The sequence below is a fragment of the Alligator mississippiensis genome, chromosome 4 (genome assembly GCF_030867095.1).
Source record: "Alligator mississippiensis isolate rAllMis1 chromosome 4, rAllMis1, whole genome shotgun sequence".
Lineage (NCBI taxonomy): Eukaryota > Metazoa > Chordata > Crocodylia > Alligatoridae > Alligator > Alligator mississippiensis.
Window position 1 is genome coordinate 184014909 of NC_081827.1, and position 576716 is coordinate 184591624.

At 44.5% G+C, this 576716-nt stretch overlaps 3 protein-coding genes and 4 long non-coding RNA genes across 16 annotated transcripts; 2 read left to right on the forward strand and 5 right to left on the reverse strand.

Moving 5' to 3' along the window:
• Positions 1-27866: 27866 nt before the first annotated feature.
• Positions 27867-292159, reverse strand: LOC106738353 (uncharacterized). Of its 6 annotated transcripts, XR_009462053.1 has the most exons (6): positions 289462-289565; positions 201096-201237; positions 143679-143747; positions 85041-85146; positions 83523-83668; positions 27867-28985 (listed from the first exon to the last, which is right to left on the reverse strand). It is a non-coding gene; the product is annotated as an uncharacterized LOC106738353 (long non-coding RNA). The 6 variants fall into 6 exon arrangements; XR_002091701.2 differs by lacking the exons at positions 27867-28985; positions 289462-289565 and adding an exon at positions 291223-292159 and having other exon boundaries at positions 83215-83668; XR_002091699.2 differs by lacking the exon at positions 27867-28985 and having other exon boundaries at positions 83215-83668.
• On the reverse strand, positions 37564-43212 carry LOC132250368 (uncharacterized). The gene is made up of 2 exons (XR_009462052.1): positions 42382-43212; positions 37564-40983 (listed from the first exon to the last, which is right to left on the reverse strand). It is a non-coding gene; the product is annotated as an uncharacterized LOC132250368 (long non-coding RNA).
• Positions 116931-123838, reverse strand: LOC132250369 (uncharacterized). Its single transcript, XR_009462056.1, has 2 exons — positions 123278-123838; positions 116931-117877 (listed from the first exon to the last, which is right to left on the reverse strand). It is a non-coding gene; the product is annotated as an uncharacterized LOC132250369 (long non-coding RNA).
• Positions 292160-323932: 31773 nt separating the features above from the next.
• LOC132250370 (syncytin-2-like) lies at positions 323933-331422 on the forward strand. 3 transcript variants are annotated; one of them, XM_059727168.1, is made up of 2 exons: positions 323933-324373; positions 326847-331422. In XM_059727168.1, exon 2 carries the CDS (start codon positions 329765-329767, stop codon positions 331040-331042), a length of 1278 nt encoding a protein of 425 aa, XP_059583151.1. In that variant the 5' UTR covers positions 323933-324373; positions 326847-329764; the 3' UTR covers positions 331043-331422. The 3 variants fall into 2 exon arrangements, with proteins under 3 accessions (XP_059583151.1, XP_059583153.1, XP_059583152.1); XM_059727169.1 differs by having other exon boundaries at positions 323935-324373; positions 329441-331422.
• A 15609-nt stretch (positions 331423-347031) lies between these two features.
• SPP2 (secreted phosphoprotein 2) lies at positions 347032-370998 on the reverse strand. 2 transcript variants are annotated; one of them, XM_059727171.1, is made up of 7 exons: positions 370927-370998; positions 369390-369514; positions 367143-367265; positions 363659-363769; positions 359764-359818; positions 355677-355784; positions 347032-347349 (listed from the first exon to the last, which is right to left on the reverse strand). In XM_059727171.1, the coding sequence occupies exons 1-6, from the start codon at positions 370940-370942 to the stop codon at positions 355687-355689; spliced, it is 528 nt and encodes a 175-aa protein (XP_059583154.1). In that variant the 5' UTR covers positions 370943-370998; the 3' UTR covers positions 347032-347349; positions 355677-355686. The 2 variants fall into 2 exon arrangements, with proteins under 2 accessions (XP_059583154.1, XP_014449740.1); XM_014594254.3 differs by lacking the exon at positions 370927-370998 and adding an exon at positions 369614-369928.
• Positions 370999-399901: 28903 nt separating this feature from the next.
• On the reverse strand, positions 399902-528906 carry TRPM8 (transient receptor potential cation channel subfamily M member 8). 2 transcript variants are annotated; one of them, XM_014594398.3, is made up of 25 exons: positions 528797-528906; positions 521624-521697; positions 510805-510961; positions 501126-501303; positions 498371-498543; positions 497277-497451; positions 495431-495498; positions 491816-492013; positions 484496-484598; positions 482050-482168; positions 476680-476970; positions 472553-472648; positions 472085-472214; positions 467966-468111; positions 462703-462815; positions 461830-462046; positions 451919-452010; positions 449094-449235; positions 433524-433695; positions 432751-432928; positions 417384-417574; positions 412822-412921; positions 409679-409712; positions 407660-407747; positions 399902-405543 (listed from the first exon to the last, which is right to left on the reverse strand). In XM_014594398.3, the coding sequence occupies exons 1-24, from the start codon at positions 528893-528895 to the stop codon at positions 407697-407699; spliced, it is 3297 nt and encodes a 1098-aa protein (XP_014449884.2). In that variant the 5' UTR covers positions 528896-528906; the 3' UTR covers positions 399902-405543; positions 407660-407696. The 2 variants fall into 2 exon arrangements, with proteins under 2 accessions (XP_014449884.2, XP_059583155.1); XM_059727172.1 differs by lacking the exons at positions 399902-405543; positions 407660-407747; positions 409679-409712; positions 412822-412921 and having other exon boundaries at positions 417376-417574.
• LOC109284314 (uncharacterized) lies at positions 493133-498331 on the forward strand. The gene is made up of 3 exons (XR_002091728.2): positions 493133-493322; positions 494128-494922; positions 497566-498331. It is a non-coding gene; the product is annotated as an uncharacterized LOC109284314 (long non-coding RNA).
• Positions 528907-576716: the final 47810 nt, after the last annotated feature.

A 576716-nucleotide genomic window follows, 5' to 3' on the forward strand; every position in this document is an offset into this window, starting at 1 on the left:
TTTTCAACCAACCACTTGTCTCTTTATTGCGTGTGACATTTAGGTTGTCCATATAGGCCAGGACCCTTGTTTCTTCCTGGTTACTCCCGGGAATCTCTGTTCCACTGCTTCCAGTGTCCCACCTCAGCTGCTGGCCTAGTGGCTCCATCACGCAGATTGGGGAGAGTGGGCAGCCCTGCTGAATACCCAACTCTACCACGATTGGGGCTGCCAGGAACCTGTTTACCAGTACCCTGCTGCTCATGTCAGTGTACAGTGTCTTTATCTAAGTGATGAAGGTGGCACGGGGGGCCGGTGGGGGGGCATGGGGAGGGGCAGGGCATCTTTTTTAGTGTCTTGAATAGGAACCAGTGGGACACTTAGTCATAGGCCTTCTCTAGGCTGAGGTTCAGCATGGTGGTATTCAGCCCCCTCTGCCATTGGTACTGTACCATGTCTTGCAGTTGTAGCAGGGCTTTGTGGATCTGTCACCCTGGCACCTCATGCAACTGGTGCTCGTGGATCGCTGCACCTATAACAGACTTAAAATGCTTGGCCAAGACTTTGGCCAACAGCTTGGAGTCAAAGTTCAGGAGCATTCTGGGTCTCCAGTTTTTCAAATCCCCCTTCACCTCCTTCTTATAAAGAAGGGTTATGAGGCCCTCCTCCATCCCCACCCCCCCAAGTGGCCCTCCTATACATGGTCTCTATAGACTGCCAGCAGATCCAGGCCCACCTGGTCCTGGACCCAAAAAGCAACACAAAACTCCTGGGCAGGCCATCTTGAAACTGCAGAGAGTTTTCCTCATCTCCCTCAGTGTTCAGTCCTCTGCCAGCTTCTGGCTCTTGTCCTTCTAGAGGACCCAAGTGACCTCCTGCAGGCATTCCTGCATGGCTTCTGGGTCCTTTAAGCAACAACAGTGTAGAGCTCTGCGGTTGTTTCCAGCATACCCCTTGTTTGACTGGTGCTCCACCCCTGCTCCAATTACCAAGCTAGTCATGGCATTCCTCTGGGTTTTTTTTCAACCTGCTAAAGTAAGTAGACCACTGCTCCCCCTCCTTCATCCAGAGGGCCCAGGCCAGGAAGATCTTCTTCATGGCCTGTTCCCTGTACTACAATGACACTTGCACACACACATTCCAAACCACCTCAATATTCTGCTTCGTAATGGAGATAACTTGAACGTGAACTCTCAGTGGCAGTGAGACATCCTGGAGAGGTTTTTGGGATGTCTCCCATTTACAGTTGCCCAGTGTCACTAGAATGCATCCAGGGCTTCCATTTGAACCCAGAGGGGACACCCTGACTGGAAAGGGTACGTGGTACCAAGGAGCATGAGGGTTGCAGCAAGTAGGAAATGACTTTTTTTCCAGCTGTGCTTAACAGCAGGGCAGAGAGGAAGGGTGGACTGAGCAACAGGTAGAAAGCTAGGACAGAGCCATTTGTTATTCTACTCGGCCATCTAGCCACAGTCATTCAAATAGAGAGCCCAGACAGATGCTTGGCAGCTAAAGATGTGAAAGCGGCTTTTAATTCCATCACACACAATGGAAACCCTTGCAGTTCATATGGAAATGACACAGATGGGCCTCTACTTTTTTAAAGTTCTCTGCTCTGGTGCTTCACATTCAGTTCAGCTCAAATTCTTCCCTCTTAGCCAACAAGAGAAACTAAAGCCACAAGCAGAAGGAGAAGCCCCCCACAACAAACTTACACTATAATGTGGGGGTCTGATCCTGCTGGTTGTAAAGTCAAAGGGCCTGATTCTCCACTGCTGTGCAGCATGTGTTCAGTTATTTACACTAGGGCAATGTAATTGCAAAGCAATACCAGATCAGACTGGCAGTGTTTTAAACCAGTATAATCCTAAGGAAGCTTGCTGTGCTTCAGATTCCCACATGTAAAATGGGGACAAGAGTACTTCCCTTCTGCCTTGACTATTTAGATTAGAAGATCTCTGTGGCAGGGACTGTATCTTGCATCAGGGACTGTATCTTGACACATGGAAACCTAGTACAGTAGGGCCCTGATCTGGGTTATGGCCTCTGTGTTCCACTGTAATGCTCACATAATTGTTCACATCAGCACACTAACCTTTCAAGCATTAGGCCTGATTAGCTATTACTGCAGGGTTTCAAGGGAGAATGCTGAACTGCCCAAATTATGTAGAGCAGTCTTTCAGAAGGCATCACTTTTGCAAATGTACAATGTGACAAAATGAACTGTGCTGTCAAGCCGAGCTGTTGGTTGCAAGTGATACTAGCTGCACCTTTCTCTTTGCTTTCACTCACTGTATGGCTGGCTCACCACTAACAAGTGAAAGTTCCTGGATTGGTTCAGACTGCTCATAAAGAAGGAATGAAACAGATAGCAATCAGCGCAATTATCTGAAGCTTTAAGTAGTGAATATCCAGCTGATCAGATTTCTCAACAGGATAAATATTACCTCACCCTCTTCCACAAAGGACACAATGTGCCTAATACACTGGGAAACTGTGTACGCTCATAGAGAATTCTGTTTACACTGTTAATTTAAAATGAATCCTCCAACCTTTACTAAAAAGAGAGTTAAATTGTCATGGCTTCATGGACATCAGAGGACCCATGGCCCCTGGCTTCAAGAATTTAAACAAATTTAGAGAGACCAGATACAGAATTTTTTTTTAAATTAACATGTTCTTGTGCTAGGGGAAGGGATCTTCTCCATTCACATCCTGCTGGCCTGTGGTGAGCTCTACCCATGGACCTGCTCTGTAGGTGGCACCTCTTTGAGGGGCAGTGCTGCCTGGTGGATAGAGCACTGTCCTGGAATCAGCAGAAGAGATTTACCACCAACTCAGCCTCAGAGTGGCCTTGGTCAAATCACTTCCCTTCCTGGCACCCTTATTCCCTACTCGTTTTATTTAGACCTTGGGGGAGAAGCAGGCTCTTATCTTGCATGCACCCACAACTGCAGGTTTTTCACTGCCAATTTCTTGATCTCCGCTTATGTTGAATTAGTTGCACAATTGGAAAATGTAGAGTACAGACAACACAAATGTTGGTAGTTTACGTTAGGGCAGGGGTGGGCAATTATTTTGGCTGGAGGACCGCTTAATGAGTTTTGGCAAGCTGTTGAAGGCCACAAGAGTAGCCCCGCCCTTGGCAGCCCTGCCCCTGGTTGCCATCTTGGGACCAGAAGTCCTGCCCCTAACCCCTAACCGTTGCCACCACCTTGCCCTGGAAGTACTCCTTTTAGGAGGGGGGCGTTGTCATCTTGAAACTGGAAAACAAAACAAATCATACACTAAAAAACCCAAACATCTAATATAACTTATTTTAATTCTATTAAAAAATATTTTTGTCCTAATTTATGTGTGTTTGCATAGTGTATCTAGCAGGCAATGGCATAATAGCTCAAAATACAGTCTCTCTCTTATATATTGTGTGCAGTGGGGTGTGTGGAGCTCCTGTGCTGCTGCAGTGTGTGGGGCCATATCTAACTGGTAGGGCTGTGTGAAGCTTTGGTCCCTGATTTGATTTGGTGGAGATTCGGCAACCAAATCTCTGAATCCGAATCAAATCAGAGGACCCTTTAATTTCTCTGAATCAAATTGGAGCCCTCTGAATCTATTCAGAGAGATTGTGACATACAGACAGCTTTAAATGTTTTTTCTACATACCTCTAGGTAGCAGGGGCTCATGAGTGCTGTGATGCTGGGGTGCATAAAGCGTCCCACAGAAGCGCGGGCGGGGGTGGGGGGGGTCCCCAGCATGCTCGACAGCAGACCTGGAAATAGACCAGAAGCAGTTCTGCTCCACGTACCCCCCTGGCTCAGCAACTGGTGCCTCCTGGGTCGGGGGGGCGGGGAGGGCACCCAGGGTCTCCTTGCGGCTGATCACCGAGTACTTCCAGTTCATTTCCAGGTTTGCTGCCGAGCACGTGGAGGGCCCCCACTACGCTTCTGTGGGACAGTCCATATACCCCAGCATTGCAGCGATCACGAGCCGCGCCTGATATCTGATATCTCAAGGTATGTAGAAAAAAGATTTAAAGCTGTGTCTATGACCAAATTGCTGATTCTCTGAATCAGCATCGAATCTTCGGATTCAGCTGAATTGAATCAGGGACAGTGATCCAAATCAACAAACTGAATCACTGTTCCTGATTTGGACTGGATCAGAATCAAATAGGGCCCACTTCTCACACCCCTTTTGACCAGTCCATAGCATACAGCTTCCCCCTTTTCCCTAGTGGTAGTCCTTGGCCCTACCCCAGTAGGGCCCTCACCTGCATTTTCAGGCTTGCAGGAAGGAGGCTGGGAATAGCCCCGGGGCGGCCAGGCACAAGTTCTGCCAGGCAGATGCTTCTCATCTCTAGTGCCCCCTGGCTTGGGGCTTGGGGCGGGTCAGGCCAGGCTAGGGTGGGAGTGGGGGGGTGCCACAACTCCTGCATAGAGGTGTGAGCTTGCAGAGGGGCAGGCCAGATGCATTCCGTGGTCCATATTCCCACCCTGCCACCCTTGTCCTAGGGGGTAGTTTAGCCTGGGATAGGGCCCTGGAGTCTCAGGACCCTCATCCAATTTTGATCTTGTGAGATCCAAGTTATAAACATGCTACACGCAGAAGCATTTTGCTGCAAACATCAGACTGTTTTTCTTCTGTAAAATGGGGATAACAGCATTTCCTTGCTAAGCAGAGGAGTTAGGTGGTGCTCAAAGCACACAACAGGGCTATATGAACATCTCAGGATATGCGCCTGGACAACCCCCAGTCTGAATCACTCTGACATCTTTTTATATTCCAAGAAATTAGACTTTTTAAAGACGTCTCCTGCTTGGGAAATGCGTCACTTAATCAGAATATTTCATGAAACCCTTTCCCCTATATCAGCAAAATTCCACTTAGAGAGGAACATACGCATTTCCGGCAGAGCAGTTCAATTCTAGCAGAGGGTGAGTGTGTGCGTATCACAGCCCATTTCACAGTAGCTGTCTAGTCACAACTTTAAACTCTAGAAAGAGTGTGCTCTCATAATATTGACTTGAACATACACAGGCTGTAAACAGCTATGAGTAAAAATGCCTCAACAGAAAAAAAAGCAAATTGTAAATGGCTGTTTTTCCTCAACACTCCTCAGATTTAAAGGCATGTTAGGCATATAATTAATCATTTGGGGGTACTTGTTGATAAGTAATTATGTTCAGGGAAAAGACTGACAAAACCTTTTGCTATCAATCTTTGTTGAATATCAGTCACTCATAATAGGATCAGGTGCACCTAATAATCTGTCTGTCTGTCAATTGAAATGCTGATGTTTAAAATAAAAGTGTAAATCATCTGATTTAATTTCCAGCACTTCAGCTTGTGGTAATCATTTTGTGTAATGTTCTGCTTGTAAGCATTAAAAAAAAATCTCTTGTAATAAACATTCGTGTTCGTTTGTTCACATGATATTTATTGGTTTCCAGTCAAATAGCTCTGGGAACCCTGGACAAAATACACAGCCTTATCAGTTACCTTTAAGCTCAGGTATTCTGGCAGCAACACTGAGGTACCAAAACATAATGCAAACCCTTCAGCAGAATGTTAGGGAACCACAGACAAACACCTTGATGCCACCCTCTGTCGCCAATCTTTTGACAGGCATGGGGAAAGATGGGCTATATAGTACAACCAAAGGCTAACAAGTTTGGTTTGTTATAAACCAAAGGCAAGGGAGTGAACTTTAAAGACTAATGGGAGAGTTTCTTCTACTTTTCTTTTGAGTAAGCACCTTACAAGCATATACTTAGGCCTGGTCTGCACATAAAATGTGCCAGTTTAACTAACACTGATGGATTTTTACATTACAGATGAGAGTTAGTTTCTACTGAAGGTCTACTCACTCCCATTTGACTCTGATGACTAGAAAATGGTATTTAGAGGTTTGCTTTTGGGGACTGGCTTGTAGGTAAAGTAGATATTGCATTAAAATAATGGTCCAGGGCAACAGCAAGGGTTAATTGATTTCTAAAAGCCTGTTTGTGACAACTGTCCTTCAAGGTCCACTGTACCTGGCACAGGCAAGCAGCAAGCAGACACACAGGCTGGGAAATTGAAGACATGTACCATACTGTTCCATAACATGAGATAAGATGGCTTTAGGTCACAGTGCCCAACTGCAGGGCCCTTAAGATTTCTGGTTTTGGGGGATGGACCAAATTAGGAGAAACTGGTAGAGCCCAAATTAAGATGTGTGCATGTGATGGGTTTGTGAAACAAAGGGACGTGCTGAGAGGACAAAATGTGGACAGTATGATGACCACAGGGAGACCTATTAATGATGCCCAAAGATGAAGAGTCATCAGACAGGAGAAAAAATACAAAAGTAGAGATTTCAGAGCAGCAAAGAGTCCCCAAGTGGGGAACCCAAGGCCTCCATGGACAGAGGGCATATCACCAGCCCATCTCACCCACCCCACTGGGGGAGGGAGGGCCTTGGCTTCTTACCTCCAGGATGCTGACATCTGACATTAAAAAAAAAAACACCTCAGCATGAAGCTCGGGTCAGGCCAGGCATTCCTTCCCTCTGATGAAAAGGGTGGTAGATACAGAATTGTTGTTTGCCTATTATCGAATGGAGAGGTCATGGTCAGTCTGAGAGTTTGGGTCTGCCCAGAACAAAGTATCTGTGTCATAAATCCAGTGCCAACAGACTGAAGCATAGGCTTAAGCACTTTCATGACTTGAGATCTTAGTGCATAGCTGCCTGCCTTTCTTAGTGCCTGTGTTGCTGTACTTTTCTCCAGCCTGTGAAGAGAAATAATGCCAGTGATACTAATTCTGGTCTTATAAACTCTTACTCCTCTGAACTATCTTGACTCACCTAAGTAGTCTAATTCATTAGTTATGAAGGAATGACTATTCACCTGAACAAAAAGCTGCAGATTCAGGCCCCGGTATTCTGGCTCAATGAACTTCAGCAACAAATGGTACTCCTAACTGAAGGTATAATACTTAATGTTCTAACTATACAGGAATACAAAGCCATTTCACAACTCAGACATCCTTATCTGTGGGAAATGACCATGCTCTAGCCTGGTTCTGTAGGACATTAGTGTTAATGCATTTATGATCACCTGGAAAACTGACAGGTTATTAAATACCAGTTCTTCTGCTCTGCTGCCAGCTAACAATTTCATCACTGTTTTCATGATATTTATCTGCTCCTGGAATCAATTGCTGCTTTGAAAAACCCAGCTTTCATTTTTAATTAAAACTGAAGTGTTTGGCAACTTTTTGCTGTTGTGGGCTGCAGCTTGAGACACAGTCCCCTGCCACCCCTGATTACTCTTCCTGTGTATCCCTGGGCTCTTCTGCAGCGAGGGTACACCCAGACACAAGACAGCAGCAGGGAGGGCTGTGGAGGGGATGGGTTGCTCTAGGCAGTTATATGATGTCTGAGCTCTCATGTTGCCCCAAACCAGATTGGACCTTCTTGAGCAAGATCCAATTTCTTTGTGTGAAGATCCAGCCTGTGAATCATAGGTTGTCAGCCCTCGTCTAACTCTTTTAGTTATGTAAAAAACCTTGAAAATGTAACCTGGGTAGAACTTAAAGTCTTAAAGACCAGGAGGAAAAGGAAAGTAACCCAATATTTATTTTATTTAAAAACAAAACAAAACATGACTTTTAAGCCAATTTCATGAATCTGAGGGAGATGGATTTGTGAATTTTTTATTTTTTTTTTTTTTTTTACGGGTGGAGTTGGCCAGACAAGATAGGATATTAACAGAGAATCTCCTTCACTACACCAGAAAGACGTTATGTACCATAGTATCTTTTTTTAAGAAGAGCTATACTCTGCAGATTTAGTGAAATGTGATTCTCTGTCCTCATTCCAAAACCAAAATACTGTCCCGAGACACAGAAACCCAACAAAGTGTCCAGCTATAAAACAAAACTCTCTCTTTGTCAGACTTGACATGTTCCCTTCTGGTTCACGTCACAATTTGTTTCTGTAGCCAACACGGATCTGACCATATGGCTAGACGACGCACAAGACGAAATCTCTCCAGGCCAACAGGGAGACTTTAACTTGTTTTATCTAGGCCTGCTGTGGTCACAGTGTCATTTTCCCTTGCGTCAGTTGTCTGTGCTGAGCGATCGCATTAAGCCAAAAAACAAAAGCCAAGGTGGGGGCAGGGATTAATAGTCTCTTCTTCCCCCCTTCCCTCGCATCCACTGCCAGTGTTTCAATACAAGGAATCAAAAGGTGATGAAAGCTCCAATCCAGAGTGGCACAGCTATAGCTCTCCATGTATTTATTTATTCAGCAGCAGAATCTCACCGACTGCCTGTGTGCCCTCTTAACAGGGAAGTCACAGCTGACATGACAACAAAAAACAGAAGCACCCATAAATAACAACAAAACAGGAAATACTTCCTGCACGCACACACAAAAAAGAAAAACCCCCAAACTGATAAATACAGCCAGATTCTAATGCCCTTTCTCATGTTGGACAGCAATATCCTGCAACGGTGAAGCCAGTACATTAAACAGAAGCACACAAAGGATGGTGGGAAAAACCAAGGCACAGAGAGAAGAAGCAATTTGCACTAAGTCAGTGGCAGTCAGTAACAACCAACATCTCCTGAGGTCCTGGTCCTGTATCCAATCCATTAGAAAACTTTGCCTAAAATGCCTCTGGCTCTCACCCTCCAGAGGAATGGGATTTGAGACATGCACCAGGCTTAGTATTTCCTACTAGCTAGCTCTAGGCTACTTCATGCTCGCTGTTGGGATTTTTGGGTTGCTCTTCTGACATACCTGACTGTTTCCACACACTGCACAGAATCTAGGTGCCTAATCCTGTGTGCATCATGTACTGAGGAGGCAGGTGTTATAACGTAAACTTGTAGATTACTATGTCTTTTAGCACATCTAACACAAAATCACTGTGAAACCAACAAAAACATGTTTTGAAAATGTCTAAATCCCCGATTCCTATAAAAGAGCTGAGCTCACAGTGGGATTCTACCAAGAAGAATCCTCTTGTACTGTAGCTAATAGGGCTATTTGTGGATTATTCAAGAAGCTATTGGTCTTTGGGGAACAAAGTAATAAACAGTGTCCTACCAAAAAATAAAAATAAAAAAAGGACAAACTTAGCTATTCAGAGGAAAGCAAGGCTGCAGCTCACCTTGCTGTTCAGGCCCCTTTCAAGTGGCTGGTAGTCCTCTGTGGCCTATATACTAGAGATCTTCATAAATAAGGCACATTACACTAGCCACTGCATCAAAGCAGGCAGTGACCTTCTCTGCATCACTTTAGTCACCTCTTAATCTGCTGAGATTCTTGTGGTGAAAAACAAATGCACAGACAATGGCCTGACTTAATAACTGACCCCCAGTCACAGGAGCCAATGGTACTGCTTTCCTGAACTGTAACTCGTTTCTAGATTTTACTACTGACCCAGTCATTGTAACATGCTTCATCCTCTCATTTGTTAATGCTTCCTTCATCATGATTTCCTTTGGGGTAGGGAAATGCTGTTATCTTCATCAGGTGCCTGAGGAACTGAAGCCAACAAAAACTAAGGCTCAGATCCTCAGAGATATTCAGGTGCCTAGCTCCCTTTCAAAGCAGTAGGAGCTAGGGTCCGCAATTCCTTTTTGCTTCTGATCCTAGCTGACTTCCTCTGTGTCTGTGGCAGGGCAGAGACCTAAGCAGATAACCAGAGTCCTACTCTGGCAGAAATTCCCAAGTCAGCAGCCCCATTATACCAACCTGGGGAAGCACTGGGCAATGATCAATTAGATTTATTTTTGAGGCTTTGAGCACCGAGTCTCCTGCTTACAGAGCCCTTCACCTACTTGCCAGCCCCCTTTCTGATGCATGGAATCCCATTTGCCTCCTCTACCTTTTATGTTGAGGATTTTCTGCAGCCTTCCACTGGTGCACTAACACTATGTGTCTTTGTGGGTGATGGGGACACTGGGAGTGATGATGCAGACCAGCTGCAAGCATTAACATTGTGTCAATCCAGCTCTGCAAAATACCAGCAACAATTCACACTCCCTCTCCGGATGATACTCGCATGGCCATATCTGGGCATGCCAATATCCAGCTTCTATAGAGGAAACTTAGGAGGCTTTAAATATTTCCATGTAACACCATGGTAAAAAGGCACATACCCTTCTCGAAACAGCTGTGCAATTCTGCTGCTGGAAAGGACCAATGCAAGTGCTGGGAGAGTAAGCAACTATCAGCTCTGAACAGGGTCTCTACACTAGCGATTCTTAAGCAGTTCCAAGGCACCCTCAGAAAACGCCAGTTTTTAGTTTTTACTTGTTTTTAAATACAGAAAAACGAAAAAGAATTTATTGTATTGCAAAGAACTAAGACAGACCACAGCACATCAAAATTGTTTTGATATTATGGATTCCTATTTGAAATCTCAGACAAGGTTCTTCGGGTAAATCTGATATCTTTTATTAGACCATCTTAAATAGTTGGAAAACAAAAATTTAAGCAAGCTTTCGGGTTCAAAAACCCTTCGTCAGGCTGAGGAAGATTCAGCGGTTGGTGTGTGTTCTTCCTGGAGCACACACCAACTGCTGAATCTTCCTCAGCCTGACAAAGGGTTTTTGAACCCGAAAGCTTGCTTAAATTTTTGTTTTCCAACTATTTAAGTTGGTCTAATAAAAGATATCAGATTCACCTAAAGAACCTTGTCTGCCTCTGTCCTTAGACCAACACGGCTACAATCTAGACCCTTGTATTTGAAATCTCTAGATTTATCTTGTGAATCATGAGTATGTGTTTGTACACCTAACCATGCTAATATTGTGTGGTAGCCACAACACCCCTAAAAGAATCTCAAGATACCCCAAAGTGCCATGACATCCTGATTGAAAAATCACTGTTCTAGAACCTAAGAATGAACATGCTATTTGTTTGCCGGCCCTGCATCGCAGCATCGCATTACTATAAACTTCACCAGCTTGAAAGCTCTCATAATTGTTTTAATCAACAAATACAATTTTGATCTACTTTAACTTAAATTAAATCATACCATAGAAAAGCAAAAAAGCCCCTGGCCGTCTATATCTGAGCAGCAGCCTATAAATTTAATTCATCTCATTTATTGTATTAGTTACAGTGTATTGTTATGAAATTGTGGGCAGTCTTCCATTTGAGTAAGGCTCAATGTACAGTACTAATTAAACCATCAATGACCATTATTCCTTCCCATCTGTTTCTTTCACCAGAAGCATTTAACTCTTAGCAGACCCCAGTTCTTGGAGACAATGAAGAGGAGGGTGTTACAATTTGTGTTTATTCTCAGTCACCTCAGTTATTGCCTCTGACCTCTGATGTAAGGCTTGCTGTCTCTGGTGGTTTTTGCCACAACTGGGGGTATGGGGACAGGGCTAGGAGAACTGATCCACTCTTGGTTGCAGCTTCAGTTAAAAGCCATCATTGCTCCCTCCCTGAGACATGGTTTTAGATCACAAAAGGCTCCATAAAAATCCTGGTTTTCACAGAACAGCAAGGATATTTGCTACACAGGAACAGCATGAGCAGCACCAACCAAGAACCCAACCTGTCCATTATCCTGTGTCTAACAATCACCATTACTAGAAGTTCCCCTATTTTCTCCCTTCCTATCTTTCAGCCATTAGTAAAATCATTAAAGATGAACTCTTCTTCCAGGATTTCAGAACAGTTTGGAAACTGTGCCTGAACAACACCCATCAGATTTTTCATTCCTGAATAAAAACATAAAGAAAACAATAGTTTGCAGTTCTGCAGCAATTTTGGTCTGGTCCTTCATAGGTCACTTTAAAAACATCAATATGTTAAAGTCATAGAGTCATAGAGAAGTAGGACTGGAAAGGATCTTGAGAGGCCATGCAATCCAACATCCTGCCTGAAGCAGGATCATCCCTATCTAGATCATCCTATACAAATCCATAATCTAACCGCTTGGCAAAACTGCAGTCAATAGAAGACAAAACACCTTAACTTCCACAAGTAAAGCAAGGGGACCACAGTGGCCAATGCTCTGCTGCTGCAAACACTGTCAAAAATATATTTAACAGATCCCAGGAAGTGGCCCACAAACTCCGCTACACCAGAAGTAAAAAATCCCCACAGTCCATATCTGTCTGACCATGGGTACAATTCCTTCCTGACCCAAATATGCCAATTGGTCTGACTCTGGGCAGAGAGGCAAGACCCTCTAGTCAGGAATATCTGGGTTTAAGTCTCAGCAAGAACACTAGTACACCCTAGTCATCAAAATCCCCAACATCCCATGCTTCCAAAGAAGGCTTAAAAACAAACAAAAAACTCCTGACGCATGCAGCAGAAGCAGAAGGGAAAAAAATGCTTCCAGGCCTCATCCGGCAAACAGAAAAGCCCAGAAGCATGGGAAATATCCATAGTAGAGCATAGTTATAGCCGTGCCTATATCATCCTTGACCAGTGCCTGTCCAACCTTCTCTTGAACACCTCCAATGATGAAGAAATGATGGAGATTCCACAACGTTCCTAGGCAGTCTAGTCCACTGTCTCACTGTTGTAGTAGGGAAGACATTTTTCTTGATATCCAATCTAGAGCATTCCAATGAGATGGGTATTACTTTTTAAGCTGGTCTGGAATTTTCCAACAAAACACAGTTGTGTCAGGTAATTGCCAATCAGTGGAATTCAAAATGTTTAATGGAACTGTATTGGACTCCATGAACTTTTAAAAACTCACATGCAAGCTCTGTCAGCCGCAAGAGGAAACTGACTTGGTTCATGTCAGTTTCATACAGGAGAAGCCTAGAAGTGTGTTCATGTGGGTCAGATCATTTCTGAACCGGCCAAACCTAAACATTTCATGATTTCTGTCTTGCAGAATTTTTTGAAACGTTTGCTTTTGTTCTGAAATCTTCCTTCTCCTTCCCAGCTTCCCAGATGTGGGAAAGGGCAGGTAAATGAGCTGCTGGACCTTGTTTGGTCCCCTGTGGTGAAGGTGACATCCACCGCTCTTTTTCCTCTGCAACCCAAACCTCTGTGCATTTCCAAGAGCAGCACTGGCTCTGTTTGGATGTCCTTCTCTAGGAGGTGGGAAAGTGGGGAAAGCTACTAAACAGAGGGGATCACGTCTCTGTAACAAGAATGAAGAATGCAGTTTCTCACCTCAGAACCAGGCTGCCTGCTGCAGAAACTCTAATCTGGTTACTCCTGGGAATTAAACTACTGACCTTTGTAATGTGGCTAAAACACAATGAGCCTTATTCACTAGTGTGGGACAGTTATCAACATAAATGCCAGTTACTGGCCACCTGGCTCTCATAGCATTGTGTATCATCTCCACCCTCTCCCTGGGGAAGTAGATGACAGAAAATTGGATTCGTAGATACAGCAAGGCTATAGGCAAGAAACTGTTAGAAAAGAGCATGGCTAGGAAGGTTACTGAGAAAGGGTGATATTTCCCCTGGCATCTTGCTTCTGCGTAGGGCAGGATGAAAATTCTTTCCAGCCAAACTAATTTTCAATGAAAGACTGGGGTTTTCAACTCCATGAATTGTTTGTGGAAAATGTCAACATTTTGTCAAAATATTGAATGACTGAAAACCAAGACATTTAAATCCCAGATGCTGCTGCGGTGCCTTATGGGAATTCTAGGTTCTAGGCAATTTATATTCTCATTCTCTTTGGATTGCTGGCCTAGATATCACCCAAGATGCTCCTAGGACACTTTCTGTAGGCAAAATGAGAGGATATAGTCCAGCCAGGCTGCTCTGCTCATTTTCTAAGCAACTGTACTCCTGATACTATACTGCATGCAACTACAGTGGGTCTTCCTCAGGCCCCATCTGCCATACTGACTAAGATGAATATCTCTTTTTCGAAGAGCTGACTTAATACTTCAAGATGGAAGCATAGGGGTCTAAGATCTAAGGCCTAAGGTTGCCGCATCACAGAGAAGATACCTTAGTTGTTTTCCAAAGTGTAACACACAGCAAGGGTTAGGGATGTCTTCCCACAGTTTCCTTTGCAGACAACGTCTTCTCCTCAGGGCCTAGGAATCTGTTGCCTTTTCCAAATTTTCACAGACAACACCCCAGTTTAACATGATAACATTTCACTTGTATTTTAAAGCTAAAAGGTTTTGTTGGTGCATCTAATGAAGTTAAAGGGGTCAAACTCTTCTAGTGGAAACATGGGACTCTCTTTATAGAGACATGCAGTGAGGCTGCTCTGACGTGCTGTAAATCCAGCACATCGGAGCAGCCTCAATTAATCGAGTCTGCTGGAGAGTGGAAATTAACACACTCCAGCAGCCTCCAGTGTTCAATGAGCTTTAATTCAAAGCACCCCGCTGCCATTTTTCAGCACAGGGATGCTGATACACATGATGCTTGGGCACTTTTAATTAGCAAGGCTCGCTCACTAATTAAAGTGTCCTGTGTCGTGTTCCCCCCGCCCCATTTCTGGAGCACATCTATAAATGCCCATAGTTATATCGGTAGAAAAGTATTTACAGCAATTTAGTTTTTGCTGGTTTGGAAAGGGGCATGAACATAGGTGACTGGTGGAGGAGCACGGGCAGGCATATGGCCCGCTGACAGGGCCGTCTCCTGCTGCTGCCAGCTTGTGTGGGTGCTCGCCAGCCCCGTTCCCACTGCCAATATCACCTCTGGCTTGTGTGGGTGCCCCCCGAGACTCGGGAGGCACCAGTCACCCATGCCATGAATAATCTCTAGATAAGGCAAAGTTACATCACAGAACTGTATCAAGACTAGCAGCTTTACTAGAATAGTGACATAGATAACAACTTCTCAGTATAGATCATAGCCCACAAAGAAATTGGCTGAACATCTAAGACCACCTGATTTGTGTTAATGTAATGCTTATACGCAACAAAATCAAGGGCCCCTTGTGCTGCAGGCACTGTATGTACATGTGGGAAGTGACAGTTCCTGTCCCAAAGGTCTTATGATCTAAATAGACAAGAAGATGGAGAGAAAGTGCCTTGCCCAAGACATTAAATGAGGACAGTGGTAGAGGCAGGCCTAGACTCAACATGGTTGCTTTATCCATTGGAGCCTTATTTTCAAGACAGGGAAATCTTTAGTTCTCTGCTGTAAAGGCTTCCTTGGTATTTGCATTGTAGGTTAAAGTGGATGGATGTGAAAGCCAAAGATTTGAAGAGTATGTGTGCATACTTCATAAAGAGGGGGGTTAGGAGTCCTGCCATTGGGAATTTCACTGCAGTCACTCTCCCTTTGATCTGTGTCAGCAGCCTAAGAAATGCTTGTGATGCAGGGAATGAAGGAGATATGGACGTATTTTAAATTACCTGTATCTTGCAGTTTTATATTCTTTTTGCATTTTTAAGTGGAGCACAGCACAGATGGTTACAGCTCTGTTGAGTCCATTAAAACTGGCGCTGTGAAGTTGTTCAACAGGAAATTTGTATGCTGTAATGAGGCTCCCCTTCCTCTCCTTAGGCACTGGAAGGAAATATAGCTTGGTTCTATTTTGAAGAGTGCCTAAATATAGCATCACTGGGTCCCATGTTAATTGTGGGTCTGACTATGGCTCAAATGCTGATAACTAACTGTGCAGCCCCAGGAGTGTAACTAGGAGCTTGCCCAGGCTAGAGTTGTCTCCAGCTGTTCTTAAAGCTAATTAACGGTCAACTCAAGTTAACTAACATGACTGAGACTGTTCGCCTAGACATTGTACAAAAGTTTGTGATTTACTCTAGGACTCAGTCTAAAGGTAAAATCTGATCTACAATTATGGGAGTGTAGGCCCTGGTCAATATGCTTCCCAGGCCCTGAGCAAGATCTAAGTTTTGATTCAAGAGGTATGTCTATACAACAGCGGCAAGATGCTCTGTCATGATGCTAAGGAAGTAAATCCCATCCACCTACTCCTACACTGGGCACATCAATCTTGAAAATGAGGGGGTGAGCATAACTTGGGAGCACCCAAGCTCCCTGGGTCATGAGTTTGATGCTGGGGACACCTGATGCCAGAAACACCCCTCCTGCCTCACTTCTAGGGTTAGCATGGGCAGAGTGTGTGGGCCATGCTTTTTTCCTTGGTGGGATGTCTGACCACTCTGAGATTCAGCCCCTATCAACTCTGAAGCTCATGTCAAATCTCAATGTAGCACTATCCTGTGTCACTAACTACTTAATGGTTAGATTACAGGAACTGAATACTGACCTAGTAGAAGTAGTTTTGTTTTACTGAAACAATTTTTCATCATCAGTTAACTCATGCCTCTTTCCTGAGGGAAGAGGGAGAGGAGTTCTCTCCCCACCCTGGACTTGATTGCAGACTGCAACACTCAGGTCCAGAAGACCTCAGGGGTGAAGCCCTGGAGCATATAAAAGGAGCTGCGTGCCCAGCATGAGGGAGCACATCCGGGACAGAGAAGAGAAAAGAGTGGGGCTTAGAAGAGCTGAGGAGAGCTGCTCAGCAGGGCAAAGCAGTAACCCAGAAGCGCCCCTGAAGACTTCCATCAGTGGGGAACTGCTCCAGCAGCTAGGCTTTTGGTGTACAGCGTGGCACACGGCATCCAGACCCTGGGAGCTGCGTGAGGCAGCTCAGGTCTGCAACCTCTGGTGTGCAGCCAGAGATACAGTGCACAGGCTGGTGCACGAAGTAGGACCTTTGGAGAGCTTGGGCGGTTCAGGTACTCAACCCCCAGAATGAGGCTGGCAGCTCGAAGCAGGAGGTGCTGCACGGAGGGTTCAGGAGCGGATCGAGCCTGGTGTTGCATGAGGCGGCCCAAGCCTCTGACCCATAGCAAAAGGTTGAGTCCAGACAGCCAGATGGTGATCAGGCTACTGAGCCAACAGACAGGGTCCCAGAAGCCCTGCATAGAGGTGCTCTGTTCCAGGGGACAGCAACCCCCCGAAGCCCATTGCAGGTGAGAGAGCAGCTTGGCGCAGAGGACAAGGGCCACCCTCCAGGCCTGGGAGCCATGAGTTGCAGGGAAAAGAGGATTCCCACAGGGGAGGGCGAGTCCCCCCTGGTTAAATAAGGGCTCCTGTAAGTGGAGATGCCACTGGGAGGGCCCCCCTAAAGTTACCAGCTTCCTTGTAGGGCTTGAGAAAAGCCCAAGGGCATTGGGGTTTCCCCTTGGGATTAAGTTTATCTTTGGGGTTTATCTGTTTCAGATCAGATACTTACTTGTGACTTACCTGTATCTGGAGCACTGGTATAAGGTTTTATGTCATTTACCCAGAGGGCATTGTTTATGTTACTGGTTTAGATATCTTATAAATATAAAGACACACACACACTGTACATATGTATATCCATGTTCCTTTCCCTTGTGATAAGTTAATGTAAATACATTTTATCCCTTGTGATAAAATGTAAATGTGTATAGAGTTAAGTCCCCTGACTGTCCTGGCCTGGTGCTATAGGGACGGAGGGAAACTGAGCGGTTTGCAGTTCCCCCCCAGCACACCTGCCAACTAACAATCCCCTTCAGTTGGAGAAGGGCAGTATATACCTGAGTTATCTGGGCTACACCTGGAAGAAATTGTTCCTACCCCATTTTAAATCCCCAAACTTCAACTTTCCCTGTCCTACTCATTTAGGGACCATTTGCATCATGCACTTGTTCCCTGGAAACCCAAGAGGCACGGACTGCACATCTAGCCCCTTGATATAGTTGCCCATATTTAGCTCGGTTCCAATCAGCCACTACCTCTGGTAGCCCCCTAGCTGGGTAGAGGCAATGCTGAGAGCAGTGTCTGCAGCAGGAATATTTCAGCCTTTGCTGGGTGCCGAGTGCCTTTGAGTAAGTGCAGAGAGTGCAGTGGATGGGTATGGTGATGATGAAATATCAAAGGCTGCTGCTTCAGTGTTAGGAGGTACAGGGCAAGCTTGTTTGGAGTGAGTCAAGGGGCCCTGGAGACAGAAACCCCTCTCCTGCCTCTGCAAGAAGAATGTGAGCTATGCGGAGAGGGCGGGGGAGCATAGAACCTGCTGTTCATTCCTGGCCAGGGGGCATAGGGGCAAGTCACAATGCAGGACTGCAGTAAGAGTGAAAGATAAACCCAATAAATCAGGGCCTCCGAAAGGGAAGGAGACAACCTCACACAGAGCTGTTAGTGGACAGTGCTCTGTAAGAGACAGGAGAACAGCAGGGGAGTGGATTTCCAGCCCAGGTGAAACAAATAAGCTGTAAGCTCAGGACAAACTGGGTGGTACAAAGCAGAGAAGAAGCAGGGCAGGTACAGTCAGGATGCAGCACCTGAATTTATATGGCAGGCTTAGGGGAGGGCTGGGAGATCATCCCTCCTCCATGGTGCCTGCTAGGTAAGTAACAGAGACTCCAAATAATTAACCCTCAGAGCACCATGATCAAAAGAATCCAGTTTCTGCTTCTCCCACCTTACCAGATCCTGACTTCTCTCAGCTGCTGCTCCTTCAGTCTCTTCCACCCCTACCAAAGGAACCCTCCCCTAGCTCCTTACTCTGCTCTTCCCCCTCTGAGCCTGAGTGCAGAAGGGTGCAGCATCCTGTAGCGGGCAGCTACCTCCTGCTGATCTCTGTGACCTGCTGTCTACTCTCCACTATCTCCCTCCCCCCACCTTTAGTGCCTCTTTACTGCTCCTGGCCTGATTAGTACCCTGCCTGTGCTCCACAAGAGCCTATAGGAGGGTCCTCCTCTGATAGAGGGGATTGGGAATTAACAGCAGGGGAGATCATTTATGCCAAGAGGCCATCCCTGGGAAAGAGAGTACTGTTCTGAGATGCTAGGAAATAGGGTGGGCTGGAATCGCTCTACCCAAGATTTATGCTGCTCCCCTTTGACTAGACGCCTCCCCCACCCTGCACTCTGGAATGTGGAAGGAAGGGCGGGTGCATGGAGAAGAAGTGCCCAGAAGCCCCCAGAAACCACTAGCATTAATGAAGGCAGAAAAGCCCTGAAGCACTGATGCTTTCCATTGTACCAAAAAATTACCTGCATGAACCAACTTGGGAACTGTAAATATATGATTCCACATATCACACATGCTGACTGTTGAGTCAAATTTCCCTGCCCTCTCATGACATCCCTTCTATAAACTTAGCCTGTTCAGTCCTAAAGCAATTCAGTGTCTTTGTCCCTAACACTTTGTTCAGAAGAGCATTCCAAAACTTCACTCCTCTGGTACTTAGACATTTCAGGTTCCAATCTTGATTTATCCGGAGCCAGTATGAGCCATTTGATCTTGTGCTAGTATTGATTTGTAGCCTCGGATGCTCATACTCTTTCTTAATATACACCTCAGTGTGCCTGGAAAGGGTGATAATATCCCTCCTCAATCTCTATTTTATTAAACTAAACAAGCCAAGCCCCTTTAATCTCCTTTTATAAGAAAAGGTCTCCATTCCCTTAACTATCTTACTGGCCATTCTTTGAACCCATTCCAGTTTAAGTTCTTTTTTTAATGTTGGTGATCCAAACTGCACACAGTATTATAAATGGTGTCTTACCAATGCCTTGTTCAATGACATTAATATTTCCTTGTTTCTATTGAATATACACCACCTAATACCCCTCGGATTACATTTGACTTTTTCACATCTGCTTCATACTGCCAGCTCACAGTCATTTTATGGCTGACCCATCCCATCCAGATCCTCCCCATTTTCCTCCAGGACCTCTCTCTTACAGCCTAAAGTTCCTGTTTCAGGCCCATAAGTGCATGACATAACATTTCACACTGTTAAATTTCATTTAATTTCTGATACTCCACAGTGGCAGTATCCCATCCAGGTGTGATCTGCAAATTTCATGAGGATGCATCTAGTTCCAAAACCAACCTCACTGCTAATACTGTTAAACAGAATAGGTTCCAAGACTGGTGCCTGAGGAACACTGCTGGTAACAGCTCCCCACTCTACTCCACATGACCCAGTGGAGTCTCCTTTTACACCAGCTCCTTATCCAGCGCAATTGCAGCACAGCTCCTTCTCCTCCCCAGTTTGGCCAATAATTTTCTGTGAGTCACAGAATCAAAAGCTTTGTTTAAAATCTGCTGCAGTACCCTTGTCCAAGAAGTCTGTTATTTTGTCATGGAAAGTTATGAAATTACTCTTCATGAACATGCCTGGATAAACCCATGCTGTGCTTTGTCCCATTTTCCATTTACTTCTATATTTTTGGCTATTCTTTCTTTTGTTATTTGTTCAAAGACATTACATGTTACTGAAGTCAAACTAACAAGCCTGTAATTGCCTGGCTCACTTTTTATCAGACAATGCAGAAAAGCACTGCATTTTCTGTTTTCCAGTTGTAGGACACTATCTCCAAACTGAAAGACTCAGTGAAGGGCTGTGCTAGAGGAGCTGCTATTTTCTGTGCTAATTGCTTCAAAATTCGAAAATGGAGATTACCAAATTTATGCTGATACTTTACAATCCCTGTCATATACTGAGGGCTAGGTTTGTAGCACCTGGGTGGAGGACTAACCAGATTACAGGCAAAAAGACTGAAATCTACATCTACTGCTTTCTAAAGGATCAACTAAAAGACCAAGAGAGAATGTATTCTTTATTAAGGGAAAGGACCACAAATTGTGTAATGCTGTGTTTGCAAGAGATAAGGAGAAAGAACTAGTTTAACAGAAGAGCTTATCTTCAATCACATGTAAAATGGATACCAGTAGTTCAGCTAGAAATAAAACCTGCTTGTCGGCTTGTAGAAATCTAGATTGTTCCACTGACATCAGGGAAACTATATTGATTTACTTAAGGTGAAACTTAGCCCAAACAATTTAAAGAAGAAGAAATCTATTCCAAGTTGTGGCCTAATGTGTACAGTAAATCTGTCCTCTTTGCCATACTAACCAAAGCTCAGATCCCACAAAATAATGCACATGCTTAACTTTTACTCAAATGAACAGTGCCGTTGATGTCAGTGCAACTACTTCTATAAGTCAAGCTAGGTGTATATACACTCACAGAATCAGGACCACAACACTTTATCTTGTTAATGTCTACAATAAGCTTATAAGCAAGGATTATGCATGTAATATCTTTTATTGGATCAACTACACAGTTGGGATAGACTTAGACAAGCTTGCGAATGCAATACATTCTTCTTTGGGTCTTAACCTTACATATTTGGGATAACAAATTATTTGAGAAGAACCTATGCTATTTAAAAAAAAATATGTTGGCTTTTTTTTTTTTAAACAAAAGAGGCAAACTGTTAAAAAACTGATGCAGGATATCTAATTTTAAGTTCTAGAATTACTGTATAGACATCTTGGCATAGAGCAAATCTGTGTTTCCAGGCTGGTGGCACTTGAGAGAAAATAAAATCTTTCCATTAGGGTCTATTTGAGATACTCAGATTAATACAATGCTGTCAACAGAAAAACCCCAGCCAGTTGCGTCCCAGCAATCAGCAAGGTTAGGGCACTACTGCCATTACACTGCCAGAAAGCACAGCCCCTGGGATAGCTGGCATTTGATAGCATTAAAATTGTACTGACAAAAATAGAAACAGGCCCTGCCCAGTGCTAGTGTTCTTTTCAGTGTTAAATGAGAAATTCAGAGCTAGATCTGCTGCTTTAGGAAGCTTTTGGGTACGATGAATTAGCATCAAGTAGCACAGAGTTGCCTGGATTCTTCATTGTCCACTGCTTTCATTCTCCCACCCCTCTCTCCTGTTACAGCAGCCAAATTATGTGAGGGTGAACCCCATTCTCCTCCTGCACAGTCCAGTGGCCTCCCTCCCCCCTGGATCACATTGCCCCCAGTTGGTTGATCATTTAAATAAATGATAACACTAACAGACCTACAGAATGCCATATAAAAAAATTACAGGCCAAATTAACCCTCCGTTTTCACCAGCCTTCTATCATGGTGAATGCAGTAAAATAAGGGAATCATGTTGGTATAAAACTGGTATTACTGGTATTACAGGCATGAAAGTGACCTAACATTGAAGGAATGCTTGTTTCAAAGGTGAAAGACTCACAAGCATAGTAATAAGAACACCTGACAAATTTTGCATGCGGGAAAAAAATCCCTCTTCTGCCCCTTGCTGAGTGGCCGAAGCCCAGAAGCACAAGACTGTGACAGTCCTGCTCTTACTGCAGAGCTGGAAGTGTAAGGAAAATCCAAGCAATTCTGCTCTTCCCATGGCTCATGGAGGGAAAAGATGAACGGACAGAATCACAGATTTCAAGGCCAGATGGGACCCCGATGGGCAGCCAGCATGATTCTCCAGCACACATTCAGATCATGGAGTTTCTCCAGGAGCTAAATGAAAGCACACCTTTCAGAAAGATCCCTAATCCCCTGATTAAGACTGCAAGTGATAGTGAATTCACCGCTCCTCTGGTAAGCCATTCCAGAACTGAACTCGCTGCTAGGAAACTGTCTTATATCAAAGCTGAATTTACCTAATTTCAATTTTCAGCTATTGGATTTTTTTATGAGTTTGTCAATAAGAGTGAAAATCCTCCCCAGTCTGCTGTAAAGTGGCTGACGAGGCTAGTGCATGGCAGTGGGCACCTCTAAGTTGGTATCATGAATAAACAGAGGCCAAAGAGTGTGGCCCATGACTTGTGTCTTCTGTTTCTACTTATGTTCCAAGGCTGGAAGGCTCTGCAGAAATGGCCACATCAAACTTCAGGTGTTTGGTTCATTTAAAAAAGGTGGATTTCATCTGACTCAAGGAGTTAATAGACATGGTGCCATGGGAAGGATAAAGGCACCCAGAAGGGCTGGGAGCTTCTAAAGGGCACAGTATTAGAAGCCCAACAATAAACTGTTCTGCCACAATGGAGGCACAAGAAGAATGGCAAGAGACCAATACAGCTGCAAAAGGAGCTTCTAAGATGCCTCAAATGCAGAAGAAAATCACACAGGCAATGGAAGAATAGGCAGGTCACCAAGAATGTATAGGAGGAAATAGCAAGAACCTGCAGGGACAAAATCAGGAAGGCAAAGAGAAAGAATGAGCTGCACCTGACAAAGAAGCTTAAAGACAACAAGAGGTTCTCTATAAGTATATTAGCCAAAAAAGAAGGACCAAGGAAGCTGTGGGTCTGTTGTTAACAAGCCAGGGGGAATTCCTAACAGAAGATGCAAAGAAGGCGGAGTGACTCAATAGCTACTTTGCCTCAGTCTTCACACAAAAAAAGCTGTAGCCAGACACCTAATAATGAATACCTGGATAAGGAAGGGGACAAACTGAGGTATGAGATAATAAAAGAGACAGTCACAGTGTTTGATGGGTCTGAATGAATTCAAGTTAGCAGGGCCAGATGAACTCCATCCCAAGAAACCTGGCAGAGGAGATCTCAGAACTCTTGGCGACGATCTTCCTGAAGTAGTGGGAGACAGGCCGGGTACCAGAGGACTGATAAAGGGCTAATGTAGTGCCCCTCTTTAAAAAAGGCAAAAGGCAGGCTGTATGGAACTACAGACCAATTATCCTCACTTCAATACCCAGGAAGTTACTGGAGCATATCCTAAGGAAAGCCATTTGAAAGCTTCTGGAGGAGGAAAGGCTGACTACAAACATCCAGCATGGATTTAGGAAGAACAAATGTCAAACAAACTTGGTCTCATTCTTTGATAAAGAAACTACTTGGTTGGATGGAGGGAATGCTGTGGATATAGTGTACCTGGACTTCAGCAAGGCTTTTGACAAGGTCCCACATGACCTTCTCATAAAGAAATTAGAAAAATGTGGGCTGGACAAAACTACTATAAGGAGAAGAGATAACTGGCTCAATAGTTGCATGCAAAGGGTAATTATTAATGGGTCCAAATCAGAATGACAGGAGATTTTCAGTGGAGTCTCCCATAAGGGTCTGTCCAGGGCCTGGTGCTGTTCAATGTGTTTATTAAGGATTTAGATGCTGGATGGAAAGTTTCTTGAGCAAGTCTGCAGATGACATGAAACTGGAAAGAACTGGAAGAACACTGAAGGATGTGAGCACAATTCAGAAGGATCTCAACATATTAGAAAGCTCAGCTAGAGCTAGCAGGATGAAGTTCAATGTGGACACATGCAAGGTGCTACACTTTAGGAAAAATAATCAAAACACAAATATGAAACAGGTGACACTTGACAGAATGACAGCACAATGAAATGGATTTGGGAGTCTTAGTAGATCGCAGACTAAATATGAGTCTGCAGTGTGAAGCAGACACACAAAAGATGAATGCAGTTTTGGGATGCATCAATAGAATCATTAAGTGCAAGACACGGGAGGTGATAGTGCCTCTCTACTTGGCACTGTTTAGGCCTCATCTGGAATACTGTGTACAGTTCTGGGCTCCACATTTTTAAAAAAGGCATGGAGAAGTTGGAGAGGGTCTAGAGGTGGGCAACAAAGATGATAAAGGCTTGGAAATCAAGTTGTACAAGGAGAGGCTGAAGGAGCTGGGCATGTTCATCTTGTGGAAAAGATGCTTGAGAGAGGACATTATATCAGTTTTCAAATATTTCATGGACTGCCACAAAGAGGGAAAGCACGTGTTCTCTCATGCTGCAGAAAGGATGTGAATCAGTGGCTTGAAATTGTAGCAAAGTAAGTTTAGATTAGATCTCCAGAAAAACTTCTTCACTGTTAGAATAATGAGGCAGTGGAATAGACTGCCTAGGGAAGTTGTGGACTCTCCATCACTGGAGGTTTTCAAGAAGATTTTGGACAGCCACTGGTCAGTGTCGATTTTGGAGTAGCTATACCTATCTTCAACTATGGGTGTTTCCCATTCTTCTGGGCTTTGGTGGTTGCCCCCCACCGCCGCACTTTCTGCTACATGTATGAGGATGTCTTTAAGCCTTCCTCAGAAGCATTGGGTGTTGGCTACAGCCAAGGCTAGGGATTTTGATTAGGATGTTCCAATGTTCTTGCTGGGACCAAAGCTGAAGGTTCCTGGCTGAAAGCTCTTGCCCCTCTGATCAGCACCAGACTAATCACAATATTTGGGGTCAGGAAGGTATTTTACCCCATGGTCAGACTGGTATGGACTGTAAGGGTTTTTGCCTTTCTCTAGTCGGGGGGGCATGGCCTTCTGCCTGAGTGTATAGTGACAACCTTTTATAAAAGAAGGACATTGGCTGCCATGGTTCCCCTGCTTTACCTGTGTTAGGTCTGTGTTGTGTCAGGGTTGACAGTAGTCTTATATAGAGTTTAGATTGGGGTGGGCAAAATGCAGCCCATGGGCCAGATGTGCCCGCCCCTGGTTTAGATTATAGATTATATAGGATGGTCTGGACAGGAATGATCCTGAATCTAGCATGGGATTGGACTAGATGACCTCTGAAAGCCTCTTACAGCCCTACTTCTCTATGATTTGCTATACCTGTTGAACTCACATCAAACTCAACAAAGACTCAGGTGCATATCCCAGAAAGCATAGGGGTTTATTTTCCTTTCCCACTGTCATCCATGCCAGCATCAGGGATAACAGACTTCTTAGTATGTTCTAGGGGGGGCACTATTTTTTTTATGAGGTGTTAAATTTTTCTCAACTTCCTATGCTTTATAAATTAATTCCTCTGCTTCTCCCAAGGGTGTATAAATGCAGTAGGCAAGTTCCCTCTGAAATAGCAAAACTCCTTATTTGTCTATAAGCTGATTGATACTGCAGCCTAAATTCACACCCCTCTTTTTTCCTATTTTTTCAAACCCTTATCTGAATATTCTAACTACAAGATTAAGGGTACTTAATTCCTACAGTTTTCCCCTTCAATGTGGGTCCAAGAAACTCTCTCTTGTATATTTCCTCTCCAAATAAATTCCTAAAACTCAAGTGCAAAACCTGTCAAAAATCTGATTCATTTTTCCTCTCAATTTTTTTTCAGAAAAGTCAATTTTGCCAAAAATTTCCCAAGCTCAAAATTTTAGCAAAATAAATAAATAAATAAATAAAATCCTGCCATGACTTGTTTTTTATTTTTTTTCCTAAAAGTCCACATTTTATAGCAGCTTCATTCATAAGCCCCAGCTAAATGAATACATGCCTGAAGAAGAACTATATAGCACTGACTGGAAAAGAATTACATTACTGAGCTGTGCTCCTTCTTATGATGTGTTGCTATTGAATGATTCTTTTTTGGAGAGAAAGGGAGTTTGTGAAGGCATTATAGCTCTGATCATAGGTACTGAACCTTGTCCAAGTCTGATTGCAACAGTAACCCAAATCCACTATGTTGATCAGTATATTTGCCTTTGAATCACAGGTATCACTGTGCAGGTATCCTAACCATCAGCACTAGTGTACTTGTCACACAACAAAACAGGTGCTCTTGTTAAAATTTACAAAACTGTCGAAGTGATATAGTCAGCTTTCCAAATGGCTTGCAGTGCCTAAATGACCTATGTGACTTTCAATAGGACCTAGGCCCCCAAATCATGTAAGTGCTTTTGAAAATTTTACTGAGTGTCTTCTCTAGAGGAAAAGAGCAGTGGAATGAGATTCTGGAGATCAGGTTTTATTTTCTAGCTCTATTAGCATATGGCACAGGTATATCACTAAGATAATTGGGATATGTTATTAACTCTACTATACCAGGAAGACTAATTTATACTAAAGTAATGCAGGCACTGTTTGCTGCAGCTCAGCTATTTCTGACCCACAAAAAAAGACTGCACACGCATTCATTATCGTCTTGAAGCAATAAAAGACACCCGTTCTTTTCTAGCCGCGTTAATGACACATTGTAGCTCCCGGTTTCCTCTCCAGATTAGTCATTCTTCTCAAATTTCCTTCTTTTGTTTAGGGATTCCCTCCATTTCCTGCTATAGGCTTCATTTTCTTTATCCTTCCAATTTAAATATTGGAAAATATTTGCACTTAAAATAGGACAAATCATTTATACTGCTATTTTTACACCATCCTCCACAGAATCTCTAGAATTGTTTTCAGATATAGCATCTGAAGCACAGTCAGATCTTTATTCCTACAAAGAGACCCTTTCACATGCATTTAAACAGATCTAAGGCAATTTTACCACACCCTTTTCTTTCCTTTAGCTATTTTTGTTGGAGTCTAATTGAAAAGTCCATGACTTAAAAGGATACCATTCAAGACTTAGGTGTAAACTTTTACCACACAGGATGGTTGGACCATTGAAATAATTTATCTGAGGACATGGTGGTATGTTCATCACTTGAAGAATTTCTCTTAAGACTGGATATCCTTCTAAAAGTTATGCCCCAGCACAAATGGACATAGACATTACTGGATAAGGTTCCCTTGTTGATTTTCACCCTGAGGCCAGATTACACACATGATCAGGTTGATCCTTCCTGGTTTAGGAACCTAGAAAGGTATGAACTGCCCTGTAGACTGACAGTCACAATGAACCATGCTTTGTTGTTGTGATACGCAAAACATTCCTTTGGGACTTGGTTGAGACAACCAGGTTCCTTTCATCTGAGGAGGAACTCCAGTTACCAGTGACGTAAAGTAACCCCAGTACAACTTAGCCCTAGGCACGTTACATTAAACAAGGCAACATGTGGAATGCATCAGAAAGAGGAAACATTGTACTTCTTCTTCTTCTTCTTCTTCTTTTTTGCTGCAAACAATGGAATCCAGGCCAGCCACCAGGGGCAGGAATTTTTAAAGGTGCCTAAGTGATTTAGGAATACCAATATAAAACAGGACTTGGCACTCAGTTGCTCTGGAAAATCCCACCCCAGTTTGCCAGATGCTTGGTAAGTTTTCACAAGCACAACGTTTTTGAAAAGAAATAGAATTTCTGCTGGAAACCAGATTCCCATTTGAGGACACACTTCTGCACCCCAAGTACATCAGGGCCCTAATGTAGACTCAAGGTTGCTGAAGGTAGAGCTTGCCTAAGGCCCTGAAACACTTACCAGAAGAAGACCCAATCCCTGTGTTGGCTACAAATGTCCAACTTGGGATCCTTAAAATTCTAGTTTATTAGGCGGATTGAAACACTGTAATCATAAACCTTGGGGCTGGTCCCCACACACACACACATACACACACACAGTAGCAGGCTACAGAGTCAGGTATACCTATCCTACAAGCGCTGGAGTCTGTCGTTGAGGCTTCTTTCAGTGTGGTGTTATCTTCCAGAAGGGGGTCACCGGCTGGCCCTTCTGGCTGAACAGGTCTGGTTGAGTTGGAGATCAAGAGGGAGCCGCTGAGGGTCACTTTTCACTGCCTTTTATCTGTCCCTGGCAGACTTTGGTGACTCCCCAGTTTTCAGGGTTGCCCAATCCAGGGGTCATTGACCCTTGTGGGACTTCCCCCCCCTCGGTGGCTACTGGATGGCATCTGTCAGCCTCAGGGGTCATCCGCATGTACGTGCAGGTTTGGGAGTCCGTTGATGAATTTAGAATAGGGCTCTGGGAGCGGTCGATCTGGAGATATTCAGCCCAAAAGTTGGTCTCTGGCGTTGATTAACTCAGGCCAGGGCTTCTAGCCCTTGATCAGTGACGTTTAGAGATTTCCCGGTTGTTACATTGTCTTCTATTGAGTTCTTCCGTTGGCTGATCTGCAGCTTCCCAGGTGTTAATTGCTGCCTGCTACCGTGTTACACATTTAATCACGTTACACATTCAATCACTGATTCACTCACTCTTTCAGGGGCCGGCCTGATACAGAGAAGAGCAGTTTGATTCCTGCCCTTGTTAACATTGTTACAGTGTATAACTTACTTATGAAACTACACACATTCAGTTGAAAGTTGAAAGGTGAGGAGTATAAAATATAAGCTACAAATGCCATGGCACACAAATAGATAAAAATACCAAACTACAAGGGGAGATACAAAATGCACACATACAAATTTTAAAACACAATTCCTTATCTTAAAATGAAAGAGAGAGGAAGGAAGAAAAGGTAGAAAAAGAGAAACATATCCAAAGAGGGGAGAGCAAATGCAGGCAAGAGGAAAAGGGGGCTTTCTGCTACACCTGCTTTCTTCAGGATAGCATGCAAAATTCAGCTTCCCCACAAGCATATTCACCAAGTTCAGCATGAGATGTCAGCAGCATCCTCGAAAGAAGAAGCCTGCAAAGAAAACCAAAATCCATATGAAGGTGTAACTTCTCACTTCCTCAGTTCCCTCTGCTTTCTATAATCAATGTGCAGAGCTCAAATACTACAATAATGGATGCATCAGGATGCTGACAGACATCATGATGAAGGCACGTATGGCAATACAGCTCTGGCAATAAAGTGTAAGTGAGTCACTGCATTAACCTTCTGTGGTGCGACCCAAGATGAAATCAGTGAGGCAGCAGGCAAGTTAACTGCAGTCTTGTGTCTGAGGACCTCTAGGCCTTGCCTGTAATCCATAGCTGCAGGAGTCAGAGGCACCCAGAAATAATGCTTCATACCTCCAGCTCCTAGAGCCATTACCCAGTCCTTCCTGTTACCTGACTTCAGCCCTTCGAGGAATAGAGGAGACCATGATACTTTATTGACTTATAGCCTGGTTATCAGGATCACCTCCTATCTCTGAAAAATCAGTCCACTAGGAAAGAGCTGCAAGGGCACAAGCAGTTTACACTGGGACAGATATTTTGATTATAAGCCCTCATTTAGAGTTTGAACCAAACCCTGTTGAAATCAATAGAAAAGCCTTCTAAGCTCTTTGGATCAGTCTCTGTGATTAAGAGGATATATACTGGATACTATGCAGTGCCTACACATTTTGGGACATGTAGGGATGTTTAGCCCATTATGCTATCAATGGGTGTGACATTTCATCTTGCAAAAGGTTGACCCCTGGGTCCCAGTAAAGTCAAAAGAAATATTGTTGTTGATGCCAATGGAACCAAGATATGGGCCTGAAAAATGGGGATTTGTAATCAGCAAATGTGGATGTTTCATTGGCTGAATCTGTCACTGGGACATATTAGGCATTTGCTGCTGTTTGGATTAAACCTCCAAGTGCTTTATTCTCCCATGTAGAGTTTCAGACACTTAAGAAAAACACAGTTTTTCTAAACAGGTCTTCTTTGGGAAATTTACATAAATTTTGATTCCGCTTCCACTCTGAAATGTGCTGTTACATCTGTAATGTGCTGCATCATCTCATCTTAACTTGTATACCCCTGCTGCACATGCACACCCAGGAGACATGGGATAGGGTAGGGTGCATGTGTGTTGGGTTGGGGGGCACCCATGCTGTTGGACAGGCTGCTCTAAATCCATTCAAGTACTTCAGGCCAAGAATCCTGCAGTGAAGAATGGTTCATGATTGGTAGCTGCTTGTTTGTGACAAAATGATTCCATCAGTCATTGGGGCTAGGGAGACAGACATTACACATAAACCAGTTTAAGTGATCAGAAACTGGTTTAAACCTGTAACAAAACAGATGTTCAGTGCACATAAACCAGTTCCAAAATGGCTGAAACCAGTCTGATATAAACCTGGTTGAATGCAGTATCAGAGTTAACTGATTTGGCTCAAATTGGTTTATGCAATGTCTGTCTCAGACCCCTTCCTGGTTTAAGTTAAACCAGACTCCCCCAGCATCCCAGTAGGCCTGTGCAAAGCGGCTAGTATTTGCTTTGGATTTGGATTCGGCCAATTCGGGGGGCAGTGATTCGATTCAATGATAAAAATCACTGTCCTGAACTGATTTGGCTGAATCTGATTCAGAGAGTTGGCCACTGCCGAATTGGCCAAATCTCCGATTCAAACAGGCTCCCTCCCTGCCCGCTCTCCCAGCTCCATCAATGGCTGTCCTGCCCAGCCTCAGCGTCCTGGCTCTTTAAAAAAAACAACAAAAAACCCCCTACTCACTGGCTGCTTCCAGGCAGGAGAGGGGTGATCCCTGCTGCACCCCACTGCCCCGTGCTGTGTGGAAGGGCTCTGTCATGAGCCTCAATAAGCCCTGATGGCCACTGCAGTAGCCAGTGAGTGTGGGGCTTTTCTTTTTTTTTTCAAAGAGCTGGGATGCTGGGGCTAGGCGGGGCAGCCATTGACGGGGCTGGGAGAGCAGGTGGGGTTCAGGGGAAGCAGGCAGGGGATGGGGCCTGGCAGGGGTTCCCCCATGGTCCCCTCCCCTCTCCTCCAGCCCCTCCCCCGCCTCCTACTTACCAGCACAGAGTCCGGGTCCAGCTCCCTGTAGCACCAAGTGGGGACTGCCAGAATCTCCAAAGGTCTCCGAATCTTTTCTGTATTGATTCAGAGAGCTTTGAATTGATTTGGACCTTTTTATTGGTCTCTCAATTCGATTTGGAGATTTGGCTGTCGAATCAGGCCGAAACTCCTCCGAATCAAATCAGCACCCGAAGCTTTGCACAGCCTTACATCCTGGCATGCTCTCTGGGCTGGGTTCTCTGCTCCAGCCCCATCAGGCTGGCCCTGCCCTTCTGCTCCCCAGCCCAAGCAAGGACAGGCAGGGGTCTGGCCACAGTAGGGTTTAATTCCCCCCTCTCTAGCCTACTGGCAAGGACCCAAACTGGGTCTTCTGGGTGCTCCCCCCTGCAGCAGTGGGGCACCATGGCCCCTGAGGCAGAGGGGACCAGGGAGGGGGGTTAGCATTCCATCTACCCCATTGGCAGCTGGGTCTGCCCACCATCACTGCCACTCTCACTCCTTGTCATGGAATAGGTTCCTTGCTGTCTCCTCCACAAGACATCAGAGGGAGGAGGAATAACCTCATCCCTACCTCTCCCAAGGGGCCCTGCAGGCCAGTGTCTGGCCATGCCCCCACCCAGCCACTGCAGCGGGAGGGGGCAGGGCCCTTGGTGGTGGCAGCAGCTCCTGTCAGAACGTTGGGGAGCGCAAGTCCCTTCCTGGTGGGGGGCCCCACTCTAGGACGGGCAGAGCTGTGGTGGGCTGTGCGTGGCAGAACTGGGGCCCAGAATGGGTCAGAGCCCTGCACAGCACTGCCACCACCACTGCTGTTGTGTGCAGCAGCGTTCCTCACGCTGCAGCACACCCTCCAGCTGCTGGGAAGAAGCTCACACTTGGGGAAACTGTTACAGGGGCTTCTGCCCTTGTCACAGTCACTCCCACCTCACCGATCCAGTGGCCTTGTAGGGGCATGGTCAGATACCACCGTCTGTGTGGATCTGGCCCATGGAGGGGATCTGTGTGGCCTCCAGTGGTTCCCTCAATCACACTGGGCTGAGGCACCACACTCTGGGCATGCAGCTAGGCTGGGGCTGTTCCATGGTGGGACTGCCTTTCTTGGCAGCCCAGCCGCAGCAGCTCCTTTGTGGCTGCCACTGGCCCCAGCCCTGCAGTACAGGTGGGAACCAGTGTGTGCAGCCATGACCCTGTGCACCCACACCGGCTCCAGGCTCACTCATCTAGGCTGAGCAGTGGCAGCATGGGAGAGAAACAGGATGCTCAGTGCAGGGGGAAAGCGGCCCCTCCCCCTCCTGCTGCCAGCACTTCCAGGTGCAGCCGCCTGGAGCTGGCACCGGGCTGCCCTGCATCTGCTTTGCTGCCACTGCTGCTCCGTGGGGCAACCCAGAGGTGGCAGTTATTCAATGGAGATGTAGGGCAGCCCTGTGCGGGCTCCAGGTCGTTGCACCTGGAAGCGTCAGCAGTGAGAGGGGGAGGGGCCACTTCCCCCCATGCTGAGCACAGTTACTTTTCTGTGCTGCTGATGCTCAGCCTGGATAGGTGAGCCTGGAGGTGGTGTGGGGCATGCTGGGGCAGGGCTGTGCATGCTGGTCTCCACCTGCACCGCAGGGGTGGGGCTAGCGGCAGCAGCAAAGGAACTGCTGTGGCCAGGCTGCCAAGAAAAGCAGTCCCACTGCAGAGCAGCCCCAGTGCAACTGCGTGCCTGGGTAGTGACACCTTGGCCCGGCAGGATTGAGGGACCCCAAGACTGGGGGTCAGGCAAAGCCCCCTGTGGGAGCCCCTGTTATGGTTTCCCCAAGCACAAGCCTCTTCCCAGTGGAGAGGAGGGCTGTACTGCGGGGCAAGGAAAGCAGGTCACAGCGGTGCTGCGGGGGGGGGGGGGGGGGCTTGGAGGGCTCCAGGCCTTGGCACTGCCACACACAGTCCACTGCAGATGTGCCTGCCCTACAGTGGGGCCACCCACCATGAAGGGCTTGCACTCCCCAACATTATGACAGGCTGCTTTCCCCTCCTGCTGCAGGGGCTGTGTGGGGGCATGGCTAGACACTAGCCGACAAGGACCCGTGGTGGGGGCAGGGACAGGGTTATTCCCCCTCCCTCCAGCATTGGCAGAGGAGACAGCAGGGGGCCTATTTTGCTGCAAGGGAGTAAGCATGGTGGCGATGGTGGGCAGAGCTGGCTGCAAGTGGGGTAGAGGGGACACTAACTCCCCTTTCTGCCCCCCTCTGCCTCAGGGGCCATGGTGCCCCACTGCTGGTGGCACAGGGAGAGGGGAATTAAATCCCTTCCTGGCCAGTTCAGCCAGGACTGGCCACCCCCCACACACTGCTCCCTTGCAGCCAAGGACATGCTCTAGTGCCCCCAGCTCCTGGCCTGAGCAACTGCAGGCATGTGCCTGCAAGTCTGTTCAGTTACAAACTGATTTAGCCTAGCCAGGTTAGACTAACCTGCAAATGTTGAATCAATTCAGGCTCTGGCTCCTTGAATGTCTGTCTCTTTGATGGAAAAGAAATAAAGATGTCCCCAGAGTTTTGTCACAAGTTCAGTCTTACTGTCTACAGCTTTGGAAATGTGGGTCCACTTTAGGGCTCCCAGGGCTGGGGAAAATGCAACATTTTACTAAGATAATGTTTTTTCAAGGACAATTTTCTAATGATTCAACTTCTATACCATGCTCACCCTATCACTCAGAATTCATCAGGTAGAATTAGGGGCCTGTCTACCTGTGAAGGGCAATTTGAGATAAGACAGAGTGTCAATTTAAAGTGGTATAGTTATTCTCAACTAACTCCATGTGTGGGCATTAGTACTCCAGCCTAAGAGTACCTCTATTTTTTTTTTTTTTGGTTTTAAGCTTAATTAATTTCCAAAGCAGAGAAAGTTAAACCAGAAAAGGGCAAATTTATTCCACAATAAGAACATTTATTTATGGGCTTGATTCAGAAGTGTTAATTAGGAATATTCCTTTGTATGGACAAGCCCTAAGATAAAGTTTGAAAGCAGGAGGTCTCTCTCTGAGGCCAATCACACTATTTTCATAATGCTGCCAATTACAATCATTCAAAAAGCTTGGGTCAGGACTGCTATTGTTGTTGTTCTTGTTGCTGTTATTATTAATATTTTATGCCACTATATCCATAAAGGCTCAGAGTAACTTGCAATAACAGACAAACAAACCACAAGATAAAAAACGAAACTCCTTAACAGAAGAGATTTTGAAAAAAAATAAATGTTGGGTTCTTTTCATTGTGTCCAGTTTTTGAGTTGCATTGTCAAGATTTTCTCTACAGCTATGGAAACCACACATACACTTTTTATTTCCAATGAAAGCTGAGTCTTCTAAGATTACATGATCTCAGAAAAAAAGGATCTGAGGAAAAATACCAAATGTTGTGGGTTTTCACTGGAATCATGAAATCTGGGAATTTCTCTCATTCTAACTGAGAACAATTTGTGGGTGCAATAGGTCTCTTAGCAAGCTAGGCCTAGCTACACTGTTTCTGATTTAAGAGACAGGCTGCCCAGAGTAGTGTGAGCATATTTGAGGACACTGATGGGCATTGTAAGGCTACCATATAAGCATAGCCAGGATGAAGTTTTGGGGCTCCAGACCTTTGTTTGATAGTCTTCTAGGCACCAACAGTGGCTATCCTCAGTGCCGTAGCAAGCAGGGGAAGAGGGGCGAGCGGGGAGAGCGTCCTGGGCACCAAAGTGAAGGGGTGCCAACAGGCACTGCCCAGCCAGGGATGGAGCCACGAGCAGCTCGTTTGCAGGTGGGGGGCATGAGGACGGGAGAAGGAACCTCCCACAACTATGTGCCCCCCCCCCCCCCGGATCTGTGTACAGGACGAAGGCAGGCTGCCGCTTCAGGCTTTGCCCTGGGTGCCAAACTTCATTGCTACGGTACTGGCTGTCTTACTTGGTATATGTCAATGTTCATCCCTTGGATCTGCTCCAAAGAGCACTAAAATAAGACTTTGGTTTTGGCTCTGTGTTCTTAAGGATGCAATTGTGGATTTTGCTCACACACTGCACTGTAGACAAGGGTAGCGCTCAGCTGCAGTTGACTGTAAGACATCTTTTGACCTCTTCCTCCTCTATCAAAGTGCTATCTCAAATATTGCACAGCTCTGCTATTGACTTTGCATGTTGCCAGGCTTTGATCATTTATTCATTCACTGCTAACCTTCTCTCCATCATGAATTAGAGATCTAATTGGATTTAGGAGCAAAAACATATATTCCCCTATAATTTAGCTTTATGAACTGTTATCAGTTGGGCTTGGGTCTAACATCAGCTGGTTATTATCCAGAACCTGACATGCATTTTTTCATCCTCTTCATTATCTGTTTCAATAACATTTTTTTCTTGTTGACAGACACACAAAAATATGAAGACATCAGCATAAAGGAACATTGTTAAAGAACCATTGAACTAGATGGCTGTAAAGCCCACTGAAGGAAATGGAAAGATTCCTATTGACTTTACATCAGGGCCTAAATCAAAGTAGATAAATAAAAAGAATATTGCATTTCCATAGCAACTGCATGTTTTAGTGGCTATTGGAGATGAATGAAAATAGGATTTTCTGTAATAATATTGAAAGAAAAACATTTTCATTCCATTAAATTTTTCTACAGACATTTTCTGGTTTCTTGATGAAAGAATCAAACTTTTCAGATAGTTCTCCTTTTCTCAGCCTTTGCTTGCTTTCCTTTTCCCCCATTTCCATTTCCAGAGGCAACATGGAGGTAAAAAAGGAGGGAAAGCAAGGAAGACACCCCAATTTTTTTCAGCTTTTGGGTTTCTTCCTTTAAAAATAAAGTATACACAGCGCACAAAAATTTCTAGCAAATGTTAAATGTTGGAGAACAGCATTAGAGAACAGCTCAGAAACAGGAAGCCAGAAAAGCAAATGTTCATCCAAAAATGAAGAATTTCTGGTTAGGTGGGGTAATTCCCTATTCTCAAACAACAGATAGTAATTCCATTTAAGCCCAGGAGCCTGTCACATGCACAATGGTTCAGATGACAACACTGATCATAGGCCAGGTCATTCCCTTCCCCAGGGCACTTACTAGCAGTCTTATCATGGGTTCCAAAACCATCCTATCAGAAGGTGTTGGGACTTATCTCCATGTTAAAGGTCACTCCCAAACCTGGTGCTTCTGGCCTTGCCTTGAGATATGAGGAACATCTGTACAGATAAGGCGCTGTGCCTCTCAATCCCACATGTAGTGAATATCCCTGCACTGGCTCTGGTGCTGTCATTATTTCCAAACAGCAGCTCTAGGAAAGATGAACTGGTGAGAAAACAAGCTACATAAAAGCAAATACATTTTTTTTGGAGGGGTGGGGGCACGTTAAACTGGTTTGGGTAATTTCCATGTGAGGAGACAAAACCCTACCCAGTGCCTGCTCCAAATCCTTACTCTAACCCTTCCTGCATGTGGACTCAGACTACTGAAAAAGCACCCTATCAGGTCTGAGGACTCGGATTGGTGTTAAGTAACCCTGCATGAAAGAAGGTTGGGCTTGGTTGTTTTTCTTCAGCCTGTAAATGGCTAGCACTTGAACTGACCATCACCTTCCATCATATTTCTCAAATGTGCGCACAATGGAATAGTGTGATATCAACAAACCATAATGCAAGGAGAAGCATACTCTGGGGAGATCGCTGAGGTTATTGTTTACAGAGCAACAGCTGTTAAGCAATGGTTCCTGCTGAGTCAAAATGTTTAGAACGGGATCCTCAGCTCATGCAAATTGATGCAGCACCCACAGAGTCAGTGGAGCTGTGTCAATTTACACTGGCTGTGCTAAAACACACAGCTCTTATGCAGCCTTCAATACAAAGTTATTACAAGACCTTATTTGAAGCTACCTTTTAATCTAGGAACAAGATTATGCTGTGATATTTAACCTTCATCAGATATTGAGATAGCAGCTTTCAGAATCCATCTCACTGTTTCTCAAACTATTCATTTAGCCAGAATGGTCAAGACTTCAAGCATGCAAGGAACTTACAATGTCTGATAAAATCAGCACATCAAAGCCCCTGCCAGCATTAAGCACAACTTTTCTTAGAAAATCAAATAGCCATGAAAGAACAAGGAAGTCTTTATGCAATAGTAGACAATTGCAGCTATCCAACAAGAGGGGGGGAGCTGGGACCGTGGGTGGGGGTGCGGTAGCCCTCTAGGGTGCCTGGGACCCTGGGTGGGGGGACTGGGGCCCTGTGGGGGATAGGGGCTGTAGCTCTCCAGGGGGGAGCTGGGGCCCTGTGGGGGGCAGCATTCCATATGCTATGTGGGGGGGCTGTACCCTGTGGGGGCAAGAGGACCCACCCCTCCTGAGCAGCCCCCCCCAAGGTCCCCCACAGTCCCCCCAGCAAGTCGCCCCACACCTATGCACACACCAACCCACATCCCTTCACACAGACCCACCCACCTTCCTCCACACCCTTCCTGCAAACACCACATCCCCCCATCACACACCCATCATGTGCGAAGAAAACCAAAAGTGCACATCAACACATATAGGTATTTAGAATTTATTTTATCATGATGTTAGAGACACTGGTAGGCTTCCACTTTGCTTTAACATCGTAAATATACCAATAAAGCATTGCCCAACTGATTGCTCACTCTCTTTCTCTAGATGTGTGTGTGTGTGTGTGTGTGTGTGTGTGTAAAGTGGTCTTTTGTTTTAATTGTGGAAAAACATGGATTCTGGGGTATTTTTAAAAATGGATTTGGGATATTGCTGCTGTAGTCCAGCTGGCACAAGGGGTAGTGTCCCCAGGTACCCAGTAGCTGGGCCCCAGAAGCTCCTGTCTATTTGTATCCTTCAAGTATCATGGGTTCTAAGGCCCACCTTGGCTCCTACTGTGTGGGGCCAATGGATGAAAGATGCAACAGAATTCTTGGGACAACAAAGGCAAAAAACAGGATAGGAGTGTTGTGTGGGTCAGAGTCAAAACGTGAAAATAAGTACACCTGAGGAGGACACTGAGCAGAGCCCCCCAGGCTGCACTCACTGGTCCTCAAAGGCATTCAAGGAGCTGGTGGACACTGCCCACTGGTGCTCTGCCTGGAGACAAGCACGGACAAGTGAGAGGAAAATGGCCCCACAATCTCCAGGCACCTTCCTGTCCAGAGCCTCCTTACTAGTCAAATACAGCGCCCACTTAGCCAGGGCCAGGAGGAGATTGATCAGGAGGTCCTGGGACTTGGTGGGGCCATGGATGGGGTGACCAAAATCAAAAAGGTAGGGGGTGAAATTCAACCAGTACCTCAAGAGGAGGCTCTGGAGGTGGAGGTGGAGGGGCTGCAGCCTGGCATACTCAAGGGTCATATGCGCCAGGGTCTCCCTCTGCCCACAGAGGGGGCAGGAGACTGGGGTGTCCGTGAAGCTCGCCACATACACACCTGTGGCGATGGCTCCATGGAAGCCACCCCCAGAAGCTCCTGAGAGTGAGTAGCCTTGAGCTGCTTGCCAGGGAAGCTTTTTGTTCTGATGGGGCCAGGACAGAGCAGCTTTTTATACCGCTGGGGACAGCACAGGTGCTGGCCCTGGGCTCTAGCTCCCTCTGGCTGCAGATTCGGGAGGAGCCAGGCAGGGTTGCCCCAAGTGGCACAATTTGCTCCACAACAAAGTGCATGTCCAAGCACGTGCGCCAAGGCAAAAAGCCCCAGTTCAAATATGCACCGCTTCTATTTGAGCTGCCGCAGGTGCACGTGCTTGCTTGTGTGGGTGCGCTCCATGAGTTTTGTGAACTCTCAAATCCAGATCAAGTTTTCAATCCATCACGTTTGGTTTTTTAATTATCTGGGCTACTTATCGAATCTTTTCAAATAGCAGGATAAAGTTCTTCTGTCAGCTTCCCTGGAACATACCTCATTAACTCCAGTGAAATAGGTGTAATTACTCTGCATTTACAATGGCACCGAGAGCAGAGCAGGGAGCATGATATTCAAATATAGATCTACACAGATACTAGATTTGGGCCCATTCTACTTGTTATAGTTCCTGTTAATAAACAACAAATACTTGCACAAGAATCCTCCTGGGTTGTGACAGCTGGGCATAGCAGTCACTTTCCCCAAGAGGATAAAGAATTCAAGGAATTGCCCCTTTAATATTTTAACAATTTTTAGGCACAGTCGCAAAGGAATGCAATGCTGGTAAAGTATCTGTATAACAAGCAAGTAGGGCAGATGTGTTTGGAAACAGCTGCCTTTCCTATAGGATGCTGAAAAGAATACCCCATGCAAAATTTTGTTGTTTTGGCTGATTGTCTCAGTGAGGTCTGGGAAAATAGGAACTGTAATGTGAAATTCTCAGGAAGCAGAAATTGGTCTAACATACTCAGATATCATTTTTTCTTTAAACATTTTTTTTAAATTTTCATGTTAAATTTTAATGGGGGGAGGTAGAAAAGAAACACATGACAAGCTTTCATTTTTGTAGCTGTTTTTTTAAAGTAGCTTCAGCCTTGGTTAACAAGGTTGACGTGTTGATACACATTTTCTCTGACATTTCTGCAACCAAAAATGCATGCATGTGTGTGCACGTACATAGGAGGAAATATTCCAGTCATTTTCACCAGTCTACTGTAAGGATGGGAAGCGAGGGCAGTCTAGCTCAATTATTAGGCCATGGGGGTAATGCAAGAGCAAGGGGCAAAGCCCAAAACACCAGCTGAGACAAGGGTCAGAAATCTGAGACCACACTAGTGATCCAAGGGGGGGAATCCAGAGGCAAGGTCCAAAACACAAGGCAAGTCAAGGTTCAGGAGCAAGATACCAAGGTACCAGATCCCAAGGGAAATCCAAAAACCAGAGTCCAGGCCAAACAGGGGGTCAGAAACCAGAAATGCAAGATTCAGAGCGGCTTACTAGAGCACACCTTCAAAGGAACTGTTGGCTAACCTGCTGCCATAGATGGAACTAAATAGGAAGGCTGCCCTCCCCAGCTGCCAATCAAGAGGCCCTATCCATGGCATCTGGAATCATTAGCTGGGGTAGGGCTGCCAGTCCAAGCCTCAGACAATTAGCCCAGGTTGGGCTGCCCATTGGGGCCCCTGACACCCAGACTATTTCTTGTGTAGCTGTTGAGCTGGTCAGTCTACGTGTCCTAAGTAACACAAAAAATCATGTAAAAATATTTTAAAATGTATGATGTTTTCACAGTAAATGTCCCATTTAAAGTTAATTGGATTTCTAGGAAGGGAAACATGCTTTAAAATGATCTAGGTACCTTTGAAACTCCCACTCTAAATACACCGATTGATTTTCAGGATAGGAGCAATCTAAGCCCCCTATGTTTCACACAGCTCTAAAAATCATCTTAGGAATAAGCGAGTGTCGCCTCCATTCAGCCAAACTTATTAACACACTGTTAGATGTCTCTGTCTCTATTGGCACCCTTTCTGTGCGTGGTGTCACATAGTGATGTACGATCATGGCACTGGTGATCATATTGTGTGTGCAATGGCCCATCTGTCATGGTAAATTATGGCTATATGTGAGAAGGTGGGAGTCAGTGTGTGTAACAATGTCACATTTCTAGCTAAGGCCCTGATCTTATCCAAACAAAGAAATAAGCTGCTGCCTTCTTGGTCAAACAGCTGACCCATGCGAAGCATCAGTCTCTGCTAGAGATGAGACAGTCCGCTATTCGCCACCATCCCTCTTCCAGAATGTAGAGACTTGAAATAGATTTATCTGAATGCCGATGCTGAACTACTACGCAGCTGTGAGGTGCACACCAACAAGATGGTTTTGCTTCAGCAAGGACACCCCGCAAGAGACTCATATGTGACCTTCATACTTAATGTGGTGTGAATAGCATACCGCTAAAGTGAGACTTAATAGCAAGCTCCCGCAGAGTGATGCAAACAAACATTTTCCCCTGTTCTCATCTTAACTTCTGTTTCCTCAGTAGTTATGAAGTCTGCGAAAGAGAGAGGAAGAAAACATGTCACATCACAAAGATGTAACAGCATGATAAGTGGGGCAGCATCCTAAACTGTTACTGGGAAATGCTAGATGACTGGGTGATTGCAATGACAGTTTAGCCTAACAAGTAGGGCAATAATATCCACTCTCCATGCCTGGAATAGTCTGTGTTTACACCAGGCCACAAAGCCACCTGTCCAGTACCTCAGCCTTGCTTGTTACTGGAATCAGGCAGTAGAAGTGGTGGTGGCAACACACCCAGGGGATACTGATTAGCAAGGAATGGGAATGGGCTTGGAGTGACAGCCGTTCATCAGCATTCAGTGCATTTGCTTCCATGCTAGCCATGACGCACAGTGCATTCTGACAGAATGGTAGCTGACTTTGGAAGAGTGCTTTTATTTTTACATTTTATACTCTGGACACTTTTTATTGCTCCCTCACGTCTGCTTAATTTGATTGTATAGTCAGGGTAACATTCATACTTGGTAGAAACTGCTACAGCTCCATGAAAGTCACTGGAGGTTATTAAGAGAACATTTTCTGGTACCACTCACAAAGCTGGTCAAATTTTAATGACATTTCAATGCTGGAAAGGAGAAGGGTAGGAACCCAGAAAATGTAAGCATTCTCCCTCCCCCCTCCCCCGTTGTTTTGTTTGAATCTATTATTTTTGATGTCAACATCTGGAATCTCAGTAGGCCCCATCTCATAAATGAGACATAAGAGGTATTTTGGTCATATCTAAACCAGAAATTGAAAAGAAGACTTTCTGATTTAATCTCTGGAGAGGAACTGAAAGATCAGAGGGGAATTCACACTCCAGCATTCGAATACAACCCCGCTTATGCCCTTTACCACTGGAAGCACTTGGATTCAAGGTTCAGATACATCTCCACTTTCCTGTGTCTCTGCCTGGTGCCCCATCCAGCAGACCAGTGATGAGCAGTGCACCAGGTAGGTTTGTTTAAAGCCTTCTCTGTGGCACTGTAACATCTAAGCATTTTCTATGCATTAATGATTTTATTCTTCAAATCACGACAAGATACAAACGTCTGAAGTGGACATACAAATGGATAACAGTCTTTCACCTCTAATATACAGGAGAACAGACTGGGTGATCATAGTGGTCCCCTATAGCCATAAGATCTATAGACCTTGTTAAACATTACATTTAACATGTGTTATGTTTAGATTATAGTAAGGATTAAAGTGACATTGAAAGTTTTCTGTGTCGGGACCCAGGGCAGCTGGCCAGCAGCTCTCCCTGACTCCCACCCGGGCAGATAAGGGTCCGGGGCCTTAGAAGGCCGTCAGGCGGGTACTTGTGACGCGTGGAGTGGAATTAATTAGGCAGACGCTTATCGGTTGCAAAGCAAGATTGTTTACTCACGTCAAGGTGGTGTAAGACGGAGGTCAGAGATACTTAGTTAGTTACAGCTTAGAGATCGTCGTTCAGTTATTCTGCAGATATATATATATGGGCCGGCGGTCGGCTTATCGGGCATGCGGGGCAAGGGTACGCCAGGGAGGTCACGGCGGGAAGACGCTGACAACTGATCAAATTGTCAGATTTACTCCAAGGTGTGGGCAGAGTTGTCTTCCACTTTGCGAAAAATGTAAGCGGGTTTTGTTTGTATGATAGCCAATTGTTTTTCGCCACGTCATAAATCTAATTAGAATCGCCAATTATCTAGCGGTCTTCGCTAGGGTGTTATTTTCACAGGGTTACTCCTTGTTTTCTTTGACCAATTATAATGATTTATATAAAGCAAAGGAGGCAAAAGTTTTTATCTCTGTTAGTGGCGCAGCAATAAATTTCTTTTTGACATGCGCAGAAAAAAGCGGTTACTATCATTATTGTTAACCCTTAGTTAACCTAGTGCAGAAAAAACTGTTTTAAATGGTTATTACTTGTTTGAGACATGGGCACTACTTAATTTGGTTGTGACATTCTGAGCAGTCACACATTAATGTTTAACCAGTTCCAATGCAATCATACTGGAGTCTTGACCTGGCTCTGGTGACATCCCAGAACTGAGACCAAAAATCAGTTGATTTTGGAGACAGAATTCGTTATAAGTAGCTGTTATCTGTTTGCAGCCCTGGGCTGTCACCAGAACCAGTTCAAGACTCCAGAGTGGTCCTAGGGCTGAGACTCAATTTTAAGTCTCAGCCCAGGGACCCACTAGGGCTGGTTGGAGACTCCTGTGTGGTCCTGGGGCCAGGACCCACAATCAAACAGGACCTTGGCAATCCTTCCCTTGACAGACTGGCTCTGACCCACTGCAAGGCAAGGATATTTGTTTTCAGCTTAACTTCCCTTAACCCTGTGCTACTGTGCATTTCACTCTTTGACAGCTTCTCCAGAGTCATGGGGAAAGGGCCTTCTGTGCTTTCCCATTCTGGGGATGCATTTAAGTCACTGAGACTTAAATACCATGCATCACATTCTCTCTCAACATTAATTCTGTGCCAGCAAGTACCTCACCCACCCCAGAAGCAGCTCCAGTAAGGTATTTTGGTTTGGAGAGTGAATTCCTGTTTTAAACAGGACAGGGAGAAATAGGATGTCATGTCAACCCATTATTAGACCCAATCATTCACCACTTTTCATCCACTCAGCTTTGGTAGCTGGGGGAGGAAGACTTGGATCAAGCCTCCACTCTGACTCACTGCCTTTCTCTCCCTTCTTGCATCCACTTGTTTTCCAGGGGAAGAGTAGATTTTGGGCATGCTGCCCCTGTCCTCTACATGCAGCATGACTGTGCAGGAAGGAGTTCCTCCCATTTCCACTCTTCATGACTGCAGTAATCAGCCACACCCTAGCCCTCAGAAAGGGGAAAGGGACAAAATAAGAGGAACACACAAAAGGGAAGAAAGGAATATATGGACCAGATCCTGGTGCTTTTGCCCTGCTGTGGTCAAGGCTGCGAGGTTGTCCCAATGGAGCAGCCAGTGATTCTTCTTCTGGTGATTGCAGTCTACCCAGTCTAGGGTACGTCTAGGGTGCTGGGTATCCAGGTTGTTCCAGGGCACCTTGGCATGCACTGTACTCTAACTCCCCTCAGACAGTGATCACTGTTTCTACAAACATAAAACTGACAACAGCTTTTAGGTTCCTTTGAATTACACCAAGAGCTGAGCCAATCCTAGAATCTGGGTAGCGAGAAGTTTAGTACATTGAGTCCGGCACCTAGATTGGTTCATCTGGACCCCAAGATCTGGCCTGTAAAGTTGTTGGGGCAGTGTGGTGTTGAGGGGTGGGGGGACAAGAAACATGAGAAGAATGCAATAACAGCCCATAACCAAAAGGGGAGATGATTTTAGGGATACAAACGGATTAATAAGGGGCAAGCCAATAAGAGGAAAACTAAGAGGAAACTGTAGACTGAATTAGAAAGGAAAACTGGCTAAAAATATAGAACTGGGTGTCCCAGGTTCTGTCTGGCATCAAAAAAGGCTAGGACAATCATTTACACATGCATCCTGAATGGCAATTAACTCCAATTAGCCTTGATTGTCCTGGGGCAAAGCGTTAAATCAGATACTTCACAGGCACTTTAAATGGGACAATGACCTTGTATATTCGTAGGATTCTCAGGATAAAAATCTTTATCCCATATCTCCCTCGCTGGGGAAACAATAAATTCTGTCTGGGCACAAACGGAAGAGGCCATTCTGGGCAAGCGGAGAGCTAAAGGTGAGTTTTTTAGCCTCCATATATCCATGATGCTGTTTCTGGTAAATGAACAAAAGACAGCTGAAAACTTGTCATAGGGTAGTGTTTGTTGTCTGTAAAACCCTTTCCCATGCTCCCAGGAAAATAGAGTGCCCCAGGCATGATTTCTCACCCTGCCAACACCTTCCCCTCCAACTCAGAGTGAGGAAGTTTAAAGGAAGAAACCTGACCTAATCAGAAGGTGTTGCAGGAGGCTGCTGCAAGAGCCAGCCACTAATGTGTTTTGCTGGTGAGTCTGAGGAAGGAAAATGCCTGCTAAAAAAACTGCCCCATTCCAGCTCCCAGTCAGGACCTGCTGCTCTTGGCAGAAACAGCCTTAACTGGTGGAACAGTGCCAGTCTCTGAGCAGAAAAAACCTTTATAGATGGATCCTCCTCAGGGCTGGTGAAAGAGTCTGCTACTTAGCTTCAGTACTTAGGGTGGGAAGAGCAACAGCCTGCTGGCAAACTCTACAAAACCCCAAGCTCTCCAAGCCACATGCTGTCAGGGCATGCAAACCTGATCAGAGCTGCCGGCTATGCTTTGGTGTGTGTGTGTGTCCACGTCACACAGCCAGGTTTTCCAATTCTACCACCTCATTCCTATTCTGCCTACCCATGTTACACTCACAAAGAAGCATGCTGGCAGAAAATGCCAAAGGGCACTGCCTAGGCAGGTGCATGTCCACGATCACAGGCAAAGCCAATGCCCCAAGCATCCGGCAGGCAGGTTGTCCATCTGTGAGCTAGGATCTAGGTTGGCTTGTAGTGCTCTGTTGCATTTACTAATTAACTGCTGCTGCTGGTCCTACAAAACCAGCAGAAAGCACACAAGGCACTGGGGCAAATCTGTTACAGATGATCTCCATTAACCACAGAGAGCATTTACAAAAAGAGCAACTCCTTAACAACAAAGGAGAGATCCCTGCTTCATACATGGAAACTCATTCCATCACTGCTTATCTGAAGAGGTCTCGTGCATTTCTGTATTTATCCTCAGAATACTCCGTAAGGCACATAAACATTAATATCTTCATTGTAGTCAGTGGAGCTATATGAGTCCCAAAATGCAGAGTTAAAAACTACAAAATATTTAAAGTATTTGACACAATTCATACCTACTTTAATCTCTCAAAGTTCTGATTTAAGATTCTGGAGAGCGCTTCAGTCATCAAATATAGGTGATATTTTAAATTCAAGACTCCCTTTCCCATCAGAGACTGTCTATACAGGGAAAATGTCTAGTGCGAATATTGTGACACAGGTATTCCTAAATCACTTTCCAGGAGGCAAGTCTATTCCAGAACAGAAATCACTTTCGTCCAGAATAGTTAGCGTATTTCCAAAGCAGGGTGCTCCCTTCAGGACCAAATCACTTTTACTGTGTAATTGAGTACCCACCTGGGGAGCAATCCTGCAATATCTGTTCTGCTTGATTTCCTCACATTGCCAAGCCCTTACATATAATCCTTGAATGTGACCCTCTTTTATGGCATGCCAAGCTCTTAGCCAACACTCTGCTCTTTCCTTCTTTATGATTCAGAAACTGCTGCCTCCCTGTGTTTTTTGTTTTTGTTTTTATTTCCCCTCACATCTACATTACTACAGCACACTGTTAATAAGATTTACGGATAAACATTATTCTCCATGCAGGTAATTTAATATGCACTTGCCAGTCCAGTTTTGAAAGCAAACAGCTTCTATCATCACTCTGCTTTTGGCTGAGCTACATTCATTGCCTGTGACGTGCAATGCGCAGGATAAACATTTGATTGCCAATCTCAAATCTTTCAGTGCTTTCCTCCCACTCCTTGTGTGTAATTTCAATGCTGTCAATGTCTGTTGTGCATTTGACAGAATGCACAGGCAATGCTGGCCCCGAATTTGCAAGCACCACTTCTGTCAGTTAGTATTAGAGGACTCTTATAGTAATAATATTATTATTTAACGTAGGCTGAGAACAGGTAGGAAGAGGACATGGCACTTGACACACAGCAACGGCACCTGGGCAAGGAGTTGGCAATTCCCAATCATTCAGGTTAATTCTACAAATGGCACAGGTGAAAATAGAATCATAAAATCATAGAAAATTAGGTTTGGAAGGGACCTCAGGAGGTCATAGAGTCCAACCTTCTACTCAAAACAGGACCATCCCCAACTAGTTCATCCCAACCAAAGCTTTGTCTAGTCAGGTCTTAACCTCCAAGGTTAGAAAGTCCACAACCTCATTGGGTAACCTGTTCTCCTAGTGAGAAAATTCTTTCTATATCTAACTTAAACTTCCCTTACTGCTGCTCTTTGTTCTGTCATCTGCCACCACTGAGAACAGTCTAGCTTCATCCTCTTTCGAGCCCCCCTTCAGGTACTTGAAGCCTGCTATTAAATCCCCACTCAGTTTTCCCGTTTCTAGACTAAATAAGCCCAGGTCCCTCAGCCTCTCCTCAAAAGTAATGTGCCTCAGCCCCCTCACCATTTTTGTCACCCTCCACTGGACTCTCTCCAATTTGTCCACATCCTTTCTGTACTGGGGGGCCAAAACTGAACACAGTACTTCAGATGTGGCTTCACCAGTTCTGAATAGCACAAATTGGCATCATCTGCAAACTTGTTGAGGGTGCACTCTATGCCATTTTCCAGGTCACTGATGAAGACATTGAACAAAATTGGCCCCAGGACTGACCCCTGGGGCACTCCGCTTGATACTGGCTGCCAACTAGGCATCGAGCCATTGATTACTACTCTCCTATCCTGATGCTCCAGCCAGTTTTCTATCCACCTTACAGTCTATTCATCCTGCCTGTACTTCCTTAGCTTGCCTGTGAGAATGTTGTGGGAGATGGTATCAAAAGCCTTGCTAAAATCAAGGTACACCACATCCAATGGTCTCCCCACATCCACAGAGCCAGTCATCTTATCATAGAACGCAATCAGTTTGGTCAGGCATGATTTGGCTTTGGTGAATCCATGGTGACTGTTCCTGGACATGCAGAGATGAAGTCAGGATGGCCTGAGCACAATTGGAGTTGCTGCTTGCAGGGGATGGAGGAGGGTGGAAAGGTAGTGAGCAGCCGAATGCTGCAGATGGGAGTTGGCGGGGGGAGAGGGGAAAGGGGGTAGTGAGCAGCTGAACACCATGGAGCAGGGGGCAAGGGGGGAAGGGATCAGATGGCAAGCAGCTAGATGTCACAGACCAGGGAAGGGGGGGGGCAAGCAGTGGGAAGCTGGTGGCGCAGTGTTTGAATCATTGGCTGGAGCCATGCCCCCCCGCCTCGTCTGTCTAGCTGCAACAGCAGGCAAGGGGCATGGCTCCAGCCAGGTGGGAGGTATGGCTCCAGCCCAAAATGCTATGGTACATCTGGATGTGCCTGACAGCACACCAGTGTGCTGCAGCACACTGGTTGTGAAAAGCTGTCCCAAGCAAGTCAAAGTCTGCTTTTTTCTGAAGTCCAGGGTCCTTATTCTGCTGCTGCCCTTCCTTCCTTTCCTCAGGATCCTGAAGTCAGTCACCCTGTGGTCGCTGCTGCCCAAGTTGCCATCTACTAGTACATTCCCCACCAGTTCATCCCTGTTTGTGAGCAGCAGGTCAAGAAGAGCATGGCCCCTATTTGGTTGCTCCAGCACTTGCACCAGGAAGTTGTCCCAGCACTCTCCAAAAACTTTCTGGATTGCCTATGCACTGCTGTATTGCCCTTCCGGCAGATGTCAAGGTGATTGAAGTCCCCCTTGAGAACCAGGGCCTGTGATAGGGAAACTTCTGCTAGCTGTTTGAAGACCTTGTCCACTATTTCCTCCTGGTCTAGTGGTCTCTAGCAGACCACCACCATGACGTCGTCATTGTTGCTTTCTTCTCTGACCCTAACCTAGAGACTTTTGACAGGCTTATCTCCAGCTTCATACCAGGGCTCTGAGCAATATGGCTCTTTTACATAAAGTGCAACTCCACGTCCTCTTCTCCCCTGCCTGTCCTTCCTGAACAGTTTATATCCATCCATGACAGTGCTCCAATTATGATGCCAAATAGTAGATGCCAAAGGGCATTGCTTCAACTTAGAGATGAAGCATCAGCTTGTCCTGCAAACTGGCGAAGGAAGCTTGTCTCTGCATGGCCTGATAGGAGCTGGGATGTGATTTGTATTTGCTGAAGAGCATAAATGATGCATGCCCCTGGAGGCTGAAGGGGCATGGCGACTGCCTGCATGCGGTAGTGGCAATGGCATGGTGGCGGTGAGTGGGGAGCTCCTGCAGGCGGTAGCGGCAGTGTTGATGGCTGCAGGGAGGGGGTGGTGTGGCAAACAGCGACCACCCGCAGGTGCCACCAGCAGCAATGGCCAATTGCAGGGGTTGCACGTGCACCCCCTACACATCGTCAGTGCTGAAGACCATAAAAACTGATTAGCAAAAGAGGGTATGAGAAAAGACCATTCAGGTTCAGTCTACTCCAAAGACCCAGACAGAAAAACCAATTCACACCATTTGATCAGCATGGCTGGAGAAAGTGATACTCTGCCAACAGAGGTAAATCTAGCTACAAATAAACTCAGTATTGCCTTTGCAGTTAAAAAAAACCCAAAACAACAATTGCTGAAACAGGGATATCTGCAGTCTTCAGCTGCCCCTACCTCCCCCACCCCCAGTTTGGTTATGTGCTCAATGCAGCAGAAACAGTTCCTCCAATTGCAGCCTGGCAGCTGGAAATGAGCAGCCCAGTGGGAAGTAGGAATTAGTAAATAACACAGTAAGAACCTATGACCTTTTGAAGAGAACTGTACCTCTGATTACTCCTCACTGGGGACATAGTTGTGTACATGAAAGAAGTTTGATCATATTCCTTATTTTGTTGTATTGGGCACATCTAAATGAGATACTTTAATTGAGATTAGAGCCAATTACTGTGTAGTAACTGATAGTAAATTTACTACCTACAAATACAAGTAGTACATTTACTCCCGATTACTTACTGCGCAGTACTGCACATATAGAACACCAACCAGGAGCAAATGTGCTCCAGTCAGCCAGGCAGCGGAGTGTGGGAGATTGCTCCCTGCCCCAGGAGCTGCCTGCTGCTTGGGCAGGCTCTACTACCAGAGCCTGGGCAGGGACAATGTCCCCCTGCCCTGGCAGCAGGGAACTCCCAGCCCCTGCTTCATGGTTGTGATTGGGGAGCACAGGCTGGGAGATTATCTTTTCTTAATCGTGGAGAGGGGCTGGGGGCAGGTCCAGGTCCCCTCTCCACCACCGCCCACCACTGCAGCGGGCCTGACCCCTTGCCCCCCGCACACAGCAGGCCCAACCCCATGAGAGAGAGAGAGATTAGGGTCATGCGACTCAGCTGGTTCAGTCAGGACAGAGACTGTAGTGTCTCATGGGATATTTGGTCCAGCCAGTGACAACAGCCCATACAGGTGAATTGGAAATAAGACACCTAAATTATCATTTACTTGAAGCAATTTGGTAGTTTAGACAGACATAGATTAATGCTGAACTGACCAGAAACAAAATGCTTTTATTCAGCAGAAAAAAGCAAAATACTTCAATCCTGGTTAACCTATTCCAAAACAAAAAAATCCATTGTGATTTCCCAACCAATATGTAGGCAGACTGACTAATGTAGGCCAAAGATGGAACCTCCACAGACGACCAAGGCTCTTGGGGTTCCATCTTCTGCCTACATCAGTCTCCTCAAATTCATCGCTTGCTTCACAAGCCCAGAGCTGCTCTCTTGTCAGCCCCTTTTTAACTGTGTGTTTACACATGCTTTGAACTGCTGCAATTGAACTGGCTTGCTAACTAGTGGTGGTAAACCACCTTTCTCAGCATGATTGGGCCTTTTCTGTTGCAGGGGATGAAAGCAGAGAAACTTTATAGCACTTTATTTCCCTGGAGACATTTCTGGTAAAATGCTGAATTCTAAGATGAGAAACCAACCAAGTCTCTATTAATGACCAACTTGGGCCCAGCAAGAATTCCTCTATAAGTGCTCTGGAGGCACCTGCCTGGCCAGGGGCAACTTGTATCATCAAGTCATAGAAAATTAGGGTTGGAAGGGATCTCAAGAGGTCATTTAGTGAACCCCCTGCTCAAAGCAGGACTATTTCCAACTAGATCATCCCAACCAAGGCTTTGTCTACCCTGATCTTAAAGCTCGTTCTAGTGCTTTACTATCCTCTTAGCGAGAAAGTTTTTCCTAGTATCTAACCTAAACTTTCCTTGCTGCAACTTGAGACCGCTGCTCCTTGTTTTGTCATTTGCCACCACTGAGCACAGTTTAGCTCCATCCTCTCTGTAAGAGGAAGCAAGAGGATCGTCATCAGCAGAAACTAAATCAAATCAAAGTAAAGGTCAGTGAACTCTTTTTCATTTGTCAGGCCTTCCTCTTTTGTGGGCTGCTATGACCGCTTCTTGTTTCAATCAATTTTGCTTCTGTTATCCAGACAGGCTTTGACACAACAATCATATTCAATCTACTTATCAGCTATAAAGCTGAACTTGCTACAACACCCACTCCAAATGCTTTCACTTCTGGCTTGATGGTAGAATTGGGACAAAAATTGCTATGCATTTGTTCTGATCCAGTCACACCCAAATAAACAAGCTTCTTCAGTAAATGACTCCCTCCTTCAAACATAGCAAACTTGATGCTACTATTTTTGTTTCCCTACCAGGGACATAAAGCACAGGTAGTGCCATATGACACTCAGGCCTCCTTTATGTACTGCACCATGCTCAGTAAGAGTGGGGTTCTACTCCCAGCTTTGCCTATGACCTTGGTCAAATCACTTCCTTTTTTGTGCCTCAGTTTCCCCTTCCATTCTTTCAGACTGTGCTTTACTCTGTTTATACAGAATGTAGCACAACAGGGCCTTGGATTGCTGTAGCCCTCTAAGAGCTACCACAGGGCAAATTATTCATATTGATAAGAACAATGATAATGAAGCACACGGGAACTTTACTAACGCCTATAATAACAAGTATGTCCAGCATGAACTAAGGAAGAACTTCTTTACTGTCTGAGCCCCTAAGGTCTGGAATAGCCTGCTGCCGGAGGTGGTGCAAGCACCTACTTTGAATGCCTTCAAGAGACATTTGGATGTTTATCTTGCTAGGCTCCTATAACCCCAGCTGACTTCCTGCCCCTGGGGCAGGGGGCTGGACTTGAAGATCTTCCAAGGTCCCTTCCAGCCCTAATGTCTATGAAATCAATGAAATCTATGAACTGGCTGTTACCAGATACCTGCTCAGACTTGTCTAGAGCCAAATGCTTGTGTACCTAAAGAAGGGCTAAGTCTCCAAGCAGGCTTCAGTCCCCAGGTGCTTGCTAAGAATCTGAAGCAGGAACTAGGCAATAGGTAGCAGGATGTGATTTGGTCTAAAGACCTGCTATGGGAAAATGAGTTAATTACTTTCTTGTATGAATGATCTTTCTGCAAGAGACAGACTTCATATGCAGGATGGCATCTGAAAGAATGGTGCAAGTCCAACATATTTAAATTAAATATTAAGCAATGAAACAGTTGTGCACGCAAACTAGGTGACTTAACCTGGTGAAATGCAGATCAGATACTGTCATTCAAGAAGCCCACACCTTCCAACGTAACCTGTCAGCAATGCAGTACAATAAAGGCATGACTGCAGCAGACTGAATGGTCTTCATTAGGTTGGTGCAGAGCACTGAGTACAGGCAGTGTTCTCTTTACTGGAGGGCACTCCCTTGGAACACACATTTGGCATTAGATGAGTGAAGAATGAGATGGCTCCAATCCCATAATTTAATTAGAGGGATGAAGAATTGCCTAACTGAAGTAACATTTTCTGAGCAGGCTCCAAAGCTGGTGTCTGCTTAAACTTCCTATAGACTGGGAAGGGATAGGAATTTTCACTTTCATCCTCCTATGGAGCCTACCAAAAATATACATACAAACTACTTCCACTCAAGTCAGAGAACTACAAAAATAGCTCATGGCAAAGCATATCCCATCTTTTCTGGATTCAGTCTGGGAATGAGCAAGTGGGGAAATTGTATTTCCTTTGCTGAGGGAAAAGGTGGGGTGAACCATGGACAATGGATCATGTGCACTGATCACACGGGAGGAAATGGAATTAAAGGAACGTTGTATTAACCAAGACTTGAGATCCACCAGAGCTAAACCATGGACATTTAGCCACAAAAGGGAGGGATGGAAGTACATCAGTCTCCAACCATTCTGGGGATGAGTACTGTGCCTAGGAAGGGAACATTAGCTTTTAGAGGTCATAAGCTGCACAGGGCTGAGGAGTGGTGGGAGCAGCACACAGGACCCAAATTAAGGGATACAGAACCCCAGCAGAGACGGCCAGCTCCCTATCAAATGGCAACCGTTTAGTCTCTAAGTAGCAGCTGGTTGCAAATCTGCAGGGTGCCACCACTTCAAGGTGCCAAGGAAATGAGACAGGTCAGAAATAGAAAGGAAAGGAGGCATATTATTATACAGTGGTGTCCACGCTCTCTGTTTTAGGCAAAAATGATTCTGCCTTCAAAAAGGGACTGCTTTCTAGATGATATCTTGAAATTCCTTCCAGCCATACTTTTCTATGGTAGTCTACAGACACTCCAGAAGAGGCTTTAGGGATTAAAGGAAGAAGCTGTTGCAGTCTGGGGGATATTTCAGTGCTGTAGCTTTTCCACCTATTATGATTGGACCTTAATCCCAGGTCCAAGCCATAGGAGCCTACTCATGGCTCTCTATGCACACTTGGGGAGTGATGCAAACATAGGCCTTGCTTTCAATCCCCGTTGCAAATATTTGCTTACTGAAATTGCCAGGTAGCCTAGGCATGACCAGCCATAGGGTTGCAGAAAAATAAGCAACAACTTGAGTTTTTAACTTTTTTGTAGGGGTAACTATACCTAACTACCCTTTCCCCAACACTAGCCATAATAGTACTGTGGGGTGAATTACCCCTTTGAGGAAGCCCCTGGCACAACTGGCTGCAGAACAGCTCTGCCTTTCCAACCAGCTGCAAGATCTCTGTGGAGGTGAGAAACTGTCTTGTAAAGACCAGAAGACCCACCAATAGCCTGGCTACTACCTTTAGCTACCTAGCTTGCTCCTGTGACCATATGGCTGAGGGCAAGCAAAACCTGGGAGCTTGGAACATGGAAAAGTTATTTGTTTTAAAATACAAAAAACCCAAAACAACTGGGACACTGCTCGGGAAAGAGGTGAGCAAGGGGAAAATCCCACAGCACATTACTACAGCAGCACAGGATCTGTTGAATATAGAACAGATTCAACCTTGCATCTAGACCGCATGAAAAGGTGGGCAGGGGGAAGGCTTCTATAATATCTACGCCTTAACAGAAGGCAGGGTAGAAATTTCTACCTTGCCTTCCGCCAGACTTCAGTCTACCATAACTAACTACCTTTCTCTATTCCTTAAAAAAAGAGCTATAGTCTCACATTCTTTTTACCCTTAAGACATACAGGAAATTCCTAGGCAGGGTGCAGAGGGACTGAGACCAAAAGGCAAATGTTTTCCATCATCCTGAGGAGGAAGTGTCTCTCCAACAGCATGAGGTGTCAGCAGAGTTGGGTGGCTGGAATGAACATGAGAAGCACACCGGGGCATGAAAGCCACAACAGGAACTTGCATGGGGTGAGGTAGGGAAGAACACTTAGGGCCCCCTTCCAGATTGCAGAATTAACATGATTTATTTCAAGGTCCCTCTCGGCTACTTGGGGAGATCAGCAAAGTTATTGCGGGAAAGCTGCTTCATCCTCATTTCCTGACCGCACACAGGCAAAATTTCCAGTGAAGCCCCTGACATGTATATGAAGGGTACAAGTACTCCCCGAGCCAGGTCAGGGTTCAGAGGAGGAGAATTCAAAGGCTCCCCCCCTTCTACAGCCCCTTGAATATCTCCATTGGAGGACTGCAGGCTCATACCCCATGGAAAGAGTGAGGCAGCTCTGTGATTATGCCAGTTTCTCTTTGTTGGCCCTGAGGTGCTCCTAGTCCCCTGGCGGTATCACTTCAGTGGAACTCATTATGGTTGTAACTTTCCCTGGCACCATCTATTATCTTTATGTCTTGGGCCTACTGAATGGAACATTGAGTTTTACTGGCTCAGCTCCAGCCCCATAAGGTTGCCCTGTCTTCATCCCCAAACAGGGTCCTCTGTAGGGTGTCAGAAATGAGAGACTGTCGTAAAGTGGGTTACCCAGTTCCACACAGGGCAAGGAATATCTGCTTCCAAAAGGCTCCCTTCTCTAGCTGACCCAGGTCAGTGGGATTAGTCATGCTTGGTGTCTGTGGAAGGCCTTCCTGACAAAAATCAAACTGCATTTTTGAGAGCTTTTTCTACATCCAGTTAAGGTCTGGGTGTAAAGGTAAAGTATTGTTATGGGGTGTAAGGGATGCTTAGTGGCTGTGATGTATAGAATGGAGGGTGAGGGGGGAAGAAAGTGTGGAAGTTGTGGACTCTTCTGGACTTAATGTTTATTAGGTGACCAGTTGCAATTTGTGGGACTGGTGGCCTACGCACTCCTGCTGTGTTCTATACTCCTATGTTTAAGAGCAGTAGGGACAGCGTAGGTAAACTACTTGGCTACTGAAGTCAATAATAAAACTCCTATTGACTCCAAAATCAGGATTTTACCCAAGTGAAATTAAAAAAAAAAAAAAAAAATCAGACTCACCAGACTCAGTCTATAGTTTCAAAGCTCATATAAAGTCATTATCATGTGCCTCTGCATTTCCTAGCTCTCTACAGAAGCAGAAGGGAAGGAATACTATGAGGAAGCATATTTTTGGCTCAGCCAGAAGTAGAATATACAGAAAGTTCACAAAAAACTTGCTTTTGTGAAAATTTTAGTGCAAATTTCCTGACGTGGCTTTCAGCTTGGACTTGAGTCAACACCGCTGGCATCTACATAGATGGATGGACCTTAACTCTTGAAGGAACTATTCAGAACTTTAAAATCTTTTCTGGGTATTTGTACCTCAGTAACCCAAAGAAGTCTCCAGCCAAGAGCAGAGCTCCATCATGCCAAGTACAATACAGTGCACACTGAAAAACAGCCCGAGCCCCAAATTGCTTATGATCTGAAACAACCCAATGGGGTTAGAGTAGAAAACAGTAGCACAGGGAGGTGAGGTACCTTGCCCAAGGTCAGAAACCAGGTCAGTAGCAAAGCCAGGAGCAACACCCACATCTTCCAGCCCAATGCTTTTTGCACAAAACAACACTGTCCCTCAGAATCAGAGAGAAGTGCAAATCTAAAACCCTAGGTACAAATACACTACACACTCGTGGAAAATTCTGTACCTAGTGTGGTGGGCTCGTTGGTCATTGCCTCGCGTGTCGGGCTCAGAGAAGCTTGATTCCAATTGGCGGGCTGTTCCCACCAATCAGGTAACACTTGGGGAGGGGCTGGCTCCCCAAGAGTCCAAATCTGGTTGTAGACTGGCTGCACCTCACCCTGATTGGTCCCTTTACAATCCAGGGGTGGAGCCTCCAGAGGGGATAAAAGAACAGCATGCCCGACAGGTGGGCGGATGCGTTGAGGAACAGAGAAGAGAGCGGGACTAAGAAGAGCTGGGGAAGAGCAGCCCAGCGGATGGATGCTGTTGCCCTGAAGAGGTCCTGAAGACGCCTTTCACTGGACAGGCACAGCGGATGGCTTCAGCCCCAGTCAGTGTGTAGTGCGGCGCACAGGGCGAGACCCTGGGAGCTGTGTGAGGCAGCTCAGGCCTCCAGCCACTTGGTACACACAGCAATGTAGAGAGCTCAGCTCGGGTCTGCAACCCCCAGCGTGAGGCTGGAGCCTAGACCCGGCAGCGCGGCATGCTGTGGTCTAGCGGGTTCCCAACCCTGGGAGCCGCTCGAGTCCACCATTTCCTGGCATGCGACCAGGACTCACGTGCACTCTCGGTGCGCAGCTGGTCCCAGGCAGGGACCTGGGCCTCAGAGCCACAGAAGGCAGCCTGAGCCCCCAACCATGAGCAGCAGGTAGAGCCCGCAGTGCCCAGAATGGGGCACAGGGCTGTGAGGGGATTGGAGACCCCGCAGGAGCCAGAGGCCTGCAGCTGTGTCAGCTGAAACAAACCCCAGCTGGCGTGACAAGGACCTCACATTGCCCATTGGAGCTGTGAGTTATTGGGGAAAGGGTTCCCATAGGGAAAGAAGCCCCTGGAAGGAGGTCTAGCAGAGGGCCCTGTGAGGAAGGGTCCTTGGCAAGCCCGTGAGGGGCTGAGAGGTTCTGGGCCCTCTTCCTTCTCCCTTTTTTGGAGCACTGCCAAGGCTCCTAGCATCAAAGGGGAGTCTCCAGTACTCACAGTGACAGTGATACACTGAAGGGTGTGCAGGTAGAGCCTTATATTTTGTTATTTCTAATGCGAGTTGTTGTTTAACTGTCATATATTGTATAGATATATTTACCTGTTTTGTTGAATCCCTTGTTGATATCCCCCCTGTGGTTTGCCAGTATTTGTTTGTTGTTCATCTATATTTACTTGTCGATTATTTGGACTTACTTGTGCTTACCTGTTTCAGATCAGTTACTTACCTGTGCTGGGTTCGAGGCCATTGGTGGTGGTATAATTTCCTAGTCACCAATTATAGTATATAGCCTTATATGTCAAGTGTATATATTGTATAATATCACTTTTTGGGTTGTGTGTGTGTGTGTGTGTGTGTATAACTATATACAGGTTTATATATGTAATGCGTGTGTGTGTGTGTGTGTGTGTGTGTAACTATATACAAGTTTATATATGTAGTGTGTGTGTGTGTGTGTGTGTGTATACACACACACACACAAATTAACCTGTATATAGTTTAACTATTTTGTCCTGGCCTGACTCTTTAGAGAATAGAGGGAGCAGACTGGTGTTGCATAACCCTCTCACAGCGCTCCTGCAAGGCCACACATCTCTTCTATTTGGAGAGGGGAGCATATACTTGGGTGCACCCAGGTTACGCCTAAGCTAACCCCACTCTGGCTTGGGTTTGAATATGGAGCTCAGCTTCATGGTTTAGACCCAGTGCTTGCCTCCAATGTGGAATTCCATGTCCTCAGACCAGGCAGCTTGCTGTGTAACAGAAAACATGCAGACTTGTGCTTTCACAAGCCTTTGTTCCTGCTGTGCACATAAACCAATGCAAAGTACAAAGAGAGCCCCATACTGGCTAACAACAGTGTGCTTAATTAACACTGACTGGCACCATTTCAAATACTTCCCAGGACCACATTGCACCCGCCCTAATAATAGACAAGCAGTTGTTTCCAAGTCACATCAAGGTGAGAGAGTGCTTTGTATGGGAGCTTCTGACAAGTTAGGATTTGGACAACACAGGTGAGATGGACAACACACGTTAGATGAAAACTATAGGTGAGATTATGTGCTACATTACTAAGATGCCCAGCCCTTTCCCTAGGGAAGAAAGACCAAAGCTGACTTTAGGCTATCATTATACTCTCCTAATCTTGGTCTGGGTTTGGAGAGGCCCCCAATGCAAGATCCACCAGACCCTCCTATTGCCCTGGAAAGCAACAAAAGCTACACTAGAAGAAAGCACTTGTACTGAAATTAGTGTCTATATGGGGAGTTAAACTTGTATAGTTATAGCAATGCAATTATGTCCTCATTAGCCATGACATAGAACACAGGACTGGAAGGGACTTCCTGGGACATGAAGTCCAGTCCCCTGAAATCACAGCTGTCCAGTGGGTCACAGGATGGCCCAGAATCTCTGCAGCTCTGGTCCCACACCCACTTCCTGTCTTACCATTGCCAAAAACGCCCTGGCAGCTGGGTTTGCCTTGCGGGTTTGCCTCCAGTAGCTGGGGTCCTTGTGGTTGTTTCACAGTACCTGTGCTGGGGAATCTGTGGATATGTGGCTTTTCATGGCCCCCTGTCATTTCAGGCCTTTTAGCCTGCTTGGAGTGGATGTGATCGGGTCTGAAGACCTCATTTCCTAAATCCACTTTCCTTTCCTAATGCATAGATTCCAACTGTCTCTGTATAGAGAGGGAACTTGCCAGTGGTCTGAGACGCATAGGTCTGCCACAAGTAGAAGTAGGGGCAGATTTGGGGGGATGCATTGGCATGGTTGCACCCCTCTTTAACAGCATAGCTCACCAGCCAGCAGCTCTACTTCCCTGCAGCCACAGACATCTGAGACATCACAACACCTGGAATCCAAGGTGTGGTACCCTGGGCTGGTGGGGTATATCTAGGGGAATGATGTAGGAAGCAGGTGAGGAAATGGGGGAACTGCCCTCTACCACCACTGTCCCCAGCTGAGTCTGGCACCATGCACAGCTGCTCACTCAAGTCCCCAGTTAGAGCTGGGCAGCAGCAGCACCCCTGGGGCAGCAGCAGTGGCAGGACTCTGTTTCCTAAACTCACAGGTAAACCCTGGTAGGGGTGGGGAGGTGCTGCTAAGTGCTGGAAGACAGGTGGTTCCAGCAGAGAGGGGGAGCAGGGGAGTCATACCTATTTTGGGTTTCAGAAAAGTCTCTAGGAGCTCCTGGCATAGCAAAGTCTGCTTATTTTGCTCTCCTGGGGGGTGCTCTCAAAATTCTTCGTAGAGCCCCAGGATTGTGAGGGGAGTGCCCAGCTACAAAGGCCAGATTCAGTGTGTGACCTTCTCCTCCCCACATCTGCCAGCAAGCTGAGGGGAGAAGGAGGCAGTGGCTGGTAAAACTCCGGAAAACAGGTTGGACTCCCAGCTGAGCTCCAGCTGGCATCAGGGGCTCTACTGCAGGGGTGGGCAATTATTTTGGGCAGAGGGCCGTTTACTGAGTTTTGGCAAGTCGTTGAGGGCCGCTTAACAGGCAACCCAGGGCAGATAAATATTAATTTTCTAAGTTTTTTAGGGGCCCCGCAGGCCGGATAGAATGGCCTGGTGGGCCACATCCGGCCCTCGGGCTGCATTTTGCCCATCCCTGCTCTCCTGCATATCCCAGAAGGAGAAAGGTAAATGGAGTTTAGCTGTTTTTTTGCCCTTTCCACACTGAGCTCAGGTCCCCTGAAAGGATGAATGAGGCTCCATGAGTCACGAGAGTCCCTGCAGTTTACACTACCATATTCATATGAACAAAACTGATGTGAGAAATCAGCTCTACGTGCCCTGGCAGGACAGCAGAGATCAGGGCTTGGGAAGGACAGCAAACTCTCCCACCACTGAAGTGAGGATTGCTGGAGCAGTCCAGTTTGTGGAGAAGGTGGTGGAAACTTTGCCCCGTGAATTAAAGAGCAGTGAAGCAATCCCTGTGCTCACATTCTGGTTATTAGACTCCTTGCTGGCCCCTTCATGAAAGGCCATGGATTAGCGATTCAAGTGACAGAGCCAGAAAGAAAAGGAAGCTTCTTTGTTTTCCAGGCTCAAACATCTGGTGCCAAAGGTTGCATTATCTGTACCCTTCCCCCGCATCATCGCAGCCCCTGTCTCAGCCCCTAACTCCACAGCCCTTATCACTGCTGAGCTGCCTGGTATTTCCAACCCAGGATCCGGTTACCAGGGTGAGTCAGCTGCAGAGGAATCTGATAATCTGCTTTCCTCCTCCCGTTTGCCCCCACGCACCTCTGGGTCTTTCTGTGAGTTCCAGCCTGAAAGATGCCGCCATGCTTGCCCCGCTTCCCCCCACTCCTGGCTTGGTTTGAGAGTGGATTATTATTTACAGTACAGTTCCTCCCAACAAAAAGCATCACTCCTTGCTTTTCAAAATATATAGACAAAAAGGTAAACCTCTGCCCCATGCACTGTGTTTTGGACATCTCATTCGTCTGCTGGAGGAGGATTACTTCCCCTGTCTGGGTGGGGAGGGCAGAAAGCTGAAGCAGTTAAGGGTACAATAGAGTTTCTCTGCTCTAGGTGGGTTCAGCAGATATGCTGGCCCAGCCTGTAATTAAAAGCTAGGGACAGACATTCAAAACACCAGAGCCTGAATTGATTCAATCTTTTCAGGTTAGTCTAACCTGCAAAGATTGAACCGATTTGCAAGTGAATAGACATTCACTTTCAATTCTGGAAATGCAGGCACATGACTGCGGGGCACTAGAGCCACCCTCCCTTTCCTTATGTAGCAGCTGCAAGGCTGGAGGGAAGCTGACAGGGGCATGGCCAGACCCCCTCCACCACCCAGCCAAATGGGGGTGGGGAGGATTAAATTCCCTTGTCTCCAGGCAGGCATGGGACTCCAGCCAGTGTCTGCCCAGCTTTCCTCACTGCTCCTGCTCAGGTGGAGGGAGGCCTGGCCAGAGCTTGCTGGCATGGCCCTGCTATTCACCCAGGGCTGGGGTTGCAGTTGTGGAGCTGGGGCTCAAGCAAGCTGGCCTGCAGGTGCTGCCAAGGGTAGACATAGAGGGGCTAGCCCAGGCTGGGCCACGGGTGCCAGGCCCTTCCCAGCATCTCAGGCTGGGGCTGCAGTTGCTGCACAGCCAGATGTTCCCAGTTCCCTGCACCCAGGCCAGGTGGGGCTGTCATGTCCCAGCAGCTGTGGCTCTGTAACAACCCAGACCAGCACCACAGGTGAGGGCTGGCTGGGTAGGGCTGCCCAGCTTGGCTTGGAGGTCCTGCTGCTGCCACTTCCCCTGCCTCTGCAGCACCAGGCAGCTGCAGCTGCATCACAAGCTGTAGGCTGGCTGGGGCTGAGGGTGATATTCTGCCCCCTTTGCCTCCAGCTGCGATGCCAGCTGCTGCTGTCCCTGCCCTGCTGCACCGCAGTACACTGCTCTGCTCATTGCACTGTGTGGGCGGAGCATGTAGAAGGCTGCTGGAGCTGCAGTCAGAGCTCCTTGCACTGGGCTGAAGCTCCCTACATCCCTAGTGGCGCTGCGCTGAGTGGCAAGAGCAGGAGCAAGAGCCGCAGCTGGAGGTAAGGGGAGAAGAACAGCTTTGCTGGGCTGGCCCCTTCGCATCCACCCTCAGTGGCACCCGGAGGCCAGCTTAGCTCAGCCCCACAGACCCAGTTGCTGGCAAGGCAGGTGGGGCCACGCCTGCCACTTCTGGCCACGCTCCCTCCCCTGCTGCTTGGCCATTTTGAAACTGGTTTATGAGCATGGAACTTGTGTTCTGTTACAGGTTTAAACCAGTTTCTGGTCACTTAAACCGGTTTATGTGTAACTTCTGTCCCTAGCCAAAGTGACCAACCTTCAGGGAGCAAAATTCAGGGCACAGCCTTAGTTACTCCAGTGGTTAAGAATGGGGAGCTGTCTATGTGACTTCCAGTTCTGACTGGTATAGCTGCTTTGGCACATAAGCTACCAAAGGCATGAAGGGACCAACTGGGACACTGCCACTGCGGTGGCACCAGGGCCATTGAAACAGGGGCAGTGGCAGGGGACAGCCCTTGTGGAATTCCATGCATATCCTGATATCAGTTCAGTTTACTTTGATTCCTTACAGGGTAAAATAAAAATAAAAAAAAGCAAAATACAATCATTCACACAGGAAGGCTACCCTGTATTTCCTACATCAGTTTGTCTCTGTCTGAAGCTTTTATTCTGCCATTCATTACTACAAAATTTTAGTGGCTACTGTATAAAACTGATAATGTTGTTCCCTTTGGCTAAAAAATATTTGCCAGTATTCAGGGCCCTGCTAAGTTGTTTCTGCCAAGAGGAAAAATTGATGCTGAATCAGATCTAAATTCTGGTGCAACTGTTTATAAAAACTGCACACAGGACACATTTTCCCTGAATACAGGAGAAAACAACCCACGATAGGAAACTCCCTTGCTCAGAAATGCCCTAAACTGGCTCACCAACAAGTCATAGAGATTGCTCTCTGCTTTCTCCCTGTCTTATTGGCACTTCTGTGGCTTTTCTAACACAAATGCAGACTGTTAGGCCTTTGCATTTTCAGTCAGCAAATCCTTCAGCCACCATGATTTAACCTTCATTAGTCACTACCATGCACCCTATTGCTTTGGGCAATTGCCTCCTTTACTTCCTCTCACAACACAAAGGGGCTTAATTGTTTCTCCCTTGAGCATGAAGGGCAGTTGCTTTGCACACCCATCCACTTTAAACAGGGCTATGGCTGTCTTTGGGTCCCAGACCTGTTTGATGGCAGCCGTCAGCACCTTGCAGCCTAATAAAAGTTGATTTAACAGATTTAGTAGGTTTAACTGAATCTTTGGCATTTCTTCTTTTCTTTTTTTTAAAGCAAAAACTGTACTTTGGGTAGCCATTTATTAAAATTATAACCATATGGCTGATTGTGTTTGTGGGGATTCTTTGGGGGGAGAGGCTGTGTCAGTGTTGTGACTGGCGTTCTTATGGCAGAAGATAAGCTAGTTACATTGGTGCAATGTTCTCAGATAGTCTATACACCAGCGTAGTTAAATATGTACAATCCCTCCCTTCCATCCCACATCATTGCCATCAGGCCTGGTTTACAAAAGAATGATAAGGTTTCAACTACAGTGATCTAATTAAACCAGTAAACCCTCTTTATCCTGGGTATGCTTATGTCATGCTCATACTTGTTTGCCTGATTTCATATAGGAATGGAAATCATTCAGCCTTGAGTAGGGCACTTTCATCCCAACATACCTGCATCTATGCTAGTGATACAATACACGTGGGCAAAAACTTTGCCAGTGCCAAGCCTTGTGTAGGATTACAGTCAGTTTGTAACAATTTGGAAAATTGTGTTGGTAAACTGATATGAAACACGTGCAAGACAATTTGTGTGTTGGCCAGATTTAGTCACATTAGTTAAAAAAACAGTTTATGGTGAAATGGATGCAAGTTTGCATGCCTGCCAGGCAGTAACACTGCACTTCATTGCTGCCCTTTTAACCCTTTGCATTTTCAGTCAGCCCTAGTAGTTTAACCCTGACCACTCTGCCAGGCAGCCCATTGCTAATCATTTCTTTTACCAAGAATACAATTTTAGGGAAAACAGAAGCAGCAGCAAAGGGAGACAGCATCCTTTTAAAGTAAGTTTCCAGCTGTGCTTTAAGCAATGGTGCATTGCAAGTTTCCTTTTTAAATTCCCTTCTAAGACCCCCCACCTGGACAGTTTGGGAGAGCTCAGTGCTTACTCTGCCAGTAGGAATCCCTGCAATAGCCAGAGAAATAGGCACTGCTATGTAAAAGCACTAAAGAGTCTCTTGAGCACAAAGATCGTTCTGGTTCACATGAGGATAAAGACAGTGGGGGGCCTCTCTGGTATTTCCTAATGAAGCTGCTGAATGTCAGAGGTGAGACAATGGTAAGTGCCAGCCCTTTCATTCCACTTCCTTACTAGATGACTGGACAGTTTGGACAGGTGTCTGGGAAGCACAAATATTGATATAGGTCCATATATATCCATTATACATAATGATGCCCTGGTATTTCTCAAAACTAATCACCTTCACGGAACTCCATTGTGGGAACATTCGGAGATCATACCATCAAAAAGAGGCAGGTTGTGTCTGTCTTTTATATAGGCAAGTAAGCTCCAGTCCATACAATTTTGTGCTATTAATCTACTTTGGTTAGTCTATTAGCATTCTATAGATCAGAGGTAGGCAACATTTTTGACCAGAGTGCCGAAAAAGCCACAATGTCTACCTTGTAAGGTGCCAGAGTGTCAGCATGCCAGAAAAACAAAACCGGGGCAGAGGGTACATGGCAGGACATGCTGCATATTAATATAGTTAATAATCATAAAATTTGCCCTTTTAATTTTTTTTTTTTTTTACAGTAAATACCAGGTTGTCTCAAAATCCTAAACCTGGTGACAATAAATAAAACTTTATATACTACCTTTGTTATTGCCTATTCCTTTTTTGTTAAGCATGCTGCAATGAGAGCGAGTAAGAAAAAAAGAGAAATAAGAGAAAAAGAGGAGAGAGAGAAAGAGGGAAAGAGAAAGAAAAGAAGAAGAAAAAACAGGAGAGCGAGGAAAAGAAGAGAGAAGAGAACCAGACACATATACACACACACAGAGAACCACACACACACATGCACACACACAGAACCACATGTACACCAACACAGAGAATCAGACACAAACACCCAGAACCAGACACATATGCACACACAGGCACAGAATCAGACAGAGGCAAACACAGAGAACCAGATGTGCACGCGCACAGAACTGGGCTGCTGGGCTATCGGACAAAGTCCACCTGACAATGTCCTGGGCCTGCCACAGCCCCTGCGCTTCCCTGGGGAGCCAGCACCTGGGCTACAGCCAGCTTCAGGGGCAGCACTAGGGAGGGCTTTGAGAAGGCTATAGCCACTCCAAAATTCATCTTAGCCGTCCTGTGGCTACCCCTCCCAGCACTGCCACCACCTACCCATCCCACACAGCTAAGCCCACCAAGGGATAGGGCTCCTGGCAGGGGCAGCGCCAGCCTCATCCCGGTGGGGTGTTGGGCTTGGAGTGGGTGGGAGTCGAGTGGGCTCAGCTGTGCGGGGCGGGCACCAGCTCCATACCAGAGGGTGCACACGTGCCTCATAGTGAATGGTGGGGAGTGCAACCTTGCCCTCTCCCCCGCTGTCCGCTCTGAGGCGTGCGTGCAGTTGCTGCCAGCACAGTTGATGATGGGGCTCCAGAGCCCAGCCCAGCTGTTTCTAGCCTGCTTGGGCTCTGGGCAGCTGTGGGTTATTATTCTGCCCACTGTCCAGGGCCACATTGCCTCAGTACGAACCTCCAGAGGCGAAGGGTTGTGCCAGGCTCTGTACTCAGCAAATGCAATTCAAACAGAACTGGGAAGTACCTAGTCAGCTTTGAATCTCTAAAGCCCTAGATTCTGCCTGAGTCATGCTGCTTCCTCCCTACACGTTAAATTTCACCCAGCAAAGGCACATGACCAAACTGCAGTTGTATTCCATCCCTTCAAGGGGATCCCTGGTACACTTTAGGCCTGGGCTAGGCCCAACTTTGCCTCATTTTGGGTAAAGTAATGAGGAGTAATTTTGAGGTTTTATTTGGAAATGACAAGGAAAGAGAATGGCTTCATATACTCAGAAATTTCCCTCGTGGCTTCCACCCCGGCCATAAAACTCACTAAATACGCTATTCTTTTCAGCTGGGGGCTTGTGAAGAATTTCCTGCTCTTTCTTCCATTAAAGCAGATTTGCAAAATGCCAAGTGAGGGTGTGTTATGTGTCTCCTGTGTGATAGCTGCAAGTCACAGGTCTGTCACAACCTTTGGCCCTCTAGCACAAGTGGTAGACAGATAGATGCCTATTCTTTAACTCTGGAAGTCAGCTGAATCCTTGGCATCACCCTCATGACAGCCATCCCAAGTCACTTTACTCTGTCAGGAAACTTGCCCTTTGTTTGGTGCAAAGCAAATTAAGCCCCTGTAGATCCACGTAGCTCCATGTTCCCTATGTCTAGGGCATGAGAGAACCACAGGGGCAGTAACACCATTAAGCTCCTGAGGAGGGAGAGATAGAGTGCCACCGGTGAGCTGTGGCACATTAGTACCCATTGTCTTTAGCTAGTGGCTGGCACATAAACAGATAGACAACTGCCTCAGACAAGGTAAATATGGGGAGTCAAGACCCTGCAGAAATGCTCTCCTCCCAGAACGCTGGAGATAAAATGGTTGGATAGAAAATGGCAGAAGCCTTGGAAAAATGGGAAGAGAAAGCAGATGAATAAATAACTAAATTAATAATTAATTACACAGCAATTCTCTCCCTGAATTACTCAAGAGCCCGAGACTCAGCAAGAAGAATGCCCTAGAGTCTCCCCAGAGGCCTCTGCTGGCTGGTAGAGCTGGAGGTTAAGGTGGGGCCGCACTTCTCAGAGAACCTGGCTGCTCTCTGTTTTGGATGTGACGGATCCCTAGCAGATGGTCTGACTGTGCTCATTCCCGGTCTGTCCTTTGTGCAGCCAGGCACTCCCAACTGGTGTCAGGCTCTAGCCATCCCCTGGTACCTGATGCAGGGAGGCCTACTTGGTTTATCAAGCAACTAGTCTGCTTGGGGTCAAGAGAGACCATGTGGAACCTCAGGCCCTCTGTGGCACATTGCCTCCCAGAAGTTGTCCCCTTCCCAGCTGCCCTAACCACACTCCCAGCAGCCAGCTATGTGTCTACCTTTCCCCAATGAAGCAAGAAGCCATGCTGAGGCTCGTGGGGGCTGCAGGTGGTCACCCTGACATGCCAACTGAACATCAGCACCACAAACTCCTGCTTGTCCACAAAAACAAAATGTCAGTGTCTATTAAAGTGCAGCCCAGGCTGGACAACCCCAGGAACATGCAAGCTCCCTGAGGCATGCAGTCAGCTGCCCTGCTCATCATTCTGGTTCCAGCCCCATAAGAGATTTGCCCCATCAAGCACAAGCAAGACAGGAAATCCCCATGTCCATTTTTTTTCTCAATCACAGGTGGGACATAGGAACTTCTTTCATGCCTCTCATGTAAGGCACTATGCCAATTAAACATATCCACTGAGCTTCTATGATCTTCCCTAGCAACTCTCCCCTAGGACCAAAGCATGCTGACAACTCAATTGATCAAATCTCTTTTCTCAACTGAGAGGGTCCACAGCCAGTGGATAGAGCCCTGGCATGGAAACACAGGGAAAGAGTGCTTTCAAACACTCCTCGTTCACCTGCTCCCACTTGTGTATGCCAAACCCAGAAATGAGGATGGCTGACAACAGAACTTGAAAGGAGCAGCAGGGGATTCCCACAGAGTGACTCATGTCCAGTTTGGTCTACACAAAGTGGAGTGAGTAGGTGAGGTGCCCTTCAGAGTGGTGCCCCTCCCCCTATTTAGGAGCGCCAGGGCCACTATACAGTAGAATCTCTGTTATCTAGCATGAGTGGAGAATGGGGGGTGCCAATTATCTAAAAATTCCAATTATCTGAGAGTTATACTCAAGGAAGACAATGCCATACTTGTAGTGCAAATTTTCAAAGAATTTGTGTCCAATACATTACAGTATAACGTGCTGTATAAAGAATAAAATAGTATACAGATAAAAATGCCTTAATAGTCATCCACCCCAAACACAAGGGCAGCCCGGCTGCAGGCTGCTGCAGCAGGGAGGAGAGGCACACACACTCAGATCCCCTGCACACTCAGAGCAGCGCAGCAAGCAGGAAAGTGGCGCAGTGTGATGTGCATACTCAGATACCCTCAGAGTAGCACAACTGGCAGCAAAGCAGCGCAGCGCAGTGTGGCACAGTGCCATGTGCATCCTGTAGCTGAAATTCTGGTACATTAAATATTCTGGTTAGTTGAATGCCAGATACCAAGAGATTTTACTGTATATGCATGTGTATACCTTTCTATCTACACACACACACACACACACACACCTGTACCTGTATCTATATCTATACCTTTATCCCAAGAGACTCAAGTTCCAGTCCCAGCTATAATGCTGTATGACCTTGATCATGTTGCTTCTTCTTGCTTCTTCTGTCTTTTCCCCCTCCCTCCCTTTGTCCAATAAAGCCAGGCAGAGATTGTACGGTCTGAAGCACCCAGCGACACTGGAGCCATTAAGTGCTCCTGTGACATAAATGAGTATCTCATCCCAGTCTGGGTAGCTGCATCTGCCCCTTTCACAGAGCTCACCAAGTCCTTTAAGTATCTTAGCTCTTTCCCATAGCTGCATATTGCTGTTCAGTCTATAACTGCTCTCTGTATATGTGTCCTCCTGTCTTTGACTAATCAAATGATACAAAACGGTGGCTGAGGCCTCCTAGCTCCAATCCAAGCTGCTTTATATTCAAATCCCCTCTTCACATACTTCAAATTTGGCCTGCCACACTGAGCAGTGCTGTGCTGTCAATGATAATGATGTTATATTTGCCACTTTCCAGCCCTCTGGTCTCAGACTTGTCAGCACATCAGAGAACTTCTAAAAATACCACTAAGACTTCACTGGTCTCTGTGTGTGGCACAGGTTCCTGCCTCTTTGCCCAGGGGTTGTTGCTCTGGAACAGCTGCTGTTAGCATTGCTCTAGCTGCAGCTTTACCAAGCAGTGCTCGGAAGACTTAAAGGACAGAGCTGAACACAAGCCCTACATACATATTTGTACCATACCGACTGACATGTGTACTGCTACATGTACAGTGTCCATACTTTCAGGATGATGCAGCTCCCTATTAATGATTTCTACCTGGGCCTCCAGGCCTCCAAATAGATACTGATCTTACTTTATTTCCCCATACAATAGAAGTGCCTCTATCCCAGGGATCCAGTTGTATAAACAATTCTATGAGCCACATTCTTCACTACTCCCTTCTTCACTTGAACGAAGTGATCTTTAACCTCAGTCATCACACATCTGGTTCCTGCTCACCGTCTGAAGCTTCCTTGATAAAGCAGGCCAAGGGGAAGAATGGTATAGTGGTTAGGGACCCAGGAGACTGAAGTACAATTGTTTGTTCTGTCTGTGACTTCAAAATAAACGCAGGCAAGTCACTTACTGGGTACTTAAATATCTTTGTGGAGCCAGCTCTAACTCCCCTTGTCATCACTGGGTATTAGGCACCTAAATACCTTTCATGGCTCTCACTGAAATCAGGGTGGGTCTGGCACCCAAGTGTCTTTGTGTACTTGAGCCTCAGTCTGTGTCCTGGTCCTTCATCTGTAAAACAAGAAAAACAATCGCTCTGTACCTCCTTGGGGACAGCTGTGAAGATAATATAGCAAAGTATCTAAGATGTCCAGACAGTACTGTAATAGAAATTTAGCAAAGTAGCCTGTCAGAATCACCCCCACATTCATGGGGAAAATAATCATTTTAATCAAGATGTACAGTTCAAGGCCTGGCAAGAGGTTACATTTTCTATAATTATCAGGAATAGGCAAGAGGAATGGAAAGAAGTTCTTCAGTAAAACAAAGACATTTCTGGAGCATGCACAGGTAGAATGTCAAAACAGCCCTAATGGAGGATATGAATTCAATTTCTGACAAAGGTAATTTATCTTCTGCTGCTGTATTTAAAGCCAGTGTCAGAGGTCTCAGGAATGTCCCATTCCATTTATCAGTTGAGAGTTTTAGGAGCTACATAACCATGTTTTTGGACACTATATCATTTCTCCTATAAGCCTTCCTTCTCTGACAGAAATCAAGCCATCTTAGGAGGGCTTAGGTCATGAGGGCATGGTACTTTTTTTCAAAAAGCTGTTCAGCTCAGTTGACCCTGCCTACACAAAAGACAATCCATTCTGTTCTGTGTGGAAGGCCTGGGCTTCCATACACGTCCAGGAAGCACACAGCCAAAGAATCCAGTTAGGGTGCCATACCCATAGGTTTGATGGGGCTAACTGCCCAAAAGGAGAATTTCGAACTGTGGGAGACACAGGAGATGGAGGTAAGAACAGAAGAGAAAAGAGGTCAGTAAATGAGAACAAGGATGAAAAAAGGAAGGAAGATTGCAGATAATCATATCTTAAAAAATCAAATATGAAAATGTCAGTAGAGGGTGGGAGGCAGGGTTAAACATCAGGTAAATGGGTCAGAGACCTGGGAACTGGCTTTGTAGCTTAAGCTGTTTACATCAATGGAAATTGGGATGGAGGAGGAGAAGAGGGAGTGCAAGGTGTTCAGGGCAGTAGTGTCTTCTACTTACTTTGCATAGTTGTACATAAATGCATAACATGCAGGGCAATGAAGTCTTGAAGATTTTTCATTCACATCCATTTTATCTCTGAAAAGGTTTCTCAGGACTGCAAAAAGAGGCTGGTTCTCTAGTTTGACATGACCATAGGGTTCCATGACCAGACACAAGCTATAACCTCACACAAGACTCCTTGTGCTGTCTTGGATATATCACCCAAACCTTCCCTATTCAGGTAAGATCCAACACTTACAACTCTGCACGAATCCCTCTCGTCTTGGAATAAGAATACCCTTTTCTGGTTTTGACTAAACCCTCTTCCCAAGCAACATCATCTAAACCAACAACCACTACTCCCCCAGGCCAAAAAAAAAATCCTGTTATTCCAAAAATCTGAGGGTTCAGAAATTTTCATTCCACCTCAAAAAAATGCCTTTAGAACTGTTTCACAGAAAACACTCAAGCTGCAGTCCAAAATAGCCAGTTACTGAATCCAACATAACAGGAACTTGAATCTGGGTTTCCCTACATCCAGACAAAGTGTATGTATACTTGCAAACACCTACTCTACCTCTTGGATGGGAATTTTTGGACCACTTTTAGTCTCTTAAATTGAAGTAATTATAATGGTTTAAATCCACACTGTAGTTTATACTGGGTACAATTTTTCTGTGGAGAGAAGCCTTCAGTCCTGGCCTCTTGAATTCCCATTGTACAATAAAGATGACAATATTGCCCTGTCTGACAGCAGTTTTAGGAGAATAACGCATTAATAACTGAGAGATGCACATACAGAATGGTAATGAGGGTCAAGCATGTACCTTAACTAAGGCACCTGTCTGAAAATTCATCTATCCTCTTTTAAAACCCTGGTATTACTATCTCCACAACAGATACAATCAGAGACCTTCTTAAGTAAGAAGCATGAAAATAGAAAAGCTGCAAATTACATATACAGCTTGAGTGAAGAGCATCTCACTTGTTTGCCACAGACTTGGGTATACACCACTCTCTCATGTAGATTTCTAGAATCTGAATATCATACAGCAAGTGAACATATTATTAAACAGCTGGAAAGTGAAATCTCCAATAGACCAAGCGCATCATCAGTAGCAGTTCTGCTAGCTGTTCCTCATCTTTGTGGAATTGCGACTCAGTCATTCTGCATGCACCAATGAGCAATCAGCAGAAGGGAATGACTGTAATAGGCTACGTTCCCTCCCTAATCTCTTTCATCATTATTTTAGCCTACCAGTAATCCCTGATTTTTCAACATGAATTCTGGGTTGCTCTGCTCTTCATGTCGTCTCATCAGAGTCCATGTTTGGCTTCCGTTTGCCATTTCCCCCCATTTAGACTAAGTACAGACAGTCAAAAACCCCAAGGCTAAATTGATTCAATCTTTGCAGCCTAGTTCAAGCTGCGTAGTTTGAACCAATAAGCAAGTGAACAGACTTTCCCTTTTATTTCTGGAAATGCAGCCACATGTCTGCAGATAGAAGGCCTCAGGACAGAAGCCAGGGAGTGATACAGCACACCTCCCTGCTGGACTGAAGCAGACAGCTTGAGCCAAGGTTAGCCCACCCACCCTGTGAGGGGGAACTTGCAGGGGAGGTGCAAAGCATCCTGGGATGCTGGGGGACTGTGTGTTAACTTGAATCTGAAAGAGATCTGGGACAGAAGTTCAATAAACAAATTTAACCTATCAGCTAAGTCTGATACTACATCCATCCAAATTTATCTTAAACTGGTTGCAGCCATTTTGAGAGTAATTTACATGTGCTGAACTTCTGTTGTGTTACAGATTTGAACCGGTTTCTGATCACTTATATGTGTAGTTTCTGTCCCTACTCCTTCTGTTGGCTATTTCGCCAATCAAATCTCCTTTACCATCAGTGCCATGATCTGACCAATCAATTGACACACAGGAGATATTGAGAAAAAAACAGTTAAGGAATTGTATGCACTACACCTACACACTGTTTCTTTTGGTGGCTAAAGTAAACTGAAACAGGATGGAGGGGAGCATGCAACTGAGAGCGAGCGAGCAAGTGCACACAAGCACAAGTGAGCACTCACACGAGCAAGTACGAGAGCAAGAGCAAGAGATCAGTACTTCCTCCAGGCTGTAAAGGAGTAGGGAAGCTGCCTCTGCTTTGGAGTGCCTGCCCTCCTTTTCCATTAACCCTGAATTGACCTCTCTTGGTGCTTCTGCTAAAAGGGAGGCAGATGAATATATGAGATTAAAGTGTTCCTATTGGCAAGCCCTTTGCTTCCAAGAGTCCCACAGAGAACACTGGAGGAAAAAGCAGACCTGCACTGGTTTAATGGTGCTAAATTGTAGCAAACTGACACTGTGGAATGTTAAAAGCATGCACACACCCAGCAATTTGTTTTCTCTGCAGTGCACCTTAGAAAAGGAAGCAGACAGGGAGCCCAGGCCAGAATCAGCCAGGAGTGTCCCTACACATGACTGACAAGTGGGGTAGTTTGGTTGAGGTCAAGTGGCAGCAAGTGAGTCAGCAGTGGGGTGGGGTGAGGAAGAGAGAGAAAGAAGGGGATGTGGTTAGGGTATACAGTTGAGTCATCACAGTGATGGATATGTTGATAACAAGTGGACAAACTTCCTTCACAGATGTAAGATCTACAAAAGCAAAAATGAGCAATACAGGAAGGTAGAGACAGTAAGTTATAAGCCAAAGAATCTGAGCAAGAAAAATCTCTCTAACTGCCCATGGCAGGCTCTGCTCACCTTCTCTCCTAGCTAGGCTGGGTTTATAGAAGGAGTTTGCTTGCTGCAAAACGGGGTGATGATTCTAGCTGTATTATCATGACTCCTTTTACATTCATTCAGAACAACTTGCAGCTTTAAAGCAAGAGCCACACATCAAACATGGGAGCACATCAACAGGGGAAGCCTATGCTAGGTGGAGACATGCAGGGAAAACAACTTTTTCATGACTTTCCAAGACTCCATTTAGAATTTGTCTGGCTCTCCTAAAAAATAGGCATGCATGCCTTCTAAAGCAAGACCCAGAACTGTCTCTTGGTGGCATCTCATTAGTTGGGAGGAGTAAAGAGATAGAGGAGGAAACAGCCTGGTGGTTTTGGCACATGATTAAAAGACCGTGTTTTAAAGCAGAAGTTGGAAGGTTAGACACAGCCCTGTTCAATAGTGATTAATAGTTATGTCCCATGTCCTGTGCCCCACCCCTGCCATAAAAGTTCTGCATCATCAGTTCAGTAGAAACTGACACACTCCATAGCCACCAGTACTCCTTGTCCCACAAAGGGTAGTGGGAACACACACCCAGTCAGGAGACCATATCTTCCGCTTTTTGTGCATATTTTCTCCAGCCTTTGCTATTGCAGATTTTCTTGTGAAAAAGAGCAATGATTAGCTTTCAAGTTTGGAAAGGCCAAGAGACCACACTGGACACACGAGAGATTCTTCCTCTTCTCCTTATTCACATTTCCATGCTCAAAAGCTAAGCCAAAAAATATACAAATAAAACTTAGCTATTTAGGAAGACAGACTTAGTTCTCCCATAAAAATGCTTGCGAGTCAAACCACAGGATTATTCAGAAATCAATATTGAGAATCGTGTGGAAAAGAGATGGAAATGCGCAATTGAGATGCTTGGCTTTGCCTCTCCTGTACTAAAATCATTGAGGAAGAGATATCCTGATTTGGTCCTGCCATCTCTCTACTGAGATTCTCCAGCAGCTCAGACTGGCTCCTTCATCAATATCTGCAAAGATCTAAACCACATAAGGACGGTTTGATCCGAGTCTGCACAAAATGCGAGTCATAGGCTTTCAGGAAACGTCAGCCAGGTTCTGGGAACATTCAGACCTCGCGCATATCAGATCAAGCTTAACTTATCTGCAATTTGCGTGTGGTGGTTCACAGGAAGGAGCATGTGATGCTTCCTCACTATTCTGCAGCCTTGTTTCTCAGTTTTGCTGCCAAGTTATTTCTGAAAAAAGCACATCATTGATGTAAAGCTCTTTTGACACGGGCTGCCTAGGGAGAAAGTTACAACTGCAAAAGAAAGACTCTTGTCTTTATAAGTGAAAGTAAAATGACCTTGCATGCTGGAGAACTGGAGTTGGGCCTCGGTTCCTGGTTCCGCTGGGGGCAGAGAGGTGGTAAGCTGGTTGAGGCCCACAGATCCAGGTGGGGAACGTGAGGTTATGCTGACTGCTATAGACCAGGGAGTGTGGGTGAGGAGAAGGGAAGTCTTATTTGCCTGGACAACTGCTGGCACTGCTGCTGCTGGAGCATTAGCAGCAGCCCTATGGCCGGACACCCTGGGAATTATTTGTATTGCCCCATTTGCTCCCCCCCCAATATATACATACTGGGTGCAGGGCTGTGTCTGCTCTGAAAAGGCTCCCAGTGGGGAGCACCATTGTGTTTGCTCCATTTGCCCCCTGCCCTCCAGATACATGCTTGGTGCAGTGCTGCACTACCTGGCTCCCATGGCTAGGCAGGGGCATCACAGGGCTATCTCTGCCATGGCAAAAACTCCTAAGGAGGGTGGAGGGGAGGATTATGGTGCCCTGTCTTGGTCACCACCTGGGGCTGATGCCCCACTTTCCCCACCCTAATTACCGTACTGGCTGGGAAAGAAGGGGAGGCACTACTCTCACCTGGTATAAACTGGCTTCGCTCCATTGTTTTGAAAAACGGGGGATCATTAAACAGGACTTGTGGCTGTACACCTGGTGTGAGGTCATATTAAATATTGCCTTAGGTAACACTTTTTTTTTCTAAACAGAAGACATTTTCCCAAAATAGAAATGACCCTGGTTAGTTTCCCCTGAAGCAGAGAAGGGTCTAATGGTTAGTTAATAAAGAAAGTAGTGAGTGCCACATTAACTACTCCCGTCTCCCTGAATTCTGTTTGGATTAACCTTCCACAAAAGCAGGTACTGGGCGGGGGGGGGGGGTGCGGGGGGGGGGGGGAGAAGGAGGGGAAGTCAGCTGGGTGCCAGCCATACCATCTGAATTGATCTTCAGCTTGATGGGAAATCTAAAGGGACTTGTGCATTTGACACAACACAGGCACATGTGCAGAACTAATTCACAGCAAGGGCCAAAGACCAAACCTTCCTGGGCAGGTGCCAATAAAGAATTATTATTATTTTTTTTTGGTTAATTCCTGTTAAAGATTCATGCAAATTTGATAGCTGTTGTTGGGGCTTGAATTGGACCCCCCACTGCAAAGCCTGAACATTTGGTTCTGAAGAGCCAGAAACTGAAGACGAGAGCTGTAACAGACTCATCCTACGCACACTGGGCACAGAGAAGAGAATGTAACATGCATTGGCAGATATCTCTACAGGTTCGCTTATATTGGGAAGCTGACTAGCAGAACTACAGCAGAAAAAATAGCGCATCAGCTGCAACTCTGGAGGTCAGTTTCCTATGTAGTCAAGCTGTTAGCCAGAAGTTGGTCAAATAATAAAGATCTGATTTGTGTGTATTTTGTGAATAGCAGTAAAGACTTTGATTTCAAGGACTGGTTTTCAAGGGCTTTTGCAGAAACAATAGTTATCTGGGAAAACATCTGCAAATTTTAAAGGTTTCACAGATTTTAAGAAAGTGAGAAAATATTATACCTGAAGTGCAGAGTACTCTAGTTAGAAAGTTATCCAACAGGTATTTGGAAAAATTTTTATGTTGCTTACATAACCAATTATACCCTACAGATAATCAACTGGGGCAAGCTTATATGCACAGCTTAAACAAATAAAGACTGAAGTTTATTGGCATAGGATATTGGGCTAAGTTTGGCACAGGGACCATCCTTCTGTGCTAAGTGATATACCAGCACATAGGAGGGCCCTGACCCACTGTTGAGGTTTCATAAACATCAACACAGTAGCTCTAATAGTTGAGGGAAACATCCATTGACAGGACTTTGGATGGGCTCACAAATGAAATCGGGAACAGATACAAGCTCAACTCACAGTGACTGTTCTTCTCAACATGTAGGTTGACCAGCTGTCATCTAAAGGCAGTGGGATATGCTACTAAGGAAGTGCTTAACCCTGAGAGTTAAGAAAGCCTAGTTAGCTTTAAGACACATCTTTCAATATTAAGTTCCCCTTAATAACCAAAAATATCAATACAACATCAAACTGTGACCATGAAACTCTGGCCCGGTTTTTCAGACCTATGTGGTTTGGATAGTCTGAAAAATGTTCAGGCAAGTGTCCAAACTTGTAGCTGTTGAATTTGATCAAAATCCCTGGTCTGTGGAGATCTGCCTACAACCAGTCATTCCTGGCTGTTCTGGGCAGATGGGAAGTTCTTGCCACTAAACACAACCAGATGATGTATTAGCAAAAAAGTGAAAATTTGAGATGACCTAAGAAAATATTTCATGTTTCCCATCGCATCACCCCTCTAGCACCAAAATAAAATTTCCCATGCCAAGCTCACCAGCATTTCTTTTGTTTTTGTACATTTTCTGCAGGATGCACCAATTCCTTCTGAATGTGCCCTTTAAGGACCAAGGGAAACATATGGTCTCCCCAGGTAGTGGGCCACAATCTCTGCATTTTCCATGAGATTCTTGTCACCATTCAGCCTAGTAACAAAAAGCAAAGCTTAGACAAGCTTTAACCAGACAAAAAGCAGTAATGGAAGAACAGCATTGGTTGCTACAAAAGTGCTTTAACCAGACAGAAAGCAGTAATGGAAAGACAGCGTTGTTTGCTACAAAAGCTGCCTTCCCAGGAAGTCTGTAGGAGCATTTGCTAGCATCTCCTTTTCCATTACTCCTTACATATCCTTCACTCCAATTGTCACATCTGAGAACACGGCAACAACAATATAAAAGCATTCTTACCACCCTCTCCCTGACAATCTAGTAATGCATTGTAGCAATAATATAGAACTACCCTTGCATTTCTAACATTGAACAAGGAACACCACCACCATATTATCCATAAATCAATTCCATTCTCCTCTCTCCTTTTCTCTCTCCTTTCAAACTAGAACTGTACCCAGCAGCTTCCTGGCTATAATATTTTAGCTTTAGGAATGAATCCACATCTAATTAGGGATGATCCTACCTTTAGCAGAGGTCCTTTCCAGCCCTACTTTTGTAGATCCTATGATCCACCTATTCTATGGTATTCCACATGGAAGGCTGTGTGTGTGTGGGTGTGGATGTGGGGTGGGTAGGGAGAAGGTTGGGAATTGTAACTTACTGGCTAGACAATAAACTAGAAGCCTGATTACAAAGGGCTGAGCAGTTATTCTAACCCCATATGATACAGGTGAGGAGTTTGAGTCCTTTTCCGAGGTCCTCTCCCGCTAAGCGGTTAAGGACTGAGGCATGGAGAAACACCCAACAAGTCACACTCTAAGCAATTCAGTCTGCTGATGAGACCTTGATGATTTGTAGAGCTCATGAATTTATCACTGCAGAAGCAGGCAACAGAGTCTTGGGACTGGCAGTGGAAGCATGGGGGCCAGGACCACCACTGTCCTCCTTGCCTACTCCCTGGCAGCCACTGTTTGCCACATCACTCCCGGCTCAGCCTGAGCACCAGTTTTCTCCACGCTGAGCTGCCCCCACCACCATGCCTGCCCTACAGGCATCCAGGGGCCCCTGGGTCCAGGCCCAGCTCTCCTGTGTGTTAATCTGCCTATATCTACTACACAGGAGGGGAAACCATGTGGTTTCTCCTTTGTTCAGACTTGGAGTCCATGAAAAAGGCAGGTCTCCAATGGCATCTCTCCCCCCACCCCCCACTCCATCCTCCTGACTGCTTCAAGGGCAGAAGGTCTTTTCCTCTATGACCAACCTAAGCCCCAACCACATTTGGATCACAAGTGCCCACAAATAATTCCAATGCTTGCCCCTGCTCAGAGGCCAAACTGAAGCAGTCTGCAACTGGTATAAACAATGACCATTTCCCTACTGCAGGAAACTGGACTAGAACCTTATTTATTTTCCTGGATCTCCTTGCATCCACTTAGCTGCCTGTAACCTCAGAAAAGTTACGTTCTCTGCCTATCATTAAGGCACGTAAAGAGGCACAGCAACCTCCAGCAGCCTAAAGACACAAAAGAACATAAAAGGTCACATGCAGCCAATTCCTGGGTTGGGTCCTGTGCCAAGGGAAACTCAGCCAAACCCAAGGATGAAGCCCTCAATGTTCTTTTCTGAGCCTGGAGGAGTTTATGATGTGGGTATCAACACCACTATCAATAGAATAAAGATTACAGAAATGTGCATGTCACAGGTCCCCCCAAGCAGCCGTGAGAGCAGTGCTAGGGCACTAGTCCTTGATCTGCATTCACACAAGGCAGATGGAGAAACCAAAGATGGCTCTGAATCCCATTACCAATCTCCTGAGACTTCTAGGAGGTTTGTGCAGCCCCTTGTTCTCTGCTATGCCCAGAGGTCTGAATAGTACATGGAGGATTATAACTTGGAGCCAGAAATGTAATTTTGTCCTTCGTAATTCATTAGTCACCATGCTGAAGAGGAAGCATGGTCTAGTAGCTAATGTTCAGGGCTGGGAATCAATTTTCTGGGTGCTAATCTCTGCTCTGCTACAGACTCTATGTGGATTTAAGCTTTTTCTGTCTCTATCTATGAAGAGATTTAAGGCACATCGTGCTTGGTGTGTTAGGAAATTCATAAATGTTTGCAAAGATGTCAGGAGAGCTCAGGATAAATATGCCATTAAAGAAGGGCAAAGAAAACCTAGATGGTATGATACTAAAGAAATGTGGGTATGACCTTTAGGTAAAATAGCCCACAAATCCATTGTTAGGTAATCTCAAAGTCTACTTCCCTGTGGGTTAGCACAGCCAGGGTACCCTCCTGAATGACAATTTGGGTATGAGCTCCAAAAGTAGAGCTACATTTATTTCATACCAGCAGAGAGTTGAGAGGCAGCTCCCCTCCAACTACTGATGTTGCTTTGTAGAACAGTTAAGCTAGCAAGCGCACCCAACCTGGACTTGCTCACAGAGTAGTTGGGACAGGTATTTTCCCGTCCATTGGGCATGCATTTCCACTACGGTGGGAGATGTGACTGCAGCACACGTAGGGATACATCTGCTGGTTTAATCTAGCCAACTTGAATAATGATAGGAGTCAAGATGCAGTGGCATGGGCTTCCAGGCCTGGGCAGGCACTTAAGTTGATAGCCCACATTGAAGTCTGTGCTACTTTTTCTTTGTCACTATTGATTCTTGCGCTAACCAAACCTAGCTAGGACATGAGATAAGATCATATCAAGTGAGTAGGCAGCACTGCAGGAACCCCACACACCCCCTTCCCAAAATGAACAATTTGCAGAATAACCAAATCAGTTTTCCTTTACATCCTGGGATAGGGTGGGAAACAGAATCAGCAGGGTGGATTTGCATCAACTATCTAGTCCATTACCCCAGCTTTGACAGGGGCCAGGCCCATCTGCTTCAAAGGCAGTGCAAGAAAAAATATTCCTCAGGGGGGTTTTTTGTTTGAAGCTGCTTTCTGCTCTGAAGCAATTGTTTTGTATCCCTTCTAAAACTCTTATAGCAGTACAGACAGAGATGTTAGCTCTGTATGCTCTAGTTAACCAAAGAAATATCAATTTCCCCTTTGAATCTTGTTAAGTTTTTGGCCCACCGTAATATTCAGTGACAAGAATTTCTACAGGCCAATCACAAGAAAGCATTAATTAACTTTATATTCCTGACTTAGTGTCATTGGTTGTCTTTTTATTAACAAAAACTGTATTTTGTGAACCTCAACTTTGCTTCTCTGCTGTGTTTAACAATATTGAACTTTTTTATTGCTCAAGAGAAGAGAAAGAAATCCCAAGGCCCCTTTAAGATATAAACTTGTCATTTATTATTTTCCATTACATGGCCTCTTTAATCCTTTCTAAAACTGCAAGATGGGAGAAAACACCCCCACCCCCAGAATGCAGCAGCCAAACAGATTTAGGCTATGTTGCTTCAGAAAGCATAGGCAAGATCTAGTACAGTGATTCTCAACCAGGGTGCTGGGGCAGCCTGGGAAGTCCTAAGATCCTTTCAAGGTGCCACAGAGTGCCATGCAATATTAGCACTGTGAGGTATGCAGATACCTACATGATTCACAAGATAAACCTAAAGATTTCAAATGGGAATTTCAGTGTTAAAGCATTTGAATTTGTTGGGGTCTTTCTGAGTTTTTTGAAATAGAAGAATTGCTCTATTTTTCTGTAGTCAAAAATCAAGTGAAAACTAAGCTGGCATTTTCTGAGGAGTACCTCAAGCCTATCAAGGGGTGCCTTGAGTCTATCAGAACCACTGATATAGAGTGTGCAGGATTTGAAAATAGATCACGTTAGATATTTTTGTATAGAGCAGCTCAGGGCAAAGGACTTTATTTTTTTATGGAGCTTCAAGTTTGGAAGGTGACTGACCTTACTTCAGTATTGTTCAGAGGGATGTAAGGAGAGGAAGTCCACTAGCCCTGTGGCCACTATGGATACAACTATGAATCTGATGGATGGGGACCTGTCACAGCCACAACTCCCTGAAGCTCCAGCCTGACTGATACCTAACAGACCTCTGCAGGAGGCATTTTTGCAGTGATACTGGTTTTCAAATTCACACATCTGTAATGATAAATAATCTTTAAAATACTGAAAATTACTGTCATAGCTCAGCTACAGAAACACCGCACTTCAAATATGATCTGTTGAATAGGTTTTGAGTTAGCTCCTGGCAAAGCAAGAATAGATTTATTTTCTTCTTCTCCAGATGAGCTCAAGAATGGCTCAAGCAATTCTTATTCATGCCTTTAAAAAAATTAAACACTCCTTCCTTTCCGCCACACTCATGCACAACTCCAGTACTCAGCACAGTATGCCCTTTTGGTTTAGTCAAGGAAATAGCTATTCGCATAGTGTGCCTAAATAAGCTGGCTTATTTTAAACATGTCCCATTCCTAATGAGAAAATCAAGTATAATTTTCTGTCCCAGGAAATATAGTTCTGCTAAAAAATACATTTCCTGGGACAGAGGCTCAGCTGGGGGAAATCAGAACAATTCCACTGGTTTCATAAGCTATGAAAATCTGCAGCAAATCAGCATCCCACCCCCTGTGCTTCCCACTTTACATATGTCCATAAAATAACAAAACCCTCACAAACAGTAACAGCTACAGGTGTACATATGTCTGCGCTGGAAGTTCAATCTGGGACAAGCAAGTTGATTACTCTAAAAAATAATTGTGTTAAATGGAACACACTGGGGTTGAATTACTTTATGTCAGAACTTCATTTGCTAAAGCGCACTGGAAATGAATATTTGATTAGGTTAACAACCTCACTGGAAGAAGCGATTTATTCAACAGCGTTTGCACTGAATAAAATATTGGGTGCCTGCAGCTGAGGAGGCATGGGTGGATAAAAATCAAGAACAGATCATCTCACAATGGCTGCAATGATGTGGAAACCAATATCAATTTTATAGATCCCTGTTTAGTTTAGCTGGGAAAATCTTCTTTTACAGAGCCATTAATAATTGCCTGTCCCTCAGGTTTCCTGGAAACAGGCCTTCATAAACACATCAACATGCTCAATAGCTTTTTCATTTGCCAGCAAGACTAAGATAGTGTGGGATAAAAGCGGGGAAGGGGGCTGAACAAAAAATCTCTGAAGGATGGCCCAAGAGTCAGGCCAGTCTGGACATCTTGTTCCAGGGCAGTTCAGAGAGTTTGAAAGTCACTCTTTCGCACACAGACATACACTTTTGTCTGGAGTTTAATAAAACCTACTGTAGCATTGCAGAAGCCACTCCTATATACAGTCCTATGCCAGAAGCATTTTATGTTGGCTTTTGGAGAGAACACCCAGGAGCCTCAACTAAGGTGAGGTGAGGCCTGTCCTGTGTGCTACCGACACAATTCAGAAGTCCCAGAAAGCAGGAAGGTTTGTAGCCTTACATGTGGATGGGCTAAGCTGTGCACACAGCTCAACAGCAAACACAACCTACCAGACTGACTTTCAGCACAGGGAGCAGACAACCCATTTATTTTATTCTACTTTTCTTCACCCTGTCCACAAGCAAAGAGACCACGATCAATTAAAAGTTACCCAAAGCACTCTACAAGTTAAACTTATTTGATGAGGGCAGCCGACCAGCACAACTGTAGCAGAATATTATATCACTATATAGTCACTTTATTTTAGGATGGCAAGAGTCCACATGAGTTACACATGTATAGTTTTGCCAGTAGCATTATTTTATTACAGGCTATGCTAATTGTCCAATGCAGACAGCTGTTTATGGTCACCCAGCTTCGCAAATTGGGAATGTAGCTGAACAAGAGTATGTACAGTATACGCCACTGCACACAGGATGTAACTGGAGCCATCTGGGATTTTTTTTAAAAAAAGGAGTCTCCTGCCCCTAGCAATGGCCTTCTTTCAAAACTGGGCATTTTCACATGCACAAAAGAGATAACTGTCAAAAAAATCTGTTCTCCCCCACTCCCAGAAGCTGTGAAAAGGCTTATCCTTTGTCAGATAGAACTAAACCCACTTCCATGCAGAGTTGAGCTAGGAGATTCTTGAGTGTCTTTCCAGCCCTATGAGTCATATATCATTTCTCCTTTACCCCTACTCTCACTTCCAGAAATGCAACAGCAATCAGGACTCACAGTAGAGATATCTTTTATTAGACCAACAAGATTTTTTGCAAAAAAAATTCTTTAATTGCAAGGTTTTGGGCACAAACACCCTTCATCAGGCATTGGAGAAAAGATTGTAAAAGTTCTGGGTAAAAATGAAAGTTCATATTTCATAGGATTTCACAGAGGAGTCAATAGATGGAAAACTCCTCTACAGTGGCGACACATAAGGGCTGCACGGGGGTGCATGTGCACCCCCTGAGAGTGCTGGTGCACCCCCTGACAGGCCGTGCTCCCTGCTTAGGCAGCAGGCGGGGGGGGGGGGGGGGAGGGAGGGAGGGAGGGAGAGGGGCCAAGCAGGAGTGCCAAAGCCCCCTCTGTGAGCACCAGCCAGGGAGTGGGAGTGCTGGATGTAGCACTGTGGCTGTTTCCGGGAGCACTGTGGCCTCTTTCTGGTCGGTGCAATCGACCACAGGGGGACCCCCCACCGGTCAGCAAGATGGGTCACGATCGCTGACTGGTCGCTGGGGGGGGCACGTGCCCCCCCGACTAAGGTGGCACCAGTTGCCCATGCTCCTCTGGGCAGTCAGTTCTTAGCTGGAGTCTCTAACTCTTATGAGGATCTGTGATGATGCAGATTACCTTGAAACAAAAGCAGGAGCAGGATCTCTGTTTTCAGGTGGTCACAGTTGTTTTTTGCTTGGGAAAATATGAAGATTTCATTTAAAAAGTCAGCTAAAATTCAATATCTTCCATGTGTTAGGCATCCAGGTTGTAGTTGTATTGGTCTAGAGGAAAAAGCAATCAGGACTTGTAGTAGAGATGATATCTTTTATTAGACCAACAAGATTTTTGCAAAAAACATTTCTTTAATTGCAAGCTTTCAGGCACAAACACCCTTCAGGTGTAAGAGGGCAGTTTGGCACTCTTAGGTGGCAACAGCTGGAGTTGGCCCATTGGCACTGGTAGTGGCAGATGGACTAGTAGCATGACAGCTGTTTTTTTTGTGTCCTCCTCCACCCCTTCCCACCAAGTTGGCACCCAGGGCTGGTACCCTGGTCAAGTGTCTTAGTTACACTCCTGTTCCCTTCCCTTCCCCTTTAAAAACAGCAAGAAGGTAAAAGAGATGGGGAAAGAAGAACATGCACATGCTCTCTCTCATTCGCCTTTACATCTTATTTCCATTTAAGCTTTGGATTACCAGTGACTGAAATTAAACATAGAAACAGTTTACTGAAGGATGCAGTAAACTTGCCATCACTTTGAAACATAAGAAATAGTGCTGAAGGAAAACTGCATCATCAGGGAAATCCCCTGCTACCACAACACATACTTATCAAGCTTCATCTTGAAACCAGTCAAATTTCTTGTACTCACAGGTCTTTCTGGAAAACTGGTCAGAAGCTCTCTCCTGATTTCCATCCTAAATCTATTCATGCCCATTTTCTACACATTTATTCTTGTGACAACATTATCCTTTAGCTTAAATAGCTCATCTCTCTCTCTCTCTCTGGAGTTTACCCACCTGTATTTGTTGAGATCAATTATATTCCCTCAGCTTTTATTTTTCTATGCTAAACAAGCTAAGTGCAATGTTCCCCTTGTAAGATAAAGCTCTTTTCCTCTGACTGTCCTATTAACTTCTCTGCCACAGTTTAAGTCTGATTTGGTCTTTCTTTTAGAATTGTAAATAATTACCAGATGGGGTTTTACACCCGTGTCTTGTGTAATAGCTTCAGCACTTTCCTGTCTTCTTATAACACCTTACCCAACACATCCCAGGAACAGCCTCCAATGTCATCTTGCACCTGGCTAATATACTGTTGTTTTTCTCATCTTCTGTCCTTTCCAGAAGATAAACTTCCAGCTTTATAGGAGAAATTATTTTTGTTTCTAAACCCATGCCACTGCTCTTTGTACTGCTATATGTTGTTCCATTCCTATCACTCCCATCCTCTGAGTCACCAGAGTTTCCTGTATGATATTTTCATCTTCTTCCACAATGGCAATGCTTCTCAACTCTGTCATCTACAAATATTAAATGAAAATGGGTCCAAAAACTAATCCACCAGGGACTGCAGCAGTTAGTTTCCCTCAACATGGACTTTTCCCTTCAGCACAACCTGGTGTTGAAAACATTTTAACCAGTTCCTTACCCACCTTACAATGATCTCCATCTTCTCCAGGTTAGCTAATTTCCAATGTAGCACTGCAAATACTTTTCTGGATTTCACATACATAAGATCTACCCTCTTTCTTCTTTTACCTTATCAAAGACAGTTAACAGATTAGTTTGGCATGATACACCTTTGGTAAGTCTGTGCTATATCCCACCTTCCATTTTCTTCCACATCATTATTTTTTCATCCTAAATTTTGTCTAAACCCTTACATGCTATCAAGATCTGACTAATAAGCATGTACAGGTCCAGGTCTCCTTCAAATCCCTTTCTTAAGCACAAACACTGTATTTACTGTTCTCAAGTCAGACAAAATCTCTCTTGATTTGATATATTCTTAAAAAGCCCTTGTTACCACTCTTACAATTGTGAGAGCCATTTCTGTTGCTGTGATGGAAATGATCTGCTTTCTGCACACCCATTCCCACCCCCACCACCACTCAAGCCCATTCAGTTCAGAGTTTGGCTTCCACTTCAGCAATGGAAATTTCTAGTGCTATATCGTTTTCCCTATGATCATTGTGTATTACCCCCAGTGACCAATACCATTATTCTTACTGAAAACTGAGCCTAAGCCATATCAAGCTTACCTCGAAACTCTATCCCACCTTCACTGCACAGTCACTCTGACCCGTTCCTAGTTCTGTTGTAATTAATACATAAGGCTTGCTGTCTTTAAATAAAGATTGGAGACCTTTCAAAAGTAGATGATTTAGTTCAACCACAAGTTGTCAAGTTAGATATTGGACTCTCAGGGGTAATTCTGGGACCTGTATTCTCTGAGAGGGTAGATCAGACCAAGAGTGTATAGTGGTGGTGGCTCAGGGCACAGGTGTATGTGAATATATAGATCAACAGATACACATTTATTTTGGGAAGAGCATTTGACAGGACTACATTTTTTGCTTGTAATTTATGCACACACATCCAGGTTTATGAATTAAAAGGAAATGTATTCCTTGAACAGTTTATACAAGTGCATTATACACTGACATCAACACTTCTCAGCACTAGGCATGGTTGAACTGGTTCATATCATATGAGAACTGACCCACAACCTTTGCCTAAAATTTCATAAGTGACAAATAAACAGCTATGCCTAAAAAGAATATGGGTAACTAGAAAAAGGGAAGCTTTTAGCATTATAAAACCTATTCAGGAAGTATACATAAGTATCCAGAAATCAGGAACTTACTGTCCTAAGGAGATTTCTGGATGTAATACTTGCCCAGGACTCACAAGTGTTACCGTATCAGTTTCTGAATGCCAGGGGTCAAATCCTGGTCCCATTTAAGTCTATAACAAAAACCCCATTGAGTCCTATGGGGCCAGGACTTCTCTTTAGGAGTGGGAAAAATGCTGGTGGAGCTCTATTTTAGCAACATGATAATGCATACATGCAAATCTCACTTTTGAATGCAATATACGTATTTATGCCCATAAACACCATATTTGGAAAGAATAAGCTGGGCTGTTAGCAGTGAGCCATTCTGAAATGGAGTATCAAGACAATTTCCTGTTATTCATAGAAAGGAAAGGATTTTTGGGGGTGATATCTTTTATCGGACCAACTGCATAGTATACGTGCCAGTTTGTGGGTATCCAGGTTGAGGCTTACTTCAAAACATGGCCTTAAAATGAGCTTTTTTAGGATTACTTTTATTAGAACCATATTTAAGCCAAAAAGTGCAGGCATAATGTTTTGGAATCTGGGCCATCTTTATAAAAAAAAATATAAATATACAATTACAGAATTTTTAATGCACGCTTATTTTTCTAACGCCAAATGGGACAGAGGAAGAGGCAATGTTCAGTCATTGCACAGCTTAACGTAAGTAGATATTTCACACAAGCATTCATGCTTTATGCCTCTCACTTCGTAAACTTAATTGCCTGGGGAGGGGGGAGTGGAGGTCAGAACGGTTAAATATTTCAAGAATGACTGCTAATCAGGCTGACAGCAAAGTTCAAGCTCTTCTGCATTCCTCCTAATGCATCACCTTCTGAGACATAAAGATGCAGCAAAATACTATCACCTTGGCAATGCAGAAGTAAGCCAGGAAGGGTCATTGGAGGGTCATTCTGCTGGGATGCCTTAACGTACATTACTGATTACACATTGCTTTCAGGAGGAATCCGTGCCAGACACTGAGGTGCTAAGTCAACATATTAGAGGCTAAAGGAGACAATGACTTTTAAGTAACATCCAGTCTTCTCTCTGCGAAATATTTTGAACCAGCTGTGTCTGTTGTAAGTGATATAAAAGACTGCCATGCACAGTTCAAAGCCAGTCTCACCAATTCAGTTGGCAGAATGGCAGGTGACAACCAGCTAACATTTTTACATAGGATTTATTACAAAATCATAGGATGATCATACTGATCCATTAAACAACCTTCTAATGAAAACACATGAGATTTTTCTGGTGAAACTCAGGAGCTGTTGGGATTTTTCTTGGGGCTCGAAGCAATGACCACATATCACCACTCTGTCCTTGGATTCTTACATGCAACATTCAGGAAAGATGCAGTAATGGACAGCAACGTCTCTTGTGTATCCACAAACCACAATATGAGCTGTGGCAGGCCAGTTTTTCCCATTGCTGAGATGTATTACAGGTTGCTACTGTACTGGGTGCTGTATATATATATTGTAAACTCACTTGAAGAAACTTGTTTCTTGGTAATGGACAAGACAAACCTTGGAAGTATGGGACATCAACGCAGTAAACTGACATCAAATTTAACATCAAAGCAGCACATTGAGAAATGAGATTCACAGAGATTACATGACATTCTCTAGATTTGTGGCAGACTTACTCACTGAACCCAGGCTTCTTAAGTGCCAATGTCTTATCCCTTACAAGCTGCTCCCCCCTCCCTGCCATGTGCCCTGTAGAGTTGGCAGTTCTTTGCACAAAGCTAATTCCAGAAGAACTTCCTGTAGAAATGGTAGGGCTGTAGTTTGCCAACTGTCCACAAGGAACTGAACTAAAAATATCAACTTAATTCCATACACTGAGCAGTAAAGACCAATTTGTTAAAGAGGCAGTCTCCTTTTTTTGGCAGGCACACACATTTAGGCCTCCATTTCTTTCATATCATTGAAAGATGAGAAGAAACCTACATGCTTCATACTTTGAGCTACTTGCCTAGCAACACTCTCAGTAGTTGAAGATGCACATGCTCCTACTCAATGAGCTCATACACAGCTCATTTTCACATGTATAAGATACAGGGGCAAGATGTGCTGGTCCAAACTGTGACTACTCTCCTATGAAAGCTTCAGCTCAAAGAACATCTGAAGCATGTGTGTCCATGACTGCTCCAGTGTTGAGCTCGCAACATAAAAAGGAATTCCAATATGGGTTAAATCTGCATAGAGCAGCAGCTAAGAGCTGGCTCAGCTAATATCTGGAAGCTGTGGGTTTACCTCTATGGTTTCTATATTCCCATTTGGCTCTGAGCTTCAGCATAGCCAGGTTTCATGATGCCTACCCAAATGCTAATAATATATAATAATAATAAAGTGGTTTGGCTCATCTCTGCCTGAGATGTCGCCTACTCAGCACTCCTAAGCATTCCTATTACCCAGTACAATCAATTTACAATTTACTCACTATAGCAGTTCAAAATCTAAGGGCTTTTCTAGACCCACGAATACACTTCAAGCCAATGGAGTTAACTGGAAATGACGCAGAACTGGGCTCTCCTGGCATGTCTGTACTGACTCCATGTTATACCTGGGAGTGCCACTCTGAAGCACATCTATCCAACTGACTCCCACTCGCAGGTCGCTGAATCCCTGAAGTGAGCCAAACTGTCATCCTAGTGCACATGGAAGTGTGTGCCCAATACCATTCTACATGCCACAATAATGCAGCTACCTTGCCTTATTTTCAGGAGCTGGTGCATGAGGAGTAAATGTGCGTGGTGCATCTTATGGCTGGGCTCCTGGCTACGGCAGAGGTAATACTGGCACGCTTTCATCATCTCACTTACCTACACCTGACCATTCTGACCTTAGAGCCAAGTTTGAAGCTAGTTTTATAAAGTGTATTTATATCATGGTACTGTTTATATCATGGTTTTTTATATCATGGCACATTTCAGTCAGAGTACAGGTCCCCACGGGGCAAAGTGTTACACAGTCTCTCTCCACATGTGCAGGTAAAAGCACAATGGGATCGAATGCACGATTCTGGGATCATGCATTAGATTTCATCATGCCTTACTGCCTGTGAAGGAAAAGCCTGATCCCAGGCTCCCTCTGCACAAGCAAGAAGCAAGCTCTCACAGTTGGGACCAGTGGCGATGCATAGGGGGTGCATGAGGGTGCACGGGCACCCCCTGAGAGCACTCCCCACTTAAATGATGGGCAGTGGGGACAGGTGGGAGTGCCAGTGCCCCCCCACAAGTGCCAGCTGGGGAGTAGGAGCACTGGATGTAGTGCCGCGGCCACTTCCAGGAGCACCATGGCCACTTCCTGGTTGGCGAGTTTTGCCACGTGAACCCCTCCCCCTGCCAGCGAGATTGGCCTCCCCTGGTCACTGACTGGTCACTGAGGAGGGGCGGGGGGCATGTGCCCCCCTCCCTGACTATGGTGGCACCAGTCGCCCATGGCTGGCAGCCCCCTAAGCTAAGGGGCTCCCAGCAATGGGGGCACCCCATGCATCCGTGGGTGGGAGTCACCACAGCAGTGATCTCTCTGCCCCAGGGGGTTTCAAGTGGGTACTGACACTGAGAGGCACAGAGGGTACCCAGCATCCTTAGCTGTGGGACTCTGAATCCTGGCCGCTGTGGGGTGCTGTCAGGACCCAGAGTTCACAGCTGATAGGGCTCAGAGACTTCAGCAGTTGCAGGACTTGCAGCCCCAGCTGAGAAAGGTGCACCCCTGTGACTGGGAGCCCACAGATGATGGGGTTGCCAGCCTCAGGAGAGATCCTGCTACACATGCAAATTAAAGCTCGACAGCAACCAGCTATAAAATTAGTACTTATTTTCAAGGTCTAGCTTTATAATTTGCTGGAGCTTTTAATGGCATGATAAGTGATTTGCACATGTAGCTGGTCTCAAGGCAACTGTGCAATTAACTAGTTAATTGTGCGATACCTGTAATGTGTAGAGGGAGCCTCAAACATATTTATAATAGGGTTTGTACCTACACTGACATGATCTTATAGGCAAAACTTGTCAGGAAACCAATTCCCTCTCCTTCTTCAGTGAAAAAATTAGACAAATGGGAATGTTGGAGACAGAAGCTTTTTTTCAGTTTTCACCCTAACATATTTTTAGGGTTTTGGGATTAAACTGCAAAGTATAAATGCAGGAATTATTTTTTTTTGCCAAAAATTTATTTAGTCAAAGAAGCATTTTCAGTTAGAGACATCAAGAGATGTTTTTTCTAGATCTTCTTAGCACCATGTTAAAACAAAGTAAGATATTATCTACTGAAAAAGGTTTAAAATAGTTTCTTACCCAAAACAGGTTTTTTGGAAAAATCCACCCCTGTTACTTCTACTTGTTCTTTGCAGTTAGGGTGGATGTTAAACCACTCAGGCACAGCAAGTCTTCCAACGCCCTTCCACCTTTCTCTTACACGTGCCCAGAAGGGCAGACTAATACTCTCACAGCTTACAGGACTGACCTCAGTAGAAGTCTGATCTCACTGCAGCACAAAGTACTGCCTATACTCCCAGAAGCACTAGTGATGTATGTGGGCAAATATACCACCACAAGTCTACAGAGTAACATGAATATATGGCTTTGCAATAAAGTAAGCAAAGTCATTGCTTTGCATTCCCCACCCCACCCTTCCTATTTTACTGCTCCAAGTAGACATTAATAACATTAGGACCTTTTGCCTAGCCATAGGACATAAAGCCTTCTGTAGCGTGAATTGTCCCAGAGCTACCTTTTCTTGGGATCTACTGAGAGATTTTGCCATAGATTTCCCATTCAGCCCAACAGGACAGCCGAGCATTGCATTCGACAAATCAGGTTAGGATGCAGACTCCTGTTACCTCCTGCACCAATTGTAAACCCACTGCAATGCACAAGGAGGCTTTGGCCATTCATGATTTTGTTGCTTGCTCAATTTCCCAAATAGTCATTGTCATAGCAACTCAGATTGTATGCACAGCTAAACACTTCCCTGATGACAAGCAGGAGAGAAGCAACCGATCTGGATATTGTATTGTTATACCCATAGGACAGATCACAAGGATGTCATGTAGCAGGCTCCAGGGGAGACCAGCATAAATGTAAGGCAATCTATTTCTGACTAAGCCAAGGTCATTTTCTGCTAATACATTTTTTACAATGCAAGAGAGCTGGGCTGTAAGTAATTCAGTTCTTTAAAGCCAAACACTGTTTTTAAAAAGATAAACATTTGCTAACATTCTGTGCTAATTTCAGGGATCGCAGTAGATGTGGCAAAGAGGCTGCTGCCATTTAGACAGGCTTTTATGGTTAGAGAGCACTCCTACAAAATATTCCCTCAAAGAGAGAAATAAAGTGACCAGACGCAGGAAATGTCCTGTGCGGCACTTGTGGATGTCACTCTGGTTTTGTCCGCTATGCAATCATGTTCTGATACAAAAATAGCACTTACATTCTTTCTTGAATTGAGGCTTTTGTCAGGGGAGGGGGCATGTACTTGTGGAAAGAGCACTGGACTAAGACTCAGGAGACTTGGGTTCCTGCTACCAAGTTGCTGGGGGACTTTTGGGCAAGTCACTTTCTCTATCTACAGCTGAATTTCTCCATCTGTAAAATGAAGATGATGACCCCACTCTTATTTGTCACGCACTTTAAGATCTTCTATTAAAAGTGCTATATGCAAGCTAAGTATTAATGAAGGGGCTTGTACCGGCCTGTCTAGCTGTCCAAACACATGTACACAGATATAACTACACCACAGTCCGTGGTCATACACAAAGCATAAAAAACTGAAATCTGCATTTTTTTAAGGAGCTTATTTTTTTATATCTCCAAAATAAAAATGGTTCCAGTTCACAAAGGGCAGTAGCCTGTAGGTCACAGAAGGAAGACATGGTAGAATTTGTCTGGCTGTTATCGGCAAAGCACAGCTGGAGTAGAGTAGTCATTTTCTGAAAGTTGATGGGGCTAATTACATGCCTGCAAAATACAGGGTCCTGACTGTCCCTCATGAAATGAAGGAAAATTGGCAACTGTAGCCTTAGAGCTCCCACCTTTCGTTTCTAACCAAAGGACTCATGTAGGATATTGCATTATGGATACCTAATGACAGCCTGAAGTGTCGGGGATGTGCCAAGAAGGGGAACACTCTTAGCTTTTCCCACAACCCAGACACACCTTTGAGGTTTAGTAAGGGCCCCAGGACATTTTGGCCAGGGACCATCAGTAACTGCTTTTATCTAATATATGTTTGGAGAAGTCCAAGTGCCCTTTGATACATTTGCGTAGAGTTTCAGTTACAGAGAAATACACAAACTCCCAGCAGCATTATCAGGGGTGAGCAAAAGGGCACCAACTTAGGAAGGGTGCTGGAATTGCCTCCAACCCCGCAGATTCTGCATCCTGACAGCATACCCATGCTGGGAACTCCAAAATAGTCCCTAGCTACTGCTGCTGCTTTAAGAGCAAAAGCCAGAGTAGGAAAAGTACAGGGACTGTTTAGGAGTTGCCAGCAAGAGTCTTGGAGCCCAAGTGTCCACCCTTCTGCTCTCAAGAACCTATTCCTCCCTCCCCACTCCAACAGGATCGGCCATGGACAACAGCTCTACTTGTTACCCAGTGCAAGTTCCTCTAGTCTTTTGAAAATCACACATGGTGTGCCCATATCAGCCATAAAAAAGAAAGAGAGGCTGAAATGTATCCCATCCATCCCAAAAAAGGCATCCTTACAAAGTGCTTGAGGCCCAGCAATGACGTTTCTTTGATGGCTGCAATCTTCACTGGCACTACAGGAATTTAACTGGTCACGTCTAAGATTGAAGGCATGATCCTCTTGGGCAAAGAGTGTGCCTCTATACTGCAGATCAGATACACATTTGGTTACATTTCCTTTGAAGATCAGAGATTACTGCCTTCACAGGCCTTTGGAAACAAGGTCTAGGAACTCCTTTTGTCCTAGGAACATAATTGGAAAGTGCCTCTCAAGCCATCAACTCCATCCCCTGCATTTGGCATCCAGGAATGGGATGGGTGGGCAGGCAGGCAAAAGGCTTACCTCTAATTGTGGCCAGTGTTTCAGAGGAAGGTAAAAAATTTAGAAGCCAATGGGGATATGATTACTATCTATAAATACATTCATGGGGTGAATATCAAGGAAGAAGAGGAGCTAGTAAAGTTAAAAACTAATACTAGCACTAGATCACGCTGCTAAGGAAAGGAAAAAAAACACTTTTATGGGCCCTATAGCAACCCTGAAGCATAGGGCACCCTCCAAAGCACTTACCTCTGTATCCCACCATGGGATTGCAAATACCTGAATCTACATTTCCCATACACTAATTGCTGAACTAAGAATGTCCCTGTGGTGTCACATGATCCTTCCATAACTTTTCTCAAGCTTTATACTGAAGATATTTGGGTTCTTTCCTGCTCTGTGTCTTAGCTCAGAAGACCACACCAAGAATTCACTTCTCTAACAGCTCACAAGTTTTTTCTAGTTCCAGTTAATATTTGTTTACAACCAGGTTTAGCAGTGCAATCTTGGGCCGGTATTACTTTTTAACTTAATTAGCTCTTTGCCTTCCCTGATATTCATCTGATGAATGTATTTATAAAAAGTAATCATATCCCCATCAACTGTAATTTTACTCAGCTAAACAAATCAGTCTCTTAAGTCTTCTAAGATAGGTTATTCATTTCCTTAACCAGTCTTGAAGTCCATCTTCATGGTGGTTCCAGTTTAATTTAATCTTTTAAACACAGGTGACCAGTACCACCCACAACATTCTACATGCTAATTTAATTAGTTTGCCTTCCTAGACAGAGTGAATGCAATCAGTCTATTGCCCCAAGGCACAGAATTTCTTTATTAATGTTGTATTGAGCTAAATTCCCTAGAGTGACCAATTTTGATGCAAGAATCAAACTCCTCATTGAACTTTACAGTTTGAAAATGAAAGAGGATTTACATACTGGCAAAGCTATACTGAGAGATTCAAAGTTTGATGAGGATAATCCCTCATGTCACGTGACATCCATAGCTAAACTAAGCACTGAGCCCTGGTCTGGACATTAAAAGCTGGAGACTGGAGAGGAACAGGGGAAGAACCCTGCTCACACACCCTGCTCACTCTCACTTTCAGCATTTACTCTTTGTCACACTGTGACACAGGATGCTGGGCAACATGAACCTACGTTCTGACTCAGTAGATGGCAGTTCTTATGCCTCTTGATTCCTCCTCCATCACAGTCCCCCACAACACATCCTTTCTTCCAAATCCCCCTGATACCTGCATGATGCCCTACCCATGACACACTACCAGGTAACAGACAGCCTGCCCACGGGGAGGTAGGTAGACTGCGTAATTAGAACATCAGCTGGTGATGGCAACTGACAAGTAAGGATGACCATATTATCATAGGAATCATAGAAAATTAGGGTTGGAAGGGACTTCAGGAGGTCATCTAGTCCAGCCCCATTCTCAAAGAAGGACCATCCCCAATGATATCATCCCAGCCAAAGCTATGTTTAGCCAGGTCTTAAAAACCTCCAAGGATGGAGTTTCCATAACCTCTCCCCACAACCCCACTGACCCCTGCCCCAGGCAGCAGAAGCAGTGCCCAGCCCAGTCTGCCCCCCAGCGCCAGCTGATACTCGAGAGGAGCCAGCTGGGCAGTGCAGATAGGCTCTTGCCAATTAGGGATTTTTGTTTCCATTTTCACCAGTTGGCTGCGGCACTGGAATGGTCTACAAAATCTGGGACTGTCCCAACCAAACCAGGACATATGACGACATTTTCACTGCGTGCTAGTCATGCTAATCCTCAGTTTTATCCCTTAACATTGGCTTGATTTCAAATGGTATATCCTGTTCAGTTGTGAGTGTGGTCACTGCCTGTACACAATAACAGGAAGGTATGAGGCAGGACATAACAACCCACGTTATACCGATATCTTCCATGTCCTGCAAAATCAGTCCAAGGGAGTTGGGTACCCAGCATCAAAAAATCACCCAGGCTCCTTCTTCAAGCCATGTTTGCTGGAGAAAGCACCAAGATGCATCTAGCTTCAGAAACACCGTTCCAGCCCATGTCTGTACGCACATGTTCTGCTAAACTAAAATCCTGCCTTTCAGTACAGAGCTGACTTAGATTGGATGAATAAGTCTGGATAGTTCAGGGTATCTTAGACTTAAGGACAGGCAAACCCATGAGGACTGGCTCTCTCATGACCTCTGCTACTGACTCAGTACTAATTCAATGCAAAGCCCAGTATTTAAAATGTCCTCTCTGCAGGGCTCCTGCACCTCTGTAAACTGGAGGAGAGTGGTGGGGGTCTAAGTAACTACACTGCTGACAAGCTCTGCAGCAAGTTCAGAGGATGCATGGTTGGAATGAGGGGGCACTTTTGGTTTCAGATAGGGCTTCAGGTAGGACCAGATGGAAGTAGACCACTAGCCAGGAAAGAAGGAACCCCTCCAGGGGTCAGAAGCTGTAGCAATGTTGAGTTGCTCCAGTCCACGTGGAATGGGCTCTGCAGTGTGGTCACATCCCAAGGTTTCAAGCCAAGATCTCAGAAAAGATTAATGAAACCTTCTATTTCAGAACTTGGACTTGCATTTGTGTAAGTCTAAACAAATACTCACCACACAGCACTAATGGATAGTTTCCATTGCAGTTTCTTTTCTCAGGAATTCCACTTGTGTTTGCCCCCCTGCCCCACAGGCTGCTGTGTCAGCAGTTGTGCTAAGTGTGCCATCCAAGGCATTTCAGGTGCATTGGTTTTATGATGATGATTATTTTCAATCGGATGTTATAATTGCAGGAATGGAGAGCTGAAACCACAGAGCAGCTATAGCCAGCTAACATATGTCCTGGGTGTATTCACAGCAGGGCCTACAGCAGACGTTTACACAGACATAAATGGAGCCTAGATGAAAAAAAAAGTAATTGAATTTCTTTTGTCCTCATTATGTTTCTGCTTCATTCATCACCTCTTCATAGACTATGGCCTGCCTCTATCTTGCTTGCTCCATTTGTGCCAGAGGAAAGGGCCAGAGTGGTAGAAAGGGGGTGTAAAAGCTGGGGGAGGATTCCCCCTGCACAAACCCTGCAGAAGGCAGCTGCGTTTCAATGGCTCCTGGCATAGGAGCATGCTGCAACTGGAGCTGTAGCATGCAGCAGTGTAGGAAGTCTTAGTAGTGCTGTAGCCCCTAGGGCAGCCCCGGATACTGCCATAATTTAGAGGCCCTAGGACTGGCTAAAATATACTGAGGGCTGTAAAGCGCAGCCCAGGATGGGAAGAGTACAAAGGTGGATTAAAACCAACTCTACCACCTGTATACCCTTAGCTTATGATTTCTGTTCTCCCCTTCTTAGAGGCACAGCATAGTATCCCAAGCTAGGGTTTCTGAAGGCTGCCAACAGGGACAATATCTACACTCCTGCAAGGAGGGCTCATGACTGTGGCTTCACCTAGCAGCTTTCTCTCAGATTCCATGACAAGTGTGTCATACCTCTGAGCACCGAGCTCCTTGACTCTTCATTATTTCTTTATCGAACTTGATTTCCTTGCCAAGCGCAATAACCAGACTTCTGTATAACCTGGTTGTGAAAAGCTTCACTCACGAAGGTCAGATGTATAGTGCTGCAATGTACTAGATGTGGCTGGAACTACCAAAGTTCCAGCCGCTGGAGTCAACTGAGTGATAATTTCAGTTTTCAGTTTAAAAGGAGAGTACATTTCTAGCCCACATTGCTGCAGAGAAAACCATGAAAATGCAATCTCTCTGCAATCCTGCAGACTCAGAAATTAGAAAGTAAATACAAAAATAGCTTTTTTCATCTAATTGCTTTGGGGGTATCTACTCATGATTTTTAAGCACTGAGGGGTGGCAATGCTGTATCCAGGAGTGGACCCAGCTGTGAATATCTGCCAAAGCTGTGACTGAATCTGACATTTTATGTTTTATTTTTTTGTAACTGATTTTTCTTCTGCATCCCCATTTATAAATTGATGCCAGACAAGAATTTCCTAGCTTCTTTAGGATGAGGTGTAGAAATAAGGCCCAGGCTATTTATGACCATTAAGAACAACTCCACGACTATCCCCAAAAGGGTAGTGATATTATTCTACTGGCCAAATTCCCACCCATGTGACCAGACTTCATCTATATTCTTTCCCAATGCTTGGATTTGACTCTGTGCTGGAGAAATAAAGAGCATTCTCTCCTTTTCCTAAGCAAGGGAAAATGTCTAGGTGTTGGCCCTAAACTAGGGTTATCATATGTCTGGGTTTTCTTGGACATGTCCTCCTTTTGGGTCCTCCAATCTCTATCTTGGAGGTTTTTAAAAATATGACCAAATGTCCGGGATTTTGCTCTGCTCAGCATCAATGTTTTCCCCAACACTTCTTGGCTTGCTCTAGCAAGGAGGTGCTTAGGGCTGGAGGGAGGAGGAGGTGTGGGGGGAGGGAAATTGGAGGCAGGGGGCACCACATATGTGTGCGCGCACACATGCATGTGGCAGGCCAGCAGCCAGGCAGGGTGGTGGGAGCAGCTGGATGCAGGTAAGTCTATGGCAGGGGTGGGAAATTATTTCGGGTGGAGGGCTGCTTACTGAGTTTTGGCAAGCCATCAAGGGCCACATGACAGGCAGCCAGGGGCAGATAAATATTAATTTTCTAAATTTTTTAGAGGCCTCGCTGGCCGGATAGAATGGCTTGGAGGGCTGTATCTGGGCTGTGGGCTGCATTTTACCTGCCTAGGGAGTGGGGGTTGGAGGGCCAGGACTTGGGGACTGGCTGGAAGGCTGTGGGTGTGCGGCATGCGAGTCTGTGTGTACATGTGTGGCAGGGGTGTGTGGAAGGGATGGGTGTGTGAGGGGGACCGGATGCCTGCCGGCACTGGGGGAAGCTGTCTGGACACTGGGGCTGCAGCAGGGCAGGGGGGTGGGGGAGGCACCTGCCCCCCCCAGCAGGGAAAGGGGGCAGAGGGCCCTGTTGGGGGCAGCAGGGAGCTGTGTGGCCAAGCCAGTGGCACTGGGGCTGGTACCCTTACTTGCAGGGGCAGGGTGGTCAGATGCTGCAGGGCTGAGGGGAGCAGGGGGCTACAGACTGAGATGCACTATCAGGGTTGGGAGGCTGTGGCAGGGATTGAGGCACACTGGCAGGGTTGGGGGGCTATGGCTTGAGAGCAAGGGGCACTAGGGGAAAGAGACTGGGTCAGTAGTGTAGGGCACTGGCAACATCAGGGGGTTGCAGGTTGGGAATGAGGGGCACCAGTATGGCCTGGGGGGGGGGGGGGGGTGCTGTGGACTGGGAGTGAGGGGCACTAGCAGAGCCAAGGGTTTGTGGGTCAGGAATCAGGGGCAGCAGCAGGGCTGAGGGAGGGGATGTGGCTTGGGAGTGAGGGGCAATGGCATGGGCAGGGCACTGGAATATCACTGCCCTCCCACAATCATATACTCTTCTGACAGGCGTCCTCTTTTTTGCAGACTGCACTTTAAAACGACTTCTTGTCAAAAGAATACCAGAATAAGGTCTTCCTTATTAATGGGAGAAGCAAGATCACTGTGTGCTCCCTGAGCTCACTGCAAAGAGAAAAGAAATCTTTACTGTTGGAAGCCTGGGAAATGTTGTCTGCCCACACCTTCCCTTGCTTTTTGCAGAACTGGAGAATTTGGCCTGCTTTCTCCATAGCCTAGGGGCCTATGGAAGTATTTCTAGCTGTGTACTGAAGGTCAGTTTACAGTGGTGTGATTCTACAAGGTAACAGATTCAGCCAGCAGCATAATAATGTGGCCAGGCACCTGGTTGTCTTCTGCACAAGGGGCACTGGTGACTTCCAGTTGCTGCTGTCACTATAAGTGCAATCATGTGCCTGCAACAAAAACTGATTTTTTCTCTCTCTCCAGCTCCTGTCACGCCACCCTGGTTATGTCACTGGATTCAGACCCTTTGTGTTTTTCTTACTTGGACACTCCTTTTGCATCCTAGACTTTGAAAACAGAGGGTGCCTATAGATGCACTCCAACACGTTCAAATTAGAATGTGTTGGAGCAGGCTTGATTCATTGAGTCTGCTTTGTGTCCCAATTAGAAAGCCCTAGCGTCACTGCAGAATCATGTGTATAAGCTCCTGCAGTTTAAAAATGGCCACTGGGGCATTTTAACTAAAGCTTGTGAATGAGCTTTAGTTAAAGTGTCCTGTGACTATTTTTAAACATACAGGGGCTTGAAACACATGACGCTGCAGTCTTTTATTTAGAGTGGCTCTTTGGAAACCAATCTAATTAAAACATGACACCCCCCCTCCCCCCTCCCCTGAGCATGTGTATACACACCCAGAATGTTTAGCTTTCCTAAAGAATGAGATGGTGTGTGTTCAAGCCAAGGTACCCATCATATCTATCTAGCAGCTGAGGCTGGAGAGCCACAAGCTGTGATAATCCCCTTTATAACATACTTACACTCCCATTCTAAATCAGGCAGGCAGCAGAGCTGCGGTGTTCTACATCCAAGGACATTTAAAAAAAATATTATCTATCAGGGCTCGACTGGTAGGTTATAACTGTCAGCTGATTCCTGCAAAGCCCTTCAGTATCTCAAATGAAAGGCACTATACACCAGAGCTAAGTAGCATATATTAGCTAAGCACTCCACTATGGGACAACATGCACCTTTACAGTCCCATTACCCCAATCCAAACAGCAAGGTTCCTAGAACACCTATGGGATCCACACCACTAGCAATACGCAACTTAGCAAAGTGCTGCTTCGATCAGAAGGAAAATAAACTGTCTCTGCCCACCTAGTGGGGCTTTCGAAAATCTCCACTGCCATAAAGAAGGACAAACACAAAGGCTGCCAATTAGCACATAAATTAAGACTGCATCAATTAAGTCTGCTGCAGTACCTGGCCATGACATGGTAGAAGTAGACAACGGCATGGTAGACCGTTATGGTCCACAGGCATATCTGTGTGGTAGATTAACATCCACAGCAGCAAAATAAGCTTGGCAAGCATGGTAAACTTACTGTCAGGCAGCGTGCTGCTCTGGGTGGGCTGCCTCTGACACAAATCACGGCAGCCACACTGTGTGGTGCTTAGGGTAGATTAACTAACACTGCTGACAGTGACTGAGCCAAATAGCCTGCGACAAGCTAATTACTTTTCTGTGCAGAGGTGGGTACACTTCTAGTTCAGGACTATGCTTCTGGTTCAGAAGGCAGCAGTGTGTTTGAGGGCCCCATAGCCAGAGACAGGAAGTTTCCCATGTAGGAGTAACTTTACACACACCCCTGTAGCTTATAGTTACATAGTATTTTTAATTCTCTGAAGAACCTTAAGTACTTCAGATCTTGAGACAGATCCTCAGCTCTCGCTCCATCACTTTCAACAGAGCCAAACTGATTAGCACCAGATGGTAATCTAGCCTCTTCTATATATGGAAGCACTCAAACCAAAAATGAATATAGCTTCATAGGGATGATTATGCAGTAATATTTCTAGGTCATGCAGTCTAAGTTATGAATCCAATAAAGACTCTTTTGTATGCATAAATGAAGGGCCCGCAATAATGACAAATGTGGAAACAACTCATAAAATGAGAAGCAAGGAAAATAAATGGATAAAAAGCTTAAGACTGGGATTCTCAAGACTGCCTGAGGGGCTGGGATGTTCAGTTCATGTTCATTTTAATGGAACGTAGGCAGTTAAATGTCCTAGTCTCTGCCCAAGTGGTTTAATGTTTATAAAAGGACTTACAATGTAAAGCATTTACATAATTAAACATTCAGTACATATGTGGTTAAGTTTTTAGGACATTAAGTATAACCTAGAGTAACAGACGACAAAGAGTATCTAGTAGATTGCTTTTATAACCCAGGCTTTATTGTTCTTGGAGTGGGCCTATACTTTAAATGTTATCCATTGGCTACTGTGAGTTACAGAATAGTGAAACTTGGACTAGCTGCTCAACTTCGGTCCCAGGTTCCTTGTTTGCTACCAGCCACTGTATTTTAGTCACCAGAACACAGGTGTCTTTCAGACTGTCAAACTATGTGGTCAGGAGGATGAATAGCACGTACAATAGGACTGCAATCTATGGAAAGAGAAAACCAGTAAACAAAAGTACGCTTCCCCTCTCTTCTTTTGATTTTGCAGCATCTGGCCTTGGCCTGGGTATAAATTGAAAGGGCCAGATCATCAGCTAGTTGAAGTAGTGTTGGTCTGGTGAGCTGAATGAGCTAGGTATTTGCTCAAAAACATTTAAAGAATGCTATAATTGTCAGCAAGTCTACAACGCAGCTGGGTATAGAATACAGAAGTCCCCAAACCAAGCCCTTTGATATGTCCATTAAATCTAAACCAATGCCCCTCAACTGGTGTCAAACTCACCTGGGCCCCAGGCCAGATCAGGACCTCAGGGCTCCTCCTGGGATGGGACCACAGCACCAGGGGCAGGAGCCCATCACTAGCAGGAGTCCAGGGACAGTGGCAGAGGTGCAGCAGCCTCAGGACAAGCTACAGCTGTATCTGCACAGTCCTCACTCACCTCCCTGCTGCTGATGCCATGTCTATCAGGACCAAGGAGCCCCAAATTACAAGAAATAATGGCCACAAGCTAGCAGAGAGCAGATTTAGACTGGACATTAGGAAGAACTTCTTCACAGTTAGAGTGGCCAAGGTCTGGAACAGGCTCCCAAGGGAGGTGGTGCTCTCCCCTACCCTGGGGGTCTTCAAGAGGAGGTTAGATAAGCATCTAGCTGGGGTCATCTAGATCCAGCACTCTTTCCTGCCTATGCAGGGGGTCGGACTCGATGATCTATTGAGGTCCCTTCCGACCCTAACATCTGTGAATCTATGAATCTATGAAATTCTGCAACAAGCACCACCCTAGGCCCACCCCCAACTCCCAGTAGTCTCCCAGTAGACTGGTGGGCTGTGTGGAACAGTACTGCAGGCAGTATGTTTGATACCCTTGCACTAAACCACTAATAGCATTAAACCAGGCCACTTATGTCATGGCACCTATCTCCTTTGATAAAGATGGCCTGAGGGCTAATGTGTTCTGTGTTTAAAAGTCCCAAGAATAGCTTTTTTAAAGGAGAATCCTAACCCTAATTTGGATCTGGAAGAACTCCCTGAAGTACCTGGGGGAGATGGGGGGGAGAAAGAGATTTGGATCTATCAGAATTCCTTTCAGTCACATGTCCACATGACAAAGATAGTAAATAGCTTCCCATGACCTGAATGCTAATATTGCCAGGAAAGACTTTTGTTAAAATTAAAACAAAATTTTCTGCATCATTTTAGTCTGATTTACATGGGATAAGGTAAGGTACTGCATATTCAAACAGTCACTGGCAAAACAGAAAATTGGGTGGATCACTGATGAAACTAGAAACAGAAATGCAGGTGACCCAGACAACAGGCCTAAGAAAACGAAGAACAAAGCAGTCATGGTTACCAGTAGCATTAGCTAAGAGGGTGAGACTGGAGCAGTAGCCTGGGGTGCTGGGAGGGGGACGGGGGGGGGCGCAAAAATTGCAGCCAATATGCTGCTAGCCCAGCTGCAGCTGCCACCACTGGCAGCATAGCCACTGACACTGCCCAGAATGCCATTGGCACCCAAGGTGCAGAAGTACCTATATAAATATGCCTCTGGTGGTTACTAATGAAAGGGCAGCAGATCTGGCAGGGACTAATAAGTGGCACAGAAGAAACAGCCATGAAAAGCCCAAAATTAAAGTTTAACTGAAGAAACAATCTCAGGTTAGGATAAAAAGTGCATGTTTCCAGTAGAGAGCACTTAAGAGAAGATACAGAGAAGGGGAGCTAAGTAACGCAGTATCCTTACTATAAGCAGGGACAAAAGGCCATGAAGTGGCTGAATTTAGCTGCATCTGAGTAAATGGAAAACTTGGTAACAACTGCACATTTCTGGGCTGCAGTAAACGTGTTCAATAGACAATGAGACAGCTGCCAGGGTCCAAAGAAGCCACTAAGCATCCACAAGCAGACTGGAAGTTATATATGGACAGTTAAACAGCCAGGGCAAGACAATTGTGTTGTACAGCAGTTCTACAGCCAACATTATGCTGTTTTGGAATGGATAATGGCAGGGAGAGGATACAGTGTTTATGCTCAGCCAGCATGTTTGACCAGGCAAATCTCAGGCTTAATGCTGGGCTCTGGATAAATGAAACGCACATGTTCATTATGCTGTGGGAATTCAAAAACAATTAGTGGAATAACTGCTGGTTTGCAGCCTGCTGGAATTTTCTCCCTTTGGAGTATTTGCTTTCCTCTTGCAGCTCTCCTTCTGGCCTTGGAAACCCATCTCACTCCCCTACCTCCATCACCACCTCTCTCAGTCAAGCACTATCCTATGCTCCCTTGTCTGAGGTGTTCTGTTATCTACTTGGCTACAGTTTGCATTTACACTGATAATATGCCAGAAATCAGAGGCTGCATTTCACTGCTGTTCTTGTATGTCAACAACATTATGACTAGGCCAGCACTAAGTGCACTTTTACAATAAGCTGACAATTCAGTTTTAAAGGGGTTTTGCCAAGACACTCTATATCGGTGAGCTATTACAATACCTAGCTGTAAACAACCAAGGGAGGACAGATTTGGTAGCAAGAAGTACTGTACCTTAAAGAGATGGCAGGGAATGCCATTAAATCATCCTGAGGGGAGGGAAGAGACCGAAGAATGTGTGTGAATACAAATCCCATGTTAAGAGATTGTAAATGTACAAGCAGGATGGTACTACCAGCCTCTGCATGATGAAAGTACAAGGCTGAAACTGGCAAGGTAATAAAGAATTAGAAATAAAATAGTAATAGGTCTGAAGGGAAAGTTAGACTTAACTTATTTTAGAAAGGTTAGCTGGTCTATTAATACTGGCAAACCATCGTAGTGCAGAACATTCAGCAAGAACCCATTTGTGCTGATACAGGCTCCAGCATAGGTTCATTTAAGGTCGCAAAATACATATATGCATGACAGGAGGTGTGATTGTGGGATGTGGTCCCAATCATGCCATTACTACTTGCCTGTGCAGGGGGAGCCCAGGATCATAATCCCGGGCTCCTCCTGCACCAGCAGGTTGTAAGCCAGGTGCTACAGTTTATTGTTGTTCCCAGTCTGGACAGCCCCAGGTCCAGTTTGAGACACAGGACTGTTCAGAGACCAGAGACAAGAAGCTGATTGCCAGTCCCAACCCCAGCCAGTCATGTGTCCAGGTCATCCAGGGCTATCCAGGCAGGCCATCAGCTCACTGTAGCTCCAGATGAACAGCCTTGTGTCTTGAACACAGGGCTGTCCAGGCTGAGGCCAACAATTACCTGATTGTCCCCATGCCAGACAATTATGGCCAGGCAGTTAGGCACCAAGAGGCTCTCAGACTGAGGAGTCAAAGGGCTGCCCTCACTGGGGATTTTAAACCCATATATTTAAACCTGCAGCATATACCATGTAGGAGGAGGCCACAGGTTACTTTGCTCATGAAATTGATATGAACTATATCAGCAAAAGCTATGTCTGTTACTCCAGTGGGTAAGCACTACCATCTCTAGAAACCTTATCCCAAGTCCCAGCTTTCATTTAAAAAAAAGAGATGCATATCAAAAGTCTTTCCTTTGCTGCAACGAGGACATCCTTCAAGGATTCAAGACCCAGACAGCAAATAGAAATCAGGGAAAGTTGATGCTACTGTTATTAGTAATGTTCACCATGTAGCTAGAATTGGAGCCCCATTGTGCTAGGCATTGTGTAAAGAGTTCCAGAAGGTTTACTAAAAACTATTAACAATGACATGGATTTTTAGAAGTGGGAATTTTAATGCAGCAAGCTACTTACAAACCACCCTAAGGTTGATTTTCCAGAACTGACAAGAATCATGCGGACAAAGCTTCAAAGGAATGTCAAAGAAAAAGAGCAGCATAATTAAATGGTAGAAAAGGTTATTTTAATTCCAGTTTATTTCTTTGGTAGCTATGGGTGTTTATGCCTAGTCTTCTTACCTAAATAGAACTGATGGAGTGATCTGGACCTCAAGTCAATTAAAAGTTATTTTCTTACAAAACAAAGAAAGCACAGATTGCCTCCCATTGCTACAAGAGATCTACAGGACCAGTCACTCTCCCCAGCTGCAACCTTCTTCCACACAAATAGGATCTTCAACAATCCTTTATCCAATAGCCAGAGGTACCAATTTTCCTTTCTAAAAGGAGCCACAAAGACATAATGGACCTCAACTTTCCTCTCGCTAACTGGTATGCGGGTGGGGGGAAGTGGTACAAGCATTTAAGCAACTCACAAACAGATCTCCAGGCAGCCCAGAAGAAAAAAAACTGCAGACAGCTGAGTTCAGCCCAGTGGAGGGAGGCAGGCTAGTCGTGAAGCCTAAATGGAAACCCCTTTGGGTGGTGCAGGGCCACTTGACATGGAGGGGTGGGAACTCAGAGGCAAATAAGGCTAATACCTGAGAACAGGCAGTCAGTCTAGCCCTACAGGGCAAAGAGCTTCTGAGCAAGGAGGCTACAACAGAGGAACTGACTGGCTGATACCTGAGCTGCCCTGGGGGACTACAAGTAAAGAGCTGATGGCTTGCAAAGGCCTATGACCGGGGGAGGGGGGAGTTCTTGTTGCAGATAGTGAGCTTACTTTTTTTGTTATAGTTTATACCTGTGGACTGAGAGCAACTAAAAGGGAAAGAGGAGGTCACAAGGTTGCCTATGGGGCATAAGAGTATTTTGAGCCCTGCCAGGGGCTGGGAGGGCCCAAGTCTGGGCTTTAAGGGGTGTCCGAAAACCTAGGAGGGGTAGGGGCCAAAACCAGAGGGGGCAAAACCAGGGCCAAGGACTGACAGTCCAGAGGGGTGAGACAGAATTATAGAAAATTAGGGTGGGAAGGATCCTCAAGAAGTCATATAGTCCAACCCCTTGCTCAAAGTAGGACTGTCCACAACTATATCATCCTAGCCAAGGCTTTGTCTAGCTGAACCTTAAAAATCTTCAAGCATGGATATTTTACCACCTCTCTGGGTAACCTGTTCCAGTATTTTACTACCCTTCTAGTGAGAAAGTTCTTCCTAAACTTCCCTTGCTGCAAGTTGAGATCATTGTTCCTTGTTCAGTCATCTGCCAGCACTGAGAATAGTCCAGCTCCATCCCCTTTGGAATAACCCTTCAGATAGTGCAAGGTTGTTATTAAAACCTCTCTCAGTCTTCTCTCCTCCAGATGAGAAGCCCAGTTCCCTCAGCCTCTCCTCAGTCATGTGCCCCAGCCCCCTCACCATTTCCATTGCCCTTCACTGGACTCTCTCCAATTTGTCTACATCCTTTCTTTGGGGGGTGTGGAGGGCTAAAACTCAACACAGTACTCCAGGTGTGGCCTCCCTGTGCTGAATAGAGGGGAACAATCACTTCCCTCTATCTCTTGGCAATGCAGTCCAAACAGCAACCTAAAGCCAGGGCTCAGGCCATATCCCAACAAGGATGAGAACCAGGGGTAGGGGCACGAAGGTCAAGAAGGCGAGAAGCCCAAGAGGGTAAGACCAGAGCCTGAGAAGGTGAGACTAGGGCTGAAGCCCAAAAATCAAGTCCAGTACAGTGGACCTAAGCAAGGGCCCAGCTATAGGACAGGGGCAGAGGCCATGAAGGTCAAGGCCCCAACAGGGGCAAAGAGGCCTAAGGTAGCCTGGCATTGCCTTAGGGGCAAAGTGCCCCCCTTAAGTGATGACCAGAAACATCTGATATACACAGGCTGGGCTTTAGAGGAGGTTGGAGCCAAGAAATTAGCTCTTACAGGAATGAATGCATCAAAGTACAGATGGGCTAGGAGGGCCCCACCTAGGTAAGATAGGAATTATTGCAGTTCTGGAGGGAACCCACTGACTGACAGCAGACAAGGGCTCTCTTTGGGACGTAGGGGGAGAGAGGCTGCCCCTAGGTCCCAGACTGAGCCCTTGTCCACTATCAGTTAGTGGGTTCCCTCCAGAATGGTGCCAATATCTACACATCAAGGTGTGACAGGCAAGGGAAGAGGGAGGGTACCTTAGAAGTCAGAGAAGAGCAGGAGTTATGAGGCTACCAGGGAGGTATCACAGCCTCCCCTGGGTCTCAATCCTGCTAGAGCCCTACCAAACAGAGGACAAGTTCCAGCCTCCATACTCATTTATTTTTCCCTGAGGTTGTTTCCTAATGCCAGCTTACGCACCAGCCCATTAGCTCCTCCCTGATTTCTCTACCCACTGTTTCCTCAAGTTCTTGCCAACTCTGGCTAGTGGAAGCCAATGCCACCACCAATCCTTCCTTAGTCAGTCTTAAGGCCTCCAAGATGCTAAAGGCCTCTAAGATGCTACCATTCCTGCCAATCTATTCTCCTGATGGAGAACCAGGCACTGCCTTTTATCACCTTCCTTCTCTCCAGCAGGAATTGCTCCTAGGCAACAGATCAGGGGGAAGTTTAATGCACAGGTTATCATCTGAGATCTAAACACTCTGATATGAGCCATATAGGTTTCTTCTCACAAAAGTGTGATCTAGCACAAGTGAGACCAACAGGAAAGAACAAAAAAGTGACCAGTAAGAAAGCTAGATGGGATTTGAAGAGCAAATAATTAAAGCCATAAGAACATATAGAACATGAAATATATTAGAAACAGGAAGCCTGTGGACTAATTCGTTGGTTTGCTGGGTCACCTAAATTAGAAGCTGCTGCTGGGAAGGAACTGAAAAGATGCAAAATGAGTTCTCTGCATCAGTCTTCACCATAGAAGATGTGGAAGAGGTTCCTCCTCCAAGGTAGTGCTTGCAGCTACTGAGGAACATAGCTGGAAAATGTGGAGTAAAGGGAAGATTGTGAAATAAGACATCTGTGGCAGCACAGACAACTATAAAACAATCAGACACTATCAGTGAAGACAGACATTCAGGCAAACATCTGGAATGAACTTAGTCACCAAACTACTAACAAAAGTGTGGTGATTAGACTTATTTACTTCTTTGAATGATAGGAAAAATGTCTGGCTTTTCTAAGGTCACCAGGGGGATCCAGCAAGCCATGCTTCAACACTAGAGTGGATACATTAATTGTTTCAACCACAGACGGAATTAAACACTAAATGATTGTGATGTGATGGGAACTGACCAGACAGTCTTTTATAAAAGGTTTGTGTTGCCTTAATCTACTAAGGTCTTTGAAACACATCAGCAAAATAGGTGCACAGGTGATAAAGCTGCTGTTAAAGAGACTTTGGCAAAGTCTTTTTACAAAAGACCACTTAAGCAATCACAGCATAAGAGGTTAAAATTCTGTCAGACATTACAAAGTGGGTGGGTAAGTAGAAAGCATGGAAGAGGAAGAATTGGTCAATTTTCATCGTACAAGAAGTTGACTATAACTCTCCAACATAGTGTCATATTAAGACAGGTGCTGAACAGATTCACTATTGATCTGGAAGCAGAAGCAAGAATTGGAATGTCAACTCTTGCCAAGGACAACTGGATTAAGTCTATGCTAGAGGAGAGAGGTTCACATTTAGCACATGAAGTTCACCTTATTTTCACGTGTGCATGACTTTTGGTCCAAGGCTACATTTATGTCTACCAAGCAATCAGGGATTCGGAAGCAATACCATCCAAAACTAGTTTTAATCTAGCTAACTTTTGTACCATTAATAAGGACGATGCAGCAGCAGAGACCGTTCACATGGTTTAACTACTACAGGAAATATGCAGGGTACTGGGCACATAACTCTCACCATAGCACAGTAGGGCTGTGCGAAATTTCGCCAGTCGTTTTGTTCCAACACTGTTTTGATCAATTTTGAGGTCAAAACAGCAAAATTGGAACAAAACAAAGCCAGTCAAAATAGCCTCGAAACAAAACGAGGCTGGTCGAAATGTTTCAAAAGTAGAAACGTTTTGACCATATGTTGGGGATGGGAAGTCAGTCCAGCTAGGCTGACTTCCCATCCCCAGTGCAAGATCTGGCATCCCCATCTGCTTGATTGCGCCAGGGCTGGAAGGCAGCCCAGCTGGGCTGCTTCTTGGGACCCCATGCTTGATCACTTGATCAAGCTGGGCTGCCTCCCGGGAGCCTAGCTAGCTCCCGGCCCCTCCTGTGATCAAGCACGGGGCTTTAGGAAGCAGCCCAGCTGGACTGCCTCCCAGCCCTGGTGCAATCAAGCACGGGGCCCCAGGAAGCAGCCCAGATGGGCTTCCTCCTCCCCCAGTGCAATGTAGCGCTGGGGATGCGAAGTCAGCCCAACTGGTCTGACTCCCCATCCCCAGTGAAACTCCAAACAGCATCAAAACAGCCTTTCTGTTTCAACAGAATGGAACAGAACAGCTGTTTTGACTTGAAATGTAATTCAAGATGAAATACTGTTCCCTTGAACCATCGAAACGCAAGGTGAAATGAAATGGCGCCATTTCACACAGCCCTATAGCATAGGCATCTGAGCTAGTGAAGTTACAGCTTGCTTGACTGTCCACCCATTTTCAAATCATGCTTCTGACTTCAGAGTAAACATACCTGGGGGAGTAGTAGATACACTGGAGGGTAGGGCTAGGATTCAGAGTGACCTAGACAAATTGAAGGATTGAGCCAAAAGAAATCTCATGGGGTCCAACAAGGATAAGTGCAAAGTCTTGCACTAAGGACAGAACAACCCCATGTACCAGTACAGGCTGGGGGCTGACTGCCTGGGCAGCATCTCTGCAGAAAAAGACCTGGGGATTACAGTGGACAATAAACTGAATGAGCCAGCAGTGTGCCTTTGTGGCCAAGAAGGCTAATGGTATACTGGGCTGCATTGATAGATGTGTTCCCAATAGGTCAAGGGAAGTGATTATTTAGCACTGCTGAGGCTACATCTGGAGTACTGTGTTCAGTGTTGGGCTCTCCACTACAGAAAGGATGTGGACAAATTCATGAAAGATACGTGCCCCCAGTGGCTGGCAGGGCACAGCGGCGGTATACGTGTAGCTCCCGCAGATGCCACTATCGGTGGCAAGGGGGGGTGGCGAGCAGTGCCTTTTTGTAGGGGGTGCACCACTACACTCAGGGGGTGTACATGGGTCCAATGCACAAATTGGAAAGAATCCAGTGGAGGGAAATGAAAATGGTTGAGGGGGCTGGGGGACATGACTTATGAGGAAAGATTGAGGGAACTGGGCTTATTTAGTCTAGAAAAGAGACTGAGGGGATTTAATAGCAGCCTTCACCTACCTGAAGCAGGGTTCGAAAGAAGATGAAGCTAGACTGTTCTCAGTGGTGGCAGATGACAGAACAAGGAGCAATTGTCTCAAGTTGCAGCAAGGGAAGTTTAGGTTAGATATTAGGAAGAATTTTCTCACTAGCAGGGGAGTAAAATGCTGGAACAGGTTACCCAGAGTAGTGGTGGAAGCTCCATCCTTGGAGGTTTTCAAAACTTGGCTAGACAAAGTTTTGGTCTGGGATGATCGAATTGGGGATGGTCCTGCTTTAGCAAGGGATTGGACTAAATGACCTCCTGAGGTCTCTTGCAACCCTAATTTTCTATGATTCTAAACCCTAAGATGGTTTGAACTGAAATCAATATGTGAAATACAAGAAACATGCAGTCATGGCTTATATCCACATATGGCAGCTCTTTTTGGTTAAGATTTCTAGTTCCACATGATCCCTACTACAGCATTGAAAGATGTGTGTCATTTAGGGTCCCCATAAGTCTCATAATCCCTGATATTTCCAAGCCATTTTTAGACAGAAAAAAACATTCACCACAAAAAATATAATTCTGCGCTGCACCCGTGCCCTCCCTTTACCCCCACTGCTTTCAGAGTCAAAAAAGCTATGCTTACCCGACAAATGTTTAAGTACTAATGGGTACATGTGCCGGAAGTCTGCTCTGATGTGCGCTAATTAGCACTTGTTGGAGCAGATTGGATTCATCCAATCTGCTGGAGCATGCTAATTGGCATGTTCTAGCACCCTGTTCGTCACGTTTTTTCAGTGTCTCTGCACTTTGAAATGGTGATGGAGATGCTTTAATTAAAGCTCATTGAATGAACTTTAACTAAAGTACTTGTGCCACCAGTCTGAAGCCTGGGTTGCTGAATACACATGTTGCTGCAGGTGCTTTAATTAGGGTGGCTCTCACAGCTGCTTTAATTAAAGCGCCCCTCCCCCCCTTTGCCCCAGAACACGTGTATAGACATCCAAAGGTATGTACAAGTGATAGAAATGGTGACATTCCTCCCTACCAATAATCACACTAACATCTGCAATTTGTGTCTGCTGTTCCATGGGACTGAAGCATTCAGTTATCATGAGAAGGGTCCTAAACATCATGAGATTTAATTGTGTCCATTTCTCTTTTGGGTTTTTAGCACTTGGGCTTTATGTTTTCAAGCTTTCTTTGTTCAAGCTTGGGAACTTGATTTAAGTATTTTTCTTTGAAATGGGAGTTGAAATTGTCTTGTAATTACATGACCTGAAAAGCAAGGTTTTAAGAAAAATATGGATTATTGCTAAAGTTGGCTCTGAGGAACAGAGAAGCTTGGAATGAAGGGACAAGCATCCTTATTCTGATGGCACAGATCTCCAATTTAAGGTGTTTTTTTTAAAGCAGATTACATTCATTAAGCCCTGAAGTGTTTCAACCTTCAAATGTTTCAGTTCCTCACTGACCTGCTCTGGTATGATTCTCCATATCTTTTCCCTCTCCTATAGCATGTGTGTTTCTGCCAGCTCTCTCATCTTTTTTGTGAACATCTGAGGCAAAGAATAGTTTATTTTTATGCATTCTCTCTCTCGCTCTGTTAGTAAATTACTGGCCGTATCATTTAGAGGCCCTGCTGTCCACCTCATCAACCTCTCATCCTCTGAGTACTGAATGCTGCCTCATTTCATCTCAATGATAAGTACAATTTCTCTTTACTTCTCAACATGCAGAGACATCTACACAAATAGGAGTCTTCATCAGCAAGTTAGATTTCTTCTTACCCATGGCCTTAGGCATGCCATTCAGAAATAACTTTAGATTAAGAAAGAGTTGCCTAGTAGAATGGCACTGAAATGAGCCTCAGGAGACCATGGTCCTTTCCTACCACTGATCTTCTGGGTGACCTTGGACAAGTTATTTTGTTCTCTGTGCTTTGCTATCTACACTTTGTGAAGCAAGGGGAATGAACCTGACCCCCCCCACCCTTGTAAAGTGCTATGAGTTCTGTGGCTCAAACATGCTATTCAAGAGCTGACTATTATTAAGGCTAGAAAACACAGACCTGTGGCTCAACTATTAGACTACAATTAATACATGGGTTAAATTCTTGGATCTACCACAAACTTCTTGTATGATCTTGGGCAGGTTAAGGAGTTTCAGAGTCTGTAAACACATCTTAGTCTTTGGGTTGGCAGAAAGTTTTCTGTCAAAGGTGTTTAATCAAATACCTAGTTTTCCGTAAACAGAACCCAACAGAAAGTTGGGGGTGGGGGGTGACATTTTTGCTTACTAGACTTTAAAAAGCTGAAAGCTTGTAAAACTGATCCCTGCTCCCCCCACCCCCAACACACATCCCTAAACTAAAATTATTTTTTTTCTGCGGAGAAAGCTCACACTTCCTGGTCAGCGCTAAACATTCCTTTTTGTGCCTCTCCATGGTTATCCAATTTCGACCCATGTTTTTGCTTCTCCTTCGTTGTAGCCAATGTTTTCCGCATTGTTCTCTTTAAAACAACCTCTTATAAAATCACACAAGGTTTCCTCTTCTTTCAGAATCATTAGTTGTTCTATTACAAGTCTTCAAAGATGGTGGAACCAAACCAGCAAATCTGAGGGGAAATAGGGTGCTACCAGCAACTATCTGGTGAAAAGACTGATCCCCAAGGAAACTCGGTAAAAGAAAAACTGTATCTGGCTTGCCAGTTGCACACTTCTTCCTACGCAAAAGATGCCAGTGCTTAACTGCACTTACTGGGCCCTTGTACTATGTCACCTCCAACTTTGTCCTTGACTGAATGCTCAAGCTGTACATTTATCACAAAGCAGCCACCTGCCTGTCTGATATTTATTACTCCCATCAACTGTATTTGGGACTTTGAGAAGAGGGCACTCTCAAGAACTTTGCAATCAAAATGACCTCAAGTTTTTCCTGCTATAGCTACTCCATCACCATTCTTGAACCTCCTGACTTTTATGCTGGTCTGATATTTATGGGTTTTACAGGGGCTTCCAAAGTCAGATTTGAACAGGTGCCTGCCTGACTGAAATCATAAGTAGGCAATATCTCACAATCACTGTGTAACACACACCAAATATTCCCCAAAGTGTGATATGTGTTGGTATTAGAACAGCTGCAATATAAATGCAAAATACTGCAGTAGAGTGCACTGGTCTAAAAAGCTGGAAAATGCAAAGCTTAAGCACTGTGCCACCTTGGCAGAGCTGCACAGCTTGGATGTTTTATGGTGCACATTTTATGTCAGACTTTTTATTTGACATGCACTAAATTAGTGAAACAGGAATAGAAAAATCCATGCTTTGTGGAATGCAGTTAAATCAATAATGATATTACAATTTTAAACATGCTTAGAATGAAGGCACTAAATAGCATGACTTCACCACCTACATACAAAACATTCAGGGTCTATGCACATCAACACACCCATACTCTGGCAAGTGTTGGTGACTTCTGAAAGGGCCAGTGAAGACTATTAGGAGAATCACAAACTATTTACAAGGACACAGACCAATTTCCATACACTAAGCCATTGCTTTAGATTGCCACAGGCTGGTGTGACCTTTAACCACAGCCTTAGAGATGAATGGTGCCACATGAATAACTGCCGCCTTTGCTCCAGAAAGCAAGTCATTTAAGCTCCAATTCATCAAAGCTGAATTTTAAGCATGTACATCACTCCCAACCGGCTCCTGTTCAAGTGTATTGCTCAGCCAGGATTTTAAACTAATCCAAACCTGCGGCAAACTACTACCTTCTTAGTTTTGCTAGCAGCTAGCTGGTGCTTTCATTAAGGGTGGAGCAGAGACCACTGTAAAGATTAGGATGTAATAAGCACCTGATATGTCCACCAAAGTGTTGTTTTAGTCTCCTATAATCAACTGTGTGCCTTTGCAGTACAAACCAAAATCTGGTCTTCACTGCTATGCAATAAATATTTAGAATTTAGGGGTTTTTTTAATATATAGCTGAAAAGGACTTGTATTTTGTGGCATGAAACACGAAATAGAAGGCAACTTTCAAGAGTGCTTGAAAGAATCTCCTGGAAGTTGCTTTCTACTCCGTGTTTCATAACATGAAATCTGAGTCCTTTTTAGATTCCACATCACACCTTAAGCCCCCCGCCAATATGTGTAAGTTGTAAAGCTGATGTTTTCTAATGGGTTCTACCTCTAACACATACTGAAAGACTCACAGAAACAGAGAAAAAATTGACTACAGGCCTACTGCTGCAGATACCCAGATGGATAATAGCCTTGGTTGCATAATTTGCATTTTCTGAGCAGAGTTCCTAAGCATGTGTTTAGCCTTAGACATGTGATTAAACATGGGACATAAGAACATGCGTAAGTGCTTGCTGAACTTTTGAGATCGGCTTTCTTGGAGTCGCTAGACATAAGTAGTGAGTCACACGGGTTTGCAAAATCCAAGGAAAAAATAGTAATTCATGCAACAAAGCCAGTGCTGCCAGAAATACAAAGTGAACTGAAAAAGTAGACATTACAGAACACTCTCTCTTGAGCATCATTTGAAGCAACAGCAATTTGAAAAAAATGATGACAAAAGCGTGATATTTCCACTGATGTTCTGCCTCAATACCAACAGCAAGAGGTCCCTTTTAGGCTTTGACTGACATGTACAAGGTGTAAGAGGACCAGGTTCCCACCTTGAATAAAGATACCACCGTCACACTCAACACATGCAAACTTTAATTGCAGATCTCCAAAACATTTTACCAGAAAATGATAAATAACACAGAAATTGTGTTGCTGTTACTGGACATGATCCCCAGATCCTCATGTGGGAAGTTTCATTGATTCCAGTAGGACCACTCAAGTCAGATTAACTCACCACAAAAATTTTAGAATATTTAAGAGCCTGGACACTTTCTTCTGTGTTACTCAGGCCTACTATTATCAAGGACAATTTGAGGGATGATCATAATTTTGCATTTCAGTGAGACATACTGGGAACCAGTCAACAGCACAAGTGGGAACAAGACATCTAGCTCACACTGCAGTGGGAATCAGACTCCTAATCCTATTTGCATCTTTGAAGATCAACCCGTAGACATCTGTTGTTCATGGCAACTGTTCACAAAGCAGCCTGAGAAAGGACAGGAATGTAACTAAAGGGATGAGAGTTAGCCAGCCATCTGCCAGTTGTAAGGGGATACTGTACACATTCAGAAGTGATTTTCAGTTACCTGTATATACCTGCTTGCTGTCCCCAAACTGAGTAAAACACATGTTACTCAGTAAACTTTATGGGCTAAATCCAAGCCTTTTGGAATCTGTCAATAAACTCTGATTTGCCTTCCATCAGGTGCCAAATCAATGCCATGTTTCTAATTCAAGACCTGTGCCAGTCCTGTTGCAAGTTTCTTTGTAAATGCAAATGTGTCTTTCTTTTTTAACTACTTTGGATAATGCAGATTCTTTTCCAGTTTAGCCATAACAACTGTTTTGCAGTTTTATGTATTGCTCCTGCTATAGACAAGTGCAACAGCCAGGCTCTTACCTTAGAATTATACCTACAATGGTGAGTAAAGGGACACAAACATCCTATCATTCACAGGACCAACTATCTATTTTACAGCAGGGGAGGTTTGAACACCCTCTTCCTCATCACAGGTCTTTGGATGCTTGGCCTCACCCACAACAGCATGCTGGCCAGGAAAGGCAGAGGAAATCTCTATGAGGCACAGAGTACTTCCTGAAAGGGCAGGACCAAAGGATCAGCCTGCCACTGAGTCACAGTCATGCAGTGCAGTGTATTCAACTTTATACAGTCCCTCATATCAGGCACACTAAGCTACAACTTAGCCCCAAAACCTTATTTGTACTTAAAAAGCCCCATAGTCTTAAAACAAGCAAACAAGCAAGCAAGCAAGCAAACAAACAGCTTCTACAGGCTGATGAAGCCTTTTTTTTTCCATTCTTGCAAACAAGCTAAGGTAGTATGGGTTGAATGAATGGACTGTAAGGGGCATAGACAACTGGCTGGATCATCCAGCTCACAGGGTAGTGACCAATGTCTAGTTTTCAGCAGGTATCAAGTGGAGAGTGCCCCAGGGGTCGGTTTTGTTCAATATCTTCATCAATGATCTGGAAGATAGGATGGAGTGCACCCTCAGCAAGCTTTTGTATAACAACAAGTGGCAGGGTCTAGTAGATAAGCTGGACAGTAGGGTTAGGACTCAGAGAGGGAGGACTGGATGAAAAGAAATCTCATGAAGTTCAATAAGAACAAGTGCAAAGTCCTGCATTTAGGATGGAACAATCCCATGCACCAGTACAGACTAGGGGTTGACTGGCTGAGCAACTGGTTTGGAGAAAAGGACCTGGGGGTTGTGTGGGCCGGGTGTGATCCGGGCCCTTTTCGTGCTGCACTCGGGCTGTGGCCAGCAGCCCGGGCACACCGGATCGGAGAGGGCGGGCGACGCATTAGAATTAGGCACAGACGCGTAATGGTAGATTTGAAGATTGTTTACTTACACCGGAGATGGTCACGGTGCAGGCTGGAAAACTTGCTTGAGTTGCGGTTACAGACAACACGACACGAACAATCATGTGGAGTTTGCTAGGCTCCACGTAAACAGAGCTCCGGATGCCCTGGACAAGCGCGCCACTGAAATGGAAACTTGTAGATACGTCTTATAAAATTTTATCGTTCGAAGACGGGAAGAGGTGGGCGGTGGATCAGGCCGCCAGACTCCTCTGAATCTCACACAAGGTTTCTATTGCCCTGCCGTGTACCCAGAGTCCCCACGAGATCCATGTGGAGTCCTCCTCGGCCTGGGCGGAAACTGCTCAAGCCTCTTATACGGCTAGCAGGCCAATCGCTAGCCGCTACGTGGGAATAATTTAGAACTAGCGAATAGCAGGGAACAAATTTGCATACGGGTGGCGGGAACTCCTTTGCACCGTGCATTTCTGTTGCAACTTGAGAAATGCACCCCGCAAATAGAGCTGCAAATTGGCGGGAACTTTTCCCTTGCACGCGGGTTCTCTATGCAGCAAAACTCCACCGTGCAATGAAGCTGTAATTCAACGGGGATAATTCTAGTGCCGAAGCACACACAAAATCATACCTTTGGGTTATGACATCCCCCCTTGCTGGAGGCACAGTAAAATTATATTATATGCCCATCATCCGGGTTATTAGTAGCTCTGTTAACGGTTCGTGAAACTAAACGAACAAATACAAAATTAGCTAACAATAAAAGTTCGTCCTCAAGGGATCAAATCAAATAATAGCTGGCACACACAAATATACACATAATTACATTCATAACAAAAAACTGAACGATCAGGGCTTCAGCGGGCATCATGGCGGAATCGCATATCAGGCCCTCACTCCTTTCGGTGATGTTGTCCCTCTCGGGGCTCCTCTCCACCACGCACTCCGAATCCCGGATCTGCAAAAGAACTTTCTTAAAACGGTTGTTTCACTAATATTTATAAAATTATACGGGACCGCACGATAATGCAGTCAATTAAACTCACTATCACTATTAGACATATAATACAGGTGTTTAAACACGACTCTATGCTGGACAGCCCCCTTTTTTTTTTTTTTTCCCCACACACAACTCGACGAAATCGTCGAGGCGCCATCGTCACCTTCCTCTAGGTAATGAAAACCTAACTCATAGGCCAGTTGCCATTGTCCCGCGTCCCCCAAAATCTGAAGCTGTCTCTTATTAAGTCCAGAACGCTGCAGGAGAAATCCAAACATGTATCGCTCCTCTTGCGTTCTCTGGCATAATACTGGACGTTCGGATTCGCGGTGTCTTGTGTTCTGAGCCTCAGTTGGGCGTTGACATTCCTGATCACTGGACAGTCTTGGCTCCATCAGGACACGAAGTCTTGGCAACTGACGAAGGAGACTACTCACAGGGTGGTCGACCATTGGGTTAAGCACAATTCATAAAACCACTATGTTCTTCTGCCCATAGACCTCAAGACAACTGTCTATGCTGTGGATGGTCACTGGAACAGTTCCAGGGTCCCGCAGGTGATGGTGAGGCCATGGATGCATTCACTGGAGTGGTGTCAATCCCAGCGTACATGCTCTCGGGTTCCAGGCACAATATGAGACTCTAATGATAGCCAGCACAAGCTGTTCTGCACCAGTGTGCTCTGGCCGTCCGTCATGCCATGCGTGGGCCTTTTGTTCGATTACTCCTGCCACAAGCACTGGAATTGGAATAGGCCAGTGGACGCTAAACGCCACCATGTCGATGTCAGTGACATGTCCTCTACTCCATGAAGCTTGTCTCACCAAGAAGCTTGCTTCTTCCTGGTTCAGGAGGTCGGACCCAAGCTCCACGACCAGACGTCCCAACCACACACCTAGAGTTTCCTCGGGTTGGATTCTGGATTCTCTACACAAATCCTGCAGTTCGGCTCTGGAGCGAGCGTAATAAGTAGTAGCATGAACTGCACTCTGCGGATTGATGACTCGGCTGCTTGATGCAACAGGCTGATTGTTTTTTTTATGAGTCGTTGTTGTTGTCTCTGCTGGAGCTGTAGCTATTGTTACTGTACGGGTTGTTGCTGTTTCAGACGGGAGGGGCGGATGCACTCCTCCGCTTGACTCCCCCTCCCGTTGGCAGGGGGGCGTGGTCGGCAGAGGTGGCGCTGCGTCGCTGAGCGGAGTCACCGACCGAACCCTCGCGGGTTCCTCCGAAGCTCCATCCCTCTTTTCCGGCTCCTCCACACGGTCTTCTTTCTGCTCGGCGCCATCTTGTCGTGGCATTCTAAGATCCCCTGTCTCAGCTGCTTCTCCGACCGCCCGAACGGCCATACGCAGCTGGGTCTTTAAACTTAGGATTTTATTCATTAAATCCGTCATTGTTTGAAAAGTTGCATTCAATTCTCCCCCCTTGTCGCACTGCAGGGCCACCCTCTCATCTACAGCGCGTTCCTCCGTCTCCAGGTTTTCGCGGAGCTCGGATGGAAGCTCGCGACCCCTCAGTCTAGGCATCACCATGCAAGGGGAGAACCAGCCGATTGGCACCGGCTCTTCCATCTCCCGAGCACATCGTGAGCAATGGGCACACTCCTGGGTGAGGGTTGGGCCCACTGCACCCGCCGGGCTGACTCCGGCGAGGGACACAGCATCGAGGAGCCTGTACAGGACCCGCTCGTTGTTCATGATACACCTGAATGCCGCGGGGTGAAGATACACTTCTCTCCCTTCTAGGGCTCCATCTTCGGAAGCTCCCTCTTCTCCCTTCAGCGAAAGGCGTCCGCTGATACATCTCTTACCCATTCCGCCCGCCTGGTGGTAAGCGATATGCGCCTCCAGTTCCGCAATGCGTGCTACGTCGCGTCTCCCACTTTTCCAAGGACAGTTTTCAACTAATTCTAACTCTAGTGAGCCCTCTCCTGATCCCATCCTCGTCCCCATGTCTCGGACGGCCGGAGCCAACTCGAGGTGATTTAGAAATCGCTCGTTCGTCAGGGCAGGCTGGTGAATGGAGAGGCAGACAAGGTTTAATGGTTGTAAAAACTTTACTTATGTCGCTGGTGGTTGCGACGGAAACGGTCCGGTCGTCTGAACAACAATGTAAGTTGTTCCAGCTGGTGAGGCCAAAGCCAGCAAATCTGTCCATAACTTAAGCCGGCGGGAAAAGGGTACGTCTGGGATTGCACTCGGCGACGGGAAGAAGGATCGATAGGTGATCAGTCTATCGACCAGCTAGCCGCAAGTCAGATCTCTTTAGAGGCACTCTGCAGCGTGCTCAAAGTTCTTCGATTTGGGTGGAAGTCACGCGAATTTTTAAACGGCCAGCAAGCCAATTACCAGCCGCCACGTGTGAATAATTTAGCACTAGCCAATACCGGGACACAAATTTGCATTCGAATAGCGGGAACTCTTTGCACCGTGCACTTCTGTGCTGCAAAGAAAAAATGCACCCTGCAAAGACAGCTGCAAATTGGCGGGAACTCTCTCCTGCACGTGGGTTCTTTATGCAGCAAAAACCCTCGCTGTGCAAGAGGCTCTCATGTGACAAGAAAATTCCATCGTGCCGAGGCACCAAAATCACTGGGTTGTGACAGGGGTTACAGCAGACAATAAGCTGAATGAGCCAGCAGTGTGCCCTTGTTGCAGAGAAAGCTAACAGCATACTAGGCTGCATTAGTAGAAGCACTGCCAGCAGATTGAGGGAAGCAATTTATTTTCTTTATTCGGCACCGGCGAGGCCACATCTGGAGTACTGCATCTAGTTTTGAACCCCCTATTACACAAAAGATGGAGACAAATTGGAGAGTCCAGCAGAGGGCAATGAAAATGCTTAGAGGGCTGGGGCACATGACTTATGAGGGCAGGCTGAAGCAACTGGGATTATTTAGTCTGAAGAGAAGACTGAGGGAGGATTTAATAACAGTCTCCACCTACCTGAAGGGTGGTTCCAAAGAAGATGGAGCTAGACTGTTCTCAGTGGTGGTAGATGACAGAACAAGGAGCAGTGGTCTCAAGTTGCAGCACAGGAAGTTTTAGTTGGATACAAGGAACAACTTCCTCATTAGGAGGGTAGCAAAACACTGGAACAGGTTACCCAGAGGTTGTGGAATCTCCATCTTTGGAGATTTTGAAGACCCGGCTAGACAAAGCTTTGGGTGGGATGATCTAGTTGGGGATGGTCTTGCTTTGAGCAGGGGGTTGGACTAGATGTGACCTCCTGAGGTCCCTTCCAACACTAATTTTCTATGAGTCTATGAAGCAGACAAGACCTTCAGGTTCTTCTAGTGTCTGGGGAAGACAGAAGCCACTAAAGTCTTTCTATTGCTCTCAATAGCAGTCAAGTGAGACCTTAATGCCTGCTCCAAAGCAACACTGAACAGCCAGATTCACACATTTCTGCCAACTGATTAGGCAACAATGCTTTTCAGTGTGGGTGGACATTCAGGTGGTACCCCAGGTTTCCTAGTCTGCCCTGGGGAACATGGCTCATAACTGGTAGGGCTGTGCGAAATTTTGCCACCAGTTTTGTTTTGACACTGGTTGGACCCATTTCGAGGTCAAAACAGCAAAATCGAAATGGAACAGATATAGTCGAAACAGTCTTGAAACAAAACGAGGCAAGTCAAAACGTTTCGCCATTTCGACACTACTTTGACATTTCGCCCATAGGCAAAATGGGGAAGCACAAAACAGCCTATAACCTTGTCATTTCTGGCTTGATTTAGATGAAACTTGCAGGAATGGTAGCCCCTTCTGAGGGCATGAGCCTGCCAAGTTTCAAGGACATAAATGTAGGGGGTTCGGGGAAACTGCATCCCAAAGTTTTGAAAGCAAAACTCATGTCACATGTATGTGTTAAGCCACAGTAGGGTCAAAACTGTAGGCCTGCTAGCCCCTGCTGAGGCCACAAAGCCTGCCAGCTGTCATGGAGATAGGTGTGGGGGGAGTCTGGGTTCTGGGACCTTGTACCTCTAGCTGCTGATAGGCAAAACTCGTGTCATGGGTGCTTGTGCAACTGTCGGTTTTGGGGCACGGGGATGGGGAATTACTGCAGGCCTGGCTGCTATGCCCTGCTGCGGCAACAAAGCCTGCCAGCTGTGGAGGAGATCGGTGCAGGGGGGTTCTGGGGCCCTGCACCCCTAGCTACTGACAGGCAAAAGTCGTAACATGGGTGCTTGTGCAACTGACTGTCTCTGTCTTGGGGCAGCAGCAGTTCCTGGCTCTGTATTGATTCTTTTCTCTCCTTAGTCTGTGGTTTTGTAGGTGTTCATCCTTGCTCATTAACTCATTATCCTTGCTAGCTACAGTGTACTGAGTTGGTCCCCAAGTGAATCATGATCAGGGATCCTGGTTTTCTCCCATTAAAAATTGCAAATTCTCCAATTAAAAATCCAAAATCCATGATAAAAATTAAAGGCCCCCCAAAGCCCCTCCCAGTGCTGCTTGTGTCCTGCACTCCCCACCACAGTCTCAACAGCCCTCCTGATGCCCCTCGCAACAGCCCCCCAGGCCCACAGACATGCAGACACAGACACTGACACCCACCCCAGCAGGTAAATGTGTGTGGGGGGAAGGGGTGGGGCAGGACAGGGGAAAGGGAAGGTGCTGGGTGGGTAGATCAAGAAGCGGGGGAGTGTGCCCCTGTGCCCACTCCCAGGAGCAGGGATCCCTGATCATGATTGATTGTGTAACACAGTAGCTAGTTAGCATTGTCACAACCAAAGTAGTGCCCGTGTCACAAACAAGTAATAACCATTTAAAACAGTTTTTTCTGCACTAGGTTAACTAAGGGTTAACAATAATGATAGTAACCACATTTTTCTGCACATGTCAAAAAGAAATTTATTGCTGCGCCACTAACAGAGATAAAAACTTTTGCCTCCTTTGCTTTATATAAATCATTATAATTGGTCAAAGAAAACAAGGAGTAACCCTGTGAAAATAACACCCTAGTGAAGACCGCTAGATAATTGGCGATTCTAATTAGATTTATGACGTGGCGAAAAACAATTGGCTATCATACAAACAAAACCCGCTTACATTTTTCGCAAAGTGGAAGACAACTCTGCCCACACCGTGGAGTAAATCTGACAATTTGATCAGTTGTCAGCGTCTTCCCGCCGTGACCTCCCTGGCGTACCCTTGCCCCGCATGCCCGATAAGCCGACCGCCGGCCCGTATATATATATATCTGCAGAATAACTGAACGATGATCTCTAAGCTGTAACTAACTAAGTATCTCTGACCTCCGTCTTACACCACCTTGACGTGAGTAAACAATCTTGCTTTGCAACCGATAAGCGTCTGCCTAATTAATTCCACTCCATGCGTCACAAGTACCCACCTGACGGCCTTCTAAGGCCCCGGACCCTTATCTGCCCGGGTGGGAGTCAGGGAGAGCTGCTGGCCGGCTGCCCTGGGTCCCGACATGGCGTCACGAACAGGATCAAGGGGAAATGTGATGGAGTGGGAATTAATTAAGAACTGCCCCTGGTGTAGTGGGGGGTGCCGTGTAGATAACGCAGATGAATTATGGGCCCACATCGCTTATCACCAAGCGAGCGGAGCGGAGTCAGGGTGCGTCAGCGGCTACTTCTTGCTGAGAGGAGAGGAGGGAGTTGGAAAGGAGTGGGCAAGCTCCAAGTGGGACAAAGAAAAGATGATTAATGTAGTGTCACTCCTACTGTGTGAAAATGCAAACTTAAAAACCCAGTTAGCTACAGTCAGCAAAGCTGCTGTGGAGATGGCAGTGTGCCAAAACCCTCCATTGCCACCAGAAAAATGGCACCGAGAAAAATATGAGCTGCCCGGAGAACCTGAAAAAGAAGGGCAGAGCCACAGAAGAACAAGTGGAACTCCACCCAGCTACCCCGCCCCAAGAGATGACGTCGCTCCCAACGGCCCCACCTCCGTCCCACAGGAAGGGGGCAACGAGCGAGAATCCGATCCTCTCATCAGACACAGTAACAACTGCAGCTGCCGCTCATCCTGTAACAATAACCAAGCAAGTAACCAACCCAGAGGGTGCAACTACCACCACCACCCTTGACGTCATCAAAGCATGCATGAAGATTTATGGAGAAGAGGATACCATCAACCTTCGCCTTCTCCTCAACCTGCTCGTTACTCAGCCAGCAAAAAATCTTTTAAGTCAACTTCCACAACTGCAAGCCCTTATTAAAGTCAGCAACCGCAAACTCAGCCATTGCCCTAAGCTATCTTACTGCATATCCAGTCGAACATCAAAAGCCAAGACATTCCCAATTCAACTTACGAAAGGAATCAAAACTGCCAACCCAGAGGACACCAGAGGAAAGAGCCATGTTTAGGTTCCTCCTAAACCACTCCACGCTTACCACACAACGGCTACACGTCCTAGGAGATGCGGAACAATGACAACTGGCACATATATTAGGCTACCAATCTCGACCGATCCCGCCAACCGGTCTGGGCCCCGGAGGCACCCACGCCTAACAGTGCACTCCGGATAACACCGCAGCCTGCCCCAACAAACAACTACTTGAAGGGGGCATCTATGAACTAGCGCTTCAAAAGCCCCAACCATGAAAGCCGAAGCTCACCTGTAGACACCACACCATCGTCAACCACATCCGCGAGTGCACAAGGAAGTAATCTGCGAACCTGAGCAGTATCCTGGCTCCTACTCTGTGCTCCTAGAAGGCGATCAAACCTGGTCGCTCATCATATGTCATCACAACTGGCTAACTCGCCGCCATGCTGTTCACCGAGTATGGCCACCCTTTTCTTTGTTTGTTTGTCTGTTCGTCTGTTTTGTCCCCTTACAGGCCCAGCGAAGACGAAGAAGCGATCTGTGACTGCCTGATCGCGAGAATCACCAAGCACCAACCTGCAACACACCCGGGTCGACGCCACAATGGCTGCCTGCTCATATGTCGCAAGCAGGGTCGTCGCTCTATTCCTGCTGTTACCAACAGATTTCTCGGTGAACAGAGCTGACTTCAAAACCTCCAACTCGGTCCTAAACCTTTTGTCATTGTAGGCCAAAGACATAAGTAACGATTTATTTTATGGTTTTTCTTTTCCTGTTAATGATCTTGTACGTATTTGTTTTGTTTTGTTTTAAAGCCTGTTCGAAACTTTATGCAGTGAAGCCAAGTCATAATATGTTTTGAGTGGAAAGCTCTGAATTATTAAAAGAGAACAGCATTGATAATCTGAAGGTTTGGGGGATGTCGCAGAAAGGTCGAGTGTAGACAAAAGCATTGAATGAGAGAGAGAAAAGAGAGAAAATTTTGCCTTTTTAGTTTGGTTTCTTAACTGGAACACAAGAGAGCACAAGAGACAAATGTGAAGGCTTATTGTATGTCGTAGGTGGATGGAGAACAGGAAGTGTCAAATCGTTGAGAGAAAAAGCAAGTAGTGATGCATGATGTGTTTCGACAGTCTTAAGCAAAGAAATGAAAAAAATTGCGGAAAACGCCAAACCGACTCTCAGGTATAGGCCAAGGTTGGCTATCAGACCTCTTCCGTTGGTTTGGGTGGGACACGTGATCATGGTTCATCAACTTATTAATACCCTTCATTATGCTTTTGTTATCAATTGCTATATTTGTGTGTTTTGGTTGTTGAATTTTACAATATCTCAAAACAAAGTTAACCACGCTTTTTGCTTTTGTATACACCCGCTTGCCAAACACTAACAATGATGAACAAAATGGTCTGTACATAAACATGATGTTACTTGCTGTGCCATGGGCAAGGGGGCATGTCACAACCAAATTAAGTAGTGCCCATGTCACAAACAAGTAATAACCATTTAAAACAGTTTTTTCTGCACTAGGTTAACTAAGGGTTAACAATAATGATAGTAACCGCTTTTTTCTGCGCATGTCAAAAAGAAATTTATTGCTGCGCCACTAACAGAGATAAAAACTTTCGCCTCCTTTGCTTTATATAAATCATTATAATTGGTCAAAGAAAACAAGGAGTAACCCTGTGAAAATAACACCCTAGCGAAGACCGCTAGATAATTGGCGATTCTAATTAGATTTATGACGTGGCAAAAAACAATTGGCTATCATACAAACAAAACCCGCTTACATTTTTCGCAAAGTGGAAGACAACTCTGCCCACACCTTGGAGTAAATCTGACAATTTGATCAGTTGTCAGCGTCTTCCTGCGGTGACCTCCCTGGCGTACCCTTGCCCCGCATGCCCGATAAGCCGACCGCCGGCCCATATATATATATCTGCAGAATAACTGAACGACGATCTCTAAGCTGTAACTAACTAAGTATCTCTGACCTCCGTCTTACACCACCTTGACGTGAGTAAACAATCTTGCTTTGCAACCGATAAGCGTCTGCCTAATTAATTCCACTCCACGCATCACAAGTACCCGCCTGACGGCCTTCTAAGGCCCCGGACCCTTATCTGCCCGGGTGGGAGTCAGGGAGAGCTGCTGGCCGGCTGCCCTGGGTCCTGACAAGCACAAGCACTCAAGTCATGAGTTTTGCCTGTCAGCAGCTAGGGGTGCAAGGCCCCAGAACCCCCCTATACCTATCTCCTTAACAGCTGGCAGGATTCATGGCCACAGCAGGGCCTAGCAGCCAGGCCTGCAGTAGTGGTCTGTGGAATCAGGGAAAGAACAGATCAGAAGCTCAGCATTCCTAATTGTAGGAATTGCAGGACACACTCATCCCCCAACCAACACACTGGATCTCCTCTGGCAACAAAGGAGAGAAACAAATCAAATTAACGATAAGACTGCATTTGCCTAAGTTATACTGTGCATTGAAACTTGCTTAGAAACTGCGAGCAAAATCCTGTGCCTTCTTCACGTATTCCAAAATAAAACAACCAGCAGGAAAATAACAGTCTGCATAAGAGAGCTGCAATTTCAGAGGAATTTAAACTGATATATTTCTGCTCTTGGACAAAGACACAAACACTGGAGTCCTGCTATAACTAAGGAGACAACAACACTGATGAAGCGTTCCAAGCACTACCCCAAACATGTCTCCTTCTTCTAATGAGCCGATTACCACAACTGCCTTCTCACCCATTCCTCTCCTTTTCAGCTTCACTCTATGTGTCCTCCATGATCCATTTCTCCTTTATGCCATCAGCCCTTCACCTTCTTCTGCTGATCTAATTTGCTTCCAACAAAACTCCCTTTTCTTTACTTGTACATTCAATCCCTTCCCTTCTTCCCAGCTCTGTCAGGGTGAGGACTGCCTCCTCTAAAATCTGGTCTACACTGCACAGTTTTAGTGGCAGAACTACATGCAAAGCATGAGTTTCTCCAACTCTGCTAAGCAGAGTAAAAGTTTCTGTATGTTCCATCCAGCATGTGTGGATACTACTGTTCCCAGAGATGTTCTGGGAACCAAGGATCATTTGAAGCCTGCACAACCAAAAAAAAAAATTAAAGAGACTAAGTTTAAATAAACTGTAAAGTAATTTTAATATTGAAATGCAAATGGTATGTGAATAATAAAACAACAGAGAGAAGGCCTATCAAACCAAATAATCAAATATTCATTAATAATAGAATTCCTAATATTTGAAATGGAAAGACATCAATCTTAAATTTACTAAGTCCGAAAGTCTTAAAAGCCTCTGACATGGCTTCTTCAGGAAAAGAGCTTCTTACCTAGGTTTAAAAACAAGTTTTAATGAAGCACTTATGCCCATGCACAGCAAGTTGCAGAACTGAGGCTGGAATGATTATCATGTATTATAGTCATTACTCACCTGCATATGGGCAATTCAGCAACAACTGAAGTTCAAGGCTGAAGAGTAAAGATTGAGGTGAACCTGGATTTTTGTACTTGATGACCTGGCCAAACTACAAAAAGCTCATTAAATAAAGCTATAAAATATAAAAAAGTGCCTAGTAAGTTATTTCATCATTAATATGAGTATGAACTCTGTCTAGTAGGGTTATCAAATGCACCTTACATTTTGTCAAGCAGACATGCTTATTTTTAATCACCTATATAAGCTGCTTCTCTCCTAATGGGCTTCCAAGGGAGGTGGTGCTCTCCCCTACCTTGGGGGTCTTCAAGAGGAGAATGGACAAGCACCTAGCTGGGGTCATCTGACCCCAGCGCTCTTTCCTGCCCAGGGCAGGGGGTCGGACTCAATCTACTGAGGTCTCTTCCACCCCTAACATCTATGAATCTATTAATCTATAAACCAGGTCTAGCAGATATAAAACCACTAAATGTTTTTAAGTGACCCTGAGCTGACTTCTCTTAACATTTCTCTTGCCTTCTGCATTCTTGTCACCCATCTGCTCATTTCCTTTGTCTCTCTGTCTTACCCATGGTCTGATCAAATGGATGAGAACGTAGAAAAGTCGAGTTGGAAGGGGCTGACAAGGGTCATCTGGTCAAACCCCATGTCTGAAGCAGGATCATATCTATCCAAACTATCCTATACAAACCCATTGTCTAATCTACTAGCTAAAACTACTCGGTCAACCGTGACACAACCGTGAGTCATAATGAAAGCAAATGCTATAATATTTCACAAACAAGCAGCTTAGGGCCTACTACAATCTACAGCAGCCCTGTGCCTTCAGCTGGCTGCCACAGCTCCTTCAGCTGCTGGTGCCTTCCCAGGATGCCCTTCATATTCTGGTGATGCAGCTGCTGAGTGGAGCCAGGTGAACCTTCCAGTTATATCAATGTGCTTGCCCTCTGTGGTTTGGCAGCAGCAGCTGCTGTCTGCCACAAGAACTGCTGGCAGCAGAGCAGGATAGAGTGTGGATGAGACTCAAGGGCTTGCCTTCATTGCTGTGTTGGCCTGAAGTATAGAGTTTTGCCTCTAACAGTTCCCATCCTTACAAACTCCAGCTTGAGTTACATGGTACATTATGCTAGCCTGTTGAGGAGGGTGTGTATGAGTGCCCCTCGTGTTTGAACCAGTTATGCAGTAGCTTGAGTCACAGCAGATCATGTCATTTATAGCTGCCACACTGAAGACCACTCACACAGGGAGTCTTTACATGTGCTCTGGGATGGGGTGGGGGGGAGGGTTGCTTTCATTAGAGTAGCTCTCAGGAGCTGCTCTCATTAAAGTGCCCACACCATCTCATGTATCCAGCATCCTGTGCTTCAAAATGGCAGCAGGGAACACCAAGCAAAACTTGTTTGATTAGGTTTAGTTAAAGCAGCCCAGCCACCCTTTTGAAGCATGGGGATACTGAATATACATGATGCTGAGGCTGCTGGAGAGTGCTACTTAGCATGTGTTGGAACAGGCATTAGGCATGTGTATAGGTACTCACAGAGATTAGCTTGGGAGAAGCAACAGGTAAGTACTAACCTGAGCTAAACTACTGCAGTGCAGATAAGTCATGTGTTTGTATCGTTCCTAGCACATATGGCAAAGCCCACATATCAGTTACTGCTCCGGTTGAACAAATGAGGAACTACTGTAATGCGTGGTAACCATTCTGGCAGGCTGCTCTGGATGGGCAGAAGGACAATTAATGTGAAGAAGTCTACGACAGCTTTCTGGCACTCTGTTATACCTCGTTAGTGACCCTTGTACATGCACTTTGCTAATGTATCATTGTCACTACCCCAAAACCTGCAAACACTATTAGTAATATAATCATGCTTACAGACTTTAGCTCAGGTCAGAGCCTCAAGTTGGCCGTTGTGATACAAACACTAGTGTACTCCTTTGGATGAGAAACTCCCTTCTTGTGCACTTCTCCCTACACAAGTTTTTGCAAGGAAGGGAAGAAACCAGTGCAACTTCCAACCTGAGAAGCCTGAAGAATACACAGGAGGTATAACTTAATGACAAGTGGGAGGTAAGGGCTGAAGAGCTGGAAGATTAAGTGGCATGACTTACTACAGTTCACTTGACTCTGGCCTCTAGTTTTCACATCTATGGAATGGCAACCCCTTGAAAAAGCACAACCTACAGGGACATCAAGATTTGACCGGATGATAACAGCAAGTGTAATTCATTGCATATGAGATGTGCTTCCAGATAGCAGACTTGTAGTATAGCAAATTCAGAAATTAATTCAACTTATATTACTGAAGCTCATGGGACTCCTCACCTGGTCAAGAGCAGAAGAATCAGGTCCTTAATATGAAGAGCAGGAAAGCAGGAGAGGAGACAGTCTGCTTCCTAACTACTGAAATAGAAGAAATGTATATGCATGGTTGCCAAGCACTGATAATAAGTAGCAAACCCTGGTATTGGCAACCTGCTCAGACATGCAAATAAAGTGCCCATTTATTCATTTTTTTTTAAATAGTGTATTTTTAGAGCTCATGAATAGTGCCAGATTGGCAGAATTACAAAGAGAAGATTTCTGTTTATCCACAGTCTAGGTACAGTAGTGTTAATTCAGTTTTACTACCTCAGTAAATCCAGATTAGGTTCTCTCAAGTATGCGTCGCCATAGTAATAACATTTCCTCTCCTAATTCATATGCACAGCTTGAGGGATGGCTTATGTAGAGTTGTGGTGTGTTGAACTCATAAGCCACCTTGATGCAGTCTGATCTGACTTGATACAATACAGCCGAATACTTAAATAAGACTATTTCCCTCAGCTTTCCAGCCTCCAAATACCATTTACTACATTAGTGCCCAACTTGCATTTAGGTCCCAAAGATCCTCTAGCAATCAAGCAATCAAGAAACAAGAAAATCTAGCAATCAAGAAACAAGAAAATGAATATTACAATATTTTTTGTCATCGAGTAATGACCAGGGATCTGGGTTTTCCTGTTTGCAGCAGAAAAATGCAGTAAAGCCTTGGATTTTCTCATTGTAAGAACCCAGATTTTCTCCTTTGCAGGCTGGCAGAGTTCCAACCAATCTGGTAGGCGTCCAAATTGCTTTAAAATGATAAATATGATCAATAAAACATTTTGTTCAAATGATACTTATATATATAGTGGCATTTCATTTTAAACATGGAAAAGCATGGATGGGGGCAGATATCAGAGAATCTGCAATTTTTAAATGGAGAAAACCAGGATCCCTGGTAATAACAGACTTAATAACAGACTTAATAACAGCCTCTACACGGAAGGCATTCAGCCATCCGATTAAATTACCCAGTATATGTGTAACAGTAGCACTTAGAAAAATAATGCCTAGAAAGACGACACCCTTGCTGCATTTCAGAAGCGGGGTGGTAAGAGGAATGGACAAGGTGGAAGAGAGAACTCTTTGCGGTGAACAAGTTTACATCTTCGTGTTTCCCCCTGCTCTTCTCATCTAAACGCCTGTTAGCAACTGTTTAGATACTTCACAATTCTTGCCCCTCACAAACAGTTTATACTTTAAATTTTTTTCCAATCAAGCAGCCATTGATAAACAATGCCACAACTATGCACGTGGAGGCTTTTCATATGTCACATCCACTATTTCTGCAGAACTCCTCATTTACAGAGTTAACAACAAATCAATTTAAGACCTGAGAAGCTGGCATCTCTGCAAAAAATTTTCTCCCAGTGACATCCAGTCCTGAATGATTCAGGAGCCATGCAAGCAGCTTTGTTAGTCAAAGAACCACAGCAATAACATATGCACCCAGAGGTGAATTATGGCCAGTCCACTCCAGTTCAAAAGCAAGAACCGTAATACTTTCATCATGATTGAGAGATAGGTAGCATATGCATTGTGTAATTCATAACTGGAAGAGAGATATAACCAATGCAGTTATACAGACGCAAACACACTTTGAAAATGTTTTCTATAAAAAGAGCCACAGGTGGTAAACTGAAGTTCACTTGTGGCTCAGAAGCCATGGTAGAAATATCACTGCTGTCTCCAAAATCCACTTCCTCTCAGGTTCCATTCACCATTCAGCATCTCTCCACAAGCCCTGTAGGCCACAGTTCTACCCAGAAGGCTTTGCAGGTTTAATTGAACTCCTTGACTAATATGTTTTGCAGACCATACACCGAGAGATATTTTTCAAAGAGATAGGCAGAAAAACACATGATGGGATAGCAAACCAAACAGAGCACCCACATTAGTTCTGTTTTCATTTGAAAAGTTTGTCTAAGAGAAAACGAGTCATCCTGCCAGAACGAGAAGTATGACTGCTTAAGTCAGAGGCTCCAGGGGGTAAGGGTAGGAGGAACTACTATTTCAGGCTTTGTTTGTTAGAAGGGATGTAAGCTGTGCTTGGATACCAGAGTGGGGGTGGCTTCAGAGATGCTTGTAATCATACTAACTCATTAACACATCTCACAAAGTTCCTTTAAGAAAACATATTTACTAAGGTCTCGCTGAGGCTTCTAGATTCACACTACTGTAATTAGTTGCAAGCCATGATCCAGGATGTCTTGCCAGCTCCCCTAAAGCAGAGATGTAGAAATAACTTGAATAGTTTATCAGCACTTGTGTTTCTGCACAGCATTATCTCCTGAATGCTTTGCAAGCAAGGGGACTGGCAAGAACCCTTTCAACCTTGGTAACTTGGCTGCAGTTCATCTCATAAATCCTTTGATATCAGGGAGTTACAGATTCCCCAGGTCTCTGTTTAGCTCTAAATGTATAGCAGAGCAACCCAGAAGCTGCTCTAACAGCATCGACTGGTAATGGTCTCTCCCCTCTCCCAAGGGACATATGCTAACTAGGGATTGTGTTTTGGCCCCTCATTTTCTCTGACAAGAGCTTTAAAAATGGATATCTAAACCAGCTATGGCAGCTCTATCCCTGCTGCTGCTGGGTGCAGACAAAAGTGTTGCTCCCAGCTGTAACTCAGAACATTTCTGCAAAGTGATCCGAGTTACAAGGTTACCCCGGACCAAACAGAAGTTCACTGTTGGTTCCAGGAGGAGGGGAGGGACTGGGAGCCTGCTGCCAGTTTCCCACAGCAACAGCCAGGGCTCTGCCAGTGCTTGCTGTTTTCAGAGTGGGAGGGGGGAAAAGGCAGTGGAGGGAGCTCTTTCTTGGAGCTCCCCAGCTGGTGCTGAAGGAGGGGGGGTGGATGTATTGGAGCTCCCCTTCCCCCACCTTAGGGGGGCTCCAATACACCCACCCCACCCTGCAGAGGGGGCTGAAAAAATCTCAGACTGAACTCCCTCGGCTCCCTTTCCCCTTATCCCGTTCTGAAAACGGCACAGGCTGGGAGTTAGCAGACACAAGTTACAAAAGATGCTATATTTTGATACATCTTTATCTGATACCTCATGCAATGAGGGGTTAATATTTTCACTGGATGGGCCATTTTTGAAGCTGTCTGCAGCCGTGCATTGTGTTTGGTCACAGCTATAACCTGCTTTCTGTGGGCAGATTGGGCAAAAATTGTCACTTAGGGTTAATCTACAGCTCCAAGGATCTGTAAAGGGAACAGGCTACCCATCCTTTTCAAGAGCAGCAAATCCAGCCAACTAGATAGCAAAATGGAAAAAAAACCACACACCTATATTTTAAGAACCCACTGAATGTAGTGACAACATAGGTTCAGATTCCCAGCTGGCACAAACTGACTTACTCCCACTGAACTGCCAGATCAAGCACCAGCTGAGGATGCTGCTTGTAGATGCCTGCTGTTTGCTCTGCCAGTGACGTCACCTCCTTGATCGAAGGTTAACAAAAGGAGGCAAAGTGCCACAGCATAGGGGACAAAAGTTAGATGGTATTAGACAAACCCCCACCCCCACTGCTGACAGCAAGGAATAAGAAAATCAAAGGGAAAGGATTAATTGTCTCCAGTCTCCTCAAGAGCCTGAAATAGTCTAGACTTGCTCAAAGTCCTCTACATGGTAGCACTTATTTTTTCAAAGGAGGAAATTAAGAATGTTTAGACTTGCTTTACTCTCTGCATGGACTCAGCTGGGAGTCCAGACCTCTGTTTCTGTAATATTAAGGACTGCAGGAATTTGGGCTACTCACAGAAAAGCCCACAGAGTTTCATAAACTCCACATTTCAGCATCCTTTCATTCTCTGGGTGAATTGCATAGCTGTGAAAACATGAAGATATGGGCTGCTTGCCAGCATCATTTTTGCATGGTCTCCTAAAACAGAAAAGCTGCTTTACTTTCACAGCAGCCCCACATGCACACACAACAAGCTTAATTAGAGACAGAATTATGAGTCTCATCAAAGCCCCATCCCAGGTGGACTGAGAGGGACTCTTTCCATTGAATTCAGTGTTTTTTGCATCGGACCCTAGGGGAACAAAGGTCATGGTGAACTTGCATTTGACTTCAGGGGAGTTCCATATGAGAAACTGCAAGATCAGGCGTTAACCAATCAAGTGATCTGCCTGATCCCAGAATTGTGTCAGGCACCTGGAACAGGGAAAACATTTTGCCCATGACATGACACTCAGCAGTCTTACAGCGTTACCTTCTAAAGCTCACCCCCTGCACTATGACATAAGTCATAGGGATGCCTTCCCAGCCCAGTGGTTTGGTTAATGTTCTCCACCATCCTTGGATAAGTTATTGATTTAAGTTTCCACTCCCCTTCTCTCTATTTTTTCAGGGTCAAGGACCATTTGAGCTTTATCTTGCTCTCACTGAGTTGGTGGCATATTTCCCATTGGCTGGACAGGATTAGAGTATCCAGCATGCTCTTAAAGAGGATTCTGAAACCACATAGGGGTGGGAAGAAAAGCCCATGCTGCACAAACACAGTCTGTCCAGGCAGGCAGGGAACAGAGATAGCTGAGAGATGCTCCTGTCCAGATTGACTCCTGAACAAATTGGGTACCCAAGACATTGGGGTTTGGGCACATGAATCCAGTAAACAAATTAGAAATCCACAGCCTAAAACCCCACCTACAATTGGGAAGAGGTGTTCAGTAACATATGCCAGTACCAATGTTTCCTCTAGCAGACACTTCCCTCAACAGGCTAATATGCATTAAGCTTGTTAGCCAACTTCCATGATGGATGGGTGGGATTGAAGAGTAGGGAAGAGGCTGGCTGTTCAAGACCCAGCTGAGGGCTCAGAAGGTAGGAATGCATGTTGTGGAAAGAACACACACAGTGGGTTGTTGTCCTGTAATGAAGGGTCTGGAAACCACCTGCTGATTAAGCTGTGTATGTGCATGGTCCTTGACCTGCACCAGCCCTAGTGTGCATGAGACTGAAGGCAACATATGAAATGAGATCTGAGATAACAGGAGGCAGAATATTGAAGCCTTATGTGGAAAAGATGAATGCAAAACTTGCATATGGTTAATGGGAGAGGGTGTTATCTTCTGAACAACACTGTTCCTTTAGTCATGGAACTACAGCATAAAAAAAGATGGACCCCTAAACCAGTTGAAAATGCAGCCTGCCCTCCTAACTTATGTTTTACTATAACAGCACAACATTCTGAGATAGTGTGGAGAGTCTCAAAATGTCAGGTTAAGGTGGGAGTCATTTATGATTATTGTAGTACCTGGAACTATTCAAGCTGACAGGAAGATTTGTATTCCAGTTCATGGCAGCTTTGGAGGTTTTGAACTTTGGCTTCTTTCTGCATTGGAACATGCAAAAGAAGAACATTTGCTTCTTCCTGCATTGACATTCCTTCTGCAATGTCAAAATGGCCATCTTAAGATCAAAGTCTAAGGTTATTCATTTCAACAAGTTGGGTGTTGCAGGGAGGGGAATGGGCTGGTAGTTAGGACTCCAGCTTATGATAGAATGTGGGACGGCAGATTTCAAATTTTGTATTTCAGATCACTCTATATCTGACCTGCCCAAGGAAGCCTGTTACTGTAACTGTAGTGTATACAGAGCAAGAAAAAGAACAATACAAGACTTAACCATTATAGACTTACAACTATGGAAAGAAAGAAGCATGGAAATGACTTTAACTCAAGCAAATAAACCTATTTCAGGCAGTCCTCGATTTGCAATGTTTTGAGTTACAGCGTTTCACACTTACAACATGTATAAATTGACACCCTGTTTCAACTTTCTGAAGTCAGTTTTTACTTTACAATGCTTGATCCAACGTGACGCCACGCCAGTGAACAAGTTTGCTGCGTTGCTCATCTCCCTGGAGGACATCTGTCCAAACTTACTTGGACACTTTCTTTAAGAAAGCAGACAAGACTCCAGAAAAACCTGCAGCCAAGACTCCTGAGAAGGCTCCAGCCAAGAGCCCTTCAGAAAGTCCAACCAAGGGCCTTTCTTTAAAAAGTCCAGCAAAGTCACCTCAAAGAAGTCGTTCCAAATCAATATGATTGATACTTACAATATAAATACATTAATGTAGCTATATTACTCATCTATAATTGATCGAGTACAAAATTCTGGGGTATTTTTGGTGAAAATAGGGTATTGGGCCTTGGTTCAGGAACCAATCCCCCATTTATAACATTGCTTCTTATGAGAAAATTGGTTCCGAGTTACAATGTTTCGACTTAAAATGCGGTTTTCAGGAACCAACTGTGTTATAAATCTGAGGACTGCCTGTACTAATCTGGCAGAAGAATAAGTCATTTTGTGGTTTTCTAGCACCCCCATCTGGTATGTAATTGCTAGCTCCTTTTCTCAGAGCACACCAACTTCCAGGGATACTGCAGTCCCATGCCAAGGCAACAGCTTGTACATAGAACACTACCCTGGCTAGGGCTTTCTCTGCCCTCCAGACATCTCTTATTGTTTCCACTATTGAAAGTAAACATCTCTTGCCAAGGAACTTGGTAGCTCATTCTTTCCTCCTTTCATTTCTCAGCCACTCTGCCATAGACAAGTTATTTTTCTTTCTCTTCCAATTACTGCCCATCCTTTATACTCCCGGAGAATGAGAGGGCTGAACATTTGAGTGCCAAGGGGTGTTAAAGCAGGATATTTTGAGACAGTCTTTTTTCTGGGTAAACTAACAATTCATTTAACATTGCTCTGATGGAGCTGAAAATCCTGTGGCCTGCAGCATATGGCCAAAAAATACAAAATGGTCATTCTCTGCAAATAGAGAAAAATACAAGGACCAATACCAACAGCACCAGGCTTACGGGCCTTACTGAACTGGCTGTTGCTGTTTATGCCTTTAGCTAAAAGGCAAATAAGACAAAACTTGCTGATGAGCTTCTGGATGTTCCAGAAAGGAGAAAAGGTTACCAGACAGGCTGAAGCCCTTGAGAGGACTGGCAATTTGCTAGCTGAATGACTGGTCTTTGTCTGGCTCTGTTTGGATCTTTTTCATAAAATGCCAGCTGAGCTGGACAGAAGACCATGCTTTTACTTGTTTAATTATTAAAGGGCACAGCACCTTCTGGGATTTTATTATTAGAGACAGGATCAAGGCTATGAAATTCAGCTCTTTGGGCGTTTAACTCTGATCGTCATTGCAGTATCAGAAGGCAGAAGGGGATCCAGGGCACTGATTTACACATCTGCAATGTACACGTGTAGCTACTGCAATTTGTACTTAGGAATGAAACTGTATGCCCTGAAGTTACTCCAACCGATGCAAAATATAAAGCAAGCCGTCCACCTTGTGGTGCAGGTCACCATGACTATACTCACCACAGCATCACACTATCTGCATCAGTACTGCACCAAATGCAGAGTCCAGTTCAGTATCTTTACCCTAATCACCAAGACGCAATATGAAACCAGTTCTAGTTGCTTGCAAAGTCAGTTCTCTCTTCCCAAGCATGGCCTGGCGCACACTGCAGTAAACTGGAATAACAATACTGTTAGGCAGAAGCAGGGGAACTTGCAAGTGCAGAAAACAGAACATCTTCAGCAACTGGCCTGGACCAGGGCATATGCTGCTATAGGACAGGACTGTCTCCTCTTGCTGTTTGTTCACAAATCTCACAGCTTTCTTCTGAGGCTTTCCAATGAATGCAACTTTCATTATGGCTGCAGAGAAAAGTGTGAAAATATGATCCAAGTGCACCCTACAAGTCAGAGACCAGAAGGCAAACAAACCAAACCCAGCTTTAAAAAATACTTCTCCAGCTTCTTGAGGCCTGAATCAGGTCTGAACTCTTAGAGCTGGTGGTACTGGATGCATTAATGCTAAGGGATGCATTTGAGTTGCAGTTACTGTGTATAAGGGTGATTCAAGACTGGGGAACTATATATCAAGCTAGCCAGAAATTCTGACAAAATATGAGCCTCATCCCCAAAAGTCCATTTGCTGCACCTGAAATGCTTTCTTCATGAAACTGCATCAGGGTTTTAAGAGAAACCTGCCTGGATTCCCCTGGTGTGTTTACCCCAGGTTTGTGGATCCTGGAAAATGTGAAATCCCTGCTGGGCATACATATGCATCTAGGCAGGTGAGTCCTGATGCTGGAAACTCTAGGGGACCCCAAACAAAGCTTTCAGTTTTACGGAGCAGATATAGGGTCTGGGGAGATTCTGATTTCCTAGAAATGTTAAAAATTGGTATCAGTTGGATTCAGACCCAAACGAATGGAATGGAAATTTTCTGTGAACCAGAAACCCTCCTTTTTGGCCAGTTCTACTGTGCCATGTATTCCTAAACATAATCTATTGGTATCTTTTTTAGCTACTAACTTTTTACACATGTATATACACCTCCCCCAACCTCTTATTTATCACTCCTGTAACAATGACCATAGGCCTACTACAGCACAAATTATTTTATTGAGTTTTAACCAAGCATGTTCTTCACACTGACCTGCAAAATCTTGGCTGGCAAGTCATTTTGCTTATTCATTCCAGCTAAAGATCTGCTTTTCTATTTTTAGATACTCAGGGGGCACTCAGCCAGTATAAACACACCTGCAAAGATCTACCAATATCTGAAATACAGGTGTCTGACAGCAGTCTAGCACTAGGGTAGGTGCAAGCTACAGCTGCCTGTACACACATTAATGGCACCCCATGAGAGCTCTAATTTGCCTTGCTAGAGGAAATACTTTTTGACCTATCCTCCAAATATCAACCCCTCAGAGTCTGTAAAAATCATGAGATGCGCCCCCCCCCCGAAGCCTTGAAAGTAAAAAATGGATTTGGGGCTCTATTTTAGTGTTTTGGTTGCTCATCTCAAAGGGCAATTTCAAGTGATGCTTTTAAGCCTCTACTTGCATGTACAGAAAAATTGATTTTAAAAACAAAAACAAAACCCTGAATGCAAACTGTTTAACTCAACTTCTTGCTTCCATTTCCCATCATTGACACTGGCTAATTATCACAACATGCCACAGCTCCACAGCAGAATCTGGAAGTGAATTTGAAAGCAAAACTCAAAGATGAAATGAACACTGAGGAGAGGAGGTTTCTAGGCTACCACCGAATTCCAGCCAAAAGCTTCTTATTCAGATGGCAGGCGATTGCACTCAGCCAGAGAAATGCAGAGTAGGAAGCATGATTAATAGTGATCTAGCACATAACATTTCCTTTACTAAGCCCTCAAACTGTGCGCTGTACAATAATTGGCTGGGAAATGGGAGAAAGAGGGCCATGAAGTACAGCCACTTCATGTAGGACATAGCAAATATGCTCTTAGCTACAATTTTTACCTGGGTTTCTGCCCATACCTTACTATTGTTCATACACATACCTCTTTAAACCTGAACCAGGCAAAATTTGCAGTGAAGACACATGCCAACAATCTAACAGCAAGTTTAGACAGAACCTTAGAATAGAAACCACCAAACATGGACAGCACTGCCAACATCAGGCATGCAGTCATTACAAATCACTCCTATAAATGCTAAGACTGGCTTTAAAAATAATGAGTTTGAATACTCATGCTTTTTTAATGCAATTCCTGAGTTGTTGTGGAGGAGTCCCCAATATATGAGAGTGATTCTTTCACACCAAAGTATACAGACACACACAGACACACCCCTCCTTTCCTGCATCTAGATGGAGGAAATAGTCTTCCTTCTGAAGCTGACAAGCAATTTGTAGAGGAAGATAATGCGAGGGTTAGGTGAGGAAAGGATGGGCAGGATGGAGACATTCTTTCCTTATTCATTCCCATGAGAGGAATGTGGGGAAATCTGAACCAGCAGAGACAGCAGTGTGCTAGCCTCCTGGGAGGGGAAACTGGGACTGGAAATTGAAGGCTAAGGGATCTGCATGTCACTTTAAATTGGAAAATAGGGAATTCTGGGTGCCCATGCTTGCAAGAAGCTGGTTAAGAGCTATTTCACGCACCCCCTCCTTCGGGCAGGGCTCCAACAAGAACTGCAGTTTAGTGTAACTAATTTTGAATGACCCAGAGAGTTCGCAGTTCATATATTTCTAGATCATTAAACTTTCTCCTTGCTGTACTACTGGTATTTGAAATGCCTGCACGTCTTGCGTGCACATTATTTTCCCTTTTTCCTGTTAGGTTCTTGAAAATTAAAAGATAAGCTTTGTAAATCTCATACAGAAAACAGAACTGTCAGGTTAGCTTTTAACGAAAAGCCAGAGAAGAAACAAATTCTTTTAGCAGAGCAGAAAAATCCATTATTAAAGGCTTAGAGACAAAGGCTGTTCAACACAATTAAAGGAAAATCTAAGCCTTTGAAAGCAGAGGGCATGACACTGGAGTACATACAAGAGAGAGAGATGAAAGCCTCTATTGTAACACTGCTGAAGAAGTAAAAAAAGCTCCTGATGATGCATTTGCCTAAACTAAACTGGATTACAAGCTTTTTGGGGAAGGGATTGCATCTTTCCATGAGTTTGTACAATACCTCTATAACCAGGCCTTGATCCTATTGCAGCTCTACTAAAATAATTATAACTCATTGCCTCCTTGAGATAGAACCAGTTGAAAATTTTCATTATGGAAAACATTTTAGATAAAAATTGGAGTTGCATTGCTATTTTCTTTAAGAAAACATCAATTTCAGAGATTTTTTTCAATCTGAAAAACATAATTCATTTTCATCTGTTGCTCTGAAGTAAAATATTTTGATTAGGAGTATTAAAGCTTTTGTTTAAAGGAAAGATGGGACAATTAATCCCAGTTGCATACTGGGCATGTTGCTTAAAAATATACAGCATAGGCCACAGTTTTAACAATGATAATAACTGGGGGGAAGGGGAGCGGGGTGTGAACAAACTGCATTTAATGAACTGTATTTAATAGGCATCTAAATAAACAGGGAAACAGATAAAACTTCCAGCTGCCAGAGTACTCCTACCTACCTTAGATGCCTATTAAATACAGTTCATTAAATGCAGTTTGTTCATACCCCGCTCCCCTTCCCCCCAGTTATTATCATTGTTAAAACTGTGGCCTATGCTGTATATTTTTAAGCAACATGCCCAGTATGCAACTGGGATTAATTGTCCCATCTTTCCTCTAAACAAAAGCTTTAATACTCCTAATCAAAATATTTTACTTCAGAGCAACAGATGAAAATGAATTATGTTTTTCAGATTGAAAAAAATCTCTGAAATTGATGTTTTCTTAAAGAAAATAGCAATGCAACTCCAATTTTTATCTAAAATGTTTTCCATAATGAAAATTTTCAACTGGTTCTACCTCAAGGAGGCAATGAGTTATAATTATCAAAACATAATTCACCCAGGATGTGTAAAAAACAAACAAACAGTGTGTTACCAGAAAAGACTTGGCTTGAGAGCATGACATGGTTTGTAGCATATCTGGAAAGTGGAAGCCTTTTAAGAGTTGATCTGTCTATGGTAATTGAACATTTTTAACTATACAGCTAACATCACTATTTACTGGACAGGTGTGAATCTGTGGAGGACAGTCCGAACTAGTGAGAATCAGTTTATACCTACCTAGAAATGCCTCTGTTGGCACCCATGAAAAAAAATTCAGATTTAGGTAAGTTACCAATGACTGAAACATTGTCATCTTGCATTTATATTTCAGTACAGTTTGTTCCTTGCTTGTTGCCAAAATACTTTCAACCTTCTATTATGCACTATCATAGCATTTTGCTTCTGCGTGTTATATAGCCTAGCTATGATGACAGTAGCAGTTACTGTTAGCCAAAGGCCCTATGACCTAGAGAAAAGTGCACTGCCAAGAAAACATCGAAGTTCAAGTCTTACCTCTACTGGTTACCAGTAATTATTGTAGCTAGGTACAGACATTCAAAAAGCCTGAGGCAGAATTGATCTAAGTTATGTGGTTTTCTGCAAGTGGCGTAGTTTAGATTGGTAGTGAATTCAACACATTCACCTTTTGGTTTGGGGGGGTGGGGATGGGGACGGGGACACAAGACAACAAATCTTATGCCGGGTTCCACCATTTTAAACCAGTCTGTGTGACAAACTTCTGTTCTGTTACCAGTACAGACCAGTTTCCCATTACACCAGCTGAGTAGAGAATACCTCTTCCATACAGCAGACGAAAGTTACAGCCAGTAAACCAAAATGACCCTTCAAGAATCTGATGGACCTAAATCCACTAGTGTTCTAAGAGTGGGTGAGTAGGGGAACCAACCCTGGAGGTTGATTTAGAGGGGGTGCCAGAATGATGCCCCCTGAAGACCCCATGTTGCAGGGGCTGCCTCCACTGGTGAATAAGGAGACCACATCACAGTTGCAGCAGTCCAGGCCTACATTGCTGCACCTGCAGTAGTAGTCAGAGTGCAATGAGCCTATGCTGCATGAGGTAAGGTCACTCAGACCCTGTCCTGCCAGGCTCTCCAGTGCTCAGCACGAAAGCACCACCACCCCCCTGCACTTTGCCCAGGGTGCCAAAACAGCCAGCTGTGCCTGTACCTAAAAGCTCAGCTGCTCTGACTAAAACAAGGCTGCTGATATATACAAGCCACCTTTTCAATTCGTGCCACGTTTTCTTTTAGTGGTGGGTCCTATACCTGGCTAATGAAATAAGCATCGTAATTGGAAACCTGCATTGAAGGTCCAGGGTTCAAACCCTGGTGATACAGGGAAGGGGAAGAGAATATTAGTAGCACAAAACAGATTCTCTGAAACAAGACACAGGAAATTGGGAAATTGTAGCTTAAACTGCATAAGAAGTTAAACTTAAGCACTAAACAATTAGGAAATGCTAGAATTAAGGTACTCTGTGCAACCTTAATTTAGCTCCCTTGTGCTTGCGCATTATCATGCAGTCCTTAATTAGATGATTACATACTATTTCCCACCGGGCAGCTTTCTAGGAATGAGTCACAGTTAGATGGTGAATGCAACTCCTATCTGTTGACTCTGTGGTTTAAACCAGGACAAAAGGCTCTAGGATGAAAGGCTCCACTCACCCCTCCCTATTACCAGACCAAAGTACAATTGGCCTCTGAGAGAGACCCAGAAAGATTTGTCTTTCCTGAAAAAGTGTAAACGCAGAAGGTTCCTTGGGTGAATTTGATATCTGTTATTAGACCAACCCAAATAGTTGGAGAATAGTTATTAAGCAAGTTTTGGGTTCAAAAACCCTTTGTCAGGCCCTTAGACCAACACAGCTACAACCTAAACCCCTGTAAACGCAGAACACACTTGCTTCCCTGAATCAGTGAAAGGAAAGGAAAACCCTGCCTCAATCAATCTCAAAGCATGCTAGGACAGGAGATGGATGGCTGTTAGCTCAAGCCAGCTTACAAAAGGCATTGTTAGCTGCTGTCCTGGAAGACAAGGCTTAAAAGGCCTCCTATTTTAAAGACTTCATATATTTTTAGAGGCATTTAGGGAGCTGGGCTGTGTGCACTGTACTATCTTACTGTTAATATCAAATACCTTGAGGGTTGTAATGACTGCTAAATCTCTGTTTATCCTACCATCTATTGGTGTACAAATGAGACAGTCTTATTCGCTGCTGCAGCCTGTGGTATTTCAACCATAGCTGCAGTGTTACAGATGGCATTATTCTTTTTGTGTAGTCTTAAGTGGTTGTCATACATACCGTAAACAGCCATGGACAGCTAGGCGTAACTGCTTCTGTACCATTTGCAAAGGAAGATCCTATTTGTTGCTGGAGGCAGAGAAAAAAATTAAAGAAACACCTTAGCTCTTGTCTTCATATCAGGCTGTTACCATAACTCTCTATGCTTTTTCTGCATTTACACCCACCCCCCCGTGAGAGCTGTGGAACCATTTGCAACAAAAACAGTCAAACCTGAGCTTTTATTATCTGTGCATATCGGCAGAGCTGAAGTAATGACCATAGGAGACCTGCTAGAAAGGGATCAGATGGGCTAATCTGATGCAGCTTTAGGCTAGGTACAGACAGTAAAAAAGCCAGAGGCTGAATCAATTCAGTCTTTGCAGGTTAGTCGAAAATGCAGAAATTGAATTGAAAGAGAAGTGAACAGACATTTACCTTTGATTCAAGAAATGCAGCCACATGCAAGTAGTGGCTCATGCCAGAAGCCAGGGGGTGATACAGCACAGCTCTCTTGCTGTATGTTCACTTACTCTTCCTGCTGCCCCAGAGTTCTCTGGGATTTCCAGTCCACAATCACAGTGGCAGAACTCTGCAGGGTTGCTCTTGTCATCACTTCTTCCTGCTTCCAGAAGCCTCTGGGATTTGTAGTCAAAACTGCAGCTAGCAGTAAGTTTGAGTGGGGGAAGGGGTGTTTAACCCTCTTCCCTGGCCCCAGACCCCAGCTGGGGTTTGCCTGGGGGGGACGAAGTCCCCACCCCTGCAGACTGGGCTGCATCCCCATCTGGATTTGTGCCCCCCATCCAACCTTTACTGCTCAAGCTAGGAAGCAGAGGGCCAGGGCCAGGGCCAGCCCTGCTCTGTGAGGCAGACAGCACTGCACAGGACAGCCCAGCCCAGCTGGACTCATTATGTTTCTTTCCTTACAGCCTAACAATTTCTATAGCTGAAAGTTCATTCTCCGCTGTTTCTGTATTACATGTAAGTTCTGGAGAAGCAGAAGCTTTTTCTTACTAGGTGAGTCAGTGTGTTTTTTCTGTTTTTATCATGGGAGTAGGTTTTTGACTGTAACACCCAAGTATCTTCATCAGCAACTCTCAAAATGCTTCCTGTGGGGTGTCAGTATCATTTCCCCTATTTTACAGATGGTAAATGTAGGGGTAGTGACTTGCCCAAGGTCATGCAGTGGCAGAGCCAAGAATTAGAACCCAAGTTTCCTGACTTCTAAGCCAGTGCTCTCCCCACTGCACCATAATACAGCAATAATTGTGCTCTCTCTGTGATGGTGAGGACACATCTCCTCATCATTCAAATGTCCCAGATCAACTGTATCACCCATTATTTTTATTAAGTTAACTTCAGGCACCCTGAAGTGCATCAGATACAGCAGCCTTGGAGAAGGGGGTTCTGTTTTTATGCCAAACATATAGCAGAGTTAGCAGCACTGTAACGTCATCCTGCGGCCCTTTCTTCTCCTCCAGCCTCCCACTGACATGTCAAGGGAAGTCTGCTGTTAATATGGAATTTTCTAAAGTTTCTCCAAACAACTCCCATAATATTTAACCCTAACTTGGAGGGCCGTTGTTATGGTCAGAGACCAGTCTCCTTGCTCATTCAGTCATTGACTTCAGTGTTGTCACAATCAGTAATGTCGGTTGTAATCATGCTATTCCATAGACAATTATCCCTTAGGAACCGAAATGAAGAAAACACTTCATTTTACATAAGCCACTAAATCACCATCACCTGAAAGTTGCTGACATCTTTCAGATTTTTACCTAGAAGTTAAAGACACCACCAGCTTTTTTGTCTTCTTTATCTGAAATACTGGCATATTAAAAAAAAACCACAAAATCGTTTTTTCGCTAAAAGCCTCGTGCAACCTCAGAACTGTTTCTGGTATCATCTATGTAGTTACCTTGCTATATTTGAAAACACTGCTTTTAAGTGACAGAAGAATTCAGCATCCTTCTCTATGAAGATAAAACGTGACCTTGAAGGGTTTTACTTTATGTTGTCTATTTGTTGCCTCTGTCACCAAGGAGACTGAATTCCTACGCTCACCTTTCAGATCTTTGCCGGAACATAATTCATGCCTCTCTCTGCCAGTGACCATCATAGCATAATTACATGGGCTATTAATACATACTGTTTGTGCGTTATAGAATTAACTGTTTGTGTACTCACATTGTATGTGTGATAAGCAAGGGTGTTATAACACAGGAAATGCAATTCAGCCTCACTTGGATTCATGAGTGCTAACCTTTTGAAAGTTTTAGTTTTGTACTACTGTGTTCTGTGACTTGCCACAGTGGCAGCAAAATTAGATCGCTGTTCTTGATTTTCATCTTCTGTAACTAGGTTAAAAAATAATAATCAATCCAGCATCAACCGTATCAAAATAGTCAAAGAAAAAAAACAAAATTTGGGTGGATCGCATCTACAACAGAGTTGACTGGTCCTGAGAAGTTGCTAGGTTACATGGTTCCCTCTGTTAGGAAATATTGACTTACAAGCATGAGGTAATTGAGACAAACTCACTTGCTGGTATCCTTCTTACAGCATTTGTAGATGGAGTTCTGCATAACAACCGTGGGAACTGACCCTGCTAATAGTATTAGGAGTAGGCAGTGTAACATGCACGATTCGAATAAAACACTGATGTAAGCACTACAGCCCACCAATAAGTAGTGAAATGGTCTTTAGAGAAGGCTCTAGCTTGATAAATTATAATAACTCTCTTAATATACTAATTATGTTTTCCTGTTGGATTTTCCATTTTGCTTTAAGCAGCACACTTCGTCAATGCTAATAAGAGTCCCGTGACAGAAACATCTATGATTCCTTGAAAAAGTACATAGATTTTAAGCCTTTTAGAACAAAGGCTGTCTCATTTTATCTGTACAGTATGTATTCCAGTAGCCCGCATTCAGTTTTACTCACATAGGGATAAGCCTTAATCCTACTGAAGTCAAGGACAAAAAGCTCCCATTCTCATCAATGGGGAAAGGATACGGTTCATGGAAGTCAGTATGCAGTACTGGATAGCTAGAGTGGATCTGGGGCAATTCTGTAGATATCTGGGTCAGTGGCCAGGGGATAATAGATGCCCTAGTAGCTTTTGCCACTGAGAAACCAAAAAGGAAGGTCAATCCACACTGTGTCAGTTATATAAACCATTAGGTAATAATGCATCTTTCCATATTCACATCATAAAGAACTGATGTGCAGAAAAGTCACTTCTGGTAACACATGGAAGAACAAAATTCTAAAAAGATTCTGAACCTCCAGGAACTGAGGGGTTATTTAAGCCAAACTTAAATAATACATTCTCTCTCCATGCTTACACAAACCTAGTCTACAGCAGTCACTGAGAGAAAAAATGCTATGGCTGTGTGGGTATACACACATACACAGGTATGTGATCTGATGGTAACACTGCAATTTTCCCCTTTCATTGCTGGTCTCCATGCCTAGTACTCTTGGCTGAAATAGTAACCTCTTCTAGAATTAGCTATGACAGTTTTTGGAGCAGCAACAGCTTAGTTTGATCAAATCAGTTCCTTAAGCAGCGTAACAGTCACATTTTAGTCCTAGCTGGACACCATTGCTTCCAGCAGCAAGAGTGACTTTGTAAAAGACCAAAATCAACCCACTGGGTGGTATGATATGGGCATGTAATCTATTGTCTGGCAGTAGAGAACTGTGAATTGAGATTTCTGTGATCTAACAAGGATTCATTTCCCATAGGATTTTGAATAGCTTTTTCCAAGACTGAGTCTCTTCAATTTCCTCTGCCTCAGAAAACTCATTTTTCATAAGATAGAGTCTCTGAAAAGTTACTCAGTGCTGCATTATCAGATGTAGGGATACTCTGGGTATCCCAATTTTATATTAGTCAAGTTGACACAGAGTCTGGATAAGTGTTCCCACCTCCCCTGAAATCAGTGAGGGTACTGAGTATTTCTGAAGACCAGCCCTTAATTGTTGTTCCTTAACAAGAGGTATCAAAAGAGTCAGTGACTTGATTGTTTTACCCCTTGACTCCACTGCCAATAAAATTGGAATAATGGTCCCTCCCACCAAAGGTGATATTGTATTTAATGGCTTCTTATTAGGTCTTCTAAATTTATACTGGGGGAAGTAAACAGTAGAGTTCTCTAAGCATCTGTGTTGGGACCTGTACTATCCAACTTATTCATAAGTAAAAAAAGGAGTCAACAGGAAGGTGATAAAGTTTACAGGGGATACCAAATTGTTCTGGGTAATCAATCCCAGTGATCTGCTTATCTGGTTAAGGCTTATGGAAAGAGCTCACAAAACAAGTGAGTGGGCAAGAAAATGGCAACTGAAACTGAATATTAATTAATGCAAATTAGTGCACATGCACAAAAATAAAAGTGACTATTTGTATACAAGGGTAGGCTCTTAGTTGTTCCCACTCAGGAAAGAGATCTTGGCATCACTGTAGATAATGCTCAAAAAGCGGGAGAGGGGTGGAAGTCAGCTGAACATGTAGCAGCAAGAAAACAAAACAAAGCACACACAAAAAAGAGAATAATTAGGAAGAGAACTGAAAACAAAACAAAATATCATTATGCCATCATATAAACCCATAGTGCACTAAAAGGTACAGAGAAGGGCAAAGATGTCTGGAGCAACTTCCATACAAGAAGATGCTAAAAGATTAGGACTCTTCAGCTTCAAGGAGAAACGTCCAAGTGGGAGTATGGCAGAAGTCCATAAAAATCACACAGTGTGAAACAGAATAAGGAGCTAGAGTTCCCTAATACAAGACTGGGCCACCCAATGAAGTTAACAGATATGAAGTTTAAAAACAAAGAGAAGAAAGTACATTTTTATGTGACACATGACTAACTAGTAAAACATATTGCCACCAGACACAAAGGCCAAAAATATAACAAAGTTCAAAGAGGAATTAGACACATTTATAAATGATAGGTTCAACCAGGGGCTATTAAACACAACAGCCCCAGACGCAGGATAATCTAACCCTGTGACTCCTGATGACAGGGAGGGTATGACAGGGAATGGATCACTTGATACATATTTTATTTATAATACTCCTTCTCTAAGGCATCTTTTATTTGCCAGTGTCAAAAGGAGGGTATTAGGCTACATCAAAGATGACCAACCTGCTGCACAGGTGCCACAAGTGGCAGAGGCAAGCCTTTGTGTGTGGCGCACAGCAGTCTGGGGAAGGGAGAGGTAACATAGTAACAGATAGAGCACAAAGCTGAAAGCTAACCAGCAGATCAGGTAAGAGAAAGGATTGGAGTGGCACCTGTGGAGGATGTGGGACTGATATGTGACATGGCTGCCAAAAAGGTTGCCCTTCACTGGGCTACATGGACCTTTGGGCTAGGGACAGACATTACACATAAACCGGTTTAAGTGAGCAGAAACTGGTTTAAACCTGTAACAGATCAGATGTTCAGTGCACATAAACCAGTTTGAAAATGGCTGAAACTGGTTTGAGCTAAACCTGGTTGAATATAGAATTAGACTTAGCTGATTTGGGTCAAACCAGTTTTTGCAATGTCTGTCCCAGACCCCTTGCTGGTTTAAGATCAACCAGACATCCCCAGCATCCCGGCATGCTCTCTGGCCTGGACAGGGCTCTCTGGCCTGGACAGGGCTCTCTGCTTCCTGGGCAGAGCTCCTCCAGCACAAACTTGCAGACACAGCAGGGTCTGTCAGCCTGCCCTCCCCCTCCCCTCTCACCACTTGCTGCTTAAGCAGGGATCCCTTCCTCCCCTCTCCCACAGCATGGACCATAGCCAGCACATGGTATGCTAGCTACTGCTGTATAAGGCTCCAGCAGAGACTACAGACACAGCAGGGTCTGCTGTTTTACCCCTGCCCTACCTCACTCACTGCTCAAGCAAGAAATCCCCCCCTCCCTCCCATCTCCCACAGCATAGACCCCAGCCCCACAGACCCTAGGCAAGTGGTGTGCAGGCATGTGATGTGCTAGCTAATGACGAGAGGCGTCTGTGTGTGTGTGTCTCTCCAATTTCATTGGGACAGGCAGGCAGACAGAATAGGGCTTTTGGAGCTAATCACCAGGTCCCGTCACCCCCACCCCCCACGCTGTTTAAGAAGAGTTTGAAGTAATGGGAAAGAGGCTATTGTTTTGCTAATTGGGTGATAAAGACTCTTATCAGCTCTGGGCTACCTTGCTCACCTGTCAGTTTGCTGCAGACAGTTTGACAAGCAGGGAGGGAGATTGAAAAGCTCCATATCATCAATAGATGCATGAACTGCACCTCCCCTCCCCCTTGCCTCAGAGTGCTAGCAATGGTCTGGGGGATGACAAGTCTCCCACTCCTTGAGCAGCCAGCAGGGAAAAGCCTGGGACCATGCAGGCAGGCCTACCCAATGAGAAAGTCCTGCCGGGGCCTGGCCATGCCCCACTCAGCTCAACTCTGTGCAAGGGAAGGGAAGGCTGCTTTAGCATACCCCGGCTTCTAGCCTGAGCCACTGCAGGCATGTGCCTGAATTTCCTCAGTCCAGAGAGAATGTCTGTCCAGTTTCCAACTGGTTCAGCCTAGCCAGGTTAGACTAACCTGCAAAAGTTGAATCAATTCAGGCTCAGGCTTTGTGAATGTCTGTCCCCAGCCTTGGTCTGATGCAGCATGGCTGTTCTTACATCCTGACTGGACAGAAGATGTAAATATTTTTTGATGAGGGGTAAAAAATGGAGAGATTTGAAACATCCAGATCCATGAGTACAGTCACAGCCACTGTTTAAAAATTACAAGGTCTCCAATTGTCATACTTGTGCCTTGCGTCTCAGTCAATGTAAAGGAGCTTGTAAAAAAAGAAACCCACCAACTTAAAACCACCAACGTTGAGATTTAAGTCTTAACGGAAGAAAGCGTTCCGAGTCTGGTGTTACACTGGCTTGAATCTCTCAGGGAATTTAACTCTAAATGCATAAACCTTGGCAGTCTGACTTAAGAAATAGCCTTGGAAAATTCTCTGTCTCTAGCAGTAAACAGGATCAATAAATGACACCTCTGTCAAACCTAATCTGACAAATGGCAACCTGTGGGAAAGCTTCTTCTGTTCACAAATCACAATGAACGTCAACGAAGAGCAGGCTTCTAGCTGGTGTAGTGAGGTCCAAGCTGTCTTCCTAACCCCTAAATGATTATCAGACCTCTACCAGAAATGCCAACATTAACTCAGTGATTAAAGTAGAAGAAAGCCCAGCCATAATGAAATAATTTGTAGTGGCTTCTAACAGCCAGTGGCTTTGTAGGGAAAAAAATGATTTAACAAATCACATCTGGCCATGAAAGCTGCACATGTGATAGTCAACCAAGTACTGTAGTCTTGCAGTAAGGAACACCAGCCAAGGCCTTTTATTATGTTTCAGAAAGCAGAGGTTAGAAGTGCCTGGAAAAGCAGAGTTACACAAAGGGGCACACAACCCATTCCCCCTGATGCCAATAACAAAACCCTTGAGTAGTTTCTACTAAAGCCCACAAGATCAGGATCGGTGCTTATACAAAGTGACATTTTTCCCCATGATCAGGCCCCTGAAATCTCTCTACAACTATGATGTAACAAACGTGCACAGCTGCAAAGCACTTCTAAAATGGCAGATTATGCAAAAAATTAACCCTCGTCAAATCAGCTACTAGATTAAGGCACTTTAAAGCATAGCACCTTAGGGAACTTGTGTTCTCTTGAGGGTTAAGTTTTTGCATCAGGGTGGGGCTAGACTGAAGCATACCAACCCAGCCCTCCCCCCAGGGCTGTCAGTAGCGAGGGAGGGAAGGGAGCAGCACCCAGTAGCCAGCTATATTGCCCATCCTGAGCTGGGCGGGGGTGGGGAGGGGGAGAGGGAGCATAATGGCCTCCCATAGCTACTCTGCCTGGGGTACTGGGGAGAACCAGGCAGAGACTGAGAGGTGAGGAGACTCTGTTCCACCTTCCACCACTCACCAGCTGGACAAAACAGCTGGCAGCTTGGCAAAACAGCCGGCAGCTGGGTGCTACTGCTGTCCCTCCCTTCCCTACTGACAGCCCCAGAGCTGGGGGGCTGGGATTGGGGAGAGGAGAGGTGTTTTTTTAACATTCTGCCTTTAGTGCTGGTAGTAGGAATATCAAAAGCTAAAACAAATATCAGCATCCAGTTTTTCTTGTGTTTAAATTGGCAACCGCAGACTCAATAAGTTCAGTACACTGATTTAATATTTCTTGCATTGCTGTTTTGGATGTTGCCACAGGTTCAATGTGTTCCTCCTTTTCATTCTTCTCAATGATAGTTTTTAGAATCTATACAAGGGGTGGGCAGTTTTTTTGGCTGGAGGGCCACTTAATAAGTTTTAGTGCTCTCTGTAATGTCACCACAGTATAGACATGCCCTTAGACACCTTTTACAAAACTTACTTTCTTCTGTCTGCACAACATAAGCTCTCTGAATAGTATAGAGGCTAGTCACCATGGCAATTTTCTATGCCTCTTTCTAACCAATGCAATTGGTTTTCTCCATCTTCCAGGGAGCAATAAAAGTGTTGAACCTGTGTTATAGATATATTTGTTAGCTTGTCTTAGAAGTCAGCTAGTTGGTATGTCTTCTTGTATCAATTCAGAATGCAACATTTGTGATGAAGTCAGAAATCTGGTCTGTAGACATCTTCTGAGGAGGAGTTGAAGCAGGTAATCCTCTACTTTCTGTAAGTGTTCTTGTAAACCAATAAGCTGAGATAGGGATCTTTGTTATCCAAGCTAGATTTTAAGAACCCTTTCTGTGGTTTCAGCTGTTCTCTCTACCATTCCTTTTGGCTGTGAGAACGATAGACTATGCTTTTATGAATAAAATGGCATTGCTTTGTACAAAATTTAAAACAGAATGGCGATCCATTATCACTAAATTCCTTCAGGTATAGATTGTAAGACATGGTATACTGCAGTGTCCAGTGACAGGCAGGTTTGTTGCACCATGAAGCAAGGAAATGTCTTGTATCATGAAGCAAGGGTATTTTAACTAACTATCAACCAAAGCTTTGCACAGTTCTTCTAAGTTGCCTACTGGGCTAGCTTCAACAGAAAGAATGGAGTGTGCTGTTGGCTCTGCCCAGCCTATAACAAGGTAGTTAGGGTACTTCTGGGAAGTAGGAGGTATGGGTCAAACTGCCTCTTTCTGAGCCCATCTTGAGTTAACTTTGGGTTTTTACTCATGGTATTACATGTCTTTCCAGGAAGAATAGGATTGCTACAGAGCATGATGAGTAGTTGGGAGAGGAGGATCTGAAATCCATGTCAGTGGTCCTAAATGCCATTTATGCAGCTGAAGTCAGTCACAAAAACGGCCACCTAAATGGGGAACTGGACTTGGGACTTATTTCCATTTTTTATGAGCAATAAGCCTAGATATACTCTGGTATTTAAGATTTCTTGTTTGTTCCACCTTTGTAAAATAGCCTGTCTTAAAACTGGGAGAACTGCATAATCATTCCCAGTAACTACTTGAAATTCCTTCAATTTTTGGTCTGATAATGGCAAATGGCACATCATGAAATGCACTTAAACATTAGCTTCCTCTGAACATACCCATTTATCTTTCAACATGTATCAACTGGTAAGGGATCAGCAACTGCTCACTTGCTTCTTGGCCTTACTTTGAATTGATGCTTCTGGAGCATGAACAACTATATTTGAATCCTTGTTACAAAGATTTTCTAATAATAACTTTAAGAGGCATGTGGTTTGTTTAAACAACTCTTTTATCATAGGTACAGGAAAACCGTATTGTTAGCATTTCTTTTTTCTTTATAGGCATTGTTCTATCATTGCCAGAGCTTTAGAAGAAAAAGCAAAAGCAAAAATATAGCTTTTAGTTCAGTGGAGCTGGAACTGGGTTTTTGTCACATTAAAGTATTTAAACACTGGGGAAAATGCTTGCAAGCATTAATAAGCCATTTCACCTCTTGGCGTCCAGACAAATCCAAGTTTTTTCCCCACAACAGTTGTCTTAAAGGAACAGTTGATGTTGACACGTGCAGAATAAACTATTCACAGTCAGCTATTCATGTAAGCAGCTATTCACTGTGAATCAACTTTTCAGGTTGGCATGGCCATTTCAGTTACTGAAGCAATTTTGAATTTATCACATTTCATAACTTGTTAAGTATTTTCTGAAATATTTGATACAGCAGAACCATTTTGAACCATGGATTCCTTTCATGACACCTGTTCAAGACTCTCTCATCATGGTCTTGTCTGGTATTTTTCCTCACTGTTACAGAATCCACATAAATATTCAGCACCTCCAAATATCTGTTGTATCACTCTAATACATTTCAGGAGTTAAGCAGATATCAAAAGATGGCCTACTAGCAGAATAGTGTTTTGAACATACAATGTTCAGAACTTCTGTCATCTAGCTGCACTTGCCAGAATCCACTATCCGCATCTAAAACAGTGAAAACTGTAGCTCTGGCTAACTTACTAGTGATTTTTCTACTGTAGGAAACTGAAATGTTCCCTTCTTATTGCTTTGTTAAAATCCCTTAGATCTAAGCTCATTCTTATTTCATCTTGCCCTGGTTTGTCTACAGTCACTACAGAACTGAGCCAGAATGATAGGTTCTTGCATTTTCATTATAACTTGCAATTTTTCTATACAGTGTAAGTTGATTTTTTTAAGTTATCCCCTAATGCTATAGGAATTTAATGAGTTGCATATATCATATATTATGCTCATGAGTTTATCTTTTATAGTGTGTTTACCTAGCAACCCCCTAAACCAGTGGTTCCCAAACCGTAGGTTGCAACTCCAAATGGGGTTGCAACATCAGTAAATGGGGTTGGAGGGGTGGGGGGCTGGGAGTGAGAGGCCATACTGAGGAAATGGGCCATAAGTGGGGTCATGCTGAGGAAAATTTTGAGAAGCACTGCACCCTTCTGGTACTTCCTGATATTCTGGGACTACAGATGGAGTCCCATCCTCCCCACTTCCCCCACATGAGAGATGCTGTTAAGAGAATCCCTGTTCCTAAGAACTTGTAAACTAATTAAAAAAGACAGAAGGTCAAAGGAAAACCAAAGGCATACATTTAAAATAGGTTGCAGCAAGCCAACAGCAGTGCTGAGGGGCATTTATACACATGCTCTGGGAGTGGCGGAGGAGGGGGGAAGGATAGGGGGTGCTTTAATTAGAGCAGCTCCAAAAGCTACTCTAATTAAAGTGCCTGGAGTGTCTCATGTATCAGAGTCTTTGTGCTCATGTTTGTGGCAGCAGGGGTGCTTTATCTAAAGCTTGTTGAATGAGCTTTAGGTAAAGTGCCTCCACCACCATTCTTAAGCATGGGGATGCTGATGCACTTGCTGCTGGAGTCTGGAGCATGGTAATTACTGCACTCCAGCAGACTCAATTAATGGAGTCTGCTCTCATGTGCTGTAATTACAGCGTGGTGGAGCAGCCTTCCTGCTCGTGTATAGGTGCCACCTGAGAATCCTGGTCTTTTGACTCAGTTTCGTACCCCATCCACTAGACTTTGTTGCTTCCATTGATTTTATTGCTCACAAGATGTTTTCACCCCAAGACCCAACCTTCTTCTAGGGAAAAATATAGTGATTTTTTTATTGAGCTGTCCTCCCACTGCCTCCTAATGAGAATGCTCTGTTTCTCGTATCTTTGTATTACATTAGTAAATGAGGCCTAACACCCCAGATGCACTAATTTAAAAAAAAAAATCCTCAGGGATTCTTATTAACTCCAGATATTTTGTCACAGCTCTCAAGAAAACTGTATGCCTCTAATTCGCCTGGTAGCTGCCTATCACAGCTGTTCCACTACCGTCCAGTTCAGTCTCAGTGCAGACCTTTCAGGTTCATTCTGATCATTTCTTATTTCACCTGAACATTTTTTTTCCCACTGCCACCAGACACATGCTGGCTCTTCCATTTCCCTCCTCTGTAGTTGTCTTTACTGCCTCATATGATTACAGACCTTGACAAACCCACAGTCACCTGAAATGCCCTTGCTATTGCTACTAAGAAGTCAAGTGTTACAGTAGGTATAATTTGTTTGGAATGAAAGCTTTTAACCCTGATCGTAGCCATAGCTTCTGTGGCTGTGCTTTCACTAAAAGTATTCCAACAAACCTCACTCAAGAAAGTTCAGAAAAACAACATCACAACCCCTGAGAGTCAGAGAGAGGAAGAGGATGCTGTGGGGCACCCTACTAGGACAGCTGGCTCTTTCATTTTCCCATATTCTACAGTCATAATCATGTTGGGTCTCTTTTTTTTTTTTTTTTTTTTTTAAAGTAAGAGGTACTGCAGTGCTGGAGAAGGCTACATCACAGGAGGGGACATGGTTTCCTCTTCAAAGTCAATGAAATTTGTACCTATATTTGAGCCTTACAAATTTATAGTATTAAATGTGGTACATTCTTTAAACACGTCTTAAAACAGTGAAATAAAAACTTCATAATCAAATGGCCCATTGCATCACAGCCTTCAGTCGTGTGCTTAAATTACAATACTTGAGGCTCAACACCATAAAAGACCTCTCCACGCTTGCAGCCCTCTCCCCTAGGCCCAGTTAGTCCTGTCTCTTCATGATAGTCTTCAAAATCTAATGCTCCATGTCTAAATCTCTCTAGTCCTCCCCATTGCTTATAGTCTTTCCTCCAGGCACCCAGTCTTTGCAACCCTTCTTGCTAGAGTGCACATCTTAACCAACAAGTTTCTGCACCCTGGTAGTCTCTTTTCCAGCCTTGCTACTTAGAAGCTCTGGGTAACTGTCACCTTCTTTTCCATTAGCAAGGTTCCTCCTCTGAACTCAGAATAAGTTTATAGTCCCCAGCAGACCTGGCTCCAGTAACATATTACCATTATGAGAACCCTGCCCCATTTTTCTGGAGAGACAACTAAGTCTGGCGCTGGTAGAGTAGCTCCAACCCCTTTAAATGACTAGTTTACCCTCTGAACAGGTGTTAGAGCACTCAGCCCCTCTGTGATTTTATGTTAAACAGAACTACACAAAGAACAAGAGATACAAGTCAATAAAGACAGGATCACACCAAACTGCAGATTCATTTGAAAGCATGAGAAAAAGTCTAGGTTCCCTCTAAGACCTACATGGACACAGAGAAATTTATTTTAAACTTGAGAACATATATATAATGGCCTAGATTTTCTACAGAGCTGCTTATACTCTCAAATTGTTCACATATATACATGCCAGCATTATAGACTTTGGTTTACCAATGCATCTCCACTTTCTCCAATAGGAATAGAGAAAAGGGGACGTGATGAATAAGCAAAGTTCCTCACCTACTTGAGTCTGAATTCATGGGTTAAAACTAATCAGCTTCTTAATTATTTTAAATGGTTATGTGCATTTAGGTTCCAACCAACACCAAAACACTTTGTAGAAGGCAGTTCTTAGTACTCCTAACACAAAACACCACCAATCAGACTGAGAGCCTTTTCTCAGAGTTGTCCAGTCCAGGTTTATGGGCCTGTTCATTGAAAATCAGATTCCACTGATATCAGTGGCCAAACTCACACTGTTTGGGAGTTTGAATGAGAACCTTCATAATTCAAGCTGAATCAGCACTCACACCTTATCTTGAATCAAGCCTTGATGACTTGGTTCACCACTGATGTGTAGCATGTACCCACCCATACATTAAGGATTGCAAAAAAGTTACTGTGCTGGGGATTTTCAAAAGACAACCTTGCTGGGGTCATCTGACCTCAGCAGCCTTTCCTGCCTTGAGCAGGGGGCTGGACCTAATGATCTCTGAGGTCCCTTCCAGCCCCTAACTTCTATGAAACTATGTGGCATATCTAAATCCATTAAGCAGGCAGGACTTAAAGCACAACAATGAAACAGCTCAGGTTTCTGAAAAAGACAACTGAGGCATTTGTTCTTTGAATGAAAGAAAGTGTCAAATGATGCATGGATTTAGGTCTGCTGTACAGAATGGTTTAAGACAGGGAAATGGAGAAGGGCTTTTATAGCTGTACTTGGGTGAGAAGGAAGTACTACCTGAGAAACTGACTCACTAACAAAGCAAGCACAGAAATGAAGCTCGTAATGAACAATGGCTGAAGTACTGAAATACTTGGGAACAAATGTGATTAAAAGAGAAAGCCAGGGATATATTTAGAAAAAAATGACTATTTATAACATAAAAATCTAGTGGTCTAAATACAATGATTAAGGGTCTGATGCAAGGCCTACTAAGCTAATTGGAAAGACTCCTGCTGTCTTTGAATTGGAGAAAAAGTCAACTTACTGCACCACTGAAACTATTTAGATCAACAAAAACGAATTAGACATCAAAAAATGTATTACATGACTTTTCCCCAGAAGGGGAGATATCTTGCTAGTTACCACTTCTAAGTTTTTTGTTTTTTTTAATCTCTAAAGTAATTTATCAAATCAAATGGGCACAACATCTTGGGAAGGATTCCCAAGTTTTTCAAAGCTGAGTCCCTTGCCTCAGAAGAATAAACCCCATTTAATTCCCAAACATTGGCAGAGGGGAAGCTTGCTTCAACACAATCCTGTACACCTTCATCTTCTGCTAAGCCTTCACCTGCAGATTACATCAGGCAATCAGCCAGAACATGGAACCAAAAGTCATGCGCACTGAGAAGTTTATTAGGATTAAATCTTGCCAGACATGGAGAGCCTCTTTCAATAAGAAGATCAGACCTATAACTAACTGGGGTGTTAACAAAGCATTTCATAACATTTTAAGAAACCTGTTCACAAAAATTTGTTCAAATCAATGTAGTAAGTCTGCCAGTAGCATACCTCCAGTAGGCCTGTATGAAGCAGCTAGAATTTGCTTTGGATTCAGAGTCAGCCAATTCGAGGGACAGTGATTCGATTCAGTGATTCAAATCACTGTCCTGAGTTGATTTGGCCAAATCTGATTCAGAGATTCAGCTGCTGCCAAATCTCTGAATCAGGCAGGCCCATACCCGCCCCAGCCCAGCAATGGCTGCCCTGCCTGCCCCAGCTCCTGGCACTTGTTAAAAAAAACCCCACCTGACTCAGCGGGTGCTGCCAGGCAGGGGGGTGATCCCCGCTGCCCCACGCTGCATGGGGGGCTCTGCATGAGCCCCCCTGACCCCCCCTCACTCCCCCAGCCCCCCCATGGGTGCCCCACCCAGGCCAGTTCCAGCCCTTTAAGAAAAAAACAGAACCCTTCCAGACTCACTGTTTCATCCGGTGGCATGGGGTGCTCTGTATGAGTCCCTGAAGCCCTGAGGCTGCTGTAGGAGCGGCGAGTCCCCGGGCTTTTCTCCGTTTTTTTTTTTTTTTTTCTTCTTGAAGGGCCAGAGCTGGCCTGTGCGGGGCACCCATGGGGGGGCTGGGGGACCAAAGGGGGAGTTGGGGGGCTCATGGCAGAGCCCCCCACGCAGCGTGGGCAGTGGGGGTCATCAGGGATTGCCCCCTTGCCTGGCAGCACCTGGTGAGCACCAGGGCTTTTCTTTAAATACCAGGAGCTGGGGCAGGCAGGGCAGCCATGGGGGGTGGTGCTGGGGGAGCAGGGGCTGGCAGGGCTCCCCTCATTGTCCCCTAGTACTTGCTAGCTTGGATTTCAGCTGCAGCTCCCTGCTGCAGCCACTGGGAACTGCCCAAATCATCAAAGCTCTCATCTAAGCTTCGCATAGCCCTAATCTCCAACACATTTCTCCATCTCATTGCTGAAGAGGCTCTTCCCCTCCTGAAGACATCCATTCTTTTATTTTTTACCAGTAGCAATGCTGCTTAACTTATGGGCTGGAGTGAGACTCCCTATGTGTTTGTGCATAGCAGCAAGAGTCTCTTTATACCTTTAGATGGGGTACCTCTACCACCACTCTCTGGTAAGCATGCTGGGGAGCAGATAGAAAAAATTAGGAAAGACTGCCTTAATCTGTGGCTGGATTAGGTTTTCCTGGGTGTAAGGGATATCAGGGAAGCAACTGGGTTTTCAAAAAGTATCTAAGACTGGGTGTCTCCTATAGCTAACACCAGTCTACATACCCACACACACACAAGCTAGGGACCGAAGTTGCACATAAAAGTGATCAGAAACCGGTTTTAACCTATAACAGAACAGAAGTTCAGTGCACATAAACCAGTTTCAAAATGGCTGAAACTGGTTTAAGATAAACCTGGTTGAATGTAGTATCAGATTAAACTGATTTAGTTCCAAAATTATGGAACTTCTGTCCCAGACCCCTTCCTGGTTCAAGTTAAATCATAGTTCCCCCCGCATCCCAGCATGAGATATGCAAAAAAACCCCTACAACTTATTTTGCACATGTTTACATGTAATAGTTGGTAAGAGCAGGCTGTTCATCCCTCTCACAGCTGGCTCATATATACAGGTTTCCAAGTCAAACACATGTATAGAATCTAATTATTGGAGAACTGTCTTACATTCATCCCCACCACCACTGCAGTGGGGAAGATGATTGGAGGGGGGAGGGAGGCTGGAGGTGAGGGTCAGGCAGTGGATGAGGCAGTAAGGGGGCAGACAATAGGAGAGCAAGGAGTATGAAGGCAGTGGGGGCAGGGAGCTCTCCCCCTGCCACATCCCCCCCTCACTAACCCTAGCCTGTGCTTGTCCTCCCTGCAGCCTCAGGTCCCCTGCCCCTCCTTCCCCCACACTGCTTCTGCTCCCTCACAGCCTCAGGCTCCCACCTGCTTCTCTCCTCCCCTCCCCTGCCCCCACTGCTTTCTCTTGCTTCGTCACCAGCAGGCTCCATCCTTACTCCAATCTGGGACACAGAGCCCAGCCCCATATCAGTGGCACAGGCCTAGGCAGCAGCTGTAGCTCTGGGGTTAGGGCTGGGGTAGCCGACCTGGGGTTAGGGCTGGAGCTGGAATCACAACAGTTGCCCTGCCCCACACTGCTTTGTACTCAGTTCCAAGCTGAGGGGCCTTTTTTTTTTTTTTAAAGGCTTGGGGGTGCGGGATCGGAATAGAATAAATATGGTAACTTGGCGTCTTTTTGCTTAGATAGACCCACACTTAACCCACCGATTCTTATTTCAATTCTTGGTGCTAACAACCTACCTTTTAATTTCTGCCAACACTAGTTCAGTCAATTCAGGTACAGCCACCCATCAGTCACTCACCTCTCTGCTGTGAATTGGCCAAAATCTTACTGTCAGGAATTCTCCTGACCCGAGATGTTAACTGGAATCCACTTTGCTGCTCACTTTGTGCTTGACTTCACAAAGCGGCAAGTTCTGGTGCTTTCAGCATTACTATTTCTTCTGAAGCATGAGTCATTGGCAGATTAGCCGGCATCTATCACACTGCAACACAATATGGCAGTAAAACAAAGGCCAATATAGTTTTGGGCTGTGTAGAGAGAGGAACCAGGCTGTAGATTAAGAAGGTAATCCTTTACCTCTATAGACTACTTTAACTGCATCTGGATCACATTGAGTTTGCAGCAGCTCATTTCCAGAAAGAACGACATAGCACAGAGGGAGTTCATAGCTGATTAACAACAATGATCGGGGGTCCAGAGGGATTGATTTATACAGAAGGATTCAAGAAGAGTTCAATAGCTCAGCCAAGTTATGATTAAAGGAGGATATGATAACAGCCTACAAATATTTGCAGACCACAAGTATGATGAACACCACTGTGGTTGTGACCAGGGATTGAACCAGGAATCTCAAGACAAACCCTGGCCTCAGACTGAGCTAAAGAACTGAGCTTGGAGAGTGGCATCTGTACAGGGCCATGTCTCCTGATGACAGAGCATGGGAGAGGGATACAAGCAACTCACAGAACAAGGGATTTCACTCACACAAATCTAACTATGGTGCAGAATTACTATGGCCAGGAGGATGCAATGAGCAAAGGGAGGTAAATGAAAAAGGGAAGTTTAAATTGAGGGGGAAATATAGTCTGTATGCCAGTCAGATGTACTCAACAGCAGAAAAGTTTCCCAAGGGAATATGAATGCTATGCACACTGAAATTAAGTCTGGACAGAGTATAATCAAAATGGGCTGGTTCGATTTGAGACCAAAGAGTACATGAGTGAGCATTCCTCTCCCTGCTGGAGAAGAGCCTACAAACAGTGACAGTCAGTGCCTGGTTATGGCACTGAAGTGCTCTTGCATCACAAACTCTCTGGTCCCCCCTACTACCTGTGGCCCCTCCTTTTCATGTCACTCCCCTCACCCTGAAATACCACCAGGTAGTAGACCGGCACTGCTTCCTTGAAACCATTACGGTTAGTGAAGCCTGAGAAAGAGCAGCAGTAAATGCAGCACTGGGCTTCCTCTCCACAGCAGCCGATTCAATTTGCAGAGTGATTCAGCAACATATTGATTTAACTATCTGCAGACAAATGACCTCTCCCTATGCCATGCTTTTTAGTGGAGGGCTGCAGTCTTCTGCATTAATATTTTAATAGATTTACTGTGCAATCAGTTCATTTCAGCAGAGGGAGGGGGGAGCTGGCACAAAGAATAGATTTTAGCAGAACAATGCAAAGAGGCTGGGAGCTTCAGATTTTTGGAGCAGTAAATGGTGTAATTAAGGCTGCAGCTCAGTTTTCAGTATAAATAGCTAACCTCCTCTCCACACCCCAAAGTCAGTCCCCTGTTGGGATGGAATTTTCCAGGCTGCGTCTCCTGTAGAAATAAAACCCCAAAATATTGATCCCCCTAGTTAGATGGTTTTATATGTGGGAGCCCTAAGCTCTCAGGATAAAAAGCAGCTAAAGTAGAGCATGCCATGAGGTTAAGTCCCCAGAGGGACTGTCTGGAACACCAGGCTCCCTTCCCTCTCCATCAGGAAAGAACATGCAGCATGAAACAATAGAAATCTCCGCAGCTAGAGCAGCCAGCACAGTAAAAAGATGCCCAGAGGGGAATGTCACCTCAAAAGTCCCAAAAGATTTTTTGTAGTGCCCTGATATTCCCTCATCAGCCAAGCCTGAGACCTAAGCTTTAGAACTATTCTCCCTCCAACCTGCTCAGTTGCCACTAAATCAGGCTGTGTGAAATTTCGACGGGTGTTTCGTTTCAAAGCAGTTTTGACGCATTTTGAGTTCAAAACAGCGAAATCGAAACAAAACAAAAGGCTTCAATACAGCTTCGAAACAAAATGAGGGCACTTGAAATGTTTCTAAAGTTTCATTTCTGCAGCTCTTTCTGGGGGGTGCAGGCCCCTGCATCTGTGCATGGTATTTCAGCAGGCTGCCGCTGAAACTGCAGTGAAACCCAGTGCACAGATCCAGGGGCCTGTGCCCTGCAGGAAGAGCTGGGGGAATCGAACTGGGAGCTGGGGAATCCAACCCGGAGCTGGGGGAGTATACACTCCCCCAGTATCTGGCTGGATTCCCCAGCTCCCCGATCTTTCCCCCAGCTCTATCCAGGAGGCGACTGGTGCCAGCTACAATGGGAGGGCTGCGGGCTGAGTTCTGCCGCAGGCTGAGTTCTCCCGCTGCTGGGCTGAGCTCCATGGGGCTGGTGGAGCCGCTTGGAGCACAACACCTGGCTCCGAACACAGCCCTGGGTATAGCCCGGCGGCTGGAGACTCCACAGCCCCACAGAGCGGAGCCTGGCAGCAGGAGGCAGCAGACAGCCAGTGGCAGAGCCACTTGGAGCTAAGCCCTGGCTCTGAGCACAGCCCTGGCCTGTGGCTCCCCCCCACCTCCCACTGCCAGGCTCAGCTCCACAGGGATGGCAGAGCTACTTGGAGTACAGCTCAGTGGCAGGAGGCAGGGAGAGCCAGGGCTATCCTCTGAGTGGCTCTGCCATCCCCACAGAGCTCAACTTGCCCTCCCAGCACTGTTACCAAGTTCCCAGAAGAGTCTGGAGCCGCTCCTGCTGCAGTCCTGGGAGCAGCAGATGCTGCCTGCCATGATGGAAGGGGGGCTGTAGCCCCCCCACCTGCCCTCCCATCACTGCCACTGAGCGTGGGCCTCCCAGGGCATCCCCAGGGCCCCCAGATCTGCACGTGGGATGACAGGAGGTTGCTGATGCTGCCTTGGGCCAGTGGCAGCAGCAGTCTTCCTGGTGCTGGGTGTGGGCTGCGCCGAGTGCTGGACCCAGGCAGCGGCAGCAGCAGCTTCCTGTCATCCCACACACATATCCGGGGGCCGCACCCCCGAAAGGAGTCCAGCACAGCCTCACAGCCCTCCTGGTTGTGCAGGCCCTCAGATCTGCATGTGGGATTACAGCAGGCTGCTGCTGCCAGCAAGTGAGATATGAGTTTTGCTTTCAACTGTTTGAGGTGCAGTTTCACAAAAGCCCTGCACTATCTCTTGAAACTTGGCAAGCTTCATGCCCTCAGAAGGGGCTACCATCCCTGCAACTTTCATCTGAATCGGGCAAGAAATGACAAAGGAATAGGCATTTTCATGATTCCCCATTAGAACCTATGGGCAACATGTTGAAATGCATCAGAACAGCGAAACAGTTTCGACCAAATGAAACAGAACAGTGCTTCGAAATGAAATGAAATGACGAAATGAAACTGTCCTTTTGAAATGGTGGAATGGAAGTCAAAACAAAATGGTGCTGTTTTCCACAGCCCTGTCACTAACTGCTGGTCCCAACTTTGCACCACCTCTCTCCCATCCCCATAACCCATCGGATTCTTGCCCTCTCTCCAATGACACAGATTTTATTAACCTCCTGTCCATCAAATCCTGTCATTCATACACATGCTCTCCATGCTCAGGTCACAAGAGCATCTTGCCTGGATTTGTTCCCCAGAGACTGTTGCTTAATTTGGGCAGTCTCGTCTCACTCCATCCAACAGGAGTTGGGATGAATTATCTTGATTCTAGAGGCAGCTCAACATCACCACCATGCAGCCTGCACTAGCAACTACATCTTCTAGGGCAGGTCCTCAGCTCTTGACAGGTGGCCCAGATCTGGGCTCCCAGTGCCATGTCATCCAGCCCACGGGGCTCCCCATGGGCCCAAAAGTTTGGTGACAGAGAAGCAGTGGACCGCATCCTTACTGCCAAATTTCTGGACCTGTAGAGAACCCTGGGCCACATGTATCAGATATGGGGCAGCACAGGGCCCAATCCCAGTATGTGGGGTGGAGTGAGGACAGTGTTGAGTCCCAGGGCCTGATCCAAGTGTATGGGGCTGGATGAGAGCAGCCTGGGTCCTGAACTTGGAGTGCAGAGCTGTATCCACTGACTTGAAAAGCTTGAACACCATCATTCTAGGGAATCACCTGGGAGAGGCTCCCATGTCAAGAAGCTTCCCTGACTGCTTGCCAGGACCACAGCTCTGATAACAACCTCACAAGCCCTGTTGTCTCTCTTTTCCCAGACATGTCAGGAGCAACCATATCAGAATTGACCCTCTAAACCTTCCAGATCTCAGTCACCTAGTGCACATCCAAGTAACAGTTTAGGACTGCAAAAATCCTATAAAGGTTTGGCTTTAGTCACATGGGATTTAGCATTACCGAAGTCAAATGGAAGGAACCTGAACAATTTTGTTACCTCAAACCACTTGCTAAATACTTTGTGCGGCTGACATTAAATCGTTATGCTGTCACAAACTATGGTCAGAACCTTTTCTATTTCCCTTGCTGAATTAGTCCAGGTTACGTATAAAAATAAAATGTGGCCCAAAGCATGTATATTGCTAGATACTTCAGTGATGAAAAGTCTTCAGCATGGCAGTCTTGGGCTACAACAGCTAATCATGCAGTATTCATGGCTGAATAGAAAGCAAACCAAGTTTATTAACCATTAAACATTTATTCCCTTTTAAATGCACTTTCAGACACTTCAGTTGTGATTAACAAGACGAGGGTGCCTTTGAGAATCCCACCCTAAGGTTTAGGCAACACCCCACCACTGACTTGCTGTTCTAAACCTTTTAGGTGCTTTTGAAAATCCTGTACCCTTAGTCTGAAAACACAAGAGGAAAAAACACCTATTTACACAGAGGCATAACTGGTGAGATTTATGCCCTGGACAAAAACCACAGCTGCACTGTGCGACATGACCCTGATGCTTGGCAGTAAGTGCTGGTATGACACTGCTAGCAACCATACAGTTAAAATCCCCCTACAGCTCCCACCGTGGCCCAGTCCTGGTTGAATCCCATCACTACTGAACATTGGCAACACCAGATTGGGTGGCACCTACCCATGAGCTGTCCACACCCCCTCCCTTCCTTAAGTGCTACTCTAACTTCTTTCACCCATACCCACTTTAACTTAGTGCTCAGGGCTCATGCCATAGTCACCCACCACTACTTATGCTACTGTATTTACCCGAGAAACATAAGTAGCTGAGATAGTGAACAACCTCCATTGCTCTGCCTCAGCAATGAGTTTCATTGTTTTCCAGCTCTAGCTCTGTAGCCATGTCTTTGGCATACAGTTGCTCCTTTCTGTCAGTAAAGCTAGTCACGACAAAGGGGTGAAAGGTATTAATGCTTGCTCAAGTTGGCCTTGGACCCAAGGCAACCAACTGATTTCAGACAGATTACTGAAAAGCTTGCAGCTAGAAATTGAAAATCATAGCTAGCATCCTGTAGTGGTTTTGAACCAGTGACCTAAATCTGAAAGGCTCGATATCCCATTAACAATCCTAGAACCATCTAGTCCCAGGGTCAGTTAATGCAGATATTAAGAATGTCGGTTTCTGATTGATTTCAGTTTGAGACAAACATGATGCTCCTGCTCTAATCAGTGGTCATAACTAATTGAATTTTGGGGGCTTGTGGGGGAGGGATTGCTCCAAACATGCATAACTAAAGCGGAATTTTACATTCTCTAGTTTGCTCAAATGCAGCTAATCTTTCTTTTTTTTTTTCCTCCCAAATGCATGTTACATATTTTATGTCATTTGCTGAACACATGCTAAGACAGTGTGAACTATGAACCAGACCCCAGCTGATAAAAATTAGCACAGCCTCATTGAAGTTGAATCCAACAGCAGTTGGATTGAAGAAGAGGGCAGGGCATCCTCATATCTAAGTATTTCAGTTCTGCCTAAATATTGAAAGAGTCATGAATGTGATTAACACATAAGACATTATGTGTCTAATAAGTAAAAACACATTTTTTCTGGGTGTTAGAAATGGACAACTTTTCCACTCATGACCTTTCTGTTATTTTAAAAGTGAGATGCAACCTTTAGCCTGCGTGCAACCTAAAAGATACAGGCAGTTCTATCAATACATCCTCTGAAGTGGCTACCATTACTGGGGGAAGCGTGAGAGCACAGGGTACCTGTTCAATATCCAAATGCTGCTGTACTTCATTTGCCATGTTTTTATAATTACAGGCATACTGAAAGATCCAGTTAACACAGAGGCTCTTTCACAGGCCCTCATTTATCATGATGGTAAATAATCGACATATTTACTAAACTGCAAGACAAAAGTTTTTCTTGCCCCAATTGGCAAGGGGGGAAAAGCCCCTTGTCTTATAATAATGTACGTGGAAATGTCATTAAATACACTGTCTATCATTAAACTGCTGCCAAAAGCAGCATGTGCTCAACAATGGAAACCAACTATGAAGTTGATGAAATGCAGTCAACAGTGACCATAACTATAAAACACATGGCCCATATTGGGCAAACATGCCGATGGGAACGTGTGTGGTCCCTTAAGAAAAACCAAAATAACCCAGGCAGTTGCTCCCCCAGGAGGGAATGAGCACCAGACAGGCCAACACTCAGAGGCTAGAACAAGCCCCAACACCTTCCCCAGGTGCCAAAAAGTGCTGAAGAGAACCATTTGTTTTTTGTTTGGGGGGGGGGGGGTTGTGTCCCTTAACAAAAAAAAAACAAACCAAACAACACAACCCTGAAAAACAGGTGGGTGTTGCTTCTACAGGGAACTGGCATGGCACTGGGCCTGGAAGCACTGCAATACCAGGAAAACACCAGAAAGACCAGAACCAGCCCCAACACCTTCCCCTTGGTGCCAAAAATGCTACATTTGATTTAAACTGAAAAGGCCAAAGAACAGGCCAGCACAGCCAATCTGGATACAATAACCCATTAAGTGTGATTTCCCTCACTCCAGAAATTTTTCAAGTCATGGTGAGTGTAACAGGGAACCCTATGCCTGTTACCAGGAAGCAGAGCAACCTTTTAACAGGGACCCCTGCCCTGTTATCAAGAAAAATGATGGCCCCTTTAAATCCAGAACCTTCGGGGTGCAGCCGGCCAGTCGAGCAGGAGTTAAGGGTCAAGCCCTGCCAGCTGGTCAGGTGACAGGAAGGGGAAGGCCAGAACCATATAAACCTCAAGTGGAGAAGGCCAGGGAGGCAGCAAAGAGGGAGACTCCTGATAGCTATGGAGCAGATGCAGCAGCCTCCTGAGGAAGAATATGCCACGCTGTGAGACAGAAGCACAATCACATGTAAGCGGGCACTTTGCCCCTCATATTTTTTTTATGTTCATTATATGGCCATAGGGGCCAATGGTTTACATTTAATGTTGAAATGCCAGTAGTTTGTAGCTGAGGCTGTAGGGTAAGAGGATGCCTCATTAGCACCAGGGGGTGCTGTGATAGAGGGCTAGAAAAGCCAGTTCTGCACTGGGGTGCAGAACTAGGGCCATGAGCCCAAAGTCACTTGAAGGGGAGATAGGAGCCTTGAAGCCAGGTGCTAGTGGGTGACTTAAGCGAAAGGCCCTAGCTGCAGAAAGAGGGGCAAAGCTGGAGGGGGCTGAGGCCCCAACAGCCTGGTGCCACAGGGGTGCAGTGTAGAAGGACCAGTACGCTTGGGGTCATGGACAGCATGGAACAGAGGGCCTTGAGCCCGAGCGAGTTAGAGAGTTTGAGCCTCAGAGTCAAGCTCTGCTTAGTAGGTTTTGGCTGACAGGCCTAGCGAGAGAGAGAGAGGGTAAGCCCACAGTGGCTGAGATCCCAACACAAAGAGAAATTTATAAAACATCTGCAAGGCATGGGGCACATCAAGGGGAGATAGGAGCATGCATTTTGCCCTTAAGGCAACAGCTTATTATCCTACAGGTGGTAAGCCTGGAACCTGTCTGGGAACCTGTGGGTCAGCCTCCCTCTCTTCTTTTTAGAACCAAGTAACATCAAGTTGTGGCAGATGAGTAAAATGCCGAGGGGGAGAGAAGGGGGAAGCTGATCTCCAGAGAAGGAAAATTCAGCAAGACTTGACGGGGACGCGCGCACGCGCGCACACACACACACACGCAGCCAACGATGGCACCCTGTCACAGTGAGCCATGATATTGCATACATTTTGAGTTCCTCTTCACTCCCACTTTCTTTTCCATTGCCAGTGCTTCCTGTTTCTTCACCAGCCTGAAATGCCTGGCAAACATCACCAAATGGGGCCCCAAAAGGTTCACCCAGAATTCTTCTGTCACCTCCTCTCTGTCTGGCACATGATCAGTGTGGCCTCACCCTCCATGCTGTGGAGCCAGACCAGGTTGCCCTGTGCCCACTGGCGGAGGAAGAAAAAAATTATTGGGGGGATGGGCTGAGCACTTGTGCAGAGAAGCTGGAGCGTTCCATGCCTCCTGCCACAATGAGAAAGTACAAATCTTCACCCCAGACAGCAACAAGGTTAATATGCACAACAGCCACCATGTGCAACTTGGCCACAAGGAAATCTATATTTGTGAAAGCATTTCCAAAAGAAATGTCCATTCATTGTGTAAGGCAGGGGTTGGCAACACCTGGCACACATGCTGAGCTTGGCACGCAAGGCCATTTTGCTCGGCATGCCACGGCCAGCCCTGGCTCTAGGTAGCTGCTGCCAGCAATGGAGCCTGGGCTGCTATCAGCAGGGCTTGCAGCATCCCAGCTGCCTGTTGGGAGCAACCTGGCTTCCTGCCTGGCAGGAGCTACCCAGAGCTGGGGCCAGCTGCAGCCAGAAAGCTGAAAACAGCTGTGCTGAGCTCCGGAGCCCAGGTATCAGCTCTGTACTGGTGTGTGAACACGTGCCTTGGAGCAGGCAGTCAGAAAGGGACCTGAGGCAGTATAACTCCAGTCTCTCCGCCGCTCCCGGCACAGAGCTGGTGACTGGGCTCCAAAGCCCAGTGCAGCTGTTTGTAGCCAGCCTGGGCTCTGGGCAGCTGCAGCAAGCAGCTGGTAGGCTGCAAACAGCTGCACTGGGCTCCACAGCCCTGGCATCAGCTCCATGCTGGCAGTGACTGTGCACACAGGGGCAGCTGGGCTGGGGGGCAAGGGGCACAAGCAGGGCATCCTGCCATGTACCCCCTGTCCTCATTTTGTTTTTCTGTCATGCCAGCTGTCCGGCACCTTCCAAGGTAGGCATTGTACTGTTTTTCGGCACTCCGGACAAAAAACATTGCCTAGCCCTGGTGTAAGGGATACAGGAATGACGGTGGGGTCAGGCATATAAAAAGAACAGATTCTTTTAGTGTGAACCAATCAACATACAACAACTGCAGAATGAACCCTGGGGCTTCAATCAGTGAGTCACTTCTTTTGTTGCATTGTAAATGTCATTCTTTATTGGCTTTACCTTTTAATGTTGTTTCCCTTTCTTTCACATCATTGAAAATTAAATGGCATGCATCATTAAATACAACTTATTTAATAAAGTGAAAGTGCTGTCAATTCTTTAGTAATAAATATTTATTTCTGCAACACCTTTCTTTGGCATCTGAATCTGCTCTTGAAGGAGGTAGGGGAGGTCATCTCTGTTAGATTAAGCATGGACAGAAGGTGGAAGAATGAGTTCAGCCAAAGATGTCTGTCTGGTTTGGAAGAGATGTTTTTCCCCCTGGGGTCCTAAATCAGAGGTTTTTATATAGACAGAAGCATCTCTCCTCCTTCAGCATTAATTAACAATACATGTTCATATAGCTCTTTTCATCCATAGAACCTGAAGTGCCTTAGAAAGAAGATTACTATCACTTGAAAGTTAGGGAAATGAGGCAAAAAACACTGATGTGACTTCACAGACACCACTCAAGAGACCAATAACAAACCCAGGAATTGAATTCAGATCCCTTGAGTCCTATTCCAGTGCTCTATTCCCTAGGAAACAAAACACCTCTAGTCTTCTTCCCAAGATAGCCTACTCCTCCACTCAAAATTTGGAGAAACGAAAAGGGCAGAAACAATGGGATACAACTTTAGTTGCATTTACTTTTCTCTAGTGACAGGAAACAGGATTATTATTATTATTATTCTTTCTAACCTCTATGCTGCTCATTGACATTCTTGTGTTTCATCAACTCTGAAGAGCAAAGACAAGTTCCAATCTATCCAGGGCATATGCACACCCTGTTCCTGCACTGTCTCCAATTGGAAGGTGAACACTGAAGTTAAGAAGAAAAGTCGCATATAACTCTAACCAATGGAATAGGTGGAGAAGGACCCTATCACTTAAGGGTACTAATTTTTGTTATCCTGATTTATGATGTGTGTCTGGACATGAAATTAAGCCATAGACCAGCTTTTTTCCCCTCCAAACATAAATACTAGCAATTCTGAGTGTTCATTGTCTTGGATAAACTGTAACACCTGAAGGGCCTGATTTCCAGGCAACCAAATGCTCAGCATTTTCTGTAAACCACACCTTTTCATGTTAACATTATGGACACCTAAAAATTATGACTCACCCCCAGGTCTGAGCTTGGTTTATTTTGGGAACTCATTAAATCTCAAACATCAAACTGTTACAGGAGTGCTCCCTGCTTGTACCTATGCAGATAGCTACTAGAGCAAACAGAACTGGTTGCCACTCAATAATTTGTAGTGTGTGGCAGGATGTGGTTTGACCAATTAAGCTTCTGAAGAACAAAGCAGAGGAAGCCATTTAGGGGACACAACAGCAGAAGTTCCACTTTTCATGAATGGTGAGAAAATGAAGTCCGTAAATCCCTGTTGGAAAACAATGATGTATTCGCTGGCCGTGTTTGTCTGAGACAAAAAGAAATGCAAAACTCTAGAACTCGTGGTTCAGAGATGATACCTTTTATTAGACCAACCAAGAAATCACAAAAATAAATACATTTTTTCTGTTGGCAAACAGAGAATTGGAAGAGGAAGTTGCAAGCAAGGTAAGGAGACAAAATGTTTTTAAATATCCCTGGAAGAAAGAGACACTGAAGAAAATCTCAAAAGTGTGATTACTCCCACACCGCTAAATGCTTACCTCATTGGTTTAAAGGAAGAAAAAGCTTCTTCAGAAGTTTTGTAACAAAAAAGAAACACATGTATGCCTCCACTTAGAGCCAAAAGTGCTTGATCTTTTCCCTTTATATTTGAGCTGCTGTTTGAAGCTTTTGGCCCTCTGAGTCATACTATCACTTTGCAGTAATGTGATACAACATGACAGAGATTTACTCCTCAGTTTTCCAGCATGCTAGAAGTATAATTTTCTCTACTCTCATCTCTGCCCTGGGAAGGTCTGCTTTCTCAGAGAGACTGCTAATTCGGGCGTCATGCTGGCTTAGCTGAAAGTGAAGGCCACCCCTTGTGTGCCACATTACAAATAGCTCTTCAGGTTGAGCCAAGGACCAGGAGAGACAAAGCTGCTAATATTTAGATAGGGCATCCCCTTGAAGGAGCCTATGGGCTCTTTTTGTCTTGAGCTCAGCTCAGCCCTGAATATTTTATGTGATTATTTCTGCCCTCTCCACAAAAGAAAGACATTTGTACATCCTTTCACTTCAAATGGGGTTAATGACACAATTAGTAGGTCTGTAAAATGTGCATCTAATTCTGGATCCTTTTCTCCAGCTGTACACAGCAGATTCAAAATGAGACACACACTTCCCTCCCCCCCTCCCCTATTGGGTTAGCTTTGTATTCTGATTAACCAGCATCATTCTGATAAAAACCCAGAATTAAATGGACATTAGATGCTGCTCTGTTGGACTTGTAAAGGAAATACCCATTTCCTGCAGCTGCCCTCCATTAATAAGGGGGGTTCCTTTGTAATGGTTCAGAGAAATCTATTGGGGAGGGAGAGGGGGGAAGACACATCAAGGAGATTTCTGATTGAGGTGGGGAGAAAATGCATTCCTATAGGAACTTCAGCCATCCAATTACACCTGCACTTCATCCTCTGATTTATACTGCATGCACACACTGGAGCTCTGATACAGTCACTGCTTTGATTCACCAGCCACAGGCACTGAGAGAGGCAAATACTGCCCTGCACATCTCCCAGAGAGCACCAAGAAGTTGTCATTTTTAGTGTTTCCTTCAACTAAGAACACACCTCGCTTTTCATATTGCAGGCTCAGCCCTGCAGCTCTTGTTATCTGAACTTTCACACATGCTAGAATTTCCTTAAAGCTGAGAGTCATTTGCTAAATGCTTAGCAAATTAAAAAACACCAGCATGTCAGCATGTTCACACACCCATTAGTTGTTACAAACAGTCATACAAATAAAGTTATAAATGCTTGGGGGCATAATTCAGGACACGCAACTTGACAAAAACCCTCAAAAATATAATTCTAGAGTTCCATGGCATAGCATATTAACCTAACAGTGGTCTCTTTTCACAAGACATAGCTGTAAACCTTAGTTTATAAGTGACATCAAGGGATGCTGTCATCATTAAGATATCCTCCTTTGTTGTTAGCTTCTGTAGAAGCTGTACATAAAATGACTGCAAAGAAAAATGAACCACTAGTTTATTCATATGCCAGTGCAAGCATATTCCTTAAAGCAGGGAATCAAATTGGCTGGCTGGGCACATTCCCTGCTTTTCAGGTGCCTGCAGGCCGCACACCAGCTAAAACACTGACAGCCCCAATAAAACTGTCGCAGAAGCTTCCCCATGGGCCATGCTTGATACCCCTGACTTGAAGTATATCCCTTATACTGGGTCCAGTCCAGTTTTCACTTCTACTGTCCCCACCATCTGCTTTTTGTGTGCACCTGTTGTCCCTTGTGTCGTCACTAGGTTATAAGCTCCTTGGACTTTCTTTGGTCATGCATCTCCAGAGCCTTACATAATGGGGTTTTGATACATGACTGCCACTTCCACAGATTACTGTAATACAGATAAATGGTTTTTAAATAAAAGTCTCCATCAAAGAAGGCTTCATTTCAATACCCAGATAAGCTCACTTATGATCTACCCCCTTGGTACTGCTCCAGGCTGCAATTCATGCCTGTCTGTTGCGAAGGAAACACAGCTTAAACACTGTCAATCCAGGTGATGTAACTTAGAGGAACCCCAAGATATTGGCTGCTTCTAGGGTAAAATGGAAGGAGGGGGAAAGTGAAATGTGTCACCACACAGATTTATGTGCCCTCCTTAGATTCAATATGCATCACAGTTTAACCAGAACAAGAATGTGGCCCTCAGTGTTTGGTATCTTTACAAGCCAATACTCCTGCTACAGAAGGATCCTATCTCTCCTGTCTACATCTTGGCTATCTCTATCTTTGTCTCAGTCCTAGGAGATGCCAGAGGATGTCAGGAGTCAGGGAAAGGCAGTGGTTTTGATTTTATTACAAACAACACACTTCCTGAATCTTACACAAGGCTTCAATACAAATACATAAAATCACAAAGGATCCAAGGGGTAGGGAGGGAGGGGAGGGGGAGCAGGGGGGTAACCCAAGGACTACAGACCCACAGGAATCTTATATTTTAAGACCTCAAAGACCCTAGTAGCTGAACTGGCAATTGTTTAAAACAGGCCTCAATATTAGTAACATTCTGCTATAACTATTTACTAACAAGAAGGGACATCCTACAGAATCAAGCTCCACCACTATATCCAGAGATTGCTAATGTAGATAAATCAGTGCAACAGCTATAGCTAGAAGCACTCTGCTTAGAAAGGAATTAATTTCTCTCTAGTAACTAAAGGAACTCAGTCAGGAGTGACAACTTGTTTATTCAGTATAGTATAAAGACTTTCCAGTAACAGATGGCAGGGTAAGAGATGGATTCACATCCTACACTTGATAGCAGCAAGATATCTACTCCATGGAGTCCTAAACTCTTTACCACCTTTAACCTGCTTATCCTTGTAACATCCCTGTGAAGTGGGGAAGTGATACTAGCCTCATTTGTTCAATTGTGGAATTGAGGTAAAATGACCTGACCAAGGTCATATGGGAAATCTGTGGCAGAACACTTTTCCAAAGTCCAAAGGTAACTATAGAACAGCCTCTTTGCTGACAGTGCCATATCCCCCAGTGAAGAAAAAGTGCAGGGATGATGCTTGTTCTATTTCCCAATCCCTTTTGCATCAGCACAAAAAAGTACTTGAGACACGCTTGGTTGGCAATTATACTCGCTTATAAGGCACAGTTGCACCCAGCTTGCTCTCCCTGGGAGGAGTGACAACCAGTAACTTGTTTGACATTAAAGCACAGAGCAATGACTCAGAAGGAACATGCAGGGAGCAGCAGTTATTTGGCACTATCTTCACTCTTCTTTTTCCAGCCATTCCCTGAAGGAAAGGTTTCCTTTCTCCTCCCACAGTTTGCTCTCTCACAGAGCCATGTGCTTGCACTGCTGGGGAGACTACTACATTAAGAGTCTGCATCACAAACCAGACAAATGAAGGCATCTTGTGAAACAGCACAGGCGAGAATAAAAAGTGAAATCCAGAGAAGATTAGCCTAGAGTTACTGGATGGAGGGTCCAGTGGGAAAGACAGTGGACTAGGATTCAAGAGATCTGCAATCACTTCCCAAAGGATGCCACAGTGTCTCTCTTTCACCATGGGAGATAAACTCTCAGATAGCCTTAGGGGCAAGAGTCTAAAATTGTGAGTCTCAAAATCCTTGCTCAGGAGCTTCCTAGCACTAGAAATACTACAGTTTGGGGTTTCAAGTTCCCTTGGGGTCTAAGGATGCCTACAGATGTTTAGGGGAGGTGCTCTAACTCATGGCACTTTACACAAGTTGCCATGAGTTAAAGCTCCCGCCTCCTCCTCCCAACCCTCCTGATGTTCACCTGTTGGGTCAGTGGGGCTTGAGCCTACCTGCACTGGCCCTGGCCAGCAGGCAGGGGCACCACTTCCCCTGCAAGCTCTGGCCATGGCAAAGCTGAGCTGACAGCTGTGTGTGGCCCCTTGTCAAGAGGCTCAGGCAGGGAGTGGGGGAAGGGAGCACCCCGCCACATTTCAGCCTCCCCCCCTCCCTCAAGCTTCCCCAACTGGGTTACTGGGGGGGAGCATGAGGCGAGCAGGGGCTCCCTTCTCCCACCCCTGGCCCGGGGTGCCAGCAGGGCTTTCCCATGGCTGGAGCTTGGGGAAGGGGTATGCAACAGAGCCCCATTCACTTCACGGGCCCAACCTGCTTCTCCCCTAATACCCCAGCCAGGGTAGGGGGTGGGGTGGGGGGTGGGCATGAGGTGAAGGGGCTCCATTCCAGCCTCACCCTCTCTCCCCCTGCCAGCCCTGCAAAGGTGCATACAAAAAATTACCCCTAGAGGAAATCTGAAGAAGTTCCCCAAGGCACTCTGCTCTAGAGCGCCTTTAGCTAGCGGCCAATCTAATCGAGGGTTGATTTTTCACCCAATCAGCCATTTTAAAAGAACTCTGCAGCCATGAACATGTGTTATGTCATGGCTACAGAGTGCTTTCAGCAGCCAGATCATGCAAAAAAATGTAACTTGTATAAGTGCCCTAAAGTTTTGCACTGGGGCTTGCCCAGACATGTCTCTGTCTTGACAGTGCCAAGGCGTCTGGTGCCTCTCCCTAACCTATGTCCCATAAAGGCTCATCATCTAGCTGCTCATCCATTTTTCTTGTCTAGAATTGCTGCTCAGAGCATGCTTAGTGGGTTGGGTTCTGTATCACATATAGCTGGAGCAGTGGTGGCCATAGGGTTGTTAGGGCCCTGGGCAAGCGAGTCATTTGGAGCTCCTTAGAGGCTTAATTTTGATGACCTATAAGCAAGGTGGACATTTCTTATTTCAATTTCACTTTGCCCTATTCATGAAACTGCAATGAAAGTATCTTAATACAATATTGATAATACAAATATTCAGTGTAATTAATTTTTTTTTTTTTATAAAGTGTGGGGCCCCAGGCAGTCACCTGGTTTGCCCTCCCCCAAAGGCCACTACTGGCTGAAGAAGTCAGAGACCCTTTTTAGCCAATCACTCAGGGTGTTGTATATCCTGTCCCTCTCTAGAACATCTGGGTGCCTTTTCTTTGGACTGCAGAGACACACCTCTACCATTCATTATTTCATAGTCGTGAGCCCTCTCCTGGAGAGTACCAAAGTGTTTTCTTTCAAAACATGGCCAGAGGTAATGCCCGCCTGCAGGCTAAGTGAACAGAGCACTCACCAAGGAGGTAGGAGACCTGGGTTCAGTTCCTTTTTCTGCCTGATGGAATCTGAACACCCAAAAATATTCACTGGCTCAGAAAGTTTAAAAGGGAACAAGATTTTCTTGCTTAGTGGTTATGGCCTTCACCTGGGAGGACAGGGTTTCAGTCTGTACTCCAATGAATGCTCAACATAAAAAACATGAACAAAAAAATAGGAAGACCTTCTACTCGCCTCCAAAATATTCTGTAGCCTGGTGATTAAGGCCCCCTGGTGAGAGATGAGAGTTTCAATCCCATCTGGCAGAAGCAGGCCCTGAATCCAGATCTCACACCTCCCAGATGAGTGCTCTGAGTTACTGGGTATGATGAGGAAACCACAAGCTGCCCCTCTTCTAGCTATGTTTTCAAAGCAAGGACATAGGGACCTAATTCTGGGACAGTATTTTAGGTGGGAAATCTCCAGTGGAGCCCATCAGAAGTTGCCTATGTTCCAAAGAGAGGCAGGATTTAAGACACCCTGGTTCTCAGCATTTCCTACTGGTTGACTCAGGTGAATCCAAGCACTGTACAGAAGCATTGGGGTCTACCCTGGGTGGCATTCATTCCAGGAAGCAGCAAGACACTGCAGCACTGCATTGCAACACTTAAGTCCCTTTTGGGGAGCCAACTCCTATATCTGTCCTAGCCTCATCTCCCCACCTTTAAAAGATCTGCAAACCTTTCCTTTGTGTTCGTTATTTAGCTGGTAAGATCTTTTCAGAAGAAATTATTTCTAGCACTCTGAACAACACAAAGAGGCTCTTATTTCAATTGGGAGGACTATCTGAAGATACAATATCAGTGAGTATTAACAGTCAAAGGCTTTCTACTAAGCATGCATGGAGCAGCATCCCTCATGATTTATGCTATCAAGCCTAGGGGTGAAGTTACAGTTTATACTTAGACCGCATTAAGTCTGTGGAATGTTAAGTGGTGTTAAAATTAGAACGTGCTGCAAGCAATTGCATGTTAAGGGTTAATACCATTTCTTACCTACACAGCTCTTACTTGCCACTAGAGGGCTGGTGACCAAGAGTGTGGCTAGGAACAGGACACTTGGGCTCTATCCCTACTCAGAGTAGGAGAGGTCAGGAGCAATGCATCCTGGGACTCTGGAGAATTGCAAATTGCTTGTATTATCCCCATTGAGTGTACTGATGTTACTCTAACACAAGCTAGGTTACATGGCCCAGAGTTAACTTTTGCCCAAAGTGGCATAACTCTGAGAGACTCAGAGGGTGCTTAGCATGAGCTAATGAGCTTTAACATGAGAATGTTTGAGCTTTAAGTGCCCTTAGTACAGTCAAAGTGTAACAAGCAACTTTACCCTAGGATGCATTCAATAACCCTTAAAGGAAAAGCTCAAGATTCAGAACAAACAGCTAACCATGCAGTGTACAGAAGGCAGGTGACTTGAAGCCAGGCCACCAGGAACAAAGTGTACCCTTGCATTGTCTGTTTCCTTTTGTGAAGAAGCAGATAGTAATCAAAAGGGCCAGTCAGATCTCCCTCTTTGCACATCACTTTAACATAGCTCCTTCAAGTATCTGGATACCACCCACGAGCAGATAGAACTAGAGGGTTCCCTGAAGACACAGCTTAGAGACAGAGGGGTGACTCTCTTTCATGATGTTAGCACAGAAATCAATCCAGAAGGAAGGTGGGCTTTCAACCACTTGTGTATTCTTTGGATTTGGTGTTGTCACTTGCCAAGCCCTGAGGTGCCTTCTTTTTATGTTCTGCTTCTACTCCCTGCTATAGGTGCTGGGATTCAGAGAGCAGCTGCAGTGTTCTGACCAAACCTACTTCCTATCCATGGCTGTGAATAAATACATCAAAGAGAACATGCAGTAGAACACATCTATTAGCCCACAGTTACTGACAAATTTATGGTGAAATAAGGACAGTGGATTAGCAACGTTCTTCGAGCCTTTTAAAGAACATAGAGGTTTCCTTTAAGACAATTGCAAAGGCTGAAAACGGTAAAAAGCATCAGTCTGCATGATGTGAGGTTTCCCAGAATAGTAGCTTGTGATTTTCTAGTGCGGGCTTGCTGCACACACCCAGAAGGAATGGAGGCCCTCCACTGGGGTAGCTTCCCTTTTCTTTCTTCCTTTCCTTAAGCGTGACTAATTGGATTTTTCACCCACTCATTTCCTGCTGTTATATCATTTGGCTCTGTTATTTATCTATTAGCACGTGGCTAGATAAAGGCAGATGGTGACTCCTGGGACACACTTTTGTAGGGGAGAGAAAAGAGCATTAGGAACCTCCTTCTTCTGCAATCCCTACCTGTTTCACAGCTAGCAGACTGCCCTACCTCACAGTATTGCTGTGAGGATTGATGCACTAAAGACTGCAAGGTGCTCAGATGCTAACTTGATGGGGCACAAAAAGTACTTGTGATAAACAAAGTTAGCTGAAGGGATGCAGAAACTAATTTCAATTATGCCTTGCCCCTTAGTTATGGTGATTTACAACCCAGCCCTTAGCCCTTCTGAGGCTGGTCAGTTAGTTTGACAGACTCTTCTGCCATGTTCAAAACAAGAGCATTTGAAGAGCAGGAAGTCTATTGATTCTTCAGCTTTTGATCATAAAGCTTACTACCATTAAACAGCAAAGCTGATTTACTTCCCTTTGCCCAGGAAGCGTACTCAGAATATTCAGCTACAAATCCAAGAAAAGCTTACCAAACTGTCTCTGGCTCTATTTCCAATCAATGCAACACTCTTTATAAGAAACTCAATTTCACTGTCTTGTTATCTCATCCTGTTATTGACAGAAAGCAGACACTGTCTATGTAATGTAGACCCATATGCTAATTCCCTGCCTAACCCTTGTTGTTAATGGATACTTCTTGTATCTGCTGCTGATCCTGTGAATGACTCTGGTCAGTTCCTGATGAGATCTTTCCATGCCCAATTTCCAGTGGTCTGCTAGCATGTTAGTAATGATGGCACCTCTTGTGATGGTTTTCTCCAGTCATTTTTGTAACACAGCCTATGTCAGAGATTCATCACTTTGACAAAAGCATTACCAACTGAATAGAACTCCTGCTGGAGTCAATGGAAAGATGCTGTTTTACTAGCTGGGAGCACTAGATCTAGCTCTAAGGCTAAGGACAGACATTCAAAAAGTCTGAGCCTGAATTGGTTCAATCTTGGCAGGTTAATCTAACCTGGCTAGGCTAAATCAGTTTTGTAACCGGACAGACATCCCAGAAATGCAGGCAGTGGCTCAGGCTAGAAGCTGGGGAGCACTAGAGCAGTCTTCCCTTTTCTTCCACAGGGCTGAGCTAAGGGGGATGTGGCCAGGCCCCGGCAGCATGTTCTGATTATTTCCCCCACTCCAAAGCAGCCCAGCAGGGAATGTTTCTCATCTATAACTCAGTGTTTATCAACCCATTAAGAAAACAAAGCTTCTTTCTGTTAACTAATGGAGCTCTTCTTAAACAGCTCTTCCAAGGAAGGACATTAAGCTACCTGTTGATTAGCTCCAAAAAGCCTGTCTGCCTGTTATCTCCACAGCAGAGTCCATAGCCAACATGTGGTCTGCTACCTAATGCTAAGGTGTCTGCATAAGGCAGAGGGGAGGCAGGAATAATCCCTGCTTAGTAGGGAGAGGCCAGGCAGACACTCTGTGCCTGCAAGCCTGTCAGAGCTGTGGCCAGGAAGCAGAGGGGAGGGGCCAGCTCTTCTGTGGAGCAGAGAGCCCTGCCCAGCCCAGCCCAGAGAGAATGCTGGGATGCTGGGGGAATTTGGTTCATCGTAAGCCATCAAGGGGTCTGGGACAGACATTGCATAAACTGGTTTGACCCAAATCAGCTAAGTCTGATACTACATTCAACCAGGTTTATCTCAAACTGGTTTCAGCCATTTTCAGACTGGTTTATGTACACTGAACATCTGTTCTGTTACAGGTTTAAACCAGTTTCTGATCACTTAAACTGGTTTGTGCGTAATGTCTGTCCCTAGCCTAAATGACCAGAAAGTGAATGGGTGTATTACAAACAAGCCCAGAACTCATATGCTTAGCACCCTGGTCATTAATTTGAGTCTTAGTGTTAGGGCAACAAAGGTTTATTTTTGGTCTCTAATGTTTTTAATAGGGTTTTCTCTATCGAACAAACAAAATCATTCTCTCCAGTATTTTAGGGGCTTCCACTGACAGCAACATTCTTGGAAGTTGAAGTCAACTTCACTTAAATATATTTTCTGTACCTAAAGATATCTATTTGTGTAGAGCCTATCACCATCAGGTTCTGATCCATGACCGAGATTCCCAAGTACTGTCATACATGCGTAAGGATGATGATAAAACAAAGACAACACTGGCACAGTATTGTTCTAAGTATCGTTATAAGTCTGGAGTGTGTGCGTGATGGGGAGGAGGAGTGTTAAGATTGGGGGAGTGCCCCGTCTCCCACCCTCAATGGACCTTGTACATTTCAGTGTTACATCAGGAAAGGTCTGATGAGATTTTCTATATACTGTACAAAGAGAGCAGGTCACTGTTTTCACACTGCCTGCTGTTGTGATCATACTAGGTACTGGCTCCAGGCTTGAACATAGGGAGAGAGAGTTAAGAAGGTGAGACCAGGATCCCCTCACTATTGGCCACACCTCATTCAGCAGCAGGGGATTGCATAATGCTCTATTTGTAAAAATCACATGCTTCCTAACTCCTAATTTCCTCCCCACCCACTGAGTGTGCTGTCAGCATTTTACAAAGCATCTCAGAGATGGAGCTTGAGAGCAAAAGTAATCCTTACATATATTCCTCATCTGCTTTTCAGAACAGAACATGCATAGAACAAAATAGCACAGTCAAGGAGAGCAGGGCTCCTGCACAAGATTGGAGATTTTTTCTTCCCTGACTAAAAACGTTATCTTGTAAATTCACACCATTAAGGATGCAGTGGTCGATGAATCTCAAATTATAGATCTGGCTACATGCAGTATGTTTTGTGACTGAATCAGAGACTTCACTGCATACATGTCAAACAGGCAATAAACAGTATGTAAGCATCCTATTGGAATGAATGTCTGAGATGCATATGGCAAATCAGATTTTTTTCTTCCATCAAATGCTGTCTTTACTAGTCATGCAGTTCTCTCCAAATCAAATTTTAGCAGTATATGCTCAAAATAATCACTCTCACTCTTTAATCAGAAGTACTAAGGGGCCAGCAATTCTTTATAGAGGTCTGTTTGGCCTGTATTCTGCAAGAAGCCTTTCTGTTTGTTTATAGTATGAGCAGTGTAGCAGACTGAAGTGCCTGGAATAAGGAGGAGGGTACCCCCCCAGAATAATTACAACCTTTGGGCTATACCTCTTGCTTCTGAACCCAGAGGAAATAGCTCCTGGGAATAAACAGGAATTGCAGGCTTGGCAGTCTGGTCCTTACCCTGAAGTCTGTCATCTTGTCCTGGGAAGGACATGTCAATCAGTCTTCAATATATAAACTATGGAAATCTTTAAAGTGGTTTTAGTTTCTCTCTCTCTCACACACACACACACACAGCATAGCATTCTCTCTGCTGTTTTTATCACCTGGCCTATATGAAATTTTGAGCTGACATGCAGTGGAGATTTTGCCTCCAAGCAGCTGGTTCAGTCTGTCAGGTCAACACTGCACCTGATATTTTAAGATGAAAAAAATGCCTAAGTCTGAGTTCACCCCAAGTCCAACTAGGAGACACACCTGCCCTGCCATAAGCACTCTATATATGCATACACTTGCATGCTAGGGACAAGACATCTACAGGTTCCTTAGAAAGAGACATACACTGCTAGACAGAAGTCAACAAATCCAGTACAAATGATCTGTCCTGTCATTCAGCTCCAGAACCTAAACCAGCAGGTCCTCAGGTACTTCCAACCAAAAAGCATTGCCACCTAGCTTTCTGAATCTCAAAGCACTGTAACAAGGCATCATTATTTTCATTTTACAGAGGGGATGAGGTGACTTCCTTTAGTTCTTAAGAGACCTTTACAGGAACCTGGGTCCTTCTAATTCCAACAGTGCTGTAATCAGAAGATCCAACTCACTCCCCTGATTAAATATCTAAGGAGCCCAAGTTTGTGGTCTGTGGCTGGACAGAGATTAGCTACTTGTTTGGAAAGGGTGTGGATGGTCCTCCCCACAACACCGTGTTGCAAAGCCAATGCCTCTGCAAGAGCCTCTGGAACTAGCTAGTTTGCCTCTTGGCATGCTCATTCAGAGGGTGGGGGGGTGGGGAGGAAGCAAGTGCTCTGAATGTGGTGTTGGTAATGAAACCCAAAGTGCTGCAGTAAGAAGAGGGCAGTGTTGGAACAAATCACTTTTCTCCCTTGGTTCCCCTCCCCTTCTCTTCCCTCTCTCTCTCTGTTTTAAGCTGACTGCAAGCCAGACAGTGCATCTCTGTGCATGCAGCCACGGACGTACAATAAAGGTTTCAAGTTTTGTAAGAATGACAAGCATTGAGTCAATAGGACTTGAGTATTTGAGAGACACATCTGACACCCAGCAGCACCTAGGGCAGGACAGCCAGACCAAGGTACTACTCTAGAAAGGGAATGGCATGCCTGTTACTGTAACAGGCTGTCATATGCCAACTCCCTGGTACCAGTAACAGTAGCCTGGGACATTAATTCTTGGCAGGAGAGGATGAAATATAATTTCTGGCAGGCATCCATCCATTCGAAAGGCACAGAATTGCCTACTGCCACTCAGCTGCCTATATTATGCATCATATGAAAAGGAAAAGGATTAATGAAACATTGGCAGTGCAAGGAAGGCACTGGCAGACACAGAGACAACCTACAGAATTGCACAGCTTTCGCCATCATAAAGCACCCTTGGCCTTTCAGCAAGATGGCTTTGATGTCTCAACATTTAATTTAGTTTAACTGTAATTTAGTTTCCCTCTTATTCCCATTTTTTCTTAAAAGTGGAGACTTCTAATGCTAGTCTGAAATTTTCCCCACGAACAAAGAAATTTGCCAAGCAAAAACAAACACCCCACCCTGTTCATTTTGGTTGATGTTTTCCAGGCAAAACAATGGGAGCTGTAAGTTGTTCTTTGTGTCCCTAATCTCTGTCACAGCCTGAAACCCCAGGTGGATTTCCTCTCCCAGGAAAACTGAGGAGAGCATTCCATCAAAAGATATTTTGGCAAAACACCCAAAGTTTTATGAAACAAGCAGCACATTTTTATGAAAAAAAAAATCAATAGTTGAAACCATTTTTATGGAAAGTTTTCAATAAGCTACAATCTCTTTGGATCTGTTAAAAATTGAACATAAAGTATTTAACCTTGAAAACTGTTTCAGTATGTACCGATAGCATGTTCAGCAGGGCACAGCATACCCCCAGCTCTACTCTCAATGCTGTCTGTGGAAATTTGCAAGGTGAGGAAGCAAAGGCTTAGTTAGACAATAATGGGTCATTTTGAAAAGTTTACCCTGCACTCGTTTCCCCTCATAAGTTTCCTCTGAACTGGTGGACAGCAAACTCTTATATCCTTTATGCATGTAAAAAGCTCAGGACAAAAAACAGTTGTCTTTCTGACCCTCAGTTACAAGGACCTGCATGACTCTTGACCAGGAGCCTGGCAGGGCCTTGCTGTTAAGCCATCCTGCCAGTAGTTGGTAGAAACCTACAGTAAGAAAAAGACTAGCCACAGACATTAAAATCTCTATTTCAGCATCTGCAGATGTTCAGATTAAGGGAAGTGCTTGCCTTAGGAAACTTCCTTAGGCTAAACACACTTTCTAACCATTTAAAAAAAAACAAAAAACAAGCTCAGGTGAGTCCGTTTTACAACCTGTTAAAGCCACAAGGCACAGACAGAAGCCACATTTCTCATGTGATTAGCCCCCTCACTCCACTTTGTAACACCTTAGGGAACTTGTGTTCCCTAGGATTAATGTGCTGTGATTAGGGCTGGGCTGATGCATCCCAGGCCCAGCTCCAGGGCTTTCTGCAGGAAGGGATGGGGAGAGGGAACAGGAGCAAGCTGTGGGCTGGGGGTTTCCCTGCTTGAGCTGGAGAGGGGTCCCCCCCTCTCCAGCTCAGGCCAGGCAAACCCCAGACTACAGCTCGCTCCCCTTCCCCTCCTCCCCCGGCATCTCTCCAGACAGCACTGGAGCTGGGGAGGTGGGGTGGAGCTAGGGGAGAAGGGCTGCTCCTCCACCTAAGCAGGCTCCCTGAGTTCCTGCAGCCAGGCTCAACTCCCTGCCCCGATCCACAGGCAAACATCTGTTGGGTTGGGCTCTAACTCATGGCACTTTATATAAAGTTGGGGGGGTAGGGGGGCACACAGCTGTCAGCACCCATAGTGTCTCTACTTGCCTTGAAGCACCATACAGCAGAAATGATCAGAACCCTTTTGTGCTACTCTGTGCTGCGCGTGTCAGAAAAGACAGGCACTTAGTCCAAGTCTAGGTAGCTTTGAAATCAATCATTCCACTTAAAGCCTCCTAAAACCAACTCTACACTATAGCTGTACTTGATTTTAAAGATCTGGTTAGCCACACAGGTATAAAGCCAATTAGACATTCACCAAAAGTAAATACCTTCCAGTGAAAAGCACGCTCCTATTTCAGTGGAATTTGTGATTGGATTGTACAGGAAGGGCTTAAGAGACCACAGTCAGCCTTTCACTTGACTCCCACTTGCTGTCCCCACCAATCTAAGGTGGGCTCTAGCTCAGTTTTGCTGATCAGCATGAACAGGGTTATTTCCATTTTGTTACAGGCTTGATTATGCTAGAAGTGGAACACTTCCTTGTGCTGTATTCTGAACTTTCATTAGAAACAGTGAAAATAGAGGGCCACTTCCAGGACTAGAGGCTAGAATTAGTACAAGCCGCTGTGTTTCACATTATAAAACAGCAAAGTTACACATCCACAGCAGTCATGAGGAAGCGTGGTAAACCCTCCTCACAGCTCTATTTGAATACTGTAGTTAGCTTAGTTCTAGACCCAAGCCTTCCAAATTTTGCTACTGCTTTTTGTGTGCATCCTTCCCATTTCCCCATCAAAAAAAGCTACTGGAAAAATCTTTGGATCTATGTAAGGGAAGGTTCTCCTCCAAAGCCAAGCTGGCAAGGAGCGTGTTCAGCATTTAACAGTTGCAATTTATTAATCTGAAGCACAGCACAGGAAAGAGAGACCTGCCCATTCTTTTCTATTGCATGAGCTTGATGGCGACTCTTTGCTAGTCTCCAGACTGCAGAACAAGCACAAGCATGCCTTCATTAAAAATAAGACACCCGCCACTAACACAAAGCTCTTTTTTGTTCAAAGCTGCTGGAGCGGGAAAGCAGCAGAAACCTCTCAATGTTTCAGGTTAGCCAATAAAACAGGGTTAGACATCACAAGGCTTTGCATTTGTCCTTTCTGCTGATGTGCATTGTGACTGTGAAAGTTGAACAGGAATTTTACGCTTGGTCAGGGAACATTCTAGTGGGGGAAGGATGGGGGACATAGAAGGGGGTTTTCTTTTCTTTCTTTTTTTTTTTTTTTTTTTGTAATTTGGATGTGGAAGAGGAACGTGTTAGCTAAGGATTTATTTAGAAATCCTTGCATGTTGTATGGTGTTAGGAGGGGATGAAAAGAAGAGGCTGAAAATCACAGCAGTAGTACTTCAGTAACTCTGATAAGCTGCCAACAAGTTCAGGATCCTACTGCCCCAGATACTGTACACACAGATATATACAGTCCCTATTGCAAAGTATTTATAGACTAATTAGACAAAAGGTGAAAACAGCAGCAGGGAGAATGGAAACCCGAAGTCACACATCAGATCAGGAGGCAAAAGAGTCCAGGTGTGCCCCCTAGCTACCAGGCAAGGTATCCTCAGCTGTACCTTTTGCTCAAACACCCAACAGACTCCTACTCCTTCTGCCACTTCTTTGATAGCACTCTATTTTTAAGATATGCATCTTCACTTCACTTGTAAGCATTTTATTTTAGGTAGTGCTTTTAAGGGAAAAGCCTTAGAGCATATCACAAGGAAATCTACAGAAAAAAAAAAAGCTGCAGGCAAGGAAGTGCAGCTAACTAGAAGCGCATTTACATTAATAAGACTTGGGTCTCATCCCAGCCAATAATTCTATACTTTTTATGCTCACATACAAAACTGGGCTGTATACCAGACAGCATGGATAAACAGTGGGTCTAACAGATTTTTTACAGCTCTGAAGTATATATAACCTTATGGAGCATACAAAGTTGTAGAAAATGTGGCAGAGCAGGTAAAGCACAGCCCTCTCTATGTGAGAAGCTCTGGGATGATCTACTCTAGCAGTTAGCGAGTTTTTCTGGTGGTGTGCCAGGATGACCCATCTCGGGTCTGAAGTGGGACACTGCTAGGACTTGGCTGCCACCACTGCCACTTCTCCGTGCCACCACATCCACCTGTCAGCTGGGCCATGGCACAGATGGAGCTCCCCACCACTGAAACATTGAGGAAGTCCTCCAGCACCATGGGCTAGATCCAATAGTTGTGCAAGCCATAGATTGCCAGCCCCAACTGTATTCAGATGTTTACAGTGTATGCAACTCACTAAACACCTCCACAGCAAAAATTAATTTTATATCTTTGAAGCATTTGGATCTCCTCAGAGGGATAAGGCATTTGTGTATAAAGGATCAAGGGCATGCATTGACATATGTGCAGGTCCCCACTCTAAATCATGGCATTTTACCTAAAGGGCCATGAGTTAGAGCATCCCCCCCCCCCCCCCCAACCCAACAGACTTTCGCCTGTAGGGTTGGGGGGTGTGGGGGAGGGAAATTGAGCCTGGCTGCAGGTGAGCAGTGAAAAGAGCAGCCCTTCTCCCCAGCTAAGGAGCTGCCCCTCTGCCCAGCCTGGGCCTGTTACCCCTGCCAGCTCTGGGACTATCAGCAGAAAAGGAGGAGGAAGGGGGAAGCCAGCAGCAGTGACCTGCCCACTGGGGTTTGCTTGGCCTGAACTGGGGGGGCTGGCTAGGGAGGGCCAGAAGCGAGGGGGGTGTCTCTGATCCAGTTCAGGCTGGGCTCCCCTCCAGCTCAGGCTGGGCAAAGCAGGTCACTACTGGTCACTGTTGCTGGCTTCCCACTCCCCACTTCCTTCCTGCTGTCAGCACTGGGGGCAGGGATGAACTGCATCAGCCCAGCCTGAGAGTTAATCTGTCACATGATCAGCTACTTTAAAAGTGCTCTGCAGCCATGCACATTTGTCACAGCTCAGCTGTAGGGCACTTTCAGGGGGCCAATTGCACTGCAAATTTAACTGTCTGCACCCCAAGATAAGGACTCATTTTGTTGAGCTTTTTTCAAACTTCATGGAGGTTACTGTGACAGCTTCAGGATTCAGCAGCTTGTAACTTGCAAGCAGAAGGGAAATGGGGAAGGAAATAGGCTAATACAGCTTAGACTATTAAATCCCATAGAATTATGAAGCGTGAAGAGGAAACCAAAGCAGAAAATAGCATACAGATATTTTAATGACTTAGGTTTACCTTTCATATTGTCTAAATAAAACGATTATCATCAGAAATCACTGCAAGGTCTGTGAGTGTTTGCTTCGTGCGAGGGGTAAAGTAGAAACAAGAGTTCCTGTCAGAACATAACTCTAGGAAAGGGCGAGTTTACACTGCTGGAAATCCAGCACTGATCACATTTCCAGAAGGGTTAATGCTTTATGCCCAGGAGGATTACCCAAGGAAGACTGCTGGAGTCAACCCAGCCCAACAGATGCTCAAGAGCACATGGGTTCAACCATTGCAAAGTTAGTAGGCCGCTATCAGTGGAAACTTCTGCAGGGCTGTATGAACAATGCTGCACATTGGTTTAACACCTTCCAATATAGATTCCACCCTGCATGCAGCTTCCACCAGGATTAATGGTATCACCCCTTACTAATAAAACGTACATCTTGATATTATGTACCAAGATGATAAAGCAGTTCCTTAACCAGTCTTAGATCCTGTACATACTAAAAGTTCAGCTTTCTACATGAGCATAATTCCACTGAGGTCCATGGGACTTGTGTGTGCAAGTAAACAGGAATGAGGCTCCAGAGAAATGGAGTAGTAATTGATGGCATCTCCTTAAAAATAGTCCATTGCTCTTTCTGCTTCTGTTAGGAGCTTGAGGAAGCATGTGTTAGTGATAAAGTACCAAAGAAAGTAAGCATAACATTTCTGTTTAAAAAAGGCTTGTGGATCGCACTGGTGGTATATTCTGCATATTAAAATGTCAGTGACTAACAAAGTGCTGAGGAAAGCATTCAAGATCAAAGCAGTTCATGACTTGAGCTGGTTTTTACAGATTCATCTGCAAGAGTAGAAGCAAAAAGGCAGCAGCTGTGAGGCACAACTTTGTAAAACAGCCCTTCCATAGTCTTCAAAACCAGAAACTGTTTGAGCACTAAGAACTTCACATCTGCACCTTTTCTGGGCTAGGACTTTTCTTTCAAAACCGAGTTAGGGACAGGGAGAGCAGCTGAGTTTTAGAGGGACAAAAAGCTATTGTTCTCACCTAGAATGCCAAGGGAAAGGTGACAGTCCAGCTTTGTGTTGTTGACTCTGTATCCTGTGGCTCTTGCTGAGCTGCAGCTGTTGACTCATGGGAATGCAGATTGACTGAGATGAACAGAATCTTTCACTGATTCACTAAAATGGGGGTAATTCTTTTGTACAGGTGTAAAAGGAGGCAGAGCCCATTTATAGGCAAAATGTCAAAAACCTGCACCTTCTGTGCTGTCATCATCATTAAAACGCAACAAAATCCCTAAAGATAAGTCCTAATTGCTCTAATAACATTAAACTGGCATAGAGTATGTGTAGCTGATGGCATACTCCAATAATCAGGGATTCTTATTCTTGAGTTCTTATAATTGTCAGCATAGCTATTGACTGGTTCAAATTCTTTAAGACACAAAAGACCATTTAAAATTTAGGATAGTGTTATTTCCCCAGTCTAATCAAGTCTCAGGAAGTGTTTGGCCTCTATGACTTCTGCTGATTATCACAGTCTGAGGCACTTGCCATGCCCTATCAGAAATCATCTCTGGCTTTTTTGGAGGACATACCTATTAAACTGATTCCTCTTTAAAACTTGCTGTAGATCATAGCCTCTTTTAGCAATAATTAAATAATTCTTGCAATTCCTCCTACCTCCCATGGAGATGAGGAATGAGATAAGGAGTAGTTGCTGCTTGCAATCTTTGCCATTATAATAGGGTTGCTTATGGAGATGGCTTTTGTAACACTCAGATTGGCAAAATCTAGGGAAGACTTTATTATAACCAGCAGAAAAGGCCTTTTGCTGCTGTAGTTTATCTTGCTTGGGGAACCAATACAAGTTGACAGTACTGGTGAGAGAACGCTAACAGGAGGAGACTTGGCAAGTACAGCTATAAATGACAAACCTTCTGTAATATTGGCTGGAACCAAATTGTTAGACTGGGACTTGGGAAATCTGGTTTTGGATCTACAGATCTTGGGGAAAGGCCCCCAGGTCTCATATATTAGGAATAAATTGTTTGCCTGCCTGTCTAGAAACACTGCACATTTCAAAAAAGTTACTATAAAGGGTGTTTGTTTTTAGGTTTATATTTTTGAAAGGTACTGACACCTATGACTGACACCATATCTGCAGTGCAGTTTGAGGCTGTGATTACAGCTCGTGCAGGCATGCCTGAGCTGGCTTATAATGAGCTAGCTTGGATAACAATAGCAGCATGGCTCCGCTAGCACAGTCATAGGCTAATTGCCTGAGTATTGACCAGCAGTTGTAGGTGGATTTAACAATCTGCACTGAACTCTGTACTGCTTCACCTGATTTCAGTGCAGCTGCTTATCAGTAAGGGCTGTGTTCAATACCTGTGAAAGTTAGACCTTGCATGTACACAAATACTGGAGTCCTGATGTTGGTTGTGTGCTTTCAGGCTACACTGTAATTCAAGTATCTGAGGACAACATTAGGTGGTCTTTCACAAGATCTCTTCTCTTCCCAACCTCTTAACTCTGAAGTTGTCCTCTGACAGAAAAAAGGGATTTTTTCTTATGCAACCAGCCACATTCCCTCATTTCTTGAGCTTTGTAAAGGTGGCAGCAATCTTTTAGATGTGGCTCATAAAAGTTTGAAAGGAAAAAATCAGTCAAGCATTTGTCATAACCATAAAGATGAATCACTACCAGAAACATTCAGAAGGGGATAGGACATTCATATATTGAATTTGCTTGACTGCACTAGGCAGCTTCATTTCCAGGTTCACAGACTTGGCAGAAGAATGCAAAGTGTGGAATAAAACACCGAAAAGTTACAAAAGCGACTGAACAAGTAACCACAAATCCAGCCAGATGGTGCAGTCACTCTGGGCTATGCAGTTGTCATCATAAATCACACTTCTGTATCAATCATGCTTTAAATGGTGCCATCATAAATATGTGCATTTAATTTATACCTTGTATGTAATATTTCATGCATAGAAGGCCACGTGATGAGTCCACTGTACTTGTTTTTAGTAAAAAAAGGTTGATACTGGTTTGTGGGTTTGTGTATGAAATCAACAGCTTGGAACAGGAGACTGGACAAAGTGAGAGATGTTCACAGTGGTCTCATCCTGTTAAAACAGAACCTTAGATGCTGCTCTAAAGCCCACTGAAGTCGGTGGAAAGACTCCTGTTTATTTAAATGTCCTTTAGATCAGAGCCTGGGAACATGCTTGTATTATTAACAAGGACAAAGGGAGGAATGCTTCCTGCTGTTTAAAGGATCTTTTAGATCGGGTCTAGACCAGAGGTTCTCAAACTTTTTCTTATTGCGTACCCCCTTTCAGATTTATCAGCTGCCTTCATACCCCCACCAGCATACTTTTTATATTTTAACCCCTTAATTACTAATTATTATAATGAAAATTAAATCCATCATTACACAATTTCTCTTGCGTACCCCCCCAAAGATGTCTTGTGTACTCCCAGGCTTATGTGTACCATAGTTTGGGAACCTCTGATCTAGGCAAAATGTGTCACAAGGGATGCGACTGCACTGTGAACTGATTTAGTGGGGACGGACCTAAGAGGTTCCTAGCACAGTGGCAATGCCTTGGAGTCCCAAATGAGTTAGTCACACCAGACATGTCAAGGGAAGAGGGAGGCAAACTACTTGCACCTCTAGTCTCCCCATCACATATATGTCATATATCCTACACCTCTAGAGACTTTCCATCCCACACTAATATAGTTATAAAAGACTGAGAAACCTAAGAAATGTAGATATTCAACTGCTATGATTTAAGAAAGGAGAAAGTGGTCAACTCACATTTACCCCTATAATTCAATGCAAAACAATATATTTGACCCTTTGGCCCTGAGGATTTAAAATGTTGTCACCTGACTTCAGAATCTCAGCTCACTTTCTTGCTTCATACTTGTTCCAGCCCTCCCAGGTTTGAGAACTTACACAGTATCATTACATCCAGGGTTACCTGAGGCAGTGCTGTGGTCTCGAGTTTGGAGCTGGCCTCTAAGTAAATTTGGGAACCCTGAACAAACCCACTCATTCAAATGGGCCAGGCAATCTGAACATGATTCTAAAACTTAAATAGTTAACATAACTTCCATGCTGATCATAAGCTCAACTATTAAATTAATGTTGTGCTAATTGTAAACTCTGCCACAAGGGAAGTTCAGTGTAGTACTGCGGTGTGTTTAATAGACATGAGACTGCTCATTTTCATTCTAATAATAAGTGCTGCTGCATAAAAATGAAGAAGGTCCTTACACGTCTTCTGTCTACCCAACACTGAATAACAAATTACTATGACTATTTGCATAGTTAATACCTACATGCCACAGTTCAGATCAAGCGTCCACAGTATTTGTACTATGCGTAGTATAAATGATATCACGTTTCTGCCTTAATATAAATGATGCCAAGAATTTATAATCTAGAATTTATAAACATAGGGAAGCAGTAGGGGAAGTATTTTATCTCTTTGCACAGATTAGCAACTGAGACACAGAATCTGAATGATCTTCCGAGGTCATACGATTCCTGTGATGAAAGGGAACCTAGATCTCCTGTGCCCCAGGCCACTGCCATTCCCTTATTTTGACTAATGGCAGTTGAAAGCAGATTGCCTGTAACCAACCCTACCTGGGCCTTAGGTCTTAATGCCGTGCTTCAGTAAGCAAAAAAACCCAGTCATAGTAAGGGGAGTAGGGAACCAGAGCACAGGTAAGAGAGCCCTAAGCATTCCATTGCAACACCAACCTTTGCAAATGAAAATTCTGGCTCCTACATGCCCCAAATGAGCTCACAACTAGGCTGTGAGACGCTGTAGTACGAGGAGGATGAGAAATCCTTCTTTAAAGCAACATGAGGGGTTCTGGTACTTGGAGCACTCTGTTTCTAGAAGCTGATTCACTTGAGGTTTACACAAAAATAGGGAGTGGGTAGGCTCATTATGGCTTTCTGACAAATTGCCAAGTTATCCAACTCCTAGTTGAAATCAGAGTCTATTTTTGGCAAAGCGTTGTACAAACAGCCAGGAGAGATCAAAGGGTGTCCCCAAACCATTTCATTCCTGCATGACACTATCAATATGTAAACCACAGGTGACAGAGTACTTGGGTACAATGGTAAAGGTAAACTACCGTAAACCAGTTTAATGGACCCGCAGATCTATGAAACTGTTTTGTCTGTACTAAAGGGAACTTCTAGGGCTCTTCTGTTGTAGGGATTCACGTCGGGGACTGTTATTCACAAGGAATTGAATGAGTTTGACCTTAAGGCAAAGTTACAGAGGAAGATGACTCATTTTGCAATGTTCCCCTTCAAAGGTGTACCTGTTACTTTTGCTGGTATAGTCAAAGGAGTGTTTCTCCAAAGCAAACATGTCTCCTTGAGTAATTCTTCAATTGAATGAGAAGATAAGAGTGACCAGATAACAGATATACAAGTCAAGACATCCTTGGGAAGAAAATTTGGGGGAATGAACTTCTAACTGACAAGTTCAGCAAACAAACTAAAGGCAAGACATTGCCATATAAATTTGGGCATGCTACCCCATCTCTCTGAAAGGATACCTAGCAGTAATGGCTGTCACCAGTACATTTTTTGAAGACCCAATAGACAAAATGTAAGTCGCACAGGGCAGAACTGTCTGACTCTAGTGCCTGGCACAGTGGGGTTCCTTGGCAGAACAGATAATAAATAGCTTGTTGCTAGGATAACTTTTAATGTCCTACTGCTAGGAGTTTCCATTCTTGGCACGCTTGGAATGCCAAAGCAGTCTGAGGAAAGAGCTATCAGAAAACTTGATAATTATATTTTATGGCTGATAATTGCCAAGGCCAGCCTACCATTTAGGCATAGCTCCAAATAGGACTGCAAGTTCCTCTTTTCCCTGATCCTCCCCTCATCTTCAAATCAGCCTCCTGTCTGCTTTTTCTTTCCTGTTCTGCTGAACACAGTAATGTTCTCAAGCACCTGCTGCATGAAGTTCAATTTTCCACCATCCTAGTATGTCCATACAGGAAAACTTTTTAGCATTTAACACTTTTCAGGAGAGAGACAAAGAAGTTATGTTAGCCATTCCGAGGCATTTGTACGTGGTGTGTACTAGTAAACCCACTGAGCAAACTTCAACATGTTCAACGTTAACTGGTAAGCTACAGGGTAGAATGCACCTGTTTGGGAGGTGAACTCTACATGGAGGAGTACATAAAGAAGGGAAAATAGTTGAACTTTCCTAATTAGCACACTCCAGCCAGCTTCCATGTCTGGTGTATTCAGTGTCCACGCTTCAAAATGGCAGCAGGAGCACTTTAACTAAAGCTAGTCAATTGTGCAGCATGGGACGCTGAATACACAAGACACTGCAGAATGTAGTCTTTGGGCCCCATGGCATCAGCTTCTGCAACAAATTATCCTCTAAAAATTTGAGCTCATCTAACCATATCTTTACTCTGACAGCCTACTATGAAACACCCAAGTGCAACATTTCACACTGTCATTTTTATTTTTTATCTTACAACATATGCTTTACCACGTTACTGATCAACCTTTCTTCTACTTAGTGACTGTTGCACTACAAGCTGCTATTTGTTCAACAATTCTTTAGCATAGAGCAGGATTTCAGGTAACTTTGCATATGCCAACAGTAGCCAGCACCTTGTCTCCACTAGTTTGGAAGGTAAATAAATTCTAAACCAAAGTCAGCCCTGGCAAAAGTGGAAACATGGGCGAGAGAATTCCATAGACCTGCTTCCATTTGGACCACAGCTGAATTTAACTTTGGCATTTACCAACCAAGTGAATAAAGCTTTCTATGTTATAAGTCAATAGTATTGTTTCATCTCTGCTCTCCCTTTCCCTCATGAGAAGTCTACACTCTCCCCACTCCCCGTAAGAGAGATTTACATTTCCTACCATGTCTTGCGAAAAAAGGAAAGAAGCTACTTTCTACCGAAGCAGTTGTCCTGTCAGATGCCTTTGTTCCCCCTTGGTGTCAGTTGGAAGTAGTTCTAATGCAGGCAGTGGAGTTACACTGGTCTAAAGAGGAAGATGGGAAGTCCATGTTTTGCTAATATGGACACACTACTTGATGGACTATGGCGATGCTTCCATCAACCCAGACCACTTCAGAACAAGGAGCACTGAGGAAACATTGTCAGTAAACAAACAGTGCTGACAGAGCCCATTAACAAGCACCACTGGAAAGAAAGACCCTTCATATGAAACAAATGGGAATACTACCCATTAGGGGGACTACAGCTGCAAAGTTAATCTCCTAGGGAAACTGCAGCACAGGGCTAGGGACAGAAGTTACACATGAACCGGTTTAAGTGATCAGAAACTGGTTTAAATCTGTAACAGAACATAAATTCAGTGCACATAAACCAGTTTCAAAATGGCTGAAACTGGTTTAAAATAAATCTGATACTACATTCAACCAGGTTTAACTGATTTGGTCAAACTGGTTTATGGAACTTCTGTCCCAGACCCCTTCCTGGTTTAAGTTAAATTAAAGTCCTCCAGCATCCCAGCATGCTTTTCAGTCTGGGCTGGGCTGTGCTGTCTGCTCTAGAGAGCAGGGCTGGCCCCACCCCTCTCCTCCCTAGCCAGACCCTCTGCATGGCTTCCCCCTGCCCCACCCTCCCCTTGCTCCCTGCTCAACCAGGGATCCACCCCCCCACAGCAAGGACCCCAGTCAGCATTTGGCCATACCACCCGCATGTTAGATAATGCTGATAGACAATCTGAGTGCTGTCAGTTTGTTGCAGATAGTATGAAGAAGCAGAGAAAGGCAGACTGAAAAGTTCAGTATCATCAACAGATGCATGCAGTCTACACAAGCAGCACCCGCTTTGCCTCAGAGTGCTAGCTGGGGTCCAAGATCCAGCAATACTTCCCACCCCTTGAGCAGCAAGAGGGGGAAAAGCCTGGCAGGGGCTGCTTCCCCTTCCCCCTCCAGGCATGCCCTGGCTGGGGACTGTGCAGGCCAGGGTAGGGGTTTAAACTCCTTCCTAATCATAGCATCCTGCCAGGGCCTGGCCATGCCCCACTCATGTCAGCATGGTGGAAGGGAAGGAATGGCTCGCTCTAGTGCCTCCCCAACTTCCACCTTGAGCCACTACAGGCATGTGCCTGCATTACCTGATTCAAAATTGATTGTCTATCCACTTGCAAATCAGTTCAATCTCTGAAGGTTAGACTAACCTGAGAAGATTGAATCAATTCAGGTTCAGGCTTTTTGAATGTCTGTCCCTATAGTGACATACAGAATATCTAATAGCAATCAGCACTATGAATAATTCAGTGCATACCAAAACTGCCTCAGTTGGGAGACAGACAGAACCTCATTCACTGCTCTGGGATATTTTTCTCTGAATCATCCAATCCTCCAGAAAACTGGAAGGTTGTGATTTTTTATGTAAAACTTTAAGCACCCTCTTCCCCCAATTACTTTTGAATTATGATCTTTATGGAAGCAAATAGCATACACACTTGGCCTAAACTAGAGGACAATGAAGTCTATCTAGCATTATTTAATCTGACTCTTTGAATAAGAAATAGGAGCAGACATTAAGAAACTGAAAACCAATGATCTGTTTTCTAATGTTGGACTAGGCTCCTGAGGAAAGTGGTGGGAGTCCCATCATTTGAACACTACTAATTTGACCAAATATATACACCTGTATTGGGCTTATGTGCAGACAAGATAGCCTGTTACCAAAGGGGTTTTGTTTGTGGTTAGTTTTTCTTCTTCTAGATATAGACATTTGCTAGACTATTGAGTTAAGATTCCATCTGCAAAACACTGTGGACAAGTTTTTTTTAGGACTCATAGGATGATCCCTGCAAGTCCCTGTGAAGACTGCAATTGGATATTCAACATATCATTTTTCTGTGCTTCAATCTGCCTATGAACCCCAGAGTGGTGAGGGAGGATGTGCTTATGTAATATACAGAGATGCCTCCAAACTTCTTTTGCATCATGAATCTTTCCTACCTTTGTTTCATAAGCAGTATGTTAAACAGCTAATGAAGAACAGCTTTGTGTAGTCAAGAAGCATATTTCCTCACAATCTATTTATCCCTGACTATCCCCTACTACATATTATTATTGCCACTCAATGTGTACAATGGAAGGGTGCTTGATTTTGGTGTAATAAAATCCTGAAGAGCAGAATTGAGGTCTGGCTCAACTCTGGGACATCATTTTCATGGGAGGGAAAGTTACACTCAAAGACTAGAGGAGGGCTCCACAATCAGAAACTGACTGATTTTGCCATTGAGGGACAGAATTGTGGTCCGTGTTTATAGACTTTGAGTCCAGATATTTTAAACAAATCACCAATGATACCAAAACACACAAGCTAAGGAAACACCTTCTGTAGACATCATCTTGTCCTATATATTGCCCATAAACACTTGAGGCAATAATCTGCCAGCATTTCATTGAGTTAGGAAGACAGAAACAGAATGCTAGGTTTTGTTGCATGGAATGAAGACAAGGACAGTGGCTAGAGTAGCGATCGAGGTACCTCAAAAATAGAGGACAGTTGCATTTAGTGCAATCCCCACCACTATGAACGCTGCATGCCTCCCAAAGCTTTAGGGGCACAGTGAGCTTGCGCAGGTGGCGGCAGCGCTGGGGGCATGGTGGTGCCGAGCAGGGAGCTCCTGCAGGTAGCCACAGTGTTGTCGGCAGCGGGGGCAGGGGGAGGGTGCTGAGCAATGAAAAATAGAGGACATAAAGGCATCCAGTTTCATATCAATAGAGAGGACAGAGGACCAGGAAACTGGACAGTCCTCTATAAAACCAGATGAATAGCCACCCTAACAGTGGCAAATATTTTGGCTGCTGTTAGAGAACAAGGACTTTCCTGTGGTAATGAAGGGACTTTGGAGGGTAGAACAAATGCAGAATGAAGTAAATTAGCATAGCTTAAGAAAATGTATTCACAACCAGACACTGAAAAGGGACCTGATAGCATAGCTTCCAACAACATCCCACAGTACAGCCAGCTTTACTAATTATGCTGGACATTTGGAGCAGAATGGATTTGACTCTGGTTTTAAACTACAGAGGGTAAAAGCAAAAGCTCATTCTATTATCAATGCAGGTTGACTGGTTCTTAAAGAATGAAGCTTTAAAAAAAAAAAGACACAACCCCACTGAGTTTAACTGGACTGTACCAATGCAGAGGTGGACAGAATCTGAGTTGATACAAATATTATGTTAAATATGATCTTTAAATGCCAAGAAAAGTCAATTTGCACAGGTCCAGAAAACAGTATCTAAAGGTTTGAGCAATAGTCTGCAACTGATGGCACATGGGAAACCTGATACCTGCAATGCCTTCCAGCATGGCTTACAGGTCTATAATTGTCCATGGGCAGTAGCATAACGTGGGGTGGGCAAGCGGGCACATGAGCTGGGTGGTGCCTAGGGGAGGGGCTACAGAAAGACGGCAGGGGGGCACCTCACCACCACACTACTGCTTACTTCAATACTGCCTGCCTCACTGTGCCATCACTTTCCAGGTCCAGGAATCAGCCAGTGTAGGTAGTAGGTATCACAGGGCATACAGGGCTTTGGGAACTGCAGTTTTGTAGAGCGACAGTGGATTTGCTGCTTCTGAGGAGAGCAGGAGAGAAGCAACCCTCATTTTTTGCCACTGATATCAGCAATTTTTTTTTTGCTCTTTGGTGATGGTCTTCAGCAGCAAACAAATGGGGTGAGTTTCCTTCCTGGCAGCCATGAATTCTACTGCAGAACTACAGTCCAGACAAGGACCCTCCTCTCTGCTTGCTTCTGTTCTTGCAAGCCAGAAGGTAGGAAGAATGGAGATGGTGAGATACCACTTCCCTAGGCACATTTTTTCCAAGATACATTTCTATCCATGGGCCAATGAAGACTGTAGGAGAAGATAATTCCTTTGCCACAGACTTTCTGGCTAAACCTTCAAAGACATAGCCCCTCATCATTCCTTTGATCTATTTTTAAAATGGGAATAAAATAGCTAGTTTTTTTTCAACCCCAGAGATAATGGTATAGGTAGGTGCAAATCAATGCGCAAACAAGCCTACCATAAAGAAAGTAGCTGAAATGACAAAATCTTACAGGGTTTTTTTAGTGTCTTTTGATTGCAACTTACAGGCTAGGTACGGACACTCAAAAAGTCCAAGGTGGAATCAATTTAAGTTACAGTATATGGTTTTCTGCAAGCAGCATAGTTTCGACTGATACCATGTTTTTGCACAGCTCTATGCCAGCCCTATGGAAATGAGTGGCCTTGATGCCCATCCATGTGAGTCACCACATTCCTCATCATACTAGCCCATTTTTCTTTCTGACAGTCATCGGGGTTGACAATAGCCAAGTGGCTGCTTGCTACATACCTGTTGTGAACTAATGTAGAAATAGACTGTAAAACATCAATCCAGAGTTAACTGAGAAGATAAGGTGGAGAGCAAAGAAAGGTATCAATGTTGTGTCCATGAGTATCAGTTACTAGAATCTGCCTTGTCTTGTAGTAGTAAAAGTAAATGTTTTATCTGCTTTCTGGCTTCTACAGTCCTTTGCAGTGGTCCATGGTAAAGCCTGTCTAGTCCACGCAGAGACCCCCAGACTGAAAGCAGTCTGCCTGTTGCTCTGATAGCTAAAGCTACGCATAACAGAATCAGGTGGAGAACCCACTGGAAGTAGGTGCTGATGGCAATGGCATCATGGTTTGTGCATAAGACTTAGAAACTTTCAGTTGGGCAGACCCCCACTCCCAACTCCTATTTTTTTTAAAATTGACTATCACACTTCTGTCTTCTTGTAGAACGTGCCACAGTACTGGATTGGGACTTGAGAGATTGTGGTGGTTAATTTCTAGGGTTTGCTATATGGAGTAAGATCCATCTTTACCCCATTTATCCCCACCTTTTAATGACAAAGGTACAAGTTCCTACTTTGAAGGGGAAATTCACTGCTAGGCTTTAGCATGGTAGTATTGAAAAAATATTAAAATAACCATTCTGTGAGGTCTAGCATCACCTGCTAAAGTGTTAGACAAGCTGATACAGTCAGAACTACTGTAAATAAACAGAGATACATCAGACAATGCTGCATTGCAGTTTCCCTGGAGAATACAAGCCATTAATGGCTAGGTTGAAAACAAAGTCACTGTATCTACTGTGCCATTTTATGACCTCCCTCATTTAGTAATCAACAGAAGCCACGCTACACTAAAAAAGGCTTTTGATGTAGCACCCTTCTGTTCACCACTCTGTCAAGTGGGATTGGCTCTGGTTTGCTGGACGTATAAAGATGTTAACTACAAGATCAACTTCATGTGGACAAAAAACTGTGGGTCAGAACTCTGCAAATCTGACTATTTCCTAGCTTTGCCAACACTTTCTTTTATGGACTACAGCAGGTCCCTCCATTTACACACTGACAAAATTTTCCCCATGTGTATATCTCCCACTACCACCTCTGCTCTCCAAGCTGTCTATTTAGACAACAGGCTCCTTGGGGCAAAGATTCTTTCACTATATGTGTGTGTATAGAGCACATTGTACAGTGTGACCTTGATCTCAGAGCCAGCAGGTGCTACTATAATAAGAGTAAACCACGAAGTGTGTGTGTTGAGTTAAGACATTACAGTTCACATTTCACAGCAGAAATACCTGAATTGGCACTTCATCCCTGATGTAGACTTCCTTGTCTTCTCTGAAACTTTGTATGTTGTTGACTGATTGTGTAGTAGGCTTGAAGATTTCTTCATTGGGCAGTGTTAGGACTACTCTTGGCCAAGTATTTCAGAAGTTACTACAATACAAAATGGAGAATAATCAATATGGGAAAGCTTCTGTAATAGGAATTAAATACTAGAACATGTAGACAGCTTAAAATACACAATTGTGTAGAGATACCCATGCTAGGTTGGTTCCCTAAATCAGGACACTAGCATTAGCATATAATCTAAGTGAGTTAACTCTATTCCCCATCAGATGGTTTTCCCAGATCTATGTCTATTTGCCTGTATTGTGCAGAGATACCAGTTCATTCAAACACATGGGTATGTTCCCATAACTCTTTTGTGCCTATAGACATACCCTTTGGGTCCTCCTCTGCAACTGTAAATGAAGCATGCAAAAAACCCATCTACATTGGATCAAACTACATTGGAACAGTAGCAGCAGTTGACCCATGCAACACCAAAATATTGTGGTTAAAAGAAGAAAAGGCCTGGTCTAAGCTGAGCTTTACTAAACACAGCTATCTCAAGAGAGGGGAAAGGGATATCACACTCCTAAGTGACATAGTTATGTCAGCAAAAGCCCTACAGTTGATCCTGATGATAAGCAGAATCCCTCTCACTTATTTGACAAATTATTTTAAGCAACATAGCTGAAAGAACACTTGCTATTATAAAGGAAGGAAGTCTACCTGATCTACACATCAACTCAGCACAACTCACAAAGACACTCTCATGGACCCAGAGGGATAGCGTTCAATCTCCAGCTCCCACTGTGCAAAAAATGAAATGTATTTCCTACCTACGGGGACTTTTTACCATCTATACTTTTCCCAGAGCCTGATGAAGGGCCTTTGAGCCTGAAAGCTTGCAGAAAAGGATTTTTTTTTTGTGATGTCTCAGTTGGTCTAATAAAAGGTATCACTTCAGAACCAAGACTTCTAGATTTTTGTATTGCCATTATAAAAGGAACTCACAAAACACCTTTTGTAGACAAGCTTATGAACTTCACTTCATAAATCTACTGGATACAAAAAATCATGGACTCAATATAGGCATTTCATTTATGACACATTACAACCTGCTTGACATCTGATTCACCAGGTACCTGCCTAAATTTACCATTTATACTTTTCTCCCCACCCCCACCTTTTCTCTTCCTAATTTCCAGCTATTTACTTTTTCACAGATGGCCTCTTTTCTACCTTGGAGAACTCAATTACAGTAGAGTCTCCCTTACTTACCTTTGGCATTATTTCCCCATTGTCCCCCACTCCCCACCTGCCTTCCCTACTCTTTGTTTTCCTGATTTCCACCTATTTACATTCTCAATGACATCCTGTCATGCTTTTAGTTTCTATCATTCCTTGGAGATCTCAGAACAGCAGAGACTCCCTATGCCTGAAGAAGGGCACTTGTGCCCTAAAGCTTGCAAAGAACATTTTTTCAACTACTCAGTTGGTCTAATAAAAGATATCACACCTACCCAAAGAAGCTTACCTGCCTATGCCATTATAAACTGCATTTCTATAATGGGTCGCTAATAGAATTCTACCAGAAAACTCTATGGAAAGTTGTTGGGGTTTTTATCTGAATAGTTGTGCCAATAAAATTGAAAGCACACCTAACTAATGTAGGCATGCTAGTAAAAGGAAGTTTACTAGAGATCTAAATATAGATCACAGGGGAGGACTTCAAAATGTGTCAGTCTCATCACTGACATTTTCTAAAATGTCCCAAAGCAAAAAGGCAACAATTAGATGCCTGCTGGCCACTGCCACAAAGACTAAGCATGTCAAAGCTGAAGATAACTTTAAAAAACTTGAAGTAGGCTAACATAGTAGCCCTTCATCTCAGTTCGAGTCTAATGCCCAGTAAACCTGGAGGCAGTTTACTATTTCTTGGCAAGACACTGCAGTGTTCAAACACCCTAAGCATCCCCTTTCCAGAAAAATACTGTTAGTTGACACCACTGTTGTCATTCACAACCATGACAAATAATAGTTTGGCACTTTCAAGGACAGGGAAGGTAACATGTTAAGAAGGTAGTGTAGGGAAATTTGCTCATGTGGCAGTGTGAGCACCATCATTCACAAGTTCACTTTTTAGAGTTGTCAGTACAGTACAGCAAAATGCAAACCTGGCATTGAATTGTGAATGCACATAATGAATGTGTAATACTACTCAGAGGACAACTACGTGCAGGCATCTTTGTATAAGGACAGTCATTCAACCTGAGTTATGGCAAAGGTCTTTTGAGTGGTTGAACATGGAGCATCTTTGTACTTTTCCAGATACAGAGATTTTCAGAAAAACAGAAGCAACTAGTGGCACTACTTCTATCCACAGAGAACAGTTACTAATGTGCTTCAGCAACCTAGCTTCATCCAAAGAGAACTGAACAACTTCTGAAAGGTGCTGGCAGAATCTGGGTATCCAGTTCAGTTGTTTGCACACACAAACCAATCCTTGAAAAGATATGGTCACAAATGAGACACAGGCAAAACACCTCCTCCTAGACCTAGAACATCAGCACTAACACCCAGAAAGCAAGTACAGCATGAATTGACTAGGCAAAGTGATTAAGAGGTACAAACTCTCCTGCAGAACAACCTGCATTACAAAACATGACATTTCTTCAGAGGCTGTACATTTCTCAGCCATCAAGGATAAACATGACAAGCGATACAATGGCTCCCACCACAATGCTATTTGATCCTAAGGCAATAGCTATAGCCCAATCAAGCCATGATTTCAGTATGTGTGGCACTGTACAACACTGAACAAATTAAAGCACCTACTTCAAGAGATTATTGCTTTTAGTATCTGTAGAGTTATTGGTACGGTTGGCTAAAAAGCTTATATCCCTCAATTTATTGTTGATTAAGATAAAAGTTGGGCACAGGCAGGCTTTAAAGTATAAATAGTTTTCTCTTGAGTGATGGGTCCCTGCAGTAACTAAACAGCCACACACTCACTGATTTATATAATCAAAAGAATGCACTACCCCTGGCACTTAAGGCTTAAAAATACTGTTTAATTTTCAAAATGGCTAATGCCTGAATCTTACTTATTTCTTTAGTCTTTGTTTCTTTAGTCGGACTGCGCCCCCTCCCCCCCTTTTTTTTTTGAAAGAAGTTTCATTTCACAGGTAACTTTTGTTTTTTAAGTTTAATTCTGTTTCTAACCAGACTCTGTCTGTTTCCCTCTGACTTTTTGTAATTATACAACTCAGGAAGTCTTTTGAGTAAGTCTGGGCTAAACAGCTTGTGGCATTACACAGATGATATTAATGTTAAAAGATAGCCAGGTTCCCTTATGAATAAAGAAAATGCAAGGGACTCTAAAAAATAAAAGCAACGGCACTGATTCCAAAATGGATCTTTGTGCAGCCATATGGTCCCCAGAGTATTTTGCATCTGTTTCCCTCATGATTTGTCTGTAATAACATTTTCTTTTGAAGGCTGTGCAATGAAAGGAGATAATTGCTTCAAAGCAGCCAAAACTATGCAGTTTGAATATTCAAATCCATAAAACTTTAAGTTTGGCAAATAAAATATTCTACTTGAGAGAAGCTAGAAAAGCTCAAGATGCAAAATTTGACTGACTAGAACACTTCAGCCTGATGGGGATTTTAAATATGTATATGTTTAAGTCTGCTACCCCCATAGCTTTACAACTCAGAATGCAAAATTGATTCTGTGGGTATTCTTTTTATTTTTTTAAAGAAAGGATGTGATTCTCCAGTCCCAGCAAGTGGTGCTCTGGACAAGATCTGACGAAAGGGAGGGGGAGCAGAGAGTGGTAGTAGAGAAAGGAGGTAGAGGATTCAGGATGGTTTTCAAATTTGTTCTTAGCCAACAAAGTAACCTTGGATTTTTGGGCTCCAGTATGTGGTGCAAGCTCTGGCAGCTCCTAACAGGAAGAATATCTGTCTCCTGGTATATATCTATGCCAAGGGCAAACAGAAAAGTCACTCCAGCTGTATCTAATGAAAGACTTGCCCCAGGGCTGACATCTTCAAGTTGCTGGGGAAGCTGGGTCAGGAATTTAGGAGGATTTTTAAAAAGTGACAAAAGATACTATTGGCAGGTGTCATGAAGAGAGTGGATATATGACTGGACATCCTGTAATCTAATATGGTTTACTCAGAATACAAAAACCTGCAAGCCCCAACTTAAGTACCTCTGATCCCAGGTTCTCTCACTAATTGGTATTTTATTATACTTACACACCACTAGCAGCCCCTAAATAAAATGATTCTATCTAGCAATTGAGTAAAAGCCAAATCTTTAGGCCTGAAATGACATTTTGTTCTCTTCTGGGCTGGACTATGCAGGACAACTTAATTTTCTTTTACAGATGATTTACTGTAACATTGCAATTTGTGCTAAATCATTTAATAGAGCTTAAGGCTGAATTCCACATCCATTTAGTTTGACAGCAGATGGGAAGATGGAACAATTCATCCCGTCTGGAGTGCTGAGTCAGTATTTATTCCCCTCTGTGGTTTATCCTTGCAAGTCCGGTCCAGTAAAATGGAGATTTTGTGCCCAAAATACGTATGTCCATGTGAAGACTAATTGAATTATCTTCTTCAAGAGATATTAATTTGTGGAGTTATAAAAAGCATTGAGCAATTGGACTGGATTCAAACCTGCAATCCTTTCACAGACTAAACTCCCATCTAGGGTCAAAGATAGTCGCCAAGCATCAGGCTTCTTGCTGACGATGGCAAACTATGCAAACTGTTAACTATGGTTTTGGTTGCACTCAGATTCTCTGGTTCAATGAATATTTAGTCAGTCCATGCAAAATGGAAAAACTTTTACAGGAAGGACTGAAAATGAGGACATTTTCTATTCCACCCTCCACTTCCCTGACATCATGTAGCCAAGGAGTTAAGACACTACACAGGAAGAAGGGAAGGAAATTGAACGCGGGTCTCCCATGGGTACGGCTAGGGCACCAATCACTGGGCTACAGAATAAAGAGGAGCATCACTTTGTCTGTTGGCTATGTCTTTGAAAAAAAGAGTAACCCATTCATTCATTATTTTTTAAAAGCAATAGTTTAGGTGCTTAACAAGGGTTCTTTTCTGATATCTTTTATTGAACTAACGGTACAGCTGGAAGAAAAGTGACAAGCTTTTGGGCACAAACTACATTGGCCCTTTGCATGAAGGAAGGCAAGCTCTCTGCAGCCCAGATTAAGATAGCCAGATCCCAGAAGGAGCGGGATTTAAGCCACATCTCTGTTCTTAGCATTTCCTTAATGGGAAATGTGGAGAGCTCCCCAGTGAGTGCACTGCTTGTTGTGACCCCCTTCTTAGGCATTTAATGCCACTCCTGTACTGAACTGGAAACACAGGTACCTAACTTGGCAGCTTTGAATTCTATTAAGTAGACAGTAGGGTTGTGTGAGATTTTGCCAGCTGTTTCATTGTGACACTGTTTCACCTCGTTTTGAGCTCAAAACAGCGAAATAGAAATGAAACAAAGGTCTTGAAACAGCCTTGAAACGAAGCAAGGGAAGTCGAAATGGTTCAAAATGTTTTGAGTTTTGAAGCTGAAGCTGGGTCTGCCTGCAGGGAAACAGAAATTAAAGAGTGGGAGGGGGAAGAGGAGAGAAGGACACAGTGAAGGCACACCTTAACACATGCTGGAGAAAAAGCTCCTGCAGGAGTGGAAAGAAAGGCTCTGTCACAGTTTGGCTGCCTGAGATGCTGCTGGTGCTACTGTGCTAGTGTTCACTAAGTTATTATTAGCCAGAAGTCTTCATGATCACTGCAGCCTGGCTGCACAACCTGCCAGGGTGGGAAGAGGAAGCTGGTGTGAAGGGGATCATCCAAGATGACCACTGATTGGCTGAGGGCTGCCTGAGCACAGCCCTGCCCCTCTCTACCAATCGGCAGTGAAGGGTGGGAATGCATGACGGACAGCCCTCCTGGCCAATCAGCAGTAAGGGGTGGAGCCACAAGGCCCCCTCACTCAGCGGAATGGGGGGAGGGGTTCAACCATGATAATTTTATGAAAAATGGTGGCCAGCCCCGTGACTGCCTCTCAATTTTGGTAGGTCCCTCAAATTCTTCTCGTTCACATATGCCTGTATTTGCTGAACCCAGTGATCACTACATGTTATCATAAGTGGTGAATGAGAAAGACCTTGAAAATTTTTTATTTCATAACTGAAGAAGTTGAAAACTGAGGGCAAGTGGAGCAACATAGCCACATGGAAGGACAAGGGCCTCTAAGTGATGTCTAAGTAAAAGGGCAGTTGGTCATGGAAGTTTTGCAACCTTCACCTGCCCTTCTGATGTCAGGTAATATGGCAGAGAACTGCAGGGCATTCAAAGAAAGGTGTAAGCAGTGCGTAGGAACTACAGAGGCAGGAGAGAAAAAAGACAAACTGAAATCCTCAATTTTCGGCATGTTGTGGTAGAGGAAGCACTGGCTGTTTATAACATTTTTACCTTTGAAAAGGGCCAAAATATGAAATTAAAGTAAAATACAGTGCAAATTTGAGGAGCATTGTATACCAAAAAAGAATGGAAATCTTGAAATAAATTATACCTAAAGATTGGCCAGAGTACAAAAATGACTGCAATGTAGAGGTAACAAATTACTGGAATTTCAGACATGAGCTTTCAGTGGTTGAATGGGTAGTTTTTAAAGGCAGTAAAGATGGTGTTGCTGGGGAGCCTCCAAAAGAAAATGCTGCAGAAGATCTATGGGGGACATTTAGGAATGGTGCAATGTAAAAAGCAAGCACACAAGGTGATGTGTTGGCCCAGGATCAATAACAACATTGGAAACATAACAGAAAACAGTTACACCTGTTTAAAAGTTTGAGCCACGTTAGCAGGCTGAGCTACTACAACCTCATCTGATTCCATCCGGGGCACATGAAAAGTCAGCATTGATTTATTTATTTATGTGGAATTCAAAGACTTATTTAATAGTTATAGGCTATTAGTCCCAGTATGCAGAAGTATGCACTTTGCCCAGTACTACTGGTAAATGTGTGACAAATATGACCTTCAGGTTAGCTTATAAGATATGGGATTCTATGTGAAGCTTTTTGTGCCAGTGGGTTTCAGTTCTCTGGTTCCAAGTTTTAGCAATTTGCTGAGGATTTAGACCATTGGTACAGTACATCATGCTCTAATTATCCCCAGTTGAATGGCCTTGTGGAATGGTCTGTTCAGTCCATAAAAATCCTACTGAAAAAAAAAGGTTTGACAGTGGGGAGACTTTCTGAAAGCATTATTAGCATATCAAAGTACACCTCTTGCAAATGGCTGGTCACCAGCACATCTATTAATAGGTCGACAGATATGTTTCAACCTGCCAATCTGTTCCTAAAAGTTCAGGATAATGACACTCTTAGAGAGACAAAAGAAACTTGGAAACAGAAACTAAAATGGTATTTTGACAGAGAAGCCTGGGAGGTTCCAATATTAAAGTCTGCGGACAGGAAGTGTGAGGAATCACGTTTCAAATGCACAAGGATTGGCATGGTACCATCTAGTGCCTAGTGAATCCATAGTCATACCTAGTCTGAACAGACAAGGGGAACACATTGAAGTGCAATCAAAGGGGCCTATGAGCACCCCCAAAGAACTCAAGACTTAAGAAAAAAGGTGGACATAGACAGTTCTCAACCAAGGGTTTCCTTTCTTGGCACTGGAAATAGAAACAGCACAAGACCAACAATAAACATGGCCCTTGCGTGCCTCAGAAGGTCAGATTTTCTGTTGGTCAGGGAGGAAAGTAAAATCTCCTCAAAAAGCTGCAGAAGAGGGGGAAAGGGAGTGGCAAAGACTCACTCCAGAGTGAAGTGCTAACAATCTCTCCTCTGTGGAAGGGTGTTAGTTAATGTTTGTACTTATTGTTAGGAGCAAGGATGTAGTAAATCTGTAATTTAAAGATGCTCCCTAACAGGAGACTGAGGGAGTTGAGAATTAGGAGATGGTTCCTCCACAAGTAGATAGCTGGTGAGTTCGTGTGTGAGACAGACAGACAAAAGGACTGCAGAGGCTCACCTACTGCTCCATAAGTAAAACTTGCTTTTTAGTTATTTAATTCAGGTACGACCGTTTATTGAACCCAGTGATCAGTGCAGAACCCACCAAGGGATTACTAATAGGGGGAACAATTGTGAATCGGGACAATACCTCTATTCACACTTGACCTGTAGTCAGGTTTAGCTCCTGGGCTTTCAATAAACCTTAGCGGTACTGACAGAGCACACCTCAACCTCAACTTCAACAAGGCCCTCTCTGCCAAGGGGATACAATCTTCCTTTGTTTCCTCCACAGAGTCCTGTATTATGTTATACTTTATGGGGAAAGGGAAGAGCAGGGTGTGAATGTATATATGGACAATATGCCCACAAGCACTCCAGTTTACATCAGTGATTCTCAACCAGGGTGCTGCAAAATACTTTGAAGGGTGACAAAGGAAGTGAGAGGAGATAAGTGAGGTGTAAGGAGATAAGCAGATAAAAGCAGGATCAAGTTCTCCTTTCTTGGCTATTCCTCCATCCCCACTGTCCAACCCCTCTGCAAAAAGGTAAGAATTTAATCAATAAATAATTTTTTGACACGGGATACTACTCAGTTAAAAAAAAAGCTATAAAGGGTGCCTGGAGGCTAACAAGCCTTGAGTCTGAAAAGGTTGAGAACCATTGAGTTACAGGGAAGTAATTTCTCTCTCTTTTGAGTGCTTCTTCAGATCCTCATTCCTGGGTGTGACTCCAAAGCAGTGCCCCACATCTCATGTCTGAAGTTGTGACTCCAACCATCCCAGGCAAACAGCAACTGGAGGACTGCCCAGGTGAATGTGGCATCTGCAGTGTCATAGTGAGGGTATCAGGTTGTTCTATGTAGCAACTTCTCAGTTTTTCTGTAACTGCCGTCTGCAAAGTGAGGCTATAAAGGAAGGAAGGGCATGGTTCAGAGCACAGGTTCACTTTAGCAGTCTCATAATACACTTACATGTAACTTGGTTTTCTAACTGGATAATCTTTGAGCTAATACCATTTCAGATCTCCCTGCTGCAGCTATGAAAAACTGTGGCGATTCATGAAAGGGCTCAATCCTGAGCCAACAGCAAGCCCGAACTGCCTCAGTTGTAGGGTTATGATCACGTAGGCCAGGTAATCCCATCAGGTCCTGTGAATCACCTGGATAACTGGGGCATGGGTGGGAAAATGTATATCAAAGCTCCTGACCATAGGAGATGAAGGGGAGAAAGTGGGGATCAATATTAGCACAGAGTCCAAAGCAGTTGCTAATAGACTGAAGGACAAAGGACAGTGATGGAAAGCTGTGTACCAAAATTTGTAGGAGAAGTAGTAACTCTGTAGCCAAGGTCAACCATCAAAATGGAGGTTCCAAGTAGAAGCTAAATTTGGTCAGTGCTAACATCTGCACCAGATCTAGCAGCATGGGCAAAACTAGTCCTTGAACTTATAAACAGAGCATCATAGGACTGGAAGGACCCTTTTGGGCCACAGACTCCAGTTCTCCATGTTTGAAAAACTTTTTTGTAATGCTCCAAAATTGCCATTTCAAACCCACACACTCAGCTACAATGGGCAACGTCTGAAATATCGTGTATAATCTGTAACATGCCATAAGTTGAAGCAGGGGAGATGAAGGCATTAACGGTATCCAGCTACTTCATAGAATCATAGAAAACTTAGGGTTGGAAGGGACCTCAGAAGGTCATTTAGTCCAACTCCCTGCTCAAAGCAGGACCATCCTAAACTAGATCATCCAAACCAAGGCTGTGTCTAGCTGAGTCTTGAAAACCTCCAAGAATGGAGTTTCCACAACCTCTCTGGGTAGCCTGTTCTAGTTTTTACTACCCTCCTAGTAAGAATGTTTTTACTAATATGTAACCTAAACTTCCCGTGCTGCCACTTGAGACCATTGCTCCTTGTTCTGTCGTCTGCCACCACTGAGAACAGTCTAGCTCCATCCTCTTTTGAACCCACCTTCAGTTGTTTAAGGCTGCTATTAAATCCCCTCTCAGTCTTCTCTTCTCTAGACTAACTAAGCCTATTTCCCTCAACCTCTCCTCAGAAGTCATGTGGCCCAGCCCCCAAACCATCTTTGTTGCCCTCAGCAGGACTTTCTCTAATTTATCCACATGTTTTCTGTAGTGGGGGGGAGAGAGGGGAGGGAGTGGGGCAAAACTAAACACAGTACTCCAGGTGTGGCCTCACCAGTGCTGAACAGAGGGGAAGAATCACTTTCCTTGACTCACTGGCAACACCCCTACCAATGCAGCCCAGTACGCTGTTAGCCTTCTTGGCAACAAGGGCACACTGCTGGCTCATATTCAGCTTATTGTCCACTGTAACCGCCAGGTCCTTCTCTGCAAAGCTGCTGCCCAGCTAGTCAGCCTCCAGCCTGTACCGGTACATGGGATTGTTCCATCCTAAGTGCAGGACTTTGTGCTTGCCCTTTTTGAGACTCATGAGACTTCTTTTGGCCCAATCCCCCAATTTGTCTCAGTCACCCTGAATCCTAGCCCTTCCCTCCCGTGCATCCACTACTCCCACCAGCTTGGTGTCATCTGAAAATTTGCTGAGGGTGCACCATGTGCCATCTTCCAGGTTGAAGATATTGAACAAAACTGGCCCCAGGACCAACCCCTGGGGCACTCCACACCAACTGCCAACTAGACATCAAACCACTGATTACTACCCTGAGCCTGATGATCCAGCCAGTTTTCTATCCACCTTACAGTCCACTCATCCTGCCTGTACTTCCTTAGCTTGCCTGTGAGAATGTTGTGGGATACCATATCAAAGCCTTGCTAAAATTAAGGTATACTACATCCACTGATCTTCCCACATCCACAGAGCCAGCCATCTCATTACAGAAGGCAATCAGGTTGGTCAGGCATGACTTGCCCCTGACTGTTCCTAATCACCTTGTTCTCCTCCAAGTGCTTTGAAATGGATTCCTTGAGGATCTGCTCCATGATTTTTCCAGGGACTGAGGTGAGGCTGACTGGTCTGTAGTTTCCTGGGTCCTCCTTTTTCCCTTTCTTAAATATGAGCACTATGTTTGCCCTTTCCCAATCATCTGGGACCTCTCCTGATAACAAGGAAATAGTTGGTTAAATATAGTTTCAGAATATCCTAGGAAAGAAAGGACCAATGGCCCATGCAACAGAGTAAAGCAAGTCAATGCTCCTTCCCTTCCCCCTCCAAAACACATGTTCTGATCATGCAATCTGATTTAAGGAAAAATTCCCTTCTTGGCCTCAAATTTGGACAACTGGTAAGAACCATATCTGAGGCAGAAAGCCCATACTTCACTTCAGACAACTTAGTTGGTGTGCGGGCCGGGAGTGGTCCCAGGTTCTCGGGGGCTTTTGCGCGGCGCGGGCTGCAGCCAGCAGCCCTGGCACGCGGGTCGGGGAATTCAGGCCAGCGGGCTAGAATTAGGCACGGACGCTTAGCAGTTGATTAAAGATTATTTTACTTACACCGAAGATGGTCACGGTGCAGGCAGGAAAACTTGCTTGATTTGCAGTTACAGACAGGAAAGAAGAGAGGCAGACTAGAGTTCCTTCCACACGAACCTCTAGCCCAATCCGGTTGAAGGCTCTAAACACGCGAGCCCATCGTGTCAACCGAAGAAAACAACTCGAAGCAGAGAGCTCTGGCTACACTCACACAAAGTTTGCTAGGCTCCGTGGAACTTGCGTGCAGGGAAGGGGTTCGTCGAGGGATTGTTCGGTGATGGGGAGAGGCCAGAGGTTGATCAGACCCCTGTAGCCTTCTTGAGATATACGCTGGGTCCGTTAGGCTCCGCAGCACTTAGAGATCTTCACGAGATGTGAAGTCCTCCTCCTCCAGATGGTTGTGGAGTCCTCCAATTTGGGCGGAAACCGCTCAAGCCTCTTATACGGCTAGCAGGCCAATTGCTAGCCGCCACGTGGGAATAATTTAGAACTGGCAAATAGTGGGACACAAATTTGCATGCAAATGGCGGGAACTCCTTGCACCGTGCATTTCTCTTGTGCAACTAAGAAATGCACCCTGCAAAGAAAGCTCCGAGTGGCGGGAAATAATTTAGCAGTGCCGAAGCACACACAAACAAAATCACACCCTTGGGTTGTGACAGTTGGTACCAGAGCTAGCCAATCTTTTGCATTTGAAGAACTCTCTGGTCAGGGAAAGAAACAAAGAAAAGGGTCCAGGTTTGGAATACAGTCAAGAAACTAAGATGGCAGCACCAATTGGTGCATAGAAAAGAAGGGGTCAAAGTAGAAGACCCCAACACCTGGCCCCAGCTAGGGTTCCTTTAGCCACTGTTTTGTGGGGGGTGGAAATCTTGCTTTGGGAGAGCAAATAGCAGTTTCCAAACAAAATCTGGAGAGGTTTCACCTACAAAATGGTTTGTTTTCAGATATTAAAGAAAAGCATAATCCTGCCATCTTCTGTCTTTTTTTACATTGCAGGATCTCAGTGTTTTTTGGTTTTAGGAAGCAATATTTGAAGTAAAAATTAAAATGTTTTCATTTTGCCTGAAGATTACAACTTGTGCAAAAAAAGATTCTATGGGGGTATTTTTCCTTTAAAAATTCTGTGGGGGGTGCTTTTAAAACAAGACCTACATATCTACTGTTAATAAACTGAATTCATTTTTTTAAAGTGCCCAAGAAACAACTGTGGGATGGGCTGCCGCTGGGACAGTTTCCAGTTAGTCTCTCATTGTAAGTGCAAGTTTGAGTTCAGATTAGATATGATCAGCTAAGACATTGGTGCTTTTAAGATAGCAACTATATTAGAAGAGCTCTAGCTTGCAAACAAAGTTCTCATTAGTGGTGTGTTTCCTAATTATTAAAATTATCTGTTTGACACTTATCTGTGGACTTTTCCAGCACCTACAGCAGTGAAGTGGCATTAATCACTCTGTCACTTCTCCCACTGGTCAGCATTATCAGATCTCAAGCTAAACAGAAGCAATCCATCATTTCCTCTGCAAAAATTAAAAAATATTTGAATTTTTGTTCCATAATATCACATCAAAAAAGGCTGCATTTCAACTGAGAGCAAAACCTGCAAGAAAGCAGCCAAAAGCAAGTCACAGATGCTGGTAAAGACAATTGAGAATTTGTTTAGGAGCACCACACACTACTGCACTTTAGGAAACTAAAGCCTACTGTACAAACAAACCTAATTCCTGCCTTAAATTTAGTTTTAATTAAGGCTCAATCTTTGCTGTCTTCCTCAAATTAAACATTTTGTTAACTTCCCTATGAACACCCATAAGAACATGGCAAGCAGGACTTGTCCTAAAATGAATTGTGTAATTAAAAAAATAGGAATGGTTACATGTATCATATTAGCAATACAGATTTTAAAACTCTGCTAGAAACTAGATAGAATAGCTATAGAAATGCTCAAAGTATATTAGAGATTAATTCAGGTCAATATTGAAACATTTTTCTTATACCAACCAAGTTACAATTCCACTTTTGTTAAGAAAGGTACAAGTAATGAGACCAGTTCTCTAGTTTTAGTGTCAGTACAGCTTGCAAAGTCTCAGACAAAAACAGCTTTCATAAGGTATAACTCTACTCAAATAAGGATCTCTCCAGGATGATCTTAACAGTATAATCAGTAAAACTTCCTCCATGCTGAAAGCAAATTAAATATGCTAGAATGAAAGAATATATTGTATAGTATAGGTCACAAAAATAACTTTTCTGTCATAGTTATTCTTGGGTGGGAGCTTTGTGGAGTTCAACACAAAACATTTCTTTTCCTGTTATTTAGCTTAGCCTAAGTCATCTTCTCTCTCCAACCTGAGGAAGTGCACTTTGCGCCCAAAAGCTTGTCCCATGCCTCTCCCACTACACAGTTGGTTCAATGAATGATACCACAAAAAAGCAAAAAAAAATTACACTCCAACCTCTCCACCACCAGCATGGGAAAAAAAAGGGCCATGGTTATTCTAGTCAGTTTCCTCATATAAAAAAGCCTCATCTTTCCTGCAATTTGATCTCAGGTCCTAGAAATGTTCCTAGGAAATTTGATATTTCCTGTGATCAACGAGATAGCACATTCAAGTCAAAGGTCTAAGCAGGATAAACTCTAATCTGAGGATCTGGTCTTGCATACTTGTAAGACAGGAAATAGCTTGGTGGCAGATTCCAGGTGCTGATATGCAAGCAGCCCTATCAGCTGGTAGTATTACACTCGGCATGTTCCACACACCCCATTTGTGCGCACAACACACGCACAAGAAAAAATTTCCAGTTCCAGTCTAAAACAACGTTAACATCAATGATTTCCTGTCTTCGCTAAAACGTGCACCCATTAGTTTATCTAATATTTATTTATTCATTCAGTGTATATGCCACCCTTCCCAAAACAGCTCAGAGCAACTTACAATAAGTAACCTTAAGACAGGAGAACAGCAAGAGGACCAAAACAACTTAAAAGAGCACTTCAAGATAGAGACCGCTTAAACAACATCTCATCCCAGTTTTGTTTGGTGTATGCCTGCCCAGATAGAAAGTTATTATAGCGCTTCCAAAAGATTCCACTATACCTCAAGAAAGAGAGGGGTTGCAGAGCTGAGCAGCACCTGTGAAGAGCAATGTCTCACATGTTTTCACCAAGCAGACTTTGAAGCAACAAAAGTAGCCGGGAAGTGTCAGTACACAACATCTGTCCACTTTGAGGATGCTCTAAATCATTCATCCTTCAAAACTAGAAAGCCAATTGAGGATAATGTGGGAGACTTGAATTAATGGAGAAACCCTTATCTCACAAGGGAAAGAGTCCCTCCCTGGCTATATCAAATTAAAACTTTTCGGTAGAAATCATTTTTGTAGCTTCCATTCCAATAGAAGAAAACTCAAACCATTTCCATGCAAAGAACTGCACAGGAGACATTACTTACACTGCTTAAGAAGTTTTATTAGCAACATCAAGGATGAACAGTATTCTTGAGCACCACCTACTGGCTTCTCATCTGTTAACCTCTACATAGACCAGTGGTTCTCAACCAAATGCGGTGGGGTGCCACACAAAGTTAGCACTGTTAGGTGTGTAAATTCGGTTCACAAAATAAACCCAGAGATTTCAAATAGAAATGCAAACATTCTGATCAGTTTTGATGCAAGTGCTTTTGAGCTGAAGAATTGCTCTATTATTTTTCTGTAGAGGAACAATGAGTGAAAACAAAGAGCTGGCATTTCAAAGGGATGCCTTGAGTCTAAAAAGATTAAGACAGATCACTCCTAGGGAAGTACCATACTAGTTTCCAAAGGCATTCAACATGCACTTAAAATTTGATGCAATATGGTATCATGGTTAGGAACCATTTTCTGTGTATACAGACTGTTCAAAATTCCTTTTATTCTGACTAAGTGAATCTGATGACAAAAAAAAATTTCAGATACCCTAATGGACCTTTCAAAATAACAACAACAGGACCTATCCTCTGCTTTTTAGTTCTTACTAAATTAATTGTGCAGCGCCTTTACAAAATGCTTGAAGTCCCTCAGATCTCATACTGAAATAGTCACAGGTAATTATGCCATGCCAATTCATACACTTGTCCTCTTCCCTTTATAGAAACTAGATTTCATGGGGTCTTGTGTAGGGTAATCAGCTGCAATTAGAGACACAATATGCAATATGACCTAACTGTCCACAATTTTAAGGCTAATAATTTTCTGTTAGAATCAGGTACAACACATTAAAAACTGTCTGTATCTGTTAAATTGATTTTCACAGAGAAACTGTAGACTTCTAGATAAACCTATTTCAGGTGGAATATATCTTGGGGGGATACCACCTCAGATGCTTCAGGTGGAAGGTCTTTAAATCAATCAATTTTCAACACCTTTGATCCTTGTTTGCTCCTATGTCCTTTAAAAGATGTTTTAAAATAATTCATAATGTCTCAAGCAGTCTTCATCCCCAAGTTTTATAACATAGCAGTACCACAGGTGCTACTTGTATAAAGCTGCACATAGGGAAAAAAAGTAGAAAGTAGTTGCCATCTGCAAGTCATGTTATCAGTTATTTTAATGAATCATAGGATAATATAGATGGAACAGATCTTGGGAGTTTATCTAGTCTAAATATGGGCATAAAGCAGTACCCTTTCTATATCATCCCAGACAAAATGTGTATCTCTTGCACTTACCTTTCAATAACAACATTTTACAACATTTCTACTTAATCTGTTCCATTGCTTTACTACCTTTGTGGTTAGAAAATTATTCTTAATATCCAACCTAGTTCTCCCTTGTTGCAAATTAAGGGTGTTACTCCCTATTATGGCCCCTGGGGACACACAAGACACTTTTAAAAATTAAAAAAAAACTTAACTAAATTTCCCTCTGTCTTCTCTTTCCTTCTCTTGACTAAATAGTATCAGTTCTTTCAGTGCTGGATGATGTTGTAGCTGTGATGGTTCAAGGAAATATGCAAGAGGCAAGGATTTTTTCTGGGTGATACTTTTTATTGGACCAAGGGCATGGTCAAGATCGCTGTAGACAGGCTTTCAAATTCAATGCATTCTTCTTCAAATCAGCATGAAGAAAGCCTATGTAAGTGTATCTCAGCCATGCATTTGGTCCAATAAAATATATCACTCACAAAAATCCTTGCCTCTTGCATCAGTTTCTCTAGGTTTTCTCCATATCATGATTTTTCTACTCCTTTCATCATGTTTGTAGGTTTTTCTACAAGTATCTTGCAGTGCAAGGCCCCCAAATGAGCACAGTAGTCCAGAAAAAAGCCTCACCAGTACCAACAAAGTGGAAGAATCACCTTCTGTGAGCTGTACTCAATATTCATGCTATCACACTGCAGGATGGTTTTAGCATTTTTACAACAATATCATGCTGACTTTTTCTCCTTTTGTACTATAGTCCCAGGTCCTTTTCTGCACTACTGCAGCCCAGCTAGCTATTACGCAGTGGGTGCATGTACACATACACTTTATTGCAGAGTAGACTAATTAGCTTCACAAATTAGTCAGCAAATTAAGTAGGTGTGCACTTGTTTCCATCCTCTAAGTCATTAATGAAAATATCAACCAGTAACAGACTCAGGACAGATGCACTTGAATTCCTATTGATACCTCTTCCCAGTAGCTATTGATTTGTTTCTTTCTGAGCAGATCATTCAATCAGTTATGAATTACTGTTAGGTATGTGCAGTCTAGGTCTCTGGCTGACTTATGAGAAAGTCATAGAAGACTCTCTCAAAAGCCACATCCACTTTTCTCCCCTATCCACAAAACTTTTCAACTTCTCATAGAAGGCTACCTGGTTGGTTAGACAGGACTTGTTCTTGATAAATTCATGTCTGCTGTTCATTATCATGTAATCTTTCAGATGTTTTCAAACAGATTATAAAACAGACTCTAGTACCTTTCCATATATAAAAGCTAGGGAAAGGGAGAACTAGTCAGGAATTAGAGACAAGTCAGTCCTTTAAAAAAGGGGTAATTTCCTGTTCTAGTTTTGGTGGATCTCATTTCCTTTCCATGAGTTGTCAAGGATAACAACCAATGGCTCTGCATTGGCTCCAGCTAATTTCTTGAATACTCTAGGACAGGGGTGGGCAATTATTTCAACTGGAGTGCCACTTAATAAGTTTTGCTAAGCTGTTGAAAGCTACACATAAAATCTTTTAGAAGATATCATTTTAACAGATTATAGATAAAAATCATATACTAAAAATCAAACATATACTATAACATATTTAATTTTATTTCAAAACATATTTTTGTCCTGATTTATGGGTTTTTTGAGTAGTAGATATAGAGGCAATTGCATAATAGCTCCAAATAAAGTCTTACTCTTGTATATTGTGAGTGGAGAAGGGAGGCCTGCCCATATGGGAACTGACCAAGGGTACGGAGGGGGAGGAAGGGAAAGAGGGGGCAGAAACAGCAGTTTGCCCTGGGCAGTGCAGGTACAGTCCACCATCCCCACATCCAGCCTGCAGCTGCCCCTGCAGCACTTCACATGGGTCCAAGCCTTGCCCTCTCCCACCCAGGGCAGCCCACATCATGCTTCTACCTGCACCCACCCTGCAGACAGCACCACCCTACCCCCAACCAGTGCATACAGCTTCCCAGTGGGGCTGCTGCCACAGTCCTCCAGGTATTGCCCCAGCTTCCACCATCTCCTGTAGCTCATCCTCCTCCTGTCCCTGCTGCACCGCTCTGGGCAGCAGGCACTGTGAGGAAGCTGTGGGGATGCATACCAGGCATGCGGTTGCCCAGCCAAGTGGGAGGAAGCTGCAGTTGAGGTGCTCCCATCCCAGCGTGTAGGGGTCCAGGTCCCAGCTACCTTCCATCCACTGTGCCCACCAGGTACAATGGGCAGCCACCTGTGGGTGGGCTGAGTGGGTGGGAGGCAGCTGGAGCCCTACACTAGGGCAGGAGCCACCCAGCTGGGCATTGGCTGCCCAGCACACATCCCCTCAGCTTCCCCACATTGCTTGCTACTTGAAGCAGCAGGGCAGGAGGAGGAGAAGCTGCTGAACGTGGGAGGAGCTGAGCAGTACCTGGCAGGAGCTTGATGTAGGTTGCCTCAGGAGGGAGCAGGTGGGACTTGGCTCCATGGAGACTGCTTCAGGGGCAGCTGCAAGCCAGATATAATCAAATGGTAGGTACCTTGCCCGCAGGCTGGGTCCAAATCAGTTGGCAGGGCAGATCCAGCATGCGAGCCATATTTTGCCCACCCCTGCTTTAGGATAAATCTCACCAGGGCCTGCTCATTTTAAAGCATCCAGCTTGCCCACGTAATCTCTCACTGGGCCTTTCCTAACTTTTGGCTGGGTATCTAACCAACCTGTCTTTACTTCATGTCCTTTAGTTAAAAAGGCATTAGACCTTTGAGCTCCCTCCACCCCCCATAAACCATTATTAGCTTCCCCACTCAGTAAAGGACCTGTTTTCTTTGTCTTCCTCTTGCTTTTAACATTCTTATATAAGGATTTGTTGTTGCCTTTTGTCCTTTGCCAACTATATCTAAATTAACATATAGTCTTCCTAGTATCTATAGTGTGTTCCTCCAGTGTATACCAGCTATGACACCTTCTTTGCAATCTTCAGTTTCCTCTCTTCCTCTGAGGGTGACTCCTATTCAAAGTCACTGGTCTACTAGATTCTTGTATCTTGGGGATGCAGGCAAGGCTGGCCGCCTTCCTAGAATATCTTGCCTCCTTGTTACAAACCTGCAAAGGCACAGCAGCTGTGAAGACCTCACTGCCTTATGCAACAGGGCAACAAAGCCCAGACCACAAGGTCCAAACCAATCAGATATATGCACTGACAAACACACAAAGCAACCATAGTTTCCTCTTCTCAGAAGCAAAACTCCTACTTTGACATCTTTGGTGGTTCTTGATGTCACTGGGACTCAGGCTGGCCTGTCCTTCCTCACTAGAATTGCCCTGTCTCTTTGCTAGCAGCTGTCATGTTTCAACAGATCACTACCCAGAACACTGTAAGATGGCAACACAATCCAGAGCAGAAAGCCCAAACCAAGGACACACATGCATTCTCAAACCCCGCTCTGTCACAATCAGATGTCTTCTGATGGATGTTATTGTATTTCCTCTCCCACCCTTAAGCTAGCAACTAATCACTACCATCTGCTGAAAAGATTGCCAAGTCACCACAACCTAACAGTGCTGAATAGTGTCTTTGTGCAGAACTGTAGGACTGATATAGGCGCCACAATCCTCAGTAGGTATTAATACTAAGCAAAGAGTGCAGTTGCATTCTGAGTCTTATGAGATTCAGATTACATAAATACATGCAAGAAATGTGAGCTTTTAGGTCTCTAGCTACAAGTGTTGTTTTTTGTCCTGTATTTTCCGATAAACTAAGCATAGATTGCTAGCTCCTTGTAGGAGGGAATACCCCATAACTGCAGTACCCAATACAAGGAGGCATGTTGACCAGGCCAATAAGTAATTGAGAATTTACCTTAAGAGTGAAAAATAAAATAATAAGACAGGGCATAAATTTTACAAATTTGGTGGGGAGCACATCGAGTCTGCTGACTAGAGATGAAAATCTACTATCGTTTTTTTCAGTTCCAGCAACATCACTTACTAAAGTCTGGGAAAAAAAACATATGCATCACACTCAGTCCTGATGGGTTTTCACACTGCAGCTTACACACAGGGACAAGGGAGGCTGTAGATATTTCAAAACATAATTCCAAAAAATCTTGCATGTCAAGTATCCCCAAGTGGCACACTTAAATACTCATCATCTAGGTATGGGTATTTCCAAAAGCATTTTTGTTGCTGTTGTTCCCTATGGAACATGAACTCAGTAAAATATAAGATTCTCTTTCCCCATGAGAATTAACTCACTCCGAAAATTAGGAAAGCAGTTGCTGCCCAATTGGAAGTAAAACTACTATGTGAACCTGACAGAAAACGCAGATCTATTGAAGCTGCTGTCCCCAAGTGATAAACCATTTGACTAATGGACTTTGGTAAATGCTCAAATTTAGGATTTTAAACCCCCCACCCCTTCCAAGGGTGAAGAGAAGAGAGAAACAACAGTGAAAGGAAATAATGCTCAGCTGCAAAGGAAATAATGCTACGTGACATCTACCCACACAAGTCTGTTCCAGGAAGAAGGGTGGGCAAAGAAAATAGACAAGAACCAGAAAATTAAATCTTTTTACAAATCTTATGTATATGTCCCCACAAACCAGAACAAGTTGCCATTTAGAGCCTTAGTGCAGCTAGAAAACTGTATTTACCCAAAGCCAAGATGAGACTGAAATTAAGATAACCACCAATAATTAGATTCTACACATGGAAAATTTATAACATTTGTTATAAATTTTCCATGTATAGAATCTAATTATTGGGACTCGACCCTTGCCTCCTGTTGCTTGGCCACCCCCAGTATTTGCCCCCCCCTGCCTGCATCTCCTGGCTCCTGTCCTCCCCCTCGTACCTTGCCCTCTTCCCAACTGTGCCCACTGCCTCTGCCCCCTCCCCCACCTTAGCTTACCCTCACTCCAGCTTCGGCAGACTCCAACCCACTCCCGCCTGGGCACGTGTTTGCTCTAGCCCAGTGTGGCCCAATAGCAGAAGGAGAGATAGCAGCAGCTCTGGCCTGACCCAGCCCTTGCCCCACTTCCCCTGCCCCACCCCCACCACTTCCTCTTTGAATCCAAAAAAATGGAGCTAACCCCAACCCCCAATCTTAAATGGGGGAAGGGGGGAGGATAACGGATGCGCCCTGTCTTGGATCTATAACTGGAAAGACTGTCCTTGAATAATGGACATTAAATCAAGCTTTATGGAGGCAGGATGGCAAATGTGCTAGACCAATCTTTCTCTGACTGAAGCTTTTCTCATCCCAACTGAGAGCTCATATTATTGTTTTCTGAGTCACTGCAACTAGCAGATGGGAGTATTAGAATAAGAATACTTTGAGTGCCTTTTTGTTGATAGAAATCCAACCAATGAAAAAATGTTAGAGGTGCTGGCAGTGTTTGCTAAGTTGTGGAAGATGAGCAAGGTCCCAGACAGCAGCAGAATGGCTAAAACAGTGCCATCTTTAGAGAGGGAGGGAGGATTTGGGGAAGTATAGATTGGTCAGCCAGACTTCAATATCTGGGAAGTTGCTGTAGCAAATTGTGAAGTAATCAGCTTGTAGACTGGAGGAAGGAGCAATCACTAACAGCAAACACAGATTCATTAAAAGGAAATTATGTTCTGAAATAACTTGCATTTTCTTCTTTGACAGAAAACTTGTTTAGTTGACAAAGGGAATGCAGTGGACATGATAAACCTGGATTTCAGTAAGACTTCTGATACAGTCCCATAGAACACTCTCATATGTAAACTGGAGAGATGTGGGCTAGACAGATTTACTGTTAGCTGGATACTAGGGCTGTGTGAAGCTTAGGTCTCCGATTCGATTCAGAGGTGATTTGGCCGAATTCAGCCTCTGAATCTCTAAATCTGAATCGAATCAGGAGACCCTTTAATCTCTCCAAATTGAACCAGAACCCTCCAAATCAATTTGGAGAGATTTGATGATCTGGACATAGACACAGCTTTAAATGTTTTTTCTACATATCTCAAGGTACCAGGTGGCTTGTGAACACTGAGATGGTGGGGTGGATGAAGCGTCTTACAGGAGTGTGGGGTGGGGGGTGGTCCCTAGCATGCTCAGCAGCGGACCCAGAAATGGACCAGAAGCACTTCCGGTACACTTCCGGGTCCGCCACAGAATGTGCGGAGAACCCCCCCCCCCCCAACCCCCTGGCTCAGGGACTGGTGCCTCCTGGGTCTGGGGGGGGGGGTACCTGGGGTCCCCCCACAGCTGATTGCCAAGCTGGGAGTGTGTTGGGGGGGTAGGGTGCGGACCTGGAAGTGGACCGGAAATACTTCCAGTTCACATCTGGGTATGCCGCCAAGCATGCGGGGGAGCCCCCTGCGCTCTTGTGGGACACTCCATCTCCACCATCACAGCATTCATGAGCTGTGCCTGGTACCTCGAGGTTTGTAGAAAAAAAAATTTAAAGCTGTGTCTATGGCAGAATCACTGATTCTCCAAATCAGCATTGAATCTTCAGATTCAGATTCAGCCAAATTGAATCAGGACAGTGATCTGGATCAACAAATTGAATCACTGTCCCCCGATTCGGGCTGAATTCGAATTGAATACGGCCCATTTTGCACACCCCTACTGGATATATACATTGTTTGGGTAACTGCAAGCAGAGTGACTACAAATGAATCAAAGGTTTGTTCTAGGTCTAGTGCTATTTAACATTTTTATTAGCGATGTGGATATATGAGCAGAGAACTTACTGATCAAGTTAACAAACATTCATGTAACTGGGAATGACAGCAAACATTTGGGGATAGGACTCATGTTCAGAAGAACCTTGATACATTAGAGAACTGAGCTGAAAGTGACAAAATGAAATTCAACAAGGTGCTACATCTAGAGGAGAAAAACAAATACAGAATTGAGGATAGCTGCTTAGGTAGAAGCATTTCTAAGAAGAATCTGCAGTTATGGTAGATCACCAATTCAACATGAGCCAGCAAATATGATGCACTTGCAAAACAAAAGCAAAAACAAAAACAAAAAAACCCCAACCGGTATCCATCATTTGGGGCAACCTTAATAGGAGAACTGCATGCAAGACATAATAAGTGATAGTATCACTTATAGTGCCAAGTATCACTTTACTTGGCATCATTTAGGCCTCAGTTGGAGCATTGTTTCCAGTTCTGGGAACTGTTTGTTAAAAATGGCATGAAGAAACTGGAGAGGATCCTAAATGCAAGCAGCGAAGATGACAAAGGGGCTGGAATGCAAACCACATCAGGAAAGACAGTTTAGTTCCAGGAGAAAAAAAGACTAAGGAGGACATGATAGCAGTCTTCAAAACACCTGGAAGGCTGCCATGAAAACAACTGTTCTCTCTTGCCATAGAAGACAGGGCATAAGGCAGTGGGTTTAAATTGCAGCAAAACAGATTAAATCTCAGGAAAAACTTCCTTACTGTCAAAACAATAGGACAGTGGGACAAGCTGTCTAGGGAAAATGTGGAGTCTCCTTCTGGAAAACGTGGAGAGAAATTGGAAAGACATCTGTCTAGGATGGTTGAGGTATTTCTGCAGAGGGTGGGACTATATGACTCTGGAAGTCCCTTTCATCCTCATGATTTTAGACTAATAGCAGACAGGTATCAAAACATCATAACTTTGATGTTTAGGTACAAACTGAAAACCACTCAGCCACAAAATAGAGTTTGCTCTCACCACTGATTAGTGTCAGCCTGGATTTTATTCACACCATTGGCATTTTGACAGTCAGTTTCCCAGTGACTCGCACCTGTCAGAGGGACTCCTCCGCAGGCCTGTGCAGACTGTCACAGATGCTTAAAAATGGGGAAATAAAACTGACTTTCTGCTCATGGCTAGAATGGATCATTCCATATCCTCCCAAATGAGCTGCTTCTACTAAGACTGGACTTGAGTGTTGTTAGTGCTGCTGGCAATCTGCCTTAGAGATAATTCCTGAACTACTGAGGTTAATTGGAGTTTTGGCACTAACTTCAGTGTGAACAAAATCAGGTCCTAAATCATGCCTGTAATAATCTAAAGTAGTCTTGAAGTTCTTAAGCTTAGTGATGAACAGGCCTCTACAGTCTACAGGCTGTCTACTGATAATATTCTGAAAACGGTGATCTGTTACTGTCAATCTCTGGCCATCAGAATCAATTCAGACTAATTTGTAGACATGTATCCACATTAACACCTGCCTTTATAGTTAGCACTAGCCAGCACATCTGAACCCCACGTTTCAAAAGGCCAGTAATGTCAAATATTAACAAGAGGTAAGCATTTTTTAAGGTAATATTGTTTATTCAACCAACTTCATTGTTGGGATAGAGTTAGAAAAGCTTTTTCAAATACAACACATTTTTCTCCAGGTCCCAGGTGATCATCATAAGATACCCTTAAGGATATCACCTAAAATATATCACTCTACAAAATCCTTGCCTCTCACATAATTGCTGGACCATCATGGTTACAACATCACTCTAACAACACCAATGATAAACCCGGATAAAACTGAAGTTAGCTAAACCCAGGTCTGTCATACCTTGTTTTAATCCTAGCAGAGCCATCAAATTACTAAACATGCTTCTGCAGCCTCTCTCTTTTCCTCCCCAAATCCTCTCCACATTCCCACCCACCTATATGATCAGCTACCGGTAGAACACTTTTTTCAGGCTCCAGTACGCAGCACTGTAGGCAGGGACCTGGCAAATAAGACGGCAGATTTCTCTTTGGCTTCCCATTGAGAAGAAAATTTCAGGGAGAGCCTGCTGCTCCTGATAAGGTGAATGACTAGCCTCTGAATTCACTTAGTAATTAGGGCAAATCCCATTTTTGACATGCCATGCCATTGGCAGGAGTGTTTAGATACAAAAGGTATCCATGAAAGTGTTTTTAGTGGAAGATCTGAAAGAAGGGGAAAAAAGTACAGATCTAAAAAGCTCTGAATATTAATTCTCCAAAGCAAGAAAGCAGGAAATAAAGAGAAATAGTTCCACCATTACAAATTACTTGGCTCATGTAAATACTCAGTTCCCATCCCCTCTTCCATCCAATCACACACTTGTCCAAAGGCTGCTATAAACTGCACTGCAACGTGTTGTTTTCGGGGGTTTTTTGCCACTTCTTTGAAATTACTTAGAGATTTCTGGTTACAAAACAAAGCATAGATGCAAAATCTCTCAATAGATACAGGAGAGAGCATTCAGTTTGACTGAGGTTTGCAAGAGGAAATAGAATTAGGGCAGAATAATTTAACCTTAGTAATTGTTAACGCCAATTTGTCGTTTCTTAGTAGTTGAATGAGAACTCAATGGCATTGTTATAAACTGGATGACTGAGGTTTGTGCATTGCTTTAAAAGCCTGGCTCTCAAAGGAATGCAGTTGTCAGTGATCTGAGGTAAGATATTTCCTTTCATATTGGGGGTGTGCTCTTCTGTGAAGCTCTTTTGGAAAAGGGAGGGTGTGAATTTGAAGTGCTCACAGCTAATTCCCTATGTACAGACTTGAATTCTAAACGGAGAACATGCACAGAAGCAGCTATTCCAATCCATTTCCAGTCACAAGCACCCTTTTCCTCTTAGAAAGGCATCAGCAGATATTAAATGAAAGTGAAGGAGGGATAGGCACTAGACTTCATTACTAGGCTAACGTTAATTAAGTTTACTCATGAACTCTACATGCCAATCATTTAAAATGCATTTCTCAGTCTTGTCGAGGTAATCTTTTTGCAGCCTCTTTCTGTTCCTCTCTCCTGTTCTGCCCCCATTTTTGCTCTCCATCACTGCACTCAGATCCATGCCAAATCATAAATGTCTTCAGCACCTAGGGCAGGGGTGGGCAATGTCCAGCCCACAGACCGGATTGGACCCATGGTGGACTCCATTTCCCAGCAGCCCCTGCTCCCATCACTTCAACTAGTTCCTATGGAGACCCCAGAAGCAGCGGGGCCATGACAGTGGGCAGAGGTCTCTATGGAAACTGGATGCAGCAGCTAATGGCAGGGGCTGCTGGGAAATTGAGTCTGGCAACTGGTGGGATCTGCCATTTTTTCCACCCCTGATGTATTTAATAACGTCAGGGGTTGTTATGTCAAAGGACTCATCTGCACAGTCAGCCCACAACACCGTGCAGGTGATTCCCTACCTTTGCTCAGTCTATGCAAAAAGGAAAGGTTTATTCTATCAACTGACCCTCCTCCAGAGGCATCCAGTCTGTAAATAAGCTTAAATCAGAAGATTTACACTGCCGGACATGAGTGAACCATTCTCTAGTCAGTTCATAGGCTATGTTCACTAGAAACCCCATTGTATGGCAGAATTTTAGTAGCAAAATAGTTTTTTTGTGCAATGACCAGTCAAATCAGAAGCAGGAATTTCCCATTATATCTAAAGCTATTAGGGCTTTAGCATATTTTAACACCAGCTGTAGAGGCACACTTGGAATTAAAATGCCAATAAACAGCACTCTAATTAACTGAAAGACCCCTGGAGAATGCCAAAATATAGAAATGCCCTGACTGGGAGAAGTGCCTGTGGGTCTCATGAAATAAACCCTCTAAACAAAAAAAGTTGCAAGGAAAAAAGAATGTCAAACATACTGGAAGATGAGCGGAAGAGAAGCTTTCCTGGCTTGTTATCTTGAATATTTTAATTGAGATCATACCAAGATAATTTAAAATGCCTAATTAGGATATTCTGAGACTGTAATTTGCATGGTGATTTTTAAATGACTTTTTAAATGTGTGTCTAGCTAATTAATGCCCCTGTATTTTGTAGTTGTGAATTCTAAATGTCCCCTTACCTGCTCTACTCTGAATAAACTGGGTACTTTGCCTTGTTTGGGGCTTCTGAAAAAGAGTAGAAAGGCCATTTACAGACCTATTGAACTTGGAAACTACTAAAAAGCATCGCCGACAGAGTCACTATTTAAGAACAGGGTTCTTGGTCCAGTTTTGGAGGAATATTAGCAAGGGGAGATGCTAAACATGGAAATTAATATCTCCTGTTCACTTTAATTATTTTCAGTTGAAAACAGGAAATTGTCAGTGGGAACTTCAAGTTCCATAGAGCTATTTATAAACATTGCAGTTATTAATGGGTTATTAATATTAACATAGGCTACATCTTCAATATAATTTTAATACAGTCATAGTGGATTTACATTAGCCAAGGATTTGGACCATATTCCATGTTCTTAGCCCTAAATTGAAATGTACAAAACCAGAAACTAAACTTCAGAAAAGTTTCCTGTAAGCCAGCAGCTGTCAAGAACAGAAGTAGGAAGGATTCATTATTTCTCAAGGGAAGATTCCCTTCATGGCAAAAGGCTATATCAGCTGATTATGTAAACCACCCGAGATCCACACATGGCCCTACACTGTCTCCAGAACTTCAGCACACAAACCTTTCCAGTATCTGGCAATTCTGGAAGCAAAAATCTCATTCATCAACAGCTGCTTGAAGTCCTCCCTCTCCTTTTCAGAGCATCGCTCCAGCTAGTCCTTTTCCTCGGCAAGCAGATGCTTCACTAGCGTGAAAGAGGACATAGGGAGTTCATGCAAGTCTACACATGGACCTGGAATGGGGTGTGCCAAGCCCATTTCTGGACTAAAACTACATGTACAGATGATATCCTCCCATCTTCCTCTTTCCCTGCCCTCATCCCTTTTGATTATCCTGGAGTCAAATTAAGTTGGCAGGTTCGTTTTCTTAATATACAGGGGGGCATTTTTGAATGACATCTTGGTAATAAAAGCTTGAAGTAACATATGCATCCTCAGCTATGGAATAAAAGACACCAACTGACATGCTGAAACAAATCTTGAGCTTCATTTATACTCATTGCTACTGGATAAGACTTGGTCCATATAGTCCTTCACAACCTTGTCGGACTGAAATCACATGATTTTATAAAGGAAGAAAAATAAACCCAGAAGTAACAGGCTCCAGGTCAGCCTTCCCCCAGCAAGAATCCCTTCCTTCCCCAACTTTCCTCTCAATCTTCCAAACAAGTTGTCCTGAAGCAACAGGATTGAGGCCACTCTTTTGCTCTATTTGTCCAGAGCTGCAATATCTTTTTGGACCACACCCCAACCTCAGCCTTGGTGTTGCCATGTGGCAATGAGTTCCACAGTGCAAGTTTGCAATATGATAAAAGAAAAAGCTATTCTGCAGATTGGAAGGCAAGTTTAAATGCTATCTGATATCCCTTCAATTCTTCATTATGAAAAAAATACGATCAGGTGCCAGACTTGCATCCTCTGTTCTTCATTTTGTGTTATTATTTGAACTTTCTTCAGAACATGAATAAAAAAATAAAGTCTTAAAAACAATGTTAAAGCTAAAATTAAAATGCCAAGGTTTCCTGGTCCAAATTATTTTTTGTGTTCCTGATTTGAAAAACTGGGAAAGATGAGGAAAAGCTCTCATTTGTCACTGACTGGAAATGAAACACAGATGGAAAGATACCTTAAGGAGAAATATATTCACACCCCCAGATTAAACTCCCTGAATGAAATAAGGTTTGTCCTCAGTTGTTGGAATGATGCATTTCACCCACCAAATGGGAAAAGTACTTGACAGAAAGAATTGCATCAAGCTCGTTACTCTGTGCTCTTTAAGCCGTCAAGTTACTGTGCAGCACTCGCTGCTGGACCAGGAAAAAGACTAGAGTTCATTTTATGAATGAAGGCCAATTTTGTACTTAAATGATACAGGCTATATCCTCTTCTGCTATCAATCAGTAGCATTATAATGATTTACAGCAACAGAGGAAGTAGCCCTTGGAGAAGCTAGTCCACTAATGAGATACCCAAACCTACATTCACTGTTGGTCACAGGTGTAATCTCTTCACAGGTCTACAAAGAAATTCAGACTATCAGTAGGGCAGAGAAGGCTCAAGACTCACATCTCTCCCACCACAAGCATCACAGCCAGACACCAATAAATGTGAAGACTCTGGGATGTATGATTCAGCCATAAAGGCTAGCTTAATTTCAAATCCTAAATTAGAAGTCCTAAATTTATATATCCACTAAATAATTCCCAGCTCTGTCTTTATAAAATAAAATAAAAGATGTGATTTAGAATCCTTTGTAAGCAGATCACATAACCATGAATTTTACCTGATAATGCCCATGGAATAATGGAAGTTACAAAGGGGGAAAAAAGAAAAGGCTAAAAAAAATCCAGAGTAGGTCAAGCAATTTGTAAATTTTTGCAGCAAATTTAAAAACACTGCCATTCGATTACTTACTTTTAAAAGTCTATTTTGAGCCAGTCTCAGCTATTAAGTTTCTTATGACTGTTGAATATTTTTTAAAAGGAAATGAAGGTAGCTGGATATGTATGGACCAATTAAGACCGCAGATATTGTGTCCACTCCCTGTCTGGATAACAAACTTTTTAAAATAGCAAACTATTGCCATTTTTAGAATATCTCTTCTCTGTATACAAATAGATTATGCCAGAGGTTTTCAACTTTTTTTAATAAGTGTAGCCCCAGTGGGCAGACGTGGAGTGGGGGGGGGGGGGGGGGGACACCGTAGAGCAGGGGTACGCACAGTACACCGCAGAGCAGGGGAGGAGAGGGTGGTACACAGCACGACACGGAGCAGTGTCATCATGGGGTGGTGGATGGTGGCGGCAGCTACCACATATGAGCTGCCTCTCCCCCTTGCATCCAGCCATCCAGGCGGTGCCTATGCAGCCCACAGAGGGGCGCTGCTGCCCTCACCTCCACCCCCACCCCACCCCCGGCCCTGTTCCTGGGAGGCAGCGGCACAGGGTGGTAGTGCTTCGTCCCTGCCTGCCTGCGCATACCTCCTAGGGCCTTCCCAAGTACCCCCAGGGGTACCAGTTGACAACCTCTGGATTATGTGAACATCAACAAAAAACTTGTTTGCAAGCACTCAAGAACATGAGCATGAAGCAAGCAAATATTGTGACGCCAATTAACATTTCACTGTATTTTTCCACACTTTAAACAAGAAGGTGGCCTTTTCCATATATACACAAATAAAACTCCCTGCCTCCTGATATTAGTGGAAGTATCAGTGACAGGACACCAATATACACTGTGTACTAACAGAGTGTGTCCTTTGCATAGTTCTCAGCCATGTGGTCTTCTTGTGTACTTCCAAGCAGAGCACACCGAATGCCACAAGCTACTGCATGTTCACTGCAGAAGAACACACAACAGTAGCCTTGTTTTCAAGGGCTGGGGTAAAACTCAGGAGGAATTTAGGATCAATGCTAAGCACATTTTCTTCCTGGAGCTATAAAGTATGAACCACTTCTTCATTATCATGGGCTGAGAGAAGTAAACATGCCTATGTGGAATTTATGTCTGCAAACCCCTGCACCAAAACATGTATCTGAACAATGAGCTGCCAAAGCAGAGGCTGGGAAGAAATGGCATTTGTTTTTAAAAGATATTGAAAGAAGAGGGATTGTGTCTTTGTCTTTTTTATATTTTGCCTCTATACGTCTTCCTCAATCTGTGCTATTGGGACCAAGACCTGGAAAGGTTTGCAGAAGATCTCTAGAGAAAACTCAGATGCTAAGTAAAGAGAAATAGTAATTCAGTAGAATGTCAATTCTAGCCAGATAATGGATGCAAGATTTTAACTGAAGAGTTTCACAGTAGGAATTTTAGGTCTGATCTCATTCTTGCAGGCCATAAGATGTTAAAGTAGGTGATCCTTGGATGGGGCAGAGTAGCACCTCTTGCTCCTTAAGGACAAAAACAGCTTAATTGTTGGGTTGGACAGAAATGAGCCTATCTTATTACCTGCATCTCTACTAATTCATTACAACATGCCAGCCCATCTCTGTCAGATAGTTTTAAACTTGTATAATTTTTCTCTACCTAGGCTTTAAAAAAAAAAAGTCAAATAGGATTTTTTAAAGAAGGGGTTCCCCTACTTCCACAGAAATATTTTGATTGAAAATGAGTACATTTTTTTCAAATAGCAAAGTATTTTTGAAGTTGTTACAGTCTCCCCTCCATGGCCCATTTCCCCCACCAGTAAACACAACACAGTAAGTCTTTGTGTCCAAACACAACTTCACTTTTCTCTTCTACCTTTAGCCTTGGGAAACTTCTCCAGTATTGAAAGGTTTGAATAGGAAAGATGTGAAATTTCATTTGTCTCTTTTGCCGCTAGCTATTCTATATAAGTAACTCCTACATTTTGAAAAGTTAGGGTGTGGGGAACCCATAGACAGAGACAAGAGGGAAGAAAGGGAGGAAAAAAATGAAAAGCAAACTAGAAGCCTGCATCTTGTTTTAGTTTTTGAAGCCTACAAATGCCACTCAACCAAAATCAAGCCATTTTTTCTTGCAAATTATCTTCAATTAAAAACCTATCTGTTGGTGTGCAACTTCACTGAAAAATTACTTCAGCCGACTAATTGCAAGATGATTGTTTTATACATTTCATAATGGTTCATAATGAACCATTGTGATTACTGTACAAGAGATGCCTTCATTCCAAAGTGTACCAAGGAGATGCTGCCATCTGCCTGCCATGCAATTTCTCCATCATCTTTGCCATGGTATTAAAAATAGGGCCATAACATGGGAATTGAAGTAAATTTTTTTATTGCTACCCTGAGGTATTCATCCATTTAAGTCTGGGAAGATTCTCCAAACATCACTTACTCCTCTAACTGCCAGGATCTATGTTTAAGTGGTTCAAACCCATTCATTTATGGCTGGTCCCTCATTCCACGTTCTAATTTCCTCATTCTGGGTACTACGTCTTATTGTGATACCCACTTACTAAATATGTACATTTAACTACTTTTTTAAACAATGTTTGCATGAAAGAATGATACTAGAAAGGAGTGCCACATCAGTGTAGAAACAGGTAGAAGCTAACTTGGTCTTCTACTCAGCCTATATGACAAGTATAGATAGTATAAATTGCTCCCCCTTCCCTTACAGTGACAGCCCTTTTTCAAAAGTTCAAGTGACAATGTAGATAGTTTCAGTTAATTGGATTCTTTACACACTTTTAAAAGGCCTGTAGAAGCCAGTCTACATGCAGTCATAGGAAAATACCTGTATAAATTTTGTGTTGACCACGTGACAAGCCACTCGGCAAGCCTTTAATCCATCACCAGCTACCAATCTGATAGCAACTTACTAGGGCAGACAGCAGCAATTAGATGAAGTAAACATCTCTAATTGCACATCATGCCCTATTTTTTGAGCAATTTTTTCTGCAATCTAGGCAAGTATCATGCAGTTAAGATTTCATGACTGGTGTGAAGGGTATGTAAAACGAAGTACACAGCAGTTGAAAGCAATGTTTTGAAGGTTTGTATTCATAGCCCTGTGAAAATCAGTTCAAGAGTAGTCTATATTTATTTACTAGAAACGTGCGCCTCAAATTTACATCCAGTTGCTGAAGCCTCCGGGCGGTTGACAAGCCTTGTATTAGCTTAGGACTAATGTGCACCATTTGTCAAAGTCAGAGGGGTGGAGGTAGGGAAGGGACTTTTCTACCTCTAGATGAAGAATGCTTGGATTTGATTCCCTCCCTCGTGCTACAAGTGAATTATTTGCATGAGTGGAAAATTTGTGGCTCTCGCTAGAAGAAACAAAATATTTGATTGCTTAAATAGCTTCAGAAAGTAACTCAGATCCCCCCGTCCCTCCTTTGTTTTTCAAGTGGACCTTTATATCTTCTAAATATCACCATCTGTAGAAAATAGAAAGGAATAAGCTTGCTCAGAAAAAAAACCAAAAAACTGTCAGAAAACTTTTACCCCCAAACCAAAAAGAGAAAGAGTCTGAATACTTCTATTTTTCATTTTGACATACCTCTATCATGTCTAGGTACAACTAAAGCAAAAACATCAAGAGAAATATTGTTGTGGTATGAGCAAGTGGGTAGTTTCTTCATGAAGGGATAGGAACTGAAGTCTGAAGAAACTGGGAAAAGCCACAGAATCAAGTCACGTGTTTTGAGAAATTAAAACGGACCTTGTTCACAAGGATATTGCAAAGACTAGTCTGTTGACAGATTAATTTTGGCCTTACCATCTGGGCTCCTAAATATCAGAACCTTAAAAGTCAGACTGCAGCCCCTCGTACACCCCAGAGCTACAAAGCACATCATGAAAAAGCTATTAAAGTTAATATATCCCCAGATTACCCTAGGCACATAGCAGCAATGGATCACTCTAGAGTCAAGTCTGGCAACCAAGAAGTGAGAGCACGACAGTAATACTGTTGTTCTGTTGCAGTTCAGGTTCTATTCCTAGCTTAAGTCAAAATCCTCAAGGACTTTCTCTTTGGGTCTCCATTTTCATCATTTTCCTGCCTCCATACAAACTCCCAGCAGATGCCTTCTAGCTATTGCTTCTAGACAGGTGCTTCACTAGGCCCATTCACTATTTGGGGATTTCCTTGTCATGGATTCAGAGATAATTTTCCCCTACAAATCTCACTCCCGGCCCACCATCTGTCCTACATACAAACGTTACAAGCCCAGGATACAATATAACAGCAGCACTATCAGACCACCTGAGTCTCTTTGATTCCCAGTGCTGAATAAGGAGGTATGGAGGCTGAGATAAGTCACCATGTAGACAGCTACTCATCTACATCAGCAAAAAAGGCAGAGTTAGAAGTAAAGTGACACCTCGGTGAGCTCACCAATCAATCTGAAACAACATCTCTTACCAGAGTATACTAGTCTAAGCTCACCCCTTTCATGAATTAGCAACATTTTAAGTCAGCTCTTGCTTTCCTACCTCATTACATTTGGGGAAAAGATTTCCTCAAGGAAGTTTCTAAAAAAGTACATGAGTCATAAATGAACTCAAGTATGAAAACCCCAAGGAATGAGACAGTTCCTACAGAAGTAGGAACTTTACGCAGAAATCAGTAGTCATAGCACATCAATAGGAAGCCTCTTAACAGCTGCCAAGTGTCTCTCAAAAACTTTCAGATTTCATAGTGTTTAAAAACTGAACTATTCGAATGCTATGCCATGCTTCAAATGTTAGCACCCTCTAGAGGCATCTGAAGGAAAATATGCATGCAGTGTTCTGGGATAAGTTACGTCCCAGGAGCAAAGGAAAAGCAGAACACGTTTAGAATGAAACAAGCCTTCATTAAATGGAACAAAATATCAAGTTTTTATTTTTTTGGAGAATGTATCACTATTAGCATGGGGAAAAGGGCAGCACATGCTGAAGTGCTCCCACCTTTTATGGAGAAAAGCTGGGTCAATTAGTCAGGAAAGTATCAAGTGAAAGAGGAGAGGATGGAGACAGGAAAATGCAAGTATCTGTTAAGCACAAAAATCAAGATGTCAAGAACAAAATTAGTCAAGGCACCAAGGAATAAAAACAGATTCTTTAATTGCCTTTATACTGATGTTGGAAGGCTACGTTACAAGGAAAAAGAATCAGAATTGCCTATTTATGAACATAAATCTGACCTAGTAGCTAACATTGAACCCTGCTGGGAAGAATTTGCATGATTAGAATACTTTTTTTTTTAACCTATTCAGGGAAGGGTTGAGTAGTAGAAAAAGAGGAAAAGCAGTTTTTTCAAAACAGTCAAGTTCCAGACAACTTAGAAAAAAATTATCCTGAATACTTATGGATCAATAAAGGTATCCATAAGGCTTATGTAATCTGCTACAAACAACTAAGTCACACAAAAACAGAATGTCTGACTTATGCATAGAAAAATCTCTTTACAGGGAATAGCTGGAATGACTAAAATATCCTTAGGATAAAGTCCTTTGACTTTTTAGGAGCTGTAACTGAAAAACTGTTCTTCACAGAGACATTTTTCATATACGACTTCATCTCGGTAGATAATAAGAGATTAATAAACTAAAAGTGGCTGCTTCAGTACAGTTAACCATAGAATTTGTTACATCTCTTCTGTGAAACAAAATAAAATGCAAACCAAACTATTTAAAAGGGGCAGCTTCCACAGACGGAACACAAGTATGAGACACATCTGGGAGAAAATTTAAATGAACAAAAAAGAATGAACGATAATTGTGAACTTAATATTTTTACTCCATGACCAAAAAACTGGAAGAGAGAGCCACAAGAAAGTTCAAATGCCTGGGAAGTCTTGATTTATAGCAGGTGACTCCCGTGTACAATCTGGCTTACAAAAGAGAGAGTTAAGATTAATCACTCTAGTGCTTGCAGACTGCGTTTCTCAACCTAACAGACAAAAAAAAGTATAATAAAATATGATATCTGGAAGCTGGACTGCAAATCAGGTATGTTTGTGCTATTGTCTGTTCTCCTACTTTCCAATCTGTCATCATGGCATGGTGTGACAATTTGATGGAGGCAAGTGGGGTGCAAGAGTTAGGATGCAAAGAGCTGCAATAGATTTTCCAGATGTGCATACTATGTGGATGAACTGCTTGGTACTATTTACATACAATTGTCATTGGCAGTACCTCAGTATGAGGATGACAGTCTTCCAGTAAATAGGGAAGTCATTGATTTATCTGTAGGTGATATGCACAATATACAAATACTGGTTTTGTGATTAAGGTCTCCATACCTTTGATATCAGGAACATATTTACCCTATTCTGCTCTTCAAGGCTAGGTACAGACATTCAAAAATCCGGACGTGGAATTGATTTAAGTTATGCAGTTTTCTGTAAGCAACATAGTTTAGATCAGTAGCAAACAGAGCATACATTCACGCTTTGGGGTGGAAGGTGGGGAAGGGGCACATCTTAGACTGGGTTTCACCATTTTTAAATGAGCCTATGTGCACCAAATTTCTGTTCTGTTATGGGTATAGGCTGGTTACTAATCACCAGGGATCCGGGTTTTCCGTTTCCCATGGAAAACCAGAGAAAACCACAGATTCCCTGTTTTAATCAGAGAAAACGCGAATTTCTATTTTTAGCAGAGAAATCTGCGGATTCTCTGCTTTTGCAAAGAGCTCTTGCAGGCTGGCACAGCTCCAGCCTGCAAGAGCCAATTGCAAAAAGGGCAGGAAACCCCCAGCCCTGGCTGGAGGTGGAGGGAGAGGGGGAGGGTGGAGTCTGAGCCTCTGAGGCAACCAAGGCCAGGCTCAGGCTCACCTTTCACTCCTGGAGCATGGAGGTAAGTGGGGCTTGGGGCAGGGCTGGGGAAGATGGTTGGGAGCTGAGGAAGCAGGGGGTGCTGCCGACCCCAGGCAGCACACAACAGCTGGCCAGGGGGTGAGGGCCAGGGTGTGAGGGCAGGGGTGCCCCTCTGCAGGGGGTCTTTGCGGGCAAGCGATGCGGGGCGCAATGTGGTGTTGCCCGCCATGTGCAGGCTACACACATGCCACCCGGCCAGCTGCCCAGGGGAGGGGGAGAGGGAGGCTGGCATACAGCTGGAGCACAGCCCCGTGGCCGGCTCTGCAGCCATGATGAGGGATGAGGGTGTGGGGGGGGGGACTGGGGCTGGAGCTTGGGCTTGCACACAAGGGCCACTACCACTTACTTGAATGGCCGTGATGGCCGCTGCCTCCAAAACCTCCCACTGCTGCAGTGAAGCCATGCCAGGAGCTGTGCAGCTGGCCACCGGGTGGCAGTGGCAGCACGGTGGCGGCTGGGCAGCACGCAGCCATCCCCACCACCACTCCACACTGTGTCGCTGCTGCCAGCTACACAGCTCCGAGCACAGCTCCGAGACGGCAGCAGGAGGTTGTGGAAGCAGCAGCCATCACCGCTGGCACGGGCAGCTGCTGCCGCTTGCCTGTAAGGCTTCCCATGCCAGTGGTGATGGCTGCTGCCTCCACAACCTCCTGCTGCCATCACAGAGCTGTGCTTGGAGCTGCCCAGCTGGTGGCAGCAGTGCAGTGGTGGAGCTGGGAATGGCTGCATGCTGCCCAGCCACCACCACCCCGTGCTGCTGCCTCCAGCCACAGGCACAGCTCCAGGCACAGCTCTGCAGTGGCAGTGGGAGGTTTTGGAGGCAGTGGCCATCACGGGCCTCAAAGTAAGTGGCAGTGACCACTGTGCGCAAGCCCCAGCCCACTCCATCACACCCCCATCCCTCACTGTGGCTGCAGCGTTGGCCACAGAGCTGTGCTCCAGCCGCATGCCAGCTTCCCTCTCTCCCTCCCCTGAGCAGCCAGCCAGGTGGCATGTGTGTGGCCAGCACATGGCAGGCAGCACCACACTGCCCCCCATATCACTTGCCCACAAAGCCCCCCACAGATGGGCACCCCTGCCCTCACCCCCTGCCCTGCTCCCAACTACAATGTGCTGCCTGGGGCTGGCAGGACCCCCCGCTCCCTCAGCCCCCAACCATCTTCCACAGCCCTGCCCCACAGCCCCCAAGTCCTACTTACCTCTAGGATCCAGGGGTGAAGGGCATGGCTCCATGGTGGCAGCACTCACCCACAAAGCCCCCCGACCCTGCATGCAGCTGCCACCACCCCACATTGCCACGGAGCTGTGCAGCCGGTTGTGGGGGTGTGCCGCTGCATGCAAGCCCCCTGTTTCACCCCCCCAGCTGGGCGGCACAGATGTGGCCCGCATACAGTGTTTGGCACTGCACTGCTGTTGCCGCACCCTATGCCACTTGCCCACAAAGCCATTCAGGTGGCCATGGGATGGTAGCACAGGGCACAGTGGTAGAGTTGCGGTGGTGGCCTCCGTGTGCGAACCTCCTGTCAGGCTGGCCAGCATGTGTGTGGCCCACAGAGTGGCACCCCTGCCCTCACCTCCTGGCCTTGCTCCTGCGAGTGGACACAGAGGTGTCCACTCCCCACCTTCTTGATTTACCACCCCCCCCCAGCACCTTCCCTTTCCCCCGCCCTGCCCCACCCCTTCCCCCCACACACACTTACCTGCTGGGGTGGGTGTCAGTGTCTGTGGGTCCAGTTTGGGGGGCTGTTGCAAGGGGCAGCAGGAGGGCTGTTGAGACTGTGGGGGGGAGCGGCTTTGGGGGCCATTACTTTTTATCACTGATTTTGGGTTTTTAAACCAGAGAATTTGCAATTTTTAAATCAGAGAAAACCAGGATCCCTGCTAATCACTTATACTGGTTGAAGTGTAATGTCTGCTCCTGGCCCAAGAGGGCAATTCTTGCTGTAGAAAATGCTTTGCTCAATAATTTTAGGCAAAAAAAAGAAGCCCCAACCCTTCTAAACAATGGAAAATTGGCTGTCTGTAAGACACAGCAGACAGCTTTCTTTTCTTTATTGCATTTAATTCCATCGAAATCAGATCTCCATTAGACTTTCAAAATATTACTTTCTTCTTCAGAAATACTTTAATGTTTATTTGCATAAGATAATACAGAGATGATCTTACTTTAATGATTTGTAAAAAGGTAACTACCCAATAGAAGTATTATGCAAGTTTGACCATTTCTTTTATCCATAAGCTTCTTAAAGAATCCTCCTACATCTGCTAAAAATGGTTTTAGTTAAACTTCAATAAAACTGAAAGAGTTTAGAAAGAAAGAAAAGTTTAGCTGGGAGTTCCCAAGGAAGCCACATAATGTTCGCCCTCTTGCCATTTACATTAATTCATTTGTATAACAGATTAAGTTACATCTATGCCCTAACAGAACCTGTAGTACTACTGCTAAGCCTACATAAGATCAAATCCTTGAGTGATGTATACCTCCCTGTAGAGAGATGGCAATGCCATTGCACCACATATATGGTGCAATGGCATGCTGATGACCACTATATATCATTAGTAAAGTAACCAGAACTGTCAGCTATTCATGGATGAATTTAGTCCCTCAGCCCTTACTTAGGCAAGATAAAGACTTGAGGATTTGGCCCACTATAATCTTAATAAACAAAAATTTAACAATATTCAATTGAACTCATATCTTCCACGATCACAGAAGACTTACTCTTGTTCTGACTACATACTACAGTATCACATCATATTAAGAGTAAACACAAAATTGGAAAAATACAGCATGTTGTAACCTATCAAATAAAATCTGTACAGGTTTCCCTTGCTTTATGCTGGTTCTGTATGCACAAATTCACTCGTGTGTGATGACCCGTTTTATATAAAAAATTTGTTATATGCGAGGTTAATTCACTCTTATGTGATTGGTGTGCTAGAAGGCGATCAGCTGCTTTGTGCAGTGTGTTGTGGGAGTGACGCACACCAAAATATAGTGTCCTGTGTGGATCTGTGCTCCTCGCTCATTGTCTGCAACTTGTGTTTCTGTAGTTGCCATCCCCATTATAATAGTGTCCTGTGCTTGTTTGCACTGTCTGCTGCTGGCAAGTACCAAAATTGTCTTGTAAAAGTGGTAGAAATGGGTCTGGGGGTCAGTACAGTCGAGGTCTTGGAACATATCCTTATTTGTTACATTGTAAAGTGGGTTCCCTTTATGCAAATTCAAGTTATGTGCCATTTTCCAGGAACATGTGTACAGCATCAAGCAAGGGAAACATGGACTACAAACACTGACAGAAAGATTATAACACGGCAACGCAGTGACACCTTGGAATTATTTCAGAAAACCTACTATAAAAAACACAATCACAAACCGTGTAATAGCAAATACAAACTAAGTAAACCCAAAGCAACAGATATTTAGTACATGAAGTTTTTTTTCATGCTCTATGTGGACAAATGATATTATAAGGTAACTTCTTTCATTAAAGTCCCAATCACAAGTGTTTGGTGGAGGAAGGTCAGGGGAGAGACTATTTAAATATTTGTTTGGCACGTTCTCCAACTTAGTAAGCAGTGGTCCTAAGGAAGTGGACTATAGCTGAAAAAATAAAAATAGAGGAACAAAACAAGAGGCTCTCTCTGACTGTAAACAGATAATCCAGTTCTTTTGTTTTAGGTTCTTGCATGCATTTTTTTTTAGTAAAATAAAAGAACCCATTTCAAACATTCAATGCAGTCTTCTCTCACAAATACAAAATAGATTTTTCTAAGCAGGTAGACAGGACCCCTGAGGAAACAGGAAATGATTTTTGTGAGAGAAAAGAAAAAACTAAAAGGTAGCAAATCACCACTACCAATTCCTTGCAGTCAAGGATGATTGTCTTCTATGAGCATCTTATCTGTAGATCTGAAGATGGCTGATAGCGCTGATCCAGGATCAATAGACTCTGTTGTAACTTGGGCATGTTTCCGTGCAGAGTGGGTGACTCCAGATTCTTCATTCAGTCTGCAACATGCTGCTTCTTCTGCTCCTGCTTTTCTATCTCTTGCTGTTGTCATAAGGTTTCAAAGTACTGAGATCTTTGCAGCAGACTCTTCCTCCATTTGGAATGGTCCTGGGCAACAGTCTCCCACAAGTTGATGTTGCATTTTTTCAAGTTGGTCTTGAGGACATCCTTGAAGTGGGACATCCTTGAAGTGATTGTTTTGCCCACCTCTTGAGCATACACCTTGACTGAACTGGGAGAATAAAACTTGCTTCAGGAGTTTGGAGTCGGATATCCAGATGATGTGGTCAGCTCAGCAAAGTTGATGTCAGAATGTAGTGAATATACACTAGGAAACTGCTGATTTCTTAGAGGAAAGAAATGTAGATATTTTAAAGTATTGCTTCTAGCATGAATGCCTCGTGCCACCCAAGGCACCGGGGGGGGGGAGGGGGGGGCACAGCGACTGCCCACAGGCAGTGTAGGCAGTGTTGATGCCTACACAGTCAGATGGGTCACTAACTGGCTGGAGGGCTGCACCCAGAGGGTGGTGGTGGATGGGTCCTATTTGACCTGGAGGGATGTGGGCAGTGGGGTTCCCCAGGGCTTGGTCCTCGAGCCCGCACTATTCAACATCTTCATCAGTGACTTGGGCGAGGGGGTAGAAAGCACTCTGTTCAAGTTTGCAGATGACACTAAGGTGTGGGGTGAAGTGGGTATGCTAGTAGGAAGGAACAGGCTGCAAGCAGATCTAGACCGGTTACAGGGGTGGGCCGAAGAGAACAGGATGGGGTTCAACACTGACAAGTGCAGGGTAATGCACCTGGGGAGGAAGAACCAGCAGCACATCTGCAGGCTGGGGAACTTCCTTCTTGCCAGTGTTGAGACAGAAAAGGATCTAGTGGCAGTCTACAAACTAGTCAAGGGGGACCAGCAGGCATTGGGAGAGTACCTATTCCCCCGAGCAATCCCGGGAGTTACAAGAAACAACGGACACAAGCTAGCGGAGGGTAGTTTCAGCGCTTCCTAATGTCTAGCCTATTTCTCTGTCAGGGCAGCTAGGACTTGGAACCAACTTCCAAAAGAAGTGGTGCTGGCTCCTACCCTGGGGGTCTTTAAAAGGAGGCTGGACGAACATCTGGCCGGGGTCATTTGACCCCAGTACTCTTTCCTGCCACAGCAAGGGGTCGGACTAGATGATCTCCTCAGGTCCCTTCCGACCCTACCAACTATGAAACTATGAATAGCAGCCTTTAACTGCCTGAAGTGTGGGTTCAAAAGAGGATGGAGCCAGACTGTTCTCAGGGGCAGCAGATGACAGAACAAGGAGGAACAGTCTCAAGTTGCAGCAAGGGAAATTTAGGTTAGATATTAAGATGAATTTTCTCACTAGGAGAATAATAAAACACTGAAACAGGTTACCCAGAGAGGTGGTGGAAGCTCCATCCTTGGAGGTTTTCAAGACCTGGCTCGAGAAAGCTTTGGCTGGGATGATCTATTTGGGGATGGCCCTGCTTTGAGCAGGGGTTGGACTAGAAGACCTCCTGAGGTCCCTTCCAACCCTAATTTTCTGTGATTTCTTTGACCTCATGAAAGCCTTCAACTATCAGCCAGAAAGTACTGTGGAGGATCCTTCTGAAGTATGGATGCCCACCAAAATTCATCACCATTCTTGCCTGCTTCATGACGGTATGCAAGTGGTGGGTCTCAGTAACAGATCTATCACAGATCCCTTTGAGGTTAAGATGGAAGTTAAGCTGTTCCAATATTCTTCTTCTTTACTGCATGCTACATCTGGAGCGAAGATATAAACTACTTCAGTCAGAATGGATGACAAGCTGTTTAAACTCAGCTAACTCCAAGCGAAAACCAAGACCATCCCAACCCCAATCATCCAGTAGGCTGATGATGCTGTAGTGTGCCCACTCGGAAGCAGACTTTCACGCAATCATTGATATCTTTACCAAGGCATACAAGAAAATGGGACTGACGCTTAACATTCAAAAGACTAAAGTCCTCCATCAACAAGCTCCTAACGAGCAGTCACTAGCTCTGGTCATTCAGATTCACAGTAAGAGTCCAGAGAACATTGAGTATTTCCATACCTTGGAAACCATCTCCTACAGAAGGCTATCATCAGTGAAGAAATCCAACATCTCCTCAAGTGCGCAAGTGCAGCCTTCAGACGCCTGAGGAAATGGGTGTTTGAAGATTACAACATCAGATCTGAAACCAAGCTCATGGTTTTTCAAGCAGTTGTGATCCCCATCTTACTGCATGGAGCTGAGACTTAGAGAATGTATAGGAGACGCTTCACGTTGTTGGAGAAGTACCATCAATGCTGCCTAAGGGAAGACAGATGCACTAACATTGGTATCCTCTCTCAAGCAAACACTACGACCATCAAGGCAACAATCATCCAACATCAACTTTGCTGGGCTGGCCATGTCATCCAGATGTTTGACTCTAGAATCCCAAAGGAAGTTTTATTCTCCCAGTTCAGTCAAGGTGTATGCTCAAGAGGAGGGCAGAGCAAAGCGTTTCAAGGACACCCTCAAGGTTAAAAAAAAAAAAAAAAAAAAAATGCAATCCTGACATCAACTCATGGGAAACTGTTGCCCAGGACCATCCCAAATGGAGGGAGAGTCTGCTGCAAGGATCTTAGTACTTTGAAACCTTACTGTAAGAACAGGAGATGGAAAAGTGGGCACGACAGAAACAGCATTGTGGACTGAATCATGAATCTGGAGCCATACATCCAGTATGGAAACTGGTGTCCTGAGTTGCAACAGAATCTGTCAGTCCTGGATCAGCATTATCAGTCATCTTCACACCCACAGGTAAGAAATTCATCAAAGACAATCATACCTGACTGCAAGGGATCGCTGAAGAAGAGCCAGAATGGAACTTGCAGACCCAAGTTATACACCTAAGCTCCCTGTCCAGACTCTGAGGCAGTTAGGTGAACCAGAAATGGATTCATAGCATTCAGCAGGCTGAGTGGAACCACATTAACCTAGCCATTAGGAAAAGCCTTATAGACATAGATGTCTTAATGCCTAAGTCCAGGCTGCTAGCAGGTGCCTAAACCAGATGGAACCTACTTCTGAAGTTCAGCAGTTGGAGTTATTCCTTTGGGTGAGGAGGGGAGAGGGGGTGAAATGACATTTGTATCACTCCTTTTTTTTACAGGACAGATGGTGGTGGTCCCTGCAATTGTAAACTCATCTAAGATTCAGAGAGCTGATGCTGTCTCTGAAGCATCAGGAAACTCAAACATGTTTGTGCCACCTTGCAAGAGAAAGTTGTAGGCAAACAAGATGCAAGTTAGTCAGTGTGCAGACTAACAACCCCCTACACCCATGAACGGCATGTGCCCCCGGAGGCTGGGGGGGTATGGCTGCGCCGGTGGCGGTGGGAGCGCAGCAGTGGCGTGATCCCAGCGGTGGTGAGCTGGGATCTCCCACAGATGCCACCGGCACTGTAAACCTAAGAGTTTCCTTCACAAAGGCTTCCTTGTCCCTGCTCCTGACATTTTTTCCCCAATCCTATATCTCAATCATCTGCTCAAGAGCTTACATGGGAGTTGACCAGCTTTTACTGAGTTCTTGCAGCTTTTAAGGGATGTGCAAGGCTTTTCCCAACCTGATTTGATAATCTTATCCCTTAGGCCCAAACACAGACTTTTAAAGGTCTCTTTCTCCACAGAGGTCTCTCTGGCCCTAGGCTTCCTGCTTCTAAATGGAGCACATCATTTACAGGAGCAGCTGAAAATACACATTTGCAAGTTCAAGATTCTCTGACAATAAATATTCCTTAGTATTTGCTTAATGATGTCTATTTCCATAAACATTGCTTTCAGCAAGCTCATTTGCAAGAGCTCTAGCAGAAACAGCAAGCAAGACAGACATTAACAAATTCATCCAGACACTTCTTTTATTTGAGAAAGCATTCACCCTGCAAAAAAGTTGGCAACTTTCAACTCTTTTAAGCTAACCACCCTCTGGAGCAGCCATACTAATATCTTGTCAAGAGAAACATTATAGGGATCTCAACTGAGGTCACAAACAATATTTGTAGAACAGCATGCCTGTCAAAAGTATTCCCTCAAGGAAACTGAGGTGCTGCCTTTAATAGACTAATTAGCACACCTCATGGATCACTGAAACTGTTTAATATGTACCGAAATCAGCCTTTTTCTAATTGTAGTGTCTCCCCTATGATGTCAATAACTACATGGAATTTGTCAAGCAAATCTTTTCTCATTTAGTCTTCCAGCACTTATAGCCCTTCAGGGCATGAATACTAGGGCTGTGTGAAGCTTCAGTCCGCAATTTGATTCAATGGAGATTTGGCCCAATTCAGTAGCTGAATCTCTGAATCCATATAGAATCAGAGGACCCTTTAATCTCTCTGAATCAAATCAGAACCCTCCAAATCGATTCAGAGAGATTCAGAAAGATTCAGCAATTTGTGCATAGACACAGCTTTAAATGTTTTTTCTACATACCTCTAGGTACCAGGCAGCTCATGAATGCTGCGATGCTGGGGCGCATGGCGTGTCCCACAGAAGCATGGGGGGCTCCCCAGCACACTCGGCAGCAGACCAGAAGCACTTCCAGTCCACTTCCAGGTCCACCAAGGAGCACGCACCCCCCCACTCCCACCTCAGCAATTGGTGCCTCCTGGGTCTGGCAGAGGGTGGGGGGGACACCCAGGGTCCCCCCACAGCCAATTGCCAAGCTGGGGGGGGGGGTTTAGAGGGGCATGGTCCCCGGTGGACCTGGAAGTGGACCGGAAATACTTCCGGTCCACCATCAAGAACATGCCCCCCCCTGCACTCCTGTGGGATGCTCCATCCACCCCACCTGGATGAATGCTCAATTGTATACAGAACCTTGACACCTAACTCAGGGCTGCAGATTTCTTAGGCACTGTTACACTGCAGCATCTCAGTCCTTCTCTGGATCCAACCTCAGAAAAGATGCAAAATCATCAAGTCAATCCATTAGTCTGTAGACACCAGAATAAACTTAAGAAATCCTGGTGAACTCTTCACATTTACCTATAAGCAGTGCCAGTTTATCACAGCAGCTTTGTGAGTTTTTGAATCGTGACAAAGAGACAGGCAGTCATTCTTGATATGTCCTACCACCAGTTGAGAAACAGCATAGGAATGGAGCTTGACTCTTTGCACAGCAATTCACCCCTAGTGTGAACCTGTGTAATGGGATGGATTTTTACCAGTACTGAAATTGGGCTTGTGCATTTCTTCAGCCATGTTGGATACTCTGGGCCCTGCTACATTTTCTAATTAAAGCTGGATAGAAATAAATGTGTAACAACTCTATAGTTTTCAAGTACTAACTTTGTAGCCAATTGGCTCTTTTTATAGCTGGATAGTCATTTTTATGGTGTGATAGTTATTTTACATGTGTGGCTGGTCTAAATTTATTGTGCACTTAACCAGTTAATTGCATACTGTGTAACATAGCAGGGGCCTTGCTTTTATCTTGCAATTCCCCCCACCCCTAATTTCACTTATCTTCCTCACCTCCCACAGAGTATTATGGTGCTATTGCTTTGAGATATGGCAGCAAAACAGAAACAAACTTAACAAGTACAGCCAACAAGATTTAAAGAAGTTCCAAAGAGAGACCTCAGCTAGGGGACCTCATTAAAGAAGTGCAATTGATGGCAATCCTGTCAATCATTTTTTTCCCCAAGTATTTTTAGTTAAATATTTATCCTGCTAGTTTAATTAAATACAAACATTAGTATAAATGTTAAACTTTGTACACTTCACCCTTGGATACATACCCCACCCACAATGGAATTGCCTTTTTAAATCTGCTGTCCTGATTCTGAACCACAGTTAGATTTTGAACAACATACAGGGGAGATCAAAATATCTTGCATGACCTAGTGCAAGTGCTCCAAAGGGTAGAATTAGAGCTGTGCATTTAAGATTATCATTCCTGCTATTTTAGTGTTTCTCCATATTCCAAAAAAAACCTGCCACCCACCTATGACCTTGTCAGCACTATAAAGCTGTAAGCATCCCAGGGCATGTCTACACGCGCATTTATACCAGCTTAAATTTACTGAGCTGGAAGCGGGAATAGGTCGGCATCTACACGTGCAGGCATTAAAGTGCATTAACACTGTGTTTGGACTGACTTGGGACTAACTTTAGTCCCAAGTCAGTCCACACACGCAGTGTTACTGAAGAGTAAGGTGTCTGTGCAGTAACTAATTAGGCATAAAGTTTGATACCTGCATGATGCAAGTATTAAATTTATGCTCAAGTCTGCATAAGTCACCATATTTATTGTGCAGTACAGGCATGCACGTGTAGGTGTGCGACAGTACTGCATAGTCATTTTGGTTACTGTGCCATAAATGCACACTTGTAGACATGCCCCCAGTGTAGCTATGCAAACAGAGCCTCCAATCGAAAGCACAGAGCATGCCAATTTAGCTACCACCTCCCCAAATGGCACAACCTAAGCCAGCAAAAGGTTTCTTCTGTCATCACATTGCTTCCAATACAGATTTGCCAGGAAGGCTTTAGTGTAGGCCAGGCCTAACTCAGCTCCAACTGATGGTAATTGCTTTTAATGGGAAAAGCAACTGGCCAATGTTAAGTGCTTTGAAAAGCTGACCCTTGATGTTTCCCAACTAACACCAACAGATTTAGTACAGTCTAAACATGTTTTCATTTTCATCATCTCATATAAGGTGCCTCATTGATAGCCATGTTGGAATGGATTTTGTGTTGGAATTTACCTCTAAAGCTGTGAAACTCAGTTTGCCCCACCACAGCAGTTGTTCAGCAGTTCCTTTACACTGCCAATATAATTCTTCCTCATGAACTCAGACGGCATGCCATGATCATCATTTGCTGCATGAGCATCTCTGCAAGAGCTTGCATCATTACGTACTACTGTGTTCAGCTTAAATTCGCTCCCCTTGCTACCATTCCAGATCACCAAGTCTGGCAACAAAATAGGTTCCTGATGAGTACACCCTAATAGCAGTGATGGAGTTGCACAAAACATATTTTCGTCACTAATTAGGTAAAAAAAATATGTTTTTGTTATGATTTGATGTCATGAATATTTCTAATGTTCCCATTAACTCACTGACAAGGTGACGCAGATAAACCACCACCAGAAATTAAGTGGTCAGCACCATGTGACAGATTAGCTTTCCTTGTACACTACCAGTAAAAATGTCCATAGACACACCAGAAAGTGTGTTAAAATTTCAGTTTTAAAACAGTCTTCATTTGAAAGACACAAGCTAAAGTCAATTCTTCTTCTTAATTTCCAAATACTGTTTACAGCTCCTTTTTTTTTTTTTTTTTTTTAATGCCCATGGCAGAAAAAAACCCCCAAAAAACTTTGTGGTATAGCTCATACAACAATGGGCTACTAATGGTGAACACAGAACCCAGCTGTGAGTCTGACTCCACTACTCTCTTGAGCTGCCCACTGCACTTAGCCAACAGGCAGAGCCCCTCTAATTACTTTAATAGAAGTGACTTGCGGTAGCAAATAGTTGCATTCATCTCAAAACAACAGATACCAGAGAGTTTTCCTTCATCTGCCAGCCACTCTAGATAAGGAACATACTACTGTTTTTCTCTGTAATAAAAGATGATGTGCAAGAAATAATTGATATTCAGTATCACTTTAATATTACTGATTCCCTCACTGTTGATAGTAATTCTTTCCTATCATTATTGTTTTCTTGACATATTACAGACTCAAAACTCTGAATTACTGGTCCAATCCAGTCTTGTACCTATGGGCTACATCCAGGGGAGCATGGACCTGAGATATGCACACTGCACATGTAGGTGTTCCCTGTGTTGCTACAGGGTGGGGAAGGGAGGTTTGGCTGGAGCCCCAGGACAGGCTGCTGGGGCCAGCAAAGTTCCTGGCCCCAGCCTTCCCTACCCCACCCAGGGTAACCTGCCACATGCCAGAAGGCACGTGGCATGGGTGTTCCCTGGGGATAAGTAGCAGTGGAAACAAATATCTTCACTTGTCTGGACACTGCCATGGTGTCTATGGTTTAGAGCTGTGGAACCTATTATCCTGTAAGCTACAACACAGGAAAATTTGCACTTTCCTACACGCAGCGTTTGCTTCTCTCAGCTCGGTGTTCAGATGTTTCTGAATAAACAGCATAGAAAAAGGACATGGGGTGGAACATCTCGAAGATGCTCAGTGTAAGTCATTTGGATTGCCTGAGGGAGGGTTAAATGGTTAGAAATATCAGGTAAGTGCTTCATACCTGCCTGATGTTAAATGTCAGATGTAGGACTTCATTTCTGGAAAGACCCCATTTTTGACAGGCTCTTCCCATTCCCCTTCAATTATTCCAAACCAGGAGGTGCCCATTACTCGAAGGAAGAAACTGGCAGAGACTTGAACTAAGGAGCATAAGAAATTGAAGATTTCTAAGATTTATCAGGAGGCCCCATTAAGCTCATTATTTGCTGTCAGAAAGTCTTCAGGCAGTTTGCAGCCTGTTCTAAATATAGAGCCACTTAATGCTTTTCTAGAAATCAAAGTAATTCAGAATGGGAAATGGAAATGAGGCAGACCCACAGCAGCAATAAAAGACTTCATTAAGGCTATTTTTAAAAGCAAATCTCTGCACCTGAATTCAAAAGAGAGTAGCCATTATTCCCTAGGGAATGGATAAGTTAATCAATAGAGAGCAAAAGCTTCAGTATTTCAACTTGCAAAAGCATTCAGCATTGCAACAAGATCAGCAAGCCCTGCATTTTGTCCTGGAAGACATCTGCCAAAATTCATCCTCAGGAGAATCTAAGGTTTGTTAACCGTTCAGTAGGTTGCTATCAAGGTGAAAGCTGACATGACTTATGCTCTAAACATGATCAGAGAGTTTCTCAGCTTTCTGGATTCCCTATCAAGGTTACTAGGGACTAAACAAGAGCTGAGAACCTACAATTTGCACTTAAGTTAGGGAAGGCTGCAGCTGTACAATAGCTACGGCCTGACCTTTTTAAAGTTTTTAATAGATTATATTTTCCTTACTCTGATAACTGGCAAATACAGCAGACTCCAGTAGCTTACTCATTAACTTTTCTTCTTAAGCTCTGTAACGCTGAAGTGAAAAGCTCTTGGACACTGTATCAGTTGGTGTTCCTCTTTGAGACTTGGTCACATACAACAACAGAACAGAGATGTATACACATTACCATACTAGATCAGACCAGTTGTCCATATATTTCTGTCACCACCAGATCCCTCAGACCAAGGGCAAGACCTTTGCAAAGAACATTCAATCTCTAGCTAGTTAGAACATTAATAATTATTGAACAGCTAAGTCCTTGACATGAAGGTTTACATCTCTTCCCCAAAACTGTGGTTTAGGTTTTTATATTTCCTATAATGGGATATTCTTGTAATTCTTACAAATCCTTTTTTATTTCCAGCTGAATGCAGGCTGTCAGAGATGCCCGCAACAATAAATTCACCCAGTATAACTAGCATAGGAATACCCTTGATCAGTAACAAATTTTGCCACCATTCCTTTAGTTTCTCCCTATATTATGGAGGAAAAAAAGTTATTAAGAATTTCTCTTCACTATTTTTCCTTGCTATTTTACATTCTGTGGATCACTACTAGGTAGAAACCCCTGTAGGCCTTAGGAGTCTAGGTTGATTTATAATTAGTATAAGTTAAGCTAGGCTAAGAAACAAAGCTAAGGGAGGAAGAAATGAAAAAGTGGTAACAGTCAAGAAAGCATCCAAAGCAAGACTTGAGAACATAGGTGAAAAGTTGGCTAAGCCAAGTAGGTCAGCTTGATGTCACTAAGCTTCATAGTTTAATGCCTGCAAGATCTGGTTTTCCTGCAAAAGGTAGCTTTATATCAATCAGTAAAAGGAGTAGGCATATTGCCTGGATGAGAAATGAGGTTCATTTCCACACTACAATGAATATAGCATACTAATGATTAGTACTAGGTACATTTATATCTCCACTTTTCTTGTTTACAATGTCTCTATTCAGCAAAGTTTAATTTTTGTAAGATAATCAAGGATTAAAAAAAATCAGGTCCAGCTCAGCACCTTTGCACTTCAGCCTTGAATGCCTGTTCTTGCTATATTGTACATCTTCAGATGGTGGCCTAACATTAAGTTGGATGAGGAACAAGCAAATCAGACAATTCACAAATGTTAAGGAAACTGGGAAGCATCAGTGATATAAGCTGAGATGGGTTATTACCTTGTATTCTGTGGATGCTTAGGGGAGGTAGTGCCATCTATTAAATCAGAGTCTCCAGACAAAAAAGAGGAAGTTACGATTTACCAAGAAAATCCATTAGAAAATGTTCCAGAGAGAAAATTTAACCTTGCAGGATTTGGCATCTGCTGACCATGCCACCCAGATTGAGAAATGGAAGAAGCTCCAGTTTGGCCTTAATGCTGCTTTGGATTTTGCTTTTACATTTTGATTACGCCGTTTATGCATTTAAAACATATCAAATATTATGCTGATACCAACAAGAACTTGCTCTTGGACTTGCATAAGGACTTTCAGATTCTCTCAGATGAAAACATTCTGAAAATATATTGTGAGGACAGCCCTCCACCACTGATTTTTGCTACAGCTGGGAGTACAGACCTGGTACAATACAGATATTAATTTGGACTGGGAAGTGTGGTGGGAGAAACCTCCCTAAGGTCCGTTGTCTAGCTGTAATTTGATTGACAGACAACGCGGGTAAAGAAAGACAGCTGTTTATTTGCTCGAGCAAAGACCATAAAGCCAGCAAAAGGCAAAATGGCCCCCCCTCAAGGGTGAGGTGATCTTTTATACTTCTTACAACAAAGCAAGACTATATGGTTAACAAAAAGCAATACTTGGGGCGGTGCTCTACAAATCTTTGTAACAGCATATTTCTATTAAGCTGAACTAGCACTTTTTAAAAGCTAAAAGTTAAGTAACAGTAACATTATGTTAGCAAAACCTTACACAGTAGGAGATACTTCTCAAGGACACAACCAGTAAGCTCAAAACAATGGTTTCTCTGTCTTATCTTACTTCTTGCTGTAGCTGATTTTTTTTAGCACACAGACACAGATTCACTTTTTAACTCAGAAAATGCTTGTTGCAGTTAAAATGATTACTTGACACAAGCAAAGGCCTAGCTATCATTCTGCCTTGTGGTCAGCTGCATTACTAGGCCACAGGTCATGCCTTGTATTCAGCTGTAAAGCTAATACTTCTTAAAAATCCAAATTATTGTAAACCTAACAGTATGCTTTCAGAAAACTCTTCTATTTTAGGGTAATGACAAACCTGCGCACTACAGAAGGCTGTGTATATGATTTCTTTTTCAGTTCACAGCAATGCTAGTATTTCAGTGTTAAGATTGCTATTAAAGTTTTCTTAAATAGAATCTTTTAGAGGACTTGATTTTGGTGGGACAGGTGTCTTGAACCTTGTTTGGTCCTTAGAGCACCTCTGGGAATCAATACAGGTTTCCTCTTCATAGCTGGTCTAAGGTATACAATTCTGTTCTTTGGTAAGATGCATGGAAAACCTCTAAATATTGAATTATCACCCTTCTCTAACTTCCATATAATTCTACTGTATCACTTGCCAAGATGACCAGAATTTAACAGTGTTCCAGACAAAGGGGAACTGCCAATCCACATCACTGCAATTTATTACCATCTGTACTACTTCTCCACCCCAACCTTCACTGAATTCTGGTCGGGAATAAAAGGCATAGCTGCATCAAGGCATGGTTTGTGGGAAGGTTTTTTTTGGAAAGGTTACATTTTTAACTAAGCATCTACAGTTGGTCTGTCTTCAGGTTCAGTTCTTGGAGGGCTCTATACCCAATGCAAACTTTAAAACTTGCTTTTGAATTCTGTGTAGAACTCTGAAGCTGAGTAATGGGCCATGCAGTCCTTATAACTGATTGATCGATCACAAAATTAGTTGTAATGAAGTCATTGGGTCTGTAAGTGTTTAAATGATCTTCAACTGTTCCTGACAGCAGTAAAAAAAATACTGTGATTACCAGGGATCCAGGTTTTCTATTCACTGTGGAAAAACACAGATTTTCTCCTTGAAAGGAGAAAAGAGTGGGAAACAGGGGGTTTCCCCTTGCAGGCTGGCAGAGTTCCAGCCTGCAAGGGGCTGCTTGGGACTGGGGGAAATGGGAGGAGGGCAATCAGGCAGCCAGGAGATCATGCATGTGGCAGCCAGGCAGCATGGAAAGCAACTCCTGCAGCTCCCTCCAGGTAAGTCTAAGGGGGAGAGGGAAGATTTAGGTCCCCATAGGGAGGGAGTGGGGCAGGGCAGAGGCTGGGGCTGCTGCCCCACTGGGATAGGGCATGGGGCAAGAATGTGTGACCATGAGGCCTAGCTGAGAGAGCAGGACACAGCCATGGGCAGCTCATCTAGAGGGCAGCAAGGGGGCTGGCTCCCTGCTGTTGCACACACTCCCAGGGTGGGTCGCATAGGGGAGCACATGCCCCTCCAGATTTCTGAGCAAGGTGAGGGCAGATGCAGGTTGCCCGCTGCAGGCTCAGGGCTCCAGCAGGTGGATCTCAGCGTGGGAGGGCAGAGCAAGGCAGGAAGACTCAGTGCCACTGCCAGGAGCCCCGTGCCAGTCAGTGCTGCCATGGCAAAATGCCCCGTCTGCCTGGCAACAGCGGGAGGCACAACTCCAGACTGCTGCTGCTGCCGCCAGGTGGGCAGGGGTGCTTTGCCGTGGCATTACAGCCTGCAAGGGGCTCCTGGTGGCAGCACTGAGCCTCCCCACCCTCCCATGGTGGGTCCTGCCTACTGGGTCACAGAGGTCCCTGGGGGGAGGGCAACAAGACAGGGAGCCCTAAGCCCGCAGTAGACAGCCAGCCTCCACCATGGGCTCTGCTCTGGCCAGCATATATAGGTATTTCAAATTTATTTTTTTTAATGATCGAGGCACTGGTAGGCTTTCAAACTGCTTTAAAATTGTAAATATATCAATAAAACATTGTGTTCAACAGAGAGCTGTATAATATATAGTGATGTTTCATTAAAAAAAAAATAATTGCAGAAAAATGCATATTGTGGGTTTTTTAAAAAAAGAGAATTTGGGATTTTTTTTTAAATTAAAGATTTGGGGATTTTTAAATAGAGAAAACCAGGATCCCTGGTGATTCAATGTGAAAAGAACAGCATTTACTGGAACAAAAGTCAGCCCCCAAGTTATAAGCCATGGCCATCCAAAAAAAAAAAGGCAGAGCATTTGACTAAGGTGGCAATAGTTTATTACTTTGGTTTTAAATTGTGCCCTTTGAAAAACAGTATGTTTTAAGGAGCCTTCCCTAACCACCACACACTACAAGAAAACTCTAGGTATTCCCAGTTCAGAGAATCACTAGGAATGAAATTATTTTTGCTACTTTTCATGTACAGCTTAAAAACAACTTAAATTAACTTTTTATATGCAAACACCATATGCAAAAAATGACCTCCCTGCTGAAAAATTTCCCAAAGCCAAAGGATCAAAGAAATAAACAGCCACCATACCATTGCTAAAGGAAAGTGCAGTGCATCTAAAAGCCAGCTGGGTTGCAGGCATGCAGACACTGATAAACCAGAAATACTGCAAAGCCTATAGAAACATCATACTTAAAAGATAATTCATAATCTGCAACAGGTTCTCCACCCTTCAGGAGAACTCAAGCTGTTAAGTAATAAAACTCTTACCCTTTTGTCATTTTCCCTACAAAGCAACACATAATACTCTACCCATTTCCAAATTCAGCACAAACTAAAACTATAGCTAAAAGGTTTCATAAAGTGTGCTTATAAAATCAGAGGAGAAATGATGGAAAGCTACCCAAGGCATAGTAAAAGTATGCTAGCTTGGGACTTAACCTGTTTCTTCCTTTTAAGATTAAGGTCTCTGTTCCAAACATTGCTTTCTGGCCCCTTTACCCCAGCAGAGATGGCTCAAATTCTACAGAACTCCAGGATGGTTGCATTGGGTAAAAATTGGCAGAGAGATGGTCTTGGTTGTCTTGCACAGCAGCAGTGGTCCCTGGGAAGGGCATACCTCCATCCATCACACCTATTCTTTCTGAAAGGGTGACTTATATTGGGCAAGCCAACAACCTCTGGTAAACCCAACCATCTCCCCCCACCCCACTTCTGGGACCCTGCTCAAAGTACGACCATCCCCAACTAGTTCATCCCAGCCAAGGCTTTGTTTATCTGGGCCATAAAAACCTCCAAGAGTAGAGAGTCCACACCATTTCAGGGTAACCTGTTCCAGTGTTTTACTAGCCTCCTAGTGAGAAAGTTTTTCCTAATATCTAACCTAAACTTCCCTTGCTGCATCTTCAGACCACTGCTCCTTGTTCTGTCATCTGCCATGACTGAGAACAGTCCAGCTCCATCCTCTTTGGGTCCTCCTTTAGGTAGTTGAAGGCTGCCATTAAATCCCCCCTCAGTCTTCTCTAGACTAAATAAGCCCAGTTTCCTCAGCCTCTCCTCATCAGTTGTATGCCCCAGCTCCCTCACCACTTTTGTTGCCCTCCACTGGACTCTCCCCAATTTGTCCACATGCTTCCTGTAGCGGGGGGGCCCAAAACTGAACACAGTACTCCAGATGTGGCCTCACCAGTGCCAAATAGAGAGGAATAGTCACTTGTCTTGATCTGCTGGCAACACTCCTAACAATGCAGCCCAATGTGCTGATACCCTTCTTTGCAGCAAGGGCACACTGTTGGCTCATATTTAGCTTATTGTCCGCTGTAACCCCCAGGTCCTTTTCTGTAGAGCAGCTGCTTAGCCAGTTGGTCCCCAGCCTGTACATGGGTGCATGGGGTTTGTTCTGTTGTAAGTGCAGGACTATGCATTTCTCCTTATTGAACATCATGAGATTTCTTTTGGTCCAATCCACCAATTTGGCAATGGAAACAAGTCCAATGGACATACCTAGTCAGTTCATTTACTACATGACCGACAAAAGACAGAATACAAGATCAAGAAAAACAAGTTAAGTCTGAATTAAATCACCACTGCTCCAGTTTTACCAGCCTTTCACCACAGGCTAGAGTTAAAGGGTGGGATTTTGGCCTCTCTTCACTGCTTCCAAGAGTCTAGACAGGTTCCAAGGTTGTGTCTGGCCTATTCAGATTCCCTTTCCAGATAGCGACTCCTTTCTTCTGTGCATAGATGATCTAAAAAGCCTTTGTCTTCCATACTTCACTTGACACCCCTCTGTAAGTCCTATTTTTCTTCCCAGTGGAGTGCTTCTTTTCAGAAAGCACAGCAGGCCTTAGTCTAATTCTAATATCAAGCTTTTTCCATCATTAGGGAATTATTCTGTGAGAAAACACTGAAGGGAACTGAGATGTTTCTGGAGACTTATAGGCCCAGAGTGTGCTTGTATCTGAATGAGAGAATTAAATGGATCCCAGTAGACAAAGAAACAACTTAGCAAGATTTTTAACAAGATACCTATACAGGAAAAGTGAATGCCTTCCAACAGAACCCAGAGGGAAATGGTAAATTTTGCTGGAAGTGAGGGTAGCAGGTAGCCAGAAGGATAATGCTAGCCCAAGCTAGCACTGGCAGACTATCATCATGGCTTGTAGCCAAGTTACTAGTGCAACTCCAGGCCACTGCCATCATAAAGGACAATGGGGACTTTGTCCATTCAAGGGCATCTCATTCCACTCTGCCAGCAGTGGCAGCTGCCTCGCCATTATGAGTACAGCCTGGTCATCTCTCCCTTTACAGGACAGCTTGTAGGAACGCACAGAATGCATGGTAATAAACTTCCAAGAGGTCTTTGCCCCAGACACACATTAAGCAGGGGCAAAGAGCAAGAAACTTCTAAGCAATGAAGGTAGTCATAAGGGGAAAAGAATACAGATGAACAGCCATGTTATAGGCATGAAGAGCCACATGAACTAGATAGTTCAGTCACAGCAAAGCAGTTAGGGGAGGAGTGAAGCTTGGGTGGAAGTCTGGGTAGGACAGAGAAAGCTCTCAGTGCACTCCTACTCAACGCTGAACCTGAATGCCAGGCCCAACTAAGCTGAGAGAACAATGGTTTCTGGGCATGTCTAGACATTCATTAATGTGCAGTGCCTACTGCACGTTAAATTTAGTACTTGTATAATCAAGTACTGCACATTTATTTAGTAAGCTGCTGTACTATGCATTAGTGTGATCACATGCTTTCTGTGTGATGCTTAATGCACAGTACGCTAATACGCAGTAGTATTAGCCTACTAGCATGGTTTTTGCCATGCATGCTAATGCACAGTAGAATTGGCCTACTGAGCATTAAGCGTCTTGTGTAGATGCATCCTCTGCATACTTTCAGCTCCTTGCGTGATGCTCAAGGACATACTCAGGCTTCAGTGCAGGTAAAAACACTACTCCTTCTTAAAACCCTACTGACTTCAGGAAAATTCCTACAGCTATTCAAGATCACCAAAATACACAGATCTTGCTGCAGCCCCCCAAGTCTAACCACACCCCCACCAACCTGTGTAGCAAGGCACCCACCACTGCCTTTTTGGGCTCAATCCGTTACTCCAACTTCACGTAGGTATCCATTGTTTGTACCTAGCCCACTTGAGACCGTGGGGGGAAAAGGATTAATATAATTCATGGTAAAAATTTCACAAAAAAGCCTCAATCAGTTCTCATGCAACTTTTTATCATTAGCAGGTAAGACAAAACTGATGAGACTATAAAGTTGATACGTGGGGGGGGGAGGGGGGGGGGAGAAGAGATGTGAAAATCCCTTTGCTAATGTTATCTTGCTGTTTACCTCCTGCTTCCACACACAGGAAAAAAGTCACTAAGATCTGATACATTGATACAAGTTTCATATTGATTAAGTGTCTTTATTGACCTTGTGGCACTTGAAGGTTGCATGGCCATGATCCATCATAAAACATAAATCCATTCTACCTTTCTGTAAGTAAGAGCAGAAAGGAAGCACTTGATAAATTGCTATGGGGCAGAAAAAGGATTCAGACTGCTGTAACTAAGCAGCTGCTCCCGTCCACGATGTACGTCATCCCCAACAGGCCCACTGCTGCTTCACAAGGCCAAGTGGTAGTAGAACAGAGTTCTTCCCAGTTAGAAGCCTATATGGTAACTGGTTCTTTCCATCATGTTATTTAACTACCTTTGATTAATTACCTAATTTCACTCTCAAATGACAGGGTTCTTCACCTTCCAAAACTACAACTATCCAAATCAAATAGATGTCAGGAGAGAAGAACCTGAAGGCTGCCTAAAATGCATATTAGGTGTGTATTGCATACAGTTTATATTGAGGACTGTACTTTGAATAAAAAGCAGTTCAAGCTGAGAGCCCAAACCATACCAGACCCTTGTGAGAATTATTTTTTAAAATTGCTTCTAAACAGGGTTCCAGTGAAAACTTCACTGACCTTGGCATTCAACATAGAAGGCCAAGCACAACCCTAGCATAAGCCCATTGAAAATCCTATTTTGAGGGGGGAGAAAAAAAAAACAAAAACATGAAACGCTGAAGAATTTTACACAACTTGTAGATAATAAAATGTATGAAACAGATAACAAAAGCCATCTATCTTCGTTTTGAAGTCATGGCTTTTGCCTTTTATTAATTTTAATTGCTTCCCCTGCAGCTTTAAATCAAGGGCAGATTTTATTATAAGTAATTACTTCCCTTTGCAGCTGGCATAGCAAAGTTGCATGATAAAGGTTAATTTGCTAAATGATGGCAGCTACTAAGTGTGGGTGAGTTTTTATTAAAAACTGTTTGGGAAAGGTAATTCTATGATGTACACTTCTGTATGGCACCCATCACTGTGGCACCTGTACATTGCATTTGTACCTGACTCTTACATTAAGACAACATTTTATCAACTGTTAACGGTGCATGGATGCACTCATTTATTTGTGGGCCAAAATTATGCTGTATTGTATTCCAAGTACTAACACTGACTTCCAAGCATCCACCAGCTAAGCAAGGCCTGAGCCAGTATCAAGGCACTGGTATCTGGCTTATTCAGTTACTTTAGTTCCTGTACTTTATCCAAATCCCTGTGCTCTGATTATGTCATCTGTTACCAGCCAGTCAGCACTGGGATTTGCATAATTGCTATCTGTTAGACTGTATGTCTAACAGCATTGTTAATGTGACAATCTATCCAGTCTGATAGGCCCCTCAGCTCTGAATCCTTAAGTAGTTTGTTTTTTGGATGCTTTTCTTCATTTAAGTCTGTGTTCCAGTGCAAGAAAAAGGGGGAGAGAAGCAGAGGCATCTCCCAATAACAGCCAAGTAAACAAAAAGATCTCCTATTTTCTCTCTCTTTCCTTTAGGTCACTAAGTCAATGTACTGGCCACTAATGCATTGTATCTACTCAAATCCAAGATGAGGTTTTCTTCCCCGATCAACATCTTGGATTGGAGTACCAGCCCAAGGCAGGCAGAGGCTCAACTTCAGCTTCAGCCCTAAACCCACGGCCAAAGCTGAAGCTGAGCCACTGCCTGCCCTGGGCTGGAATGCATTTGGTAGGAGAGGGGGAATGCAGCCAGGGGGAGCGTGGGGGAAGACTTCAACTCTCAGTAGTTTGAGATGTCACTAGGAGTATGGCTATTTCTTTCTGCTTCCAAATAGGATATCCCCACGTACATGCAAAATACAGTAGGATTTTTTCCCCCCCCATATGGGGAGGAGATACCAGTTTAAAGGGTAAATTGCCCACTCTGAGTGGAAGGGACACAGATGGGGAAAGTCTAGAAAATTGCATATAAAGGCAAAGATCAAGAGTATTCAAACAATGGGACTGGGTTAATTTCTTGCCTTCTAAACACTTCCCCCACCCCCATTATGAAAGCTTGAACAACATGTTGGGGGCACAGGGGAGGGGAGGAGCAGGGGCCAGGTTGCAACAAAAGCCATTTTTTCAGCTCCCATCCCCTTTGGCACCCAAGGCAGTTGCCCCACTGTAGTTACACTACTAGTTTTCATGGCCTTACATATATGTTCCTCTCTTGCCTAGTGAGGCAGCTGAAACAGGAAGAATGGACAATGTTTCTGGCAAGCCTACGGAAAGATTTAGTGGCTAGGATATTTTGCTGGGAAGTAGGTGATGTAGGTTCAACCAACCTCCTTCCCTGCCTCCCTCCCCATCCCCCTGGGGAAGGAAGGCCTAGAACCTGGGTCTCATAAACCCTGGGAAAGTTCCCTAGACATCTAACCCTCTTCCTCTCCAACACAAATAGTATGCTTTTGTATAATTAATATTGTAGGGACTAATATAGAGGTTGTGCACCTCCCCAGATAAAAGAGAATCACATGAAAGCATAAGGGGCCAGGACAGAATAGGGAACTTTGCATAAGAAAAGTACCTTAAGTGCCAATTATAGCATAGATAAGTACTACTTACTTATGCAGCTCACAGGGAGTTGGGATTGGGCCTTGGACTTCTTGCCCTACAGAGACTATTACATGGCATCTATCAAAAGACTATCCCAGGGTAGTATCTTTTCAAAAGCATCAATTTCTCCTGAAAGTATGGATAAGGAGTGTACAATACCACCAGCAAAACATCCCTTTGTACAAGTTTGTCACATCATCCAGACAAATGATTGAATCTAAGGAACAATGGTTGTTACCAGATGGAAATCACAGCTGTGCTTTGGGGCTTTATACAGAAATCTTGTAAAAATCTTTTCTTTTTTTTTTTTCTTTTTTTTTTAAAGGAGAGGGAGGAAGCATTAGAATTCAAGAACAATAATAGCTACACATTAAAAGCACCAAGAAGTATTTGCAAAAAGGTACTATGCGGAATAATTCACAAGCTGTTAGCCCTGTATTAGATGAGGGAGTTGCCTTGGGCATCTTTAGAGGGATAAAAAACTCCAGCACTTGCTATATTCTTATAAGATAACTGAGTAGAAAATGTGCACATGTAAGATAGGAAAATGTGTTACTCTCTTGCTTAAAGCACACATTCTTTGTCAAATTAAACCCTTTGAGGCAAGCATCATGAGTCACATTTTAACTACCATAGAGCATTCGTAAGGTGGGCAATAAAAAATTGATATAGGAGATGATTGTTTTATTGAGCTAAGAGTGAAAGCAGTAAACTTGTGTGTTATGCTCATTCTGGGGGGGACTTGGGAAAATAGCAAGGTAGAATGAGATATGGCAGCAATAGGCTAATTCTGACCTTGTGACTGAATTCATAGATGGAGCGGATCAAAAAAGCCTTCGTAAAGACAATTGGATAGAGTATGGATTTCTATTCATTATAGCAATATAAACCAAATAATGCTGTTAAAAGAACTCTAGTCTTCACCTTACCTCAATTCTGCTTTTTCCAACACCTTTTGATCAGATTTTTCTGGGAAAAATCAGAATGAATGCTACTATAGATGCATCTGCCCAACTGTTTTCATGATATGGGAACTAAAAAAGTCCAGTTTTAGAATAATTCTCACCAGTTTTACATAGCTGCAGTCATGACTCCAACTTTTAGTCTAGTTTTGTGTTTATGTGTACAGTTTTTGTACAGATTGTATGTACAGTTTTGTGTTTATACATTTTATACAGATTTTCATCAAATCAAAATAAATAAATAAATAAAAGCACACTCAAGCTCTTATGCATAGTCTGTAGCCAGAGGAGAAATTTAGGGGTCATCAAAAGACATTCCATAGGTGTGTTCATACACAGACCCCAAGAGCAAACCCCTAGCACATATAACCATTTGTTGGTCAAAGAAAGCCTTCTCATTTTGTTCACTTGTATTTAAGATGGCCCTATGATTTATCACCAGTTCAGTGATAATCAAACTTCTGAAATCCAGAAAATAAGAAGTTAAGGTACATACCAAACTTAACCTTCGTATTGTACCCTGGAAATGGCAGCAGTCACTGGGAATAGTCTTTGTGCACATCTACTGTGTTCACTATAAAACAGCTATAGCTATTTTAAAAGGTTGAGGGTTTACCTGGAACAGCTCAGCAGAGTTGCTAGCATCATATGACAAGGTCTTGGGGAATACAGTATAATTGTCTGGATCTGAGACCAATGTAAAAGGTGGGATCTATCATGATACACACACATCTGCCTCATTTCAGGTCTAAGCTCTGTTAGCTGTCAGTAGCAGGACAGGTCCTCTGGATATTAGGACTGTCAGTGAAATAGGATCAGTGCTCTGTGGCTTTAATGATGAGTCAGCGAGTGTCACATGGAATCCTAGGAGGTGACAGTAGAGTGGGTGCAGGGTTATTTCGGTAGAGCAGGCTTAATATGAGCAGAGTGCACACCAAGTTCCCTTTCAGCACTGCTCAGCTAGACAAAATTTGCCTTAACATGAAGGCTGAACTCTGAACTAGTAATTTATATATATGTTAGTACAGGGAGCCACATAAAACACTGGCGCGAGTCCCCAAACCACATGCTGCAGAGGCACCCCCCAGCCCCCTGGAGATGCCCCTGCCACTGTACTGGCTGTGATGGTGGCACAAAAACCCTTGGCCGTCCCCTGCAATGCAGTACATGAACTGGCAGTTGCAAGGGACCATGAGCCACACACCCCACTGTTGGGTAGCCACACACTAGTGTACAGAATGGCCAAAGACAAACTGTACTATAAAGGGTTTTTGCTCAGAAAGGCTAGTGTTATAGTTGGCATAGGATAGCATTGGCATGTACATACGCCCAGGCCCCTACTTGGCCCAGCCCCCCAGGGAGAGAGAGAGAGAAGGGGGGTACTCACCAGCCCCCCTCCAGTAAGGCAGGGTCCCCCAAATCCCGGGCAGGGCCCCCGTATTTGCCTTAAGAGCAGCTTCCTCGACGGCAGGCCCACTGCGCATGCGCGCAGTTTAAAAGGGCCCGCCGACCGGGAAAAAGCCCAGTTAGACACGGGAGCGGCTAGAGACGCGCGGGTGAAAGCTCGCTGTGCCCCCGCTCCCCCGAAGCCCCCCAGAAACCCTCCAGCAGCCGCGGAGCCCCCCGCTGACCCCCAGCGCAGCCAGGGTAAGCAGGGCCCATGGAGAGAAGGGGCTAACCCCCTTAGTGTGTGTGTGGGAGGCGGCAGCTGAGTGGAGCCGGGCCGGGTCAAGCCCCACCCAGGCCCCTACTTCGCCCAGCCCCCCAGGGAGCCACGCGACCGGAGCCACACGAACAGGCTGCACAAACAGGCGCGCTTCTCTGCCGGCGCGTGAGTTAGCGCGGAGTTCGTGCGGGAGGGCGCCGGACCCTGCCTGCGCACCCCCCAGGGTAGACAGTCCCAGCTGTAGCCAGCCTACCGGAGGCATGACACGGATGGGCACGCGCCGCACCCCGACGGTCCCCTCGGGCTCCGCGGCCCCCCCCTCTGGCACCTCAGAGACGGCCACCCAGATGGAGCCCCTGGTTCCGGGCTCCACGCAGACGGAGCCCCTGGCTTTCGGCTGCGGGGGCTGCCTGTCCCTTTTTCAGGCTCTGGGGCCTGGGAGCATGGCGACCTCCCCTTGCGGGGTCTGCTCCCTTTTGGGGTCTCTGGCACGCCAGCTGGAGGAGCTCCAGGCCACAGTCCACAGACTGCGTGCCATCAGGGACTGCGAGCAGGAGATAGACTCCTACTGCCAGGCCCTTCTCCCCCGGGAGGCAGAGGGTAGATCACAGTCTCCCTCCAGGCCAGAGGAGGACTCTGGGACCTTGTGCCGTGTCCAGCCAGGGGCATGGACCAAGGTGGTCAAGGGCCCTAAGGCCCGCCGCACCAAGGCCCCTGCCCCGCCAGAACTGAGCAACAGGTATGCACCTCTTGCTGCCCCAGCAGAGCCTGCTGAGTTGCCGGCCCCCACTGGCAACATGGGCCTAACTGCAACTCCCGCCCCTGCTCTCCCCAAGACAAAACGTAAGGTGTTTGTTGTGGGAGACTCCCTCCTGAGGGGGACGGAGGGGCCAATCTGCCACCCTGACCCCTTAGCCCGGCAAGTCTGCTGCTTCCCAGGGGCCCGCATCCAGGACATTGCAGAGAGGATCCCCAAGCTCCTCAAACCCACAGACCACTATCCCATGCTCCTTATTCATGTGGGCACCAATGACACGGCTCGGAGCACTCCCAGCCAGGTCATGAGGCGCTACAGGGATCTGGGAGCGGGGCTTAAGGGTCTGGGGGCACAGGTGGTGTTCTTGTCGATCCTCCCAGTCTCAGGCTATGGGCTGAGAAGGGACAGGAGGATCTATGTGGTCAACCAAAGACTGCGGCGCTGGTGTCGTCAGGAAGGCTTTGGCTTTCATGACCACAGCCCGCTCTTTGGCGAGAGAGGCAGCGAGCTGCTGGGAAGAGATGGTCTCCACCTCTCTCCCCTAGGGAAGAGGCTCTTCTCAGCCAGACTGGCTGACCTGCTCCACCGGGCTTTAAACTAAGCCCGCTGGGGGACGGGGGGACTACCGCCACTGCTGGCCCGCTGAACAATCCTTGCAAAGCCAGCGGATCACGGCACTCAAGGGAGCCCACCCCGGCCCCAGCCCTGGTAAAATCTGTGGGCAAGGAAGGAGCCCCCCAGGGGGCACTTGCCTGCCTGTACACAAATGCCAGGAGCTTGGGGAATAAGCAGGAGGAGCTCATCCTCCTGCTCAGTGCAAACAATTACGATGTCATAGGGATCACGGAGACCTGGTGAGACTCCACCCATGACTGGACCACGGGGATAGATGGCTATACCCTGTACAGGAGGGATCGTGTAGAGAAAAGGGGCGGGGGTGTAGCTCTCTATGTTAAGGAAAGCTACGCGTCCCTGCAAGCCGATATTGGCGACCAAGGTGGACGGCTGGAGACCCTCTGGGTTAAAATCCGTGGGGAACACGGCACAGGGGACACAATGGTGGGAGTCTATTACAGACCTCCCACCCAAAGTCCTGAGCTAGACCAGGAGTTTGCCCAGGAACTGGCTGAGGCAGCTTGCTCCAGGACCATGGTTGTCATGGGTGACTTCAATTACCCGGACATCTCGTGGGAGGATCGCTCAGCAAAATCTGAGCGGTCGCAGAGCTTCCTCTTGTGCGTGGATGACCTCTACCTGACTCAAGAAGTCTATGGGCCAACGAGAGGCAAAGCACTGCTCGACCTGGTGCTGGCTACTGGGGAGGACCTAGTTGGCGACCTAGTGATCGATGGGAAGCTGGGTGACAGCGACCACGAGCTGATCACCTTCACCATCTGCCGAAAAGCTGGCAAGTCAGTCAGCAACACGCAAGTCCTTGACTTCAGGAAAGCTGACTTTGACAAGCTCAGGAGGCTTGTCAGTGAGGCCCTAAGGGACTGTGACCACAGGGAGAGGGGAGTTCAAGAAGAGTGGTTGCTCCTCAAGGGAGCGATCCTCAACGCACAAACTAAGTCTATTCCATCTCGGAGGAAAGGCAGCAAGAGGGCACAGCAGCCCCCCTGGCTCTCCAGGGACCTAGCAGACCTCCTGAGGCTAAAAAGAAAAGCCTACAAAGGATGGAGCATGGGAGTCACCTCCAAGGAGGATTATTCTGCACTGGTCCGGTCCTGTAGGGAGCAGACCAGGAAAGCCAAGGCTGCAACTGAACTCCAGCTAGCTTTGAGCATCAAGGACAATAAAAAGTCCTTTTTCAGATATGTGGGGAGCCGGAGGAAAAGCAGGGCAACGTTGGACCCCTGCTGAACCAGATGGGGCAACTGACAACTGACGCCCAGGAAAAAGCCAACCTATTAAATAGGTACTTTGCGTCGGTCTTTCATCAGCCCCATGGGACGCCCATGCCCGCTACTGGGCCGGGAAGTCCGGGTGAGGGTGATCCCCTGCCCTCCATTAATGCTGACTTTGTGAAGGAACATCTTGAGAAGCTGGATACCTTCAAGTCAGCCGGCCCTGACAATCTTCACCCCAGGGTACTCAAGGAGCTGGCGAGCATCATAGCCCAGCCTCTAGCGCGGATCTTTGAAAACTCTTGGCGCTCTGGTGTAGTGCCCGAAGACTGGAAGAAGGCCAACGTGGTGCCTATCTTCAAGAAAGGGAGGAAAGTGGATCCGGCTAACTATAGGCCCATCAGCCTGACTTCTATCCCGGGGAAGATCTTAGAAAAGTTTATTAAGGAGGCCATCCTTAATGGACTGGCCGACGTCAACATCTTAAGGGATAGCCAGCACGGGTTTGTTGCGGGTAGGTCTTGCTTGACCAATCTCATCTCCTTCTACGACCAGGTGACCTATCACCTGGACAAGGGAGATGAGATTGATGTCATATATCTTGACTTCAAAAAAGCCTTCGATCTGGTGTCCCATGATCGTCTCTTGGAGAAACTGGCCAATTGTCGCCTTGGGTCCCCCACGATCCACTGGCTGGAAAATTGGCTCCGGGGTCAGACCCAGAGGGTAGTAATTGATGGAAGTCACTCATCGTGGTGTCCTGTGACCAGTGGGGTCCCCCAGGGCTCTGTCCTTGGACCCATACTGTTCAACATCTTCATTAACGATGTGGACACTGGAGTCAGAAGCGGACTGGCCAAGTTCGCCGATGACACCAAACTTTGGGGCAAAGCATCCACGCCAGAAGACAGGCGGGTGATCCAGGCTGACCTGGACAGGCTCAGCAGGTGGGCGGATGAGAATCTGATGGTGTTCAACCCCGATAAATGCACGGTTCTCCACCTTGGGAAGAAAAACCCGCAGCATCCTTATAGGCTCGGCAGTGCTATGTTGGTTAGCACTATGGAAGAAAGAGACTTGGGGGTCGTCATTGACCACAAGATGAACATGAGCCTGCAATGCGATGCTGCGGCTAGTAAAGCGACCAAAACGCTGGCTTGCATCCATAGATGCTTCTCAAGCAAATCCCGGGACGTCATTCTCCCCCTGTACTCGGCCTTAGTGAGGCCGCAGCTGGAGTACTGCGTCCAGTTTTGGGCTCCACAATTCAAAAAGGATGTGGAGAAGCTTGAGAGAGTCCAGAGAAGAGCCACGCGCATGATCAGAGGTCAGGGAAGCAGACCCTACGATGAGAGGCTGAGAGCCCTGGGGCTCTTTAGCCTGGAAAAGCGCAGGCTCAGGGGTGATCTGATGGCCACCTACAAGTTTATCAGGGGTGACCACCAGTATCTGGGGGAACGTTTGTTCACCAGAGCGCCCCAAGGGATGACGAGGAAGAATGGTCACAAACTACTACAAGATCGTTTCAGGCTGGACATAAGGAAGAATTTCTTTACTGTCCGAGCCCCCAAGGTCTGGAACAGCCTGCCGCCGGAGGTTGTTCAAGCGCCTTCATTGAACACCTTCAAGATGAAACTGGATGCTTATCTTGCTGGGATCCTATGACCCCAGCTGACATCCTGCCCTTTGGGCGGGGGGCTGGACTCGATGATCTTCCGAGGTCCCTTCCAGCTCTAATGTCTATGAAATCTATGAAACATTCATTCTTCAATTCCTGATTTTCAGATTTAATGATATATTACCTTCAAGCCTACCTCCACTTCCTCCCCAGTTCTGACCAACACTGAGGTAGTTTCAGCTTCTCTCCCTACCCTGAAGGGGTGTAAATCTTCCAGACATCGATACATACACAGGAAGAGAAAATGTGGGGATTACATGTCCACCAGCCTCCATCCCAGTTGCCTATTCTGCTGTCATCCAACCCAATATCCCGCCTCCCAGCATCTCAAAGTCCAAAATCATAGTAATCTTGCAGGTATTAGAATGCTTGGGAGACACCCATATTACAAATTTAAGAGCATGCACCTGGCCTCTGACCTCTTCATCATCATGTCTAAAAAGCCCCACCTCTTCCCAGCCAGTTTCTTCTCCCCCACAGGGGCAGTCTTACTCTCCACTGCACACAGCTGATAAGCAGCTTCATCACCTCCACCTGTCTAGCCAGCACAGCAGCAACTGCCAAGTGTGCTAGATCCTGAGGAAAGCCTGGTTGTGTCCTTGCCCATTTAACTCATCTGGTGCTGGTCCTTCACTTTGCACTCATTAAAGTGCCCTTCTTTCATGCCTGCTGCTTTCATCTCCCAGCTGTCAGTAACTGCCCTCCTCATTCCTCCAAATTGTTCCCAAGTAGCTGCAGAGATTGCAAATACATCAAATCTCCAACCTGCATTTGTCCCTGGGGGAAAAAAAGGATTTGATGCAACTTGTTGTTCTGGAGTTTAAAATTTTGCTATGCAATTATCACTTGAATTTGAAGAAAGCAAATATGACACCCTTGAGCCAAATGAGATATATTGTTCTTGCATGGCTACAGTTATTTCCTGCCAACTTCCACCATAAAGCAGTCAGAAGATTGGATATTCCTCCTGATGCCTCCAAGAAAAAGCAAATGCTGTCAATTTAGGTGCACAGTACAACTAACTTTTTTTTCTTCTTGATAGAGAGTCACTAGGGGAAATAAAATTGAAATGGGAAGCCGATGAGGCAGACATTTATTGAGATTAAGATAGTTTTTCAGGAGGGTCTGTACCTTTCAAGTGTGGACCAAATCCCAATGGGCCATTCAGGAAAATGACTGGTCTTGTATGCAGGAAAATAAAGCACTTGGGGAAAAAAATTACAGACAGGGAATGCACTTGGGGTCAAATATGCAGGTGTACTAAGGCTGAGTCGTCAATTTATAGCTCTCACATAATGGATTGGAGATAGATGAGCATATATTTGCAATTGCTTTCATGGCAGAGCCAAGAACAAAAGCTGTTCTCCAGCCACTTTAGCAAAGAGAGATATTTTAAGTGAGACTTTAGATAATCAAAGTCATATGCAAGTTCATTTAAAAAAAAAAAAGTAGCAATGTTTTTACAGTCACCTTTTGGTTTAGATCAGAACTTCAGTATATAGATAGTCTAATAGTCCCTATACAATGCCCTGATTATTCTTATGTTAATTTATGTTACTTTAAAAACAAAAAGAATCAGAAAGCTTACAAATACAGGGCAGGGCTAAGGGACCAGGCTTTCTTCCTAGTCTAGGCATCAAAGCCAAAAGACCCTGCTACAGAGGCTGTTACCTGTCTAGGACTGACTAAGCATGACAACCAGATTGTCATTTTATGAGACTGAAGTAATAAGATCTGGATCCAAACATTTTTAGAAGCCCAAAATATGAAGATGCATTTTGGTCCAAAGTTCCAGTGGTGGGGAAGGGGAATGGAGAGATGCTGGCGGGGGACATCATGTGGATGAATTGGAACTGAATTTCTAAACTAGCAAATGTATTGGAGCATTCAGGACTTGGTATTTTGGTTTGAGCCCTTCTGTAATACTTATATTACATTTGGATTTTTTTTTTCATTGCTTAAAATTTCTTTCTATAACAGCCACCCATAATAAATGATAGGCTAGAACCAGAATTAACACTACTTTAATTGTTACCAGCAAATATAGAAGGACTACCAATTAAGACACAAAAATGCCCAGAGCTATGTATTTTCTAACTCATTGCTCCTGTGCCCTGAAGATTAATATGTAGCTGGAGTTGGCCAATGAGGCAGAAATGTAACTTGTGTAAGGCTGTTAAAACCTTGTGCAGAAGAAACTGATGTGATCTTTCTAAATGGAGTAGCAGGCACACATTTAAGGCAAGAGCTGGTTTTCCTTAGAGTTTTTTCTGCATGCAGGAGCTTAGGTTGTGTGAAGCTCCACACAATACCAGCGTTACCATTACCTAGCAAGATAATGTGCACTCTGTACTTCTATCTGAAAGCATACTCAGTTTAAAATAAAGTTATCCTAGGGCAGGGGAGGGCAAAATACAGCCTACAGGCCAGATGTGGCCCACCAACTGATTGAATCTGGCCCATGGCTGCTCCTGCTGTTGCTGCAGCTGCCTGGGTACTGGCTCAGCTTCCTTGTCTTCAGTGGCTCCTCTTCCTCCTTCTGCCCATGCTGCGCCACTTTGGGTAGCAGGTAACGCAGGGAAGCAGTAGCAGCTGTGGGGACACTTGCAGGCATCACATGCCCAGCCAGGCAGGGGGGAAGCTGCAGCTCTGTGGCTCCTGCCCTGGTGCACAGGGCTCCAGCTCCCAGCCACCCGCAGGTGGCTGCGCATTGCGTTAGGTGGGTGGAGCAGGTGGAAGGTGACCAGGAGCTGGAGCTCCATGTGCTGGGGCAGGAGCCACACAACTGCAGCTCCCCAACCTGGCGTGGCACAGCAGGAGGAACCAGTGGAGGTTGGGGGAGCCAAGCAGTTCCCAGGTGGCTGCAGCCGCAGTGGGAACAGCCCCACCGGGAAGCTGTGTGCTTTGGCCAGGGCTGGGGCCGGGACTGTCCAGCAGGAACAGATGGGCTTGGCTCCATTTGGAGCACCATGGGGACAGCCTCAGGCTCAATGCAGGGGTGGGAGGGGAAAGGAGAGGAATGCACCTGTACCAGCGCTGCCCTGGCAAGCTCTGCAGCACATGCCCCCTACCCCCTCTCATCCTGCACCCCCCAGGACCTAGTACATGGGTAGCACTGCCCCCCACACCCTCCTACACCCTCCCCGCCCCCCCCAGCTTGAACACCTTGGATACACCATTAATGACCTGCAACCCCTCCTGAAAAATGAGAGCCATTTCAAGGTTGCCATGGGGGACAAATCTGTCCTTGCTTACAAATGGCATCTCTCGAACAACAAGCTACCTAATTCCTTTTCTTATGGAGGAACCAGGCCTTGCAATGGACCCAGATGCCAGTTGCACCCTCTCATCAAAGCAGAGTACATACTCACTCGACAAAATAACACCGATTATAACATCCAAGGTTCATTCACCTGCTTCTCTACCAATGTCATATATATCATCACCTGCTTACAGTGCCTTTATGCTGTCTACATTGGCTAGACAGAACAGTACCTGTGTAAAAGAATGAATGGACACCAATTTGACATCAATTCCAGAAACACAAAAAACCCATGGAAAAACAAAACAAAACAAAACACATTTACCTCCCTGTACATGTCGACACTGACCCCACAGTGGCTGTCCTTACATCAAACTTTAAAAAAAACCAGACAACTTAAAATTGCAGAACAAGGAGACATAGGCATGGATTGTGTTAACCATGTTCTCAACAGGGATTGTGGATTCTTATCCCAATACCTGGGCTAACTGTTAACTCCAGTGTCCCTCAAGCAATTACCTTTGTTGGTTATGAACTCAGGAAGCCTTGCTCAGAGAAACAAAGACTCGATTCCCCCAGTGCAATTTGGGAATTCCATATCTGCAAAGGCATCATCAATAGCCTTTTGAGAACCAGCAAATCTTATAATACACCAGTGGTTTTTAAACGTTTCGGACTTGAGGCACCCCTCCCTAATTATGTTGCACTGGGTGACACCCATTTGCAAAATTAATGTATATATTATTGTGCTTACTTCCTTTGCAGAGGGACTGGGCAGTGGAAGTAGGGGATCATCCAGGCAGGGACAAGGCAAAGCCTGCTCATATCTGCTTAGCTTTTCTGCATTTCTCCTTGCACCTTGAGGCACCCTTCAGAGGACATGGTGGCACCCCTGGTTGCCCAGCACCCTGGCTAAGATTCACTATAATACGCTGTAGCAGTACCTCTTTCGTAAGCAGCACATGCCTCTGTCACAGCAGCCTCAGCAAGTCTCGCAACAAATTGGTGATCAATTTGACTGGTAACCACCAGAAACCACATTCTTCTGAATTTGTGCAAGTTTCCCACAATTCTGCAGTCATCTGCTGGTCATTCCAGTTCTTCAGCACAATGCTCTCCCATCAATCAGACTTGTTTTCCAAACCCAGAAATAACTCTGCACCAACGATAAACTGATCCAAGAAAAGTCCCACAGAAGGAACTGGTCTACATACTCCTCGCTGCCTTGCATTTCAGACCACACCATGAGAAATATCCCATAGCACATACAGTCTGGCAACAAAACGAATGCTAAGCACTTGAGGCAGAGAAAATGCCTGCTGTATGGATGCAATGATTCACACTGTCCTGTAACAAGTAGCTATATGAATACAGCTGCAGCATAGCATCATATCTAAAATAATATGCCACAGCTCAGGGCTAGTTAGACCACCAGTGTATAAACAAGTCTTTAGGAGTTTAACCCTCAATTTCAAACAGTTGTTTGCAAAAGTGTGTGTGGGGGGGGGGGGGGCAGGGTGAGTACACCACACTGAAGTGTACAAATAAACATGTAACAATTTAGAGAGTTGTGCTTCCATTGCGGGGGGGGAGGTATGTTTATCTGCAGCATTTTTCAATTTTTTTCCAATTAACAAATGGTGGGCTATGCAGTCGATACAGTTTCCCACACCTTGTGGGAAAGCTACTGGTAAAACACTTAGAACAAGTTTTGCACAAAGACTCAAGCTATATTATGCTGATCATTTAACTGACATTGAATGAAGCAGACCTCTGTCTGCCAGACTGCCTGGGTGTGTGCAATTACCCAAGACACTAAAGATTTTGCATATGCTTTAACTCTTAAGTAATATATAAGCATATATAAAAGCATACATTTCTGCATGGGGGCAAGCTGACTCCTGCATGCTTAAAGAAAATAATTTCTGCTTCAGATATTTCTAAACATAACCATTGTTCAACAAAGCCACAGGTAAACTATAAATTCATAGAAGTAACCAAAGGCTTTACACTATGGATTATATACTAGGATAATTCTGTGAGAACGGGCCTGGTGGATACTATTTATCAACTGTCTATGTTTGGGTGAAGCAAATGCTGCATAGTTGGAGTGTTGCTTCTGTATGACTTGTAGATTAGCAGGCAATTGCATTAAAAAATAATGGCAATTCACTTACTGTTTGCAGTTGAGATGTAGATGCGTCCCAGGAGAACAGACCAATATGGGCAGCAGGATTGGAATGTAGCTCCACAACAGAATTTCCCACAGTACTTCATTATAGTATCATTCCCTGCTTTTAAGTGTTTTGTACTCTTAGCTCCACCTTGGAGTAGGCATATCTAATACATCACTTTGCTGTCAAACATTTTTTCACTTATCCTTCAATTAGAAGGATAATGAAAGCAAGCAACATCTTACTTTCAATCAACTTTTCCATGGCAGGAAGCATCTGGACATTTGATTTGAATTCAGGTTTTGAAATTGGTCCCTTGATTTAATCTTATCTTAGCCACTTCCTCGTGAGTCCAGGAAGAGCTCATGCTACTCAAAAGGGTAGATTTTCAATTGATATTTAGACTTCTTTAAGGTTCCTGAGACTATAAACTAGAGTTCCTGAGAATACAGCCTCTATGCAACTAAGTTTGTCACTTGTCTGGAAGCTGTCTCTCTAGCCCACAAAGCCAGTGAGAGAGGTATTCAAGGTGATCAAACACTCAACCTGTTCCTCTATTCCAGTTGTGTGTGGAAGTTTGTCCTTAAACTTTAACATATGGGTCCCAGTTAATAAAACCGCATTTCATGATTTCTCTCTCAGAGACTTATGTTACAGTTAAGAACAGGATTCAAACCTAATGCAGTTAAGGACTGACACAACACCTCATTTGATGAATGGCAGAAGGGCTTTAATAACTACACCATAAATGAGCTTTAAAACAAAATGACAGAAAAGACTCCTTTTCAATATTTAAATAAATGAGCTATCATTAAAGTCCGGTATATTTGAGCTGTAATAGCATCTCTCATCAATAGAAGCAGGAAGTGGTTTCAATTTTTACAGCTTTGATTGGGTGTGGATCCATTGCTGAGGATAATTAACTGGGCACAGGTTAGTGTTGCAGTGATTTCTCTCTCTCAGAACACACCTTACCAGCAGCTCCATTGTTCTCTTATACTCTTTGGGTGAATGCCTTCAAAGTCTTCTTTCTTGATGAATCAATGATTAAAAGCCCAAACAAAGTGCATAGGGAGAGGGCCATTGTATTACAATTGCTAGCCACTTGGATCCTGTTTTGGGTCATCCAGTTGTGAAACTTGCTTTTGTAAGCTCTTGATCTGTCTGGAGGTTACAACTTAATCAACTGGGATGGGGCTTGATTGACTGAATGGGATACCTTGGGACATTGATCAAAAGACACTGTTTTAGAGAGCTGTTTTAATAGTGCAGCAGAACCCAAAATATTCTGAACTAGATACAGTCTATAGAGACATCAAAAAAACCTATACAGAAATTGAATGCCTGTTCCAAGAAGTGACTTAATCAGGGAACGATGTGTCAATAAGGAAGATGCAATCATGTAGGAACATGCAGTTATTTATGAATGTTTTAGCATAGTAAAACATCAGATGCATTTACAACTAGCAGAGGAGATGGAAGCAGCTGGGATTGTTTCATTTCAAATATAGGATTGTGACTAAGATCATTTTTGTGCAAGATGCAACTATTATGAAATTTAAAATTACCAAATTACAATATGTAGGTCCAGCCAAGCATTCATGACCAGCAGTCTGCCATTTGATGCTCATAAAGTATTTATGTAGCATCACCAAGACATTCTGACATTACCATCAAGGCAGGTAGGGCCACTACCTCCAAGCTCACATCTTCTTGCTGGACATGCCTGTGCTACTTATTTACATCTGAGTTAGGAGGGCTCACAACTCCTCCTCACAAGCATAGGATTCAACTCTTAGAAGCAGCTGCTAGGTCCTACATGCACAGATACATTGTATCAATGCTAAATATGCTAATGCTGGCATGCAAAACTACCATGGGTTGCAAGGCCACATTTAGAATGCCCATAGCAGTTGGAGACTATCTGAAAAGAGTTCCCTCCAGTGATGCTGTGTGGCATCTTTTGTTTAATCTAATCAATGAATTATGGATTCACTCACACAATAACTGTGTGTTTTGCTGAGATTTGAACTTTAAGTCACCCAGACTTGTACAAAAACGTTCATTTCTGCAGTTCATCTGAAGACATCCCTAATTGGACGTCAGCTATATCAGTTTTATCAAAAATATGAAAAACCTAAGAAAAAGACTGTTGATCTAATGTTTGGCTACTAAAATTAAAAATCACAACCTATAATTTCGACAGTATTACAAAAGCAGGTAGAACTTTCATTTAAAGGAACATTTTGCATATTGCTCAGGGATCTGGGTTTTCCGTTTCCCATGAAAAAAAAGATGTAGTAAACCGCAGATTTTACCTTTTACCAGAGGCAAACATGAATGTCTCATTTTACAAGAGAAACCTGTGGATTTCACCATTTTGCCAGAGTTCCAGCCTGCAGGGAGCTGGGAGGGAGCAGGAGGAAGGCAGAGAGACAGGGGGCTCCATGTGCATGGACATGCATGTGGCCCCAGGCAGCCTGCAGAGCAACTCCAGCAGGTAAGCGCAGGGGAGAGGAAGATGGGCAGGGCTGAGGCTGCTGCCCATCCAGGTAGGGCTTGGGGCCTGGGGCCACAATGTGTGGCTGCAGAGCCCCAGCACGGCAGGATGGGGCTACGGATGGCTCATCTGGGAGAAGGGGAGGTAGAAGAGGGAGGGATGGCTCCCAGCTGCTCCATGCTCCCAGGGGACAGAGGAGACCTGCACCCTCCAGATCTGTGCCCGGGGCAGGCACAGGTGGGGATAGCGGGGCCGCACAAGGATCTCCTCCCTGTTGCTCGCACCCCCCTCCCCCGCCACTGCCCTGGTGACGTGCCTCCTGTGCCCACTGCTGCTTTGAGCGGTGCAGCCTCTTGTCACTACCCTCAATGAAGCCCCAGGTCAGTACAGGGTGAGCAGATCCCCACATGGACCCACTGTCCCCAGCCTTGCTGGATTGTGACCACTGGGATCTGGAGGCCACTCGGGAACCAGCAGCGGGCACTCGGGAACCAGCAGCGGAAAGGAGAGGAGGCAGCACACGTGTGTCCCGCACGCACGTTTGTCCTTTTTACCAACCAACTGACCGGAGGCGGCGGCGGCAGCAGCAACAGAGGAATCGGCAGCGGGGGCAGCATCAGCTGATCCCCCGAAGGTAAGTGGGGTGGAGGGACCCGGCACAGCTGAGCCGGATCCGGAGGGGAAGCCCCCCGGGTCCCATATAGCTGAGCTGGTAGGGAGCCGTGCGGCGTGAACAGAGCGCGCAAACAGGCGTGCTCTGTAAGAGCACGCCGGCGTTTGCGCCGGAGGGCGGGCCAGGAGGGCCAGGAGAGAGACTCCTGTAGGGGTAGGGCGTAGACACCGCACAGGTCTACAAACAGTAGCTTGTAGAACGGTGTCTACGAGGAGTGCTGCTAGGGCCTCTGTCCAGGGGGACAAGGCTACCCAGGGCAGGTCTGAGGCCTCCACCCAGACCGAGCCCATGGGGGAGCTGGTGTCCCCCTACCTCCTGGCCTGTGGGGTATCCCCAGCAGGGCCGGGGGGGGCAGAGATTGGGGGCCCCCACACCTGTCCAGCAGGTGCCCGTCTTAGGGCTCTGGAGGCGCAGGTGAGGGAGCTCCGGGAGGAGGTTAGCAGGCTGAGGGGGATCAGGGAGGCGGAGGATGAAATTGATAGTTATTTCCTTTCCCTGCAGGCCCAGGCACCAAAGGAAGAAGCACCCCGGGGAATGCCCTCCACAGCAGAGTGGCAGACAGTCACAGCCAGGACCGGAGCAGCACACAGCAAACTGGTACCAGCTTCTCCAGTCCGACTGGTGAACAGGTACAAGGCCCTGGTGACCCTGCAGGAGATGGAAGGGAAGGAGGAAACCCTTGAGCAAGAAGAAACACCACGTTCTTCACACTCCAAACAGATCAAGAGATCCACGATGACCCAGAGGAGGAGGAGGCGACGAGCGCTCGTCATAGGAGACTCCATCCTGAGAGGTACGGAAGGACCCATCTGTCGCCAGGACCCCTCAGCACGAGAGGTATGCTGCCTCCCTGGAGCAAAGATTCGGGATGTGACGGAGGTAATCCAGGCCAGGATCGAGCCCACCAATTATTACCCCATGGTCCTAGTCCATGTGGGTACTAATGATGCGGCCAGGAGAACCCCCGATCACCTGATGGCGGACTACAGTGCTCTGGGTGGCGTGCTGAAGGAGTTTGGTGCCCAGGTGGTTTTCTCTTCCATCCTACCAGTGACCAGACGAGGAAGACAGCAGGAGAACTGCATCAGAGAGACCAACTGGCAGCTTCGGCAGTGGTGTCTCGAGGCAGGCTTCGGCTTCCTGGACAGTGACCCGCACATCACGACGAGGGACATGCTCAGCTGGGATGGGCTTCACCTGTCCCCCAAAGGTAAGCGTGTGTTTTCTACTAGGTTGGCGGATCTCCTCCGGCGGGCTTTAAACTAGGCTCGTCGGGGGGAGGGGAGTACGAGGGCAGGGGAAGCTGTGGACCACCAAACCATGTGGCACCCACAAGGACAGCCCAGCCTGAAGAAGGAGAACATTGGGAACCTGAAAGCCATGGGGAGGCCAGCACTACAGAACAGGTAAGAAACGAGAAGGTAAGAAACAATGGGCCCCATGGGACTCGGAGCGGGGGGGCAGCAAAGGCACCAGTCGCAGGGCTCAAGTGCCTATATACTAATGCTAGGAGCAGGGGGAACAAGCAGGATGAACTAGCGCTCCTGCTTGCACTAAACACCTATGACTTAGTGGGGCTAACAGAGACCTGGTGGGATTCATCCCATGACTGGGCGGTACATATTGAGGGCTATAGATTGTATAGAAAGGACAGGTCGGGGAAGAAAGTGGGGGGGAGGTTGCACTTTATGTCAGTGAGCAATATACATCAACCCTCATCAAGACAGAATCCGAGGTTGAGGAAGTAGAAGGATTGTGGGTTAGGCTACATGGGGGGCAAGGAGAAAGGGATTTGGTGGTAGGGGTCTGCTACAGACCCCCACACCAAGGGGAAGAAATAGATGCGGGGCTCCTGAGGCAACTCTCGGAGACCATAAAAGCTAAAGAGGCGGTAGTCATGGGGGACCTAAACTACCCAGACATCTGCTGCGAGACGCAGACAGCAAGGTCCCATCGCTCACGCAGGTTTCTAACCTGTGTACAGGACCTCCACCTGACACAGGAGGTGCATGGTCCCACTAGGGGGAATGCCATATTGGATCTGGTATTGGCAACGGGAGATGACATGATAGGGGACCTCCAGATCGGTAGCCATTTGGGAGACAGTGATCACCTTATAATAGAATTCAACATAAGACGGCGAGTGGGTAAGGTAACTAGTAGGGTGAAAGTGCTAGACTTTAGGAAAGCAGATCTCAATGCACTCAGGCGATTAGTCAAGGAAGCACTGCAGAGTAGGAGTTTTGATGGGATGGGAGCCCAAGAAGGGTGGCTGTGCCTAAAGGAAACGATCCTTCGGGCACAAAGGAAGACGATCCCCGAGCGAGGCAAAAGAGGGAAAGGGGCCAGGAGGCTTCCATGGCTGACCAGAGAAATCCAGGGCAGCCTAAGGGCCAAAAGGGGAGCACATAAAAAGTGGAAACACGGTGAGATCACTAAAGATGAATATACCTCCTCTGCTCGTGCTTGTAGGGAGGCAGTTAGGCGGGCCAAAGCTACCATGGAGCTGAGGATGGCAACCCAAGTAAAGGACAACAAGAAATTGTTTTTTAGATATATTGGGAGTAAAAGGAAGGCCCAGGGAGGAATAGGACCCCTGCTAAATGGGCAGAAACAATTGGTGACAGACAGGGGGGGACAAGGCTGAACTCCTCAATGAGTTCTTTGCCTCAGTGTTCCTAAGTGAGGGGCACGACAAGTCTCTCACTGGGGTTGTAGAGAGGCAGCAGCAAGGCGCCAGACCTCCATACATAGATCCTGAGGTGGTGCAGAGTCACTTGGAAGAACTGGATGCCTTTAAGTCGGCAGGCCCGGATGGGCTCCATCCGAGGGTGCTGAAGGCACTGGCCGACATCATTGCAGAGCCACTGGCGGGAATATTCAAACGCTTGTGGCGCACGGGCCAAGTCCCAGAAGACTGGAAAAGGGCTAACGTGGTCCCCATTTTCAAAAAGGGGAGGAAGGAGGACCCGGGCAACTATAGGCCAGTCAGTCTCACCTCCATCCTTGGTAAAGTCTTTGAAAAAATTATCAAGGCTCACATTTGTGAGAGCCCGGCAGGGCAAATTATGCTGAGGGGAAACCAGCATGGGTTTGTGGCGGGCAGATCATGCCTGACCAACCTAGTCTCTTTCTATGACCAGGTTACGAAACGCCTGGACACAGGAGAAGGGGTGGATGTCGTATACTTAGACTTCAGGAAGGCCTTCGATACGGTATCCCACCCCATACTGGTGAACAAGTTAAGAGGCTGTGATGTGGATGACTGCACAGTCCGGTGGGTGGCGAATTGGCTAGAGGGTCGCACCCAAAGAGTCGTGGTAGATGGGTCGGTCTCGACCTGGAAGGGTGTGGGCAGTGGGGTCCCGCAGGTTCGGTCCTTGGACCGATACTCTTTAATGTCTTCATCAGCGACTTGGACGAGCGAGTCAAATGTACTCTGTCCAAGTTTGCAGATGACACAAAGCTATGGGGAGAAGTGGACACGCCGGAGGGCAGGGAACAGCTGCAGGCAGACCTGGATAGGTTGCACAAGTGGGCAGAAAACAACAGGATGCAGTTCAACAAGGAGAAATGCAAAGTGCTGCACCTAGGGAGGAAAAATGTCCAGCACACCTACAGCCTAGGGAATGACCTGCTGGGTGGCACAGAGGTGGAAAGGGATCTTGGAGTCCTAGTGGACTCCAAGATGAACATGAGCCGGCAGTGTGACGAAGCCATCAGAAACGCCAATGGCACTTTATCATGCATCAGCAGATGCATGACGAATAGGTCCAGGGAGGTGATACTTCCCCTCTATCGGGCGCTGGTCAGACTGCAGTTGGAGTACTGCGTGCAATTCTGAGCGCCACACTTCAAGAAGGATGCGGATAACCTGGAGAGGGTACAGAGAAGTGCAACTCATATGGTCAAGGGCCTGCAGACCAAGCCCTACGAGGAGAGACTAGAGAAACTGGACCTTTTCAGCCTCCGCAAGAGAAGGTTGAGAGGCGACCTTGTGGCTGCCTATAAGTTCATCACGGGGGCACAGAAGGGAATTGGTGAGGATTTATTCACCAAGGCGCCCCCGGGGGTTACAAGAAACAATGGCCACAAGCTAGCAGAGAGCAGATTTAGACTGGACATTAGGAAGAACTTCTTCACAGTTCGAGTGGCCAAGGTCTGGAACGGGCTCCCAAGGGAGGTGGTGCTCTCCCCTACCCTTGGGGTCTTCAAGAGGAGGTTAGACGAGTATCTAGCTGGGGTCATCTAGACCCAGCACTCTTTCCTGATTATGCAGGGGGTCGGACTCGATGATCTATTGAGGTCCCTTCCGACCCTAACATCTATGAATTTATGAGGCCCTGAGGGAGGGAAGGGCAGGACTCTGAGCCTGCAGCCTGTGCCTGCACTGAGTACAGATCTGGGGGGCGCGGATCCCCCTACCCCTCAGGAGTGCACCCAGCAGTGGGGAGCTGGCCCACCCAAGCCCACAGCAGGGACAAGGGGGGGGGGGGGGACGAGCGGAGGCAGGGGGCTTCAGACCCAGGTCTAGAGCCCTGGCAGCTAGGGGTCAATCCAGCAGGGCTGGGGAGCAGGGGCTGTGGGTGGGGAAAACTAGGATCCCTGTATGGGTCAACAACACACATCCTCCTCCAATTTCAACAACAGTACTTGGATTAGAATATTCTTTATGCATAGAATATTGGTATTCCATTGGATTGTTACTTAAGCACACATCTTCAAAATACCAAACAACGAGGACATGTATAAGCATGCTGATTAGTTCTTTCACAAGATTGGAACTTGATTTCTTTCCGGTGACTTTATACTTTGACTGCCCATTGAGAAGCTATTATGGGCATTTGGGTGGTTTGATTAACAACACCTATGGGCACTAATGGGCTAGCTTTCAGAACTTGTTGTGGCTGGTAGTCAAGGATTGTAAAGCTGAGTGTGTTCAAGGTGATGTTAAGCGTTGATGTAATTAACTTTGCCCAGTAATGTGTTTTCCAGTGATTTCAGGTATATCTCCTCTTAAAGCTTGATTGGTTACATCTTTGGCAATGACATATTGCCATACCTGTGCTTGCATTCATGTAAGGGCAGCTGAGGTGTTTGCTTCTAGCCACAAGATAAGTCTTGCCAGAGTAGCACCTGTCAGCCGTCAAGGCATCACTTAGGCTCCGACTAAGGTCTGCCATTTGCAGCTGTAGCTGGCTGACCACATGTAAAACCTCATCTAAAGGAATAACCATTTTCTGTACAATTTAGCCCAGATTAATTAACTTATTAGTCATTACTTCAGAGTTGAATGCTCCCATTCTGGTCCCTGTGGCTCCAAAAATGGTGTCAATTGATCTTTTTCTACTTTGCCCATTAACTATTTCTCCCAACTCTTTTAAGGATTGTGTAAGGCTTAGACACTGGAGCTTGTCTTGTTGAATGATAGCTGAGGACAAGTTAATTTAAATGTTAATTCCATGAACTGTGGGCTGGATTCCCACATTTAGTTACACGTTTGTTTTTTTACTATCACTGGACCTGCTGCTATTCTGTGTGCTGCTCCTTGTATTTTACCCAGTTGTGCTTTTGTTACTCTGTTGGGACTGCAAAGTTTCCAAATATCACTATGGAGGCTATTCACTACAAGGGTTTGTACAAAGGTAGCGTTGCTTACACTGCGAGTTGCAGTGTGCCAGTCCTGTGGAGTATCAATTCCCCACACAAAGTTAGATGAAGAGGAATTGGTATCGATTGTTAGGGAGACATTAACTTGACCAGCTGGAACACAGCTAGGAATTGTAGACCAATTCAGCCACCAAAAATCTCAGTATCTAGATGCTAGAAATAGAGAGGGGTCAAATTTGAATTGTAAGGCTATGGTAAAATCAAATGAGCTTTTTGGGTCAAGGCTATATTCTCCTGGATTATGAGTGGTAAGCATCTAGGATAGCACTTTTACTGTGCTCATTGTGGGAACCAAGTTTTCCCATCTGCTCTTTGAACTGGCCAGACAGGGTTGTCATTACGTCTGGCTTGTTCCACTACTGCTTGTGGTCAGTAGTTTCTTCTATGCCGGCTTCTGCAGCCACTGGAAAGCGATGCTGCCACTGAGGGGGAAGATCTAGTCCTGTTACTCTTTCCAGGGCATCGATCCCAGACCCCAGGGACATTGTTGGCTATGTTGCTGACACTGGTGGGCCACTCAAGTTGTTTTAAAGGTTTGGGTGCCTTAGGGGCTGAGCAGCAATGCAGCGCATGAATAAATACATTTTAAAAGTCTTGTTCCTTTGTATCACACCCCAGCTGAACATAGATTGCTGAATTAGAGAGATCTATTATGCCCTGAAGGGTACTTATTCATTCCTAGGATCCCAACTCCTCTCAGCAGGGTGGGGGCAAACTCAGCTTTGTTTATTGGCAGGGCAGTCGGTTCTCTGACCCCAAGTTGCAAGGGAAGGGAAACAGCAGCTGTGACTGAATGGCCATTAAATCTTTCAAGGTTTATTACTCAGAGGTCCCTAAGCTGATAGGTTTGGAGTCCCTCACAACTTAGAATAGACAAAGATGTACCTGAATCTAAAAGCATTTGCTGCCTCAGTTTTCTTGGAGATGTCGGATCTTTCCAAAAGACCCGCACATCAGGCCATCCCCATCGATCGTATGTTATAGGTGCACAGATAGTTATGGGATGGACTGTGGAGATCAGGCTGTCCTAGCGTTCAGTGCTAGCAGGTGTATTTGGCGGGACATCATAGGCATTTGCTCATCGCCTGCGCTCTCTTCAGCCAAGGGGTGAAGGAGCTCGTGTATGGGCAATCCATCAAAGGCATCTCAGGATTCAAATTGTGTATGGCACCAGTTGCTACAAGCCTTTTTGGATTCAAAAGTGTTAATTATCAAGCCGTCTCAGTCAGCTGCATGACTGTATCTATACCTGTGACCACTGTGATAAGCAGCAATCTTTCCTCTAAGTTTGTGACTGTTAATTAATGCAGAGGTTATATTATAGGCATCACAGAATCAGGTGAGCATTGTATCCAGAGGGATTAGATCTGGAAAGTTAACAGCTACTAGTTTCATTTCATTGTTTAAGGACAGCAACACAGCTGTTTTAAAACTCAGAGATGTCATAAGTATGCTGCTGTCCCCAAGGTAGGTTGGGAACAACTCCTGATACTTTGCCTAATAGATTTTCTTATCAAGGAAGAATTTTGGGTGTTCCCCAGGTGTGACAGTGTGCCTGGGTGCGTGCACCTCCTTAAGAGGACAAGCAGCCAGAGAGATTCATATGTAGGTCCCACTAAGCTTTCATGGCCAGCAAGTATGTTGAGAAACATGCACACCCTAGCTCCCTTGAAAGATTTGGGGGTAAGGCAACTATATTTCCCTAGTCACAAATCAGGACACGCCATTCCTCTCCCCCTCCCACCCATAGCTGCTTTCTGGTGCACTCAGCTGAGACCAGAGCTTGGAGACAGCTGAATGTACGAGACAATGTGGGAGAGTGGGCAGGGGGAGAAGAGGGAGATATTAAAACAGTCCCATTTTCAACGAGATAGTCTTTTTTTAAATCACCTGACCTGGACATGCCACTGGATTAGGACAGAAGTGTTCATTTGCCCAGAACAACAGGACGCCCAAGGCAAGTGTTTAAAATGAGACTGTCCCAATGAAAACAGGTCATCCTAATTCGGGAAGTTCCTCGTTCTTAGGAGATGGTTATTGTTGCTTTGGCACAGTTCAGCACCACAGCTATCAGTGAGGCAGGTGTGAAAGGAGCATACAAGAAATTCTCCAGAACAGATTCAACAGTGTACTTCCTCTGCTGCGCTGGCTAGAGGCAGGTGTTTTCCAATACAGGTTAGCAAAGTTTAAGTCATCATTAACAGACAATGTGAAGTGCCCAAGAACCAAGATGTTGAAGCATGAACCTTCCCAACTGCAATTTTAGTTGATTGATAGGCCCCTTAAAAAGCCTAAAATATCTTTTCACACCTCAGATAAGACAACTGTCATCACTGCCTCACCTGGGAATGAGGAAGAAACCCCTGCTAAAAACCAGATAACCTACTTTGAGCCTCAGGTGAAGAATTCCAGAAGTTTAACGTGGTTTTAAGTTTCTATTTTGAGGCTGTAAGAAAAGGGACCTGGCCCTGGTTGGGTAACAAATCCAAGACCCTGTGTATGAGACATGCCCCACAGAGAACGATAAGGTCAAGAAGCTTGGTAGGAATGAGGACAGAGTAAAAGGCAAGAGTATGGGGAAGTGTTGCCCCTGCCTAAGCATTTATGCATAGGCTAATAGGAATAAGCCCTTGAATCCCTCTATCGCAGTGCCACAGATGATTAAAGACACCCTCTGCCCTCTGAGCCTGAGCAGTCAAAAGACACAATCAGATTGTGCTGGGAATTAGTTGGGAAATATAACATACGTTCTAGTCAGCATAGGAGAGTGCATTTGTATAAGAGTCAGATTGGATACTCTTAACAGTGGAGGTATTTTTGCTTCTGCTAACAGTAGGAAATCCGGTGCCAAGGAGCTTATGGGAGTACCTCACAGACCCAAAAAGGGAACAGTTATGAATCCTACAGTAACTGCAGTTTCAGATGTTGTAGTTTTTTGGCAGGGTGGGAAACTGGTGAACAGACTTCTTGAGACATCAGGGGGAAATCTTAAGCATCCCTAGTTACGTGACAACCACGCCTAGAGCTGGGGAATGCCACCCTAGCCATTCTGGAGATGCATGGTGAACCAGTACCAGACTTGGTGGGCTGGTTGGCCTTTGATAGGTCCGGCTGCAGTGCCACTCACAGACCCAATGGGAGATTGGTATCTGCTCAGCTTGAGGGAAAAGATGAACGCAGGAGAGGATGGTGCAGAGTACATCTTTTTGATCAGTAGAGCTTTTAGGACAGGAGGGCATGTGCAAACTGAGGCTGGTGTAGGTTTTAGTACCCACTATGATTCCAGGCAGAGACAGACCTTCCAGGGCCAGAATTGTGTCCCTGCTGGATCTAGTGCTGCTGGAATCTGATGCTCTGAAGTTGGTCCCCCTTTTGTAATGAGCAAGATATGGGCATGTTACCAGTATTTGTGTGCAAAGGCACTGAGCTCCTGCCCTGAAGATCAGAGCAGCCTCTCCCAATTCGTTTCAGAGCTGCAGGACATATAAGATGCCAAGCGACTAAGCAAGCCACTCTGTCCTATGGTTAGTGCAGGTCTTTACTTTACCTATCAGTTCAGCTGTGCACTAGATAGGGCAGGTTTAGCCAGTTGTCAGGGATCCTTAACTAGTTGATCATAGGACAGACAGGATTTGAAGGTGGTAGATTTTGACTCTGCCAGGAACTCTAAACAAGTGGAAACATCAAAGGAAATCAATCCAGATGGCATTTCTCCAGCAGTAGCTGTTTAAAAGTAGAAGAAACAAAAGACTGCTTTGAAAGCTTCCTCAAATGTGAGAAATGTAAGAAAGAATAGCTAGACTAGCATCTGCAGGGTCAATCAGCTCTAGATTCCTAGAACAGGCCTCACAGTGCCAGAAACACACTCAAAGTACTAGTTTCTTAACAGAAAGAAACAAACACTAACCTAATCATCAAGTACCCATTTATACATGGAGGGGCTGCAGGATGCATGAAGAGGTTTATACACATCAAGATCCTACCTGTACCCACAGACAGCAACATGAAATCAAGGGATGCTTCAGTCAGCCCTTTCATTTGTGCCGTTGTGTCGAGTATTCTGAGATGCATTCACATAGAAACAAAGAAATTCAGGCTGTGATTCTGCTCCAAACACTGCTGGCCAAGATAATCCATTTGTCTGCTATGCACATACACACACCAACTGTAGCAAATACAGGAAGAACTGACATTTAAAGTGCACCACAATTTACAGTAAATGATTCCTACCATCTCAGATTATAAGAGGTGTTTCATGGGGGGGAAAAAATGTAACAAGTGTAAAAAAAGCTTCATGCTGCTGAAGAAAAAGGCAGGAGCTAAATCTAAATGTTTAGTCTCTTGTTTTTTTATGGCCACATTAAAGTTTAAGCTTTTAGAAGGGCTGTTAATGAAGAGCAATCACTAGCATCTGTGGAATACGATTCCCCTGTGCCATTTACTACGTCCTACAATTCATCAAGTCTACCTTTGCTGCAGATCTCCTTGGTCAAGTGTCATTTCTGTTTGGGGAAGGAAGGTAAAGTGAGAGAAAGAAAAATAGTTTATTTAAATCACACAAAACCACATGCCTTCTTGTGGGGAAAAAAGCCAGCACTGGTAAAATTGCAGGGAGTGCATCTGCCTGCACAGGTGGAGGCATTTGCTTGTCCCTATCTGCGTGGAGAGAAGTTCCCAACAAGCAAAATCACTGATTCCTTTAAAAAATAATAATCAGGGCAGAAGGGACCTCAGAAGGTAATTTAGTCCAACATGCGGCTCAAGGCAGGATCATCGCCGACTAAATCAAAGTCAAGTGTTTATCTAAACTTTTAAAAACTTAGAACAATGCAGATTCCAAAATTTCTGTGGATAGCCTGCTCCAATGCTTAGTCACCCTCATAATGAAAAAGTTCTTCCTAATATCTGACTTAAAATTTCCCTTGCTGAAATGTAATACCATTGCTCATAACTCTGTCCCTTGAATCCCCATCTCTCAGTCTATCACCATCCTCTTCGCAACAATCCTTCAAATATTTAAAAGACTGTTAGCTAACCCCTCCCCACTTCCATCCCTGCCCCTGACATCTTCTCTTCACCAGACTAAATGTCTGCTGTCAGTGCTTGTTCATGAAATTGTGTTTCCCTGGCCTCTGATCATTTTTGTTGTTCTCTGCTGGACACTAATTTGTCCATACCCTTCTTGAAGTGTGGGGCCCAAAACTGGATATAGCACTCTATATGAGGCCTCACCAGTGCTAAATAGAGGAAAAAAATCACGTCCTTTGACTTGCAAATGACACTACAGGTAATACAACCTAGTATACTATCGGCTTTTTTTTTTGCACAACAAAAGCACACGGTTGGCTCATATTCAGCTTAGGGTCCACCATAACTCCCAGGTCCTTTTCTGCAGCCCGACCAGAAGGACCAAGCCTACCCCACACTTCCAGGGAATGAAACACTACGCAACTTAACCATTGGTCTTTGGATCCCATCTCTACTCCCAGCACAAGTTAGTGTTCCCCCGGAACCCAAAGGAAATTACACAGGCTCATGCAAGGCAAAGATATGATCCACAAGTAAGAGTTGTTATCCTAGGAGTTATCCCACTCCTAGGATAAATGCACAGCCCCTGATCAACCCAACTTCCCATCCTTGAGGTTGTTTGCTATCAGGGAAGCTAACATGTGAGGTGTGGGTTCTACATTCCCATAAGCTTGTATTTAGCAACAGTGCACCTTGATTTACAAGAACCAAAGAAAGGCAGCTTTGTTGAAGCAGGATTAAGTTTTCCAGAGCAGCAGACTCATAAAGGCTTGCAGTACAGTTCTAGAAAGCAGACAAAGCCTAAATCATTAAGGCCCATAAAAATAAACCCTTCCCCTAGTTTCAAAATACATCTTTTCCTCTGCAAAAGAGGAGAAAGAAGAGAAGGATTTTTTTCCCAGCCTCCAGAAGAACCGGTTGACTTCTCTACTGGGTAGGAAGGTAAGGTAAGGAAGTTTTAAGTATTTGTCACCCATCACCACACATAGTAAGTGCAAGGGCAAAAGCAAACATTCAAAACCATTTTTTTTTTTAATTTGACATCTTAACAGAGAAATATTCCAAGAAGAGATCCCCTCCCCTTCTCCCCCACCTCCACAATAAGACTAGAATAGTTCTGAAGCGTTGTTGAAGTTCCTGTTTTGACCAGCCTTAGCTACATCAAAATGTGCCAACTATGAATGGTGCAGGAAAAATATCCATATCTAAATATTTCATCTAAATCCAAATAAAACATTTGAAGTGCATTGATTTTCCTGCCCCAACTCTGTTTTCCAAAACATGGTCAAGTATTTGTAATTCTTTGCTATTATTTTCTGCTTAAATCAGATGTATCCAACAACACTTACTTCACCACAAAGACACTGAATGAACCTAAACAAGGGCAAACAGCTCACTCTGGACAGGCAAAAGTTCACTTTCATTTTTGATCGCCACAGCCCAAGCTACAGACAGAGCATTTTAAAGCCCTTTGAGGCTGGCTGACAGATATGGGCAGGAAATGGTTGTGTTGTCTCACAAGAATGAGATTTTGACCATTTTTCCTGTCCTGTGTCAGGATGAAGAGTCAAAACTTTTAAAGACTTACATAAAACAGGATTATAATTCAAATGATCATGTTGTTTTTAGGGTTTAAAAGAAAGCTTGGGCCTGAAAAAATGGAACTTATTTGTTTTGAAGTTTCCCAAAACTGAGTAGTTTTGGTTTCAACAAATCAGCTAAATGTCTTTGCTAGGAAATATTTGAAGTCCCTGACCAGCTCCAAAACAATTTATAGGCATTTTTTGAAGTGCAACACAATTAATATAATACAGCATACCTGAAGAACTACAAATTGCCCCATATGAAAGTGACATCAACTTTATTGACACTCTGTTCCCTTCTTCCAGGTCTAGAGGAGCCCTCAATACACAGAAGTTATTTACTGGGTTAATGACCTGGACTTTAAAACATCTGTCTGGGCAGACTTAGCTAACTGTCTTCACAGAAATGAGTTGATTCAGCTCCTAATGCAATAATCGAAAACCATGTGAGAGAAACGAGCTATGAATGCACCTAATCATTTAAGACAAAATTCACACTGCATGCTGAGGTGCAGTTTTCATTATAAACTTTACACCCAGTTAGGCAATGTTTAATATTCAGGTGAGTTTTGGATTCTCACATTACACAACCAGAGCCAGCACTCTTCTCATTCCGACTCCTCATTGGCATGCACTTTTCTATCTGTTGTATTTAGACAACAAACCTCAACGCTCAGACAATAGTTATAATATCCCTGCAAGGACAGAAGTGATGCAATGACTATTTTGAAGATTAAAAAATTCCTTTAACTTGACATATCCAAACAACTAATCACATCATAACATACAGTTCTGGTTGAGCTGGCTCCAGAGACTTCTTGTGTTCACTCCATTTAAACTTTAAGCCCACCTTTCTCTCCTACATACTGTTTCATTAATATTCTAGCAGTTACCGCAAAGCCAGGTTTAATCATTTAGAATTGTTAGTGGATTCTTTTAATGTTTTACTCATTAGTGCAAGTTAAAAAAAGGCCTTCACTGTTGCAACAAAGGGTTTACTGACCAGGCAAAAGTTCCCAGCTGGGACTATACATGGTACTATCCATTTTTCAGGCCATTCATTCACTCACTCAGAGAACTGAACCCTACCAGCAGTGAAACAGCCCCTATACCAAAAGTAGTATCCCAAGCATAACTCAACTGATGTTTTGCTTTTGTAATAGCCATTTTAGAAAGGCATTACACTTTCCTAGCCATCCCAAATTTTAACCATCTACCCATTATAGCTGTATTCTTCTGTGTTCCTTCTGGCTCTGCTGAGAACATACTCCCTTATTAGGAATACTCTTACAAAACTGTAAAACGAGTCCCTCTTCCTTGCCCTAATCTTTACATTTCCCGTGTGCCTCAGCTCTGCAATCTTTCCTTCCATGGCCAGCCTTTTACTTCTCTATACTTTTTACAGTATTCTCATCCAACCTGTAAGGTAGTAATGTCAGACAGGGGGGTGCCATTTGCTTTACGGAGTGCATACATAGCTTGCAAAGACTTGTGCCAGGCTTGAAGGTCACATAGCTGGTAGCCTGTGCTAATTAGCTCAGTGGCTCTGTCTTAATCCACAATGCAGAATGATCTATGGCAGGTATGGCTTGCATGCATGGGCTGTCTCTTTTTGTCCTTTACCAACAGTGAATTTGTCACCACACATCAAGGTATCTGTGCATCTGCTAAGAATGAGTGTCGTACAGTGCTTTTCCATAACACCTCAAAATTGGTTGAGTCAGCTATTTTTGGATGAGGTCCCCCAGCCCAGGTTCCCCCCACTCAATTGGGAAAATTATTAAAGCCAGCCCTTTAAGACTAGTTTTGGTTTTGATGAAAAAGGAAAAGTATACATTCATTAAAAGAAAGAAAGAAATTTGCCACAAGATTCCTGACTAGGTACAGGAAGTCTTAACTGGGTTTTTGGCAAATTTAGTAATTAAAAAAAAAACAAAAACAAGGAAAAGTCAGGCAAATAGACAATTGTAACATGTTAAATTTAATATTAGAGTCAGTCTCAAAGTCCTTCACAGTAACCATTCAATACTGTTCTTGAAGCACCCCCCCCCACAACCTGATGAGAATATATGTTGCACTGCAGTCATTTAACATAAACTGCTATTAAAGCAAGCACCAAATACATTGTTGTAGTCATTGATATATAAAAGAGGGCTGCATTCTGACCTCACTATTAGGAGTAGCTGACAAACACTAATTTGTCATCATTATGGACTCTGACAAAGTTGACCAGCTATACTCCTTACTGCAGCTTAAATAGGAAATTAGCACAAGTAAGAGGTATAAGAACCCTTAAGTATTTGTGCAAACAGTTATCTTGGATAAGGTTAAGCTATTAGAGAAGAATTTTCATGTTTCACAGATGCTTGCAGGGGTGGCTCACTTACAGTAGGGATATTAGGCATTTCATTATATAGCAACTGAATTCACAAGTCTGTTTTGCTCATTCCATCTCCACAATTTTAGGAATAATAACTCTGTAAGGAAAGAAGTGCCCTTCTTTCTGGTGATTTCTTAGAAAACAGAAAAGACAATTCAAATACACTGACCTCTTATGAGTACATAGTTCATTTGACTTCAGTTTGCTCCTTCCACAGACAGTCCTCTCCAGAAATCCAAAGGGTGACTTTCAGTCCTCTTCCAAGCCAAGTCCATAACACCCCTCCTCTCCAGGGCCTTCTCCCCGTGGGTACAGAGAAGTCCTGTACCTCATGGAGGGGGGGGGGGGTGTCACTGTATCTGTTTGAGAACATACTGGTGTGCTTGCAGCTTCTCAGTACTACAGGTTCTAATACAGAGGTGTCTGGCAAAGCACCTGTCTGCACTGACCTCAGATACTAGTTTCACATTGTTTTCAGCAGCACTTTCTGTGCTGACTGGCTTAACCTGGCCTTTCCACAACTTCTCTCATACTTTTACTGCATCCTCAGACAAACCATCCCAAGACGACTCCTCTTCTAGCACAAACTCCACAGGGAACCATGCTGACCCAAGCCCTGTCAGCTCTCACAGCTTACTGCCATCCTTCCTAGCCATAAGGAACCACTTAGAAGGATGGCACAGGTTATTTGGTAGAGTCATTTGGTACAGCCTCAGAGACGAGTGGGAAACCAAAGACTAAAGTCAGGTACCAAAACATTCAGGATAAAAGCCAAGAACCAGAAACAAGGATCGTACGAATCCAAGACATTGCAGGAACCAGATATGGATAGGAAGCAGTCTAAGACAGGAGCTAGCCACGCATGAGATCAGAACCCTTCTTTAGACATAAGAACAATTGCACAAGGCACAGTAAGTGTGGGGTCACACACAGTTTGGTATGCCTACTACACCAGCAGCCAGCCCAGCTCAGCAGGTGCTGGTTAACTAATCAGGGTGCCTAGCTCTGTGCTGAGTGGTGTCCACATCACCTAGGGAGACTTAGCCTTCCCACCTGGGATTCTCCAAGCAGGATGAAGGGAAAACCTTATTGCCCACAGATGGTAAAATCTGACTGCAATTATTTTATCTGGCAATAAAACCAGGCACTAGTGGGGAACTGACCTAGCACTCCTTTTTAAGATCTAATACATTCCTTCACTAGTTTAAGTTTAGGATACTCACACAGCAAAAGGTTTATTTTCTCCCAGGCAGTGCTTAGTTAAAGATGGATGAGGACAAAGATAGCTTCCTTTTCCTGCTTTGTGCCTATACACATCCCTGAAATACATACAAGTAGTCTGTTAGCTACTTAACATCAATAGGTATCTACTTTTTTCAAGCCTCTCTCTGTTTCTGGAAGTGATTCCAACACAGACTCATTGGCATTTGGAAAATGAGTTGAAACTAGGCTTATTTTTTTTAATACAATCAGCATCTTGGTAACATAAGCTCATTAAATATGAATGTTATCAGCTGTCATTCATTGGAATTTGTTCTGCTAGTAGTGTAACTGCCTGCAAAACTAATTCCTTTGCACAAAGAAATACTGATACAAAAATAATCACTTTTTCATTATTCTTTTCCAATGGGTATTAGTTTGCTCCACAACAATTATGTGGTGGTGAGAATCCTTGAAGTTATTTAACTTACTGGAGTAATCATTGCAAAGAAAGTTCTAAAGGGTGTAAGATGATCAAACATGAATATGGAGCACTGAAATTAATTTAACTGTATTGCACAGTAACTTTCATACAGATGTGTGAGTAGAAACACTGAGTGCCACAAGGCTCCAACAATCTGCTTTGGCATTACAATGTAACTCAACTACTGTGGAGATTTCCACCCCAGACCTTCATTGTATGAGTTTTATTTTCTTTGGAAATGGTTCCTACATTCATAAAAAGTTTATACACTGGATATATAACTGTATGTAGCACTTTTTCTCCATTACTTCGCATTTTATTCAGTATACAGATTTAGCTATCAAGCCATTCATAATTGCTGATTGTAGAGTCATTATTAAAGCTCTTGTTCCATGTGCTGTACAAACCCAAAGGCAAATCTATTAAATGCCCTCCAGCAAGGTTAACTCATTAAAAATGAAAATAATTAAAATTTGTGATTTTAAACAATCTGGAAACCTTGGCTTAAATTATTTTTAACCTTGTTTTGCATTTGTATTTTTGGGCCATTTTATAAAAAGAAAAAGGTTGATTCTTGTCTACAACCATGAGAGATGTGGTGATTTGTAATCAGATGGTCCCATGTGGTATAGAGACAATATAGTTTCATTGCATTTTGCCAGAGAGCTGGTTGGAAGAGTTTACAGAGGTCACAGACAGAAATTATATTTGTTATGTGATCAGGCCCTTGAAAGCACTCTAAATCCATGCCCAAACAGAAGAGCATGGCTGCAGAGCCCTCCAATTGCACAACAAATACCTTCATTGTATTAGGATTCAAATGAAGATACTCCTAAGTGGAGCAACTTCATTAATTTCTGTCTGCTTCAGCTGCAACAGCAGCATGGCCTGAACTACTGTCTCTGGATGAGAGTGGGGAAAAGGCAAGGGAGGGAGGTCCCTTCAGCCTTACTAAAGCGGGAGGATGGGTGAACTGGAGCCCCTCACCTCGAGGGAGCTCCAATCTGCCTGCCTTCCCACTCCAGTGGGACTGAGAAAATGCCAGAATGACCTGCTTTCTCCCCCATCCTGTCCAGAGACAGCAACAGAGCTGTGAGAGTGGGGCAAGCCAGGGGAAGAAGAAACACAGGGAAAGAGCCAGGGGAAGACAGCCTCTTTCCCTGGATCATCTCCAAATTGAAGCCAATCCTCCACCCTCCACATTCAACAGTAACATCTGTTCGGTTAGGAGGATCAGTCTCACTCATAGCAATTTCTATGAATTGCCACGAGTTAGAGCTGGAAGCTGCACTTCCGTACGCACCCAGAGAGTGTTTCTGACTCCTCCTCTCCCTGTAAACCAGATGGCAGGGTGCATGCCCATTGGTAAGAGATTGGTACCATTGGTAAGCAGATTTGGGGTGGGCAAAGAGGAAAAAAGAGGGACAGGGATGGTAGATGAAACAATTAAGTCAGGAACAAAAATCAGGGAGGCAAAGATAAAGAATGATCTGTACCTGGTGAAGGAGGTTTGGGACAAGAAGAAGTTCTATAAATATTTTGACCAGAAAATGAGGACAAAGGAAACTGAGCCCATTGTTAAGTAGCTAGGAGAAACTCTTAATAGGTGATGCAAAGAAGGCAGAGTTACTCAACAGCTACTTTGCCTCAGTCTTCACAAAAAAATTAAGCTGCAGCCAAACAATAAGGACTATTTGGATAAGGAAAGTAGCAAGCTGAAGGATAAGATACCACAAGAGTTTTTGATGGGTCTGAGAGCTTTTGATGGATTTGAATTAATTCAAGTAAGCAGGGCCAGATGAACTTCATCCCAGGGTCCTGAAGGAGCTGGCAGAGGAGATGTCGGATCCCTTGGCAATAATATTCATGAATCATGGGAGGTGGGCCACATACCGGATAACTAGAAAAGTGCCCTTCCTTATAAAAAAGGCAAAAAGGAGAACCTGGGGAACTACAAACCAGTTAGCCTTACCTCAGTACCCAGGAAGTTATTGGAGCATGTCCTAAAGAAGGCCATTTGGAAGCACCAGGAGGAGGAAAGGCTGATCACAAGCAGCCAGCATGGATTTAGAAAGAATAAATAATGTCAAACAAACTTCATCTCCTTTGATAAAGTAACTACTTGGGTAGACAAAGGGAATGCTGTGGTTATAGTGGATCTGGACTTTAGCAAGGGCTTTGACAAGGTCCCACATGACCTTCTCATAAACACATTGGAAAAATATGGTCTGGACAAAACTATTATAAGGTGGGTAGCTAACTGGCTCAAAATCTGGAAGCAAAGGATAATTATTAACAGGTTCATGTCAGAATAGCAGGAGATTTCAAGTGGAGTCTCACAGGGGTCTCTCTTGGGCCTGGTGCTGTTGATGTTTATTAATGATCTGGATGATGGCATAGAAATCTTCCTGAGCTGGTTTGTGGACAACATGAAATTGGGATGGATTTTGAACACACTGGAGGATGGGAGTACAATTCAGAAGGATATTGATAACTTCAGCCCTGCTTTCCAATTAAATGGAATGAAATTCAGTACAGACAAATGCAAGGTACTATGCCTCAAGAGAAATAATCAAAAACACAAATATAAAATGGGTGATACCTGAGTGGATGGCAGCACTGTGGAGAAGGATCCTGAAGTCTTGGTGGATCATAGACTCAATATGAATCTCCAGGGTGATACAGTCATACAAAAGGCAAATGTGGGTTTGGGATGCATCAATAGGAGCATTAGGTAGAAGAGGTGGGTGGTAGAAGTGGTCATCTACTTGGTACTGTTTAGGCCTTATCTATATAGTGTGTGATTTTGGGTTCCACATTTTAAAAAGTATGTGGGGAGGGTCCAGAGTCAGGAAGCAGGATAATAAAGGGCTTGAAAAGCACGTCATATGAGGAGAGGCAGAAGGAGCTTGACATGTTCATCTTGTGGAAAAGGTATTTAAGATGGAACATGGTAGTAGTCTTCAAATACTTGAAGCAAAAGAGAGAAAGCACCTTTTCTTTCTTGCTGCAGACAGGAGGAGCTGGCCAATAGCTTGAAATTGCAGCAGGTAAGCTTAGGTTGGATATCAAGAAAAACTTTTTTACTATTAGAATAGTGAGGCAGTGGACTGCCTAGGGCAGCTATGGACTTGCCATCACTGGTGTTGTTCAAAAAGAGGTTGGACAGCCAGTGGTTGAGAATGATCTAGGCATAGCTATGCTTATATCCTGGTATGGGTGTTTCCCATGCTTCTGGGCTTTTCTGGTTGCTTCCACTACCATCTTACTTTGCTACATGTGTCAGGTTGTTTATAAGCCTTCCTCAGAGGCATTAGTTGTTGGCTACAGCCAAGATTAGGGATTTTGACTGGGGTGTACAATGTTCCTGCTAGGTAGGGCTGTGCGAAACAGCACTGTTTTGTTTCGACTTCTGTTTCACCGTTTCGAAGGGACAGTGTTTTGTTTCATTGTTTTGTTTAATTTCAAAGCACTGTTCCATTTCATTTAATCAAAACTGTTTCACTGTCTCAACGCGTTTAGATGTTTTGCCCATAGGCTATAATGGAAAATCATGAAAATGCCTATAACTTTGTCATTTCTTGCCTGTTTTGGATGAAAATTGCAGGGATGGTAGCCCTTTCTGAGGGCACGACAAGTTTCAAGGAGATAGGTGCAGAGGTTTCTGGGAAACTGCACCTTAAACTGTTCAAAGCAGAACTCGTGACACTTGCTGGTACCGGCAGCCTCCTGTCATCCGGCATGCAGATCCAGGGGCCCACACCCCCGGCACAGCCCCACAGCCCTACCGGACTCCTCCCAGGGGTGTAGGCCCCTGGATCTGCACACTGGATGACAGGAAGCTGCCACTGCTGCCTGGGGCCAGCGGCAGCAGCAATCTTCCTGGCGCTGGGTGCAGGTTACACCCAGCACCGGTCCCAGATGATAGCAGTAGCCTCCTATCATCCAGTGCAGGGGTCTGCACCACTGGAAAGAGTTTGGCACAGGCCCACAGACCTCCTGAGGGTGTGGGCACCCAGATCTGCATGCCAGATGACAGAAGGCTGCCACTGCCAGTTGGGACTGGCACTGGGCACAACCTGTGCGGAGCGACAGAAAGACTGGTGCTGCTGCTCGCCCCAGCCAGTGGAGACAGCATGCTGTCATCCAGCACATAGATGCAGGGGCCCACACCCATGGGAGGTCTGTGGGGCTGTGGCACACTCCTCCTGGGGGGTGTGGGCCCCCAGATCTGCACCTGGGATAAGAGCATTCTGTTGCTGCCAGCTGGGGCCAGCGCTAGCACCAGTCTTCCCAGTGCCTGGCATCATTGTTGTCAACTCCTAGGAGACCATCAACCAGGACCATCCCAAATAGAGGAAGAGTCTGCTGTAGCGATCTCAGTACTTTGAAACCTCATGACAACAACAGGAGATGGAAGAAGATGGAGTGGCAGAAACAGTGTGTCGCGGATAAAAAATTCAGCTCCACCCCACATGGAAACACATGTCTGAGCTGCAGTAGAGTCTATTGATCCTGGATAGGCCTCAACAGCCATCTTTGGACATACAGATAAGGCAATCGGGGAAGACAATCCCTTGACTGTGAGGGATCGCCGACGAGAAGACAGACAGCTTCATACCTGCCTGGAACTGAGTTCCTGAAACGCAGAAGCTACTTCCCCCTCAGAGTTTAGCAAGGTTGTTGAATCTGAAGCAGCAATGCACAGATGCATTTTTATGGTTCTTTGAAACACTGAAAGAAGTGTCATCAAAATACACAATAAATGAAAAATTCCAAAATAAGGAAAGCAAAGTATTTTATTATAACCAGGGTCCCCTTTGGGCTCCTTTTCCAGACTGGCCCCTAGTCTATTCTGAAGCTCTGTCAAAAAAGTTTACAGCCTTTAATTAGCACTAGACAATGTAGCAGTTTTGTTTAGATAATTACTGTGCGCCAGTCATCTTTGGTTAAATCTACAATACAAAGTTTTGCTCTGTATCTATATTAACTAGGACTGCATAAAACTGACACTGCCCTAAGCTGACATAGCCATGCCAACAAAACCTTCAGCATGGATGTAATTATGCTGGCAGCACGGTGCTTTTTGTTAACTTAACTTACGGTATGCCTTTCAAGGACATGTATACACTAGCAGAAAGGCTCCTTCCACTACCATATGCTGTGTCCACACAATGGGATGCTGCCAACAAAACCAGGTCAGCATATTTATAGAGACAAATCCTTTGACACAGCATTTCAAAACATATTTTTAGAAATTATTCTGAGTGGTAGGTCAATAGTAGTGTTCAAAACTTTATTATAGCTATGCTCCTTTATAGTATTACTATTTAACAAAGTATAAAAGGTACACAATAAGGACAAAGAAAAGTTCAAAATACTTAGCATAATTAAGAATATAAAAGAGGTGTAAAAGTCATTGTCAAAAGTGGCTTAGGGAGGCATCACACACACAGTTTAGCCATTACACAGATTTTAGGTTAACAGTGGAAGTCCTCTTGAAAGAACTGCATAAGATAAGCAACCATTCAGTAGATGTGAGGTCCTCAAGTACATCCCAGATCCATAGAGGGATATGTCTTTTGCTATCTCTTTGAAACAACACACCACAATTTGGCTAAGATAAACCTAAAAAACCTGCAGTTCACATACCCACATTTGCTACAGCTGAACAGCTTAAGTCTCCAAAGGTATCATCTTCGCTGACCATGCTGAAACCTCTCGTTTTAGTGCTGACAAGACTGCATAAATGTCTTTCCTACAAAGCTATGTTATTGCTCCACCCTCTCAACTCCTACACAAGACAGGCCTGCGTGTGAATATAATTGTGGTGCCAGGAAATGGCATCAAAATAAGCACCTTTTCCTTTTAAAAAGCAAACTTAGGGTACATTAAGATTGACCTAACTGGGTCCGGTCCATCTAAGTGCTCAACCATATATACTTTTGAGGAAACTAAATCCAACAAAAAATGGCTGGATCAATAAAACTTAGAACATCTGTATGTGTCTGGAGCACAGCCCCGGGGCTGGGAAAGCGTAGCTGGTAGCCCCAGCCCCAGGTATGTGCTTTTTCAACCCCCACCCCCCCAACCCTGGCCAGGCTATTTTTAGCCCTCCACCCCCATCCCCACCCCACTGTTCCCCTGGATGAACAGTGTCCCTGTGGACCCATCAACCCCCCGCTGCAGCCTCCCCCCCATGTTGCCTCCCCCTCTCCCCACCCCATCTTACTTTGATCAGGTTCCTGGTGTGGCTCCTAGCACTTGCTAATATGTGCACATGCCATATTTGATCTATAATTACACGGTTTAAAGTAAGACGCATGATCAATAGATTGGGCACAGTGAACACATGCACATACCCTTAAAGACCATAGTAAGGTCATTAAGATTATCAAGATAGGTACTCAAGGCAAAAATCTCAAAAAACAAGTATTAAAACTACTGGCAAAGATTTTATTTATCAAATCTCTATGCATTAAAATGCTGTATATGCATTAAAATACAAATCTGTGTATGCATTAAAATACAACCTTTTTTCAGAAATGTCTTGGTACTTCTTCATGTCTTTTTTCAGGCTTATTTTTATCAATTTAAATTCAATGTTGAGATCCAAAAATGGTGTTTCAAGGTTAAGGACGAATGAAGTTTTATCCCATCACTATGGCAGATACCAGTTTTTCTTTTTAATGAGCACATGATTTTCAAGAAACAAAACAAAACATGAAACTGTCTATGAAATGACAATGGCCATGAAGAGCAAGCATACTGAAGTAGGACTTTGTATTTTCAAATCTACCTTGTGCATGAAAGTAATGTCATTTAAATGTTAGCAAGATTCAAGTACATCCTCCTTCATAGAGAAGACCTACAACTCATAGTAGGAATTCAAGTTAGGGACAGTTGATAACAGTGTCAGAACACTGACTTATCTAAGCTTAGTGAAAGTTGGCAGATGACAAGCAAAATGAGCTAAGACCACACATGGAGCAAATGAAGAAAAAACAAAATACTGGATAGCTGCTCTTTGAGTATCACCCATCTAATGCACTGAATGAGGCAGGGGTCCTATGGGGGTGGGAAATAGTATGCATGTGCCAGATCACTTTCTATGGAAAAAAGAGGATAGTCAAAAGAAGAATGTAGAGAGACAGAGGTGGACATTTAATATAATTGGCAGAAGCAGCAAATAAGTCAGGAACTGATGTTACAGAAAGTCTAAGGAAACCTTTATTCTTGTTCTGCAGGATACTAAGTTTGATATTATGCACACTCCATAGGCGACAGTTCAAAGGGAATGGGCACACTGATTACCTGTTCTGTGCCTCTGTATCTTTCTCTTTACCCATCTGTTCTCATCAGTTCACAGTTTGAATGGGAATGGGAAGTGAAGAAATTGAACTACTTATTCACCAAAGATAGAATTCCAAGTAAAAACTAAGTGGAAAAAAATTTGCATGGAGAAGGAAAAGAATATCTGATATACTGGGACTTGACATTATTAGAACCTGGAATAAGAGTTTGCATGACTGGTAATTAATATAACTCATTAGTTCCTATTTGGGAAGAATTGAATGGGTAAAAGATTGGGTGCCACTCTACATTTTAAAAGGTACAGTTACCACTTTTAGAGTTCTTGATACTGAGAACTTCAAGATCTCACCAGCACATGGATAAAGGTACTAACAAAGCTCAGGAGAGGAACTATTGGTGATCTGTAACAGACTACCAAATCAAACCAAAGATCAGGAAAAGTGGATCTGAAAGCACCTGCCCATAATGTGTTGATAAAATAATCATCATCATGGGAACATCAATCTAGGAGACAGTTGCTGCAGATCACAAGCAACCTGTAGCAAAACATCTGAGGCACATCCAGCCGAGTGTGAACATTTGGTTCCCTGGGGACAAGTAGTGCTGCCGCTACTTGTCCCGGGGGAATGTCTGTAACATGCACGCTTTGGAGAGCAGCAAGTTACCCCAGGTGGGGTAAAGGAAGCTGGGGCCAGCACTGAGCTGGTCCAGCAACCTTACCTGGGGCCCTGGCGGCCTCCTCGGGCTGCAGCAGTAGCGATCCTGCCGCATGGAGCCTGGCTGGCAGCTGAAGAGTAGATCTGGACAGCCTGGCTCCACTTTTGAGCTGAGTGCACTGCCTGTGCATGCACTGCTCCACTTTTTTTTTTCCTGTGCGTTTTTTTGACCCTTGGATACCCAGGGGTCAACAAAACCTATAAAAAACATGCAGAGCAGTGGACGCACAGGCAATGTGCCCTTGCAACATAGAGAACATCTAAATGTGCGATATGTGGTGCTGCAGATGTGTTTGTGACACCACATACCTCATGGTTCCGCTTCTCTGGATGTGGCATAGGTGCTTATAACTTTTAGACAACCATTTTCTAGTAGAAGTGGTATTCCACCCAAAATCAGGTGACTATTTTGGACTACAATTATTTCTCCAAATACGAACTAAATATTAAACTAGAAATTGGTGGTGATCCCGGGACCAGTGGTCATACCTTGATCATATTCTTTATTTGAAACAAGGAATAGAACCAACTACTCATATGTCGCAGGGCACGTCAGTGCCTGGCTCCTAAGGAGTGAAAACTGCCAGGGAGAGAGCCCTGGCCGAACATAAAGGGGACAGCTACAGGTTGCTGGGGCAACTAATGGGAGTCAGCTGGCCAGAAGGGGGCAGGGCCTGGCCCTTATAAAAGCCCAGGGCTGAGGCCAGGCTGGCAGTTCTCTGCCAGCAGCCGGAGAGGCAGGAGCTCACTCAGCCAAGCTATGGGGAGAAGTCTGAGGGGCAAGTACAGCTCATGATAGCCCTGAGAGGATTGGGCACTAAAGGTTTAGCCAGGGGGCTTTATGTTTGTGTTACAGCCAGGAGGCTTGTGTTTGTTTGGCTCTGTTATTACAACCGGTGGCTTGGGTGAGGCTATTAGGGGTTGGAGGAGGCCTCATAGGGGGGCTCACGATAAAGTGAGGACCCCGGCGCCAGTGAGGGCGCAACCTACTTATAGGGACCTGCAGCAGAGTGCGGGGACCCCGGCACCCAGGAGGGTGCAGCATACGGGGTGTATAGACCCAGCCCTAGGGAGGGGCATTTCTGAAGCCCCAGTGTGGGCGGGGCGAGCTCCCAGGACGGGGGCCATTTTGTAAGCCCAAGCGGGGCACAGCCAGACGCCAGTGAGGGCGCAGTTTATAGGGGCATAGACCCCGGCCCCAGAGAGGGGCGATTTGAGCCCAAGTGTGGGCATACGGAGCCCCAAAAAGGGGGCAGCATAGTGAGTCTCCAAAAGGGGGCAGAAGAGAGATGACAGCAATTACATCTGCGAGGCTTGGGCTGCGGTATTAGGGGAGGTTGGAGCTGTAGAGCGCCCCCCCCGGCATCGGGGCATTATAATGGGCAGCCTCCCACTAATTAATTAATTAACATCAAGACGTGGCAGGCGAGAAGGCGGGCGGTTGCCGCAGGAACAGGTGAGCGGGCCACAACTTGGCTCGGAAGCGATGCCTGTTACACATATAAACATTTGATGTTTCAAGATGCTAGTTCTCCCCAGAGCTGAAAGAAGTTGTGAGTAAAATGAGTAGGAGGTAGATGGACAAATGAAAAGAATTATAAGTAGCTTAAGAAGAGAATATTAGATAGTGAAAAAAGCCAAAATTATGGAAATTAAACATTGACTAAAAGCCCCTTCCAGCTAAAAGTGAAAGCAGATATGAGAAGTGAAAAAACATAACACTACAGAGAAAAAGAAGAAATAAATCTTGTTTACACTGCATAACTTTTACTTTATACGATGCATTAAGGAAAGCTGGAGACATTAGGAAAAACTGCATCACTGGCAAAGCTAAGGAGAGAAAATAACACTGAGTATATCACAAAATGAAACCTACAAACGGCATAGGTCTCTTACTGGATGGAGAGGGTTTCGACTGGCAGTGATGAACAATAACTATCTCTTTTCTGTATTTAAACAGCATTCAGGTAATATAGCCATGTCACATAAGAATGATCACAAACTGCTTTCCAGTCAAGTAATAACTAAGTATATCAATCAATGACTGATGTGGATAAGGTTTAAGTCAACAGACCTGGATACCTTTTATACACAAGTCCTAGAGGTGTAGGCCAAGAGAAATCTCTGACTCACAGCTGTTAGTTTATAATAAGTCTTGGACTATCAGGGAACTTCCAGAAGAATGCTAATGCTGGGTTAATATTCAAAAAAGGAGAAATAGGAGTCTGAAAATGAAGGACAATTAATCTGACAAACCTCAGCAAGATAAAGTATAACATTGATATGGGATTCAACAAATAAGAAATAAGAGGCCAATCAATCAATGTGGTTTTACTAGAAATTAGGACTTGTCAAAGCCTATTTCATTCTGATATAGTCTGGTTGATGAAGAGAAATGCATAGTTATATATAGATTTTTAAGGCATTTGACTTAGCTCTGAATGACACTTTATTAAAGAGTTAGTACTATACAATAGTGAAAGTTTGAATGGATTAAGAGCTGGCTGACAGATCTCAAAAGTTCAAAGGGAAATTATCATTTCATGGGGATTCCCTAAGCAGCCCAAGGTCTGACCTGCTTCAATGTTTCTGTTAGTGAACTGGAAGTAAATATAAAACTACATCCGATATTTGCTTATGGCAAAAACTGATTGCATGATAATTGGTGAGGCGGGGCTGTCTTAAAGAATAATCTGGTAAACTGGGCCAATTCAAACAAGTTACATGTCAGTAGAGCCAGATGCAAACATACACATCTAGAAACAAAAAATATAGATCAGTTCCACAGAGTAGGAGGACTGACAACAACTCTGGGCAGAATGTAGGGGTCACAAGAGACAGGGATTTTTCTATATAATACAGCAGCTAAAATGACTAATCCTATCCTTGGATGTATAAACAGAATATAAAAATAAGACTAGGAGGGTGATCTTTGCTTCTGTATAGGCATTGGTTTGAGCAATACTAAAATGCTGCCTCCAGGCCCTATACCCATTTTTAAACAAAAATTTTAAAGAAAATTGAGAAGGTGCAGAGAACAGCTACCAAATAGGTATGAGAGCTATAGGAAGTGCCACACAGAAAGAGAGAAAGATACCAGGAGCTCTGCCTGTTTAGATTAGCACCTAAAAGAGTGCTCAAGAGGTGACTTGACTGCAGTGTAGTAAGTATCTTCAGAGAGAAAATATTGGGTAACTTAAGGGTTCTGTTCTGGAGGGGAAAGACATAATAAGAATGAAATCAATGAAAAAATATTTCCAAAGTGGTAGATTCTGTACTTCTTCAGTCCTTCAAAACAGAAAGTTGAATGCCCTTCCAGAAGGTATGCTTTAGTCAAACACATTAGGTAAGAGAGAGGAGTAAGTGGATGAAGCTTTATGGACTACTAGATAGAACTGAGAACATGAATGACGCATGTCCCTGGGGGCTAGGGGGGCATGGTGACTGACCACAGGCAGTGGCAGTGGGGGTGTGACGGTGACAAGTGGGGAGCTCCCGCAGGCAGCCATGGCGGTGTCGGCAGCAGGGACAGGCCGAGCAGGGAGCTCCTGCAGCCGGCCGTGGCAGTGTCAGCAGCAGAAGGGGGTGTGGCAAGCACTGGCCAGTGGCTGGTGACCACCTGCAGATGCTGCTGGGAATGGGGGGTGGTGAGCAGTGACCACCCACTGGCAGCGCACCCCTTGCAAAAAGTGCTGCCGATCTCAGAGAGTGCACATACACCTGCGTGCACCCCCTACACTTTGCCAGGGACATAGAAACTGAACCTTCTGCACCTTATTCTGTGAACTCCATTCAGTCTGTGCTGCCTTCTTTCCCCAGGCCTGTCCTGCAGCTTCATAACAAACTTCTACAGAGCCAAGCTTCATATCATAAGAGGTTAGTTCACCATCAACTTGATTTCTGGTATCCTCTCACCCTGCCCAACAGAATTACATTTATTCTACCACAGACTGGCACCTACAGTTAGAAAGAGTCCCAAAACAGACATTAAGGAAACTCTTTTTCACCAGAGCACACCAAGGAATGACAAGATCCTACAAGACAGTTTTACGCTGGACATAAGAAAAAACTGTTCGAGGCCCCAAGGCCTGGAATAGATTCCCCCCAGAGGTGGTGCAAGCACCTACTATGGACACTTTCAAGAAACATTTGGATGCTTATCTTGCTGAGATTCTTTGACCCCAGCTGACTTCCTGCCCCTTGGACTGGGGGCTGCACTCGATGATCTTACGAGATCCCTTCCAGTCCTAATGTCTATGATATCTATGAAATCTACAAGGAACAGGGATTTCCAGTTATTAAACTAGTTAATTTTTGGCCTCTTAACTGGTCCCATCCCAGGGGAGACAGACTTTAAAAACTGGCAAAATAAAATAGCTTGCAAAAACTGACTAGTTACAAGTAACAGCAAGACAATACTAAAAAGTAGGGCTGTGCAAAGCTTTGGTCCCAGATTCAATTTGGTGGAGATTTGGCCTGACTTGGTGGCCAAATCTCCGAATCCAAATTGAATCAGGAGACCCTTTAATCTCTCTGAATTGAATCGGAACCCCCCCGAATCAATTTGGAGAGATTCAGAAAGATTCAGTGATTTGGAAATATAGACACAGTTTTAAATGTTTTTTCTACATACCTCATGGTACCAGGCAGCATGTGAATGCTGAGATGCTGGGGCTGATGGAGTGTCCCACAGGAGCGCAGGGGGCTCCTCAGTGCTCCCCAGCAGCAGACCTGGAAGTGGACAAGAAGCAGTTCAGGTCCACTTCCAGGTCTGCCAGGGAGTGCACTGGGGGCCCCCCTGCACCCCCCCCGGCTCAGCGACTGATGCCTTCTGGGTCTGGGGGGCACCTGGGGTCCCCCTGCAGCCAATCACCAAGTTGGGTGGGTGCAGGGGTCCCCCAGCATGCTCGGCAGCAGACCTAGAAGTGGACCAGAAGTACTTCCAATCCACTTCTAGGCTCACCGCTGAGCACGCGGCCACCCCCCCCGCTCCGCCCCCGCACTCCTGTGGAACACTACATCCACCCCACCTTCGCAGCGTTCACAAACCATGCCTGGTACCTCAAGGTATGTAGAAAAACATTTAAAGCTGTGTCTATGGCCGATTCATTGATTCTCCAACTCAGCATCGAATCTTCAGATTCAGATTTGGCCGAATTGAAGTGGGGACAGTGATCCGACTCAAAGAACTGAATCACTGTCCCCGATTTGAATCCAAATCAAATACAGCCCATTTTGCACACCCCTACTAAAAAGGAAGGAGCCACAGAACAGTCAACCATCTGTGCTTAGTTTCAAATATGCTTGCTGTCAATGTCTATGATTAATATTATTGGGACAGCTCCTCTCTTGTCAGCTGCCTTGCATGTTCCACAGGCTGCCTGTGGCACTAAAAATAGATGTCTTTAGCAGTTCAAAAGCTTGCAGGAGACTTCAAGTTTGTTTTAACTTTAATGCCATAAGTGTTATCACTTGAAAATATGGGAAACGATAAAGGATCTTTTACAACCATTTTGTAAATTCCCTTCTATATGCTTTAACACATAAGCTAAAAATTTCTCTTGTCCAGGTCTTACGCTGAATAACAGCAAGACTGAAAGGACTATATTAACATATAGGACACAAAGAAACAAATTGCTTATATACATTGCAGAGAAGATGCAACAAAAACGAAAATCTGAAACGCAGGAATTTCTGACTTGAGCTGCAGCATTCTCGCTCTCCAGAGCTAATTCAGAGCATTCAGCAGAACAGCTTAAATAGAAGTAGAAAGTGCCAGACTGTTACTTGGAAGTGTTTGTTGTACCAGTTGTAAAGCACCATGGCATTTTCTTCTGTGCTGTTCCAAACATCATTCTCAAATGTGCCAGGAATACAGCTTTCCACATTTACTGGCATAGCTTTCAGTCTTGGATTAAATGACTTGACACGGGTCATACAAAAAGCCAGCAAGAGTTTGGATAAGAAGCCAGCTACACACTTTGCTAAGTCATTTTTAATGTACCATTAAGAATTGCATGCCAAAGAGAAAATGGCAAGATTTTTTTTAATTAGTTAATTAGGTAGCTGCTACATAACTTAACAAATAACAGGAAATTTTGAAACTTTTGTTAACAAGAAAAGTCTAATGTCATTGGACATTCTAAATCTAGCCAACTGTAGCCCAGTATCTTCATCTCTTTTAAGTGTTTCCCCCACTCTGTGTCACTGTCATTGCTATCAAACGTTTAAACTCCAGTCACCAAACAATTTTCCTGGGCACAAAAAATAATGCGGGAATGTCAATATTCCAAAGATCTTCCATGTTTTAACCTCACTAAACCTCCTTGTGGTCTCTGATACTGGAAAAAAATAAAACACTACAACACACTAGATGAGAAACTTCACTATTAACAAGCTATCATCCATTGTATCACATAGGGCCCTCCAGAAAGAATGCAAGATAATCCGAAGAAATGATCACCAGATAACTGGAACAGCAGGTATTCTCCTAAAATCTCAAAATGATAAAAGGAACTGACAAACCTAGACATCTCAAAATAGAAAGATGATCTTGTATCCAGTTGCAGAAAGGATATTGATGCGATCTTTTTTCTTTAAGATACACCATTTTTCAACAGAAGCTTATAAGGTCAAGGATAATCACCAAAGAAATGTATTGCTACACCTTTCTTGAAAAAGGTTAGAAACTGATCTGTAATTGAGACAGATCTCTGTTTAAGAAGCCTTTTCTTCAAAGAAATAGTTTTCTCTTGCTAGGTAGGAAGGGTAACTTTCTTAGCTATTTAGTCGTATTTAATAACTAATGCCTTGTGATCAACAATTTCCACTGGTATTGGTTAATGTGCTTACAACAGGAGCTGAAAACATAAGCCTCCTATCTATTTGCCAAGTTTCTCAGTACCAATTAACTTCTGAATCATGTTAAAATAATTGCATGCAGCACAGGAAGCTTGTAAAATAAAGTTTTTTTTCTAGACACATAAAGGTTGATGTTTAAACAATCTATAGAGTTGGAATAAGACTAGCTTTTCAATGTTATTTTTTTGTCACATACAAGTAAGTCTAAATTCTTCTTGGATTATTTCAAGATGCCCAAAATCCAGCTCATCTTAAAGTGCCCTGCCTTGCATACAGATTCTGCAGAATCTAGATTTTTTTAGGTTAATGACATTTTAACCTCTGTTTGTAAATAAAGCTTTTGAAATACAGTCCAAGTCTATATTGTTTTCAGCGCTGCTTCACTGAAGACAAGGAACAACCAGCCCATTTTGCTTTTATTTATTTATTTATTTTTATTTTTTTGGCTACTAGTAAAACTTTCCTACATATAGAATTAAGCAAATATTTTACTTGCTAAAAGATGTTTAACTAAGTAATACCATTCAAATAAATGTGACATACAATCAGGATTTGGCAATGTTTTAATTTTGTTTTTGTTTTTAAAGGAAAAATGTACAATTCAGTTTCAAGCATAATTACTTGACAGTTTTGTTCTCAACTGTATGTTACTTTAGACTGGTGATTCTCAACTTCGTTAGATGCAAGGCATCCTTTGATAGATTCAAGGCACCTCTGAGAAAATGTCAGCTCTTAGTTTTCACCTTTTTTGACGATAGAAAAATAATAGAGTTTTTTCTTCTGCAAAGAACTCAGCAAGACTGCAACAGTACAGAATGTTTATAACACTATGTATTCCTTGCGAAAACTCTGGACTTATCACGTTAATCATGTTTGCACACCTAACATTGTGTGGCACCCTGCAGCACTGTTGAAAGGATCTCAAGGCACCGCGCAGTGCTGCAGCACTAGGGTTGAGAAAAGCTACCTTAAACATCATGACTCTATTAAATAAAGCCTGACTAGAATCAGATTTTGTACATTAAATATAAACAAGAGCTCCAACATATGAAGGCAATTAGCTTTCATGGACACAAGACCATCTTGATAGTTCTGCTCACTTATGTCCAGCAATGTTAGCGTTTGGTAGGACAGTGATAGAGTTTATTCTATTGCCATAGATAGGGAAGTACCCCACTTTCAGTAACTGAAATTGAAACTACTATTCCTAAAAGTGACCCACTGGGAGTTCTGGATGTTTTCAAAAGTAATGTTTAATTAAAACTGGTCAAAAAATAGCATTGAGAACCAGTAGAAAAGAAACATACCATAGTTTTTATCAAAAAGACAATCTTCCCCAACCTCCACAAACAACACCCTGTACTTTTAGACACTATAATGTGAAATAATCAAGCAGAAAAATAGACATGTGGTATCTTGAGTTTCATGTATTATCTTGAGAGCCTCCAGGGTAAGTTTACAATACACGAAAACAAGTCAGTATCTGCAGAGGTAGTTATACCATGGTACTAATGCTTGAGGAAATCAGAAAATTAATACAGTAATTACAGGAACTTGTGGTTATATATAATGGTTCCCTTGCAAATGTTTAGACATGATCCTGGCTCTGATCACATGGAAAATTCTAGGAAGAATTTTGCAGGGTGAATTCTATTTTCTTACTTACCCTTCCAAAGCTTTTTGAAGCAGAAGAGCCCAGTTTCCTGAACTGGGATCTATGCATGGTGTTCAACACTACAAGAAACGCACACCAATGCACGACCCCCCTGCCCCGCAAGACATTAATGTATTTCCTCAAATAGAAGAAGAGGTTTTTTCCTCCAATCAGCATGGGGGAGGGGAAGCTCCTTGTCTTACAGTCGCATACAAGACAACATCATTAAATCCATTGGCTATCATTAAACTGCTGCCAAAAGCTGCATGTGTTCAGTAATGGAAACCACTTATGAAGTTAATTAAATGCAGCCAACACAGAGCATTACTATATAACACATGGACCATATTGGGCAAACATGCTGATAGGACCCCCCTCCCCTTTTGGGGGGGTACTTAAAAATAAAAGCCAGGCAGGTCCTCCCTCCACAGAGAACTGGCATCAGGCCTGGAGACACTGCAATACCAGGCCAGCACTGGAAGAACCAGAACCAGCCCTGACACCCTCCCCTTCATGCCAAAAATGCTTGATCTTAGCCAAAAGGCCAAGATGCTCATGGAAACTTACCACAATAACAGGTTAGGGCAACCCATCTGAATAAGATAAATGGTAGTGCTCATTAAGCGCAGTCCTTCAGTGCCAACTCTTTCTTAAGTCATGGTGAGATACTACAGTGCATACATTTAGACTTCCTCTTCATTCCCACAAATGAGCTGTGCCTTTTTTTCCATTCCAATGATTCTTGCTTCTTCATCAGCCTTAAATGCCTAGCAAACATCACCAAACAGGGCCCCAAAAAGTACACCCAGAATCCCTCCATCACTCCCTTCTCTCAGCCTGGTACATATGATTAGGGTAGTCCTGCTCTCCATTAAATGAAGCTGGACCAGGTTGCCCAGTGCCTCACCTGCATATACATTTTTGGAGCATCCGAGGACTCTGACAAGAACACCCACTTCCAGGTGTGAGTGGGGGCTAATTAGCACATGAATCCTTGGTGGTGGTGGGGGTGATCTCTGGAGCACGCACACATAATGAGAAGTTTTAAGCTGTTGGGTCACTGTGGTTTGAAATGCTATTGTCTCTCCTGGGGCCCAGCCCATGTTGAAATCTTGACTATAATAATGAGCGTTTAGTACCATGTTCTTTCTTACTTTAATACTCATTTCAATTTTATGCTGTCTTTTAATTTTTAGCATATTAGAGTTTTTTATATTAATGTTAATGTAAGAATTGATAGAGAACTGGATATTTAAGCCATTTGCCAATACCACCATTGAGTAACTAACTAATTCACAGATACCAGAAACTGTTCCAAAGACATTTGGCATCCCTGTCCCTCTTTTATATGTGGGGAAACCGAGACACAGGAAGAGGAAATTTCTTTCTCTAAGGACCCCATATAAAATTTCCTGAGTATCTGCAGGCATAAACCTTTGACAGTGTTTGGGAACGGGACACCAAAGAAGGAAAGCAAGGCAGAAACACTAGAGGAGCAAAGCATTTCTCCAAGCAGCAAGACTCTCTGGCTCCAAGCATCTCTGGCTCTTACTGTAGTCCATCTTTTGATATGACTAACAGCCAAGTTGTGACCCAGGTGACTATTTCCAAAAGAGAACTAGGATTTACTTAAACTAAGGAGCACCAGTTAGCAATTGTATAGCACTTCCCATGTTTAAATGTCCCATTACTAGAAGCATCACAAGGAGATCTGGCATCAGGAACTTTCTAGCCCAAAGGTAGGCAAACTTTTCCAGCTGTGGGCCAGAATAATCCACCTCAATTGTCCCTGCAGCAGCACAGGGAGAGCACTTTCAGCCAGTGGCCCCTGCTGCCAAATGTTGTTGAAGCCTCATGTGTGCAGGCCAGACCCAACCCCTGGTCTACTCCTAGTCTAGCCTACTAAACTGTTATAGGTATCTTTGGATATTCATTCAAATTTTAGCATACCTGTTTTGTAGTAAGCTACCACCTACTTTTCAATATAATGGCTATTTTAGGTAGATTTCTTCAAATCTAATGTTTACTTCACAGACCAGACATCTTTCATAATAAAAGGCCTACAAGACATTACATACTCTGATCTCAGAGAGACATACTCTTTTTGACCTCTTGTTTTTATTCTTTCACTTAAAATGCGTGATTCAGACATGAAATACATGGTTACATCTGTGTATGTGGAAAAACCCAATATCTGAATTGGTCTTTTGACATCCGTCCAAAATGAGCACTAGCCACTTTACCTACCTTGTGGTTAACCCATAATGTTATTATATAAATGCACTACAGGAGTAACAGCAAGTTTTGTCAACAAGCTTCCCAGAAGTTATCATTATGTGATTATTTGTCATGGAAAGCCCATGTTATTATGCAGTGGAGCCACTCAGAGTGGAAAGGCTGTGGGCAGTTCCATAGCAACATGCTTAATGGTTCTGTAAAAGTTCTAAAACTGGCTGATGAACTTTTGTAGAGGGTTGGCCTAGTTCATAGTTTCCATTATTTCTTCAGATTTATTAAAGTAATAAATACTGATGCTGGTTTTGTTATACTTAGCTGTGCAGTAACCATTTCAAATGCTGCCTAAACGAGCTTTGAACAAGATGCAGCCAGCTACATTGCAAAAAGACTACTGTTTTTAGTTGAAAGCAGTGTTTCACTACAGTTCAGGACAGAAGAGAACTTATAAAGGTGAAAGTAAAGCTGCAATGGAAACACAATCACCACTTTCAGAAGGTTTCATATAGTAGGGATGAGATGATGGCCTCCAGCGTGCTCCACAGCCAGTGGGAGCCCAGGTGAACTTGGCAGCAAACAGTGGGCCTGTAGGCAGGCAGCAGCACCTCCTCCGCAACACACACATGCTTGCCCCAGGCAGGACAGAGAAATGGTGGGTGACTCACTCCCCCATACATTCATCCCCAGGGCAAAGCAGGGCACCACACAGGCCCAGAGCCCAGGCAGGGCTGAGAACAGGCAGCTGGAGTGCCTGGCACCAACTAGAGTCCAGGAGCCACAGCTGCAGGTAATGATGAGCCCCACTGGGGCTCTCAGCATCTGGCAGATGCAGCAGGGCACATGGGGGTCTGCAGGGGTCTGGGTTGGCTCAGATCAACCCAGAACTTCCCTTGTAAAGAGGCATCAGCCCCATGAGGTGGAAGATACTGGTGTAGGCACCAGAGTACATTGCATCTCTCCATCAGAGTTGAGGATGCCTCACTGGATGCTAGCCCAACCTTTGTTCCCAAGACAGGAACCTGGTGACCCTGTGGATGCTGGATGCCAGATATCTGTCTCATGGAGTTCATAGTACCTGTGGCCCTATATCACCCACAGAAGCTGGCCAGATACAGGCCAGCCCTGTGAATCAGACTCGTAACTGGGGGCAAGCCCTGAAGAGCTTTAGCCACCTTAGGGGAAGGCGGATGTATACTTCAAGGCCAAAGCTAGGCCTGTAAATGAACAACAGACATGACTATTTATTTTGTATTGCTTTATTAATTTCTATGTGGTATGGACGTCATTGATGGTAAACCCTTGCTGGAGTAGAAAGGCCTAGCCCACTTATGTTGGTCCCAGATATTTCTGGTTTTTTTTCAATGTCTGATCTTTCTTCTTTCACATGAAGGCAGGTGCCTAGGGGACCAGGTGCTTACCCTGATAGCATCACAAGAACACCCAAGTGGAATGGGTTGGGGTGTAGTAGGGGAGGTGGAGCCCCACAGAAGATGCACAAACATTGACACCTGTATCCATCTCAATGTACGCCACTACTGTCAGGTACCACCTCCTGATATCCTTCTCACTAACAACAAGTCATAGCAGGCAGGATATAGATAAGGGGACTAAACACCCATTGAGAGTGTGCACCTCCCTGGTGTGACCCTTCAGCCAGGGTCCCACTACACCCAAGAAATCTCTCATGTCTCTGACTCCTATGACTGATGGACCAAAATTAGTTAGCTCTGAGATCTGATGGTATAACGTTAGACAGTGGCACTGTTAGTACTAAGTGTCAAGTTGTCAACTGAAAAGCTTTAGATGGTCCAGGGAAGAATTAAGAACTTCTCTTCTTTGAGTATAAGGCAGATAGATACCAATTACCAAGCAACAGCTTAACCGCAGCCCTATTGTCGCAACCCTTTCTGAAGGGAAAGATTCATTTTAAGACTCTGCAGAGTGCAATACTGCAAAGACTCTCTCTTTTTGGGAGCCCCTTGCAGCCTGGAAAAGTTTGTTTGGCACAAATTCTTGCATAGGACACCAATCACACCCACATAGCCCTGCTCCTTTTAGTTTCTGTCTTCAGGATCTGAATGATAATGGGTTGTGCGATAAGCTAATCATACTGTTTCATTAATCATTTATTTCATCAATCATTTCAAGCCATTCCCTGGGGCCACTAAGCTTTCCCTGCATCTGCCAGTTTTCAAGATTGTTTCATCTCTAACCTAGTTTTAGAACTGCCTCAGTGATTTTTATGTTTGCATCTTGCATTTTATTCATATAAATAAAAGCCAGCTGACCCCGCTCAAAAATGCAATGAGAGGATGGGATCCGGACTTCTTACTGTTTTTTCACAGTGTCTTGACCGCAGATAACATTTTAGTCATTTAACTCAAAACTAGAAATGGGCCCCCAAAAAAGAAAAATCCACAGACCGGGAAAATTCTATTGCTAACAAGTATTTACAGGTCTCTAATAATCACACAGCATTTTTCATTTCAAAATATCTTCAGGAAACAGCCTGTCCTGTGGTTATATCAATCACATACATAGTCAAAACTGCCAGTGAGCACTGATCCATGTTAAGTTTGGCCATTCACTGTAATATCCATAAATTTAATCACAATCAGTAGCAAGATGCCAGAATGTACTTAAGATATGGAAGGAGGGAGAGCACCCCTACCTATTCCTCCATAGTACGTTAACAGCAATATAACCTTCAATCACAAAATCAGAATCCATTCCACCTGTCATAGCACAGAGGGACTCTTTCAGTAAAGAAGCACAGAAACTTTAAGAAGGGTAGTTTAGCTGTTATGGAGCAAATGTTTGGAAAGGCTTTTCATCTTTTGTTTACCTTAGGGTTCCCCTGCCATATGCTGATGACTTTAGTATAGAATACCCTTTGAGAATAATGGGAATTTTAAACCTAGAAAATTCACTAATCTAAAAATTCACTAAAGCCTCTGTGACTCCATAGTAAACATGAAACCAGTTGAAGGGTTTGAGTGAAGTGCAGATTGCCCTTTTTGTTAAGTATTCCCTACCCCGCTCCCCCAGTTCTATTCTATAAGCATGTCTAAAGTAAAAGAAAGACCAAAGAAACCATAGTTTCCTTATGAAATACTGAAGACACCCTAGTTATGAATAATGGAGGAAAGGCTGAAGTATTTAATGCCGGTTTACTTTAGTTTTACAAATAGGGGCAGCTAATGATGAGTGCAGTAGGCAACAAAGACAGGGAAGAAACAAACAGCCTAGAGTAATGGCAGAACAGGTTAGGGATTACTTAGAGAAGCTAGATGGTTTCAAGTCGGTAGGGGCAGATGGGATGCACCCTAGTATAGTGAAGGAATTGGCTGAGGTAATTTCAGAGTCATTGGCTGTCCTCTTTGAGAACTCATGGAGCTTGGGTGTGGTCCTGGATGACTGGAAAAGGGCAAACAGTGCCCATCTTTAAGAAAGAGAAAAGAAAGATCCAGGAAATGGGAGTCTTCTCCCAATACCTTGAAAGATCATGGAGAGAGTCTTCAAGAAATTAATTTTGAAACAACTAAAGGAGAACAAGGTGATCAGCAGTAGGTCTGTGTGAAAGTTCACTGAGTGTTTCATTTCAAAGCTGTTTAATGCATTTCGAGCTTGAAACAGCAAAATTAGGTGAGTGAGGAGGCTGCAGCCGGGCAGGAGGTGCACAAGGGGCCACAGCCAGGCAGGGAGTGTGCAGGTGGGCCTCAGCCAGCCGCTGCACAAGTGGGCAGGCCACAGCTGGCTGAGGGCCAAGTGGGGGGGCTGGAGCCAAGTGGGGGGGGGGGGCTAGAGCTGAGCAGGGAGGTGAGCAGGGGGCTACACCCATCTGCAGGCAGAGGGGGGGTCTGTAGCCAAGCAGGGAGGCGAGCGGGGAGGGGCGGTGCTGGTCGCTGGTGGGAGAGACTGCCTGAGTCTCCTCTTATCTGGGGAACAGATCCACCGGGAGATGGGCCCCCTTGCTCCTGATACAACTGTCAACTGGGGTGGGCTGTCCTCAGTGCACCCTGACTGCATTGCGCTGCTGGCTGGGAAGGGCCATGCCAGGTGCTTGGGGTCTGTGGTGATGTCAGCCACCCAGGCAGTAAGCCCATTGTGCCCCCACATCCTGAAGCCTCCCAGCAACTCCAAGCAGCTGCAGAGCATCTGCAACTGACCCTGAGCACAGCTGGAGGTAAGCAGGGCCCATGTTGGGAGGGGGCTAGCACAGCTGCGGGGAGGAAGCTGAGAGGAGTCAAGGAGGGTCTTGCCCCACCTCAGCTCCTACTTGGCCCAGCTTCCCAGGGAGAGAGAGGAAGAGGGGGAGAGGGTACTTACCTGTCCTTCTCCAGTGGGGCAGGGTCCCCCATACCCTGGGTAGGGTCCCCCCTATCTGGGAGCAGCGTGGTGCTGGTGGTGGGCCCACTGCACATGCACACAGTTTAAAAGGGCCTGCCAATGGAAAAAAAAGCTGCAGTTGGGCTCGGGGAGTGGCATGAGATGCACGGGTGTAAGCCGATCGCGGTCCCACACCACGAAGCCCCCCCAGCACCCCCCAGTAGCTGCAGAGCACCCCTGACTGACCCCCAGCACAGCTGGACGTAAGTGGGGCCCATCATGGGAGGGGGCCAGCACAGCTGAGGGGAGGAAGCTGAGAGGAGCTGAGGAGGGTCTTGCCCTGCCCTGGCTCCTACTTGGCCCAGCTCCCCAGGAAGCTGCATGAACAGGATGCACAAACAAGTGCACTTGTCTGCCCGGCACATGAGTTAGCGTGGGAGTTTGCACAGGAGGGCGAGCAGGAGGGCCCAAGGCTCTAGGCACTGAACCCTAGCCAAGGGTCTGCACAGTAGTAGCCAGACTACTACAAGGACCATGGTGGGTGGGACACGTCACCCCCCCCAAGGCTCCCCCCTGCACCCGAACTCCCCTTCTATGTAACCTCCAGGGTCTCCATCCAAATGAAGCCCATGGTTCTGGCCTATACCCAGACAAAGCCTGTGGTCCCTGCCCTCTCCCAGGCAGAACCCTCGGCCCTGGCCTCCACTCAGACAGAGCCCCAGGCTCCTTGTGAAGGCTGCCTAGCAAGACTGCAGGCAGCTGAGTTTGGGGACACTGATACCCACCCTTGTGGGGTGTACTCAATGGTGGAGGCCCTGGAGTGCCAGATTAGGGAACTCCAGGCAATGGTCCAGCAGCTGTACTCCATTAGGGATGCGGAGCAGAAGCTGGACTCTTACTTTCAGGCTCTCCACCTGATGGCTTATGACAGAGTGGTGGAACCAAGGAACTGCCACGAAGTCCAGTCTGGGGTTTCCTGGACAACAGTTGATTCTGGCCCAAAGAGGTGCAGCAGCAGGGTTACTACTCCCCTGGAGCTGCACAACCACTTTGCACCTCTTGCATCAGTGGAGCCAGCCATTTCTCCAGCTTCAGCATGTGAGGATGTGAGGCTATCAGCACCTGTGCCTAGAAGAAGGTGCAGAGTTATTGCGGTGGGTGACTCCCTCCTTAGGTGGACTGAGGGAGTGATCTGTCACCCTGACCTCTTGGCCCCATGAGGTCTGCTTCTTACCTGAAGCTTGTGTCTGGGATGTGATGGAGAGGATCCCCAAACTCACCTGGCCCTCTGACCACCATCCCATGCTTCTCATCCATGTGGGAACCAATGACACAGATGGAGAAGTCCAGGCCAAGTCATGTGTGACTACAGGGCTCTGGGAGGTGGGCTCAAGGGTCTGGGGGCACAGATAGTTTTCTCTTCAATCCTCCCTGTCACAGGACATGGGCTCCAGAGGGCCAGGTGCATCAATGAGGTGAATAGAAGACTCTGGCAATGGTGGATTTGGCTTCCTCGACCACGGTCCACACTTCAGAGAGAGCTGACTGTAGGGAAGGGATGGTCCCCACCTCACCTGGAAGGGAAAGAAGCTCTTCTCGGCCAGAATGGCTGACCTTCTTGACTGGGCTTTAAACTGAGACTGCTGGGGGATGGGCAGTCTACTAACAGTTCTAGCCCAGGTCATGTCAGCTGCACTACCAATAACTTGGGCAGCCTAAAGGATCCTGCTCTAGTGACAGCCCAAGGAAAGTTCCCTCTTAACCCCTCATGGAAGCATTGGGCTTCACATGGCAGACTTAACTGCCTGTACACAAACACCAGGAGCTTGGGAAACAAGTATGAGGAACTAGTCCTTCTCCTATGTGATAATGACTATGACCTTGTAGGAATTACGGAGACCTGGTAGGATTCAACCTATGATTGGCCGATGGCAGTAGAGGGTTATACCTTGTATAGGAGAGACCGTGTGGGGAAAAGGGATGAGGGTGTTGCTCTCTACGTCAAAGATCATCTCACCTCCCTGAAGATTGAGTTTCCAAACCAAGAAGGGTGTCTTGAGACCCTCTGGGTTGAGATACAAGGAGAACATGGGGAGGATGACTTATTTGTAGGAGTCTACTATAGACCCTCCCCACCCCCCCAAGAGGAAGACCTAGATCAGGAATTCAATAGGGAACTGGTCGAAGCTGCACTCTCCCGATGCTTGATAATCATGGGGGACTTCAACTTTCCTGACATCTCTTGGGATGAGCGCATGGCCAAATCTGACAGGTCATGTAGTTTTCTCATGTGCATCTATGACCTCTACCTAACACAGGAGGTCTATGGACTGACTAGGGGGAAGGCATTGCTGGATCTGGTCCTGGCCAAGGGGGAGGACCTGGTGAGCAATCTGCGGATCAAGGGGAAGCTTGGTGACAGTGGCCATGAATTGGTCACCTTCTTAGTTCACCGAAGAACAGGCAAACCCCTCAGTAAAACAGAAGTCCTTAACTTTGAGAAGGCCAACTTCTGCTAACTGAGAGAATTGGTCAGTCGGGCAATCAGAGTCCATACCCCCCTGGAAAGTGGAGTACATAAGGAATGAGCATCGCTCAAAAACATAATCCTTGAAGCACAGGGCAAAGCCAACCCTTCTCACAAGAAATGCAGTCAACGGGCAAGAAAGCCCTCATAGCTCAATAAGGAACTGTTGGACCTCATTAAGCTCAAAAAAGTAGCCTACACCAGCTGGAAAACAGGAAGCATTGCCAAAGAGGATTACTCTGCACTCGCCGTACCTGCAGAGAGCGGTCGAGAAAAGCCAAGGCATAAACCGAACTTAGGCTAGCTATGGAGATCAAGGACAACAAAAAAGTCCTTCTTCAGATATGTGGGAAGTAGCAAAAAGAACAAGGATAGTATTGGGGCCCTGAGAGATCCAACAGGGCAACTGCCCTCAGATGCCTAAGAAAAGGCCAATCTCCTAAATGACTGTTTTTACATCAATTTTTTATCCTTCCATGAGGATCACACTGCCAGGAATGGCGCAAACCAATTCAGGAGAGGGCAACGGGTCCAAAATAGATGTGGATCGGGTGAGGGAACACCTTGAGAAACTGGACATTCTCAAGTTCGCGGGCCCAGATGGAATGTATCCACGGGTTTTGAAAGAGCTTGCAGACATCATTGCATCCCCCTTGGCAGGGATATCGGAAAAATCGTGGCACTCAGGTGAGATCCCGGATGACTGAAAAAGAGCCAACATGGTCCCTACCTACAAGAAAGGGAGGAGGGATGATTCAGGGAACTATAGACCAATCAGTCTGACATCTGCCCCTGGAAAAATCCTGGAGAAAATTGTCAAGGGATCCACCAACACCAGACTAACGGAAGGCAAGCTTCTGAATGCCAGCCAACATGATTTTGTGACTGGCAGGTCTTGCCTGACCAACCTCATCTCTTTCTATGACCAGGTAACATATGCCCTGGACAAGGGACATGATGTGGATGTCATATATCTGGATTTCAAGAAGGCCTTTGACCTAGTTTCCCATGATTAAGCTGGGGAACTGTGGCCTTGACCATCATATGGTCTGAGGGCTAGGTAACTGGCTATGGGGTTGGACCCAAAGAGTACCAGTTGAAGGGAGCAAAACAATGTGGTGCAAGGCTACCAGTGGAGTCCCTCAGGGCTTGGTACTCGGGCCAATACTCTTTAACATTTTCATCAATGATCTAGATTAAGGAGTCAGATGTAAACTGGCCAAGTTCACGGATGATACCAAATTATGGGGGAGGGCTGTCACACTGCAGGACAGGCTGGGAATACAGGCTGACTTGGACACATTCTCAAAGTTGCCTGACCAAAACTGGATGGCCTTCAATGCAGAGAAGTGCAAGGTACTACACCTCAGTAGGAAGAACCCTCAGCATACTTACAGGCTCGGCAGTGCTACGCTCACTAGCACCATGACTGAAAGGGACTCAGGAGTCTTGATTGACCACAAGATAAATATGAGCCACCAATGTGACGCAGTGGCAGGCAAAGCTAACCAAACTCTGACGTGCATCCACCGATGCATCTTAAGCAAAACCAGGAAAGTCATCCTCTCACTTTACTCAGCCCTGGTGAGATGGCAGCTGGAGTACTGTGTCCAGTACTGGGCCCCCCACTTCAGGAAGGATGTGGAGAAGCTTCAGAGAGTCCAGAGGAGAGCCACTCATATGATCCAAGGCCTGGAGGGAAGGCAGTACAAGGAGAGGCTGAGGAACTTGGGACTCTTCAGTCTGGAGAAGAGAAGGCTCAGGAGGGTCCAGGGTCTGGAACAAACTCCCCCGACAGGTGGTGCAAGCACCTACTCTGGACTCCTTCAAAAAACAGCTGGATTTACTTCTTGCTGGGGTCACTTGATCCCAGCTGACTTCCCGCTTATGGTGGCGGGGCTGGACCCAATGATCTCATGAGGTCCCTTCCAGTCCCTAATGTCTATGAAATCCAGGGGCTCACACCCCCAGGAGGGCTGCTGGGCTGTGCCATACTCCTCCAAGGGGTGCGAGCCTCCAGATCTGCACCGAATGAGAGGAGCCTCAGGCTGTGGCAGCAGCAAACTTATCTGGTGCTGGACACAGCCTGAACCCAGTGCCGGTCCCTGGTGAGAGAGGCAGCCTGAGCCTCCTCTCATCTGGGGCACAGATCTGAGGGTTCATACACCCAGGGGGGCTGCCAGGCTGTGCTGGACTCCTCCTGGGGGTGCAAACCCCTGGATCTGTGCCAGATGAGAGGAGGTTCAGGCTGCGGCAACAACAATCTTGTCTGGTGATGGGCGCCGCCTGTGCCCAGTGCTGGTCCCAAGTGGGAGAGGCAAATAAGCCTCCTCTCATCCGGGGTGCAGATCCAGGGACTCACAACCCCAGGAGGGCTTCTGAGCTGTGCTGGTCTCCTCCCAGGGGTGCAGGCCCCTGGATCTGTGCAGGATGAGAGGAGGCTCAGGCGGCAGCAGCAATCGTCTCTGGGTGTGGGCTGCACCCAGCTCCAGTCCCAGGCAGCAGTGTCAGGATCCTCTCATCCAGCACACAGATCTGGTGGCTTGCACCCCCACGAGGAGTCTGGCACGGCCCTGCAGCCCTCCTGGGGGTGTGGGCCCCTGGATCTGCATGCCAGCTGAGAGGAGGCTGCCACTGCCGGCAAGTGTCAGAACTTACGCTTTGAACACTTTGAGGTGCAGTTTCCCAGAAACCTCTGCACCTATCTCCTTGAAACTTGGCAGACTTCATGCTTTCAGAAGGAGCTACCATCCCTGCAATTTTTGTCCAAATCAGGCAAGAAATTACAGTTTTGGGCATTTTTATTATTCCCCATTAACTCCTTGAAACAGCAAAACAGTTTTGACAAAACAAAATGGGACAGTGCTTCAACAGAAAATGAAATGACAAAATGAAACACTGTCCCTTCAAAATGGTGAAATGGACATTGAAATGAAATGATGGTGTTTCGTACCGCCCTAATCAGCAGCATAGATTCAATAAGGAGCCAGCATGGATTCACTAAGAGCAGGTCATGCCTGACCAACCTCATTTCCTTCTATGATAAGGTGACAGTGTCAAAAGCCTTGATAAAGTCAAGGTATTTTACATCCACAGCACCTATCTCAACATTTTAATTAACAAGCTAAGGAAATGAAGATTAGACCCTGGCCTGAGGCCCAAATCTAACCCATGAACCCATAGTATCCAGTTCCAGGGCTCCCCACAGGTTGGGAAACTTGGCAGTGGGAAAGCGGTGGCAATTAACACTGTCACCTCTCCCCTGCTGCCACATTTCTAAGCCCCGTAAAGCAGACTCAGGCTTGTGTTGAACCACTGCTGTGCAGCTGGACTGGGTCTGGCTCAGGCCACTGCTGCACAGCCAGATTAGGACCCCACCATTTCTGTACAACTGTACAACTGGACTAGGCCTGGTCCAGGCAATGGCCACGCTGTTGGGTTTTTCAAGGGTTATGGCATCAGTAATACAGAAGGGGGAACTGCTGACAAATAAGTTCACCAACAAATGGCATTTCAAAACACTCTAAAATTACTGACAAACTCAAATTTGTAATGAAACATTTTATTTCATACAGTTTTGGTTAAAATGCTGCATTTTTTGCTTATTCAACACATTCCTTTTCCCCAGAAATCAATCCCCCAAAACTAGAGTGCATGAATTAAGTGGGGAAGCTAATTCTCTGCACTCTACTTTGATTCTTGCTTCACAGAACAGCAGTGGAAGTATTACTATTCAGGTAACAGAGACTCAATTGACTTAATGGCTCTCCACTCTATGAATGTTAATGACCATCTCCTTTTTAATCATCTTGATGTTTCATCAATACAGCTAACCTTTTGTAGGACAATTTTGCTGTTAGCTGTTCCTGGTCTCTTTCCTCCTACTTCACAACCTACACAGGAAAAGGAGAGCGAGTCAGATAAAGATTAGGCTCTGTCCCTGCTCTATGCAGCCATAACCCTGGAAAAATCTTTTGTATTAATTCTTCCTTTCAAAAAATGAGGTGCACATTATATTCCAGGACATGTTATGCAAGACAATATGGTATATCAACTGCTAATTTTGAAATGGCTTTTTTCATTTATAAAACTAACCTAAAAATTGACTATCACATTTCATTTCCTCTTAAATAAAACATCTCAGGTGATCCCAAACTGAAACATTTCTGTATTAGTTGATCCAGACTAAGTGTATTATCTCTCCATTTCTAGTTACAAGCACCTCTGCTCTTGCTAAGAAACAATAGCAACAACATAGCTAAAACTCTTCCTCTGATCAGTCTCAGACTATCCATGTGGTGTTGGACAGGCCTTCTCCATGTACCATTTTACTTGGCCAGTCATAAATGATGCAAAAAATCTTTGCTCAGCTTTGTACTATGCTTTAGCTCTTGGAATTGTGTGTTTACTTTCCTCTTCTTTATTTAAAATTTTTACCATGTTCTCTGACTCTCCCCAATGACAGATAGAAAAATATTCAGCAACAACTGCTTCTCATATGCCCTTTGACAGATGAGGATGACAGCTAGGTTTTTCCCATCCCTTCTGTTTTTCCTATAGTTACACCAGCTCAGACCATTATAAACATAAGTGGGCAACTCATGCTTTTTTTTTTTTAGAAAAATATTTTGTTTTGTGGGAGAACAAAAGAAGAAAAGATTGTCCTTTCAGATTCTTTCAGGAGTCACCAGAGAGGGTTGCCTGCAACAGCCACATTCTTGTAGGTGAGAACACCTGCTCCATTTTGAACATGTTCTGCACACACTGGCAAGGAAAGTGTGAAGACCAGGTTCTTTTTATTGCTTATTTAAAATCCAACAAACAGCACCTCACCATTGGGACATCTTTCACATAAAGGCAGTCATTTGGAAGTGAAAAGAGCTCAAGAAACAAATCCATAAACAACTTCTGTCATGAAATGCCTTCTGAAATAAATAATGAAATATTTGCAAGGAAAACAGTTCCAATTCTTTTACACTTATTTAGGAATACCAGTCAGTTCAACAGCTGTTCAAGTCCTGAGTACTGCCACTGGCAGTTTTACATATTCAAAATGTAATCCCCATATTCCCCCCAGATAACGCCTGTCTAATTGAGAAGCATGGTATAGGGCAGGAAATATTCCCTATACAAGGCATTCAGTGTCCCAATTTGAAGAGTCTAGCCAAATTCTTTGAAAATTAGGTTAGTTGAGGAAGAGTTGTTTATAGCCCTTACTGAACAAGGGTGCCTTGGGCATTCAAATACTAAAAAGAAAAATAAAACTTGTGGAGACAAAAAGCTGTACTTAGAGGACAGTCAGAGCCAAGGACTACAAGTACAAAACAGGTGTGATGAAGCACCTCTGGACTTTCACTGCATTTTAACCAGGGAACAGCTTTGTATGTTTTGAAAAAGTATTTTATCTAACCAAGGGCATAGAGTAGGTTGTTTAGGCTGGGGGAGATTGCTTTTTGCCTAGGTGCTGATTGCTGGCCTCGCTAGAAGGAAAAGCTGTATCAACAAAGTTCCGGAGCTGGAAGGGGGGTTACTTGGGGGGGGAGCTGGAGGGGGGTGTTACTTGCTGGGCTTGCTATACATTTCATCACATCAGCAAGTTTAACCTGTTACGTAGCTATATAAGGCAGACACCCACTGGGGTGGGGGTGCTTGCTTTGCGAACGATTGCCAAGCACCACTTTCTGCGCAGAAATAAAGATTAAGTTGGATCCTTCACCCCTGTGTGTTTATTGGCACAAGCGCACCGGGCACGAACTCACTGTCCTTTGGGGACAACAATTTCTGGCGACCCAGATGGGACTCTAGCTGACTGCCTTGCCCGGTCCACCTCTTCGGCTCCGGCAACAACTGTGGACGGCGCGAGGGCCAGGCGCCACCGACCTTATTCGTCGGAGGTCTGACCGTCTCCTGGTTGCCTGACGGAGTTGGGGAGGGGCACAACGGCGCAACGCTCGAAGGACCAACTTAATCAGGTGGGGCGAGGGAGGTTTCAACGGACTGGTGAGTACTTCTTTCCATATTTTGGGCAGGTTGGGAAAGAGACGGCTTTGAAAGTTCCGACCATGTAGACGCCCTAGGCGAGTGAGATCGGGTGGCAGCCCCGTGAACTCCCTTTAATCAGTTTGGTTCTGAGGCTGAGCGGTGGTCACCATCTGGTAGTTGGATAATGGGAAGTAACCAGTCTAAGATTCCACCCTGCAGTCCCTTAGGATGCATTTTGAAAAATTGGCCAAAGTTTGGAAGTGACCCTATGACAAAACAACAGATGATTCAGTATTGCAATACATGTTGGCCACAGTACCAACTTGCGGATGGTGCAGCCTGGCTGGAGAATGGGTCTTTGGATTATAACACAATCTTGCAGTTACAGTTGTTTTGTAGGCGCCAAGGGAAGTGGGATGAGATCCTTTATGTAGAGGCATATATGACTTTGTATAGGGATGAGGTTACACAGAAGTTGTGTGGGATATTTAGGGGAAGTGGGGTAATGGCTTTACGGGGGGTCACCACAGTATGTCCAAAGGAGCCAGAGGAGGAAGACGTGCAGTTGCTAATTGTTCCCATGGCTCCCCCGTCTCATCCTGTGAGCCATGCGTCACCACAGGGGACTTTCACTGCACCTGTAACGGCTCGTCAGGGACTCCTGGCTGGCTCGTCCAGTCCGTCGTCCCCCACCTCCCCTGACAGCCTTGGGTTGCTGTCCCCAGGTCCGGCGGATGCGGGTGGTAGCAATCTGGTGGTAGAAAGGACTGTAGGAGATGGGGCGTTTAGCCCTGTGGCGAGTCGCTTACGATCAGGGGCCCAACCAGTAGTTCAGGCCCCTTTACGACAAGCGGTGGGTCCTGAGGGTGAACCAGTTTTTGTCCACGTGCCATTCAGCACGGCAGACTTGATAAATTGGAAACAGTCTGTGGGCCAATATCGCCAGAATCCAGAGGCAATGGCCCAGTTGTTCTCTACTATTTTCCTCACCCACCAACCAAACTGGATAGATATTCAGGCCTTACTGGCCACTCTTCTGACTCCAGAAGAAAAGAGGTTGGTCTTAGAGAAAGCACGCACGATAGCACAGCAGCATCACCCAGCCGGTGATGTAGATGAACTTTGCCCTAAGAAAAATCAAGACTGGGATCCCAACACCCGAGGGGGCCGGAAGGAGTTAGAGCTGTATCGGGAGTTTGTGCTGGCTGCTCTCCGGGAGGCTATCCCCAAGCAGAAAAATTTGTCTAAATTGTATGAAGTGCGGCAGGGTCCGAAGGAGGATCCATCCAGTTTTTATGGGAGGTTATGCGAGGTAGCTAGACAGTGGATGGATTTAGATCCGGAGCTGCCAGAAAATGCCAAGATGTTTAACACACTGTTTATAGGACAGTCAGCCCCAGATATTAGAAAAAAACTACCGAACACTGAAGGAGCAGCTGGAATGAGCATCAGCCAAATGATTGAGATTGCTTATAAAGTATACTCCAACAGAGATCAGGTTAAGGAGAAAAAGGAAGATAAGAGAATAAAGGCACAGGCGTCGTTACAAGCATCGTTGTTGGCAGCGGCAATTGTAGATCAGAGGAGTCGGGGACGAGGCAGGGGAAGTAGAGGGCATAGAGGAGGCGTGGGCTATGCTCCGGGAGGCTACGGCCAGGGTCCCAGGCTGGGACCTAATCAGTGTGCTATTTGCAAGCAGGAAGGGCATTGGAAAAATGAGTGCCCCAAGAGGGAGAAGAAGAGATGAGAGGAGGAAGAAAGATTGTTGATGTTGGATGGTTCTGACCAGGAGTGACGGGGACCGGGGGCTAACACTGAAGTAATCTCTGTCTCCCCCGACGAGCCCCTGGTTAAAATGCAAGTAGGGGGAGAACTTATTGACTTTCTAGTAGATAGTGGAGCCACGCATTCAGTTGTAACCAATTTTAAAGGACCCTTATCAAAAACCAAGATCCCCATAATTGGAGCCACCAGCCAGCGGACGTATCGTCCTTTTGTGCCACCCATGGAATGCAAATTGGGAGGATAGAAAGTGTCTCATCAGTTCCTGTATATGCCTGAGTGCCCCATACCTTTGTTTGGGAGGGATTTGCTGTGCAAATTGCAGGCCCAATTGATCTTTTCAGAGGGGAAAATTACTATGAAGATACCAACTGAGGAAGCCTGGAAGGCTCAGGTGTGTCTCCTATTGCAGGAGGGGCAGGAAGGAAGAATTCCCCCAGAAGTAGAAGACGCTGTAGTACCATGGGTATGGGCGGGAGAGAAGCCAGGAAGAGACAAACTGGCCACCCCTATAAGCACTGATTTAAAGCTGGGAATTACCCCACCCAGGGTGCCACAGTATCAATTGAAAATAGAAGCTTGGAAAGGCCTGGAACCATTGATAAAGAGATTCCTTAAATATGGTTTACTTCGGGAGTGTCAATCATCTTTCAATTCCCCCATTTTGCCTGTAAAAAACCCCCACAGTAATGAGTATCTTTTTGTGCAGGACCTCAGAGCCGTGAACAAGGTCACGGTGACCCTTCATCCAGTGGTAAAGGACCCTTATACTTTGCTGACTACTTTGTCTGCAGAGGAACAGTGGTTTACAGTCCTGGACCTAAAAGATGCCTTCTTTTGCATCCCACTTGAAAGAGACAGCCAAGAGATTTTTGCACTCGAGTGGGAAGACCCGAATACTAGGAGAAAAACCCAATTGTGCTGGACAGTTTTGCCTCAGGGTTTTAAGAACAGTCCCACTATTTTCAGCACTGCCTTAAGTACCGACCTTCAGAAGTGGGACAAAGGGACATCAGGAACCCTGTTACAGTATGTGGACGATTTGTTAATTGCAGCAAAAACGAGGGAAGAGTGCCACCTGTTGACCGTAAGTTTACTAAACTTCCTGGGACAAGTTGGATATCGAGTATCTTGAAAGAAAGCCCAGATAACAGAAAAAAGGGTACGATATTTGGGATTTGACATCTCACAAGGCCAGAGGATGTTGGGCCCTGAAAGAAAAGAGGCCATCTGTCGGATGGCAGTCCCAAAGACCAAGAGACAGTTGCGATGCTTTTTAGGAATGGCAGGATTCTGCCGGATCTGGATCCCCAATTTTGGACTAATAGCCAAGGCTCTTTATGAGGCCACTACTGGTAGTGAGGGAGATTTGCAATGGATGGCAGAATGCCAAAAGAGCTTTGACACTATCAAACAGGCCCTTATGACAGCGCTGGCCCTGGGCCTACCCGATCTGAGTAAACCATTTCAACTTTATGTACATGAACGCCAAGGAGTAGCATCAGGAGTGCTGACCCAGTACTTAGGTAGCTGGAAAAGAGCAGTGGCCTACTTCTCCAAACAATTGGATCCCACTAGTTTGAGATGGCCGGCCTGCCTGTGAGCAGTGGCAGCTACTGCTATGCTGGTAAAGGAATCTAAGAAACTTACTTTAGGACAACCAATGACTGTGTATACCCCACATTCAGTGCTGATGGTGATGAATGCAAAGGGGGGAACCTGGCTTTCCCCTGGACGAATGGCTAAGTACCAGGCGACTCTCCTGGATCAAGGAGACATCCAGTTGCAAACCTCTAGTACCCTGAACCCAGCTACGTTGATGCCATTGGAACAGGAAGAAGGATTACAGCATGATTGCATTGAAACTATTGAGAGTGTGTATGCTATCCAGCCGGATCTTAAAGATGCCCCACTACCTAATGCAGACCTTGAATTCTACACAGATGGAAGGAGTTTCATGGACAATGGAACCCGAAAGGCGGGATACGCCGTGGTTACATCATGGGATACCGTGGAAGCAAACGCCTTGCCTCCAAATACCTCTGCACAGAGAGCTGAGCTTATTGCACTGACCCGAGCTCTCCATTTGGCAAAAGGAAAGATAGCCACTATATACACGGATTCGAAGTACGCCTTTGGAGTCTTACACGTCCACGGAGCTATATGGAAAGAGAGAGGACTCTTAATGGCAAGTAAAAGCCTAGTAAAGCATGGAACAGAGATCCTGAAATTACTTGAAGCCGTGATGGAACCACTAGAGGTAGCTGTGGTGCACTGTAAGGCCCATCAAAAGGGAGATGCTGACGTTATTAAAGGAAATTGACGAGCAGATGCTGCGGCGAAGAAGGCAGCTAGAGGACAAGTTCAGGAGACTCAAATGTTGGCATTGATGCCTCAGGTAGTGTTACCTGAGGAACCTCCCAAATATACTGAAAAAGAGAACCAACTCGCAGAGAAATTGGGAAGCAAAGAACAACAAGATGGATGGTGGGTTTTGCTTGAGGGACAAGTCCTGATGCCAAAACTGATTCTTAGCAAAGTGCTCCAAGAGTACCACCAGAGCACCCATATGGGAGCTGACGCCATGACCCAAGGTCTCCAAAGAATTGTAGTGGGGCCTAAGATGAGAAAAACAGCAGAACAAATAGTGCATAGATGCCCTGTCTGTTGTGCCAACAATCCTAAGATTTCCCCCAAACCTCCACCAGGAGCAGGAAGGCAAGGACTATTAGCAGGAGAATGTTGGCAGATAGATTTCTCTGAAGTTCCCAGGAAGGGACACTACAAATACCTGTTAGTGCTCGTGGACACTCTGACTGGATGGACTGAGGCCTTCCCGTGCCAAATCAACCAAGCAAAAGAAGTGGTCCGGGTGATGCTAAAAGAAATGATTCCACGATTCGGAATCCCAGAGGGATTAGCCTCAGATCGAGGGCCACACTTTGTGTCAGAAGTGACCCAGGCAGTTTCCCGGGCTCTGGGGATACAATGGGACCTTCACACAGCATGGAGACCGCGGTCAAGTGGACAGGTGGAACGAATGAATTAGACTCTAAAAAGACAGCTGGCTAAACTCTGCCAAGAGACTCAGCTGAAATGGCCTGAAGCTCTGCCTCTTGCCTTGCTTAGAGTGCACATAGCCCCTAGAGCTAAATTGGGAGTTAGTCCATTTGAATTAATGTATGGCAAGCCATATCCTAAGAATCCAGTGGTGACACATGGGAGTCAAATACATGTAAAAGGGGAAGGTTGGGTAAAAGATTATTTGTATTCTTTGTCTGCTGTATTGTCTTCTCTCCACAGGTATGTCCAGGAACGACTTCCACTCCCTCTAGATAAACCAGTCCACAAGTTCCAGATCGGAGACGAAGTGCTGGTCCGGACGTGGAAAGACGAGCCGCTTCAGCCCAGGTGGAAGGGACCGTATCCTGTGATTCTCACCACTCACGCTGCAGTAAAAGTTTAGGGGGTAAAGCCGTGGATACACTACACCCGGGTGAAGGCCGCACCAGAAGTACCACCAGCAGGAGAAGTGGCTGAGAGTGTCGCACCGGAAGCCAACACAAACGGACACAGTTGGACAGCAGAGCCAGTAGAAGGACTTAAATTTCTGTTTAAACGTCAACCATGTGGAAAGTAGTTTTTTGCATAGGTGTAATGTTTCTAGAGTCTAAGGGGTTGGTGCATCAAAGGTTCGATAAGAGTCAAAATGTGTGGGTTCATTTGGCAAAGGACGTATTAAATGTCATTCATTTTTGTTTGGCAGGTGGAATATCGGTTGATGATATTTTCACGTCATGCCTTATAGGGGTGCCCACTCCAATGGAAGCACTTCGGAATCAGACTTGGTTTGCATCTGAGGGAATAGGAGGTCCAATCAATTACACTAACAACTCCATGTGGGGAACCATTACCACAGAAAGAAACGCTAGTATCTTTGAAATAGATTTGTTGACAGTCACCTCCCCTGGTAACACCAGCTGTGCCAATTTTGTGAACTGTACCCAAGCTTGCAAAAGCCTAACCAAAGAAATGAAAATTTTCAATTGCTCAGACATGACTAATGTATCATGCAACTACGTTCATGTTATATTACCCCAGGGGTGGTTCCTCCTTTGTGGGAAGACTGCCTATTCATATATCCCAGCCAATGCCACAGGAGGCCCTTGTGCTCTAGGCCGGTTGACTGTCTGGCTACCAGGTATGCCTAAGACCTCTAGTAAGCATCACCGGAGAGGTTCGAAGGTGCTAGATGAATCCTGTGATAGTGACATAAACCTCCTGAGTGAGGCCGAGGTAGTATCCTTAGCAGTTTTCCTAGTAGGGGTGCCAGGCCTAGCAGTGGACGCTGAGAGGCAGCTTGGTAAGGTGGCCTGTGCCCTCGCAAAGGGCCTAAATACAACTTCACAGGCCCTAGCTGCCCTCAATATTGAAATGAAAGAACTAAGAGGAGCTACTCTGCAAAATAGAGCAGCCATAGATTACCTGTTGCTGAGGCATAACCACGGATGTGAAGAGTTCGAGGGAATGTGTTGTTTTAATTTGACAGATAACTCCGAGTTGATAGAGTCAAAAGTGCAGAAGTTAAAAAAGGTTCTGTCCCACATTAAGCAAGGGGAAGGGTTCGTCTTCTCATGGCTTACTTCTTGGCTTCCTACTTTTTCATGGCTTAAGCAAATTTTCCTATTAATTGTGGCAAGTATATGTATTTTCTTGATAATCTGTTGTGGGATACAGTGTGTGCCAATGTGTTGTGAGGTACTCAAGAAATCAATTTCTTCCCCCGTTCACCGTGTGATGTTTGTAAAATCATCAGTTACAAACCCGATCCAAAATAATTGGGAGGAAGCGAAGAGATTTCTGGAGGTGAGAAAGATAGTCGAGGACTATGGGCTTTTTTCATAAAGGCCATAGCCTCGAAGGGGGGATTTGATGAAGCACCCCTGGACTTTCACTGCATTTTAACCAGGGAACAGCTTTGTATGTTTTGAAAAAGTATTTTATCTAACCAAGGGCATAGAGTAGGTTGTTTAGGCTGGGGGAGATTGCTTGTTGCGTAGTTGCTGATTGCTGGCCTCGCTAGAAGGAAAAGCTGTATCAACAAAGTTCCGGAGCTGGAGGGGGGGTTACTTGCTGGGCTTGCTATACATTTCATCACATCAGCAAGTTTAACCTGTTACATAGCTATATAAGGCACACGCCCACTGGGGTGGGGGTGCTTGTTTTGCGAACGATTGCCAAGCACCACTTTCTGCGCAGAAATAAAGATTAAGTTGGATCCTTCACCCCTGTGTGTTTATTGGCACAAGCGCACCGGGCACAAACTCACTGTCCTTTGGGGACAACAGGTGGGGCCAGCAAAAGTATTCTGATCAGTTTGACAGAGGGACAGACAACAGAATGATTAAATAAAGTAGAGCTTGACCACATGAAGATACACACTGGTTTTCATGGTTACAGATTTTTGGCTAATCAAAGACAGTGTGCCAACCCTGCAGCCCCAAAACCTGGCACAAGAAGCAAGGGAGAATTCCCACTTTTATAAAGAAAATCATAGGAGTTAAGGTCACAAGCCAGTAGGCCAAGGGGCAGGAACAAGTAAAAGGTAAAGAAAGATCAATACTGTGGTAACATACACTCAACACCTTAATATCACCCACCACCACCTCCGGACATGTCCTCAAAAAGCGGCCTACAGCTGCCCCCAAGTGTGAATCCAGCTCCTTCAGTCAACCATCCTGGCTGCCTGAGCCAGTGAGATCTCCAGCTCCACTGTGCACCCCTCTGTGTAGAGCTGACCAGGTTCCACATGCATGTAGATCTCTCTTCCCCTTACTCCAGCCTCAAGATTCCTCTTCCTTTTTTCCTTGCCTCCAGGACCATAGGGGTTTCTGGTAGCTGTAGTCCAAATGAAGTCAGCACTAGGAGTGTGCGAAATGGGCCATATTTGATTTGGATTCAGATTCAGCCCGATTCGGGGGACAGTGATTGATTCACTGATTTGGATCACTGTCCCAATTCAATTACACCAAATCCGAATCTGAAGATTCGATTCTGATTTGGAGAATCAGTGATTTGGCCACAGCACAGCTTTATATGTTTTTTCTACATACCTCGAGGTACCAGGCGTGGTTCATGAACACTGAGATGGTGGGGCAGATAGCGTGTCCCACATGAGTGCGGAGGGCCCCCTGTATGCTTGGCGGTGGACCCCCCCGGCACCCCCTGGCTCAGCGATCAGCCACAGGGGGACCCCAGGGGACACCCCCCCAGGCCCAGGAGGCACCAGTTGCCGAGTCGGGGGGAATGGGGGGGATGTCCTTGTGCTTTCCACAGCGGACCTGGAAGTGAACCGGAAGTGCTTCTCATCCACTTCTGGGTCCACCGCTGAGCGCTCTGGGGACTCCCCCATGCTTCTGTGGGACACACCATCCACCCCACCATTTCAGTGTTCACGAGCTGCACGGTACGTTAAGGTATGTAGAAAAAACATATAAATCTGTGTCTGTCTGAATCTTCGAATCTCTCCAAATCTCTCTGAATCGAATCAGAGGCTTCTGATTCAAGTTGGAGAGACAAATGGGTCTCCTGATCTGATTTGGATTTGGAGATTTGGCCACCGAATCAGGCTGAATCTCTGCTGAATTGAATCAATGACCAAAGCTTTGCACAGCCCTAGTCAGCACAGATCTGCAGACTGCCCCTACTTCCTTCTGCTGTTACATGCATTACATTCACATTATAACTGCCTAACAGAGGTGGACAGCAGACAGAGGAGGGATCTAAGTAGTACACAGTGTAATAAGTATTGATGTTGCACAATATATTCCACTGAATATTTGCATCCTGTGTGGGAGCATGAGAGACATACATTTTTCAGCATAAGCTGGTAGGTCTTGAGGCCTTTTTAAACTGGCAACCCAGACCCTGGGGCCTGTAGAACCATGCTTTAGGACAATACTACCCTACATCAAGGAGCTTAAGTACAACCACTCCCATGCCCAGGCCACCTATGCCTTCAAATGTCAAACCTGGAAGTTAGCCAGTGAGGCCACTCTGGGCTTAGCACCAGCAGCTGCTCCCAAACCAGAACCTGACAACTTAAAAATGTGAGCAGAGGGATGATTCCATTGGTGAATAGGTACGTGGGGCATGCTTGTCCCCCTTAGTGCTTGGACTCAGTTGTGCAGCAGTGGAGGCAAGCCCAAACTCACCTCCACATGAAAAAATGTGAACATAAGACACCCTGCAGGCTTGCACACCAGAAGGGAAGGAAAGGGAAACCCCGATTTATTATTTTCAGAATGCTTTGATCTGTAAGACAAACAGTCTTCTGATATCCTACAGCTTGACTTACAATTTTTGAACACGTGAGGATGGTAATATTAGGAATCCCATTTCTTTACCTTTTATTTTTAATGGTCAGACTCAAGAGATTTTCACTGGGACCTTGCTATTCAAGGAACAAGAAAGTTGTTGCAGGTCACTTATTTTTCCTGATTCTACTTCTGCTGAAACTGCAACCAGCAAAGAGAAAGGGGGCCCACCCTACTATCTCTTCTGACTGACAAGCCACTGACCTTGCTCAAAAAAATCCGAGCCCAAGGTCCTGTGCTCAATGGGAGTTCTGCTTCATGGGATGCATACATAATCCCTGCTAACATAGCATGTCACTCTCTCTTTCTCTTTAATCTGTAGTTCCTTTCAGAAGCTTGCAACGGGGAGAGGTGCATACTTACAAAAACTGGATTCTTTGGCTCAGGCAACAGAGATTTATGCAGAAGTTATGGATTCAGACCCTCTGGGTAACAAGCCAGCAAGAGGCAACACATTACAAACAGATTCAGACACACAGCATGGGAGCCTTTCAAAACTGAAGTTAAAACTGATTAGAAGAAAGAAAGTTGTATAGGAATCCTTTACTTTGAGGTCCATCCACTTACTTCAGTTGATAACCCAATGTGATTAATTTGTGTTTACCTATGGTGTGCAGAAAAAACAGCTGGACCTAGATTTTTAGAAGTGGTTCCTAATTTTGGAATCCCAGCCTGAGACTTCACCTGGATCTCATTTTGAAAGGATGAACTGTCACTACATTCTGAGAACCAATCCCTGTTCAGTAGTCTCAGCCTGTAACCACACAGACATTGATGCCATTAGAAAATGTTGCACAACAGCTGTTCCCATTATACTATGAATTACTCAGATCCCCCATCTGTCTGGTGTCCACTTCAGGTATGGGGTTTTTGGTCAGCTGAAACTTTGTAACCTCCACCAAAGCACAGATGACTCAAAATAGGATAAATAATGTTTGGTGGCTCTCAGAAACATAACTACAACTAGAGTCTTGCATGATTGACTTAGGGGTTTAGCCAAATCAAGGGTTGTACAAGTTGTTTCCATCAAAAGGAGAAATCATTGGTGGAATCAGATGTTTCCAGTATTGTGCCAAGGAAGTTTGGCACCCGGGGTAATGCCCGCAATGGCAACCTGCCTTCACCCCGTGCACAGTTTGGGGGGGCACACGTCCCCCCCCATGCTGGTATGGGAGTGCACAGTGACAGGAGCCACCCTCCCCCTGTTCCCATGCCCCCCACCCCCAATGAGCTGCTCATGGCTCTGTCCTGCACTCTGCCCCAGTTGGGCAGCACCTGTTGGTGCCCCTTTGCTTCAGTGCCCAGGGTAGTCGTTCCGCTCACCCCCCCTTGCTATGGCACTGGATGCCTCTTTGATGCTATCCTGTTTATTTACAAAGAGCATGTCAAATCTTGTTTTCTGAACCCAAGAAGAGACAAACAGCAAGACAATTTCTTGCTCGCAGTTCCAAGTTCCTTTTCAAGCCAAAATGTAGCTCAAAATGTGCTCACTCTTGGTGTTTCACACCTTCAGTGCTTATTAAAGCTCTATGTAGTGCTTTCTCGCTGCTTCCCCTCTCATTCTCTCCGGTCTTTTCTACCTCACTTTCATAGACATCCAGTCTTCATGGAACAGCAGCTTGCAAAACCCTATCCACACAAACTTGCCTTTGCTGAGGAGCTGGAGGAGGCAACATGAGCCTGTATATGGGGTGAAGGTTATCTATTTTCTGAAGATTAACTTTCTTATTGCTCTTTTAAACAAAGGGAAGAAGTGATGACTAACCCAGAACAGAATTGAAAAGCCTCCCATTTGGTAAAAAGTGCCTCTTTGATAAAATGATGCACCTGTAGAAAAGAAATAGTCTTTGTAAGTCAGACGGAATACAACAGCTCTACAGGCTAAATGAAGGTCTGGCTGAAGCTTTCTGTTCCTTTGAAAGGCCTGAAGCAAAAACTAATTCTGAAAGGAAAGCAGGCACTCTTGATTGGCCTCTCTCTCATGTCTCATCAACACCTTTTTTCCTCCTGCAGCTAGTACTCTGTAATCTTTGAGAGCTGTGATTGCATGTTGTCACATTTATAAGATAGAGACCCATATAAAATTGGTTTATTTTGCTGCAATCTGAAAAGAAAATTAACAGAGAAGAAAAGAGCAAGAGAAAGTCAGTTTACATAGGAAATCAGCTGACTTCCAGACTGGGGAGGTTCCATAGGTGCTAAAAAGCCAAACATCCATTTTTCATACATTGACACAATCCAGGAAGAAGGGTTAGTGCCTGGGGAGTCCAGCATATTGGCTGCAAATCAAAATAATATTATACGTGCTTGAAATAAATAGATACAGGGTATGTATGATACTATCTTTCATCTTCCCTGGGAAAAATAACTGTCATTTTATTGGAAGTTAGCACATTCTAAATAAGACTAAATCATGTATCAGTGTCACTGTGTTCTACATCTACCCCTTTTCCCTTGGATTTTGCCACCTCAATAAACAGACCCTGGCTAATTGGTTAGCTTGTTCTATATCAGGCAAAAGGTATATGTAACAAGGGGTGCAAAATAAAAGACCTGTACATGTCAGTAGTATGACGATGCTTGCATTGGACAATGCACTACATCTCATTCCCTCCCCACTTAACTCTAACCAGTGCTGTAGCAAGGGGGGGCGGTGAGTGGGGAGACTGTCCCAGGAGCTGAAGCAAAGGGGTGCCAAGAGGGCAAAGCATGGAATGGAGCCATAATCGGCTTGTTCGGCGGGGGGGGAGGGGGCAGGCTCCTGCTGCTGCATGCACTCCTGGGCAAGTATGGGGGGGGCATATGCCCCTGGATCTGTGTGCGGGGTGAGGGCAGGCTGCCACTGTGGGCTTTGTTCCAGGTGCCAGACTTCCTTGGCACAGCACTGACTCTAACTATTGTTTCATTGTATCTCAGCAACCAAATGGTTTAGGGTACAGGTGGTCAATCTAAGGCATGTGTGCCACAAGTGCTATGGGTAGCTTCTGTGCATGGAACACAAGATGAGGGAGAGAGCAAGGAACTCAGCAGCAGGTAAGTCAGAAAGCAGAAAGAAGAGCAAAAGATCATGCAGGGGAAGGGGACTGCAGTGGCACTCAGAGAGTGCAGGACTTGTGACAAACCTGCCCAAAAAGGACGCGCCACACTAGTGTAGGACAAGTGCTTCTCAATCATTTTTCTGTACCTATATTTTGACAGGAAAGCATTCTGAGACTCACTGAGGTAGGTACTGAGCTTTAAAAGAAGGAGAGAGTAGTCACAAGGTCCAGCTTGGGAAGCCCTGTATTGCAGACAATGTATTTGTTATGAACAGGGATCCTGGTTTTCTCTGATTAAAAACAATCCCCATTATTTGGATTAAAAGAGTAACCTAAAGTCCACATTTTTCCATGATTAAAATGAAACACCTCTATATATATTATAATAAGTATATATTACTGGCATTTCATTTTAATCATGGAAAAATGTGGATTTTGGGTTACTTTTTTAATCCCAAAATTGGGGATTTTTTAAAATCAGGATCCCTGGTTCTGCATCATCTTACTGCCTAAAGTGTATGTGATATCAACCCAATAACAGCATTTTATTTTGATCATTTACAAAATAGGGTAACCAGCTCCTAGGAGGGGTCATTTAAAGCAGAATTTTCCCCTGTGACAGTACAAGCCCCAGTAAAAAAATTAAGGAAAAGCATCCTGGACCTATAGGAAGGGCTGATTAGAGCAACTCTGCTGATTGCCATGCATTAGTATTCTGCTGCAAACTAGCCAGGGTATATAGACACACTAGCTACGTCAGCCCATGCCCCTTGTGATGGGCAGGAGGAGAAAAAGAAGAAAGCACAGGCAATTTCAAGGCTGGCAGAAGATGGTTGTTGTAAAAGGCTTGTATTCATTGGCATCTTCTATGACTGAATAAAGTGGGCACAGAACAGGGATTAGCAAAGAAAAGTTATCAGAGGAGGGAGAGGGGAGTAGAGTTGGGCTGGAAAGACTTATGTTATTACAAGGTGTTACCTTTTTAGGTCTTCATCATCAGAACTATAACTCTCACCGTGCACTGTGCAAGCTGTTTATTGCAGTGCAGCATTTGTGCAGAAGGCTTCTTTATCCGGATTCAATTCATTCCCCATTCAAGCCATCCTAAATTTAAAAAGACAATAGAGAAATGGTATGTCCCTTTTAACTGGGTTTCATTAAAGCAGCAAGACCAAGTGAGCATTCTGATTACTATCCAAACCAGGCTTGTCCAACATGCGGCCCGCCAAACCATTTTCTATGGCCCACGGTGCTGTGACAGAAAACGAAAGTAAATGCTGTTTACTTTTGTTCCCACCCCTTGTCCCTCCCCCAGCCCCTCAGCATCTTCCTAATGCCTGTTGAAGAGCTGGGGAAGGGACAAGGTTCCCACACGCACCAGCTTGACATTGCCAATGCCGTGTGGCTCCTCCCCTCCCCCCTCATTTCACAGTGTCCCTTCCTCGCCCCACCCCTCCCTTCCTCATTTGCATGCCAGCTCCTCCCCTCTCCCACATTGCAGAGTTTCTGTTCCTAGCTCCACCCCTCCCTTCCTCATTTGCATGCTGGCCCTGCCCTGCACCAGTCCCTGCTGGCCACATGGGCTGGAGCAGGTCACAGTGCAGCGGGTGGGCGGGCACAGGGGGCACGGATGCAGGCTCGGAGGGATGCTGCAGCCAGACCTACAAGAGATGCTGCTGCCGCTGCTGCTGTGGCTGTCGGGGTGAGAAGCAGGCCCCGCTCCCGCCTCCCTGCATCCCCCCGCACCCGCAGACATTGTGCTGCAGGTGGCGAGTCCCAGGCCCCAGGGAGGGAGGGACCCCTGCCGCTTGGGCTCAGGCACGGGCTGCCCTGGGGGAGAGGGAGCAGGGGGTTGTCCCTGCACATCCTGCACCCCGCTGTAGAGTCCCCACATGTCCCCCTGGCTGCTGAGCCCAGGTGCCCAGGTGTGGGAGCATCCTCAAGACTGTCCAAGTGGCAGGGAGAACACGGGGGGGTCAAGCGGCACCCCTTGACCGCTGCGCCCCCAGGTTGTGGCCAGACTGGACAGGCCGCACAAGCGCTCACTGCCAGCCTACTGGGTGATAAGAAGTTCATGAGCTGGCCACATTCAAAAAGGTTGGACACCCCTGCTCTAAACTATAAGGCCTCATGATTATTTAGCAAGCAACAACTATGGAGTATACAATAGCCATTTTTAAAGTAAATGTTAAAGGATCCCATTTTAAAAGCCTCTCACCTTATATCTGAGGCATGCTTTCTCTTAGCTCTGTCCACCGCCTTGTTTTATTTCTCTCATCAGACTTTTTATCATCATACATATTCATTTTACTGGCTAGAGGTCTCAAATGTAAAATAAAGGCTGCATTATGTTAGCCATTGCACTGATGTATAGGAATGTTATCCCTGCACAAAAGAGCTAGCAATTTGAAAGCACTGGATGCAAGTGAGCTGAAAAGAGGTAAAAGCGACTTGCTTAAAGACACAGAGTAGGTCAATGACAAATCTATAGAGATAACAAGGTCTACTACCCCCAGTCCAGTGCCTGGTCTAGTAGATCAAGAAATCTGTCCTTAAGTCTATCAATGTAAAAAGAACATTAAGTCTGCAGACATCAAGAACCCCCCAGTTCAGAAATGCAGGAAAAATGATTTTCCTGTGCAACCTTAATTTCCCCCTCCCCCATCTTGCTTGCATTGAGAGATGGGTCTTTAGTTACATGATCACCAGGGATCCTGGTTTTCTCTTTTTAAAATCACAAATTCTCTGATAAAAGTCGCAGATTCTCAGATTTAAAACACCAAATCTGCGTTTTTCCACAATGAAACACCACTATATATATATATATATATATATATATATATATATATATATATATATAGGTATCAGTTGAACGCAATGTTTTATTGCTATATTTACCATTTTAAAGCAATTTGGAAGCCTACCAGTGCCTCAATCATCATAATAAAATAAATTCTAAATACCTATGCATTTTGGCATTTCATTTTGGATTTTTTTTTAGGTGGGGAGTGAGGGCCACTGGGTAGAGCCAGAGGCCCATGGGTCAGGCATGAGGGGTACCAGCAGGGCCAGGGGGTTGTGGGTCAGGATTGAAGGGCACTAGCATGGGCAAGGTACTGGCATGTTAGGGCTGCTCAATGCACAAAGCAGTTTGGAGAGTGAGGGCAGCCACAGCTGGACCCGCGTCCTAGTGAGTAAAGGGGGCAGGGGGTGCTCTGATTTTCCACAATAAAAAACCCCAAATGAAATGGCAAAATGTATAGGTGCCTGGGGGGAGGACAGCAGGGCAGGGAACCCGAGCCTGCAGGGGCAGCCTACCCCAGCCCTGATCACAGATCTGGGGGGCACATGCTCCCCATTCCCCTCCAAGAGTGAGTGCCAGCCCCTCCACCACCACTGCCAGCCCCCAGATGAGCTGCCTGCAGCCCTGTCTCAGTCCTTGCCTGGGCCCTGTGGCCATGCATTCTGGTCCTGGGCCCCAAATCCCATGCACCACCACAGCTGGGCAGCAGCCCCAGCCCTGCCCAACTTCCACCCTCACTATAGGAGCCTCAATTCCCTCCCCGCCCTCTCCCCCTGCCAACTTACTTGTAGGGAGCTGCAAGAGTTGCTCTCTTGCTTCCTGGCAGCCATGTGCATGTGTACATGTACACAGGCACATGCAGCCCCCTGCTAATCGCCCTCTTCTTGCTCCCCTCGGCCCCTTGCATGCTGGATCTCTGCCAGCCTGCAAAGGGAAATCCACCATTTCCCTTGTTTTTTTCTCTTTTAAAAGGAGAAAATCCAGGTTTTTCTCCTTAAAATGATAGAATCTGGGGTTTACCGCATTTTTCTGTGACAAACGGAAAACCTGGATCCCAGATGATCATATACTGGTTTGTTCCAGGACCTCGAAGTCATACTATGCACAGGTTAGTACTGAACTAGTGATGAAGAGACAACTGTATAGTGAGACAAACTGATAACTAGAAGAAGTTAAAAGATGGTTTGACTACTGCCCAGAAGAACTGGATTCTATCCCAGTCTCTAACAGAGAACTCCTATGTTTTTTCTAAGTTATTCCCTTCAGATTTTTAAGAAAGGGACCAGTAAGCAAGTTGTTTACCCTGCTGTCTTAAATGGGCAAGTAAGTTCCATTCTTAAGATGCAGACAGAAGTAACAATTTTTGCTAGATCTAGCAACTGAAAGTGCTCTATGGGTGTGGCCAAACACAAGGGCACAGCTGCAGAGTGCTACAGCTGCAGAGCACTTTAAAAGGGCCCAATTCCATGAAAATCTGAACCAACATTACCCCATCCTGAGTCAGCAGGGGAGCTGGGAGAGAGGGAAAAGCTAAGGGAAGAGGCTGCAGAGACACAGCTTCTCTCCTTGGATAGGCTCCAAATTGAAGCTCAATCTCCCACCCTCCCAACCCATCTGTTGGGTCAGGAGGATCAGTCTAATGCATGGCACTTTTTGTGAAGCACCATGAGTTAGACCCAGAGCTGCACTTCTGCCTGCACCTTTAGTTTCTCAGGACAGTTGTATTCTTCACAAAACAACCTTGAATTCATTGTCTGACTTAAAAATCTTGGTCTGATTTCCAGAAGTCCTGAATACCTACAGGTGAAATTGAAATTAAGTGAACAATGTATAAGGTGCTACATCATGCTAAGCATGCTGAAAAAGTTTGGAGTGTCTCAACCTGGAGACTTTTAACCACTAAGAAAGTAAGCTTATCTCTACAAATGATGAGTATCACAGAAAAGCTCACAAGGAAATCAATAAATCTACTGTATCTTCAGGGCAGGGTTCAAACTATGTATGGTAGATAAGGCCACACAATGAGTTACAAGTGTAACCCAAATTAACAAGCGGCTGCTGATTGAGAACAATCCAGCCTAGACTGAAACTGGAGTTCTAATGGAAGAAAATCATGTGTTATCACATAACCAAACTGTACCATAGTGCATACAAACAAGGGAGGCAAACTAAGGTGGGACCGCCAACCTTAATGCTGGCATTTCCTAACTTTTGAGTACATGACTTTGCTACCTGAATAATGCTCTTTTAACATAGGTTTTGTGTGTTTGTAATTTTTTAAGTTTTTTTTTCAACGACTAGACAGAAATTGGTAAGGACCTGAAGATAAAGGGCAACTTGGGTGACAGAGATCATGGAATGATAAACAATTAATGGTCCTAAGGAAAGGAAGGAGAACAGCACAATAAAACACTGGACTTCAAAAAAGCAGACCTTCCAAGACTTAGAACTGGAAGGGAAAATCCCTGGGAAAGAAAAAGGTGCTCCAAGAGACAGATGATTATTCCTTAAAGACACAATATTAATTGCACAAAAGCTTGCTATCCAACAGTAGAAAAAGATAGGAAGCTTAGCAAGAGATCCACTTGGCTAACCAGTTGATTCTTCAAAGACTTGAAACATAAAAAGACTCTTAGAAAAAGTGGAAACTTGGCCATATGAGTAAAAGAGTACAGTACTGGTATCCAAGGAGAAAGATCAAGCAGGCCAAGGTACAAATTGAGATCCAACTACCAAGAGATATGAAAGGCAACAATAAAACTTCTGTAAATACATTAGAAATAAGAGGAAAACCAAGGAAAATGCAGGCCCCTTACTGAGTGGGAAGGGAAAGCTAATAATGGATGACAGGGGGAAGGCTGATGGGGTAGCTGGCACTTTGGGGGACAGGATTCAGAAACAAAATGTTCTTAAAAAGTTGGGGAAATGGTCTGAAATAAATAGAGTGAAATTCAAGAAGCACACAGACCAGGTACTGCATTTAGGACAGAGCAATCAAATGTACAAATATAAAATGGGGAATGATTGGCAAGACTGCAGTATTACAAAAAAGGCTGTGTGGGTTATAGTGGACCACAAGCCAAATATCAGCCGACAGTGTCATTTTTTGGTAAAATAAATAAATAACATAGCATACTGGGATGTATTAACAGGAGTATTACATTCAAGTTACAGAAAGTGATTTTTCTGCTCTATTAGCACTGGTGAGGCCTCACCCAGAGTACCGTGTTCAGTTTTAGTTACTAAACTTCAAGAAAGACTTGAAAAAATTGGAAGAGGTCTGGAGGAGAGCAACAAAAATGATTAAAGAGCTAGAATCATAAAGATTATTTAGTGTGAGTATCAGCATGTCTGCTTCGGGTACCCCCTGTCCCCGGGATTCTCGCCTGCCATGACTTTTGATCTTCAAACAAATGGGAGGGGAGGAGGTGTTAACCATGCAGGTACCCGCAGGAAGGACTACGCTGAACCAGCATATGGTAAAGGTGCTTTATTACTCTTAGTCGGGGTTACTTTTTTCAGGACTGCCCTACAGAGGAGGCAGCTCATGGGGCCCTCAGCGGAGACCCCCCCTTACTCAGTGAATGAGACAATCCCCGCCAATTTACTCGGGCGGTAAATCTTGTGTGTCGTCCCGGTGATCAGCTGCTAATTACCTCATTAGCAGCTGATTAACTACAGCCCCGGGATCCCCCGGCTGTGTCTTGTGCCGGCATGGAGAGCCCGGCTTCTGCTCTGTTGTTTTGCTTTGCCTCTTCCCCCCCCCCCATCCTCTAGTGAGGGGTCGGGGTCCTGTCTCTTCAGGGCTGGGATGAGGGTTCCCCCGTCTCCTTTTTCTCTTGCGTACCAGCGCCGTGTCTTGGCAGGAAGCCGCGGCTTCTAACCACACCGCTGCTCCATCCCCTGTGACCCTCTGCCGAAGCTGGGATTTTCAGGTATGTGTCTATCCTGTAAGTCCGCTGTCGCCTGTGAACCCATGCCTCAGGGTCTTCTTCGGGGCCTCTCACCGTAGAGCTCCTTGTCTGCGTCTCTCACTCTGCAAGTGCCCGAAAGCAACTTCTGGAAGGTCTTCTCCACTTCTTATCCCTCTTTCCGGAGCCTCATTGGCTCCAGAAGGCATGGTGTCTCTCTTCCCAGCTGTGCTAATCATCTTCAGCTGGCAACCCCTCTTAGTAACAGAGTTGCAGCCAGGACTCTGTTACACTGAGGAAGAGGAGACAGAGGGGATTTATAAAAGTCTTCAAATACAAGTGATCAAAATTGGAAAGATTAAAAGTTCAACTGCCTTAGTCACATTAGATTGATCTCTCAGCTTTAACCACCGCTGTCACAATACGGCCTCCCCAAGGATGACTGTGATATCCTTAGGGCACCCTGACCATGCTGGCTCTGCCCTATGGGCACCTACTAATCTCTCCTGCCATGTCCTGCTGGTATAAATTATGAGTCAGAAGGCTGCCCTCAAGTTGCTGCTCTGTCACAGTCAGACTCCTTTAAACCCTGTGGATTGTTGGACCCTGTAACACATCACCCTCCCTGGCGCCATCCTTCTGGTCATCTGTGCCTTACACAGGGTGGCCTTAAAGTCTGATTTGGAACTCTTATGTCCTGCCCTCTACTCCCCTGCCATGTCTTGATGGAAATTATTGTTGATGTTCTTGCGAGCGGGAGACTGCCTGTTGTATTTTGTATGTTGGGGTCTTTCGCCTACACAAGCCTGACCCCTGTATTTCTCTACCTAGGCCTTCCTGTCCAAAACTCACCAAACAGGGTTTGACTCTGAGGCTCTAGCCATTTACGGTGTTGGGCCTTGTTATAATTTGGCCTCCTGGTCCTTGGGCTCTCCACAGCCCTGTCTTGCACTGCGTCTCTGGCATTCAGGCTCTCCGCAGCCCTGTCTTGCACTGCGCCTGCTCTACCTCCCCTCCAGGGCTTCTATCGCTGCCCCCTCTCTGGGGCTGTGGTCCCCAGGATACCGTGGGTCCCCTATGAGGCCTCCTCCATTCCCTACTAGCCTCACCCAAGCCACCGGTATTAGTCAATAAGCAAAAAGTAAAAAATAATAATTGCCACTAGTCACTATGATCAAGCAAGGCAGCCGGTCAGCTTACATTCGCAGGCTTCTTGCTTCAGCTCCCAACCGTCGGTTACCATCCTTGTTGTGGTGCAGCTGCCATCTCTCCACAGCTTCCTGCCTTTGGACCGCTCACCCAGCTTCCTTGTGGAGCTCTCAGAGGCACTCTTTCCCCTTTGGCTACTGTCCCCACTTCTGCCATTCTGCCCCGGGTTCTTATAGTCCTGCCTCTTCCGGTCAGCTGACTAGCGGGCCGGGACCAGTCTTTAACCCCTTCTGCACCAGTACTCCAGGCCCAGAAAGTTCTGGCCTTAAAGGGGTGGGTCTGCTTTCTAGTGACAGAGCTAGGGTCCATTGTTACAGACCCCTTACTGGGTCCCGCACTCAGGAGCTGCCTTATGGTATCCCCAAGCCTTATGGGCTAGATGCGTGGCTCCAACACCTTCCCTTTACCACCCCCCATGCCTAACAGGTGGTATTTAAACATCCCTATTTTGATGAGGCCTCAGTCTAACTTGGCCTCCTGTCATCACTGGGCCTTTGGCCCCTGTCTCTGCATCCTCTCCAGCACTGGGCTTGCTGCAGCCCTGTCTCTGCACCCTCTCCAGCACTATGACAGATTTTCACAGGGTTGTCAAAGGACAGAGGTAATAGAGATGCCAAATGTTAATTCCCTGCTCCAAAGCAGTATGTGCTTTCTAAAGAGAGTTTTTTAAAGGTCACTTGGGAGGGTTTTTTAAAAATAAAATTGGAAGGCAACTTCTATTTCCCTCACCTTGTTCTCAGAAATAACCACACGATTTTGATTATAATTTTCCAAAAAAAAAGACCCGAGGCAGATATCTGCCATGGAAAATTTCTGTCATAAGGTTAAAGTTTAGCAGACTCATAAGCATCTGAAAATAGGATGTTACAATCAGAAGTAAAGAGCACCCTTAATGATCAGTAGTACACAGAAAAGAACATGCACTTGCTAAAATCTCCTATATCAGTTTCACATTGTTCAGTCATGCAAACTATATTAAGAATAAAAGGGAAAAATGTTCAGGCTGATTATCAGAAAAGCAGCATGATTTTCATCATCCAATAGGCAATTGGCAAATAAGATCTACCTACTGCACTGTAGCCTTATTGCAAACTGCAGTGGATAAACAACAGAAAGCAACTGGTGGGACGCCTCTTCTGTGGAAATGTTACATCATTCAAACAAAAGGGTGAAAACAGAGGGAGTGCAATAGCATGGTCTCACCCTCCCTTCAGATCATGCCACAGGAACAGCAGTTGAGGACTTTATAAGTTCTTGAATTAGGTAAGAGTTCCCCTTGCACTTCCCCCTCCATGCTCAGCAGCATGTTCTCTCCCCATCCCCAATTTCCCTCTCCCCTGCCCATTACTCCCCCTCCTTTGCACAGAGTAGAGAAGCTGCAGAGCCACTCCTGTCCCATCCCAGCCAGACTGTGGCAGGGAGCCAGGTTTAGTCTCTGCCAGCAGCAGCAACAGCAGTGGGTGGTTTCCCCCTCCCTGCCTGGTCCCATGGGGTTTCTCCACCAGCACAGGAGTGGGCTTGGGGTGTGGAAACCTGCCTGCTGCTGCTGTTGTCCGTGGCTAAACCCAGCTCCCCACACAGTCTGGTTGGAGCAGGACAGAAGCAGCTCTGGAGCTCCCTCTGTCCTCAGTGCAGCCAGGCACAGCAGCAACAGGGGGCCTGGGAGGGAGAGAAAATGCCCATGAGCATGGAGGGAAGGGAAGAGGTACTGGGGTAGGGGGGTAAATTTCTACTTGATTTTAATACATTTATACCAGTATTAGTGCTTCTCTCATGGCATGGTCTGCCTGCCCAGTGTTGGGGAGAGGGAGGAATGTGGAAATGGGGCTGCAGCCATTCTTGCTCGTTACCACAGATATAGGAACTAGCACTCTAGATGACAGAGGGGTGTATGCTCCTACATGCCATACCACACAGTTTGGCCAAGGCTCCTTGTTTAGGTGTGACAGCAACATGTTGAAATGAGCACCATGGTCCAGAATCTACCATGACCAAGGATCTTCTCTATTTTACCTCCTATAAAGAATGGATAATAGGGCTAAACAGTGTACTTCAGCTCTTACTAAGAGACAGCAATGTCATCAGTGCCATTGGAAAGAGAATTCATGCAGCCCTTATCCACTCACAGAATTTACTCTCTCAGCAAGTTACCAAAGCCAAACTCCAAGAAGAAGACCCTGTGTTGTCTCCTCCCTTTTTCAATATGCTCTTCCTTCACCCCTGTTCCACCACCAACAGGACATGTAAATAGTTAATCGTAAAAGATGAGTTGTTAAAAAATACCTGAGTATCTAAATCCATCTGATCACCTAAATTTCCCAACAATTTGAGTTGTTGCTGGCAGTTAAAATGAACAGATCCTTTCCTTCAGTTGCACATACATTATTAAAGGCATCATAAGCCTTCCCTCTCATTATTTTATGTGGAAAAATGAAGGAAAATAATAAAAGGGAGTGGGTTGCTTGTGGGAGGAGGGTGAAAGAAACACTAATTAGCAATGAGCAAGACAAAAAAAAAAAAGATGAACATCTGCAACCAACAAGTAACCCAGAACACAGACTGTATAATGACCCTTTAATAGCACCATTAGAAGATGATACAATGTGTATTGGACACAGTTATGCTAGATGCATGAAAGCTTTCCTAATGAGCTCTAATACACTGAAATGCTATTTCCAGCCAATTTTCACACATTTAGTATCTTGCATGCACATTCAAAGGACACTTGACATGAACACAGAGTAAGTGAGTGGGAAAGACAGTCCATTCGTTACAGAACAGCTTTTGCAGTTTTAAAAAGCAAAGGTAATTGCTATCAAGTTTATTCTTGGTATGCTGCATCTGTGGCTTCTGGTCCTTTTGGATCTTCATTTCACTAAAAAAAGATAGATTTTACAGTTACAATTCACAACATCTCACTTTCAGCAAAATTAACTGGACACAAACAACTTGAAAAAGGAGAGAAGGTATAAACTTGTATTCACATCAGCAGATTACTTCCTTCAATTATCAAGATCAAATCCTACATTACTACTACATAATTTAGTATCCTGATGTTGTCATTACCCATATAGAGAATAAATATAACACATCCATAATAATGCATATACGTCTCTCAAAAAAGTGTGTTAAAATGCCATGCCTACACAAGAGTCATTCAAACTTTTGCCAGTACTAAGCACCATGTTATCTATCTCAAGAAAAGCTGCTTATCAAATTATAAAAATTTTTAAAAATGGATTTAGAGAATGAAAATTAGTATGCCGTGTAAACTTTAAAAGGAAGAGACATGGTGCTGGGTTTTATGGGAAATGCAGTTAAATCCAAGGCTGCAATGTATACTGTAAACTTGGGGTCTGTGTTTTTCTGAAAGAATATATGACTAAGGCTACAATGAATCTGTGTCCAACACTGCATTATCATGAAGTCGGTAACCATGGTAATCTGAGTGTTTTCCTGTTCACTGCAAATTTGTGATATTTTAGGAACAAACTTTTATCAGGGAAAGTGCCCATATGACTGGTAGTAACTGGAACTTAGCACCTAACAGCAATTGATTGGCTTTAGCCAAGTTCATTTGTGGTGTTAGCTCAGTTCCTTATCAACAGGTGTCCAGGACAAAGAACTATCACTTAAGTGGCACTTAGTCTGAGAGACCTTAAGGGCATAACAACCATGGCAAGGGAACCATGCTAGAAGTGAACCTTTCAGATATCAACACAGTCTCACGTAGGTGAGGAAGCCTGCTGGGGCCACTACATGAGCTATGCATCAGAAAACTTTAATTTCTAGGTGCTTGTAGAAGGTGCCAAATTAACAATACAAGAGATGAACAGCTACAGGGTCCTCCTCAGCCTTTCAGTGAAACTATTACTGGCTACGTCTAGCAGCAAGTTGATGTTTTCTGGATTAGGCTCTGACTACACAGATGAAGAACTAAGTCCTTCACCTCTTGGAAGCAGGGGTATTCCCTACATCCAGCAACAGGATCTGAAGGGTAATTCACATTTGGGGAAAGCGCAGTGGGTAATTTTCCTGAATACTGAGCAAGAGAGAAAGTGAAAAGATTTCTGAACAGCTGGAATAGACTGCTGTAGTTATTCTATTTGCCCAAATATGTGGGCTCTGCTCCCATACAAGGCTCTAATTTCACTGTAGGAAAAGAGCCAAGTTTCCATATCTCATCTTTGGACAGATATTGCAAACAGCTAGATTCCTCCTTTTCTTTACAACACATCACACATATCAGATGATACAAAATAATGAGAGAACAAGGGCAAAACCCAAGGGGGAAGAAACAGAAACTGCAGGGTAATATAACTGCGGTTGCCTCTTGTCATTTAATCCAAGTTGCACTATCATTAGATAAGTGGCCCAGGTTCTGACTGTGCCAGGATCAGCTCACAAATGATACAGCAGCTCCCATTTGACAGGGTTTTTTCCTCCCCCCTGATGTTTAGCTTCTTTCTACAGAACATGAATAAATTAAGTGACTGCGGCATTGATGCCTGCACAGTTGGATGGGTGAAAAATTGGCTGGTGGGGCAGAGAGTAGTGGTGGACGGGTTGTACTCAACCAGGTGAGATGTGAGCAGTGGGGTACCCCAGGACTCAGTCCTCGGGCCCACACTGTTTAACATCTTCATCAGCGACTTGGATGAGGGGGTGGAAAGCATGCTGTCCAAGTTTGCTGATGACACTAAGATGTGGGGCGAGGTGGACACACTTGAAGGGAGAGAGAGGCTGCAACTAGATTTAGACAGACTACAAAAGTGGGCAGACGAGAATAGGATGGGGTTCAACGTAGACAAATGCAGGGTGCTGCACCTTGGGAGAAGGAATCCACAGCATACATACAGGCTGGGGAGTTCCCTTCTTGAAAGCACAGAGGCGGAAAGGGATCTTGGAGTCATTATTGACTCCAAGATGAACATGAGCCACCAATGCCAGACCGCAGACAGCAAGGCCAGCCATACCTTGTCATGCATCCGAAGGTACATCTCAAGCCAGTCCAGAGAGGTTATACTCCCCCTCTATGCAACTTTGGTCAGGCCGCCGTTGGAGTACTGCATCCAGTACTAGGCGCCACACTTCAAAAGGGATGTGGCCAGCCTGGAGAGGGTTCAGAGGAGGGCCACCTGCTTGGTGAGAGGGCAGCAAGACAGGCCCTACGAGGAGAGACTGAGGGACCTGAACCTGTTCAGCCTCAGCAAGAGGAGGCTGAGGGGGGACCTGGTGGCTGCCTACAAGCTCATCAAGGGGGATCAACAGCAAGTAGGCAGAGCTCTTTTCTCCCCAGCACCACCTGGGGTGATGAGGAACAATGGTCATAAGCTGATGGAGAATAGGTTTAGGTTGGAGATCAGAAGGCAATATTTTACAGTTAGGGTGGCCAAAATCTGGAACCAACTTCCCAGGGAAGTGGTCCTCGCCCCTACCTTGGGCATATTCAAGAGGAGGTTGGATGATCACCTGTCTGGGGTCTTCTGAGCCCAGCATTCATTCCTGCCTGTGGCAGGGAGTCAGGCTAGATGATCTGTTCAGGTCCCTCCTGACCCTAGCTACTATGAAACTATGAAACACTAATAAGCAGCGGTGTAACTAGGGGAGGGTGACTGGGGCATCCACTCCACTGCCCAATTGTAGGGGAAGGGGGAAATGGCTACCACAGGCAGCATTACTACACTGCTGGTAATAAGCCACCTGCTGAGGAATCAGAGGCAGAAGAGCATGTGACAAGATAGGGCCATGCACAAGCTATGTAGACAACAAGTGTGTGACTACATAAGATAGACTCTTAATGAAGGCACAAGGGATAATGTCTCTAACTCCCACACCCAAGGAAAGTTCTATATTCTTTGGGACCAAGGTAACTCTCATTTTTCCTCTTCATAGTTTTAGTCTCATGTTGGTCTCAGGTACATGTGTAGTCAGGTCCAGGGTTAACAGTTATCTCATTTGGTGGGAAATTCTGATTTTGAGATGCCAGATTCTAGACAAATTACTTACTGGTGAGGCAAATGCCCACCTGGTGTTGGATGACTAACCATTCCTGCCAGTGGTTAGTCATCCCAGTGGAGGCCAGGGCCCCCTAAGCTTCACATGAAATTCTCCTTCTTTACTGTGATTATACATCCACATCTTTATATTACTTTATATTGCACCTGATTTGCTTTTAGAGAACATTTTACTGGTATGATTCATGACAGAGAAAAATGAACTGTAGTAGGCTTGAACATTGGAAGCAAAATCAGGAGCTTGTTGCTTAATTTTTCTTGTCCCAGCTAACTGGGCAGTACTTTTCTTAGCTGTTCTCCACAACCGAGAACCTGAAGTTTAGTTTGATTTTGTTTGTAAACGAAACCTAAGTCTCAGGTAACAACACAATTTCAGGTGCTGGAGCGTTTAAAGAAAGCTTTCTGTATGTTTCACTCCACAAAAGCACCTTTGTATCAGATCCATTCATTTCTTATCTGCCATAGTTTACCAGTGCCTGCTGACTGTGGCACAGTATCAGGTCCTCTGCTAGAAATCAGGGAAGGTTATTTTTATCCTGTTAAGATGTGGTTTTAAAAATCTCAGAATGTGAGACAACAGATAATAACCCCAGACAAGTCTCTGGTCAGATCTAGTTGCTAAGTGGGTTCCTTAATCACTCATGTGATTCCTGCATGTGAATTCTGCTGAGGTTCTTGTCAGCTATAAAGGACAGCTTACGCTACTGTATTGAATATCTTTCAGGATTCAACATATCCTAATGATTCATAGTTTTTAAGGACAAAAAAACCCCACTGTGGTTATCTAATCTGACCTTCCAGTTAATGCAGGCCATAGGACTTGTCCTGAATTAATTCATGTAAGAATTAACATATATCTTTTGGAAAATGATTCAACATTGATTTAGAAGTGTCAGCAATAAGAAAGCCATCACTTCCCTTCCAATATTACTTGCCCAAATGGCTAAAAAAGGCTGTATCTCATTTCTTATCTAGATCTGTCCAGCTTCATCTCCCAGTCGCTGAATCTCTCTCCTAGATTAATAAGATCTCTATTATAAATTTCTGTTCCCATGTATATATAAACTATGACCAAAGCACTCTGTACCCTTGATTAAGCTAAATTAATTGAGGTCTTCATATCTCACTGTATGCCATGGTTTCCAACCCCCAAATCATCCTTGTAGCTTTTCTTTGAATCCTCTCCATTAATCAATATCCTTCTTGAATTTAAGACCAGAATGGAATATAGTATTCCAACAGAAGTGATACTAGTGATTAGTTCCAAAAAGCCTGTCTGCCTTTGTCCTGTCCCACAGCATTCTCCTCTCCCTGCTACCACATTCAACCAGGTTTATCTCAAATTGATTTCAGCCATTTTCAAACTGGTTTATGTGCACTGAACAGCTGTTCTGTTATAGGTTTAAACCAGTTTCCAATCACGTAAACCAGTTTATTTGTAATGTCTATCCCTAGCCTAAGATAAATCAAACATTTTAGTTACTTCCTGTTTAGCTTTCCCACTACTGGGGAAAAAACACTTAGAAAAAGCAGAGTGCACACTAGAACTATGCTTCAAGGAAGTGGGAAGAAATCAGAAAAGATCAGAGATTTATAAAAAGGAAAAGTACAAATTAAAACTATGTATCAGCTTGTCCCAGCTTGAGGCTATAATTAAAAAGGCTTAAGGAAAGCATGTTTTCTTACAGAACAAATAAAGCCCTTATTAAGGAAGTTGTTACTTTCCCTTTCCTTTTAGTTTTGACCTCTGTTAGGAGAAAGTATAGGTTTCCTTAATGTGTAAGTTTAAGAAAAATCTGCTTAGGAACCAAGAGATACATGGGGGGTTGTCAGTGAGTCACTAACATTAAAACTATCATTTTTCCAAACCAGAGAAATGAAATTAATCTCGACACACATTTGGAATTCAACCCTGGCCTCTTGTGCCCAGAGCGACAGTAAGGCTGCCTGATGTACTGCAGATGCCTGTTTGGTAGGAACTGCGCATGGGCCATCTCTTATCATGAAAAAACATTTTGCTAAAAAGCTTTCCTCATCATCCCCTGACTACTTTAACACGTTAAACAGCCATATCCATGGTGTGTCAGTTAAGCTCATTTAAAATCACTTTCCTTTAGATTAACTTCTCCCTTCTACAATATGGCAGATAAAATACCCACAGCAATTAGACCTACTCCCACTGAAATTCTCAGAAGTAGGTAAGCCAAAAATGACGAGTGCAGGGCATGCCTTGCTCTATCCAATGAATTGCTTGCTCCTTCACTATCATTTCTATTAACGAGATGCCAAAACATCACCCTTGCACCTAGATTGCAGGCAGAGATGTAATGAACAACTGCTGCAGACCAATTGCTTTTTTTTTCTCTTCTTGATAGTGTAACACAGAACTTCTTACTTGCTTGCATTACATCTCCAGCTGCTCTAGATAAAGATTTATATTAGGCATCATTACAAGTGATCTCTTAACAACCAATAACAGATACAACTGTGCATGCATTAACAAATCAAATTAATCAAAACTTGTAACACACTTCAAAATATGCTATTGTCATTGTGTTTCACATATGTCCCAAGGGCATAATTCAGAGGTCCAAGTAAAAAACGTTATTGTTCACAGGAATTTCTCCTTTACCATCTGGGCTAGGTGGAGATGAAGGGCACAGGCTTCTCTCAACATTTAAGTCTGTGGTAGGCACTCTAGAATACTGATGTTGTAGAACACTGATCACATCAACCTTGCCATGGCACAACCAACTATTGGACGTATTGAAAACTGCCTGTCCTGCAACTGGAAACAGATTCCATAGCTATAGAAAAGGTACAGCACTAATAGGAAATCTTTCTTGCATCACACAGCCAACTGAACCCAGCCTTGTCCTGAAGAGATCACCAGGATGTGGGTCCAGCTGCAGCAGTCTCCGCCCCCCCTACCCCCCGCCCGCAAGCTTTGTGGCACTGAGCAGCTCTGATATGCTGGTGCCCTGCCCATGCCATTGCCCTTCACTCACAAGCCACAATCCCCCAGTCCCTCACTACCCACTGATAGTCCCCCCTGGGCCCTGCTGGTGCCCCTCACCCACAGATCCCTGACCCTGCCGAAGCCCCTACTCCCCACCCACCCTGCCAGCCTGCAATGGGAAACCTATAGCTTTCTGGATTTTTCTCCTTTAAAAGGAGAAAATCCAGGTTTTTCTCCTTAAAAATGAGGAAGTGTAGGTTTTACTGTATTTTTCCATGGCAAATGGAAAACGTGGATCCCTGGTCATTAACAGGAATCTGGGTTTTCCATTTCCCACAAAATGGAGAAAACTGAAGATTTTACCTTTTACCATAGGCAAAGATGGATTTCTCATTTTACTGGAGAAAGTCATGAATTTTGCAGTTTTGCAGAGTTCCAGCCTGCAAGGGGCTGGGGGGAATGGGAGGAGAGCAGTCAGGCAGGGGGCACCATGTATATGTACATGGCCACAAGGCAGCCTGGAGAGCAGCTCCCTTAGGTAAGTGTGGGGGGAAAGGGGGATTGAGGCCCCCATAGGAAGGGAGGGAGGGAGTTGGGCAGGGCTGTGGATGCTGCCCAGCTGGGCAGTGGATGGGGCTTGGGGCCCTGGGCCACAAAGTGCAGCTGCAGGGCCCCAGTAGAGAGCAGGATGGGACTGCAGAGGGGGAAAGAGGTGGGGCCCACTCCCTACCATTGCATGCACTCTGGGGGGCAGGGGCACAGACTGCCCATGGCTGGCTGTACACAGCGTGAGGATGGGCACAGGCTGCCCACGGCTGGCTTGGGCTCCCACCCTGCTTCCCTCCCCTGGGGCCTCCACAGCCAAGCAAGTGAGACTTAGCACTGCAAGGAACAGTAGGGCCACATGGGGATCTCCTTGCTGCTGCAAGCTGTGCACTGCCCTGGTGATGTAGCCCCTACCCACGTGGCAGCAGCAGAGGTGGCAGCATGGGGTTGTGCCCCTCACTGCATCCCCTTGCACTGGGGATGTGTCACCAGGGCAGCACAAAGCTCGCAGCAGCAAGGAGATTCCCGCATGGCTCTGCTGTTCACTGCAGTGCCGTGGGCTGTGGGGTCCTGGGGGAGGGCAGCAGGGTGGGGAGCCTGAGCTTGCAGGGGGCAGCCTGTGCCTGTCCCTGCCCCACGCACAGATCTGAGGGGCATGGGTCCCCCCTGCCCTCTGGAGTGCACCCAGTGGCAGGGAGTTGCTCCCCTCCACCCAAGTCTGCAGAAGGCAGGCAGCAGGGGGGCTCTGCTCCACTGCAGCAGCTGCTGCCTTCAGCCAGCCAGGGGCAGGGGACTGTGGACTTGGGTCCCTGGCCCCACAGACCTGGCAGCTGGGGGCCCCCTATGGTAGGGCTGAGAGGTGCAGGGGGCTGTGTGGGGGCATGAGGGGCACCAGCAGGGCCAAGGGGCTATGGGGGGGAGAAGTGAGAAGCCTTTCATTTTAATCATGAATTTTGGGGGGTTTCCATCAGAGATTTTGAATTTGTTTTTAATCAGAGAATTTGAGTTTTTTTTAATCAAGGAAAACCATGATCCCTTGTCATTACTGACCCAAATTGATTTAAACTGACAGCTTAAAAAGGTAACAGATTTGATATCCAGTCCATAAAGCACCTAATCCCAAACTTTAACATGTTAAAACCAGGTATACAGGAAAAATATTTTAACATACCTATTATTATTAAGTTATGCAGTGGAAGAGCAATCCAAATATGCCACAGAGAAATGGCCTTGCATTGTCTAAATTTATCCCAGCTACAGAGTTGGTCCAATAAAAAATATCCCCCTAAGAAATCCTTGCTCCCAAGAAAAATGGTACCATCTTATAAGCTCTTTGCTTTCTATGTCACTTTACACTAGCAACTAATTGCACGCTAAAGTATTTCCAAACTTGAATAAACATGTCACGCAAAAGTATTGCCTTGATACTTGATTTTGTCATGGTCCCGCCGCTGCTGCGGTCTCCATGGAAACTGGCTGCAGCGATGTGGGCAGGGGCTGCTGAGAAACAGAGTCCGCTGTGGGCCCAATCTGGCCCATGGACCAGACTTTGCCTGCCCCTACTCTAGGATTACTAGTTTTTCAGGACATCATTTCTCTGAGCTATTCCCCAGCCTGAGTTCACCACCACTTGTCCCACAACATTCCTCGACAGACTGATGTTCTATGAAGTGTACTTACCTAAATGGGATTACTTAAACCTGTAGGGGTTGATATCTCTGGGTTTATGCCATGTTTTATATGGGTTGCCTCTCCTCCCTGAAGAGAAGGCCTCAGGAGCAAGTATAGCTTTTGGAAAAGATCAAAATATAGGTGCATCTTAAAACATTTTCAGAACCATGTTCATTAAGCTTAGTGAAATGCATTTCAGATAAGACATCACCAAAAAACACTTCTGAATAAATGTTAGGAAAGCTGAAGTTCAATACCATGAGCAAGCATATACTGACTTTTGTTAAGGTGAACATCCTGATTCAACGAGGCATGATCAAAATTAAAATTTACCTTACTACACTCAACAGAGCAAGTCAGTAATGTTACATCTATTCTAAATGTTGCTATGAGACTAGAAACCTCTCCATTGGTGACTATGATTTCCATAGTGTAATCATATTTCCTACTTTGCACTAGCATTCTAAATTTAGGGAAAGCCCCAACCAGAGAAGAAGATCTAGACATTGATCTCAGGAGGTTCTTCTTGAATAATATTAGGTAATCTGCAGGGGTAACACTAAAGTATGAACAGGCATTCATTTCTAGCAGTGGAAATTTCTGGGAATACTTCCACCTCTACAAATCTTCCTGGGAGAGGGCGCAGTACAGGTGTTCAGTCTAGGTTGACCAGACTGCAGTTGCTTCATTCCTCACAGACCCTCCTGATCACTCTGGTCTGTGGAAGTATAGGGAGCATCTTCCTGCTGCTGTACTCCCCAGCAGGTCTTCCTTCCTAGTGCAAGGAACAGATAAGGGGCAACAAGCAGCTGCTCCTCCTCTCCCCTCCTGGTCTCTAGGAGGGGAGGGAGCATCAGGGCAAGGCATGCAACCCATTCCCCAGACCAGGGACACTCCCATCTGGGGGTATGCACAGGGAGCAGTAGGCAGCCATTTGTCCCCTCCTGTCCCAGTCTCTAGGATGGGAAGGAGCAACAGGGCAATGTCGCCCTGTCTTCTCCACTCCAGGAAGGCTGAAGGAGGGAGGGCAGCAGCAGCTCAACTCCTCCATGATAGGGAAGAGTTGAGCTGCAGGGAAATGCCCACCCATTTTCTGCAGACTTGGGTCTCTGGCTAGGGACAGACATTCAAAAAGCCTGAGCCTGAGTTGATTCAATCTTTGCAGGTTAGTCTAACCTGGCTACGCTAAATCAGTTTTGTAACCAGACAGGCATCCCAGAAATGCAGGGACTTGCCTGCAGTGCCTCAGGCTAGTAGTCAGGGAGTGCTAGAGCAGCCCTCCCTTTACTTCCACAGGGCAGAGCTGAGGGGGGCATGGCCAGGTCCTACTCTGATTATTCCCTCCTCCACCTCCTGAGCTACCCAGCAGGGAATGTTTAGTACCCCTAACTCAGTGTTTATTAATCCATTAATAAAACAAAACCTCTCTCCATTAACTAATTTGACCTCTTCTTAAACAGCTCTTCCAAGGAAGGACATTAAGCTACCTGCTGATTAGCTCCAAAATGCATGTCTGCCTCTGTCATGGCACAGACCATAGCCAGCATGTAGTCTGCTAGCTAATGTTGAGGTGTCTTCATAAAGGCACAGGGGCGGGGAGAATAAGCCTTGCTTAGCAGGGAGAAGCCAGGCAGATGCTCTGTGCCTCTGCCAAGCTCCTTCCAGGGAACAGAGGGGAGGGGACAACCTTGCTGTGGAGCAGAGGGCCCCATCCAGCCAGAGAGCATGTCAGCAAGGAATCTGGGACAGACATTGCATAAACCAGTTTGACCCAAATCAGTTAAGTCAGCTACTATTGCCAGTCTGGGGAAGGAACAGGGGAAGCTGCTGTTTAGCTCCTCTAGGTCTACCAAGAGGAACTCTCTCATACGGTATATTGCCCAAGTTAATGCCTAGAAGGCCTTTCTCCTGGGGGGGGGGGGTGGGGTGCATATTTCTCTTGGAAGAAACTGAATGAACTACTATGGTGCCCACATACATTTAGAGGCCTCACTTTAACTCATGGCACTTTACACAAAGCGGGGGTGTGGCTTGCGGGGGCTGGAGCCTGTCTACACCAGCCCTGGCAGCAGGTGGGGGTGCTCCAGCAGCCTCCAAGGAGACTTCCAAACCACCTCTCTCCCCAGCCATCACTCCCACCCAGCTCCGGCCATGGCAAAGCCCAGCCAGCAGCTGCATGCTACTGCTGTCAAGAGGCTCAGGTTGTGGGTGAAGAGTGGGCTCCTTTCCCCCACCCCTGTGTCAAGCCTCTTGTCATGAGCAGCACTCAGCTGCCAACTGGGTTTTGCCATAGCTGGAGCTGGAAGATGGTGGAACAGAGCCCCCTTGCTTCATGGGCCTGGCCAGCTCCACCCAATGCCCCAGCTGGGGGGGCCCACAAGGCAAGGGGGCTCTGTTCCACCCTGTTTCCCCACCTCCAGCTCCAGCTATGGCAAAGCCCAGCTGGCAGCTGTGTGCTACCCCCTTTCCTCCCCCTTCTTACCCTGCTAATAGCCCTGGGGACAGGGCTGGGCTGCTGCTCACTGCTTCAAGCACCAGCCCAGCCCCACAAAGGTGCAAAAAATTAACCCTTGAGGGAACCTGAACAGAAGTTCCCTAACATCTTGTGCTCTGTAGTGACTTAAGTTAATAGCTGATTTATCAAGGGTTAATTTTTTGCATGATCGGTCAAGTGTTCTGCAGCCATAAGTGTGTGTTATGTCATGGCTGTATAGTGCATTCAGGGGTCAGATTGTGTGAAAAATGAAATTTGTGCAAGTGCCCCTAGTTTCTACTAGCAGAGTCATGATTCTCCTAGTGGAAATATAATACCTGTGCATGGCCCCTGTTATCTCCTCAAAGGTCACTAATAATGAGGTTGGGAACAAACTTTCCACTTGTCAAAGGCACTTGCAGCTAGCTGTACAATGGGATTCTGTTCTACGTATGGTTAAAGCTTGTGCAACTAAAGAATTCCATCCCTCTACAGATCATTAACTCTACACAAAGGACAGACATTGACGCATGTACTAGTTAATGGGCTAAATTCCAAATCTGTATTTGGATGAGCTTCAGTTGAAATATTCATTTCCCTTAATGAAACAAGAACAAAAGGCAGCTGAAAAATTAACTTTGTCAATGTCTGATCTTCCCCCTTCAGTCTAGAGATTCTTCTTCCAAAATTGAGGTTGATGTTTAGTCTCTGCAGCCATACCTGCACCCCTATGCACCTAACACTTGTCATGCTTGCACTCTCCTTGTGTGGCAGTAATGGGTGGGGAGGAGAGATACGAAATCCTCTCTTTGACCATCCCCAAGTGGAACTTCTGCAGCTGGATTCTTATTATCTGAACCCTGAATATAAAAGGTAAGGGTGTGCTTCTGTAATAGCCACATCTGTAACTAGGTGTACAAAGGGTTATGGCCCAGCCTTCTCTATATAGGCCAGGGAACAAGGGTTACAACTGGAAGAAAGCATACTTCATCCACTTACAAGGCTGTGATGATGCTTTGCCTCTGTACATCCTACACATAGAGAATCTTTAGTCATTGCTGGGGAATAAGTGACTGCCTCTTGTGACACCAGTGATGAACCATTGGCAGGAAGAGCTGTAGAACAGCGCTGTGCACTACCTAGTACTGTTAGAAACTACTGGAGGAGCTGTGGCACTGGCTGTCTATGGAAAGCCTGGGAAAGGACTGCACATGTAGTAAGCAAAGAAAGCATGGAATCTATGCCACTGCCCAAGGTGGTAGAGTACTCCCATTCACACCCTTTCTGAATGTTATGTCCTGCAATCCCAGCAGAACTATGGAAAGCTCAGATTGCTGTTATTATTCCACATTAGTTACTCCAGCCACACTGCTTGACTTTCTACTTGCCAACCCTGGGTTGATTAACTAGTTTGTGTGTGTATGGGGGGGGGGGGGGTTACCCATTGTAGTCAGAACATTTATCCCAGCATTGCTACCACAAGAGAATATTCATTGGATTGAATTAAAAGCACCTACCCTGAAGTGCCTAGTTGAGGGTCTAAGACAACTTTGTCTATGTGAGACTCAAGTAATACTTATAAAACATGCACACAAGAAGTCAGCCACTTCCAAGGTTACCTACCTTCATTGCGGCCATTACCCCGTCTGTTCAGATCCATCATTCTCAAGTACCACATCTATAAATAAAGACACATCTTTGAAAGGTCTATCTGCAGAGCTGTCAGAGTAGGCTGACTCTACCTGCTGCTTTATTAATTTATAATGATTCTATCCTTTCTAAAGTGAATAGGTGGTAGGGAAAACAAAAAAGAAAGCCTAAGAAAAAGGGGTACTGAAACTGGGACATCCAGTCCAAGAAACTGCTTTAAAAATAGGACTCTAAAAATGTGCTGGAGCCTCTCTTTCATAGCACAGCCAGATTAATAAAGCTCTTTAAAAATATTCTGTTCTCAGTTTGACCCTCGGAAGACTGATAAAATCAAGGTTTGGAGCCTTGCAGTTTTCTAAAGGTTTATCTGGAAGTCAGCCTGTCTTTGCCGATCATCAGTGCCATATTACCATAGGCCTGATGTTGACCCCACTGAAATCATTAGGAATTCTGTTGTTAAGTGGGATCAAGAGAAGTCCCATGTTATTCAAGGAAACAATACAACTGGAACACTGATCACACCAACCTTGCCATGGTGCACCCAACCATGGCACTTACTGAAAAGTGCCAGTCCTGCAACTGGAAGCCAATTCTGTAGCTAAACCAGAAATGTATTGGTTTCAGGTGGGCACTCAGGTCAGCTTTCTGGTACTATGAATCATTTTTAAACAAGTCCAGCTGAAAGCAAACAGGAATTATTCCCCCTCCTGGTTTCCATGCAGTGAAGTACTCCATTGCTCCAGGTGGATTCCACTGGCGACAGAACTGGATCTGTAATCACTCCATGACAAGATACCCTGAGCATTGTTAATCTAAAATCAGGTTTTTAGTTATCAGTTGCAACTACAAGTCACCCATAAAGCCACAATCTCCTTTTTATCCAACACTGTGGTAATGAAAAGAAGGGAACATACTCCCTGACAATTGTTGCCAGGTGAACACTTCTGAGCTATCTTAAAACCCCCAGAGTCATATCGTCAAGTCCATCCAGCTCCAATCTTTGCAGAAAGCTATAGCTTCCTTTTTTATCTAGGGTTGCTCCCTTTGGCATTTATTTTCCATTAACTTTTTCACAAATGCATTTCCTGATGGGAATATTGGCAGTAATAGCGAATTTTAAGTGACTGTTAAAGAATAACCACAGAAAGGATTCTCCTTGTAAAAACAAATGTTTCCACTGAAAACTCAATTTAAAAAGTATTAGGCTTAACCTATAAGGAAACAAAAATCAACATCCCAAACCTTTTGCATTTCAAATACTTCAAATGTCCTCCTTCAGTGCTATTATCTGCCTAGTTTTGAATAGGAAATACATAAGAAAATTGTAAGCTTTACTGAGAACTCAAAAAGAGAGGGGTAGGAAATTTGATCCAATTTATACAAGTTAGACATTCAGTTCCAGCATTTAACCAACAGCACAAGCTGTCCTTATGTCCTGGCATTATGCCTGAAATGCTATCTTTATTTTTGAATGTAATTATCTGTCACAACTTGTAACAGGCTGGCAATAAAAAAGAGACAGAATGGTGAAAAATGTTCAGCCCTGAACATGACATGTTTCAGCCCTCACTGGGTTTGTTTAGTTACAAATCAGAAATGCAGGTACACATTTTTCTGGTGGTGCATGAGCTGGCCCCTAGTTGCAGATAAACCTGATTTGGCATCTTTTTTTTTTTTTTTCAAGAAGTCTGCAAGTACGTTTGCTTTGAAACAAAGCCAGATTGAGCTCTGAAATTCTGATCAGCATTTACTCAAGCCTAAACCTCAAACCAGGCAGCTCAAAAATGAAGAAAAGTATGGAACCCAAATCCCAGTTGAGTGAAACCCCTGCAGTTATAACATTATATGGTTGGTTTAGGAGTGGTTTGGTAACAGAGACAGAATATTTGTTTCTGTTGATAAGACATACTAATCAGCATCCCTAGGCATACACATACAATATTTTACACAGAATGAGGATCAGAGTTGGCAGATACCCTAGACTATCACAGCAATTTAAGGGATCCGGGAAGCAAGGTCAAATATTCCAGCTGATCAGAATTAAGCATGATTAGAGATGACTTGCCAAACCACATACAGCTTTTAGACTGAAATTTGAATTACAACCAGAAAGACTCAACGGTACTTCAGTCTAGAGATCACAGCAAAGGAAAGCTGCTAGACAGTCAGAGACAAAGAGAGAGAGAGAGAGAGACAGTGCGCACATTGTCAGGTGTGTCAAAGCTGGTTTGCATAGAGAGGTATTTTTTACTTTGCTGAAAGATTATTTTCAGCCCTGAAGTGATCTCTACATTTGGCGAGAGAGGCAGTATGGTCTAGTGCAAAATGGTTTTCAAACTGGGGTCCATTTCCCTCCTCATCCTCCGTCTGGGGTATGCAGTGCTTTGCCAAGGGGTATGTGCTCATTTTAATGACAGCAACAGAGTTTCTGACTGGTCAATACACGGTGAGAAATGGCACTGCACATGTTGATATCAGTGTCAACAAGCTTCCTAAGGAATGAAAATGTAGAGATGCTTCAGATGTAGGGGTTACTCACAGCAGTGTTTTGCTGGTAAAGGGGTTTGTAGGCAAAGAAGTTTGAAACCAACTAGTCTGTTGAGCAGAGCATTGGTCAGAGACCTGGGTTGTATTCCTAAGATGGCCATTTCTGCTGTTGACCTCAGGCAACCCACATCACCTCACATCTTTGCTTCAGTCCCCCGGATCCGTAAAATGTGGAAAAGACAATTACTTTCCTAAACTGCTCTGAGATTCTGCCACCTAAGATTTAGGTATTTGTCTTAAGCCCTCACCATGTTAATGGAGCAGCTTATACGGTCAAGTTACAAATTCTGTCTTCAAATATGCATATCCACTCCTATTAAATGTTAAAGGGAGGAGGACAAAGCATTTGTATCAGGCAGAAATTACTAGGGCTGTGCAAAATTTCAACAGATGTTTCGTTTTGGAGGTGTTTGGGCCTGTTTCGGCCCCTGAAACACCAAGTCTGAAACTAAATGGAAGGCTCTGAAACTTCTCCAAAATGAAATTAAGCCATACGAAATGTTTTGGAACATTTCAGGGGTGCCCCCCGGGAATAGTCCAGTGCAGCCCTGCAGCCCTCCTTTTAAAGTGCTGGGAGGCTGGGGCCAGGTGGGGGATGGGGCCAGGCAGGACAGCCATAGGGACTTCTCCTGCAGCTCCCCCACACATGCTGAGGCAGGCACAGCTGGAGGAGCCACAGAAGAAGCCCCCATGGCTGCCCTGCCTGGCCCCATCCCCCACCTGGCCCTAGCCTCCTAGCACTTTAAAAAAAAAACAAACAAAAAGCCCCATACTCACTGGCTGCAGTAGCGGTGATCAGGGCCTCTGAGGGCTCATGGCAGAGCCCCCCAGCAGAGCATGGGGCAGTGGGGATCATCCCCTCCACCTGGCATCTGTGCGGCAGCTGCCCCATGGTGTGGGTGCAGCTTAGCTCAGCAGGGTGTTGTGCGCTGTCTGGGAGCTGGGGCTACTGGGGTGGGTGGTGCTGGGCTCTGGCTAACTGGGGCTGGGTGGGGGATCGGGCTGGGCAGGGCAGCCATGGGGGCTTCTCCTGCAGCTCCCCCCATCGGGGCAGAGGCAGGCACAGCTGGAGGAGCCTCGGGAGAACCTGCAGCCACCCGACTGTGCCTGCCTCTCCCCAGCCAATCCAAATCAGTGCCGAACTCTGAAACAGATTTGGCCAAATCAAAATGGAACAGTGATCCAAAACACTGAAACAAATCACTGTCCTCCAAAATGGCTGAATCTAAAACTGAAATGAAATACAGCTGTCTTGCACAGCCCTAGAAATTACCCTCTAGATTAAGGTGCATGGCAAGGGGATTTTTTTTTTCTTGCTTACCTCCTCACTGCTTGCAGATTCTGAGCTCGACGAGTCCTGGTGGCAACGGACTGCCAAGTTCTGACTCTGTTCTTCAGAGACATACACTGTACTTCTGCAGAAAGCAGCTTGCTGTAATGGATTGAAATAGAGTTCAACCATATGGCTGCATAGGCTACAGTACAAGTTTACTTCAGATTCAGACAAAGACAGCTGGCTAGAAGAAGCCTGTGTACCAAGACTAGGGACTTGAGCAAGAGCACTATTTACAACCAGAGCCCTGAATCTGGAAAAAAAAATTAAAAAATCACAGTATTATTATAACAGGCTGTCTACTCGGGGCCAGGAAACATCCTTGGCCCACTCACCTGTTCTGGACAATCCTCCCAACTCTTGCAAACCATGACTTGTTGTATAAAAGATTGATGTAAATGGTGGGAGGCTGCCCATTTTAATGCCTGATGCCTAGGGTGATACACATGACTCCAACCTTCCCTTATGTCCCATGCCTTGCAGTTGTCATCCAAATCATTACAGTGCCTCACACCATGACTGGTGCTCCAGAGTCTCAGTGGGACTCTCACTCCACACTAGAGCATATGGTAATTGTGCGCTCACCCTGGCAGGTCTGAATTCTACTACAAACATGGCCTCTGGTCCAATTGCAACCTCAGGCTTCTGTAGACTTACTGGGCCTGGCTGCCTCCTCTTTGAGGATTCACCCTTAAGGCAGTTTCTCATGGGGACTAGCCCTTGTGCTGCACTTGAGGTCGCACTCTTGCCCCCTACTCAGCACACCCCCAGTACAGCTCTTCAGGTCCTCCTTATCAGACCCTACTCTACACTGAACATGCACAGCACTTCAGGTATTCCACATGCACCCTACTGTATACAGGCCACTCTCTACTTGAATCACTATGCTTCCCGCCCCCCTCCCCCCCCATTGAGGCCACCAGGGTCTTTACCTCCTATGGGCTCAGGTGTCTGGAGGTGTGCCTGTCCCAACTCTCTACTGGGGGCTGGTACCTCATGGGGCTCAGGTGTCCAGAGATGTGCCTAGCCCCCACTTTCTACCAAGATCTGGTACCCCATGGGGCTTAGGTGTCCAGAGACATGCCTGGCCCCTACCCTGGATAACCCACCAGGGTGTGGGGGCTGGTGTTATTACGCACCCCTACCTGCCTTTCACTGGGGAGGCAACTGGCCTGGCATTTCTGGGGAACTGCCCCAACACGGGCAGTCCCACCAGGTCATCCTTCACCAGCAAAGTGCAGTTTTCAGTCATACCCAGGACGCCTCCTGCCATCCCCATAGCTCCTGCCATTACCTCCAGGGTGTTCTGAGCCCCAGCTCAGCCAGGTGTTGTTCTTTGACTGCTTGCAGCAGACTTCTGTTACAGCTCTGAGGGCCTGGGTCTAAAATAGAAGCTGCTCAGCCCCATCCTCCAATCCCAGGGCCATCCTGCAGCCAGGTGACCACCTCATTAGGCCTACCCGGCACCTGCCAGATGACCTGTTGGCTGCTCAATGGCCGTTAAAGTGGCAGGCACCACGGATGTGGTGCCACAATAATATAAATGTGAGTCTTGCTTTTGGAGCGGCTCTGTGATGGAATCTCTTCAGCACACCCTGCTAACAGATATTCTTGAAAAAAATAAATAAGCACAGGGGGCTTGTCTTCAAAGGAGCTGTACTTACAGTTGATGTCAGGTTTACCCCTGATTCAAGAGCCACCACAGTCAAACCTGTAACTCAAGGGCTAGCTCTTGGATGGGCCTTTGGGGCTTACTTGGCATTAGCCATTCAGCTGGAGCTGCCAAGCTGGCCAACAAGTAGCAAAGCAACAAAATCAGATTCACCCAATGTCTACAGTTCAGGATTCCATGGGTGATAATTCATGAAGTAACACCTTGGTTGCAGTTTTATGTCACTGAAATCAAGTTGATAAAGTGAATATGAAAGAAGGTCAAATGGTAGGGAAAAAGTCAAAATACTAAGTGAGCTTCTCAGCTGCCCTCTGGGTGCTGTGGATGGGCCCAGTAGCAGTGATAAGCTTGATGGATCTGGACTGTTGAAAATCTGGTGAAGTATCTGTTATTGTACTTCTCTTTTGCTGCTAGAGCAGAATGAGCCGGATTAATGGGACATGAAGTAGTTTCCATTCTATTTTATTCTAAGAAATAGGCTAGCATGCAGCATAGCTCAGGATGAGAAAGTGTGTAGAAGAAAGTAACCTTAAGCTACAGTTGCTTTTTGTCCTAGACTAGTGCTGGTTGAACAATATCAAATAAACACTGGTGTTTAATAAAATGTAATTATCCTCCAAGCCATTGTTTTCCACAGTTATGGTCATCCTATAGCACAGTAGGACATAGGACACTTTCCTGGGTAGCAATGACTGAAACAATCTTGGGACGGTTATTTCTGTCTAGCTGACAAAGTTATAAATCAAAATCCACTGCCTGGAGGTTGAAGTTAGACAAATTCAAATTAGAAATAAGGTGCAATTTTTTAAGAATGAGGAGAATTAACTCTCTGGACAGCTTGCTAATAACTGTAGAAGATTGTTCATCACTGGGAATTTTTAAATCAAGATTAAATGCATTCTACAAAATAAAGTTTGATTGACTTAGAGTGTAACTCGGGGAAGGTCAATTAACTGTCATATGGGAAGTGAGACTAGATCGCAGTGACCACATCTGGCTTTATAATCTATGATTAACTTCTTCACTGAGAGCAAAAAGTAAGAGAGATTCTTCTGCCATGGATTTTTTTTTCCTAAAAAAGCATCTTTCAGCATGGCAGCTATGTTGACAGAGAGGAGATACAAAATAATGTTTGCTTGGTCCAATCATCTCTTTTTTCCCTTTACCTTGCACATGAACTGGCTTGGAGCTCCTAGCACTGTGAGATGGGAAAGAAGGCTGCTGAATACATTTCTCTGAGTAGAGATTATGATAATGCAGTAAGCAAATTACTTGATTATCTTGTCATCACTTTGATGTAACCCTGAAGAATTACTGCCTGTTATGTGTTGAGGCTTACAGATATCTCAGAAGGTGGATCTGACCCAGAACCATGTCTATGAGCATTTTCCCCATTCCCTCCAAATTATCCAATTTTGATTGTTGAATATTGATGGGGTTTTTTGAGTGGCACATTTCTCTCATCCATCTGAGTTAGATGTGGTGAGGAAAAGTCAAATAGGAGTTTTTCAGCCCTTCAGTATGTTGGTAATTACTTTCTAGTATTTGTTGCGAAACTTACACTGCCAGCCTGTCTCCAAACACATACAATCTAAACCCAAAGTCAAGCAAAGTCCACCAGCTCTCAGATCAAACCTCAGTTCCTCACCTCCTCGCAGTTAACTAAAATACAAATTTGCAGTGTTGCTGGTGCTCAAACACCATTTGGTTAATGCTTCAGGTTAAGCATTTGCTTAGGCATATGTCACTGTCAATCATTGTCACTAATGTTGATTAAAAAGACACAAAACTTGCACTCACCGCATAGGGCCCTGTTTTGAAGTCACAGGTAGATGGGTCTCTCTCTGAATCTTTAGAGCATGTGGTTTCTTGAATATTGAAATCCAGTATTATGTTGTAGCTGTTGTCATCAAGCAGGTCAACCTGCATACAAAGGAGCAGCCAATAGCATTCAGAATAACTGACAGACACACAGTTGCTTTTTTGCCAAGTTTTAGCAAAAATCAAGGCCTTCTTAGGTCAGTATCCCATATGGAGCAGAATATCACTGACTTGGAGTCAAGATATTTTTGTGTCTCCATTTTGTAAACCCTCACCACCAAGTCTTGTTTTTGTGAATGGCATTGTCTTCCAACCAAACAGCTCCCATTTATAGAAGCCTCAGATAACGTTCTGGCCTACGAAGTGCATATCATGGAATTCCAGCTCTCTAGAGACTCCCTCAAATTGCTTGAGAGAGCAAATTGCTTAGTAAAATTGTTCCTTCCCTGCCCTGGTCATTGAATTTTACATGTGGAACACTCCTATCGCTCCAAGCTGGGACAACACAGCCAAGGCATGAACTCTGCTTGTTCAAATGCTTTGCTATAAAAAGGAACATCTGACCAATACATTCAAGTACAGGGTGAACATTGAGGCATTCCATTCTCCTTAATGGGAACCTGGGTGCAACGAAGGCCCATTTTGTTTGTTGAATTGTCGACATCTTGTTTGATGTTAACATTACCAATAGGTCATCCCAAGCTGAGTGGGCATTGTCTTGGGAGAGTATCAAGAACAAAGAACAAGGATTAATAGTAAGTAATAGTAAATGCATACTGAGTAACCTTATGTATAGGAAAATTGTCACACCAGAATAAATCAAAGACATTCGTTGTTTTTTTTTAACTGCAAACAACTAACTTTGAAATAAATCTTCCATGGCTTTCCTCTTCCAAACAGCTTCCACAGCTGCAACTTGCTGTTCATGCCATAATTGATAATTGATTCATAAGCTTTTCACAGCATTTGATGACATGAACTTGGGTTAACAAAAGCTTGTGCACTCACGCACTCTCTGAAATCTTATTTAGTAAGTCTATAAAAATGTGCATCTACCCTTTCTTCTGACCGACTTCAGATTATCACAGCTAACTACCTCTCTCTGATAATTGATTCATGACAGCAGATATTTAAATATCTGTCATCTCATTGTTTTAGTTCATGAATGAAATGCATACTGTGCAACAATTAACTTCCAACATGACCAGATTAAAAAAAAAAGAATGATGCAGTGTTGAGTGAGTGCCTACTGCAACTGGTCCCAAAACTGATTGTAGCCTTTAGGCACTGACAACAACTTAAGCATCCAGTAAGATAAAATGATGTTATTGTTGCCAGTATAGGTGTTAAGTAGCATCTCCTAGAAGGAAATATCCCACTTCAGGGAGCTTGTATATATTTGCGGTGATATTTATTAAAGTCTTGTCTTCTTTTCTTCCCAGTCTATTAGACACTTCAGCTGCAGGAACACTTTGAAGCACTTCCCATTAGCCTTCAGTACCTTCTGGTTAGCAATACTAGATTGCCATTCGAGATTTATTCAACCACAGCCTTGACACTGCTCCGCATGCAGGTATAGATATGTACCAAGTTCAATATTTAGAGACAAGATAATTTTGGGGTTGACCAAGTACACAAGCATTTTAAATTTGTTAACAAGGTCATCACCTTCTCTGAACACTGGGGGTAGGGAAAGGGGGGTCATTTTTTCCGTGTAAAAAAAATTCCATGCAAGAAAATCTAGGCTAGGACAAGAATGGACTATCTGAGGAAACTATACAGCACTGAAGGCAGATTTAAACTGAGCATAACATCTATACATGAACTGCGGAATCACTGCCCTGATACTGCACACAAACTGAATATACTTAATCTTTGTAGATGGGAGATATGAAGGAGGTGGGTAAGTGCATCAAGCAAACATTATAGATTGGACTAAAAACATTCAAATGAGCCAGAAATAGAAAGCAATTACCTGGTGATGGTTGAAAATGCCAATTATTTTTCAAGGAAACTTGAACCCCACCCACTTTTAAGTTTCTTCTTATTACAAGTCTGACAAAGTTTTGGTTTTTCAAAAAAATTGCATTCAAGTAACATTACAAAAATCAAAAGTTTTGTTGAAAACCAGAAAACTTCAATCAAAAGAAAGATTTTTCTGGTTGAAAATGTGTTGTCCATTAAGCTCATTTCACTGAAATATATTTTGGCCAACTCCACACTTACCCTTCTAACATAGCTCCTGATGACACCAAAGAGATTGCGCCCTTGCAATCTAGAATTCAGTCTTGCAATGGAGGCATTCAGAGCATTTTCTGCGATGGATGGTTCGTAGTCATACATTGGTAGCCCTGAGTCAGGTATATCAGAGTCCCATTAAAAACAAGTACACAGCACATAGCCAGCTTTCCAGTGAAAGTGGATATGCTTTCAGTTTTGAAAAAACTTACCTGAACAAGAGAAAATACTCATTACAAAAGCAAAAATTAGTAAGGTCTCCATGGTCTGTTCTCTAAAGATTGTCCTTATCTTTCCCCTTCTAAGCTGTAAAGCCTTCTTGTCAGGTTTCCAGCATATATTCTTCTGGCCTTATATAATAGAGCCTGGATACTGTACCTGACCTTCCTGTGTCAGAGCTTGGCTTCACACACTGCACTTTAAACAGAATTGATCCAGGAGCAAATATTTGTGGTCATTTTTTTAAATTTAGTGGAAGCCTTCTGTTAAAGGGATATGGCAATACTTTTCCAAGGGCCTATACCCAAAACAGGAGCTGTTCTTCTGACATCACGATAACCCAAAGCAGCTCCTGGTTATGTTAGTCATTCCCTTTAGTGTAAAGCCAATGGACCACATTTCCTCCCCAAAACCCAATCTAGAACCTTTGCATCAATAGAAAGGTCAGAAGAGAACAGATTCTGGCCCCATACAGGTTCTTCCTAATTATTAATACATGGAGAATTCTCACCAATGTAAAATGCTGGTATGAGCAGTGTAACAGGGGGCCTTCTCGGGGCCGATCTACCAGTGGCCCGCCCACCTGTTTCTGGGCCAACCACCTGCCTCCTCGATGATATCTAATTAGGATGTTAATTAGGTAGGAGGCTGCCCATTTCTTGCCCCAATGCCAAGGGACACTATCTGCAGCTCCGTTCCTCCCCTACATTGCATCCTAAGCCTCACAGATGGCATCCAGAACTATTAACCTCACCGGCCCCACACTGGGCCCCAGAATCCTCCAGTCCAGACCCCTACAAGATCCCTCCACTCAGGTGCCCTACTCCACCCTCATTCTGGGCTGCCAGCTCCCTGAACTGTTCCCCCATTCAGGTGTGGTTCCCCCCGGGACCTTTGGCCACACAGGCCCTGGCATCACCTCCAAGGCCACTCGGAAACCCCAGGGCCCAGGCCAGCTCTGGGCATCCCTTGCAGTGGGCCCCAGGCCCTTTTGACCCTTCCAGTCCTGACCCCAGCATTGACCAGTCAAGGGATTTCAAGTCAGGTCTCTGAGCCTCTAGCCCCCTCTCTAACTTGGGTCCACCTTCTTGACCCTTCTCTGGGGTAACCCACCTGGTTGTGGGAGCTGGGGTTATTAAGACACCTCAACCCACCTTTCACCAGGGTGGTAACTGGCCTGGCATTTCCTGGAGGCTCCCGTGCCACTGGGAGCCCCACCAGGCCACCCACTCCCAGCAGGGTGCAGTTTTAGGTCATGCCTAGGACCAGGAGCCTCCAAACCATCCCCTAGATCTCCGACCCTTACCTCCAGGATGTTGCATGCAGTCTTGCAGCCAGGCAATGTTACTGCCTGGCCTGCCAGCAGTGAACTGTTCTCTTTATATAGGTAGCCAGAGGTCTAAAATGGCCACCACAATCAAACATCTGCTGGCTGCTTGGCTCAGCCCTTAAAGTGGCAGCCACCAACAGTGCCCTGCCACAAGCAGATATTAAATCTACCTTTCTGATGCTGACCCATGTGTAAGTGGTGTGCTGCAGGCAATAGGTATGTTGCAGACAATACGTGTGCTGCAAGGCTATTGATGTATTCTGGACGTTCTCAGATGGCAAATAGTCCCAATGGGTAGACTTGCCTTCTGTTGCAAACTATAGGAATGCATAGTCTACTATTTTTGTTACCCGTTCTGGAGCCGAGGCTGACAAAGCGTTCAGGAGCAATAGCCAATTCCTTGAAACAGCTTTCCCCCTCTCTCATCCCCAGTTCTGCAATGGCCAAGTGTCCATTTTAATTAGAGAACCTTTGAGGTTTTAATAATTTTTTTAATTAATGATGTTGGTCCAAGGTCTAAGAATGTATGGGGGAGAAGAGGGAATGACAACTCTTACTCGCCACATAAATTATAAACTCTGTGGCAATTCAGTTCACCTATTTTGCCAATACAGGGCAGCTTAGCAAAGAGGTTTCCTGAATGTGATCAATTATCATGCAAAAGCAAAGTTATTAGTGTCAGTCATTCTTTTAGTGCAGATGCTCATGACATCCAAGGCTCATTTGGGCTGCAGTTTTCAGAAACACTTAAGTGCAACTGACTTCCAGTAAGAGCTGAGGATACATTTTCAAAATGACATGCTCCTCATTATATTAATTTGTAAATGCATAGAGATAAGAATGCAGACAGGAATGCAAGAGCTGAAATTTCTGATCTGGGGACCTCTTACATGCAGACAGATAAGTCATTGTTGGACACCTGTAAACTAAAGAATTCATGAGAAGGTGCAAAAAAGCTGCATGCTGAGTACCTGAAACTTTTATGGATAACATCAGTCCTCAGGAACATCACCCTCATGTCTTCTTGCAAAGGTAACCACAGGTACACCTTAGCTAGTTAGGCTAGTGAGAGAGACCTTGTACATGAAAAGGTCTTCTGCAAATTAGCAAGAAGAAAAAGGGAAAAACTGTCTAAGGCAACTGTCTAGACTGCCACCACCAGAGTAGTTTTGACTCCTTGCAGCTATTGTTTCCATTTGGCTACATCTACCAGATTAGACTGCATGTTTCACAGACACAGCTTCTAGGTTAGACAACAAAATCACAGTCGCAATAGCAAAGTGTTGGGTTTTTTTAATTTTAATTTACCATGTTATGGAAACACAGTTGGCTGTTTACTTTGATACCTCACAAATATAATCATTACATCCCCCCAGTGCACACCTCTCTGGGACATGGTAGATCAGATTTCAGGGTATTATAATAGTGCCAGCATGTTCCAGCATAAAATCTCAGCCCCACCTGAATTAGAATCAGGGGCAGGGAGCCTGATAAATGTAATTTAGCTTGCAAAAGCCTCAGGGCAAAGACCTGTAAGCTACAGTTACCTCATTCACTTTTATGGTACAGTGGAAATAATTACTTCTACCAAGTATTCATTGGGCCTTGTTACACATTAATTTTAGGTAGCTCCCAGAGTTCTTAGCCCCTAGATTGTCCCCACATTAACTCCTGAAACTAGTTTTAAGCACACTGTAGGCAGCTTAAAGTTATACCACACTAGGGCAGGTTTATCTCTGATCTGTGTTACCTAGCTCATGGTCCATTACAGTGTGGCCATTCTCAACAGATGAGTCACCCAAATTGCAGTCCTCCAGCATCCCAACACCCCATTCTCCTGTTCTACATGGACAAATTTTCCATCCTCTGAATTCTAATGCCATGGGGGCATTCTGACACCAAGCCAAGTCCCTTCCCTGCCCCTGGGGGTCTGACCTTCCCACCCCCAAGGGTACAGCACCCCTGTGCAACTAGCCTGCAGAGCACATGCCAGCTAGCCAAGTTACAGAGTCCAGATGGGTCCAGGAGTGGGGTCTAAGGGCGGGGGGCAGAGGGGTGGACACAGGAAACAAAGTAGGGGGCCAGATTGGGTCCCCATGAGCTGGGACTTCCTTCCTGGGGCAGGGGCAGTATCTCCTCCCAAAGTGCCTTCCCTCATCACTCCCACATCCTAGCCATCTCAGAAAGCACAACTAGTATCCCCTCCCCCACACCCCAATCCCAAATCCCAGTTTATTAAAACATGAGACGTTCTTAATATACTTCCTCTTTATTTCTTTTAAATTTTTATTTTTTTACTGTTTTTTAATCTTTCAGTAGCTGACTTCCTTCAATTCACAACCCCTCTCCCACCTCCCATTTCCTTTTCACCTCCCATTTAATTACCCACCCACATCCCATTAAATCTCCATCTCCAGGTTTCATGTTCCCACCCTCCCCCAACCCCTCTCTCACACACCCCACCATCTTGTAGTGGTAACTCACAGCTGTAGTTCCTGCATACCAGCACTCTAGTGGCAAGTCACATCTATACAAGTCAAGGACAGTCAGAGAAGGTTTTTAACCTTAAGGTGTGACTTCTCAAAAATCAAGCTAGCACTAACACAATCAACATTTGAGCAGCTCAAAGTACAACATATAACAAGGCCCTTAGATCTTACTGAATTCATCCTGTGTTTCCTCCATCTGGAAGTGACAGAGCCTTGAAAGTAAAGGTCTCAGTTATAGCAAGTGTGCAAGACAGATTTCACATGCCATATGACAACCCTTCACGATACCTGGGTTGCATAAACCAAGCCCAGTCCTCCAAACACATGCAGTGTGTGGAAGAAGTCAACAGGAAGTCAGACTAGTTACGTGGACCCAAGTTACAGTCCACTATCAAGTCATATGCATGGTATAGTGTGTGTATGCTATCTTTTTGAGTGAAGTGTTGCTCAGAAGAGGTTCAGCATTCTTTGTCAGACATTTTGGAAGCAATCTGAACAAAACATCAACACCTCCTGTTCAGACGGGAGTTTAGATTTGGTGATCACAATAGTGGACTGAAACATTGGTTGAAACTTTAACTAAACAAAAGCCAGGTCCTCTACTGAATCCCCATCCTCCTTGTTCTCAGCTAATTTTGACATTAGATCTCATTTTCCTCTCCAAGAAGCTTACGCTTTCTTGGCTTTCACATCTCTGCCTACTTGTGATGTTCATTCTGCCTTCTTCATCAGGAAGGTACTGAACCACTAGCTACCATCTCCCTGTAGGCAGGCCATTTGCAAATTTCCTCTCACAACTGAGATATGGCATTGCAATCCAGGATCTTTACCCTGATTTACTACAAAACCAGGCAGAGACATAGTGAGTTCCTTTGTCACCCTGGACAAAGTTGGCAGGGTGGGACACCCAGAGTTGCACCTGAGGCTCTGGGTGGGGTGTCCAGGACCCACAGGGTGAAGGTAGGGAGCTCTCAGTCCTGGCAGTGTGGGGCACCAGCTCTACAAAAAGGGAAGGGAGTTCAGGGTAGAGCCAGAATCGGTCTAGGGTCCTGGCAGCTATGGGGAAAGGTATTGCCCAGCTAAGGTGTTAAACCTCTAGCCTCCCCCCACAAAGTGCTGCCAAATGGCATGATGAGCAAAGAAATAAAACCCATAATTCAGTGGCAAGAGGGGTACCCCTGTCTTCACCCCTGCATAACACTTATCTGCCAGGGCCAGAGAGCCTCCTTGATGTCACTACCCAGCCACTCTCCATATAGCCTGAGCCTATAGCTGTTGGACCAGCAGCATAGCTGCTTTGAGTATTTATGATAAAGGCAAAAGTGCAGGCAGATAACAGAAAGCTATCAAAATGTCAAGCCTCATCACTGTAAACCAATCTAATAAGAATTTTACCCAGGGAACTGATGGAATGCTTTGAAGATTTTTGTCTTACAGCAGCTATAGTGAGGCATCTCCAGCAGAGATGTAGGAAAGCTGCTGATTAGTGTTCAAAATAAATTATTTAATTAAATAAATTTCTTCTGCATAGCTCTGGCTCCCTTAGCAAACTTGGACTTTTGACATTTCATCTATCCAAAGTTCGGCTCATTAACTCTGTAATGAACTCAGTAAATATTTCTCCGGTGTCTCTATAGACACATTATGCACTCCAGTAGATATGTGCAGTTAGAGTAAAATTGGTTTTGCTCAAGATCCATGTCACAGGCAATTCTGGGTTCAGGTTAGATAAGTAACTGCAAGCTGACTCATGAGTCCATAGGTATCAGTGTAGACCTACTGTAGATAAGTGAAATCCCCAAGTTTTGGCTTGTTTAAACATAGGATGGAGAGTGTGGTTGAGGCTACTGCTTTGAGCAGCCTCCTGATATTTCTCCATTCTTTCCCCAACCCCCAGATTCCCACAGCAGTTTAATTAATAGAATCATAAAGTTGCATCAAGCCAGCAAGGTCACCTCTGTCTCTGACCAGGCTGCAGTTATATTCCCTAGAGTCAACTGAACTCTCTTCCCACTCTTCCTTGGCCTGTCCCTACACTGCCCTCCCTTCCACTCAGCACAACCTCTCCCCAGTGCAGAAGAGGCAAAAGTCAGTGAGGAAGAAGCAGCCTGATGTCTGGCCAGATAGGAAGGAGTTGAGCAGGATTGAGGACTCTTGGCCACCACAGCAATAGATTCTTTTCCACTTCAGAGAGAGGCAGTTCAGAGTTGGGTCAGAAGAACTAAGTCTGGGAGGGAAAAGAACTTGAGAGAGAGGGTTGCTGACCCTCAGTAGGAATGGACTGAACCTAGTTGAACAGAAAAGAAAGACAGAACACAAACCTAAGACAGAAAGGAAACTAGCATTTAAAATGGGGCTGTCCAACTTCTCAGTGGCCAGAGGCTACACCCCGTGTGGGCTGTACCATGGCAGATGCTATGCTGCATGAACCACAAGTGTGACGCAAAAGGACACCCTGGGTAGACCCGTCTCCACCCTCATACCACTCCCAACTTCTTGGCATGCATGAGCAGCTCCCACCACCACTGCTCAAGGCACACGAGCAGACACCCCACAACTGCTCTACTGTGCCCCCACAGCTCACCAGGTGTGGGTTCCTGTGTGCCACACCACACTCTGGGACAAGTGCAAAAAGCAGAAGCAAGAAGGGAAGCTGAGAGCCCCTGGCTGCTACTGCAGCCAGGACAAGAGAGGAAGCAATGGCTGGGTGGGAGCCCCAGGCACTACAGATTAGCCACTTGTGGGCCTTATGTAGCCTGTGGACCATGAGTTGGACAGGCTTGATCTAAAGCAGGGGTTGGCAACGTTTTTGGTTGGGGAGCCAAAAACACCCCAACCTGGACCTATGCCTCTACTTGGCATACCAGAGGCAGGCACTGGGGGAGCAGTGAGGGGCCTGATCCTTGTTGCTGGAGGCAGGCGCATGCACACATCTGGGCAAATGATTGCAGAGGGGCTGAGGTTGCGCTACCCCAAGCGACTTCTCTGCCCTGTGCCCCAAGGTGCACCTGTTGCCTCCACCCCCAAGGATCCAGTGCTAGGGCTCCAGACCCCAGTGCAGCTGTTTGCAGTCTGCTTAGTGCCAGCTGCAGCTGCTCAGAGCCCAGACCACCTGTGGCATGCCGAGCAAAATGGCAAGCATTTCAGGGGTTGGCAATCCCCGATCTAAAATATTACAGAGCAAAGAAGCAAGTTTTGAAAAGTTCAACGTAGATTTAGTTCAGAAATTTAGATAAGTCTAATTTTTTTCCTGACTCAGAGTCTTAGGAGCTTAGGATTTCTAAGAGAAGTATGCTTGAGAGCCCTTAGGATGTTCCCTATAAACCACAAATAGCATGAAACTAGCCTTATGGACTTAACCACATCAGAATTTAGAAAAGCGATTGAAATCTGAACCAAAATGTAAAGTTATCATACAACGCTTTCCACTGATAGGATGTGACCTGAACAAATAGTTTACCAAGAAGTTCCTGTATACTTAGGGACTAAAAACAACTAAAACTTTTGACATTTTTCAAGCTTCACCAAGTGTTCCACACTAATTCCACTCCCTTTCAAGTCACTGGGAGTTACACTGACTGCTGTGAAAGCAGAGCTATGCAAACATGCTGCACTTTTGAAAAACCTGACCCTTCCGTGGATTGCTTAACTAGTTCCTAGCTACAGCTGGTATTGGAGACTGAAAACTCACAGTACGTCTTCACTATCTGTACGGCATTTCCAACCTAACAAGATTTGGAAAATACTAGGAAACTGTCAAGAAGTGTTTTAATTTTCAAAGCTGACTGAAATCTTATACAAGCACCTAAACAAATCACTTAGAGAAGAATAAGATGGAATGTTACAGGAAATCATTCAGTCTTCTGAAACTTGGAAGAAAAAAATATATATTTAGGGCAATTTGGGTGTTCTGCACTAGCTCCTCTACCATCAGGGTCCAGATGCTAACACCTCTAGGAAGTTTTTGGTATCTGATTTCAATTCTACACAAAACAGATATGCACCATTTAAGAAAAGAGCAAATTAAGGAACTTAATAGCTCTCAGTTAGATAACAATTTTCAGGTCATTTTCACTCCAAGCAATCAAGTCTAGCCTGTTCCAAGACAATTGAGAGAACAATATTTTCTCTTTATGAGAGAAATTTAGATAATTACAAAATACATTTTCATTAAAAATGTAAATCATATGGCATTACTGCATGTTTACAATTCTGAGAACAGTCTAAATGCTATTCTAGACATTTAGAGCAACTGCTCCTCATCTATTTTCTTGTAGTCCAGATTACATGCAAAAAGTTAATTATGTTAGTTTGTGAAAAGAAAACTGACTAATTACTAAAAAAGATTTTTTTTATGGGTCCGGTAGTTTTGCGGAGAGCTGCTACTGGCAAATCTCACAATGTTTTGCTTTTACTGTCTTCCACGGTAATTTCCCCATTAGGCACCTGGAAGCATACCTTGTATTTAGTTTAAACCAGTATATGCAAGAGTACAATAGAACGTTATTATAACAAACTCTGTTTATATCGACCCCCTGCCTTTTGTGCGGGCCGGGGGCGAGCCGGGCCCGTCTTTGAGCACGCGGGCTGTGGCCAGCAACCCGGGCACGCGGGGCCGGAGGAAACCACGCGGTGGCAAGGCACGCATGGGCTAGAATTAGTCACAGAGGCGTAATGGTTGATTTAAGATTATTTTACTTACACCGAAGATGGTCGCGGTGCAGGCAGGAAAACTTGCTTGAGTTACAGTTGCAGATAGAAAAGAAGAGAGGCGGACTAGAGTTCCTTCCCGTGAACACTCTTCTAGCCAATCCGGTTGGAGGCTCTAAACTGTGAGCCTGTCGTGCCAACCGAAGAAAGTACTCGGAACAAAACAAGAGCTCTGAATACACTCACACAAAGTTTGCTAGGCTCCGTGGATCCTTTTTGCATGCAGGGAAGAAGGATACATCGGGATTGCGCTCGGTGACAGGGAGAGGCTAGAGGCTGATCAGACCTTTGTTGCCTGCTTGAAACGCGTTGGGTCCGTAAGGATCCGCAGCGCTTAGAGATCTTCAAACAGCATGAAGTCTCCTCCTCCTGGTGTTCGTGGAGTCCTCCAACTTGGGCGGAAACCACACAAGCTTTTTATACGGCTAGCAAGCCAATCACTAGCCGCCACGTGTGCATATTTTAAAACTAGCCAATAATGGGGCTCGAATTATAATACAAATGGCGGGAACTCTTTGCAACGAGCATCTCTCCTCTGCAGCAGAGACATGCACCCTGCAAAGAAAGCTACAAAACAGCGGGAACTTCTTTTGCACCCGGGGTTCTCCTCTGCAGCGGAAAACTCCACTGTGCAAAGAAGCTGCAATTTGGCGGGAAATAATTCAGTGGTGCCAAAGCACACACAAAACAAAAATCACAACTTTGGGTTGTGACACCTTTAACAATCCCAACAACGAAAACTGATTTTTTTCACTGTTATGATGTGGGAAATTAACTATCCCTAATGTAGTAAACATCCTCTTTTAGGCTACACAGACATTCAAAAAGCCCGTGGTGGAATCAATTTAAGTTACGCAGTTTTCTATACGTGGATTAGTTCAGATCAGTAGGAAACAGAACACATATTTGCCCTTTGGTGGTAGGGGGATGACAGCTCAAATCTTAGACCAGGTTTCACTGTTTTTAAACTAGTCTGTGTGCCAAACTTCTGTTCTGTTACGGGTATAGACCAGTTTCTGGTCACTTACACTGGTAAAGATATGATGTCTGTACCTGGTCTTAGAGACCTTTTCTCCCAGTCTCACAGTGATTCATTATGAGGCTGTACCATACTTCTTATATTTGACTTTGAACAAGAAAGGATTCTTGGGCCTTATATAAAGCTTGCTGATGTCACTGGTCCCCTCTTAATATGTAGATTTTGGATCAGGCCTGTGTGCCTTTGAGGAACTGGACTTCGAACATGAAGCAATAGGAAACACATTAGAACAAACAAAACTTTGATAACATTGTACAGCCATTAGGGAACATGGAAAACCATTAAGCCGTGGAAAAATTTGAGAAATTTCACTTCACATCTCCTTGAGGCCAACTGCTTTTGAAAGTTATATATTTAGCTTTGCCGTTTCTACTACTTCATCCATTATTAGCTTTCATACAGAGTCATTAGCACATTGCTAGTATGAGTCAAATATTGCCATGGATGACAGAATGAATGGCCAGTAGAAAACCAAAGACCTTTAAAAAAAAGGATAAGCTTCATATTAAAAACAAAAATGTAAAAGGATTTTTTATTCCAAGTATTATTTTCTAATAGTGCAGTTACTGTATGTATGTGTTAAGTCTTGTGCATACTTTACTTCTAACAGATAAAGTTGCTAACAGCAAATATGCTGTATCCTAGCCCACTGAAGCCAGAAAACTCAAAATAAAGCCAAAGAACACCTTTACTTCCCACCCCCAAGGAAATCAAAAGCAGTCAGCCAGTCTTCAAAACACCACATTACATTCTGACAAGCTTCATTCTGTCCTTTGTTGAAAATTTCTCATTGGCACAATGTGGGCAGCCTTTAGATTACTCTGGTAAGTTAGATATTGGCACATTTTTCAAGTTACTCTGTTGTTTCCCGAAGAGCGGCCCAATTTACTAAGTGATGGTGTGTGTGAAATTGGCCATTAATTTTAACTTCATGACTGTGTCCACTCAAGCATAGACATTTGGTTCCCAGGGAACAATTAGCAGCAGAACATCTTGTGCCACTGCTACTTGTCCCTGGGAAATGCCTATGCCACGCACACTCTGGCGTACAGCAGGTTACCCCAGGTGAGATAGGAGAGGCTGGCCCCAGCAGTCTTAATTGGGGTCCTGGGGTCATCCTGGGGCTGCAGCAGCATTGATCCTGCCACTTGGAGCCTGGCTGGCAGCTGGAGCGTGGCTCCAACCAGCCAGGCTCTGGTTTTGAGTAGCGCACACTGTCCCTACATGCGCCACCCTATTTTTGGGGGGGGGGGGGCCGGGTTGACCCCAGAGTCTCCCCCCTCCCCGGTGCTGCTACCTTGCATCACAGAGAACACCTGCATGTTCAGTATGTAGCACCACAGACCTGCCTGCAGCGCTACATACCACATGGCTGCACTCGTCTGGACGCAGCCTATTGAGGCTGAAAAAACATCACCTTTCAATGCTAACCACAATGTTTTCCAAAACAAAGGAAACAAAAGTTTGGGGTTTCCCATATTTACTGAAGACCAAAAGAGAAATGGAAATGGAAAAAGGCAAAAGTACCATTAAAAGTAAAATCCTGAGGACCTTTGACCAAGGAACTTCCTATCATCATCTCATCAGATACTGTGCTTCAAAATGATTTATTTAGAGCAGAATAGCCATTGTCTCAGTACCCATTAGTCTTTTATTCTGTTGGTCCTCTGCTTCAAGGAGTATGTAGTTTTTTGGGGAGGAAATGGAAACTCTGTGGCAAGTGGCTTTTTTAACCATGGTGACTGTCTGAAATTGCTGAAAAATTCTAAGTGTTAGTATACATCCTAGGGAAATGAATTACAGGGCAGAAGAAGTGTTGAGAGGTCCATGATCAAATTGTCATAGGATCTGTGTCTCCCTATATAACACATATATATCCCATACAAAAATACATGACCTCTGTTGACGTAAGAGCAGAAATTAATTGCAGTACATGAGAGTTTAGAGCTTTTCCAAAGTAAGTCACTAGACACCAAAATGCAGTTCTAGGATCCTAACTTTAGGTTTTCAGTACTTTAAAAACAAGTGTCTAAATATTTTATTAATACATTTTTACTGTGTTTATTAAGCAGCCCAACTTACTAAGTAACAAGTTTAATGATACATCCAGTCCCCTAAGGCCCACAAAGTCCTATCACCGGGCCCCTGGTGCTGCGCCTGGACAGTCTGAGTTGACCCATGTGGAGTGCATCCCACAGGCAGGACCAAGGACATATACTGCACACAGCACCTGCTCAGGGATCTGTATTTCATGAATTGACCATTCTGGAGGGTCCAGGATCCACGTCACACTTAGCGCTCTCCCTTACCCACTCCATGGCTCTGGGACTGCGCCACATCAAGTGCCAGCTCCAGATGGTCCATGACCCATGCTGCATCTGGGCACTACATGCAGCATGGGTCCCAGACTGGCTGGAGTGGGTGCTAAATGCAGCACAGTCCTGTGCAGCACAGGTTGTGTACTGGTTGGAGCGAGCACCATGTGTGGTGCAGGTCTCGGACCAGCGTGGGGAGCTGGAGCTTTGTGTATGGTGCAGATCTCAGACCAGCTGGGGTGGGCACCACAGGTAGCATGGATCCCAGAGTAGACTCTGTGGGTGCTGAACCTGGAATCAGAGATGAGGGAAAGGTTTTGGAGCCCAAACTGGCCTATGGACCATCCCCATGACACTTAAAGTTTGACACCTCTGTCCTAAAACAGATTCTCAACTAGGGTTACAGGGCACCCTGGGTGCTGTGAGATCCTTTGAAGTGTGTAACAGGGCTTGAAAAAGGTAATTGTAAGCTCATCCCTGCCCAGCCACACTCCTCCTCCTCTTCCTTCCCCCTCCCAGCCATTCCCACTCCACCTCCTAGCACCTTTGTGAGGAGGTTAAGATTGTAACAAATACACTGGTGTTTGAAACAGGGTGCCATTCAATTCACAAAAGTTATGGATGGGTGCCTGAAGTCTAGGAAGGTCGAGATCCAGTGCCCTAAGACATAGATAAAGGCAGATATTTATCTTCCATGGACAGTGCTCCCTTAACCCGCTCAGTGCCAGTATTCTGCAAGCAGCCAGTGCTTAAATTGAATACTGACCACACTGTTTGTAGAGATGGCAATAAGTTCAGGATTTGCTCCTAGGTAATATATCACAAGACTTGGAAGAAGTAGGATCAGGAGTTCTGAGTCAAGTCACACCTTAACAAACTTAAAGGTTGAAAACTTACCAACGGTCAAATTATCAGCAGTTGACACACTCTAACCTAAAGTCTTGAAAGAGGTTTCAGTTTGCCTACTGTTTATCTTTACAACCTGGCCATAAGCTATAGTTGCACCAGTATAACTTATATTAGTTTTGTACACCAGTGTAAATTACATCAGGATCCAAGGTGGGTACTTGTACACAGTAGGGTCTGTTGAAAGAACCTAGTCACTCATTAGTGGACTAGTATTTAATAACCTTCTTGTCTTCATCAGGGATCCTGGTTTTCTCTGATTTAAGAAAATCCCCAATTTTTCTTTTTCCTTGTGTAACTTTGTGATCAGTTCCCCTTCTGTAAAATGAGGAGGATTCCTTCCTACTTCACTGTAATGTTTACTCCATTAATGTGTAGGATACAACAGTACTATTAATTTAATATGTAAACATAGTGTATCAAATAACTTTAGTATCTTTGCTCTGAGCAGATATAAGTGAATATTTTGAAAAGATTAGTATTTAATTTTGCCACTTTTTACAGTATTTCCATGGAGAGATCTCTATTTTGTCAAGTGTAATCAACAAATCTACAGATTGTTATTTAGAATTTGAACAGCAACTATGTATGATTGCAACTGGTTACATGAATCATGGAGCATGGTTTCTTTTCCCTGACTGGAGTTCAGCCATTGCAATCAAATTTCTATGCTAATGACAAGAAAGAGTGATTAACATTTATCTTCTTTAAGTAATAAGCATGCAAACTTGGATATCCCAAGAGCATTTACACTAGTAAAATGCAATCAGACAGCGTTGACATAAAATAAACATGAGAGCTACATTAACGTGGCTGAATTGAGTTCATTTAGAAAATCAAATAATATTCCTGAAGTATTGGATGCATTATTCATCCAGTTCTGCTCACTTAGATGAGTTAGCAATTAATGTATTTGTTTGCGAATTTCTAGAAATCTTAGAGTGCCTGTTCCATATTCTGCAATTGCCTTTAACGTAGTTTCAAGTCACTGTTTGCAGTAGTAGAGTTTACCACAGAACAGCAAGTGCTAAGCATTTAAACAACATGCATAAGGCTTTTGAAGTCATGAGATTTTAGAAATAGGAGATGCTGGGGGTTTATTGGCTTTCTGGTTAAAGAATGAAACCTTAAGAGAGAAACCAAATATTAGGCATCATAATCAAATCTTGTGGGTTGGCAACATTTAACATAATGCACCATCAGTAAATTAGAAACTGTAAGGCTGCTGCTTAAATATTTACCATTTTATGTTTTCTTGTATTAAATTTCATCAGGGAAAAATGGTGGAACAGCCAATTTTCACATTTCAGAAGTAAAAGCCAATTTTTATGGAAACCCAGGTTTCCATGAATTTGTATGTAGGTGTATATTTGTGTGTAGAAGTATGTATACCTGAAATCACAAGTATACAATACTAGGTCAGCAGTACCCAAATACTCACCAGCTAAGTTTCAGCATTCATAAGCAAGTCAGAACACAAAAGCATTTCAAGTATCAAACAAAAAGGACACTCTAGGAAGCACAATATGCTGCCTGGTATTTTCATAGAATCAAAGAATCATAGAAAAGTTGGTTGGAAGGGAGCTCAGGAGGTCATCTAGTCCAACCCCCTGCTCAAAGCAGGACTATCACCAGTTAGATCATTTCAGCCAAGGCTTTGTCAAGCCAGGCCTTAAAAACCTCCAAGGATGGAGATCCCACCACCTCTCTACATAACCTGTTCTAGTGCTTTACCACCCTCCTTTGTACATGTCACAAAATTGGCCATTAAACCAGCTTAAATGCCCTTCTGCACTGCTTTAATGGTGCGGTTGTTTACGCTGTCAGCAGTGTATTGCACATTAAATGACTTTGGGATGCAGCAAAATCTAACATGTCTGAGGCGTTTGAGTTTCCTACCTTACAGCCGCAGAGAGAAGCACCGGGCCCCACGCAGCTCAGGGGCCAGGAGGGCAGCCCATGCAGGCAGCCTGGCATCAGCCTGTGCAGGCAGGCTCCACTGAAGGGGAAAAAAAAAGCAACAAGCCTGATTTTTTTTTTTCTCCCCAGAGCCTCCCTGCCTGCCTGAGCTGTGCAGGGGCCCAGTGCTTTCCCCCATGGCTGCAATGCCCTGGGTGCCTGCAGGTGGGTGCCGCCTGGGGGGTACCACCACCACTGTGGAGGGAAGCACCATCCCCTCCCGCCCCGCAGCTCAGGTACCGCTTAGCCTGCTAGCAGCTCGCCCTCCCCCCCACCACTGGAGAGGCAGGTAAGGATTGGGCCCGACCCTTGTGTACACGCCATGGGGGTTTACTTCGTCTTAAATTGAAGCAGTGTTTTTAAAAAACCACCACTTAAATTTAGGGAGAATTAAACTGAAGTAAACCCCCGTGATGTGTACAAGCAGCCCTAGTGAGAAAGTTTTTCCTAATATCCAACTTAAACTTCCCTTACTACAACCTGAGACCATTGCTCCTTGTTCTGCCATCTGTCACCACTGAGAACAGTCTAGCTCCATCCTCCCCTTTCAGGGAGTTGAAGGCTCCTATCAAATCCCCCCTCAGTCTCTTCTTCTACAGACTAAATATTGTCTGTTTGTACATGCCACAGGGGTTTCATTCGATTTAGTTCTCCCTACATTGAAATGGTGGGTTTTTAAAAACACTGCTTTAATGTAGGGACAATTAAACTGACCTAAACCCACATGGTGTACACAAGGGTCAGGGCCCAGTCCTTACCTGCCTCTTCAGTGGCAGGACAGGGTGGGGGGAGCTGCTGGCAGGCCGAGCGCTCCTTGAGCTGCATGGGGCCCCCTTGGCAGCACCCACCCTAGGCAGTCCTGCGGGGGGGACTGCAGCTGCAGACGGAAGCACAGCTCAGGCAGGCAGGGTTCAGGGAGGGAAAAAAAAATCAGGCTCATCACTTTTTTTTTTTTCTTCTTCAGTGGAGCCTGCCTGCTCAGGCTGCTGCTGGGTCCCACAACATCACCTTTGTTGGTCTCCCCTCTAACATCAACCCAGAGACTTTCAACAGACCTATCTCTAGTTTCCTACTGGAGCTCTGTGCAATCATACAGCCCTTCTACATACAGTACAACTCCTCCTCTTCTCCTGTGCCCATCCTTCCTGAACAGTTGGTATCCATCCCTGACAGTATGAGAGTCCAGTGAGCTAGCCCACCAAGTCTGTTACTCTAATCATGTCATAGTTCCTTGGCTGTGCAAGGACTTCCAGTTCTTCCTTCTTGTTTCCCAGGCCCCGTGCGTTCATGTACAGACACCTGAAGTAACTAGCTGACTGCCCTACTCTCTCAGTAAGAATGAGGCGGCCTCCCCTGTTGCCCCCTCCTGCTTCTGCTCCCTCCCAGTCTCTCACTTCCCTATTTACCTCAGAGCTTTGGTATCCATCCCCTGGCAAACTTTTGTGATCAGGAAAAAAATTCAACAGCTAGAGCATCAAATTATTCATTGCAAATCATGCCCTCCCTTCTGTTACTATGTGCACAGCTACCTGCAGGCATGTCACACCAGGATGTGAGCAGCCAGATCAGGGGCCACTCAGGGAATCAAGGCACCAAATAGGGTCGGGATGGGTAAGTGGATTCCAAGGTCAAACCATGTCAGGAAGCCACGTCAATCCAAGAATAAAGTCAGGAAGCCAAGAGATCAAACAGAGAACAAACTCCAGCTTCTTGCACTGAAGATGCAAACAGATCAAACAGGGACCAAGTCCAGGGGGCAGTGAGTCAGGAAGCTGGAAGATCAAACAGAGAGCAAAGTCAAGGCGCAAGCCAGACAAAGCTGTGACAGTCTTGAAGCAGGTTACCCTGTTGCTCAGACACGTCTTGTTCCTGTGCAAGGGTTGATATGGGGGAAGTGGAGGGCCAGCTGACTGCAGCTAGCCACTCTCATGACAGGGGTGGAGGCCCTTGTGGAGGCTTGGGCCCCTGTACATGTGACAAAATGGCCCCTTTTAGTGGTTTAATTGCCCTTTTTAGCAATTTAATTGTGTAACAGTTTACACATTCAGTGGCATATTGCAAACACATTTCATAACAGTATACACACCTGTGGCAGCATATTTCAATTTAACTGACTTCTTTATGTAGCAAAGTAAAACACATCTGATGTATTTTAGTTTTCTATGTAACAAATTAAAGTGCTTATTCATCACGTGGTCAAGGGCCCATACATCTGGAGATGGTGGTGGAGACCGTGCACGGGGAGCTGGAAGCCCAGGCATGCTTGGGGAAGCTCGGGCTTGCTGGGCTTCCAGTGCCCCGTGCATCATCCCCACCTCCTTCTCTAGCTGCCAATACACCCTGCTGCTCTCCTGCTGCCTTCTCCACTGTGCCCCAGGGGCAAGTCAGCCTGTTCCCGGGTGGTCCCAGGCAGCGGGAAGGCAGTGGGTATGGTGCATGGGGCACTGGAAGCCCATCAAGCCCAAGCTTCCCTCAGCACACCTGGGCTTCCAGCACCCCATACACCATTAGATTTGGCAGGTGCTTCCTCCAAGCTGGGGCAGCATCCATGCAACTAGCACTGCAACCGGGTGGCCCCAGAAGATGGGGTTTTTTTCCCCTCGGTAGAGCCTGCCCATATCTCCCATGGCCGTATCACCTGAGCTGCAGGAGAGCCCAGTGCTTCCCTCTGTGGCTGCATTGCCCCCCAGGCAGCACCCACACAGATAGCACCCTGCTTGGGCACTCTTGGGGGGTGCTGCCACTGTGGAGGGAAGCAAGGGGCTTCCCCGCAGCTCAGGGGCCTTTCATCCCACCAGCAGCTTGCTCCCTGCCTGCAGGAGACATGGGCAGGCTCTGGGAAAGAGAGAAAAAAAGATCAGGTCCCTTGCCGCTTTTTTCTTCTTTTTTTCCGCAGCGGAGTCTGCCTGTGCAAGCTGCCACTGGGTCATGCAGCTCCTGAGCTGTGGGGGGGCCCGGTCCTTCCCTCTGCGGTGGCAGCACCCCTGAGACCACCTGGGTAGGCTGCCAGCAGGTAGGTGCCACCTAGGGGGTGCCACCACCATGGAGGGAAGGGCCAGAGCCCCCCAAAGCTCAGGGCCCACCTGCAGCTCACTCCCCACCCACAGGAAAGGTGGGCAGGCTCTGGGGGAAAAAAAAAGATCAGGCCTCTCACAGCTTTTTTTTTCCTTTGGCAGAGCCTGCCTGTGGCAGGGGGTGGGAGCTGTGAGCTGACGTCACTGCTCCATCACAGTGATGGAAGTCTGTAAACTGAAATGGTGGGTTTTTATTCCACACAATTAAAAACCCACAAAAACCAATTAAAAACCCACCATTTCAATTTAGGGAGAACTAAACCCCTGGCACGTGTACAAGCGTCCCTTGAGACCATCCTTGGTTACCAGCTTTGGGGCAGCCAGCTGGGACAAGTGACTGTGGCAGCAGGTTTGACAGCCTGATGAGGGAAGCATAGGAAAGAAGCCATAAAAAGGCATTCCATATCAATAAATTGTACAGCAGCAAGTATAACTGCATAGCCAAAACCTCATTTTTCATTTTTATTCCTACCACTAAGCCACTCTGATATTTATGAAGCGGAGATTCATGACGTGAGGATTTATTGCAATCAAGGTTTAATTATGGCCCCTGATTAATTTCTAAGTTGAATAAATCTTTTTTTGTGATACTTCTATATGAGTAGGCAGACAATGGTCTGAATTCATAAAAACCCTTTACCCTTCCTATAGGACCACATCTTTAGCAGAGCAGAGACTTTAAAATTGTGTACCATCCAAATACATTCCAGGCTAAGGAAATTATCCAAATGAACCACATTATTTATTTCAGTTATCTGCTGAGAAAAGCAAAGTCTTTATCTTCTAAGCAATAGACAAAATGAATTCCTTTATACAAACTAGCTAAATCATAAACAAAAGCCATTTTCATATAATCTCTTTAGTCTTCCTTTATTGCAAAAGATTCTCCTCTTGCTATAATCCCATATTATAAATTAACTAGGAGATAATTAGATTTACATGTTACTTAGGTTATGGCTTTAGAAGTTATTTATTATCAGAAATACATTAATGTCTTATCCAAAATTAAGTGGAATGACAAAAACAACAGTTACTATTGAGGTATATTAGAGATGCAGGAAAAAATGGATGCAGAGCTGCCAGGAGATAAAACTACAGCAGTATTAAACAAAATTAATAATGGAAAAGGATAAAAATGCCAAGGATGGAAATGTAAAATCTGCCTCCTACAGAAGAAAACATAAAATAGTTTATTTTTAAGACACTGATACTGCCTTTTTGTTTAGAGAAGCAATAGTTCTAAATTGGTTCCTCATTGGTATTCCTCTTTTTTCTATCAGGGATGGAACCACAAACATGGCCACCCATTTAGCAAACAGCCATGTCATGTCATTGTAACTAACCTCAACCCCCTCTCTCCCCTCCTTCCCCTGCCCCAACAAAAAAGCAATACATAAGCTATACTCAGGATATCTTCTGGATGACCAAATTTTGCATTTTAAACAGAAGATAAGAAAAAGATGATGAGGACAAGGAAACCTGAGCCTGATCACCACCAGCTGTCCGTCCTACATGAAGCCTACAAACTTGCTCCCCAGAAGAACAGCTTTGGACCAGCATCATAAAAACTAGAATCCTGTTCCATTAGTGCTAATTTATCAACAACCTGTGCACACAAATGAAGGAATACTGGGGGCTGAAGTTCTCTCCTACACATGCATAACAATTTACTCCAGGACTGAAGCTTGTCTGTATTGCTTCACAGACATACTCTGCTGAAGACCATTCCAAAGGTCCTCTCACCTGTTACTATTTCTCCGAATATGCAAAAGTTAAAAATGCCAATATTACGAAATGCTCAGCCTTCTTTACTTCCCAGCATGCTTTGCTATAAGGAAATCAATATAAAACCGCAGCCTTCACACTACACCCATTTTTCACCCAGACCTGGAATCTGTTCCCTACACTGGGTCAAAGATCTCAGAGTTTACATCTATATTACCATCTAAAATGTGAGTGCAGCTCATAGAGTTAGTCAAGCTAAACTGACTAGCTCAAGTGCCAGCTATAATGTAGTCACATAAGCATCAAAATCCCAGACTAGGCTAGCTGCTAGAGCATTTATCCCACAGTCTTGGGAGGGTTTGGCAGCTCATGATGAATGCCATGTATGCTTTCCATACCCAAGTCAAAACATGCACATCTAATTAAATGACTGGCTTTAGATTTAGGAGCACAGTATTCAATGCCCTGCTTCAGCATGGACTTCTTCAGTCACTTATGTCTGACAGACAGGATGGAAGACACTTTCCAGAGACGCACAGGTTTCACCCACCACAGAAACCCTCGAACATGCATCATGAGGAAGGCACTGCCTCAGGGTGATACATTACCAACACTGGTAGCTTTTCCAAAATATTTCTGATTTTGCACCAAAGTCTATGCATTATGGTAGGGAACAAACTCTTTTTCCACCTTAAATGTTCAATTTATTTATAGTGAGCAGCTCATCTTGCCATCCTAGTTATCATACTGAGACCATGGCTTTGCTCTGCTCCATCAGAGCTTTCCTCCAACTGGAGAAAGTTCCCAGTGACTGAGGTTTGCAGTTCAGGCATTTGTTAGTTCTGGTGATGCACCTGTGATAGACCATACTCAGAGCCAGTTTACATGGCTACAATTCCCTGAAGATGGATTTTTAAGACTTTTTCACATAAGTTATAGTTCTTCAAAGGGCAGTTGTGTAATGAATAGTGATCAGCTATTTCCCATGATTCTCTGCATGAGCCCCTCAGGCAGTGAACCAGTAGTTAGACAGAAAAAAAATGAAGGGAAATTCAGGTCAGTGTTTACACTTGTGAGACTAACTTCTAGGAGGTGTTTGCCAGAAAGCTATTTAACCACAGCAGTTCAGGGTCACTGAGAGAGGTGACTCCAACAACTGGCATTGACAATACAAGCACTGACCCATTTGACAACTCTTCATACAAAATCCATTTGCATCACTGCCCTTTGCTTTAAATGAAAAGCTTCTAAGAAAGTAGTCCTCTGTCCCCTGGGAAAATGCTTCTTTTGGATTAGTGAGAAGAACAGCTTCAGCTGTGCTGATACACAGGAACAAGGAAATCAGCCACCCATACTTTGAAGACTCAAAAGTACTATTTCCCACTTAGTGATGAGAAGAAAACCATTTTCCCATCCCATAAAATTTTCCAAGACTTCTAATATGTTCCCATTTTTAATTGGTATAGATTCAAGACCTTTCTAAGATTATCATTAAAAATAAGATATGGCTATGCCTCACTAGCCAATAGCCTGTTGCTAAGGGTACTCACCTATTCATGGAAAGATTAAGTCCAAATCAAACAGGGGAGAGTCAACAACTTTAGTCTCCCAACCACAAGGTTTTTAGCAATTATGGGATAAGTTATTCTCTCCAATTTTGAGCTGACAAATCCTTCCTAATCAAAGTTCCAACAAAACTGGCTCATGAAGCCTTTTTTTTTATTTAAATGAATTAGCATTTCCTGATTTTAAAAAAATCATTATGTTGCAAAATTCCTGACCAGCTCTTATTGTATTGCTTTCCATACGTTTCTAGAACAATGAGTTCTATAACCAATTCTCCCAGTTCTTGGTTGTTTGGGGGTTCCCTTCTTGACAGTACGCGTGATCCTGGAGCACTGGTTCCCCACTTTTTCCATACCAGAACCCCTCCATACTTAGCAGCATGGGAAAAGTAGATGAAACATAATCCCCTCGCCCCCAGTTTAATTTGCCTGATAGAGATTGGATGACAGATGCTACCAACAACAGTAGGGCACAGTTATTTTTGGATGAGTTAGCTGATAGATTTCTTGATCAGATAGTTAATGTACTAATGAGAGGAAATGCTATCTTATATCTAGCTCTTAAAAATAGCAAGGAACTTATGGAAGGACTGGTGATAGACAGTCAAGGGTCAACAAGTCATGAGTTGATTTACTTGAGTTTCAGATGTTCTATAGCATGGGTTTTGGACTTCAGAAAATCTAATCCAAGAGAATTATGGCAGTCGGATTTGAGAATTAAAGGGCATGCATAATAAGGAATCTTAGAATTACTTTAAGGTAGAAGTATATATGCCATCAGGCACTTGCAACCCAAGCAAGAAGGAAAACATGGTTGAGACGGGCCACAGACCTACATGCATGAACAAATATGCTAATTAATCATAACAGTATGCAGAGAACATACTTGGAATGGAAATAGGAGGGATATCTTTTTGACCTTGTGTAGTTAAATATGCAGGATTAAAGTGACAATGGCCACAGCATTAGCTGAGTTAGAATTTGTAAGAAAGTTAGAGACAAAAAAACAGCAAATGCATCTTCAGTCACAGAAAGAGAGAGAGCTAGGAGGGAAGTGGGGTCTCTATAAACTGAGGATGAGTGAAGATAAAAGATAATCTAGGCATAGCTTAAATCCTGAATAAATACTCTGCCTTGCTCTTACATTAAGAGCCAAAATGAAATTGAGGAAAAATAGAGGTTACCAAATGGGAATGGAGGACATGACAATAGAAATTACTATCTGATATGCCACATCGGATATAGAAGCAAAACTTGGATTGAATTCTTTCTGCCCCATCTTGCAAAAATAGAGACAGGGAATCTCCATGCCAGAATATTGAAAGAAGTAGCACATGGCAAAGCAACTACTTCAACACAAATCTTTAGTGGAATCTATCAACATGGGGGGAAAACATCCTATGACTAAAATATACCAACTGTAATGCAAAAAGGAAAAAGATGGGAGTGTACAGACTGAAGACAGCTGAGGAAGAGAGAAAGGAATCTACACTGTTCAATCATAATATGACCATAAGCCACCACTGTGATATGGCTGTGAAAAGGGTGTTGCAGTTCCAGGCAATGCTATGCGGGGATTCTTAATAGAGACAGGGAAGTATTAGTATCACTCTACCAGGCACTGGTAAGACCCCATTAAGAATACTGGCTGTAGTTCTGGTCACCAAAGCTCAAAAAAGATTCATTTCAGCAGAACCAAGAAAAAAAGAGAACTACTAAGATAGTTAAGGGAGAGAACTTATTTTATCAGAACAGTTTAAAAGGTCTTGGTTTGTTAAGTTAGAAAAAAGAAGTTGAAGTTATTTTTTATCAGAAGTGTAACAACTAAGATCTGTCCCTGGGGCAGCAGGAGGGGCAACAAGAAGCTAAGTTGGCAGCAGTAGTAGCTGCTGTTCATGCATGCCCTGTAAGTGGTGTCTGGAGCTGGTGCCCTGTTTGCCCTATGTAAAGGTAAAGAACAAGACTAATTGGCTATAAACTGGACAAATTTAGGCTGGAAATAGAAGATTTCTATCAAAGAAGTGAAGTTTTGAAATAATCTTCTGAGCAAAGTATTGGTGGCAAAGAATCTAAATTGCTTCAGTAGGAACCCAGCAAGATTCCTGCAACCCTGGAAGGGTTACTGATGGAATTGTCATATTGAATATAATATTTGAATGTTTGTAATAGTTGCCCATTAGCCAGTTTAGGAAAAAGACAAGATTCATCTTCTTATCTAGGCCATTGTTTTGGCCTATGTGCGGAAGGTCCTGACTTTGCTCAAAGTCTTAACTCTTGAATTTTATCTTTAGAGGCCTTTAACAAAGTTAACATAAAAATGACCCTTAAGCAAACATCCCACATTCCGAGAAATCAAAACCTAGGAGCCTTTTCAGTGATATGGAAATTCCTCAGAGTAATTAAATGATCAACAAAAGAAACTGAACCCAGCAGAATCTGTTAAGAAAGATCCAAGCCCAAATTTGGGAGTAGTGACAGGTTTGGGTAGGAGGGGCCCAAGACGGCAACTCACTCAATAAAAACTGTAACCTACTGTCCCAATTTGGAGGTAACCTCACTTGCAGAACAATGAAGGAAGAATCACAAGTGTAGGCCGGATCAGACTGATCACCTGAGCCACCCTCTCCGTGAACACGAATCTCTTAGTTCACGCTGGTGCTCTCTTAGAGCACCCAAAAGGGACTGAAGGAAGGGGACTTAGTCCTATCAGTATTGAGGCCAGCCCATTGAATGGTACTACTGAGGCCAACCCATTAAATTGTACTACTGAGGAATGAAACCGTATTTAGGTGTTTGGCTTCTCAGAATTCTAGGATTGTAAGTATATTATGAAAATAATAGTATTGATTCAAATTTAACTTTTAGTTGTAATTGTAGTTGTTTTTGTAATACTAATTCTTATAGCATTGTTTGGGAAGGAAGTGCATTTGGAGCATTGTTTCTGATACATGTAATTATTGTGTTCTTAATGTTTGTGGTATTTCATAAAGCTAAGCAGTGTTATGTGTGTAGGAAAGAATTTTAAAATAAAATTGTGTTGTATGAATTAAGTGTGTAATCATTGTGAAATCGTGCAATCAACTAACTACTCCCCCAGCCAGTGCATCAAACGAATTGGTAAATTGTGTGGGATTTTCTCTATTCCATAACCCACTAGAGACAGGAATGAAAATATTGCTGGATCAATAAGCAGCACATGTGATCAGTTCATTCAACCATTTCCAATCCCCATGTTAGGACTGAAAGTGAATCTCTTTCTCTCTGAGAGGAGCCTGCTAATTCCATTTCTCAGGACTCCTACTGGTCATCTGTAGGGACAAGGAAGAATGTTTTTCTCATTTCATAAATGTTTTTTTGGCTTTTGTTATTTTTTTCCCCACCTTCCACAGAAGCCCTGAACACTGGCCACAGTTAAATTTGGGAGTTTTGACTGGGGTCCCTGGCTAGAAGGTCTTATTATTTCTCATAGGCCACGTCCAGACTAGAGTGGACATGTGGTATGTGGTGCCACAAATCTGTCTGCAGCACCACACATCACACAAGCAAGCATTCTCTACACTGCTACCTTGCAGCACAAGGGGATTTTTTGACCCCAGGAGATCCCATGGTCAAAAAACCCTACACCAAAAAAAACGCGGGGTGGTGCATGTGGCAGCAGTTTGCACCACCCACAGAGCCTGGTCATCCAGAGCCCTGTTACAGGTGCCGGCCAGGCTTCCTGCCATGGCTGCAGCCCCAGGAGGCCCCCCAGGAACAAGTAGCACTGGTATAAGCTGTGCTGCTGCTACTTGTCCCCAGGGAAAGAAACGTCCACACTCATGTGGATGTGCCCATAGGATGGAACTGATCACCAGACCAGAGGTCAAAAAGGATAGGTAAGGACTGTGGCAGTTTGCCTTCATCTGTAGCATGGGGTATGGTCTTCTTAATATCCTGTGAATTTACATTAACTTATTACTTCTCTGTAATTGCAATGGCAGTACCCTTATCTCACCTATATATTTTTTAAAATGCAGCACTTTGCAGTATGTTGTTTTCATTAAGTGCTTTGTGACTGTTGTATTAGGGATGAGACTCATTATGTGCTTTGTGGCTGTTGTATTAGCAGATGATTTTTAGCACTGTTAGGATGAAAGGTTGCCTGCAAACATAAGGGACTGGATTCAATGGCCTTAGTGTCCCCTTCCAGTCCTACATTCATGCGTTTAGAGCTACTGCTTCAGGCTGTCTGCACACTCAGGAAGGCATCACTGCATCAGTTTATGGTCAGTTCAAAATTTCTGAAGTTCTCCCTCCAGCCATAAGGTTAGATACCGATTTTAAACAAAAGGAGCGTGGATCCTAACCCCAGTTCAAGAAGACGTTCTTGTAGGCTACTTCCAGAATTCCCCCTTTCTGCATTTGTCTAAATAGGCTGACAGAGATTTAGTGCTTCACAGAACTGGAGTCCAGGAACTGGGCATGAGGAGCAGAGACAGCCTCTAGTCTAGACTATGAGCTGCAACAACAGCTATGGAGATAGTTGCAAGTTTTCTTGTTCTGACCTTAACTTTGTTTCCCCACACACAGTACTTGAATCTAAGCACTGTGCTGGAAATTGTCTCTTCTTTCACTCCCATAATGTTAAAGCTGCGGTGGTAATGAATTACCAATTCTGTTTTTGAACTGTAGGTAAGTCCTTCAACTGAAATAACTGATGCAAGCACTTTTGCCCTTTTCCTACCATGCACAACAAGCTCTTGATTATAGTTAAAAAAGTATCACTTTAGATTGAAGTTTCCTTTAATCAAAATATTTAGTAAGGAGAAATGCACAGCTCTGGAGCAATTGAGTGTTAGCTGTAACCAAGGCTGGGGATTTTGACTGGGGTGTGCTAATGTTCCTGCTGAGACTTAAATCCAGAGGTTTCTGTCTAAAGGGTCTTCCATTTCTACTCAGGGTTAGAGCACTCACCATATTTGGGGATCAGGAAGGAATTTTACCCCATGGTCAGATTGTTACAGACTATAGGGAGGTTTGCATTCCTCTGTAGCTAGGAATGTGGCCCTCTTCCTTGGATCTCTCAAGCATATTTTAACAACTCTCACAGCAGCAGGACATTGGCCTACATCAGGGGGCAATTATTTTGGGTGGAGGGCTGCTTAATGAGGTTTGGTGAGCTTTCTAGGACTGCATAGGTAACTCTACCCCTGCCCGCATAGGTAGGTCCACAGTTGCCCTGCCCCCTGATTGCCATCTTGCCTTGCCATCATCAGAAGTCCTATCCCTAACCCCTGATCTTTGCTGCTGGAAGTCCCTCCACTTGCCCCCTGGAAATGCTCATTTTCGGAGGAAGTGGAGAAGGGGTTGCCATCTTAGAACCAGCGGGAGGAAAAACCAAATCATACACTAAAAGTCAAACACCTACTATAAAATACTTTAGTTATATTATAAAAAATATTTTGTCATGATTTTTGTTTGCATACTGTATAATAACTCAAAAATAAACACTTAGTCTTGTATATTGGGGGTGTGTGTGTGTGTGTGTGTGTGTGTGTGCACGCGCGCACGCACGCACATTGGGGCAATAGGGTACGCTGGGGGTGTGCATATGTGGGAGCAGGATGTGAGTGTGTGGCAGTTGTGGGTGGTGAGGGAGAGTGGGATGGTGCGGGAACCCCCCACACACACTCCTCCCATGGTGTAGCAGGTGGGGGTACTTGGGGTGCTCGTGCCTGGTGCAGGTGCCCAGCAGTATTCAACTCCAGCCAGTTCTGCATATCGCAGTGAGGATCACCTATATCACTGGTGCTCCCCAGTGCACGTGTGCAGCCCCTGCACTGCACAGCACCAGAGGGAAGCTCCACACGCTGGGGCTGGTTGCATTCCCTACCCCCAGCTGCACAGATCTCAGGATTCTGCAGAGAAGCAGTGGTTGGGACTCCCCTCCACTTCTGGCAGAGTCCCAGGGTAACACGGGGGCCTTCCCAGGCCCAGTTTGCTGTTGGCCTGCCCACCTGTCTCTGGACTAACCGCCCACCTCTCTTCCTGCCAAGCCTTGATGATAAATGATTATGATGTTACTCAGGCAGGAGGCTGCCCATTTAAGACCCCGATGGGTAGGAGTGATATCCCCAGCTCTGAGTCTTCCCCTACACTGGGGCCCATGCCTCACAGATAGCATCCCAGGCAGCTAAGCTCACCTGTAAGCCTTCAGCCTCTACAACTGTGGTCCCCTCTTTGGGACCTTTGGCCTCCCTAGGCCCTAGCCCTGCCTCTCAGGCCAGTTGGAATCCTGAGCCTCTTGCTCCAGAAATCCCTCACTTATGGGCCCCTGGCCCTTTTGAGACACCTTGGGTCCTGGCCCCCATACAGGCCAGTTCGGATGCCTTGAGTCAGGCTTGAATAACTTGCCTTCTCTTAACCCTCACAGCTCTGCTCTATCAAATGAACCTCAGCCCTCTCACTGTTCTCTCTACTCTGAGCTCTCTCCAGCCAAGACTTTTTTAGGGGCTGAAGATTATTAGGCACTCCTGACCCACCTTTCACCAAGCAGTTCATGAGCCTGGCATTTCCTGGGGCTACATCAGCACCGGCAGTCCCACCAGGCCTCCTTACCCTGGCAGGGTGCAGTTTTAAGTCATGCCCAGGACCTGGGGCCTCCTCCACCCCCATAGCCCCAGCCCATATACCTCCAAGATGTTGTGAGCCTCAGTTCTGCCAACTAATATCCCTTTCATATTGGCCAGGAGCAAACTGCAGCTTCACCCTATATATCTCCTGGGTCTCAAAATGCCCACCGTACTCAAGCACCTGGCTGCTGCCTGCTCCAGACCTTAAAGTGGCAGGCACCAACAGTGCCCTGCTATACCCAAGACCTGCATGGCAGGAGGTGGGGAAGGCAGCAGGCTCCAGTGTGTGGAGCTTCTCCCCTAGTGCTGCTGAGTGCAGGGGCTGCACATGCATAGTAGTGCACAGTAGTGATAGAGGTGGGCCACTGGACTGTGCCCCTTGCCCTATATACAGCACTGGCTGGAGCCACATGCTGCCAGGCACCAGCACCTGCACTGGGCATGACTGCCCTGAGCACCCCTGCCTGCAGCTGCCACCACAGGCTGCAAGGGCTGTGTGCAATGTGGGGCATGTGGGGGACACCCCACATCCCCCTGAACCCTCCCTTACACCCACGTCTTGCCCATCCGAGCCCCATGCTGCCACCACCCCCTTGGACATGGGTTCTGTGCTGCCTCCAGCCCCAGCCACACACTCCAGTCTCCCACCCAGTTGCAGCTCCTCCTTTCCTCCCTCCTACCACTTCCCTACCTGGTGCCTGGAGTGAACGGGATGCTGGGGAAGTGGACCAGATCCCAAGGTGGCTGCAGTGATGGCAGCAGCAGCCCCACCTGGAAGCTGCATGCTGGTTGGGCTGGGCCCTTCTGCCCACATGGGTGGGAGCGAAATGCAATACGGTATGTTGTGTGGTGTGTATACATGGGTGGCTAAATCTCATCCTTGTGGGCAGAAGGGCTGTGTGGGATACAATTAGTTGGTGGGCACCGTGAGCTGGATGAAAGTGCCTGGTGGGTGAGATCTGGCCTGTGGGCCATATTTTGCCTGCCCCTGGCCTACATTGTCCCCGTGTCTTATCTGTGGCAGGTTACGGTGTCAGTGTTAACTGTGTAGTTTTACTAATAGGTTAGACAGTGGATTTGTATAGGATGGTTTGGATAGGCACAATCCTGCCTCTGGCAGGAGACTGGACTAAGTGGCCTCTGAGAAGGGCTAGCTGTTCCCTATGATTCTGTGACTCTCCAGTTCATCAAACTGTTGCATGAGATTTATAGCACTGAAATACATTACTTAGATGCTGAACAATTATTTGTCAAGAACATTCAGACTGCATGCAAAGGATTTCAGTCTGGGTTGGCATCAGAAAAAAGTATTGGAAAGATCATACAGTCATCTTAGAGGAAGCATCTGTGTGACCTGACAGTGAAATTAACTTTGATAAGAAGTGTGCATGATTGATCTGCCTTAAACTTTGCCTCCTTGTTTACTGAGAACAGCATTTCCTATTACTCAGACAGCGGAGTTAGAATTTAGAATGACTTCAAAACTATAGCCTCAGAACCACATGTCTTATGGCAGCTGATCTTGATTTTTCTATGTTTGTATTCATCAGCCTCCTTTTGTTTTCACTGAAATCATCTAAAATTACTATTACGTAACTGAAGAGTGCTACTAGTTTACTGGAATTATGACAGTCCTATGGCAGCCCAAAAGGAGTATGTTTCTTATGTTTCGTAATGGGAAATTTTCAGCTCATGACACAAAGAAAATCCATATGAGTATGTTGGTAAATTCCACATTTCTCCTCTTGTTCACTTTAAACTCAGTCCTTTCTCAGCAGGAAGGACTTTTACAATATAAATAGGGTTATGTCACAAATTGCAAGTAGCTGTCTAGTCTTTCCAGGCTGGTAATTTTAAAGCTCAGTATTCATCCTTAAATATGATTTTGGCCATTGACGTTACTTTTTTGAAGCTTTAATTATTTATGCTGTTGCATTAAATTTTAGCTCTGCTCTATAAAAAGTCATCCTCAAAATGTCTCAAAGTAACTTTGCACTCACCAGAGGCAGAGCCAACCCTAGTGGGGAGCGGAGGGGGGGAGAGGAGGTGGGGGAGGGTGGTGAGTGGCTGGAGCACGGAGCCGGGGGTGGGGTGGTGAGCAGCTAGAGCATGGAGCAGCGTGGGAGGGGGAGAATGAGTGGTCGGAGCGCAAAGCCAGCAGCTCACAGTGGCTGCACAGAGTCGTGGTGCCCTCAGCGGGGCCTGTACAACACTGTCCACAGGGCCCCCAAAGTGTAGGACCTGAGGCAGTTGCCCCAATTCCCCCCTTTCTCCCCCCCCAGCAAGGGCTCCTTTTCAAACTGGATGATCAATATAATTGTCCCCAAAACACCTCTTGCCCTATTCAGCCATATTGCAATTTCTAAATGTAGTGATTCTATTGAGAAAGGTATTAAGTAAGAGGCTGGCTAGGGATAAAATGGAAAACTTGCCTGTGCCAGTAAAATTAGGTCAAGAATATAGAACATTTCAGAAGCTTAGCAATGATGATAGAGCCCATTTGACTAAAGCCCTTTTCTCTATTACTCTTCCCAACCTTGAAATAAAGGCAAGACACGAGAGTTAACACATTGTTTAATTATTGGTACACACAGGTTTAATTCTTAAAGGTGAATTTGATTTTTTAAGACATGGCCCACAGATATATCCAGCACACAAGGGAATAGCATCATTACAACTAGCATGAAATATGTTACAAGTATTATGTATAACAGAGATTCTGTATTATATACAAAGACAAATGAGAAAAAAATCAATTTCTGCAAAATAAACATATCCTAGTCATTTAGGACCCACCCCAACTTCCATTGAAGTTAGCGAGAATATGATTAAGCCCTTAACGAACACACAAATGTTGAAATCTTATGTTTCACTGAAGAATAATGACCTATAATGTAATGATGCTATAACAAATTGTGATCGACTTGTTACACTACATAAGGACAATTCGGGTAGCAGATAAAACAGGGTATACTGAAAAGGGTATATTGCAAAAGGCAATGTGCATCTCCTACTCTAGAAAATCTACTCAGCAGCCTTCTTCATTGAGCTGAACACAGCACTAGTTTGAGGAAACAGTATTTGTATAGGGTCTTTTGAGCATACTTAGAACATATAGCATAAAGGTAGAGTGAAAAAGAAACCACACCATGCTTGCTAAACGCGGTATCATATTTAAAAGGAACCCTTCCAGAAAAGAACATATCACTTGGATTTATTTTGCTCTTTGCATCACTACAATACTAACAAACAACTCTGCTGTTGCACAAGGTAATGCCCTTCCTTTAAACTTTTAGATGCTACATCAGTAGATCCCACAATCAGCAGTACTTTCATGCCAAACAGTGGCATTCAGCATTAGGACTATGCGAAGCTTCAGTCACTGATTCGATTTGGCAGAGATTCAGCCCATTTCAGTGGATTAATTTCTGAATCCAAATCAAATCAGGAGACCCTTTAATCTCTCTGAATCAAATCGGAACCCTCCGAATCAATTCGGGGAGATTCAGAAAGATTCAATGATTCAGACATAGAAAAAAACATTTAAAGCTGTGTCTATGTACCTCAAGGTACCAGGCGACTCGTGAATGCTGAGATGCTGGAGTGGATGAAGCATCCCATGGGAGCATGGGTGGGTCCCCAGCGTGCTTTGCAGTGGACCCAGAAGTGGACCAGAAGCACTTCTGGTCCGCTTCTGGGTCCGCCAGGGAGCCAGGGGGGTGCTCCCCCATGCCCTCCTGGCTTGGCGACTGGTGCCTCCTGGGTCTGGGGGGGCACCCAGAGTCCCCACACAGCCAAATGCCCAGCCGGGGGGTGTGGGAGGGGGCCCCTGCACGCTCAATTGCAGACCCAGAAGTGGTCCAGAAGTATTTCCAAACCACTTCCAGGTTTGCTGCTAAACACACAGGCCCCCGCCCCCCCCCCCCCACCCTGCACACCTGTGGGATGCTCCATCTGCCCCAGCATCACAGCATTCATGAGCTGTGCCTGGTACTTCGAGGTATGTAGAAAAAACAGTTAAAGCTGTGTCTATGGCCAGAAAGCTGATTCTCTGACTCAACAATCGAATCTTCAGGTTTGGATTCAGCCGAATCAAACTGGGACAGTGATCCAAATCAACGAATTGAATCACTTTCCCCAATTCAGGCCAAATCTGAATCCAGATTGAATACAGCCCGTTCCACACAACACCAGCTGAATCTTCAATCACTATTATTTCCAATATGCAGACCATGTTCCAAATCTTATTTGTAGAGACAGGTCAGGATATAAACTTGAGGTCAGCCACTTCAGTGTACTACATTAACCATTCAGTTCAGTGTACTACATTAACCCCCAAACAGCCCAAGTCATGCTTGCTTTCTCAGGTAACCCCCAAAGTGCTCCTGTTAGTTCAGTCTCAACTTACTAAATCAAACCAAACCTCATTTTCTACTCTGATAGACCTTGTATAACCACTATGTGAACCCATATAATGGAAACAGAAATGAAAGCATCTTGTTCATAGTATAATCAGTTCCACAGCTATCTATATCCCTTATCTCAGTCACCAGACTGACTTCAAACCATAGCAAGATCCAAATGTACATAGTGTGCTGGCAGGTACCACATAGTTTCCGTAACACAACCTACCTAACTGATACAGTTATCAGCATTTGCAACTCCTTGTTTAATCTTTAATCTTTTGTCTTTTAAATTGTTTCAGAGGATTTTGGAAATATTTATGGGACTAAGCAATTATTATCTCCTTTAGCCTTCATCTTTATGATAGTCTTGTCCTGAAGAATCCAGAAAAATGCTCACCATTCTGGTAACTCAAAATTGCACTTGCCCTGTCTTCAAGAGTCCTTTAGCTCATCCTCCATCATAGGCCATGGGTTGTTCCTTCCCTCCAGTTGCATTGTTGCTGTAAGAAAAAATTAGGAAATCTTCTTCTGGCATTGTTCTCCTCTGCTCATCCCTTTGGCTGATAAATCTGGTGGTTTCCAAGATCTTCCTATATACCTTGTAAAAAAATATTCAACTGTCCCCAAAAGCAATCACTGAGACCCTAAGTCATTCACTGGCAAACATTTTACAACCACCTAAGTTATCAATAATATTCTTTCCTATAAACAATGCCATCATGCCACCTTGTTACCTTTATACAGCAGTCTCCTGCAATAAGGTCATTCAGCAACTCTATCCTTTGTTACATCTATCCTGGATTATATGCTGGAATTGAGGACTGTAGACCTGTCTTCAGCTCAATAAGGGTCCATGCGGTAGTTATTTCAGCCAACATCCATATACTAAAGACTGGGCCATATTTTGTCATCCTAATACACTCAAGTTTCTCAAGATCGTAGCCAAATTCTCCCCTTCCCCACAATATTAAAGAGCCATTCTCAGAGTGTGACTTAGACTTGGTCTTTGGATCTTTAATGTGGCCATTCTTCAAGTTGACAACATCATATTCCTTCCTCCATCTCCACAGGAAAATGATAATTTTGTTGCCAGTTACTTAGATAAAAAGAGTAGGAGATTACACTACTTTCTATCCAGACAAGGTGGTATTGCAAACTCATCCTAAATTTTTGCTGAAAGTAGTCCCTGAATTCCACAAGAGAAGGCAGATTACCCTGCTCATCTTTTTCCCAAAGCTGTATACCTCTTGAACCAAGGTTTCTCCACATACCCTTAAAGTCAAGAGGGTCCTAGCCCTTCATTTGCACAGTACCGAATATTTAAAGAAAAAAAACTCTGCTTTTATGAATAACCGAAGCTGAAAGATCTAAAGCCACAGTTATTTCCTCCCCAAGGCTGTCAGGTTGGATCTCAGGTTGTGTTAACTTCAATATGAGACTTTCAAGGTGAAGCCACTTGCTTTAATTTGAGCCTACTCCATCAGGATGCAATCTACATCCATTACTTCTTAATGTGGAATTCCTAAAGGGGACATCTATGAGCAACAACATGGACCTTAATCCTTACCTTTACTAAGTACTACAATATGGGGGAAGCCTCAAGTAGGGAAACTGCCTTTGGTTTGAGCAGTAGTCCAATTTCTGCTTGCCTATAGGACTTGGACTCAACCTCCAAGTATTTGTGGGCATAGGTTTGGAATCTCCCACATGTAAGAATGTATGTGTGGATAACAACTCAATATAGAAAAGGAAATTATTAACCAATAACTGGAGTTCTTAGAGATATATTGTCCTCATACCCTCTTTCCCCTATTTCTCAGTCAATGACCTTCAGAACTCCATAGCTGAGAGCAAACTGAGAAGTGGGGATGGGCTCACTGCCATTTATCCCCTCAGTGGAAGACTACAGCAAAAGCAAAAATGTCTCCAGTCAAAGATTCAGGATATCCACATGATAATGCATTGTGAAATATGCCAATTACTGGGATGTAACTTGCTTCTGCTCTGCATGCTGTTTGATCATTTTGCTTCAGGCAGGACTAGTGAAATATAAATAAAGCAGATTATACTTAGAACATAAGCAGTCTCCAATATCATAGATATCTCTTCTGTGGGAAACTGACTTGCAAATCTGGGAATTTGCTACAGCTTGGCAGACTTATATCACTAATACAGGAACAAACAACAATAGTGTATCTATATGATCAGCAGCACAGTTTGGAAGCTTACAGAAAAATACTATTGTATTATGATGGCCAGATATGTACACATCTCATACAATGGTCAGCAACAGTCTAATACTAACTTCAAGATGATTTTCTGTATTGCAATGATGTTTAGGATAATAAATGAACACCATGCTAATCAGTCTCCATTGTTTTCAACAAGAGTCCAGCTTTTGAACCTGGACTAGTGTTCTTTTAATAATTTTCCTGCTATTGAGAGTCAAAGCAAAAGCATTTGTTCCAAATAAAACACAAGCTAGTAAAATAAGGAAAGCATACAACACAATTTATCAAAGGACTGATTTTTTTTTCAAAGGCACACCTTTTAATACACACTGCTTTTCATTGTTTCAACACCAGCATTTATGACCAAGCCCAGAGACTGAAATAACCACTTAGAAGTCTGAGCTATTTGCTTTGGTTCAAAGTTATGGTCAGATTAATTTCTGTATTTTAGCTAGTGGAAACAGGCCTGGATTGGATTGGAGAACACAAATGTTCTTCCCAAAGACCTAATGCCCTTTTATGTGATGTCTAATTGCATCGTCTTTTCTATTAAGCTAACTTAACTGCTGCATTCAACTGCCTGATCTAATAAGGATTAAAGTTTAAAGAGCGATAAACTTTCTTACACGTTAAAGATTCAGAACAGAAAAAAAAATTACAAAAATGTGAACATTTTAGAACCAATTTCAACATCCCGGGCATTTAAAATATCATTGAAGCTAAAAGCAGCACTTCTACCTGAGCTCTTTAGAAATAACTTGCCCTTTCACTTCATCTCTTCAACGTTTTGGTATAGATAGTCAGGAACTGGACTACAATATGCAGCCTCATAACCTGTTCAGAAATCACTATCATTATCTAGGAATCCAAGAAATAAGTCATGCTTCCCATTAGAGATGTTGAGACAAAATCTTGCATTCTTATATGCCAGTGTTGAAAATGTGGTCATTGTTTGTAAATACACTATGTGAGTAGCAAACAAGGCATGGGAAAGGAAGGATCATTGAAGATTCTCACTAAGAAAAGCAACAATGGTGCCTAGCTGATATTACTGTCAAGTTATGTGCTCATAAGATTCAAAGGTAAATGGGCTTTGGCCGTAGCAAGAGAAGGCAAAATTAGGGATGTTCCCTAGAAGCAGCTGCTAACAACAGACCTTAAGGACCTGGAAAACAGGCAATAAATGAGACAAATATAGAACTGAAAGAGCAAGGACCATCAAGCCTCCTACATTAGAAGTTAATTATTTGTCAAAAAGTGTCTACAAGAACATCCACACCACCACAAGGTGGTGTCACAGGAAGAGAGAACTTACAAGGTGTCACAAGACAGATGCATACACAAAGCAGTGTGAAGCATCAGGAAGAGAAATATCCCTCAATTCTTTGCTGCTTTCATGTAAGACAACAGTGTGAATAAAAAGCTGAGGCCCGAATCTTTCAGAAGCATAGATAGAAAAGAGATTTTTAAAGCACCAAGAATCATGCCAACTCATTATTAGGCACCTCCGTTTGTTGTTGGATCCATTCCTCTTTAATACTTCTCCAAGGAGTAATTCAGTACCTGCAAAATGAAAATAAAATAAATAGTTGTTGAACAGATCTCCCAGATGCAATCACATTTCACATGTTGTTTTCATTCCAATGGCTATCTGTCTGGAACACAAAAGTTTAATCCTTAATGAAGTACATAAAAGTATCTTGCTGCTGGGTCTATTCTTGCCCTCCTGTTTAATAATAATAATAATAATAATCCTCCCTCCCCCTCAATGTTTACTCAGAAACTTATACTGTTTTCTATCATGGTAAGCAGGAACAATGGCTGATCTGACATGTCTAGGGGTCATCAATTCCTCATCGTCTACATGCATTTTCTTTCAGGGTTATAGGCCTGATTCTGTAGTGTTCTGCACTTTGTGTAATTATTTGCCCCTGTGCTACTAGTATGCAGTGTGTATACAGACACTGCTGTTCTGACTGAACAAATTGTTGTCTTCCTTGGCAAAGGTCTGCTGCTTGCTGTGGAACAGTAGCCTTCCTGTTCATTGTTATTTCTTGGTTACACTGCAGAAGTTCAACTTCAGATCCTGGACAGCTCACATGAAAGAAAAACTGGGCAAAGAAACCACAAAACAGATGTCAGCAATAAGGGTAGGTCTATATTGACAGTCAGGATTGATTCTGAGGTCACCCTCAACCAGCTCAAGTCATCTATCACCTCATTTAGCCCACACCAAAGCTGGCCACACTGTGCTGCTTATACTCAAAACAGAGACCTGCTAGGAACTGGTCTGTGGACAACCAGTCTTTCCTTCTGGCTTTCCTCTGTGTATAGGTAATACAGAAAAAATGAAGTGCACAAGGATTGGAAATAAATGGGAAATTGTGGCATTTTCAGAGATGGGTTTAGTGAGCTGAAGGCTTTCATGCCCAGGTGAGATCCAAGCACGGCATAAAGAGGTGAGCTAGACTGACCTCATAATCAGAAGGTTGGCAGAACTACCAGGGTCTGGTTAGATGCCCAATGTGGCTGAACTAAGGGATTTACAGTGTCAATGGTTGGCAGGTGAAGCTTGCAGTCAACCTTAAGGTTTGCTTTAGCCTATCAGCATAAATATAGGCTTGGTGTCTTAAGATGGGCCCAGTATTTTAAACCATTGATTTAGTGGTCTCCAAATTAAAACAGTTGAGATCCTGACGTTCATGACTTCCATTATGCTTTATTTAATAGGAACCAGATTAATCCCCAAACTATGAGACCTTTAAGTCAGTCCAAATCAGATAGCAGTTCAGATATTTACCTTTAAAACTATAATTACATAGAATTTATTTTATCTAAGGTCATGGGCAAAGACTAGAAAAAAAAAAGACCCAGGTGCTGAAAGACATATAGGTACCTCAATACTTAGAAAATTTGGGCCTAAGCTCTTTTCTAAGTGTGTTTTTTACCCTAATGCATGTTGCTGTATTGAATCATGTGTAGTCATTTACATCTTCAAGATGTGGATACAAAATAATTCCCATTAGACGAGCAAGTGCAGAACAGAATCTATGCAATTTGTACAGAAATTATTCTGTACAAGGAGGATGTCTCCAAATTCTGAAAAAGAGGACAAAAAAACCTAAATATAGTTTTCCATAATCCTCCCAGATTATCCTTATTTTGATATAGTCATATTTCTTGCTCTGCTTTTTCTGCTAAAGTAGCAGCCAGTGTTTGCTAGCTTGGGTATTGTTCTACTTCTCTTTTATATCAATCAAGACAGGGACTTAAACTCCTTTAGCTACCATACACATTCTGGATCCATAAGATCCCTTGGGAACACACAGCATCAAGCACAATGGAGTCCTGTTCTCAGTTTGAGGCCACTAGTACACACATAGATAAATAAGTGGGTGTACTTCATCGCTTTTATGCAAACCAAGGGCTAAAATAAGATCACTTTGACTGCAGCTAACACAATTTTTAAAAATTACATCCAGAAAGTATAGATGGTCATGGGAGATACTCTCATTTAATCTACAGAAAACAAGTGAGAATGAAAATCTGAGTCTTGAAGTGCTCCCCTAGAAAATGTGATAACCTGTGCCAAATGGAACACTTCCTCTTCACTGGATACATTAACACCAGAGAGATTGATTACTGAATGTAGTCACATATAAGTTAAAAGCAAGCTTACACTGCTGAAGTGGGCTTCATCTGGATTCAGGTTGTTGTCACTTGATTTTGGTGGTGATCTCTTTCAGAAGACCCTTCAGATCACTGAGCTAAAAAACAACAGACTTCTATTAATTTAAACTCATTCTAACTTTTTTTTCCCAGGACATTCTTGAAGCTTTAACAATGGGCAAAAAGAATTATGAAGCAAATTAGAAATGATTTAACATATTCTAGAACGCATCCTCACAGAGCATATTCAAGTGGAATTTATGCTTCCTTGGTTGCCTTCAGAATGCCAGCTGTTAATGAATGAGCAATAACCTACTGTTATTTGTATTCACTAGACACACACGGTTGCAGTGACAAATGATGCAGTTTTTATACTTCTTTTCACAGAGAAATGATCATAATGAGTAACAAAAGAGCCTCTCCAAACATTGCCCCACATAGAACATACATGAAAGATCTGTAGCAATTACAATTTCCATCAGTGCAATTAATGCAGTGAGAACTAACATATACATCATTGACATTTTTAAACAAGCAGGCTTCATAAAAGCAACTGGCTCCAAATTACTCAAATTACTTACAATGGGATAGTAGATTACAATTCAATAGAGTACTGTTGAACCAGTCTCCTATAAAAACAGGTTTAATAGACAGTTGTTTCCTTCAATACTTCTTTTGCTTCAATGTTACCTTTACACATCAAATTCTAGCACCAGTTTCCAATGCCTGTACTATTACTGTCTAATCTTGATCCCCAAGAAGTCAATGGGTGTTCTCCCAGGGTAAAGTGACAAAAGGATATCAGAATCTTACTTGATGTAATAGGGGAACTTGATGGAATTAACTATCCAGACAAGGGCGAATATTGTTGCATGGAACATCTTCTTTCAACATGTATTTATAACAAGATAAAAAACATATTGTTCCACAAAGAGCCTTCAGCTATTTGTCTCCTACTCTGGAAGGTTTACCAGCAATTAAGTAACAGGTGTGATTTCTATGCAGCTCTAAACTATGCCACTAACAGAAAACAGAGCAACTTAGATCGATTTTGAATGTCTTTTAAGGAACATCTTACTTGGAGACAGTCCATATAAAAGGAGACACTACAAGAGAACTTCAGTGTGTTACAGTTGCCTTTCTCAGGCATGCTGTAACTTCAGAGGCCCACACATTACTGTCAATTTATTTTCTTTGTCAGCTAGCACTCCTAGCATTCCCACTGAAATCAGTTCTATAATAGTCCTCTGCCTGTAAAAGTGGCTCTGGCCCCCAACACAAGTCTGTTTGATACTCCGGTTTCCCGGGGTGGTACCCTGTACTCACCTGCAACACCTGATCTTACTTGAAATAAATTTGGGAGGCAGTGCTCAGTTTACCAGAGTGACATTTTAGGTATCTTTCTCTGCCCTGTTTATCACTGAGTTACCACTCTGTGGCCCAACTCAGGCTCAGGCTCTGCCCCAACTCAGGCTTGGTCCCTTTAGCAGCCTCGTATTGTGACTTATAAGGGATACTTTGCAGTTTCTTTGCTCAGAATCCAAACCAAAACATAACCAAACCAGGTTTGCCACTGTTTTTCTCACTCTCCTCCAGTCTCCACAGCCCTTCTGGGCCTGCTTACAGCTACTGCACACCTTCTTAGCTCTATAAAGAGAGCTCCTCTCAGTTCCTTCGCCTGGGCCAGACTAGCTTTCTGACTCAGAGCTTAGTTTATATCTCATTTTCGCCTGCCCCTTCTAGTCACTGCATTCTCCATCCCCTAATGAGGTTCAGAGGATCTTCATTACATAGTAGGCTTGTAGTTCTGCAGCTTGCAGCTTTCATCCACTGTCTCTAACTTGCAACTTGTGTAGTCATCCCCTCTACTTAGTAACCCCAACAAGATAACAGTGCCTCTAAGTTACCTCAATCTATGATTATGCCTTGAAAAAAGGTGTCCTAAGAAAATTTGAGCTCAGATGATAAGTAAAGCTGTACAAATTAAATATATACTATCAGCTCTTGGACTACATGAAAAACAAAGTACCTTTGCATCCAGTTGTCTAAATCGATGTTCCATCCTGTGGAAAGACAACATACACCAAAGTGAAAATTGTGGGGCTAAAAATTAAATTATCAGTTGTTGACAGTATCCAGTAGATACATTGTAAAACTCTGCAATAGTCCATTCATTTTATGTAAAATAGGATGCCTATTTGAAGTACTTGTCTAAAATCAGGTCTAGAGCAACTGTGGCTTGGGGAATTCTAAAATTTTTTCTGTATTCTAGGTGTGCATTGGTTAATGAAAGAACTATAAATAATTGCAGATGACTCTGTGAGTTCAAACTATTCCCATTAGACTTTCCAGAATGTGGCAATAATTATACCTGCATAGATTTTTTATTACAATTAAGAGAAGTTTAAGTATCCAGGCTGATGTCAGTATCACCAGCATGGCTCTTTTGGATATGAAGTTCATTTGGACAACTATGTGCGTGATGGATTAATCAAGTTTGCTGTGAGTCTGTTGCAGCGTGTTAATTAGTGTGCTCCAACAGCCTCTGTGTCATGTGTATTCAGCATCCCTGTGTTTCAAAATGGTAGCAGGGGCGCTTTAACTAAAGCTTGTTCGATGAGCTTTAGTTAAAGTGTCCCCGCTGCCATTTTGAAGTGCAGGACACTGAATACACATGATGCTGTGAGCAGTTTAATTAGAGCATGTCTCAGAGCCGCTCTAATTGAAGCACCCCCCACCATACCCTTGACCACGTGTATAGATGCCCTTTGAGACTAGCTGGCTACTTGATGTTAAGCAGGTTAATTTTCAGCTTATGCCTGTTAGGAAGGAAATGTTCACAGCAGGGCAGTGTCATGCCCTAGAAATAAGAAACCTTTCCACTAAGACTTATCAGCTTTTCAATAATTAAGCTGGAAATTAAAAACACCTTTTATATCTTTGAGAATTGCTTTTACGTTCAGTAGTATTTTCAATGAAGTTTCATACAGCTTTTCCAAACTGGGCCCTAAGGGCTAAATCCTATTTCACTTTAGACACCTAATTGGCACATACAGAACATCTAACTGCTGCTTTTGGTACTTCTGCACAGCTTTGAATTCCGTTCCATCCTACAACAAAATAAACCAGCCCTCTAGACATAGCTGGTAGGAGTAAATTGGAGAAGGACAGCCCTCCCACATTTTAGTCCAATAAACTAGCAGCTAGGGCACTTGCCTAGGGAGCAGGAGACCCAGGTTCTACATGCAGTGAGGGTCAGAACTTGTATCTTCTGTTTCCCAGAACACTGCTCTAACCAAGAGGTCACAGGCTGGATATTGCCCAGAACCCTCTTCAGCCCTCCTTCTGCAGCTGAACCACCTTGCATTTGTATCCACTGGATGAAATGGGGAAGAATTTCTTTACTGTCCGAGCCCCCAAGGTCTGGAACAGCCTGCCACCGGAGGTGGTTCAAGCGCCTTCATTGAACACCTTTAAGATGAAACTGGATCCTTATCTTGCTGGGATCCTATGACCCCAGCTGACTTCCTGCCCTTTGGGCAGGGGGCTGGACTCGATGATCTTCCGAGGTCCCTTCCAGCCCTAATGTCTATGAAATCTATGAATTAATAAACAGCACTAGGGAAGTTTCTACTGTGCTAGGTACAATAGCTCAGGGAGAACTCAGAGCCCCCTCCAACCAGAACAGCATTCATCTCATTGAGACACACCCTCCAATTTGTTCTCCTGGCCCTGCCCATTTTCTGGTCCTGATGCCCAGTGGGACAGATTCAAGAGAAGTGCTGGAGAAACTTCTGGATAGTGCTTCATCCAATGATTCTCGACCAGATTGCCATAACACCAGACCCCTGTGAGCTACTCCACATGCTGGACACCCGGCATGTGCCCCAGTGTCCAGGAAGGCTAAAATACAGTGCACTGCCCACCCTTGTGCTCCAAGTGGCATGATCTGCCATAGGTGGAGAAATATAGGGCCATATTTTTTTGAGCCTGGCTCCTTCCCCTGCTTTTCCTATGCTCCTTGAGCTGGTGGGAAGGACTACAAGGAATGGTCCAGCATTCAAGTCTCCAGAGCATATCTACATGTTATTTAGGCCCACAAAGTGACATTTTACATTACCCTAAGTCTTTTGGTAACTTTGCTTTTTAAACCCAGTTCTACTTTTCTCCACTCAAGCAGTCTGGCTTAGTTATACTAAAAAAAGGCTGAGGTTTTATTTTATATATTCAAAATAAAAGAAACGTTAGGACCTTCAGGCATCTATACATGAGCAGCAAGGATGCTCCTACACACTGTAATTACAATGTGTCAAAGCAGGCTCAATTAACCGAGTCTGCTGGAACGTGGTAATTACCACACTCCAGCAGACTCCAGTGTTTTGTGTATCAACATCCCCATGCTTAAAAATGGTGTGGGGGGACCACTGCAGATGACATTGTGAGTTAAAACTATTCAACATGTCAAACAAGCTTTAGTTAAAGTGTCCCTGCCACCATTTTTAAGTGGGGGGGATGCTGATATACGAGATGCTCCAGGTACTTTAATTAGAGTGCACCCACCCCTGCCCCGCCTCCCAGAGCATGTGTATAAACACCCTTCAAGTCCAAATATAAAAAAGAATGGAGGTGTTATCTACTACTGGACTGGAACCAAGTAAAGATTCCCACTAGGCTTTATGTTTATGGACAACATAATTTCTCAATTATATGTTAGATATTCTCTATTCATCTACATAAAAATAACAATATGCCACTACTTAGCTCTCACTTTTCACTTTTCATCAGCAGACCTCAAACATTACAGAGAAGGAAAGCATCATTAGATCCATTTTAGATACATGAGGAAAAGGGACACACAGAAATGAAGACTGGAGGTTATTCAAGGTAGCAAATATTTTTGGTATGTTTATGTATATATGTAATCTAGGCAGCATATACTACATGAACAACATATCATAACCGCAAGTCCAAACAACTATGTATCCACCCAAAATATGTGATAACTCTTTAGATTTCACTTAACATGGAATGTGTGTGAACTACTTCAAGCTCACTTTTATATTTTTTAATTTATGAACACTTAGCTTTTTCTAAATACATTAAACTTTTTTTTGTAAAAATAGTTTGCTGAAGTTTAGTTTAAAAGTAAAGCAGAGAAATAAGTAGACATACTCCTCTGATGAATCATTTGCTTTGGTATTGATTTTGACAAGGTAATTTTCTTTCATGACAGCTTCCCATGAGAGAATCTCATTGTCCTCATATTTTAAGCCTAAGAAATACAGAAAAGCATTAGATTAACTTAAACTTGCCTCTACAGTTTTGCAATGTGAAAAGACCTGTTGGTAATTGCATTCCCATAGGCTAATGGGATTCATTTCTCTGAATACAAAATGTTAGCATCCCCATTCCAAAATGATTACAGCTCGAACGCAAATATGATATACGCATATGAGCATAAACACAGTATTTGAGGTTAAGAAATCTGACCCCAGCATTCTCTCCTGCCTAGGCAGGGGGTCAGACTCAATAATCTTTTGAGGTCTCTTCCTACCCTAACATCCATGAATCTATGAAAAATTAATCCAAATTGATCCAACCAGAACTCCAGTCTCCCAGGATCCCAAGGTTGCCACATGATTTTCTGTGCTGATCCAGCCAACAGGTCTATGGAAGCAAGCCCTAGTTACCATTTAGAACCTTACTGACTACTGAGGAGGTCTATACATATTTAGGTATGAGTCCCACATCCTCTAAAGGTATGTAGGTGTCTAAGTCCCATTGATCTTACCACATCACTCCTAAAATAATTTGGCTTGTTTCATAACAGTGATGGGAAGTGGAAAGTCTCTCAACAGGCACAGAGAAGAGAAAGGGGCAGACCTTTGAGTTTCTGCTGTCTCTAAAGTTGTAGCATCTGCCTGAAACAGTGGGAGAGATATGCAAAAATAGTAATTCCTGCCAACCTAGACGAAGCCCACTACAGGACCATGGACAGACTGAGGGTGAAAGTCACAATGGAAGGGTGTTCTTCTAGTCAGGCCTCTAACAGGGGATTTATCAGACCACACACTGATGTCCCAGAGGCAATCACACAATTACTGAGACAGTCATTAACACTAGGGCTGTGCAAAGCTTGGGTGTTGATTCGATTCAGAGGAGATTTGGCCTGATTTGGTGGCTGAATCTCTGAATCTGAATCAAATCAGGAGGCCAATAAAAGGGTCCAAATTGATTTGAAGCTTTCCAAATCAATTCAGAAAAGATTCAGAGAGCTTCGGAGGTTCAGTCAGTCCCCACTCACCACTGCAGGGCTGGACCTGGACTCTTTGCCAGTAAGTGGAGGGGGGAGTAGAAAAAGGGACAGGGGACCATGGGGGGACCCCCACCAGGCCCCATCCTCTGCCTGCTCCCCCAGCCCCCCGAGCACCCCCCAAACTCCACCTGCTCTCCCAGACCTATCAATTGCTGCCCCATCCGGCCCCAGTGTCCTGGCTCTTTAAAAAAAAAAAATAGCCCCATACTCACCAACTGCTGCCAGGCAGAGGGTGATCCCCACTGCCCTGTGTGGCATGTTGGGGGGCTCTGCCACGAGCTGCCAGGGGACCCAATGGCTGCTGCAGCAGCCAGTGAGTGTGAGGCTTTTTCTTTTTTCTTTTTAAAAACCGGGAGCTGGGTCGGGCGGGGCAGCTATCGTCAGGGCTGGGAGAGAGGGCAAGGAATGGAGGCTTGTGGAAGAGCCCCCCCAGTCAGCGTGGGGCAGTGGGGATCACCTCCCCCCTCCCCGGCCTGTCAGGAACCAGTAAGTGCGGGGCTTTTTTTTTTTTAAGAGCCAGGACTCCGAGGCTCAGCAGGGCAGTCACTGATGGGGCTGGGAGAGCGGGCGGTGGATAGAAGCTGTTGGATTCGGAGATTCGACCAATTCAGCAGGAGATGAATCTCTGAATAAGATTAGGCCAAATCAATTCAGGACAGTGATTCAAGTCACTGAATCAAATCACTGTCCCCCGAATTGGCTGAATCCAAAGCCAATACTAGCTGCTTTGCACAGGCCTGATGAACACCTCAATTTTATTTTAAATTCTGTATTTTTTTAAATATACCCAATTTTTTTCCTTATCTCAAGGGTTCTTCTATCATCACCTGGCATGTTTTTGATACCTCATTTCTGTGTTCAATAAACATTCCATATGTTTACTGAAGCATTCATTTAAGCATCTGGGCCATTAGCATCTCCAACACTAATAGAGTTGCTATGGTAAGATGGTTTTTAATGTACAAGGAAGAAGTAGTACCCTGTCACTTCTACCACCAACACAACTTTGGCAGAGAATGTAAAATGTGGGACAACCAACAGGGACAACCCAGTTCACTTAAACAGTACTAAGGATCTGTGTGTCTTACTAACAACAGGTTCAGTCTATGCTGCAGGGTGAAAGTCAGGCTGCTGATGTATAGGAACAAGCTTGCCAATTAACTGAAGTCATCTTCTATCATTTGTTATGAATGGCACTTAGAAAACAAGCTAAGAGAATTCAAGCAACAACACTCAATTTGTTGGGGAAAAAACTTGTTAAAGCAATTCATATCTCTGCTCACTGACAAAATAAATGAAAAGAAAATAGCTGGAGGCCTTACCACTCCTGGATTTTTGTATACAGGTTTCCTGACAGAGTTCATTTACTGGCAGTGCCTATAGGGGGTGGGTGGGACAAAAGAGTATGAGCTTTCTTTTCCAATCAAGCATGACAGGGCAGGAAAGTCTCTGGAGAAGTTATTATTCATAATAGGCTGCCCCTGTAGCATCCATTCTGAAACCTCATTAGCTGAAGGAATATAATTGAAGGGCAAAGATAAATAGTGTCAAATGGTGAAGCAGGGTGCCTACACTTATATTTATATTGTAAGCTATGTAAGCATTTCAAACATGCAAGATCAAACAGGTCTGTCACCCTCTTGCAATACTATCTGAAGTGCCCAAATCAACAAATCACTGTGGGTGTGGGGAGTGCTATGACAAGGTAAAAATGGAAAAAGTCAGGGAGGGCCAAATGTGTCTCTCCTTTTGAAAAGAGAGAATTCTTAGTTTGAGGGATGCTTGTTCAGACTATCAAATCTGTTCTAAGCCTTATCTGGTTTAGTCCATGAGAGGATCAGCATCAATCAACATGTTAACAGCAATTACAACAGTATGAATGATGCTTTTCATATACAGACCATGCTACATAGATATAAGCTAACAATTCCCATGCACTAACAGTATCTGGTAGAATGCACTCAGTGCCCTAAAGAAGAAAGGCTCTCATATCTACTAAGTAAGTAGCATACAAACTTTTAAACAATGGAATTAATTTGATGATTTCAAAGCGTCTACAAACATGAGCTAACTAAGCCTCAACACCCTCTTGGACAACAGACACACAGACATATTTTTGCACCTGCAGTAACCTTTGGGGAGGAAAGAAGGAACTGTTTAACTAAGCAAAAAAACCTAAGCAATTTAGAGCAACACTGTCCTAGGTCCAGATGAAAATTCAAAGGAAATATTAGGTAGATGTGTAGTAGGAGTGCACCAATAAAGATTTTCTTGGTCAATACTGATAGCCAGTGATTAACCAACCATATTGGCCAATGCCAATACGATAACCGATATTTAGTAATAGCGCAAGGCATTTTAAACTACTAACATAAACCATTTTTTATTTATTTTGCATTTATCATGCACAAACACATACCTCCTGTCTGCTCTGGTCCTCAGTGAGGAAGGTGGTGATAACCTTATTCCTACACACATCGCCTCCTCATCCACGGCTCCTATCCACAGTCCCGCTCCCCATGCAGTCCGTGCTGCCATCCCAGGTGGGCAGGGTGGACCATCGCATGGACAGCAGCACTGAGAGCATTTGGAGCTCCAGAGCACACCACTGCCTCAGCACTGGCAGGCCCCACACATTTGAGCTCCCATGGCTTCCAGGGAGAAAGTGCGTTTGCAAAGGTGCCCAGTGCCCAGCACCCGGCAGAACAAAATGTCTCTCATGCGGTGCCGTACCCCACCCACGCACAGCCCAATGTCTGCATAGCAGCCCCAATGTTCAGCATTGGCATGCAGCACTGGCATGGCAGCAGCAGCAACAGCAGAAGCTGGTATGTGGCCCTTTGTTGATGAACGCAGTGCCCTGTGACCGCTCCCTAATGCCTCCTCCCACTGCTCCCTGGAACCTGTAGTCTGCTATGGGCTCAGGGACTGGACTATACTCTGGGCACGTGGCCCTAATTATCGGCCACAGTGACCAAAAAAATCTGATAGCTATAATGTCATTTTTCTTTTTATCAGGGCTGATCCAACAGCCAACAAGAATGTATCAGTGCACCCCTAGTGAGTAGAGGTTAGAAATGCTAACCCAAAGGTCTTAGGTTGTGTGTGCTGTAGGAAATTTGTTAAACAAAAACAGTCATGGACTCATTTTTTTGTATCCATCTTAACTGCTCTGACTAATAGCAAAATGGTTTACTATCAACTCAGCTAAAAACCAAGTTGCTTCTTACCTTATCACAGTTGCTCAGTGCTGCAGTGTTTCCCTTTTAAAGTCTACCATCTAGAAGTTAACCTAGTCCAAACCTACTTGGCTTGTGAAACTAAAATAGGATTGCAGCATACCCTGGTATGGTTGCAATCCATTTGCCATAAAAATGTACTATTTGGGATAGTAGAAATAACACACAATTCTACTTACAACAAACAGAGAGCTCTTTGCTTTCCTTTTTACAGCAGTATTTAAAACATTTCTTCATCACCATGTAGATGTAGGCAAAGATGACAAAAGGAAATGGAATAGTCAAACGATTACAGTACTCTTGAACCAAGAAATATCGCTGGAACTTCCACACTTGATCATTGTTTTCTTGTACTGATCCAACGGTGTACCTAATGGACAAAAGATCAAGATAGATGTATAAAGGATACAACTAGTTAATCATCACCTAATGAAGGATTTTCTACAATTCAAGTAAAATGAATTCACAGAGGACAAACAGGACAAATATTTTGCATAATTTCAAGACCATTTGAACATCATGAATTTGAAAGTCTAATTCTGATTTGAAGGTTACTGAATTCAGATTTGATTTTTGAAAGACTAGAGAAATGGAGAAGTCAGAGAGTAGGATGCGGCACAGAAAACTGAAATTACAGCTAGACTGGGGGAGAGGGAAGGAGCAGTGAGAGAACACTAAAGAAAGATTAAATATATATTGCTCTACAAGCCTCACCTAGCTTTAGACAATATTTTTCCAGGCTTCAAACACAATGGAACCTGCTGGAGCACTGTGTGCCATTAATTATATTTGCCAACTAATGCATTTTTGCACAACTAACTTATTCTGTGTGCTAAGTATGAAACTCCACTGACATAATTAGTCTTGGTTCCAGATTGGAGCATCTCATCATCCAACTGGCAGGGAAAATACCACAATCAAGCAGGTGGTTTTCCCAGGGTGACAACTGTCCATCACACTCCAGACAGGCTGACACTGAGAATTTCCCCAGTGCAGGAAACTCAGCTACACAATTATGTGGTAATGGGGGACTGAGGTTGTGCTTTCCTCATGTCTTGCTCCTAGGTCTCTTGGCTTAGAGCAACTGAGACTAGGAGGTATCTGAACCCCAACGCCTCCAAGCTTGAGGCTTGTGCATAGGATGCCTGCCATGGTTTTGGGGAGTATCCGAAGCCCCTGATTGATGAGTCTGGAAGAGAAGATACTTACCCAGTGATACAGCCACACAGACATGAGTGATTGAGCTCTGACTTACTTGAAAATTTTAACTTAACTATTGGGCTTTGCCCACAGAATTCAGTACTGATTTCTCCCTCGAAACAAAATTAAAGACAAAGTCTTGATATTATAGGACCAAAGTCTAGGATCAGGAATTCACTATACCAGACAGAATAAAATGTTCCAACTGCAAAAAAAATGTAACATCTAAGGCTGCCTATACATGAGCAGGGAGGCTTCCCCAACATGCTATAAATCAAGTGTATCAGAGCAGATTCAATTAATTGAGTGTGCTGGAGTGTGGCAATTACTGGACTCCAGCAGCCTCCTGCATCTTGTGTATCAGCATCCCCATGCTTCAAAATGGCGGCAGGAGCACTTTATCTAAAGCTCATTCAACAAGCTTTAAATAAAGTGTCCCCCAGACCATTGTGAAGCACAGGGATGCTAATACAAGAGACACTCTGGGCACTTTAATTAGAGTAGCTCTCAGAGCCACTACAATTAAAGCACCTCCCACCCCCCCAACCACACACACTCCTGGAGTATGTGTATAAATGCCCTAAGACCCAGATCATCAGAAGTATTTAGGTGTCTAATTTCCATCGGGATACCATTGAAAATCTGGGGCCAGTATGCCCCTTTTCTACAATCATTCCAGAGCAGACAGGATTTCAAAATATGTCAGTATCTCTAAATAGAAGTCTTTAGTTCATTAGGACCACAGCTTAACCAATATATATCTAACATAAGTCTTCTGTTTCTAGCTGTCCAGAAAACAAATACTTAATTTTTCAACCATGGTTTTCATGTTATTTTGGAAGCAGAAATCAACATTCAGACTTTTCCCCATACCCACTGCCTATGGGGCATATGGTATCTTCTTTTTTAATATCTATTTTTAAACAAACACAATGAGGAGCTGGTCAGAGATATTCTTGCTCTGTTGCTGCAAAACAAGTCAATGAGCAACTTTTCTACAAATTAATAAGTGATGCAGCCCACTAGAATTGGAAGATTTGAGAAAAGTAATCCTGGGAAGAGATACACTTTGGTTGTTTTTTCATTACAAAAATCATACCTTAGAGAGGTCATTTTTTGCCATAATGCACCTGAATTCAAAGTGCAATCTAATTTACCCAGTCTTACTCTGTTCAATCTATTTAAACGAACATAAAGGTGGTTAGCTGCATTAGTCTGAAGTCAAGAAGAAAGTAAAGCAGTGTGGCATCATAAAGGCTAACTGGTTCAGAGAGGCATGAGCTTTCATAGACAGCAACATACTTCATCAGATGCTATGAATGGCCTGGCAGAAAGAAAGGGTTTTATATAGAAGGGAAAGGGACAGAAAAAAAGGATGCTGCTAAGAGGTAAAGAGTGGGTTGAACAAATTAACTGAGATGAACAAAGCAGCTAACACTTTGAGGGTAGGCCTGTGCGAAGTGGCTAGTGTAGTGTGCAGGCTTGTCATTACCCTGAAATAGAATAGTTTTCTGAAAGCATACTGTTAGGTTTACAATAATTTGGATTATTAAGAAGTATTAGCTTTACAGCTGAATACAAGGCATGACCTGTGGCCTAGCAATGCAGCTGACCACAAGGCAGAATGATAGCTAGGCCTTTGCTTGTGTCAAGTAATCATTTTAATTGCAACAAGCATTTTCTGAGTTAAAAAGTGAATCTGTGTCTGTGTGCTAAAAAAAATCAGCTACAGCTAGAAGTAAGATAAGACAGAGAAACCATTGTTTGAGCTTACTGGTTGTGTCCTTGAGAAGTATCTTCTACTGTGTAAGGTTTTGCTAACATAATGTTACTGTTACTTAACTTTTAGCTTTTAAAAAGTGCTAGTTCAGCTTAATAGAAAAATGCTGTTACAAAGATTTGTAGAGCACCGCCCCAAGTATTGCTTTTTGTTAACCATATAGTCTTGCTTTGTTGTAAGAAGTATAAAAGATCGCCTCACCCTTGAGGGGGGGCCATTTTGCCTTTTGCTGGCTTTATGGTCTTTGCTCGAGCAAATAAACAGCTGTCTTTCTTTACCCGCGTTGTCTGTCAATCAAATTACAGCTAGACAACGGACCTTAGGGAGGTTTCTCCCACCACAATTTGGCACCCCAGATGGGACCCGTCTAGCTTGACGCCTTTGGAGACCTCCATCCCCCGACACCCCAGCGTGTACCAGGTGAGTTCACCTATTGGGTTAGTCTCGGGAGGTGGATGGTCCCCTCAGGACCAATAAGGCGGGATCCTCAAGTCGAGTAAAGGAACGGTACCGGCGAGTATCTCAGGTCAGGTATGTTTTTGGTTTCTATCTGGTTTCTGGTTTTCTGGTTTTACCTCTAGAGGTCTCTGGAAGCAGTCTTTGAGGGTATCTGTCTGCTGATCTAAACGCTGATAGAGCCAGCAGCCTCGCCGAAAGGCAAAAGACACAGATATAAGGTAGAAATGCTGTTATAACGGCCAATGACTAGGGTCTCGGACTCAAGACGCCCCTCCTCACGGAGAAAGCCAGTGGGGTCCGAGAACACTGGTTGTTGTACGTGGACGAAACAGCTTCTAGGCAGGTAGAACTTAGGGAAATAAGACTGCTTGTGCTTGGATATAATCATGGGTTCCGGTCTAGGGAAAGTTATTCCTGATTCACCCCTTGATTTTATGATTAAGAATTGGAAACATTTGGAGGGACGGGCGGAACTGTCCAAGTCTCGTATGGCAGAACTCTGTTTAACTAATTGGACGTCTTATACGTCCCAGTTAGATTTGGGAAGACAATGGCCAGAAAATGGATCATTTGACCTAAATCGTCTGGCTGCCTTATGAAAGATCTTGGAGGACCTCTGCCCTGGCCAAATTAGTTATTGGTATTTATGGGACAACGTTGCTAGCAAGCAATTAAAACCTTTAGCTTCCCAGACCCCTCCACCTTTTCCAAATCTGTTAGCTCCCCTTCTATATCCAAAACCTGCTGCACCACCGTCATATTCAGAAGATGATTACAGACCCATGCCTAGGCCCCCTAACCTACCATTGATACCACCCCAAATGTTTGAACCCCAAAACATTGCCCCTGGGCCGGCTGAGGGACTGGGAAGTCTTCAGGAGGCATCACCTCGATTGTCTCTCTCAGAATCCCCGAGTCCTGGATCTGGAGATGGGTCAAGAGATCCCTCTCCAGATTCCAGTTCCACTCCAATTTCAAATCGCACTCATCAAAAATTGTCTAAGCCTGAACTTCAGTTACCTCTAAGAGAATACCCTGTGCCTGGCGAGGGTGGAGAAGTTATCAGTCACTGGACACATGCTCCATTCTCCACCACAGACCTCTTAAACTGGCAAGAAAACACCCCCAGGCTCAGAGATGATCCCGAAGTAGTTCTAAGATGCTTCAAAACCATTTTCATGACTCATAACCCGTCCTGGTCAGATGTCATGCAGCTTCTCGAAAGCCTCTTAACTATGGACGAGAAGACTCAAGTACTATGCCATGCTGACCAGTTTCTAGCCGATCAGCCCCATGAAAACCACCCCATGCCTAATGGCGTGCCCAGGCAAAATCCGAATTGGAATTACAATCAGGAAAGGGGGCAAAATTCAATACGAATGCTGAAAGACAGCATTTTAGAAGGATTAAAGAAAGCAGGAGATAAAACTACAAACTGGTCCAAAGTGACAGCTACTGTTCAGGGTCCCGAAGAACACCCTTCAGACTATTTTGAAAGACTCTGTAAAGCTATACGTCAGTATGGAAACATGGACCCCGAGACACCTGCCACTTTGCCTGTGTTAAGACTTGTGTTCATAAGTCAGGCTAGCGAAGATATTAGAAAAAAGCTTCAACATAACACTGAGGGTGTTGAGGGCAAATCCATGGCAGAAATCTTAGCCATTGCTACTAAAACTTTTAATGGAAGGGAAGAAAAAAAGAAGAAAGAAAAACAAAAGGAAGATCAGTCCAACATTCGCATGTTGGCAGCAGTAATACAGCCCACAAATGCCTATAGAACCAATCTGCCCCGTGGCCCGAGGCCCTTTGTGCCTAGGCAACCGGGCCGTACCTACCAACCGTACGGGCCCAACGTATGTCATTACTGTAGACAGGAAGGACACTGGAAAAGAGAGTGCAAGTTAAGACCAAAAAGATCCCCAAGTGATAACCCTGAAAATCAAAAATTCAAGAACCCTCAGTTCACTACTGTTACCCCAGATCTTGCTCAAAACCAATGTGACGACTGACGTGATGAGGGAGATTCTACATGCCACTTTCTGCAACTATCCTCTGTCCAACCTAAAGAAGTCACCCTAAACTGCAGTGCTCAAGATCCGCTAATACCCTTAAAGATAGGAGAACACGTCTACGAGTGCCTGCTAGACACAGGGGCAACATTTTCCAGTATTTCCAAAGGACATCTTTCACCAAGTGAAAAACAAGTCACTGTTATGGGAATTGAGGGAAAACCCTTCCGTTGCTCATTTTCACAACCCACGAATGTAAAAATTGGCCCCCTCTCAGCAGAACACTCTTTTCTTCTAGCAACTGGCCCTGTTAACCTTCTTGGACGGGATCTTCTTTGCAAACTACAAGCCACCATACAGTGCTCACCTGACGGAATTATTCTAACGTTTCCGTCCTCCCTGGTCCCAATGATAGCCACAGTGCTTGCAGTTACAGAAGACTCGAGCTTGCAGTCTCTTCCCCTTGTTCTAAAAGAAAGGGTACCCCCAGAGCTTTGGGGCCTCACCTCCAGCTCAGTGGGACTCCTAAAATCTGCAGATCCTGTCAAAATTCTAATTCGTACCAATCTTGAGCCACCTAAAGTACCCCAGTATCCTTTGAAAGCAGAAGCTATTGAGGGACTCAAGCCTTTAATTGAAGATTTTTCTAAACAAGGAATTTTAATTCCCTGTCAGTCCCCCTGTAACACACCTATACTTCCAGTAAAGAAACCCAAGCCTGGTCCAGACGGGAAACCTGTGCATTGTCTGGTTCAAGATCTCAGACAAATTAATAAGTATGTCATTCCTCGACACCCGGTTGTTCCTAACCCCAATACTATTTTAACTGCAATACCCCCTGGCACTGCTTTTTATACCATAATAGACCTCTGTTCTGCTTTCTTCAGCATCCCCATCCACCCTGAATCCCAATATCTTTTTGCCTTCACCTGGGGTTCTTCTCAACTGACCTGGACAAGGTTACCCCAAGGATATGTAGAATCTCCCAGCATTTTTTCTCAAATTCTTCACAAAGATTTGCAAGATGTTACTTTTCCTAACTCCTCATCCCTTCTAATATACGTGGATGATTTACTCTTATGCTCTGCCTCATCAGAAGCATGTATTCAAGACACCATCATTTTACTCACTGCACTAGCCGCCAAAGGCCACAAGGTATCACCAAATAAGCTTCAGTTTTGTAAATCCACTGTTAAATACTTGGGCCACATTTTGGAGTCTGGCCAAAGACGCCTGAGTGATGACAGAATCCAAGCTAACCTAAATATTCCCAAGCCTATAAAAAAGCGTCAAGTTCGGGGTCTGCTGGGAATGGTGGGGTTCTGTCGCTCCTGGATTCCAGCCTTCGGAGAGTTAACCAAACCACTTGTACAGCTTACTACAAAAGAGGCAGAAGAGCCAGTCTTTTGGGATCATGAAGCTGCCCATAGTTTCAATAATATAAAATCTGCTTTAACTTCTGCCCCTGCCCTAGGGCTACCAGATTATCGAAAACCTTTCACGCTCTTTGTCCACGAGCGACTAGGAGTAGCCTCTGGGGTACTTACTCAACCCTTAGGCAACACCCAACGCCCGGTAGCTTACTTCTCTGCACAATTAGATCCAGTGGCAAAGGGGGGAGTAGGCTGCCTTCGTGCAGTGGCAGCAGCTGCAATCATAGTCGAGAAAGCCCAGGAATTAGTCCTCGGATATCCCCTTATCCTCAGGGCTCCACATGCAGTTGCCCTACTTCTACTCCAGAAAAATACTCAACATTTTTCTCATCAGAGAATGAACAAGTATGAAACCACACTTTTAATGGCTACAAACCTGATCATAGAGAGATGTAATACCCTGAATCCGGCTACTCTATTACCTCTACCCAGCGACGGGGAACCAGACTCTCACGATTGCCTTCAAGTTGCAGCATTTTCAGACAAACCCAGGGTAGATCTTAGTGACCTACCCTTAGACAACCCCGACTTGATTTTTTTTGTAGATGGCTCTTCAAAATTAGTAAATGGAGTTAGAAAAACGGGTTATGCAGTAGTAACTCCATTTGAAGTACTTGAAGCTGAACCACTGCCTGGGCAGTTGAGCTCGCAGGCGGCTGAACTTACTGCCCTTACACGAACTTGTCAATTAGCATCGGGCCACTCTGTAAATATTTGGACTGATTCTAAGTATGCCTTTGGAATCTGTCATGCCACTGGTCAATTGTGGAAACAGAAAGGATTTATGACAGCTTCTGGAACTAAAATATCAAATGCTAAACAAGTTAATGATCTCCTACAAGCTATAATGTTGCCAAAAACATTAGCGGTAATGCATTGCCCAGCTCATACCAAAAAGGGAGATCAAGTCTCAAAAGGCAATGCCCTGGCCGATGCTGCAGCTCAAACAGCAGCCTTACAACCACTATCCGCCCTAGCCTTCCAAGCTCAAATTCCCCAGTCAAAGGCATATTTGGGAATATTGCTAGAGCCAAAAATGTACGAGTCTGCACCACCTTTAGAACAACAGAGATGGAAAGCGGCAGGAGCCACCTGTGAAAAAGACGGAATATGGCGATTGCCAGATGAAAGGATAGTGTTACCTAAAGCAGCTCTTAGACCCTATCTGCAACAACTCCATCAAAGCGAGCATTTAGGTTGTGAAAAACTTGCCACTATCACTAACAGGCTGTTCTACGCACCCGGAGTCTACCAGGAAGCAAAAAGGCTTTTAGAACACTGCAGTATATGCAAAAGGTTTAATATCAAGGGAGAAAAATCAGGACCCCCTGGGGCCCGCCCCTGGGCTTATACTCCCTTTGAAAGACTACAAATAGATTTTGCTGATATGCCTAAAGACAATGGGTACAAAAACCTCCTAGTAATTGTTGACCAACTCACGGGGTGGGTAGAAGCTTTCCCCACCAGAAGAGCTACAGCACAGCAAGTAGTAAAAATACTCCTTAATGAAATTATACCCAGGTTTGGTCCTCCACGTATCATTGAAAGCGATCAAGGATCGCATTTTACTGCTGACATAAATAAAACACTGGCCAGCTGCCTAGGAATAGAATGGAAATTCCATACCCCTTGGCACCCAGAAAGCTCAGGACAAGTAGAGAGAATGAATCAGACCCTGAAACAAAAAATTGGAAAGCTATGTGCTGAGAGCGGGTTAAAATGGACTAAGATTCTCCCACTGGCCCTTATGTCCATCAGAACTACCCCCAGGAGAAAACTAAAGCTCAGCCCTTACGAGCTGCTGTTTGGACACCCTGTTCCCCAACATTTCCCCTTATTACCGGCTCACACTTCTTCTCTTTTAGGCGATGAAGGACTCACCTCCTATATTTTATCTCTACAGTCTCAGTTAAAATCTCTCCATAGGTATGCTGCTTTAAGCCAACCCCTCCCTGCCGATGTCCCAGCTCATCGCATCCAGCCTGGAGACTGAGTGTATGTAAAAACTTGGAAACGGTCTCCCCTTGAACCTAGGTGGCAAGGACCGTATCAAGTCCTCCTCACCTCCCACACCGCCGTAAAAATAGCAGAGAAGGACAACTGGATTCATTATACTCGTACAAAGAAGACGGAAGTTTCACCAGAGCTCAGGATCGGCTCCAACGCGAGCTTCCCTGACCTGGAAAAGGGGAAGCCAGAAGAAGACGACTGCGGACTTCGTGGGAGCACCGCACGCCCACCTGACCGCGACAAGGGTGAGCCAGAAGCAGACAAAAAAATAAAAACAAACACCTCCTGGACCTGCAGCCCGTTAGATAATATAAAACTCAAACTAACCAAGGTCCACTAATGAACTGTCACCCTTTTGGGGTCCTGCCCAGCCCAGAAAGCACCAAACTCCAAGTACTGCATCCTCTAAACACTTTTGGATCAGCTGAAACCGAGCACTTTGAGACTGTAACATGTCCCAGAAGATCAGTTATTGGAGCTGCAGGGTTGTGCATACTGTTTGTGCTGATTTTGGTTATAATATGGTTTTTATAACTATGTTATTTCTAATCTTTCTCTTTGCTGGAGAAATAAGTCTCTCACAGGGGTCGGCTATAGCTGCCAGTTGCTGCAGATGTGCTAATACTGGTGCCCGAGGTTTTCCTGTCTGGATAAGCGATTCAATCGAACTCTCTGATATAGACGGGAAGGTCAACATTGCCCGTTGGTATCCTCCCTCACATTGCTGTAGTTCAGCAGAAGTTCGGGTATTTACTTATGGAACAGAATATTGTGTGAAGCCTAGCCACCCAGTTTTCAGACAATTTGCAGAGTCTCCTCAGGCTAAGACTACTCTTAAACCTAATGTTGCCCACATCTCTGATAATAATATGTACCTCCAATACGTTGAGAGAGCCGCTAAAACAGAAAACCAAAGTGATTGTTGGGTGTGCAGTCATTTTCCTCTACACACCCAAGGAGGCATTCCTATGACTCCCATCCCCTTGGGCCCCATCGAGTCACTTTTAAACCCCTCTAATAACCAAGCTTGGGACCAAAGTCAACAAGAGTTCCTTTTAGTAAAGCCTGTTGTTGGAGATTGGTGTTTCTATGTAAACTCCTCAGTATCAGACTGCATTAATTTAGGCACAAGCATATGTCACCACTATTTTACTAGTTCTAGTGGAGGAGACTGGCGTAATAATAACACAGCAACTCCTACCTATTGCAGCTCTTACAATGATTTCTACAGCAGCAAAAATTTAACCAAGGGCACTAATCCTATCTGCACCCCCATCTCCTCTTTAAATAATACCTTGTGGTATTGTTTGTACACTGATACCTCCCGGGAACAATGCTTCTTCAATGGAACTGCAAATCCTTCCTTTAAATCAAAGGGTGAACGCGGGGTGCTAGGGTTAGGAAACGGGGGCCGAATACCTCCTAAGTATTCAAACCTCGCTGCTTTAAAAGGACAATACTGGGTCTGTGGCTCCCACGCCTACCATGAAATCCCTGCCAAAGGAAAAGGTATCTGCTATCTGGCGATGCTAAAACCCTCTAGGTCCTTTGCCACGCACCTTCCACGGGGCAGGTGGAGAAACAAGAGGGATTTGCAAGAAAGCCGTGATATAGTAGATAAATATCAAAAAACTCCGCTTACCAAAGGAGTGTTAGTCGGGTGTTCTTTAGCAGGTATACTCCCAGGAGTAGGCACTGCTTGTCTTGGAAGATTTACACTTCGCCTACAAGCTGTGATAGAAATCATGGCTCATGAATTCAGTGAAGGTCACAAGGAACTCTCGAAGGCCGTTGCTGCCTTGGCTGACACCCAAGAAGAACTCAGACAAATGGTAATTCAAAACCGTATAGCCCTTGATTTTCTCCTCGCTGCTCAAGGGGGAGCTTGCGCAGTTATCGGACCAGAATGTTGCGTTTGGGTTAACAGTTCTTTTACAATAGTACAAACCCACCTCAATGATGCAGCTGTCCATATCCAAAAAGCTGAAGATATAGCAAAAATCCCCAAAGATACATCTCTTAGTTGGCTCACAAATTGGTTACCTTCCCTTACAGGATGGCTTAGACCTTTTGTATTAAGCTTAATTGGAATTGTTATAACTATAATCTGCCTGTTGTGCTGTTTTCAGTGTCTATGCTCTCTAGGACAACAGTTTATGCAAAGGCAAGTAAAATGTATGGTCAGTTTGTACAAATATCCAGCATCAATCATCAAAACCTAACCCCACAAGAAGTTGAATACCTAAAAGTGTGTTCCAAAATTTCCTCTGAAAAATTGGAACAAAGTGGGGAGTTGTAGTGCGCAGGTTTGTCATTACCCTGAAATAGAATAGTTTTCTGAAAGCATACTGTTAGGTTTACAATAATTTGGATTATTAAGAAGTATTAGCTTTACAGCTGAATACAAGGCATGACCTGTGGCCTAGCAATGCAGCTGACCACAAGGCAGAATGATAGCTAGGCCTTTGCTTGTGTCAAGTAATCATTTTAACTGCAACAAGCATTTTCTGAGTTAAAAAGTGAATCTGTGTCTGTGTGCTAAAAAAAATCAGCTACAGCTAGAAGTAAGATTAGACAGAGAAACCATTGTTTGAGCTTACTGGTTGTGTCCTTGAGAAGTATCTTCTACTGTGTAAGGTTTTGCTAACATAATGTTACTGTTACTTAACTTTTAGCTTTTAAAAAGTGCTAGTTCAGCTTAATAGAAAAATGCTGTTACAAAGATTTGTAGAGCACCGCCCCAAGTATTGCTTTTTGTTAACTATATAGTCTTGCTTTGTTGTAAGAAGTATAAAAGATCGCCTCACCCTTGAGGGGGGGCCATTTTGCCTTTTGCTGGCTTTATGGTCTTTGCTCGAGCAAATAAACAGCTGTCTTTCTTTACCCGCGTTGTCTGTCAATCAAATTACAGCTAGACAACGGACCTTAGGGAGGTTTCTCCCACCACACTAGTATTCACTTCAGATTCAGATTCAGCCAATTCAGGGGACAGTGATTCGATTTGGTGATTCAAATCGCTGTTTTGAATCGATTTGGCTGAATCTGATTCGAGATTCAGCCACTGCTGAATCTCCAAATCAGCCAGGCCCATCCCCCCACCCACTCTTCCAGCCCAGCAATGTCTGCCTCTCTGCCCGCCTCAGCTCCTGGCACTTTGAAAAAAAAAAAAAAAGCACTGGGTGCTGCCAGGCGGGGTGCGATCCCCACTGCCCCCCCCCGCCCCACACTGCATGGGGTAGGCCCCTTGCCACTTCTGCCTTCAGTGAGTGCCTGCGGCCACCAGGAGAATAACATATATACAGTGATGGAAAAATAAACCCCATTTCAATTAAAAACTCACTGTTTCAATTTAGGGGACATAGATTGCAACCCTAAGGACAAAAAGCCCGTCACGTGTACAAGCACCCATTAATACCCTTTAGTGAGAGACCCCATCAGAAGCTTTTTTGAAAATTCAAGTAAACTATATCAACTAGATGTCCCTTGCCTTTGTTTCCTTCCTGTCACACCCCTTCTTTGATCCATCTTCACATTCTATACTTCTTACAGTTTGGGACCTGAATATGATAAGCCCTTAGGCAGAAAAGTGCAAGTTTGCAGAATAAATGCAAGGAATCATTAGAGGGCCTCAGGGGAAACAAACAGGAGACAAATCAGGCTGAATAGGCCCTGCATAAATACCCTTTCTGTTAGCATTCACGCTCTGCCATTGTGAGATACAGGATATGGGGTTAGATAGACCTGTGTTCTGACCCTGTATTCTTACATTCTCATGTTCACTTCTTGTTCATGAACAGTGGTACACTGCAGGGACACAGCATACGATGCAAGCAAAACAGGCATGTGACACTATGTACAAGAGAGACTGGCAGAAACCCTGTCTCCCTGAAGCAGAAAGCAAGAATGTCCCATGATGTCACCTTGTGGGACTGTTCCTAAATGGCACATCTAGACAGAGTACATCTAAGACTTGGAGTCAGGGATCACGGCTGAGATTTTCAAAGCAGTTGAGGTGGGATCAAAACTTCCATTTTTTTAATGGATTGAAATGTTATTCCCTGAAATATCTTAAAATCTCACATCTGTCTCTTTAAGACTGTAAAGCACCTAACTAATGGTATGGTGCCATGGAAATATCAAAAATATTTCTATATGACTAATGCATCCACCAGCACTGCATCTACATGCTAATCACAATATTAAAGCTGACAATGAAATCTCAGAAGTATCATTTAATCAAAACAAAGCCCAGATATTTCTTTGGAAAAGTAGCAAGGGGAGCCTACTAAAATGGGGATGCGATAGCTAACACAGACCCGGTTTCTGAGAATGGACATTGGTTTAACAAACATGCAGCAAATTGGATCATGGTCCCAGTTCAGAAAAGGCTACAATTATGCTTCACATAGAGAAACCTGAAGACAAACCAAAGTTCTTCAAGAGACTTATAGGCATGGTCTTCTGCCCAGGTAAACTTGCATCACATTTGACTCAGTGAAGATATTATAGTAAGACCAATCCTGCTAAGGATTACTAGCATCACATCAAGCTTCAAGAAAGTAGTTTTCATGAACTGGAGACCTAGACATGGTAAAATAGGAATGGAAGATTTTTTTTTCCCAAAATAAAAAAATCATTGAGAAAAAAAAACCTAGTAGAAACTTCCTAACAAAACAAAAAACATTGGAATATGGACAGACAAAAAAACCCCCTCCACTCAACATACCAATTGAAGAGAGAATTACCACATTTCAAATTGATCTGCTGTAGTTATTCTTACATTGCAGCATATGGAAGCTAAACTAAAGTAATTTACTGGCTGTTTCATTCTGGGCACACATACCCACACAACCACACACACACCTACAGCCCCCCAAAAACTCCATACCCACCCACCTTTACCCCCCCCCCGCCCTCCCAAAATATACAAGAGTAAGACTTAATTTTGAGCTATTATGCAATCACCTCTATATGCATAACAAAACATACACAAATCAGGACAAAATTTTTTCTTTAAATACAATTAAAATATTTTATTGTCAATGTTTGATTTTTAGTATATAATTTGTTTTTTCTGGTTTCAAGATGACAAACCCCCTTCCCAAAAGGAGTACTTCTGGGGCAAGGGGAGGGACTTCTGGTGGCAAAGGTCAGGGGTTAGGGGACGAGACTTCCAGTCCCAAGATGGCGAGCAGGGAGCGGGGCACTTGTCAAGAGGCGGGGCTACCCTTGTGGCCCATGAGAGCTCACCAAAACTCATTAAATAGCCCCCAGCTGAAAGAATTCCCATCCCTGATCTTAGGAGTAGGGACCATAACCCTCCTCTGCAGCCTGCAATCTCTAGCCACTGGGCTGAAAAATCAGGTTTTCATTTACTTATTCCCCTACTGGCCACATGACTGCTGCATTATTCTACATTACAGCCCAACTTGAACATGAGAGGTTGAGCTTATAACATAGTAATTAAGCTACTCTTCTGAGAAGTTGGAGATGTGAATTAGAAGCCCTTTCAGTTCCAGGCCTTCCATTTCTTGGACATGTGCTTTAATTAGAATATTATGGAAAAGGTGGGCACTACTTCCATCAGGTTTAAAACGAAAGCAGCTACAGGCAAGAAGCCCAGTCCTGTTTGAGTGGAAAGTATGTACAGCGACTAATGCAATAAGGCCCTGATGTTGGTTGGGTGTCTACCTGCTACTAGAGTATAGTAATCAAGAAATAGTTACAGTACATCTATTAGTCCTCATGCTAATTAAAATATTATTGGCCTAAGCAATTCAGTTAATTCAATACAGGCAGATGGTCTGCACTGGTCTAGTTCAAGGTAATAAGCAATAATCCACAAGAGAAAAATTGCAGCTCCTTCTGAATACTCCTCCTGGGAAAGTATAGTTAAGTAGTGCCCCTTACACAGCATAAGCCCTGCCTTGCCCTGCTGTCACAAAAATGAGTTTTCCAAGAGAAGCACCAACTGCATGCAAGTCAATTTGTTGGAGATTTTGCTCCTCCTGGAATGAAAACAAGTGTGTAAGGATGAATTATTTATCAGATGGTCACTCTATCCAGTAAACCCAGCAGACTGAGCCCGTGGCTCAGGCAAATGCTTCATTGACATTGTGCTAAATCTCAGCTAGCTTCATATATTGAGTCCGCATGTGCCTAAAGATCAAGAAAACTATTCTTCAGTCCCTTGAAAGCAGCAGGATTTGTATAACTCTCACAGAACCATAAAGGCTGATGGAATCAGTTCATCATGCATACATGCTAGCTTCATTTTTATGATAAGCATCCCTGTTTATTGCTAACAAATTTTCTGATGGAGCCAAATGTCAACTGAACTGTTCTCTTGGTTTTGGAGAAGCTAGGAGGATTGTCACTCTGATAATGGGGCAGATATTTTAAATAGAGGCAAAGGGCTTTGTTTTGGGCGTTGAAACCTTGTTCCTAACTCCTCAGAAATGCACACTCCGCAACCATTTTCTGGGACTTTTCCAGGGGAACATTAAGTCTATGGAATCCATTTCTCTAGTCCTTTTATTCCTTATTTCCCTGCTTAAGAGGGAAGTTCCCTCATGGACCTGCTTTTCCTCTGCCTGCTCATCTTGGAGACCCCAGGGGCCAAAAGACAGAGAACTGCTAGTCTACTACATACCCAAACATGGCAACCAGCAGGTTCACTAGGAGGATGTTGGTCGAAAGCATGTAGATGCACACCAATGGAATAGTGATCCACTCAGGAAAAAGGGGTCGGTTATTGGCATCCACCTCCACACATAAAGGTTTAGACTCATTCCCAGAGACGGTGCATCGATCAAAATTATATGTGGTACCTAGGTCAGGAAGGGGGAGAAAGCAAGCCTGTTTATTGTGTGGAGAGGAAAATATTCACACTTCAGGATTTCCTGCAACTGCAGCTACTGCAGACAGAAAAAATATACTTTTTCCTAGGTGGAAATGATCACTGGTTGAAGCCAGGGTTAGCATCACTAGCAGGAGGTTTGCATGAAGCATTTACATCCTTGCACACACCTCCAGCTATTGCTGGCCTACCATTCGTGCAAGTATACTAGGGCAATCACTGAAACAGACAGTTGAGGGCTCAATGGAATTTCATATGAATTCCCACCTTCCTGCTATTTTGGCAGAAGTGGGTTGTTACACAGGCTCAGAAGAGGATTTGATCAGAGTGAGCAGACAGTGAAAAAAAGGGGGAACAGAATAGCTAATGTCCAGGAGGACTGGGAACTGGAGGATCAGGCTGGAGCTGGGGAGGGTTGAGTACATTACAAGGTACTCAATGGAAAGTGGCTGAAGGGCTCTCATGCTAAGCCAAATGAGCAGTTTGGAGGCACCCTCAAGATGTTGGATCAAGCATTAGATTAGGCCTGCTCTTGAGCATAGGGGTTACACATAGGAGATGGCTACCGTCAATATCATCAGGGTACTGCCCAAACATAGCCAGGTATGGCTCATAGATGACAGATCGAAATATCCACTCCCAACGGTGCTCATTCTTTCTCAGAATTCCTTGCCTGGCCACACCAAAGGCAACCATCCACACAGCAAAGAGGAAAAGGAAGAAGAAAACATCAACCATCTGGGAAAAGAAGGCATAAAAAAAGAAAGTAGATGAGTGAATCATCTCCATTCCTCCTGCAAATTACACAGTGAAGGCAGCAAGCATTTCAGCCTCACAAATTAGACAGAAGGTTGGGTATGGATGGAAATAACCTCATAACTAGGAATGGTTTGATGCTGAATTTTCAGATGGCCTCCCACTGGCCTGCAAGAGTCCCATATTGTTAATATTTATGCATACGTATAACAACACTCGTGAGAGATATCCCATTGACTTAAAAAGGCTACCACCTTAGACATTATGGAGGTAGGATTGCTTAAATTGTCACAGGAACAGACCCCAAGGAAAGTAGGTTCCACTGGACCAATGGAAGAGTTTGGATAAATCTTCATATGCACATTTTTCACACAAGTCAAACAGAAGAACAATTCACTTATCACACACACATGTAAGGCAAGTCTGGTGTATGCCATTTTCTACATACTAAAACCAGTGTTCACTTTCTGAAAATGAGATCTTGAACATCTTAAAACCAAAGCTTCACATGCCACTTGTCTTAGGTGACATTTCTGAATTCTTGCCTTTTAGCACTCCCAAAGAAAGCATCAAACATCTTTATTTCAGGAAGAATTTTCCCATTTCTTACAGACACAAACAAGAAGTGAGCCCTTCTCTCTCACCTCTCTCCAATCTCCACAGAATATTGTTTATTGTAGAGATGGGAGAGGAAAACCTAGCAAACCTCATCTGGACTTTGCTAAGAAACTGCCCTTTTAGAAAATGACAGGAAAAAAGGGAAATGATTTACACACATAAATAACTTCTAAGCTGAAGTTAACAGCGAACAGGACAAATCAAGAGACAGATGATTAGCCATGTTAGTCTGAAGTCAGTCAGAAGGTAGGACAGGATGCCATCTTAGAGACAAATCAAAGTTATTTACCAGTAACTGGACTTCTTCAAGCTGAATAATCCACAAATACATTCTTACTTGTGGGTGTGTTTCATGCTTCTGATTTTTTCCAAAAGACTATTTTGCTTTATCAGTATCTCTGTCACGTGCTGCAGTCCCACCTCCTGTCCCTTCTGTAGCAAGTATAAAGGATGTTGTGTGCTTCCTGCTCCTCAGTTCCCTCTCAGATGCAGTCCTATACTAGACAACTCCAAAAGAGGGCAAGGTAGGTGGAGTGCGAATGTACACATGAACAATACATCTTGAAGACTCCAATGATTAGTAAATGAATTGGTTTTCTATTTAGAAAATTGTCCATATACACATTCTCACTAGTGGGTGACTTCAAAGCAGTGATCCTCCCCCCTTCCCCCCCGCAACACACACACACACACACACACACACACACACACACACACACACACACAAAAGCAGCTATCTGACCCAGGAGCATAACTGAGGGGGGACAACCAGAGTAGTTGCTTTGAAAGGGGTACAGAAGCAGTCATTACTGTAGTGGTGGCTGATCACACCATTGTGATCAGCATGGCAAGAGTTGGCCCTGCCCCAGATGCATTATGGCTGCCCCAGGTATGCAGCTACACTGCAACACCTCTGCACTCACTCCCCAAAGGCAAACAGCTGTAGCAGGCTTACCTTTCAGAGCTTGGGTTGAGTCCCAGGCTTGAGATCCTGCTGTTCTGATTGGTGAAGCCCAATCCACCAATCAGGAGGCAGCAAGAAAAATAACATTACGCCCCTTTTCTGAGGGGAAGGGGAGAAGAGCTCCCTCATGGACCTGATTGAAGACTGTAAACTGTCAGGTCTGGAAGGCTTCAGGGGCGGAGCCCTGGAGCATATAAAAGGAGCTGTGTGCCCAGCATGAGAGGCAGATGCGTCGGGGACAGAGAAGAGAGAAGAGCGGGGCTTAGAAGAGCTGAGGAGAGCTGTGAAGCAGTAGCCCAGGAAGAGCCCCTGAAAACTTCTATCAGCAGGGAGCATGGCATGGCTCCAGCAGTTAGGCTCTTGGTATGCAGCATGGCATCCAGACCCTGGGAGCTGCATGAGGCAGCTTGGGTCTGCAATCTCGGGCATGCAGCCAGAGACACGGTGCACAGCCCAGTGCACAGAGCAGGATCTTTGGAGCCCCTGGGGTAGCTCAGGTCCTCAACCCCCAAAACAAGGCTGGGAGCTCGGTGCAGGAGGTGCTGCACGGAGGGTGAGAGACCCTGGGAGCCGCTTGAGGTGGCTCAGGTCTACAACTGCTGACATGGGGCAGCAGCTCAGTGCAGACGAAGCTGCCCAGAGGGTCTGGGAACAGACTGAGCCCTGGTGCTGCACAAAGCTGTCCAGGCCCCCAACCCCTAGCACAAGGTGAAGAGCCCGCTACACACAGAGGTGGCTGTGGCCCTAAGCCAGGATGGTGACAGCAGGCGGCAGGAAAACCCGGCGGGAAATAAAGTTTGACCTGGAAAACAAGAGGCAACCCTCTGGGACTGTGAAGTAGTAAGTTACCCTGGAGAGAGGGTCCCCACAGGGGAGGAACCCCCCCAAGGGTTGCAAAGGGGCACCATATGGGCTGCTCCTAGGTGGTAGTGGGAAAGCTTAGGAGTCTTTGGGGTCGTCTTCTCCTTTTTCTTTCTCCCCACCTCCTTTCCTATAGTGGTACCTTGGGAGTGGGGCCCCTTCCCTGAAGGGTATCCAGGTAGTCTAAGAGCTGCTAAATATATTTGTGAACTGTGCCTTACAGTTTATGTAAATAATTTAAAGTAATAGCTTGTATATGAATAAAGTTACAAGGTTACCCAATCAAAATTCTTTGATCTGGTTTGTTCTATTGTTCATCTGTATTTTAAATGATAACTGGGTGTGTATGTATGTGTGTGTGTATATATATATTATAGGGTATATTGTTTTGTAAATTTGTACACACACACACATATACGTATATACATATACATACATACACACACATATAATATATAACCATTAAAGGGTAAGGACTTGTTGCAATAATAAACCTGTATATAGTTAAGTAATTAATTGACTGAACCTGACTCTATAGGGGACGGAGGCAGCCGCTGGGCTGTTGTGTCCCTCCACAGCATGCTGCCCTGCCAATACTTCCCTCAATTAAAGAGGAAAGTACAAACCCGTGTACACCCGGGCTACACAGCAACTGAACAACTACTCTGCAAAATGTGGCATTTACCTATGAGACTCCCATGATGACATAATTCTTTATAAAGATAAGTACTGTATTTTTGGCATATAGACCACACTTTTTTTTTTGCCAAAAAAAAACAAAAAAAAAAACAAGCTACTGAAAATCTGGGTTGCACTATGTGGGAGAAAACACCATAAAGCTATTTGGTTGCCAGCCACAGCAGAGAGCTGTGAGCAAGGCGCTAGTCCTGGGTGCCTCTTGGGGTGCCTGCACCACAGGGCCATTGCAGACAGTCTGTCCCCAACTGGAGTTGCAGACTGCTCACAGCAGCCCCTTTCAGAGAGTAAGCAGGCTGTTCTTGGCTGGGCTGCTGCTTGCTCACAGAATCCCTGTTCTGATAGTGGGGAGCCCTGACCAAAGCAAGTAAAACTCTGTCTCCCATCCTCTGCAGCAGTCACATGATACCATATTCCCCTCTTCCTCCTCCTTCCCCTTCTCCCAGGGGACCAGAGTAGATTTCTTCACCTCTGATTCTCCCCCACCCCTAGCTGTTCATTTAAAGAGGTAACCCTGCTGTTGTCAGGCAGAGCCTGCTGCTGAGTAAGTAGTAGCAGCTAAGGGGTTAATGGAGCAGTGATCGACTCCCCCACATACTTGACACCACTGGTGTTTCACTGATGGCTACAGTAGGGGCACATGTTATGTTACATTGAATTACTCATTGGTACTTTCAAGGAAAAATACTTTTTCCTTCATTCTGCCTTCTAAAAAACAGGGTGTGTATCATCTTTGGGGGCATGTTATAGGTGAAAAAATATGGTACCAGGTTTCAGATGGCTGCCTTACAGACATCACTTATGGAATATTGTTCAGGAAGGCTATGGAAATGGACCTTCTGAAAGAGCTCTTGTGGGGCAAGCCCAAATCATAGATTACGAGTTCACCGTAGCAGCCGCAGCATCATTTTATGGAGCCCAGTGTTCGCTTAGAGGATTATATCACTGCACCTTTAGACATCTCAGCTATGGAAACAAACAGTCATAGAGACTTTTGGAATGGCTTGCTCCTATTCACAGCTAAACCACTTAACACTGGCAGACTGTAGATAGGTCACAGATCAGGAGAAATGGGATTTATAAAGAATAAAAAGTAGTTTCATCTACTAAATCAAATGGAATTTAGAGCCAACCTTGGACAAGAAACGTCAGGCAAGTCCTTAGAGTCTTATTATTTGGATAAAAAGTGATATAGAGAGTGTCACAGGGCACCCCGGTGCCCCTGCTCCTAGAGAGGAGAAACTGCCAGGGAGCGAGTGAGCGAGCCCTAGCCTGACATAACGAGACCAGCTGAGGGTTGCCCAGGTAATGAGCGCAGCTGCGGGTTGCCGGAGCAACTAAGGGGAGCCAGCTGCCTGTAGGAGGCAGGTCCTGGCCCTTATAAAGCCCAGGGCTGAGACCAGACTAGCAGTTCTCTGCCAGCAGTCAGAGAGACAGGAGCTCACGGGGCTAACAGCAAGTACTACTCGAGCAGAGTTAAGCCATGATGTTAAGTTATAGCCAGGTGGCTTTGGGTTGTGTTTTGAGTTACAGCCAGGAGGCTTGTGTTGTGTTTGGTTAATGTTTGTATTACACCCGGAGGCTTGGGTGAGGCTGTAGGGGTTGGAGGAGGCCTCATAGGTACCGTATAGGTACCTCATATAGGGACCCCAGAGAGTGTGGGGTGCCCTAGCGCCAAGAGGGCGCAGTGTCCTCATAGTGACCTCATAGGGGTGGGGTGCTCTAGTGCCAGGAGGGTGCATTGACCTCATAAAGGGCCCCATGGGAGTGTGGGAGCCCCAGCACCCGAGGAGGGCGCAGTGTCCTCATTGGGGGCTCACAAGGGAGTGTGAGGCCCCGGTGCCAGTGAGGGCACGTTAGGCCTTGAGAATTGCAGGGCAGTGTCATGGGGTCAGGTTAACTCAGAGAGGAGCGGCTGAGCCTCATAGGTACCTCAGGTGCCTCAATGGGACCCCAGAGAGTGTGGGGTGCCCCAGCGCCAGTGAGGGCATGGCCTAGCGCCAGGAGGGCGCATCATTCTCCTAGCACCAGTGAAGGCGCAGCTTGCATGCCAATGCAGGAGCAACTGGCGGCGAGGAGCGCGACCAGTGGGTTGTGGGCGCAACCCCTAGGTTGCAGACGGGGGACAGACCCTGGATTGCGTGCGGGATACATAGACCCCAGCCCCAGAGAGAAGGGCGATTTCATTGGGAAGCCCAGGGTGGGCACGGCAACCCCTGAAGAGGCGGAGCGCCATATTAGGGAGCCCAGGACGGGAGTAGCAGATGCCGGCAAGGGCATCACTTGCGGGGTGCATAGACCCCAGCCCCAGGGAGGGGCCATACTGAGGAGCCTGAGACGGGCATAGCGAGCCCGGCCGCAGCCTAGTGCGATAACACCCTCAGACAGAGGCAAGGTGCTGAGGTTGCCCCTGAGAAGATGGGGAGTAGCAGCGCGGTGAGCCGGGGTCAGAGAGGGTACCCGTGCAGTTGGCCTGAAGGACTGGAGGCCTGCTAGAGTCCCTGAGCAGGACCACACTGTCAGGGAAGGCCCAGAGTGGGCTGGTCGAGAGTCCCAGTGAGAGGCTGGGTATTAGACAGAGCCCAGAGTGGGCTAGACTAGAGGGGAGGCCCAGGAGTGGGTGAGGTTACAGAGGAGGCCCGGGAGAGCGGGCGTGGTATTCTGATGGACCAACATCCGGAACATCTGCGAGGCTTGGGGTGTGGTATCAGGGGAGGTAGGAGCCACACGCAGCCCATAAGGCTAGGGTGCCTGGGGAGCACCCATTACATCGGGAGACCCCAGGTGGGGTCCAGGAACATACGGGACAGAGGTCCCAAGTAGCCATGCCCAGGGAGTCATAGGCAGCCTCCCAACCTTATATTTACCAACAAGATGTGGCGGGCGAGAACAAGAGGGTGCCTTGGGCGGGCCTGACATGGAGCGAGGGACCTCAAGGAGATCATGGCCCTCCTAGAGGACTTCGCTGTGACAGAGAGGTTCTTCTATGAGGGCTTAGATAGCTAAGGTAAAGGCCACCAAAAATCTTGTTTTCATGGACAGGTGAAGTATCAAGCAGGTCACCATCTACTCAAAGGGCTATGCCATCAAAGATGTGAGGAACGGGTTCAGATCCCACTGTAAGATAACATACCTTAGGATCCCCTTATAGGGAACACCTTAGTTAGTTACCTTCATAGTCCTTAGGGCCCTAAGTAAGAAAACAAGCCAGTTCTTGATGATAAGATGATGGTCAATGGATGGCACAATGATATAGCCATGAGGTAGACTGTAATTGAACTCATAAACAAAATAGTAGACTTGAGTTCCAGTCAACATTCCAATGCATCAGGAATAGAGGACTGAAATATCTGAAACATTTCTTAACCAACACCAGTTACACAATCTAGTCTTCATTACTAGGTAAGCATACTTGGCAGAGCTCTTAGTACTGTGTAGGAGAATATCTCTGACCTGGGCAGAAGTCTGATATGTGGCATCACAAAGGTGCAGGAGGCCATGCAATTAATCGCTACTTGAAGTAGAGAAAGGCAAGTCCTTACCATCATGGTAAGATGTCTTTCAACTGAGAGAATGCATTCTTTCAGGAGCCAAAAGCATTCCTGTAGGAGGAAAGCCAATCTAGGGTAGTACCTATAAACAGAAGCTTTTTCACTGGGGTGAACAATGATTTAAAAGCATTGTTGTGTCAAGGTTCTCTAGCACATGCTCAGCAGAAGCTTTCTTTTTCAGCCTATTATCCCCTAAAGAGAGGTAAACCATGACTGCCTGTTTCTAGAGATACAGTACTACCACTAAAAGAACCTTGGTGGGCCCATAGAAGAACCAACCAGGAGAACTCTCTACTAGTAGTAGTCCTGTCTCATTACAAACAAACCAGTGCAAAAGTCTTAGAAAAATGTGGAAGTAAACCTTTAGTAAGTTCGGTGATGCCAACCAGTCCCTCGGGTATAAGGATGGAAGAATGGCCTGCAGTATTCCCATCTTGAACTGGAAACTGTAGATTAACCGGTTAAATCAATTAAGTCAAGGATGGGACACCAATTTCCCTTTGGTTTCCCTTGACACTAAGAAATAACTCTTTTCCACTGAGACTTGAAATTCTTTCTATTGCCCCCAGTTCCAGAAACAAACTTTCTCCTGGAGCAAACTCTTGTGAGAAGGGTCCGTGAAAAAGGATGGGGAAGGAGGAGCTTGGAGTAGGTACCGTGTGAAGTCAAATAGCATAACCATTAAGGCTGTGCGAAGCTTTGGGTGCTGATTCAATTTGGAGGAGATTCGGCCCAATTTGGTAGTCAAATCTCCATATCTGAATCTAATTGGGAGACCAATAAAAAGGTGCAAATTGACTTGAAACTTCTGAATCAATTCAGAAAAGATTCAGAGGAGATTCAGAGACTTGACAATTTGGCAATTTGCGCAGTCCCCGCTTGCTGCCACAGGGAGCTGGACCTAGGCTCTGTGCCGGTACGTAAGGGGCGGGGGGGGCAGGAGGAGGGGAGAAGGGACCATGGGGGACCACTGCCAGGCCCCATTCCCTGCCTGCCCCCCACATCGCCCCTGACCCCTGCCTACTCTCCCAGCCCCATAAATGGCTGCCTTGCCTGGCCCCAGTGTCCCAGATCTTTAAAAAGGAAAAATACACATCCTCAACGAATAGCATGGGGTCAGAGGAGGGGCACACTGGAGTGCTCTGGGTTAGAATACAAGGAAGTTGAGGGGAAAGGGACTTAACGGTGGGGGTCTACTACAGACCACCCAACCGAGGGGAAGAGCTAGACCGGGAATTCTTAACTCAGCTCATGGAGGTAGTTAGGTCAAAGGACGTGGTAATCATGGGTGACCTGAACTTTCCAGACATCTGTTGGGAAGAGCAGTCAGCCAGGTCTGACCACTCACATAGGTTCCTAGCCGAGATACAGGACCTCCACCTAACCCAGGAGGTGCACAGCCCCACCAGGAGAGATGCCTTGTTGGATCTGGTCCTGGCCATGGGCAATGACCTGGTGAGGGGTCTGTGGGTGCTTGACCACCTGGGCGACAGTGATCATTGCCTGCTGGAATTCATCATCCAGCGCAAGGTGGTAAAGGCCTGCAGCAAGGCAGCAGCCCTGGACTTCAGAAGGGCAGATTTCAATGAGGTAAGGAGAATAGTTGGGAAGGTACTGAGATCCCGGAAGGGAGAGGAGTTGGCTGTCCAAGAAGAGTGGTTGTTCCTTAAGGAGATGATCCTCCAAGCCCAAAGGGAGGTAATCCCAAAACGTATCAAAGGGGGCAAGAGGGCGCAAAAGCCTCCATGGCTCAACAAAAGCATATGGGAACATCTCCTAGCTAAAAATGAGGCATACACCCAATGGAAGGGAGGGGCCATCACCAGGGAAGACTATACCTCGGTTGCTCAGGGCTGTAGGGGGGTGCTCAGGAAGGCAAAGGCAGAGATGGAACTGGAACTAGCTACCCGGATCAAGGACAACATGAAGTCCTTTTTTAAATACATAGGGGGTAAAAAGAAGGTACTAGGTAATGTGGAGCCTCTGCAAGACATGCTAGGAAATCTGGTCATTGCACTAGACAGCAAAGCTAACCTATTTAACAATTTAATTGCCTCCATTTTTCTGAGCAGGGACCAGGTCACCCCCCCACCCACCCACACCAGGACCCCCATTCAACCCAGGGGAGGTGCACCCAGGCCTAGGGTCAGTGAGGACCTAGTCAGAGAACTTCTGGAGGGACTGGATGTATTAAATCAGCTGGTCCTGACGATGTCCACCCCAGAGTGCTGAAGGAATTAGCAGAGGTCATTGCGGGACCCCTGGCATGGCTTTACGAGCAGTCATGGTGCTTTGGCATGGTGCCAGAGGACTGGAAAAGGGCCAATGTTGTTCCCATTTTCAAAAAAGGGAAGAAGGAGGACCCAGAAAACTATAAGCCAGTCAGTCTTACCTTGATCCTGGGTAAGCTTTTTGAGACAATTATACTGGCTCATGTCTGTGAGGGGCCAGCAGGGGGTGTTATGCTTAGGGGCAATCAACATGGGTTCATTAGAGGCAGGTCCTGTCAGACCAACCTGGTGGCCTTCTATGACCAGGTCACAAAATCCTTAGATGCAGATGTAGCAGTGGATGTAGTCTTTCTAGATTTTAGGAAGACCTTTGACACTGTCACCCCATTCTCATTAAAAAACTAGGAGACTGCGGCATCGACACCTACACAGTCAAATGGGTCAGTAACTGGTTGGAAGGCTGCACCCAGAGAGTGGTGGTGGACGGGTCTTATTTGACCTGGAGGGATGTGGGCAGTGGGGTTCCGCAGGGCTCAGTCCTCAGGCCTGCGCTGTTCAACATCTTCATCAGCTACTTGGATGAGGGGGTAAAAAGCACCCTGTTCAAATTTGCAGATGACACTAAGATGTGGGGAGAAGTAGGCACACTATAAGGGAGGAATAGGCTGCAATCAGACCTAGACAGGTTACAGGGGTGAGTGGATGAGAACAGGATGGGTTTCAACACTGACAAGTGCAACGTACAGAACCTGGGGAGGAAGAACTAGCAGCATACCTACAGGCTGGGGAACTCCCTTCTCATCAGTGCAGAGGCAGAAAAGGATCTTGGAGTCATTATTGATGCCAAAATGAACATGGGCCAATGGTGTGGGGATGCAGTCAGGAAGGCCAACCGTACCTTGTCATGCATCCATAGATGCATCTCAAGCAGGTCCAAGGAGGTGATCCTCCCCCTCTATACAACACTGGTCAGGCCACAGTTGGAGTACTGCATCCAGTTCTGGGCAACGCACTTCAGGAGGGATGTGGAGAACATGGAGAGGGTCCAGAGGAGGGCCACCCGCATGATCAGGGGTCAGCAGGGCAGGCCGTACGAGGAGAGGCTAAGGGCCCTGAACCTGTTCAGCCTCCACAAGAGAAGGCTGAGGGGGGATCTAGTGGCCATTTACAAACTAGTCAGAGGGGACCAGCAGGCATTGGGGGAGTCCCTGTTCCCCCAAACGCTATCAAGAGGGACAAGAAATAATGGTCACAAGCTGGTAGAGGGTAGATTCAGGCTAGATATCAGGAGGTGCTACTTCACTGTTAGGGTGGCTAGGATCTGGAACCAACTTCCAAGAGAAGTGGTGTTGGCTCCTACCCTGGGGGGTCTTTAAGAGGAGGCTAGATTAACACCTTGCCAGGGTCATTTGACCCCAGTACTCTTTCCTGCCATTGCAGGGGATCGGACTTGATGATATGTTCAGGTCCCTTCCGACCCTACCAACTATGAAACTATGGGGAAAAAAAATGTCCCACAGTCACCAGCTGCTGCAGTGGCCATAAGGGCTTCTGGGGGGCTCATGGCAGAGCCCTCCATGCAGCGCAGGACAATGGGGGACAGCGGGGATGGCCCCCACACCTGGCAGGAGCCAATGAGTGCAGAGCTTTTTATTTTTTTATTTTTTTTTAAGAGCTGGGATGCTGGGGCCAGGCAGATCAGCCATTGATGGGACTGGGAGAGCAGGCAGGAGATGGGACCTTTTTGATTCAGAGATTCAGCCGATTTGGTGGCAGCTGAATCTCCGAGTTAGATTTGGCCAAAGTGATTCAGGACAGTGATTTGAATCACCTAATTGAGTCACTGTCCCCTGAATTGGCTGAATCTGAAGCAAATATTAGCTGCTTTACACAGGCCCAATAACCATAACTTGTTGTTAACTGGTTTGCTATTATCTGGAACTAGGCTATATCAAAACAGGTCTATTGGTTTCCAAAATGGAGGAGGAAGAGGAGGCAGCTCTGTGAATCCTTGGATCATATCATCAAAATCCTTGCCTGCTGTAGAAATTATGGTGGGAAGCAGCATGAGTGGCATTCAACAGGTTGCACTTGTAGAACCTTAAGCACTTCTGCATGGGATCAAATTGGCAAATGCAGCCAGAAATGAAGGGAGCTGATGAGAAGGGTGCATGCAAGCAACCCAGGAGTAGATAAATATGGCTAGTATCATTGCCAACACTGGGAGGTGAAGGCATACCTCCCAGAGAACACAAGGTAGCATCATGAATTCTTAAGAAAGTACATGACCTGATGAGCCTTAAACCTGAAAAGTTCTGGATTCTAAAAGCAATTCTGTCATTTCAGAATGTTAAGGGAGGCCAAACTCTTGGAGCCAAGGACAGCTTATCATGACTACGTAAGTGGCCATGAATTGAAAAACTAAGTCTGCGGCATTTAATGTAACTTAACCACTAATTCTCAGGGAAAGGGAGGGATGTGCTCAATCCATAAGGAGGTCCTCAGCTAATGCTACCTACTCAAAGACCTTAAAGTCATTTGGATTTGCAAGGTTCAGTCTTTGATTATTCTGAATTGTAAACTTGCAAAGATTTCTCACTAAATAGGATCAGTCTCTAAGACTTTGTGTCTGAAAGAATAGACTTGTTCAAACCTGCTTTTTGTGGGCCACTATAATAACTAAGTAGGATGGAGGAGGAAGAGAATAGAAAAACTCTGGCCCTTTCAGAGAGACTTGGCATTTTCTGTATCTCAGGCTTATGATACAGGCACTAAGGCACCCATGTCTCAACAAGTTTCTCCTGGAACCCTCAAAGGCTGGGGAGTCTCTGAGCTTGTTTGGTGACTAGAATGGTTCTTACAGAAGAGGAAGAAGCTGCTATTTGAAAGACAAGGAAACATGGCATCCAACCATGCTCCTAACTAAGGAGCTACCTGTAAAGCAGAATCTACAGCAGGGATGGCGAAATCTAGCTTGCGGGCTGGATCTGGCCTGCAACGGACTTAATTTTCCAGCAGCTCCTGGAAGCTTCTGGCTGCTGCCAGTGCACCCAGCCTTGCTGCCCAGCCCATCTGCCCCACACCCACTGGCAGGTGTTGCTTTCCCCTGCTGCCATGGGGATGAGTGCCAACTGCAGATACTCTCTATGCCACCGTAGGGAAAAGTGGCAGTGGTTGGGTCCTAGCAGCTGTCTGCCTTGCACCAGCCCACACCTGACTTGAACTAGGTCAATCCAGCCCATGGCCTGAAAAGACTGCTGACCCCTGACCTAGGTAGCTTAAGAACTGGCCGAGACTGTTTGCTGCAGACGTCACCCCATAACAGGAGTTTCAATACCTGGGAGATTTTGGTGACAGCAGCACCATAAAGTGAAAGAAAACATTCTTGTCTTTGTAGAGGGGTGATATAAGACACCTCAAAGAAAACATAAAGCAGATGCCAAAAAACAAAGTGTCTCCAAAATCAGTTACATTTCAGGGCTAGAATAAGTAAAATGGAAGTGGAAAGGAGCAAGGTCATCAACCCCTAGCCCAAATCCTTGTTCCTTCACTCCCCCAAAATACAAGGGGAAGAAGGGATAAGGTAATAACAGTAGCAGCTCAAGTTAGGCTTCAAATAGAATTCAGGCTGCAAAGCAGACTGATGGAGGGAAACAATCCAACTCAGTCATGTGGCAGACAGGAAATGTGGACCAGGAAGTACACACCTCCTTATAATTCAGCACGAGAGAGGCAGGTTCAGAGTATTCCGAACTGGTATAGGAAAAAAAATTATGTTGAAAGCTCAGGGGTGTGAAACAACCACAGCTGGGAAAAATCTATGTAGGCAAATTCCTGAAGAACTCCACATGTTATGGCAAGATGATCTTATCGCTTCACAGATACAACATGAAGCATTGGTCAAAAAAAAGTGAAAAAAAAAAAACTGCCCGGTCCCAGTAGCTCATTGGGGTTGTATTTTCCTAATGCTAGTATCTGCAGCCAATGGCACGTGGAACAGAAGCATGAACTATCAGGATGTCCAGTGTCTCTATAGGACAGACAGGTTTCATCATGCATGCTCACATTCAGTAACTTCTACAGAGCCTGCCACATTCTGTCAGTGTTCTTCACCCTACAGCACTCTTCTCCCTAGACCTGTTTTCTGTGGCAGTTATTTAGGAGTGCAAGTGTGTGAGTAGATGAAATGAGGGGCATGTGTGCACGACACTTTAAAGTGGGTTAAATGCTTTTGCACTGCTTTAATGGTGTTGGTGTTTGCATGTGTCAGTGACATATTGCGCATTTCAATTCCAGCCACTGTAGCACATTCAGCAGTGTAATGCACCTTAAATGACTTTGGGGCACAGCAAACTAAAATGCCTCTGAGGAATTTTAGTTTGCTGCCCGACAACCACAGAGCAAAGCACTGACTCAGGGGCTGTGCAGGCAGCCTGTGCAAGCACCCTGGCAGCAGCCTGGGAAGGTAGGCTCCACCAAAGGAGAATAATGAAGTGGTAAGCCTGATCGTTTTTTCTCCCGCTGGAGCCTGCCTGCCTACATGAGCTATAAAGGGACCTGATCCTTCCTTCCACAGCTGCAGTGCCCCCCAGGACTGCCAGAGTCAAGTGCCTGCAGGCGGGTGCTACCGGGGGGGCAACCACTGCCATGGAGAAAAGCATCAACCTCACCCTTCCCCATAGTCCAGGGACTGTTCCTCCCACTGGCAGCTCACCCTCCCCTCCCCACTGCTGGAAAAGCAGGTAAGACACAGGTGTACATGATACAGGGATTTACTTTGCCTTAAATAGAAGCAGTGTTTTTAAAAACCCACCCTTCAGTTTACAGCAAAGTAAACCCCCATTTTGTCTACACATGCCCCAACACATTTACACTGCTTCTCCTCCTGTAACCACTAGAGTGCACTGAGCCTGTGTTTATAGAAATGGCTCCAGATCCCTCCTATTTCCTCTGGCTCTGGTAGTAATTGATAACCAGGGATCTACTCTTCCTCATCAAAAACAAGAGGAAAGAACTGAACCACTCCCTACTTTAAATCCTAAGGTTGTCAATAGGGCTATGCAAAATAGCACCATTCCACTTTGACTTCTGTTTCGATGGAGCAGTGTTTTATTTTGAGTTTCATTTAATTTTGTTTTGAAAGCACTGTTCCATTTCATTTCATCAAAACTGTTTCACTGTTTTGATGCTGATTCAATGTTTCACCCATAGGCTATTTCACACCTAGCACCAGGAAGATTGGTGCTGCTGTTAGCAGATCGGGCGCCAGCCTCCTGTCATCCAGCAGGCAGATTGGGAGGCCCACACCCCCAGGAGGAGTCAGGCACAGCCCCTGCAGCCCTCCCTGCTGATGGCAGCAGCAGCTTCTTCACATCAGAGTGCGAGGGATCAGCGTGGGGGTAGGTCCCCACATGAGCTGATTTGCCCCGGGTTCCACACCCTCCTTAGGTCAGCTCTGGTGTGGGGCCCGAGGCAAATCAGCTTGTGCAGGGACCTGCCTCCGCCCCAATCCCACATGCTCTGCATGCGAAGAAGCTGCTGCCACCATTGCTAGCAGCACTGGCAGTGCAGGGGGAATAGCGAGCGGCCAAATGCGCCATGGCCACTCTGCCCAGCTCCATGGGGCCCCCCAAAGTGCATGGCCCAGGGCAGGGCCCAGGGCAGTTGCCCCAATTTGTACCCCTGCCCTGGGATGGCCCTGGCTGCTGCTGGCCCCAGGTGGCAGCACCAGCCTCCTGTGATCCAGCAGGAAGATCGGGGGCCTGCACCCCCAGGAGCAGTTGGAACAGCCCCTGCAGCCCTCCTGGCGGTGCAGGAGAGCTCCCAATCTGCCTGCTGGATGACAGGAGGCTGGTACTGCCAGCTGGGACCGGCACTGAAGCCAAGTAAGCCTGCTTTTGAAACAGCTTCAAAATGAAACAAGGGCACTCGAAATGTTTCAAAGGCTTTTGTTTCATTTCAATTTCGCTGTTTTGAGTTCAAAATGTATCGAAACTGCTTCAAAACGAAATACCAGGCAAAATTTTGATAGCCCTAGTAGTCAAGTTCCCTCCAAGTAGTCCTTAGTAAATGTATCACTTCAAAAGCTTTTGGAGTATTCCTTTTTCCATTGTGATATTTTTTTTCCCCAACCAACTTTGATATGGAATGTTTAGGTGAGTCATGATGACTACCAAATTCAGCTCTACAGCATTTGAGATAACCTGACCTAGTAAGAGGTTATAGCTCCTTGTGGCTTGTAAGTCTGATCTTCATTCAGAGCAAAACTGATACTCATGAAAATGGCCACCACAGCACCCTGCACTAATTATGTCCTGTTTAAATTTCAATTAATCCCTACTTGAAGATTTCAGAGAAGAGAGGAACTTGTTCCCGTCATCAATATAATGGGTGAATTTAATTCCATGAAGATACTACTGTCATCACAGAGAGCAGCTTGAATCATTATCAGCATCTTACCATCCTCTGCAGCATAATAATTTTTGGTCCCAGATTCCTACTAACTGTGAAAATGTGGACCAGTCTTAGAGTAAAAATTATGTAGTCCAGGCAAAAAATGACTTTTCCAGAATACAAAGAGCTTTCATTGGAGGAGTGGAGCCTGCAGAAGAAGAAGAAAAAAGTAGTGAAACATTGGCTAAAATGTCCAGAGGTATAACCAAAAATGCACTTAAGTAATCTAAAGCATCAAGTAGGAAGTAGCTAATCTATGGTTTACTCATTTGTGTGTTATAATAAAAAAAGGTGACAGCCTATCCTTCTGTTCTCTTAGTAAAAATGTAAGAGCAAATGCTGTAGGGAACTCATTTCTTTCATTCCCCCCACCCAAATTAGCATTCTAAGAACAAGTTGCACAGTGTAATCATGGCTTTATAGTGCTTAACTTACTGGTGCAGATACAGAATGTAGCCTCTGTAAAATAGTGAGTTTCTGTTATAGAGTCTGCATGAGATACAGCTATCTTTTCAAAACACCACATACAATGGGAACAGTCTGGATTAGCTAAACTGAAAGACTAGAAACCAGACAAACCTTAGATAAAGAACAAGTAGACCCTTCCACTGCAAACCATTCTATTATCTGCAACAAACATTTGAACTTGGTTTTGGATCGTTAGTTTTCATTTTTATTTGGAGCCTTTTTTTCTTTTAAGGCAAGGATACAAAATAATGCTAATTGTGATTTTTTATGAAGGGAACAATAACCCATTAGCAACTGGGCTAGCACCACCAATGACTCAGTCCAAAGCCCACTGAAATCAATGATTCCTTCCCTTGACTTCAGTCAGAGTTTGATCAGGCCACAATTCAGTTCACACACCAGAAGTCACTACCAATCAACAATAATTAACAATCAGATTGTTTGCTAGCAGAGCCAAATTCACAACCCCTGAGTAATAAAATCTGTTATGCCCTGTTACCAATCCCTACCATGCAATTAAAAGGTAAACTTTACTGGATATCTGGAAAATTAAGGAGGTCAGAATTGATGAAGCAACAGCATAGACTACAATCAGACAAGGACTGATGAAATTGAGCACAGATTTTGCAAAACAAAATCCCGAACCAGAAATGTAACACATACAATGGAACCTCACTCTGAGCCATATAAGCCTTCTAGCAAGTTTAGGGCTTTGCAAAATCACAGGAAAATTTGTTCAGGTATACAGGAAACCCTTGCTATTTGCAAATCTGCTTTTCAGGGATTTGAATATTTGTGGTATGCTGCACCAGTGGGGTGGGTCAGGGCGAACGCCACCACGGCTCCCTCTGGCACTGCACGGAGCTCCTACCTCTGCGTAAGCAGGCACGAAGTGCTGTGCAGGATGGGGGTGGGCAGAGCCAGGGAGAGCGGAGCAGAGATAGGCAGGCGGAGGGGGAGGGCAGAGCTGGGTGGTTGGAGAGTGAATGCTAGGGACAGGGAGGGAGGCAGCAGCAGCAGTGGCATCTTCTCCCCTGGAAGCAGCCGTGGTTGGTCCCCAGGTGCTGCGGGGGAGCCCCGCACTTCCAACTTCTCGTGGGGGCTGTGGGAGCTGATGGGGAGCCCCGTCAATATTCACGGATTTCAGCATTCACGGGGATCTCCAGAACGGATCCCCCGCAAATGGCAAGGGTCTCCTGTATGTTCCTTTTTTAATCCAATTAGCCGTTTGAATTTACAAAAGAGACAAGTCCTAAACTATCAGAAGTCAGGGGCAACAATTTTCCTCCCTAAAATCTTAGAAGACCTTAGTCCATTAGCATAAGACTTCTGTTCTGCTTCATCAAATTGTGTACATACTCAGGATTACCTCCACTGGTCTCAGTATGAAATATGTTTCCACTGAGCATGTTAAAGTATACATCAAGCCAAACTGATCTCAGCTACACCAGGGTAAATCCAATGATGTCAAATCCAAGGCAGTGGTAAGATTCAGGGAAGAGTTTGGCTCTTTTTTGGGTTCTGTAAATCTCATGGACCTCATGGAATATTCAGCTGGAATATTCTTGAACCCAAAGAACACCGCACAGAGAATTCTGCCTCAGGATAAGAACTCCAGGTATCTAGCAAAGCCTGGAACTGGAACAACCCAACCAGTGCTTGAAGGCAACACATTAGGGAAGGCCAAAGTAACAGAGCCTTTTCAAAATGATTCATTTTTTAATTAGGGGTTAAAATAAGTGCTGATGAATCAGGTCTAAACACCGGAGCCACGCAAAAAGTTGGAAGAGAAATCTAAACCATCCTTAGCCACTCCCATGTCAATCTGAGAAACCATTTGTTCCACAAAAATGGTCACAACCTACTCCTTTTTCCATTAAGGATTTGACAAGTGCACAGTGCTCTGTGAGAAATTTGTAAGGTTAACAAGGTTCAATAGGTTCAAAATGCTGGAAAGCCACACACACATTTCTGACAGATATATTCCCTACAATAGTGTGCTGCTGGCCTGTAAAAGGCCCAAGTTCTAGGAAACAAGCTTCTTTTACCAGAGAACTGGATTTACTGAACTTTGAGAGTCCAACAACTATGAAGTCAAACTGCTTTGCACTGCATCATTACCCATCAAGAGAAAAGTTTGTCAGCACAAATCCTCCTCAGGCTGCAAGTCTTTCTGCTAACCAATCTTTGTACCTTGAAGCCAAAAATCCATGACTTTCTCTTCCTTTATAGAATAATAGGAGTTCATCAGCAAGTTCAGCTGAGGTTGCACCCGTTCTTTCCAAATCCATTAACAAGCTGTGCTAGCATGCCTGAAATGGAGGCAAATCCTGGAAACATGCTGTTAAATAGATACTACTCACCTGAACACCATTCCTGCAATGAAGTAAAAAATGCCAAGTGTATCCATGACATTCCATAGGTCTAAGAAATATTTACTCCCATTCATGTACCACTAGAAAGGAAAAGAAAGAAAATCATTATACAACAAAGTAACAGCTCTAACTACTGACATTATGGGCCTGATCCCACCACCTTTACTTATATTGAGTGCTTTGTTTGGCAAAATTTTCAAGGTTTCCCTTGGAAATACTTGTGTAGAAAGACACTACTTGCAGAGGGCAAAAGCGGAAGAATCTGTTCCTTTGCTCCTATCTTGTATTTCCGGTCCAATTACCTTGCCAGTACGGCTATTGGCCACACCATTGATCTGATCCCTGATATTTTCTCTAAAGATAAAATTCTGAATATTACATTCATATGTGTTGGGAAGCATTACCACCACGTGCTTTATTGCTAACCTCTATCAGGGTTAAGTCAAGTCAAGATTTGATTAGTCCTAAAGCCTCGTTTGAAAATAAGCTCATTTGTCTTAAAGATTAATTGAGTCTTAAAGGCTCATTTTGTTCCTGCATTCTGAGTTAGCACTGGAACCAATTGACCATGCAGTGTGCACCCTAGCTTTAGTAGGACTTCACAGAGGAGTAATTGCTCACCAGTAGAGACTGAGAGTTTCTTAAAGCAAAACTCTAAATTGATCCTGCAGTCTAATGCCTGTAAATGGGCTAGCCTGAACAAATTAGTCGAGTCCCTCAGCTAATGATAAAAGATACTACACACAATGATCTCATGCACAGGTCCTCAGTAGGAGTAAACAAGGAAACTTTGAACCTTGAACTCTGTACTTCTGCTTGAATTTTGAGACTATAACCAGAGCAACTTCAGCCTTCCTATGGGAGACAATGCCAGTAGGTAAGACCATAGATTTACGCTGTAGTAAGATAGATGCATTATGCACACTTCTCTAGTTGGGCATTAGTTTAAATACAACATCAGACAGCTAAAAGGAAGTTCTGTGTTAGCTAGTTAAAGTGACCACCACTTCTTTGGAGAAACCTTTCCTCATGTTTCTCCTTCTGTAAAACGATAGTAGCAAAAAATTCTTACCTTATGGGGTATTGTAAAGATTGGCTATTAGAAGTACAGTACTATGCAACAGCTTATGAAGTGTTTCATGGACCACTGACAGCTATTATAGAAACACTGGTGTAAGTTCTTTGCCTGTGGCCTCTCCTTTCTTATTTGGAATCTAAATCCTTCCAGCTGTGCCTACAAAAACTGTTAACTGGCTAGCAAAGATTCTGGACCATATTTTTAAAAAATCTTTCCAAATAATCATTTGGATCTTTAGTTATACATATATTCAATTAAGTGTGCATTTAAAACACAACTTCAAATTTAAACTACCATCCACTTCTAAATTTAGAAAACATGGTTGAATTATCCTCACCGCAACAGAAAATTGTTCAAAGACTGGAATTCTAAGTGGAAAGAGACATGCTTCTATATCCAGTTCAGAAGTAGTGCAATAGAACAGAAATATCATGTGATCAATTGGTCAAAATCTCTTTTCATTCTCAGTGAAACAGCTTGAGATCTCAGCATTACTTAGTCTCATTCAAAATCTTAGCTCCAATTCAGCTTTTAACCTGAAACATTAAAACCAACACACATCCAATCATCCCCTTGGGTAATCCTATTTATCATTTTCTTATTAATGTTTACAAAATTATTAAATGATTTCAAGAATCAAAGTGATATCTGGTAGAAACAATGTTAGTGTATATACAATCATTATAAAGTATGTTCATGTAATTAAAGATTTAAACCTTTACACTTATAATCAATATGTTAAAACCCAAGATTCTTACTTATGGGAAAAGTATTTAGTTGTATTTAAGAAGTGAAATGGTGGCACCTAGTGGATAGTTAAGTTAATTTCTACGTTGTCTTCCCCTTAGGCATCCCACAAGGTATGTTTAATTCTAAATAAGTATCAATAAGTATCTACTACAAATAGGCTTAGTTTCAATTTTGATCCAAATGTCCAGTTCAAATGCTCCTGAATCAATTACCATCTCTTGGGTTGCTGAGACATTCGAGGAGAACATAAAATAGCAATTCAATTTACCCTGCATTTGTTGGCAAACCAAATGGACTAGTCATCATTTCACCCTTCTACAAAATAATACATTGGAGTAAACTGTTTGGCTAACTAGCCTAAATGAAATCATTTGGCAGATGAGAATCCTGGTTAACAATGCACAGTGGTTATTAAAGTCTTCAAGTTAAAATCTAATCCACTGTACAGTGGATGAAATCAAGATCTTTCAAAGTATTCTTTACATTCTTTTGACGCACAAAGTCAGCCCATACTCAGCCATGGACAGAATGTGGCGGAGATAGTGGGAAGAAGAGCACGCCAATTAAACAGGACATAGCAGTTATCCTGTATGTGGTGCTTTTCCAAATGAAATGCCTTGCTTCTTGTAAAATGGAGATCACCATAAATGATCGAAGTTCCACATATTTTGGTAGCATTGAAGCAATGTAGCCATGATGGTTCAGGAATTACATGACTGGCAAGGATTATTGTGGGTGATATCTTTCATTGAACCAACTGCATGGTTGGGAGAAACTTAGACAAGCTTTCAAATGCAATGCATCACCCACAGCAATCCTTGCCTCTCCCACATTTACATTTTATTTGAACAATTCAAAATTTTGCAACCCTTAATGAGGCAAGCAAAGTACTGTACTAACAGCTCAGCTATGACGTCACATCTTTTATAGAATAAGGAGCCTTAAAATGAAATTATTTTGAGGTGAAGAAAAGAGAAATAATGGGGGAATAAGAAAGAGGACTGGTGCCTGTCCTTAGTTATGCTAGTTTCAGAGAGGCCATTAGCCATGTGAGCTGTTTCTTATGAGACCTTATGAAACTTTGATTCATTTAGTCTATAAGGCACAACTCTATCCTGCCTTCTAGTTTAAGTCAGGAATAACTTCACTGATTTAATGTCCACCCACCTTAGTGCCTAGAAATAAACAAATATAAAGCTAGATACCCATAGATTCCATAGGGCTACATGGGATTTACACCACTGTGAGCATATAGAATTTAGAGCTTTAAATTAGGGCAATTTTATGTACTGTATCCAGTAAAACCATTAGCATTCTTTTTTATACGTTTTCCCAAATATCTGTATTAATGTTGCTTGAGCTCTCACTGATTTCAGAGAGATGCCAAGCAAAGTTAATTTCCCTTTCGTCTTGCATGAAATCCAACCTTCAAACACTCACACTTGCTCCAGAACTCTGTGAAATGTAATATTCTGGCAGTAGTATGGATAATTTAATGTTAGCAAACTGAAGCTGACAGCATTGTTTGTAAAGGCGTATATTAGGGCTGTGCGAAACAGCAGCATTCCTTTGCAGCTTTGACTTCGGTCTTGACATTTTGACGGAACACTGTCTCATTTAGAGTTTGGTTTAGTTTCAAAAGTGCTGTTCCATTTCGTTTCATCAAAATGGTTTCACTATTTTGATGCTGTTTCGACATTTCGCCCATAGGCTATAATAGGGAAGCATGAAACAGCCTATAACTTTGTTATTTCTTGCCTAATTGGATGAAACTTGCAGAGATGATAGCCCCTTCTGAGCACATGAAGTCTACCAAGTTTCAAGGAGATAAGTGCAGAGGTTTGTAGGAAAGTGCACCTCAAGCTGTTGACAAGCAAGAGCCAGAGAGTAGGAACAACGTCCTGTGATCTGGCAGGCAAATCGGGGGCCCATACCCCCTTTATAGGAGTCTTGCAGAGCCCCTGCAGCCCTTCCTATCTGCCTGCTGGATAACAGAAGGCTGGCGCTGCTGGCTGGGACCAGCGGCAGCACCAACCATCCCAGCACGGGCTGTGCCCAGTGCCAGTCCCAGCCAGCAACAGCAGCCTCCTGTCATCCAACAGGCAGCGCTAGGGAACTGAGCCCGGTGTGGGGAAGCAGAGTGGGGCACCGGGCTGCACTCTGCCTCCCGCCACTGGGCTCAGGTCCCAGCGGCTCCCAGCCCCATGGAACTCAGGCCGGTGGCAGGAGGCAGAGCGCAGCCCTGGCTCTGCCTGCCACCAGGCTGAGCTCCATGGGGCTGGCGGAGCCATTCACAGTACAGCCCTGCGGTGGCAGGCAGGCAGGCAGAGCTGGCGCTGCAATCCACTCGGTTCCAGCATCCCACGGACCTTAGCCCAGTGGCGGGAGGCAGGGAGAGCCAGGGCTGTGCTCCCTGCTGGGCTTAGCCACAGGGGGTTGCAGAGCTACTCGGAACTTTTAAAACATTTTGACTGGCCTCGTTTCATTTCAAGGCTGTTTTGAAGTCCTTTGTTTCATTTTGATTTCACTGTTTCAAGCTCGAAATGAGTCAAAACAGCATCAAAATGAAACAGCTAGCAAAGCTTCGTACAGCCCTAGTGTATATGAAACCAGCAGTTTACCTAGCACCAACAATGAGCTCATGCAACCACCCTTCCCTGACCTTTCTGAGATGTCTTGGCCTCTGATGTCCTTTTTTAAACTAAACAGATTTAACAACTGCCACTCAATGTCAAGCTAAATTTTGTCCTCAGCTGAAATGTTCATTTTTAGTTAGTGAAAAAACCTGCTCTCACTAACTTTAAATTATTGTGCTGTCTCAAAAAGAGTTTAGCCTGTTTAGTAAAATAGAGACTGACAGGGGATATGATCACTCTTTACCAGTAAATTCATGGGATAAATATTACATAAGGAGAAGAGCTCTTCCAGCTGAAGAGGAGCAGCAGCACAAGATCAAATATCTATAAACTGGCTACATATAAATTTTGGTTGGAAATTAGAAGATTTTTAACGTTCAGAGGAGTGAAGTTTTGAAAAGTCTTCAAAGCAAAGTGGTGGGAGCAAACAACCTGATTCCTTTTAAGAATGAACTGGATAGGTTTGTGGAAGGGATGGTAAGATAGGACAGAGAGTTCTGCATTAACAACTAGTGTGTGTGATGTGGTATTATATGGGCACAGACAGAAGTGACAATTTTTGCCCAATCTGGCCACAGAAAGCATGAGGGTTCAGATAAAGATTTTTCAAAACATAGCATCTTCTGTAAGTTGTGTCTGCCTGCTTGCTGGACCGAACTGTTTTCAGAATGGGAGGGGGGAAAAGGAGCAGAGGGAGTTTGGTTTAGGGCTTTTACAGCCCCTGCTGGAGGGTGGGGTGGATATATTGGAGCTCCCCCTTCTGCAATGGGGGGGTGCTCCATTTCACCCATTCCACCCTCCAGTGCCAGCTGGGGAACCCCTAAAACAAGCTCCCTCTGCTCTCTTTCCACCCTCCCGTTCTGAAAACAGCATGGGCTGGCAGGGAGGAGGAGCCATTGCTAGAAGAAACAGGCTGCAGGTTTGCAGCCAGCAGTTAGATTCCCCTCCCCTCTCAAACAAACGGTAAACTTCGGTTTCATTTGGGGTATCATTGCAACTCAGAATACTTCCTGCAAAACGTTCTCAGTTGCAGCGGGGAGCTGCACTTATGTCCGCACCACGTGCTTGTGGCCCCTCCAGGCTGAAGTATAGAAATAGCACTTGTAATGTGGAAGGCATCTTGTAATCCCATGCCTCAAGACTTTTGCTGGTGGCCAGTGGAAGTCCAGAAGGATTTCCTCCCCCTCCCTTCCCCCATGAATGCTACTGGTTTCTTACTTTAGTTTAGTTTAGGGGTTTTTTGTTTATTTCTTTTTTTCCTTTTGCCTTCCTTTGAGGCATTAGGACATTGATAACAGCTAAATTGTTGGTAGAAGGAGTGGGGACTGACGATACTGCGCAGATATTCCTGCCAGTGCTTAGAAAACTGAGGCTTTTTTCCTAGAGGTCCATTCTGCTCAGGGCCATACCAGTTACCAAATATGGGGCCAGGAAGGATTTTTTTCTGTAAATCACAATGGCATGGTCTGTATGGGGATTGGAGAGGGGAGGGGGAAGTTATCTTCCTTCGTAGTTTAAGGCATGGTCCTTTCCCTAGGATCTTCTGCATCTATATTAACCAATTGTTTTCCATTCATGCAGTGGGTGAAAACTCGCAAAGCCTCACTGGGTTAACCACTGCCTGTGAGCACAAGGGCCTGGATGCAATTGCCCAGGAAATTCCTTCCAGAAGATAAACTTGAACCAAGGAGTCTGAATCCAGAGAAAATGTGCATCAGCCAATCCAGCAAAAATGACAAAACGTGCATCAGCACTGAAAAAATGGTGGTGGTGAGCTTTTGAACTAAAACACATCAAAGGTGTTGCATAATTCAAAGCACACCACCACCATTTTCTCAGTGCTGATGCACGTTTCGCTGTTTACATAAATGTATGTGACCAAGCACATCAGCTAGCATGTGCAGCAGACTCGATTAATCGAGTCTGCTTTGATGCTCTGGATTTCTGGCATGCCAGAGCAGACAAATGTATGTGTATAAATGTCCCAGATTCCAATAGTTGCAAGGTTTGGGAGTACTCAAATGCAAGATTAAAGTTCTGTTCCAGTATAGCAAGAGGAGCCAGCTCTTAGTTTAGATCAATTTTTATCCAGTGTATCCAACAGAAACATTATCATTCTTTTTTATACGTTTCCTAAATACCTGCATTAACGTTGCTTGAGCTCATACTGATTTTAGTGAGATGCCAAGCAATGTTAATCTCCCTTTCATCTCAAGCGAAATAAGACCTTCAAACATGCCCAATTCCTCCAAAACTCTATGAAGTGTAGTAGTCAGGCAGGGCACAAACCACATGCATCTTTGAAGTCTGATTGCCAAGCTTCCATACAGCTCAACTCAAAGAGAAACCAAGTACTGGAATTTGTGAAGGAGCCTAAGGGAATTAGCACTTCACTACCTTTGACTCCCTGGCTGGGACTTTCAAACATTTATTTTGCAGCCAAGCCACACAGCTCAGCAGCTCTCTGCCACATATCAGCCTGCCTTCAAGTATCAAATAATTTATCTGCCAATTAACTTGTGGGCTGACAATCTTTACTCACATGTATAGTTCTTATGTATGTATCCTCATTAACAGCACTGGGATTTTAGGGCTGTGTGAAACAGCACCATTCTGCTTCAACTTCCGTTTCAATGGAACAATGTTTCGTTTCAAGTTTCATTTCATTTTAAAAGCACTGTTCCATTTCATTTCATCAAAACTTTATAGTAAAAATAGGTTAGACTCCATGATTTTGAAATAATGCTTGAGCAGCAACTATATAATAGAAGTGTCTTATGACCATCTTATGACCCTTGTGCAAGATCATAAGGTCTAACGACTTAGCTGTGGTCTGCTGTTCTTACTGCTTGCCTTGCATCTTGAAGTTATCCCTGCCCAATGCCCTAAGGTTAAGTCACACTAACCAATAACAAGTTAAGTGCAGCCTACAAGATAAGACGTAACAATTAGGAAATGGTAATGCTGCCAATAAACATCCAATACATTAAAACTCTATGTTCAACGCAAGCTATAAAAATGTAATTCCGGGCCAGACTAGTAGTCGACCAGATTTGAGCTCAGCTCCTGGGTCGAACTGTTTGCAAACAATAAATCTGAGATGGACCGTGTGTGTGTCTGTGTGTCTGTCTCTCTCTCTCTCTCTCTCTCTCTCCCGGGGTGGATTGGACAAGCCTCCAGGGGAACGAAACTAGCCGTTTGGGCAACAACTGTTTCACTGTTTTGATACTGTTCCGATGTTTTGACCATAGGCTATTCCACACCCAGTGGCAGGAAGATTGGTGCTGCCTCTGTCCCCAGCCAGCAGCACCAGCCTCCTCTCATCCAGCAAGCAAATCGGAGGCCCGCACCCCAGGAGGAGTCTGGCACAGCCCCGGCAGCCCTCTCGGGGGTGCGGGCAAGCCCCCGATCTGCCTGCCAGATGACAGGAGGCTGGTGCTGCCAGCTGGGGTCAGCAGCAGCACTTACCTTCCTGGCACTGGGCGCGGGCTGTGCCCAGCACTGGTTCCAGGCAGAAGCAGCAGACTCCTGTCATCCGACAAGCAGATCTGGAGCCCACACCCCTGGGAGGAGTCCGGCAGAGCGCTGCAGCCCTCCTGGGGGTGCAGGTGGGTCCCCGATCTGCCTGCCAGATGACAGGAGGCTGCTACTGCCACCTGGGACCAATGCTGAAGCCAAGTAAGCCTGGCTTCAAAACTTTTGAAACGTTTCGAGTGCCCTTGTTTCATTTTGGAGCTGTTTTGAAGGCTTTTGTTTCATTTCAGTTTCGTTGTTTGAGCTTGAAATGCATCAAAACAGCTTCGAAAGGAAACACCAGGTGAAATTTCACACAGCCCTACTAGATATGATTATGGGCATGCAGGGTAACATACTTAGTTCCAAAGTGATTTTGACTACGCAGAGAACTAGAGAGAGAATTATTGGAACTAATTCCCTATATGCCTAGCCTACAAAATGAATGTTTTCAAGGTAACAGAGGCCTTTGTAAAGCTTTCCCTTTTCTACCCACAAAATAAGCTTATATGAGGCATCACCATTTATTAAAATATTTTTTCCCCTAAAAATACCCAAAGATAAAATAGTAGGATTATAATAGCAGTAAAACATTCTAGAGTGTTTTATGCTTGTCCTGCAAGCCCTTGTGTATAGGATGGCTGAAAGGCACTTGTCCTGTGGCCCTGTGTCTTACAAGATATTCAAGCCAGCCCTGAACTAATAAAACCTCTCTTCTAATACTTCTGATCTCTTCACCAGTCAAGCTGCATTCTGAATTCCCCATCATCTTAAAACATTATTACTAGAAGTATTCTCCCCTGACAAGAAAAAGCAATCTTTATAGATAAGCTAAAAATAACACTGCAAAACAGAAATTAGGAAGTCTCACTAGGTTTAGTTCTTCATTTAGAAAGCATTCCGTCTTTACTCATCTAAATCCCAGACCTCCCCTCAAAGTCACAGTTCTCTTGCTCACTAAATGACAAAAAAAAAAAAAAAAAAAAAAATACCAATGATAGCTGAACAGGTTATCAGAGGACCAACATTTATAGCCAGCAGCCATTAAAAATTAGTCAATGTGTTATAGATTGCTCTGACAATTTGAACCTGTCATGGGATAATTTATACAACCTAGAATCCAGTATACTTTCCACTCAACACACATGAATAGATACCACCAGTATGTGTGGGAGTTACTTACCCAAGTTGAGGATGGAGGCAGCTAATTTCACAGGCAGATCACAGGCATGGCTGTCATTTTCATGGGCTGATTACAGCAGTCCCTCCCCCCCACCCATGCCTCTGATTGGCCTAAGGACCCAGGGCAGTCCCACCCCTCCCTACAAATTGCCAGGTTATTAAATGTGGATTAATTATTTCCTGGGGCTTAATCAGGGTAATTAAAATGTGGTTTTGGGCCACACCCAATCTAAGCATTCAATTAAACTCTGCACACACAACTCAGGGTGGATGGCAGGGCAACCCTGGCCCCTTTCCTGCCATCTACTCCAAGGCATGTGTGCACCCACCACTAGCAATGAGCTGAGCCAGGGTTCCAAGGACCCAGGTGAAGCTGCTTGCAGCCTCCCCACCACCTGCTGTAAGCAGCCCCTCTTCCCCTACTTTCCAAGACTGCAGGGCTTCCCACCCTTTTCTCTGCTTGCTTCTTTTTCCCAGAAAGCCCACCAAAATCTCAGAGCCCACAGTTTTTTGGCAGAAAACACCTGATTTTGTTTTTTCTGAAAAAAATGCATAATCACAATTTCAGTAGGTCTCTACACATATGCCAACCATAAGCCACTTCACTTGGGTTAGTGAAAGGCCTTTTATGCAGAAGATTTTGCACATAACTTCAAGGAGATCTCATTGTGTTTTGGCATCTAAGGGGAAAAAGTATCTGCCTGGAAATAAACAGTATTTGGTTTGTGAGCACTGCCTACTTGTCTCACTTCATCACAAAGCAGGATGAAGACCAGAACATAAAGTAGCTCCTCCAGCACAGTGGGTTCCTTCTGGAAATCCATAAGCAGGACATAAGCAAAAAGCAGCAGGAACATGATGTAGAAAATGACAGTCCAGGAGAAAACCACAAATGGGGAAGTGAAGAATGATAAATAATACAAGATGAGCTTCTTACTCTTCTCCATAGGCTTTTTCCTAGACAATTGAAGAAAGATTTATTAAAACAAGCAGACATTTCTAAAAACTAAAGTGTTCTTTATTTTTTTAATGGAAATAATTTATGTGAAAAGCATATGAAATTGATGATTAAGTGCAGTCAAACAAGTGTGGTCTGAGTTACATCCATTAAAATTGATCTGACTTCACATACATTTGCAGGGTGGCCAACTATGACCGTGAAGGACTGTGATTAGGCACAACTGTATCTGTGGCATTACCTTATTCCACCAACAGGCATCCTATTAGCACTCTCAACTAATCAAGAGCTGATGTGATCACTTGACAACTAAAATTGTTTATTGGCCAAGGCCATGATATTATTTACAGATAGGTTATCAGGTGGAAACAATATTTGTTGGCTATTGACAATTTAAATCTTTTCTATTTTTATTAGGGTGTTCACATCAACATCAGTTACAGAAATACTGAGACATGAATGATGATTTTGTGAGTAAGACATTCAACAGGGGCCCTGGTTTTCTTGAGTCCAGTTGCTAGTTCTGTCACACCCTCTGCACAGCCTTTGGCAAATCATACTATAATGACATGAACCCTATATAAGCCCCTACGTAGAAAGATAATATTGATTTTTTTCCCTTCATTTCTTTGCTAAAGAGTGTTCTGTTCTTTACCTGAAGGAAATGAACCCACAGCCAATTAAAGGGAAAAGGAAAAGACACAATATAATCTTCCAGTTCTTGGTGTCTCTTGAGATCTCTCCATACCACTGCTTGGAAAGGAAATTCTATAGCAAAGAGAAGAAGGGTCTCACTGAAGCTGATTAGAACATACAGAGGTAAAATACAGAACGTGCAGTAACAAATTATTTTGGAACATATCAAGGCATTGAATTTCTAGTACCTAACAAGTGTTGAGATGAGCAGAAATATTGAACTACTAAGATCAAATAAAAGAAAAGCCACTGCACAGACTCAAAGCTCCATTTTGATCCACCTTCCACCAGCTCCTGGAAACATTTTTTAATGGGGCAAGTGACAATGATCTCAAGAACTTGAAAGGGAGGTGGAGCAGTTTCATTCACCTGAAGGAGACTCGTGTTAGGATTCCACCACAGTTCTTCATCTTCTTGTGTGTCTACACCACACGCAACCATTTTGTTATATACTTGTGCTCACTATTGTACCCTGCAAGATCTTTCATTGTACATGTGCCTTCAAACAGCAGGCATTGCAGCAGGTATTGTATAATCTTAGGCTCTGTGCCACAGTCACAGGTGGTTAAACAAATGGCATAAGCCCACGTCTTCATTAGTTCCTTGGAAAGTCTGACTCTGGTACACAGGCAGGTGAGACATGGTTTATCAGCCCCTGGTGGTAAGGACTCAGCTGCTGGAATGTACATTTTTTCACTGTCAGGTATTTTCTTTAGCTTCTCGTTCAACAAATGTAGTCGTGTCTCCTTGGGTGTGACAGAGAGGTTGGGTCCTGGTGAGGAAGCTCCTGCGTGACTTCAGACGTTTGTGTGCTGCGGGATGGGTGTACAGCAGGTGTCTCACCTCTTCAGTTTGGCTTGACCACTGCTCTTCTGGTGTCAGGTGGAATGATGCCTGCCAGCAGGTACACACTGCATAGGTTGGTAGGCTTTAGACATCCTGTGAATTATCAGCAGCTACCATTCAGGATGGGGTCAAGGTGCTTAGCATATACAGATGTCTCACATACAGGGCATGCATACTTAGCAGAGAAGCTGAGAGCCAGAGCAGTAGTTTGGATGGTTGAGGGGCTAGCTCCCCATTTCAAGTTGGTGAGCTTATATAAGATGTTGTTATGAGTACTCACCTTTGCTTTTGTCTTCATGATATGTTCTTTGTATGAGAGGGTTTGATCAAGGGTGACCCTGAGGTAAACTGGATTTGGGCAGTGGGCTAGTAACACTGAGCTGGTAGTTGCCTTCATGGTTTTTCAGATGGAAGGCATATACTTGTATTTTTGCTGGGTTGGCATATAATTGGTTTTTGGTGTAGTATGAGATTAAGCCAATTAGCATTTTGCTGAGGGATTTTTTGACATGGTCAAAGCTAGTGTTTTGGGCCATTATACACAAGTGATCTGCACAAATTAAACATTTTGTTTCCAGTTCAATTGCTTGGTCATTCGTACAGATATTATACAACAGTGGTGCAAGCACACTTTCATGGGGGAGGCTATCAATCTGTTACCACCATCTGCTTCACTTCCTATCCAGTTTGACAAAAAAAGTTTGCTTTCAAGCAGGGTTCATATCAGCTGTGTAAGTGTAGATCTTTTGTCGTTTCCAGGGTCTTGTGAAGGAGTCACCAGTGGTTAACTGTATTGTAGGCAGCTGTTAGGTTGATGAACACAGCTCCAGTAATTAGGCCTCTTTCAAAACTATCATCAGTATGTTGAGGAGATTGAGCAGCTGGCTCACTGTTGATTTTCCAGGGCAAAAGATGGCCTGTTAAGGAATTAGGTGTTTATCCATGTATGGGGTAATCTAGTTCAGTATCAGTTGTTTGTACAACATAGCATAGCAAAGAGATAGGTCTGAAGCTCTTTAGGTCAGAAGGATCTTTGCAGGCTTTAGAAGTACCTGAGTAAGTGTGGGGTATGAATTGCTTGATTTTCCCAGTATGTCTGTCAAGGCTGGCTGCTTTCCTGTGTGTTAATACCAGTATTCAACGCCGTCATTGAGAAGGGGCTTGTAAAACCCTGGTCTTTGGGATGCTTGTACCTTTCCAATCCGAGTGGTTTTTTGTTTATTTTGGGGCTTTTTTCATTGAGAAGCATCTGGTAAGTAATTTGGTTAGTGGTGACATTCTAATGTTGATGTGCCTTTCATAGGTCATCGTTTAATTAACATAGAATCATAGAATCAGAAGATCATGAAGTCTGGTCCCCTGCCGTGGGCAGGAAATTATTGGGGTCAGATGAGCTCAACAAGATGAGTGTCCAGACTCATCTTGCACACCTCCAAGGAGGGTGATTGTACCACCTCTGATGCGAGCGTGTTCCAGATTCTGGTGGCCGTTACAGAGAAAAAGTCTTCCTTATGTCCAACCTGAATTTACCCTCTATTAGTTTATGTTCATTGGCCCTCATCCTCCCTTGAGGTGCCCTCCTGAATAGTTCTCCTAGTTCTTGATGCTCACCCCAGTGTACTTGTAGACAGCTATCAAGTCACCTCTCAGCCTTCTCTTACTCAGACTGAGTAGGTCCAGTTCCTGGAGTCTCTCCTCATAGGGCCTGCTCTCCATGCCCTTAACCATATGGGTGGCCCTTCTTTGTACCCTCTCAAACTTATCCACATCCTTCTTGAAGTGTGGTGCCCAAAACTGGACACAGTACTCCAGCTGAGGCCTCACTAATGCTGAATAGAGAGGGAGGAGTACCTCCCTGGATCTACTGGCCGCACATCAGCTGATGCACGCCAGAGTTTTATTTGCTCTTCTGGTAGCCTCGTCACACTCTTGGCTCACATTCATCTTCCTGTTGATCACAACCCCCAGGTCTCATTCAGATGCTGTGCCAGCCACTGAACCACCACCCACTGTACAGTTGTGGTGAGAGTTCTTCCTACCCAGGGGAAGGACCTGGCACTTTTCCCTGTTAAACCTCATCTGATTTTGTTCCACCCATAAATCCAGTCTGTCAAGGTCATTCTGGATCTTTGCCCTATCCTCTAGTGTGTCCTTGTTTCCCCACAGCTTGGTATTGTCTGTGAACTTAATCACTGAGCTGTCCACCCCGTCATCCAAGTTGTTAATGAATAAATTGAATATATTGAATAGCATGGGTCCAAGCACTGAACCCTGGGGGACACCACTGGAGACAGCTCTCCAGGATGAGGCCATCCCATCGATCACCACTCTCTGAGAGTGGCCAATAAGACAGTCTTTCACCCACCTCACTGGAGACTGGTCCAGCTCAGTACTCTCCAGTTTCTTAGAGAGAATCCCATGGAAGACAGAGTCAAAGGCTCTACTGAAGTCTAAGTAGATGATGTCAACCTTGTGTCCCTCATCCAGGTGGTTAGTTATCTGGTCGTAGAAGGACACAAGGCTCATCAGGCATGATCTACCCTTGACAAAGCCATGCTGGTTGCTTTTTAGCACCCCATCCATTACCAGCTTGTAGTTGACAGCCTCTTCAACCAACTTTTCAAAGATTTTACCCAGCATCGAGGTCTGTAGTTTGCAGGGTCATCCCTCTTCCCTTTCTTAAAGATAGGCACCACATTGGCCCTCTTCCAGTCATCCAGGACCACTCCCGAGTTCCATGACTCTTCAAACAGCTTGGCCAGTTGTGCTGCCATAAGTTCAGCCAGTTCTTTCAGGACTCTTGGGTGCAGGTTGTCTGGCCCAGCAGACTTAAAAATGTCCAAGCATTATAAAAAATCCTTCACCTGTTCTGGGCTGATTTCCTGTAGGTTGTTGCCTTCCCCCTGTTCCCTGGGCCTCTGGTCAGGTGAGCAGCCCCCATTGGATTTCAGGAATACCAATGCAAAGTATGTATTTAAGAGTTCTGCCTTTTCACAGGCATCAACTGTGGGCTGCCCCTGGGTATTCAGTAGGGGTCTCACATTGGAGACCAATTTTTTCTTTCTCCCTATGTATCTGTAGAGGGACTCCTTGTTATCTTTTATACTGGTTGCCAATTTTATCTCCATGCCTGCCTTAGCTTTCTGTGTCGTTATCTGCAGGCCCTAGCAATACAGGTGTATTCCTCCTTGGTTGCTGAGCCATTCCTCCATTACATATATACACATCTTTTTTCTTTTTAATAGCTCCTTAATATCCCTGGTAAGCCAAGCAGATCTCCTGGCTCCTTTCCTGCTTTTGGCCCAGGTGGGGATGGCCTTTTTCCCTGTGTGGGGGTGACATATTGTCACCCATTCCTTTTTACTATTATACATCATATCAGTTGACTCATTCAGGGTTTGCCAGGATTTTCTGCATTTTTCTGTGATGGATAACATGAGTTCCTCACCTGTAGTGATGGTGTTTGTGGAAAAAGTAAAAAGTTCATACTGTCGCCTATAGTCTTCGTATAAGCCAGTGGTTTGCACAGTGAGGCCTGGGATGTAATTCTTGTAGCATCCCCACATGGTGTTCTTCCTTGAAGATTTCTGTGCAGCTTCTATGAATTGGTCATAGTTCTCAGGCAATGCTTTGATGGTTTTGACTGTAGCATCAAAGTATGCTGAAAAGTCTTTCCAGTTTGCCTTATTGAGGTTGAAACATTGGCAAAATGGTACTGTCATAAGTGTTACTGTGGCTTTGATCTGAATGCCAATTGGTTGATGTTGGGAATGTGGAATGAGGTCTAATAGCCATTTTATTATACTTGGCCCAATGATAGTGTTGTAGCTGTATGTAAGGTCTGGGTTGTATCCTTGTTTCCAGCAGCCGCAGTGAACAGAACACAAGCAAGGTGATGTACACTTTCTAAAAACAAGCCTCCTATGAACTCCAGCTGCAAATTAAAGCTTCTTTCTCTTTGGGTAGATCCCTACACCTACAGCAACTGATCAATATTTCTGAGCATCAAATCTTCACACAGTTCCTTGCATTCAGGTTATGGCTGGAAAAGAATCAAGCTTACAGCAAGTTATATTTTGCAGCACTGCCAACACGTTAAATGCTCAAGTGTGGGATGATACTACTGTAATTCACACTTGCCAATGGGAAAATGTTTGTACTACTGTGGAATCCTCCTCAAAAACTCTTGATTTCCAGGTGATTGGAGTTTGTGTCATAGGACTGCTTTAATATATATATATTTTTGTGAAGTTTTTGCATCAACATAACCTTTCAGGAGGAAATGAATTCAAGACATACATAAAACAAATTCTTTTTTGATGATTCAGACTACCTGAGTTACATCTGCCTAAGTCTCTGTTCTTTCTTGGCTTTACCTGGACTCCTGGCTGTGCAATGAACTGTTGATCTTTAGCTTCCACTGCAAGTTCTAGACAACTGCTTCCACCCCAGGCGTCACAGGAGTAGGTCAGCAGCTGCTCTGCCAGATCTTCATCACTGCTGTAACATTCAGTGAACAGCTCTAAAAGAATAACAGCCCCAAACAGGAAAAAAAGAAGCTTACATCAGATATCCTTCTCTCCTGTCCTGATTTCAGTCTGTAGTCTAAGTCACAAGTGCATAGACCAGAAGGCAGAAAATCTCAATATTAAGGTTCATTATAAGATTAGTTTGACCTTATTTCACACCCGTCAAATTGTATGCATATTTTGAAAATAACCACAGACACATTAGTTTCATATTTGAACAGGGAAAGAAAAATGCAACCTGACTAAGCTCAGTCTTTGGTTAGCATGACTCAGAACTATTTTTTTCCTGTCTTTGTTCAGATGTTTGACTTAAGTGTCTTCACAGTTTTTTGCAAGTAATATGTAATACAAAATCACCTTTTCCATTTTCACAGATGTGCATGTAATCCTAAACTGTTACTGCTATATTTTTAAATATTCACCTGACACATATGAACTCTGTACATTAATTTAATCTCTGTACAGAAAAAAGAAAAATTCAAGCCAATTTGATGCTTGCAGATAGATAGCAACATAAAACTAAGCTGTGAGTTTGCTCCAGGAAGTGAGCAAGTAAAAATGGCACCTTCTCAGTTAACACCTCTGCCCTGTGCATGGGCAAGAAAATATCTGTTTTCTTTCATTAAGGTTTAGATGCAATGACGACAGCAATAAAAATTAGACCTTATAGTTTTTTGCTGCCTTCAATAAGAGTAAGCAAACTGGAATATGCTCTTTCTGTGCCAGTAAGCCTACTGCAATACTTACAGAAGAATCACTGAGTTCAGAAATTACTGGCAGATTCCTGAAACCTGGCCATGTGAAAGTAATGAAAAACTAAGCTTGGCTTCAAACTTCCAGCACGAGTATCAGGGACGCCAGTTATGAAAATAAATCAACTCTTAGTATGTTAACTGTGAGCACCTGGTAGAGCACTACTGAGATGCAAAGTGTGTAACTTCACAGCTTTAGGGATGTTGGTTGTAGCCATGTTGGTGTAAGGATATAGGTTGACAAGGTTCTTTGGGTAGATGTGATATCTTTTATTAGACCACCTAAATAGTTGGAAAAATTGTTCTTTGCAACCTTTTGGGCACAAACACCCTTCTTCAGGCATATAGAGAGTCTCACTGGTGAATTGTGTGCTCTCCTGGGTAGAACAGAAGTCAAAATGCAGGTCTGTGAAAATGCAAATGCATGGCAGTGAGGATCAGAGGGCTGGAAGACGATAGGTATGAGACAAGTGTGGGGGAGGGGAAATGTTCAACTGGTGATAGAAGAATGTAGCTGATAAAGTGCAGACCAGTTACCTGGGCACATTATATTACAGGTATAATATGGATTAACAAGGACCAGTTTTAATCCATTCTGATAACTGTTACACCCACTAGTTGGGGTTTTTATTCATCCCTAAATAGTCTCCTAGTTACTGTGGCATTGAAGAAGTAATTAATTACTACAATATATGTCCAGATTTCACATAAGCCAAAAAAACTGACTGCCTTATTAACAAAACAAGACGTTACAGTCCAGTATTTTCCTCAGTCAAACTATTGTTTATAACCAGCCCATGAGGTCACTCCCAGCCCATAGGCTCTACATCACATGGACTAGGTAACTAAAAGGATGTTAAAGGGATATGAAAAGTAAAAGAGACGAGAAATGTAAAACTAAGTAGTCCACCACCAAGTACCTACTGAAGCTCTAACATGCTGCCTCACTACTATCACAACACAATTTATCATCTTAGGAAGTTTACCCCTAAGTTCTTAGCATTACAGGACCTATAGTTTTGTATTAGGGCACCAGACTGCCTTTATAGATTCATAGATTCATAGACGTTAGGGTCGGAAGGGACCTCAATAGATCATCGAGTCCAACCCCCTGCATAAGCAGGAAAGAGTGCTGGGTCTAGATGACCCCAGGTAGATACTCATCTAACCTCCTCTTGAAGACCCCCAGGGTAGGGGAGAGCACCACCTCCCTTGGGAGCCCGTTCCAGACCTTGGCCACTCGAACTGTGAAGAAGTTCTTCCTAATGTCCAGTCTAAATCTGCTCTCTGCTAGCTTGTGGCCATTGTTTCTTGTGACCCCCGGGGGCACCTTGGTGAATTAATACTCACCAATTCCCTTCTGTGCCCCCGTGATGAACTTATAGGCAGCCACAAGGTCGCCTCTCAACCTTCTCTTGCGGAGGCTGAAAAGGTCCAGTTTCTCTAGTCTCTCCTCGTAGGGCTTGGTCTGCAGGCCCTTGACCATACGAGTTGCCCTTCTCTGGACCCTCTCCAGGTTATCCGCATCCTTCTTGAAGTGTGGTGCCCAGAATTGCACGCAGTACTCCAACTGCGGTCTGACCAGCGCCCGATAGAGGGGAAGTATCACCTCCTTGGACCTATTCGTCATGCATCTGCTGATGCACGATAAAGTGCCATTGGCTTTTTTGATGGCTTCGTCACACTGCCAACTCATGTTCATCTTGGAGTCCACTAGGACTCCAAGATCCCTTTCCACCTCTGTGCCACCCAGCAGGTCATTCCCTAGGCTGTAGGTGTGCTGGACATTTTTCCTCCCTAGGTGCAGCACTTTGCATTTCTCCTTGTTGAACTGCACCCTGTTGTTTTCTGCCCACTTGTGCAACCTATCCAGGTCTGCCTGCAGCTGTTCCCTGCCCTCCGGCGTGTCCACTTCTCCCCATAGCTTTGTGTCATCTGCAAACTTGGACAGAGTACATTTGACTCCCTCATCCAAGTCACTGATGAAGACATTAAAGAGTATCGGTCCAAGGACCGAGTCCTGTGGGACCCCACTGCCCACACCCTTCCAGGTCGGGACCGACCCATCCACCACGACTCTCTGGGTGCGGCCCTCTAGCCAGTTCTCCACCCACTGGACTGTGTAGTCATCCACATCACAGCCTCTTAACTTGTTCACCAGTATGGGGTGGGATACCATATCGAAGGCCTTCCTGAAGTCTAAGTATACGACATCCACCCCTCCTCCTGTGTCCAGGCATTTCGTAACCTGGTCATAGAAAGAGACTAGATTGGTCAGGCACGATCTGCCCGCCACAAACCTGTGCTGGTTTCCCCTCAGCATAATTTGCCCTGCTGGGCTCTCACAAATGTGAGCCTTGATAATTTTTTCAAAGACTTTACCAAGGATGGAGGTGAGACTGACTGGCCTATAGTTGCCCGGGTCCTCCTTCAATAGGAGATCTGCGTTCATTTTCCATTCCCACCTTACTCCAAGCACACAGGATGCGTCTGTAAGTTCATAAAGACATGCCCCACTTTCTCTTTAGCATTCTTTGTACTGTTCAGGAACTCCTCAGGAGATTTTTGCCTGACCCCGTGTTCTCTATTCCAGTTCATATATACACCTTCTCTCTTCCCCTTAGAGATTCAGGTCAAATTAGGTAGCATATTTGCCATGAACACTAAGTTGTCTAAAAAATGGAATTTCAGCAGGACCAAAACTATCCACAAATTCACGCTGAAGATAAAAACAACAGAGGGAAATTAAGTGTCAAAGCATTGTTAAATAATTTCAGATCATTTTTATTAATATGCCAATATTTTCAAAACAATGTTTTTTTCTACTTCTTGTTTGAAGGGGCACTTTTCATTAAAAAAAATTGTCCTCAATTTAAAAAATATAAATAAGTAACCTGAAGACTGAGCAGAACATTTTGCATCAGAGCAAATGGTTCATTTCAAGTAGACTAAAAATGAAATCTGGATTTTTTTGCTTTACTATAAGAACTCTAACACTTTGTTTGATCTGAGTCAATTTAGACCCCTCCTGACCCAAAACAGCAGCAAAAAGTTATGATTTGCCCACGTTTGCTGCTCAGTGCAGTAAGAAGCAGTCATTAAAACATGCAATACATTCCACAAAGCTATAGTAAAAAACTTGGCATCTAGTGGACACTGCTGGTTACCTATTCCCTGAATTCTGCTCAGGTTTTCCAAAATGTGCATAGCTTACCTACTGCTCTAGTTTCATATTCATTGGCCAGCTCCTCAGACTCTCCAGCAGCATTAATGTCATTCTTCACTTTAGCCAAGCTTTTTAGTAGCTTACTGGCACCTAGTGCTGCCAAAGTGCAGCCCCTGGTCTGGAAAAAAAAGTACAAAAACTAAAAAACATGATATTGGGAATTTGTACAAAGCTATTGGCAAAGCACAGAAAACATTATTTTCCTTCTAGCACAGATTCAAATCATTCACAATTTGTTACACAAGGAAAAGATTTGTAACATTCCTTAAGGACAAAGTGGTTTGTTCTCTCCCCCTCCCCTTTTTCATGCGATTTCTGGTGAAGCATGCCACACAGTCAGCATTCAAAACAAGCGCACACCAGCCATGCAATGAAAGTATCATCATATTGCTCTAATATGCTCCTCAGACTAGGTCTGGAAAATAACTTCTGGGGAAGTGGAAGAATATGTCTTACCTGTTCCCAAAGGACTTTGGATAACTCCCTCTTATTCTGAAGAACTGACCAGATAAAGAGAGCTTGCAAAGGGTGTCTTGTGACTGGAGACCCATCCTGCAAGAATAAAAGGTAGCATCCCTTCACTGATCCTGCCAGCTGTTAATCCTTCTAGATCATGATGTATGCATGAGATGTCACCCAGACCTTTGACACATATGCCTAGGTAGGAGGATAGAGGAGTGGAGGCTGCCCAGTAGGCCTGTGCAAAGCACCAAGTATTCACTTTTAGATTCGGCCAATTCAGAGGGACAGTGATTCGATTTGGTGATTCAAATCACTGTCCTGATTCAATTCGACCGATTTGGCACCAATTCGAAGATTCAGCCATAGATCATAATGGGGAATCACTAAAACACTGATAACTTTGTCTTTTTTTTGCATGTTTGGATTAAAACAGCAGGGATGGTAGACCCTTATGAAGGCATGAAGCCTGCCAAGTTCCAAAGAGATAGGTCAGGGGGGTTTGTGAAAGTGCACCTCAAACTATTGAAAGCAAAACTCATATCACTTCTGTGTGTTAAGGCAAAGCGGGATGAAAACAGCAGGAATGGTAGCCCCTCATGCGGGCATAAGGCCTGCCAGGTTTCAGGCAGAGTGGTGCAGGGGTTTCAGTGAAAGTGCACCTCGAGGTTTTGAAAGAAAATAAAACAAGCAAATAGGAGCAGAGTGAGGAGGGTGGCACTCACTCCATCTGCATGTGGAGCCTGGGGAACCCCAGCACCAGGAGGTTCACCTTGATGAACCCCAGCTGCTCCAACAAACCTGGATCCAAGGAGGTGCGGTGAGATGTCACAATATCCCCAGCAATGCTGAACACCCTCTCACTTTGAACACTGGTTGGTGGACAGGACAGGTGTTCTCGGGCAACCATGGCCAGATCCTGCCACACCTGGCTGTTGGTTGCCCAATAGGCCAAAGGGTCACAGTGCAGTGGCTCCACGTCCTTGGCAAGATAGGTAGCCACTGAGGCCTCTGCACTACCTGCCTGATAGTGGGATCTGGTGCCTCTGGACTCCAACATTGAAGCCATGCCCTTGGCCCACATTGGCAGTGGCTGGGGTGGAGGAGATTGGCTCGTGGTTGGAGTGCTGGCACGGGAAAGTGGATCCCTCTCTTCCACATCCCCCTGCCTCTGCTCTTCTGTCTCCCTGACTCTGTTCACCAGCACCTCCACCCAGTGATCAAGGTTTTTGCTGCTCCAGACACTCCCCTTCACCCTCGGGTCACACATGCCCACCAGCATGTGCACTGTACTGGATCACAATGAATCCAGCCATTTTTTGATGCCTTCCTTCAGCTGCTTCACAAGTGACTGCACCTCTGGTGAAAGCAGCTTGCCCCAGCCAGGAACATTGATCCCCTAGAACTTCTCCATTTTATTCTCAAGCTCCTTCACTACAGGGATCACCTGGCTAAGGAGGGCATCACCAGTGCTGAGGCTCTCAGTGGCTTTGAGGAACGGCTTGAGGACCACCAAGATCTGGGAAATCGTATCCCACTCCGTTTTGTTAAGGGGGCCGCTGATCCCAATCTCCTCAAGCAAGGCCATCTCATGGATGGCCTTCTGTTGCTCCACCAGCCTTTCCAGCATCAGGTATGTGGAGTTTTACCGAGTCTCCACATCCTGCATGATTTTGTGCTGTGGGATTTTGTGCTCTGCCTGTTTGTCCTGCAGCATCTTGGCCTCCTTGATGCTCCGGTGGAAATAGCCCACCACCTTCCTGCATTTCAAAATGATCTGGCTGGTAATGATGGCACCATCACCAGGAGCCCTGTCCCTCTCCAACGTGTTCCTGACTATGAGGTGGAACTTGTGTGCCACACGCATTGCCTTGACCATATTGGCCCCATTGTCAGTGACCACGAACCTGCAGGTGAGCTCGCCCTGCCCAACAAGCCACCCTTGAACCATGTGGTTCATGGCCACCATTATCTCCCTTGCCATGTGAGACTCATCCAGCATCTCCACTTGAAGGAGAGCCCACCAATGCCCTGACTGATCGCATCAGTGCACACCTGTGAGGAAGAGGTAGGCATGATCTCCACCCCAGCCACTTCAGATGTCCGAGGTAAAGTGCAAGGCTACCTGCACCAAGTACTCCCTGCATGCCTTATACAGGGAGGGCACCACCGTCCTGCTAAAGGTGGTGTATGTGGACACTTGGCAGGATGGACCCACGAGCGCTATGAGCTGCCTGAACCCTGGACACTCAACAAAGGAGAAAGGCTGGCTATCCAGAGCAAGCATCTCCCCAATGCTCTGGGTGATCTCGCTCGCCTTTGTAACGCGCCCCCCTTTGTCTCCGCCTTTTCCCCAGTGGTCCAGTATGGCCTGGCTCTGCTTCTTGGGGACAGGAGCTTTGGAGTGAGAGGGGGATTTCCTTTTGGGTATGCTCCCACTGGTGCCAGACTAAGGAGGAACAAGGGCAAGAGGCTGCTCCTTCCTGAGTTGCAGCAGCATCGTCATGGTGGCGAAGTGTTTCACTTCCTTGCCCTGGCTGTTCTGCCTTCAGCAGTGCTGGCAGTTAGCATACCTGGGATCATTTGCCACCTCAAAATGATCCCACACTACACTACCCACCCACTTCTGGGTTGAGGGTGGAGATCCTGTCTTATCCCCCTCCTCACCGGGAAGAGGCACAACAACAGAAGGAGATAAGCCACCTGCCCCCACAACCTCCTCATAGGTGCTGCTTTCCGGAGAAGGAGACCTGGGTCTAGGAGAACTTTGAAGGGTGTGGAGCACAAACTCAGATTCCCCTTCCTTCCCCAGAATTTTCTTTGCTATGACCTTCAGCTCCTCTGCTTCCAGATCCAGATCCTCTTCTGGCACTGGAAGGCTTATGCTGCAAACTGAAATTGGGGTAAAAAATGTCATGCTGCTGCTGGTAGGTGGTGTTAGTGGTGGTGGTGCAGGTGCAGGCACTGCTACCACTGCCTTGCTCCCACTAGCAGCAGAAGACTCATCTCTGCCAGGAAAGAGGGTGCATCTATGTTTGGGATGGGGGGAACTTGCAGCTCTCCCTCTGCCCCCTCTCCCTCCCCTGCCAGAAGACTGACACTTGCCTTTCCAGCATGTTTCATAATGTTTGGTGTGCTGCAAAGTGTATGCGTGTGTGTGTGTATAATGTATGTTGTGCTTTCCTGCACAGTGATGACACACTGTCAGGGAAAACACAGATTTCTTTTTGTGGAGGGAAAAAAATCAAAACAGACTAACAAGAACGAATAAGAGGATTCTGGAGGAAGAATAAGTTGGAAGGAATGGATAGGGATAACAACAGGGATTGTAGACTGGAGCGGTGGAGGGTGTCCTGACTTACGTTGACACATACAATTTGCTAGCTGCGAGTTGAACAGCCCCATGTTACATATTTAAACCTGGAACAGAACCTTGGTTCCTTGTTCCATCCTTTCTGCACTGTTCCCTAGTGAATATACAGTTCATATAACCAACCTCATGCCACTCTTTCTTGGCCATTTCAGTATAAATCATGGCTGCTTACAGACATAACCCTCCCCCCTTCCCCACAAAAACAGTGCTTCTCTTTAAACTTGGGGCTCCCCCACACTACTGAGCATAGCACGTGCCTAGAAGAGGCATCATGTTAGTTGGACCCAGCTTGTACAACATCTGTATAAATCAGGTGCTTCAGTGGGGCTTTTGGTGCTTTTACCTAATAGCTGATTGAATCAGAAAAGTGCCAAAAAAGCCCTGCTGAAGTGCCTGAACTCTACAGATGCTGCAGAGCTGAGTTGAACTAATGCACTGCTTCATCCTGTAAAATATGGTTGTTGTGTGGTTTTTTGGTTTGGTTGTTTGGTTTGGGTTTTGGGGTTTGTTTGTTTGTTTGTTTGTTTGTTTGTTGGGGGGAGTTCACATCTTTCAACAGCCCATATGTCAACGTAAGTTAGTGCAGCCTTAAAGCTGTTCTAACTCATGTCAGACAATAAGTTGTTCTGTTCCTACACAATTTATTGCACTTCTTACAAAGAGTGCAAGGTCAGTATTGTGCTGGGAACAAGAAGCATTTGTTTTTTTCTAACAATGAATGCATGGTTGAACCAACTTGTCAGTTACTTACTGAGAACTCTATCTCTGTCTCATCCTTGCTGTTCTTGTCCTCTCTTTTAAGGACTCTTCGGAAGTCTTCAACCATCTTCCACACGAATGTAAGAAGTGAATCATTGTAAGAGTTCTTAGCAATCTGCAAGTTCTTAAACACCAGGCTGCTAAAGTTGTTGGTGTACAGCTCTGTAAGGACCTCATTAGTGAGAAACTTCCTCAAATTCAACCCATTTTCCAGGAAGAGACGGACAAATTTGGGCCTGTCCTTTACTAGGGCCATGAACATGACATCCTGAAGGTCAGCAGACTGGGAGGGGGGGGGAAAAAAGCACATATATTAAACAGGAGCCTATATGTAGAGGTTGAGCAAAGAGTTGTCTCAAGCAGAAAAAGAGAATTAGTTGATCATGAAAAATAACTGACTTTGCAAGCCCACAGATTTCCACATCCAACCAATGATGTAGATACAATAGTGCCCTTTTTTTTACCTGGCATAGACCTCTTGAACCGAGACTGTCAAAGAGGTTAGACAGTGGTTTTATACCATGCACAAGTTTAATAGAACAAATCATCAAGACTAATTACATATATAATTTCAGACATGATTTGAACATAAAACACCAATATGAAAAGATTCACTATGCTAGTCAAACTATCTTTACCCATTGGCACAGTTTTGCAAGATCCAGACAAACATACCATATATAAAAAATTATCCTGCTTTAACGGAGTGGTCAGAGAGGGGTTGCCACTCTGGAGCACGTATCAGGTGAAGTTCTGTAAGTGTTTTTTTGCATCTCCTCCCATTACCACAATAAAAGTTAAACCAGGCCAGTTTACATGACAATGAAACAGCTGTAAAATTAGCATTGGTTAGTAGGCCTGCACAAGTCAGCAGCAATCTGATCCAGCTTCGGATCTGGGTGCTTCAGATGGCTGTGATCCGATCCGGAGCCGGGTTTCTGTCCGGACCAGGTTTCCACCTCGATCCGGCCGAAGCTTTGGAGTTGCCTCAGAGGTCCAGACATAGGAAATAATGGGGAATCAATGAAATATCTATAACTTTGTTGGTTTTTGTCCAATTTGGATGAAACTTTCAGAGATAGTAGCCTCTGCTGAGTGCATGAAACCTGCCACATTCCAAGATGATCAGTGCAGAGGTTTGGGGGGAACTGTACCCCAAATTCTTGAAAGCCAAACTCCTGTCACAGCTGTGTGTTACACCACAGGGGGGTCAAAACTGCAGGAGTTGTAGCTCTTACTGAGGCCACAAAGCCTGCCAAGTTTCAAGGAGATAGGTGCAGGCATTTGGGGGGAACTGCACCCCAAACTGCAGACAAGCAAATCTCGTGCCATGGGTGACACTGTGGGTGTGAAGGCGCAGCGATGTGACAGCAGCAGGGATGGAGGCGCCTGCTGTGACACCTGCCAGCTGTGGAGGAGATCGGTGCAGGGGGTTCTGGGGCCCTGAACCCCAAGCTGCTGACAGGCAAAATTCGTGCCAAGATTGTCTCTGTCTTGGGGCAGTTGATTGTCTGTATTGATTCTTTCCTCTCCTTAGCCTGGTTTTGTAGGTGCTAATTACAGCTCATTAAGTCATTATGTAGTAGCTAGGTCCTGTGTATTGAGCGGGTCCCTGAGTCCCTGGTCCCTGAGTGAATCATGATTGATGGATTGGTAACTGGTATCACAGCAGCTTAGCAGCCAGGCCTGCAGTAGTGTCTTCCCTCCCTGCCCCAAGACAGACACAGTCAGTCCCACAAGCACCCATGGCACCAGTTTTGCTTGTCCGCAGCTTAAGGGGCAGTTCCCCCCAAACCTCTGCACCGATCTTCTTAGAACTTGGCAAACTTGATCCCCTCTGCAGAGTCTATCACTCCTGAAAATTTCATCCAAATAAGACAAAAAACAACAAAGTTATAGGTATGTTATTGTTTCCCCATTATACCCTATGGCCAGATCTCAGAGGTGGCTCCAAAGTGCTTCAGGAAGCTGAATGAAGCCAGCGCTTCAACCTGGATGTGCTGCTTTGGATCCTGAAGTGTCCAAAGCTTCTCCAGATCCGAAGCCTCGCACAGCCCTATTGGTTAGCTTCCACGTACTCCTGAACAGAGCACACACAAAACAGGTACAACAGATCAGCTTGAAGCCTAGTAGGTCACCTCCTCTGCTTTCCAATCAAAATAGCTGTTTCATCTTTCCATACCTACACATTACCTGACCATCATTCCTTGCCCCTACACCAAACCAGTTAAACCAGCATCTGTGAGAAAAAAGCAAGTTCAGTTCTTCAATTACACCACCAGCACCCATTCCATAAACAGGTCCCATCAGGAGGTGCTTAAAGATACTTTCAGATTCCCTTAACTGTTAAGGTTTTTGCTTTTTTTTTAATTATATAGTCACAACTGGGCAACCAGCAACCACACTAGGAAACAACAGGCTGTGCTTTTAGCCTTTGAAGACAGAGGGAGGGGGAAGGGACAGGTTTGTTGGATACTTCCATCTCTCTTCTGTTGGTCATATTTTATCACTGAGACATAGTTAGACATGCACAGCAATACTATGGCATTTTGCTTGTGATCTACATTTCCTTAAGAAGCCAGCTGACTTCCAAAGAAAGCTGTGATTAGGAATTTCTCCATTAAAATAAAGTGACTGTGTTAAATAAGCATGAACTATTACCTACAGCAATATTCTACTTTAAACCCCACTGTTAGGGTGACAATATTTGGATCTTGGGGAGCACTGGATTTGCAGCTGAATAAAATGCAATATATTACCTGTGGCCTAGCAAAAGCTGCTAACCACAAGGCAGAATGATATCTAAGCCAGCCATTTGCTTATGCTAAGTAACCATCTTAACTGTGTCAACCATTTTCTGAGAAAAAGCAGCAAGTGAGTATGTAAGTCTGTGTGTTGTGAATGAGGTGAAGCTTTAGGAATGTGGAAGATGGTACAAACTGGGACAGAAAAACAGACTGGAATGTGAAAAACAACACGTAATTGGTAACAGAATCCGAAATAAACATATGCAAAAAGGTGAATGGTGATTGATGAAGAAGCCTCTAGAAGCTTCCAGGTTTTGGTCAAAGTCTGCCCATTGACTGAAAAAGTGAAGTCAAGGTCTTAGACATACGCTCATAACAAAAAGACATGTAAAATAAGTGAAATGCATAGGCAATTCCATGCTAATGAATTAAACAGTAAACAGAGGAGGAGCTTGAGCTAGGAGGAGAGATGGGTGGAACAAAGGAGGAGCGAGGGTGAAATAAATGGTAATGAGCATGAATCAAGGTGTATAAAATGTGAAAAGAACTATTGTTTACTGCAGGTCCCCAGTTTGTTGTTTTTTTGGGACCTTTGCCCGAAGCTGTCTCCATTCTGAATAAAGCTGTTGTGAACAATGTGTGCAAGTAGTGTTTGTTCCCTGCTTGCTCTGGATAATGAGTAACAGGACCCATGAGCAATTGAATCGTCGTCTCCCTAGTCGTTGGGCACCGCATAAAGTCAGGGTCTAACACCCACCTTCCCTTATAAACACAAAACCCAATAACATGAAGACAGAACAGAACTTACTGACTATGATGATAATTTTTTAGGCTGACTTTTTCCCAGCAGCTATATCTAATCCTTATCTGTTTTTCTCTTTTACGTTCATTTAAGCTGATAAAAGGAGCTCAGCTGACCCCCTTTGAGAAGGAGACATGGTATTTGGCCAGTAATTACATACGAGAAAAAACTGGCATCACCTTAGAGTTATGTATATTGCTACAAAGTGCCCAATTGAGAGATCCAGGGATCCATGTTTGATATAATTAGGTGGTTCAGTTTTTCAAGTCTTAACTTCTGCCCAAACGTTAAAAGAGAACATTATGGTCTCCCTCAACATTTTTGAAAGCAAGCAAAGTGTGGGTTGGATGAATGGACCACAAAATGGACAGAAAACTGGCTGGATTATAAAGCAAAAAGGGTAGTAATTGATGGCTCAATGTGTAGTTGACAGCTAGCATCAAGTGGAGTGCCCCAAAGGTCAGTCCTGGTTTTTGTTCAATATCTTCATAAACGATCTAGAAGATGGGATGGAGTGCACCCTCAGCAAGTTTGCAGATGACACCAAGCTGGGGGAAGTAGTACCTATTCTGGAGAGTAGAGCTAGGTTTCAGAGTGACCTAGACAAATTGGAGGACTGGACCAAAATAAATCTCAAAAGGTTCAACAGGGACAAGTGCAAAGTCCTGCACTTAGGCCAGAACAATCTAATGGACTGGTACAGGCTGAGGACTGACTGGCTGGGCAGCAGCTTTGCAGAAAAGGACCTGAGGGTTACAGTGGACAATAAGCTGGATATGAGTCAACAGTGTGACCTTGTTGAAAAGAAAGCTAACAGCATACTGGGCTACGTTAGTAGGAGCATTGCCAACAGATGGAGGAAAGTGATTCTTCCCCTTTATTCGGCACTGGTGAGGCCACATTCAGAGTAGTGTGTCCAGTTTTGGGCCCCTCACTACAGAAAGGATATGGAAAAATTGGAGACAGTTCAATGGAGGACAACATAAAATGGTTAGAGGGCTGGGGCATATGACTTATGAGGAGAGCTGAGGGAACTGGGTTTATTTCATCTGGAGAAGAGAAGACTAAGGGAGGATTTACTAGTAGCCTTCAACTACCTTATGGTGGTTGCTACACTATTCTCATATAGGATGGAGCTACAAAGAGGATGGAGCTACACTGTTCTCAGTGGTGGCAGATAACAGAAGAAGAAACAATGGTCTCAAGATGCAGCAAGGGAAGTTTAGGTTAGATATGAAGAAAAACTCTCTCACTAGGAGGGTAGTAACACACCGAAATAGGTTACCCAGACAGGTTGTGGAATCTTCATCCTCAAAGGTTTTTAAGACCTGGGTAGACAAAGCTTTGACTGGGATGATCTAGTTGGGGATGGTCCTGCTCTGAGCAGAGGGTCAGACTAGATAACCTCCTGAGGCTCATTCCAACCCTAATTTTCCATGATTTTATGATTCTAACTTTGTTCAGTACAGAAGTTATCACTGTGGCACACAAGGAACTGGACCAAAGATCACCATGTCACAAAAATGAAACATGTCAGATACATTATTCAGGTTATTGGACTGTTTCAGTTCACATCAATATAAAGAATGACCTTAACTAACATCAGAGTACACTTGTTTGATAAGTTAGCGTATTCCAAGTCTGGAAAGCATTGGCATGCATTTTGCTTGCATCAAACTGAGCTGAAATGGCAACACTTGCTTACCAGAATCAGAATTGTGTTGTATGGGTAAACTGTGCCCATAAAATAGCCAGTCCTCTTATTGTCCCCTTCCCCATCCCAGCAAGCTGTGACAAGGCATGCTGTTTTTACCTCCCAATGTCGGTCATTGGTGAAGATCTCATCGTTGGCCAGGTCCAGCTCGTTCCACTCAAGAAGCAACTTGAGCTGCCCATTCCAGTTATCTTTATCATGTTCATTGGTGCTGAAGGCTGTAGGAGGAAAGGGTAGCTAGGTAAGGACTAGAGACTGAAAAGAGCCTTGGTATACTTTCTCTCATTCCTACCCTTCACCCAATCCCAGGCACAAAAAAACCCCCCAACAACAACAACAACAAATAGCCCCTTTAAACAGTGTATCCTAGACTCATTTACCATCTTCATGGGTACACTCACTCCACATGTATTGGTAGTCCCTAGGGGACCTCTGATACCACGCATAGAATGGAGGAGTCTTGCCTCTTTGGCTCCATAACCTCCAAGTACCCCAAGTGAACTTGGTGTTCCATCTGAAGAAAAGGTTGCACAAAGTTTGGGAAATAGAATATGGATCGAGGAACGGAACAACCACACCTCAGACTTTAGCTTCCTGATGACCCACCCAGTAAGTTAATATCCCATCCTGGAAGTGCTGCTAAGATCAGTCCATGGAGACTGAACTGGGGTGTTCTTCCCCAAGGAACTCAAAGATCTTGATCCTATACCATGAAATCAAGGTCTCCCCAGAACCCCTAAAAGAGACTGGTAGCAGATAAACCTAGTGAACTTCATAGACAGTCCCGTTCTCATTTAGGACAGGTATAAACCAGGAAATCATTGGAGTAACCGGAGTATCTGAAAAGAGAAATTGATCCTTGAAACAAATTACTGCAGTGATTAAATGGACTTTGCAAGTAAGAATACAGGAAAGAGGAAGCGCTATGAATTCAACAAACACTAGCATTAGAAATTAAACTGTTAATTGTTTATTGTAATATTAGTGATAAATCAGAGCGTTTGCATCTGATGCTTTAAAGCCTTTATATAACGGATTACTTAACTTGTGGCTAAAACATATCTACTATAGTATAGTAGAAGAAAAAACTTTGTATTGGTTTCTGAATCATTTCCTTTTCTGTTCCAGGAACAAAATATTATTGCAGAAAATGTTCTCTATGAGTTCAGAGTATCAAAGCATTGGTAAATTTTATTGTTTGATATTTGGGCTGGATTTACATTGCTCCTAGATTTTAAACTTGTGTGACATAGCAGTACTCTGCCTTTTTTCAACATCAGGGTCAAATTTTGCACTCTCAGAATTTCAGTGAAATGTATCTGTTTCACCAAACATAATATGACTAACATAGGACATGAGCAAAACATTTACACTGATGTTTCCTCACATATAGCCATGGGCTGATCGAGAATTTTGAAAAGGTGGATGCAGATGGCGAGGTGCATCATTACATATGGAACAACAGATATTTTTCTCTAGTTAAAAATAAACTAGAAGCTTTACTAATATTCTAGGAGCCTACAGCTGTATTGAAGCAAAAACATAAGTTAATTTGAATGAGTTAAAAACAATCAGCGAAGCTATGAAATAGGAGCTTCAACACCAGGAGCAGCTAACAGACAGTGGGATTGCAGAACAAAGGATAGCTTGGTTGGTGGAACATCATTACAAAGAGAGGGTCATTAATACTGGTGGAACAAAGTTTAGAAGGGACAAAGCAGATTATAATGAGCCATGAAAACAAGTGACTCCCTCAGCACCGCATGACTGGAAGTGCTGCTGACATTGCCAGGCAGCTGGTTTAAAACTTTGGGTAGAGTAGGAATCAAAGGGCGGGGTGGGGGGGAGAGGGTGGTGCAAGTGCACCAGTACACCCCCCACCTGGATCTGTCCCTGTATATGGCACATTCTCCAACTTTTCATCCATTTATCTCCCATTAACCTCAATGACAATTCCAACAGGCATTTTAAAAGGGGTTAAAGAAATTAGGGGCTCATGTACTATAAAACAGGTGCCAAATTTCCTTAGAATCCTCCTTTGAGAATCCCAGCTTCCATTCAGATGATCCAACAAAAGACCCCCACATGTTATAAATAAGATTAATTTGGGGGCGGTGGTTTTTCTACTTTAAATCTCTGGGAAACCTCCCACAATTATAGCTTGCAAAGCAGCTTAAAAATGTAGTAGATCTACAGGTGTGTTAAAATATTTCTTCCCAAAGCATAACAACCACTGTTCAGCATGCCAGTACCTGAACCCTGGAATGTAACAGCACGCCTTGGAGTGCATCAAGTTTGAAATCCCACCAGCAACCAGTTCTTGTGACTATAGGGGGTGTTACAAAGTGATCTGATACTGAGAGGCAAAGTAATGCTGTTATGCCCAATAAACTGCAATACCAAGAAACTAAGCGATTTGTCCAAAGTGTTGAACCCAGGTGTCCATTATCCTAAAATGAGTGCTCCAACTACCATACTATCTTTCCTTTAGCCATTTAAAAGCAAAGCAAAATTAAAATGGAAAAAGGATGAGAGAAGCACTCACCTTTATATAGAGCAAATGAAATGGCATTGCTCACAATTTCATCTCCTGCTTCTTCTATTTTAATAACAGTAAGTAAATGTGGGTTTTCAAGGACTTCCTTGGTCTACAACAAGAAACACCAGGTTTAAAGTTATGTTGGGATTTATCAGTTCATTTAATAGATTTATAGAGATTTCATAGATTTCTAGAGTCAGAAGGGACCTGGTAGATCATTGGGTCCAACCCTCGACATTTGCTAATGTCTCTTTCAGAAATTCTGTATCACAGAACTGTTTATCTTAGGCTCTCTTCCCTTACACATGGTTAAATTTTAACTCTGTCTACAAGGACTCATTGAGGGAAGATCCTGCCTGACTAACCTGGTTTCCTTTTATGATGAGGTCACAAAGTCCCTGGACAAGGGTGTCAAGGTGGATGTCATCTTCCTGGACTTTAAGAAGGCCTTTGACACTGTTTCTCACCACATTCTCTTAAAAAAATTAGGTGACTGCAGCATTGATGCCTACACAGTCAGATGGGTGGCAAACTGGCTAGACGGTCGCACCCAAAGAGTGGCAGTAGACAGGTCGTTTTTGACCTGGAGGGATGTGGGCAGTGGAGTCCCCCAGGGCTTGGTCCTGGGGCCTGTGTTGTTCAACATCTTTATCAGCGATCTGGATGTGGGTGTGGAAAGCATGCTGTCCAAATTCACTGATGACACAAAGATGTGGAGAGAAGTGGGCACACTGGAGGAGAGGGCAGAATCCAACTAGATCTAGGCAGGTTACAGAGGTGGACAGATGAGAATAGGATGGAATTCAATGCAGACAAGTGCAAGGTGCTGCATCTAGGGAGAAGGAACCTGCAGCACACCTACAGGCTGGGGAACTCCCTTCTCAACAACACAGTGGCTGAAAGGGATCTTGGAGTCATTGTTGACTCCAGGATGGACATGAGCCGCCAATGCAAGGAAGTGGTCAGTAAGGCTAACCGCAACTTGGCGTGCATCTATAGATGCATTACAAGGAGGTCCAAGGAGGTGATCCTTCCCCTCTATGCGGCGTTGGTCAGGCCGCAGTTGGAGTACTGAGTCCAGTTCTGAGCACTGCACTTCAAGAGGGATGTGGCTAGCATTGAGAGGGTCTAGAGGAGGGCCACTCGCATGGTCAAGGGGCAGCGGGTCAGGCCCTATGAAGAGAGGCTGAAGGGCCTGAATCTATTCAGCCTCCGCAAGAGAAGACTGGGAGAGGATCTGGTGGCCATCTATAAACTCACCAGGGTGGACCAGCAGAAAATAAGTGAGGCTCTGTAATGGCCACAAATTGATTGAGAGTAGGTTCAGGCTGGACATCAGGAGGCATTACTTTATGGTTAGGGCTGCCAAGCTCTGGAATGGACTCCCAAGGGAGGTGGTGCTCTCCCCTACCTTGGGGGTCTTCAAGAGGAGGTTAGATAGATATCTGGCTGGGGTATCATGATCCCAGCACTCTTTCCTGCCCAGGGCAGGGGGTCAGACTCGATGATCTGTTCAGGTCCCTTCTGACCATAGAAAATATGAACTATGAAATGGCAGGAGATGGGTAAGGGGAAGTAGAGAAGAAAAGTTGTTCCCTTTCTTACTGGAGGCGGGTCAGGAGGCAGGGCAGAAAGCAGGCTATATTGCCCCCAGCAGGTCCTGCGTATTGAGTCTGCCTGGCTGCCAGTAGCCTAAGTGCCCCTACCATGGGGCAGCTGCCTACTTATAAACAGCAGGCTACTCAGTATAACAGATGCCTTGGTTCCAACCATTGATCCTTTATTTCCCAGTCCCTGGGTCCTGCCTTTTTGTTCCTAGTGTTTTAAGTGCTGCTTGTTTGGTCCTAGTTTCTTGTTTCCTGGGTCCACCTTGTTGGTTTCCTGGCTTCATCCTTATTCCTGCCTACCAACTCCTTGTTCCAGGCTCCAGCCTTGACTCCCCATGCCCCGAACTGCCTTGACCCCTTTTTTCCAGATTCCAGCCCCTGTCTTCTGACAGTTAGTTTCTCGCTTGTGACTTAGCTTGGCAATTGTCCATGTTTCAGCTCTATTCTCAAAGAGCTTACTGGCATCCAGGATCATGGCATCTGCTCGCTGTGCCAGCACTACACAGCCAAGATGTGAGGTGAGGTGGGCACGCTGGAGGGGAGGGACAGAATCCAGCTAGATCTAAACAAACTACAGAGGTGGGTGGATGAGAATAGGATGGGATTCAAGACAGACAAGTGCCAGGTGCTGCATCTAGGGAGAAGGAACCAGCAACACACCTATAGGCTGGGGAATACCCTTCTTGTCAACACAGTGGCAGAAAGGGATCTTGGAGTCATTGTTGACTCCAGGATGGACATGAGCCACCAACGCAAGGAAGCGGTCAGTAAGGCTAACTGTACCTTGGCGTGCATCTACAGATGCATTGCAAGCACGTCCAAGGAGGTGATCCTTCACCTCTATGAGGCGTTGGTCAGGCCACAGTTGGAGTACTGCATCCAGTTCTGGGCACCGCACTTCAGGAGGGATGTGGCTAGCATTGAGAGAGTCCAGAGGAGGGCCACTCACATGGTCAAGAGGCAGTGGTTCAGGCCCTACTAAGAGAGGCTAAAGGTCCTGAATTTATTGAGCCTCCACAAGAGGAGGAGAGGGGATCTGGTGGCTATTTACAAACTCACCAGCAGGGACCAGCGGGAATTGGGGGAGGCTCTGTTCTCCCAGGCACCACCGGGGATTACTAGGAATAACGGCCACAAATTGTTAGAAAGAAGGTTCAGGCTGGACATCAGGAGGCATTACTATACAATTAGGGCTGCCAGGCTCTGGAATGGGCTCCCAAGGGAGGTGGTGCTCTCTCCTACCTTGGGGGTCTTCAAGAGGAGGCTGGATAGATATTTGACTGGGATGGGGTTTGTTTGAGAACAATTTTTTTATTAAACTTTAAAGTACAGATCAAGTTTGATTTCATTCTGGATATATATGTAGTTTGGTTTCTTACCTATAAGACAGAAGCTATTTCTACCTAGTTATTTAGACATTTATAGGCATTTATACACATGCTCCAGGAGTGGCAGGGGAGAGGGGCACTTTAATTAGAGCAGCTCTCAGAGTTGAATGAACTTTAGTTGAAGTGCCCCCAATGCCATTTTTCAGTGCAGGGACGCTGATATATGAGACCCTGGAGTCTGCTGGAGTGTGGACATGTATAGGTGCTCCATGAGACTATAAGTTCCCTGGTTTCTCAACTAACTCCTGAATGAGGGAGAATGGGATCAGGAACAAATCAAAGCTTATCAAAGCTCCCATCTATGGGATGTAGGGTGACCACCCATCCCTAATTGCTCAGGACAGTCCTGAAATGTGAACATCAAGTCCTGGTCCCAGGCTGAACGACTCTGGGACAGCACTTGTCCTGGATTCTCAGTATTGTGCAGGGATCCAGGTCTTCCATTTACTGCAGAAAAATGAGGGAAATGGCAGGTTTTCCCTTGTAGGCTGGCAGAGTTCCAGCCTACAAGGTGCTGTTTGGGCATGGGGGAAGTGGGATGCAGGGGACATCACATGCATGTGTGCATGCACACACATGCACATGGCCAGCAAGACAGCCCCAGGCAGTGATGGAGAGCAGTTCCCTGCAGGTAAGTCTATGGGGGAGAGGAGAGGGGAGGAGGGAGCATAGGGGGCAGGGGTGGAGATTGAAGCCCTCATGGTGAGGGAGGGAGTGGGGCAGGGGCTGCTCAGCCAGAGCAGGACTGGGGTTTAGGGTCTGGGGTTGAGGTAGGAATGTGCAGCTACAGGGCCCAGCCAGGGAGCACGCCATGGGCGGCTCATCCAGGGTAGTGCATGCAGTCCTGGGGAGAAACTGTTGCGGAGCTCCCAGAAGCAGCAGCACCAAGCCTCTCCGCCCTCTTGTGCAGGGTCCCATCTGCTGGCCCGCGGAAGCTCCCAGGGAAAGGGCAACACAGTGGGGAGCCCTGAGCCCCAAAGCAGGCAGCCTGCATCCTCCCCTGTTCTGTTCAGCTCTGCTCTGGCCGTACCACTGGGTGGGAGGGAAGGAGGTGGGCATGTGTCCCGCCATTCCATTCTGAAAAGGTGGTCACCCTCATGGAGTGGTATTTCACAGCTTGATCCAACAAAAAAGAGTATTACAAGCATTTGACAGAGGTTACTGATGGAGAAGATGCCACACAAGATGACTGTTAGTTTGTTCTGTCATATCATGAAATGCATAGATCATTGGATATATCTTTTGCTGAATAATCATCTCGCACAGCAGTCTGTAACATACATATATACTTGTCTAATAATCATTGCATGTCCAGAAGAGCAGAAAACAGTAAGTGATATCCTATAATCACTGCAAGAGTAAAAGGTAGAAGTTTTGAGGCCTAGACTGAACTCCCAGGTCTTTAAAAACATGTAATGGTATAGTTATTAAAAAAGAAAAACCCAAGATGAAAAACAAGCTGAAATGGACAGAAGGTAATGGACTATTTTCATGAATTTAACATTAAGAATATTAACGGATGTTCTAAAAAGCAATCATTCCCCACCAGAACAATCATGGCCATAAGATAATTGACCAGAAGAAAGAAAAGAGACAGACCCTGAGATGGAGCATTGGACAGGTAATTAAAAAAGCTGATTACCCCACACTAATGGCTCCTTCATTGAGTCTGAGTGCTATTATGAAGTAAAAATTCTAAAAATAATAAATCACTAAGATTTCATGAACTCCATTTTTCCAGCTGCTGCTAAGAAGAACAGAAAAAGAGCTGAAACAGATTGAACTGTAGGTTAGCAATGAAAAGGGAATCAGAAAGTTATTCTCAAGCTGGTGCCAAGTATCGTTGGAGGCAAGCATAAGCCATGTACACTCTACCACAGTGGCATCTAGTTCTCTAGCGCTACCTCTCTTCTGTTAAGGGACAAAGCTAAGAATAAATCTTCTATATTTCTACTGTTCTTCTATTGTTCTAAGAATAAATGTTCTGTTGTTAAATCTTCACCTAGCCCCCAAGTATAGTATAGCTGGGATGAAGCATTAAGTTGTGTTGTGCCCACCACAAGAAATGATATGGGGGATATATGGAAAACTGGTCAGGGTGCAAACAACAACACTGCTCAACTACATTCTCCAATCAGGAATTGGAAAGGGAGCTTGCCCACAGCATGATTAAATCTGAAGTGATGGTTTATTAAGGGGAAAAGAAAGTGAAGAAACTGCAGCAATGCTGAAGTCCTCAAAGTAAGTTTCTTACAAGAGAAAACACTGTGGAAATGCATATAAATGACATTTTATCACCATGTATATATGTGAAATCTGCTAGTTAAGTGAATCCTTGTCACTCATTCCAGGTTTCTTTCCAATTCTTCACCTATGTCAAAGATGGCGGTGGATCCAGAGGGGGTGCATTGGTGTGACTGCACCCTCATTTCTGATCCAGAAATGGATCCAGATTCCAGGGTTTTGGGAGTGGGGTCAGTAGCAGCAAATGGTGCTGCAGTAGTGATTGCACCCCACTCCCCCACTTCTGACTTCCCCCACTGGGACAGATAGATCATGCCACAGGATCAACAGCTGGAGACTTCTAGAAGTCCGTGAAGAAGGTAAAAATTCCCCTGTCCCTTCTCGTCCATGCTCAGAGGCATTTCCTTTCCCCTTCTCATCTTCTCTCCTACCATTCTCTCCTCCCCACCACCACCACTGCCGCTGCATCCCTGCTGTCCCTAAGGTGAAGGGAGTTCATGTCCTGCTCTAGCCACATTGAATGCAGGTTAGGTTCAGCCTAAGAGAGGAGCAGTGGCAGTGACATTGGGCAACCAGGTTCTCCCTTTCTGCTCAGTCTCCTCTGGTGTTCCCCACCACCCCAAGAGCTGGCATGGGGAGGGGAAACCTGCCTATCCACCAGTGTCATAACTGCTGTTCCAGGCTAAGCCTGGCCCACATGCAGGCCAGCGGAGCAAAAAAAGGAACTCTCCTCACTCCTGGGACAGTGGATTCAGCAACAGCAGCAGGTGGGGGAAAGGGAGGGGAAGGGAATATGCCTCTTAGCAGAAAGAGAAGTGGGGGGATTCTTAGCTGCTCTGGGGACTTAAACTCTCCCAACTGAAGCTCCCATGGTGAGGTCTGCCTGCCCCAGTGGGGGAGGTCAGAGGCTGGGAGTAGGGGGTACAGCCACCCTTGCAATACAAGTCACTGCTACCGCACCCCACTTTGCACCCAGATATACTTCTGATTACATAGGAACTGCCATGCTGCAATCACCAGCCCTTTTGGTCCAATACTCTGTCAAGAAGAGTAGGCAGCAGCCACTGGTTCAGATAAAGGTGTAAGAAACTATGTAGTAGGCAGCTAAGGGTTAAACAGCCCATAGATGAAGTTTCTTTTCAGCCACTACCAATTAAAATTTGGTTGGAGCTTTGATGCATGAGGATTAATGTGCATTTCAAAGCATGTTGAGCTTGTCCCCATTTTTATTCTCACTATTGTAACTCTGGTTGTTCTTTATCTTTGGAAGGGTCCCATCACTTCTTTGACCTATTAATTTCTTGGACTTAAAAATATTTTGTGGAAATGAGTTCCACAGTTTAAAGTGCACTTTGTGAGAAAAATGGCTTATCTACACCTGCATTTCTCAACCCGTGGGTCGCAAGAATACATGAAAGGGTTGTGAGCAAACTTTAAAAATGGATTCTCTTTTCAAGGAGAAAAATATGGGAAACCACGGCTTCTCCCTTGCAGGCTGGCAGAGTTCCAGCCTGCAACGGGTTGCTTGCCCCCGCCCCCCTGCCCCACACACCCACCCCCTACCCCACACACTAAAGGGGTGGGGCCTGGGGGCAAGGGGCATCAGGTCGGGAGTGAGGGGCTCTGGGTTGGGACTGGCCACTGATGTTTACAAATGTGTCCTGTTGTCCATGTGTCTTAAAAAGGTTAAGAACCACTGATCTACATCACCTCCATTTTCAAGCCCAGAAGCTCTTTCAGAAGCATGTCACTTTCTCTCACTCAGTCTGTGCCAAACCCTGGAAATACGAAAACTTAGTTGCGTTAGAGCAGACCTGAGACCATGTCAAGAAGAATACCTGAGACACAAAGCAGCCCTAGGACATGTGCTCAGCTCTGCTTTAAAACAGCTACACTGTCATTTCCAGAACTTGGAGGAGCAGGAGCAAGTGGACTGCATATAATTCATGGTAGTGCTCTAGGGCTTGGCTTTTGATTTTTAATTATAAGAAAGCAATTTGGGACTCAAATGACAGACCCTTTTCCCTCTAGTTCCCTCAGGACTGCCCTTTCTGCCTCAGCAATTTCTTGACATCACCTGCACCTACCCATTTGATCCAGCTTTCAGTCTCCTCTTCCGAGAGTCTTGACACAGTACGAGGCAGATATCTCAGCAGGCCTTCCTTGACACATGAAGACGACAGAGAACCTTCCACCTCCATTAGGCTTGCTATTACATCTGCAATCTGACCTGAACCCTCCACTACTATACAGGGGATTTTACTCTTGACAGCAACATTGATAGCCTAGGAAAACAAAGACAAAAAATAAACAGTGTTTTAATATAGTTTTATGTAGTCAATAGAGAAACTCACAGCTCCAGTCAGTGCTGTCAACTGTAGCAATGCTGGCCCTCCACAGTGGCTTCCATTGATAAGATTAGATGGCCATAAATAGTTACATGAGGGCTCAGGGACAGGAATTGGGATACAGGGAATGTAGAAGTTGATTAAGAGAATAAGAAAATTACAAAGCATAGTTAGCATTTAAGATAGCTTACAACACAGCCTCCAGAGAGGGAGAAGTAAAAAAACCCCTAACATTAATGGCCTCCTTGCCTTCTTTGTGAGCAGTCTTGCTCTGATAAAGCAACGATCGGGTATCAGGTTCTGACCTAATTTGTGGAGATGTGAGCACTAGACCTTTAAAAAACACGTAAGCAGCAAAATATTAGATATTAAACTAACAGGCCTATATATTATTATGTTATTGCTGTATGTTAGTACATATAACATTTAATATTTAATTTTATATTTATACTTATATATAATTTGATAATTCCACTTTGCATTTTAGTTATTTTTGCTAAAGATCAAACTAGTTTTACTCAGGCACTTTCTTAAAGTATGAGGTTACAGAAATTAAAATGAGAAAGTTATGAATAAATAATTAACTTTGCTACATGGTGTCACTACTTCTAAAGATCAAATCTGGGTACTACATGGTATTGACCAATACGCAACAGCAAGTTTTAATTTTTATCTGCCATTAACAGTAGAAATCTATCTAGTGGATAGCAGAAGATAAAAATACATTAAGACAAATGGACAGTCTCATTACCTAACCACAGCACAGACAGACTGTCCACTGATGAACTAATATTATCCAAAAAAGGCAGTTGTATGAAGCAGAAATTAATTTCTGGTGGTCAAAACCACAAGTATATATCATATCTTCCAATTGGACAATGGATTTATGACATAAGAAACATGCTTTCCAAGCTGATTGGACCAAAGCTGTTTTCCGGGGTGGGACACAGCTAAAATGGAAGTCATAAGTACACCTGTAAGAATTTTTTTTTAAATAAAAGAAGTTGAACTAATCAAAGATAAAACATTGGCTGTTCTACAGGCATGTATCTCAGATACTGTCAAGTGCTGGCACCAGTAAGATCCATCAAGCATGGCAGCAGGAAAATTCTGCAGCATGGAAATAATTATTGTACCATCTTGGACTGAACTGAAGTTTCATCTACTTCCTGAGATGACCACGTTAGCCATGAACTTTAACAAGAACAGAAACATGGACATCTGATCATACCAATAACACTGCTAAGTAATGAGACTGGCATATGCTCTTTCCTGGGTTATATGATCCAGTTACTCCTCTGATTAAGTATCTTATGCATTAGTTAGTCTGCTTTAAAATGAATATTTACAGCATGCTATTTATATTTGATTTGAAATACTGTGTTTTCGATATTTCTGCAAAACATTCCAGTAATTCATACGGTTTGCTTGAGGAACTGCTCTTCGTGGTGTGTAAAAAGGCAGCTGAAAGAACTGAAGCCAAAAGCTTCAATTTAAATGTCTACAGTTGGGCACCTAAAGCAACATGAGCTTTTTTCCATGAGATGCATGATAAGAAGCAAATCAATATGGATTTAAACACTGAAATAATACTTTCAAACTTAAACTAAAGACTGACTATATTAAAACACCTAACTCATTATGCATATGGACTAAATGTTACAAAATATCTGTGAGTGAAGCTTTCCACAGAAATATAAGAGGAGGATTAGAAAATAATTTAATGTTGACAGTGAACCAGAGGCCAACCTTTAATATTTTGTATTTGTGGGTGTGTGTAATGTAAACTAAAAGATTAATCTTAAAATTAATTTTAATTAACTGCCACTTCGATGGTCAGAGAAATGAAAATGCCAGTAGTGGGTGTTGATGTTAAAGTAATGTGATCTTTCGGTCATTATTGGGACTAGCAACTGTGACTCCTCAAAAGACGATAAGTCATCATTACCAGGTAGTAGTCAGTGTGGATTTATTTTCTTAATCAGATATCCTAGTACACATACATTATGATACAGGCTTTAGTTACCTGATGACCTACCATTTTTTCACAGGTCCTCACTCATTCTGGGTCAGCTTCCATTCCCAGGAGTCATCCTCTCCTGCTCCTGATGATTTTTCTGATTTGACTTCCCTCTATGCCCATACCTCTCCCATGGTTCTGTTCCTGTCTTCCTCCCAGGCTTCTCATCCATCTCCATTCCTTCCCTCCTTCCCAGATATTTCTACCCTCTTTTCTCAGACCTTCTCAGTCCCCACCCCACCCTGCTCTTTGTCAGGTCTATTGCCCATCACCTCACTTCCTAATTCCATTCACACATACTGGCTCCCAGACCCATTCTCATTGTCCAGTCTCCCCTACCTCCTCATCCATTTTCAGGGCTCCCCAACCCTACCAAGTGATTGCAAGTCCTCTCTTCTGCTTTTCTCCCCCACAACCAGTTCCAGAATTCCCCGGTCCCTAAGTTCGGACAATCTTAGCCTCCTCTCCCCCACCACCTCTTAGGTCCCACCATCGCACTCATCCAGTCCCTACCACTTTTTTCCCCCACAATGCTGACACCCAAGCTCTTCTCCAGACTACCCTGCCTGATTTCTGCCAAGTCACAGACAATCCAAACCCTATCTCCTACAACTCCAGTCTCAGTTGGCATCTTGTCCTAGCCTCCTTCTTCCCTTCCCCCAGCCTTTAGTCTGCTTTTGTCATTTCTGCATTGAAGTCAGGTAGTTTCTTCCTCCACCCTGCCTGGAAACAACAGGGGAGACACCCAGACTTCAAGAGAGAGACTCTTTACCATCCATTTAAGATCCTCGTCCCAGATTCAACATGGCCAGAGCTGCAGCTGCAAGTAAGTCCTGTTTAATTCTAGCCTGGACCATAAGTTGACAGACTTTTGGGGCAATTTATCTGATAAGCCGTAAGTAATTTTTACCGAGAATATGTAAACAGATTTCTTACAGGCAAAATTTGGACATATTTTCAGAGGAACAGCAAAAAATATTTCACAAAGCATGGAGGCAATCAAGTTCTCAAAGAAAATGGCTACCAACATTTTCTTTAAAAAAGTAAAAGTGTTGCAAAATTTCCCCCTTCTCCATGGCCCTTCCCTCCCTCCCCCAAAACACTTCATTCTCAAAACTGTTTTGGCAGAAGACTAAAAAAAAATCACTTTATTTGGATTATTAATATTTGGAAAATTAAATGTAGCCGTGAAATAGGGTCTTCAAAAGTGTGAGGCAACCTTAATAACTAGGCAATGTTACTAGCCATGCCTGTAATATTTCTAGCAGGGTTACAATTGGAGTAAAACATTACATGATACTTTTTGGGAACAGGTCAGACAAAAAAAGACTTACTTTCAAAGTTTCCCTCCCTCCTCCTTGGACAAAGCACACAATTGGAGTCTTCCCACCATAATTAGAATCTGTAAAGTAAGCCAAAAAGGGAGTCTCAGCTTGCTGAGTCCATATATTTGAACCTCAAATTACTCTATAGACCCTCACAGTTCTTATGTTTGTTTGTTTTTATAGATCTAGCATTCAGAGTATCTTCCATACATACTAATATTCACATCTGTTGCTTTTCATTGATTTAGCAAACATATAAAATTGTCGTTTCATAAGAACACGTTCACTATATTTTGCCAAACTAGTATTTGTTTCCATCTGTACATGGGGATGTGCTACTCCATGAGTAACAAAGCAATACAAATGGGTTTTAAATTTGTATTGCCAACTCTGAGTTCTCTTAATATGAATTTGGGGACTGACTTCAGGTTCTTTTTCTTTGTCTGCTACTTTCTGACCTTGAAGAGTTAGGCCTTCAAGAGTCTTTCTGCAAGTCAGAGAGCTAAAAACTTAGCTTTCTTTTAAAATAAACAAACAGGGGGGAGAGAAATATGCTGTGACCCAGGAAGGATTGCAACAATCTATTTCCTGATACACAAGGAAAGCAGAAGAGGAAATGCATTTCAGAACTCTAATGTTTCTCAGAGCCGCTCAGGAGTCAAGTTTAAAAGGCATAGTTTGCCCTATAATAAGGAAAGGATCCAAACTGCAAAATCTGGGTCTGTGATTTTAAATACACACACACACACACACACACACACACACGGATTAGCTGAATTCATTGGTTTGAATCATTTTACTTGTTGCAGTTACTTGAAAAAAAATGCTGTCTGGCTCCAGATTCCAATTCTGCTGCACGTTAGAGGTATCCAACTATTTGGGCTTGTGCCCAGTCTTTTCTAAGTCTATCTACAAAGATTTTATAGGTTGTTTTTGTAATATCTATTTGAAGCAATTACGGTTACGGGAGGAATTAGACTGAAATGAGGATTAACAAAGAAATGATTAGACACGCTCAAAATTTAACTGTAAAACCAGCAATTGTATATAAGAGCTTTAAATTAACCCAATAGTTTAATATATTAAACACTAGTTCATAACCAGGAGTATGCTAACTGAAATTAAAATCCTACACTCTTGTGTAAAGAGTTTGTGCAGTGTTGTTTTATTGCTTCATTGAATCTATATTTGATAACATACATTCTATTTTCAGTGAACAATAAGGACTTAATGTCCTTCAAAATCATAGGTTAGCTAACACCAAGCACGTAAACATCACACTATATGCCATTAGTGAACATGATAATCAGGAGGCAACATTCATATTAAAACAAACAGGCAATCAAGGTCTAATGCAACAGCAAACCATACATTCTTCAGGCAAACCTTGCCTCCTTTTTAATAACACCAGTATCAGGTACACAGGCTGAATTACAAGCAAACAAAAATGAGGGTTGGAAAAGGATATTGTCTAAAGGTTGTTACTTCCTCTGACAGCAGAAGGATGTCTGGGAGAATGAAATCCTATCAATTCAGGAATCTTAGGGAACAGTGCTGGATACACCATTTGATATCCACTCAAATATTTTTACAATGAAATCTCAAATAAATAATGCATGTATCTATGTTCTACTCATTTATAAAAGGAACATTCTACTTTTAGATGCATAGATGATGATAGTATACTACCAACACCATCACCATGCATCACTGAGGATACAGTCAGAAGCTTATATTTATAATATATTCACAGCCATAGGAAAAAAGCTTGTTTACCTCCTTAGAGTTTATCACCCAACCTTGTACAATGTCATCACTAAAATGAAAAGGTCTCAATTTTGAGAAGTGAACTAACCTGGGATAACACGTTCTGAAATGTATTTTTCTAACTGAGCCCGTAACTTAGCCTCTGTTGCTGGGCATCCATGGGTGCCATTATCAACCAGTAACAGATGGGTATGATTATTGTCCAGGCAATACAGTGGGTCTCTCTTAAGGTCATCCATTATATAGTGAGCTAAATAATACTCCTAGAAAAATAATGACAGGACTTTGAGTGAGATCTGAAGAAAATGAAATGGAGGCACAGAAATGGTTACATCTTTCCCACCAATCTTACATTCTTTTACTGTTTATTTTTTTAGGAACAAGCACAATTTCAAGTCAAGTCAGACTCCAGACACATCTAGCTAACTACTGTGCACCTCTCAGCTTTCCCCCTCAAGCCTCACTCCAAACTCATGCCAATGGCTACCACCAACCAACCAGCTCTAAGATGGTACCTGGTCATTTAGGCTGAGGACTCCAGAGCAGCCAGACTTAATAGTAGCCAGACTAATAACTCCCTTGTGTGCTGTTGTCTATAGGAATTGCTTGTCTAATGTGTTCATAGGATTGAATGGACCCTTGACTTTCTTGATAGCCAGGATATCCTTATGCCACAGCAATCCATGGCTGTAAAAATATAGGTTGGAACAAGCTAACTTAAATGGAGACATGAGGCCAAACCCAGAACTGGAAGAACATGAAGATGGATAAAGCCACCATTTGTCCATTGACCTAGGTCCTGTGGAAAAACTCAGCCATACCAAAGAGCCTGCCTCCAGCTACTCATTTCTCATTCAGTGAAATCTCATTTGCAGACATTTTCCAAGATCCAGCATGCATTTTGTAATATTGGTCCATCTCATTTGAAATATAACCCCTAGTAGGTACTAATTATCTTACCACAAGCTACATAGTTCTGAAGCAGAAAGAGTTCTTAATGGGCCATCTAAATCAGACACAGGCTGACAGCATCAGGTTTGGTACAGATAATGAGGCAGATGTAAAGCAGTGCTGCATTTGGCAAACACTGCATTTAATGTTATTGTAGCTGTCTTGTGACTTAAAGATGCGTTTTATATTGGATCCCTATAACCCCCATGGAGAGCATGGCATATTTCTTACGTTGTTATTGCTGCTTCTGATCAGAGTTTCTCTGTTGGAAATCATGCCCCAGGCAGCTATGCCGATAGCTACCACATTCTCCTCGGAAGTCCTACTGATGGTGTTGTCCCTCACCACTTCCCCAATGTATTTCATCAGTCCGTAGTGAGTACCTCCTGTGAAAATCCAAGCTCCTGGGGATAGCAGGTACCAAATGAAATTAATCCACAAACTTAATAAAGAGCATGATAACAGTTCTAGTCTTTATATATTTATATACCTAAGATAAGCAAGATCCTGATTCTCCACTGCCCTGCATCCCTTAAAATCAGGAACTCCTGTGCTAAGTGGGTGCAGCAGACAAACATTCTGAGCAAGTACTACTGGGTGCTGATGTAAGTGACAACACAAAAAGCAAGGCAACAGGGAACTGGGTGTTATCTTAAGGACATGTTACGACTTATCTATCTTCACAGGACCATGGGAAAGATTTTAATTGCAATTGTAGAGGTGAAGAAGCTGCAAAGGAGAAGTTATGAGATTTACCCAAGGCTACAAAGGGCATCCTTGACAAAGCCCAGACTGGCTCCTGACAACTCTCCAAAGCAATTAGCTTGTGTTTGCCTGAAGTGCACTAGCTAAACAGTTGTTAAGACAAAGCTCTACCTCCCTGCTGACCGTTTCCAGCTTTTTTCTTATTCAGCAGCCTGATTTAGCAGAAGACTAGCAAAACCAGCTGTTTGAGAGGCTTGCCATGTATGCCAGCTAAAATGCCATTTACACTCAATGAAACAAATTCTTCTTGGATTTTGCTCCACTGGCTGAAAAACAGGTTACACTGGATGGGTCAACATGAGATGCTTAACTTTGCATTAGCATAGTTTACTATGAAGTAAGCATGTGCATCTACTCGTGCACATGCTTACTTCACATTAAAAACCCCTAATCTTGAGTAAATTTGCTACCTGAAAATGCAAGTAGCAAATTTACTCAGGTTTAGTAATGATGCTGTAGCACTCGCGTAGACACCTGACTGGGAGCAAAATCTGCTCCCAGTCAGCCATTCACCAGGGGAAGGAAGATAGCTCCCTGCCCCCAGGAGCTCCCAGCTGCCAGGGTAGGCTCTGCCACAGGAGCCCAGGTGGGGACTGTGTCCCCCTGCCCTGGCAGCAGGGAGCTCCAAGCTCCCAGATCGCAACTGGGGAATGGGACCCTGGGAGACCCTTATCTCCCAGCTCAAGCCCCATGGTCATGGGGCTCAGGCTGGAAGACTCTTATCTCCCAGCCTGAGTTCCAGAGTCATCCGGCTCCAGCTGGGAGACCCTTATCTCCTAGCCCAAGCCCTGCGACCGCGGAACTCAGACTGGGACATAAGGGTCTCCCAGCCCAAGCCCCATGATCTCAGAGCTCAGGCTGGGATATAAGGGTCTTCCAGCAGCGGTCCTGTGGTCATGGAGCCAGTGCTGGAAGCTCCCTGCTGGCATGGGAGCTTGTTCCCCACCCAGCTCTGTGAGAGCTGTGGGGGTGGGAAAAGAGGGGTGGGAAACAAGTTCCCCAGCCTGATCCCCCTCCAACTCCACACTCACAGAGCTGGGCAGGGAACAAGCTCCCAAGCCCCTTCCCTGAATGCCCAGGTGGGAACAATATCCCCCTGCCCTGGCAGAAGGAAGCTTCTGGCCCCCACTCTCCACTCCCCTATTTGGGACAGTTCCCAGCCAGGCCCAGGCTGCACAGGGAAGCACATGCAGCCTGGAAGTGGCTGGGGACTGTCCTGTTTCAGGCAACCCCTAGCCAGCTCCAGGCTGCACATGCAGACTTCCCCACCCAGCCTGGGAACTGTCCCTGTTAGAGGCAGGTCCCAGCTCCATGCCCCAATCAGGTGATCAAGGCACAGGGCTTGGAAAGAGCTTCAGGGTTGATGTGTAGATCCAAGCCCTCTGCCCTGATCCATCAGTGGGGCAGCTAGCAGCAAGCTAACTGTCCCACCACCAGCAGATTGGGCCAGGGGGATGGGACCTGCCCCATCCCTGCAGCTCTTTCCAAACCCCGTGTCCCTGATTGGGGAGCCAGGGCCAGGAGTTCCCTACTGCCGGGACACTGTTCCTATACCAGCAGCAAGAAGTCCACCGGGACAGGAGACAAGCCTAGAGGCAACTGTCTCCTGACCCAGTGCTCCCTGCCAGCCCATGGGCTAGCACTCAGGGGGAGCCTGGAGCTCCCCCCGGTGGTAGCAGGGGCCTATTGCAGGGCTGCAGGAAACTAGGTTCAAATCTACTACCTAATTAATCCCTGCATGTGTAGACACCTGCCCAAAAGTGCTTAAAACAGACTAGCTTATACCAGTATAAATTTAGGCCAAAGTAAAGTAAATGCATGTATACATGCACCCACTGGGAATGAATTAAGCCTAGTACTTTAATGTGAGATATAGTAATACTCAGTTTTTTTCAGGTATCTTCTGGCACATGGCAGTTATTACAATTTAATTTAAAAGTATCAAATGCATAAGTGATGGTATATGTAGTGGGATATTTAGAACAGGAACAACAATATCAAAAAAGGCAAGTTTGTCTCAAGATGCATTTCCCTGTTTCTCATATAGAAACAACAACAAAATCACAACATTTTTCTTCCAATTAAACCCATGTTCATTTTGGCGCTAACTCATTTTCCTTTTCCATATTAGTTTGTACAGAATAGTTTATCCACTACATGAACATGCACTTATTTACCCTAGGGGGGAAAAAAAGAGTAGCTGCAAGACACCATTTTTCACCTTTGGACTGGGCAATGAAGATTAGCCTGCTAAATATCTTGCGCATCCGTGGCTTCAGTGCAAAATTTTTTGCTCCCCCTGTGACTGAGATAACAAGGTTGGGAGTTTTCAGGTGCCAATGCTGAGTCATCAGCTCATAGAGCGTTTCAGAGTCTGTGTCACATGATAAACGTATGTACTTCATGGAGAAAGAAGAGAGAACAAAGATAATAATGAATTAGTGCAGTACAAAGGAACAGGCAAGTTCCATTTGATCTCAGACTAAAGAGTCTGATTCTACATTTGCTTTAAGCTGTGTGGAGTCACTTATACCAACAAAATGCAAAATAGGTACCAAATCATTTCTGTTAGGTTATACACCATGATTGGACAGGAGTAAATTACTGTGCAAAATGCAAAGCCACAGAGAAACAAATTCAAGGACATTTTTGTTATGGTCTGTATTCTCTGTGGTCCCCAGCCCTCCTCCTCAGTCCCACAGATCTAGACCTAAGGCTCCTGAGGTACTTCACTCCTGTGAAAGTAATGTGTAGACTCATCTAGAAATCTGCAGCATTCCTTGGCAGAAGTCTACACAGGATGGACACTGCCCACATACTAAACTGTCATACTAGGTTCTACGTTTGCATCACACTTCAATACTTGCATCAACACCATATGTTGAGGTATTTTACTACCTGATAGAAAATGAAAAACTAGCCATTTCTATACCAAATTCATACTAGGTCTGATAAGGCTTTTTGTTATCCCTCCCATAACTGACAAAAGATAGTGTGCAAAAAGACTTGGACAGGGAACTATACTTCTCTTCGCAGAAGAAACAGAAGTCTGGTCATGTGTAAGTTTTCCTTTCATAAAGTATCCTCTTGCTAAGCCATAACTCCATACAGTGTACTGTGCTGCTTTATTTGAAGTTCATGCTCCAGTCTCAGTGTTAACAGATTGTTAATGCAATTCCCTTCCCAGAAAAGCACATGAGCTATGGAAGATGTACCTAGGAAAACACCTGGAGCTGAAAGTGTGGACTCTGCAGGCAAAGTCCACAATTCTCCTAGAATTAAGCCAGGTACAGACCGTATAGTTTTACCAGAATAAGTGATTGGAAATGAGTCTATACCCATTAACAGAACAGAAGTTTAGCGCGTATATGCCGATTTTAAAATGGCAGAACCTGGTATAAGATTACCCTCCCCACCCCTACCCCAAGAGGGCAAATATGTGTTCTGTTCGCTACCTCTCTAAACTATGCCATTTACAGAAAACTGCATAACTTGGATCAATTCCACCTCAAGCTTTTTGAATGCCTGTACCTAGCCTAACAGAGAATTGGGACATTGCGGAGAGAGAAACACTGTATTTGGGAGGCCTTTCAAATACAGAGAATGATTCAGCCTTGCATAGGGATGACTATGAAAGCAGACCAAGTTGTGGCAGGCCGCATCAGTCCCTGGTTTGGCAGGACAGAAGTGAGGCACAAAGGCTGTGGAATCCTCTATCTCAATTTGTACTCAGAGGCTACTGCACATATTTGGACATCTGAGTGAGGTTATAGAGAGCTGGAATATCTGTGTTTTTCCATAGTCTAAGTTCATGTAATGCAGGCAATTTAATAAATGGGATTGAAGTGTTTGCCACGTCCTTTCAAGTATTTGTACAGCACCTAGCACCATGGTGCCCAGGCTCAGGAATGAAGTTTCTAAGCAGCTCCAGAAGAAAAATAATAATTTCTGGATTTGATATTTTGATTTACTATGCTTCCTTAATCAAAAATACTCCTGTTTCAAATTGCTGACCATTCCCAAGTACTTGATTCTGTGTAGATAAATCTATAAAAGAACTAGATATAGGTGACCAGGGAAGTGCAGACTTTTTCTTAGGACCAGATGAGGGTTGGGAGAATGGGGATTGAGCCAAGAATGTTGTTATTTCAGAAGAGTTTCTCAGGACAGATTACTGAACCCAGCCATGATCACTGCCATTGACATCAAGCAGTAAGGTTACAGGGGCAGAGGGTTCTAACCAGGGAGCTAGTAGTGACCTCTATATTAAGAATGCTATTATAAAAGGATGGTTGTAACTTCTTTTTTAAGCACCTTCATTATCTACATCAGGCCTAAAATGTTTTGCAGGGAGGATTACTTTAATTACTTTACATGAAGGACTAGAGTCAGATATTCTACCTTCAGTTCGTTTTATAAACTTACCAATAGAAAGACGACTTCCAAGTAGGAAGAAAACTAGTTCAGACGTTATATAATAATGAACATTTCGAGTTGGTCCTTTCATACAAAGACATTAAATATTTACCATCTTTTTTCAAAGCAAATTGGGGCCTTTTAAGTAAAGTAGAGAATGCAAGAATCTAAGTTGTAATACAAGAAGAAGCCAACCTGCTACACAGATTTAACAGAGGATGCACTTCTGCAGCACTTCAACAAAACAAGTTATGGGGTTAAAGTGTTTACAAGCAAACATTTGTGCTGACCAACATGGATCAGTTACAGTATCACATCTTGTGTTGAACTGCCCTCTGTTTGTGCTACTTTTCATGTAAAGCAGTATTAAAATTAAAGGATATTATAGATAGAACATGTAGCACCTCCTGACTTCACCTGCTTTACTTCAGCTGTCACTGCACTGTTTTCTTTTACATTTAATATTTACAAACAGCTGTGGAGACCAGCTTCCTCTGGCTCCATCTGTGCCAGCAGCATCCATCGCAAGCAGTAGTGGAACCAACAGGGCCCTCAAGGGGCTACGGCTCTCCTTCTTCAGTGCCTCCCTCCAACCCTTATTTTGAACATAAGCCAGGTACAAAAACTATTCCACCAACCATCTGCTGTGGCTTTAAACTGACTACTCCCTTCAGAGAAAACAAAATGAAGGTTGCCTGGTGATACTCTGCACAGCACCATTCTAGAGCAGCAAGGTCAAACATAACTCAAACCTTAAAAAAAAATTAAAAATAAAGAGTTAAGTTACAAATGAGGGTACCCTTAAACTGTGCCTCCAGCTGCATTCACTGTGCTTGATGTAGCTGTACTAAGAGCCAGAGGATTAGTTGGAGCAGCTTGAAGGGGTAAGGACTGTGAAAAGGAGATTGGAGGTCACTATTCCTCCAAGAGGTTTACTACCCTCCTATAGATGTGTAATAGAATTGGTATACATATATTTAAAAAAAATACAGTCTGCTTCCTTTCAGTAGGCTGTAAGTAACTGTGCAAAGGGTCTTCTTACCCTGAGGATGGTTAACAACGAAGTGAGATAAGCCTGCCAGTCTGCAGGCTTAACGATAGGGTGGGTATAGCATTAATTCAGACCTAGATTTTTTTTGTATAGCAGGGTCATTGTTTGAGTGTCAGACAGGTAGACATAGCTCCTGTTTAGTACACCTCAAATAAACCCAAGTTTTGTCTTACTGAAAGAAGTGCTACTGTTGTCACATACTTTACTCCTGGCATGTTCTATATGGTCTCCAAAGGTATGACCCAAGAACTGTTATTGGTATGTTCCTGAACAATATTTCCCATTTTTCAGAGATCTGAATTTTGTTGAACACAACATGCAGAAAGAAATGAGGTATTTTGTTGAAGGAATGAATTTTGTTAACTCCAGAAAGGAATGAGGTAACACTAGACAACCTTATCTCTGAGTTGATCATGTTAACTTGAAAAAATATTTTTGGAAGGTGCTCATGATTATTTGTCAGCTGTGGTTATCACATGGATTTGTAGTTGACACATTACAGTGGTCTGCCAAATATAAAAGGATGATGTGAATAACTACTCCCTCCATTCCCCTGTCTACCTAAATACTGTGTTACAGGACAATGTGGATCATGATCATTTACTGAAATGTTTGAAGTGGGTAACTAATAGAGCCAGTGAGAACAGTGCCAAATGTGGCCTATATTCCAAAATCTTGACAGTTTTATTACATAGTAATTTCAGTAACTGTAATCAGTCATATGTAATCATGTCTCTCTCCCCATCTCCCTACCCCCAGACCATGCACTATAACATACAGCTACTTTGCTACTCCGCCTAGATCACCTCACCAGTCCCAATACTGGCAATTTAGAAGCCATTCACATAGGAAAAGTTGCTCTGCTGTTCTGCTGCTGTATACATATATCACCATAAACAGCTCACTGGAGGTCTAAATACTTTCTTGATTATGCAGCCCAAGATGTACCTTGTGCCTAGCCCAGTGCCCCCAATACATAGCCAATCCACCTCCCTTGAAGCTAGTCCTACAAAAACATCAAGTATAGCAATATCCCCCATCACACACGGGGGTACTGAATACTTTATGGTCTTCTTTTTTGGTTTTCAAAGGTTTAAATTGTAACTTTCAAGGTTCTGCCAACATAAGCACAGATGAGACATGGGTTCTGCCACATTCTAATGCACAGAAAGTGACTTTAAAATATCCTGAAGAACAAGGCTTCTAACATGTGCCTAGTTCTATGGAGGCAAAGAGAGTGATTCAGACCTCCTGAGAAAAATAGGATAGGGGAGAAGAATGCTAAACCAATAGGTATCATGGTCTCATGGTATCATGGTCTCTGACTTCCTGTAATCCCTAACTCTTCTTTCCACAAGGCCTCTTTCCCTATCATCCACTGTCATCCTCCCTTGCCATTAACCCTTCCATCCTGCAATCTTCCTCAAGACCCACAGCTTCAGCACTGCAGTGTAAGCATCCATGGATTTGATTTCTTTTCTTTTTCTACATATTTTCAGCCCCTTCCAAATTATTAAGCTCAGGCCCACTTTCAAAGAAGGGGAGGGGGAGGATTCACGGCAGAGGCAGGCAAAAAATAATATATGCCCTGATCATTCTCAGATTTCTCCCTTGGCCAGAGTTTGAATGTATAGTGTCTGGATAAATTCAAGTTCAATAGCAACACTTTTTTCCTGCAAGCCATCAAATAATGATGCTACAAATAATGCTTTCTACTGTCTTTGTCTATGGAATTCCACCAGCTGCTCTATAACACTCTGGCAGGGCACCAGTGCTGCCTGCCACTTTAAGAGGTGCCGGCAAGCTACGGAGCAGCTGGCAGGTGGGCTCAGGATCAATCACCTGATCACCTGATGGCTTGGAGGTAGTCTGATGGGAGGCGGGCTGATAAGTCAGAGTATAAGCCCTGGCTAGGTACCAGCAGTTGCAACTGGGGAGCTGAAGGATTAACATTACCCAGCCTGAGGACTACTGCTCTGTTAACACCTGGAGATTGGGGTAGGAACTATAAGAACAGAGAAGGTTCCTTTTGGTCCTGGGTAAGACCTGAAACTGCACCCTGCTCGGGTTGGATGGTGTGGTGGGGCTGCCTGTAGCGGGGCAGTTTCCAGGAATTGCCACACCTGTGCCTCCTCGGTGAAAGGCAAGGAAAGCCTCAGCTCCCCACTGCCTTGTGGGTACCCCATGGAGAGGAAAGGCTAGGGGAGCACACCGTGAAAGAACAGCATCCAGCAGTAATGCCACCGGGACCCTGAGGGGGAAGGGTCTGGAGGGGGGTGAAGGCCCATTGGGTAGGGCCTGAGGCCTGAGGTGTATAAGGCCCAGAGTAAAGACCCAGAGGAAGGGCCAGAGTGTGACCCAGTGTGGGGCAGAGTGAGCCTGAAGGGTCACGCAGGGTAGGGCTCAGGTGGGAACCATAGGCCTGTGTAGAGTAGGGCCTGACCAAAGAGGGAGCAGCCCAGTGAGGAGCAGAATAGTGTGACCAGGAGCCCAAGGCCCACAGAGTAGGGCCTGAGGCCAAGTTTGGGCCAGAGGCCCAGTGTGGCCCAGCAAAGGGGCTGGGGGAGTTGCAAGTGATTTTGGATGCCATCTGCAAGACATGGGACATGGTATTAGGGAAGATTCAGAGCCGTGTATTTTGGCCCTAGGTAACAGGGCAACAAATGGGCAGCCTCGTGCATGTAAACATCAATTGTGGTATGAACGATGCATGCCACCAGAGGCTGGTAGAGCACAGCGACTGCCCACAGACAACAGCCACGGCGGTGTCAGCAGTGGGGGGTGGCAAACATCAACCAGCAGTTAGCAACCACTTGCATATGCCGCTGCAGATCAGGGACTGCCTGCAGATGCCACTGGTGGCATCGGCGGTGGGGTGAGGGGGTGGCGAGCGGTGACCACCCACAGGCGCTGCTAGCGGCATTAGCATCACTTTTTGCAGGGGGTGCATCACAAATATCAGGGCATGCACATACACCCGCATGCACCCCCTACTCTTCGCCAATGATTTGTGGTAACATCAAAGGCATGGAAGGCGAGTGAAGGCGGACTGCCCTAGACAAGGGGCAGGCCAGTGATGTACTAGGCCCTAGAATGGCCTCCTGCTACAAATATACATGCCTTCAACATCGCCTCCCCATTTAGGGTATAGCACAAATGTTCATGAAGTAGTCTGTTGTTAGGAAACCCCAACCTGGTAGAGAACAGAGCAGAACATCTCTTCAGGAATATAGACTACTGTAGTACAAGCTGGTTCTCCAATCTTCACACCAAGTTCCTACGCAACACTGAATCAACATCAGGACAAAATCCTTGTCTTAAAAAGTACTTACAAAAGCAATTGCCAACACACACACACACTAAGGGAGCCTTTCATATAGCCACTTAGAGAACAAGCCAAATAACAAAAGAACTAAAACTTAACTTATGAAACAGAGAGATATGTACGCTCAAGTGTAAATCACATTTATAATAGAAAACATGGGAAAGCAAAGACAAGAAGAACCTTCATTAACATGCACACACAAGCTGCAAGTTGCAGCTTAGACAATGTGCTTTTGGTAAAGTTCTATTTTATTTTCAAACAGTTTGTGAACTTCAGCTTCTTGTGAATCCTTAGAACCCTCTTGAATCATTTTTTTCTGTCACGGCCAACTTCACTGCAATGCTCCATACACACCACCCTTCATCTTATCTTTGACTCAACCAATTATTCCCTTCAGTTATGCATAGTTAAGAATGACTGTATATTATATAAGGATGTTGAAAACTTCATGTTTCACTTTCAGGAATGTTTAGGGATGTAGCCGGACTTGGAAATCTATTTTTTTTTGTTTTGTCTGTTTTTGTTAAGGTGCCCATGGGTCTCTAGGAAATGAGAAATAAAAGTAATATGGTCAAAGAAAGTGCCAGGGTTGTGCACCCTGTGACAGGGACAGCTCCCTGTGTCACATCCATCACCAACCTGCTCCTGTCCTGCGCAACCTGCCTGCGCTCTCCTGCCATGCCTTGATGTAAACAGATAAAGAAAAATGCAGGAGTCTACCCTTTTCATCACCTGAGGACCAGGGCCTAAATACATGGCCCTGAACTCCCTTTTACCATGCCCCATGCCTTGCAGATAGCATCCATACTAGGTACTTACTATCCTGGCCCCACTGAAACATGTTGTCCCCCACTTAGGGGCTGAGTAATGAAGAGAGACCCATATTTGGGGTTTTCCACCCTGCTCCCCATTGGGCTCATGGACCTTATACCTCCTTTGGGACTCCGGTGCCTTCGGGTGTGCCTAGCCCCCCACTCTCAGTTTACAGGCCTTCTACATAACTGTAGTTCTTACTCTGTTTCTCAGGCCCTCTGAGTTGTTACCAGACTCTCAACTTCGAAGGCTCTCCAAGTGACCACAGGCCTCACTCTGTTTCCCTGAACTTCCAAGCTGTACTCTAGGCTTCCTTCACATGGGTCATTGATGCCCAGGCCCTCGCTCTATTTCCCCAGTCTTCAGAACTACTACAGACCTCTCTCAGCTTCCCTGGCCATCTAGGTGATCACTGACCTCTCTCTGCTCACTCCACACCTGTCCCCATTAAAGGGGTAACCAACCAGGTCATGGGGGCTGAAGCTTTAAGGCACACTATCCCTGCCTTTTGCTGGGGTGGCACAAGCGCAGCATTTCCTAGAGGCCACCCTGCCACGGCCACCCCCACTGCACCATCCAACCCCAGCAAGGTGTAGTTTTAGGTCATGCCCAGAACCAATGGGCCCGCAGAGCCCTGTCCTAGAGCCTACCTATTTCGCTGCTCTCTTGTTGTGTCGTGTTACTCCAGGGCTGACCCTCATCCATCCTATATCTTCTCATGCCAGGTAACTCATCTCCCTATGGCCTTCAGGGGTTATCTAGGACTTCCTTTATATGTTCCCTGGTGTCCAGGCCCTCACCCCTCATCTGTAGTCCCTGCTACATTAGGGACCTTTGGCCAATATGGCCTTGGCCCCAGGTTGGGCCAGTCGGGCACTGGGCTGACCATTGCCAGGTTCCAACATCCCTCTATGGCCCACAATCTCCAGGGCCCCTTCTCAGAGTCATGGCCCTCTCCATGCTGCTCACCTCCTCATGCTCTAATCTACCTCCAAGCATAGGTACCCTAGGCTCGTGCTCTCTCACTCATGCTGATCTGTTCAGGCCAGAGCCGGGTTCAAGCTCCTCTCCTGCTCTCCCAGAGTGTCTCACCCTGGAAAACCCAGTTCTGGGCTGCCCCAGGTTCTATTCCCCTTGTTTTCACTGAGCCTTCTTCCGGCTGCTCAGGCAGCCACAGTCAGGCTCTCATTCTAGCTGCACCAGGCAGCATATCAGGCTGTAATTATCTTGGGCCTTCACTAAAAGGCCTAGCCCTTTTGGTGTAGCCTTCTCTATATTGAAGACCCCGTCCTGGGGTCCTCTGGAGCCTACTCCAGTACTCCCCTCTCTTTCTCAGGGAGGCAAACTTCCCCTCCTGCCTAGTGGGGAGTAGCAGCCAAGTCCAACTAGGCTACTTAGACCCTGATGGCCTCCACCTGGTAGGGTTTCCCAGACAACAAGGCTTTCCCTGAGCCTACTACTCAGATTTCAGAGGTATGCATGCCTGCAGCTGTCCTAGGACTGTATTCCTTCCAGGCTCTCCCAGCTACACCCCTTCCCAGGAAAGCTTCAACTGCTGCTGCTTGTCTCCAGAGCTCCCCAGTTGCAACTAGCAGCCCAGCTCCCTGGGTCTGGGCTTATACCCAAGCTGCCTAGCTCTCCTCCAATCAGGCTGCCTCTTAAAATCAGGTGACCACCTAAATGTGCCTGAGTGCACCTGTTGACTGCTGTGCAGGCTGCCAGCTCCCTTTAAAGTGGCAAGCACCCTTATGTCCTGCCACATACCCTATTCATAAAAAGGAAATTTCTCCTGGAAGACACTTCATAGGAAAAAAAAATCTCTAATAATTTCTATAATCAAAGTAATCTCAATATTACAAAGATCTTTTTTCCCCATATCCCAGATTTTCAAAACAAAATTATTTGCTTCTACCCTGCAAAAGAGTGTCATGTAAAATAACCTCAGGAAAAACAAACTTTTTTACAGAGTTTATTCACTTATATTTTTTCATCTAGAAATATTTTCCCCAGCTATATTAATTATGTAAATAAGCAGCTGTATAGCTAAGATAGCACCCCAGAGGTTTCCCCAGCTTCAGAAGTAATAACTGAAAGTTAAGCACTTTGAATTTGAAATCTGACTGCTCATTTAGATGTCAAGTCTGAGGTTCCTGTGTTTGAGTAATCTATGCCTTGTTTCCTTCCTGTGATTATTTTCCCTCCTTTACAATTGCATGAAATTTTATGAAGTGTAGTACAAAAAAGGGTCACTGGCCATTTTCAGAGGAAATGGAGTTAAAATATGTAGTCACTTACCTTTCCTTTTTTCCCCATATTTTCAAACTGAATGTCCCCAAAGGCATTAGTAGGGAGTTCCTTTGTGTGTTTCTTATAATTCCATTTCTCATTCTTATTGACCTCAGTGCCTTCTATATGCTGGCTTTGCAAATATCCACATTTACACATATTGTCCCTGGTAAAAAAAAAAAAAAAATGAAAAGGAAGAAGAAACAGTGACCAACAATTTATTAAAAAGTGGGAAGAACAGCAGCCTGCCCATAACAAACATTTATGCAACCACTATTGCTTGTGGAAATACAATTATTATATTGCAATTACCCTCACAGGAATAAAATACCTCTAAAAGGACTGCACTGTGAACAAATCTGAATCCTTAAGGAGCTTAGACAAAAAGGAGGAAAACAACTTCTACAACTGATGACTAAACAGCTAAAGGGAACTAACACAAATCAAGAGCTAATGTAGGTTCTCAGTATTTCTGTCTTGGACCTGCTCTGGAAACAAAGGGCAAACTGAGAGTAATACTTCTGAGAGAAGCCACAGCACAGTCCTCCAGCATCCCAAGATGTTTTGCTCCTGTCCCCTCTTTCCTCCAGGAGACTGTGAGTTGCTTGGGCTGGACTCTACTGCTCCAGCTCAGCAAAGAGCAGAACATACCCACTTCACAATCCCAACATTATGCTGTAGGAAAATACAAGCTGAGGTTGAACAGTCTGACTCAGCCTATCAGGGCTGCCCTGTACACTGCTGCCATCTGTTTCCAGAGTGAGGTAGTCTGTAGAGCACACTGAGATATGTGCACAGTAGGGCTGTGCAAAATGTCAGCAGCCGTTTCATTTCAGAGGTGTTTTGGGCCATTTCAGTGCCTGAAACACCAAATCTGAATTGAAACAGAAGACTCCCAAATAGCTCTGTAATTAATTGGAAAGCTCCAAAACATTTCAGAAATGTTTCAGAGAATTTTGGAGTTTTGGAGCCAGGCTTGCAGGGAAACAAAAACTAAGAAAAGGGAGGGGAAAGAGGCAGGGAAGGACTGCTCTGATATTGACATCTAGCTCCCAGTTTGATTCCCCAGCTCTCTGATCATTTCCCCAGATCTTCCCAGGGGGTGCAGGCCCCCGGATCTGCACACCAGGTTTCAGCAGGCTGCTGCTCAGTGCAGCCTGCACCGAGTGCCGGGAAGACTGCGGTGCTGCTGCTGACAGAGCTGGGGGAATGATCAGAGAGCTGGAGAATGAAACCGGGAGCTGGGGAATGTTCAGGTCCCTGAACATTCCGGTTCAATTCTCCAGCTCCCTGATCCTTCCCTCAGCTCTCTAATCACATCTCCCAGCATTTCCCGGGAGATGTGCACCTCCCACACTGCACCCGCGCTATTGGGCAGCTGCTGCGCAGGTACCAGACAGGGGGAGGTGATCCCCGCTGCCCCGTGCTGCATGGGGGGGCACTCCCACAAGTCGTCAGAGACCCCAGTCACCACCGCTGCAGTCAGTGAGAGAGAGCCTTTAAAAAAAAATAAAGCTCCGCACTCATCAGATGCGGAGCATGCAGGATGACCACAGGCTGGTGCTGCCAGCTGGGGCCAGTGCCAGCACCTGAGTCTGCCTGGCACAGCTCATGCTGAGTGCCAGGAAGAACCCAGTGCTGCTGCTGGCCCCAGCTGGCAGTGGCAGCCTGCTGTCATCCCACAAGCAGATCCAGTGTCCTGCGTCCCCCAGGAGGGCTGTGGGGCTGTACCAGACTCCTACCAGAGGGTGCAGGCCCCCAGATCTGCATGCAGGATGACAGCAGGCTGCCACTGCCAGCAAGTGGTACTTGTTTTACTTTGAACAGTTTGGGGTGCGGTTTCACAAAAATCCCTGCACCAATCTCCTTGAAACTTGGCAAACTTCATGCCCTCAGAAGGGGTTACTATCTCTGCAATTGTCATCTGAATCAGGCAAGAAATTACAAAGTTATAGTCATTTTCATGATTCCCCATTATAGCCTATGGCTGAAACACCAAAACAGTGTCAAAACTCCGAAACAGATTCGGCCAAATTGAAATGAGACAGTGATCTGAAACACTGAAAAGAATCACTGTCCCTCCAAAATGCCGAATCCAAAACCAAAATGAAACATAGCCATTTCACACAGCCCTAGTACACAGGTCCCCCTAAATCTTCCATTACCCCTGCTCTAGCTGTACTCCAAGTTCCCTGTTCTTCAGGGACCCAGCATTTGAATGTCTGTTCAGGGGTATGTTTTTCTACTAGGAAAACAAACCCAAGAGAATCCTCCTAGATCATTAGAATGTGCACATACAACAATGAGTGTCAGTACAACTGCATTTGCAAATCTCAAAGACTCAGATTAAGCAAGAACAAAAATCAAGCACCAAGCACACCACAACTCCAGCCTACCCTGCTTTATATGCATCCTTCTAACTTTTTCTGCATTTTGTTTGTATAATGTAGAACTTCACATCTGTCCCTTTTGTTTTACTTAAAGCCAGGTATATTAGTACCTTCACAGTCATTTTATTGACTACAGGGATCTGGGGGCTGGGCTCAAGGGACTGGGGGCTCAGGTAGTGTTTCTTCTGTGCTCCCTGTTGCGGCCATGGACCCAAGAGGGAAGGCTGTGTGAAAGAAGTAAACAGATGCCTCTGACAGTGGCGCTACCATGAAGGCTTCAGTTTCTTCGACCACAGCATGCACTTCAGAGAGAGGGGACTCTTGGGACAAGATGGCATCCACCTCGCGCAGAGAGGTAAGTCTCTGTTCTCAGCCAGGATGGCTGATCTACTAAACAGGGCTTCAAACTGACTTTGCTGGGCAACAGGGAAACTCCTAGTGGAGCATGCCTGGGGCCTGGCACACAGGAAAGTTCCCATGTGGAGGACACTAAGATAACTGTTTTTGAAAATGCTAATGGAACAGTTCTCCCACAGTGTCTCAGGAAATCAAGGGTGTCAGTTGGGGGCCTCAGCTGCCGGTATACCAATGCCAGGAGCATGGGGAATGAGCAGGAGGAGCTAGCTGTCTTGCTCTCTAGTGGGCAATATGACTTGGTAGCAATCACAGAGACCTGGTGGGACTCCTTGCATGATTGGAGCATAGCCATAGAGGGCTACACCCTGCACAGAAGGGACCAAGCAGGGAGAAAAGGCAAAGAGGTAGCTCTGTATGTGAAGGAGCAGTACACCTCTCTGGAGGCTGACATGGGCTCCACAGATAAGCAGCTTGAAACCCCCTGGGTCAAGCTTCAGGGTGGATGGGGTGGGGCAAGTGAGAGAGACCTCCAACTGTGGGCATTCACTACAGACCTCTGAATGAAGGGAAGGAGCTTGATCCAGAGTTCTCTAGTGCAGGAGGACTGGGCCCGATGATCTACAAGGTACCTTCCAGCCCCTAACAATCTATGAAACTATGAACTGACAGAGGTCATGCACGCAAGGAACTTGGTTGTCATGGGTGACTTCAATTACCTGGACACAGATTGGGAGGAACACTCAGATAGGTCAGATTGGTCATGTAGTGTCTTAACTGTAATCAAGGAGCTCTTTCTGACCCAGGAAGTGCAAGGACCAACCACAGGTACACTCTCCTAGGCTTGGCCTTGGTCAAAGGAGATGATCTGGTGTGTGGCTTGAACATTGAGTGTAGCCTGGGTGACAGCAACCATGAGCTCATCAGGTTCACTGTCCACTGCAAGGTTTACAAATCAACTAGCAGGATTCAAGTCCTGGACTTCAAAAATGCTGATTTCAACAGGCTCAAGGCAGTAGGAGAGGTGATGTGGGAGCAGGGACAGAAGTCTAATGGGGTGCACAAAGAGTGGTCATTCCTCAAAGACACGATCCTTGAAGCACAAAAGAAAACTGTTCCCATGAAGAGGAAAGGTAGCAGACGGGCTGGCAAGCTCTCCTAGCTCAATAGAGACATTACAGTCCTCTTGAAGAAAAAAAAAGAAGCTTACACATACTGGAAGCTAGGGATAGTCTTCAAGGAGAACTATACAACAGTGGTTTGCACTTGTAGGGAAATGATTAGGAAAGTTAAGGCAGTGACTGAGTGTAAGTTAGCCAAGGAAGTCAAGGACAATAAGAAGTCCTTCTTTAGTTATATAGGGAGCAGAAGGAAAACAAATAGAAGTGTGGGGCTTAACACCTTGGGACTGCTGGTAATGGACACTCTGGAAAAAAATGAACTCCTGAATGCCCACTTTGCTTCAATACTTCACCAGACCAAGGGGAAAGACAAGTGAGATATGGATCACAGGGAGCATGGTGGGAATGATAGCCTTCCCACTGTGGATGCTGAGCTGGTGCAAAACCAACTAGAAAATCTAGACATTTATAAGTCAGCAGGACCAGATGGACTTCACCCAAGAGTGCTGATAGAGCTGGCTGAGGTCATTGTGGAACCCCTGGCAAAGCTCCTTCAATAATCATGGCACACAGGGGAGATCCCTGAGGATTGGAAGAGGGTCAACATTGTGCCCATCTTCAAGAAGGGGAAGAGGGAAGACCCAGGCAATCCAGGCCAATCAGCCTAACCTCCATCCCAGGGAAAATCTTGGAAAAACTCATTAATCTGTGTGTGATACATCCGTTGAGGGTAAGATTCTGAATGACAGCCAGCATGGCTTTGTTGTGGGTAGGTCTTGTCTTACCAATCTCATTTCCTTCTACGAACAGGTCTCTCGCCACCTGGAGATGGGAGAGAAGGTCGACATTATATACCTAGACTTCCAAAAGGCTTTTGATCTAGTATCCCATGATATCCTTGTGGGAAAATTGGAAGATTGTGGACTTAACTGCTCAACAGTTCAGTGGGTGGAAAACTGGCTGCATGGTAGGACCCAGAAAGTTCTCATGAATGGATCTGTGACATCCTGGCGAGAAGTGGCCAGTGGTATCCCTCAAAGGTCCATGCTTGGACCAGTGCTTTTCAACACCTTTATCAATTATTTGAATTGAGGGTGAGGGTGAATTGAGTGAAGGTGAAAAGCTTGCTGGCCAAGTTTGCAGACGAAACAAAGTTTGGGGAAGCGTGGTCATGACACAACATAAGTTACAGATACAAGAAGACCTAGACAGGCTGGAGAGTTGGGCAGACCAGAACGAGATGAAATTCAATGCTCAGAAGTGTAAGGTGCTCCATCTGGGGGCAAACAATCCCAAACATACCTACAGACTTGGTGGTGACAGTTTGACTTGCACCACGGCTGAAAGGGACCTAGTGATAATGATCAACCATCGCATGAACATGGGCTAGCAGTGTGATGCTGTGGCCAGCAGGGCAAACAACATGCTGGCATGCATTAATCATTGCAGCTCATGCAAAACTAAGGAGGTGATACTCCCACTGTACACGGCACTGGCAAGACTGCAGCTGGAGTACTGTGTCCAGTTCTAGGCGCCACACTTCAGCAAGGACATGGAAAAACTTGAGCAGGTCCAGAGAAGAGCCACCCATATGATCAGGGACTTGCAAGATAAGCCATACAAGGAGAGGCTGAGGGACTTGGACCTCTTCAGCCTACAGAACAGAAGGCTGAGAGGGAACATGGTAGTGACTTACTGCTACATCAGGACAGTACATCAAGAACTCTGTGACCAGCTGTTCACCAGGGCATCCCTGGGGAAAACCAGGAGTGATGGATACAAACTCCTGGAAGGCCACTTCAGGCTCAATTCCAGGAATAACTCCTTCACAGTCAGGGTGTCCAGACTGGAATTAACTCCCTTCAGTGGTGTTTCCAGCCACCTACCCTGGAAATCCTCAAAAGGAGACTGGACAGTCACCTCACTGGGGTCACTTGACCCCAGTTGTCTTTTCCTGCTTAGTGCAGGGGGACTAGACCCGATGATCTACAAGGTCCCTTCCAGCCCCTAACAATCTATGAATCCATTGTTAATAGTATTATTGCAACACCTGGGAGCCACAAACATGGACCATTGTGCTAGACATTGCATAGCTACAAACACAACCATAGCTTGTTAACGCCATGATTATATTTTTCAAATCAGACTCCCCGTGCATCAAATGAAGTCAGCTTCAGCTTAAATGCATGTGTTATGAGGCGCAGTGACTTGAGATTCACAAAGACTGAATTGCAAGATCATCTCTCAACCTAATCAAGCATTTAGCACCTACACATTTTAGAAAAATGTCAGAAAGATACAGTGTGGGACTCCAATTAACTTCACTGGTGTCTTAGTAATTCCATACCTCAGATGGCCATCACTGAGGTCCAAACCTTCCCCAGAACTGTGCTACAAAAACTCAGGTTGTATTTTAGTGTGAAATATCCCTTATGGTTGTGAAGATCATCTGGAATAGATGAATCAAGAATAATTTAAGGCAGTGTTGCCTGCCTGAGTCTAAAAGAACAGTTCTGTTGTGTATGAACTGTTTCTTTTATTTTACCTCTGGCTTTGTGGACCAGGCATTCTTTAATACACTGTTATTTGCATTTCTGAACAAAGATTTTATGATCTTGCTACATCCAAAACCACCATTTTGTTCTGTGCATCTGCCCTGTTTATCCCTCTACAGTTCTCTATAGGGGAATGTTAATTGAGTTGTACTCTAATTCCCTGGACTGTTCCTGGGAAAGAGTACAGTAGTAGAAGATGAAACCATCTCTGCATCTGGGTGGATATAGAGATTTTGAGATGGATTACCTAGACATTTCAAGAGTAGACTTCCAAAGTGGACTGGATTATGCACAAATGCAACAGAAAAGCCCATCCTCAAATATACAGAAAATAAACAAATATTTGGTCCATATGCTTTATCAAAAATCAGGTAGAGTTGTACGTAGATAGAAATAAAATGCTTTCATGGTAATAACAATCATTGAAGCTGTCATGACATTCTAGCATTGCTGGAGCAGACATTGGTAATGCAAAGTACACAGAGTTTATGAAAGACTAAAAAAGGTTTTCTGTGAGTAACTGCAGTAAGTTATATGAACTGCTTTAGCAGGCTTCAGCCTGAGACCCATACACAGTGTTAACAGGCTACATGAGGCAAGGGCTCATTTGACATAATTATGCCTAAAAAAGCAGATGCTGGATTATGTAAGAGTGGCTTCCCACTGTTATTGTCATTGTAAAGTTCAGCAAAACTCTGCAAAAACAACAGACAAAACAAAATATATAAAATGAGGTCACAAATTTGCCTAGAGACCTTCATAATTAGCCTATAATATGAGAACACGTAAATGTGTGTGATATCATTAAGTAAAATTTCTTGAGAAAAGATATTTCACAGCAAGTCTATTTAGTGAGAGAATACTAATAAGTTTCTTAGCACCTCTGTTTCATTCATGAATATGAATCAGTTCTCTTACTCAAGAGACTGGCATGTGCTTTAGATGAACTTGTAAGGTTTCCATATTTTCTTGCTGAAACAAGACATCTACAAAAATCACTAGATCCAACGTTGTCCGAATAGCACGGTCTTGGACTCTGTTGGATGTGGGCCCGAAGGAAAGTCTGTCTGAGCCAGTAACAGATGAAAATAACATAGTTAGACTCCTAAGCCTGTCTGCATTGTACACAAAAAGGTACCCACAATGATCTATTGATTCAGCATTTTCTTGCTGCGTGCTTATTACAAAGTCAATATCTCCACTTGACGAGATTAGAGTGACTCTCTTGAGAGAAAATTATAAACAAGAAAACAAACTCACTATTAGAAAGCCTTCAGAAAAGCAGCTCTAGGGCATCTCCATGAAGCTATATAATCAAAACTAAAAACAAAGAAAGGAATAGTCTTCCCAGCACTACACAAGACTGATTTCAAGATTAATAGTTTGCATATGTGAAAATCCCCATATGCTGTGTGAATATTTAGCAGTAAGGTACTAATATTACATGGAAACTTAAGTGCATAGCACTTAAATATACATTGTGCCTACGGGATCCCCGACCATGGAAAAAGACCTGCTGTCCTCCACTGAATGAAACTTAGCTTCAGATCACCATTTTCCATCCACTATTCCCTAAAAAGAGATGTGAAGTTCTACAGAATGGAGAGGCAGCTCTAGCTTGGGCCTTCTTTCCCAAGGAGAATATGAAGAGAACTAGTTGGCCACCTAACCACTCTGTCTTACCTAGTAGGCAGGAAAGAACCCCAAGAAAAGACTTCTGTGAAGTAAAGAGAGAGCACACTGCAGAGGAAGAGCTCCCTTCTCTCACATACACAAACCCACTACCTGCCACACGTAAAAAAGAGCATGCAGTCCTTAGGCAAGCAGTGCTTTGTGCTCAAATCCTCACTTGTACATTTATGATTAATTTCCTTTGACTTTTATTTGCTTTCAGATAAACCAGGACAGTAAAATCTTAACACCCATCTTAACACCCATCAAACAGCGCTGTTACAGGAATGGGGTATTGTTTATTATCCACAATGATACTAATGGCCTCAATTTCCCTTTCATAAGGCCTTGTTCACTGAAAAATGATTGTACTATTTGAACTGAATTGATTTAAGCCTTCCAAGCCCCTAGAAAAGAAGCACTCCTAGTGTCCAAAAAACTGTTTTTATTTGTGTAGACAATTATCACAATATAATGCGATTAAACAATACGGCTAAACTTATCTTTGGATTTATACAACCTTTACTGAATCACGCATTTAGATATAAAAAGTTGGACCCCTAGCAAAAATAGTTAAATCAATACAGAACAGTGCACAAACCAGGACTAATGCCTTCACAAATGTTCCTTCTGAATTGTAACCAGTGTGGTAGTTCACCCACTCTCCTGGGAGATACTACAAGAGGAAAGGTGCTGTCACCATCCATTCCCCTGGGCATAAGAAATTAACTACCCCCTCACTCCCCAACCTTAATCAAAATAAGATGCTGGCTCCCCAGTGGGAGATGAAGGTGCTGGGAGGGGAAGGTGCTGGTAAGCAGCATGGCATAAAGAACAGTAGACAAGATGGCTGCTACTCCCTTATCCTCACCCCCTGGCCTCTTTGCCAATCAGCACAGAGGAGCAGAGCCACATAAAGGGCAGCCAGTAATCAAGATGGTAGCTGTCCCCTTGTCCCTCCCTCCGTCCCCCAGGTTCTTCATCAATCAGCACTGAGGGGTGAGATCACGTGAAGGCATCAGCAATCAAGATGGCAGCCAATCCCCCATCCCCCCTCCCCTCCCTGGGGCCTCTCTACCAATCAGCACTGTGGGGCAGGGGGTATGAGAAAATTGTTAAGTCCCTCCATGATTTAGGAAGACCCCTACCCATTGGATATTACAAACAGCTTAGTAGCAAAACAGTATTCTATCTGATCTATATGACGTGATGTCCAAGTTTGTTTTTTCTACATAACATTTTATATTATGCCAAACACTAGCACTCAGAGAGTCATGTATACCCAGGATATGCTCTATCCCTAAATCCCTATTTGTTTTCTCCTATCCTATTATCTTAGGGTGCTTGTACACATGGCAGGGGTATAGTCCTCAGTGTTTTATTCTATGCCCCCTAAATTGAAACAGTGTGTTTTTGACTGAAAGCCACCATTTCAAATTTTCCATCATGTTATAGTGAGAGCCCAATCCTTTTTTTTTTTTTTTTGGCAGAGCCGAAGCCTGCCCACGGCTGGGGGGCAAGCTGCCAGTGGGCCTAGTGGTCCCCAAGCTGCTGAGGACTCCATTCCTTCCCTCCACAGTGGAGGCACTCCCTGGGGCCACCTGAGTGGGCTGCTAGTGGGCCAGGTGTTTCCGTACTTCAGAGGGAGCACCTGGCCTGATCCAACTCTTCCCTGAGCCTACCCAAGGAGCAGCGCCTGGCAGACTTCTAGCAGGCAGGCTCAGAGAACAGTTGGATCAGGCCAGGTGCTCCTTCTAAGCTAGGACAGCACCCAGACTGCTAGTAGCCCACCTGGACAGCCTCAGGAGGTACCGCCACCATGGAGAGAAGGACCAGAGGCCAGGGGCCACTCAGCCCACCGGCCCCTCACCCTTGACCGTGGGAGTGGTGGGTAGGTTCCACCAGAAAGAAGAGGAGAATTAGGCCTCTCACCACTTCTGCCTTTTGCAGGCACCTACTGAAAGGGGCCCAATCCTTTTTTTCTGTGAAGCCTGCCCACCTCTCCTATGGTCAGGGGGCAAGCTGACAGCTGCAACACATCATTGCAAACTAAACTACATCCAGATTGTATTTTAGTTTGCAATGATGCAAACTTATCTAAAGCCCCCAAAACTGGAGCCCATGTAATGTGTGATGCCATTAAGCCACACAAATGACATTTTCATCCTGTGTACAAGTGCCCTGAAGCTGTATGTGCTAAAGGTATGTGAGTGTGTCAGCTCTGAGGTCTCTTGTTCTGCAATGCTCCACTTTCCAGGTGGCTGCAGAGAGACCTGTTATTTCAGAGCCATCAGGTCCAGTGAAACAAAAGGAAGATATCTGCGGGTTAGGAACCACTAACCCATTTGTAGAAAATCTCTAGAAACAGGACTGTAGGATCCAAGATCATTAATCAGTTTTTTTCCAAACAGGAACCAGAGTAGAAAAAGGCCAGCACCTTCCTCCTAGCAACTGGAAAAAATCTGCCATTCCATCCTATTAAGTGTGCATCATGGTTTGCTTTTGATTACACCAGGAACAGTGGGAGGAAAGTTATTTGGACTTTACAGGACAGGAAGAAAAGCCAGAAGAGATTTGTGGAAAGAAAACATGAGTTTGGTGATGCACAAGAAATAATGGCATTGGCCACCTCTCAAAAATCTTAACATTGGCCTTGACTGTCACATTATTTAATATTGTTCCTGATCTAAATTATCTTTGGCTTCCAGAAAAAACAATATAGGAAATAGTTACTTACATGGACTTTGTATCTTTTGTGAAGACAACACATTCTCTCCTTTTAAAATTTTCCTGAATGAAGTTGGCCAAATCCTTTAAGAGAAAGAAAGATAGGCTGTGTTACCCCTGTGATTTAACAATATGGCACACTATTCAACTTTACTGCAGGTGCCTTGAATAAGGACTTAAATAAAACTTCAGTGAGTTCTCTTTTTTTTCAGTTCTACATGCAGAAAACTACCAGTACAGAACTAAATTGTTAGTTGAACACCTATTAAGAACAGAAATATTAAAACAGGAACTTGGAAACATAATTTAACCTGAATAATTTTCAGCAACTCCTATTAAGCCTTATCTATATCAAGAAAAGTCATGTTTTTAAAATGTGCTGGACAACAAAGCACATGGCTCTTGTGTTTTTCTCTCAACTATTTGTTGACCTTATGAAGAACCATTGTTAATCTCTGTTTCTCTCCCAACACTATGGTTGTTGTAGCACAGCACAACTATACAGTCATTATCCAATATTTAATACAATATGTTTCATGAAGCAGGCATCCCAATGCTGCATTCATAAGTTAGAGAACAATCCCAGTTGTGCTACATGTACATTACCACAATCTTAAAAGCACTTACTGTTGACATGGCTTAATATAGCAGTTACAAAAGTTTTCCAGTCACATCCCCTTTTACATGGTAACAGTTCTCCCATTGCCACCAATTAGCACAAATCAGGACTTTAATGTACCTCGGCTGTCCTAAGGTAACTGTCCCTTGTGCACATTAGACTTAGGGCAGTTTACCCAAGAATGAAACAGAAGATGACTGCCCTGGTTCGGTATTAATTTACTATAGCATAATTTCAGGCACACAAATAATGGTGGCAGAGCAGCTGGGACATGGCAAGTCCCCATTCCTATTAATTGCAGGCAAACAAACTGTCCCTGTGCCCATAGTTTCCACATGGTAACCTGCAGAAACCAGTGAGAGCTAGTTTACAGGACAACTAACAGCTAGTGTGTTGGGACACCTCAGTGAAGAAAGAGCACTCTCTCCACCAAATTCAGTGAGTTGGGCTTGGTGGTGTTGGGTCTGTTTGGTGCCATTTGGACATGATGGGATCTGTGTAGGAAATGACAATTTTGAGTGTACCCCCAAGGCTTTTGCTGAACAGGAGATCGAAGGTCTCTTGCCTCTTATTCCTGCTGAGACTATTTAGGATGAGAGGTTGCCCTAGGCTACAAAAACCTAAACAGCCAACAACCACTGAGAGGAGAGAAGAAAAAAAAAAAGAAATAAAATACAAATGTGTGTGCGTGTATGTGTATATCTGGTAGGACTATGCGAAGCTTTGGGTCGTGATTCGATTCAGAGGAGATCTGGCCTGATTCAGTGGCCAAATCTCCAAACCAAATCGAATCGGGGACCAATGAAAAGGTCCGAATCCATTCAAAGCTCTCTGAATCTTCAGAAAAGATTCAGAGAGCTTTGATGATTTGGACAGTCCCCAGTGGCTGCAGCAGGGAGCTGCAGCCGGACTCGGAGCTGGTAAGTACTAGAGGTGGGAGAAAGGGGCTGGGGGAAGGAACCATGGGGGGGGCCTCTGCCATGCCCCCGCGACCCCCGCCCACTCCCCCCCGACCCTTACCCACTCCCCAAGCCCGCCATGGCTGCCCCACCTGCCCCAGCTCCCAGTGCTTTAAAAAAAAGGCCCACTCACTGGGTGCTGCTGGACAGGGGGGCAATTCCTGCTGCCCCCCTCTGCCCCATGCTGCATGGGAGGCTCTGCCACAAGCCCCCCAACCCCCCATTCACTCCCCCAGCCCCATCCATGGCTGCCCCACCTGCCCAGCACCGGCCCTTTAAGAAAAAAAAACAAAAACAAGAAAAACCCCAGGACTCACCACTCTTGCAGAGGCCTTGGGGCTTTGTGGGGCTCATGCAGAGCCCCCCACATGGTGTGGGGCAGCAGGGATCACCCCCCGCCGGCAGGAACAGTGAGTCCTGGGATTTTTGTGTTTGTTCTTTTCTTAAAGGGCCAGAACCGTGGCGGGTGGGGCATCCAGGGCAGGACTGGGGAAGCGGGGTGGGCATTGGGGGACTCATGAAGAGCCCCCCACGCAGCATCGGGCAGTGGGGATCGCCCCCCTGCTCAGAAGCCCCCACTGACTCAGGGCTTTTTTTCCCCACAAAGTGCCAGGAGCTGGGGTGAGTGGGGCAGCCATTGCCAGGCTGGGGAAGCATGTTGGGGATGGGCCTGGGTAATTTGGAGATTCTGCAGAAGCCAAATCTCCGAATCAGATTCGGCCAAATCAATGCGTTGTAGCGATTCCAATCACCGAATCGAATCACTGTCCCCCGAATCGGCTGAATCTGAAGCAAATACTAGCCACTTTGCACAGGCCTAATATCTGGATGTACATGTATACACACACACACGCAAATGTGCATGCACACACACACATATGAGGAACAGATGATGACAACTGTAACATCTATGGAGAAGTTTCCAAGACTGACAGGGAAAGTGAGGGTAATGGGATATACAACATCCTTGAACAGGTTCCTAATGCCAGCTTCATATACCTGAAGTATCTCTTGAGGCTGCTCATGGAGAGAAGATGATCAGCGGGTTGGTAATGCTGCTGAAGGCAATGATGGAGTTCAAACAATATAGGAAGCAAGTGATGGAAATAAGGAGTGGTGAAGCTGTACATATGAGAAGCCTCTGATACCAACCAAAATAGAGTAGGGGAAACCTATGAGGGCATGTGAATATAGGGAAGTGGCAGAGGAAATAAGTAGCTGTTGAAGTTGAAACAGAACTGAAGAATCAGTCTGACATGCTGATAAATGAAAAGCAATAGGCAAGATGAGATATTGATATGGCACAGAAGAAGAGAAGAGCATCCAGTTTGAAAAGAGAGGATGAGAGGATGGAGCCAACTCTGGCATAAAGAGCAATATCATGCGCTTAGGGATCAATAACAGGGACTTTGACTATAAGATGGGGACTCATCAGCTGAGAGAAATGAAGAAGTGTAAAACTTGGGTGTACTGGTTGATCGTAATATGAATGTGGGCTACCAGCATGATGTGGTGATGTAAAAGGTCAATGGAATTTTGGAGTATACTAGACTGGATGGATTCAGTAGAGACAAAGAAATCCGACTAACCTTGTGCATAACATTGACAAGATACCACTTAGCATACTGGACGTAGTTTTGTTCACAAGTATTCACGAAAGATGAGATTAAAATACAACAGATACAAGGGAGAACCACTGAGATGGTTAAGGGAGCTAAGACTGTCTTAGAAAGGAAGATTAAAGAAACTTGGCTTGTTTACCTTAACAAAACAAAGATTGAAAGGGGATATAATAATTTTTACAAATACATTCACAGAGTGAATATCAGAGGAGAAGAAGAGCCATTTACATTGGAAGATACTACTGGCACAAAAAGCAAATGGTTCCCAGTTGGTTATGAACAAATTTAGATTTGAATTCTTCTTGTAATTACCAAATTATCAGAAGCGTAAGGTTTTGGAACGGTTTTCAAAGCAAGGTAGTGGAGATGAAGAACATGAATTGCTTTAAGATCAAACTGAATAAGTTAATGGAAGGAACAGAATGATAGGTAAGGGAGTTCTTGGTTCAACAATCATCCTAATGTGACATGTGGATTCAAGTATTAGCAATGCCCAGGTTGGAATATAGAAAATAAACTCTTTCGCTGTTTGATAGTTGCCAAGCAACCCATGTTTGTCCATGGTTTCCTGCAAGGATCAAGAATTGTATTTCTCTCGAGTGCTTTTTTGGGTTCCAGTACAGTACATTGTTGTTTTTATTGGTTGAGAGGGTGTTTTTTTACCTCTTCTTTTGAAGCACTGGATAACAGTCACAGCTCTGAGATGCTCCAGTGCTCCTGCTGGGAAACTTCTCATACACCTGGCAAGACGGTGTTGTTGTTCTGCCCAGAACCAAACAGGTTGCCAAATTTGGAACCAGGAAGGATTTTTTCCCCCAGATAAGGCCAATAAGGCCAATAAGGGTTTTTGTCTTCCTCTGTAGCATGGGGTTTGGTCTTCTTCCTAGGATCCGCTGAGAATTTACTAAGCAACTACCTTTCTGCCATTGCAGTGGTAAGGTTTTGGCAGTGCCTTTCTCTCCCTCTGTGGCATATTATAGGGTATTGTTGGGTCACTTCAGTGGAGAGGGGTGTGCCTTCACACCTGACAGCTTTTCGCTGGTCTTTTTCCCCCGCACATAGTATCCTTTCAGCTGGCTCGGGGTGGATCTCCCTCTCGCTCTCTCCCTTATTCCTGCCTGCCACAACTTTTTTTGTTTGATGGTTCTTGAAGATGTAAAGGAAGGGGGAGAGAGGGAGGGGTTGATGCCATCGCCCAACTGGCACCGGTTGCTGGTTCACGCTAGGATCTCTGCACCGGCGGAAAAGAAAAAAAAAAAGAACGTCAAATGAACTGAGGAACTGAAAAGAAAATGGATTGAACCAGCAGGGTCCCTCTCTGGGTTTTTCGGGGCCCAGACAACTCCTTTTATTCAATCTATCTTCTCACAGACGGCTGAGCCTTCCCCCTTGGGATGGATTGTGTCTCTTCTTTACTTATATTGCTGCCACACCTGGCTTGATTGTTTTCGGGAGGCAGTTAATCAGGGCAAGGCATACCTGGAGGGGGAGCATCCGCTTCTTTCTCTCTCTTCCTAGTAGATTCTTGCCACATTTGGTGCCGATTAAATGCCGGAGGAGAGCAACTTGATATCCCCACAAGGGAGAGAGAAAACAAACCAGAGGGAACCGGGCTGGGACAGAGGCAAACCCCGTGGCTCTTATTCCTCTACCTTCATTGCCGGTGTATCCGGCTTGATTAGGGAGCGACAGTGATTAATTAACAAAAAGAACATTGAGCCAAGGGAGAGAGTGTCCGCATTCTTTTACTCTCTCCCTCCCTTGGATGAGGGCTCCTCCGAGCCCACGAGCCTACCGGTCTCTTCCTTGCTCCTGGAGTTTCAGTCTCAAGTGGGATGTGGCTATCCTTCACTCTGCCTGCCAGCTTCCAGTTTCACTCTCCCCACTCTGGCCCTCTGCCCGGCCCCCGATATTGCTCCGGCCAGTGCGATCCCCCAATCCACTTCACCTGGCAAGGTGTTAAAGCGGATCGGGTATGTGCCAGCAGCTCCCACTGTAGCGCGGAGACTTTATTCGTGGAGGCCTCAAGCTCATAGCCAGGAGGATGCATCAGGTGAGTATCCCCTGTTCTTTCACAGGTATTCTTGGTATTTCTGGTTTTGTGCCTTTATTTGTAGTGTATAAGGAACCAGGGTAGATGATTTTCAGGAATCTTTGAGTAAATGGTTGCCTGTGAACACAGGGAACTGGTTTAAGGGGCCCAGGAGGCCACTTCTAGTTGAGTCATGGTAAAGCCCTACCCCTGTTAATGAAGGAGAAAAAAGTAGAATTGACAACATTTCTTTAAAATGCCCTTTTCCCCCTGTATAAATGCAACTGAAATCTCCTTCTGTAGGAGCTAATTGAATGCAGTATCAGGCATCCCAGCAAAAGAGTTTCACTAGTAGGATAGAACTGAGGTTTCACAGTTGAATCCAGAGTTTCCAAGTTGCTTGAAGGATGTTTCTAATCATTTCCTTAATTGCCTAATGAATAATAAAACTCTACTTAATTAAATACCAGAAGTTTTCAGTATTGCAGTAGAATTTCCTTTGGAATGACAGGAGGTTGCTGTCATTTTTTGGTTGCTGTATGTTCAAGCCAATCAAATCTACCAAAGCATAAATACAAGCTGCATTTTACAAACTGCCATATTTTCTCACATATCCCACACCCAAAATGAGACATGCACCTTGTTTTGGGGAAGGCAGAATGAAGAAGAAAATATTTTTCCATAGGTATGGCCATATAAAACAGGGACAGAGCCTAATTTACAGCTCACTCAGCCTTCCTTTCACAGCTAAATTGTCAGCACCTCTTACCGGCTCAGCCAAAACCTGAAACTATCTGCTGCAGGTGATATGACTCTATGAGCAGATCTAGGATTTTGAAAAAAAATAAAAAAATAATATTCAGGGCTGTGAGATAGGAGAGAGAGGTGTAGATAATAGACAGCAAAATTCCATAAAGATAACTTGATTAGTGGAACATCAAGACTATTAAAAAGGAGAGTGTCATTAAGAACTGTTGAGTGAAGAGAAATTAGCAGGAATCAGGTAGATTATAATAAGACACAAAGTCAAGGGACTCCCTCAGCACTGCCTGAATAGAAATGCTACTGCTGCTGCTAGGGAGTTGTCTTTAAAATTTGTGTGACATAAGAATCAAAGTAGGGTGTGACTGTACCACTGTACCCCCCTGTCTTTGCTGAACTCCACTGCCTCCTCCATGCAGCTGCTGGAGGAAAAAGAAAGAAAAGAAGCAGCATCATACCCGTCATACACTATCTGCATGCTTCTATTCTGGAAAGAAAAATCAGCTGTGTCAGGTAAGACACATATCCTAATTTTGGAAGGCTAATTTGGGGGGAAAGTGACTGTGGTATCCAAGTAACTATAGTAATACATCAAACAAAAATTCACCAATCTGATCATGTGAAAAATGTGTAGGTTATGGGAAGCTCCCAAAATTCACACATTGGGCCCATGAGTAGCCCATGGCATCTTTTGTTGAAAAGACTGTTGAACACTAGTTCTTATTTACAGCCATCTAACTTGTAAATGTTATGTTCAAGACTGCATTTTTCCTAGCATGAAGGAAACACTCCCAGAATCTAAACAGCAATATGGGGTAAATGCTTTAGTCATGTATTTCTGGAGACCACAATTCAAATTAGATCATGACCAGTGACGACAGAATTTTGCCTGTAAATGAAGTTTACCCATACAAGTCAGAAACATTCACTTGGTATTCTTGCAGCAAGAACTGTCATAAAAAAAACTTTTAAAAGCATATGCTAGCATTCTGACACATCCACTGAATATACTACCATTTATTATACCTTTAAAGGCCTTTAGCTATAAAAATACAATACTATTTTTTTTAAGTTCTGCAAGTTACTTATACATCTCTCTCTGCCATCTGTGTACAATAGTATCCTCATCAGTGTGCTTTGATTCCCAGGGAGAGCACACCAAAGTGCCAGGGAAATGAGTTCTACTTACACTATCATTGTATGATACGTCTGTGCTTCGAGACATACTGGAGTAAAGGAGTTTGGAACTCTCAAAGGTTCCATTTCTTCTGTTCCTCATGGCACTCATACAGACCTGAAACAGTCTAGAAGAAGGAATTTGGCATTTTATTTATCAGCTTTAATTATTTTCTTCAACAGACAAGAAATATCAGACAGTGCTTTGGGTACCAATCAAATCCTGTATTAAAGACTTAGTTCTATTATTTTTCATTCTTAGATATTAAATATAATATCCAAAAAGACAAAATAATCCTTTCGTTTATTTTTCCATAACTTTGGACCTTTTGACAAAAGGAACATATCTTCTACTCCAAGCTGTATGAAGAAATTTAATAAAGCAACTAACATGTAGAAAATCTAATTGATACTGGAGCATCACTAGTAACTGTAGATAAGCTCCACAAGGTTGTAGAGGAAGGAGTTATTCCCATTTTATACACAGGGAAGTGAAGCACAGAAATAAGCTTGTCCAACATCACCTAAGAATAAGGTGACCATACATCCTAGTTTGGCCAGGACAGTTATGGATTTCAGTTGCTGTCCTGGCTGTCCAGTGAAAGTTAAAATGAGCATCCTGGGTGTAGGGCACAGAGGAGGGATGTGGAACAGCACAATCTGTGAGATAGGAAGCCCTAGCAAACAGCAACATTCTCCTAAAATAGGTTAGCTTAATTAGTGGAATGACCATTAAAAAGGGAAGGTGATGTTTAACACCTGTGAAGTAAAGAACAATGAGTCATTAACAAGCCATTGACTCCCTTAGCTCCCTGAATAGTAACAGTAGAGCTGCACCACCCCAGCTTGCCCCCAACTCTGCCTATAGCATCACCACTGACTTGAGAGGTGAAGGGCAGTGTTCCAGATTTCACATTATCCCATATAATCACCCTACCCAAAAAGCATGCAGAGACAGGAACTGAAAGCCAATCTCAGAAATCTTAACCTAAGCATTTAGCAAGACCATTTTTCCCTCCTATCAGTTTTTCAGATAGGATCATAGGAAAGTAGGGCTGGAAGGGACCTCACAAGGTCATCTAGTCCAGACCCCCTTGTCAAGGCAAGTTCATCCCCAACTAAACCATCCCATCCAAGTGTCTGTCCAACCTGCTCTTGAAAATGTCCAGAGATGGAGATTCCACAACATCTCTAGATAGCCTGTTTCGGTTTTTGACTACTCTCATAGTCAGGAAGTTCCTCCTAATCTCCAACCTAAAATTCCCCCCCTGAAGCTTCAGGCTATTGGTCCTAGTCCTGTCCCCTACAGCCACAGAGAAAAGACCATCTCCATCCTCTCTGTGATTTCCCCTCATGTATTTGAAGACTCTTATCAAATCCCCGCCTCAGCCTTCGCTTCTCCAGACTAAATAACCCTAGCTCTTTCACCCTTTCCTCATAAATCATACTTCCTAGGCTCCTAATCATTTTGTTGCTGTTCCACTGGACTCTTTCCAATGTGTTTACACCTGCTTGAAGTATAGGACCCAAAACTGAATGCAGAACTTCACATAGTTCACCAGTGCTGAATAGAGTGGAGGACTCACTTCTTTTCATTTGCAAGTGACACTTCTATTCACACAACCCAGTATGCTGTTGGCTTTTTTTTTGCAACACGAGCACACTCTTGGCATATCTTCAGCTTATGATCTACTGTAAACCCCAGGTCCTACTCTGCAAACATCAACTGAATTTTTACATCTGATTTTAGTGTTAAAAAATGTTAAACATTAGTATGAATGTAAGTTATTTTCAAATTATCTACTGTTCTGTAATGAAAAGTTATTTCTTGCTCCTAATAGGAAGTTGGTCTTATAAAGAAGATCCTGGACTGTCATCCAGGAGATCCAATTCTATTCCCTGAAAAAGAAACAAATTTCAATCATGAGTAACCTTGCAAAGTCTAACTTGCCTGCTTCTCAGTTCCCCATCTCTGAAATGGTACTAAAATGATTTTCTATTCTCACCTTTTGACTGTTTAGATTGTAAGACCTTTGGGGCATGGACTGGTCTCTGTGTAAGCCACACACATACCATGGTGATGATCCTTGGGTATTTCCATAACGCAGGTAATACATTCTTAGCTAGGTGGGATAATGCACATCTTCCGGGGTGTCTAAAAATCAGCACGTTTGAAACAGGTGCTTTATTCACAGGTTTGGATTAAAAAAAACAAAACCAACCTGGCAACAAATACAGTAGGAATGCATTCAGAATATGACCTACACAGCCCCAAGGAGGCAAGACATCAATTCTTATTTATATTACACTTCTTCAAGAACACTTGGCAAATAATTAAAGCTAGGAATAAACCACAAGGGAAAAAAACCCAGTTCCTTAACTGATTTGCTCAACTGTCCCTTGATGTGGGATAAATTCTGATCCCAAATTGTAACTCTCCTTAACCTCATCAGAAACCATCAGAAGTTGGCCCTGCATCTTTAAACACATTCCTTGGTGCAGTCCCCATCCACCCCCCCACCCTCCAAATGGCATTTCTAGCTACTAAAAGTCTCTAAACTAATCTCCATTGCCAGAATTTTCCAATCCATTCTCTCACCAGCTTTTATTGAAAATAATGACCCCACTGTGTCCCATCATTGTGAACACTCCACACGTGTTTCACAGAAGTGCTGATTATAAAAAATGAACTCATTATAATTTCCTGGCTGCTTCTCCCATGTGTTTCATAGGTGTTTCGTTATAAACCAACAGTACTACAGTTAATGGATCCTTAAAGTGGCCCCAAAGTATAACTCACTGGTTCAATGCTGAAGTCATTATTTTCCCTTCAGAATGATTGTCATTTTAAAAATTCTAAGAACAGGGTTCTATTCAGTATCCCCCTAGCAAGAGCAGAAGTACAGTATCACTAGAGTGTTGTAAAAATTTTGCTATTTAGATGATGACTTACTGATGATAGCAACATATGAGCTGTCCATTTTTACTGCCTTTTTCTTAAAGTAGAAATACTGGTACTTTACAAGCTAATTGCAAAAGGGATAAAGGCTGGGGAGAAACTGGAGTCATAAATTTCTTTATGATACATAAAGCCTGAAAAATTGGCCAAAAAATGGATATTTTCAATCTATTTTTATACAATAGAAATATTTTAGATACCGACTTTGCACATCTCAGGCCTAAGAAAAGTATAGCATCTTATACGTAAGAGCTGATAAACAGAAATGTGATAATATATAAAACTGCTTTAACACGTACTTATCTCAAGTGTCCGTTAAATACTGCAGAGAACTGATGCCTTCATTAGAAAGATGACATACTTTTGACGCAAAGCTTTCAATGAAATAGTGAATTTACAAAATATATCTTCAAATGTAAAACTGGCATCCTATGGAAGATGGAAGATCTAATGCCACATCCCTGATTTAGTGAGGAAGACCAAGCAGGAAACATATGTACAATACAACAAAGTAGAAAAGGGAACACAAACCCAGTTTCTTAAGGATCATCACAAGCCACCTTTCCAGACACTAGCAAATAGTATCCGCACTCTGTCAGGTTGCATAACACCATGATTTTCTGACATACCTGGTATATATGGCAGCAAATCAATTATAATTTATCAGAATTTACATGCGTGACAGATTGCAAAAATCTCATTCTTTGGGAAAGTTAAATTGATACATTATTAGGTATTATTAGGAATATGTGGTAGAATAAACATGATTCAAAATTAAGAGACTTATCATCAAAACTCAGATCCACTCATTGGACATGGATCCTACAAGATCTTTGTTGGTTCAAGTCGTAATGGCTAGGGACAGAAGTTGCACGTAAACCAATTAAAGTGATCAGAAACTGGTTTAAACCTGTAACACAACAGAAGTTCAGTGCACACAAGCCACTTTCAAAATGGCCAAAACCAGTTTAAGATAAACCTGGTTGGATGTAGTATCTGTGGGGGCCGAGGGGGGATCGAGGATCAGGAGTCCTCGGGAACGCTAGCTGGGGTTGCGGCTGCGATCCCGTAACGGGCCGATGGGTACTCTCTATCACCGGAGCGGAATTAGGCACAGACGATACACATATCAATTGGAAAAACAGAGGTAGCTTTACTTACACTGTAGAGTTGTATACAGCGCAGGCAATCGTAGTTGCAACAATTCTACTTTCTAAACGTCAATCGAGGAGCTCTTGTAAACCGGGTAGCTTGGGTCTAACTCGGGCATGCAACACAGAGGATACGTTGCAAGGCTTCGCCGACAGGGAGTCATTGGCAGGTGATCAAGCTGCTGGAGTTCCACTCCAGGGGGAATCGCGGAGTTCTCCAACTAGGGCAGAAACGCCCCTAACCTTTTATACGGCTAGCGAGCCAATTGCCAGCCGCCACGTGGGAATAATTTAACATCGGCCAATTGTGTGATGCAAATCTGCATTTCCTCGGAGGGAACTCTATCCATGCCGGAACTCTTCACCATGCCGAGACTTCCCCTGCCTTACCATGCCTTGTGCTGGAAAGTTCCACTGTGTCGAGGCACTGATCCAAATCAGCTCCGACAGTATCACAATTAACTGATTTAGGTCAAACCAGTTTATGGAACTTCTGTCCCAGATCCACTCCTGGTTCAAGATAACTCACAGTCCCCCAGCATCCCAGGATGCTTTGCATCCCTGGACTATGTTGTTTGGTCCAGTGGAGCAGGGACTTCCTTGCCCCTCTGCTCCTTAGCCTGCTTCCTGTCTGTGTCCATCAGCTCATTGGGATGGGGGGTGGAGGGAAGGGGAACAGACCCCCTAGCCAGGGTCTGCACAGCACCTGGAGGAAGGGAAAGTCCCTGTGTGGGGGCTTTTTTACCCTCAGTAGCCCTCCCCCCTCCCTCCTTCCAGCAGCTGGGAAGGGGAAAGGGAGGAATTCCCCTCAGCTCACCAGGGCTGCCTGGGCTGTGTGATACCTCCTAAGGGGGAGGCTCCCCCAAGGTGGCCAGCACCCAGACAGGGGGCTCTTTAACCTCCTGTAGGGTGACAGCAGGAGGTTGGAGACACTTGGCTGGGCTGGCAATGGCCAGCAGACTGAGAGACATGCTTTAGCACCCCCTGCCTACTGGCCTGGGTCAGTGCAGGCTTCCCCGTGCCTTTCTCAATCAGGTCAGTTGGTTATCGGTTCACTCTATGCAGCTTAGAGGAAGCTGCCTAGACTTAATTGATTGTGCCTCGGGCTTTTTGACTGTCTGTATACAGCCAATAAGACTAGGAGGAAAAGAAACCCCGTATATAGCTACGCTCCCCTTCAGTTCTGTTTTAGAATCACAAAATCATGGGAAAGTTAGGCTGGATGGTACCTCAGGAGGTCAGTATCATCCCTGACTAAACCATCCCAGTCCTGTCTGTCTCATTTTCTTTGAAAAACTTCCAGGGATAGTGATTCCAAAACCTCTGAGTAGTCTGTTCCAGTGCTTAACCACCCTCACAGTCACAAAGTTTTTCCTAATATCCATCCTAAATTTCCTTTGCTGCAATGTAAGGCCACTATTTCCTTGACACCTGAAGCCTGAGAGAAGAGTCTACCTCCATCCTCTATGTAACCACCCTTCAGATATTTGAAGACTGTTATCAAATCCTCTCCCCCCAGTCTAATTTTCTCCAAACCAAATAATCCCAGTTCATTCAGCCTTTCCTCATAAGGCATGTTTCCTAGACCTCTAATATAATTTGTTGATCTCCAGTAAATTATTGTTTATTTTTCCCCTGTTTCTTGGAGTCAGGAGCCCAAAATGGGACACAATACTTCAGCAAAGGCCTCACTAGTACCAAACAAAGCAGGATACTCATTTTCTTGAATTTGTAAGTGACCTTCCTATTAATAAAGCTCAGTTAAGTATTGGCCTTTCTGGAAAAAGAGCAAGCTGTTGTGTTATATTCATCTTATGGTCACTGTGACTCCTAGATCCTTCTCTGCAGTACTACAGCCTAACCAGTCATTCCCCAATCTGTATTTGTGCATGTAATTGTTCTTCCCCAAGTACAGGACCTTGCATTTGTCCTTCCTTAATTTCCTCCAATTGATTTCAGATGATTTCTGCAGTTTACCAAGGTCATTCTGAGTCCTAGCCCTACAGTCTAGAACATCTTCAATTCCACCCAACTTGGTGTCATCTGCATCTTCACTAGGTACACACTCCTTCCCACCCTCCAAATTGTCAATTAAGATATTAAGCAATTCAAGACATAGGACAGAGCCCTACGGAACCCCACTCTATACATCCTCACAACTAGATATTAAGCCATTAATGACTATTAATTGAGGATGATGATCCAAATACCTCCACCTTACAGTACGTGTATCTAGACCATTTTTTTTAGCTTACTAATAAGAATGTCATAGGAGACAGCCTCAAAAGCCTTGCTAAAGTCAAGGTATATAGCATTCACTTCCATCCCCCTCCTGCCCCCCCCTCCCCATCCACAAAGCCTGTCACTTTGCCCTAAAAGTAAATCAAATTGATCAGGCCTGACTTTGCTCTTAATTAATCCATATTACCTGTTCCTGATCACCTTTTTCTTCTCCAGGTGCTTAGAAATAGAATCCTAGATGACCAGCTTCATAATCTTTCCTAGTGCTGAATTCAGACTGACAATAATTCCCCAAATCCTCTTTCTTTCTTTTCTTAAAGATGGGCACTCTATTTGCCCTTTCCAGTCAACCAGGACTTCACTTGACCTCCAGAAATTCTCAAAAAATTATAGCTAATGGCTCAGAAATTACCTCATCCAGCTCCTTCCATACTCCTGTTGCCAACAGAAAACATCTAGCTTCTCTAATCAATTCCTAACCCACTCTGCCACTGTTCTGGGCTGCTTGTCTCCTCCCCTATCCTTACTGCCAGCTGTACTTATCATTGGTTAGCTGGCCTTATTCATGAAGATGGAAGTAAAGAGATATTAAACACTTAAGCCCCCCTCCACATTATCCATTATTAGATTGCTCTGCATTCTGTAAAGTACCTACACTTTCCTTAATCTTGGTACTTCTGATATTCTTGTAGAATCCCTTTTTATTGCCATATACATCCCTTGCTAGGTGTATCTCAAATCCTTTGTTGGCCTTCCTGATTTTTCTCACTGCATATTCATGAAATACTCTTATACTATTCCCTAGTTAGATGTCCAATTTTCCATTCTTTGTAGGATTCTTTTTCAAGTTTCAACTCACTGAAGAGTTTATTGTTTAGCTGGGCAGGTCTCCTCCTGTATTTTCTATTCTTGCATTGCCTGGGGACAATTTGTGCCTGTGCCCTTAACAAAGCCTCCTTAAAGTACAACCAGCTCTCCTAGACTCCTCCCCTCAATTCCTTGAAGTTGTTAAAGTCTGCTTTTCTGAAATCCAGTGTCTTTATTGCACTGCTCTCTTTCCTTCTTCCCCTTAGGACCTTGGACTCATTCATTTCATGGTGGTTGTCACACAAGCTATCCCCCATGTAATCCAAAAATTTGATGGACTGCTTTGCACTGATGTGTCACCCTCCCAGTATATGTCATAGTAACTGAAGGCCTCCATGAAAACCAGGTCCTGAAATATGGAAACTTCTTCCAGGTTTGGTGGTCTAAGCAGACACTTACTATGACATAACCATACAAGCATCTGTTGCCACCACTTCTCTCTGCACCTGCTGTGGGCCTGTAAGCTGCCTTGACACAACTGATACCATTGTTTTTTTTCAAATAGGCACCATTAGCTACGAGTGGAATGAGCACAGAGGCAACGTAAACAAGCGTTTTAAGCAAGACAAAATGTAGACAGCTGTAGAATATAGAAAAATAAGATAGAGTGGAGAAGCAAAACAAGCCCAAGGATGGCTTATTAGGTAAAAAGTAAGTTAAAGAAATAGGCTGAGGGTGACAGATTGATGAGGAAATAACTACTGTAAAAGGTAACTAGTGAGGATCTATAGCATGACCATATATATAATATACAGAAGAAGGCTGTAAAAAGGTATAAAAGCCTAAGGAAAAAACTTAAGTTTGAGGAGCTTTCACCAAGCAAGAGGAGACCACACCAATCAAAACTGTGACCCCCAGTGTCGTGACAGTGCTTGGCCAGCTGAGTCATCGTGCATTGTTCAGAAATCCTGCATAAAAATAACTTTACAGGCTGTTTGAGGTTTTCTTTGAGCAGTGGTATTGCTTAAGTGTTCAATAAATTATGATTTGAGATCAAAATAGTCTCACACCAATCATTTCATTCCATTTACACCACCCATTAATCAAAATTAAGCACAACACCACCACTGCTACTTCTCCCTGTACCAGTACAGTGAAAGCACCCTCCACCACCACTTTTCCCTGTGCCAACACAGGAAAAGTGCCTGTTGCCACCACTTTTCCCTGTACTAGAGCGTGGATAGTGCTGCCAAGGCCACCTGCCATGCAATGCCACCAAAGCCCCATCTGTGGGCCAGATCAAAAGGCTCCACAGACTGTGGCTTTGGCTACAGCCCACAGGATGTAGGTTGCCAACGCTGAAGAAACAACACTACCTCCTATTTTCCCCTTCCTGAATAATTTATACCCATCCACAATAGTATCCCGTTTGTATGAACTATCCCACCAAGTCTCTGGTATCCCAAATGCATAATAATTCCATAATTGTACAAGGATCTCCAATTCTTCCTGCTTATTCCCTGTGTTTCTTGCATTAGTATACAAATATTTTAGGTACCTAACTGATTTAATTCATTTCTTTCCTTTTGCTTCCTCTTTCTTAGTTTTTATCAAGGTTCCTTCACTTTTTTACTTACTTTTGGGCTTATGTCTCTAGCCCTCAGTGAACCTAGTTTAAAGCCTTCTTCACTAAGGACCCTGTATACAAAGACACTCTTCCTCCTCTCTTGAAAATATAGTTTTAGGAGAATTGCCAAGAAATTTAATTTTCTACCAGGAAATTGTAAATAAAATATTTTCTTTCTAACCAGCTCAAATGATTCAGCATCAGAGAAAGACAAGAATGAAAGGGACTTCATATCCTATAAACCCTTTCATAAACTGATTAATCTCCACCTTAAAAGCAGTTAGCTTCCTTGCCCTTACTACTCCTACGTTAAGTCTGTATCTTGAGATTTAATTACACCAGGGATTTAGAAATCTTGAGGTGTAATTACATCAAGTTTTACCTGAGTAAAGTCAAGAGGATTTTACCACTGATTTTGAACTCACAGCCCAGTAAGAATATACTCTTCACTTGCAACAATTTACCTTCAGGGAAAAGTTTCATTTAAAGCTACAATTAAAGGTAAAAAGCTCCATGGGGAGAAATGCAATTTTGTCTGCATCTCTGTGATAGATTTGTTGGCTGAATTTTATTTGATGGTCTGCTTAATAAGCTTAACACCAGTAAACTGACCATGGACACTGCTGGATTGAAAAAAATTAAAAGGAAACAAGAGCTTTAAATTATTCAGAGCTCTAAAGGATTTCAAGCCTGCCTCACTGTCTTTGTAAATAATTTACAGGAATCAATGAAAAACATTACACTGAAAAGTTAGGGAGAGCTTAGAAAAGCAATACAAACCCCATGTCCCAACTTTAAAGAGTTCTTATTTCTACCATTGTCTAAGTCAATATTTGCAAGAAAAGTGTACCACAGCCACTGAGTCAGGGATAGCTCTTATAAAAGTAGTATGTTGAAGACTATGTTTTGCTTAGAAATACATATGTTACATAATGTCAATTATAATATGGTATGAAATACAAAATTCAGTCCATGCCATTAACTTAAAAACATTCACCTGCCAACACATTTATACACCATATTGCAATGTTTATGGAAAAACCCTAGCTTTTTACAACAAAGACTATTTCATTATGACTTAACTTTCTAAAACAGAAAAATCTGAAAAATATAAAACTAAAGGATTGAGACCATTATAGTTTTAAATATAAGAATATTACTATGACTTCCATAGCAGCTCCAGCAGTAAGAGTACATGCTTTGAGGCTGGAACTGACTGAAGGAACAAGAAATGGAAGTCACATATGAAGATGCCTTTTTTTTCTTTTTTTTTTAAGTCTCCAACTCTTAATATCAGATTTTCAAAATATTTCCTTACTAAAGCCATATTTAGCCCCAACTTAAATATCATGGAAAACTTTAATACCAAAAGGTTTGTGGAGTGTGTATCCCCAGGTGTCATTTGTGTAAGTAGTTTAAGCCACTAACCTCAAGTGCAAAGCTTATTAGGATATAAAGAAAAATGTTAGTTAGCTCATTTCCTAAGCCACAGCTATCTATATCTTAGTCTAAGAAGCAACATACTTTAGCTATTGAAAATAAAAAAGCAATCACATACCAGTTTGGAGAGCACAGCAAAAGTGTCCTGAATGTTTGCTCTTGTGATCCTGTTGACTACATGTCTATTCAAGAGGAAGGTTTTGATATACTTCAGCCTTCAAAGCTCCACCTTTTTTTCATTCTGTGTCATACTGCCTTTTAAGGGGGAGTAAAGGAAAATGAAGGGATCAAGACCCAAAGCAATAGAAATTATTCAGAGATTGATAATAGGTATAAAATAAATACTGGCAACAGGATATTTATAAACTGTTCAAACAACATTGTAAAGCGTCCACTCTGTCTACTGCCACTGTACTAGAGAAATTGATAGACATATCTCAGTTTCAATTTTTACAATTAACAGCACTAATTGAAAACCACAAATGCAATAAAAGTACTCATTGTGGAAACCAATGTTTGATCTTAAATATATCAGCAGAAAAATAAAGATATTTTTAATGCACTCACTGCTTCTTAATCAAATTTAATAAACATACTAGTTAGAAGAATAATTAAGTTATCAAGAAGGATTCTGTTGTCTTGTCATGGGGATTGTCAAAAATCAGGTGAGGTGGGAAGTGGTCCATGGGTTTAAGGCAGTGTTCCTGAAACAAGCTGGGGCACACTTTGTCTGGATTAAAACTAGTGTAAGAGTGAAGTATTCCACTCGAAGTGGGTGGCGGGGTTGTATTTTCTTTAAAATATGTAAAATATTCCATTCCCCTGACAGAGGAAATCATACCCACATTGAAATCACTGTTAAAAAATGACACCCAATATATTTTTCTTTAAGCAAAGGATCAGTTTCTATACCTGTGGTTCTTAGCATTTTTTTTTAGCCTCAAAGCACCCCTCCATAACTGTTCTGAATTTTGTGGCACCCCAGTTGAAAATCAAAGAGGTAGAACTAAATTCAGAAAAGATCTAGTGGGGGGACCTTGAGGCTAAAAATGCTGATACTCATTGATCTAGATGCTGCCACCTCAGGGTGACAGAGCCATGACCTCACTCTGTTGTGCCCTGCTCTTTCCAGTCTCTGCCCTTTCCTGACCCTTGGTCTGTACCTCAGGGAGTAAGGACAGCTCCCACTGCTGAGACTGCTCCTGCGGGGTCTCACACACCAACAACTTCCCTTGCAGTCCCTCCTGCTGGCCCTGGGTGTGTGGGAAAAGTGGAGGGGACAAACCAGGGTGCAAAGCATTGCTCCATCTGTATGTCTGCCCTCCCACTTGCAGTGGAGCACACTACTGGGAGCATTGGTGGGAGAGGAGGGGAGAGGAGTTGAGGAAACACAGAGGCTTCCTGGGGGAAGAGAAAGGCACTGGAAGGCAGCAGCAGTGATAATCCTCAGAGAAGCAGCTGTAGTAGCTGGGGCAGGCAGAGGATGCTAGATGGGGAAACAGAGCATTTATCTCCTCACTCAGGGGAACATCATGGCACACTTCCATCACTCTTGTAGCACACCCTTTGGAAATCACTGGTTTAAGGAGAGCCAAAGGACAGCATTTGTTATTGTAAAAGTATGGCATGTAAAACTATCCCAGCTACAGGCCACTAAGCCCCACTGGGGAGGCAGGGCTTCACTACTTCTTTAACCTCAGCATGAGAAGGAGGTGATGTGATCAGCGCCACACTCCAGCCCCCAGGTAACTCCTGCTACCCACTAAATAGAAGATTGGGTGGGCCTCAGGGTGATGCTGGAAATGGAAACAACGAGTGGAAACCCACTGCCCTCACTTGGGATAAAACCCAGGTCATTCCTGTTCACAGCCAATCATCCTACTGACTGAGCTGTACCACTCCCAAAAATATGGTGGGTATGGCAGTGTTTTCATGAAGCAGGCTCTCTGTTTTCAGTGTAGAACAGGTGTAGATTATTCCAGACATGCACAGTACCACTTACCTACACTCAAGGCGTGCCTTGCCAAAAAAATTAGACTGTTTTATATATGCAATTTGAGAACAAATGAAAACAATGCATGCAAAAGTAACGCATGGCCAGGTATTGACATTATTAAGAAATGAAAGAAATTAAGTGAGTCCTGAAGTATCTTCCACTGTACTAAAAGCAGGTACTGAAACCCATACAAAGAAAAAGTATTTTCAAACACAATACTTAGTGAGACAAGAAAATGTGTTTAAAGGGGTAGGAACAACAGAGTCATAAAGCTGACTGCACCCTACAGCCTGCAGTATGAAGCTCGAGCAACACACTACAGTATTCATTTCACAGCCATTGGCAGTAGACCAGCCCTATCCCAGTACCGAATATGAGTATAATTGGTAATTTATAGTCATAATCAGAGCTGGCAACACCACCTGTTAAAAGCTGTCTGACACCTCTAATGGTAAGACTGTTTGCAGTTGCATGGCACTATTTGGGCTAAAATTTCCCATGCCTGGTGACTGCCTTAGGCTGACTTTTCTTTGAAAGTTTGGGCTAAAACCCTCCTACTGTTTCCAAGAATGAAACTGGGGGAAGAGAATGTTGTGCCATATTAAAGAAAATAAATAAAAAATTGAGAGATTTTGACACAACCGCTGTTTAAAACAAGGACTTCAGTTTGGAACATACATCACCCTAGCATCATAAATGTGGCTATCACTGCCTTAGTGAAAGTTTGCCCAGCTTTTGCTGTGTTAAAACCTTTGAAAAAAATCATTTTGCACATGTTCAGTAAAGATATATTCTAGAAATTCCACCAGAGCTTCTACATAGGACAGGACAGAATACACAAAATCTTCAGAACAACAACGGAGCATGCACCAACCCAACTAGGGCTCAACATGCACATCTACACCACATGTTTACTGTGGGGCTGCCTAATCAGCTCCACAGTAAATGTCCCGGTGTCTACACATGCGGCCAGGTAGGCCATGGTAAACTAATAAACTTATAAATAAAAGTACTATCCCTGGCTGGTTGAGGCACAGTGTGCCTTGAGATGGGGAAGCCAGCAGCCCTGGGCTGCCTGCTCTCCTGTCTCAAAGCACGCTGCACCCCAGCCAGATGCTCTGCTCCGCAGCTGGCTGGGGCACAGTGAACCTTAGCAGGGGGCTCCATGTGCCTCAGTGAGGGGCTCTGCAGCAGACTCCCTGTGCTGAAAAATGTAGAGAGGGGAGCAGCCAGCCCAGGGCTGCCTACTCCCTTGTCTCAAGGCACACTGCATCCCAGCCAGCAGAACCTTAGCATGGGGGCTCCACAGCACACAGATATTGAGAAGCATGTAGCCCTGGGCTGCCTGTTCCCTTGTCTCCGCATTTGTCTCAGTGCACACCACTTTGGTGTGCTTTGCACTGCTTTTTTTCATCTGGGTTTTTGGGGGTTTTTTGCTACCGGAAAATCCTGGTAGCAAATTTTTCCCCTACACTGCAAATTAGCAGCACTATGAATGGTTTACCATACAACACGTACCATTTGTGGCATTGCAAAGAGGTTTGCAGCATCACAAACTGCATGTGCTTGTACATCTGGATCCAGCCATAGAGGTCACGGGAAACCCACTATTTCAGATTTATAGAACCACACCTTTCCTATCTTTCTTTTTGGGGGGAAGCAAAGGTCAGGTAGATAGTGGTTATTCAAGCAATCCCTGCTTTCAGCCAAGTCCCTTCTAAAACAGGACTCAGGGTTTGGTTTTCTCTTCACCAGCTCAGCTGAACTTCTCCTTTTTAAGTCCTCCATAAAGGCCCTAGACTCTTTGAAAGTATACCTGGGTGGGAGCTTTTTGAACCCAGGGCAGAGCATTAACTCTTGTTTGGCCAGTGTGGGCTTTGTCCATAACTATGCATTCCTATGCATTTTAACTGCCTGGTCCTTAAACCAGGAATGATTAGATTATGTCTGCATGGCAGTTACTACAGCTCACAGAGACATACCCAGGCAAGCTCAATGAAATAAGAACTATGTAGTCATGGCTATTAGAGAGCTTAGCTCAAGTGACAAAAGCCACCTGAGAAGCTGAGTAAATACTGGAACAGGTTTCTTACTACTGAGCTCTATACTGTCCCTTGACACATAGAAGAACTCAAGCCTGACTCAAGCTAACTTTAACTCAAAGTTAAAGTTAGATTAGATGCACTTACGTGAGCTGCAGTCACCCTCATTCTTTTGGTTTAGTACCCCTAGTCCCATTCTTAGTGAGTCCCATGTTCGGGCATAGTATGCTGGACACATCGTTATTATGGCAGTTGCAAACACTGAAAGCACAAGATACATCTTAATTAATCACCTGTTACATTGCTTTAAATAAACAGAACAGTTGGACATTCCAAGAAATATTTCTCTTTTTGCAGGAACGCAAACTCCTTTTCTGATTTTTTGCTCAGGCTACACTCTGCTAACACTCTGGCTCATAACCAGGGATGAAAACAGACACTTGTGTTGACAAATTTTCCACAGTCAAACTAATTTGCTGTCTATGATGCACCTCTCACATCCCCTTTTAGGGCTTCAGGCAGTAATGACCCACTCCTTCCTTTTTATCCAAATTGCTGAAACGCACTTTGAGAAAAGGTCACAAGTTACAGGACTTCTTACTCCTTTTATATTGCAATTTGGAAGAACAATCCTTTTGCATTCACTAGGGACAGCAAGTGTGTTTCATCTCGTCTCCGGCTCAGCCACTGCATTTAACTGCTGCATTAGGGGGGGTGGAGGGGAAAGGCAATGAAAAGAATTAAATGTGAACTGTAGAATAATACTTAGCAAATTTCATCCCTGAAGTGCCTTAAACATTACTGAAACGATCTTCACAGACCTATGAGGGTAAGTAATTATTTTTCCCCATTTCAATTCTAACCTATTTGTACCTCTAATTCTAGCTCACATCTCAAATACATAGTGTTCTCAGCAATGGTGAGAAGATCCAAATTTAGGCTTTTTACTATTTCCCAATTGTGACTAAAGGGCATATATGAGCATATTACCCTATGGGTGAAATAGCACAGATGATGAGTGGTACTCTGCAGTAGTGGTCAGGTGCTTAAGGGGCAGGAGGCGAAGGACACCTTGAATCCAGGATTCAGATATCACTAGCATCTTGAACATGTCAGATCAACTGCTGCCTATACTAACTCACCTAAGAACCTGTATCAATATTGTGACTACTGCCCTTTAGGAAATGGCCTCAATCAGGAGACCTGGGAACCAGGAAGAGTCAGACTTACCCAGCAGAATATCTGTACAGCAATATCCCCAACCTGGCAACCCCCACCTGGCACCCAGTTTTACCCTCCCTGGAGTTTTTAGAGCAACTGGGGGCCTGTCTATTTTGTGTTCAGAGGCCAATCACCAAGGTATGCTATGATCAAGCTTCACATCTGTCACGAATCATGTCTGAAAGATAGAGCTACACCTTTGGGTAGGAAGCAGGTTAGGAAGGAGTACAGGGTGTGAGGTAGTTATTGAGCCAGACCTGGAGATATAGGTAGGTGTTGGAGGATGGTGTGGGGAGAACAAGTGTGTAGGGTTATTAAAGGGGCAAAGAGCATTAAAAACTGGGGGATTGATTTGCTAGGGCAAGGAGTAGGGACTGCAGATAAAGAAAGCTGGGAGAGTATATCCTCAGAGAAGGACACTACTCTAAGGGTGTGTCTACATGTGCTTTAATGCGCTTATCCTAATATACATTAAATTTCGTACCTCTGGACACCTATACACCTGACAGACCTCTGCTCCAACATGTGCTAATTAGCACATGTTGGAGCAGACAAGATTAATTGCATCTGCTGCAAGTTTGCTGAAGTGTGCTAATTAGCAGGCTTCAGCAGCCTCCACCTCACATGTATTCAGTGTCTCCATGTTTCAAAATGGTTGTAGGGGCACATTACCTAAAGCTCAAACAAGCTTTAATTAAAGCACCCCCACCACCATTTTGAAGTGCAGGATGCTGAATACACGTGATGCTGCAGGCACTTTAGTTAGAGGGGCTCTCAGAGCCGCTCTAATTAAAGCACCACCCCCACCCCAGAACACATGTATAGACGGCCTCCAATAGGAGGTACTAAATTAATGCACATTAAGCTGCAGTAATGGGCATTAGCGCAAGCACATTTTTTTAGGTGATGATATTCTACTGAGCATGAGCATACTAGCACTTTTTTTATGCACCACTTTAATGCACACTAAAATAAGCTACTACACATTAAAGCACACGTGTAGACATGCCCTAAGTGTCTTAGCCATAGGATCATCTAGAAAATTCTAGACCAGGATACAGGCAGCAACAGATTAGGCTATTTCTGTTTTACTCCTGAGGGCCATGTTTAGATGATACCTTATTTATAGTGACTTTGCTAATGGAAGAACATACGCAGAAGAGGAAAATTCAGGGTTTTGAACGCTTACAATGTTTAGACATGGGCATGAGTTCAGAAATTCAATGTTACTAGTAATGCATTTTAGGTGACTAAAATTATTCATGAATTTGGACCGAATTTGGTTATAGCTTGGCTGCAAAAAGGAAAGTAGTTTTGCAAGAGTTCAAATGCTTTGGATAAAGTCAATATTTTGCTTAGACGGTCTCAGAACAAAGCATTTTGAAAGAGCATTTTAAATATGACCTAATCTTAAAATAGAATAAAAAGGGTTTAATATACCCAAAAAGCTAAATAAAGCATTTCATTTGTGTCAATTCAAAACAAATTCGGGGGGGGGTTCTGTCCAACAAGCCAAAGAATCTCTTGTTCACATAGCTCTAGCAGATTCCCCATCTGTGCTGTGGCAGTGGATGGAGCTTATAGCAACATACAGAAGCCAAGCATCATGTAAATGGTGACATTAATAAGCATGTAACAATTGCTGTGAACATGCTGAACACCTGTTCAAGGAATACCATGGCCAAGTTGTCTAGATCCATCACCATGACTAACATCTGCCTAATGTGTAGCCTCGCACATGTCTTCCTACCAGGGGATTTTTCTAGCTACTATGTAAGCTTCTTCTACCTGTTAAATTTTAGATCTGACATGGCTATGCCATGCTCCACTCCTAGCTCCCTAGCTGAGTACTTAACTGCCACAGACATCCTGGCTCACTGACAACCTCACTGTGCAAGACATGAATAATTCCAAATAATAGTTCCCTAACTTAGTGTATCCCTCACAAGAGGGAAGGAGTAACCTCTTCCAACCATGGCTGATCATGCTCACTGTCCACACTCAGTCAGTAGCCATAATCATATATAATCATGCCCTAAAATATTCAATCAATAGACAAAACTTTCAGCTTCACAATGCTAAAATTAGTATTACTTTACTAGTATTTCAGTAGTAGTACTACTAGTGCTTTGTATATGCAATGATGATGTTAAGGAGAGAGAAATCAAAAGAGTGCTCTTAACATGCAAATTGTGCACCACTAGGGATATTTTAACTTTTGGGTTAGTTACTCCACTTCATGATTTGAAGTGGATGTCTTAGTGCATTCCAGGCCGCCCACTACGATGTGGGTTTTTTTGATAGAGAAGTGCTAAGACAGGAGTCTCTTTCACTGCCTCACCCTTTCACTTACACATGGATCATGGTAGAAGAGGATTGAAAATGCTGGAGAGGTATGGTGATTCAAAAGTAGGTTGTTACCTTTTGAGAAATTTTCTCCAGTGGTTGCAACTTTACATGTTAGACTTGATGGAACAGTATCTACATTTGGGAAAACTGATCCATGATTTGCAATGACAAGGGCTGACAGTGGCTCAGGAGGCTGTGGCTGTGGAGTGTGGGAGAGACATACAAAAGCACACACAGGAAGAAATGGACTTAGAAGCAGCAGAATAGACTTGAAAGAAGCAGAGTTGATTATTAGGGAAAGAGGATAATGTAGATAAACATGAGGAATTCAGGAAATCACCTGAGGCTTAGCTCTGAGATGAACTTATAGAATATAAGGAAATTTTCCCACAGAAAAAAAAGGAGAAACTGAATAGTTGGTATTAGATGAAAAATTTCAGTACCTGCTGTGGGGGGATAGTGAAAAAAGTGGGGCAAAGCAGGGTCATGAACTTGGGTTAGTATCCACGTATGGAAGGTTGGTTGCCCTTTGGAAAAGGAGCTACCCAACTGGTTCTGTATATTTATTAGCACTTTGAATTGTGCTGCCAATCATGCATTGCAGAAGTGATATTTTAATCAGAATAGCTCATCTGGTATGCTGGATTTTGGGTATAAATACTACCAAAGCTCGTTCATGAGGATTCTCCCATCCCATTCTGAAATATCCCATACCACTGAAACATTCTGGTTAATCATAATCCCCCAAATTCTCTCACTGATGGGCAACAGGATATCCTGAAATCATGGTGTGTGCAACTATAAGCTCATTGGACACTTGTATACAAGACACCATTACTGTGTATACATGATGAAAATGTCACTGTGTGGCTTAATGGCATCACGCTATACACATGCAAGAATTTTGGGGGGTTTAAAATGAGTTTGCATTATTACAAACTAGTAGTTTGCAAAGTTGCAAATTGCAACAATGCAATCGTCAGGTCACCCCCTGGCCACAGGAGAAGAAGGCAAACTCCATGGAACAAAAGGATCAGGCCCCTCCTTGCTGCTGCCTTCAGTAGGTGCCTGCAGCTAGAAGATGCCTGGGGCCACCCAGGAACAGGCTGACTTACCCCAGGGCAGCACAGGGAAGCAGCAGGAGGATGGCTGAATGCTGGTGGCATGGACAGTGCACAGGGTGCTGGAAGCCCAGGCGGGCTGCTAGCTGGCTGGGTGCTGCCCCAGCTCAGGGGCACCTGATCCAATGCTTCCCAGAGCCTGCTTTCTAGGCATCCCTTCCAGCTGCTGCTGCTGCTGCCCCTGGCCCCAGCCCTGCAGTACTAGCAGAGACCTGCATTGCACAGCCCTGACCCTATGCACCCCGCACCTGCTCTGGGCTTGCCTGACCAGGCTCAGCAGCAGTGGCGTGGGACAGAAACTGTTGCTCAGTGTGGGGGGGGGAAAGTGGCCTCTCCCTCTCGCCACCACTGAGTGGTTCCTGCTGCAGCCGTCTGGAGCCTATGCTGTGCTGGGCTGCCCTACATTGGGCTGCCCAGCAAAGCAGTGGTGGCAGTGCAGAGCTCCCACACCCCACATACACAGACATCCACACACACACACCCACAACCCCCTACAAACTCCATACCCACCCACCCATACCCCTCACCCCTCTACACTCCGCCCCAATATACAAGAGTAAGACCTCATTGGAGCTATTATGCAATCACCCCTATATATACCACACAAACATACAAATCAGGACAATAATATTTTTAAAATAAAATTAAAATATGTTATTGTCAACATTTGATTTTTAGTATAAAATTTGATGGTTTTTTTCTTGTTCCAAGATGGCAAACCTCCTTCCCAAAGGACTACTTCTGGGGGCAAGGGGAGGGACTTCCAGTGGCAAAGGTCAGGGGGCAGGGCTTCCAGTCCTGAGATGGCAGGGCACTTGTTAAGGAGTGGAGCTAGGGTAGCCCTTGAAAGCTCACCAAAACTCCTTAAGCAGCCCTCCAGCTGAAATAAGTGTCCACTCCTGTACTAAGCAATGGGTTTCAGCTTCAGTAAAGCATACATGGATTTGGTCTCAGAAAACAAAATCTTTACTATCAGAATAATGGGAGAATGGAACCAGCTGTCTAAGGAAAATGAAAAATCTGCTTAATTAAAGGTTTTCAAGGTGGCAGGGATGATTTAGGAGTAGTGCGTAACCCATTCAAGTGGGGGTTGGAGTAGATTACCCTTGAGGCTTTTTCCAACCCTGTAATTCTAAAACTTTAAAGAGATTAACTGTTATGAAAGCATGATACCAACATGGTACTTATATCTCATAAAAGTTTCTAACAAATAACTTTAATAAGCAATGACATTTTGCTAAATAGGGATCTCGGTCCTCCAAATATTTCTGTGTTTGCTCTCAAAACCCTTATATGAGACACCGAGGTCATGACTTGGCCAAAGGTATAGCGGATGTTTGTGGCAGATATGGAAATCCAATGCCACTTCTGCCCTCTGGTGATATGCACAGTTTCACAGTATGTGAAATAGTACAATTATTTGTTGTGGAAAGCCTTTTAAGGCTCAACAGTATGTGAAATAGTACAATTATTTGTTGTGGAAAGCCTTTTAGGGCCAGTTCTTTCTGGGAAAAATGGAACTCTTCCTAATCTGGTTAACCATTTGTCTACCATGGGCCTTAGCTAGTTCTCACTTTGTTAGCAACTAGATCATGAAACTAATCTCAATTTTTTACCACCAGCACCAAATCTCATGTTAGAATTTGTAATATGTTTGCATAAGCTCAAACTACAATGGCTTTGTTAGACATGGCTTTGTTAATTTGGGGGCACTGTCCCTAAAAGTATAACAGGAATATAAAGTACGTTTTAGTTCTAACACATGATGGTGATGTCCGCCTCCCTGAGGGAATTTTTTTGCTTGTGTTCACACTTGAGCTTGAAATGGGTGGGACAGGGAAAGGATTGGTTGCAAAGAAACCTTTTGATGCTTTTTTAAGGCATTGACTATGGAAGCTTTTTCAGTTGGTGCCTAAATAGGAGTTGGGGACACTACTCTTAGCCACAATTTTTTGTCTTCTATTCGATGCATTTATCATATCAGCTTTCTATAGGGACTTGGAATATCTTTTTCCAAAGCAACCATTTATGGAAGTCTATTAGGCACTTGAACAGTTTGGCTCAAACATAGATAAGGAATGTTTCCATTAACCCAGAAATAGGAAATGGATTAGAGCAGTTTTGGGGTTCTGTTAGAAGACCCTACAAAAAACATTCATTTTAGTCCAATAATGGCATTATACCCAACCAGATACATGAACAAAAGGTATTAAAAATGAGTGTTGTGCATTATCTACCAGAGTTCAAATTCCACAGGTTCTGCCTCTGAAGGACCTAATAAAGTGAAAGTTCTTAATACTTTTGGATTTTGGCAGGAGCATCTGGAATAGAGCCAGCTAGTAACCCAAACTGGTGTTGAATATTTGTGATTCAGCAGGTCCAGTTTGAAGTTTATAAAATGACTTATATATGGACAATGTAAGTCTATTGTGCAGTCACTAACTTACTCAAGTGTATAATTAAAACACTTGATAAGTTGACAAATGCCCATCAACATCTCTTTGGTCACAATTTTCTTTCATCTTTATTTTGAGATGCTACCTAGTTTCGCAAGCAGTCCAATTGAAATCATGCAGTCTTTAATGTATGCAACTAAAAAGCTGCTTATGAAGCTATCACTACTAGTACTCCCTGATATTTTTTTATAATTGTGTTGGAATTTTTGATTAACAAGAGAAAATAATGGAGCCTGGATAAAAAAATTGTTCTTCCTAGTTGTGGGATTTTTCAGTCAGGTGACAATACAATACATATGACATTCTGATTGGTCTGGGAATATTTTTTATGTCTTGTGGGACATGAACTACTTAGAGCCAGGTTCTTTAAGAAACCTCATTGTTTCTGCATAGCATTGATTCTTTTATAGCAGTATATCTAGAAATATTTTATAGTGTGCTGCTTCCTTTGTCCATTTGCATGAGTGATAATTACCTAGATCTAAGTGAAAACTTCCTTTAATGCCTGAAAATGCTATATATTCTAGTGTACTGAGTTGACCTAGAGAACCTAAGAGTAGATGCTGAGAGGCTTTCTGCAGGAAGTAGAGTTTTGCAGGCATTGCTGCTTGTACTTCACATCATCTTCTCCCATTCAAGCGCTTCTTGACCTAAGGTCAGATTTTTAGAAGTCCTTTGAAATAGTTCTGCTCTATGTCATATAGCTGATCCTCCAAAATGGCAAGCTGCCAAGCAGAACATTCAGAGCTGTGCTAGGTGACAAGTATGGGAATTATGTGAGTGCCTATATAAAAGATTTTCAGAAGGCTGAGATGAGACCTGTGCTTCCCTACTGAATGGTATGTGTTGCCCAAGTCAGGAAGCCTTTAAGAACAAGACTGGGCAACTCCTGCACTTGGATATTCAAACAATGGTTGTACAATTCATCACAATGACTATTTAAAACAACCTTTTGTTATAGACTGTAAGGAAGTATAAGGGGAAAAGATCTCCTCTTTTCCTTCTGGGTTCTTTCCCAGTACTCAGGACCCCAGGTCACTGGATAATGTTCTCTACTCTCCGAGCCACAGGTACAACTAAAGAACAGACACTAGATAAAGAACTGCTGCTGTGTGTATGTGCCTCTACTCTGGGATTGAAGGAGAAGTTACCAAAGGGAAGGGGATGTAGGCCTCTCTACAGAGCGCACACACTAATTCCTCTGCCCCTACACTAAAAAACTTCCTAGAGACCAGTGGAGGCAATCCTCGAAGAAAGCAGGTCTGAAGAACGTTAGCTTTATAGGATAGAAATAGAGCTCTCCACTCAGTTCTTTTCACAGAGATGGGGCTGCTGTGGTAAGTCATTTGGCATGGGTTTCCCTCAGCTGTTAATCTTACAAGATAGAGATACCCATTTGAGAGTTGGGTCCTTGTACTGGTTTCCAGCTTTCCTGGTCTTTGATGAACAGCATTGCCACAGAAGTGCAGGTAGCATCAGTAGCTTTGTCTATGTCTGCACTCCCTTTGATCATCCAAAGACACTAATAGAGCAGTTTGCAAAATCAGTGTTTAAGTGCCGAGAAAATCAGCCCAGCTGTGGAGCCGCCCCAGCCCTGCTGTATACCTGGAGGTGGCAGGACGTGCCATGGCTGGACTGTGCATGGGCCAGGCACAACTGAGAGACCTGCTGCAGATAAGACAAAGACCTGTCGCAGGCTGGATCCAGCCTGCAGGCCGCATTTTGCCCACCCCATGTCTACCAAATCAGACTACAAGATAAACAACTTCATTACAACAGTTTCTAGAAAAGAAAGCCTTTAGAACTGGATTCTGAAAAAGAAAAGAGTTGAGCCTTTACTGTCTCATTTTCTATACTGCTGTCTGCTCCACAAGTATTTAAAATCATCTTGAATCGATTCGAAGCTCTCTGAATCTTCGGAAAAGAGTCGGAGAGCTTCAATGATTCGGGCAGTCCCCACCCACTGTAGCAGGGAGCTGGAGCCAGACTTCATGCCGGTAAGTAGGGGGTGAGGGAAGGGGAGCTGGGGGAGGGGACCATGGGGGGACCCCTGCCAGGCCCCATCCCCTGCCTGGTCCCCCAGCCCCCGTCCATGGCTGCCCTGCCCGCCTCAGCTCCCCATGCTTTAAAAATAAGCACCACTTACTGGGTGCTACTGGGTGGGGGTACAATCCCTGGTGCCCCACCACTGCCCTATGCTGCATGGATGGCTCTGCCATGAGCCCTCCAGCTTCGGCCCTTTAAGAAAAGAAAAACAGAAAAATCCTGGGACTTGCCACTCCTGAAGTGGCCTCAGGGCTTCGGGGGGCTCGTGGGAGAGCCCCCCACATGGCATGGGGCAACAGGGGGGAAGCAGGGATCACCCCCCACTGGGCAGGAACAGTGAGTTGGGGGGGTTGTTTTTTTTTTCTTAAAAGGCCGGAGCTGGGGCCAGGGCTGTGGGGGGGGACTGGGACCGTGAAGGGAGTTGGGGGGGGCTTGTGTAGAGCCCCCCATGCAGTGAGGGGCAGTGGGGGGGCAGCGGGGATCACCCCCCGTGCGGCAGCACCCAGTGAGTCAGGGCTTTTTTTCCCGCAAGTGCCGGGAGCTGGGGTGGGCAGGGCAGCCATTGCCGGGCTGGGGGAGCAGGCAGGGAATGGGCCTAGGTGATTTGGAGATTCAGACGAATTGATTTGGGACAGTGATTTGAATCACCGAATCAAATCACTGTCCCCTGAATTGGCTGAATCCAAAGCAAATACTAGCTGCTTCGAACAGGCCTACCATATAGGTAAATGTTGTCTAGACATTGAAGCAGAAGACTGCAAATTTGATCTCAGCCATACAGTCATACTTAGAAGCTGGAAAAGGCTGGCTTAGAGTACCAGGATTAGACGTTTTCTTTTTGCTCTAGCAAGTGGGCCCATATGTTGACTAGCAATTGCTATCACCATAGAAAAGGACGCATATAGGACAGATGGGCAGATTTCAGCAGAGTAGTGTGCTGGAGAGGATATATAAGCCCCTCACTTAAGTCTTGGGTTCTAGTCCTGGCGCCATTAATAGCTTAGTCCAGCACCTTGGATATATCACTTAACTTTTATGGCTCTCTTCCACCCTTTGTTTTAGGCCCCTCTACATGTGCAGGTAAAGGCTTGATAGGATCGCATGTGTGATCCACACAGTGTCATGCCACACATGCCTAGCAGGAAGCATGATTGCATGATTGTGGGCTCCGCTTGCACCGGCAAGAAGCAGGCTCCCGTGACTGGGAGTTATTTTTGCTGAAGGTGCTCCAGGCACCCCTGCAGCTGGGAGACCACAGAGGCTGCGATCTGCTAGCTGCGGGGCACCAAACACACCCCCAGCACTGGAAGATCACAGCAGAGTCCCTCAGCTGTGGACTCGGATCCCAGCAACTATGGAGCATTGCTGGAACCCAGCGTCCACAGCTGTCAGTCATTGCTGGGGATGAGAGCAGCAACTCTGGTCTCCCAGCTTGGGGAGACTGCCTACATGTACAAATTAAAGCTGGATAGATACAGCTATGAAATTATGACATATTTTCAAGTAATAACATTATAGCTGGCTGGACCTTTTTAAGGTGCCATAGTTAATTTGCATGTGTAGCTAGTCTAAATTTATTGTTCAATTAACTGAGCAATTGTGTAGCTATAACGTGTAGAGAGGGCATTAGATTAAGATTCTTACTTAATTGGGATAGGAACATTATAAAAGAGTATGCAGTGCCCTGGACTTTATAACGTTATAACTGAGTATGCATAATGAGCCCTGGTGTGCTAACAAAGAAAGTCTACATCTTGAATGCAAACATTTGTCCACCCCTAAGTCCAACATGTCCACCCATGTTCCTGAAGAAAAGAGGTTCGAACCCCCAGGACGCTCCCTAGCCTCTGTCCATCAGAGGCTTTTTCTAAGTCATTATCTTCCTCTCCTACCCTGTGAGCCCGACTTTTATTCTTCAACATAAGCTGTTAGAGCAGGTGTGGATCTTCACTATTGTTTCAGTGTCTATCCAAGCCATTCATCCCAAACCCCAAACTCCATAATGATCTTGGAAGAGCAAAGCATTTAATTGAGTGAGTCAGATGGTTCAAATTTGTGTTTTACTTTAGTCCACTTATTTTTCATTATAATACTTCATGATTGACATAAAGTAAAATCTAAATTGCCCTTTTAAAGAACACACTGAAGTTCTGCTTGGTGTTTTTAGGGACATAGGCACGACAACATTAGTTGATTAATAATTAATATAAATTAATGGCCAAGGAAAGATACATACCTTTGCTACTCTATAATTACTGGAAGCTTTCTCATATATTTTTCATAAGTGTCTTTTCATTGTAGAACTCTTCAAAAAAAGTATGTTTAGTGTTTACATTGCATTTAACAGTAGTTTTCAGTGGATATTGACTGAAGTGTATTATATTGATCATATTATTGAACCTCACTCTGTGGGTTTTCTTCTTTGGAATATGTTTTACTTCCCTATTGCTCCTTCTGTGATCATATAGGTAGAGCTGCCAGTTCTACATATTAAAGTTGCCTGACACTTCCTATTTAAGGACTGTTTTTAATTGCTTATAACTTTGCCAGTTTAAGAGTCCGGGACAAAATTTTTCATGTCAGGTATATGCCTAGGCTGATTTTCTTTTTCATTTTTGTTGGAAAGTTTTAGCCTATGTCAATTGACAGCTTGAGAATGAAGAAATACATTGACTTGCCATTTTTTGGCAAGATGATAAACTTGTTGAAGCCATACCTTCAGATTTTGGAGCTGGGGCCCACATTTTGATATGGACTACTTTTTGTGTCAGGACATTGCTTTTTTGAAGTTCTACTAAAAATCACCCTAAACTTGACCTACTTACAGGCCTATAAAAATCTCTCATCACCTGCCCAACTCACTAGAGCTTTGCAGATTGAATTGCTGAATATTTCATCCATATTAAACAAGCTCCATACCCTTGCAGTTGCTTCATGTGACGTGACTTCACATGCAGCATTCTCAAATTCTTTTCCCCTTAATCTTTCCATGCCCCAGTTCTACATCTATAAAATGGGGACACTTAATACTTTCTATATGGCCTATTCAAAATATCTCAGCATTCTTACATTCACCATGTGCTCTCTGTTCCATTCTTCCATGCCCATGTTTCTGAACTCCTACATCTCCTTATATCATCTCCATATCCCCTCATTTCCCTTCACAACACATTATGAGTCTGTGTAACTCATTATCACAATCTTGTTTCTCTCTGCAACATAGGTTGTTTGGGGTAAATTGGGAGACAGGAAAGATATTATCATTAATCAAGTCATTAATATTTAAAGCACTTCAGGATAGTGATGAGTGTCCCAGGAAAGCATTAGTAATTCTGTCTTCAGAGCAGGGTGCAAAATAGTATGCAGTAATTAAGGCACGTTGTCACATGTTGAATGAGAAAACTATATTTCGAATAGCTGCATGCTAACTGAGCATCTTCCATTCTGTGCACTGAAGCAGCTGGAAACAATAGCCTGTGGACCTATAATTAAAGACTGTTTCCTAATACATACGCATAGAGGGAGGGGGGAAGAGACGGTAGTGGGTCAGTAAAGGTTGCCTGGGCCACTTTAATATTGACATTGCCAAACTTCTGAGTGTTTAACTTGCCAATTTGAAGCTTTTACTATTAGTTTGTCATTTACTAGACAGAGAAATTATTAGAACTCAGCTATTTTTTCTCTTGTTGCTGACTATCAGAATTGTGGTAGGGCTGCAGAGCAGCTGGGAGTAAATAAAAGTATCTTAAAATAATATCAAAATACAATACTGAGGCAGATGTCAAGAAAAACAAGGGCTCATAGTGACTTTAATAGTGTATGCTTCTGGTTTAGGGTACCAAGAGTTCTAGTTTTTTGTACGGTTTAGGGTAAGCACTCTAATGAGAGAGGAGCAAACTGACAGAAACGGGTGGTCAGATATAACTTCTGTGCTTGTCAGCTGTCTGACAGTTTCTGTTCCACTCCTGGTAAACCATGAGAGGTACGCACTTAAAAGATAAATTGACCTCACTTGAACAGTTATCTACCAAATGCTCAAATACAAGACAAGGTTTCTTCCTCCAATCAGCATAAGGCAAAAAGCCCCCCGTCTTACATTTGCATACAAGTAAACCTCATTAAATATATTGTTTATCATCAAGCAGCTGCCAAAAGCAGCATGTGCTCAGTAATGGAAACCATGTGTGAAGCTGATGAAATATAACCAACAGTGAACACATGATATGCATTGGGCAGACAGGCTGATGGGAACCTTATTTATTTATTTATTGTCCCTAAAAAAAATGGGTGGGTGTTCCCTTCACAGGGAACTGGACTGGGCCTGGAGGTACCGCTTGATGTAGATGTCCCTGGACCAGTGAATGGTATCAGACACCATGAGGCACTGCATCAGCTTGGTGTAGTGGTGGGATACATGTCAGACATTCAGGGTGCTCCTGTTGTTAGGGTCCCATGCTCTGAGCATCCTGATGATCAGTGCCTTGACCATCATGTTGTACCCCTGGCTCCTCAGGATGTTCACCAATGGTTGGTACTGCTCTTGCTTCCTTTCAGCGCCAACTCTTTTTTCAAGTCATAGTGAGCCACTACATTGCATACATTTTTACCTCCTTTGTGTTCCCATAGCTGAGCTGTGTCCTTCTTCCTCATTTCCAGTGATTCCTGTTTCTTCATCAGCCTTAAATGCCTGGCAAACATCCCCAAATGGAGCCCTAAACAGCTCATCTAGAATCCCTCTGAAGCTCCCTCTCTCAGCCTGTTGCATAGGAAGTTTTTGTGATGTCAAGCCAGACCAGGTTGCCCTGTACCTTATCTGCATATACATTTTTGGAGGAATCCAAGACTCATGACAAGAAAACCTAGTTTCAGTTGTTAGTGTGGGGCTTATTAGGGTATGGATCCTTTTGGTGTGGAGGCATATCTGGAGTGAGCAGTGAACATATACTGAGCAGTGCTGAGCTGTAGGTCACCAGGCTTGAAATGCTGTTGACTCTGGTGGGGCCCACTCCAAGGAACTGTATGGTAAATCATGAGCCTTTGGTTTTGCACTAATACCATACATAGTTGGTACTATGTATACATAGGTGTGCCAAAGTGCTGCTCAAAAGCAGCAGTTTAGAAAAAACCACAACATGCATCAATTCTGGATATATTAAGTACATAGATACTGTATGTGAATTGATACAGCTATGTTTAATGGCAAAGTAATTGTTTTTCAAATTTTCTCCTCACTTCCATGTGCTCAGGAAGAGTAGGGTCTAACAGTAAGGACAGTGGGAATGGGCGGCTAGTGGAAAAAACTGGGGGGAAGCAGAGAACAAAGGAGCTACCTGACCCTCCAGATTTATTTTCCCTGATGTAGCCTCTGGAGTTCATTTTTGTTTGCTTGACCCTGGGAAGTGAATATTGAGAGGAAATATGCATAAAAATAAGTCAGGGTCATATGTAGATTTAGATAACTGGTATTGTCCCTTTTCTATTTCAACAGTGGATTTAATTAAAAGAATCCATTAATTAATTAAAGGACTTTTATTAACTTCACTAGACTTTGGATCAAGCCAGTAAAGATGAGTTATAGAATGCTCCTGGATGTAAGACATGCTTGCTCTCAGTATTTTACTCAAAGGTAACTTTTCTAGAAAAAAAAATCCATATCAGACACAGTATCTAAAATAGACAAACAGTATATATGCAGCTAAATTTCTCTAGTGGCAGCATGTTGGAATGGGAATAGAAAGGATGCTCCTCATGTTCATCTTGGCTTGAGAACAGAAAAGAAAAAAGAAGAAACGAGCAAAATCACACAAGTAATTCCAATCATGTTCAGCACAGGGATAATATGCACAGGACTAGGCATAATTTGCAGATAGAACGTTGTACTTCAATAATTTTACATTTAGCTAAAGCTGATATACTTAGTATATTGTAGCTGTTTCCTTTATATTAAATTAAGCTGTCTGAAAGCTTCTTCCAAAGTCATATTTATATTTGGAAAAAACTTACTATTTGTGTATTGGTGCTATTCATCTTCAATTTGAGCTTACCGTGTAAAATCTGGCATAAAGTTAATGAACAAGTCATACATCTCAAACAGAATGAATTATCCTAATTATCTGTTTATTATTAATAAACAGAATAAAAAGTATTTTCCGTGTCTTGCAGCGTTCCCTCTAAGCCGTGTGGCGTGCGCAGCCGCGCACACCGTGCAGCTTAGAGGGAACACTAGTGTCTTGTTACTTGTACAGTTTAAATTAATGTGTTAATAGTATAATGATTAAGGTTAAATGGACTACTTACAATGCATTGGTATTGTAGCAGGGTTACTACTATAAATTCTGCTGTAAAAGGCATTAAATGTGAGCTGCAAGAGCCAATTTTTGAGTGTACTGTATACATCTAGAATGACTTACTCTGAAGTTAGTGGAATGGGAGGATTTAAAGTGTTGGTAATACATAGGAGATAACATTTCAGTTTCCTTTGATTTCTAAAACACGTTGCTGACTTTGTCGTCAATTCTTCAAACACGCACAGAGGGCTAAATATCTGTTGGATTGTCCTGGCTAAATGATAACCTAGATTCTGATCTTATTTGTGCCTATGTAAACTGGGAGCAGTTCCCCTTCATACTATTATTTTAGACTAGTGAAATGGTTAGAATTAGGATCAAGCATCAAATCAATATTTTTAGAAATGAATAGTAATTTAGGTGCCCAGCTTTGGGTTAGCATCTACAGTGGATGTGTGGTTCTCCAAAGGGTGATTTCTGAAAACAAAATGATTCAAGTTGAAGTGCACACCTTTGAAAATCATGCACCGTGTTTTCCCATGAACAAGAAAAATATCACCTTGATTAGATTCTGGCTTTTTTCTTTGATTTCTTTAAAGGTATTTTTACAGAAAAAATCTAACATAGCATCCTGTTAAATATTACCAGTTAATGTTTCACACTGAAACTTAACCACCATGCATTCTGGACTAACATGCAAATTAAGAAAGCACTCACCTGCTCCATGCTGTGCACTTCTGTTATTTTTAGCATAAGTCAATGCTATTAGGAAACCAAACTCTTAAAATTGATTTTAAATACTTGTGGAGCAGACAGCAGTATAGAAAATGAAACAGTAGAGGCTCAAACTCTTTTCTTTCTCAGAATCCAGTTCTAAAGGCTTATATAAACCCTCAGGCTATATTTTCAAGGCAAAAGAACTCCCATCCATGCATGAAATTGGTTTTTAAGTATCTACCTAGAGTGAGACTGGCACAACATCCTGAGGAACAGCAAAATAGGCATGCCTAGTAAATTTGAACCTTTTTAATTCTCACTTTTTAGAGATCATGGGCCTGCGTAATTATTTGAATACTTATCTCCTTTAGTTATATCATCTTCAAAGTGTTGCTGCCCATAGACATCATTAAATATTACACATACCCATAATCAATATCTTGAAAAGCAAATGACAAGAAATTAGCTAAATCAGTTTAATTAATAGCAATTAACAGTTTGATTATTCTAGGGTCTAGTGATCTTTTCTAGAAACTGTTGTAATGAAGTTGTTTATCTTTTTATTCCCCTGATGCAAATCGTATGTGGAGAGTCGGCCACTGAATCGAGCCGAATCTCCTCCAAATCGAATCAGCACCCAAAGCTTCACACAGCCCTACAATCTGACTAAGCCTAGACAATTTCACCACAAAACAAGAAGGATTTCCTCCAAGTGGCATTTGGTTCAGTCCAATGAAAATGAACAGGGAGTCACTGTGCACTGGCTGCACTCATGTTTTTAATGATAAGCAGATCTGTCAACTGCTGGGATGTTTGACTGTCAGATCAACAGACTGTGACATTTAACAAAAACAAAGGATTTAGTTTTTTCTCTTTATCTGGGAAGACAATTAGACTCCATGGACAATAACAGCCTTCAGCAACCACAGGGAAATTGCTCTTCCTGTAGAATAATCCAGTCCCCTTTATAATCAGCAATACCTTGCAACTTTGTTATCTGCAACTTTTAATACGCGTAGGCCTAATTCTCACACCAAGATTGCTAATGAAAACAGTGAGTGTATCTGCACATGCATTTTCTCTGGCCTAGATTTACTCAGGTGTAAGCTAAGGGTTTTCAGACAGGCTTCTACACATACAATGATTAGGGAACAGATTTGCGCTCAGTTCCCTGTATCCCTGCAATGGGCACCTGCAGCCACTGGGGGGAGCTCTAGGCTCTGATTGCAGCTAGCAGCACCTGGCAGCCCTTTTTAAAAGCCAGCCACACTTGCTGCTCTCTGGCAAGCTTCTTCGTTGCCCAATAGACCTGTGCCAAGTGCACCCCCTGGCGGCAGTGGTGGTGGCTGTGCACTGGGATTCCCCCAGTGTATGGGGGCTCTGGACGCCTGCCCACCCCTATTACAGTTGCAGGGGATATCACTGTATGGTCCTGCAGGCCATCATGGACCACCACAGCACATTCACCCATGTGAGCTGGGCAGGCAGCATGATAACTATGTATTTCGCAATAGGGCTGTGCAAAGCTTCGGTCCCTGATTCAGCAGAGATCCAGCCCAATTTGGTGGCCGAATCTCTGAATCTGAACTGACCCAGAGGACCCTTTAACCTCTCTGAACTGAATTGGAACCCTCCAAATCAATTAGGAGAGATTCAGAAAGATTCAGCAATTCGGACATACAGATAGCTTTAAATGTTTTTTCTACATACCCCTAGGTACCAGGCGGCTCGTGAACGCTGTGATGCTGGGGTGCATGGAGTGTCCCACAGAAGAGTGGGGGACTCCCCAGCACACTCAGCAGCAGTCCTGGAAGTGGACCAGGTGCATTTCCAGTGCACTTCTGGGTCCACCGGGGAGCACACTGGGAGACCCCCCCCGCCACCCTGCAGCCTCCCGGCTCAGCAGCTGGTGCCTCCTGAGTCTGAGATGGCAACTGGGGTCCCCCCATGGCTAATCGCTGAACCAGGGGGGACAGGGGCCCCCCAGCACACTCCCCAGTGGACCCAGAAGTGGACCAGAAGTACTTCTGGTCCACTTCTGGGTTCACTGCTGAGCATGTGAAGGCCCCCCCATGCTCTTGTGGGATGCTCCATCTGCCCCACCATCGCAGTGTTCACAAGCCACGCTGGTACCTTGAGGTATATAGAAAAAAACATTTAAATCTGTGTCTATGTCCGAATTGCTCATTCTCTGAGTCAGCATCGAATCTTCAAATTCAGATTCAGCCAAATTGAATCACAGACAGTGATCCAAATCATCTAATTGAATCACTGTCCCCGATTTGAATCTGAATCAAATACGGCCTGCATTGCACACCCCTATTTCACAACTCTGGCCTATGGGAACTAGTGGAGAGTGGTGCCTTGTGCCGGGTGTGCCAGAGCTGCAGCTGGGCACCATCATGCCCCTGCTCAATGGGGAACCTGCCTACCCACTGTTGCCCTGCCCGATGCGGCCCTACATTGGCCACCTGGACCCTCACCAGGCCCACTTTAACGAGTGCCTCATCCGGACTCATGCCCTGGTGGAGTGTGCCTTCAGCCACCTCAAGGGCTGCTGACACACCCTCACTGCCCACCTTGAGGGGAGAGGACAACCTCTTCTGGGTCATCATAACATTCTGTGTGCTGTGTAACATCTGTGAGGCCTGGGTGGAGGAGGCACGGTGGGCAGAGGATACCTGGCAATGGGTGCACCACCTGTGGCAGCAGCAACAGCAGCAGTCCCACTACCACCAAGGCATCAGGAGAGCCATACACCCACAAGTGGGGGTCAGGGCACTGGGTGTGGGAGGCTCTAGCTGACCACCTCCTCCAGCAGTCCCTGCTCTAGCCCGCCGGCCCTGCTGCCCATAGCAGACATGTTTGGGTTGCCCCATAGCAAATTTAAGTGGGATTAAGGGTTTTTACTCCACAGTAAGTGCACACACATGCAGACCTGTACGCTTATTGTACAGTAAACTACACTAATGCACAGTACCATGTCCTTTGTAGATGCGCCCAGTAAGTAGAATGTGTCTCAAGACAAATCTCTAAAGACCACTACTCAATTTCTCTCCAAAGATAATTCACATTTCAACATTGCTTAGCTCCTTATCCAACCTGAATTTTAGTACCCTATAATTAAACAGACTCATTAAAGATCTAAACTATTGGGCTTGTAATTTCATATGCCAGTTTTTTCAATATTCTGGAATGTAGATGATCTGCCTGTCCTCCCCTGAAATGCAACACAGTTAGCAATCTAAGATATGGTAATTTTCATTATCCTTTCCTTATTCCCACTTGATACCTTGACACAATCCTCATATACATCTTCATCATTACTTTGTCTCAATCTTCAGTAGTCATTTAGTAACTGGGGCCATAGCTGAAGGATCATTCATCTCTTCCCCATCCTAAGTGTATAGAGACTCCACTTTTTTCTCCCATATTCTCCTATGTGGCTGAAAGAATATTGGTTTATTGATTTCATGTTTCTTCGTGAAGTCCAACTCAACTAGACTTTCAACCATTCTCCCTCTATTTCTGCACTTTGACCTCAGCAAGAGTTCTCTAGATCAATTCCTTTTTCTAGTTCATGCAGATACTCTTCTTACTTTTTATTCTGTATGAGGTACCTGTTCCTCTGTTGCACTTCACTACCAGTTTCTTCTTTTGGCTTGAGATAGAAGCTCCAGGTAGTAACTGGATTTTCCCTTAACATAATGCAGTACCTCTTCACACCCAAATCCTTGAGTTCACAATCCATTTGGCTTCCATAGCTAATGTCTTTAGTTTTGGCAAATTTACCCTCTTAAATCCAAAACCCTAGTTAAAAACCTATCCCCACTTTTAGTTTATACTGAAATGAACTCATTCATGATCACTTGATTTTCCATAACAGCTCTTCCATAAGAGCCTCGTTACTAACTCAAACTAAATCTAAAATAGCTTTCTCTCTCATTGACTCTCTGTCAGTAGTCAGTGGACCAAAATCAGCTGACTCATCTAGGCAGCTATTTGTGCCTTATTAATGTAAGCATCTGTTGTTAGGGAAGTTAGGTCTCCCATAATCACAAAATTTCCAAGTTACTCATTTATCCCAGAATCCCCAAAAGATCACTATCAACATAAAAATCTAATCCTCTGGGTCTACAGCAGATCCTAAAAACAATCTTAATGGGGCTTTCATAGAATCATAGAAGTGGGGTTGGAAGGGACCTTGTAGATCTTCAGGTACGAACCCCTGCCTGGGCAGGAAGAAAACTGGGCTCAAGTGACCCCAACCAGATAGGCATCAAGCCGCTTCTTAAAGACCCCCAGGGTAGGAGCCAGCACCACTTCCCTTGGAAGTTGGTTCCAGATCCTAGCCGCGCTAACTGTGAAGTAGTTCCTACGGATGTCTAATCTAAACCTACTCTCCAACAACTTGTGGCCATTATTCCTTGTTATCCCGGGGGGCGCTAGGGGAAACAAGGTCTTCCTCAACCCCTTCTGGTCCCCCCTAGTGAGTTTATAGACGGTCACCAGGTCCCCCCTCAGCCTTCTCTTGTGAAGGCTGAACAGCTTCAGGTCCTGTAGCCTGTCATTGTAGGGTCTGCCCTACGGTCCCCGGATCATGCGGGTGGCCCTCCTCTGGACCCTCTCAATGTTGTCCACATCCCTCTTGAAGTGGGGTGCCCAGAACTGGACACAGTACTCCAGCTGCGGCCTGACCAGTGTCGCGTAAAGGGGGAGGGTCACCTCCCTGGCCCTACTTGAGATGTACCTGTGGATACACGATAAGGTCCAGTTAGCCCTGCCGACCGTGACCTCACATTGTCAGCCCATGTTCATCTTGGAGTCAATGATGACTCCAAGATCCCTTTCTGCCTCCGTGCTCTCAAGAAGGGAGTTTCCCCATCTTATAAGTGTGCTGCTGGTTACTACTGCCCAAGTGCAGCACCCTGCACTTGTCAGTATTGAAACGCATCCTGTTTTTGTTAGCCCACCCCTGCAACCTAGCCAGGTCTTTCTGCAGTCTTTCCCTCCCTACTAACGTGCCCACCTCACCCCAAATTTTGGTATCATCAGCAAATTTGAACAGGTTGCTTTTCACCCTATCGTCCAAATCTCTGATAAAGAAATTGAACAGCGCGGGCCCAAGGACCGAGCCCTGGGGGACTCCGCTGCCCACTTCCCCCCAGGTCGAATATAACCTGTCCACCACCACCCTCTGAGTACGATCCTTCAGCCAATTCGCAATCCATCTGACCATGTAGGCATCGATGCCACAGTCACCTAGTTTTTTAATGAGGATGGGGTGGTCGACAGTGTCTTTAAACGTCTTTGGGTGTTTTTCACCCAAAGAAATGTTTTATCTGTGCCATCTTTTATTTCTCCCCTACTGAGTCCATTTATTTAAAAAAATGCCACTCCATCACCATTTACTCCCATCTCTTTCCTAAAAAGCCTATACCCACCAATAGCTATGAGACAATTCTACCAAGTACATATTATTCCTAAAATATCTGGTTTCAGGCCCCATGCCAGGAGTTCTATTGCCTCCATTTTTTATTGTGCTGGATCTTTAAATTGCTAAATAAACATTTTCCTTTTCTTCTTTTTTCCCTGTCTGGCCTGAACTGAGTTCGTATTGTTCATTTGAAAAATGAAGCATGATGAGCCAAACCACAGAAAGTGCCAAACTATGCAACACAGAAAATCTGGGCCAGAATCCCATTTTTGCAGGTGAAGTCATCCTCTCATGTTAAATATAAGAATGGTTTGTATTTTAGCAGAGTGCAAAAGGAGAACAGTTAAAAAGCTACTTAGGAAGCTTAGGGCATTTCAGCCTAAAAGGAATTTATATGTGAGCTTATACAGAACTGAGTTACTAAACTAAAATGTGTCATTTTTTCACAATGAAAAGCAAGTTTTTATTATCCATTCTTGTTTAAAAAGTAATTTAAAAGCACTCTATATATTAATGAATGTTTTCATTATATTTGCAGCATAAATCATTTCAAATATGAATGCTATCAGCATAGCAGGGATGTAAACATGAATATTTAATAGGAAACTATGTTTTTCAGTACAACATAATTACTTTTATAGTAGCTTTGATCAGGTTGCTAATTAGGTGTTTGGTGTTTACATTCATTTTGTAGCATGCTGATTTAACTGTAGTTAATTAGAAGCAAACAATTCATTCAAGAACTTTACAGTTTTTTCCTGTTAATTATCTGCAAACCAATTATTGTTTTCCTGAAATTAGCTGTTCTTAATTGAGTCACTGTTTTAAAGAGACTGCATTGTGGATTATTCCTGATTTTGGCATAATTACCTACTATTATGTGCAAATGATCAACCAGATCACATGGAGTTTGTATCCTGACTAGACAGAAATTTGAAATGGAATGAACAACAGCTTGTGATAATTATTTTGTTGACGCATGAATATTCGGGGTTTGCAGGAGAATGTGGACAATGTGGGCATGCAGGAAGAATGTGTACACAGCTCTTGCAAACATATTGCAACAACCAGGAAAAATCATCTATATTGGCATGATGAACTAGTAAAGGGAAAGGATTTCAGTAGGTTATCTTTGGTTCAGATTTCATAGGTGTTGATACACATGTTTTCTGACTCCAATATTACTAAATATAAATTTAAAGTTCCTTACACCCCAAATATTCCCATTGATTTTAAAGGGACAACTCACCAAGTCAGAAACTGCACATGTATAAGTTTACCTAACACTGAGAATGAAGTAAAATATCCAAGAGATACAATCAATATTCTGGGGGTTTTCCCCAAAAAACAGCACAATACAACAATAAGACAACTGATCTTGTCAATATGACCAGCACAAATCCAAATCTCATAGGTCATCTATACATACTGTGTGCATCTACACAAGACATTTACTGCAGAGCAGACTAATTAGCTCTGCAGTAAATGTCTTGTATCTACACATACAGCCCTATTAGGCTGCAGGAAACTAATCAACTCCACAACAGGGCAGTACTTGTACTTGTAAATACAAGTACTACCCTGCTGTGGAGTTTTTTTTTACTCTGCAGCAGCACACATGTAGATGCTAATGCAGCTGGCTCGGGCACAAAGGTGCTTCAGTGTGGGGGCTGCCTTCCAGCTAGTCTTGTCCAGCTGCCTTCCAGCTAGCCTTTCCACAGCATGTTGAGCCAGATCAGAGCAGCCCCAGGCTGGCAGGCTGACCCCCTGGGACTCCCTGCCAGCTGGAGCTGCTCTGACTAGGATCAACATGCTGCAGTCCTGGGCACATATTCAAACAGCACGCCTGGCAGCAATAAACTCCTTCTCAATATTCACCAGAGTTCATTGCTGTCTGCTAATAGCCCATGTAGGCACACCCGCTGACTAGTTTCTGCAGTGGTGATGCTACAAGAACTATAAGGAGCATACCAGATAACGCTTTCTATACACTCAGTTACATCAGATGCAAAACAAAGTTGAGTGCAATGGGACAATTTACTGCAAATAAAATGAATGTGGATTCATTTCTGTTCAACTATATTTTATTCTATTTTCCCACAGGTGTGTCGGGCAAGGAAATCTGTATTCAACCAGCATGCAGCAAGATAAAGATGTGCTGTGTATGAACAAGCCAGTATAAGAAAAATGGAACTTAAAGTGAATTCTACATGGTTACACTATAGATCTTAAGGGACTCTCTTTACTGTCTAGGCAGTGTAAATAATTTCAAAAGCAAACCTCCAGAGATGATAAAAAAGAAGAAAAGTGAAAATGTAACCTTGCAATATTCAAGTTCTTTTGGGAAAGCTGGGACTGATGTTTCACTAATTTAAACAAAACAAAAAAAAGAGTAGCTTGATGAAAACATTGTGCAAAATTCATACTCCAAATGAAACTGAGAAAATGGTCACTTGAACTTCAGTTTCGAAGGGAAAAAGTGTGCTGGGGAAGAAACTGAAAGGCAAGGAAAGAAACCTGGTTAGAATTAATCTTCAATAAATGTCAGGTTAAGAATAAGCCTAGGGTGAACATACCTGATCTGCAAACAGAATCAGTGGACACATCTACATGAGATGCTATGTCACCAAAGCGACAAGTTGTGACAACGTAGCTCATTGCTACAGCAACATAACATCAATGGGCATGAACCGGGAGGCCGTTGCTACTTCGCAGTAGCAACATGGTCAGAAATGACCCTTGTGGCACCAGGACTGTGCAGTAACAGCAGTTACTGCGCAATCACTTAGTGCTTGCTTTGGCTAAAGCAAGTACTAAATGACTACTCAGTAACAACTGCACAGTTGGGTGCATGTATAGATGCACACAGTTTAAACAAAACTATATTGAAAGTTTGGAAATAATTTTAAATAGCTGGCTGAGGACCAGGTTGAAATCCTACAAGATCTACCCCCTATATAGGAATTTAAGTTAATTTACTCACAAACACAGAAGAAATTGCTTTCCTTCCTAATTCACAGGAAGAAGTAGGCAGAATGTAAAGAGCAATTATTCATAAGCCCAAAAAAAGAGCAAAGGCATTTTTGTGAAAGAAGAAAAGTAAACGTATCACAGATTTAGATTCTCCTTCCTTTATAACTGCAGGTCTTTGAGGAGGTGCCAGCCTTTTCAACAAAGACTTTAGAAGCTTTCTTGAAATGCCAGAACAGCTTACTTTCTCAAAAAAAAAAAAAGCTCAGCAACAAAACACATTAAGCCAATTCAACCTTCAACATTTAAAGAAATTAGTCTAAGGGCACAGACAGATGATCACATACCCTGATGTCATTCACACAGACCTTGTACACAAAAGTAGTCATTAGGGTATGTAGGAGGCTGAGATGCACTTTTCCTGGGATTGCTCTGGCTATAATGCCTGGTCACTGGGTGGCAGTGGATCAGGCAACAATCCCTCATTGCCTTTTGCATACAGCTACCCTGTATAAGCTGCAGACAACATTTACACCAATGTAACTTACTCAAGTGAGTAAGGGCCACTTTTACTTCTCCTTTCTTTCAGGGGTAAGGGTCTGGTCTGACATTGTTTAGGAGAGTGTAAATGGCCTTTAAATTGGTGCAAAGAAAAAAAAAGAAGACAAAGGATTAATCTCCTAACCTGAGGTAACTTTGCCCAATCCAGTCTAGAATTGCCCATAAAAGAAATAGAATAAAACCACAGTGTAAAAAAATGGCTTACCCTGAGAGTTTTTTTGCTGAAAACCAAGTAGGTCATTATTACCTGCTCCCCTGTCACCTGCTGCTAAAATGCATTTTATGTACCCAATTGATAGAGCTATGCTGGGATAGCTAATGCTGCACCACATGGGGAGGTGGCACCCCCATTGCTGTACTGCATAGGCAGGCAGGCACCACCCCGCCTCCTTGGTTAACGGCTCCCATGGCATGGAAATCTATGCTGTGCTGCACCTCCTGCCCCCAGGGTGGGGCCAAAAAGTAAAAGCCAGAGAAGACAGAGGGAGTATAGAAACCTTGGCTGCTGTTGATGGGGGAGTAGCAGTGAGCAGGGAGAACCTGGGGTCCACAGATTAACCCCTTGCAGGCTGTATGCACCCGACAGGGCCACCAGTTGGACAGTTCTGTTATAGACCTCTGGGCCTGCCTAGCATATCACAGTGAATTTCACAAAAAAGACTTTGAATGTTTGCCCTATAGATAAGTCTTATCATGCTTTTAACATTTTAAGTTACCAACGATGCGCTCTCTCAACATTAACAGTTTGTCTAGGAATAATTAAGACAATGTAGTTTTTCCACACTACCACACAACTGCAAGGAAAAAATGCTACCTCCTGAAAGTGGAATATGAAGAGCTATGGCATTCAGGCCTTATCTGTTTTAGACAAAAACCAAACATACAAATACTCATTGAACAACCCAAACCATCTTGCCTAGTTCAGCAAAAACTTTTGAGGAGATATTGCAGAAGTTAAACACCAGGGAAGAAGCAGACCTATCTAGACTAAGAATAAAGATGATACAAGATGAATGTAAATGAATCATAAATAGATTTAGGCTGGAAATCGAAATATTTCTAACCATCACAGAACAGGTTTTGAAACACCCTTCCAAAGGAAATAATAGGGGCAAATAACCAAACTTGTTTTAATGTGCAGATTGGTTAGTTTATGAAGTGGGACTCTAAGATGTGGTTGAGTCCAATCTTCTGCTATTGCAAGTGAGGTTCCAACAGGATCTTTCCAGTCCTGCCTTCCAAAACAATTTTTTTTAAATCCCACTGTTTTTTTTAAAGTTGTGCATCAATGTCAGGCTAACATCCAGAAAGGGAGTAGCTAAAATTAAAATGCACAATTAAAAAAATATTTTAAAAATTAACATTTAAGTTGGAAGTGAAGTTTTTGACCACAGCAAGTGTCTGTGTAAGGGATCACTTGACTGTCTCCACAACAAAATGAAGCTAATCTTAAACATTCATTAGTCTAACAGCTTGGAATGTAAGACTGGAGGAACTAGACACTGCAAGAGAAGGAGAGAGAAGTTGATCCCAGTTCAGAATTGCCTTCCCACTCCAAGCATAAGGATGTTCCAAAGTAGGATATTGGATTTACACTGTGAGAAATCAAAAAAATCCCAGGAAATTGGGATGGAAAAAAAAATCTCTGTGAAATAGAAAATATATGCTTCCTCCAAACCTTTGTTTGGAGCTTGAGCTAAAGGTGAGCCTGTCTTCCATTGTTACCAGACTGAGATAGTCTGATTCCAGGAACTATGAAACCCAAGTGAGCTGCCTCTAAGTTTAGCTTCTAGCTTTTAGCCCTGAAAAACTGACTTTAGGCATTGGTAGAGTCTCTCTTAAAGAAGAGAGGGGGGAAAAAGAAACTTGTCAGGTTTTTTCCGAAGTATCTCATGGAGTAGGGGTAGAAGGTCTGCAGTCCTTTCGTTATACACGCTCTTCTACTACAGCATGTGGGAACAGGACTGTTCTTTCAAGGGTTGTAGAAGTGGAAATCTGCAGGCATGTACAGGTAGAGTACAGGCTTTTTTTTCAAAAAAGTTTGAGTATATTGAGATGACTCTAAGACTCAAATTATATAAAGCATGTCTTATCCTCTAAACATTGGCTGAATCTTGATATCTATATTACTGTGGTGGCCAGAGAGTAGGGACCCCTGTAGTTAGTAACAAGCCTCTCACAAGCAAAGTCCAATGCTGTTTCAGATGTTCATACTGAAAATAGTAGAAATATTCTTTCAAATACAGTTAAGAAAATGAAACAATAGAACTAGTTCTGTCACATCTCCTTATCCACTCTCCAAATGTTATGATTCACAGCCAGCTGAACTGTAGTGAACTGTGAGATAGACTTAGGAGTTTGGTTGTTTCCTAGGTCAATGTAAAATATATTTCTAATTCTTTTAATTTTTCCAAAAATTGAAAAAGTCTAACATATCCTCCACTACCGAGAGGTTTCATTCCTCCACTACCGAGAGGTTTCATTGTAAAATGTTTACATCTACCATCCTGGAATATGTACCCAGTGAAATTTTTAAAAGGTAATCTAAAGTGAATGCGTATTTTGGAAAAAGAATGTAGTCTGAAATGTCAGACACAGATCTATTAAAACAGCTCCTGACAGATTAATCCATAACCTCTGTCTTATAATGTGATACTGGTATTGATTTTTAAAATAGCAATCCCATTACTTCACATTAAGAGTGTGGATAAACACCTTTATGCAAATGTTTGTATGACAGCAGGGCAAAGTAGAAACACAAGGGCAGTAATTTTCCATCACATGGAAACTCAGGATAAACTGTACCAAGAGACAAGTACTTTATAGCTGAAGGGGCAGTAGGTCTTGAGATCCTAAGGTGGGTGAATCTGGCTTCTGCATCTGCTGTATCAACTGACATCTACCCAAACTTTCACTGCTCCCTTCTCTCAAAACTGAGCTGAGTGGAAGACTCTACTTTTCCTCCAAGCGAGTAAACAGTCCCTGTGTCCCCATTCATTGCCACCCAGCTATCAACCTCATCCCAGACAGGCTCCATGTAAATTTAAAACCCAAACGTAATGACTTTGAACATTTTTCATCTCCTTAAGCTAGCTCTTAACTTAGGCACACACTAGCAGCAGTCAGTGACTGCAAAGGCAGGGCAGGACTAAGTGTCCTACATTGACCTTGAAGTTACAAAGCCAGAAAAGGTTGTTCTTCAAATCAAAATGCCCTTTAACCAGCCCAATAGACTTGTGCCAGTAATCAATACCATAGGACTAGAAGGAGTGCCAAGTGATAATCCCTACTAAAGTTACTAATGTTCCAGTTTCTATCTTAGATTTCTTCAAACAGCCTCTCAATGGGAACAGTCTACAAGCACTACTTGCCTTGGGGTGTTGTTACACATTACCTTTCAAGTGTGTTAAGGGCTCTTAAAAAGGGCGTGTCCATATGCTAGGGCAGGGAAACGCAAACTAAGTGCCCTTTGAATGTCTTCTTCCCGTGAGGTTATCTCTAGCTCATCTTAGGCAGCTCGTGTTGCAGTCAGGTTAGACTGCTCCATGGGGCCAAGGACAAGTTAGGAGCAGTCTTCCACCATCCCAGAAAGTCCTGCACCCAGCCATCTCCAGGTGGATGCTCTATATTCCCCCAGAGCAACAGCAGGCAGAACTGGCAGCCAGGGGAGCCCTAAAGATAAGAATCTCCCCCTTTACCCTTCACTCCCATTCTAGGCTTTCCCCACCCCCAGGACTCCCACCCGTCCCCCCACTATCCCTTAGGACTCAGTCTGCAGACCCTGACCCTCATAGCTCACCTCCCACCACCTTCCCGCAGTGTTCCCTGGCTCCCAGTTTACCTGCACTGCCAGCACTGTCCTGGGGGAACAGGCAGGGAAGAGGAACCTGCCTGCCTGCTGCTGCTTTCCAAGCTGAGCCCAGCCCAGAAAGTGGTGGTGGCAGAGGGCAGGCAGGTAAGTTCTCCTTCCCTACCTGCTCCCCCAAGACAGTGCTGGCAGCCATAGGTAACCAGGGAGCTGCCAGGGAGCCACAAGGGAGAAGAAGGGGAGGTTGAGTACGATGTGACCTGAGCCAGTGGGGGCTGGCAGGCCCTATCCAGGTTGGCAGAGACCTAGTCTGGGTGAACTGAGTTTGGCAGGGGCCCGATGCAGGCTGGCAGGGACCAATGGCCTGAACCTGGCCTCTTCCTGGATGTTGCGGGGAAGCAGAGAGCAAAGGATCTACTTGACCCCCCCACATCTATTTTCCCTGATGTAACAGTGAGAGGCAGACAAATTTAAGACAAACTTTCAATGGCTAGATTCTATACCTGGAAAATTATAACAAATTTTTAAAATTTCCATATATAAAATCGAATGTTGGCAGGTTGTCATCTTTATGAGTAAATCTGGGTATATAAAAATAAGAATTTTCACCAAAATCTGTTTCTTTTATGTTGAAAAAAAAGGAAAATATTCATCAAAAGGAACGTTCTAGAAAAGTCTAACCTGCCAAAATTTTTTGAATAAATTTTCAAACCAGTTCTTATCCCAATCTCATCTCCTGGATAATCACTAGTCAAACCATCTATTTGACTATTCAATATTCAGCCATAAATATAAGAGTTCCCTGGATACCTGCAACCTCGATATGACACAGCATTAAGTCTTCCTTAAATATGAAATGTCTAGCTTTATCCCACCTCCTTCAAGGTTTTATATATTAAAGGAACAGCGTGACAACTGTAAGATGATGCTTAATAATACTAAACATTTTTTTATATCTGCTTTGAAAGAAATCAGTATTCATAATAAGAGCTTCAGGTCAGAGCATACTTCAAAAGGAAAGTTCTAATATACAATGCTGTCTCCTGGAAAATAGCACAGACTCCTAACAGAAGTGCGTGGGTAGACTTTTAAATTCCTCTTTGAAAAAAAAGTCATGGTAAATTCCAGCACACTGAGTCACAGTTCCCTCATAGGCAGAGCTCTATAAATCACCATTGCATACCCAGTATTGTGCGTGTGCAAAACCTCAATTCCAAGTTAACCAAATACTTAATGCCCACCATTTGTACCATCAGACAATAGAGAACAGAACTAAGAATATTGAATCTATACATATAATTTATCTCTAGATTATCTGACAATGCTCTCAATATCACTTACAAGTATTGAGGTGGTTGATGTATAGGGACCTACTCAAATCACAATTTCAAATGATCAGGCAATCTCCACAAAATCTGCGGGGGGGAACTTACTAAAAATCAAATGCTGGTTCCCCAGTGGGAGCCAGCAGTCCTCCTGGCCATGATGCCCACAAGGGGGAAAGGGGGAGGGGGTCTGCTGGCACAAAGGCAAGCAGACAAGATGGCTGTTGTCCCCGCCCCTTGCTACTGATTGGCTGAGAGGGCTGCCTGTTGTGTGGTCTTGCACTTCCAATCAGCAACAAGGGACAGGGCTTCATGACAGACAGCCCTCTTCATCAATCAGCAACTGGGGGCAGAGCCACTAGGTCCCTTTGACCAATCAAAGGCATTGGTGGAGGGCACCATGATAAGCACACAAAAATGGTGGCTGACCCCACAATCTGCCCATGAAATTGGCCAGCCACCTCGAGTTGATTAGCCCCCCAAAGATGTTAAATGTTAAAGTTGGTTAGACCCCTACAGACTGGAAAAGGGCCAATGTGGTCCCTATTTTCAAGAACGGAAGGAAGGAGGATCCAGGTAACTATAGATCAGTTAGTCTCACCTCTATCCTTGGGAAAACCTTTGAAAAAATTATTAAGGATTCCAGGAAAAATAATGCTGAAATGCAACCAGCATGGGTTCATAGCAGGTTGATCCTTCCTGACTAATCTTGTTTCTTTTTATGACAGGTCACAAAATGCTTAGACACAGGAGTTGAGGTTGATGTCATTTACCTGGATTTTAAAAGGCCTTCAATACAGTGTCTCATCCTGTTCTCATAAATAAACTAAGCGGCTGCAACATAGATGATCAGATGGTCAGGTGGGTGGTGAATTGACTTAAGGGATGCACCCAGAGAGTGGTGGTGGATGGGTTGGTATTGACCTGGAAAGATGAAAGCAGTGTGGTCCCCCAAGGTTCAGTCCTTGGACCAGTGCTGTTCAATATCTTCATCAGCGACCTGGATGAGGGCACGGAGAGCACTCTGTCCAAATTCACGGACTACCCCAAATTAAGGGGCAAAGTAAACACACTAGTGGGCAGGGAACAGATTCAGGTGGATTTGGACAGGTTGCAAAAGTGGGCAGAACAGAATAGGACACAGTTTAATAAAAGATAAATGTGAAGTACTGCACCTAGGGAGAAGGAATCTCCAACACACTTACAGACTGGGAGATGACTTCCTACGCAGTACAGCAGGAGAAAGGGATCTCGGAGTCATAGTCGACTCTAAGATGAACATGAGTTGTCAGTGTGATGAAGTGATCAGTAAAGCTAACTGCACTCTATCATACATTAACTGGTGCATCAAGAACAGGTCTAGGGAAGTGATACTTCCCCTCTATGCGGCACTGGTAAGGCCGCAGCTGGAGTATTGTGTTCAGTTTTGGATGCCGCACTTCAAGAGGGATGTGGAAAACCTTGAGAGGGTCCAGAGGGTGGCTATTCAGATAGTTAGGGTCCTGCAGGTAAGGTCCTATGAGGAGAGACTGAGGGACCTGGATCTCTTTAGCCTCCACAAGAGAAGGATGAGAGGGGATCTAGTGGCTATGTACAAATTTGTCAGGAAGGGATGAATAGCAAGAAATAGGAGATGCTGTTTACCAGAGCACCGCTTGGACTTACTAAAAACAATGGCCACAACCTGACAGAGAGCAGATTTAGATGAGACATCAGGAAAAACTTTTTTATGGTAAGGGTTACCAGAATCTGGAATGGGCTTCCAAAGGAGGTGGTGCTGTCCCCTACTCTGGAGGTCTTTAAGAAGAGACTGGACAAACACCTGGCTGTGATCACCTGACCCCAGCACTCTTTCCTGCCCAGGGCAGGGGGTCAGACTCAATGATCTACTAAGGTCCCTTCCAACCCTAAACATCTATGAAATCTATGATGTGCTTTCCCATGTCACTCTACCAGACAAAGGGATGTTACAAGGGTTTCTGAAGAAAGTAAGACCCTTACCATTTAACATAGCAAGAGAAGTGATGAGGAGGAAATTGCCATCCATGAAATTCCCACAAACTTTTTTTTCACACGTTACCATGACCACCCAGGAACTCTAGTCCTGGACCAGGATCTCACTCTGGTAAGCACTGTACCAACAAAATAATGATCTCTGCCTTCAAGGAACTTACAATTTAAGCATAAGACAAGGGATAATCTATTGTGTGTTTGGCGGGGACATAAAGAAACCACAAGGCCAAAAACCAGTTGCATATATGTTGTCAAATTGTTCTAGGAATGACAGCAAAGGTGAGTTTTAAAGGAGAACGATGAAATTGCTTGGTGGGTGTTTAAGGTCATTCTTCTCAAGAGTGATGTGTGTCATAGACGAAAGGATAGGAAACTTGTCTGAAAAAGTAACAAGTGGCCAAGACACTGCTCAAAACAGAGTTAATGTCATAACATCAAACAAAATGATAGGCCAGATGGGCACAGGTCAAGTAGGGCCTTGAAAGTGAACTTTTGTTTGATGTTATAGAAGAAGGGGAAGCTAGTGGAGAGCTGCAAATATTAACAAGGTAAAAAGACAGGCTAGGAAAGTCATCTTTGCAGCAGTATTCTAAAAAGACATAAATAGTAGGAGTGTGCAAAGCAGGTGGTATTTGATTCAGATTTGGCCCAATTCAGGGGACAGTGATTCGATTCATGGATTCAGATCACTGTCCCGATTCGATTCGGCCAAATCTGAATCTGAAGATTCAATTCTAATTTGGAGAATCAGGCACAGCTTTAGATGTTTTTTCTATGTACCTCAAGGTACCAGGCATGGCTCGTGAATGCTGAAATGGTGGGGCAGATGGAGCATCCCACAGGAGCGCAGGGGGGACCTGGAAGTGGACTGCAACAGACCCAGAAGTGGACCAAAAGTACTTCTGGTCCACTTCTGGGTTCACCGCCAAGCATGGTGCTCCCGTGGGACGCTCCATCCACCCCACCATCTCAGCATTCGCGACCCATGCCTGGTACCTCCAGGTACACAGAAAAAACATATCAAGCTGTGTCTATGGCTGAATCATCAAATCTCTCTGAATCAATTAGGAGGCTTCCAATTTGATTCAGAGAGATTAAAGGGTCTCCTGATTCAATTCAGATTCAGGGATTTGGCCACCAAATCGGGCCGAATCTCCTCCAAATCAAATCAGTGACTGAAGCTTCACACAGCTGTAATAAATAAGACAAAAACAATTAGCATATACATTTGTCCTTTCCAAACCATGAGTTAATGTGGGCACTTGGTGGTAACCAACAAGTCACTAAAAAAAAATTATCAAATCATTTTTGACATCTAATGCTTCTCTGGTCAAGCACTCATTTAACAGGACAGCCTCT

Coding starts and splice junctions, on each gene's coding strand:
- SPP2 (XM_014594254.3), bottom strand. CDS start 369,665: ATGGAGACCTTACTAATTTTTGCTTTTGTAATGAGTATTTTCTCTTGT. Junction 367,266..369,389: donor TCAGGAGCTATGTTAGAAGG/GTAAGTGTGGAG, acceptor CTTTGTATGCAG/GTTGACCTGCTTGATGACAA. Junction 359,819..363,658: donor AATCTGCAAGCAGTGAGGAG/GTAAGCAAGAAA, acceptor CTTTATTTATAG/ATGTGGTACTTGAGAATGAT.
- LOC132250370 (XM_059727168.1), top strand. CDS start 329,765: ATGTGGAAAGTAGTTTTTTGCATAGGTGTAATGTTTCTAGAGTCTAAG.
- TRPM8 (XM_014594398.3), bottom strand. CDS start 528,895: ATGAGTGCCATGAGGAACAGAAGAAATGGAACCTTTGAGAGTTCCAAA. Junction 492,014..495,430: donor GAGGGAGGGAAACTTTGAAA/GTAAGTCTTTTT, acceptor TTGTTTTCCTAG/GCTATCAATGTTGCTGTCAA. Junction 433,696..449,093: donor TTATTATGCTGCAGAGGATG/GTAAGATGCTGA, acceptor TTCTTTTCCCAG/ATGGTTGATGTTTTCTTCTT.